Raw genomic sequence first — 547,555 nt, 5'->3', positions numbered from 1 at the left:
CCCTGAAACCCTGAACCCTGAACCCTGAACCCAACCCTGAACCCTGAACCCTAAACCCTGAACCCTGAACCCTAAAAACCCTGAACCCTGAACCCTAAACCCTGAACCCTAAACCCTGAACCCTGAACCCTAAACCCTGAACCCTGAACCCTGAACCCTGAACCCTAAACCCTGAACCCTGAACCCTGAACCCTAAACCCTGAACCCTGAACCCTAAACCCTGAACCCTGAACCCTGAACCCTAAACCCTGAACCCTAACCTAACCCTGAACCCTGAACCCTGAACCCTAAACCCTGAACCCTGAACCCTGAACCCTAAACCCTGAACCCTGAACCCTGAACCCTGAACCCTGAACCCTGAACCCTGAACCCTAAACCCTGAACCCTAACCCTAAACCCTAAACCCTGAACCCTAAACCCTGAACCCTGAACCCTAACCCTGAACCCTAACCCTGAACCCTAAACCCTGAACCCTAAACCCTGAACCCTGAACCCTAAACCCTAAACCCTGAACCCTAAACCCTAAACCCTGAACCCTGAACCCTAAACCCTGAACCCTGAACCCTAACCCTGAACCCTGAACCCTAAACCCTGAACCCTGAACCCTGAACCCTGAACCCTAACCCTGAACCCTAAACCCTGAACCCTGAACCCTAACCCTAAACCCTGAACCCTGAACCCTAAACCCTGAACCCTGAACCCTAAACCCTGAACCCTAAACCCTGAACCCTAAACCCTAACCCTGAACCCTGAACCCTGAACCCTGAACCCTAAACCCTGAACCCTAACCCTAAACCCTGAACCCTGAAACCCTGAACCCTGAACCCTAAACCCTAACCCTAAACCCTGAACCCTGAACCCTAAACCCTGAACCCTAACCCTGAACCCTGAACCCTGAACCCTAAACCCTGAACCCTGAACCCTGAACCCTGAACCCTAAACCCTGAACCCTAAACCCTGAACCCTAAACCCTGAACCCTGAACCCTAAACCCTGAACCCTGAACCCTAAACCCTGAACCCTAAACCCTGAACCCTGAACCCTGAACCCTAAACCCTGAACCCTAAACCCTGAACCCTGAACCCTAACCCTGAACCCTGAACCCTAAACCCTGAACCCTAAACCCTGAACCCTGAACCCTGAACCCTAAACCCTGAACCCTAAACCCTGAACCCTAACCCTGAACCCTAAACCCTGAACCCTAAACCCTGAACCCTGAACCCTGAACCCTAACCCTGAACCCTGAACCCTGAACCCTAAACCCTGAACCCTGAACCCTGAACCCTAAACCCTGAACCCTAAACCCTGAACCCTAAACCCTGAACCCTAAACCCTGAACCCTGAACCCTGAACCCTAACCCTGAACCCTAAACCCTGAACCCTGAACCCTGAACCCTGAACCCTAAACCCTGAACCCTGAACCCTGAACCCTGAACCCTAAACCCTGAACCCTGAACCCTAAACCCTGAACCCTGAACCCTAAACCCTGAACCCTAAACCCTGAACCCTGAACCCTAAACCCTGAACCCTGAACCCTAAACCCTGAACCCTGAACCCTAAACCCTGAACCCTAAACCCTGAACCCTAAACCCTGAACCCTGAACCCTAAACCCTGAACCCTAAACCCTGAACCCTAACCCTGAACCCTAAACCCTGAACCCTAAACCCTGAACCCTGAACCCTAACCCTAAACCCTGAACCCTAACCCTAACCCTGAACCCTGAACCCTAAACCCTGAACCCTAAACCCTGAACCCTAAACCCTGAACCCTGAACCCTAAACCCTGAACCCTAAACCCTGAACCCTGAACCCTAAACCCTGAACCCTGAACCCTAACCCTGAACCCTAAACCCTGAACCCTGAACCCTGAACCCTAAACCCTGAACCCTAAACCCTGAACCCTAACCCTGAACCCTAAACCCTGAACCCTGAACCCTGAACCCTGAACCCTAAACCCTGAACCCTAAACCCTGAACCCTGAACCCTAACCCTAAAACCCTGAACCCTAAACCCTGAACCCTGAACCCTGAACCCTGAACCCTAAACCCTAAACCCTGAACCCTAAACCCCTAAACCCTGAACCCTGAACCCTAAACCCTGAACCCTGAACCCTGAACCCTGAACCCTGAACCCTGAACCCTAAACCCTGAACCCTGAACCCTGAACCCTGAACCCTAAACCCTAAACCCTGAACCCTAAACCCTAAACCCTGAACCCTGAACCCTGAACCCTGAACCCTGAACCCTGAACCCTAAACCCTGAACCCTAAACCCTGAACCCTGCTAAACCCTGAACCCTAAACCCTGAACCCTGAACCCTGAACCCTAAACCCTGAACCCTAAACCCTAAAACCTGAACCCTGAACCCTGAACCCTGAACCCTAAACCCTGAACCCTAAACCCTGAACCCTGAACCCTGAACCCTGAACCCAGAACCCTAAACCCTAAACCCTGAACCCTAAACCCTAAACCCTAAACCCTGAACCCTGAACCCTAAACCCTAAACCTGAACCCTGAACCCTAAACCCTGAACCCTAAACCCTAAACCCTGAACCCTGAACCCTGAACCCTGAACCCTTTACCAATACATCAAACAATAATATAAGGTTAATGTAAAACAATAGGTACGAAAACTATAATGAAATATTAATAATAAAAGAAAATAATCTGTAACTTACATTTTCCCCATATTCAAAAGAACAAATAACAATTGAAAAAAGAACGTATTTTAAAATATTCACTCTCATTTTTATCTTTATTTATTAAATAATTGAAATAATAAATTAGTTTGAAATAATGATGGTAACTTCATATTTATTCACAAAATAGTAATATTTACTACTTTTTTCTTCTTAAATTTATCAATAAATATATCTATAAAAAAACTATCCAATTTATTTCATTTATTAATTTTTTCAATTTCCAACAGAATTATGCAACCGTTGTTATAAACATCGTTATATTCATTAAAAGTATTTATCGATATACATATTATTATGTTATTTTTTTCTCAAAAAATACACCATTTTTTATACTTTTATTATATATATATACAACTATTTTCCCTAAAATTTATTTTTTGAAAATTTGTTATACAAATCATTTTTTAATACAATTTATAATACATTAGCATATTTAGTGATATGGTCCTAATATTTTATGAACTTATATATTTCCATTATTCCTTACATATGAGAAACTAATAAATATCAATTAAAATAATAACATATTAGATACATATATATTGTAAATCAATATATGGAAATATGAAAAATAATTAACAAAACATCATTCTTATTTACATTTAAATGCTTTCTTATTATTTCTCCAATTCTAAATATTAATAATATTCTCCACTTTATTTTCCCATTTTTTTGTAAAAATATATTTTTTTATATATTACCATGGAACCATTTTATTTATAAATATATCTCAGAATATACAACATCAAATATATTTTTTATATTCAAATAATGTAAAATATTCATATTTCCAAGTATACCTCCTATAAATCACAATGCATATATCAAATCAGAAAATCAAATACAATTAATAAGAAATCCTTTATTTTATCCTATTCATTAAACACATATTATAGTATATTTAATAGTTAAACATTATTTTGTCATTATTTTTATAAATATACCACATTAGTTATCATAGACCATTTCCTCATAAAAAATATAGAATATATTTTTTTATAAAAATAGGCTAAATCAACCTCAATATTCCTCACACATATTAAACCCATAATTATTTGTACTAATAACTGAAATCCAGTTTATTTAGTATTCTTTAATTATATACATTTTAAATTTGACTTAAATATAAGTTAATTAAATTTATCATTCCAAAGAATCTTACTTTTATAAACAAAAAAAATAAATTAATAAATGGTACATGATCGACCTGAATAAGTTTGTATATATTAATAATCCCAGTTTCTTATCGACTCGATTTATAACATTTTTCATCCTTTTTTCTTACTTCCGCTTCTCCCCCAACTCATAAATATTAACATAAACACTAATGTAAAAATCACAAAAATGTATAATATTTTCCAGTGGATAAATATTTTTTAAATATTATACTAATTCCACATGATCTTATACATAATTCCTAAAATAATGGATCTTAAAATAAATATACTTTTAACGTAACTTATTTCACTTATATATATTTTCTCCAAATGCCACTTTATACTTTATTCCATTCAAATTCATTCTTTCATCACTCCATTTATCATTCGGTTCAGGTGTTACTGAGGAAGGAAATCATAATAAATTATTTTCTTCCAATTCCATTCCATCTCCCCCATTTTATTATATTATGCATTGTTAATATTTAAATCAACGTTTACTTTTTGGATCAAATCAATACTTTGGAATAATCTTTCTATATCTATTCCAATATTCGACCGATTCACCCATAAACCATTAACACAAAATTAACAATAAAATACAAAAAGTAAATAATTCATCGGATTTACCATAAGTTATATTAACACAAAATTCAATTCTTATAGTTTGTCAAAATATATTACTTTACTCGTTCCTTTTCAGAGTAATATTCATCCTTATTTTTTCTCTTACATATTTAGACTTAATATGAATCTTAATAATTATAACCTATCCTATACATATTTTTAATAATTTATTTCCTATATATATTTAAAACAATTCTTTAAACTAATAAATGTTATCAAATTATAAAAAAATATTCAAAATTAAATGCTATGTAACACTTAACCTAAATACGGGGCCCCCAAAGACAAACACAACCCTGACCCACAACATAAAAATTATATAAAAATTATACAAAAACAGTATAAAAATGTTATAACTATACATATATAACATTATATATTATTGGTTATATTATTTAATTATTATTATAGACCCAATAATTATGTTCAAAAATTATGGTAAAAAATTATTTTCAAATAGACAGTTTCTTAAAATATATTAATCATTATTACTATTCCTGAAATAGTCACTATTTGAATCCCATATTAATGATCCATTTTCTTCTTTATTTTTTTAGCTTTTCTCTTAAATGTTTTTGAACTCTTTTCCGAAATCCAAATAATGAATACTAATATAAAATTTTAAAAAACATATAATTTGTTTAATGTTTGCATATATATAATGAAAATTATTTAATTCCTTATTATTTACCTTATAAGCAATTCCCAAAAAAATTGGTATTGCACCAAGTATCAATAAAACTGGAATTAATTTGCTTGTTATCGACGAACTTGATGATGTAGCTTCAGAAATCGATTCAAAATTCGGTCCAGATTCTAATCCAGAATATAGTTCAGATTCATGTCCAGATTCTTGTCCAGATTCTTGTCCAGAATATAGTCCATAATCTTGTCCAAGAGTTTTTCCAGGAGTGTGTTCTGTTTCTTTCGATGTGGAGGATGAAGTATCGTTACATACTTTTTTAAAATCATTATAATCAATTAATAAAGTGGACAATAGTTTATTATATGAATCATTTTTAGTAATACTAGTATTTTGGTTAAGTTCTTTATATTTTTTATCAAATTCATTATTATCTTCCAAATATTTCTTGCATTTTATTTTTTCATCATCAAGTTCATTATACATGTTACATAATAATTTAAATGCTTCATAAAATTCAGATACAATATTACTATCCATATACAACAAATTATTTCTTGCATCTATAAGACCCTTATAATTCAAATAACCAATTAACTCATTTGTTTCCTTGTTATAATTATGACCATTCTTTATGTAATCATTATAAAAATTCTTTATACTGTCGTATTCATTAGTTTTGTACAGGTTTAACATATAACTTAACCATATCAGAATGTAATCAACAATATAGGGGTTACTATTTTTAGGAGAGGGGAACATACCATCATCATTATAGAATTGATACAACAAATATAAACATCCAGCACTTATTCTATCGAACTCACTTTGACATTGATTACTATCACAATAATTATTTAAAAGTTCACCATCTTTAAAATTATAGCTTCCACTACTGGTCAATTCATCGGAAAGCAAGTCCCTTACATTCTGGAACCTTTTGCACTATGAAAACATTTAAAAACAATTAATAAAAACGCGAATTATTAAAAATTTTATTAAAATAAAGTTTAATGATACTTATATGTAATACAATATCATAAAATGTAAAGAAAATTATTATTATTATTATTATTAAAAAAATGCATATACCACTTCCTTATTCATTATAATGGAGTTTTATTTTTGATTTGTAAATTGAGTAAAATCATGCTGTTTTATATATGCTGTCCCCAATATATGACGCTAATACTTTAACCCTATATATAACAGCTGTCTGTAGTTAAATATATTATAAGTTTTTCAATAATTAAATTAATATAAAATAATAATACAGTAGTATTACTAAAACCATATTATACTTATTTTATGGCAATTAGCTAAATTACCTTAAATATAGGGTTTCTTAATACACCTTTTCCATATGTATATATGATGCATTTTATACAAAAATTATTATTATTAATAAAATATGGTATAACTTTATTATAAAAATAATATACTTTTATAATGAATTTAAAAAATATATACATATGCTTTAATATAGAACACAAACAACGTCATAAAACTCAAATACTGCACAATATAAAAAATTAAAAATTATATTATTACTATAATCCATTAAATATATTAAACTTTTATATATTTGCTTCTAATACTATATACAATGCTTTATTAAAATTATAATGTTTTCAAATTAAGTTATGTTACTTACATCTCTATGTAAATTATATAAATTTATATTGTTTTTAATGAATGTAGATAAATTCATAATCCATTTTAATGAGTTCGATAACTTTATTTTTATTCCTATATACTTCAATTTAGAAGTATATCTTATTGTGCAATTTTATAAACTATTTTATGCATATTTTCCATTCTTTAAAACAACAATTAGCACTGAACCCGTACCTATAAGCTTAAATAAGTCTTTGAATGCATATATTTTTAAAATAATACTTAGCAAATATTAAAATATAAATATATATTAATAATATTTTAAAGTATAATAGAAAACTATGTTTAATTAGGTTGTTATATTGTCCTTTAAGAGGAGAGAGATAAGATATATTGCTATTTTAATATATAAATTTAGAAAATATTCATTAAATGTTCTACATAATTCATTTTATTTTATACATTTTATTGTATAGTTATCAATGTAAATACATTCAACTAATTTGTTAAAAATTCTATATTTTATTAATTCTACAAAAAACTATGATAATATAATATTGAATAATAAAATGATATTTAATATTAATTAAGTAATTAACCCTTTCTCCATTAATCCATATTTTTAGAATATAAAACTAAAATTTCCAAATTGGATCATTAACAAATATATAATGTATTATTATGTCTTTTCGATAAAATTAATATTTAATTATATGAAGGTTTCACAATAAAACAATATTTCAATATTAGTTACTAGTAGAGTAATTTATTATATTATATTTATAGGGGTATAATAATGCATCATATCTATAATATTAAACTTTATTAATATATTTATATTTTATTTTTTAACTATTTTAAAATATAATTATTTATACCTCAAAACTATAAAGTTTACAAATTAATAGTGATTAATCTATTATTATACCTTATAATAAATAAATTAAAGCGTATGAAGCAACTTCTATTAATACAAGAAGATAATAGTAACTACAATTAAAAATTAAAAAAATCTTAGAAGCATAATAATATTTTATAGATAATGTTGTATTGTCGATTCTCGATCGATATCCCATGCATCTATATTTTATGAATATCTATTATACATTAGTAGTGTGCTTAATTAACATTAAAAATATAATCATTAATATGAATCGAATTATAATTATACTTTGATAATAATATTATTATACTTTCGGTTATAAAAATACGATTTGAATTAAAATAAATATGATACAAGTTATAAGTTCTACTTAATAAAATTTTTGTTAAATAAAGAAATATATTATGATATGCATAATTCTTTATAATTATGATTAACAAGCTTTATATAATAAATAATTATGATATATCATAATATGAATTAATATATGCAATATAGACATTTTATTCTTATCACATTAAATCGATATGAACACTTAATTATATATATTATAACTTATGAAAAAATATTATACAACCCCATTTATATTAGCTTATCCCCATTTGGGGGTGAATATTTGGGCATCATCTCTTGATTAAGAATACGGGATGGTACATATATTTAATTAGTGTTCAAATTACAAAAAATTAAATGCAATGTAATACTTATCCCTAACCCGAATATGGGTTCCACAACATAAAAACTATATAAAAATTATACAAAAATTACTTCCCAATAGACAACTTATTAACATATATTAATCATTATTAATATTCGAATCATATATTAATGAATCATTTTCTTCATTATATTTTTTATTTTTTCTCTTAAACATTGTTTTTGAGATCGTTTCCGAAATCCAAGTGACGAATACTAATATAAAAATTTTAAAAAATGTATAATTTATTTATATTCACAAATTAATCAGTGATGAATATATTGTTTAATTGATTTATTATTTACCTTATATTCAATTCCCAAGAAAATTGATAATGCAACAATCATAAATGCAATTGGAATTAGTGTCCTTTTTATTACGAATTTTCGTGAATATGTTGGAAGAGTTGGAAATTGATTACATTTATTTTTTAAATTACAATAATCATTTGATAATGTAGATAATAATTGATTATAGGGGCTGCCTTCACCATTATAATAATCTTCATTAAGTACATCATATGCTTCAGCAAATTTTTTAGCTTTTTCTAAATAATTATCGCAATTTGAGTTTTTTTCAAGCTTAATATACATGTCACATAATAATATAAATGCATCATAAAATTTAGACATATCATTAATATCAATACTCATCAATTTTTCTTTTTTATCTATAAGATCCTTATAACTAGTATAAGCAGCAACATCATCTATTTCCTGATTATACTTATTATCTGTATCATCATTATTTATATATGTTTCATAAAAAAGGTCTATAGTGCCGTTTTCATTAATTTTGTTAAGGTTTAACATATACCCTAACCATATCAAAATGTAATCAACAATATTAATCTTTCTTTTTGCAACAGAAGTAAACTGTTTAAAACCCGCAAAGAACTCATCAAACAAATATAAACATCCAGCATTAATTTTTCCGAAAGGATCATCACATGATCCATTACCACAATATTTTTTCAAATTTCCATCAATATTTGTAATATTTCCTACAATCAATTCATGGGATAACCATCCCCTTACATTCTTGAACCTTTCACACTAAGAAAGCAGTTAAAAACAATTAATAAAAACGATAATTATTAAAATAAAGTTTAATGATATTTATATGTAATACAATATAAAAAAATGTAAAGGAAACTATTATTATTAAAAAATGCATATACCACTTCTTTATCCATTGTGATGAAATTTCATTTTAGATTTGTAAGTTGAGTAAAATCATGCTGTTTTATATACGTTACCCACAATATGTGACAGGAATAATATAACCATATATATGACAATTGTCTGTAGTTAAATATATTATATGTTTTTCAATAATTAAATTAATATAGAATAATAAAATAATGTTATTACTAAAAAAAGGTTTTATTAGTGTTTATGCTAATTAGCTAAGTTACCTTAAATAGAGAGTTGCTTAATACAATTTTTATTAAATATATATGTAATGAATTTTATACAAAAAATGATATTCTTACTAACATCTGGTATATCTTTATTATAAAAATATATGTCCTTCTATAAAGAATTTAAAGTATGTTTGAACATAGAAAAGGAATATATTTATATCTTATATTTTGATGATTGTCCTTCAAAAAATTAAATGCTTTATAAATCTAAAAAAATAATAATTATATTATTACTATAATCCTTAAAGTACATAAATAGTCATTTTTTTAAATATATTAAATATTTACATACTTAGTTCTAATACAATAAACCACTGTTTTATTAAAATTATAGTATTTTCAAATTAAGTTATTTTACTTACATCTATATGCAAATTATATAAATTTATATTCTTTTTAATGAATGTATATAAATTCATAATTCATTTTAATGAGTTCTATAACTTTATTTTTATTCCTACATATTCCAATTTAGAAGTATTCTTTATTTAGTAATTTTATAATGTTTTCCATATTTTTCCACCGTTAAAGCGGAAATTAGCACTGAACCCGTATTTATAAGCTTAAATAAGTTTTTATATGTAGGTAGTTTTTAAAATAATACTTAGTAAATGTTAAATATATAACACATAAATAAGTATTGATGAAATTTAAGTGTAATAGAAAACTATGAGTTATTATATTGTCCTTTTAGATAGGAGAGATAAGGGATTTATGCTTTTTTAAGACAAGGATGTAGCCATAAAGATTTACCTATTCTACACAGTTTAATTATTTCTTATATTTTCTACTATTAAAGTTTTTAATTCATGTATAAATTAAAAATAACTTATAATTATTACTTTTATAAATATATAGTTTCCTTTTATATTTTATAATAAACTATATTTAGTTCTATAATGTAAAAGTATATAATTATTAATATTATTTTGCTTGGTATTGGTAGTCTAATGTTATCACATTAAAGCATACTTAAATAAATGTTATAATATTTCATTTGATCTTGTATACATACAATTTAATCTGATAACACCTTAATAATATATATAATGAATTTATATCCATATAGTGTATCAAATGGATTTAATGATTTTTCGTATTTAATACTTTATCTATTGTTATTACTATTGTTATTGTCACTGCTATGTAACTACATAGTACAACGGAACAATTAGTGCACTCAATAATAATCCTTTAAACCAATGTAGAATATTTCCGTATTTTGTTGTTTTAAATTAACTATTTTGGAACATATTATTTCGCAATAACAATATATTTAAATTATATATTTGTGAATTTGTATGTATATAATAACCTAATAAAAATATTATTTCAAATTAATTATTACATACTTTTGCTGTATACTTTGCATTAATATATAATTGTATATGTTTCCAAAATTTAACATTTTTCAATATTAGTAATTGGTATAATATTTTACTATATTAGAACAATAGCGATATTCTATATATCATATTATTTATAATTATTAGAACAAACTATAACATAAATTTTATTATATACTTATATTTTTTCAATTTACTATTTATAATATATTCCCAATTTATATATACCTCAAAATATAAAGTTTAAAAATTAATAGTATTAATATGTTAGTATACCTTATGATAAATAAATTAACGTATATAATGCAACTTCTATTAATACGAAAGAATAGTAGCTACAATTAAAACTTAAAAAATATTGTATATATAGTTCGATTTTTATTTTATTATTAAAAATGTTAGATGCATAAAACGTCTTTTATAGATATCGTTGTGTTGTTGGACTTCGGTCGATATTTTATCACTACCTATTATATATTAGTGATCTGTTTAATTAATCTTAAAAACACACATATTAATATGAAGGTATATTATATTGTAGACAATTGTTACAAATGAATCATCTTATAATTCATACCCACCCTCACATATAATCCTATTATTACAACATATATTCCCGTAATATAATTTAAATCAAAATAACTTTTACTAAATAAAATTTTTCATCGAACAAACAAATCCATTGTATATTATAATGTGGATAATTCAATATAGCCCCTCATTAACAAGTTTTATATAATAGGCAATTGTCATATATAACCAATATTTGTATATCTAATATATTATTTTAATCATTTTAAATCTATATATTATACTTTATCAAACAAATATTATCACCTATTTCATATTGATCACCTATTTCATATTAACCACCTATTTCATATTAATTACCTATTTCATATTAATTACCTATTTCATATTAACCACCTATTTCATATTAATTACCTATTTCATATTAACCACCTATTTCATATTAATTACCTATTTCATATTAACCACACTACCCCTTTTTTCGTTGTATATTTACACATCATCTCCAGATTTAGCATACGCAATCATAAATATATTTAATTATAAAAAAATTAATTATAAAAAATGTAATTATAAAAAATTTAATTATAAAAAATGTAATTACAATATCCCAGAACCACAAACAATCAATCATCAAACATCAATCACAAACATAACCTTGACCCATAAAAAATTAACACCCACCCATTAAGAATATTATAATTAAAAAACAAATTAATTACATTATATATTTCTTGACTTTACAACTTTATGTTTCATTATTTTATTTCATATTTTATTTCACGTTTTATTTCATATTTTACTTCATATTTTATTTGTATTTTTTTTAACTTTATACTTTGTTTTATTATTAAAAGGAAAATTATAATTTGTATTCATTTACAAAAAGCATAGCCATCAATATTAATACCAATAAATAATTTTTATAAAATTAACAATTTTGCTAGAAAAGTCTTATTTAGTAAAATTTGTATTAAAAGTGATAAAAAATCACAAATGTGTAATTACCATAATATAAATTTTATCATTATGAAGTAAAAAATGTTGTTATTATAGTAGTATTAGTAATATAGAGAATTAACTGCATTTCTCATACTAAATTAATTAATATAATATTACTATGATCTTTTATTTACTAATGTAAGTATATGTGTATTTCCATACGTAATGAACTGCTTTATAAACTTTAAATTTAGTTTGATAAATTATAAAAATATAAAATTTGTGTATTCATAATGCCATATATTAAACATATCATTTATATAATTAAAGTTATTTTTGATATTCATTATTTATGAAAACTTCCGTTATTGATGTCGTTTTGTGGTTGAATTATTTAAATAAAAAATATATTAAACTTATAAATCTGATAAAAGAACACATTTACCGTTTAAATAATAGTTTTTATACTTTATTGGAGAAAATTCTTTGCTTCAATTTTAATTACACATCTCCAGATTTTCGAATTATTAATTTTTAATTAAAAAAAATAATAATATATATTTTGTTTGTAAAGTTCCCAAATGAATAAGTTTTATATTCAAATTGCTTTTTTTCTTTTAATCATACCCCTATATGTGAATAATAAAACCCTTGCAACTGAGCTTGTTCCAAAAAAAGATGCAAAATCCGAATCAAAAAAATCGTATCCTGTGTAAGAAAATACTACAATATATATATTATATATTTCATTGTGAAAATATTAAATGTATGTCTTTGCAGAAATGTTATAAATACAATAATTTTATTTTTGTACACATTAAAAATATGTTCATTTTTAGCAATGATAATACAAAAGAAATATATCAAAAAAACAAACACCTATTATATACCGATATCGAAGAAACTATAAATGCGTGCAAATTTATGAATGCCGCTTTAAAACAATTAGAACATCATGCTACAAGTAAAGGTTATAAAAGGTGTTGTGCAAACCATTCTAAGAATATAGTTTTTTATAAAAAAAAACATCGAGATAATACAAAAATTATAAAAGCTGAATATATAATTAATGGTCCGAATAAGGTATCAATTAACGAACAACATCAAATGTTATAAACCAAATTGAAATTAAAAAATGATTATAATTTATATACATATATTTCTCTTTGCTTCCATTAGTATAATGAAATACTAAACGAGTTATGGGATCCCGATAGTGACCAATATATAAATAATTCCTCTGTTAAAAGTATACAAAACATAAATAATTAGTCGAATTAACATATTATTGTTATTATTTATTCTTTCCCATATCTTCAAAATCATGATATTTTAATTATATCTATGCAATTTTATAATATGTTTTTTAGAAAAAATTGTCCGTGTGTACAGTCCAAATTTAGTAATGATACAACAACGTTCCAGAAGATGGCCGTGGTCTCGCCGTAAATATTTTTATGCTTTAGCTGCAAAATTTAAAGTAAGCAAAACTTTCTACTTTTATTTCGTTATAAATAGTAATTCTCATATTATTCAAATACATTTTTATTAATTTTGTAGATATCAGAAAAAAAAACTATAATTGTCATGGCTTCAGCAAATATAATTGACCACAACCGTAAAAATAAAAAATATTTTGAAAACAAAATAATAGAAAATGCAAATTTATTCGAAGCTGAAATTGATTCTGAAGATGATATTAGAAATGGAAAAATAAAAAAAACGTTTGTTAACTTAATTGGATACATTGTTGAAAAAAGAAAGGACCGTATTTATATCATCTATATCGAATCTATGAGCAGTATACAGATTTTAATAATATACTAATTTATTTCAACAATTGTTAAAAAATATATAGTTTTTAATAAATGTACATATTTATAATTCCCACAAAATTTAAACATTTTATATATTCATCCATTTATGTTTTTTTTCTTAGGTTGATGAACATGGTTCCATTTAATAAACATGCATTGTCGAAAACCTTTAGATTATTTCTCACTTCATAAATAAACATATATTTTTCATCACCATAACACTAGAAGATTTATTTCCATGCATAATGGCCGCTTTAAATTACCATCATAAAATGATCTTTTGATTTGAGAATATCTTTTTCTTTGTATATAATTTGTTTATCCCTTTTAATATTATAATGCATCTATATGTATTAATTTTTTGAATAATACAAATAAAACTGTTATTACTTATGAAGATCTTTTATTTAATACTTATCACCTTTTTTTGTTTACAAACATGGACATCATCTATAAACTAAAATTTGGGGGGATATCCCATATATTTAAACGATTATTTATTCCAAATACTATCATCACTTATTATTTATTTGTAAGTGATATTTGATCTTAATACCATTATTGTAATTGAATTAATGAAGTGATCAGAATGATTCAATGCAAATCTTACGTTATACGTAATAACTTTTTATATTGCTATTTAAAGCATATTGCCAATATATTTTATACACATATATATGGACATTATAATAAACCAACTAAAACATTCTTTGCTTTAAAAAACTATTTCATATCCATTAATAGAAAAAATAAAATATAACATAAATGGAGAATAAAAATAAGCAGTTTCGTTAAATAAAAATATTCATAACATGACCATTTTATGATATATATATATATAATTCAATATAACCCTAAACCTTTAAAACAATTCCTTAAACTAATAAATATTATAAAATTATTCAAATTAAATGCAATATAACACTTAACCCGAATATGGGTTCTATAAACACAAACTCAACCCTGTCCCACAACATAAAAACTATATAAAAATTGTGAACAAATTATGACCAAAAATAACTTCGAAATAGACAGTTTGTTAACATATATAAATCATTATTATTATTCCTAAATTATCACTCTTCGAATCATATATTAATGATTCATTCTCTTCTTTATATTTTTTAGCTTTTCTCTTAAATGTTGTTTTTGAGCTCTTTTCCGTAATACAAATAACGAACCCTAATATAAAATGTTAAGAAGTGTACGATTTTTTTGTTAACGTTTGCATATATTTAATGAAAATAATTTTTAAATTTCTTATTATTTACCTTATAAAAAATTCCCAAAAAGATTGTTATTGCACTGAATATTGATAAAGCTAGAATTAATTTTTTTACTATCGACAAGCTTGATGATGTAACACCATAATTTTGTACAGAATCATGTTCAGAATGATCTTCATAACTTTGTACGTGTTGTGTTGTTTTTATCGATGGAAACAATGGAATACCCTCACAATTAACATTATATTCCTTTTTAAAATTTTCATAATCAGTTGATAAAGTAGACCATACTTGACTATATGAACTGTCTCCACTAATGCTAGAATTTCTATTAAGTTCATTAAATTTGCCAACAATGTCATTTGCATATCCCAAATATTCCGTGCATTTTAGATTGTCTTCATCATATTCAGTATGTAATTTACATAATAATTTAAATGCTTCATAAAATTTAGATATATCTTCAATATTAATATTCGAAAAATCCATATTTTTAAATATGATTTCCTTAAAATTATTATATCCCAGATTATCTTTTAATGTACTATTACAATCTTTACCATCACTTTTACAATTAGCATAATTCGGATTATTTTCTATATGATTAGTATAAAAATCTTTTAATGCGGTGATTTTGCCATCTTTCTTTAGGTTTAACATATAACTTAACCATATCATAATGTATATAATAAACGATTTAACCTTTTCTTTACTTGAATAATTAACCTTATAAGCAATATTACTATTGAGCAACCATAAGCATACAGCATTTATTTTATCGAGCTTAGTGTTACATTTTCCTTCCCCTGATTCTCCATCAGGGCAATATTCATCAATATCTGGTATATCATAAATATCATATTCTTCAGAATCGTCTATTTTGTCGGGATAATTTTCAATTACTGTAGAGAAATTTTTACACTAAGAAAGCATTTATATAAGTATAATAAAAATATATGTTAATGAAATTTATAGATTATATAATATCGACAAATACAAAGAAAAGCAAATTTTATTAAAAAATGCAGATACCAGGTCATAATCCATTGTGATTTTATTTTGTTTATAATATGTAAATTATGTAACATAATATTGTTTTATATATTTTACGCTTAATAAATGACAAAATAATTGAAGTCTAATATAAAATCATTTGTGTTTAAATAAATTCCTATCATTTTTATTATTAATTTAAAGGTAATATGGAACAATATAATATTTTTATGGAACTTAGTTAAATTCCCATAAATTATGGTTATTTGTATATAAATTTGTGCATAAATTATTATTCTTAATATCTTTCCGTATAATTCTATAATAAAATTTAAATGAGATTGTAATGAATTAAAAATATATCATCTTATACACATGCTTTAACATAGAAAATAAACAACATCATATCTTTTGTTTTAATAAATGGTGTCTCAAAATGAATATACTGAAAAAATCGAAACAATTAAGAAATCCATTATTACTATAATGTTTAAAAGTATATAAATAGTCATTTTTTAAAACATTTTAAATAATTATACACTTGTTTCTAATACTATATACCAGGTTTTATTAAAATTATAGTATTTTCAAATTATGTTACATGTTCCATTTTCTATGCAAATTATATAAATTTATATTATTTATATTTAACATATATAAATTAAAAAACAATTTTAATGCGTTAAATAACTTTATTTTTATTCCTACATATCCCAATTTAGAAGTATTATCTGTTGACTAATTTTATAATATATTTTCCCATCTTTTCCATTCTTTAAAACAACAATTAGCACTGAACCCGTATTTATAAGCTTAAATAAATCTTTGAATCTATATTATTTTTAAAATAATACATAGTAAATGTTAAACATTTATTATGCCTTTCTATTAATATTAAACATTAAAATATAAATAAGTATTGCTGGGAGTTTTAAAGTATAATATAAAACTAAGTATATTACTCTTTGGTGGGAAGAGATAAGATATATTTGCTCTTTTAATATATATATTTAGATAAATATTTGTTAAATGTTTTCATAGCTCATTTTGGTTTTATGTATTCTACTGCTATATTTATCGATGTATATACATTCAGATAATTTATTAAAAATTCTATACTTTATTAATTTTACGATAAAACAATGCTATTTAAGATTAAAAAATTATGATTCATTAAATAATGATAATATAATATGTGTTAATATGGAACAATAAAAAGGCATTTAACGTTAATTAGTCTTTAACCTTTTCTCCATTGCCCATATTTTTAAAATATAAAACTACAAATCCCAAATTGGATCTTTAACAAAATATATAACATTGATACGTTTTAATGTATTATTCTGTGTCTTTTCGATAAAATTAACATATTTCAATATTAGTTATTGGTAGAGTATTTTATTAGATGTATAGTCATATAATAATAACGCTATTCTATCTATCAAACTATAACATTATATTTTATTAATATTCTTATATTCAAATATATTAACTATTTTAAAATATAATTTTTTATACCTCAAAATATTAAGTTTAAAAATTAATAGTGATTAATATAATGTTCTACCTTTATGATAAGTTAAATATGGAGCAACTTCTATTAATACAAGAAGATAATATTAACTGCAATTACAACTTCAAAAAATCTTAGGAGCATAATAATATTTTATAGACAATGTTATATTGTTCAACCTCGATCAATATACCATACGTCTATATTTTATGATTATATATTATCACAGTTCAGTTTGATAAAATGATTTAGATTAAAATAAATATGATACAAGTTATAAGTTTTACTAAATAAAATTTTAGTCAAATGAAGAAACATATGTGTTATACATAATTCGATATAACCACAGATTAACAAATTCTATATAATAGGCAATTATTATATAGATAATTCAATATAACCCTAAACCTTTAAAACAATTCCTTAAACTAATAAATATTATAAAATTATTCAAATTAAATGCAATATAACACTTAACCCGAATATGGGTTCTATAAACACAAACTCAACCCTGACCCACGACATAAAAACTACATAAAAATTATGCAAAAACAGTAAAAAAATATTATAACTATACATATATAACATTATATATTATGATTATCTTCAAAAATTATGGTCAAAAATAAAAACTTTCTTATATCAATCATTATTACTATTCCTGGAATAACCACTACTCTTCGAATCATATATAATGGTTCATTTTCTTTACTTGTTCTCTTAAATATCGTCGTTGAATTCGTTTATCAAATCCAAATAATATATGCTCTCCATAGATAAATATATAATCACTTTATATAATATATATATCAATATGTAACATCAAATATTAAATATGTTATTTTTATCCATTTGAAAAAGTATAACAAAACATAATAATAAAGAGTCCCTATCTTGATTTTTTTTTTTTTTTGTATGATTTATATTCTTTAAAAAAGAATTTAACATATTTACAACATTCAATAATTATTTCAATTGAAAGAACTACATTCATAATAACAAATACAAAATAAATCAATCCGGGTACCAATAACGACAAAACAAGCAGCGTCAACAACACCCCCCTCACCATTAATTTTTTGGTCAATTTTGTTAACTTTCGCTTAGTTTTTGATTCATTTTCGATATTTGAATCGACCCCATAATGCTCAGTCCCCACGATATTTCTTTCATTTTTCAATTGTTTAAAGTCTTCTTCTGATACAGGATTATTTTGTATCAGTTCTATTGCTAATTTATTATTCTTTATATTATCAAGCTCTTTTTTTGTTTCTTCTATTTCTTTGTGAAGTTCATCAATTAACTTTTTAGTTCTTTTATCTAAACTATTTAAATCGGGTAATGTATTATTTTCTTTATGCTTCTTTACATGTGAATCTATAATATTTCGAAGATATTTTATTTCTTCATCATCATCATCATTGTACTCATTAAGTTGATTTGCAAGACTCAAAGTTGATTCATAAAAATAATTTAAATCGAATCGGTTATCTGTATCCCCTAATATCCTATTATTTCTAAAATTTGTTATATTCCTTTCATGATATATGTTTCTCTCATTTATATAATATAATTCCTGAAAAGAAATGAAATATTTATTAACATGTGTGTAATTAATTTTAATTAACTTAAATGTTTTACCAATACATCAAACAATAATATAAGGTTAATGCAAAACAATAAATACGATAATTATAATGAAATATTATTAATAATAAAAGAAGATAGTGTGTAACTTACATTTTTAACATATTCAAAAAAACAAATAATAATTGAAAAAAAAACAAATTTTAAAATACTGACTCTCATTTTTAGCTTTATTTATTAAATAAATGAATATATCTATAAAAAACATGGAATATATTTCATTTATTAACTTTTTCCACTTTCTATAAAATTTATAATTGTTATAATCAATTTCGTTATATTCATTAAAACCATTCATTGATATAAATATGATTTCTTTTTTCAAATAAATAGTAACCTTTCTATAAAAAATAAGCCATTTTTAATATAATTTATAATGCATTAGTATATTTAGTGATACGGCTCTAATATTTTATGAACTTTTATATTTCCATTATTCCTTACATATGACAAACTAATAAATATCAATTCAAATAATAAAATATTAGATACATATATATTTTATATATTAATACATACAAACATATAATGAAAACATTAACCATCGTTGCTATTTACATTTAAATGGTTTCTAATTTATTATATTTTATTGTTGCATTCCTCCAATTTTAAATATTACTTAATAATATTCTCCATTTTACTACCACTTTTTTGTAAAAATATTTTTTTTCATAGATTCCTATATAATCATTCTGTTTATAAATATATCTCATAATATACATCATCAAATAACAAAAATAATACACATGGAACCAGTTTATTTTTACCCCAAATCGAAAAATGAAACATACTTAATCATATTTATTTAACAGATTCTTAGACACTTTTCTCATTTAAACAATATTGTGACTTTTATAATTAATAATGAAATACAAACAAATATTATAATTCCATCATATAGAAAAATTATTTTTTATTATGAAATATGAAACAAACTCTTGACATGTACCATATATACACAATACTTCTTTATATTAATAGACAAATTTACTATTTATTATTCTTTAAATTCGAAATTAAATATAAGTTAATTAAATTTATCATATAAATAATTTAGTTTTCTTTTATAAAAAAAAAAAAAAAAAAAAAAATTAATAAATGGTACAGGGTCGGCCTCCATAACTTTCCGTATATTTAATAGTGATTTTTCCCCCGTGAATGGGGTTTATAACAGGGGTTTTCATTTTTTTCACATCAACTGATTTTATAATTATTGCATCGCTTTTTTTCTCCAATTTCAGCTCGGTTAAAAATCAATACACACTTTCATTACAAAACCCCGTTCTAGTTGAAGGGAAATCCTTCATGTCAAATAATGCCATTTATTTTCTTTCACCATTTAATCAAATACTAAAAAAGCACAAAATTTTAATATAATTCCTAAATCCATTAAAATAAAACCAGATGAAACACAATCATTTCCGTTTACAACATTATTAAACACCATACATATGATTCGATATCCAACATCAAAACAACAATTTAAATCAGAAAAACATAAATCCCTATTCCGAATTCGTCGAAAACATTTTAATTACAAACCATACTCATAATATGATAGCTATCAATATATCCCGAAGAAATTCAATTATTAAAAGAAAAATAATTTTATACTGATTTAAAATATGTAACCAATCTATACAAATAAAGATTTTAAATAAGTTTATTATAACGTATTTTCGAAAATTCATCCAAAAAATCCACAAGGTGTTAATTATGACCAGTTTAATCAATTAGGTGATAATATACAAACACCATCTGGATATTCATTTAATTTTAAATATAATGCATCATTGCAAAAAGCTAAACAAAAATTTAAACAAAAAGTATATCCATCACTTCTTTATTTTCACCATTATATGAACATCACTTCTTTATTTTCAACATTATATGAACATCATTTCTTTATTTTCACCATTATATGAACATCACTGCTTTATTTTCACCATTATATGAACATCACTTCTTTATTTTCACCATTATATGAACATCACTTCTTCATTTTCACCATTATATGAACATCACTTCTTCATTTTCACCATTATATGAACATCATTTCTTTATTTTCACCATAATATGAACATCATTTCTTTACTTTCACCATTATATGAACATAATTTCTTTATTTTACTCCTTTACAAACCAAATTTTCCATTCACCATAACAATATTAATGTACATTTATATGAACTTTATTCAAAATCTAAGAAATAAATCATAAACAACGAAGATGTGTCCAATTTTCCAACATTTATTCATTTCTTCCACTATTTAATGATACAATAACATAGTTACTTTCCTATTTCATTTTAATGATCCTAATTTTTTGCTTGTTTACTTCCCCATTATTAATTAATATCCTTATTCAAATAAGATAACACTATATATCCCCCAAAATACAGTTCAATTCCAATTTCTTTCATGATTTTGCTTAATTTTGTTTTAATTTATGTGATTTTATAATACTTATTAATCTATATATAATTTATTGACCACTATTATAATAAAAATAAAACTTCAATAACCATTACATACATTTTTATAATATTATTTTACACACTTACCACCATTTTAAATCAAAAATAGAAAAGTATATATCTACAAAATGATCAAAATTTAATTATTGACTTTTTATTTTTCTCATTTTACATATATTATCACACCTATAACATTTAAACACTATATCACCTCTATTTTTACGTATCTCACTCACAGAACAAAAAATACAACAAAAATTTAAATACAAAATTCCATCATATACCAAATATATTGATTAATTCCATCCTTTTTTAATCAAAATATACAGAAATTTGAATTATAATTATATTATAATTTTCTTTATAGATATTACACCACCATATTTATAATAATGAACAAAATATATCTGACTTATTTAAAATTTATATACCTTTTAAATTGGGACCCATAAATCTGCAACATTAAACCGGGACCCTGGACATTTTTTAATTACCAAAAAAATTAAATATTCCTATCTTAATATTATTTATTGGATTTTATTTTGCATTTTATTGTTATAATCAACTTTATAATTACATTAATTCGCTTTATACATTTATTATAATCATTTTACTTAATTATGCAAAAATCAAATTAACAAAAGCATTATATTGTTGCCTTTTTATTGGCAATAAATGTATTAACCCCAGGATCCAATAATTATGTTGAAGCAAACCCAGAAATTATAAACAAAACAAAAAAAATGCTAAGTCGTTTATTAAAAATAACAAAGCTGCAGTTATATCTACTTTATTTCAACATTAGCATTAACATTTGGTGTAATCCGTTATCAAAATAATGGAATTACTAAAAAACAATCATCCAACAGTGAAACAAAACCCTTAATTGTTCCACGCGAAAACACAAACACAATATCAGATAATAAAAGTATATCATCAACAATAAAAAGTGATACCAAACCATCACCATATAATTATACAATAACATAGTATCCACCAATATCACATTGTAGTTACTGATTCATATTATGAAAATAAACCAAAAATTCAAGTATATCACACACTCTGTAAAAATTAATTGATATAGTTAAACAAATGTCAATAATTCGAGACATTTAAGTATCTTTATATTATAAATCTCCCTTTTTTGTAACATTTTATTTTAATTTGTATATCCCATATATATATGTAATCATATATTGGATTTATTAAAATGTGTCAATATTTTATATTGCAATTCAAAACTTATATATATCCCCATCCTTCCTTTATAATGATTTAATTCCGATTCATCATTGAAAAACCTTTTTGTTTTCCGATATTCCCCCATTTGTTACCATAAAAAACATATTCCCCATGTAATACTTATATGTCCTGTTACTTGTGTCATTTATAATAAAAATAAACCCTGATTTATTCATTATTCCCAGTAGCATCACGACTTATTGTTTATTCCAAATAGTATCATGACATATTTTTATTTGTAAGTGATGTTTGATCTTAATACCATTATTGTAATGGAATTAATGAAGTGATCAGAATGATTCAATACAAATGTTACATTATATGTAATCATTTTTTATATTGTTATTTAAAACATATAATACCAATGTATTTTATGCATATATATACACATTATAATAAACCAACTAAAACATTTTTGCTTTAAAAAAAAATTATATACATTCATAGAAAAAATAAAATATAACATAAATGTAGAATGAAAATAAGCAATTTCTTTAAATAAAAATATTCATAAAATGAACATATTATGATATATATAATTCAATATAACCATGAGCCCTGATCCCTAAACCTTTATTCCAATCTGAAATTGATTCTGAAGATGATATTAAAAGTGGAAAATTAAAAAAAATCTTTGTTAACTTAAGTGGATACATTGTTGAAAAAATAAACAAATAGGTTTATATCGACTATGTAACCGGTATACATATTTTAATAACTTAAAATTTTATTCCACATTTTGTTTTGTTATTTCTTTATCCTATTTTACATTTATATAAATGTAAATATTTCCAATATATGCTATTCATCCACACAAAACTATAATATTTTCTTTTATATATTTATACATTATTGTTTTTTGTTCACAGATTACTATTAATACCCCTATTATTGGAAATTTATTAACTGAAATAATTCACTCACCACAAATACAAAATATTATGAGATTATCCATCATATTTTCCATGGAATAAATGTACATTTATCATAATGTTTTTTATCATCTTAATGTTGTAATACATTATTAATAAAATAAATATCCTTTCATATATCCTGTCTATTTAAATTATTGCCATAACCACATTTTTTAATATACTTTGTTTCTGTACTATTTCTCTTATTTTCATTATTTTTATACAACACCCCATCGTTATTATCAACCTTATAAATTATTAACTATATCAATCAAAATCCTCTAACTCATCTATTAATGATTTATTTTATCTTTCTTTTTTTTCTCTTAAATTTTATCTTTGGAACTCTTTCGAATTCCAAATGATGAATACTAATATATTTTTAGAGTTATAAAAAAGGAAGTTATAATTGAAATCAAATAAATCAGTCATACAACACTGTTTTATATAGATTAATAAAATACATATATTTATATTATAATATTACAAAAAATACATTTTTTAATTGTCTATATAAGCCAAATTACTTATATTAATATGCAGTTTAATTATTATTTTTAATACTTATATTGAATTTTAAAGTCAGATTCAAAGAATCTGAACCCAAAACAAAAACTATAATTATATTTATTATTCTAAAGAATCGCCTTTTCTTTTATAAAGATAAAAAATAAACAACAAAAATAAAATTATAAATGGTACAGGATCGGCCTTCATAAGTTTATATATATTTAATAATGGATATTTTCCCCAATAAGTGGAATTTATAAAATGGTTAGTCTGTTTTTTTTTAGATGAATTTATAATTATTTCCACTTTTTTCTTTCGATCATTTGAGTTTATAAACTGTTTATCCTGTTTTTTGGGAGTAGATGAATTTATAAATTGTTTATCCTGTTTTTTTGGAGTAGATGAATTGGTAAGCTTTTTATCCTGTTTGTTTTGACTAGATAAATTTATAGTTATTTTCATTTGTTTTTTTCGATCAGTTGGGTTTATAACTTCTTCTGTTGTTTCATTTGTATCAAACATATTTATAGCCTTTTTCATCTTTTTTTTTTTCTTCGATTTCTTTCTCCATCCAAATGGCAAATACTAACATAAAATTATGAAAAACATATAATATTTTATAGTGAGGAAATATTTTAAAAATTGTATACTTCACAATTTTCTTTTTATTTACCTTGTACATAATAGCTAAAGCAATGGGTATTAAAATAATTAAAATTGAAATTCCCATGTTCTTGTATACGTTGAATGGATTATCACCTATTTCTGTTGTTCCATTTACTGCTACTTCTGTTTCAGAATTTCCTGGTTTCATCACTGAGCTTAGCACTGGGTTTTGAGAACATTCTTTTTCAGATTCCTCCGAAGACGATTGATGTGTATCAGTTTGTTCCGTAGAACTTGGTGGTGATGATGGTCCACTTCCTGTTTCTTTTTTTTCAGACATACATTTATATAATATAGTAGTTTCTATTGTTGTTTTAAGTTCATTCACATAACTAATCGTGTTATCAGCAGAATTTTTTAATTTACCGTAAAAATCTTCTAACGTTGGGAACACATTTTCATATAAGCTATTTCCAATATTAGTAAACATTTTACTAAAAAATAAACTATATAATTCAAATATTTTTTTAAAATCTATATGTTTCGAGGTATCTTCCACTTTCTTTAAATCTTTCTTTCCATTCGATGCATCTTGGACCTTTACACTTAAAACTTTCGATGAAGTTGTTGCTTCTTCACCTAATTGCTTACAAGTTTTTATTTTTTCTATCTCTATAATTTCTGGAAAAATTTTTTGGGTATTATTATTTTTTATAAAATTCTCATAAGCATTTTTTAAAGTCACCAATATATCACAATAATATTCATCTTCAAAAACTCTCTTTTTTTTAAAAATAAGGTCTATGTATTGTTTTATCCAATCATTAACAAATTTTGAAAAATTGGAGCAATTTGAAGGATCGGTGGTATGTTTAGTAATTGCATTACACAACTCATTAAGTAACCCATAAAGTTTACGCATTCTATGAATTTCAAGATTCATTAGTTTGCGGTTTTTATTGATTTTATCATGATATAGTTTATACTTTTTACTATTTCGTATAAACGTGACATAAAAATCTCCTATGCTTCCGTAGCTTCCATATTTAATTAGTTTCATTTTATTACTTAACCATAGCATAGCATACGTGATGTATTCGTTATTTTTATTTTCATATTCTATATTTTTATTCAAAACGGATAATTTATCAAGTAATATTATAGTAACAATATTAACTACTTGACCGACAGTTAAACATTTTCCATTCCTTGTTTCCAAGTTAGTTCGACAATAATAATTATATTTGTTTTCAGGATTATGATCCTTCTCGAAAACAAAACCATCAGGCAAAATTTGATCAACATATTTTAATGCATCACACTAAGAAAATATTATAAAAATTAATGAAATATTATGAAATTTAAGTTAATTTATAAACAATGCAAAAACAATAAAATAAAATTCATTTTATTAAAAAATGTATATACCACATGGGAACTCATTATGCTGGATTTTATTTTTAATCTGTAAAAAAATTGTCATAATATTATTGTGTACATAAGGAATGTATTATAATAAAATATGTTATCCGGTTAATGGTCTTCTATATAATTAATATATATATTTAAAGAGGTTCTATTAGTTTTAATACTAAATTAACATACTATAATAATAGTATTAAAAAGGTATTTAATTATTATTTATGACAACCACTAAATTTCCTTAAGAGGTTATTTGTTTAACATTTTTATATCTATATATAATACATTTTACACGTAATATAAATTTTTTAAATAATATCTTGAATAACTATATTCCACAAATTCATGGAATCTCGTAAAAAAAATAGATTAAATTTGTTTCATATAATAATATATTTATATTATAGGTTTACACATGAAAATAAATATATATTCGCTACTTTTTTAATAAGGAAGTTTCAAAAGTTATTTTAATTTATTTTATTATTTGAATGTCAAATATTTATATATGTTATTATTCTATATTGGATGTTGCATTTTTTAATATCATATCTAATAATATAAAACAAATTACTTATTTAGATTACAATATTTATAGAATAGGTTAACACTACTACTTTTCTAAATATATTATATGTAGTTCGTATTTATAATATATAATAACTTTATTTATACTAAAATGTGCTTTATTAAATAATTTTAGATGTATCTTTTTAAAACTTGGATAATATAAAAACTAATTTTAATTTACAAAAGAATCTATATGAAATTCTTTTCATGTAGTTTACTTAAATTTTATAGGTTTATAATTTTAACATTTGCTTTTTATTTAGTGGCGATAATAAATTTTTAGAAACATTATGTGAATTTCCCATGATAGTGCACATTTCTACTTATAATATAAACATATTATATACTACATATTTTATAATAAACCATTTAGTTCAATATAGAAAAACTATATTTTTAAGAAAACTATAGAATCATTAATAAAATTCATATTATTTTTTTGATGTTGTTAATTCTAATATTATCCCATTAAACAAATACTTAATTAAAGGCTATAATATTCATTTGATATTTTGTGCATACAATTTTAATCTTATCTCCCGTATAATAATATATATGACTACTGTATATCCATGTGATAGAATTAAATAAACATAATACATTAATCTAATATTAGTATTGTTGTTACTAATGATATATCACTGTTTACTACAATGAAATAATTAATGCACTCAAGAGGAATAATTTAAACCAATTAATAATTTTCATTGTTTCAGTGTTTTAAAATATAACATTTTAAAAAATGTATTATCTCGTAAAAACATTATATTTAAAATATATATTTATAAGTTTCTGTATATATAATAATCTAATATAAATATTATTAGTTCAAAAAAAATAATTACTATCTATTTTTTCGATATATTTTATATTAATATTTAATTATATGAATTTTTCGCAATATAACAATATTTCAATATTAGTTATTGTAAAATATTTTATTATTTTATATGTATGTCATATAATAACAACGGTATTCTATCTATCATATTATTTATAATTATTAGAACAAAATATGATATTAACTATTTTAAATGTAATATATTTTATACATTTCATAATTCATATATCCTTAAAACTATGGAGTTTAAAATGTAATGGCGACTAATATAATAGTATACCTTTATAGTAAATAAATTAATGGGTAGAAAACTATTTCTATAATTTAAATTTAAAACTTTAGCATAAAATGAAACTATATATAATCAAAAATTAAGATAATATACATATATCTATATTTATTTTTTTATTAATATGCATATTTTTATTGATTATTAAAAATGTTAGATGCATAAAATCCCTTTTGTAGATAACGTTGTATTGTCGATTCTCGATCGACATTTTATGAATATATATTACTACAGTTCGGTTGTTAAAACACAATTTAAATCAAAATAATAATGACACAAATAATAAGTTTTACTAAATAAATATTTTCACAAAATATAGAAATGCATTATATATTATGATGTCCACAATTCAATATAACTCTTGATTAACAAGTCTTATATAATAAGCAATTATGATATAGGATAATATGAATTCATATATATTCAATATCTATATTAATATATACAATATAAATATTTTACTTTACCCATATTATATCTCTATAAACACTCAATTATATATGTTATAACTCATGAAAAAAATGTTACACAACCTCTTTCACATTAATGACTATGCTCCTTTGGGTGGTGCATATTGGGGCATATTTTGATATTAAACATACAAGTATAGTATATATATTTAATCACCATTTATAGATAAATAAATGATCACATTATAAACAGATTAATAAAAATATAACCCTAACCCAAAGCATAGATTTCATAGAACAAAACTATAACTTATAATACAGAACCCTGACCCAAAATATGAGTTCTCCAAAATGCAACTCTAAACCTCAGCATAGCTTATAATTTTATTAATAAGTGCGTTTAAATTATTCCATTCAAATTCATTCTTCCATAACTCCATTTATCATTCGGTTCAGGTGTTACTGAGGAAGGAAATCATAATAAATTATTTTCTTCCAATTCCATTCCATCTCCCCCAGTTTCTTATATTATGCATTGTTAATATTTAAATCAACGTTTTCTTTTAGGATCAAATCGATACTTTGGAATAATCTTTCTATATCTATTTCAATATTCGACCGATTGACCCATAAACCATTAACACAAAATTAACAATAAAATACAAAAATGCATAATATAGTTCAACACATTTACCATTAAGTTATATTAACACGAAATCCAATTCTTATAGTTTGTCAAAATATATTACTTTACTCGTTCCTTTTCATACTCATTTTTTCTTACATATTTAGACTTAATATAAATATTAAAAAGTCCAACTTATTCTATACATATTTTTAATAACTTTTTTACTATATATATATTTAAAACAAATCTTTAAACTAATAAATATTATCAAATTATAAAAAATTAAGTAAAATACAAAATCCTAATCCCAATATGGGTCCCACAACATAAAAACTATATAAAAATTATGCAAAAACTGTACAAACATATAACATTATATTTAATTGGTTATATTATTTAATTATTCTTATAAACCACAAAATTATGGTCAAAATTACTTATTTCAAAATAGACAAATTCTTAAAATATATCAACCATTATTACTATTCATGGAATAATCACTGTTCTTCGAATCATATATTAATGGTCCATTCCTTCTTCATTTTTTTTAGTTTTTTCCTTAAATATTGGTTTTTAAGTCGATTCCGAAATCCAGATAACGAATACTAATATAAAATGTTAAGAAACGTATGATTTGTTTATTAGTGTTTCTATATATATAATGAAAATATTTTTTTAATTTCTTATTATTACCTTATAATAAATTCCTATAAAAACTATTATTATACCAAAAATCAATAAAAGTATATAAAAATTGTTTTCTATCAAGAAAATTAATGATGAAAATCCATATATTGGCATATAAATCTTTGTTTTTATCGATGGCAAGGATGAACTATTGTTATTTTTCTTTTTAAAATTATCATAATCATTTGATAAAGTATATAAAATAGATAATATTTTACGATATAAACCATTTTTAGTAATATTAGAATCACTGATAACTCCTTCATAGTTTGTAACAAACCCATTTGCAGCTTTCGCACATTGCTCGCAATTTGGGACGTGCCCAGCATCGGTAACATGAATATTACATAATGATGTTAATGCATCATATAATTTAGATATAATGCTCTTATCCATACTTAAAAAATAATTATTTCTATCTATAAGATCCTTATAATTTTTATAAGCAGTAACACCTGTTATTTCCTTTTTATACCAATCGCTATTTTCTATATATTTATTATAAAATTCATTTATATTTTTTTCTCCATTTATGGTTTTGTTTAACGTATAACTTAACCATATCATAATGTATTCAACAATATTGATGTTACTTTTTGCATTAGATTTAAAATTATCAGAATCCTTAAAGAATTCATCAAACAAAAATAAACATCCAGCATTAATTTTTCCGAGATTACTATTACAACTATTATTAGGACAATACTTATCGAAATTGTGTCCACTATTAAAATAATGGCTTCCTCCTGTGTCCAAATGGTCGGAAATCGAGGTCCTTACAGTATAGAGCAATTGACACTAAGAAAAAATTTAAAAACATTATTATAAATGGGCATTATTGAAAATTTTGTTAAAGTTTAATGATATTTATATATAATACAATATCAAAAAATGTAAAGGAAAACATTATTAAAAAATCCATATACCATATACCTATCCATTGTGATGAGATTTTATTTTTGATTTATAAATTGAGTAAAAGCATGATGTTTTATATACACTGCATCAAATATGTGACATAAATACTTTAACCCTATATATAACAACTGTCTGTAGTTAAATATATTAAAAGTTTTTCAGTAATTAATATAAAATAATATTATTACTAAAGAAATGATGCATTCCTGGTTTATGATAATTAGCTAATTCACCTTAAATACAAGGTTGTTTAATACATTTTTTATATGTATATAAATTTATACATAAAATTATTATTCTTAATACCTTTCGGTATAATTCTATCACAAACTTATAGTGGCATTGTAATGAGTTTAAAAAATATTTTCTTATACATATGCCTTAATAAAGAAAATAAACAATATCATATCTTTTGTTTTAATAAATGGCACCCAAAAACTAATATATTGTACAAATCGGAATAATTGAGAAATATATTATTGCTATAATCCTTAAAAGCATATAAATATTATTTAATAAGATTGATTAAATTTTTATATATTTGTTTCTTATAAAATATAATATATTTTCTCAAAAATTATAGTATTTTCAAATTATGTTCTCTATCCAAATTATATAAATTTATATTATTTTTAATGAATATAAATAAATTAAAAAAAAATTTTAATGGATTAAATAATTTTTTTTTATTCGTATATACTTCAACTTATATGTATACCTTATTGGGAAATTTATATTTTATTTTACGCATAATTTCCATTCTTTAAAACAATTAGCACTGAAATCCTATTTATAAGCTTAAATACGTCTTTGAAAGCATATCGTTTTTAAAATAATACTTAGTAAATATATAACACATAAATAACTATTGATGGAATTTTAAAGTATAATAAAAAAATATTTGTAAATAGGTTGTTATGTTCCCCTTTAAGAGGAGAAAGATATATTTTCTCTTTTAATATATAAATTTATGTAAATATTCGCTAATTTTTATGGATTGTCCATTTTTATCTTATATATTTTATTGTTATATTTATCAGTGTATACCCATTCAAATAATTTGTTAAAAATTCTATATTTTATTAATTATATGGTAAAATAATGATAATATAAAACGCGTTAATATAAAATTTAACATGAATTGAGTCTTTAGTATTTTCTTTATTTATCCAGTTTTTTATAATATAAAACCACATATCCCAAATTGTACCTTTAACAAATGTATAAAAATGATACCTTTATAATGTATTATGTGTCTTTTTGATAAAATTAATATTTAATTGTATAAAGTTCCCGCAATAAAACAACATTTCAATATTAATTATTGGTATTTTATAGATTATATGTATAGTCATATAATAATAACACATTTTATCTATAACATTAAATTTTATTAATATACTTATGCTTTTTCAAATAACTACTTATAATATATTCCCAATTTATATATACACCATATCATTAAAACTTACAAATTAATAGTGATTAATCTATTATTATACCTTATGATAAATAAATTATGCCGTATAAATCAATTTCTATTAATACAAATGTAAAATACAAAAGAATAGTAGCTACAATTAAAACTTAAAAAATGTTAGAACCATAATAATATCTATAAACGTTATATTGTCGATATATATCAACCTATACTTTATCACTATCTATTATATGTCCCTAATGTCCTTAATTAACAATAAAAATAACAATATATCCATATAATGCACACCAATATTCAAAATTATAACTTTTACTAAATAAAATCTTTCATCAAACAAACAAATGCATTGTATATTATAATCTCCATAATTCAATATAGCCCTGATTAACAAGTTTTATATAGCAGACAATTGTCATATATAACCAATATTTATATATCTAATATATTATTTTAATAATTTTAAATCTATATATTATACTTTATCAAAAAAATACTATCACCTATTTCATATTAATCACACTACCCCTTTTTTCCTTCTATATTTACACATCATCTCCAGATTAAACATACACAATCATAAATATATTTAATTATAAAAAAATTAATTATAAAAAATGTAATTACAATATCCCAGAACCATAAACAATCAACCATCAATCATAAACATAACCTTGACCCATAAAAAATGAACACCCACACATCAATAATATTATAATTAAAAAACAAATTAATTACATTATATATTTCTTGATTTTACAACTTTATGTTTCATTATTTTATTTCATATTTTATTTGTATCTTTTTTAACTTTATACTTTGTTTTATCATTAAAAGGAAAAATATAATTTGTATTCATTTATAAAAAAAAATGAGCGACAATATTACTACTTAAAATAATTTTTATAAAATTAACAATTTTGCTAGAAAAATGTTTAGTAAAATTTGTACTAAAAGTGATAAAAAAATCACAGATTGTTTGATTCTCATAATATAAATTTTATAATACTACTATTATGATGAGGTAATAAATATTGTTATTATAGTAGTATTAGTAGTATATAAAATTAATCGCATTTCTCAGATTAAATTAATTATTTTAATATTTAAAAATATAATACATGTTTTATATTAAAACAAATATATATTTTTATATTATTTTCCTACTTTTATATTTTTATTTTAAATGATTGGTTCTCTGGTAGGTAAAAACAACAGTTCTTTTCTATTATATATACATATAAGTAATATGCAATTCCATACGTAACGAGATGTTTTGTATATTTTAATTTTAGTCTATTATAAAAATATAAAACATATGTATTCATAATTCTATATGTTAAAAATATCATTTATATGATATAATTAAATTTATTTATTTTTAAATATTATGATATTGTGAATCATAACATTTTTGATATTCATTTTATGAAAAAATCTATTATTGATGTTGTTTTGTGCTGAATTAATTAAATAAAAAATATATTAAACTTATGAATCTGATAAAAGTATCAAAATTTGTCGTTTAAATAATAATTTGTTTTCTATACTTTATTGGAGAAAATTGTTTGCTTCAATTTTAATTATATTTGTTCTATTTTTCGAATTTTTAATTAAAAAAAATACTAATATATATTTTAATATTTTGTTTGTAAACTTCAAAAATGAATAAATTTTATATTCAAATTTTGTTTTTTCTTTTAAGCATATCCCTATATGGGAATAATAAAGCTCTTGCAACTGAAGTTGCTCCAAAAACAGGTGCAAAACCCAAATCAATAAGATATACAAAACCAAAATCGATAAGATATACAAAACCCAAATCAAAAAAACATGAAAAACCCAAATCAAAAAAATCGTATCCTGCGTAAGAAAATACTAAAATATATATATATTATATATTTCATTATGAAAATATTAAATTTGTACGTCTTTTCAAAAATGTTATAAATACAATAACTTTATTTTTGTACACATTAAAAATATGTTCATTTTTAGCAACGACAATACAGAAGAAATATATGAAAAAAACAAGCACCTATTACATCCCGATATCATGGAACATATAAATGCGCGCAATTTTATGAGAGATGCTTTAGTACAATTAGAATATCATGCTAATAGTAGAGCTTATTATAAATTATTTTGTAGAAATTATGATTATCATATGCTTTTTTACAAAAAAAATTTTCGAGGTCATACAAAAATTCAAAAAGTTGAATATATAATTGATGATCCGAATCAGGTATCAATTAACGAACAACATCAAAAGTTATAAACTAAATTGAAATTAAAAAATTATTATAATTTATATACATATATTTCTTTTTTCTCCCATTAGTATAATGAAATAATAAACGAGGTATGGGATCCAAATAGTGACAATTATTTTTATGCAGGCTCGGTTAAAAGTATACAAAACATAAATAATTACCCAAATTAACATAATATTGTTACTATATATTCTTTCCCACATATTCAAACTCATCATATTTTAATTATATCTATGCAATTTTATAATATCTTTTTTAGGAAAAATTGTCCGAGTATACAATCGAAATTTAGTAATGATACAGCAACGTTGCAAACAATGGTCGTGGTCTCGTGAAAAATATTTTTATGCTATAGCTGCAAAATATAAAGTAAGCAAACCTTTCCTCTTCTATTTCGTTATAAATCATATTATTCACAATAATTTATGCAATATACTTTTATTAATTTTGTAGATATCAGAAAACAAAACTATATTTGTCATGGCTTCAGCAAATATAATTGATCACAACCGTAAAAATAACAAATATTTTGAAAATCAAATAGTAGAAAGTGCAAATATATTCCAAGCTGAAATTGATTCTGAAGATGATATTAGAAATGGAGAATTAAAAAAAATGTTTGTTAACTTAAGTGGATACATTTTTGAAAAAAGAAAGAACCATATTTATATCACCTATGTCGACTCTGTAAACGGTATACATATTTTAATAATTTATTTCAACAATTGTTAAAAAATATGGTTTTAAATAAGTGTACATATTTATAATTTGCAAAAAATTTAAACATTTTATATAATCATCCATTTGTTTTTTTTTTCTTAGAATGATGAACATGGTTCCATTTAACAAAAATGTATTATTGGAAAACCTTTAGATTGTTTGTCATTTCATAAATAAACATATATTTATATATATTTTTCAGCACCGTAATATTAGAGAATTTTTGTTAATAAAACGATTTATTTTCATGAATGGTATTTATTTAAATTACCATCATAATATATTTTTTTGTTTTATGATTGTTTTGTTCTTGTCTGTTATTTGTTTGTCTTTTAATATTATAATGTATCTATATGTATTAATTTTTTGAATAATACAAATAAAACTGTTATAACTTATGAAGATCTTTTATTTGTCATATTCCTTTCATTTAATGCTTATCACCCTTTTTTGTTTACAAACATGGACATCATCTATATGCTAAAATTTGGGGGGATATCCCATATATTTAAACGATTCTTTATTTGTAAGTGATATTTGATCTTAATATCATTTATTGTAATGGAATTAATGAAGTAATCAGAATGATTCAATGCAAATTTTACGCTATACGTAATAACTTTTTATATTTTTATTTGAAGCATATTGCCAATGTATTTTATACACTATATATGAACATTATAATAAACTAACTAAAACAGTGTTTGCTTTAAAAAACTATTTTATATCCATTAATAGAAAAAATAAAATATAACATAAATATAAACAATATAAGATAATAGTTTATTTATTTTCTTCCCATTGTAACACCACATTGGGAAATTATACTTTAAATAAAACATAAATGGAGAATAAAAATAAGCAGTTTCGTTAAATAAAAATATTCATAACATGAGCATTTTATGATATATATATATATAATTCAATATAACCCTAAACCCGAGAACATAGGAGCATTGAAACATTGGGACATTGAAACCCCTTTAATCAACATTTACAAACCCCAAATATTATCAAATTATAAAAAATTAAATACAATATAATACTTAACCCTGACCCACAACATAAAAACTATATAAAAATTGTGCAAAAATTATGACCAAAAATAACTTCGAAATAGACAATTTGTTAACATATATAAATCATTATTATTATTCCTAAATTGTCACTCTCTTCGAATCATATATTAATGATTCATTCTCTTCTTTATATTTTTTAGCTTTTCTCTTGAATGCTGTTTTTGAGCTCTTTTCCGTAATACAAATAACGAACACTAATATAAAATGTTAAGAAGTGTACGACTTTTTTGTTAACGTTTGCATATATTTAATGAAAATAATTTTTTAATTTCTTATTATTTACCTTATAAAAAATTCCCAAAAAGATTGTTATTGCACTGAATATTGATAAAGCTAAAATTAATTTTTTTACTATCGACAAGCTTGATGATATAACATCAGAACTTTCTACAGAACCATGTTCAGAATGCTCTTCAGAACTTTGTACGTGTTGTGGTGTTTTTATCGATGGAAACGATGGAATATCCACACAATTACCACTATAGTCCTCTTTAAAATTATCATAATCAGTTGATAAAGTAGACCATGTTTGAATATATAAAGTGTTTCTAGTAACACTAGAACTTTCATTAAGTTCTTTAAATTTTCTAACAATTTTATTTGCATATCCCAAATATTTCGTGCATTCTAGATTGCCTTCATTAAGTTCATCATGCAGTTTACATAATAATTTAAATGCTTCATAAAATTTAGATATATCTTTAAAATCAATATTCGAAAAATCCATATTTTTAAATATGATTTCCTTAAAATTATTATATTCCGTTTTTCCTTTTAATTTAATACAACCATTATCACCATTTGTACAATTAGTATAATGCGTATTATTTTCTATATGTTTAGTGTAAAACTCATTTAGGTTGGTGATTTTCCCATCATTCTTTAGGTTTAACATATAATTTAACCATATCATAATGTATATAATAAACGATTTAACATCTTCATTATTTAAATCATCAATCCCTTTAGAAATATTTTCATTGAGCAACCATAAGCATGCAGCATTTATTTTATCGAGCTCAGTCTTACATTCTTCATCAACGCAGTATTTCTCAATACCATCTATACCATGAATATCATGTTCTTCAGTAATCTTTGATTCATCGGGATAATTTTTGATTACTATATTAAAATTTTCACACTAAGAAAGCATTTATAAAAGTATAATAAAAATATACGTCAATGAAACTCTTATAAAATAAAATTTAATGAAATTTATAGATTATATAATATCGACAAATACAAGGAAAAGCATATTTTATTAAAAAATGCAGATACCATGTCATAATCCATTGTGATTTTATTTTGTTTATAATATGTAAATTATGTAACATAATATTGTTTTATATATTTTACGCTTAACAAATGACAAAATAATTGAAGTCTAATATAAAATTGTTTGTGTTTAAATAAATTCCTATCATTTTTAATATTAATTTAAAGGCAATTTGGAACAATATAATAGTTTTATGGAACTTAAATTCCCATAAATTAGGGTTATTTGACGCATTATTGGTTATTTGTATATACATTTGTGCATAAATTGGTATTCTTAATACCTTTCAGTATAATTCTATAATAAAATCAAAATAAGATTATAGTGAATTAAAAATATATCATCTTATACACATGCTTTAATATATAAAATAAACAACGTCATATCTTTTGTTTTAATAAATGGTGTCTCAAAATGAATATACTAAAAAAATCGAAACAATTAAAAAATCCATTATTACTATAATCCTTAAAAGTATATAAATAGTCATTTTTTAAATTATATTAAATATTTACATGATTGTTTCTTATAATATATAATATAGTTTTTTCTAAAATTATAGTATCTTCAAATTAAGTTACATGCTCCATTTTCTATGAAAATTACATAAATTCATATTATTTTTATTTAATATAGATTAATTCATAATCCATTTTAATGATTCCTATAACTTTATTTTTATTTCTATATACTTCAATTTATAAATATTCTTTATTGGGTAATTTTATTATATATTTTCCCATATTTTCCATTCTTTAAAACAACAATTAGCACTGAACCCGTATTTATAAGCCTAAATAAGTCTTTGAATGTAGATTTATTTTAAAATAATACTTAGTAAATATTAAACATTTATTATGCCTTTCTATTAATATTAAATATTAATACACAAATAAGTATTGATGGGAGTTTTAAAGTATAATAGAAAACTATGTGTATTAGATTCTTATATTGCCCTTTAAGAGGAGAGAGATAAGATATATTTGCTCTTTTAATATATATATTTAGATAAATATTTGTTAAATGTTTTCATAGCTCATTCTTATATTATATATTTATTGTTATAGTTATCAATGTATATACATTAAAATAATTCGTTAAATTTTCTATATTTTATTAATTATATGGTAAAATAATACTATTTAAGATTAAAAAAAATGACGATTCACTAAATAATGATAATATAATGTGTTAATATGGAACAATAGAAAGGCATTTAACATTAATTAGTCTTTAACCTTTTCTCCATTGCCCATATTTTTATAATATAAAACTACAAATCCCAAATTGGATCTTTAACAAAATATATAACCTTGATACGTTTATAATGTATTATTGTGTGTCTTTTCGATAAAATTAATATATAATTATATGAAGATTTTACAATATAACAATATTTCAATATTAGTTATTGGTAGAGTATTTTATTAGATGTATAGGTATATAATAATAACGCTATTCTATCTATCAAATTATAACATTATATTTTATTAATATTATTATATTTTTCAAATAACTACTTATAGTATATTTCCTATTTATTTATACCTCAACTATAATGTTTAAAATTAATAGTAATTAATCTATTACTATACCTTATGATAAATAAATTAAAGCGTACAAATAAACTTCTATTAATACAAGATAATATCAACTACAATTACAACTTCAAAAAATGTTAGGAGCATAATAATATTTTATAGACAATGTTATATTGTTGAACCTCGATCAATATACCATACGTCTATATTTTATGATTATCTATTATATATTAGTAGTGTGTTTAATTAACATGAAGGTATATTATAATGTAGACAATTGTTCCAAATGAATCGAATTATAATTATACTCTGATATATAAAATTATTATACTGTTCGGTTATTAAAATATAATTTAAATTCAAATAAATGATACAAATAATAAGTTTTACCAAATAAAATGTTTCATCAAATAAAAAACATGTGTTATACATAATTTGATATAACCATAGATTAAACAAATTTATATAATAGACAAATATGATATAGCATAATATGAATTCACATATAATCAATATCTATATTAATATATACAATATAGACATTTTTTTTAATTATATTAAATCAGAATGAACACTTATTATACTTTATGAAAAAATGTAATGTGACCCTTTTCATATTAATGGAAGTACCCTTTGCGGTTGCATATTTGGACTTCTCATTATTAAACATACAGAATGAAACATATATTTAATTAGTATTCAAATTATAAAAAATTAAATGCAATATAATACTTAACCCTAAACATGGGTTCCACAACATAAAAACTATATAACAATTATGCAAAATTATTTCCAAATAACTAGCTTCTTAGCATATATCAATCATTATTACTATTCCTGAAATAGTCATTACTCTTCGAATCATATATCAATTAACCATTTTCTTCTTAATGATTTTAGCTTTCTTCTTAAACGTTTTTTAACTTTTTTCCGAAATCCAAATAACGAATACTAATATAAAATGTTAAGAATCGTACGATTGTTTGTTAATGTTTATATATATAATTTTTTTTTTTAATTCCTTATTATTTACCTTATAAGAAATTCCCAATAAAATTGATGATGCAACAAATATAATTGCAATTTTAATTAGTGTATTTTTTGTTACTGAACTTCGTGGACAAGCTACAAGTGATGAGACATAACCACACTTAACACTATTATATTTCTCTTTAAATTTATCATAATCATTTGATAAACTAGACCATAGTTGTGAATAAGAACTTCCTTTAGAAATATCCAAAGTATTTTTAACTTTTTCACATTTTTCAAAAAAATCTCCAGCATTTTCTAAACATTGCATGCATTGGTTACTTGCATCAACTTCAATATACATTTTACATAATGATTTAAATGGATCATAAAAATTAGATATATCTTTAATATTCATATTCATCGATTTTATTTTTTTATCTATAACAGCCTTATTAATCTTATTACTACCATTATCAGTAGTTATATGCTTATCATAATAACTATTTTTTTCTATATGTTTAGTATAAAAATCGTACAATTTGGTCGTTCCATTTTCTGTTTTTTGATTTAGTTTATAACTTAACCATAAAATAGCATATTCAGCAAGTTTATCACTCTCTAAATTTTCCACATCATCCATACCATTAAATAAAGGTATCAATGCTATAAAAGCAGAAATAATTTTTTTTTCATCAGTATCACATTTATTATCAGGGCAATAATACTTAAAATAACTAATAGAATTATATCCTCCCGAGTTCTTCGGATCATCAACATAATTATCAATCGCACTAATTATATCACACTACGAATATATTTTACGAATTAAACAAAAAATGTATTAATATAAATGTTACTAAAATTAAAATTAATATAATTTGTAAGAATGCAACATACGAATAATATAAGAAAAAATATATATACCACTTTATAAGACATAATGAAATTCCGTTATAATTTGGTGATTATGTGGGATGATGTTATTTATATATATTGCATAGAATATATGGTATATTTACTCAAGATCTTTGCATATCAATTATCTTTCGTTAGACATATTATTCTTAATTTTAACTTCATATAAAATAATAATATATTAATATTACTAAAATATTATACTCATTTTATGGCACTTAGCTAAATTACCTTAAATAGAAGGTTGCTTATACACTTTTGCCATATATATGATGCATTTTATACAAAAAATACTATTCTTACTAACATTTTGTATAACTTTATTATAAAAATGGATATACTTTTATAATGAATCTAAAAAATGTATACTTATATATATGCTTTAATACAGAACATAAACAACGTCCTAAAACTTAAATACTGCACACATATAAAAAATTAAGAAAGCTATTATTAGAATCCTTAAAGTATATAAATAGTAATTTTTTAAATATATTAAATATTTACATGATTGTTTCTTATAATATATAATATGATTTTTTCTAAAATAATAGCATTCTCAAATTTAGTTACATGCACCGTTTTCTATGCATATTATATAAATTTATATTATTTATATTTAATATAGATAAATTAAAAAATAATTCTAATGCGTTAAATAACTTGATTTTTATTTCTACATATCACAATTTAGATGTATTCTCTGTTGGGTAATTTTATTATATATTTTCCCATCTTTTCCATTCTCTAAAACAACAATTAACACTGAACCCGTATTTATAAGCCTAAATAAGTCTTTGAATGTATATTTATTTTAAAATAATACTTAGTAAATATTAAATATATAACATATAAATACCTACTGATGAAATTTTAAAGTATAATAGAAAACTATATATATTAGGTTTTTATATTACCCTTTAGTAGGAGAGAGATAAGATATATTTTCTCTTTTAATATATAAATTTATGTAAATATTCGTACATTTTATGGATTGTCCATTTTTATCTTATATATTATATTTTTATAGTTATTAATGCATATACATTCAAATAATTTATTAAAAATTCTATATTTTATTAATTCTATGATACAGTAATGTTGTTTTGGATTATAAAATGATTATTCACTAAACACTAATATGAATAATAAAATAACATTTAACATGAATTGAGTCGTTATCATTTTCTCCATTCCTCATATTTTTATAATATAAAACCATATATCCCAAAGTGGATCTTTAACAAAATATATAACATTGATACCTTTATAATGCATTATTATGTCTTTTCGATAATATTAATGCTTAATTATATGAAGGTTTCACAATGAAATAACTTTTCAATATTAGTTTATATGTATAAGCATATAATAATAACGCATTTTGTCTATCATATTATTTATAATTACTAGAACTATAACATTAAATTTTATTAATATACTTATATTTTTTCAATTTACCATTTATAATATATTTCCAATTTATATATACACCATATCATTAAAACTTACAAATTAATAGTGATTAATCTACTATTATACCTTTATGAAAATAAATTAAAGCGTACAAATAAACTTCTATTAATACAAGAAGAGAATAGTAACTACAATTAAAACTTCAAAAATGTTAGAAGCATACTAATATCTATAGACAACGTTATATTGTTGATATATATTAACCTATACTTTATCACTATCTATTATATATCCCCTCCTTAATTAACAATAACAATATGCCCATATAATTCACAGCAATATTCAAAATAATAACTTTTACTAAATAAAATCTTTCATCAAACAAACAAATGCATTGTATATTATAATCTCCATAATTCAATATAACCCCTGATTAACAAGTTTTATATAATAGACAATTATCATATATAACCAATATTTATATATCTAATATATTATTTTAATCATTTTAAATATATATATTATACTTTATCAAAAAATTATTATCACCTATTTCATATTAATCACACTACTCCTTTTTTCCTTCTATATTTACACATCATCTCCAGATTATCATACACAATCATAAATATATTTAATTATACAAATTTAATCATAAATATATTTAATTATAAAAAATGTAATTACAATATCCCAGAACCATAAACATAACCTTGATCCATAATACATGAACACCTCGACATCAAGAATATTATAATTAAAAAAAAAATTAATTTTATGTATATATATACATTTCTTGACTTTACAACTTTATGCTTCATTATTTTATTTCATATTTTACTTCATATTTTATTGTATCTTTTTTAACTTTATAATACTATGTTTTGTTATTAAAAGGAAAATTATAATTTGTATTCATTTACAAAAAATATAGCCATCAATATTGCTACCAATAAATAATTTTTATAAAATTAACAATTTTTCTAGAAAAATGTTTAGTAAAATTTGTATTAAAAGTAATAAAAAAATCACAAATTGTTTGATTCTCATAATATAAATTTTATCATACTACTATTATGATGAGGTGAAAAATGTTGTTATAGTAGTATTAGTAATATATAGAATTAACGGGATTTTTCATATTAAATTAATTGTTTAATATAATATTTATAGTACTATGATCTTTTATTTATTAATGTAAGTATATGTATTTCCATACGTAATGAACTGTTCTATAAATTTTAAATTGAGTTTGATCAATTATAAAATTTGTTTATTAATAATGCTATATATTAAAAATATCACTTATATAATTAAAGTTATTTATTTTTAGATATTATGATATTGTGGATCATTACATTTTTGATATTCATTATTTATGAAAGATTCTGTTATTAATGTTGTTTTGTGGTTGAATTATTTAAATAAAAAATATATTAAACTTATCAATCTGATAAAAGTACCCAAATTTGTTGTTTAAATAATAATTTGTATTTTTTAAAATAAATATTTGTTTTTTATACTTTATTGGAAAAAATGATTAGTTTCAATTTTAATTATACTTGTACAGATTTACGAGTTGTTAATTTTTAATTAAAAAAATACTAATATATATTTTGTTTGTAAACTTCAAAAATGAATAAGTTTTATATTCAAATTGTTTTTTTTCTTTTAACCATCTCCCTATGTGTAAATAATAAAACCCTTGCAACGGAGCTTTCTCCAAAAACATATACAAAATACAAATCAAAAAAATTTACAATATTCAAATCAAAAAAATTTACAATATTCAATTCAAAAAAATATTATCCTGTGTAAGAAAATACAACAATATATATAATATATATTACATATTTCATTATGAAAATATTAAATGTGTACGTCTTTGCAACAATGTTATAAATACAATAACTTTACTTGTGTACACATTAAAAATATGTTCATTTTTAGCAATGATAATACAGAAGAAATATATCAAAAAAACAAGCACCTATTATATACCGATCCCGAAGAAACTAGAAATGCGTGCAGATTTATGAATGACGCTTTAAAACAATTAGAACATCATGCTACAAGTAAAGATGGTTATAAAAGGTGTTGTGCAAATCCTTATCGGAATATAATTTTTTATAAAAAAAAGCATCGAGGTCATACAATTGTTGAAAAAATTCATTATACAATTTATGATCCGAATCAGGTATCAATTAACGAACAACATCAAAAGTTATAAACCAAATTGAAATTAAAAAATGATTATTATTTATATACATATATTTCTCTTTCCTTCCATTAGTATAATGAACTAGTAAACCAGTTATGGGATCCAGATACTAACTTATTATTAAATAAATTCTCTGTTAAAAGTATACAAAACATAAATAATTACCCAAATTAACATATTATTGTTACTATTTATTCTTTCCCATATCTTCAAACTCATCATATTTTAATTATATCTATGAAATTTTATAATATGTTTTTTAGAAAAAATTGTCCGTATGTACACTCCAAATTTAGTAATGATACAACAACGTTGGAAAAAATGGCCATGGTCTCGTGAGAAATATTTTTATGCTATAGCTGCAAAATATAAAGTAAGCAAAGCTTTCTTCTTCTATTTCATTATAAATCATATTTTTCGTATTATTCAAATACACTTTTATTAATTTTGTAGATATCACCAAACAAAACTATGATTGTCATGTCTTCAGCAAATATAATTGATTACAACCGTAAAAATAAAAAATATTTTGAAAATAAAATAGTAGAAAGTGCAAATTTATTCCAAGCTGAAGTTGATTCTGAAGATGATATTAGAAATGGAAAATTAAAAAAAATGTTTGTTAACTTAAGTGGATACATTATTGAAAAAAGAAACAAACATACTTATATCACATGTGTCGACTCTGTAAACGGTATACATATTTTAATAATTTATTTCAACAATTTTTAAAAAATATATTGTTATTAATAAATTTAAACATTTTATATAATTATCCATTTGTGTTTTTTTTCTTAGAATGATGAACATGGTTCCATTTAACAAAAATGTATTATTGGAAAACCTTTAGATTACTTTTTCCCTCATAAATAAACATATATTTTTCACCACCATGATATTAGAAGATTTATGTTAATAAAACGATTTATTTTCATGAATGGTATTTATTTAAATTACCATCATAACATATTTTTGTGTTTTATGATTGTTTTGTTTTTGTCTGTTATTTGTTTATGTCTTTTAATATTATAATACATTTATATGTATTAATTTTTTGAATAATACAAATAAAACTGTTATAACTTATGAAGATCTTTCATTTAATACTTATCACCCTTTTTTGTTTACAAACATGGACATCATCTATATGCTAAAATTTGGGGGAATATCCCATATATTTAAACGATTCTTTACTTGTAAGTGATATTTGATTTTAATATTATTTATAGTAATGAAATTAATGAAGTGATCAGATGATTCAATATAAATGTTACATTATGTGTGATATTTTTTTATATTGTTATTTAAACCATATAATACCAATATATTTTATACACATATCTGTGAACATTATAATAAACCAACTAAAACATTTTTGCTTTAAAAAACTATTTCATATACATTCATAGAAAAAATAAAATATAACATAAATGTAGAATGAAAATAAGCAGTTTCGTTAAATAAAATATTCATAACATGACCATTTTATGATATATATAATTCAATATAACCCTAAACCTTTAAAACGATTCCTTAAATTAATAAATATTATAAAATTATTCAAATTAAATACAATATAATACTTAACCCTAATTCACAACATAAAAACTATATAAAATTATGCAAAAATTACTTCCAAATAGGAAGTTTCTTAAATATATAAATCATTATCATTATTCCTAAATTGTCACTCTCTTCGAATCATATATTAATGATTCATTCTCTTCTTTATATTTTTTAGCTTTTCTCTTAAATATTGTTTTTGAGCTCTTTTCCGAAATCCAAATAACGAATACTAATATAAAATGTTAATAAACGTATGATTTTTTTGTTAACGTTTGGATATATTTAATGAAAATAATATTTAAAAACGCTATATTTTTTAATTCTTTATTATTTACCTTATAAGAGATTCCTAAAAAAATTGCTATTGCACCAAATATCGATAAAACTATAAATAACTTGTTTGCTGTCGACGAACTTGATGATGCATCTTCAGAACTTTGTTTAGAACTTAGTATATAATTTTCTGCTTTTTCTATCGATTGAAGGGATGGAAGATTTGTACAATTAACACTATTACATTTATTTATAAAATTATTATAATCATTTAATAAAGTAGACAATAGTTGATCATATGAACTCTTATCAGTAATACTAGAATCTCCCTTAAGTTTTTTATATTGCCCAACAAATTTTTTAGCTCCTTCCAAATATTTCTTGCAATTTGGACTTTTATCATCAAATTCATAATGCATCATACATAATGTAATAAATGCATCATATAATTTAGATATATCTTTAATATTCATTTTCATCATATTGGTTTTATCTATAAGTTCCTTATAATCTTTATACTTAGTAAAACTCGCTATAGACTTTTTATAATTATCATTATTTATATATATACTATATAAAAATTGTAGACTTTCATTTTCTTTAGTTTCGATTTGGTTTAACATTTCACTTAACCATATCATAATGTATTCAAAAACATTTATGTTACCTTTTGCAACAGACTCAAACACAGAAGAATTCTCAAAAAATGCATCAAACAAATATAAACATCCAGCATTAATTTTTTCGTGATTACTACTGCATTTGTTACTAGTACAATACGCATTTAAAATGTTTTGATTCAAAATAAATTGATAGTTCCCTTTATTGTCCAATTTATGGGGAATCGAGTTATTTATAGCATAGAAATTTTTACACTAAGAAAGCATTTAAAAACAATTAATAAAAACGCGAATTATTACAAATTTTATTAAAATAAAGTTTAATGATATGTATAATACAATATCATAAAATATAAAGGAAATTATTATTATTAAAAAATGCATATACCACGTCTTTATCCATTGTGATGAGATTTCATTTTAGATTTGTAAGTTGAGTAAAATCATGCTGTTTTATATACGTTGCTCCCCAATATGTGACGCAAATACTTTAACCCTATATATAACAGCTGTCTGTAGTTAAATATACTATAAGTTTTTCAATAATTAAATTAATATAGAATAATAAAATAATATTATTACTAAAGAAATGTTCTATTTCTGTTTATGATAATTAGCTAAACTACCTTAAATATAAGATTGATTAATACAATTTTAATCAAATGCATATATACTGCATTTTATAAAAAAAATGACTATTATTAATAAAATATGGTATAACTTTATTATAAAAATATATATACTTTTATAAATAATTTAAGTATGTTTGAACGTAGAAAAGGTATATATTTATATTTTATGTTTTAATGATTGTTCTTCTAAAACTTAAATATTTTATATATCTAAAAAATAAAAAGTTATATTATTGCTATAATCCTTAAAAGTGTATAAATAATCATTTTTTTAAATATATTAAATTTTTATATACTTGTTTCTTATAATATATAATATAGTTTTTTCTAAAATTATATTATTTTCGAATTAAGTTGCACTGTTCCCTTTTTTAATTGCATATACATAATTTTAATATTATTTTTATTTAATATATATCAATTCCAATTATATTTAACATTTTCAATAACTTTAGTTTTATTCCTATATAATTAAATTTAGAAATATACCTTATTAGATAATTTTATAATATATTTTGCACATCTTTCTCACGGTTTAAAACGACAATTAACACTGTAACCGTATTTATATGCTTAAATAAGACTTTTAATGCATATTGTTTTTAAAATGATACTTAGTAAATATTAACACATAAATAACTATTGATGCAAATTTTAAAGTATAATAGAAAATTATGTGTATTTAGGTTGGTATATTTACATTTTAGATAGGAGAGATAAGGGAAGTATGCTTTTTTAAGACAATTATGTAGCCATATAAGATTTACCTATTCTATATACCTAATTATGTCTTATATCCTTTTAACATTAAAACTTTAAATTATGTATATATATTAAAATTATTCATTAAAAATAGCTTAGAATTATTTTCTAAATATATAGTTTGCTTTTATATTTTAATAAATAATATTTTACTGCATGTTTTATAATAAACTATATTTACTTCTATGATGAAAAACTATAAAATTATTAATATTATTTTTCTTGGTATTGTTAATTCTAATATTAGCACATTAACAAAATACTAAGTCGGAATTGTATTATTTCATTTGATGTTTTGTGCATACAATTTTAATTTTATCATACCTTTAATAATATATATAATTAATATATATCAACTTATTCAAATTAAATGGATTTAATGATTTTTCCGTATTTAATACTTTATCTATTGTTATTACTATTATTATTGTTAATGCTATATCACTGTATAGTACAACGAAATAATTAATTCACTCAAGAAGAGTACTTTAATCCAATTATTATTTTTCCTTGTTTCATCGTTTTTAAATCAAACATTCTAGAACATATTACTTCGTAATGGCAATATATTTAATTATATATTTGTGAATTTTATATATATAATAACCTAATAAAAATATTATTAGTTCAAATTAAATTAATTATTACATACTTTTTATATATACTTTTCATTAATATGTAATTGTATATTTTTCACAATTTTAACATATTTCAGTTTTAGTCATTTATACAATATTATATATATATTATAACAATAACGTTAATTTTATATACCAAAATGTTTATAAGTATAACAAACTATAATATTAAATTTTATTAATATATTTATATTTTTTCTTTTAACTATTTAAAAAATAATTTATTTGTGCCTCAAAACTATAAAGTTTAAAATTGTTAGTGACTAATATAATATTATACCTTTATAGTAAATAAATTAATGTATATAGAACGATTTCTATAATTTGAATTTAAAACATTAGCATAAAATGAAACTATATATAATCGAAAGTTAAAAGGATAGTATGTCTATATATATATAATATAGTTATTGATATGTATATTTTTATTGTATTACTAAAAATGTTAAATACATAAAAAATCTTTTATAGATATCGTTGTTTTGTCGAACCTCGATCGATATTTTATGAATCTATATTTTATGACTATCTATTATATATTGGTAAATGTTTAATTAACAATATAAATATACACATTAACCTGAAGGTATATTATAATGTAGGAAACCGTTCCAAATGAATCAAATTATAATTATACTCCGATATATAAAATTATTATACTGTTCGTTTATAAAAATACGATTTGAATCAAAACAAATATGATACAAATAATAAGTTTACTAAATAAAATGTTTCATCAAATAAAGAAATATATTATGACATGCATAATTCAATAAATCCACATATTAACTTTTAAATAGGAAATTATGATATATCATAATATGAATTAATATATGCAATATAGACATTTTTTTAATCATATTAAATCGATATGAACACTCAATTATATATATTATAAGTTATGAAAAAAAATTATGTGACTCTTTTCATATTAATGGTAGTACCCCTTTTTTGGTTGCATATTTAGGCTTTAACACGTGATTAAACATATGTGAATGGTCATATATTTAATTAGTATTTAAGTTATAAAAAATTAAATGCAATGTAATACTTAGCCCTAACCCGAATATGGGTACCACAACATAAAAACTATATAAAAATTATGCAAAATTACTTCGAAATAGACAATTTCTTAAAATATATTAATCATTATTACTATTCCTGGAATAATCACTACTCTTCGAATCATATATTAAGTTTCATTTTCTTCTTTACTTTTTTTAATTTTTTTCTTATATATTGTCTTTGAAATAGCTTATCAAATCCAAATAATGAATACTAATGTAAAAATGGGAAAATTATTATATATTTTTTGATAAACGCATATAAGAAATCACAAAAATATAATTTAAATATTATAGTTTTAATTCCTTATTATTTACCTTATAAGCAATTCCCAAAAAAATTGGTATTGCACCAAGTATCAATAAAACTGGAATTAATTTGCTTGTTATCGACGAACTTGATACACCTTCAGAAGTCTCCCCCGATATTTGTCCAGAATCTGTTCCAGAAACTTTTCCAGGATCTTCTACAGGATTTTTTTTAGGTTTTATTTTTGAAAGTGATTTAAAATCGGGGCATTTCTTTATTAAATTTTTATAATCATTTGATAATGTAGATAACAATTTATTATATGAACTGTCTACTGTATTATTAGAATCTTCATTAAGTTTTTCAAATTCTTTAGCAAAATTTTTAGCTAAATCCAAATTTTGTTTGCAATCCGGATGTTCATCACTAATTTCATAATACAAAAAATATAATATATTAAATGGGGAATTAAATTTAGATATTTCATTATTATCCATCAAATCTTTTTTTCTATTTATAATTGCCTTATAAGTCATATTATCACCATTTATTATATTATTATTATAATACTTATTTTTTTCTATATAATTAGTATAAAAATCACTTAAATTTTTGGATGTATTTTTTTTACTTTGATCTAGTTTATAACTTAACCATAAAATAGCGTATTCGGCAAGTTTATCATAATCTAAAACATTCTTACCCTTTAAATTATTTATCAAATGAATAACACCAGAACTAATCATTTTAAAATATTCATTATTACAATTACCTTTTACTGAGGTATTCTCGTAATGACAATAATTGTTGATTTCATCTCTATAATTTAGAGTTATTGTTCCATCATTTCCCTTCTCCTCCTCAAAATAGTTACTGATCGTAACAAATTCTTTATACTACAAATATATTTTATGAATTAAACAAAAAAACGTATTAATATAAATACTAATCAAATGAAATTAATATAATTTATGGACGATACAACATACAAAACGCATGCGAAGAGAATATTTTATTTAAAAAATTGTATACCACATCCTCAATATTATAACTTGACCCTTCCATAATTTGGAGATTATGAGGGATAATAATATTTATATATATTATGTAAATATTTGTTGTATCTATTTAAGTTCTTTGCATACCAATTATATTTCATTAAACATGCTATACTTATTTTATGACAATTATCTAAATTGCCTTAAATGGAGAGTTGCTTAATATACTTTTGCCATATGTATATATGATGCATTTTATAAAAAAATACTATTCTTACTAACATTTGGTATAACTTTATTATAAAAATGGATATACTTTTATAATGAATTTAAAAAATATATACTTATACACATGATTTAATATAGAACACAAACAACGTCATAAAACTCAAATACTACACAAATATAAAAAATTAATAAATCTATTATTACTTAATCCTTAAAAGAATATAAATAATAACTTTTAAAAAAATATTAAATACTTATATACTTGTTTCTTATAATATATATTATAGTTTTTTTTAAAATAATAGCATTTTCAAATTTAGCTACATGCTCCATTTTCTATGCAAATTATATAAATTTATATTGTTTTTAATGAATGTATATAAATTCATAATTAATTTTAATCAGTTCTATAACTTTATTTTTATTCCTACATATTCCAATTTAGAAGTATTCTTTATTTAGTAATTTTATAATGTTTTCCATATTTTTCCACCGTTAAAGCGGCAATTAGCACTGAACCCGTATTTATAAGCTTAAATAAGTTTTTATATGTAGGTTGTTTTTAAAATAATACTTAGTAAATTTTAAATATATAACACATAAATAAGTATTGATGGAAATTTTAAAGTATAATATAAAACTATGTGTATTAGGTTAGCATATTGCCGTTTGAGGGGAGAGATAAGGGATTTATGCTTTTTTAAGACAAGGATGTAGCCATAAAGATTTACCTATTCTACACAGTTTAATTATTTCTTATATTTTCTACCATTAAAGTTTTTAATTCATGTATAAATTAAAAATAACTTAGAATTATTACTTTTATAAATATATAGTTTCCTTTTATATTTTAGAATAAACTATATTTAGTTCTATAATGTAAAAGTATATAATTATTAATACTATTTTGCTTGGTACTGGTAGTCTAATGTTATCACATTAAAGCATACTTAAATAAATGTTATAATATTTCATTTTATATTGTATACATACAATTTAATCTGATCACACCTTTAATAATATATATAATGAATTTATACCCATGGAGTGTATCAAATGGATTTAATGATTTTTTTGTATTTAATACTTTATATATTGTTATTACTATTATTATTGTTACTGCTATGTAACTATATAGTACAACGGAACAATTAGTGCACTCAATAAGAATCCTTTAAACCAATTAGTAATATCCTTGTTTCATAGTTTTTAAATTAAGTATTTTATAACATATATTATTTAGAAATAACAATATATTTGTGAATTTTATATATATAATAACCTAATAAACATACTATTAGTTCAAATTAATTATTACATACTTTTTCCATGTACTTTGCATTAATATATAATTGTATATGTTTCCCAAATTTAACATATTTCAATATTAGTAATTGGTATAATATTTTACTATATTAGAACAACAGCGATATTCTATATATCATATTATTTACAATTATTAGAACTATAACATTATATTTTATTAATATTCTTATATACAATTATATTAACTATTTTAAAATATAATATATTTCCAATTTATTTATACCTCAAAACTATAAAGCTTAAAAATTAATAGTGATTAATCTATTATTATACCTTATGATAAATAAATTAACGTATATAATACAACTTCTATTAATACAAAAGAATAGTAGCTACAATTAAAACTTCAAAAAATCTTAGAAGCATAATAATATATATAGATAATGATATATTGTCGATTCTCGATCGGTATTTTATAAATATCTATTATTACAGTTTGGTTGTTAAAATACAACTTAAATCAAAATAATAATGACACAAATAATAAGTTTTACTAAATAAATGTGTTCACCAAACAAAGAAATCAATTGTATATTATGATGTGGATAATTCAATATAGCTTTGGGTTATCAAGACTTATATAATACCCAATTGTGATATAGCATAATATGAAATCATACATAACAATTTCTATATTAATATATGCAATATAGACATTTTATTTTAATCATATTAAATCGGCATGAACACTCAATTGTATATATTATACTTTATGGGAATTATGGTATTGTCCCTTTCATATTAGCTTATACCCCTTTTTTGATTGCATATTTAGACATCATCCCGAAATTAAGCATACGAGGTAATAAATATTATCAAATTATAAACAAATTAATAAAAATATAGCCCTAACCCAAAACATAGATTACATAGTACAAAACTATAACTTATAGTACATAACCCTGACCAAAAATACGAGTTTCCAAAAATGCAACTTTAAACCTCAGCATAGCTTATAATTTTATTAATAAGTGCGTTTAAATTATTACATAATATATATGCATGAAAATATGGACAAATGAGATTTTGACAAACACTAAACAAAGACAAATTAATTATATAACATGATTATATATTAAATTAAAAAATATATAATAATAAAACAAATAATTAAATCAAATTTCATTATTCTATAGAACATAAAAAAGTGTAACTTTTATGCCAAAAAATATTAAATATACTATTTTTAATCATTTAAACAGGTATAATAAAACATAATAATAAAGAGTGGTTATTTTTATGTTTTTGATTTTTTGGGTTTTATATATACTTTTTTGATTAATTTAATGTATTGACAAGACCTAATAAATGTTTCAAATGAAACCACGGAACATAAAACAGTAAATGCGATAGGAACGGTTCCTGATACTAATATCACCAAAGAAAGAAAAACCAACAATATTGACCTCAATTTTAATCCTTCGTACAATTCGTTTATCTTTCGTTTATTTTTATAAGTATTAACACTACTTAAATTGGGCTGTCTATATTCTCTCTCCAAGAAATTTACTTCGTTTTTCAATTGGTTATAGTCTTCACCTTCTGATACATAATTATTTTCATCTTTTTTTCTTATTCTTTTATTTTCTATCACTTTTGTTGTTATTCCACTATCCCCCATATTATCAATCTCTTTTTTTACTTCTTTTAATTCTTCTCGAATTTTATAAATTAACTTTTTAGTTCTTTTATCTAACTTATTTAAATCGGGTAATGTACTGTTGTCTTTATGATTCTTTATATATGAATTTATAGCATTTCGAATATGTATAATTTCTTCGTTATCATCATTGTACTCATTAAGTTGTTTTGTAAGACTAAAAGTTGATTCATAAAAATCATTTAAATCGAACTCCTTTTCTACATCTCCTAATATTCTATTGCTTCTAAATTTTATTATATTCCTTTCATGCCATATTTCCTGCAAAGAAATAAAATATTTATTAACATATTTCCAATTAATTTTAATTTTCCTTTAACTGTTTTACCAATACATCAAACAATAATATAAGCTTAATGTAAAACAATAGGTACGAAAACTATAATCAAATATTAATAATAAATGAAAATAATCTGTAACTTACATTTTTGGAATATTCAAAAGAACAAATAACAATTGAAAAAAGAACGTATTTTAAAATATTCACTCTCATTTTTATCTTTATTTATTAAATAATTGAAATAATAAATTAGTTTGAAATAATGATGGTAACTTCATATTTATTCACAAAATAGTAATATTTACTACTTTTTTCTTCTTAAATTTATCAATAAATATATCTATAAAAAAACTATCCAATTTATTTCATTTATTAATTTTTTCAATTTCCAACAGAATTATGCAACCGTTGTTATAAACATCGTTATATTCATTAAAAGTATTTATCGATATACATATTATTATGTTATTTTTTTCTCAAAAAATACACCATTTTTTATACTTTTATTATATATATATATACAACTATTTTCCCTAAAATTTATTTTTTGAAAATTTGTTATACAAATCATTTTTTAATACAATTTATAATACATTAGCATATTTAGTGATATGGTCCTAATATTTTATGAACTTATATATTTCCATTATTCCTTACATATGAGAAACTAATAAATATCAATTAAAATAATAACATATTAGATACATATATATTGTAAATCAATATATGGAAATATGAAAAATAATTAACAAAACATCATTCTTATTTACATTTAAATGCTTTCTTATTATTTCTCCAATTTTAAATATTAATAATATTTTCCACTTTATTTTCCCATTTTTTTGTAAATTTTTTTTTTTTCATAGATTGATATCTAATCATTTTATTTATAAATATATCTCAGAATATACAACATCAAATATATTTTTTATATTCAAATAATGTAAAATATTCATATTTCCAAGTATACCTCCTATAAATCACAATGCATATATCAAATCAGAAAATCAAATACAATTAATAAGAAATCCTTTATTTTATCCTATTCATTAAACATATATTATAGTATATTTAATAGTTAAACATCATTTTGTCTTTATTTTTATAAATATAGTACATTTCCTCATATAAAAATAGGCTAAATCAACCTCAATATTCCTCACACATATTAAACCCATAATTATTTGTACTAATAACTGAAATCCAGTCTATTTAGTATTCTTTAAATTTATACATTTTTTTAATTTGACTTAAATATAAATTAATTAAATTTATCATTCCAAAGAATCTTACTTTTATAAACAAAAAAAATAAATTAATAAATAGTACATGATCGACCTGAATATTTGTATATATTAATAATCCCAGTTTCTTATTGACTTAATTTATAATATTTTTCATCCTTTTTTCTTACTTCCGCTTCTTCCCCAACTTATAAATACTAACATAAACACTAATGTAAAAATGTATAATATTTTCCACTGGATATATTTTTTAAATATTATACTGACCCCTAAAATAGTGTGTATTAAAACAAATATGCCTTTAACGTAACTTATTTCACTTATATATATTTTCTCCAAATACCACTTTTTACTTTTATTCCATTCAAATTCATTTTTCCATCACTCCATCTATCATTCGGTTCAGGTGTTACTGAGGAAGGAAATCATAATAAATTATTTTCTTCCAATTCCATTCCATCTCCCCCAGTTTCTTATATTATGCATTGTTAATATTTAAATCAACGTTTTCTTTTTGGATCAAATCAATACTTTGGAATAATCTTTCTATATCTATTCCAATATTCGACCGATTGGCCCATAAACCATTAACACAAAATTAACAATAAAATACAAAAAGTAAATAATTCATCGGATTTACCATAAGTTATATTAACACAAAATGCAATTCTTATAATTTGTCAAAATATATTACTTTAGTCGTTCCTTTTCATAGTCATTTTCACCCTTGTTTTTTCTCTTACATATTTAGACTTAATATAAATATTAAAAACTACAACTTATCTTATACATATTATTATATCTTATTTCCTATATATATTTAAAACAATTCTTTAAACTAATAAATGTTATCAAATTATAAAAAAATATTCAAAATTAAATGCAATGTAACACTTAATCCTAACCCGAATATGGGTTCCACAACATAAAAACTGTTTAAAAATTATACAAAAACAGTATAAAAATGTTATAACTATATATATATATATATATATAACATTATATATTATTGGTTATATTATTTAATTATTATTATAGACCCAATAATTATGTTCAAAAATTATGGTAAAAAATTATTTTCAAATAGACAGTTTCTTAAAATATATTAATCATTATTAATCTTCGAATCACATATTAATGATCAGTTTTCTTCTTTATTTTTTTAGCTTTTCTCTTAAATGTTTTTGAACTCTTTTCCGAAATCCAAATAATGAATACTAATATAAAATTTTAAAAAACATATAATTTGTTTAATGTTTGCATATATATAATGAAAATTATTTTTTAATTCCTTATTATTTACCTTATAAGCAATTCCCAAAAAAATTGGTATTGCACCAAGTATCAATAAAACTGGAATTAATTTGCTTGTTATCAACGAACTTGATGATGTAACTTCAGAACTCGGTCCAGAACTCTCTTCAGAACTTTGCACACCATTTCCTTCTGTTTTTGTCGATGTAAGAAATGTAATATTGCTACAATCAATGTTATTACTATCACAAAAAATTTTTAAATTATTATAATCATTTGATAATGTAGACAATACTTGACAATAGGCGTCATCTTTAGTGCTACCAGAATCTTTATTAAGTTCATTATATTTTTTAACAAATTCATTATCATCATACAAATAATTCTTGCAATTTTTATTGTCATCACCAATTTCATTATACAAGTTACATAATGATTTAAATGCATCATAAATTTTAGAAATCTTTTCAATATTAGTACTCAACAATCCCTTTCTTACATTTATGATTTCCTTATAATTTTTATAACCTATACTATCATTTAATGACTTACTACAATCTTTACCATCTTGTTTACAATCAGTATAATGCCTATTATTTTCTATATATTTAGTATAAAACTCATTTAGATTTGTGATTCCTTCATACTTCTTTTTATTTAGTTTATAACTTAACCATATGATAATGTATTGAACAATATTGATATTTTTTCCATTTTTCACAAACAATTGCTCAAACAACCATAAGCATCCAGCATTTATTTTATCGAGATCAGTCTTACATTTTGTATCCTCTGATTCTCCATTAGAGCAGTAATACTTAATATCCTTATTTTGATTAAAATCGACTGATTCATAGTTTTCTAAGTCATCGGGTAAATAGTTTCTTAATGTATCAAACTGTTCACACTAAGAAACCATTTAAAAAAATATAATAAAAATATATATTAATGAAATTCTTATAAAATAAAATTTAATGAATTTTATAGGCAATATAATATCAACAAATACAAGCAAATTTTATTAAAAAATGCAGATACCAGGGTTTTATCCATTGCAATTTTATTTTGTTTATAATATGTAGATTATGTAACATCATATTATTTTATATTTTTTACGCTTAATAAATGACCAAATAATTGAACATAGCATAAAATTGTCTATGGTTAAACACTTTATTATCATTTTTAATATTAATTTAAAGATAATATGGAACAATATAATAACTTTACGGTAGTTAGATAAATTATCGTGTTCTGGGGATGTTTAATACATGTTTTAACATATGTGTATATATACAATTTTACATTAGTTGTTATCCATAATAACACTCATATGAGCATTATTATAAAAATTAAAGCAACAATGTAACGAGTTAAAAATACATCTCTTATACACATACTTTCATATGGAAAATAAAAAACGCCATATTTTTTGTTTAATAAACGGTACCCCAAAACTAATATACTAAAAAATCGAAACAATTAAGAAACCCATTATTACTACAATCCTTAAAGTATATAAATAGTTATTTTTTTAAATACATTAAATACATATATACTTATTTCTATTACTATATACCATGTTTTATTAAAGTTATAGTATTTTCAAAATAAATTGCATTTTCCCCTTTTTTAATTGCATATACTTAAATTTATATTGTTTTTATTTAATATATATCCATTCCAATTATAGTTAACATTTTCAATAACTTTATTTTTATTCCTATATACTTCAATTTATAAATATTCTTTATTGTGTAATTTTATAATACATTTTCCCATCGTTTCCATTCTTTAAAACACCAATTAGCACTGAGGCCGTATTTATAAGCTTAAATAACTCTTTGAATTTAAATAGTTTTTAAAATCATACATAGTAGATATTTAATATTAACACATAAATAAGTATTGATACAAATTTTAAAGTATAATATAAAACTATGTTTGATTAGGTTGTTATATTGCACTTTAAGAGGGGAGAGATAAGATATATTTTCTCTTTCAGTGTATAAATTTATATAAATATTCTTTAAATGCTCTACATTGTTCATTTTTATCTTATATATTATATTGTTATAGTTATCAATGTATATACAATAAAATCATTTATTAAAAATTCTATATTTTATGAGTTCTATGGTAAAACAATTATAATATAATATGGAATAATAAAAGGAAATTTAACGTTGATTGAGTCTTTAATACTTTCTCCATTGATCCAGATTTTTATAATATAAAACTACAAATTCCAAATTGGATCATTAACAAATATATAATGTATTATTATGTCTTTTCGATAATATTAACATTTAATTATATGAAGGTTTCACAATATAACAATATTTCTATATTAGTTATTGGTAGAGTATTTTATTATATTATATATATAGATATATAATAATAACTCTAATTCTGTTTATCATATTATTTATGATTATTAGAAAAAAATATAATATTAAACTTTATTAATATACTTATACTTTTTCAATTAACTCTTATAATATATTTCCAATTTATATATACTTAAAAACTATGAAGTTTAAAAATTAATAATGGTTAATCTATTATTATACCTTATGATTAATAAATTAAAGCGTATAAAGCAACTTATATTAATAATAATTAATTTTAATACAAATATAAAGGAAATAAAAAAATAGTAACTACAATTAAAATTTAAAAATATTATATATATAGTGCGATTTTTTATGTATTACTAAACATGTAGAAGCATAATAATATTTTATAGACTATGTTGTCGATTTTCGATCGATATTCCATGCATCTATATTTTATGAACATCTATTATTACAGTTCAGTTGGATAACATGATTTAAATCAAAATAAATATGATACAAATCATAAGTTTTACTAAATAAAATTTTCATAAAATAAAGAAACACATTATGATATGCATAATTTAATATAGCTCTGGGTTATCAAGGCTTATATAATAGCCAATTATTATATTCCATAATACGGCTTCATATGCAGTCAATATATATATTAATATATACAATATAAACATTTAATTTTAATCATATTAAATCGACATGAATATTCACTTGTATATATTATACTTTATGGGAAATATGGTATGTGGCCTCTTTCATATTATATTATTCCCTTTTGGCTGCATATTTGGACTTTTGAATTTCATCTTTGATTAAACATACGGAAATGGTACATATATTTAATTAGTGTTTAAATTATAAAAAATTAAATGCAATATAATACTTAGACTAACCCCGATATGGGCTCCATAACATAAAAACTATATAAAAATTATGCAAAAATCGTGACCAAAAATTACTTCCAAATAGACAGTTTCTTAAAATATATAAATAATTATTACTTTACTAAAATAGTCACTCTCTTCGAATCATATATTAATGATTTATTTTCTTCTTTATATTTTTTATTTTTTCTCTTAATTTTTGTTTTTGAAATCGTTTCTGAAATCCAAATAACGAATACTAATATAAAATGTTAAGAAACATATGATTTTTTTGTTAATGTTTGCATATATATAATGAAAATAATTTATAATTCCTTATTATTTACCTTGTAAGAAATTCCTAAAAGAAATGCTATTACACCAAATATCGATAAAACTGTAAATAATTTGTTTGTTACCGATGAACTTGATAATGTATCTTCAGAACTTTGTACAATTTTGTGTGCAGAATTTTCTGTTGTTTCTATCGTTGGAAGAGGTGAAGATTTGAAACATTGATTATTATTATATTTATTCTTAAAATTATCATAATCTTTTGATAAAGTAGACAATAGTTGTTTATAGGAATCATTACTAGTAATATCAGAATTTTCACTCATTTCTCTATATTTTTTAACAAATTTATTAGCATTTTCCGAACTTTTTGCGCAATATGGTGCATTATCATAAAATTCAGCATACATTTCACATAATAATTTAAATGCTTCATAAAAATTAGATATAATATTACTATTCATATTCAAAATATATTTTTTTTGATCTATAAGATACTTATAATTGCTATACTCTGTAACATCAGTTATAATCTTTTGATATCTATCATTATCTATAGTTGTATTATAAAAAAATTGTAGATTGGTTATAGTTCCTTTTGGTTTTAAGTTTAACATATAAGTTAACCATATCATAATGTACTCAACAATATTGATGTTATTATTTGCAACAGACTTAAACAATTCAGAAGTCCCAAATATTTGATTAAAAAGATATAAACATCCACCATTAATTTTTTCGAGATCAGTATCACAACCCTTACCATCACAATAACTATCTAAAAAATTATTTTCTTTAAATACATATTTTCCTTTATCCAATTTATCAGGAAATTTATCCCATAGATTTTCGAACTTTTCACACTAAGAAAACATTTAAAAACAAATATTAGAAATGTATATTATTGAACATTTTATTAAAATAAAGTTTAATGATATTTAAATATAATACAATATCAAAAATGCATATACCACTTGCTTATTCATTGTGATAGAATTTTATTTTTGATTTGTAAATTGAGTAAAATAATGCTGTTTTATATACACTCCCCCCAATATGTGACACAAATACTTTGGTCCTATATATAACAACTGTTTGTAGTTAAATATATTATAAGTTTTTCAATAATTAAATTAATATAGAATAATAATATAATATTATTACTAAAGGAACGTTTTATTTCTTTTTGTGACAATTATTTAAATTACCTTAAATAGAGGGTTGATTAATACATTTTAGTTAAATATAAATACGATGCATTCTATAAAAAAAATGCTATTCTTACTAACATCTGGTATAACTTTATTATAAAAATTAATATACTTTTATAATGAATTTAAAGTATGTTTGAACATATAAAAGGAATATATTTATATTTTATGTTTTAATGATTTCAATTATAAAGCTTAAATACTGTATAAATTTAAAAAATAAAAAATTATATTATTATAATCCTTAAAAGTATATAAATAGTGATTTTTAAAGATATATTAAATACTTATATAATTGTTTCTAATATTATATAGCTTTTATTTTTATAAAATTATAACATTTATAAAATAAGTTGCATTGTTCTTTTTTTAATTGCATATACATAATTTTAATATTATTTTATTTAATATAGATAACTTTACAATCTATGTTAACGAGTCCAATAACTTTATTTTTATTCTTATATAATTAAATTTAGAAATATATCTTATTATATAATTTTATAATATATTTTGCACATCTTTCTCACGGTTTAAAACGACAATTAGAACTGGTCCCGTATTTATAAGCTTAAATAAGTCTTTGAATGTATATTACTTTTAAAATAATACTTAGTAAATATTAAATATATAATACATAAATAAGTATTGATACAAATTTTAAATTATAATAGAAAACTATATCTATTAGATTGGTATATTGCACTTTGAGGGGAGAGATAAGGGAAGTATGTTTTTTTAAGACAAGGATGTAGTCATATAAAATTTACCTATTATACATAGTTTAATTATATTTTCTACCTTTAAAACTTTCAATTAATGTATACATTAAAAATAACTTAGAATTATTACTTTTCTAAATATATAGTTTGCTTTTATATTTTATAATAAACTATATTTAGTTCTATGATGAAAAACTATAAATTTATTAATATTATTTTTCTTGGTATTGTTAATTCTAATATTAGCACATTAACAAAATACTAAGTTGAAATTCTATTATTTCATTTGATGTTTTGTGCATACAATTTTAATTTTATCATACCTTTAATAATATATATAATTAATATATATCAACGTATTAAAATCAAATGAATTTAATGATTTGTTCGTATTTAATACTTTATCTATTGTTATTACTATTATTATTGTTACTGCTATATCACTGTATAGTACAACGAAATAATTAATTCACTCAAGAAGAATACTTTAATCCAATTATTATTTTTCCTTGTTTCATAGTTTTAAATAAATATTTTAAAATATATATTATTTCGCAATAACAATATATTTGTGAATTTGTATATATACAATAACCTAATAAAAATATTATTAATTCAAATTAAATTAATTATTACATACCATTATACTTCGCATTAATATGTAATTGTATATGTTTCACAAATTTAACATATTTCAGTTTTAGTCATTTATACAATATTATATATATATTATAACAATAACGTTAATTTTATATATCAGGTTGTTTATAAGTATTATGACAAACTATAACATTAAATTTTATTATATACTTATATTTTATTTTTTAACTATTTTAAAATATAATTATTTATACCTCAAAACTATAAAGTTTACAAATTAATAGTGATTAATATAATGTTATACCTTTATGATAAATTAAAGGGTATAAATAAACTTCTATTAATACAAGAAGATAATAGTAAATACAATTAAAACTTAAAAAATGTTGAAGCGTAATAATATTTTATAGACAATGTTATATTGTCGATTCTTGATCGATATTCCATGCATCTATATTTTATGATTATCTATTACTGTTCAGTTGGATAACATGATTTAAATTAAAATAAATATGATACAAATAATAAGTTTTACTAAATAAAATTTTCATCAAATAAGAAACATTGCGTTATGAAATATTCGATATAATCACTGATTAACAAATTTTATATAATAGACAATTATGATGTTGAATAATACGAATTAATATATGCAATATAGACATTTTTTTTTAATCATATTAAATCCATATGAACACTCAATTATATATATTATAACTTATAAAATATGTTATGTAACCCCTTCCACATTAATGGTTATATCCACTTTTTGGTTGCATATCTAGACTTTATATGTGATTAAACATACGGAATGATACATATATTAAATTAGTGTTTAAATTATAAAAAATTAAATAAAGATATAATACTTAGCCCTAACCCGAATATGGGTTTCATAAACATAACCCTGACCCTATAACTTAAAAACAATATAAAAACTATGATCAAAAATTACTCCCCAATAGACAGTTTCTTAAAATATATCAACCATTATTACTATTCCTGGAATAACCAATGCTCTTCGAATCACATATTAATGATCCATTTTCTTCTTTATTTTTTTAGCTTTTCTCTTAAATGTTGTTTTTGACCTCGTTTCCGAAATCCAAATAACGAATACTAATATAAAAATTTTAAGAAAAGTTTGATTTTTTTGTTAATTTTTCCATATATTTAATGAAAATAATATTTAAATGTAATATTTTTAATTCCTTATTATTTACCTTATAAGCAATTCCCAAGAAAATTGGTATTGCAACTAATATCGATAAAATTGGAATTAATTTGCTTGTTATCGAACTTGATGTAGCTTCAGAAATTATTTTTTTTATGTCTGGAGTGGGTGGGAAAATATCACAATTTTTTTTTAAATTGTCATAATCAGTTAATAAATTAATCAATACATAAAAATAGCGGATATTTTCACCAATGTTATGATCTATGATAATTTTTTTATATGTTTCAACAAATTGATTAACTTTTTCAGAAGATTTCTCGCAATTTGAGTTGCTTGTATCAACCTCAATATATATGTCACATAATGTACTAAATGCATCATATAATTTAGATATGATGCTCTTATCCATACTTAAAATATAATTATTTCTATCTATAAGATCCCTATAATTTTTATAAGTAGTAACATCGTTTATTTCCTTTTTATAGCTCTCGCCATTTTCTATATATTTATTATAAAATTCATTTAGACTGCCATTTTCTTCACTTTCGATCAGGCTTAACACATAACTTAACCATATCAAAATGTATTGAACAATATAGATGTTTCCATTTGCCTCTGTTTCAAACGCAGACTTATTCTTAAAGAATGCATCAAAAATATATAAACATCTAGCATTAACTTTATCGGTATCATTATCACAATTTCCATTAGTACAGTGAACTTTGTAATCTTCATTATGTGTAAATTGATAGCTTACACCCTTGTCCGAATTGGAAATCACGTTCCTTAAAGGAGCGAACGTTTTACACTAAGAAAGCAGTTAAAAACAATTAATAAAACGCGAATTATTAAAAGTTTTATTAAAATAAAGTTTAATGATATTTATATGTAATGCAATATCAAAAAATGTAAAGGAAACTATTATTATTAAAAAATGCATATACCACACTTTCATTCATTATAATGGGATTTTATTTTTGATTTGTAAATTGAGTAGAATCATGCTATTTTATATACACTGTATCAAATATGAGACGCAAATACTTTAACCCTATATATAACTGTCTGTAGTTAAATATATTATAACTTTTTAATAATTAAATTAATATAGAATAATAAAATAGTAGTATTACTAAAATCATATTATACTTATTTTATGACAATTAGCTAAATAACCTTAAATAGAGGGTTTTTTAATACACTTTTGATTAAATATATGATGCATTTTATACAAAAAGACTATTATTAATAAAATATGGTATAACTTTATTATAAAAATGAATATCCTTCTATAAAGAATTTAAAGTATTTTTAAACATAGAAAAGGAATATATTTATATATTATGTTTTAATGATTGTCCTTCAAAAACTTAAATACTGTATAAATATAAAAAATTAAAAATTATATTATTACTATAATCCTTAAAATATATTAAACTTTTATATATTTGCTTCTAATACTATATACAATGCTTTATTAAACTTATAGTATTTTCAAATTAAGTTGCATTGTTTCCTTTCTATGCAATTATATAAATTTATATTGTTTTTAATGAATGTAGATAAATTCAAAATTCATTTTAATGTGCTCAATAGCTTTATTTTTATTCCAATATACCTTATTGGATAATTTTATAATATATTTTGCCATCTTTTCCATTCTTTAAAACAATTAGCACTGAGCCCGTACTTATAAGCTTAAATAAATCTTTGAATGTATGTTATTTTTAAAATAATGCTCAGTAAATATTAACATATAAATATATATTAATAATATTTTAAAGTATAATAGAAAACTATGTTTAATTAGGTTGTTATATTACCTTTAAGAGGAGAGAGATAAGATATATTGCTATTTTAATATATTAATTTAAATAAATATTTGCTAAATGTTCTACATAATTCATTTTTATCTTATATATTTTATTTGTTTAGTTATCAATGTATATACATTCAAATAATTTGTTAAAAATTCTATATTTTATTAATTCTACAAAAAACAATAATAATATAATATTGAATAATAAAATGATATTTAATATTAATTAAGTATTTAACCCTTTCTCCATTAATCCATATTTTTAGAATATAAAACTACAAATTCCAAATTGAATAATTAACAAATATATAATGTATTATTATGTCTTTTCGATAAAATTAATATTTAATTATATGAAGGTTTTACAATAAAACAATATTTTGATATTAACTATTTGTAATTTCTAGATTATATGTATAGGCATATAATAATGCATCATATCTATAATATTAAACTTTATTAATATATTTATATTTTATTTTTTAACTATTTTAAAATATAATATATTTATACCTCAAAATTTAAAGTTTAAAAATTAATAGTGATTAATCTACTATTATACCTTTATTATAAATAAATTAAAGCGTATGAAGCAACTTCTATTAATACAAGAAGATAATATTAACTACAATTACAACTTCAAAAAATGTTAGAAACATAACAATAATTTATAGATTATGTTATATTGTCGATTCTCGATCGATATTTATGAATCTATATTTTATGTTTATCTATTATTACAGTTCAGTTGAATAACATGATTTAAATTAAAATAAATATGATGCAAATAATACGTTTTACTAAATAAAATTTTCATTAAATAAAGAAACATATTATGTTATACATAATTCAATATAATCACAGATTAACATGTTTTATATAATTGACAATTATGATATATCAAATATCTATATTAATATATGCAATATAGACATTTTATTTTAATCATATTAAATCGACATGAATACTCAATTATATATATTATAACTTATAAATATATTATGTAACTCCTTTCATAATAATGGCAGTACCCATTTTGGAGGTATATATTTTGAACATCATCTTGTGATTAAACATACGGAATGATACGTATATTTAATTAGTGTTCGAATTATAAAAAATTAAATAAAAATATAATACTTAGCCCTAACCCCATTATGGGTTCCACAACATAAAAACTATATAAAAATTATGCAAAAATTACTTCGAAATAGACAATTTCTTAAAATATATCAACCATTATTAGTATTCCTGGAATAATCACTAATCTTCGAATAATATATTAATGATCAGTTTCTTCTTTATTTTTTTAGCTTTTCTCTTAAATGTTGTTTTTGAGATCGTTTCCGAAATCCAAATAACGAATACTAATATAAAATGTTAAGAAGTAAATGATTTATTTATTAAAATTTGCATATATAATCAAAATAATTTTTAAATTCCTTATTATTTACCTTATAAGAAATTCCCAATAAAATTGATGCTGCAACAAATATAATTGCAATTGTAATTAGTGTATTTTTTATGATTGAATTTCGTGGACAAGCTATAACTGATGGGACATTACCACACCAATTAGTATTATAATTACTTTCAAATTCTTTATAATCATTTGATAAACTTATCCATAGTTGTAAATAAGAACTTCCTTTAGTAATATCAAAAACATTTTTAACTATTTCACATTTTTCAAAAAATTCTCCAGCATTTTCTAAACATGTCTTGCATTCGGTGATTACATCACGTTCACTATACATGTTACATAATGACTTAAATGCATCATAAAAATTAGATATATCTTTAATATCCATATTCATCGATCTTATTTTTTCTTCTATAACACCCGTATTAATATGCTCACCACTATCAGTAGATATATTCCCCTTATAACAATTATTTGTTTCTATATGGTTAGTATAAAAATCGTATAATTTGGTGGTTCCATTATGTGTTTTTTGATTTAGTTTATGACTTAACCATAAACTAGCGTATTCAACAATTTGATCACTTTCGAAACTTTCCTCATCAAGCATTTTTAGTAATATTATAAAACCAGTGACAATCTTTTCTTCATCGATACTACATTTATTATTAGGAAAATACGCATTTAATAAATTCTCATAAATATTTTCTTCTGATTTGTTCGGATCGTCATCAAAATATTCATCGATCTCATTAATTGATTCACACTACGAATATATTTTACGAATTAAACAAAAAAATGTATTAACATAAATGGTACTATAATTAAAATTAATATAATTTATAGTAATACAACATACGAATAATATAAGAAAAAGAATATATACCACTTTAGAAGCCATTATAATGAAATTCCGTTATAATTTGGAGATTATGCGGGGTGATATTGTTTATATATATTGCATAGAATATATGGTATATCTACTCAAGATCTTTACATAGCAGTTATCTTTCGTTAGACATATTATTCTTAATTTTAACTTCATATAAAATAATAATACATTAGTATTACTAAAATATTATACATATTTTATGACATTTAGCTAAATTATCTTAAATAGAGGGTTGCTTACACACTTTTCCATATGTATATATGATGCATTTTATAGAAAAAATACTATTCTTACTAACATTTGGTATAACTTTATTATAAAAATTAATATACTTTTATAATGAATTTAAAAAATATATATTTATACATATGCTTTAATATAAAACACAAACAACGTCATAAAACTCAAATACTGTACAAATATAAAAAATTAAGAAAGTTATTATTAGAATCTTTAAAGTATATACTTATTTCTTTTAATATATATTATAGTTTTTTCTAAAATAATAGCATTTTCAAATTTAGTTACATGCTCCATTTTCTATACAAATTATATAAATTTATATTATTTTTATTTAATATAGATAAATTAAAAAATAATTTTAATGCGTTAAATAACTTTATATTTATTTCTACATGTTCCAATTTAGAAGTATTCTCTATTGGGTAATTTTATAATATTTTTTACGCATAATTTCCACTCTCTAAAACAACAATTAGCACTGAACCAGTATTTATAAGCTTAAATAAGCCTTTGAATGTATATTATTTTTAAAATAATACATAGTAAATATTAAATATTAACATATAAATAAGTATTGATGCATATTTTAAAGTATAATAGAAAACTATGTTTAATTAGGTTGTTATATTACCTTTAAGAGGAGAGAGATAAGATATATTGCTCTTTTAATATATAAATTTAAATAAATATTTACTAAATATTCTGAATTGTTCATTTTTATCTTATATATTTTATTGTTATAGTTATCAATGTATATACATTCAAATAATTTATTAAAAATTCTATATTTTATTAATTATATGGTAATGTATTGTTTTAGATTAAAAAATGATTATTCAATAAAAACTAATAATATAATAAGAGTTAATATGGAATAATAAAATGACATTTAACATGAATTAAGTCGTTATAATTTTCTCCATGGATCCAAATTTTTATAATATAAAATCACATTTCCCAAATTGAATCTTTAACAAAAATATAATCATTGATACCTTTATAATGCATTATTATGTGTCTTTTCGATAAAATTAATACTTAATTATATGAAGGTTCCACAATAAAACAATATTTCAATATTAATTATTGATAGAGTATTTTATTAAATTATATGTATAGGCATATTATAATAACGTATTATATCTATCATATTATTTATAATTATTATAACAAAATATAATTCGAAATTTTATTAATATACTTATATTCTATTTTTTAAATCTTTTAAAATATTATTTATTTATACCTCAAAATATAAAGTTTAAAAATGAATAGTGATCAATCTATTATTATACCTTATGGCAATAAATTAAGGAGCATAAAACAACTTTTATTATTACTAATTTTAATCAAATGTAAAATACAAAAAGATAATAGTAACTACAATTAAAACTTAAAAAAATATTATATATAGTTCAATTTTTTATGTATTACTAAAAATGTAGAAGCATAGTAATATTTTATAGACAATGTTACATTGTCGAGTCTCGATCGATATTACATGCATCTATATTTTATGACTACCTATTATATATTGGTAATAAGTTTAATTAACAATAAAAATATTCCCATTCATCTGTAGATATATTATAATGTAGATAATTGTTCCAAATGAATCCAATATAATTTATACTCTGATATATAATATTATTATACTGTTCGGTTATCAAAATATGATTTAAATTAAAACAAATGATACAAATAATAAGTTTTACTAAATAAAATGTTTTATCAATAAAGAAACATATTGTGTTATGCATAATTCAATATAGTTGTGATTAACAAGCTTATATAATAAATAATTATGATATATCATAATATGAATTAATATATGCAATATAGACATTTTTTTTATTCATATTAAATCGACATAAACACTCAATTATATATATTATAACTTTAAATATGTTATGTAACCCCTTTCATATTAATGGCAGTACCCATTTGGGGGGTACATATTTTGAAAATCATCTAGTGATTAAACATACAGGGATATATAATTAATTAGTGTTCAAATTGTACAAAATTAATACAATATAATACTTAATCCTAACCCCAATATGGGTTCCACATACACAACCCTAACCCACCACATAAAAACAATATAAAAACTATGATCAAAAATTACTTCGAAATAGACACTTTCTTAAAATAAATCAATCGTCATATTCAGAATAATTTATTAATGATAAGTTTTCTTCTTTATTTTTTTAACTTTTTTCTTAAATGTTTTTGAACTCTTTTCCGAAATCCAAATAATGAATACTAATATAAAATGTTAAGAAACGTATGATTTTTTTGTTAACGTTTACATATATATAATGAAAATATTTTTTTAATTCCTTATTATTTACCTTATAAGAAATTCCCAAAAAAATTGGTATTGCACCAAATATCAATAAAACTGGAATTAATTTGCTTACTATCGATGAACTTGATGATGTAACTTCAGAAATTTGTCCAAAACTCGATTCAGAATCTTGTGCAAACAATTTTACTAAATTATCTGCATCTTCTCCAGAACTATCTACAGGAGTTTGTCCATGAATTCGTCCAGGACTTTGTTCTGATTCTTTCGATGTAGAGGATGAAATATCTTTACATTCCTTTTTAAAATCATCATAATCAGTTGATAAAGTGGACAACATTTCTTTATATGGACTGCTATTAGTAATATCATAATCTTTAAGTTCTTTATATTTTTTATCAAATTCATTATCACCTTCCAAATAATTCTCGCAATTTTTTGTTTCATAATCAAGTTCATTATACAAGTTACATAATGATTTAAATGCTTCATAAAATTTAGGTACAATATTATTATCCATATACAAAAATTCCTTTCTTTTATCTATAAGACCCTTATAATTATCATAATCATTATCACGATACTTTAATTCGCTTATTTCTGTCTTATACTTGTCACAGCTATTTATGTGTGAACTATAAAAAACCTTTATATTGTCTTCTTCTTTACTATTGGGCAGGTTTAACATATAACTTAACCATATCAAAATGTAATCAACAATATAGGGGTTACTATCTTTTGGAGAGGGTAACACACCAGAATCGCTATATAATTGATCCAACAAATATAAACATCCAGCACTTATTCTATCGTAATCACTTTGACATTGATTACTATCACAATACTTATTTAAAAAATCTTCATCTTTAAATTGATAATATCCACTACTGTTCAATTGATCGGGAAGCGAGCTCCTTACCTCCTGGAACTTTTCACACTAAAAAAACATTTAAAAACAATTAAAAAAAACGCGAATTATTAAAAATTTTATTAAAATAAAGTTTAATGATATTTATATTTAATACAATATAAAAAAATGTAAAGGAAACTATTATTTTTAAAAAAATGCATATACCATTTGCTTATTCATTATAATGGGATTTTATTTTTGGTTTGTAAATTAAATAAAATCATACTGTTTTTATATATACTGTACCAAATATGTGACGCTAATACTTTAACCATATATATAACAGCTATCTGTAGTTAAATATATAAGTTTTTCAATAATGAAATTAATATAGAATAATAAAATAATATTATTACAAAGAAACATTACATTTTATTTATGATAATTAGCTAAATTACCTTAAATAGATGGATGCTTAATAAACTTTTGATTAAATATATGATGCATTTTATATAAAAAAGGCCATTATTAATAAAATATGGTATAACTTTATTATAAAAATGAATATACTTTTATAATGAATTTAAAGCACGTTTGAACATAGAAAAGGAATATATTGATATCTTATGTTTTAATACTTGTCTTTCAAAAATTTAAATACTGTATAAATCAAAAAATTAAAAATTATATTGTTACTATAATCCTTAAAGTATATAAATAGTCATTTTTTTAAATATATTAAATATTTACATACTTGTTTCTAATACAATAAACCACTGTTTTATTAAAATTATAGTATTTTCGAATTAAGTTACATGCTACATTTTCTATGAAAATTAATAAATTTATATTGTTTTTAATGAATATAGATAAATTCAAAATTCATTTTAATGTGCTCAATAACTTTATTTTTATTCCAATATACCTTATTGGGTATTTTTATAATATATTTTGCCATATTTTCCATTCTTTAAAACAATTTGCACTGAAACCGTACTTATAAGCTTAAATAAGTCTTTGAATGCATATTATTTTAAAATAATGCTCAGTTAATATTAAACATATATACCTACTGATGATATTTTAAAGTATAATAGAAACCTATGTTTAATTAGGTTGTTATATTACCTTTAAGAGGAGAGAGATAAGATATATTGCTATTTTAATATATAAATTTAGATAAATATTCACTAAATGTTCTACATAATTCATTTTATCTTATATATTCTATTGTTATAGTTATCAATGTATATACATTCAAATAATTTATTAAAAATTCTATATTTTATTAATTCTACAAAAAACAATAATAATATAATATTGAATAATAAAATGATATTTAATATTAATTAAATATTTAACAATTTCTCCATTAATCCATATTTTTAGAATATACAACTACAATTTCCAAATTGAATAATTAACAAATATATAATGTATTATTATGTCTTTTCGATAAAATTAATATTTAATTATATAAAGGTTTCACACTAAAAAAATAATTTAATATTAACTATTAGTAATTTCTAGATTATATGTATAGACATATAATAATGCATCATATCTATAATATTAAACTTTATTAATATACTTATATTTTATTTTTTAACTATTTTAAAATATAATATATTTATACCTCAAAATATAAAGTTTAAAAATTAATAGTAATTAATATAATGTTCTTCCTTTATAATAAATAAATTAAAGGGTATGAAGCAACTTCTATTAATACAAGAAGATAATAGTAACTACAATTACAACTTCAAAAAATGTTAGAAGCATAACAATAATTTATAGATTATGTTATATTTTCGATTCTCGATCGATATTGCATGTATCTATATTTTATGAATATCTATTATATATTGGTAATATGCTTAATTAACATTAAAAATATAATCATTAATATGAAGGTATATTATAATGTAGGCAATTGTTCGAAATGAATCGAATTATAATTATACTCTGATAATAAAATTATTATACTGTTCGCTTATAAAAATACATTTAAATTAAAATAAATATGATGCAAATAATATGTTTTACTAAATAAAATTTTCATTAAATAAAGATACATATTATGATATGCATAATTCAATATAACCACATATTAACTTTTATATAGGCAATTATGATATAGCATAATATGAATTAATATATGTAATATAATTATTTTACTTAAATCATATTAAATATATATTAACACTTAATTATATATATTATAACTTATGAAGAAATGTTATACAACCCCATTTATATTAGCTTATCCACATTTGGGTTGAATATTTGAAAATCATCTCTTGATTAAACATATGGGATGATACATATATTAAATTAGTGTTCAAATTGTAAAAAATTAAATTACAATATAATACTTAGCCCTAACCCGAATATGGGTTCCACATATAAAAACTATATAAAAATTATGCAAAAATTACTTCGAAATAGACAATTCTTAAAATATATCAATCATTATTACTATTCCTGGAATAATCACTACTCTTCGAATAATATATTAATGATCAGTTTCTTCTTTATTTTTTTAGCTTTTCTCTTAAATGTTGTTTTTGAGATCGTTTCCGAAATCCAAATAACGAATACTAATATAAAATGTTAATAAAATATGTTTTTTGATAACCTTTGCATATATTTAATGAAAATAATTTTTAAATTCCTTATTATTTACCTTATAAGAAACTCCCAATAAAATTGATGCTGCAACAAATATAATTCCAATTGTAATTAGTATATTTTTTGTTACTGAACTTCGTGGACAAGCTACAAGTGGTAAGCTATTTCCACACCTAAAAGTTTTATAATTACTTTCAAATTCTTTATAATCTTTTGATAAACTAGACAATAGTTTATAATAAGAACTTCCTTTATTAATATCTAAAGCATTTTTAAGTTTTTCATATTTTTCAAACAATTCTCCAGCACTTTCTAAACATGTCTTGCATTGGTAGTTGTCTATATCAACTTCACTATACATGTTACATAATGATTTAAATGCATCATAAAAATTAGATATATCTTTAATATCAATATCCATCGATCTTATTTTTTTTTCTATAGCACCCTTATTAATATTATTATCACTATCACTATCACCATCTATATGCTTAATATAGCAACTATTTGTTATTATATGTTCAGTAAGAAAATCGTTTAATATGATCGTTCCATTTTCTTTTTTTTGATTTAGTTTATAACTTAACCATAAAATAGCGTATTCAACAAGTTTATCACTATCTATATATTCCTCACCAATCATATTTAGTAACATTATAAAACCATAGATAATATTTTCTTCATCATTACAACATTCACTATCAGCGAAAAACGTATTTAATAAATTCCTAAGATTATTTTGTCCCGGGTTGTTCGAATCATCATCAAAATACTTATCGATCGTATTAATTGATTCACACTACGAATATATTTTACGAATTAAACAAAAAATGTATTAACATAAATGGTACTATAATTAAAATTAATATAATTTATAGTAATACAACATACGAATAATATAAGAAAAAGGATATATACCACTTTAGAATTCATTATAATGAAATTCTGTTATAATTTGGAGATTACGGGGGTGATATTATTTATATATGTTGTATTTACTTAATCTCTTTACGTAGCAGTTATCTTTCGTTAGACATATTATTCTTAATTTTAACTTCATATAAAATAATAATATAGTATTATTACTAAAATCATATTATATTTATTTTATGGCATTTAGCTAAATTACCTTAAATAGAAGGTTGCTTATACACTTTACCATATGTATATATGATGCATTTTATACAAAAAATACTATTCTTACTAACATTTGGTATAACTTTATTATAAAAATTAATATACTTTTATAATGAATTTAAAAAATACATACTTATACATATGCTTTAATATAGAACACAGACAACGTCCTAAAACTTAAATAATGCATAAATATATAAATTTAAGAAAGTTATTATTATTACAATCCTTAAAGTATATAAATAATTATTTAATAAGATATACTAAATACTTACATACTTGTTTCTTATAATATATAATACAGTCTTTTCTAAAATAACAGTTACAAAATAAGTTGTATTGTTCCATTTCTATGCAAAATACATAAATTCATATTGTTTTTAATGAATGTAGATAAATTAAAAAATAATTTTAATGCGTTAAATAACTTTATTTTTATTCCTACATATTCCAATTGAGAAGTATTCTCTATTGGATAATTTTATAATATATTTTACGCATAATTTCCACGGTTTAAAACGACAATTAGTACTGAACCCATATTTATAACCTTAAATAAGTCTTTAAGATCATATTGTTTTTAAAATCATAATTAGTATATATTAAATATTAACATATAAATAACTATTATGTAAATTTTAAAGTATAATGGAAAACTATGTTTGATTAGATTATTATTTTACCCTTTAATAGGAGAGAGATAAGATATATTAGCTCTTTAATATATATATTTATATAAATATTTGCTAAATATTATGCATAATTTTATCTTATATATTCTACTATTATAGTTAATGTATATCATTCAAATAATTTATTAAAAATTCTATATTTTATTAATTCTATTATACAGTAATGTTGTTTTGGATTATAAAATGATTATTCACTAAACACTAATGTGAATAATAAAATACCATTTAACATGAATTGAGTCTTTAACCCTTTCACCATTGATTCATATTTTTAGAATATTAAACCACATATCCCAAATTGAATCTTTAACATATATATAGCATTGATACCTTTATAATGTATTGTTATGTGTCTTTTCGATAAAATTAATATTTAATTATATGAAGTTTCCACAATAAAATAATGTTTAATATAAGTTATTCGTAGAGTATTTTATTATTTTATATGTATAGGCATATAATAATAACATTATTTTGTCATATTATTTATAATTATTAGAACAAAACATGAAATTTTATTAATATACTTATATTTTGTCTTAACTATTTTAAATGTAATATATTTATACCTGAAAATATAAAATTTAAAAACGAATAACGATTAATCTAATATTATACCTTTATAGTAAATAAATTAATGTATATAGAACGATTTCTATCAATATTAATTAAAACTTTAGCATAAAATTATATTATATATAATCGAAAGTTAAAAGGATAGTATACATATACCTATAATGTAATCTTTATTATTATCCATATTTTTATTGTATTATTAAAAATATTAGATGCATAAAATGCCTTTTATAGATAACGTTGTATTGTCGACTCCCGATCGATATCCCATGCATCTATATTTTATGAATATATATTATTTAAGTTCAGTTTGATAATATGATTTAAATTAAAACAAATATGATACAAATTATAAGTTTTACTAAATAAAATGTTTCATCAAATAAAAAAATATATTATGATATGCATAATTCAATATAACTATGGGTTAACAAGTCATATATAATAAATAATTATGATATAGCATAATATTAATTCATATATAGCCAATATCAATATTAAAACTTAATTATATATATTATAACATATGAAAAAATGTTATGTGGCTCTTTTTATATTAATCGTGGTACCCCTTTGGGTTGCATATTTAGGCACCATTTCGAGATTAAACATACGGAATGATATATATATTTAATTAATTTTCAAATTATACAAAACTAAATGCAATCTAATGTTTAACACTAACCCCAATATGGGTCCCACAACATAAAAACTATATAAAAATTATGATCAAAAATTACTTTGGAATAGACAGTTTGTTAACATACATAAATCATTATTACTATTCCTAAAATGGTCACTACTCTTCGAATCACATATTAAGGATCCATTTTCTTCTTTATTTTTTTATCTTTTCTCTTAAATGTTGTTTTTGAGATCGTTTCCGAAATCCAAATAACGAATACTAATATAAAATGTTAAGAAGCGTAATATTTTTTTGTTAACATTTGCATATATATAATGAAAATAATATATAAATATTATATTTTTTAATTCCTTATTATTTACCTTATAAAAAATTCCCAAGAATATTGGTATTGCAACAATTATCGATAAAACTGGAATTAATTTACTTACGACTGATGGGCTTGATGGTGTAACTTCAGAATTTTGTACATGGTTATGTGCAGAACTTCGTACACCATTTTTTTGTGTTTTTATCGGGGAAATTGATGGGATATCGTTACAATCAACTTCATTGTCTTTACAATAATTTTTAAAATTGTTATAATCATTTGATAATGTAGACAATATATGATAATAGGTGTTATCTTTAGTATTATTAGGATCGTTAAGTTTATCATATTTTTTAACAAATTCATTAGCATTTTCTAAATATTTCTTATTTTTTGTGTCATTTGCATTAAGTTCAGTATACATGCTACATAATAATTTAAATGCATCATAAAATTTAGACATATTTTCAATACTAATATTCAACAAATCCTTTTTTTTATTTATGATTTCGTTATAATTTGCACATCCCGTTATTTTTTTTAATGAATCACTACAATCTTTACCATCATTATCACACTTAATATAATGTGGATTATTTTCTATATGTTTATTGTAAAATTCACTTATATTCTTAAACTCCTCAAAATTTTTTATGCTTAGCATATTACTTAACCACATCATAATGTATTCAACAATATTGATATCTTGTTTTTTACTTTTCACAAAAAATTGCTCAAACAACCATAAACACCCAGCCTTTATTTTATCTAAATCAGTCTTACATTCTTTTTTGCCTCCTGAACCTCCATCAGGGCAATAATTCCTAATTTGCCCATTATCATGAAAATTGCGTTCTGTAGATTCGTTTAATTCATCGGGGAAATAGTTTCTCAATGTACTAAACCTCATACACTAAGAAAACATTTAAAAAAGTATAATAAAAATATATGTTAATGAAACTCTTGTAAAATCAAATTTAATGAATTTTATAGGTAATATAACATCAAAAAATATAAAGAAAGACAAATTTTATTAAAAAATGAATATACCAGGAGATAATCCATTGTAATTTTATTTTGTTTATAATGTGTAAATTATGTAACATCATATTGTTTTATATATTTTACGCTTAATAAATGACAAAATAATTGAACTTTAATATAAAATTATCTGTGGTTAAGCATGTTATTATCATTTTTAATAATAATTTAAAGATGATATGGAACAATATATAATTTATTGTAGTTAGATAATTACCTTATTTTGCAGGGTGTTTAATACATTTTTTACCATATATATGTAAATACAATTTTACATAAATGTTTATCCTTAATAACACTCATATGAGCATTATTATAAAAGTTAAAGTAACATTATAATGAATTAAAAACATATCATCTTATACATATGCTTTAATGTAGAACATAAACAACGTCATATCTTTTGTTTTAATAAGTGGCACCCAAAAAATAATATACTGAAAAAATCGAAACAATTAAGAAATCCATTATTACTATAGTCTTAAAAGTATATAAATAGTTATTTTTTAAAATATATTAAATACTATATATTTGTTTCTTATATTATATAATATAGATTTTTCTAAAATTATAGTATTTTCAAATTATGTTGCATGTTCCATTATCTTTGCAAATTACGTAAATTTATAATATTTGTAATTAATATAGATAAATTAATAATCCATTTTAATGAGTCCGATAACTTTATTTTTATTCCTATATACTTCAATTTAGAAGTATATCTTATTGGGCAATTTTATAAACTATTTTATGCATATTTTCCATTCCTTAAAACAAAAATTAGCACTGAACCCATATTTATAAGATTAAATAAGTCTTTAAATATAAATAGTTTTTAAAATAATACATAGTAAATATTAAATATTAATAAATAAATAACTCTGATGTAAATTTTAAAGTATAATATAAAAATATACGTGATTAGGTTATTATATTGTCCTTTAAGAGGAGAGAGATAAGATATATTTGCTATTTTAATATATACATTTAAATAAATATTTGCTAAATATTCTGTATTGTTCATTTTTTCCCTATATATTCTACTGCTATAGTTATCAATGTATATACAATCAAATAATTTATTAAAAATTCTATATTTTATTAATTTTATGACAAAACAATGATAATATGGAATAATAGAAAGACATTTAACGTTAATTAAGTCTATATCCTTTTCTCTATTTATCCAGTTTTTTAGGATATAAAATTACAAATCCCAAATTGGATCTTTAACAAATATATAAAAATTATCCCTTTATATGTATTATTATGTGTCTTTTCGATAAAATTCATATTAATATTTAATTATATGAAGTTCCCACATTAAAACAATATTCCAATATTAGTTATTGGTAGAGTATTTTATTAGATTATATGTATAGCCATATAATAATAACAATAATTTTATATATCATATTATTTATAATTATTAGAATAAAATATAACATTAAATTTTATTAATACACTTATATTTTATTTTTTTAATTATTTTAAAATATAATTTATTTATACCTCAAAGTTATAAAATTTAAAAATTTATAGTAATTAATATATTATTATACCTTATGATAAATAAATTAAAACATTTATAGCTAGTTCTGTTAATATTAATTAATTTTAATACGAATGCAAAGGAAATACAAAAAGAGAATAGTAACTACAATTAAAACTTAAAAAATATTGTATATAATTCAATTTTTATGTATTACAAAAAATGATAGAAGCATAATAATATTTTATAGATTATGTTACATTGTCGATTCTCGATCGATATTTATAAATCTATATTTTATGTTTATCTATTATTACAGTTCAGTTGGATAATATGATTTAAATTAAAATAAATATGATACAAGTTATAAGTTTTACTAAATAAAATTTTCATAAAATAAAGAAACATTATTAAATGCATAATTCAATATAGTTCTGGGTTATCAAGGCTTATATAATAGGCAATTATGATAAAGCATAATGGGACTTCATATATAATCAATATATATATTAATATATGCAATATAGACATTTTATTTTAATCATATTAAATCGGCATAAACACACAATTGTATATATTATACTTTATGGGAAATTTGGTATTGATCCCTTTCATGTAGATTATTCCCCTTTTTGTTGCATATTTTGACTTTTTAACTTCATCTTTTGATTAAACATACGGAATGATACATATATTAAATTAGTGTTTAAATTATAAAAAATTATATACAATATGATGCTTAGCCCTAACCCGAATGTGGGGTCCACAACATAAAAACTATATAAAAATTATTCACATATTTTGATCACAAATTATTTTTAAATAAATAGATTCTTAGATATATCAACCATTATTACTATTCCTGAAATAGTCACTCTCTTCGAATCATATATTAATGATTTATTCTCTTCTTTATATTTTTTATTTTTTCTCTTAATTTTTGTTTTTGAAATCGTTTCCGAAATCCAAATAATGAATACTAATATAAAATTTTAATAAGCGTATGATTTATTTGTTAACGTTTGCATATATTTAATGCAAATAGTTTTTAAATTCCTTATTATTTACCTTATAAGAAATTCCTAAAAGAAATGCTATTGCACCAAATATCGATAAAACTATAAATAATTTGTTTCCTATCGTCGAACTTGATGATGCAACCTCAAATGTTTGTGCAGAAGTTACTTCAGAACTTTGGACACATTTTTCTATCGTTGGAAGGGGTGAAGATTTGCAACTTTGAACATTACTATATTTCTTTTTAAAATTATCATAATCAGTTGATAAAGTACACAATAGTTGATTATATGAATCGTTTCCAGTAATACTAGAATCTTTATTAAGTTTTTTATATTTTTTATCAAATTCATCAGCATATTTCAAATATTTGTTGCAATCTGGACTTTTATCATCAAATTCAATATACAACATACATAATGTATTAAATGCATCATAAAATTTAGATATAATTTTGATATCCATATTCATCAATTTTTTTTTATCTATTAAATCCTTATAACTATTATACCCCGTAACATCATTTATAGTATTTTTGTATTTATCATTATTTATATATGTATTATAAAAATGGTTTAGAGCACTGATGTGGCTTTCATTATTTTCCTTTAGGTTTAACATATGACTTAACCATATCATAATGTAATAAACAACATTGATGTTATTATGATAATTGAACACAGAAGAATTCTTAAAAAATGCATCAAACAAATATAAACATCCAGCATTAACTTTTTCGAGCTCATGTTCACACTTATTACCACTACAATACCCATTTAAATTATTTTCAATAATAAGTTGATAGTTTCCATCTTTGTTCAATTGATCGGAAATCGAGTTCCTTATAGCAAAGAAATTTCTACACTAAGAAAACATTTAAAAAAATATAATATAAATATTTTTTAATGAAACTCTTATAAAATAAAGTTTAATGATATATATAATACAATATCAAAAAATGTAAAGGAAATTATTATTATTAAAAAATGCATATACCACTTTCTCATTCATTATAATGGAAAATTATTTTTGATTTGTAAATTGAGTAAAATCATGCTATTTTATATACAATGCTCCCAATATGTGACGCAAATACTTTAACCCTATAAATAACAAATGTCTGTAGTTAAATATATTATAAGCTTTTTAATAAATAAATTAATATAGAATAATAAAATAATATTATTACTAAAGAAAAGTTGCATTTATGTTTATGATAATTAACTAAATTACCTTAAATAGAGGGCTGCTTAATACATTTTTGATTAAATATAGATATGATGCATTTTATACAAAAAATGCTATTCTTACTAACATATGTATAACTTTATTATAAAAATGGATATAATTTTATAAACAATTTAAAGTATGTTTGAACATAGAAAAGGTATATATTTATTTTTATGTTTTAATGATTGCCCTTCTAAAACTTAATACTGTATAAATTTAAAAAATAAAAAATTATATTATTACTATAATCCTTAAAAGTATGTAAATAGTAATTTTTTTAAGTATATTAAATATTTATATAATTGTTTCTAATATTATATAGCTTTTATTTTTATAAAATTATAACATTTACAAAATATGTTGCATTGTTCCCTTTTTTAATTGCATATACATAATTTTAATATTATTTTATTTAATATAGATAACTTTACAATCTATGTTAATGAGTCCAATAACTTTATTTTTATTCTTATATAATTAAATTTAGAAATATACATTATTAGATAATTTTATAATATATTTTGCACATCTTTCTCACGGTTTAAAACGAGAATTAGCACTGGTCCCGTATTTATAAGCTTAAATAAGTCTTTAAATGTATATTGTTTTAAAATAATACTTAGTAAATATTAAACATATAAATAACTATTGATGCAAATTATAAAGTATAATATAAAACTATGCGTAATTAAATTGTTGTATTTACATTTTAGATAGGAGAGATAAGGGAATTATACTTTTTTAAGACAAGTATATAGCCATATTAAAATTACCTATTCTATATAGCTAATTATGTATTGTATTCCTTTAACATTAAAGCTTTCAATTCGTGTATACATTAAAAATACCTTAGAATTATTTTCTAAATATATAGTTTGCTTTTATATTTTATAATAAACTATATTAAGTTTTATTATGAAAAACTATAAAATTATTAATATTATTTTTCTTGGTAGTGTTAATTCTAATATTATAGCATTAAATCTTACTTAAATAAGTGTTATAATATTTCATTTGATCTTTTATACGAATATTATAATATTATCAAATGTTTAATAATATATATCAACGTATTCGAATCAAATGAATTAATTATTTTTTCGTATTAATAATTTATCTATTGTTATTACTATATCACTGTATATTACAACGGAATAATTAATACGCTTAATAAAAATCCTTTAAATCAATATACAATATTTCATAGTTTCATAGTTTTTAAATTAAGTATTTTATAACATATATTATTTAGCAATAACAATATAATTGTGAATTTTATATATATAATAACCTAATAGAAATGATATTAATTCAAATTAAATTAATTATTACATACTTTTTCTATATACTTTGCATTAATATATAATTGTATATATTTCCAAAATTAACATATTTCAGTATTATTTATTGGTATATCATTTTACTAGTTTATATGTATAAGTATATAATAATAACGCTAATTTTATATACCAAATTGTTTAAAGTATTATAACAAACTATAACATAAAATTTTATTATATACTTATATTTTATTTTTTAACTATTTAAAAATATAATTTATTTATACTTCAAAACAATAAAGTTTAAAAATTAATAGTGATTAATCTGTTATAATACCTTTATGATAAATAAATTAATGTATATAGAACTATCCCTATTATTTGAATTTAAAACTTTAGCATAAAATTATAATATATATAATCGAAAGATAAAAGGATAATATTCCTATATCTATAATGTAATTATTTATTAATATGTACATTTTTATTTTATTACTAAAAATGTTAGATACATATTAATATTTTATAGACAATGTTATATTGTCGAATCTCGATCGGTATTTTATGAATCTATATTTTATGGTTATCTATTATATATTAGTACTGTACTTATTAATCCCAAAAATACATATGTTAATCCGAATATATATTGTAATGTAGGCAATTGTTCCAAATGAATTATCATATAATGCTATTATTACAGTTCAGTTGGCGTAATATAATTTAAATTAAAAAAAATGATACAAATAATTTTTGCTAAATAAAATGTTTTATCAAACAAAGAAACATATTATGTTATGCATAATTCAATATAATTATGATTAACAAGCTTTATATAATAAATAATTATGATATATCATAATATGAATTAATATATGCAATATAGACATTTTTTTTAATCATATTAAATCGATATGAACACTAAATTATATATATTATAAATTATGAAAAAATGTTATACAACCCCGTTCATATTAGCTTATACCCCTCCTTGGTTGCATATTTGGGCTTTTGAATTTCATTTTGTGATTAAACATATGGGATGGTACATATATTTAATTAATGTTCAAATTATAAAAAATTAATACAATATAATATTTAATCCTAACCCGAATATGGGCTCCGCAAACATAACCCTGACCTACAACATAAAAACAATATAAAAACTATGATCAAAAATTACTTCGAAATAGACAGTTTCTTAAAATAAATCAATCGTCATATTCAGAATCATATATTAATGATTCATTCTCTTCTTTACATTTTTTAGCTTTTCTCTTAATTTTTGTTTTTGAAATCGTTTCCGAAATCCAAATAACGAATACTAATATAAAATGTTAAGAAGTGTATGATTTTTTGTTAATGTTTGCATATATATAATGAAAATATTTTTTAAATTCCTTATTATTTACCTTATAAGAAATTCCTAAAAAAATTGCTATTGCACCAAATATCGATAAAACTATAAATAATTTACTTACTAGTGATAATTCTGATAATGTAACCTCAGAAAATTCTCCAGAAAATTCTCCAGAAAATTCTTCATATCCTGTTACATTAGTTTTTTCAGAAGTTTCTTCAAAACAATTTTCAGGAATTTTTTCTGTTTCTATCGTTGGAAGGGGTGAAGATTTGCAACACTGAGTATCATTACATTTCTTTATTAAATTATCATAATCGGTTGATAAAGTACACAATACTTTTTTATATGAACTATCTTTAGTCTTATTATAATCCTCGTAAAGTTCTTCATATTGTTTAACAAATTTATCAGCTTTTTCCGAATAGTTTGTGCAATCTTCCTTATTTTCATCAAATTTAGTATACATTTCACATAACGATTTAAATGCTTTATAAAATTTAGGTACAATTTTACTATCCATATCCAACAAATACCATTTTTCACCTATAACATCCTTATAACTCTTATTAGTTAATTCATCTATTTTCTTGGTATACTTATCACAATCATATATGTATGCACTAGAAAAACACATTATAATGTTTGATTCTTCACTATATTTCAGGTTTATCATATAAATTAACCATATCAAAATGTAATCAACAATGTCGATGTTATTTTTTGCAAGAGAGGGATCCACACCACATTCCTTAATGAATTCATCCAACAAATATAAACATCCAGCACTTATTTTATCCAAATCATTTTGAGAAATATTATTATTATTACAAAAACTACTTGAAAAATCAACATGATCACAATAATTATTTAAAAAATTATTATCTTTAAATTGATACATTTTATTATCACCCAATTCATCGGAAATCGCGTTCCTTACATCCTGGAACTTTTTACACTAAAAAAACATTTAAAAAAGTATAATAAAAATACATGTTAATGAAACTCTTATAAAATAAAGTTTAATGATATTTATATATACTACAATATCAAAAAATATAAAGGAAAATATTATTATTAAAAAATAAATATACCATAGTTTTATTCATTTTGATGGGGGGTTATTTTTGATTTTTAAATTAAGTAGAATCATTCTCTTTTTATATCCATTGAACCAAATATGTGACGAATTACTTTAACCCAATATATAACAGCTGTCTGTAGTTAAATATATTATATGTTTTTCAATAATTAAAATAATATGGAATAGTAAAATAATGTTATTACTAAAGAAATGTTATATTTGTGTATATGCTAATTAGCTAAGTTACCTTAAATAGAGAGTTGCTTAATACAATTTTTATTAAATATATATGTAATGAATTTTATACAAAAAATACTATTCTTACTAACATCTGGTATATCTTTATTATAAAAATGAATATCCTTCTATAAAGAATTTAAAGGATTTTTGAACATAGAAAAGGAATATATTTATATCTTATGTTTTTATGATCCCTTCAAAAAATTAAATGCCGTATAAATCTAAAAAAATGCAAAATCCTATTATTACTATAATCCTTAAAAGTATATAAATAGTCATTTTTTTAAATATATTAAATATTTGCATACTTATTTCTAATACAATAAACCACAGTTTTATTAAAAATATAGTATTTTCAAATTAAGTTGCATTGTTTCCTTTCTATGCAATTATATAAATTTATATTGTTTTTAATGAATGTAGATAAATTCAAAATTCATTTTAATGCGTTAAATATCTTGATTTTTATTCCTACATATTCCAATTGAGAAGTATTATCTATTGGATAATTTTATAATATATTTTGCCATATTTTCCATTCTTTAAAACAATTTGCACTAAAGCCGTACTTATAAGCTTAAATAAGTCTTTGAATGCATGTTATTTTTAAAATAATGCTCAGTAAATATTAAACATATATACCTACTGATGATATTTTAAAGTATGATAGAAAACTATGTTTAATTAGGTTGTTATATTACCTTTAAGAGGAGAGAGATAAGATATATTGCTATTTTAATATATAAATTTAAATAAATATTTGCTAAATGTTTTACATAGTTCATTTTTATCTTATATATTATATTGTTATAGTTATCAATGTATATACATTCAAATAATTTATTAATTCTACAAAAAACAATAATAATATAATACGCATTAATATTGAATAATAAAATGATATTTAATATTAATTAAGTATTTAACAATTTTTTCATTAATCCATATTTTTAGAATATAAAACTACAAATTCCAAATTGAATAATTAACAAATATATAATGTATTATTATGCGTCTTTCGATAAAATTAATATTAATATTTAATTATATGAAGATTACATAACATAGCAATATTAATTATTGGTAGAGTATTTTATTATATGCATAGTCGTATTATAATAACGTATTCGATCTATCATATTATTTATAATTGTTAGAACAAAATATAATATTAAAATTTATTAATATTTTTATATTCAAATATATTAACTATTTTTAAATATAATTTATATATACCTCATATCTTTAAAATTTACAAATTAATAGTGATTAATCTAATGTTATACCTTTATGGGAAATAAATTAATGTAAATAAAACTATTTCTATAATTTGAATTTAAAATATTAGCATAAAATGATACTAAATACAATTGAAAATTAAAAGGATAGTATAGATATATTTATAATTTAATTTTTTATTAATGTACATGATTTTATTGATTATTAAAACTGTTAGATGCATAAAATGCCTTTTATAGATAACGTTGTATTGTCGATCCTCGATCGATATTCCATGCATCTATATTTTATGAATATCTATTATTACAGTTCAATTGGCGTAATATAATTTAAATAATAATAATAATGACAAATATTATAAGTTTTACTAAATAAAATCTTCATCAAATAAAGAAACATTATATGTATAATTCAATATAGATCTGGGTTATCAAGGTTTATATAATAGGAAATTATGGTATTCCATAATACTATTTCATATATAGTCAATATCTATATTTTATTTTGACCATATAAAATCGGCATGAACACTCAATTATATATATTATAACTTATAAAACATGTTACATAATTCATTACATATTAGCTTATCCCCATTTTGGGTTTAATATTTGGGCATCATCTCTTGATTAAGAATACGGGATGGTACATATATTAAATTAGTGTTTAAGTTATAAAAAATTAAATGCAATATAATACTTAGCCCTAACCCGAATATGGGTTCCACAACATAAAAACTATATAAAAATTATACAAAAATTACTTCCCAATAGACAACTTATTAACATATATTAATCATTATTAATATTCGAATCATATATTAATGAATCATTTTCTTCATTATATTTTTTATTTTTTCTCTTAAACATTGTTTTTGAGATCGTTTCCGAAATCCAAGTGACGAATACTAATATAAAAATTTTAAAAAATGTATAATTTATTTATATTCACAAATTAATCAGTGATGAATATATTGTTTAATTGATTTATTATTTACCTTATATTCAATTCCCAAGAAAATTGATACTGCAACAATCATAAATGCAATTGGAATTAGTGTCCTTTTTATTACGAATCTTCGTGAATATGTTGGAAGAGTTGGAAATTGATTACATTTATTTTTTAAATTACAATAATCATTTGATAATGTAGATAATAATTGATTATAGGGGCTGCCTTCACCATTATAATAATCTTCATTAAGTACATCATATGCTTCAGCAAATTTTTTAGCTTTTTCTAAATAATTATCGCAATTTGAGTTTTTTTCAAGCTTAATATACATGTCACATAATAATATAAATGCATCATAAAATTTAGACATATCATTAATATCAATACTCATCAAATTTTCTTTTTTATCTATAAGATCCTTATAACTAGTATAAGCAGCAACATCATCTATTTCCTGATTATACTTATTATCTGTATCATCATTATTTATATATGTTTCATAAAAAAGGTCTATAGTGCCGTTTTCATTAATTTTGTTAAGGTTTAACATATACCCTAACCATATCAAAATGTAATCAACAATATTAATCTTTCTTTTTGCAACAGAAGTAAACTGTTTAAAACCCGCAAAGAACTCATCAAACAAATATAAACATCCAGCATTAATTTTTCCGAAAGGATCATCACATGATCCATTACCACAATATTTTTTCAAATTTCCATCAATATTTGTAATATTTCCTACAATCAATTCATGGGATAACCATCCCCTTACATTCTTGAACCTTTCACACTAAGAAAGCAGTTAAAAACAATTAATAAAAACGATAATTATTAAAATAAAGTTTAATGATATTTATATGTAATACAATATAAAAAAATGTAAAGGAAACTATTATTATTAAAAAATGCATATACCACTTCTTTATCCATTGTGATGAAATTTCATTTTAGATTTGTAAGTTGAGTAAAATCATGCTGTTTTATATACGTTACCCACAATATGTGACAGGAATAATATAACCATATATATGACAATTGTCTGTAGTTAAATATATTATATGTTTTTCAATAATTAAATTAATATAGAATAATAAAATAATGTTATTACTAAAAAAAGGTTTTATTAGTGTTTATGCTAATTAGCTAAGTTACCTTAAATAGAGAGTTGCTTAATACAATTTTTATTAAATATATATGTAATGAATTTTATACAAAAAATGATATTCTTACTAACATCTGGTATATCTTTATTATAAAAATATATGTCCTTCTATAAAGAATTTAAAGTATGTTTGAACATAGAAAAGGAATATATTTATATCTTATATTTTGATGATTGTCCTTCAAAAAATTAAATGCTTTATAAATCTAAAAAAATAATAATTATATTATTACTATAATCCTTAAAGTACATAAATAGTCATTTTTTTAAATATATTAAATATTTACATACTTAGTTCTAATACAATAAACCACTGTTTTATTAAAATTATAGTATTTTCAAATTAAGTTATTTTACTTACATCTATATGCAAATTATATAAATTTATATTCTTTTTAATGAATGTATATAAATTCATAATTCATTTTAATGAGTTCTATAACTTTATTTTTATTCCTACATATTCCAATTTAGAAGTATTCTTTATTTAGTAATTTTATAATGTTTTCCATATTTTTCCACCGTTAAAGCGGAAATTAGCACTGAACCCGTATTTATAAGCTTAAATAAGTTTTTATATGTAGGTAGTTTTTAAAATAATACTTAGTAAATGTTAAATATATAACACATAAATAAGTATTGATGAAATTTAAGTGTAATAGAAAACTATGAGTTATTATATTGTCCTTTTAGATAGGAGAGATAAGGGATTTATGCTTTTTTAAGACAAGGATGTAGCCATAAAGATTTACCTATTCTACACAGTTTAATTATTTCTTATATTTTCTACTATTAAAGTTTTTAATTCATGTATAAATTAAAAATAACTTATAATTATTACTTTTATAAATATATAGTTTCCTTTTATATTTTATAATAAACTATATTTAGTTCTATAATGTAAAAGTATATAATTATTAATATTATTTTGCTTGGTATTGGTAGTCTAATGTTATCACATTAAAGCATACTTAAATAAATGTTATAATATTTCATTTGATCTTGTATACATACAATTTAATCTGATAACACCTTAATAATATATATAATGAATTTATATCCATATAGTGTATCAAATGGATTTAATGATTTTTCGTATTTAATACTTTATCTATTGTTATTACTATTGTTATTGTCACTGCTATGTAACTACATAGTACAACGGAACAATTAGTGCACTCAATAATAATCCTTTAAACCAATGTAGAATATTTCCGTATTTTGTTGTTTTAAATTAACTATTTTGGAACATATTATTTCGCAATAACAATATATTTAAATTATATATTTGTGAATTTGTATGTATATAATAACCTAATAAAAATATTATTTCAAATTAATTATTACATACTTTTGCTGTATACTTTGCATTAATATATAATTGTATATGTTTCCAAAATTTAACATTTTTCAATATTAGTAATTGGTATAATATTTTACTATATTAGAACAATAGCGATATTCTATATATCATATTATTTATAATTACTAGAACTATAACATTATATTTTATTAACATTCTTATATTTTTTCAATTTACTATTTATAACATATTTCCAATTTATATATACATCATATCATTAAAACTTACAAATTAATAGTGATTAATATGTTAGTATACCTCATGATAAATAAATTAATGTATATAATGCAACTTCTATTAATACGAAAGAATAGTAGCTACAATTAAAACTTAAAAAATATTGTATATATAGTTCGATTTTTATTTTATTATTAAAAATGTTAGATGCATAAAACGTCTTTTATAGATATCGTTGTGTTGTTGGACTTCGGTCGATATTTTATCACTACCTATTATATATTAGTGATCTGTTTAATTAATCTTAAAAACACACATATTAATATGAAGGTATATTATATTGTAGACAATTGTTACAAATGAATCATCTTATAATTCATACCCACCCTCACATATAATCCTATTATTACAACATATATTCCCGTAATATAATTTAAATCAAAATAACTTTTACTAAATAAAATTTTTCATCGAACAAACAAATCCATTGTATATTATAATCTCCATAATTCAATATACCCCCTCATTAACAAGTTTTATATAATAGACAATTGTCATATATAACCAATATTTATATATCTAATATATTATTTTAATCATTTTAAATCTATATATTATACTTTATCAAACAAATATTATCACCTATTTCATATTAATCACCTATTTCATATTAATCACCTATTTCATATTAACCACCTATTTCATATTAACCATCTATTTCATATTAATTACCTATTTCATATTAATCACCTATTTCATATTAATCACCTATTTCATATTAATTACCTATTTCATATTAACCATCTATTTCATATTAATCACCTATTTCATATTAACCACCTATTTCATATTAACCACCTATTTCATATTAATCACACTACCCCTTTTTTCGTTGTATATTTACACATCATCTCCAGATTAAACATACACAATCATAAATATATTTAATTATAAAAAAATTAATTATAAAAAATTTAATTATAAAAAATTTAATTATAAAAAATGTAATTACAATATCCCAGAACCACAAACAATCAATCATCAAACATCAATCACAAACATAACCTTGACCCATAAAAAATTAACACCCACTCATTAAGAATATTATAATTAAAAAACAAATTAATTACATTATATATTTCTTGACTTTACAACTTTATGTTTCATTATTTTATTTCATATTTTATTTCACGTTTTATTTCATATTTTACTTCATATTTTATTTGTATTTTTTTTAACTTTATACTTTGTTTTATTATTAAAAGGAAAATTATAATTTGTATTCATTTACAAAAAACATAGCCATCAATATTAATACCAATAAATAATTTTTATAAAATTAACAATTTTGCTAGAAAAGTGTTATTTAGTAAAATTTGTATTAAAAGTGATAAAAAATCACAAATGTGTAATTACCATAATATACATTTTATCATTATGAAGTAAAAAATGTTGTTATTATAGTAGTATTAGTAATATAGAGAATTAACTGCATTTCTCATACTAAATTAATTAATATAATATTACTATGATCTTTTATTTACTAATGTAAGTATATGTGTATTTCCATACGTAATGAACTGTTTTATAAATTTTAAGTTGAGTTTGATCAATTGTAAAAATATAAAATTTTTGTATTCATAATCCCATATATTAAACATATCATTTATATAATTAAAGTTATTTTTGATATTCATTATTTATGAAAGATTCTTTTATTGATGTCGTTTTGTGGTTGAATTATTTATATTAAAAATATATTAAACTTATGAATCTGATAAAAGAACACATTTATCGTTTAAATAATAGTTTTTATATTTTATTGGAGAAAATTATTTGCTTCAATTTTAATTACACATCCCCAATTTTCCGAGTTAATTTTTAATTAAAAAAAATACTAATATATATTTTAATATTTTGTATGTAAACTTCAAAAATGAATATATTTTTTGTTCAAATTGTTTTATTTCTTTTAATAATCTCCCTATGTGTGAATAAAAACACCCTTGCAACTGAGCTTATTCCAAAAAAAGATAAAAAACACAAATCAAACAAATTTACAAAACACAAACCAAAAAAAAATAAAAAATGTTATCCTACGTAAGAAAATACTACAATATATATTATATATTTCATTATGAAAATATTAAATGTGTACATCTTTGCAAAAATGTTATAAATACAATAACTTTATTTTTGTACACATTAAAAATATGTTCATTTTTAGCTATGATAATACAAAAGAAATATATCAAAAAAACAAGCACCTGTTATATATCGATACCGAAGAAACTATAAAAGCGTGCAAATTTATGAATGACGCTTTAAAACAGTTAGAACATCATGCTACAAGTAAAGGCTATACAATTTGTGGCGGAATTCCTTCTGAGAATAAAGTTTTTTATAAAAAAAAACATCGAGGTCATACAAAAATTCTAAAAGCTGAATATCTAATTTATGATCCGAATCAAGTATCAATTAACGAACAACATAAAAAGTTATAAACCAAATTGAAATTAAAAAATTATTATAATTTATATATTTCTCTTTGCTTCCATTAGTATAATGAACTATTAAACAAAATATGGAATCCCGATAGTGACCTATATTTAAATAATTCCGCTGTTAAAAGTATACAAAACATAAATAATTAGTCGAATTAACATATTATTGTTACTATTTATTCTCTCCCACATCTTCAAAATCATCATATTTTAATTATATCTATGCAATTTTATAATATCTATTTTAGAAAAAATTGTCCGTGTGTACAATCCAAATTTAGTAATGATACAACAACGTTGCAAAAAACACCCGTGGTCTCTTCGTAAATATTTTTATGCTTTAGCTGCAAAATTTAAAGTAAGCAAAACTTTCTTCTTCTATTTCGTTATAAATCGTAATTATCATATTATTCAAATACACTTTTATTAATTTTGTAGATATCAGAAAACAAAGCTATAGTTGTCATGGCTTCAGCAAATATAATTGATCACAACCGTAAAAATAAAAAATATTTTGAAAACAAAATGGTAAAAAGTGCAAATTTATTCCAAGCTGAAATTGATTCTGAAGATGATATTAGAAATGGAAAAATAAAAAAAGCGTTTGTTAACTTAATTGGATACATTGTTGAAAAAAGAAAGGACCATATTTATATCATCTATATCGAATCTATGACCAGTATACAGATTTTAATAATAATTTATTTCAACAATTGTTAAAAAAATATGGTTTTAAATAAGTGTAAATATTTATAATTTGCAACAAATTTAAACATTTTATATATTCATCCATTTATGTTTTTTTTCTTAGGTTGATGAACATGGTTCCATTTAATAAAAATGCATTGTCGAAAACCTTTAGATTATTTCTCACTTCATAAATAAACATATATTTTTCATCACCATAACACTAGAAGATTTATTTCCATGCATAATGTCCGCTTTAAATTACCGTCATAAAACATATTTTTCCGTTTTGAAAAAGTTTATATATTTTTTTTTGTCTTTTAATATTATAATGCATCTATATGTATTAATTTTTTGAATAATACAAATAAAACTGTTATTACTTATGAAGATCTTTTATTTAATACTTATCACCTTTTTTTGTTTACAAACATGGACATCATCTATAAACTAAAATTTGGGGGGATATCCCATATATTTAAACGATTATTTATTCCAAATACTATCATCACTTATTATTTATTTGTAAGTGATATTTGATCTTAATACCATTATTGTAATGAAATTAATGAAGTGATCAGATTATTCAATACAAATGTTACATTATGTGTAATATTTTTTTATATTGTTATTTAAACCATATAATACAAATATATTTTATACACATATATGTGAACATTATAATAAACCAACTAAAACATTCTTTGCTTTAAAAAAAATTCATATATATTCATAGAAAAAATAAAATATAACATAAATGTAGAATGAAAATAAGCAGTTTCGTTAAATAAAAATATTCATAACATGACCATTTTATGATATATATAATTCAATATAACCCTAAACCTTTAAAACAATTCCTTAAACTAATAAATATTATAAAAATATTCAAATTAAATACAATATAATACTTAATCCTAATTCACAACATAAAAACTATATAAAAATTATGCAAAGCCATACAAAAATGTAATAAATATACATATATAACTTTATATTTAATTGGTTATATTATTCAATTATTCTTATAAACCCCAAAATTATGGTCAAAAATTACTTCCAAATAGCCAGTTTCTTAAATATATCAATCATTGTTACTATTCCTGAAATACTCAATACTCTTCGAATCATATATTAATGATCCATTCTCTTCTTTATATTTTTTAGCTGTTCTCTTAAATATTGTTTTTTAGCTCTTTTCCGTAATACAAATAACGAACACTAATATAGAATGTTAAGAAGTGTACAATTTTTTTGTTAACGTTTCCATATATTTAATGAAAATAATTTTTAAATTTCTTATTATTTACCTTAAAAAAAATTCCCAAAAAGATTGATATTACACTGAATATTAATAAAGCTAGAATTAATTTTTTTACTATCGAGAAGCTTGGTGTATCATCACAAATATTTCCAGAACTTTTCATAACAATTTCTTCTGTTTCTGTCGATGTAAGGGATGGAATATTGTTACAATAATCGCTATCAGCACAAGAACTTTTAAAATTATTATAATCATTTGATAATGTAGACAATACTTGACAATAGGCTTCATCTTTAGTATTATCAGAATCGTCATTAAGTTCTTTATATTTTTCAACAAATTTTTTGGCACAATTTAAATATTCTTTATTATTTTTGTTTGCATAAAATTTAGTATACATGTTACATAATAATTTAAATGCATCATAAAATTTAGACATATTTTTAATATTAATATTCAATAATCCCTTTCTTGCATCTATGATTTTCTTATAATTTGGATATCCTGTATTACTATTTAATGACGTACTACAATCTTGATCACCTTGTTTACAATTAGTATAATGCGTATTATTTTCTATACATTTTTTGTAAAAATCATTTAGATTCTTGATTTCGTCATACGTCTTTTGATTTAGTTTATAACTTAACCATATGATAATATATCCGACATTATTGATATTACTATTACTACTTTTCACAAACAATTGCTCAAACAACCATAAACATCCAGCCTTAATTTTATCGAAATCAGTCTTACATTCTGTTCCCCCTGAACCTTGATTAGGACAATAATTCTTAGCATTCCCTAATTCATGAATATCATTACTTGTAGATGTTTTTAATTCATCGGGTATATAGTTTCTCAATTTATCAAACTGTTCACACTAAGAAAACATTTAAAAAAGTATAATAAAAATATATGCTAATGAAATTTATAGATTATATAATATCGACAAATACAAGCAAATTTTATTAAAAAATGCAGATACCAGGGTTTTATCCATTGCAATTTTATTTTGTTTATAATATGTAGATTATGTAATATCATATTTTATATATTTTATGCTTAATAAATGACAAAATAATCTAAATTTAATATAAAATTGTCTGTGGTTAAACAAATTCTTATCATTTTTAATGTTAATTTAAAGATAATATGGAACAATATATAATTTATTGTAGTTAGATAATTGCCTTATTTTTGGGGGTGTTTAATACATTTTTTACAATATGTGTATAGATACAATTTTACATAAATTGTTATCCTTAATAACACTCATATGAGCATTATTATAAAAATTAAAGCAACAATGTAACGAATTAAACATACATCTCTTATACACATTCTTTAATATGGAAAATAAACAACGCCATATCTTTTGTTTTAATATACTGCAAAAATCGAAACAATTAAGAAACCCATTATTACTATAATCCTTAAAGTATATAAATAGTTATTTTTTTAAATATATTAAATACGTATATACTTGTTTCTAATACTATATACCATGTTTTATTAAAATTATAGTATTTTCAAAATAAATTGCATATACTTAAATTTATATTGTTTTATTTAATATATATTCATTCCAATTATAGTTAACATTTTCAATAACTTATTTTTATTCTTACACATTCCGTTTTAGAAATATACTTTATTGGGTAATTTTATAATATATTTTGTCATCCTTTCCTTAAAACAAATATTAGCACTGATCCCATATTTATAAGCTTAAATAAGCCTTTGAATGCATATTATTTTTAAAATAATGCTTAGTAAATATTAAACATATATACCTACTGATGATATTTTAAAGTATAATATAAAACTATGTTTAATTAGGTTCTTATATTGCACTTTAATAGGAGAGAGATAAGATATATTTTCTCTTTCAATATATAAATTTATATAAATATTCTTTAAATGCTCTACATTGTTCATTTTTATCTTATATATTATACTGTTATAGTTAATGTATATCGTTCAAATAATTTATTAAAAATTCCATATTTTATGAATTCTATGGTAAAACAACGACAATATAATATGCGTTAATATGGAATAATAAAATGATATTTAACATAATTGAGTCTTTAACAGTTTCTTTATTTATCTATTTTTTTTGAATATAAAACCACATATTCAAAATTGGACCTTTAACAAAAACATAACATTAATACCATTATAATGTATTATTATTTGCCTTCTCTATAAAATTAATACTAATGTTTAATTATATGAAGGTTTCACAATATAACAATATTTCAATATTAGTTATTGAATAATATTTTACCAGTTTATATGTATAGGTATATAATATTACGTTATTCTATTTATCATATTATTTATAATTATTAAAACAAAATATGATAAAAAATTTATTAATATACATATATTTTATTTTTTAACTATTTTAAAATATAATTTATTTATACCTCAAAACTATAAAGTTCAAAATTAATAGTGATTAATCTAATATTATACCTTTATAGTAAATAAATTAATGTATATATTAATATCTCTATTATTTGAATTTAAAACCTTATCATAAAATGAAACTATATATAATCGAAAATTAAAAGGATAGTATACATATATCTATAATTTAATTTTTTACTAATATGCATATTTTTATTGATTATTAAAAATGTTAGATACATAAAATGTCTTTTATAGATATCGTTGTGTTGTCGATTCTCGATCGACATTTTATGAATATATATTATTATAGTTCAGTTGGATAAAATGATTTGAATCAAAATAAATATGATACAAATCATAAGTTTTACTAAATAAAATTTTCATAAAATAAAGAAATATATTATGATATGCATAATTCCATATAACTTGGGGTTATCAAGGCTTATATAATAGGCAATTATGATAAAGCATAATATAAATTCATATATAATCAATATCTATATTAATATATGCAATATAGACATTTTATTTTAATCATATTAAATCGGTATAAACACACAATTGTATATATTATACTTTATGGGAAATATGGTATGTGACCTCTTTCATATTATATTATTCCCCTTTTGGTTGCATATTTTGACTTTTTAACTTCATCTTCTGATTAAACATACGAAATTATACATATATTAAATTAGTGTTTAAATTATAAAAAATTAAATAAAGATGTAATATTTGGCCCTAACCCGAATATGGGTTCCATAAACACAATCCTGACCCACAACATAAAAACTATATAAAAATTACTTCCCAATAGACAGTTTGTTAACATATATGAATCATTATTACTATTCGTGAAATAATCACTACTCTTCGTATCATATATTAATTATTTATTTTCTTCTTTATATTTTTTATTTTTTCTCTTATTTGTTGTTTTTTAAATCGTTTCCGAAATCCAAATAGCGAATACTAATATAAAATTTTAATAAAGTATGATTTTTTGTTAACATTTCGTATATTTAATGAAAATATTATTTAAAAACGCTATATTTTTTAATTCCTTATTATTTACCTTATAAGAAATTCCCAAAAGAAATCCTATTGCACCAAATATCGATAAAACTGTAAATAATCTGGTTGTTATCGACGAACTTGATGGTGTATCTTCAGATGATAGTGCAGAAATGTCTGTTGCTATCTCTGAAAGAGATAGAATATTACCAGATTTACCTTCTTTACATTTCTCTTTTAATTTATTATAATCAGTTGATAAAGCAGATAATATTTTACTATAGGAACTATCATTAGTAATACTAGAATCTTCATTAAGTTCTTTATATTTTTTAAAAAATTCATTATCATCATCCAAATATTTCTTGCATTTTTTATTATCTCCATTAAATTCATAATACATGTTACATAATGATTTAAATGGAACATAAAATTTAGACATATTATTAATATCAATATTCACAATTTTGTTATCGTCTAAAAGTTCCTTATAATTATTATACTCAGTAAAACCCACTATAGAATTTGTATACTTTTGATTATTTTTTATATCTGTATTATAAAAATATTTTAGACTGTCGTTTGATTGATTTTCCTTTAGGTTTAACATATAACTTAACCATATCATAATGTAATCAAAAATATCGTTTTTATTTTTTGCATTATTCTTAAACAAACCAGAAGGCCCAAAGAATTGATTAAGCAAATAAAATAATCCAGCACTAATTTTTTCGAAATCACTGTCACAACTATAACTATCACAATAACCATCTAAGAAATTTTTATCTTTAAATTCATATTTTCCTTCTTTCAATTTATCGGGGAAAAACTCCCATATACTCATAAACTTTTCACACTAAGAAAACATTTAAAAACAAATATTAGAAATGTATATTATTGAACATTTTATTAAAATAAAGTTTAATGATATTTATATGTAATACAATATCAAAAATGCATATACCACTTCTTTATTCATTATAATGGAATTTTATTTTTGATTTGCGAATTGAGTAAAATCATGATGTTTTATATATACTGCTCCCAACATGTGACGCAAATACTTTAACCCTATAAATAACAGCTGTCTGTAGTTAAATATATTATATGTTTTTTAATAATTAAATTAACATAGGATAATAAAATAGTAGTATTACTAAAATCATATTATACTTATTTTATGACAATTAGCTAAATTACCTTAAATAGAGGGATGCTTAATACAGTTTTGGTTAAATATAAATATGATGCATTTTATACAAAAAATTACTATTATTAATAAAATATGGAATAACTTTATTATAAAAATGAATATACTTTTATAATTAATTTAAAGTATATTTGAACATATAAAAGGAATATATTTATATCTTATGTTTTAATGATTTGAATTCTAAAACTTAAATACTGTATAAATATAAAAAATTAAAAATAATATTATTACTATAATCCTTAAAAGTATATAATAGTCGCTTTTTAAAATATATTAAATTTTTATATACTTGTTTCTTATAATATATAATATGGTTTTTTCTAAAATTATAGTATTTTCAAATTAAGTTACATGCTTCACATTTTATGCAAATTATATAAATTTAATATTACTTTTAATTAATATATATACATTCACAATTCATTCTAATGAGACTTATAACATTATTTTTATTTCTATATACTTCAATTTATAAATAGTCCGTATTAAATAATTATAGAATATATTTCGCGTATTATTTCCATAGTTTAAAACACCAATTAGTACTGAACCAGTACTTATGCTATTTATATGCTTAAATAAGTATTTGATTGTAAATAGCTTTTGAAATAATACATAGTAAATATTAAACATATAACAAATAAATAAGTATTGATGTAAATTTTAAAGTATAATAGAAAACTATATGTATTAGGTTGGTATATTGCACTTTGAGAGGAGAGAGATAAGATATCTTTGTTCTTTTAATATATAAATTTAGATAAACATTCGCTAATTGTTCTGTATAGTTAATTTTATCTTATATATTTTATTGTTATAGTTATCAATGTATATACATTCAAATAGTTTATTAAAAGATCTATATTATATTAATTTTATGATAAAACAATGCTATTTGTAATTAAAGATTATTTATTAAACAATGATAATATAATACGTGTTAATATTGAATAATAAAAAGATATTTATCGTTGAGTCTTTATACTTTTTTTTATTTATCCAATTTTTTATAATATAAAACTATAAATCCCCAATTGGATCTTTAACAAAATATATAACATTGATACCTTTATAATGTATTACTATTTGTCTTTTCGATATTAATATTTAATTATATGAAGGTTTAACAATAAAATAATATTTCAATATTAGTTATTAGTATAGTATTTATTAGATTATGTGTATAGGCATATAATAATAGCGATATTATATCTATCAAATTATTTACAATTATTATAACAAACTATAACATTATATTTTATTAATATACTTATATTTTATTTTTTAAATCTTTTGAAATATAATTTATTTATACCTCAAAACTATAAAGTTTAAAAATTAATAATGATCAATCTAATATTATACCTTTATAATAAATAAATTAATGTATATATATCTATTTCTATTAATATTAATTAAAACTTTAACATAAAATGATACTATATATAATCAAAAATTAAAAGGATAGCATACATATATCTATAATTAATTTTTTTATTAATATGGATATTTTTATTGATTATTAAAAATGTTAGATGCATAAAATGCCTTTTATAGATAACGTTGTGTTATCGAATCTCGATGTACCACGGATCTATATTTCATGAATACCTATTATATATTGGTAATATGTTTAATTAACAATAAAAATATACCTATTAACCTGAAGGTATATTATACTGTAGATGAATATTCAAATGAATCAATTATAATTATACTTTGATATATAAAAGTATTATGCTGTTCGGTTATAAAAATACGATTTGAATCTAAATAAATATGATACAAATAATAAGTTTTGCTAAATAAAACGTTTCATAAACCAAAGAAACATTTTATTTTATACATAATTAAATATAGCCCCTGATTAACAAGTTTTATATAATAGGCAATTATGATATAGCATAATATGAATTCATATATAATCAATATAGACATTTTATTTTAATCATATTAAATTGACATGAACACTCAATTTAATATATTATAACATATGAAAAAATATTATGCGACACATTTCATATTAATGGATATCTTCCTTGGGGGGGAGGCATATTTGACTTTTGAATTTAATCTCGTGATTAAACATACGGAATTATACATATATTAAATTAGTGTTCAAATTATAAAAAATTAAATGCAATATAATGCTTAGCCCTAACCCGAATATGGGTCCCACAACATAAAAACTATATAAAAATTATGCAAAAATTACTTTTCAATAGACAGTTTCTTAAAATATTTAAATCATTATTACTATTCCTGAAATAGACATTCTCTTCGAATCATATATTAACGATTCATTTTCTTCTTTATATTTTTTATTTTTTCTCTTAAATATTGTTTTTGAGCTCGTTCCCGAAATCCAAATAACGAATACTAATATAAAATGTTAAGAAGCGTACGGTTGTTTGTTAATGTTTGCATATATATAATAATTTTTTTTTTAATTCCTTATTATTTACCTTATAAGAAATTCCTAAAAAAAATGCTATTGCACTAAATATCGATAAAACTGTAAATAATCTGTTTCCTATCAACGAACTTGATGATGCATGTTCAGATGTTAGTGCAGAAATGTCTGCTATTATCTCTGGAATGGATGGGAAATCATTATATTTATTTTTTAATTTATCATAATCAGTTGATAAAACGGGCAATATTTTATTACGTGCGGTACCTTCAATTTTACTGTCATTGTTAAGCTCTGTATATTCGTTAAAAAAATGAGTAGCATCATTTGACAGTGTCATTCCACTTGCACTCTTTGCAGCATTACCATGTATATTACATAATAATTTGAATGCATCATAAAATTTAGACAGATCGTCAATATTAATATTCAACAAATCTTTTCGTTCATCTATGAATTCCTTAAGTTCTGTAAATCTATAGGCAGTATTTGTAAAATTATCATATTTATGACTATTAATTACATGTTTAGTATAAAAATCGTTTATTTTGGTGGAATCGTGTCCTCTGATTTGATTTAATTTGTAACTAAACCATGAAATCATGTATAGAAAAAATGCATTAGTATTATTTTCTTTATATTTTTTATTTTTGGATATAGAATAACATTGTTCAAGTAACCATAAAAATCCAGCCGTAATTTTACCGAGATTATTATCACATTCATTTTCTCCTGAACCTGTAATAGGGCAATAATTTTTTAAACTTTTATGATCTTTAAGTTCAAGTGATACGGATTTGTCTAAGTCATCGGGTAAATACGTCCTCAAAAAATCAAATTTTCCACACTAAAAAACCATTTAAAAAAAATTGATAAAAATATGTATTAAGAAAATGTTATTAAAATAAAACTTAATGAAGTTTATAGGAAATACAATATCAAAAAATGTATATACTAGATCATCATCCATTATGATATAATATAATTTATAATTTATAATCTCTAGGTTAAGAGGGTATCATATTAGTTTTATATATATATACTAAAATAGGTAATACAATTATTTAATCCTATATACAGCAATTATTTATAGATAAAAATATTTTTATTATTATTAATATCAATTTAAAGATAATATGGAACAATATATACTTTTTGGTAGTTAGATAAATTCCCTTGTTTTGGGTTTTTTTTAATACATTTGTTACCATTGTATATAATACAATTTTGTATAAATTGTTATCCTTAATAACACTCATATGAGCATTATTATAAAAATTAAAGTAACATTGTAATGAATTTAGAATATATCTTCTTATACATATGCTTTAATATAAAAAATAAAAGTCATATCTTTTGTTTTAATAGCTGTCCTTCTAAAACATAAAAACTGTATAAATATAAAAAATAAAAAATATTATTATTAGTATAATTTATAAAAGTATATAAATATATTTTTTCTAATATATTTTAAATATTTATATACTTTTTTCTTATAATATATAATACAGTTTTTTCTAAATTATAACATTTATAAAATAAGTTGCATTGCTCCCTTTATTAATTGGATATACATGATTTTAATATTATTTTTATTTAATATATATCGATTCCAATTATATTTAACATTTTCAATAACCTTATTTTTATCCCTATATAATTCAATTTAGAAATATACCTTATTATATAATTTTATAATATATTTTGCACATATTTCCCACGGTTTAAAACGACAATTAGTACTAAAACTGTATTTATATGCTTAAATAAGACTTTTAATGCATATTGTTTTAAAATAATACTTAGTAAATATTAAATATATAACACATAAATACGTATTGATGAAAATTTTTAAGTATAATAGAAAACTATGTGTATTAGGTTGGTATATTGCACTTTGAGAGGAGAGATAAGGGAAATATGTTTTTTTAAGACAATAATGTAGCCATATAAGATTTGCCTATTATATATAGTTTAATTATGTTTTATATTTTCTACCATTAAAGCTTTCAATTCATCTATACATTAAAAATAACTTAGATTTATTACTTTTATAAATATATAGTTTGCTTTTATATTTTATAATAAACTATATTTAGTTTTATGGTGAAAAACAATATTTTTAAGAAAACTACAGAATTATTAATATTATTTTGCTTGGCAGTGTTAATTCTAATATTGTCGCATTAAAGCATATTTAAATGAATGTTATAATATTACATTTTATCTTGTATGCATACAATTTTATTCTTATTACAAGTTTAATAATATATATAATTAATATATATCAACATATTCGAATCAAATGAATTTAATGATTTGTTCGTATTTAATGCTTTATCTATTGTTATTACTATTATTAATGTTACTGCTATATCACTGTATAGTACAACGGATTAATTAATGCCCTTAATACAAATACTTTAAATCAATGTATGATATGTCCGTGATTCATTGTTTAAAGTATAACATTTTATAACATATATACTACCTCGTAAAACGATATATTTATAATACATATTTATTAATTTATATATGATAACCTAATAAAAATAACATTAGTTCAAATTAAATTAATTATTATTTGCCCTTTCGATAAAATTAATATTAATATTTAATTATATGAAGTTTCACAATAAAACAATATTTCAATATTAGTTATTAGTAGAGCATTTTATTAAATTATATGCATAGATATATAATAATAACGCTATTATATCTATCATATTATTTATAATTATTATAACAAAATATGATATTAAATATTATTAATATAATTATATTTTTTCAATTAACTACTTATAATATATTTCCAATTTATATATACCTCATAGCTTTAAAATTTAAAAATTAATACTGATTAATCTAATGTTATACCTTTATAGTAAATAAATTGATGTATATAAAACAATTTATATCAATATAAATTAGAACTTTAACATAAATGCAAAGTATTTAAATGAAAAAAGTGAGTATTATATATATTTATAATTTATAAATTTATTATATATATAGTGTATTTTTTATGTATTAATAAAAATGTTAGAAGCATAGCAATATTTTGTAGACAATGTTATATTGTCGAATTTCGATCGATATTTTATGAATCTATATTTTATGATTATATATTATACATTGGTAATATGTTTAATTAATGTTAAAAACACATATGTTAATCCGAATATATATTGTAATGTAGGCAATTGTTCCAAATGAATCATCATATAATGCTATTATTATAGTTCAGATGGCGTAATATAATTGAAATTAAAACAAATATGATACAAATAATTTTTGCTAAATAAAATGTTTTATCAAACAAAGAAACATATTATGTTATGCATAATTCAATATAATTATGATTAACAAGCTTTATATAATAAATAATTATGATATATCATAATATGAATTAATATATGCAATATAGACATTTTTTTTAATCATATTAAATCGATATGAACACTAAATTATATATATTAGAAATTATGAAAAAATGTTATACACCCCCATTCATATTAGCTTATACCCCTCCTTGGTTGCATATTTTGGCTTTTGAATTTCATTTTGTGATTAAACATATGGGATGGTACATATATTTAATTAGTGTTCAAATTATAAAAAATTAATACAACATAATACTTAATCCTAACCCAAACATGGGTTCCGCAAGCACAACCCTGACCTACAACATAAAAACAATATAAAAACTATGATCAAAAATTACTTCGAAATAGACAGTTTCTTAAAATAAATCAATCGTCATATTCAGAATAATTTATTAATGATTCATTCTCTTCTTTACATTTTTTAGCTTTTCTCTTAATTTTTGTTTTTGAAATCGTTTCCGAAATCCAAATAACGAATACTAATATAAAACGTTAAGAAGTGTATGATTTTTTGTTAATGTTTGCATATATATAATGAAAATAATTTTTTAATTCCTTATTATTTACCTTATAAGCAATTCCCAAGAAAATTGGTATTGCACCAAATATCGATAAAACTATAAATAATTTACTTACTAGTGATAATTCTGATAATGTAACCTCAGAAAATTCTCCATACGATTGTTCAGATCCTGTTACATTATTTTTTTTAGAAGTTTGTTCAGAACATTTTGCATCAGTTTCTGTTGTATCTATCTCTAGAAGGAAATCATAATTTTTATATTTATTTTTTAAATTCTTATAATCATTTGATAATGTAGAAAATGCTTGACAATAGCCGATATATTTAGCATTATTAGGATCATTAAGTTTTTCATATGCTTTAACAAATTCATTAGCTTTTTCCGAACATTTTGTGCAATTTGACGCGTTTTCATCAAATTCAGTATACATTTCACATAATAATTTAAATGCTTCATAAAATTTAGATACATCATTACTATCCATACCAAACACATTTTTTTTATCTATAAGATCCTTATAATCATCATAATCAGTAAATCCATTTATTTTCGTCTTATACTTATCACAATAATATATGTATGTACTATAAAAACATGTTGTATTGTCTTTTTCACTTTCCTTTAGGTTTAACATATAAATTAACCATATCAAAATGTAATCAACCATATTGATGCTATTTTTTGCAGGAGAGGAAACCACATTACAATCCTTAATGAATTCATCCAGCAAATATAAACATCCAGCACTTATTTTATTCAAATCACTTTGAGAAATATTATCACATAAATGATCTGAAAGTTCAATATCATTACAATAATTATTTGAAAATTTATTATTATCATTAAATTGATATTTTCCACTACTGTCCAATTTATCGGCAAAATCATCCCATACATTCTTGAACCTTTTACACTATAAAAACATTTAAAAACAATTAATAAAAACGCGAATTATTAAAAATTTTATTAAAATAAAGTTTAATGATATTTATATGTAATACAATATAAAAAAATGTAGAGGAAACTATATTATTAAAAAATGCATATACCACTTCCTTATTCATTATAATGGGGTTTTATTTTTGATTTGTAAATTGAGTAGAATCATGCTATTTTATATACACTGCATCAAATATGAGACGCAAATACTTTAACCCTATATATAACTGTCTGTAGTTAAATATACTATAAGTTTTTCAATAATAAAATAGTAGTATTACTAAAATCATATTATACTTATTTTATGACAATTAGCTAAATTACCTTAAATAGAGGGTTGTTTAATACACTTTTGATTAAATATATGTATGATGCATTTAATACAAGAAATGCATTCTTACTAACATTTTGCATAACTATATTATAAAAATGAATATACATTTATAATGAATTTAAAGTATTTTTGAACGTAGAAAAGGAATATATTTATATCTTATGTTTTGATGATTGTCTTTCAAAAACTTAAATACTGTATAAATCTAAAAAATTAAAAATTATATTATTACTATGATCCTTAAATATATAAATAGTCATTTTTTAAAATATATTAAACTTTTATATATTTACTTCTAATACTATATACCATGTTTTATTAAAATTATAGTATTTTCAAATTAAGTTGCATTGTTTCCTTTCTATGCAATTATATAAATTTATATTGTTTTTAACGAATGTAGATAAATTCAAAATTCATTTTAATGTGCTCAATAACTTTATTTTTATTCCAATATACCTTATTGGATAATTTTATAATATATTTTTCCATCTTTTCCATTCTTTAAAACAATTTGCACTGAACCCGTACTTATAAGCTTAAATAAGTCTTTGAATGCATGTTATTTTTAAAATAATGCTCAGTAAATATTAAACATATAAATACCTACTGATGAAATTTTAAAGTATAATAGAAAACTATGTTTAATTAGGTTGTTATATTACCTTTAAGAGGAGAGAGATAAGATATATTGCTATTTTAATATATAAATTTAAATAAATATTTGCTAATTGTTTTACATAGTTCATTTTTATCTTATATATTTTATTTGTTTAGTTATCAATGTATATACATTCAAATAATTTATTAAAAATACTATATTTTATTAATTCTACAAAAAACTATGATAATATAATATGGAATAATAAAATGATATTTAATATTAATTAAGTATTTAACTCTTTCTTCATTAATCTATATTTTTAGAATATAAAACTACAAATTCCAAATTAAATAATTAACAAATATATAATGTATTATTATGTCTTTTCTATAAAATTAATATTTAATTATATGAAGGTTTCACAATAAAATAATATTTTAATATTAACTATTGGTAATTTCTAGATTATATGTATAGGCATATAATAATGCATCATATCTATAATATTAAATTTTATTATATACTTATATTTTATTTTTTAACTATTTTAAAATATAATATATTTATACCTCAAAATTTTAAAATTAATAGTGATTAATCTACTATTATACCTTTATGATAAATAAATTAATGCGTGCAAATCAACTTCTATTAATACAATAAGATAATAGTAACTACAATTACAACTTCAAAAAATGTTAGAAGCATAACAATAATTTATAGATTATGTTATATTGTCGATTCTCGATCGATATATATGAATCTATATTTTATGTTTATCTATTATTACAGTTCAGTTGAATAACATGATTTAAATTAAAATAAATATGATGCAAATAATACGTTTTACTAAATAAAATTTTCATTAAATAAAGAAACATATTATGTTATACATAATTCAATATAATCACAGATTAACATGTTTTATATAATTGACAATTATGACATATCAAATATCTATATTAATATATGCAATATAGACATTTTATTTTAATCATATTAAATCGACATGAACACTCAATTGTATATATTATACTTTATGGAAAATATGCTACATGACCCCTTTTTTATTGCATATTTGGGATTTGAACTTCATCTTGTGATTAAACATACGGTATGGTACATATATTTAATTAGTGTTCGAATTATAAAAAATTAAATAAAGATATAATACTTAGCCCTAACCCACTATGGGTACCACAACATAAAAACTATATAAAAATTATCCAAAAATTACTTCGAAATAGACAATTTCTTAAAACATATCAACCATTATTACTATTCCTGGAATAATCAGTACTCTTCGAATAATATATTAATGATCAGTTTCTTCTTTATTTTTTTACCATGTCTCTTAAATGTTGTTTTTGAGATCGTTTCCGAAATCCAAATAACGAATACTAATATAAAATGTTAAAAAACGTATAATTTTTTTGTTAACGTTTGGATATATATAATGAAAATAATTTTTTAATTCCTTATTATTTACCTTATAAGAAACTCCCAATAAAATTGATGCTGCAACAAATATAATTCCAATTGTAATTAGTATATTTTTTGTTACTGAACTTCGTGGACAAGCTACAAATGATGGGACATTACTACACCAATGACTATTATAGTTATTTTCAAAATTTTTATAATCTTTTGATAAACTTAACCATAGTTGTAAATAAGAACTTCCTTTAGTAATATCAAAAACATTTTTAACTTTTTCACATTTTTCAAAAAATTCTCCAGCATTTTCTAAACATGTCTTGCATTCAGTATTATTTTCTGCATTAATTTCACTATAAATGTTACATAATGATTTAAATGCATCATAAAAATTAGATATATCTTTAATATCAATATCCATCGATCTTATTTTTGAATCTATAATATCCTTATTAATATTATTAGGTATATTCCCCTTATAACAACTATTGTTTTCTATATTTTCAGTATAAAAATCGTATAATTTGGTGATTCCAATTTTTTTTTTTTGATTTAGTTTATAACTTAACCATAAACTAGCGTATTCAACAATTTTATCACTTTCTAAATTTTCACTACCAAACATGTTTAGTAACAATATAAAACCATAGATAATATTTTCTTCACCACTACAACTGTCACTATTAGGGAAAAACGTATTTAATGAATCCCTATAATTATTTTCTCCCTGATTGTTCAGATCATCAACAAAATAATTATCGATCGTATTAATTGCATCACACTACGAATATATTTTACGAATTAAACAACAAAATGTATTAACATAAATGGTACTATAATTAAAATTAATATAATTTATAGGAATGCAACATAAGAATAATATAAGAACATGATATATACCAATTCCTTAGACATTATAATGAAATTCTGTTATAATTTGGAGGTTATGCGGGGTGATGCTATTTATATATAATACATAGAATATATATTATATTTACTTAAGCTCTTTACATACCAATTATCTTTCGTTAGATACATTCTTAATTTTAACTTCATATAAAATAATAATACATTATTATTACTAAAATCATATAATACTTATTTTATGACATTTAGCTAAACTATCTTAAATAGAGGGTTGCTTACACACTTTGTCATATGTATATATGATGCATTTTATACAAAAATACTATTCTTACTAACATTTGATATAACTTTATTATAAAAATTAATATACTTTTATAATGAATTTAAAAAATATATACATATGCTTTAATATAGAACACAAACAACGTCCTAAAACTTAAATAATGCACAAATATATAAATTTAAGAAAGTTATTATTATTACAATCCTTAAAGTATATAAATAATTATTTAATAAGATAGACTAAATACTTATATAATTGTTTCTTATAATATATAATACAGTCTTTTCCAAAATAACACTTACAAAATAAATTGAATTGTTCCATTTTCTATGCAAAATACATAAATTTATATTGTTTTTAATGAATGTATATAAATTTATAATACATTTTAATGCGTTAAATAACTTTAGTTTTATTCCAATATACCTTATTGGATAATTTATAATATATTTTACGCATAATTTCCACGGTTTAAAACGACAATTAGCACTGAACCCGTATTTATAACCTTAAATAAGTCTTTGAGTTCATATTGTTTTTAAAATCATACTTAGTAGATATTAAATATTAACATATAAATAACTATTATATAAATATTAAAGTATAATAGAAAACTATGTTTGATTAGGTTATTATTTTACCCTTTAATAGGAGAGAGATAAGATATATTAGCCTTTAATATATATATTTATATAAACATTTTCTAAATATTATACATAATTTTATCTTATATATTCTACTGTTATAGTTAATGTATATCGTTCAAATAATTTATTAAAAATTCTATATTTTATTAATTCTATGGTAAAACAGCGACAATATAATATGCGTTAATATGGAATAATCAAATGACATTTAACATGAATTGAGTCTTTAACCCTTTCACCATTGATTCATATTTTTATAATATTAAACCACATATCTCAAATTGAATCTTTAACATATATATAGCATTAATACCTTTATAATGTATTATTATGTGTCTTTTCGATAAAATTAATATTTAATTATATGAATTTTCCACAAAAAAAAATACTTCAATATTAGTTATTAGTAGAGTATTTTGTTAGATTATATATATATATAGGCGTATAATAATAACGCTATTCTATCTTTCATATTATTTATAATTATCAGAACAAACTATAACATTAAATTTTATTAATATACTTATATTTTGTCTTTTAACGATTTAAACGTAATATATTTATACCTCAAAATATAAAATTAAAAAATGAATAGTGATTAATCTAATATTATACCTTTATGGGAAATAAATTAATGTATATAGAACTATTTCTATCAATATTAATTAAAACTTTAACATAAAATGATACTATATATAATCGAAAGTTAAAAGGATAGTATACATATATCTATAATATAATTTTTATGTATTATTAAAAATGGTAGATGCATAAAATATATTTTATAGATATTGTTGTGTTGTTGAACTTCGATCGATATTTTATGAATCCATATTTTATGATTACCTATTGTATATTGATGATATGTTTAATTAATGTTAAAAACACACATATTAATATGAAGATATATTATAATGTAGACGATTGTTCCAAATGAATCATCTTATAATAATACCCAACCGCATATATAATGCTATTATTACATTTCAATTGGCATAGTATAATTTAAATTAATTGTAGCACAAATTATAAGTTTCACTAAATAAAATTTTAATCAAATGAAGAAAAAAATTATGTTATACATAATTCAATATAACTACATATTAACAAGTTTTATATAATAAATAATTATTATATAGAATAATATGAATTGATATATGCAACATCGACATTTTTTTTAATCATTTAAAATCGATATGAACACTCAATTATATTTATTATAACTTATGAAAAAATGAGATGTGGCCTTTTTCATATTAATGTCAATACCCCTTTTTTGGTTGCATATTTAGGCTTCAGCTCGATGTTAAAAATGCAGGATGGTACATATATTTAATTAATGTTCAAATCATAAAAAATTAAATGCAATATAACACTTAGCCCTAACCCGAATATGGGTTCCACAACATAAAACTATATAAAAATTATGCAAAAATTATTTATTTCCAAATAGACAGCTTCTTAACATATATTAATCATTATTAATCTTCGAATCATATATTAATGAATCATTTTCTTCATTATATTTTTTATTTTTTCTCTTAATTTTTGTTTTTGAAATCGTTTCCGAAATCCAAATAATGAATACTAATATAAAATGTTAAAAAACGTACGATTTTTTTGTTAACGTTTGCATATATATAACGAAAATAATTTATAAATTCCTTATTATTTACCTTATAAGAAATTCCCAAAAAAATTGGTATTGCAACAAATATAAGTGCAATTGAAATTAGTGAATAAGTTAGAAGAGGTGGAAAATAACTACATTTATTTTTTAAATTATCATAATCCTTTGATAATATAGAAAATAGTTGACTATATGATTCGTTTTTATTAATATCCAAATCTTTAAGTTGTTCATATTTTTTAACAAATTCTTGAGTCTTTTCTAAATATTTATTGTAATCTGATTCGCTGTCATCACATTCAGTATACAATTTACATAATGATTTAAATGCATCATAAAATTTAGACATATGTTCATTAGGAATATTCAATACATAATTATGTTTATTTATAAGATCGTTATAACTACTATAACCTTCAACACCATCTCTATTCTTTTTATAGTCATGGAAATCTTTCATATCTTTATTGTAAAATTCATTTATATTGGGAAATTCATTTTTTAACTTTTGATTTAATTTATAGCCTAACCACATCATAATATATACAACAATATCAATTTTGCCATCTGCATAATACGAAAAAACTGATTTACCATCATAAAATCTATCTAATAACCATAAGCACCCACCGTTAATTCGATTGGTATCATTATCACATTTTTTATCAGGGCAGTAAGTCGTGAGCATTCCACTTGTAGAAAAATAATTTCCAGAACCATCCGATTCATCGGACAAATTCTCCCTCAAAGTATCAAACTGTTCACACTAAGAAACAATTTTAAAAAATCAAATAAAAATGTCTATTAAAATGAACGTATTATTAATTTTAGATAGTACAATATCAAAAATGTGTAATAACAAATATTTTTATTCAAGAAATTGTATGTACCACTCTACTAGTTAACATATTGGAGATTTATTTTTAAACTATAAATTAAGTATATCATATTAATTTCATATATTGCATCAGAATAGAGGACATAAAATTGGATTCTCTATATAAAAATTATCTGTAGTTAACCATATTTTATTTTTAGTATTAATTTAAAATTAATGTAAGTAATAATACAATAGTAATACTATAGTAAGTTTATATATATATTATTGAAATTATATAAATTGCCTTAAATTGGAGATATTTGTTTTGGTCATATGTATAACATAAATTATGCTTAAATTTATGATTATTAATAATATTCATTCTAATTTTATTATAAAAATTTAAGGAATTTTGTAATGAGTTTAAAATACATTCCCTTATGTCTCAATATAGAAAAATACAAAATTGTTTCTCATGTTTTAATAAATATATTTATACCCATGAACATGTAAATATGTAAAAATGTAAAAATTAATAAATCTATTATTAATATATTTTTTAAAAGTATATAAATAAATATTTTCTAATATATTTTAAATATTTAATACTTGTTTCGAATGCTACATACCACTGTTTTATTAAAATTATAGTATTTTCAAATTAAGTTACATGATCCATTTTCTATGCAAATTATATAAATTTATATTGTTTTTAATGAATGTAGATAAATTCAAAATTCATTTTAATGTGCTCAATAACTTTATTTTTATTCCTACATATTACAATTTAGAAGTATTCTTTGTTGGATAATTTTATAATATATTTTCCCATCTTTTCCATTCTTTAAAACAACAATTAGCACTGAATCCGTACTTATAAGCTTAAATAAGTCTTTGAATGCATATTATTTTTAAAATAATGCTTAGTAAATATTAACAAATAAATAAGTATTGATGGAAATTTTAAAGTATAATATAAAACGATGTTTAATTAGGTTGTTATATTATCCTTTAGAGGAGAGAGATAAGATATATTTGCTCTTTTAATATATAAATTAAATTGAATATTCACTAAATATTTTGCACTGTTCATTCTTATATTATATATTTTATTTTTATAGTTATCAATGGATATACATTCAAAAAATTTATTAATATTCTATATTTTATTAATTCTATGGTAAAGTAATGATAATATAATACGCGTTAATATGGAATAATAAAATGATATTTAATATTAATTGAGTCTTTAACCATTTCACTATTGATCCAAATTTTTATAATATAAAACTACAAATCCTAAATTGAATCTTTAACAAATATATAGCATTGATACCTTTATAATGTATTATTATGTGTATTTTCGATAATATTAATGTTTAATTATATAATTTTCCACAAAAAAACAATATTTCAATATTAGTTACTAGTAGAGTAATTTATTATATTATATTTATAGGGGTATAATAATAATGTTATTCTATATATTATATTATTTATAATTATTAGAACAAAATATGATATGAAAATTTATTAATATAGTTATATTTTATTTTTTTAAAATTTTAAATGTAATATATTTATACTTAAAAACTATAAAGCTTAAAAATTAATATTAATTAATCTAATATTATATCTTTATAGTAAATAAACTAATGTATAGAGAACTATTTCTATTATTTGAATTTAATACTTTAGCATAAAATGATACTATATATAAACGAAAATAAAAAGGATTGTATACATATATTTATAATGCAATTTTTTATTAATATGCATATTTTTATTGATTATTAAAAATGTTAGATACATAAAATGCCTTTTATAGATAATGTTGTAATGTCGATTCTCGATCGATATTTATGAATATATATTAATACAGTTCATTTGGATAACATTATTTGAATCAAAATAAATATGATACAAATAATAAGTTTTACTAAATAAAATGTTTCATCAAATAAAAAACATATTATGATAAGCATAATTTAATATAGCTCTGGGTTAACAAATCTTATATAATAAATAATTATGATATATCATAATATGAATTAATATATGCAATATAGACATTTTTTAATCATATTAAATCGATATGAACACTAAATTATATATATTATAATTTATGAAAAAATGTTATGTGACCCTTTTTTGGTTGCATATTTAGGCTTTACCGCGTAATTAAACATATGTGAATGGTCATATATTTAATTAGTGTTCAAATTATAAAAAATTAAATGTAATATAATACTTAGCCCTAACCCGAACATGAGTTCCACAAACACAACCTTGGCCCACAACATAAAAACTATATAAAATTATGCAAAAATTACTTTCCAATAGACAGTTTCTTAAAATATGTAAATCATTATTATTATTCCTGAAATAGCCATTCTCTTAGAATCATATATTAATGATTCATTCTCTTCTTTATATTTTTTATTTTTTCTCTTAATTTTTGTTTTTGAAATCGTTTCCGAAATCCAAATAACGAATACTAATATAAAAAATTAAAAAAATGTACGATTTTTTTGTTAAAGTTTGGATATATATAATGAAAATAATTTTTTAATTCCTTATTATTTACCTTATAAGAAATTCCTAAAAAAAATGCTATTGCACCAAATATCGATAAAACTATAAATGATTTGTTTGCTATCGACGAACTTGATGTAACTCCAGACATTTGTGCATAAATGTTTGTTGATATTTCTGGAAGAGATGTAGTATTGCTACATTTGTCTTTTAATTTATTATAATCAGTTGATAAAGTATATAATATTTTATTATGTGAACTGTCATTAGTAATGTTAGGATCTTTGTTAAGTTCTTCATATTTTTCAGCAAATTTATTAGCTTTTTCCAAACATTTTGTGCAATCTTTCTTTTTTTCATCAAATTCAGTATACGTTTCACATAATAATTTAAATGCTTCATAAAATTTAGATATATCTTTAATATCCAAAAAATATTTTTTTTGATTTAAAAGATCCTTATAGCTCCTATTACCTTCAACACTAATTATAGAGTTTTTATACTGATCACTACCATTTATATATGTAGTATAAAAATGTTGTAGATGGCTGATGTCGCTAATATTATTTTCCTTTAGGGTTAAAATATAACTTAACCATATCATAATGTATTCAACAATATTCATATAATTGTTTGCATATTGCGAAACCAAATTAGAATTCTTAAAGAATGCATTAAAAAAATATAAGCATCCAGCATTAATTTTTTCGAGATCATTACCACAATCACCAGTACAATAGTCTTTGAAATTATTAGCATCTTTAAATTGATATTTTTTATTATTCGAATCATATTCTAAATTCGTCATTACATAAATGAAGTTATTAAACTAAAAAAAATTTAAACAATTAATAAAAACATGTATTATTGAAAATTTTATTAAAATAAAATTTAATGATATTTATATATAATACAATATCAAAAAATGTAAAGGAAATTATTATTATTAAAAAATGTATATACCACATCCTTATCCATTGTGATGAAATTTCATTTTATATTTGTAAATTGAGTAGAATCATGCTATTTTATATACAATACCCCTAATCTGTGACGAAAATACTTTAACCCTATATATAACAATTGCTTGTAGTTAAATATATTATAATTTTTTCAATAATGAAATTAATATACATAATAAAATAATATTATTAGTATAGAAATGTTATATTTCTGTTTATGATAATTAGCTAAATTACCTTAAATAGAGGGTTTCTTAATACATTTTAGTTAAATATATATATAATGAATTTTATACAAAAAATGTTATTGTTACTAACATATGGTATAACTTTATTATAAAAATATATATACTTTTATAAATAATTTAAAGTATGTTTAAACATAGAAAAAGAATATATTTATATCTTATGTTTTAATGATTGTCCTTCTAAAACTTAAATACTGTATAAATCTAAAAAATAAAAAGTTCTATTATTACTATAATCCTTAAAAGTATATAAATAGTCATTTTTTTAAATATATTAAATATTTATACACTTGTTTCTAATACTATATACCATATTTTTATTAAAATTATAGCATTTTCAAATTATGTTACTTACATCTCTATGCGAATTACATAAATTTATATTATTTATAATTAATATAGATAAATTTAAAATGGATTTTAATGTATTAAATAACTTTATGTTTATTCCAATATACTTCAATTTAGAAATATGGCTTATGGGAATTTTATATTCTATTTTACGCATCAATTCCACGGTTTAAAACAATTAGCACTGAACCTGTATTTATTAAGCTATTTATAAGCTTAAATAAGTATTTGAGTATAAATAGCCTTTGAAATAATACATAGTAACTATTAAACATATAACAAATAAATAAGTATTGATGCAAATTTTAAAGTACAATAGAAAACTATGTTTAATTAGGTTGTTATATTACCCTTTAAGAGGAGAGAGATAAGATATATTTCCTCTTTTAGTATATAAATGTAGATAAATATTCGTTGATGTTCTATATAGTTCATTTTTATTTTATGCATTCTACACTTATAGTGATCAATGTACATACATTTAAATAATTTATTAAAAATTCTATATTTTATTAATTCTATGATAAAATAATGATAATATAATACGCGTTAATATCGAATAATAAAATGACATTTAACGTTAGTTGAATCTTTAACCCTTTCTCCATTGATCCTGTTTTTTAGAATATAAAACTACAAATCCCAAATTGAATCTTTAACAAAATATATAAAAATTATATCAGTATAATGTATTATTATATGCCTTTTCGATAAAATTAATATTAATGTTTAATTATATGAAGGTTTCACAATAAAATAATACTTCAATATTAGTTATTGGTAGAATATTTTATTATATTATATGTATATAATAATAACGATATTATATCTATCAAATTATTTATATTTATTAGTACAAACTATGACATGAAATTTTATTAATATACTTATATTTTATTAACAATTTTAAATGTAATATATTTATACCTCAAAACTATAAATCTTAAAAATTAATAGTGATTAATCTAATAGTATACCTTTATAATAAATAAATTAATATATATGAAACTATTTCTATTATTTGAATTTAAAACTTTAGCATAAAATTATATTATATATAATCGAAAATTAAAAGGATAGTATACCTATATTTATAATTAAATTTTTTATTAATATGCATATTTTTATTGATTATTAAAAATGTTAGATGCATAAAATATTTTTTTATAGATATCGTTGTGTTGTCGATTCTCGATCGATATTCCATGCATCTATATTTTATGAATATCTATTATTACAGTTCAGTTGGATAACATGATTTAAATTAAAATCAATGTGGTACAAATAATAAGTTTTACTAAATAAAATATTTAACCAAATAAAGAAACATATTATGATATGCATAATTCAATATAGCTCTGGTTATCAAGACTTATATAATAGGCAATTATGATATCTCATAATATGACTTCATATACAGTCAATATCTGTATTAATATATACAACATAGACATTTTATTTTAATCATATTAAATCGGCATGAACACTCAATTATATATATATTATAACTTATAAAATATGTTATGTAATCCCTTTTATATTAACTTATGACACTTTGGGATGCATATTTGGACATTGTCTCTCATTAAACATATAGATATAGTACATTTATTAATTTGTGTTCAAATTATAAAAAATTAATACAATATAACACTTATCCCTAACCCGAACATGAGTTCCACAAACACAACCTTGGCCCACAACATAAAAACTATATAAAAGTTATGCAAAAATTATTTCGAAATAGACAGTTTCTTAAAATATATAAATCATTATTACTATTCCTGAAATATTCACTCTCTTCGAATCATATATTAATGATTCATTTTCTTCTTTATTTTTTTTATTTTTTCTCTTAAATATTGTTTTTGAGCTCGTTTCCGAAATCCAAATAACGAATACTAATATAAAAACGGTAAATGAGTTTTTTTTGTTAATGTTTGCATATATATAATGAAAATATTTTTTAAATTCCTTATTATTTACCTTATAAGAAATTCCTAAAAAAAATGCTATTGCACCAAATATCGATAAAACTGTAAATAATTTCTTTCCTGTCGACGAACTTGATGATCTAACTCTAGATATGTATGCAGAAACGTCTGCTGTTATCTCTGGAAGAGGTGTAATACTGCTATTTTTATTTTTTAATTTATTATAATCAGTTGATAAAGCAGTCAATATTTGTTTATACGAACTACCATCAGTATTATTATAATTTTTACTAAGTTCTTGATATTTGCTAACAAATTCATTAGCATTATTTAACAGTATGTTGCTATCTTTACCCATTGCTACATTACCATACATGCTACATATTAATTTGGATACATCATAAAATTTAGACAGATCTTTAATATTAATATTCAACAAATAATTTTGTTTATCTATGAATTTCTTAAGATCTGTAAATCTACTGGAATCATTTATAAATTTACTATATTTACTATTATCATTTACATGTTTAGTATAAAATTCATTTATTTTGGTGGTGCTGTTCTCTGAGTTTTGGCTTAATTTGTAACTTAACCATAAAATAATATATAGAAAAAATGGTTTAGTATCATTTTCAGTATTACCTTTACTTGGATATTTAATAAAATATTTTCCAAGTAACCATAAAAATCCAATCGTAATTTGTTCGAGTTCAGTATTGCAGTCTTCACCAGGGCAGTAATCTTTGAAATTACTAATATTTTCTAGGTCAGTTTCTGCCTTTTCACTTAATTCATCGGGTAAATGCTTCCTCAAAATATCAAAGTTTGAACACTAAAATTCATTTAAAAAAAATGATAAAAATATGTATTAAGAAAGTGTTATTAAAATAAAACTAGTGAAGTTTATAGGGAATATAATATCGAAAAGTGTACATACTAGAGTATCATCCATTATGATGGAATATAATTTATAATCTCTAGGTTAAGGGGGTATCATATTATATATATATTCTAAAATAGGTAATACAATTATTTAACTCTATGTACAGCAATTATCTGTAGATAAAAATATTTTTATTCTTATTAATTTCAATTTAAATATAATATGGAACAATATATACTTTTATGGTAGTTAGATAAATTACCTTGTTTTAGGGGTTGTTTAATACACGTTTTATCATATGTATATATAATACAATTTTGCATAAATTGTTATCCTTAATAACACTCATATGAGCATTATTATAAAAATGAATATACTTTTATAATGAATTTAAAGTATGTTTGAACATAAAAAATGAATATATTTATATCTTCTGTTTTAATGATTTCAATTCTAAAACTTAAATACTTTATAAATCTAAAAAATACAAAATTCGATTATTACTATAATCCTTAAAAGTATATAAATAGTTATTTTTTTAAATATATTAATTTTTTATATACCTTTTCTTATAATATATAATATAGTTTTTTTTAATTATAACATTTACAAAATAAGTTGCATTGTTCTCTTTTTTAATTGTATATATATAATTTTAATATTATTTTTATTTGATATATATTCATTCCAATCAAATTTAACATTTTCAATAACTTTATTTTTATTCCTATATATTCCAATTTATAAATATTCTTTATTGGGTAATTTTATAATATATTTTGCACTTATTTCCCACGGTTTAAAACGATAATTAGCACTTAACCCGTATTTATAAGCTTAAATGCGTCTTTGAATGCATATTGTTTTTAAAATAATACTTAGTAAATATTAAATATATAACACAAATACGTATTGATAAAATTTTTTAAGTATAATAGAAAATTATGTGTATTAGGTTGATATATTGCACTTTGAGAGGAGAGATAAGGGAAGTATGATTTTTTAAGACAAGGATGTAGCCATATAATATTTACTTATTATACATAGATTAATTATATTTTTTACCATTAAACCTTTTAACTCATGTATGTATATATTAAAATTCTTCATTAAAAATGGCTTATAAATATTTTCAAATATATAGTTTACTTTTATATTTTAATAAATAATATTGTACTAGATGTTTTATAATAAACTATATTTTTAAGTAAACTATGGAATTATTAATATTATTTTGCTTGATAGTGTTAATTCTAATATTATCGCATTAAAGCATATTTAAATAAATATTATAATATTTCATTTGATATTGCATGTATACAATTTTAGTCTTATCATACCTTTAATAATATATATAATGAATTTATACCCATGTAATGTATCAAATTAACATAATGTATTTTTCGTATTTAATACTTTATCTATTGCTATTACTATTATTAATGTTACTGATAGATCACTGTATAGTACAACGGAATAATTAATGCCCTTAATATAAATACTTTAAATCAATGTATAATATGTCCGTGATTCATTGTTTAAAATATAACATTTTATAACATATATAATACCTCGTAAAACGATATATTTATAATACATATTTATTAATTTATATATGATAAACTAATAAAAGTAATATTAGTTCAAATTAAATTAATTATTATTTGCCTTTTCGATAAAATTAATATTAGTATTTAATTATATGAAGTTTCCACAATAAAACAATATTCCAATATTAGTTATTAGTAGAGCATTTTATTAAATTATATGCATAGATATATAATAATAACGCTATTCTATATATCATATTATTTATAATTATTATAACAAAATATTATATTAAATATTATTAATATAATTGTATTTTTTTAATTAACTAATAATATAATATATTTCTAATTTATATACACCTCATAGCTTTAAAATTTAAAAATGAATACTGATTAATCTAATGTTATACATTTATAGTAAATAAATTAATGTATATAAAACAATTTATATCAATATAAATTAAAACTTTAACATAAATGCAAAGTATTTAAATGAAAAAAGTGAGTATTATATATATATATTTATAATTTATAAATTTATTATATATATACATAGTGTATTTTTTATGTATTAATAAAAGTGTTAGAAGCATAGCAATATTTTATAGACAATGTTATATTGTCGAATATCGATCGATATTTTATGAATATATATTATTACAGTTCATTTGGCGTAATATAATTGAAATTAAAACAAATATGATACAAATAATAAGTTTATTAAATAAAATGTTTCATCAAATAAATAAATATATTGCGTATTATGATATGCATAATTCAATATAACTCTCTGTTAACAAGTCTTATATAATAAATAATTATGATATATAATAATATGAATTAATATATGCGATATAAACATTTGTTTTAATCATATTAAATTGATATGAACACTAAATTATATATATTATAATTTATGAAAAAATGTTATGTGACCCTTTTTTGGTTGCATATTTGAACTTTTAACTTCATTTTCGATTAAACATATAGGGATGGTACATATAATTAATTAGTGTTCAAATTATAAAAAATTAAATAAAGATATAATACTTAATCCTAACCCGAATATGGGTCCCACAAACACAACCCTAACCCACAACATAAAAACAATATAAAAACTATGATCAAAAATTACTTCGAAATAGACAGTTTCTTAAAATAAATCAATCGTCATATTCAGAATAATTTATTAATGATCAGTTTTCTTCTTTATATTTTTTATTTTTTCTCTTAAATGTTGTTTTTGAACTCTTTTCCGAAATCCAAATAACGAATACTAATATAAAATGTTAAGAAACGTATTATTTTATTATTAACGTTTACATATATATAATGAAAATATTTTTTTAATTCCTTATTATTTACCTTATAAGCAATTCCCACGAAAATTGGTATTGCAGCAATTATCGATAAAACTGGAATTAATTTGTTTGTTATCGGCAAACTTGGTGATGTAGCTTCATAATTTTGTAAAGAAGTTCGTTCAGAACTTTGTACACTATTTTCTTTTACTTTTATTGGTGAAAGGGATTGAATATCGCTACAATCATTTTTATTACTTTTACAATAAATTTTAAAATTATTATAATCATCTGATAATGTAGACAATACTTGATAATAGGGACTATCTTTAGTAATATTAAGATTTTTGTTAAGTTCATCATATTTTTTAACAAATTCATTAGCATTGTCTAAATATCTCTTATCTGTTTTTGTGTTTGCACTAAGTCCAGTATACATTTTACATAATAGTTTAAATGCATCATACAAATTAGACACATCTTCAAATTTAATATCCATCAAACATTTGTTTGCTTCTATGAACTCCTTAAAATTCATATATCCCGTACTGTCTTTTAATGAATTACTACAATCTTGTTCTTTTTTTATACAAGTATTATAATGCGTATTATCCTTTATATGCACTCCATAAAAATCATTTAGGTTGTTGATGTTATTGACTTTCTTTAGACTTAACATATAACTTAACCATATCATAATGTATATAATAAACGATTTATGTTTTTTATCATTAGAACCCTTAAAAGCAGTAATCCTATTAATAATATTTTGCTCGAACAACCATAGAAATCCAGCATTTATTTTATCGGCATTAGTTTCACATTTATTTTCTGAATCTGCAATAGGACAATACTTCTTAGCACTCCCTAATGTATGAATATCACTACTTTTAGAGATGTTTAAGTCATCGGGTAAATAGTTTCTCAGTTTATCAAACCTCAAACACTAAGAAAACATTTAAAAAAGTATAATAAAAATATATTTTAATTAAACTCTTATAAAATAAAGTTTAATGATATATATAATACAATTTCAAAAAAAGGGAATTATTAAAAAATGCATATACTATTTGGTTATCCATTATAATGGAATTTTATTTTTGATTTGTAAATTGAGTAAAAACATCTTGTTTTATATACACTTCCCCCAATATGTGACGTAAATACCTTAACCCTATAAATAACAACTGTCTGTAGTTAAATATATTATATGTTTTTCAATAATTAAATTAATATAGAATAATAAAATAATATTATTACAAAGAAAAGTTACATTTATGATAATTAGCTAAATTACCTTAAATAGATAGTTTCTTAATACATTTTTGATCAAACGTATATATACTGCATTTTATAAAAAAAAATAATGTTCTTACTAACATCTGGTATAACTTTATTATAAAAATGGATATACTTTTATAAAAAATTTAAAGAATTTTTGAACATATAAAAAGAATATATTTATATCTTATGTTTTAATGGTTGCCCTTCTAAAAATTAAATGGTGTATAAATTAAAAAAAAAATTATTATTACTATAATCCTTAAAAGTATATAAATAGTTATTTTTTAAAATATATTAAATACTATATACTTGTTTCTAATACTATATGCCATGTTTTATTAAAATTATAGTATTTTCGAATTAAGTTACATGCTCCATTTTCTATGAAAATTATATATATTTATATTATTTTTATTTAATATATATAAGTTCATAATCCATTTTAATGAGTACAATAACTTTATTTATATTCCTATATGCTTCAATTTGAAATATACCTTATTGAGTAATTTTATAATATATTTTGCGTATCTTTTCCATTCTTTAAAACAACAATTAACACTGAATCCATACTTATTATGATATTTATAAGCTTAAATAAGTCTTTAAGTTCATATTGTTTTTAAAACCATACTTAGTAAATATTAAATATTAACATATAAATAAGTATTGGTGCAAATTTTAAAGTATAATAGAAAACTATATGTGATTAGGTCATCATATTGTCCTTTAAGAGGAGAGAGATAAGATATATTTTCTATTTTAGTATATAAATTTATGTAAATATTCGTTAAATTTTCTGGATTGTTCACTTTTATCTTATATATTCTATTTTTATAGTTATTAATGCATATACATTAAAATAATTTATTAAAAATTCTATATTTTATTAATTATATGGCAACGTAATGTTTTAGATTAAAAAATCATTATTCAATAAAAACTAATAATATAATAAGAGTTAATATGGAATAATAAAATGACATTTAACATGAATTGAGTCTATCATTTTCTACATGGATCCAAATTTTTATAATATAAAACCAAATATCCCAAAGTGGAGCTTTAACAAATATATAAAAATTATATCATTATAATACACTATTATTTGTCTTTTCGGTAATATTAATGTTTAATTATATGAAGGTTTCAAAATATAACAATATTTCAATATTAGGTATTGGTAGAGTATTTTATTAGATTATATGTATAAGCATATAATAATAATGCATTCTATCTACCATATTATTTATAATTATTAGGAAAATTATTATAACAAAATATGATATTAAACTTAATATGCTTATATTTTTTCAAATAACTATTTATAATATATTTTCAATTTATTAATACCTCAAAATATTAAGTTTAAAAATTAATAGTGATTAATCTATTATTATATCTTATGGCAATAAATTATGGAGCATAAAGCGATTTTTATTAATACTAATTAATTTTGATACAAATGTTAAATACAAAAAGATAACAGTAACTACAATTAAAACTTCAAAAAATGTTAGAAGCACAATAATATTTTATAGATAATGTTTTATTGTCGATTCTCGATCGATATTCCATGAATCTATATTTTATGATTATCTATTATTACAGTTCAGTTGGATAACCTGATTTAAATTAAAATAAATATGATACAAATAATAAGTTTTACTAAATAAAATATTCATTAAATAAAGAAACATATTATGTTATACATAATTCAATATAATCACAGATTAACATGTTTTATGTAATTGACAATTATGATATATCAAATATCTATATTAATATATGCAATATAGACATTTTATTTTAATCATATTAAATCGACACGAACACTCAATTATATATATTATAACTTATAAATATGTTATGTAACCCATTTCATATTAATGGCAGTACCCATTTGGGGGTACATATTTTGAAAATCATCTCGTGATTAAATATACGGATATAGTACATATATTTAATTAGTGTTCGAATTATAAAAAATTAAATAAAGATATAATACTTAGCCCTAACCCGAATATGGGTTCCACAACATAAAAACTATATAAAAATTATGCAAAAATTACTTCCCAATAGACAAATTCTTAACATATATTAATCATTATTAATATTCGAATAATATATTAGTGATTTATTTTCTTCTTTAGTTTTTTAGCTTTTCTCTTAAATGTTGTTTTTGAGATCGTTTCCGAAATCCAAATAACGAATACTAATATAAAATGTTAAGAAACGTATATTTTTTTGTTAATGTTTGCATATATAATCAAAATAATTTTTTAATTCCTTATTATTTACCTTATAAGAAACTCCAAATAAAATTGATGCTGCAACAAATATAATTGCAATTGCAATTAGTGTATTTTTTATTATTGAACTTCGTGAGCAAGCTACAAGTGATGAAACATTAGCACACTTAACACTATTATATTTATTTTCAAAAATTTTATAATCTTTTAATAAACTAAACCATAGTTCAGAATAAGAATCTCCTTTAGTAATATCTAAAGCGTTTTTATGTTTTTCATATTTTTCAAAAAATTCTCCAGCATTTTCTAAACATGTCTTGCATTGGGTTTCTTTTGGATCAAGTTCACTATACACGCTACATAATGATTTAAATGGATCATAATAATTAGATATATCTTTAATATACATATTCATCGATTCTATTTTATTTTCTATAACATCCTTTTTAATTTTATCACCATTATTAACACCTACATTCTCCTTATAACATTTATTTATTTTTATATGTTTATCATAAAAATCTTTTAATTTGGTCGTTCCATTTTCTGTTTTTTGATTTAGTTTATAACTTAACCATAAAATAGCGTATTCAACAAGTTTACCACTATCTATATCTTTCTCATCAAAAAGATTTAGTAACATTATAAAACCAGAGGTAATATTTTCTTCATCACTACTACATTTATTACCAGGGCAATAAAAATTTAATAAACTCCCATAAACCTTTTCTCCCGAGTCGTTCGGATCATCATCAAAAGATTTATCGACCACATTAATTGCATCACACTACGAATATATTTTACGAATTAAACAAAAAAATGTATTGATATAAATGTTACTATAATTTAAATTAATATAATTTATAGGAATACAACATACGAATAATATAAGAAAAAAGATATATACCACTTTATAAGACATTATAATGAAATTCTGTTATAATTTGGAGATTATGCGGTGTGATGTTGTTTATATATATTGCATAGAATATATATTATATTTACTTAAGCTCTTTACATAGAAATTGTCTTTCGTTAAATATATTATTCTTAATTTTAACTTCATATAAAACAATAATACATTAGTATTACTAAGATCATATTATACTTATTTTATGACATTTAGCTAAACTATCTTAAATAGAGGATTGCATAATACGTTTTATACAAAAAATACTATTCTTATTACCATTTCATATAACTTTATTATAAAAATTAATGTACTTTTATATTGAATTTAAAAAATATATACATATGCTTTAATATAGAACACAAACAACGTCATAAAACTCAAATACTGCACAAATATAAAAAATTAATAAATCTATTATTATTAGAATCCTTAAAGTATATACTTGTTTCTTATAATATATAATATAGTTTTTTCTAAAATTATAGCATTTTCAAATTAAGTTACATGTTCCATTTTCTATACAAATCAAATAATTTATATTATTTTTATTTAATATAGATATATTAAAAAATAATTTTAATGCGTTAAATAACTTTATTTTTATTTCTACATATCCCAATTTAGAAGTATTCTCTATTGGGTAATTTTATAATATATTTTCCCATCTTTTCCATTATTTAAAGCAACAATTAGCACTGAATCCGTACTTATTAATATATTTATAAGATTAAATAAATCTTTGAATGTATATTGATTTTAAAATAATACATAGTAAATATTAAATATTAACATATAAATACATTCTGATGGAATTTAAAGTATAATAGAAGGCTGTGCGTAATTATGTTGTTAAATTACCCTTTAAGAGAAGAGAGATAAGATATATTTTCCATTTTAACATATAAATTTAGATAAATATTTCCTAAATACTATACATTGTTCATTCTTATCTTATATACTTATTGATATAGTTATCAATGTATGTACATTCAAATAATTTATTAAAATTTCTATATTTTATTAATTATATGGTAATGTAATGTTTTAGATTAAAAATGATTATTCAATAAAAACTAATAATATAATAAGAGTTAATATGGAATAATAAAATGACATTTAACATGAATTGAGTCGTTATAATTTTCTCCATGGATCCAAATTTTTATAATATAAAACCACATTTCCCAAATTGAATATTTAACAAAAATATAATCATTGATATCTTTATATTGTATTATTTGTCTTTTCGATAATATTAATGTTTATTATATGATGTTTTCACAATATAACAATATTTCAATATTAGTTATTGATAGAGTATTTTATTAAATTATATGTATAGGCATATAATAATAACGTATTATATTTATCATATTATTTATAATTACTAGAACAATAACATTAAATTTTATTAATATAATTATATTTTATTTTTTAAATATTATTTATTTATATCTCAAAATATAAAGTTTAAAAATTAATAGTGATTAATCTATTATTATACCTTATGATAATTAAATTAATATATATATAACTATTCCTACCAATATAAATTAGAACATTAGCATAAATTCAAATTATTGAAATGAAAAAAATGAGTATTATATATATTTATAATTTATAAATTTATTATAATATATCTATAGTACATTTTTTATGTATTACTAAAAATGTTAGATGCATAAAATGACTTTTATAGATAACGTTGTATTTTCGATTCTCGATCGGTATTTCATGCATCTATATTTTATGAATATATATTATTACATTTCAGTTGGATAACATGATTTAAATCAAAATAAATATGATATAAGTTATAAGTTTTACTAAATAAAATTTTCATAAAATAAAGAAACATATTATGATATGCATAATTCAATATAGCTCTGGGTTATCAAGTTTTATATAATGAAAATTATGATATTGCATAATACAACTTCATATATATTCAACATCTATATTAATATATACAATAAGACATTTTGTTTTAATCATATTAAATCGGCATGAACACTCAATTATATATATTATAACTTATAAAGCATGTTACGAAATTCATTACATATTAGCTTATACCCCTTCTTGGTTGCATATTTGAACTTTTGATTTCATCTTGTGATTAAAAATACAGTATAGTACATATATTAAATTAGTGTTTAATTATAAAAATTAAATAAAAATATAATACTTAACCCTAACCCGAATATGGGTTACATAAACACAACCCCGACCCACAACATAAAACTATATAAAAATTATGCAAAAATTATTCATTTCTAAATAGACACTTTCTTAACATATATAAATCATTATTACATTCCTGAAATAGTACTACTCTTCGAATCATATATTATTGATTCATTCTCTTCTTTATATATTTTATTTTTTCTTTTAATTTTTGTTTTTGAAATCGTTTCCGAAATCCAAATAACGAATACTAATATAAAATGTTAAGAAGCGTATAATTTTTTTGTTAACGTTTGGATATATATAATAAAAATAATTTTTAAATTCCTTATTATTTACCTTATAAGAAATTCCTAAAAAAAATGCTATTGCACCAAATATCGATAAAACTATAAATAATTTGTTTGTTATCGACGAACTTGATGATGGGTCTTCAGAAATTTGTTCTAATGTTTGTACAATTTGTTCAGAATTTTTTACATCATTTTCTGCTTTTTCTATCGTTGGGAAGGATGAATTGGAACATTTAGCACTACATTTCTTTTTAAAATTATCATAATCCTTTGATAGTGTAGACAATAATTTATAATATGGACTACCTTTAGTAACATTAGGACTTCCCTTCATTTTTTTATATTTTACAACAAATTCTTTAGCTTTCTCCGAATATTCATTGCATTTTGGATTTTTTTCATCAAATTCATAATACATCATACATAATCTTTTAAATTCATTATATAACTCAGATATAATGCTCATATCCATATTTATCAAATCTTTTTTTTTATCTATAAGCTCCTTATAATCTTTATATTCCTTAACATCAGTTATAGACTTTTTATACATATCATTATTTATATATGTGTCATAAAAATATCGTAGATTAGTCTTATTTTCTTCACTTTTCTTTAGGTTTAACATATAACTTAACCATATGATAATGTATTCAACAATATCGATGTTACTTTTTGCATACGACTTAAACGCAGAAGAATCCTTAAAGAATGCATCAAGCAAATATAAACATCCAGCATTAATTTTTGCGAGATCATCACTACAGTTGTTACTACTACAATACCCACTTAAAGCGTCTCTATTAATAATAATTTGATACTCTCCTTTTCCGTTTGGACTTTTGTAAATCGAGTTACTTATAGAAATGAGTATTCCACACTAAAAAAGCATTTAAAAACAATTAATAAAAACGCGAATTATTAAAAATTTTATTAAAATAACGTTTAATGATATATATAATACAATATCAAAAAATGTAAAGGAAATTATTATTATTAAAAAATGCATATACCACTTCCTTATCCATTGTGATGAAATTTCATTTTATATTTGTAAATTGAGTAGAATCATGCTATTTTATATACGATGCGCCAAATATGTGACGCTAATACTTTAACCATATATACAACAACTGTCTGTAGTTAAATATATTATAAGCTTTTCAATAATTAAATTAATATAGAATAATAATATAGTAGTATTACTAAAATAATATTATACTTATTTTATGGCAATTAGCTAAATTACCTTAAATAGAGGGTTTATTAATACATTTTAGTTAAATATATATATATAATGAATTTTATACAAAAAATACTATTCTTACTAACATCTGGTATAACTTTATTATAAAAATGGATATACTTTTATAAATAATTTAAAGTATGTTTGAACATATAAAAGGAATATATTATATCTTCTGTTTTAATGATTCACCTTCTAAAACTTAAATACTGTATATATCTAAAAAATAAAAAATTATATTATTACTATAATCCTTAAAAGTATATAAATAGTAATTTTTTTAAATATATTAAATATTTATATAGTTATTTCTAATACTATATACCATGTTTAATTAAAATTATATTATTTTCGAATTAAGTTGCATTGTTTCCTTTTTTAATTGCATATAAATAATTCTAATATTATTTTTATTTAATATAAATACGTTCATAATCCATATTAATGAACCTAATAACTTTATTTTTATTCTTATATAATTAAATTTATAAATATACCTTATTAGATAATTTTATAATATATTTTGCACATCTTTCTCACGGTTTAATACGACAATTAACACTGTAACCGTATTTATATGCTTAAATACGACTTTTAATGCATATTGTTTTTAAAATAATACTTAGTATATATTAATTATTAACATATAAATAACTATTGATGCAAAATTTAAAGTATAATAAAAAACTATGTGTAATTAGGTTGGTATATTTACATTTTAGATAGGAGAGATAAGGGAAGTATCCTCTTTAAAGACAAGGATGTAGCCATATGAGACTTACTTATTCTACATACCTTAATTATACCTTATATTTTTTACCATTAAACTTTCAATTAATGTATACATTAAAAATAACTTAGAATTATTACTTTTCTAAATATATAGTTTGATTTTATATTTTATAATAAACTATATTTAGTTTTATGATGAAAAACTATATTTTTAAGTAAACTATAGAATTATTAATATTATTTTGCTTGGTAGCGTTAATTCTAATCTTACCACATTAAAAAATATTAAGTCAAAATTGTAATATTTCATTTGATATGTATGCATACAATTTTAACCTTATCATACCTTTAATAATATGTATAATTAATATATATCAACGTATTTGAATCAAATGGATTTAATGATTTTTTCGTATTTAATACGTTTATCTATTGTTATTACTATTACTATTATTATTACCATATCAATGTATAGTACAATGAGATAATTAATTCACTCAAGAGGAATATTTTAATTCAATTTGTATTTGTCCTTGTTTCATTGTTTTAAAGTATAACATTTTAGATCATATTATTTCGTAATAACAATATATTTAAATTATATATTTGTCAAGTATATATATAATAACCTAATAAACATATTATTAGTTCAAATTAATTATTACATACTTTTTCTGTATATTTTGCATTAATATATAATTGTATATATTTCCAAATTTAACATATTTCAGTTTTAGCCATTTATACAATATTATATATATATATATTAGAACAATAACGCTATTCTATATATCATATTATTTGTAATTATTAGAAAAATTATTAGAACAAACTATAACATTAAATTTTATTAATATACTTATGTTTTATTGTTTTAACTATTTTAAATATAATTTATTTATACCTCAAAATATAAAATTTAAAAACTAATAGTGATTTATCTATTATTATATCTTATGATAAATAAATTATGGCATATAAAACAATTTCTATTAATACTAATTAATTTTAATACAAATGTAAAGGAAATACAAAAAAGAATAGCACTACAATTAAAACTTCAAAAAATATTGTATATATAGTTCATTTTTTTATGTGTTACTAAAAATGTTAGAAACATAATAATATTTTATAGACAATGTTATATTCTCGATCGATATTTATGAATCTATATTTTATGATTATCTATTATATATTGGTGATATGTTTAATTAATATCAAAAACCCATATATTAATCCGAATATATATTATAATGTAGATGAATATTCAAAATGAATAATCTTATAATTCATACCCATCCTCATATAATGCTATTATTACAGTTCGGTTGTATAATATAATTTAAAGTGTAACACAAATTATAGGCTTTCTAAATAAATGTTTCGTCAAATAAAGAAACATATTTTGATATCCACAATTTAATATAATCCCTAATCAAGTTTTATAAAGGCAATTATAGTATAGCACAATACGACTTCATATATAGCCAATATCTATATTAATATATACAATATAAATATTTTACTTTAACTATATTAAATCGGCATGAACACTCAATTATATATATTATAATTTATTAAAAAATGTTATGCATCCCCTTTCATATTAATGGTTATGTTCCTTTGGGGGTGTACATATTTGGATTTACTTTCGATATTAGACATACAGGTATAGTATATATATTTAATCACCATTTATAGACAAATAAATATTATCAAATTATAAACAAATTAATAAAAAAATACCTCCAACTCAAAACATAGATTCCATAGAACAAAACTATAACACATAGTACAGAATCATGACCCAAAATATTAGTTCCCCAAAACGCAACACTGAACCCTTTCATATGCATATATATCAACATCTATTATTGACTCAATTAAATAAATGTAATGCATTTATGAAATTGTTTATAGTATTATTCTATTAATAAACTTCAAAAGATGATATTTCGTCAAATTTTACTTGCATTATATAAAATTATATACATACAAATAATAAATACTATGATTATAGCAAATGGATCAATCTTATTTCAATTATTAATTATTTTAGAAACAATATTTCACAAATTATATACTATAAATAAGTATAAATAACAAAAAAAATTATATAAATATATATATGTTAGTGGTTTATTCAAATATATAATCAAAATATATTACGTTTATTTTAATAATTACATAATAAAATTATAAACTTAAAACGGGAGTTTGTAAATGTAGAAAAAAGCAGCATAATTCATTCGTCTAGAAATATCACGTGCCAAACATGGCAGTTTAAGTGATAATTAAAAAGAATAATTTTGTTCGTTTTTTAGTTCGATATCACTTGAATATAATTATTATATGAAGATTATTTACTTGGTTTTTTTTTTAAAAGGCATTTTTCTATTGGTTCTTTAGATTCTAATAAAATCTTAAAAAGTTTTGGATTGTTTTCACGAATGTTTTTCAAATTTTGTTGCATCTGAAATATTTCCTTAGAAGTAGATTTATCGTTATTTGAATATATTTTTTCGGATGTTTCTTTTAATTGTAATATATCCTTTAAATCTTCTTGTTTTTTGGGAATAAGCTCAGGCTTAATTCCTTCCATCTGCATTGTTTCCTTAGGACGAGATTCATTGCTATTTGGATATAGTTTTTCGAATGTTTTTTGTAATTTTAATATATCCTCTAAATGTTTTTGATCTTTTGGAATAAACTCACTCTCAACTGTTCCAATTCGAATTTTTACCGTAGGAAGAGATTCATTACTTGAATATATTACAACTATTTGATTATGTGGAAAAGTTAAGGGTACATCCCTAATTATAGTTTTTATTTGTTTATTTTGTTTATTTTTTTTACATATACCAAAACAATTAAATTCTCTATCATCTTCATCATCTTTAGGATTGTTATTCTTTAACTGTGTTTCGTTACTTTTGTTTCTGTCTTTAGTGCCACGAATACTTTTATTTCTTACATCATATACCTTATATTGGTAATACAAGTGAATAAACATACAATATATATATGCGTTAATGTATACATCACCACATGTAAATAACTATTATTATATAATTTTCTATATATTAGTTTATATTTTGTTTTGATAACTTACTTTCTGTTCGAAGCAATGCACTGACACAGCCAAAAGGGAATATAAGACGATACAAACTAAACTAAATATCCTCTTATTCATTTTCTTATTAATAAAAAGTGTTTCCTCGAAGCAGAACGCTTTAAATAATATATAGGTTTTATTCCTTTTCAGTTTCCTTTTTATCTATTATTATTGTAAAACAATAATTCTATTATTTAATATTACAGTTTGTTTAATTTTAATTTATATAAGCAAACTATTTGATATTTATGAAAGTATATTATAATAAAGTTGTATGTTGCTATTTAAAGCATCAACAAATTTATAATCCTGTAATTATAAGTTAGAAAAATTTAATATTTATTTTTACTTTAATATAAATAATAAAAATAAATAATATAATTTATTTTAAATTCATAAAAATATATATAACAATTTGTTATAAATACATAAAAATATATATATTTGTTCTGAATGTTTTTTATTTAGTTGAACCATTATATTTAATATAACAAAGTTATTTTTTATACTTAAAATATAAATAAATTAATGCACTAATTTATATGAATATATCATCATATAAATATATAACAACTGCTATCATCAGAGATATAAACATGCAATTGCTAGAATGTTTATATTTAGTTTTTTTTTCAAATAACAACCAACTTTCGAAAAAATTGCATTATTTTAATTATATACAAATAAGTTTATGTAACAAATTCAACCTAAAATATATCTTTTGCATATTTTTATATAAGTAAGTCTTTAGTATAATCTAAAGGTTCATTTAATAATATGTTTTATACTTTATAAACTTATATTTTTCTATTAACGTTTGTCTACATGCAAATTAATAAATATTAATTATGATAATAAAATATTAGATACATATATATTGTAAATCAATATATCCAAACATATGAAAAACAATTAACAACAGTTGTTGTTTGCATCTAAATGCATTTTTATTTTTATACTTCTCAACTGTTTAATATTATTTAATAATATTCTACATTTTATTTACCACTTTTTTGTAAGTTTTTTTTTTCATAGATTGGTATATAATAAATTTATTTATATAACTATGAATATACAACATCAAATATATTATTTCTATTAAAATAATATAAAATATTCATATTTTTAAATGCAATTCAAAAAACAATACATATAGAACTAATTTATTTTTATTCCAAATCGAAAAATGAAGTATACTTAATTTTATTAACTTTTATTTTCATCATATTCAATTAACAGATGTTAATACACCTATGTATTTAACAATACAATATTTTGACTTTTATAAATAATAATTAAAAACAAATAAATATTATAATTCAGTTATAATAGAGAATTCCATCATATAGAAAAGTTATTTTATGTTTTACTATAAAATATGAAATAGAATCTTAACCTGACTCCCATTTATGAAAATTAATATATTAATAGACAAATTTACTATTTATTATTATTTAAATTAAAATATAAGTTAATTAAATTTATCATATAAATAATCGTCTTTTATAAACAAAAAAATCAACAAACAAAATAAATTAATAAGTATACAGGATGGACCTGCATATGTTTGTATATATTTAATAATCCCATTTTCTCATCGATGCAATTTACGACTTTTTTCATCGTTTTTCCTTACATCCCCTTCTTCTTTCCAAATTTTTTATATTATGCATCGTAATTATTTAAATCAGCGTTTTATTATAGGATCAAGACGATTCCAATGTTTGATCAATTTCCACATAAAACACTAATCACAACTTAACAATAAAATACAAAAAATACATAGTTCAAATATTTACCATTAAGTTATATTAACACAAAATGCAATTCTTATAATTTTTCAAAATATATTACATTATTCATTCCTTTTCATAGTCATCTTCATTTTCATTTTTTCTTACATATTTAGACTTAATATAAATATTAAAATCTCCAACTTATCCTATACATATTTTTAATAACTTGTTTATTATATATATTTAAAACAATTCCTTAGACTTATAAATATTATAAAATTATAAAAAATTAAATAAAGATATAATACTTAACCCTAACCCACAACATAAAACAACATAAAAATTATGATCAAAATTACTTCCAAGTAGACAGTTTCTTAAAATATACAAATCATTATCACTATTCCTGAAATAGTCACTCTCTTCGAATCATATATTAACGATTCATTCTCTTCTTTATATTTTTTATTTTTTCTCTTAAATATTGTTTTTGAGCTTGTTTCCGAAATCCAAATAACGAATACTAATATAAAATGTTAAGAAACATATGTTTTCTTTGTTAATGTTTGCATATATATAATAATTTTTTTTAATTCCTTATTATTTACCTTATAAGAAATTCCTAAAAAAAATGCTATTGCACCAAATATCGATAAAATTGGAATTAATTTGCTTGCTATCGACGAACTTGATGTAACTTCAGAAACATGTTCAGAAATTATTTTTTCTATATCTGGAGTGAATGGGAAATTTTTACATTTATTTTTTAAATTAGCATAATCATTTAATAAATAAATCAATACATGAAAATTGGAGTTATCTTCAAAAATGTCATGATCTTTGGTAAATTGTTCATATTTTTCAACAAATTTATTAGCTTTTCCCGAACATTTCGTGCAATTTGAGTTGTTTATATCAAGCTCATTATATATGTCACATAATGTATTAAATGCATCATATAATTTAGATACCGTGCTCATATCCATACTTAAAAAATGATCATATATATCTATAAGATCCTTATAACCACCAAATCTTTTAATGTAATTTATATTATTAGTATACTTATCACCATCCCTTATATACGTATTATAAAAAGACTCTATATTGACGTTTTCTTGAGTTTTGATAAGGTTTAATATATAACTTAACCATATCAAAATGTATTGAACAATATAGAAGTTTTCTTTTGCAACCAACTCAAACACAGAAGAATCACGAAAGAATTCATTAAGCAAATATAAACATCCAGCACTAATTTTATCGAGATTACTATTACATTCATTAGTACAATACTTTTGGAAAGCTTCAGCATTTTTAAATTGATAGTAACCAGTACTGTCCATTTCAACAGGAAACCATTCCCTTACATTCTTGAACCTTTTACACTAAGAAAACATTTAAAAACAATTAATAAAAACGTGTATGATTAAAAATTTTATTAAAATAAAGTTTAATGGTATTTATATGTAATACAATATAAAAAAATGTAAAGGAAATTATTATTATTAAAAAATGTATGTACCACTTCTTTATTCATTGTTATAGAATTTTATTTTTGATTTGTAAATTGAGTAAAAGCATGCTGTTTTATATACACTGCACCAAATATGCGACGCAAATACTTTAACCCTATATATAACAACGGTCTGTAGTTAAATATATTATAAGCTTTTCAATAATTAAATTAATATAGAATAATATTATTACTAAAGAAACGCTACATTCCTTTTAATGATAATTATCTAAATTACCTTATGAGGTTACTTAATACATTTTTGATTAAATATATATATGATGCATTTTATACAAGAAATGCATTCTTACTAATATCTGGTATAATTTTATTATAAAAATGAATATACATTTATAATGAATTTAAAGTATATTTGAACATAGAAAAGGAATATATTTATATCCTATTTTTTAATGATCACCCTTCTAAAACTTAAATACTGTATAAATTTAAAAAATATAAATTATATTATTAATATAATCCTTAAAAGCATATAAATAGTCTTTTTTAAAAATATATTAAATACTATATACTTGTTCCTAATAATATATAATATAGTCTTTTCTAAAATTATAATATTTACAAAGTTGTATTGTTCCATTTTCTATGCAAATTACACAAATTTATATTGTTTTTAATGAATGTAAATAAATTAAAAAATAATTTTAATGCGTTAACTAACTTTATTTTTATTCCCATATACTTCAATTTGTAAGTATGCCTTATTGTGTAATTTTATAATATATCTTACGCATCATTTCCAATGTTTAAAACGACAATTAACACTGAACCCGTATTTATAAGCTTAAATAAGTCTTTAAGTTCATATTATTTTTAAAATCATACTTAGTATATATTAAATATTAACACATAAATAATTATTGATGAAATTTTAAAGTATAATAGAAAACTATGTTTAATTAGGTTGTTATATTGCCCTTCAAGAGGAGAGAGATAAGATATATTAGCCTTTAATATATATATTTATATAAACATTTGCTAAATATTATACATAATTTTATCTTATATATTCTACTGTTATAGTTAATGTATATCATTCAAATCATTTATTAAAAATTCTATATTTTATTAATTCTATGATACAGTAATGTTGTTTTGGATTATAAAATGATTATTTACTAAACACTAATGTGAATAATAAAATACCATTTAACATGAATTGAGTCTCTAACCATTTCACCATTGATTCATATTTTTAGAATATAAAACCAAATATCCAAAATTGAATCTTTAACAAATATATAAAAATGATACATTTATAATGTATTATTATTTATCTTTACGATAATATTAATGTTTAATTATATGAATTTTCCACAAAAAAACAATATTGCAATATTAGTTATTGGTAATTTACTAGATTATATGTATAGGCATATAATAATAACGCATTATATCTATAACATAATTTATAATTATTAGAACAAAATATAATATTAAATTTTATTAATATACTTATATTTTTTCTTTTAACTATTTAAAAAATAATTTATTTTGCCTCAAAACTATAAAGTTTAAAAATTAAAGTGACTAATATAATATTATACCTTTATGGTAAATAAATTAATGTATATATAAGTATCTCTATTATTTGAATTTAAAATTTTAGCATAAAATGATACTAAATACAATTGAAAAATAAAAGGATAGTATACATATATTTATAATGTAATTTTTTATTAATATACATATGTTTATTGATTATTAAAAATGTTAGAAACATCATAATATTTTATAGACTATGTTACATTATCGATTCTCGATCGATATTTCATGCATCTATATTTTATGAATATATATTATTACAGTTCAGTTGGATAACATGATTTAATTAAAATCAATATTCTACAAACAATAAGTTTTACTAAATAAAATATTTCACTAAATAAAGAAATGTATTGTATATTATGATATACATAATCCAATATAACTCTGGGTTAACAAGTCTTATATAATGACAATTATTATATAGTCAATATCTATATTAATATATACAATATAGACATTTTATTTTAATCATTTAAAATCGATATGAACACACAATTATATATTTTATAACTTATGAAAAAATGTTATGAGGCCATTTTCATATTAATGGAAGTACCCCTTTTTTGGTTGCGTATTTAGACTTAAGCTTGAGATTAAACATACATGGATGGTACATATATTTAATTAGTATTCAAATTGTAAAAAAATAAATTGCAACATAATACTTAGCCCTAACCCATAACATAAAAACTATATAAAAATTATGCAAAAATTATTTACTTCAAAATAGACAGTTCTTAACATATATCAATAATTATTACTATTCCTGAAATAATCACTACTCTTCGAATAACATATTAATGATTCATTCTATTCTTTATTTTTTTAGCATTTCTCTTAAATGTTGTTTTTGAGATCGTTTCCGAAATCCAAATAACGAATACTAATATAAAATGTTAAGAAGCGTACGGTTGTTCGTTAATGTTTACATATATATAATATTTTTTTTTTAATCCCTTATTATTTACCTTATAAGAAACTCCCAATAAAATTGATGCTGCAACAAATATAATTGCAATTGTAATTAATGTATTTTTTGTTACTGAACTTCGTGGACAAGCTACAAGTGATGAGACATGTTCACATTTAACACTATTATATTTTTTTTCAAAATTTTTATAATCTTTTGATAAACTTAACCATAGTTGAGAATAAGAATCTTCTTCAGTAATATCAAAGTCATTTTTAAGTTTTTCATGTTTTTCAAAAAATTCTTCAGCATTTTCTAAACATGTCTTGCATTGGGTTTTTTTTGGATCAAGTTCACTATACACGTTACATAATGATTTAAATAGATCATAAAAATTAGATATATCTTTAATATTCATTTTCATCGATTTTATTTTTTTATCTATAACACCCATATTAATTTTACCATTACTATCAATAGAATTAGATATATTTTCCTTATAACAACTATTTGTTTCTATATTTTTAATATAAAAATCGTCTAATTTGGTCGTTCCATATTGTTTTTTTTGATTTAGTTTATAACTTAACCATAAAATACCGTATTCAACAAGTTTATCACCATCTATATTTTTATCATCAATATCATTAAAAAGACTTAGTAACAATATAAAACCAGAGATAATCTTTTCTTCATCACTATTACAGCTACTTCCAGGGAAAAACATATTTAAAAAACCTATAGAATTATGTTTTTCCGGGGTTTTCGAATCATCATCAAAATATTTATCGATCGTATTAATTGATTCACACTACGAATATATTTTGCGAATTAAACAAAAGAATGTATTAGCACAAATGTTACTAAAATTAAAATTAATATAATTTGTAGGAATGCAACATACAAATAATATAAGAAAAAGGATACATACCACTTTATAAGACATTATAATGAAATTTCGTTATAATTTGGAGATTGTGCGGGGTATTGTTATTTATATATATTGTATAAAATATATGGTATATTTACTTAATCTCTTTACATAGCAGTTATCTTTTGTTAAACATATTATTCATAATTTTAACTTCATATAAAATAATAACACATTAGTATTACTAAAATCATATTATACTTATTTTATGGCAATTAACTAAATTACCTTAAATAGAGGGTTGCTTAATACATTTTATACAAAAAATACTATTCTTACTAACATTTGGTATAATTTTATTATAAAAATGGATATACTTTTATAATGAATTTAAAAATATATACTTATACATATGTTTTAACATAGAACACAAACAACGTCATAAAACTCAAATACTGCACAAATATAAAAAATTAAGAAAGTTATTATTATTAGAATCCTTAAAGTATATACTTGTTTCTTATAATATATAATATAATTTTTTCTAAAATTATAGCATTTTCAATTTAAGTTACATGTTCCATTTTCTATGCAAATCAAATAATTTATATTATTTTTATTTAATATATATAAATTAAAAAATAATATTAATGCGTTAAATAACTTTATTTTTATTCCCATATACTTCAATTTGTAAGTATGCCTTATTGGGTAATTTTATAATATATTTTACGCATAATTTCCACTCTCTAAAACAACAATTAGCACTGAACCAGTATTTATAAGCTTAAATAAGCCTTTGAATGTATATTATTTTTAAAATCAAACTTAGTACATATTAAATATTAGCACATAAATAACTATTATGTAAATTTTAAAGTATAATAGAAAACGATGTTTAATTAGGTTGTTATATTACCTTTAAGAGGAGAGAGATAAGATATATTGCTATTTTAATATATAAATTAAATTGAATATTCACTAAATATTTTGCACTGTTCATTCTTATATTATATATTTTATTGTTATAGTTATCAATGGATATACAATAAAATAATTCGTTAAAGTTTCTATATTTTATTAATTCATGGTAGAACAGCGATAATATAATACATGCTAATACGGAATAATAAAAAGACATTTAACGTTAATTTATCATTTACCATTTTCTCTATTTATTCAACTTTTTAGAATATAAAATTACAAATCCCAAATTTAATTTTTAACAAAATATATAAAAATTATGCCATTATAATGTATTATTATGCGTCTTTTCGATAAAATTAATATTTAATTATATGAAATTTCCATAATAAAACAATATTTCAATATTAGTTACTAGTAGAGTATTTTATTATATTATTTTTATAGGGGTATAATAATAACGTTATTCTATCTATCTTATTATTTATAATTATTAGAACAAAATATGATATAAAAATTTATTAATATAATTATATTTTATTTTTTTTAAATTTTAAATGTAATATATTTATACTTAAAAACTATAAAGCTTAAAAATTAATATTAATTAATCTAATGTTATATCTTTATAGTAAATAAACTAATGTATATATAAGTATCTCTATTATTTGAATTTAAAACTTTAGCATAAAATGAAACTATATATAACCAAAAATTAAAAGGATAGTATACATATATCTATAATTTAATTTTTTATAAATATGCATATTTTTATTGATTATTAAAAATGTTAGATGCATAAAATGCCTTTTATAGATAAAGTTGTATTCTCGATTCTCGATCGATATTTTATGAATATCTATTATTACATTTCAGTTGGATAACACGATTTAAATAAAAATAAATATGATACAAGTTATAAGTTTTACTAAATAAAATTTTCATAAAATAAAGAAACATATTATTATATCATAATTGAATATAGTTCTGGGTTATCAAGGCTTATATAATAGGCAATTATGATATTCCATAATACGGGTTCATATACAGTCAACATCTATATTAATATATACAATTTAGGCATTTTATTTTAATCATATTAAATCGGCATGAACACTCAATTATATATATTATAACTTATAAAACATGTTACGCAATTCATTACATATTATATTATGTCCCTTTTTGGTTGAATAATTGGGCTTTCGAACTTTATCTCGTGATTAAACATACGGGATGGTACATATATTTAATTAGTGTTTAAATTATAAAAAATTAAAGATATAATACTTAACCATAACCCGAATATGGGTTATATAAACACAACCCTGACCCACAGTATAAAAACTATATAAAAATTATGCAAAAATCGGAAAAAAAATTACTCCCCAATAGACAGTTTCTTAAAATATATCAATAATTATTACTATTCCTGGAATAATCATTATTCGTCGAATCTTATATTAATGATTTATTCTCTTCTTTATATTTTTTAGCTTTTCTCTTAATTTTTGTTTTTGAAATCGTTTCCGAAATCCAAATAACGAATACTAATATAAAAAATTAAAAAAATGTATAATTTTTTTGTTAACGTTTAGATAAATATAATGAAAATCATTTTTATATTCCTTATTATTTACCTTATAAGAAATTCCCAAAAAAAATGCTATTGCACCAAATATTGATAAAACTATAAATAAATTGTTTGTTATCGACGAACTTGATGATGCATCTTCAGAAGTTTGTACAGAAGTCAGTTTAGAATGTTCAGACAAATTTACATTAATTTCTGTTTTTTCAATTGATTGAAGGGGTGGAATATCCTTACAACTAACATCACTACATTTCTTTTTAAAATTATCATAATCCTTTGATAGTGTAGACAATAATTTATAATATGGACTATTTTTAGTAATACTATAATTTTTCTTAAGATATTCATATTTTTCAACAAATTCTTTAGCTCTTCCCGAATTTTTACTGCAATTTCGACTTTCTTCATCAAATTCAAGATACATCATACATAATGTATAAAATGCATCATATAATTTAGGTACAATGCTCATATCCATATTTATCAAATCAATTTTATTATCTATAAGATCCTTATAACTATTATACCCCGTAACACCAGTTATAGAATTTTTATACTGATCACCACCCTGTATATATATTTCATAAAAATATTGTAGATTGGTCTTTCCGAATTGTTCTTTTAGGTTTAACATATAACTTAACCATATGATAATGTATTCAACAATGTTGGTGTTACTTTTTGCATAAGATCTAAACACAGAAGAATCCTTAAAGAATGAATCAAGCAAATATAAACATCCAGCATTAATTTTGTCGAGATCATTATCACAACTATTACCAGAACAATACCTATTTAAAGTGCTTTCATTAATAACAATTTGATAGTTTTTATTCTTGTCCAATTTTTTGGAAATCGAGTTACTTATAGAAATGAGTATTCCACACTAAGAAAGTATTTAAAAACAATTAATAAAAACGCAAATTATTAAAAAATTTATTAAAATAAAGTTTAATGATATATACATAATACAATATCAAAAAATGTAAAGGAAATTATTATTATTAAAAAATGCATATACCACTTGCTTATCCATTGTGATGAAATTTCATTTTATATTTGTAAATTGAGTAGAATCATGCTATTTTATATACGATACACCAAATATATGACGCAAATACTATAACCCTATATATTGCAATTGTCTGTAGTTAAATATATTATAAGTTTTTCAATAATGAAATTAATATAGAATAATAAAATAATATTATTACAAAGAAACACTTTATTTCTGTTTATGATAATTACCTAAATTACCTTAAATAGAGGGATGCTTAATACATTTTAGTTAAATATATATATAATGAATTTTATACAAAAAATGCTGTTCTTACTAACATCTGGTATAACTTTATTATAAAAATGGATATACTTTTATAAATAATTTAAAGTATGTTTGAACATAGAAAAGGAATATATTTATATCTTATGTTTTGATCATTGTCCTTCAAAAAATTAAATGCTGTATAAATCTAAAAAGTTAAAAATTATATTATTACTATAATCCTTAAAAGTATATAAATAATAGTTTTTTAAAATATATTAAATTTTTATATAATTTTTTCTTATAATATATAATACTGTTTTTTTCTAAAATTATATTATTTTCGAATTAAGTTGCATTGTTCTCTTTTTTAATTGCATATACATAATTTTAATATTACATTTAATTAATATATATGCATTCCGATTATACTTAACATTTTCAATAACTTTATTTTTATTCTTATATAATTAAATTTATAAATATACCTTATTAGATAATTTTATAATATATTTTGCACATCTTTCCCACGGTTTAAAACGACAATTAGCACTGAAAACGTATTTATTATGCTATTATAAGCTTAAATAAGTCTTTGAATGCAGATTATTTTAAAAATAATACTTAGTAAATATTAAATATATAACACATAAATAAGTATTAATGCAAATTTTAAGTATAATAGAAAACTATGTGTATTAGGTTGATATATTGCACTTTGAGAGGAGAGATAAGGGAAGTATGTTTTTTTAAGACAATTATGTAGCCATATAAGATTTACCTATTCTATATAGCTAATTATGTCTTGTATTTTTTTACCACTAAAGCCTTTAATTCATATATATATATTAAAATTATTCATTAGAAATAACTTATAATTATTTTCTAAATATATAGTTTGCTTTTACATTTTATAATAAACTATATTTAGTTTTATGATGAAAAACTATAAAATTATTAATATTATTTTTCTAGGTATTGTTAATTCTAATATTAGCACATTAACAAAATACTGTTAGAATTGTATTATTTCATTTGATGTTTTGTGCATACAATTTTAATTTTATCATACCATTAATAATATATATAATTAATTTATAGCCATATAACAGTATCAAATAAACATAATATATTGTTCGTATTTAATACTTTATCTATTGTTATTACTATTATTATTGTTACTGCTATATCATAGTATAGTACAACAGAATAATTAATGCTTTTAATAAAAATAGTTTAAATCAATGTATAATATTTTCTCGTTTCATAGTTTTTAAATCAATCATTCTAGAACATATATTATTTCGAAATAGCAATATATTTAATTATATATTTGTGAATTTTATATATATAATAACCTAATAAAAATATTATTAGTTCAAATTAAATTAATTAGTACATACTTTTTATATACACTTTTGATTAATATATAATTGTATATGTTTCCTAAATTTAACATATTTCAGTATTATTTATTGGTATAGCATTTTACTAGTTTATATGTATAAGTATATAATAATAACGCATTATATCTATGATATTATTTATAATTATTAGAATAAAATATGATATTAAATTTTATTAATATATTTATATTTTTTCTTTTAAATATTTAAAAAATAATTTATTTGTCCCTCAAAACTATAAAGTTTAAAAATTAATAGTGATTAATCTAATATTATACCTTTATAGTAAATAAATTAATGTATACAGAACTATTTCTATAATTTGAATTTAAAGCTTTAGCATAAAATGTAACTATATATAATCAAACATTAAAAGGATAGTATACATATATTTATAATGTAATTTTTTATTAATATACATATTTTTATTGATTATTAAAAATGTTAGATGCATAACATGCCTGTTATAGATAGCGTTGTGTTATCGAATCTCGATATACCATGGATCTATATTTTATGACTACCTATTATATACTGGTAATATGTTTAATTAACAATAAAAGTATTCCCATTAACCTGAAGGTATATTATAATGTAGGTAATTGTTCAAAATGAATATAATTATAATTATACTCCGATATATAAAATTATTATACTGTTCGGTTATAAAAATACGATTTGAATCAAAATAAATATGGTACAAATAATAAGTTTTGCTAAATAAAATGTTTTATCAAATAAAGAAACATATTGTGTTATGCACAATTCAATATAATTATTATCAAGCTTTATATAATAAATAATTATGATATATCATAATATGAATTAATATATGCAATATAGACATTTTATTTTAATCATATTAAATCGGCATGAATACTCAATTATATATATTATAACTTATAAAATATGTTATGTAACCCCTTCCATATTAATGGTTATATCCACTTTTTGGTTGCATATTTAGACTTTATATGTGATTAAACATACGGGATGATACATATATTAAATTAGTATTTAAGTTATAAAAAATTAAATGCAATATAATACTTAGCCCTAACCCGAATATGGGTACCACAACATAAAAACTATATAAAAATTATGCAAAAATTATTCCCCAATAGACAGTTTCTTAAAATATATTAATCATTATTAATATTCGAATCATATATTATTGGTTCATTTTCTTCTTTATTTTTTTATTTTTTCTCTTAATTTTTGTTTTTTAAATCGTTTCCGAAATCCAAATAACGAATACTAATATAAAATGTTAAGAAGCATACGTTTTCTTTGTTAATGTTTGCATATATAATGAAAATAATTTTTTAATTCCTTATTATTTACCTTATAAGCAATTCCCAAGAAAATTGGTATTGCAACTAATATCGATAAAATTGGAATTAATTTGCTTGCTATCGAACTTGATGTAGCTTCAGAAATTATTTTTTTTATATCTGGAGTGGGTGGAAAAATATCACAATTTTTTTTTAAATTGTCATAATCAGTTAATAAATTAATCAATACATGAAAATAGCGGATATTTTCACCAATGTTATGATCTATGATAATTTTTTTATATTTTTCAACAAATTGATGAGCTTTTTCGGAATCTTGCGTGCAATCTGAGTTGTTTGTACCAAACTCAATATATGTGTCACATAATGTATTAAATGCATCATATAATTTAGATATAATGTTCATATCCATACTTAAAATATATTTATTTCTATCTATAAGATCCTTATAATTTTTATAAGTAGTAACATCATCTATATTCTTATTATACTTCTCACCTTCCTTTATATATGTATTATAAAAATGCACTCTATTGTCATCTTGATTACTTTTGATCAGGCTTAACACATAACTTAACCATATCAAAATGTATTGAACAATATAAATGTTTCCTTTTGCATCCTTTTCAAACGCAGACTTATCCTTAAAGAATGTTTCAAAAATATATAAACATCTAGCATTAATTTTAGCGGTATCATCAACACAATTTTCATTAGTACAGTACTCTTTGAAATCTACATCATCTATAAATCGATAGCTTTCATCTTTTTCCTCATAGGAAAACGAGTTCCTTAAAGGAATTAACGTTTCACACTAAGAAAGCAGTTAAAAACAATTAATAAAAACGCGAATTATTAAAAGTTTTATTAAAATAAAATTTAATGATATTTATATATGGTCAATATCAAAAAATGTAAAGGAAATTATTATTATTAAAAAATGCATATACCACTTCCTTATTCATTATAATGAAGTTTTATTTTGATTTGTAAATTGAGTAGAGGCATGTTCTTTTATATGTACTGCATCAAATATGAGACGCAAATACTTTAACCCTATATTTAACTGTCTGTAGTTAAATATACTATAAGTTTTTCAATAATAAAATAGTAGTATTACTAAAATCATATTATACTTATTTTATGACAATTAGCTAAATTACCTTAAATAGAGGGTTGTTTAATACACTTTTGATTAAATATATATATGATGCATTTTATACAAGAAATGCATTCTTACTAACATTTTGTATAACTATATTATAAAAATGGATATCTTTCTATAAAGAATTTAAAGTATGTTTGAACATAGAAAAGGTATATATTTATATTTTATGTTTTGATGATTGTTCTTCAAAAAATTAAATACCGTATAAATATAAAAAATTAAAAATTATATTATTACTATAATCCTTAAAATATATTAAACTTTTATATATTTGCTTCTAATACTATATACAATGCTTTATTAAAATTAAAGTATTTTCAAATTAAGTTGCATTGTTTCCTTTCTATGCAATTATATAAATTTATATTGTTTTTAATGAATGTAGATAAATTCAAAATTCATTTTAATGTGCTCAATAACTTTAGTTTTATTCCAATATACCATATTGGATAATTTTATAATATATTTTTCCATATTTTCCATTTTTTAAAAAAATATGCACTGGACCCGTACTTATAAGCTTAAATAAGTCTTTGAATGCATATTATTTTTAAAATAATGCTTGGTAAATATTAACAAATAAATAAGTATTGATGCAAATTTTAAATTATAATAGAAAACTATGTTTAATTAGGTTATTATATTTCACTTTAAGAGGAGAGAGATAAGATATATTGCTATTTTAATATATTAATTTAAATAAATATTAGCTAAATGTTCTACATAGTTCATTTTTATCTCATATATCTTATTGTTATAATTATCAATGTATATACTTTCAAATAATTTATTAAAAATTCTATATTTTATTAATTCGACAAAAAACAATAATAATATAATACGCGTTAATATTGAATAATAAAATGATATTTAATATTAATTAAGTATTTAACCCTTTCTCCATTAATCCATATTTTTAGAATATAAAACTACAAATTCCAAATTGAATCATTAACAAATATATAATGTATTATTGTCTTTTCGATAAAATTAATATTTAATTATATGAAGGTTTCACAATAAAATAATATTTTAATATTAACTATTTGTAATTTCTAGATTATATGTATAGGCATATAATAATGCATCATATCTATAATATTAAACTTTATTAATATACTTATATTTTATTTTTTAACTATTTTAAAATATAATATATTTATACCTCAAAATTTAAAAATTAACAGTGATAATCTATTATTAAATCTTTATTATAAATAAATTAAAGCGTATGAAGCAACTTCTATTAATACAATTACAACTTCAAAAAATGTTAGAAGCATAACAATAATTTATAGACTATGTTATATTGTCGATTCTCGATCGATATTTATGAATCTATATTTTATGATTATCTATTATACATTAGTAATGTGATTAATTAACATTAAAAATATAGTCATTAACCTGAAAGTATATTATAATGTGGGAAATTATTCCAAATGAATCGAATTATAATATATACCTCATATATAATAATATTATAATGTTCGGTTATAAAAATACGATTTAAATTAAAATAAATATGATGCAAATAATAAGTTTTACTAAATAAAATTATCATTAAATAAAGAAACACATTATGATATGCATAATTCAATATAACCACATATTAACTTTTATATAGGCAATTATGATATATCATAATATGAATTAATATATACAATATAGACATTTTATTTTAATCATATTAAATATATATTAACACTCAATTATATATATTATAACTTATGACAATATGTTATACAGCCCTTTTCATATTAATGGCAATGCTCCTTTGGGAGTATATATTTTTAACTTCATCTCGAAATTAAACATACGGGATGATACATATATTAAATTAGTGTTTAAATTATAAAAAATTAAATGAGATATAATACTTAGCCCTAACCCGAATATGGGTTCCATAACATAAAAACTAAATAAAAATTATACAAAAATTATTTCCAAATAGACAGTTTCTTAAAATACATCAATCGTCATATTCAGAATAATTTATTAATGATCAGTTTCTTCTTTATATTTTTTATTTTTTCTCTTAAACATTGCTTTTGAGATCGTTTCCGAAAACCAAATAACGAATACTAATATAAAAATTTTAAAAAATGTATAATTTATTTATATTCACATATTAATCAGTGCTGAATATATTGTTTAATTGACTTATTATTTACCTTATATGCGATTCCAAAGAAAATTGATACTACAACAAATATAAATGCAATTGGAATTAGTGTCCTTTTTATTATTAATCTTCGTGAATATGTTGGAAGTGATGGAAAGTTGCTAAATTCAGGATCATTACATTTATTTTTTAAATTACAATAATCATTTGATAATGTAGATAATAATTTATTATAGGGACTATCTTTACCATTATTATAATTTTCATTAAGTTCATCATATTTTTTAGCAAATTCTTTAGCTATTTCCGAAAATCTATAGCAAGTTGGCCTTTTTTCATCAAATTCAACATACATCATACATAATAATGTAAATACATAATAAAATTTAGACATATCTTTAACATAAATACTCATCAAATCTTCTTTTTTATCTATAAGATCCTTATAGTTCTTATAGCCACTAACATTATTTATATCCGTAATATACCCATTATCATTATTTATATATGCTTCATAAAAATTCTTTATAGTGTAGTTTTCTTCAATTTTCTTAAAGTTTAACATATAACTTAACAATATCATAATGTATTCAACAATATTGGTGTTTCCTTTTGCAATAAAACTAAATGCGGTAGAATTCCCAAAGAGTTCATTAAACAAAAATAAACATACAGCATTAATTTTATCGATATTCTCTTCACATTTCCCATCAGTACAGTACTGTATGAAATCTTTATCATCTTTAAATTTATAATTTTTAGTATTCGAATCATATTCTAAATTCGTCGTTAAATCCTGGAACTTTTTACACTAAAAAATCATTTAAAAACAATTAATAAAAACGTGTATTATTGAAAATTTTATTAAAACATTGATGATATTTATATATGGTTAATATCAAAAAATGTAAAGGAAATTATTATTAAAAAATGCATATACCACTTCCTTATTCATTATAATGGAATTTTATTTTTGATTTGTAAATTTAATAAAATCATGTTGTTTTATATACAGAGCCCTCAATATGCGACATAAATACTTTAATCCTATATATAACAACTGTCTGTAGTTAAATATATTATAAGTTTTTCAATAATTAAATTAATATAGAATAATATTATTACTAAAGAAACGGTCTATTCCTTTTTTTGATAACTAATAAGTTGCCTTAAATTGGAGATATTTAATACATTTTGGTCAGATGTATAATATAATTTATGCTTAAATTTATGATTATTAATAACATCCATTATAATTTTATTATAAAAATTTAAGTAGTTTAGTAATGAATTTAAAATACTCCCTCTTATATTTGTGTCTCAATATAGAAAAATACAATTTTTTTTCTCATCCTTTAATAAATCTATTATTAGTATAATTTTTAAAAGTATATAAATATATATTTATATACTTGTTTCTTATAATATATACCAATATTTTATTTAAATTATAACATTTACAAAGTTACATTGTTCCATTTTCTATGCAAATTATATACATTTACATTGTTTTTAATGAATATAGATAAATTCATAATCCATTTTAATGATTCCGATAACTATATTTTCATTTCTATATACTTCAATTTATAAATATACCTTATTGAGTAATTTTACAATATATTTTACGCATAATTTTCACGGTTTAAAACAAATAGCACTAAACCTGTATTTGTAAGTTTAAATACGTTTTATATGTAAATAGTTTTTAAAATAATACTAATTAAATACTAAATATTAACATATAAATAACTATTGATGGAAATTTTTAAGTATAATAGAAAACTATGTTTAATTAAGTTATTATATTTCACTTTAAGAGGAGAGAGATAAGATATCTTTGCTCTTTTAATATATAAATTTATATAAATATTCTCTAAATGTTTTGAATTGTTCATTTTTATATTATATAATATATTGTTATAGTTATTAATGCATATACATTCAAATAATTTATTAAAATTTCTATATTTTATTAATTCTATGATAATATAATGTTTGTAATTAAATACGATTCATTAAACATTGACAAAATGACATTTAGCATGAATTAAATCTTTATAATTTTCTCCATGGATCCAAATTTTTATAATATAAAACCACATATCCCAAAGTGGATCTTTAACAAATATATAAAAATTATATCATTATAATGCATTATTATTTGTCTTATTGATAAAATTAATATTTAATTGTATTCAGTTTCCACAATAAAACAATATTTCAATATTAATTATTGGTATAGCATTTTATTAGTTTATATGTATAGTCATATAATAATAACGCATTATATCTATAATCTTATTTATAATTATTGAACAAAATATGATATGAAATTTTATTAATATACTTATATTTTATTTTTTAAATTTTTTGAAATATAATTTATTTATACCTCAAAACTATGAAGTTTAAAAATAAATAGTTAATAATTTAATATTATACCTTTATAGAAAATAAATTAATGTATATAAAGCAACTTATATTAATACTAATTAATTTTAATACAAATGTAAAGGAAATACAAAAGAGAATAGTAACTAAAATTAAAACATCAAAAATATTGATATATAGTGTATTTTTTATGTATTACAAAAAATGTTAGGTGCATAACATGCATTTTATAGATAATGTTGTATTGTCGATTCTCGATCGATAATTTATAAATCTATATTTTATAACTATCCATTATTACAGTTCAGTTGGATAACATGATTTAAATCAAAATAAATATGATACAAGTTATAAGTTTTATTAAATAAAATTTTCACTAAATAAAAAAACATATTATGATATGCATAATTCAATATAGTCCCTGATTAACAAGTTTTATATAATAGTCAATTATGATATTCCATAATATGAATTCATATATAATCAATATCTATATTAATATATGCAATATAGACATTTTATTTTAATCATATTAAATCGGCATGAACACTCAATTATATATATTATAACTTATGAATAAATGTGATGTGGCAATTTTCATATTAATGGAAGTATCCTTTTTTGGTTTCATATTTAGGATTCAGCTCGAGATTAACATAGAGGGATAGTACATATATTAAATTAGTGTCCAAATTATAAAAAATTAAATAAAGATATAATACTTAGCCCTAACCCGAATATGGGTTCCACGAGCACAACCCTGACCCACAGCATAAAAACTATATAAAAATTATGCAAAAATTATTTCCCAATAGACAACTTCTTAAGATATATAAATCATTATTAATCTTCAAATCATATATTAATGATTCATTTTCTTCTTTATATTTTTTAGTTTTTCTTTTAATTTTTGTTTTTGAAATCGTTTCCGAAATCCAAATAACGAATACTAATATAAAATGTTAAAAAACATATGATTTTTTTGTTAACCTTTGGATATATATAATTAAAATAATATTTAAAAGCGCTATATTTTTTAATTCTTTGTTATTTACCTTATAAGAAATTCCTAAAAAAATTCCTATTGCCCCAAATATCGATAAAACTATAAATAATTTGTTTACTGTCGACGAACTCAATGTAACTTGAGAACTTTGTTCAAAAAATTTTGTTGTTATCTCTGGAAGGGATGAACTATATTCACATTTTTTTTTTAAATTATAATAATCAGTTGATAAATTAGACAATAATTGATTATAGGGGCTATTACTAGTAATATCAGAATTTTCACAAAGTTCATTATATTTTTTAGCAAATGTATTAGCTTTTTGCGAAAAGTTTGTGCAATTTAACGTATTTTCATCAAATTCAGCATATATTTCACATAATAATTTAAATACTTCATAAAATTTAGATATATATTTAATATCCATATCCAAAAAATGTTTTTTTTTATTTAAAAGATCCATATAATTTCTATTATCTTCAACGCCATTTATAGACTGTTTATAATATTCACTACCATTTATATATGTATCATAATAATGTTGTAGATGGCTGATAGTACTAGTATTTTTCTTTAGGCTTAATATATAACTTAACCATATCATAATGTATTCAACAATATTGGGATTACTTTTTGCATGATTCTTAAGTGAAGAAGAATCAAGAAAGAATTCATTAAGCAAATATAAACATCCAGCATTAATTTTTTCGAGCTCATCGACACAATTTTGATTATTACAATACTTTTTGAAATCATTATCATTTTTAATTTGATAGCTTTTTTTACTCGAATCATATGTAAAATTCGTCCATACATTCTTGAACCTTCCACACTAAGAAAACATTTAAAAACAATTATTAGAAATATGTATTATTAAAATAAAGTTTAATGATATTTATATATAATACAATATCAAAAAATGTAAAGAAAATTGTTATTAAAAAATGTATATACCACTTCCTTATTCATTGTGATGGAATTTTATTTTTAATTGGTAAATTGAGCAGAATCATGCTTTTTTATATACGATGCATCAAATATTTGACGCAAATACTTTACTCCTATATATAGAAACTATCTGTAGTTAAATAAATTATAAGTTTTTCAATAATTAAATTAATATAGAATAATAAAATAATATTATTACTAAATAAACGTTATATTCCTTTTTATGATAATTAGTTAAATTACCTTAAATAGAGAGTTTGTTAATACATTTTTGATTAAATATATATATGATGCATTTTATACAATAAATGCTATTCTTACTAACATCTCTATAACTTTATTATAAAAATGGATATAGTTTTATAAAGAATTTAATGTTATTTCCTTGTATTTATGTTTGAACATATAAAAGGAATATATTTATATTTTATGTTTTAATGATTTCCCCTCTAAAACTTAAATACTGTATAAATCTAAAAAATAAAAAATTATATTATTACTATAATCCTTAAAAGTATATAAATAATATTTTTTTTAAATATATTAAATATTTATATACTTGTTTCTTATAATATATAGTTTTTTCTAAAATTATTGTATTTTAAAGTTATGTGCTCCACTTTTTATGAAAATTATATAATTTTAATATAATTTTTATTTAATATATATCCACTCTAATTATATTTAACATTTTCAATAACTTTATTTTTATTCCTATATACTTCAATTTAGAAATATACCTTATCGGGTAATTTTATAATATATTTTACGCACCTTTTCTCTGTTAAAATAACAATTAGCACTGAACCCATACTTATTATGCTATTTATGAGCTTAAAATGTCTTTGGATGCATATGTTTTTAAAATAATACTTAGTAAATATTAAATATATAACATATAAATACGTATTGATACAAATTTTAAAGTATAATATAAAACTATGTTTGCTTAGGTTGTTATATTGTCCTTTAAGAGGAGAGAGATAAGATATATTTGCTCATTTAAAATATAAATTTAGGTAAATATTCGTAAATTTTCTACATAGTTAATTTTTATCTTATATATTATATTGTTATAGTTATTAATGCATATACAATCAAATAATTTATTAAAAATTCTATATTTTATTAATTCTATGACAAAACAATGATAATATAATATGGAATAACAGAAAGACATTTAACGTTAATTGAGTTTTTATCCTTTTCTATATTTATCCAGTTTTTTAGAATGAAAAATTACAAACACCAAATTGGATCTTTAACAAATATATAAAAATTATACCTTTATAATATATTATTATGTATATTTTCGATAATATTAATGTTTAATTATATGAAGGTTTCACAATAAAATAATATTCCAATATTAGTTATTAGCATAATATTTTAACAGTTTATATGTATAGGTATATAATAATAACGTTATTCTATCTATCATATTATTTATAATTATTATAACAAAATATAATATGAAATTTTATTAATATACTTATATTTTTTAACTATTTTGAAATATAATTTATTTATACCTCAAAACTATAAAGCTTAAAAATGAACAGTGATTAATCTAATGTTATACCTTTATGCGAAATAAATTAATGTATATAGAACTATTTCCTTAATTTGAATTTAAAACCGTAATATAAATATGAAGAAAATTATATTATATATAATCGAAGGTTAAAAGAATAGATACATATATTTATAATTTAATTTTTTATTAATATGCATATTTTTATTGATTATTAAAAATGTTAGATGCATAAAATGCTTTTTATAGATAACGTTGTATTATCGATACTCGATCGATATTTTATGAATATCTATATTACAGTTCGGTTGTTAAAATACAATTTAAATAAAAATAATAATGACACAAATAATAAGTTTTACTAAATAAAATTTTCATAAAATAAAGAAACATATTATTATATGCATAATTCAATATGGCTCTGGGTTATCAATACTTATATAATAGGAAATTATGATATTGCATAATGCGACTTCATATATAGTCAACATCTATATTAATATATGCAATATATACATTTTATTTTAATCATATTAAATCGGCATGAACACACAATTGTATATATTATATTTTATGGGAAATATGGTATGTACCCCCTTTCATATTAGATTATTCCCCTTTTAGTTGCATATTTGAACTTTTGAACTTCATCTTATGATTAAACATACGGAATGATACATATATTAAATTAGTGCTCAAATTATAAAAAATTAAATAAAGATATAATACTTAGTCATAACCCCAATATGGGTTCCGCAGATACAACTTCAATCTTTACCCACAACATAAAAATTATGCAAAAACTATGATCATAAATTACTTCCAAATAGATAGTTTGTTAAAATATATAAATCACTATTACTATTCCTGAAATAATTACTCTCTTTGAGTCATATATTAATGATTCATTTTCTTCTTTATTTTTTTTATTTTTTCTCTTAAATATTGTTTTTGAGCCCGTTTCCGAAATCCAAATAACGAATACTAATATAAAATTTTAAAAAAATGTATAATTTATTTATATTAACAAATTACTCAGTGATGAATATATTTTTAAAATTCCTTATTATTTACCTTATAAGAAATTCCTAAAAAAAATGCTATTGCACCAAATATCGATAAAACTGTAAATAATTTGCTTCCCACCGGCGAACTTGATGATGCATCTTCAAATGTAAATGCTAATGCAGAAATGTCTGCTTCTATATCTGGAATCAGTTGAACATGTTTACATTTATTTTTTAAATAATCATAATCATTTGATAAAACAGACAATATTTTTTTATATGGACTGTCATCAAAATTACTAGAATCTCTTTTAAGTTCTTGATATTTTATAACAAATTTACTTGCATTATTTAACAATGTATTCCTATCTGTATTCATTTCAGTATTATCATATATACTACATAATAGTTTAAATGCATCATAAAATTTAGACAAATCTTCAATATTAATATTCAACAAATTAATTTGTTTATCTATGAATTCCCTATAATCTGTAAATCTGCTGGAATCATTCTTAAAAATACTATATTTATTACTACCAATTATATTTTTAGTATAAAAGTCGTTTATTGGGGTAGTTCGGTACTCCGAGTGTTGATTTAATTTGTGACTTAACCATAAAACAATATATAGAAAAAATGGTTTATCATTATATTCACTTTTACCTTTCTTTGGGTATTTAGTAAAATATTCTCCAAGTAACCATAAAAATCCAATCGTAATTTTTTCGAGTTCACTATTGCAATCTCTATTAGGGCAGTAATTATTGTAATTACTGATATCTTCTAGTTCAAATTTCCCCTTGTCTTTTAATTCATCTGGTAAATACATCCTCAAAAGATCAAATTTTCCACACTAAAAAATAATTTAAAAAAAATTATAAAAAAATGTATTAAGAAAATGCTATTAAAATATAACTTAATGAAATTTATAGGAAATATAATATCAAAAGGTATACATACTATAGAATCTTCCATTATGATGGAATATAATTTATAATTTCTAGGTTAAGGGGGTATCATATTATATATGTATGCACTAAAATAGGCAATACAATTATTTAATCCTATATGCAGCAATTATATGTAGATAAAAATATTTTTATTATTATTAATTTCAATTTAAAATTAACATGGAATAATAATATAATATTATTACTAAAAGAATATTATATTTTTGTTTATTGGTAGTTAGATAAATTGCCTTATTAGGGGTGTTGTTTAATACATGTTTTATCATATGTATATATAATACAATTCTGGATAAATTGTTATCCTTAATAACATTCATGTGAGAATTACTATAAAAATTAAAGTAACATTGTAATGAATTTAAAATATATCTTCTTATACATATGTTTTAATATAGAAAATAAACATCATTTCTTTTGTTTTAATGATTGCCCTTCTAAAAATTAAATACTGTATAAATTTAAAAAATTAAAAATTATATTATTACTATAATCCTTAAAAGTATATAAATAGTAATTTTTTAAAATATATTAAATTTTTATATACTTGTTTTTTATAATATATAATGTAGTTTTTTCTAAAATTATAGTATTTTAAGGTTAAGTTATATGCTCCACTTTTTATGCAAATTATATAATTTTAATATAATTTTTATCTAATATATATCCATTCCAATTATATTTAACATTTTCAATAACTTTATTTTTATTCCTACATAATTAAATTAAAAATATACCTTATTAGATAATTATATAATATGTTTTGCACATCTTTCCCACGGTTTAAAACGAGAATTAGCATTGGACCCGTATTTATAAGCTTAAATAAGTCTTTAAATGTATATTGTTTTTAAAATAATACTTAGTAAATATTAAATATATAACACATAAATAAGTATTGATACAAATTTTAAAGTATAATAGAAAACTATATGTATTAGATTGGTATATTGCACTTTGAGAGGAGAGATAAGGGAAGTATGCTTTTTTAAGACAATGATGTAGCCATATAATATTTACCTATTCTATATACCTAATTATGTCTTGTATTCCTTTAACATTAAAGCTTTAAGTTATGTATATATATTAAAATTGTTCATTACAAATAACTTATAATTATTACTTTTCTAAATATATAGTTTGCTTTTATATTTTAATAAATAATATTTTACTGCATGTTTTATAATAAACTATATTTAGTTCTATGATGAAAAACTATAGAATTATTAATATTATTTTGCTTGGTATTGTTAATTCTAATATTATTGCATCAATGCATACTTAAATAAATGTTATAATATTTAATTTAATTTTGTATGCATACAATTTTAATCTTATCATACCTTTAATAATATATATAATGAATTTATACCCATGTAATGTATCAAATTAACATAATATATTTGTTCGTATTTAATATGTTTATATATTGTTATTACTATTATTATTGTTACTGCTATATCACTGTGTAGTACAACGAAATAATTAATGCGCTTAATAAAAATACTTTAAATAAATGTATAATATTTCCTCATTTCATAGTTTTTAAATCAAGTATTTTAGAACAAATATACTATCTCGTAAAAACAATATATTTAAATTATATATTTGTGAATTTGTATATATATAATAACCTAATAAAAATATTATTAGTTCAAATTAAATTAATTATTGCATACCTTTTCTATATACTTTGCATTAATATGTAATTGTATATGTTTCACAAATTTAACATATTTCAGTTTTAGTCATTTATACAATATTATATATATTATAACAATAACGTTAATTGTATATACCAAGTTGTTTATAAGTATTATAGCAAACTATAACATTAAATTTTATTATATACTTATATTTTATTTTTTAACTATTTTAAAATATAATTTATATATACTTAAAAACTATAAAATTTAAAATTAATAGTGATTAATCTATTATTATGCCTTTATGATAAATTAAAGCGTATAAAGAAACTCTATTAATACTAATTAATTTTAATACAAAAAGAAAATAGTTACTATAATTAAAACCTAAAAAATATTGTATATATAGTGCGATTTTTGTTGTATTACTAAAAATGATAGATGCATAAAATATATTTTATAGGTATTGTTGTATTGTCGAATCTCGATCTATATCCCATGCATCTATATTTTATGACTACCTATTATATATTGGTGATATGTTTAATTAACAATAAAAGTATTCCCATTAACATGAAGATATATTATAATGTAGACAATTGTTCCCAATTAATCTAATTATAATTTATACTCTGATATATAATATTATTATACTGTTCGGTTTTCAAAATATGATTTAAATTAAAACAAATGATACAAATAATAAGTTTTACTAAATAAAATGTTTTATCAATAAGGAAACATATTATGTATAATTCAATATAGTTATGATTAACAAGCTTATATAATAAATAATTATGATATATCATAATATGAATTAATATATGCAATATAGACATTTTTTTTAACCATATTAAATCGATATGAACACTAAATTATATATATTATAATTTATGAAAAAAATTTATGTGACTCTTTTCATATTAATGGTAGTACCCCTTTTTTGGTTGCATATTTAGGCTTTACCACGTGATTAAACATATGTGAATGGTCATATATTTAATTAGTGTTCAAATTATAAAAAATTAAATGCAATATAATACTTAGCCCTAACCCGAATATGGGTTCCACAAACACAACTATGACCCATAACATAAATACTATATAAGCATTATGCAAAAATTATTTATTTCCAATAGACAGTTTCTTAAAATGTGTAAATAATTATTACTATTCCTGAAATAGTCACTACTCTTCGAATCATATATTAATGATTCATTCTCTTCTTTATATTTTTTATTTTTTCTCTTATTTGTTGTTTTTTAAATCGTTTCCGAAATCCAAATAACGAATACTAATATAAAACGTTAAGAAGTATATGATTTTTTGTTAATTTTTGCATATATTTAATGAAAATAATATTTAAATGTAATATTTTTTAATTCCTTATTATTTACCTTATAAACAATTCCCAAGAAAATTGGTATTGCAGTAAATATCAATAAAACTGGAATTAATTTGCTTGCTATCGACGAACTTGATGATGTATCTTCAGAAATTTCTCCAGTTTCTCCAATATGTTCAGTACCTTCTATAGGATATTGTTGTTTATTTGTATCTGTATCGGCTTTAAGTTTCCTTTCTTGAGCATCTGTACATTCTTTTTTTAAATTATCATAATCTTTTGATAAATTTAACAATAGTTGTTTATATGAATTATTTCCAGTAATATCAGAATCGTTCTCAAGTTCTTTATATTTTTTAAAAAATTCATTATTATCTTCCGAATATTTCTTACAATCTTTATTTTCATCATCATCACCATCACCATCTTCATCATCATCAAGTTCACATAATAATTTAAATGCTTTATAAAAATTAGATATAATATGATCATCCATATTAAACAAATACTTTTTTGTATCTATAAGTTCCTTATAATTACCATAATCATAATCATTTAATTCACTTATTTGCACCTTATACTTATCACAATTATTTATGTATGCATTATAAAAATCATTTATATTGTTGTTTTTTATAGTTTTGTTCAGATTTAACATATACCTTAACCATATCAAAATGTAATCAACAATATTGGTGTTATTTCTTGCAGGGGGGGGAAGCAAACCACAATCCTTAATGAATTCATCCAACAAATATAAACATCCAGCACTTATTCTATCCAAATCACTTTGAAAATCATTATTATTACAAGAATTATTTGAAAATTTATTATGATTACAATTATTATTTAAAAGCACAAAATCATTAAATTGATAATTTTTACTATTGTCCAATGTATCGGGAAAAGCATTCCATACATTCTTGAACCTTTTACACTATGAAAACATTTAAAAACAATTAATAAAAATGTGAATTATTAAAATAAAGTTTAATGATATTTATATGTAATACAATATAAAAAAATGTAAAGGAAACTATTATTATTAAAAAATGCATATACCACTTCCTTATTCATTATAATGGGGTTTTATTTTTGATTTGTAAATTGAGTATAGGCATGTTCATTTATATGTATTGCACCAAATGTGTGACGCAAATAACAACTGTCTGTAGTTAAATATATTATATGTTTTTAAATAGTTAAATTAATATAGAATAATAAAATAATGTTATTACTAAAAAAAGGTTTTATTAGTGTTTATGCTAATTAGCTAAGTTACCTTAAATAGAGGATCGATTAATACACTTTTGATTAAATATATATATGATGCATTTTATACAAGAAATGCATTCTTGCTAACATTTGGTATAACTTTATTATAAAAATTAATATACTTTTATAATGAATTTAAAGTATTTTTGAACATAGAAAAGGAATATATTTATATCTTATGTTTTGATGATTGTCCTTCAAAAAATTAAATGCTGAATAAATCTAAAAAAATAAAAATTATATTATTACTATAATCCTTAAAATATATAAATAGTCATTTTTTTAAATATATTAAACTTTTATATATTTGCTTCTAATACTACATACCATGTTTTATTAAAAATATAGTATTTTCAAATTAAGTTGCATTGTTTCCTTTCTATGCAATTATATAAATTTATATTGTTTTTAATGAATGTAGATAAATTCAAAATTCATTTTAATGTGCTCAATAACTTTATTTTTATTCCTACATATTCTATTTTATAAGTATTCCTTATTGGGTAATTTTATAATGTATTTTGCCATATTTTCCATTCTTTAAAACAATTTGCACTGAACCCGTACCTATAAGCTTAAATAAGTCTTTGAATGCATGTTATTTTTAAAATAATGCTCAGTAAATATTAACATATAAATATATATTAATAATATTTTAAAGTATAATAGAAAACTATGTTTAATTAGGTTCTTATATTACCTTAAGAGGAGAGAGATAAGATATATTGCTATTTTAATATATAAATTTAGATAAATATTCATTAAATGTTCTACATAATTCATTTTATTTTATAAATTTTATTGTTATAGTTATCAATGTATATACTTTCAAATAATTTATTAAAAATTCTATATTTTATTAATTCTACAAAAAACAATAATAATATAATACGCGTTAATATTGAATAATAAATGATATTTAATATTAATTAAGTATTTAACAATTTCTCCATTAATCCATATTTTTAGAATATAAAACTACAAATTCCAAATTGAATCATTAACAAATATATAATGTATTATTGTCTTTTCGATAAAATTAATATTTAATTATATGAAGGTTTCACAATAAAATAATATTTTAATATTAACTATTTGTAATTTCTAGATTATATGTATAGGCATATAATAATGCATCATATCTATAATATTAAACTTTATTAATATACTTATATTTTATTTTTTAACTATTTTAAAATATAATATATTTATACCTCAAAATTTAAAAATTAACAGTGATAATCTATTATTAAATCTTTATTATAAATAAATTAAAGCATATGAAGCAACTTCTATTAATACAATTACAACTTCAAAAAATGTTAGAAGCATAACAATAATTTATAGATTATGTTATATTGTCGATTCTCGATCGATATCCCATGCATCTATATTTTATGAATATCTATTATACATTAGTAGTGTGCTTAATTAACATTAAAAATATAATCATTAATATGAAGGTATATTATAATGTAGGCAATTGTTCTAAATGAATCGAATTATAATAATACCCAATCTCATATATAATGCTATTATTACATTTCAATTGGCACAGTATAATTTAAATTAATTATAGCACAATTTATAAGTTTCACTAAATAAAATTTTCATTAAATAAAGAAAAATATTATGATATGCATAATTCAATAAATCCACATATTAACTTTTATATAAGCAATTATGATATATCATAATATGAATTAATATATACAATATATACATTTTATTTTAATCATATTAAATATATATTAACACTTAATTATATATATTATAACTTATGAACAAATGTGATGTATCCTTTTTCATATTAATGGTAATGCTCCTTTGGGAGTACATATTTTTAACTTCATCTCGAAATTAAACATACGGGATGATACATATATTAAATTAGTGTTTAAATTATAAAAAAATAAATGCAATGTAATACTTAGCTCTAACCCGAATATGGGTTCCACAACATAAAAACTATATAAAAATTATACAAAAATTACTTCCCAATAGACAACTTATTAACATATATTAATCATTATTAATATTCGAATCATATATTAATGAATCATTTTCTTCATTATATTTTTTATTTTTTCTCTTAAACATTGTTTTTGAGATCGTTTCCGAAATCCAAGTGACGAATACTAATATAAAAATTTTAAAAAATGTATAATTTATTTATATTCACAAATTAATCAGTGATGAATATATTGTTTAATTGATTTATTATTTACCTTATATTCAATTCCCAAGAAAATTGATACTGCAACAATCATAAATGCAATTGGAATTAGTGTCCTTTTTATTACGAATCTTCGTGAATATGTTGGAAGAGTTGGAAATTGATTACATTTATTTTTTAAATTACAATAATCATCTGATAATGTAGATAATAATTGATTATAGGGGCTGCCTTTACCATTATAATAATCTTCATTAAGTAAATCATATATTTCAGCAAAATTTTTAGCTTTTTCTAAATAATTATCGCAATTTGGGTTTTTTTCAAGCCCAATATACATGTCACATAATAATATAAATGCATAATAAAAATTAGACATATCTATAATACTAATACTCATAAAATTTTGTTTTTTATATATAAGATCCTTATAACTATTATAATCAGTAACACCATATATTTCCTGTTTATACTTATTATCTGTATCATCATTATTTATATATTTTTTATAAAAAGGTTCTATACTGGTGTTTTCATAAATTGGGGTAAAGATTAACATATAACTTAACCATATGATAATGTATTCAACAATATTGATGTTACTTTTTGCAACAGAATTAAACACAGAATTATCCTTAAAGAATGCATCAAGCAAATATAAACATCCAGCACTAATTTTACCGGTATCATCATTACATTTATTACCAGTACAGTAGTCTTTGAAATCATCCTCATTTGTAAATTCATACTTTCCATTACCGCTCAAATTATCGGGAAGCGAGTTCCTTAGATCCTGGAACTTTTGACACTAAGAAATCATTTAAAAACAATTAATAAAAACGTGGATTATTGAAAATTTTATTAAAATAAAGTTTAATGATATTTATATATGGTCAATATAAAAAAATGTAAAGGAAACTATTATTATTAAAAAATGCATATACCACTTGCTTATTCATTATAATAGGGTTTTATTTTTGATTTGTAAATTGAGTAGAAGCATGCTATTTTATATACACTGCCCCTAATATGTGACGTAAATACTTTAACCCTATATATAACAACTGTCTGTAGTTAAATATATTATAACTTTTTAATAATTAAATTATTATACATAATAAAATAATATTATTAGTAAAGAAATGTTCTATTCCTGTTTATCATAATTAGATAAATTACCTTAAATAGAGGGTTACTTAATACATTTTGATTAAATATATATATGATGCATTTTATACAAGAAATGCATTCTTACTAAAATTTTGTATAACTATATTATAAAAATGAATATACATTTATAATGAATTTAAAGTATGTTTGAACATAGAAAAGAAATATATTTATATTTTATGTTTTAATGATTGCCTTTCTAAAACTTAAATACTGTATAAATATAAAAAATGAAAATTATATTATTACTATAATCCTTAAAAGCATATAAATAGCCTTTTTAAAAAATATATTAAATACTATATACTTGTTTCTAATAACATATAATATAGACTTTTCTAAAATTATAATATTTACAAAGTTGTATTGTTCCATTTTCTATCCCCAATACATAAATTTATATTGTTTTTAATTAATGTAGATAAATTAAAAAACAATTTTAATGTGTTAAATAACTTTATTTTTATTCCAATATACCTTATTGGATAATTTTATAATATATTTTACGCATAATTTCCAAGGTTTAAAACGACAATTAACACTGAACCCGTATTTATAAGCTTAAATAAATCTTTGGGTGTAGATTGTTTTTAAAATCATACTTAATAAATATTAAATATTAACACAAATAATTATTGATGAAATTTTTAAGTATAATAGAAAACTATATGTATTAGGTTTTTATATTACCCTTTAGTAGGAGAGAGATAAGATATATTTTCTCTTTTAATATATAAATTAAATTGAATATTCGTTAAATATTCTACATACTTAATTTTATCTTATATATTCTACTGTCATAGTTATCAATGTATATCATTCAAATAATTTATTAAAAATTCTATATTTTATTAATTCTACGATAAAGCAATGATAATATAATATGCGTTAATATAGAATAATCAAATGACATTTAACATGAATTGAGTCTTTAACCCTTTCACCATTGATTCATATTTTTAGAATATAAAACCAAATATCCCAAATTGAATCTTTAACAAATATATAAAAATGATACATTTATAATGTATTATTATTTATCTTTTCGATAATATTAATGTTTAATTATATGAAGGTTCATAATAAAACATTATTTCAATATTAGTTATTGGTAGTTTACTAGATTATATGTATAGGCATATAATAATAACACATCATATCTATAACATAATTTATAATTATTAGAATAAAATATAATATTAAATTTTATTAATATACTTATATTTTTTCTTTTAACTATTTAAAAAATAATTTATTTTTTCCTCAAAACTATAAGGTTTAAAAATTAAAGTGACTAATATAATATTATACCTTTATGGTAAATAAATTAATGTATATATAAGTATCTCTATTATTTGAATTTAAAACTTTAGCATAAAATGAAACTATATAAAATCAAAAATTAAAAGGATAGTATACATATATTTATAATGTAAGTTTTTATTAATATACATATTTTTATTGATTATTAAAAATGTTAGAAACATCATGATATTTTATAGACTATGTTATATTGTCGATTATCGATCGATATTCCATGCATCTATATTTTATGAATATATATTATTACAGTTCAGTTGGATAACATGATTTTAATTAAAATCAATATGCTACAAACAATAAGTTTTACTAAATAAAATATTTCACCAAATAAAGAAATGTATTGTATATTATGATATGCATAATCCAATATAACTCTGGGTTAACATGTCTTATTTAATGACAATTATTATATAGTCAATATCTATATTAATATATACAATATAGACATTTTATTTTAATCATTTAAAATCGATATGAACACTCAATTATATATATTATAATTTATGAAAAAATGTTATGCGACCCTTTTCATATTAATGCCAGTACCTCTTTTTTGGTTGCATATTTAGGCTTCAGCTCGATATTAAAAATGTAGGATGGTACATATATTTAATTACTGTTCAAGTTATAAAAAATTAAATTACAATATAATACTTAACCCTAACCCGAATATGGGTTCCACAAAATAAAAACTATATAAAAATTATGCAAAAATTACTTCGAAATAGACATTTTCTTAAAATATATAAACCATTATTACTATTCCTGGAATAACAACTATTCTTCGAATAATATATTAATGATCAATTTCTTCTTTACTTTTTTAGCTTTTCTCTTAAATGTTGTTTTTGAAATCGTTTCCGAAATCCAAATAACGAATACTAATATAAAATGTTAAGAAGCGTACGGTTGTTTGTTAATGTTTGCATATATATAATGAAAATATTTAAATGTAATATTTTTTAATTTCTTATTATTTACCTTATAAGAAACTCCCAATAAAATTGATGCTGCAACAAATATAATTGAAATTGAAATTAGTATATTTTTTGTTACTGAACTTCGTGGACAAGCTACAAGTGAGATATTATTACATTCAGGACTATATTTTTTTTCAAAATTTTTATAATCATTTGATAAACTAGACAATAGTTGATAATAAGAATTTCCTTTATTAATATTTAAAGCATTTTTAAGTTTTTCATATTTTTCAAACAATTCTCCAGCATTTTCTAAACATGTCTTGCATTGGTAGCCTTCTGCACCAATTTCACTATACATGTTACATAATGATTTAAATGCATCATAAAAATTAGATATATCTTTAATATCAATATTCATCGATCTTATTTTTGTTTCTATAACATCCTTACTAATCTTATTACCACTACTACTATCAGTAGCTATATCCTCATTATATTTACTATTTTCTTTTATATGTTCATTATAAAAAATTTTTAATGTGGTGGGTCCACTTTCTGTTTTTTGATTTAGTTTATAACTTAACCATAAAATAGCATATTCAGCAAGTTGATCACTCTCTAAATTGTCCTCATCACCAATATTCTCAAAATATTTTAGTAATTCTATAAAAATAGAACTAATTTGTTTGTCATAAGTATCACAGATGTTATTAGGACAATTAAAACTTAATAAACTTCCAGAAGTATGTTCTCCCAGGTTGTTCTGATCAAACCCATTAATTATATCACACTACGAATATATTTTACGAATTAAACAAAAAATGTATTAATATAAATATTACTAAAATTAAAATTAATATAATTTATAGGAATGCAACATACAAATAATATAAGAAAAAGGATACATACCACATTAGAAGACATTATAATTAAATTCTGTTATAATTTGGAGATTATGCGGGGTGATGTTGTTTAAATATATTGCATAGAATATATGGTATATTTACTCAAGATCTTTACATAGCAGTTATCTTTCGTTAGACATATTATTCTTAATTTTAACTTCATATAAAATAATAATACATTAGTATTACTAAAATCATATTATACTTATTTTATGATATTTAGATAAACTATCTTAAATAGAGGGCTGCTTACACACTTTGTCATATGTATATATGATGGATTTTATACAAAAATACTATTCTTACTAACATTTGATATAACTTTATTATAAAAATTAATATACTTTTATAATGAATTTAAAAAATATATACTTATACATATGCTTTAATATAAAACAAAACAACGTCCTAAAACTTAAATAATGCATAAATATATAAATTTAAGAAAGTTATTATTATTACAATCCTTAAAGTATATAAATAATTATTTAATAAGATAGAATAAATACTTATATAGTTGTTTCTTATAATATATAATATAGTCTTTTCTAAAATTATAATATTTACAAAGCTTTATTGTTCCAGTTTCTATCCCCAATACATAAATTTATATTGTTTTTAATGAATGTAGATAAATTAAAAAATAATTTTAATGAGTCCGATAACTTTATTTTTATTCCTACATATTCCAATTTATAATTATACCTTTTGGATAATTTTATAATATATTTTACGCATAATTTCCACGGTTTAAAACGACAATTAGTACTGAACCCGTATTTATAACCTTAAATAAGTCCTTAAGTTCATATTGTTTTTAAAATCATACTTAGTAAAAATTAAATATTAACATATAAATAACTATTATGTAAATTTTAAAGTATAATAGAAAACTATGATTGATTAGGTTATTATTTTACCCTTTAATAGGAGAGAGATAAGATATATTAGCTCTTTAATATATATATTTCGCTAAATATTATATATAATTTTATCTTATATATTCTACAGTTATAGTTAATGTATATCATTCAAATAATTTATTAAAAATTCTATATTTTATTAATTCTATGATACAGTAATGTTGTTTTAGATTATAAAATGAGTATTCACTAAACACTAATGTGAATAATAAAATGGCATTTAACATGAATTGAGTCTTTAACCCTTTTTCCATTGCTTTAAATTTTTATAATATAAAACTACATATCCCAAATTGGATCTTTAACAAATATATAGCATTGATACCTGTGTAATGTATTGTTACGTGTCTTTTCGATAAAATTAATATTTAATTATATGAAGGTTTCACAATAAAACAATATTTTAATATTAACTATTGGCAATTTACTAGATTATATGTATAGGCATATAATAATGCATCATATCTATAATATTAAACTTTATTAATATACTTATATTTATTTTTTAACTATTTTAAAATATAATATATTTATACCTCAAAATATAAAGTTTAAAAATTAATAGTGATTAATCTATTATTATACCTTTATGATAAGTTAAAGCGTACAAATAAAATTCTATTAATACAAGGAAATAATAGTAAATACAATTACAACTTCAAAAATATTAGAAGCACAACATAATTTATAGATTATGTTATATTCTCGATTCTCGATCTATATTGCATGTATCTATATTTTATGATTATCTATTATACATTAGTAGTGTGCTTAATTAACATTAAAAATATAATCATTATATGAGGTATATTATAATGTAGGCAATTGTTCCAAATGAATCGAATTATAATTATACTCTATTAATAAAATTATTATACTGTTCTGTTATAAAAATACGATTTAAATTAAAATCAATATGTCACAAATAATAAGTTTTACTAAATAAAATTTTCATTAAATAAAGAAACATATTATGATATGCATAATTCAATAAAACCACATACTAACAAATTTTATATAATAGGAATTATGATATAGCAAATATCTATATTAATATATGCAATATAGACATTTTTTTAAATAATATTAAATCGATATGAGTACTCAATTATATATATTATAACTTTAAATATGTTATGTAACCCCTTTCATATTAATGGCAGTACCCATTTGGGGGGTACATATTTTGAACATCATCTTGTGATTAAACATATGGAATGATACGTATGTTTAATTAGTGTTCGAATTATAAAAAATTAAATAAAGATATAATACTTAGCCCTAACCCGAATATGGGTACCACAACATAAAAACTATATAAAATTATGCAAAAATTGCTTCGAAATAGACAGTTTATTAAAATATATTAATCATTATTATTATTCCTGAAATAATCATTACTCTTCGAATAATATATTAATGATCAGTTTCTTTTTTATTTTTTTAGATTTTCTCTTAATTTTTGTTTTTGAGATCGTTTCCGAAATCCAAATAACGAATACTAATATAAAATATTAAGAAGTATACGATTTATTTGTTAACGTTTGCATATATTTAATGAAAATAAATTTTAATTTCCTTATTATTTACCTTATAAGAAACTCCCAATAAAATTGATGATGCAACAAATATAATTGCAATTGTAATTAGTGTATTTTTTGTTACTGAACTTCGTGGACAAGCTACAAATGGTGACCTATGACTACATTCAAGACTATTATATTTCTCTTTAAATTTATAATAATCACTTGATAAACTAGACAATAGTTGTAAATAAGAACTTCCTTTATTAATATCAAAAGCATTTTTAATTTTTTCACATTTTTCAAAAAATTCTCCAGCACTTTCTAAACATGTCTTGCATTCGTAGCCTTCTGTACCAATTTCACTATACATGTTACATAATGATTTAAGTGCATCATAAAAATTAGATATATCTTTAATATCTATATTCATCGAGCTTATTTGTTTTTTTATAACATCCTTTGTAATCTTATCACCACTTTTAACACCTATATTCTCCTTATAACAACTATTTCTTTCTATATCTTTGGTATAAAACTCGTTTAATGTAGTGGCTCCATTTTGTGCTTTTTGATTTAGTCTATAACTTAACCATAAAATAGCGTATTCAACAAGTTTATCACTATATAAATTCTCATCACTATCTAAACCCTCACTACTAACAATACCATTAAATAAAGATAGCAATGCTATAAACTCAGAGGTAAGTTTTGGGTCATCATTACTACAGTTATCATAAGAGAATAACATATTTAATAAACTTCCAGAAGTATGTTCTCTCGTTTTTTTCGTATCTTCATCAAAATATTTATCGATCGTATTAATTGCATCACACTACGAATATATTTTACAAATTAAACAAAAAATGTATTGATATAAATGTTACTATAATTAAAATTAATATAATTTATAGGAATGCAACATACGAATAATATAAGAAAAAAAATATATACCACTTCATCAAACATTATAATGAAATTCTGTTATAATTTGGAGATTATGCGGGGCGATGTTATTTATATATGTTGTATTTACTTAAGCTCTTTATGTAGCAGTTATCTTTCGTTAGACATATTATTCTTAATTCTAACTTCATATAAAATAATAATATATTAGTATTATTAAAATCATATTATACTTATTTTATGACATTTAGCTAAACTATCTTAAATAGAGGGTTGCTTATACACTTTTCCATATGTATATATGATGCATTTTATACAAAAAATACTATTCTTATTAACATTTGGTATAACTTTATTATAAAAATGGATATACTTTTATAATGAATTTAAAAAATGTATACTTATACATATCCTTTAATACAGAACACAAACAACGTCCTAAAACTTAAATACTGTCCACATATAAAAAATTAAGAAAGCTATTATTAGAATCCTTAAAGTATATAAATAGTCATTTTTTAAAATATATTAAATATTTACATGATTGTTTCTTATAATATATAATATGGTTTTTTCTAAAATAATAGCATTTTCAAATTTAGTTACATGCTCCACTTTCTATGCAAATTATATAAATTTATATTATTTTTATTTAATATAGATAAATTAAAAAATAATTTTAATGCGTTAAATAACTTTATTTTTATTCCTACATATTCTAATTTATAAGTATTCCTTATTGGGTAATTTTATAATATATTTTACGCATAATTTCCACGGTTTAAAACGACAATTATCACTGAACCCGTATTTACAAGCTTAAATAAGTCTTTAAGTTCATATTGTTTTTAAAATCATACTTAGTAAATATTAAATATTAACATATAAATAAGTATTGGTGCAAATTTTAAAGTATAATATAAAACTATTTGTAAATAGGTTGTTATATTGTCCTTTAAGAGGAGAGAGATAAGATATATTAGCTATTTTAATATATAAATTTAGATAAATATTTTCTATATACTATGCATTGTTCATTCTTTTCTTATATATTTATTGATATAGTTATCAATGTATGTACATTCAAATAATTTATTAAAAATTCTATATTTTATTAATTATATAGTAACGTAATGTTTTAGATTAAAAAATGATTATTCAATAAAAACTAATAATATAATAAGAGTTAATATGGAATAATAAAATGACAGTTAACATGAATTGAGTCATTATAATTTTCTCCATGGATCCAAATTTTTATAATATAAAACCACATATCCCGAAGTGGATCTTTAACAAATATATAAAAATTATATCATTATAATGCATTATTATTTGTCTTTTCGATAATATTAATGTTTATTATATGAAGGTTTCACAATAAAATAATATTTCAATATTAGTTATCGATAGAGTATTTTATTAAATTATATGTATAGGCATATAATAATAACGTATTATATCTATCATATTATTTATAATTATTATAACAAAATATAATTCGAAATTTTATTAATATACTTATATTATATTTTTTAAATCTTTTAAAATATTATTTATTTATACCTCAAAATATAAAATTTAAAAATTAATAGTGATTAATCTATTATTATACTTTATGATAATTAAATTAATATATATATATAAATATTCCTACCAATATAAATTAGAACATTAGAATAAATTCAAATTATTGAAATGAAAAAAATAGTATTATATATATTTATAATTTATAAATTTATTATAATATATCTATAGTACATTTTTTATGTATTACTAAAAATGTTAGATGCATAAAATGCCTTTTATAGATAACGTTGTATTGTCGATTCTCGATCGATATTTTATGAATATCTATTATTACAGTTCAGTTGGATAACATGATTTAAATCAAAATAAATATGATACAAGTTATAAGTTTTACTAAATAAAATTTTCATAAAATATAGAAACATATTATGACATGCATAATTCAATATAGCTCTGGGTTATCAAGGCTTATGTAATAGGCAATTATGATATAGATAATATGAATTAATATATGCAATATAGGCATCTTATTTTAATCATATTAAATCGGCATGAACACTCAATTATATATATTATAACTTATGAAATTTGATGCGGCCCTTTTCATATTAATGGATATATCCCCTTTTTTGTTACATATTTGGATTTTATTTCGAGATTAAACATATGGGATGGTACATATATTTAATTAGTGTTCAAATTATAAAAAATTAATACAATGCAGCACTTAACCCTAACCCGAACATGGGTCCCACAACATAAAAACTATATAAAAATTATGTAAAAATTACTTCCCAATAGACAGTTTATTAACATATATAAATAATTATTACTATTCCTAAATAGTCACTCTCTTCGAATCATATATTAATGATTTATTCTCTTCTTTATATTTTTTATTTTTTCTCTTATTTGTTGTTTTTTAAATCGTTTCCGAAATCCAAATAACGAATACTAATATAAAAAATATAAACGCATTATTTTTTGTTAACGTTTGGATATATATAATGAAAATAATTTTTCAATCCCTTATTATTTACCTTATAAGAAATTCCTAAAAGAAATGCTATTGCACCAAATACCGATAAAACTGAAATTAATTTGTTTCCTATCGACGAACTTGATGATGTATCTACAGAACTGTGTACAAGATTTTGTTCTGTTCCTTTCGGTTGAGAGGACGAAATCTTGTTACATTCATTTTTTAATTTATTATAATCAGTTGATAAAGCAGATAATATTTCTTTATATGGACTTCTATCAGTAATATCAGAATCATTCTTAAGTTCTTTATATTTTTTAAAAAATTCATTATCATCATCCAAATATTTCTTGCATTTTTTATTATTTCCATTAAATTCATAATACATGTTACATAATGATTTAAATGGAGCATAAAATTTAGATATAGCTTTAATATCCATATTCACAATTTTTTTTTCTAAAAAATCCTTATAACTATTATACCCCTTAAAACCAGCTATAGGATTTGTATACTTTTGATGAATTTTTATATCTTTATCATAAAAATATTTTAGACTGTCGTTTGATTCATTTTTCTTTAGGTTTAACATATAACTTAACCATATCATAATGTAATAAAAAATATCGTTTTTACTTTTTTCATCAAAGTTAAACAAATCAGAACCTCCAAAGAATCCACTAAGCAAATAAAAAAATCCAGCACTAATTTTTTCGATATCATTATCACATGTATTACCGTCACAATGACTATTTAAAAAATTAGTATCTTTAAATTTGTATTCTCCACTACTGTTCAATTCATCGGGAAATGCCTCCCATATATTCTCGAATTTTTCACACTAAGAAAACATTTAAAAACAATTAATAAAAATGTGTATTATTGAAAATTTTATTAAAATAAAGTTTAATGATATTTATATATAATACAATATCAAAAATGTATATACCACTTTCTTATCCATTGTGATGAAATTTCATTTTATATTTGTAAATTGAGTAGAATCATGCTATTTTATATACGATGCTCCAAATATGACGTAAATATTTTAATCCTATATATAACAACTGTCTGTAGTTAAATGTATTATAAATTTTTAATAATTAAATTATTATACACAATAAAATAATGTTATTAGCAAAGAAACTTTATATATCTATTTATCATAATTAGCTAAATTACCTTAAATAGAGGGATGCTTAATAAACTTTTGATTAAATATATGATACATTTTATATAAAAATGACTATTATTAATAAAATATCGTATAACTTTATTATAAAAATATATCAATTTTTATAATGAATTTAAAGTATGTTTGAACATAGAAAAGGAATATATTTATATCTTATGTTTTGGTCATTGTCCTTCAAAAAATTAAATACTGCATAAATCTAAAAAATTACAAATTATATTATTACCATAATCCTTAAAAGCACATAAATAGTCACTTTTTAAAATATATTAAATTTATATATACTGTTTCTTATTATATATAATATAGTTTTTTCTAAAATTATAACATTTACAAAATAAGTATAATTATTCACTTTTTTAATTGCATATACATAATTTTAATATTGTTTTTATTTAATATAGATAACTTTACAATCTATGTTAACGAGTCCAATAACTTTAGTTTTATTCCTATATAATTAAATTTAGAAATATACCTTATTATATAATTTTATAATATATTTTGCACATATTTCTCACGGTTTGAAACGACAATTAACACTGTAACCGTATTTATATGCTTAAATAAGACTTTTAATGCATATTGTTTTTAAAATGATACTTAGTAAATATTAATACATAAATAACTATTGATGCAAACTTTAAAGTATAATATAAAACTATGCGTAATTAAATTGTTGTATTTACATTTTAGATAGGAGAGATAAGGGAATTATACTTTTTTAAGACAAGAATATAACCATATTAAATTTACCTATTCTATATAGTTAATTATGTATTGTATTCCTTTAACATTAAAGCTTTCAATTCGTATATACATTAAAAATGCATTAGAATTATTTTCTAAATATATAGTTTACTTTTATATTTTATAATAAACTATATTTTTAAGAAAACTATATAATTATTAATATTACTTTGCTTGGTAGCGTTAATTCTAATATTATAGCATTAAATCTTACTTAAATAAGTGTTATAATATTTCATTTGATGTTTTTTGCATATAATTTTAATCTTATTACAAATTTAATAATATATATCAACTTATTCGAATCAAATGAATTTAATGATTTTTTCGTATTTAATACTTTATCTATTGTTATTACTATTATTATTACTGTTATATCACTGTATAGTACAACGAAATAATTAATGTGCTTAATCAAAATGCTTTAAATCAATTAGTAATTTTTTTGTTTCATTGTTTTAAAGTATAGTATTTATAACATATTATTTAGCAATAACAATATATTTGTGAATTATATATATGTAACAACCTAATAAAAATATTATTAATTCAAATTAAATTAATTATTACATATCATTATATTTTGCATTAATATATAATTGTATATATTCCCAAATTTAACATATTTCAGTTTTAGTCATTTATACAATATTATATATATAAATATTAGAATAATAACGTTAATTTTATATACCAAGTTGTTTATAAGTATAACAAACTATAATATTAAATTTTATTATATACTTACATTTTATTTTTTAACTATTTTAAAATATAATTATTTATACCTCAAAACTATAAAGTTTACAAATTAATAGTGATTAATATAATGTTATACCTTTATGATAAATTAAAGCGTATAAACTTCTATTAATACAAATGTAAAATACAAGAGAATAGTAGCTACAATTAAAACTTAAAAAATGTTAGAAGCGTAATAATATTTTATAGACAATGTTATATTGTCGATTCTCGGTCGATATTCCATGCATCTATATTTTATGAATATCTATTATTACAGTTATGTTGGCGTAATATAATTTAAACTAAAATAAATATGATACAAATAATAAGTTTTACTAAATAAAATTTTCATCAAATAAAGAAACATTGCGTTATGAAATATTCGATATAACCGCAGATTAACAAATTTTATATAATAGACAATTATGGTGTTGAATAATACGAATTAATATATGCAATATAGACATTTTTTTTAATCATATTAAATTCATATGAACACTTAATTATATATATTATAACTTATAAAATATGTTATGTAACCCCTTCCACATTAATGGTTATATCCACTTTTTGGTTGCATATTTGGACTTTATATGTGATTAAACATACGGAATGATATATATATTAAATTAGTATTTAAATTATAAAAAATTAAATGCAATATAATACTTAGCCCTAACCCGAATGTGGGTTCCATAAACATAACCCTGACCCTATAACTTAAAAACAATATAAAAACTATGATCAAAAATTACTCCCCAATAGACAGTTTCTTAAAATATATCAACCATTATTACTATTCCTGGAATAACCAATGCTCTTCGAATCATATATTAATGATCCATTTTCTTCTTTATTTTTTTAGCTTTTCTCTTAAATGTTGTTTTTGACCTCGTTTCCGAAATCCAAATAACGAATACTAATATAAAAATTTTAAGAAAAATTTGATTTTTTTGTTAATTTTTCCATATATTTAATGAAAATAATATTTAAATGTAATATTTTTAATTCCTTATTATTTACCTTATAAGCAATTCCCAAGAAAATTGGTATTGCAACTAATATCGATAAAATTGGAATTAATTTGCTTGTTATCGAACTTGATGTAGCTTCAGAAATTATTTTTTTTATATCTGGAGTGGATGGAAATTTTTTACATTTTGTTTTTAAATTGTCATAATCAGTTAATAAATTAATCAATACATAAAAATAGCGGATATTTTCACCAATGTTATGATCTATGATAATTTTTTTATATGTTTCAACAAATTGATTAGCTTTTTCAGAAGATTTCTCGCAAATTGAGTCTTTTGGATCAACCTCAATATATATGTCACATAATGTACTAAATGCATCATATAATTTAGATATAATGCTCTTATCCATACTTAAAATATATTTATTTTTATCTATAAGATCCTTATAATTTTTATAAGTAGTAACCTCGTTTATTTCCTTTTTATAGCTCTCGTCAGTTTCTATATATTTATTATAAAATTCATTTAGACTGCCTTTTTCTTCACTTTTGATCAGGCTGAACACATAACTTAACCATATCAAAATGTATTGAACAATATAGATGTTTCCTTTTGCAACCTTTTCAAACTCAGACTTATCCTTAAAGAATGTTTCAAAAATATATAAACATCTAGCATTAATTTTAGCGGTATCATCATCACAATTTCCACCATTACAGTAATTTTTGTAATCATTATCATCTGTAAATCGATAACTTATACCATCGTCCGAATTGAAAATCACGTTCCTTAAAGGAATTAACGTTCCACACTAAGAAAGAAGTTAAAAACAATTAATAAAAACGCGAATTATTAAAAGTTTTATTAAAATAAAGTTTAATGATATTTATATATGGTCAATATCAAAAAATGTAAAGGAAATTATTATTAAAAAATGCATATACTATATCAGCATCCATTATAATGGGATTTTATTTTTGATTTGTAAATTGAGTAGAATCATGCTATTTTATATACGATGCACCAAATATGAAACGCAAATACTTTAACCCTATATATAACTGTCTGTAGTTAAATATATTATAAAATTTCCAATAATTAAATTAATATAGAATAATATAATAATATTATCACTAACGAAAGTTACATTACTTTTTATGATAATTAGCTAAATTACTTTAAATAGAGGTTTTTTAATACACTTTTGATTAAATATATATATGATGCATTTTATACAAGAAATCCATTCTTACTAACATTTTGTATAACTATATTATAAAAATGAATATACATTTATAATGAATTTAAAGTATGTTTAAACATAGAAAAGAAATATATTTATATCTTATGTTTTAATGAATGTCCTTCAAAAATTTAAATACTGTATAAATCTATAAAATAAAAATTATATTATTACTATAATCCTTAAAATATATAAATAGTCATTTTTTTAATATATTAAACTTTTATATATTTGCTTCTAATACTATATACAATGCTTTATTAAAATTATAATGTTTTCAAATTAAGTTATGTTACTTACATCTCTATGTAAATTATATAAATTTATATTGTTTTTAATGAATGTAGATAAATTCATAATCCATTTTAATGAGTTCGATAACTTTATTTTTATTCCTATATACTTCAATTTAGAAGTATATCTTATTGGGCAATTTTATAATATATTTTGCCATATTTTCCATTCTTTAAAACAATTTGCACTGAACCCATACTTATAAGTTTAAATAAGTCTTTGAATGCATATTATTTTTAAAATAATACTTAGCAAATATTAACAAATAAATAAGTATTGGTGCAAATTTAAAGTGTAATAGAAAACTATGTTTAATTAGGTTGTTATATTACCTTTAAGAGGAGAGAGATAAGATATATTGCTATTTTAATATATAAATTTAGATAAATATTCATTAAATGTTCTACATAGTTCATTTTTATCTTATATATTTTATTTGTTTAGTTATCAATGTATATACATTCAAATAATTTATTAAAATTTCTATATTTTATTAATTCTACATAAAACTATGATAATATAATATTGAATAATAAAATGATATTTAATATTAATTAAGTATTTAACCCTTTCTCCATTAATCCATATTTTTAGAATATAAAACTACAAATTCCAAATTGAATCATTAACAAATATATAATATATTGTTATGTCTTATCGATAAAATTAATATTTAATTATATGAAGGTTTCACAATAAAACAATATTTTAATATTAACTATTGGTAATTTCTAGATTATATGTATAGGCATATAATAATGCATCATATCTATAATATTAAACTTTATTAATATACTTATATTTTATTTTTTAACTATTTTAAAATATAATATATTTATACCTAAAAATTTAAAAATAAATAGTGATAATCTATTATTAAATCTTTATTATAAATAAATTAAAGCGTATGAAGGAACTTCTATTAATACAAGAAGATCATAGTAACTACAATTACTACTTCAAAAAATGTTAGAAGCATAACAATAATTTATAGATTATGTTATATTGTCGATTCTCGATCGATAATCATGAATCTATATTTTATGATTATTTATTATTTTATATTAGCAGTGTGCTTAATTAACATTAAAAATATAATCATTAATATGAAGGTATATTGTAATGTAGATGAATATTCAAAACTAATCGAATTATAATATATACCTCATATATAATATTATTATACTTTTCGGTTATAAAAATACGATTTAAATTAAAATCAATATGTCACAAATAATAAGTTTTACTAAATAAAATTTTCATAAAATAATGAAACATATTATGATATGCATAATTCAATATAACAAAATATTAACTTTTATATAGGCAATTATGATATAGCATAATATGAATTAATATATGTAATATAGTTATTTTAGTTTAATCATATTAAATATATATTAACACTCAATTATATATATTATAACTTATGAAAAAATGTTATACAACCCCATTTATATTAGCTTATCCCCATTTTGGGTTGAATATTTGGGCATCATCTCTTGATTAAACATACGGGATGATACATATATTAAATTAGTGTTTAAGTTATAAAAAATTAAATGCAATGTGATACTTAGCCCTAACCCGAATATGGGTTCCATAACATAAAAACTATATAAAAATTATGCAAAAATTACTTCCCAATAGATAGTTTCTTAAAATACATCAATCATCATATTCAGAATAATTTATTAATGATCAGTTTCTTCTTTACTTTTTTAGATTTTCTCTTAAATGTTGTTTTTGAGATCGTTTCCGAAATCCAAATAACGAATACTAATATAAAATGTTAAGTATACGATTTATTTGTTAAAATTTGCATATATAATGAAAATAATTTTTAAATTCCTTATTATTTACCTTATAAGAAACTCCCAATAAAATTGATGATGCAACAAATATAATTGCAATTGTAATTAGTGTATTTTTTGTCACTGGACATTCTGTCACTGGACAATTTGTCATTGGACTATTTGTCACTGGACTATTTGTCACTGGACATTCTGTCACTGGACTTTTTGTCACTGAACTTCGTGAACAAGCTTCAAAGGATTCGGTATTACTACATACTTTTTTATATTTCTCTTTAAATTTGTCATAATCATTTGATAAACTATACAATAGTTGAAAATAAGAACTTCCTTTATTAATATCTAAACCATTTTTAAGTTTTTCATATTTTTCATAAAATTCTTTAGCATTTTTTAAACATGTATTGCATTGGAGATTTTTTTTATCAACTTCACCATCCATCATACATAATAATTTAAATATTTCATAAAAATTAGATATATCTTTAATATTCATATTCATCGATTTTATTTTTGCATCTATAACATCTATCTTAATCTTATTATTACTATCACCAATTGTTTCCTGATTATAATGACTATTTTTTTTTATATGTTCAGTATAAAAATCGTTTAATGTAGTGGTTCCATTTTCTGTTTTTTGATTCAGTATGTGACATAACCATAAAATAGCGTATTCAGCAATTTTATCACTCTCCATATTTTTCATATCAACAACTTCCTTATAGAAACCTAGCAATCCTATAAAAGCAGAACTAATTTTTTTGTTATTATCATTATCACAATTATTATCAGGACAATACTTATTGGTATAACTTCCACTAAACGTATAATTTTTAGAATTTCGATCGAAGACAAGACCATTATCAGCTGTTGTAAGTCCATCACACTATGAATATATTTTACGAATTAAAGAAAAGAATGTATTAATATAAATGTTACTAAAATGAAAATTAATATAATTTATAGTTAATGCAACATCGAAATAATGTAAGAAAAAGGATATATACCAGATTAACAGGCATTATAATGAAATTCCGTTATAATTTGGAGATTATGTGAGATGATGCTATTTATATATATTGCATAAATATATGTTATATTTACTTAAGCTCTTTACATACCAATTATATTTCGTTAGATATATTCTTAATTTTAACTTCATATAAAATAATAATATAGTAGTATTACTAAAATCATATTATACTTATTTTATGACATTTAGCTAAATTACCTTAAATAGAGTGTTGCTTAATACAGTTTTGATTAAATATAAATATGATACATTTATACAAAAAATAGTATTCTTACTAACATTTGGTATAACTTTATTATAAAAATGGATATACTTTTATAATGAATTTAAAAAATATATACTTATACATATGCTTTAATATAGAACATAAGCAACGCCCTAAAACTTAAATACTGTATAAATTTAAAAATAAAAAAGTTTTATTATTATTATTATTATTATTATTATTATTATTATAATCCTTAAAACCATATAAATAATAATTTTTTAAAATATATTAAATATTTATATACTTGTTTCTTATAATATATAATATAGTTTTTTCTAAAATTATAGTATTTTAAAGTTATATGCTCCACTTTTTATGCAAATTATATAAATTTAATATTACTTTTAATTAATATATATACATTCCAATTATATTTTAACATTTTAAATAACTTTATTTTTATTCCTACATATTCTAATTTATAAGTATTCCTTATTGGGTAATTTTATAATATATTTCCACATCTTTTCCATTTTTTAAAACAACAATTAGCACTGAACCCGTATTTATAAGCTTAAATAATTCTTTGAATTTAGATTGTTTTTAAAATAATACTTAGTAAATATTAAACATATATACCTACTGATGATATTTTAAAGTATAATAGAAAACTATGTTTAATTAGGTTGTTATATTCCCCTTTAAGAGAAGAGAGATAAGATATATTTCCTCTTTTAATATATAAATTTAGATAAATATTCGTTAAATGTTCTGCACTGTTCATTATTATCTTATATATTTTATTGTTATTGTTATCAATGGATATACATTAAAATAATTCGTTAAATTTTCTATATTTTATTAATTCTATGGTAAAACAACGACAATATAATATGCGTTAATATGGAATAATCAAATGACATTTAACATGAATTGAGTCTTTAACCATTTCACCATTGATTCATATTTTTAGAATATTAAACCACATATCCCAAATTGAATCATTAACATATATATAACATTGGTACCTTTATAATGTATTATTATGTGTCTTTTCGATAATATTAATGTTTAATTATATTAATTTTCCACAAAAAACAATATTTCAATATTAGTTACTAGTAGAGTAATTTATTATATTATATTTATAGGGGTATAATAATAGCGTTATTCTATCTATCATATTATTTATAATTATTAAAACAAAATATGATAAAAAATTTATTAATATAGTTATATTTTATTTTTTTAAAATTTTAAATGTAATATATTTATACTTAAAAACTATAAAGCTTAAAAATTAATATTAATTAATATAATGTTATATCTTTATAGTAAATAAACTAATGTATATATAAGTATCTCTATTATTTGAATTTAAAACTTTACCATAAAATTATAAAATATATAATCGAAAGTTAAAAGGATAGTATCCCTATATCTATAATGTACTTTTTTATTAATATGCATATTTTTATTGATTATTAAAAATGTTAGATGCATAAAATGCCTTTTATAGATAATGTTGTATTCTCGATTCTCGATCGATATTTTATGACTATCAATTATATATTGGTAATATGTTTAATTAATCTTAAAAACACACATATTAATATGAAGGTATATTATAATGTAGAGGGATATTCAAAATGAATCTAATTATAATTTATACTATGATATATAATATTATTATACTATTTGGTTATCAAAATACGATTTAAATTAAAACAAATGATACAAATAATAAGTTCTGCTAAATAAAATGTTTCATCAAATAAAGAAATATATTATGATATGCATAATTCAATATAACTTTGGGTTAACAAATCTTATATAATAAATAATTATGATATGTCATAATATGAATTAATATATGCAATATAAACATTTTATTTTAATCATATAAAATCGGCATGAAGACTCAATTATATGTATTATAATTTATGAAAAAATATGATTTTGTTCTTTTCATATTAATGGAAGTACCCCTTTGGGGGCGCATATTTGGATTTCATCTCGATATTAAACGTACGGATATAGTATATTTATTTAATTAGTGTTCAAATTATAAAAAAATAAACAAAGATATAATACTTAGCCCTACCCCCAACATGGGGTCCACAACATAAAAGCTATATAAATATATGCAAAAATTACTTATCTCCAAATAAACAGTTTCTTAACATATATCAATCATTATTAATCCTTGAATCATATATGAATGATCCATTTTCTTCTTTATTTTTTTAGCTTTTCTCTCAAATGTTTTTGAGCTCGTTTCCGAATTCCACATAGCGAATACTAATATAAAATGAAGAAATATATGATTTTTTTGTTAACGTTTGCATATATATAATGAAAATAATATATAAATATTATATTTTTTAATTCCTTATTATTTACCTTATAAGAAATTCCTAACAAAATTGCTACTGCAACTATTATCGATAAAACTGGAATTAATTTGCTTGCTATCGACGAACTTGATGATGTAACTTCAGAAATGTGTCCAGAAATTTGTTTAGAACATTTTTCAGGAATTTTTGTTTTGTCTATCGTTGGAAGCGATGAACTATCGTTACATTTCTTTTTAAAATTATCATAATCAGTTGATAAAGTACACAATAATTGTTTATATGAACTGTCATCAGTATTATTAGGATCTCCATTAAGTTTTTCATATTTTTCAACAAATTGTTTAGCTTTTTCCGAATATTGTGTGCAATCTTTCTTATTTTCATCAAATTCATTATACATTTCACATAATAATTTAAATGGATCATAAAATTTAGATATATCTTTAATCTTCATATTCATCAATTCTTTTTTTTTATTTATAAGATCATCATAACTATTATAAGCACCAGCATCGTATATAGAATTTTTATACTTATTATTATCTATATAATTACTATAAAACATATCTATAGTGTTAATGCTGTTATCTTTCTTTAGGTTAAACATATAACTTAACCATATCATAATGTATTCAACAATATTGATATTACTTTTTGCAACAGACTCAAACACAGAAGAATTACCAAAGAATTCATTAAAAAAATATAAAAATCCAGCATTCATTTTATTGATATAACTAGTACAATTATTAGTACAATAGGTTTTGAAAAGTTTATCATCATTAAAATGATACTTTTCATTAACCAATTTATCGGGAAAATCCTCCCATACATTCTTGAACCTTTTACACTACGAAAACATTTAAAAAAGTATAATAAAAGTATACGCTAATGAAACTCTTATAAAATAAAATTTAATGATATTTATATATAATGCAATGTCAAAAAATGTAAAGGAAATTGTTAAAAAATGCATATACCACTTCGACATTCATTATAATGGGATTTTATTTTTGATTTGTAAATTGAGTAAACTCATGCTGTTTTATATACTGTCCCCAATATGTGACATAAATACTTTAATCCTATATATAGCAACTGTTTGTATTTAAATATATTATAATTTTTTTAATGATTAAATTAATATAGAACAATAAAATAATATTATTACTAAAGAAACGGTCTATTCCTTTTTTTGATAACTACTAAGCTGCCTTAAATTGGAGATATTTAATACATTTTGGTCAGATGTATAATTTATGATTATTAGTAACATCCATCATAATTTTATTAAAAAAATTTAAGTAGTTTAGTAATGAATTTAAAATACTCCCTCTTATATTTATGTCTCAATATAGAAAAATACAATTTTTTTTTCTCATTCTTTAATAAATATATTTATATCCTGAACCCGTAAATACATAAAAATTAATAAATCTATTATTAGTATAATTTTTAAAAGTATATAAATATATATTTATATACTTGTTTCTTATAATATATAATATAGTTTTTTCTAAAATTATAACATTTACAAAGTTACAGTGTTTCATTTTCTATACAAATTATATAAATTCATAATCCATTTTAATGATTCTGATAACTACATTTTGATTTTTACATACTTCAATTTATAAATATACCATATTGAGTATTTTTACAATATATTTTACGCATAATTTTCACGGTTTAAAACAATTAGCACTGGACCTGTATTTGTAAGCTTAAATACGTTTTTATATGTATATTGTTTTTAAAATAATACTAATTAAATATTAAATATTAACATATAAATAACTATTGATGGAAATTTTAAAGTATAATAGAAAACTATGTTTAATTAAGTTATTATATTTCACTTTAAGAGGAGAGAGATAAGATATCTTTGCTCTTTTATTATTTAAATTAAGTTGAATATTCGATAAATACTATGCATTGTTCATTCTTATCTTATATATTTATTGATATAGTTATCAATGTATGTACATTCAAATAATTTATTAAAATTCTATATTTTATTAATTCTATGATAACATAATGTTGTTTTAGATTAAAAAATTATTATTCAATAAAAACTAATAATATAATATGCGTTCATATGGAATAATAAAATGGAATTTAACATGAATTAAGTATTTCGCCTTTTCTCTATTTATCCAGTTTTTTAAAATATAAAACCATATATCCCAATTTAGATCATTAACAAATATATAAAAATTATATCATTATAATGTATTATTATGTGTCTTTTCGACAATATTAACATTTAATTATATGAAGTTTTCACAATATAACAATATTTCAATATTAGTTATTAGTAGAATATTTTACTATTTTATATGTATATAATAATTACGCATTTTATCTATCATATTATTTATAATTGTTAGAACAAACTATAGCATTCAATTTTATTAATATACTTATATTTTTTCAATTAACTAATAATATATTTCCAATTTATATACACTTCAAAAAATGTTAGAAGCATAACAATCTTTTATAGACTATGTTATATTGTCGATTCTCGATCGATATTCATGAATCTATATTTTATGAACATCTATTATTGCAGTTCAGTTGTATAACACGATTTAAATAAAAATAAATATGATACAAGTTATAAGTTTTACTAAATAAAATATTCCATGAAATAAAGAAATATATTATTATATGCATAATTCAATATAGCTCTGGGTTATCAAGACTTATATAATAGGCAATTATGATATATATAATATGAATTCATGTATAGTCAATATCTATATTAATATATGTAATATAGTTATTTTAATTTAACTATATTAAATCGATATGATCACTTAATTATATATATTATAACTTATGAAAAAATGTTATACAACCCAATTCATATTAGCTTATCCCCATTTTTGGGTGCACATTTGTGCATCATCTCTTGATTAAACATACGGGATGGTACATATATTTAACTACTGTTCAAGTTATAAAAAATTAAATTACAATATAATATGAGTCCCACAACATAAAACTATATAAAAGTTATGATCAAAAATTATTCCCCAATAGACAGTTTCTTAAAATATTTAAATCATTATTACTATTCCTGAAATGACATTCTCTTCGAATCATATATTAACGATTCATTTTCTTCTTTATATTTTTTAGTTTTCCTCTTATTTGTTGTTTTTTAAATCGTTTCCGAAACCCAAATAACGAATACTAATATAAAAACGGTAAACGAATTATTTTTTTGTTAATTTTTGCATATTTATAATGAAAATAATTTTTCAAGTCATTATTTACCTTATAAGAAATTCCTAAAAAAAATACTATTGCACCAAATATCGATAAAACTATAAATAATTTACTTACTAGTGATGATTCTGATAATGTAACCTCAGAAAATTCTCCAGACAATTGTTCAGATCCTGTTACATGAGTTTGTTCAGGACATTTTGGAGTAATATTTGGTTTGTCTATCGCTGGAAAGGATGAAATGTCTTTGCATTTCTTTTTAAAATTATCATAATCATTTGATAAAGTACACAATAGTTTATTATAGGAACTATCATTAGTAATACTAGAATCATCATTAAGTTCTTTATATTTTTTAGCAAATTCTTTAGCATGATTCAAATATTTTGTGGAATCTGACGTACTATCATTAAATTCATTATACATGTTACATAATAATTTAAATGGGGCATAAAATCTAGACAATTTTTCATTAGTAATTTTCATCAATTCATTTTTTTTATATATAAGTTCATCATAATTACTACAACCATCAACACCATTTATAGTATTTTTATACTTTTCTTGATTTTTTATATATATTTTATAAAAATTTGTTAGAATGTTTCCTGTGTTATCCTTTAGGTTTAACATATGACTTAACCATATGATAATGTATTCAACAACATTGATATTATTTTTTGCATTATTCTTAAACAAACCAGAAGGCCCAAAAAATTGATTAATCAAATAAAAAAATACAGCATTAAGTTTATCGAGATCACCTTCACATTTATTATTATTACAATAACCATCTAAAAAATTATTATCTTTAAATTCATATTTTCCTTTACTTAATGTATCGGGGAAATCATCCCATACATTCTCGAATTTTTGGCACTAAGAAAACATTTAAAAACAATTAATAAAAACGCAAATTTTACATATTTTATTAAAATGATATTTAATGATATATATATAATACATTATCAAAAAATGTAAAGGAAACTATTATTATTAACAAATGTATATACCACTTCCTTATTCATTATAATGGAATTATATTTTTGATTTGTAAATTGAGTAAAATAATCCTGCTTTATATACACTGTCCCCAATATGTGACGCAAATACTTTAACCCTATATATAAAAATTGTCTGTAATTAAGTATATTATATGTTTTTCAATAATTAAATTAATATAGAATAATAAAATAATATTATTACTAAAGGAACCTTTTATTTCTTTTTGTGACAATTATTTAAATTACCTTAAATAGAGGGTTGCTTAATACATTTTTGATTAAATATAGATATGATGGATTTTATACAAAAAATTCTATTCTTACTAACATCCGGCACAACTTTATTATAAAAATGGATATACTTTTATAAAGAATTTAAAGTATGTTTGAACATAGGAAAAAAATATATTTATATCTTCTATTTTAATGATTTCAATTCTAAAACTTAAATACTGTATAAATCTAAAAAATGCAAAATACTATTATTACTATAATCCTTAAAAGTATATAAATAGTCGCTTTTTAAAATATATTAAATTTATATATACTTATTTCTAATACGATAAACCACTGTTTTATTAAAATTATAATATTTTCAAATTAAGTTACATGCTCCACTTTCTATGCAAATTACATAATTTATACTTTTTTTTATTTAATATAAATAAATTAGTAATTTATTTTAATGAGTCTTATAACATTATTTTTATTTCTATATACTTCAATTTATAAATATTCCGTATTAGATAATTATAGAATATATTTCGCGTATCATTTCCATAGTTTAAAACACCAATTGGTACTGAATCCGTACATATGCTATTTATAAGCTTAAATAAGTCTTTGAATATAGATTGTTTTAAAAATCATACTTAGTAAATATTAAATATTAGCATATAAATAAGTATTGATGGAAATTTTAAAGTATAATATAAAACTATATGTATTAGGTTGGTATATTGCACTTTGAGAGGAGAGAGATAAGATATATTTTCTCTTTTAATATATAAATTTAGATAGACATTCGCTAATTGTTCTGTATAGTTAATTTTATCTTATACATTTTATTGTTATAGTTATCAATATATATACATTCAAATAGTTTACTAAAAATTCTATATTATATTAATTTTATTATAAAACAATGCTATTTGTAATTAACGATTATTTATTAAACAATGATAATATAATACGCGTTAATATTGAATAATAAAAAGAAATTTAATGTTGATTGAATCATTAATCCTTCCACTATTGATCTAAATTTTTATAATATAAAACTACAAATCCTAAATTAAATCTTTAACAAATATATAAAAATTATGCCTTTGTAATGTATTATTATGTGTCTATTCAATAATATTAATATTTAATTATATGAAGGTTTCACAATATAACAATATTTCAATATTATTTATTAGTATAGTATTTATTAGATTATATGTATAGGCATATAATAATAGCGATATTATATCTATCAAATTATTTACAATTATTATAACAAACTATAACATTATATTTTATTAATATACTTATATTTTATTTTTTAAATCTTTTGAAATATAATTTATTTATACCTCAAAAGTATAAAGTTTAAAAATTAATAATGATCAATCTAATATTATACCTTTATAGTAAATAAATTAATGTATATATAACTATTTCTATCAATATTAATTAAAAATTTAACACAAAATGATGCTAAATACAATTGAAAATTAAAAGGATAGTATACATATATCTATAATTCATTTTTTTATTAATATGCATATTTTTATTGATTATTAAAAATGTTAGATGCATAAAATGCCTTTTATAGATATCGTTGTATTGTCGATACTCGATCGATATTTTATGAATATCTGTTATTACTGTTCGGTTGCTAAAATACAATTTAAATAAAAATAATAATGACACAAATAATAAGTTTTACTAAATAAATGTGTTTACCAAACAAAGAAATGCATTGCATATTATGATGTGGATAATTCAATATAGCCCCTGATTAACAAGTTTTATATAATAGACAATTATGATATTCTATAATATGAATTCATATATAATCAATATCTATATTAATATATGCAACATAGACATTTTATTTTAATCATATTAAATCGGTATAATCACACAATTGTATATATTATACTTTATGGGAAAATTAGTATTGATACTTTTCATGTTAATCGATATGTTCCTTTTGGGGGGTATATTTGACTTTTGAATTTCATATCTTGGTTGAACATACGGAATTATACATATATTAAATTAGTCTTCAAATTATGAAAAAATAAATAAAGATATAATACTTAACCCAACCCGAATATGGGATCCACAACATAAAAACTATATACAAATTATGCAAAAATTACTTCCCAATAGACAGTTTCTTAAAATATATAAATCATTATCAATATTCCTGGAATAATCCTACTTTTCGAATCATATATTAACGATTCATTTTCTTCTTTATATTTTTTATTTTTTCTCTTAAATATTGTTTTTGAGCTCGTTTCCGAAATCCAAACAACGAATACTAATATAAAGTGTTAAGAAACATATGATTTTTTTGTTAACGTTTGGATATATTTAAAAACGTTATATTTTTTAACTCCTTATTATTTACCTTATAAGAAATTCCTAAAAAAAATGCTATTGCACCAAATATCGATAAAACTGTAAATAATTTGCTTCCTATCGACGAACTTGATAATGTATATCCAGATCTTAGTGCAGAAATATTTGCTGTTATCTCTGGAAGAAATGTAATATCATTACGTTTATTTCTTAAAATACCATAATCAGTTGATAAAGCAGACAATATTTGTTCACATGAACTGTCACTAGTATTATTAGAACCTCCATTAAGTTCTTGATATTTTATAACAAATTCATTCGCATTATTTAACAGTTCATCCTTATTTAGATTCGTTGCAAAATTACCATACATCCTACATATTAATTTGGATGCATCATAAAATTTAGACAGATCTTTAATATTAATATTCAACAATTCTTTTTGTTTATTTATGAATTCCTCAAGACCTGAAAATTTGTAGGCGACATCTTTAAAATTACTATGTTTATTACTACCAATTACATGCTGAGTGTAAAAATCGTTTATATTAGTGGTGTTGTTATTTTTGCTTTGATTTAATTTGTTACTTAACCATAAGATAATATAAATAAAAAATGGTTCAGTATTATATCCAGTATTGCCTTTAATTGGGTATTTAGTAAAATATTTTTCAAGTAACCATAAAAATCCAATCGCAATTTTATCGAGTTCAGTATTACAGTTTCCATCAGGGCAGTACTTATCGAAATTACTAATTTTTTTAAATTCGATTTCTGCTTTTTCACTTGATTCATCAGGGAAATGCTTCCTCAAAAAATCAATTTTTCCACACTAAAAAAACCAATTAAAAAAATTGATAAAAATATATATTAAGAAAATGTTATTAAAATATAACTTAATGAGGTTTATAGGAAATATAATATCAAAAAGTGTACATACTAGATCATCATCCATTATGATGGAATATAATTTATAATCTCTAGGTTAAGGGGATATCATATTATATATATATATACTAAAATAAGTAATACAATTATTTAACCCTATATAAAGCAATTATATGTAAACAAAAATATGTTTATTATTCTTAATATCAATTTAAAATTAATATAGAACAATATGTACTTTGATGATAGTTAGATAAATTGCCTTATTTGGGGGTTGTTTAAACATTTATTAGCATATGTATATATAATACAAGTTTGCATAAGTTATTATAAAGATTAATATACTTTTATAATGAATTTAAAGTATGTTTGTACATAGAAAAGGAATATATTTATATCTTATGTTTTAATGATTGTCCTTCAAAAAATTAAATGCTGTATAAATCTAAAAAGTTAAAAATTATATTATTACTATAATCCTTAAAAGTATATAAATAGTAATTTTTTTAAATATATTAAATATTTATATACTTGTTTCTTATAATATATAAAATTGTTTTTTCTAAAATTATAACATTATCAAAATAAGTTGTATTATTCCCTTTTTTAATGGCATATGAATAATTTAAATATTATTTTTATTTAATATATATGCATTACAATTAAATTTAACATTTTCAATAACTTTATTTTTATTCCTATATAATTAAATTTAGAAACATACCTTATTAGATAATTTTATAATATATTTTGCACATCTTTCCCACGGTTTAAAACGACAATTAGTACTAAAACTGTATTTATAAGCTTAAATAAGTCTTTAAATGTATATTATTTTTAAAATAATACTTAGTAAATATTAAATATATAATACATAAATAAGTATTGATGCAAATTTTAAAATATAATAGAAAACTATGTGTATTTAGGTTGGTATATTTACATTTTAGATAGGAGAGATAAGGGAAATATGCTTTTTTAAGACAATTATGTAGCCATATAAGATTTACCTATTCTATATAACTAATTATGTCTTGTATTTCTTTGACATTAAAGCTTTAAATTATGTATATATATTAAAATTGTTCATTAGAAATATCTTATAATTATTTTCTAAATATATAGTTTGCTTTTATATTTTATAATAAACAATATTTAGTTCTATGATGAAAAACTATAAAATTATTAATGTTATTTTTCTTGGTAGTGTTAATTCTAATATTATCGCATTAATGCATACCTAAATAAATGTTATAATATGTCATTTGATCTTGTATGCATACAATTTTAATCTTATCATACCTTTAATAATATATATGATGAATTTATACCCACATAGTGTATCAAATGAATTTAATGATTTTTTCGTATTTAATACGTTTATATATTTTTATTACTATTATTATTGTTACAGCTATATCACTGTATAGTACAACGGAATAATTAATGCGCTTAATAAAAATACTTTAAATCAATTAGTAATTTTTTTGTTTCATTGTTTTAAAGTATAACATTTTAGAACATAATATTTCGTAATAACAATATATTTAAATTATAAATTTAGAGTTTTTATATACATAATAACCTAATAAAAACATTATTAGTTCAAATTAATTATTACATTCATTTTCTGTATATTTTGCATTAATATATAATTATATATGCTTCCCAAATTTAACATATTCCAGTGCTTAGTCTTTGATAAAATACTATATATATTAGAAAAATAACGTTAATGTTATTTACCAAGTTTTTTATAAGTATTATAACAAACTATAACATTAAATTTTATTATATACTTATATTTTTTTCATTTAACTATTTTAAAATTTAATTTATTTATACCTCAAAATATAAAATTAAAAAATTAATAGTGATTTATCTATTATTGTATCTTATGATAAATAAATTATGGCATATAAAGCAATTTCTATTCATATTAATTAATTTTAATAAAAATGTAAAGGAAATACAAAAAGAGAATAGTAACTACAATTAAAACTTAAAAAGTATTGTATATATAGTGTATTTTTTATGTATTACTAAAATATGTTAGAAGCGTAATAATATTTTATAGACAATGTTATATTGTCGATTTTCAATCGATATCTCATGTATCTATATATTATAAATATATATTAGTAATATGTTCAATTCATCTTAAAAAAACACATATTAATATGAAGGTATATTATATTGTATAGGGACATTCAGAATGGATTAAATTGTAATTTTACCTTTATATGCAATATTATTATATAGTTTGGTTGAAAAGTTATAATTAAATCAAATAATAGTGGCACAAATTATAAGTTTTACTAAATAAAATGTTTCATCAAATAAAGAAATGTATTGTATAATGTATAATTCAATATAACTCTGGATTAACAATCTTTATATAATAGATAATAAGGGCTCTTATGCATGGTTACCCAAAAAATTGTAATAATATATATAATGTGAAGTTATAATATTGCCAAATTTAATATATATGAACGAATTATGTATAAGTATTATAACTTATAAAATATGTTATGTACCCCCTTTTTTGGTTGAATATTTAGACATAATCTCGAAATTAAACATACGGGAATGGTAAATATATTTGATCAACATTTACAAATCAATAAATATTATAAATTTATTCAAAATTAAATGAAATATTATGTTTAACCCTAACCCAAACGTGGGGTCTACAAACATAATCTCAATCCTGACCCACAACATAAAAACTATATAAAAATTATTTATTTCCAAATAGATAGTTTCTTAGATATATTAATCATTATTATTATTCCTGAAATAGTTACTATTCTTCGAATCATATATTAATGATCTATTCTCTTCTTTATTTTTTTAGCTTTTTTCTTAAATGTTGTTTTTGAGATCGTTTCCGAAATCCAAATAGCGAATACTAATATAAAAATTTTAAAAAATATATAATTTATTTATATTCACAAGTTACTAAGTGCTGAATATATATTTTTAATTGACTTATTATTTACCTTATATGCAATCCCCAAGAAAATTGATACTGCAACAAATATAAATGTAATTGAAGTTAGTGTGTTTTTTATTACTGATCTTCGTGAAAAAGTTGGAAGAGATGGGAAATTGACAGATTGAGCAGAATTACATTTATCTTTTAAAACATTATAATCATTTGATAATGTAGACAATATTTGATTATAGGGACTGTCTTTAGTATTATTATGATATTCATTAAGTTCTTTATATTTTTCAACAAATTCTTTAGCTTTTTCTAAATATGTCTCGCACTTTGGATCGTCATCATTAAATTCATTATACATGTTACATAATGATTTTAATGCATTATAAAATTTAGATATAACGTTCTTATTTATATTCATCAAATATTGTTTTTTATCTATAAGATCCTTATAACTCTTATAATCACTAACATCATTTATTTCCTTGATATACTTCTCACCCTTCTTTATATATTTATCATAAAAATCATTTATATTGGTGATTTCATCATGTGATTTTAGGCTTAACATATAACTTAACCATATGATAATGTATTCAACAATGTTGATATTACTTTTTGCATTATTCACAAACGAAGAATTATTCTCAAAATTTTTCTCAAACAACCATAAACATATTACATTAACTTTATCGAGCTCAGTCGTACAATTATTATTACAATATGAATTGATAATTTCATAATCTTTAAATTGATAGTTTCCATTACTCAATGTATCGGGAAAAGCACTCCATATATTCTCGAACCTTTTACACTAAGAAACCGTTTAAAAAAGTATAATAAAAATATGCGTTAATGAAACTCTTATAAAATAAAGTTTAATGATATTTGTATATAATACAATATCAAAAAATGTAAAGGAAATTGTTATTATTATTAAAAAATGCATATACCATAAATTCAGCCATTGTTCCGAAATTTTATTTTTGATTTGCAAATTGAGTAAAATCACGATATTTTATATATACTGCCCCCAATATGTGACGCAAATACTTTAACCCTATATATAACAATCGTCTATAGTTAAATATATTATATGTTTTTCAATAATTAAATTAATATTGAATAACAAAATCATATTATTACTAAAGAAACGTTACATTTATCTTTATAATAGTTAGCTAAATTACCTTAAATAGAAGGTGCTTAGTACATTTTTACCATATGTATATATGATGCATTTTATACAAAAAATGCTATTCTTAGTAACGCTGGTATAACATTATTATAAAAATTAATATACTTTATAAATAATTTAAAGTATGTTTGAACATCGAAAAGGAATATATTTATATCTTATGTTTTAATGATTGTCATTCTAAAATTTAAATACTTTATAAATTTAAAAAATAAAAAATTATATTATTACTATAATCCTTAAAAGTATATAAATAGTCATTTAATAAGATAAATTAAATTTTTATATACTTGTTTCTTATAATATATAATATAGTTTTTTCTAAAATTATAGAATTTTCAAATTAAGTTATGTTACTTATATTTCTATGCAAATTATATAAATTTATATTGTTTTTAATGAATGTAGATAATTTTACAATTCATTTTAATGAGTCCTATAACTTTATTTTTATTTCTATATACTTAAATTTAGAAATATTCTTTATTGAGTAATTTTATAATACACTTTGCATATTTTTCCACTGTTAAAACGACAATTAGCGCTGAACCCGTATTTATAAGCTTAAATATGTTTTTATATGTAGATTGTTTTTAAAATAATACATAGTAAATATTAAATATTAACATATAAATAAATATTGATGCAAATTTTAAAGTATAATAGAAAAATATGTTTAATTAGGTTGTTATATTACCCTTTAAGAAGAGAAAGATAATATATATCTGCTCTTTTAATATTTAAATTTAAATAAATATTCGTTAAATGTTATGAATTGTTCATTTTTACCTTATATATTTTATTATTATAGTTATCAATGTATATACATTCAAATATTTTATTAAAAATTATATACTTTATTAATTCTGTGATAAAACAATGCTGTTTGTTATTAAAGATGGTTCATTAAATAATTATAATATAATATGCGTTCATATGGAATAATAAAATGAAATTTAACATTAATTTAGTCTTTAGCCTTTTCTCTATTTATCCAGTTTTTTATAATATAAAACCACATATTCCGAATTGGATCTTTACAATAATATAAAATTGATATCTTTATAATGCATTATTATATGTCATTGATTTTTTATTTCAATAACACAACTTTTAATTATAGGAAATATCCACTTTTATATTTTTTTTACTGAATATGCATAAAAAACAATTATATTTTGCAATGTATGATAGAGACGTAGAGGGTCACTGTTTATATTTTTTAAAAATATTATTATGAATTTTTTCAATAATAAATTATTTTATAAAATATATATTTTTATTCATTCATTATATTATATTATTAATTATTTTATTCTTATAATTTTAGAGAAAGATTATAATGGAAATCAAATGAATTGATTAAACAACGGCGTTTTATATAGATTATTAAAATACATATATTTATATTATAATATTACACATATATATATTTTTTGATGATACTTATGAGTTTATTTACCTATAATAATAATAAACGAATTTACTTATTTGTCATTTTTAATATTTATATTGAATTTTAAAGTCAGAATCATAAACATCTGAGCTTTGGTTATTTAACAAAAAATATAAGTTAATTAAATTTATAATTCTAAAGAATTGTACTTTCTTTATAAACAAAAAAAATAAATTAATAAATTGTGCAGGATCGATCTGCATAACTTTCTATATATTTAATAATTCCATTTTTTCATCGACGCAATTTACAACATTTTTCATGTTTTTTCCTTATTTCCCTTCCTTCTCTCCCATTTTCTCATATTAAACATTCTAATTATCTAAATCAACATTATCTTCTAGGGCCAAATCAACACTTTGAAATCATCTTTCTATACCGATTCCAATATTCGATCAATTGCCCAATAAAGCATTAATCCAAATTAACAATAAAATACAAAAAGACTTAGTTAAACACATTTACCATTAAGTTATATTAACAAAAAATCAAATTCTTATTTGCCAAAATATATTATTTTATTCATTCCTTTTCATATTCATCTTTATTCTCATTTTTTCTTACATATTTAGACTTAATATAAATATTAAAAATTCCAACTTATCCCTTACATATTTTAATAATTAATTTCCTATATATATTTAAAACAATTCTTTAAACTAATAAATGTTATCAAATTATAAAAAATTAAATTCAAAATTAAATGCAATATAACACTTAACCCTAACCCGAATATGTGTTTCAAAACATAAACACTGTTTAAAAATTATACAAAAACAGTATAAAATTATTATAACTATACATATATAACATTATATATTATTGGTTATATTATTCTTATAGACCCAATAATTATGTTCAAAAATTATGGTAAAAAATTATTTATTTTCAATAGACAATTTCTTAACATATACCAATCATTATTACTATTCCTGGGATAGTCATTACTTTTCGAATCATATATTAATGATCCATTTTCTTCTTTATTTTTTTAGCTTTTCTCTTAAATGTTGTTTTTGAGGTCGCTTCCGAAATCCAAATAATGAATACTAATATAAAAATGGTAAACCCATAATATATTTTTTGATAATTGCATATAAGGAATCACGAAAATAATTTATAAATTCCTTATTATTTACCTTATAAAAAATTCCCAAGAATATTGGTATTGCAACAATTATCGATACAAATGGAATTAATTTGTTTTTTATCGATGAACTTGATGATGTAACTTCAGAAATGTGTTCGGAACTCGGGTCAGAATTTTGCACACCATTTTCTTTTGTTTTTATATCTGGAAGTAGCGGAATATCACTACAATCAACTTTACTTCTACTACAATAATTTTTAAAATTATTATAATCATTTGATAATGTAGACAATATTTGTCTATATGAACTATCTCCACTAATCCCTGAATCTTCATTAAGTTGTTTATATTTTTTAACAAATTCTTTAGCATTTTCTAAATATTTCTTATCTGTTGTGTCGTTTGCATTAAGTTCAGTATACATGTTACATAATGATTTAAATGCATCATAAAATTTAGACATATACTCAAAATTAGTATTCAATAATTCCTTTTTGTTATCTATGATTTCCTTATAATTTGTATATCCCATTATTTCTTTTAATGAATTACTACAATCTTGACCACCATTATCACACTTATTATAATACGTATTATTCATTATGTGCGCTTCATAAAAATCATTTAGATTGTTGATTCCTTCGTGCAACTTTTGATTTAATTTATAACTTAACCATATGATAATGTATTCAACAATATTGATATCATTTTGATTTTTCACAAACAATTGCTCAAACAACCATATACATCCACCATTTATTTTATCGAGATCAGTCTTACATTCTGTTTTCCCTGATTCTTCATTAGAACAATAATTCTTAATGTTCCCTAAACGATTAATATCACTAGTTATAGGTTTGCTTAAGTCATCGGGTAAATAGTTTCTCAATGTATCAAACCTTCGACACTAAAAAAACATTTAAAAAAGTATAATAAAAATATATGTTAATGAAATTTTTATAAAATAAAATTTAATTAATTTTATAGCTTATATAATATCAACAAATACAAGGAAAAGCAAATTTTATTAAAAATGAAGATACCAAGGTATTATCCATTGTGATTTTATTTTGTTTGTAATGTGTAGATTATGTAGCATCATATTATTATGTTTTACGCTTAATAAATGACAAAATAATTGAACTTTAATATAAAATTATATGTGGTTAATCATGTTATTATCATTTTTAATATCAATTTAAATATAATATAGAACAATATATATGTTTATGGTACTTAGGTAAATTGCCTTATTTTGGGGGGTGTTTAATACATTTTTTATCATATGTATATATAATACAATTTTTCATAAATTGTTATCCTTAATAACACTCATATGAACATTATTATAAACATTAAATCAGCATTGTAACGAATTAAAAATATATCTTCTTATACATATGCTTTAATATAGAAAATAAACAACATCATATCTTTTGTTTTAATAAGTGGTGCCCCAAAAGTAATCTACTGCACAAATCGAAACAATTAAGAAATTCATTATTACTATAACCCCTAAAAATATATAAATAGTTGTATTTTTAAATATTCTAAATATTTATATGTTTGTTTCTTATAATATATATATAGTTTTTTCTAAAATTATAACATTTACAAAATAAGTTGCATTATTCCCTTTTTTTAATTGCATATATATAATTTTATTATTATTTTTATTTAATATATATCCATTCCAATTATGTTTAACATTTTCAATAACTTTATTTTTATTCCTATATAATTCAATTCAAAAATATACCTTATTGGTCAATTTTATAATACATTTTGCATATTTTTCCACTGTTAAAACAACAATTAATACTGAACCCGTGTTTATAAGCTTAAATAAGTCTTTAAATGTAAATAGTCTTTAAAATAATACTTAGTAAATATTAACATATAAATAACTATTGATTCAGATTTAAAGTATAATAGAAAACTATATGTATTAGGTTGGTATATTGCACTTTGAGAGGAGAGAGATAAGATATTTTTGCTATTTTAATATATAAATTTATATAAATATTTTCTAAATGTTTTGAATTGTTCATTTTTATCTTATATATTTTATTTTTATAGTTATCAATGTATATACATTCAAATAATTTATTAAAATTCTATATTTTATTAATTCTATGGTAAAATAATGATAATATAATACCCGTTAATATGGAATAATCAAATGACATTTAACATGAATTGAATCTTTAACCCTTTCTTTATTTATCCAGTTTACTATAATATAAAACCACATACCCCAAATTGGATCTTTAACAAATATATAAAAATTATCCCTTTATATGTATTATTATGTGTCTTTTTGATAAATTTCATATTAATATTTAATTATATGAAGTTTCCACAATAAAATAATATTTAATATTAGTTATTAGTAGAGTATTTTATTAGATTATATGTATTGGTATATAATAATAATGCATTATATCTATCATATTATTTATAATTATTAAAACAAACTATAACATTATATTTTATTAATATACTTATATTTTTTCAAATAATTATTTATAATATATTTTCAATTTATTCATACCTTAAAATATAAAGTTTAAAAATTAATAATGATTAATCTATTATTATACCTTATGGCAATAAATTAAGGAGCATAAAGTGATTTTTATTAATACTAATTAATTTTGATACAAATATAAAATCCAAAAAGATAATAGTAACTACAATTAAAACTTAAAAAAATGTTAGAAGAATAATAATATTTTATAGATTATGTTACATTGTCGATTCTCGATCGATATTCCATGAATCTATATTTTATGATTATCTATTATTACAGTTCAGTTGGATAACATGATTTAAATTAAAATAAATATGATATAAATCATAAGTTCTACTAAATAAATTTTTCATCAAATAAAGAAACATATTATGATATGCATAATTCAATATATCTCTGGGTTATCAAAGCTTATATAAAAGGCAATTATTATATAGAAAATATTTATATTAATATTTGTAATATATTTATTTTAATCATATTAAATCGGCATGAACACACAATTGTGTATATTATAAATTATGAACAAATGGTATATAACCCCTTTCATATTAATGGCAGTACCCATTTGGGGGGTACATATTTTGAACATCAGCTTGTGGTTAAACATACGGAATGATATATATATTAAATTAGTGTTTAAATTATAAAAAATTAAACAAAGACATGACACTTAGCCCTAACCCCAATATGGGTTCCACAACATAAAAACTATATAAAAATTATGCAAAAATTACTTCGAAATAGACCATTTCTTAAAATATATCAACCATTATTACTATTCCTGGAATAACCACTATTCTTCGAATAATATATTAATGATCAGTTTCTTCTTTATTTTTTTAGCATTTCTCTTAAATGTTGTTTTTGAGATCGTTTCCGAAATCCAAATAACGAATACTAATATAAAATGTTAAGAAACATAGATTTTTTTGTAATGTTTGCATATATATAATAATTTTTTTTTTTAATACTTTATTATTTACCTTATAAGAAACTCCCAATAAAATTGATGATGCAACAAATATAATTGCAATTGTAATTAGTGTATTTTTTGTTATTGAACTTCGTGGACAAGCTACAACTGATGGGACATTATCACACCAATTACTATTATAATTATTTTCAAAATTTTTATAATCATTTGATAAACTAGACCATAGTTGTAAATAAGAACTTCCTTTAGTAATATCAAAAACATTTTTAACTTTTTCACATTTTTCAAAAAATTCTCCAGCATTTTCTAAACATGTTTTGCATTCAGTATTATTTTCTGCATTAATTTCACTATACATGTTACATAATGATTTAAATGCATCATAAAAATTAGATATATCTTTAATATCAATATCCATCGATCTTATTTTATTTTCTATAACATCCTTATTAATATTACTATTACTATCAGTAGGTATATTCCCCTTATAACAACTATTTTTTTCTATATTTTCAGTATAAAAATCGTATAATCTGGTGGTTCCAATTTCTTTTTTTTTATTTAGTTTATAACTTAACCATAAAATAGCGAATTCAACAAGTTTTTCACTATTTATATTTTCATTATCAACCATTTTTAGTAACATTATAAAACCAGAGATAATCTTTTCTTCATCATTACTACAGTTCTTATTAGGGCAATACACATTTAATAAATCCCCAGAACCATCTTTTCTCGAGTTGTTAGGAACATCAACAAAATAATTATCAATCTCATTAATTGCATCACACTACGAATATAGTTTACGAATTAAACAAAAAATGTATTAATATAAATGTTACTAAAATTAAAATTATTATAATTTACAGGAATACAACATACGAATAATATAAGAAAAAAGATATATACCTCTTTATAAGACATTATAATGATATTCTGTTATAATTTGGAGATTATGCGGGGTGATGTTATTTATATATATTGTATAAAATATATGTTGTATTTACTTAAGCTCTTTACATAGCAGTTATCTTTTGTTAGACATATTATTCTTAATTTTAAATTCATATAAAATAATAATACATTAATATTACTAAAATCATATTATACTTATTTTATGGCATTTAGCTAAATTACCTTAAATAGAGGGTTGCATAATACATTTTATACAAAAAATACTATTCTTACTAACATTTGGTATAACTTTACTATAAAAATTAATATACTTTTATAATGCATTTAAAAAATATATACTTATACATATGTTTTAATATAGAACACAAACAACGTCGTAAAACTCAAATACTACACAAATATAATAAATTAAGAAAGTTATTATTATTACAATCCTTAAAGTATATAAATAGTAATTTTTTAAATATATTAAATTTGTATATACTTGTTTCTTATAATGTATATTATAGTTTTTTCTAAAATAATAGCATTTTCAAATTTAGCTACATGCTCCATTTTCTATACAAATTATATAAATTTATATTATTTGTATTTAATATAGATAAATTAAAAAATAATTTTAATGCGTTAAATAACTTGATTTTTATTCCTACATATTCCAATTTAGAAGTATTCTCTATTGGATAATTTTATAATATTTTTTACGCATAATTTCCACTCTCTAAAACAACAATTAGCACTGAACCAGTATTTATAAGCTTAAACAAGCCTTTGAATGTATATTATTTTTAAAGTCATACTTATTAAATACTAATTATATAAAACATAAATAAGTATTGATGCAAATTTTAAAGTATAATAGAAAGATGTGCGTAATTAAGTTGTTAAATTGCTCTTTAAGAGGAGAGAGATAAGATATATTTGCAATTTTAATATATAAATTTAGATAAATATTTCCTAAATACTATGCATTGTTCATTCTTATCCTATATATTTATTGATATAGTTATCAATGTATGTACATTCAAATAATTTATTAAAAATTCTATATTTTATTAATTATATGGTAAAACAATGATAATATAATATGTATTAACATGGAATAATAAAAGGAAATTTAACGTTGAATCGTTACCCTTTTCACAATTTATCCAGTTTTTTAAAATATAAAACTACAAATCCCAAATTGGATCTTTAAAAAATATATAACAATGATACCTTTATAATGTATTATTATGTGTCTTTTATATAATATTAACATTTAATTATGTGAAGTTTCCACAATAAAAAAATATTTCAATATTAATTATTGATAGAGCATTTTATTAGATTATATGTATAGGTATATATAATATTGCATTTTATCTACCATATTATTTATAATTTTTAGAACAAAATATAATATTAAATTTTATTAATATTCTTATATGCAATTATATTAACTATTTTTAAATATAATTTATATATACCTCATATCTTTAAAATTTACAAATTAATAGTGATTAATCTATTATTATACCTTTATAGTAAATAAATTAATGTATATATAACTATTCCTATCAATATAAATTAGAACATTAATATAAATGCAAATTATTGAAATGAAAAAAATGATTATTATATATATTTATAATTTATAAATTTATTATAATATATCTATAGTACATTTTTTATGTATTACTAAAAATGTTAGATGCATAAAATCCATTTTATAGATAACGTTGTATTGTCGAATATCGATCGATATTTTATGAATCTATATTATTACAGTTCAGTTGGATAACATGATTTAAATCAAAATAATATGACAAAATTTATAAGTTTTACTAAATAAAATGTTTCATCAACCAAAGAAACATATTATGTTATATATAATTCAATATAGTCCCTGATTAACAAGTTTTATATAATAGGCAATTATGATATAGAGTAATATGAATTTATATATAGTCAATATCTATATTAATATATGCAATATAGACGTTTTATTTTAATCATATTAAATCGGCATAACACTCAATTATATATATTATAACTTATAAAACATGTTACCCAATTCATTACATATTAGCTTATGCCCCTTCTTGGTTGCATATTTGTACTTTTGATTTCATCTTGTAATTAAAAATACAGTATAGTACATATATTTAATTAGTGTTCAAATTATACAAAATTAAATGCGATATAATACTTAACTCTACCCCAAATATGGGTTCCATAAGCACAACTTTGACCCACAACATAAAAATTATATAAAAATTATGCAAAAATTACTTCCCAATAGACAGTTTCTTAAAATATATAAATCATTATTACTATTCCTAAAAAAGTCGCTATCTTCGAATAATATATTAATGATTCATTCTCTTCTTTATATTTTTTATTTTTTCTCTTATATATTGTTTTTGAGCTCGTTTCCGAAATCCAAATAACGAATACTAATATAAAATGTTAAGAAACGTATGATTTTTATGTTAATGTTTGCATATATATAATGAAAAAATATTTTTAACTCCTTATTATTTACCTTATAAGAAATTCCTAAAAAAAATGCTATTGCACCAAATATCGATAAAACTGTAAATAATTTATTTCCTATCGACGAACTTGATGATGTATATTCTGATGTTAGTGCAGAAATGTTTGTTGTTATTTCTGGAAGGGATGAAAAATTGCTAGGCTTAGCATTATCACATTTATTTTTTAAATTATTATAATTAGTTGATAAAGCAGACAATATTTGATTATGTAAGTTATCTTTAATATTACTGCCATTTTTGAGCTCTGTATATTTGATAATAAAATCAATAGCATTATTTGACAGTGTATTGTCATATTCATTCTTTGAAACTTTACCATACATGTTACATATTAATTTGAATGCATCATAAAAATTAGACATATCTTCAATATTAATATTCAAAAAATCACTTTTTTTAACTAAGACATTATCAAGATCTGTAAATCTAGTGGAATCATCTATAAATCTTTTATATTTATCACAATTTTGTACATGTTTAGTATAAAAATCGTTTATTTGGATGGATTTGTGATCTGTATTTTGCTTTAATTTGTAACTAAACCATGAAATCATATATAGAAAAAATGCATTCATATTATTTTCATTATAACTTTTATTGTGGGGTATAGAATAATATTGTCCAAGTAACCATAAAAATCCAATCGTAACTTTATCGATTTCAGTATTGCAGTTATCATCAGGGCAGTATTTTTCGTAATCTTTAATTTTTTTAAGTTCAATTTTTGGTGTATCGCCTAATTTATCAGGTAAATAATTCCTCAAAAAATCAAATTTTGAACACTAAAAAAAACATTTAAAACAAATTGATAAAAATATATATTAAGAAAATGTTATTAAAATAAAACTTAATGAAGTTTATAGGAAATATAATATCAAAAAGTGTACATACTAGATTATCGTCCATTATGATGGAATATAATTTATAATCTCTAGGTTAAGGGTGTATCATATTATTTATATATATATATTAAAATAGGTAATACAATTGTTTAATCCTATATACAACAATTATTTGTAGATAAAAATATTTTACTATTATTAATTTCAATTTAAAGATAATATGGAAAAATATATCTTTTATGGTAACTAGATAAATTGCCTTGTTTTGGGCGTTTTTTAATACATGTTTTATCATATGTATATATAATACAATTTTGCATAAAATGTTATCCTTAATACCTTTCCGTATAATTCTATAATAAAATTAAAGTAACATTGTAATGAATTTAGAATATATGTTCTTATAAATATGCTTTAATATAGAAAATAAACGTCATATCTTATATTTTAATGATTGCTCTTCTAAAAATTAAATACTGTATAAATCTAAAAAAATACAAATTATATTATTATTATAATCCTTAAAATTATATAAATATTTAATTTATTTTATTAAATAATTATTTATATACTTGTTTCTTATAATGTAGTTTTTTCTAAAATTATAATATTTACAAAATAAGTTGCATTGTTCTCTTTTTTAATTGCATATACACGATTTTAATATTATTTTTATTTAATATGGATAAATTCATAATCCATTTTAATAAATAAATAGCATTATTTTTATTCCTATATAATTTAATTTATAAATATCCCGTATTATGTAATTATAGAATATATTTTGCACATCTTTTCCACGGTTTAAAACGACAATTAGCACTGAAACCGTATTTATATGCTTAAATAAGACTTTTAATGCATATTGTTTTTAAAATAATAATTAGTAAATATTAAATATATAACATATAAATAGCTATTGATGCAAATTTTAAAGTATAATAAAAAACTATGTGTAATTAGGTTGGTATATTTACATTTTAGATAGGAGAGATAAGGGAAGTATGATTTTTTAAGACAAGGATGTAGCCATATAAGATTTATTTATTCTACATAGTTTAATTATATTTTATATTTTCTACCATTAAAACTTTCAATTAATGCATACATTAAAAATAACTTAGAATTATTAATTTTCTAAATATATGGTTTGCTTTGTATTTATAATAAACTATATTTTTAAGTAAACTATAGAATTATTAATATTATTTTGCTTGACAGTGCTAATTCTAATATTATCGCATTAAAGCATATTTAAATGAATGTTATAATAATTAATTTGATCTTTTGTGCATACAATTTTAATTTTATCATACCTTTAATAATATATATAATGAATTTATACCCATGTAATATAACAAATTAACATATTGCATTTTTCGTATTTAATACGTTATCTATTGTTATTACTATTATTATTGTTACTACTATATCACTGTATAGTACAACGAAATAATTAATGCGCTTAATAAAAATACTTTAAAGCAATGTATAATATTTCCTCGTTTCATAGTTTTTAAATCAAGTATTTTAGAACATTTATATTATTTTGCAATAAAAATATATTTGTGAATTTGTATATATATAGTAACATAATAAAAATATTATTAGTTCAAATTAATTATTACATGCTTTTTTATATAATTTGCATTAATATATAATTGTATATATTTCACAATTTTAACATATTTCAGTTTTAGTCAATTATACAATATTATATATATTAGTAATAACGTTAATTTTATATACCAAGTTGTTTATAAGTATTATAGCAAACTATAGCATTCAATTTTATTAATATATTTATATTTTATTTTTTAACTATTTTAAATATATATTTCCAATTTATTTATACATCAAAACTATAAAGTTTAAAAATTAATGATGATTAATCTAATATTATAACTTTATGATAAATTAAAGCGTATAAAGAAACTCTATTAATACTAATTAATTTTAATACAAATGTAATATACAAAAAGAGTATAGTAACTACAATTAAAACTTAAAAAATATGTATATATAGTATACTTTTTATGTATTACTAAAAATGTTAGATGTATAATAATAAGTTATAGACAACGTTATATTGTCAATTTTCGATCGATATTCATGAATCTATATTTTATGAGCATCTATTATTGCAGTTCAGTTGTATAACACGATTTAAATAAAAATAAATATGATACAAGTTATAAGTTTTACTAAATAAAATGTTTCATCAAATAAAGAAACATATTATGTATGCATAATTCAATATAGCTCTGGGTTATCAAGGCTTATATAATAGGCAATTATTATATAGATAATATGAATTAATATATGCAATATAGACATTTTATTTTAATCATATTAAATCAGCATGGACACTCAATTATATATATTATAACTTATGAAATGTGATGTGGCCCTTTTCATATTAATGGTAGTACCCCTTTGGGTGCATATTTGGACTTCATCTCGATATTAAACATAGAGGGATGGTACATATATTTAATTCGTGTTAAATTATAAAAAATTAATACAATATAATACTTAGCTCTAACCCAATATGGGATTCACAAACATAATCCTGGCCCACAACATAAAAACTATATAAAATTATGCAAAAACTACTTATTTCTAAATAGACAGTTTCTTAAAATATGTAAATCATTATTATTATTACTAAAATTGTCACTCTCTTCGAATCATATATTATTGATTCATTCTCTTCTTTATATTTTTTAGCTTTTCTCTTAATTTTTGTTTTTGAAATCGTTTCCGAAATCCAAATAATGAATACTAATATAAAATGTTAAGAAACGTACGTTTTTTGTTAATGTTTGCATATATATAATGAAAATAATATTTAAATGTAATATTTTTTAATTCCTTATTATTTACCTTATACGAAATTCCCAAAAAAATTCCTATTGCACCAAATATCGATAAAACTATAAATAATTTTGTTGCTATCGACGAACTTGATGTAAATCCAAATCTTTGTGCAAAAATTTCTGATGCTATCCCTGGAAGAGGTGGAATATCGTTACATTTATTTTTAAAATTAATATAATCAATTGATAAAGTATACAATATTTTACTACATGAACTGTTTCCAGTAATATCACAATTTACATTAAGTTCTTTATATTTTTCAACAAATTGACGAGCTTTTTCCGAAATGTTCTCACAATTTGCCTTGCTTTCATCAAATCCAGTATACATATTACATAATATATTAAATGCATCATATAATTTAGATATAATATTTTTATTCATATCCTTATTCTTCAAATCGTGTTTTTTATCTATAAGATCCTTATAACTTTTATACTCCGAAATATTATCTATAGGTTTTTTGTACTTATCATTATCTATAGTTGTATCATAAAAATGTTTTATATGGCTAATGGTGCTACCAGTATTTTCTTTTAGGTTTAACATATAACTTAACCATATAATAATGTAATCAACAATGTCGATGTTGCTTTTGGCAACAGACCTAAACACAGAAGCATCCTTAAAAAATTCATTAAAAAAATATAAACATCCAGCACTAATTTTATCGAGAGGACCATTACATTTTCCATCATCACAATACTTTTGTAAATGTTCAGCATCTTTAAATTGATAGTCACCATTACTTCCCAATTTATCGGGAAACCAGTTCCTTACTAAAAGGAAATTACTACACTAAATAAACATTTAAAAACAATTATTATAAATGTGCATTATTGAAAATCTTATTAAAATAAAGTTTAATGATATATATAATACAATATCATAAAATGTAAAGGAAAACATTATTATTAAAAAATGCATATACCAGATTTTTATCCATTGTAATAAAATTTCATTTTAGATTTATAAATTGAGGAGAATCATGCTGTTTTATATACACTGCCCCCAATATGTGACGAAAATATTTTAACCCTATATATAAATGCCTGTAGTTAAATATATCATAAGTTTTTCAATAATTAAATTAATATAGAATAATAAAATACTATTATTATTAAATAAACGTTCTATTCCTTTTTATGATAATTATCTAAATTACCTTAAATAGAGAGTTGCTTAATACATTTTTGGTTAAATATATATATAATCCATTTTATACAAAAAATGGTATTCTTGCTAATATCTAGTATAACTTTATTATAAAGATTGATCTAATTTTGTAACGAATTTAAAGTATGTTTAAATATAGAAAAGGAATATATTTATATCTTATGTTTTAATGATTGCACTTCTAAAAATAAAATGCTGTATAAATCTAAAAAATAAAAAATTAAATTATTACTATAATCCTTAAAAGTATATAAATATATTTTTTCTAATATATTTTAAATATTTATATACTTGTTTCTTATAATATATAATATAATTTTTTCTAAAATTATAACATTTGCAAAATAAGTCGTAATGTTCCTTTTTTAATTGCATATACATGAATTTATATAGTTTTTATTTAATATATATACATTCCAATTATGTTTTAACATTTTCAATAACTTTATTTTTATTCCTACATATTCCAATTTATAAGTATTCTTTATTGGGTAATTTTACAATATATTTTGCACATCATTTACACGGTTTAAAACGATAATTAACACTGAACACGTGTTTATAAGCTTAAATAAGTATTTGAATGTAAATAGTTATTAAAATAATATATAGTAAATATTAAATATATAACATATAAATACCTTATGATGAAATTTTAAAGTATAATAGAAAACTATGTTTAATTAGGTTGTTATATTGCACTTTAAGAGGAGAGAGATAAGATATATTTTCTCTTTTAGTATATAAATTCCGTTAAATATTCGTAAGTGTTCTACATAGTTATTTTTATCTTATATATTCTACTGTTATAGTTATCAATGTATATACATTCAAATAATTTGTTAAAAATTCTATATTTTATTAATTCTATGGTAAAATAATGATAATATAATACGAGTTAATATGTAATAGTAAAATGGAATTTAACATGAATTGAGTCTTTAAAATTTTATTTTTTATCCAGTTTTTTAGAATATAAAACCAAAAATCACAAATTGAATCTTTAACAAATATACAAAAATGATACATTTGTAATGTATTATTATGTGTCTTTTCGATAATATTAATATTTAATTATATGAAGGTTTCACAATATAACAATATTTCAATATTAGTTATTGGTAGAATATTTTACTATTTTATATGTATATAATAATAACGGATTCGATCTATCATATTATTTATAATTATTAGAATAAAATATGATATGAAATTTTATTAATATATTTATATTTTATTTTTTTACTACTTTAAATATATATTTCCAATTTATATATACTTCAAAACTATAAAGTTTAAAAATTAAAGTGGATAGTATAAAATTATACCTTTATAGTAAATAAATTAATATATATAGAACTATCTCTATTATTTGAATTTAAAACTTTAACATAAAATTTTATTATATATATCGAAAGTTAAAAAGATAGTATGCCTATATCTATAATGTAATTTTATGTATTATTAAAAATGTTAGATGGATAAAACATATTTTATAGATATCGCTGTGTTGTCGAACCTCGATCGATATTTTATGAATCTATATTTTATTATTGCCTATTATATATTGGTAATATGTTTAATTAACAATAAAAGTATTTCCATTAACCTGAAGATATATTATAATGTAGATGAATAATCAAAATGAATTTTATTATAATTCATACCCAACTTCATATATAATGTTATTATTAAAGTTATGTTGGCGTAATATAATTTAATTTAAAACAAATATGATACAAATTATAAGTTTGAATAAATAAAATGTTTTATCAAATAAAGAAACATATTTTATATTGCGTAATGCATAATTCAATATAATTATGATTAGCAAGTCTTACATAATAAATAATTATGATATATCATAATATGAATTAATATATGCAATATAGACATTTTATTTTAATCATATTAAACCGGCATGAACACTCAATTGTATATATTATACTTTATGGGAAAAATATTATGGGGCTTTTTTCATATTAATGGGAATGATCCTTTGGGAGTACATATTTTTAACTTCATCTCATGATTAAATATACGGAATGATACGTATATTTAATTAGTGTTCAAATTACAAAAAATTAAATAAAGATATAATACTTATCCCTAACCCGAACATGGGTTCTACAACATAAAACTATATAAAAATTATGCAAAAATTACTTCCCAATAGACAGATTCTTAACATATATTAATCATTATTAATATTCGAATCATATATTATTGGTTCATTTTCTTCTTTATTTTTTTAGCTTTTCTCTTAAATGTTGTTTTTGAGATCGTTTCCGAAATCCAAATAACGAATACTAATATAAAATTAAAAAAAAATGTATAATTTATTTATATTCACAAATTACTCAGTGTAAAATATATTTTTTAATTGATTTATTATTTACCTTATATGCAATTCCTAATAAAATTAATGTTGCAACCAATATAAATGGAATTGAAATTAATTTATTTAATATCAATGAACTTGGTGATCCTGAATCAGAATCTGATACTTCAGTTTCAGATCTAGATACATCAGTTTCAAAACTTGATTCTGACGTTTCACCCAAGGAGACATCTTTTCCTTCTATAGGATTTGATGCAGAAACCTGTATTGTTTTTTCCTTTATAAGTTCTGGAAATGTATTTTGTATATTAGAATTAACATAACTATTTCTAAAATAATCATAATCATTTGATAATATAGACAATATTTGATTATATGAATTACCATCAGCATTATTATCATCATTAAAAAGTTTTTTATATTCATCAGCAAATTCATCAGCATTTTCTAAATATTTATTGCCCATGCTTTTTTTATTAACATTAATATGCATATTGCATAAGATTTTAAATAAACGATAAAATTCAGACATAACACTAATATCAATATCCATAAATTTATTTTTTTGATTTATAAGATCATTATAACTTGTATATTCCGTATCATCATCTATAGACTTCTTATACTCCTCGACATTTTGCATGTTTTTACTATAAAAATCTTTTAAATTGGTGATTTCGTTTTGTGGTTTTTGATTTAACTTATAACTTATCCATGTCATAATGTATATAACAATATTCATATTTCCATTTGCATTACTCGAAAAATTATATGAACTTCCATAAAATTTATTAAATAACCATAAACATCCAGCATTAATCTTATCAATATTATTTTCACAATTATTAGGGCAGTATTTCGTAAATAATCCCTTTTTAAAATTATAACTTCCAGATTCATTCAATTCATCGGGAAAAAATCTCCAAAAAGTATCAAACTCTCCACACTAAAACAATTTTTAAAAATCAAATAAAAATGTCTATTAAAATGGACGTATCATTAATTTGTATATAGTACACTATCAAAAATGTGTAATAACAATTATTTTTATTCAATAAATTGTATGTACCATTTTACTAGTTAACATATTGGAAAAATATTTTTTAACTATAAATTAAGTACATCATATTAATTTCATATATATTGCATCAAAATAGGGGACGTAAAATTGGATTATCTATATGATAATTATATGTAGTTAACCACATTTTATTTTTATATTAACTTAAAATTATTGTAAAGTAATAATACAATAGTAACACCATAGTAAATTTATATATATTTTATTGAAATTAGCTAAACTGCCTTAAATTAAATATATTAACACATTTTTCTCATATGTATAACATAATTTATACTTAAATTCATGATTATTAATAATATCCATTATATAAATTTAACGAATTTTGTAATGAGTTTAAAATGGACCCCTTTATGTTATGTCTCAATATAGAAAAATACAATTTTGTTTCTCATATTTTAATAAATATATTTATACCCATGAACCTATAAATATATAAAAATTAAGAAATCCATTATTACTATAATCCTTAAAGTATATAAATAGTAATTTTTTAAATATATTAAATACTCATATACCAGATTCGAATATTATATACTAATGTTTTATTAAAACTATAGTATTTTCGAATTAAGTTACATATTACATTTTCTATGCAAATTAAATAAATTTATATTGTTTTTAATGAATGTAGATAAATTCAAAATTCATTTTAATGTGCTCAATAACTTTATTTTTATTCCAATATAACTTATTGGGTAATTTTATAATATATTTTACGCATCATTTCCACGGTTTAAAAAGACAATTAGCGCTGATCCCGTATTTATTAAGCTATTTATAAGCTTAAATAAGTTTTTATATGTAAATTATTTTTAAAATAATACTTAATAAATATTAAATATATATAACATAAATAAGTATTGATGCAAGTTTTAAAGTTTAATAGAAAACTATGTTTGATTAGGTTATTATATTACCCTTTAGTAGAAGAGAGATAAGATATATTAGCTCTTTAATATATACATTTATATAAATATTCTCTAAATATTCTACATAGTAATTTTATCTTATATATTATATTGTTGTAGTTATCAATGTATATCATTCAAATAATTTATTAAAAATTCTATATTTTATTAATTCTACGATGAAACAATGATAATATAATACGCGTTAATATGGAATAATCAAATGGCATTTAACATTAATTAAGTTTTTAACATTTTCTTTATTTATCCATTTTTTTATAATATAAAACCTCATATCTCAAATTGTCTCTTTAACAAATATATAAAATTGATGCCTTTATAATGTATTATTATGTGTCTTTTCAATAAAATTAATATTTAATTATATGAAGTTTCCACAATAAAGCAATTTTTCAATATTAATTATTGATAGAGTATTTTATTACATTATATGTATAGTCATATAATAGTAACGCATTCTATATATCATATTATTTATAATTATTAGAACAAAATATGATATGAACTTTTATTAATATACTTATATTTTATTTTTTAACAATTTTAAATGTAATATATGTATACCTCAAAATATAAAATTTAAAAATTAATAGTGATTAATCTAATATTATACCTTTATAGTAAATAAATTAATGTATATAGAACGATTTATATTATTTGAATTTAAAACTTTAGCATAAAATTATACTATATATAATCGAAAGTTAAAAGAATAGTATACATATATATATATAATGTAATTTTTATTATTATCCATATTTTTATTGTATTATTAAAAATGGTAGATGTATAAAACACATTTTATAGGTATTGTTGTGTTGTTGAACTTCGATCGATATTTTATGAATCTATATTTTATGATTACCTATTGTATATTGATGATATGTTTAATTAATGTTAAAAACACACATATTAATGTGAAGGTATATTATAATGTAGGCAATTGTTCCAAATGAATCGAATTATAATTATACTCTGATATATAAAATTATTATACTGTTCGATTATAAAAATACGATTTAAATTAAAATAAATATGATGCAAATAATACGTTTTACTAAATAAAATTTTCATCAAATAAAGAAATATATTATGATATGCATAATTCAATATAACCAAATATTAACTTTTATATAGGCAATTATTATATATCATAATATTAATTAATATATACAATATAGACATTTTATTTTAATCATATTAAATCAACATGAACACTCAATTATATATATTATAACTTATGAACAAATGCGATGCAGCCTTTTTCATATTAATAACAATGCTCCTTTGGCAGTACATATTTTTAACTTCATCTCGAAATTAAACATACGGGATGATACATATATTAAATTAGTATTCGAATTATAAAAAATTAAATAAAGATATAATACTTAACCCTAACCCGAATATGGGTTCCACAACATAAAAACTATATAAAAATTATGCAAAAATTACTTCCCAATAGACAGCTTCTTAACATATATTAATCATTATTAATATTCGAATCATATGTTATTTGTCATTTTCTTCTTTATATTTTTTATTCTTTCTCTTAAACATTGCTTTTGAGATCGTTTCCGAAATCCAAGTAACGAATACTAATATAAAAATTTTAAAAAATGTATAATTTATTCATATTCACAAATAAATCAGTGCTGAATATATTGTTTAATTGACTTATTATTTACCTTATATGCAATTCCCAAGAAAATTGATACTGTAACAAATATAAATGCAATTGGAATTAGTGTCCTTTTTATTAAAAATTTTCGTGAATATGTTGGAAGTGATGGAAAGTTGCTAGATTGAGCATCATTACATATATTTTTAAACCTATTATAATCATTTGATAATGTAGATAATAATTGATTATATGGGTTATCTTTACCATTATTATAATCTTCATTAAGTTCATCATATTTTTTAACAAAATTTTTAGCATCTTTCAAATAATTCTTGCAATCTGCCTTGTTTTTATCAAATCGATAATACATATTACATAATTCATTAAATGCATGATAAAATCTAGACATATCTTTAATACCAATACTCATCAAATTTTTTTTTTTATCTATAAGATCTTTATAACTATTATAAGCAGTAACATCATCTATTTTCTTATTATACTTATCACCCTTATTTATATATTGATTATAAAAATCATTTAGATTGGTGATTCCCTCATGTGATTTTAGGCTTAATATATAACTTAACCATATTATAATGTACTCAACAATATTGATATTATTTTTTGAGTTAACCTCAAACGAATTAGAAGTCCCAAAGAGTTCATTAAACAAATGTAAACACACAGCATTAATTTTATCGATATCCGTATTACACTTATTAGTACAATGCTCTTCGAAATGTTTATTATTTGTAAATCTATAATTCTTATTATTCTGATCATATGTAAAATTCGTCCTTACAAAAATGAACTTGTTCCACTAAAAAAACATTTAAAAACAATTAATAAAAACGCGAATTATTAAAATAAAGCTTAATGATATTTATATACAATACGATATCAAAGGATGTAAAGAAAAACACTTTTATTAAAAAAAATATATATACCATATATTCATTCATTATGATCAGATTTTATTTTTGGCTTGTAAATTGAGTAAAAGCATGTTCTTTTATATGTACTGCACCAAATGTGTGAGCAAATGTTTTAACCCAATATATAACACCTGTCTGTAGTTAAAAATATTATAAGCTTTTCAATATTTAAATTAATATAGAATAATAAAATAATATTATTGCTAAAGAAACAGCTTATTCCTTTTTATTATAATTAGCTAAGTTACCTTAAATAGAGAGTTGCTTAATACAATTTTTATTAAATATATATGTAATGAATTTTATACAAAAAATGATATTCTTATTAACATCTGGTATATCTCTATTATAAAAATGGATATCTTTCTATAAAGAATTTAAAGTATGTTTGAACATAGAAAAGAAATATATTTATATCTTATGTTTTGATGATTGTCCTTCAAAAAATTAAATGCTGCATAAATCTAAAAAAATAAAAATTATATTATTACTGTAATCCTTAAAGTATATAAATAGTCATTTTTTTAAATATATTAAATATTTACATACTTGTTTCTAATACAATAAACCAATGTTTTGTTAAAATTATAGTATTTTCGAATTAAGTTATTTTACTTACATCTATATGAAATTATATAAATTTATATTGTTTTTAATGAATGTAGATAAATTCATAATTCATTTTAATGAGTTTTATAACTTTATTTTTATTCCTACATATTCCAATTTAGAAGTATTCTTTATTTAGTAATTTTATAATGTTTTGCATATTTTTCCACTGTTAAAGCGGCAATTAGCACTGACCCCATATTTATTATGCTATTCATAAGCTTAAATAAGTCTTTGAATGTATGCTGTTTTTAAAATAATACTTAGGAAATGTTAAATATATAACACATAAATAAGTATTGATGAAATTTAAGTGTAATATAAAACTATGAGTTATTATATTGTCCTTTTAGATAGGAGAGATAAGGGACGTATGCTTTTTTAAGACAAGGATGTAGCCATATAAGATTTACCTATTCTACACAGTTTAATTATTTCTTATATTTTCTACCATTAAAGTTTTTAATTCATGTATACATATTAAAATAACTTAGAATTATTACTTTTATAAATATATAGTTTGCCTTTATATTTTATAATAAACCATATTTACTTCTATAATGTAAAACTATATTTTAAGGAAACTATAGAATTATTAATATTATTTTGCTTGGTACAGGTAGTCTAATGTTATCGCATTAAGGCATACTTAAATAAATTTTATAATATTTCATTTGATCTTGTATACATACAATTTAATCTGATCACACCTTTAATAATATACATAATGAATTTATACCCATGTAGTGTATCAAATGGATTTAATGATTTTTTCGTATTTAATACTTTATCTATTGTTATTACTATTATTATTGTTACTGCTATGTAGCTATATAGTACAACGGAACAATTAGTGCACTCAATAAAAATCCTTTAAATCAATGTAGAATATTTCCGTATTTTTTTGTTTTAAAGTATATATTTTAGAAGGTATATCATATTGTAAAACACTATATTTAAATTATAGATTTATATTTTGTATATATAATAACCTAATAAAAATATTATTAGTTCAAATTAATTATTACATACATTTTCTGTATACTTTGCACTAATATATAATTGTATATGTTTCCAAAATTTAACATATTTCAATATTAGTAATTGGTATAATATTTTACTATATTAGAACAATAGCGATATTCTATATATCATATTATTTATAATTATTAGCACAAACTATAACATTATATTTAATATACTTATGTTTTTTCTTTTAACTATTTTAAAATATATTTTTAATTTATATATACATCATATCATTAAAACTTACAAATTAATAGTGATTAATATGTTAGTATACCTTATGATAAATAAATTATGGCGTATAAATCAATTTTTATTAATACAAATGTAAAATACAAAAGAATAGTAGCTACAATTAAAACTTAAAAAATATTGTATATATAGTTCAATTTTTTGTGTTACTAAAAACGTTAGAACCATAATAATATCTATAAACAACGTTATATTGTCGATATATATCAACCTATACTTTATCACTATCTATTATATGCCCCTAATGTCCTTAATTAACAATAACAATATACCCATATAATGCACAGCAATATTCAAAATCAATCATCTTATAATTCATACCCACCCTCACATATAATCCTATTATTACAACATATATTCCCGTAATATAATTTAAATAAAAATAATAGTAACACAAATAATAACTTTTACTAAGTAAAATCTTTCATCAAACAAACAAATGCATTGTATATTATGATATGCATAATTCAATATACCCCCTCATTAACAACTTTTATATAATAGACAATTATCATATGCCATAATATCACTCCATATATAACCAATATTTATATATCTAATATATTATTTTAATAATTTTAAATCTATATATTATACTTTATCAAAAAAATATTATCACCTATTTCATATTAATCACACTACCCCTTTTTTCGTTGTATATTTACACATCATCTCCATATTAAACATACACAATCATAAATATATTTAATTATAAAAAATTTAATTATAAAAAAATTAATTATAAAAAATTTAATTATAAAAAATTTAATCATAAATATATTTAATTATAAAAAATTTAATTATAAAAAATTTAATCATAAATATATTTAATTACAATATCCCAGACCATAAATAATCAACCATCAATCATAAACATAACCTTGACCCATAATACATAAACACCTCGACATCAAGGATATTAGAATTAAAAACTAAATTAATTTTATATATGTATATGTGTATATATTTCTTGATTTTACAATTTTAAGTTTCATTATTTTATTTTTATATTTTATTTCATATTTTACTTCATATTTTATTTGTATCTTTTTTAACTTTATAATACTATGTTTTATTATTAAAAGGAAAATTATAATGTATTCATTTATAAAAAGGCATGGGTGTCAACATTACTACCAATAAATAATTTTTATAAAATTAACAATTTTGATAGAAAATTGTTATTTAGTAAAATTTGTACTAAAAGTAATAAAAAAATCACAGATTGTTTGATTCTCATAATATAAATTTTATCATACTACTATTATGATGAGGTGAAAAATGTTGTTATTATAATAGTATTAGTAATATTAGAATTAACTGCATTTCTCATATTAAATTAATTGTTTAATATAATATTTATAGTACTATGATCTTTTATTTATTAATGTAAGTATATGTATTTTCATACGTAATGAACTGTTCTATAAATTTTAAATTGAGTTTGATCAATTATAAAATTTGTGTATTCATAATGCTATATATTAAAAATATCACTTATATAATATAATTAATATTATTTATTTTTAGATATTATAATATTGTGAATCATAACATTTTTGATACTCATTATTTATGAAAGATTCTGTTATTGATGTTGTTTTCTGGTTGAATTATTTAAATAAAAAATATATTAAACTTATAAATATGATAAAAGAATACATTTACCGTTTAAATAATAGTTTTTATACTTTATTGGAGAAAATTATTTGCTTCAATTTTAATTACACATCCCCAATTTTCCGAGTTGTTAATTTTTAATTAAAAAAAATACTAATATATATTTTATTTGTAAACTTCAAAAATGAATAAGTTTTATATTAAATTCTTTTTTTTTCTTTTAATCATCTCCCTATGTGTGAATAATAAAACCCTTGCAACGGAGCTTGCTCCAAAAACATATACAAAACACAAACCAAAAAAATTTACAATATTCAAATCAAAAAAATCATATCCTGCGTAAGAAAATACTACAATATATATATATTATATTTCATTATGAAAGTATTAAATGTGTACGTCTTTGCAAAAATGTTATAAATACAATAACTTTATTTTTTTACACATTAAAAATATGTTCATTTTTAGAAAAGATAATACAGAAGAAATATATCAAAAAAACAAGCACCTATTATATACCGATCCCGAAGAAACTATAAAAGCGTGCAGATTTATGACAGAAGCTTTAACACATTTAGAACATCATGCTACAAGTATAGATGGCTATAAATTATATAATTTATATTATGATTACAATATTTATTTATATAAAAAAAAACATCGAGATCATACAAATGTTGAAAAAATTGAATATACAATTGATGATCCGAATAAGGTATCAATTAACGAACAACATTAAAAGTTATAAACCAAATTGAAATTAAAAAATAATTATAATATTTATTTCTCTTTACTTCCATTAGTATAATAAATTAATAAACAAGTTTTGGGATCCTGATAGTAGCAATTTTTTGTATGCAGGCTCGGTTAAAAGTACACAAAACATAAATAATTACCCAAATTAACATATTATTGTTACTATTTATTCTTTCCCATATCTTCAAAATCATGATATTTTAATTATATCTATGCAATTTTATAATATCTTTTTTAGAAAAAATTGTCCGAGTATACAGTCCAAATTTAGTAATGATACAACAACGTTGCAAAAGATGACCGTGGTCTCGTGAGAAATATTTTTATGCTATAGCTGCAAAATTTAAAGTAAGGAAAACTTTCTTCTTTCATTTCATTATAAATCATATTTTTCGTATTATCCAAATACACTTTTATTAATTTCGTAGATATCAGAAAACAAAACTATGATTGTCATGGCTTCAGCAAATATAATTGATCACAACCGTAAAAATAAAAAATATTTTGAAAACAAAATAATAGAAAATGCAAATTTATTCCAAGCTGAAATTGATTCTGAAGATGATATTAGAAATGGAAAATTAATAAAAATGTTTGTTAACTTAAATGGATACATTGTTGAAAAAAAAAATAAATATATTGAAATCACCTATGTTGACTCTGTAAACGGTATACAGATTTTAATAAATAATAATTTATTTCAACCATTGTTTTTAATAAATGAAGATATTTATAATTTGAAACAAATTTTAACATTTTATATAATCATCCATTTATCTTTTTTTTCTTAGAATGATGAACATGGTTCCATTTAACAAAAAAGTATTATTGGAAAAGCTTTAGATTGTTTGTCATTTCATAAATAAACATATATTTATATATTTTTTTCAGCACCGTAATATTAGAAGATTTATGTTAATAAAAATGTTTATTTCCATGAATGGTATTTATTTAAATTACCATCATAAAATGTTTTTATTCTTTATGATTGTTTTGTTCTTGTGTGTTATTTGTTTATGTCTTTTAATATTATAATGCATCTATATGTATTAATTTTTTTAATAATACAAATAAAACTGTTATAACTTATGAAGATCTTTTATTTAATACTTATCACCTTTTTTTGTTTACAAACATGGACATCATCTATATGCTAAAATTTGGGGGGATATCCCATATATTTAAACGATTCTTTATTTCAAATGCTATCATGACATTTATTTTTATTTGTAAGTGATATATGATCTTAATACCATTATTGTAATTGAATTAATGAAGTGATCAGCATGATTCAATACAAATGTTACGTTGATGTAATCATTTTTTATATTCCTATTTAAAGCATATTGCCAATGTATTTTATACAATATATATGAACATCATAATAATCCAACTAAAACATTCTTTGCTTTAAAAAACTGTTTCATATACATTCATAGAAAAAATAAAATATAACATAAATGTAAACAATATAAGATAACAATTTATTATTTTCCTACTATTGTGACATCACGTTGGAAAATTATAGTATTAAATAAAACATAAATGTAGAATAAAAATAAGCAGTTTCGTTAAATAAAAATATTCATAAAATGAGCATATTATGATATATATAATTCAATATAACCCTGAACCCGAATCCTGAACCCGAGTTCTGAATCCTGATCTTTGATTCTTGATCCATGAACCCTTAAAATCATAATATTTAGGGTGCTTTATAATTTGTGTACGCTATTTTTCTCCCCTTGAATGAGTTCATTTAAATAATTTCCCATCTAAATAATTATATAAATTTATTTTTTATTTTTAAGTATTAATTTTTTATAAATTCCGTGACATTCTTTTCCTTCTATTTTAAATCTACTTATATAACCTGTTTTTACACTTTTTAAAATATTTTACTTATCAAATCCAAAAATGAATAAAGGATATATTAAGATTACTTTGGCACTTTTAAGTCTCGCAGGATATACGCAAAATGTAGCATTTGCAAGCGAACATGATGTAGATGTTACTATTAAGACCAACCCCTCACGCCAAAAAACAATGTATGAAAATATCGAAAAATATATACATATTCGTCGAACACCTCCATAATCATTAAATATTCTAAATCTCATTTATAAATTCATTTCTTTCTCTTTTTTTACCCATTAAAATAATCTCACTTTCACCAATAATATTTCGAATCCAAGATTTGAGGAATTCCCAAACTTGGTATGTGAAGATATTGATGAAGCTTTATTAGCAATGAATCATGCAACAGATGATTCAGAACTTTTAATAAAGCTTTCTGAGACTGGTATAGACGATTATTCGGCCTATTATACAGAAGATGGAGACAAAACTATATATTCTAAGAAAATTGGAAATATGGATATTGGAAGATTTCATCTTACGATCCCATCTGCCTCTAACGTATCAAATACCAAACAATATTTAACATATAAAAATAACTTCAAATTAAATAATAATTATTATACATATTCATATTTTTTTTCATTAGTACTCTAACGTATTAAAGAAACTCTGGGATTTCAATCATAACAAAAAACCCTATGAAAAGTTTATTAATGGTACATAAAAAATAACCAATCAATTTAATATCTGCTTCTCACTATTTACGCATCTTTCAATTTTACTATTCTTTGTCTATTATTTTCATTTATATCTCCAAAATAATCATCTTTTTAGGAAATCTTGTTCGTGTATACTGCAAATATTTAATCATGGTTGAAAAGCTTAACACAGATTCTAATTATACACCCCTCACAAAAAAATATGCTTTAGCCGCAAAAGTTAAAGTAAGGGAATTTTTTTCCATTATTCATATTATTATACATATTATACATTAATTTACACAATACATATATTTTTTTATCCATTCATTTTGTAGCATTCAAATGACACAACTGTAATTCTTTGTCCTTCAAGACCTCTAAATTATCTCGGTCAAATTTATGATGAACCTAATATGAAAGAAATATTAGTAAATACACAATCAATCGAAACTGACATTGATCCTGAGGAAGCATTAACCAAATTGGGTACTAACATAGCCGGATTTGTAGTTAAAAAAGGGGAAGATAACGTTCAAGTTACTTATATCAACGCTGTAAGCAATCTCAACAAATAATCATTTTTTTCTCCTTTTAACATTTATAGAAAATCTACTTTATAACTCATATATTTTATGATATTCACACAAAAAATATTGACATATTTTATTTATCAATTTTTTTCGTAGATTTATGACAGTAGTAATTCTACCGACTTTACCAACGATAAAAAAGAGAGAGGACTTGCATATACAAATATACTAAGCTTAGCACAACGCATTTGATCTAGTAAACAACAATATACCTCAAATATAACTCTTTCAACACTCTAATATTGTAATCGATATTTTAATCAAATTAATTTGTCTTTATATGTATTCCCTACTTAAATTACCATCGAAAAATTTTGACCAATTTAAAAATTATTGTTTAGTATGTAATTTCTTCTTCCGTTTGAATTAAAATATATTCAATGTATTCAATTTTGTGACGAAATCAATGCTATAATTCAATTACATTTTCTCTATGATTGCCCTTAATATTAGTTCGATCATTTTTTTTACGTTAAAAATTTATGTTTCGTACTTTATTATTGTCATAAAACTTAAAACTTTTTAGTAATTAATTGTATATCAATATACTTATCATTTAGTTTTATCCACTCAAATATAAAATACTGTATGTATAAATATATTATATATCTATATTTTTTGATTGTCTATTATAATAATATGCATTTTATTTAATTGATATTAAAAATAAACATCTCGTCTATTTTAAATATAATGTAAACAATCTATTCAAACACATTTTATTATAATTTTATACCTTCACATATAAGGTATGTTACTATTTAAGGTACGAATCATATATTAAATTAAAATAAATCTCCCATCAAATAAACCAAATGTCTTTATATTATGGTACGTATACATCAATTGAACCTTAAACTTCGATTAACACTTCTTATATAATAATAAATTATGATACAGTTAATAAGACCTCTTAAATATATTTACCACAAATTTAACAATAAAATATAAAAAGTGCATATTTCAACATATTTAACATTAAGTTATATTAACACGAAATTCAATTCTTATAATTTATCAAAATATATGTCTTTATTCCTCCTTTTCATCTTCATTTTTTCTTACACATTTAGACTTAATATAAATATTAAAAAATCCAACTTATCCTTTACATATTTTTAATAACTTCTTTCTTATATATACATTTAAAACAATTATTTAAACTAATAAATGTTATCGAATTATAAAAAATTATTCAAAATTAAATGCAATATAACACTTAACCCTAACCCGAATATGGGTTTCACAACATAAAAATTGTTTAAAAATTATACAAAAACAGTATTAAAATATTATAACTATACATATATAACATTATATATTATTGGTTATATTATTTAATTATTCTTATAGACACAATAATTACGTTCAAAAATTATGGTAAAAAATTATTTATTTTCAAATAGACAATTTCTTAACGTATATCAATCATTATTACTGTTCCTGAGATGGTTATTACTCTTCGAATCTTATATTAATTACCCATTCTCTTCTTTATGTTTTTAGCTTTTCTCTTAATTTTTGTTTTTGAGATCGTTTCCGAAATCCAAATAACGAATACTAATATAAAAATTGTAAACATATTATATATTTTTTGACAATCGCATATAAGTAATCACGCAAATAATTTATAAATTCCTTATTATTTACCTTATAAAAAATTCCCAAGAATATTGGTATTGCGATAATTATCGATAAAACTGGAATTAATTTGTTTGTTATCGACGAACTTGATGATGTAACTTTAGAATTCGATTCAGAATTTGATTCAGAACTCGGTTCAGAACTTTGTAAATGATTTTGTGTTGTTTTTATATCTGGAAGCGGTGGAATATCATTACAATTAGCGCTACTTATATTACAAAAATCTTTAAATTTATTATAATCATTTGATAATGTAGACAATACTTGATAATAGGCGTTATCTTTAGTATTATTAGGATCGTTAAGTTCATCATATTTTTTAACAAATTCTTTAGCATTTTTTAAATATCTCTTATCTGATGCGTCGTTTGCATTAAGTTCAGTATACATGTTACATAATGGCTTAAATGCATCATAAAAATTAGACATATCATTAATGCCAACATTCATCAAATATTTGTTTTTTTCTATTAACTCCTTAAAATTATTATATCCCGTTATTCTTTTTAATGAATTACTACAATCATCATAATTATCATTACTTTTTTTTTTTATACATTTACTATAATGCGTATTATTCTTTATATTCTCTTCATAAAAATCATTTATGTTTATGAATTTGTTATCTTTCTTTAGGTCTAACATATGACCTAACCATATCATGACGTATATAATAAACACTTCAGAGTGATCTTTACTTAAAGTACTAATCCTATTAACAATATTTTGCTCAAACAACCATAAACATCCAGCAGTAATTTTATCGGCCTCAGTATTACATTCTGTTTTCCCTGAACCTCCATTAGAACAATAATTATTGAAACTATTAAGTTGTTTTAGTTCAAATTTTGCGGTTTCGCCTAATTCATCGGGTAAATATTTTCTCAATGTATCAAATCTTCCACACTAAAAAAATTTTTTTAAAGTATAATAAAAATATATTTTAATGAAATTCTTATAAAATATGTTTTAATGAATTTTATAGGTAATATAACATCGAAAAATATAAGGAAAGGCAAATTTTATTAAAAATATTATTTACCAGGCGATTATCCATTCTAATTTCATTTTTTTATAATATGTAAATTATGTAACATTATATTATTTTACATATTTTATGCTTAATAAATGACAAAATAATTGAACCATAATATATAATTGTCTGTGGTTAAACATGTTATTATCATTTTGAATATCAATTTAAATATAATATAGAACAATATATATGTTTATGGTAGTTAGGTAAATTGCCTTATTTTGGAGGGGGTTAATACATTTGTTATCATTGTATATATAATACAATTTTGTATAAATTGTTATCCTTAATAACACTCATATGAGTATTATTATAAAAGTTAAAGTAACATTGTAATGAATTTAGAATATATCTTCTTATATATATGCTTTAATATAGAAAATAAACAACATCATATCTTTTGTTTTAATAAGTGGTTCCCCAAAACTAATATACTGCAAAAATCGAAACAATTAAGAAACCCATCATTACTATAATCCTTAAAAGTATATAAATTTATTTTTTCTAATATATTTTAAATACTTATATACTTATTTCTTATAATATATATCATGTTTTATTCAAATTATAGTATTTTCAAATTATGTTACTTACATCTCTATGCAAATTATATAAATTTATATTGTTTTTAATGAATGTAGATGAATTCATAATCCATTTTAATGAGTCCGATAACTTTATTTTTATTCCTATATACTTCAATTTAGAAGTATATTTTATTGGGCAAATTTATAAACTATTTTATGCATATTTTCCATTCCTTAAAACAAATATTAACATTGAACCCGTATTTAAAAGCTTAAATAAGTGTTTAAATGCATGTTTTTTAAAATAATACTTAGTAAATATTAAATATATAACAAATAAATACGTATTGATGAAAAATTTTAAGTATAATAGAAAATTATGTATATTAGGTTGGTATATTGCACTTTGAGAGGAGAGAGATAAGATGTATTTGCTCTTTTAATATATAAATTTAAATAAATATTTGCTAAATGTTCTGAATTATTCATTTTTCCCTATATATTCTACTACTATAGTTATCAATGTATATACTATCAAATAATTTATTAAAAATTCTTATTTTATTAATTTTATGACAAAAGAATGATAATATAATATGGAATAATAGAAAGACATTTAACGTTAATTAAGTCTATATCCTTTTCCCTATTTATCCAGTTTTTTAGAATGAAAAATTACAAATCCCAAATTGAATCTTTAGCAAATATATAAAAATTATCCCTTTATATATATTATTATGTGTCTTTTCGATAAAATTCATATTAATATTTAATTATATGAAGTTTCCACAATAAAACAATATTTCAATATTAGTTATTGTATACCATTTTACTAGATTATATGTATAGTTATATAATAATAACAATAATTTTATCTATTATATTATTTATAATTATTAGAATAAAATATAACATGAAATTTTATTAATATATTTATATTTTATTTTTTTAATTATTTTAAAATATAATTTATTTATACCTCAAAGTTATAAAATTTAAAAATTAATACTGATTAATCTACTATTATACCTTATGATAAATAAATTAAAGCATTTATAGCTACTTCTGTTAATATTAATTTTAATACAAATGCAAAGGAAATACAAAAAGAGAATAGTAACTACAATTAAAACTTAAAAAATATTGTATATAGTTCAATTTTTTATGTATTACAAAAAATGTTAGAAGCATAATAATATTTTATAGACTATGTTACATTGTCGATTCTCGATCGAAACTCTATGCATCTATATTTTATGAATATCTATTATTACAGTTCAGTTGGATAACATGATTTAAATTAAAATCAATATGATACAAGTTATAATTTTTACTAAATAAAATTTTCATTAAATAAAAAAACATATTATTATATGAATAATTCATTATAGCTCGGGGTTATCAAGGCTTATATAATAGGCAATTATGATTTACATAATGCAACTTCATATATAATCAACATCTATATTAATATATACAATTTAGACATTTTATTTTAATCATATTAAATCGATATGAACACTCAATTGTATATATTATACTTTATGGGAAATATAATATTCACTCCTTTCATATTAGCTTATGCCCCTTTTGGGCTGCATATTTGAACTTTTGAACTTCATCTTATGATTAAACATACGGAAATGGTACATATATTTAATTAGTGTTTAAATTATAAAAAAATAAATAAAGACATAATACTTAACCCTAACCCGAATATGGGTTACATAAACACAACCCTGACCCACAACATAAAAACTATATAAAAACTATATAAAAATTGCTCCCCAATAGACAGTTTCTTGTCGTATACCAATCATTATTACTATTCCTGAAATAGTAACTTTCTTCGAATCATATATTAATGATTCATTTTCTTCTTTATATTTTTTATTTTTTCTCTTAATTTTTGTTTTTGAAATCGTTTTCGAAATCCAAATAATGAATACTAATATAAAAATGGTAAACGGATTAGTTTTTTGTTAAAATTTGCATATATATAATGAAAAAAAAAATTAATTCCTTGGTATTTACCTTATAAGAAATTCCAAAAAAAAATGCTATTGCACCAAATATTGATAAAACTATAAATAAATTGTTTGTTATCGACGAACTTGATGATGCAACTTCAGAAGTTTGTTTAGAAAGTTCAGAAAAATCTACAGCATTTCTTGTTTTTTCAATTGATTGAAGGGGTGGAATATCCTTACAACTAACATCACTACATTTCTTTTTAAAATTATCATAATCCTTTGATAGTGTAGACAATAATTTATAATATGGATTACCTTCAGTAATCTTAGGATCTTTTTTAAGTTCATCATATTTTTTAACAAATTCTTTAGCATCGTTCAAATATTTCCCGCATTGGGGATTGGTTTCATCAAATTCAATATGCATCGTGCATAATTTAATAAATACATCATACAATTTAGATATAATACTCATATCCATAGTTATCAAATTTTGTTTTTGATCTATAAGATCCTTATAACTATTATACTCTTTAACACCAGTTATAGGCTTTTTATACATATTACCACCATTTATATATATTTCATAAAAATATTGTAAATTGGTCTTATCCCCTACTTGTTTCTTTAGGCTTAACATATAACTTAACCATATGATAATGTATTCAACAATGTTGATGTTACTTTTTGCATCAGACTTAAACACAGAAGAATTCTTAAAGAATGCATCAAACAAATATAAACATCCAGCATTAATTTTTGCGAGATCATCAGTACATCCGCTACTAGTACAATAATTATCTAAAATTGATTTATTAATAATAATTTGATACTCTCCTTTTTCGTCAAGCGTTTTGGAAAACGAGCTATTCATAGCATAGAAATTTTTACACTAAGAAAACATTTAAAAAAGTATAGTAAAAGTATGCGTTAATGAAACTCTTATAAAATAAAGTTTAATGATATATATAATACAATATCAAAAAATGTAAAGGAAATTATTATTATTATTAAAAAATGCATATACCACTTGCTTATCCATTGTGATAAAATTTCATTTTATATTTGTAAATTGAGTAGAATCATGCTATTTTGTACACAATGCACCAAATATATGACGCAAATACTTTAACCCTATATATAACAACTGTCTGTAGTTAAATATATTATATGTTTTTCAATAATTAAATTATTATACATAATAAAATAATATTATCACTAACGAAAAGTTACATTATTTTTTATGATAATTAGCTAAATTACCTTAAATAGAGGATTACTTAATACATTTTTGATTAAATATAGATATGATGCATTTTATACAAAAAATGCTATTCTTACTAATATCAGGTATAAATTTATTATAAAAATTAATATAATTTTATAATTAATTTAAAGTATGTTTGAACATAGAAAAGGAATCTATTTATATTTTGTGGTTTAATGATTTCAATCCTAAAACTTAAATACTATATAAATCTAAAAAATAAAAAATTATATTATTATTATAATCCTTAAAAGTATATAAATAGTTATTTTTTAAAATATATTAAATATTTATATCCTTGTTTCTTGTAATATATACCAATATTTTATTAAAATTATAACATTTATAAAATAAGTTGCATTGTTCCCTGTTTTAATTGCATATACATAATTTAATATTGTTTTTATTTAATATAGATAAATTAAAAAATAATTTTAATGCATTAAATAGCTTTATTTTTATTCCTATATAATTAAATTTAGAAATATACCTTATTGGGTAATTTTATAATATATTTTGCACATCTTTCTCACGGTTTAAAACGACAATTAGCACTGAATCCGTATTTATAAGCTTAAATAAGTCTTTAAATGTATATTGTTTTTAAAATAATACTTAGAAATATTAAATATTATTATATAAATAACTATTGATGCAAATTTTAAAGTATAATAGAAAACTATGTGTAATTAGGCTGGTATATTTACATTTTAGATAGGAGAGATAAGGGAAGTATGTTTTTTTAAGACAATTATGTAGTCATATAATATTTACCTATTCTATATAGCTAATTATGTCTTGTATTTCTTTAACATTAAAGCTTTAAATTAGGTATATATATTAAAATTATTCATTAGAAACAACTTATAATTATTACTTTTCTAAATATATACTTTACTTTTATATCTTATAATAAACTATATTTAGTTCTATGATGAAAAACTATAAAATTATTAATATTGTTTTTCTTGGTAGTGTTAATTCTAATATTACCACATTAAAAAAATACTGTTAGGATTGTATTATTTCTTTTGATGTTTTGTGCATACAATTTTTATTTTATCGCTCGTTTAATAATATATATATAATTAATTTATAGCCATATAAGTGTATCAAATAAACATAATATATTTGTTCGTATTTAATGTTTTATTTATTGCTATTACTATTAGTATTGTTACTGCTATATCACTATATAGTACAACGTAATAATTAATGCGGTTAATAAAAATACTTTAAACCAATGTATGATATTCCCGCGTTTCATAATTTTTAAATTATTTTAGAACATATATATTATTTCGTAAAAACATTATATTTAAATTATATAACTGTGAATTTATATATATATAGTAACATAATAAAAATATTATTAGTTCAAATTAAATTAATTATTACATACTTTTTCTATATACTTTGGATTAATATATTATTGTATATGTTTCCTAAATTTAATATTTTCAGTATTATTTATTGGTATAACATTTTACTAGTTTAGATGTATAGGTATATACTAATAACGCATTATATCTATGCTATTATTTATAATTATAGAACAAAATATGATATGAAATTTTATTATATACTTATATTTTATTTTTTATCTATTTTAAAATATAATTTATATATATTTCAAAACTATAAAGTTTAAAAATTAAAGTGACTAATATAAAATTATACCTTTATAATAAATAAAATAATGTATATATAACGATTTATATTATTTGAATTTAAAACTTTAGCATAAAATTATACTATATATAATCGAAACTTAAAAGGATAGTATGCCTATATCTATAATGCAATTTTTTATTAATATGTATACTTTTATTGTATTATTAAAAATGTTAGATGCATAACATGCTTGTTATAGATAATGTTGTGTTATCGAATCTCGATATACCATGGATCTATATTTTATGACTACCTATTATATATTGGTAATATGCTTAATTAATAATAAAAATATACTCATTAACCTGAAGGTGTATTATAATGTATACAATTATTCCAAATGAATCTAATTATAATTTATACTATGATATATAAAATTATTATATCGTTCGATTATCAAAATCCGGTTTAAATTAAAAAAAATGATACAAATAATAAGTTTTACTAAATAAAATGTTTTATAAAATAAAGAAACATATTGTGTTATGTATAATTCAATATAATTATGATTAACAAACTTTATATAATAAATAATTATGATATGTCATAATATGAATTGATATATGCGATATAGACATTTTATTTTAATCATATTAAATGGACATGAACACTCAATTATATATATTATAACTTATGGAAAAATGTGATCTGACCATTATCATATTAATGATAATGCCCCTTTTTTGGTTGCATATTTAGCCTTCAGCTCGAGATTGAACATATAGGGATGGTACATATATTTAATTAGTGTTCAAATTATAAAAAATTAATACAATATAATACTTAATCCTAACCCGAACATCGGTTCCACAAACACAACCTTGACCCACAACATAAAAACTATGATAAAAAGTTACTTCGAAATAGACAGTTTCTTAAAATATATTAAGCATTATTACTATTCGTGAAATAATCACTACTCTTCGAATCACATATTAATGATCCATTTTCTTCTTTATTTTTTTAGCTTTTCTCTTAAATGTTTTTGAGATCGTTTCCGAAATCCAAATAATGAATGCTAATATAAAATGTTAAGAAACGTATTATTTTTTTGTTAATGTTTGCATATATTTAATGAAAATAATTTTTTAATTCCTTATTATTCACCTTATAAGAAATCCCCAAAAAAATTGATATTGCACCAAATATCGATAAAACTGGAATTAATTTACTTACTATCGACGAATTTGATGATGTAACATTAGAATTTTGTTCAGATCTTTGTTCAGGACCTTTTGTAGCAATTTGTGGTGTGCTTATCTCTGGAAAGGTTGAAAAATTGCTATCTTGAGCATCATTACATTTATTTTTTAAATTATTATAATCATCTAATAATGTAGACAATATTTTTCTATATGGACTGTTATCAGTATTATTAGAATCTCCATTAAGTTCTTTATATTTTTCAACAAATTTATTAGCATCTTTCGAAGATATTTTTTTGCAATTTGACGTCCTTCCATCAAACACAGAATACATTTCACATAATGATTTAAATGCTTTATAAAAATTAGATATAATATTATTATTCATATTCAACAAATCCTTTTTTCTATCAATAATATCCTTATAATAATTATAAGCACTAACACCATATATTTTATTTTTATAGTGCGTATTTGTTTCTATATGATCAATATAGAAGTCATTTAATTTATTGATTCCGTTATCTTGTTTTAGGCTTAACATATGACTTAACCATATAATAATGTAATAAACAACATCGATGTTATTTTTTGCATTATCTTTAAACGAATTATGATTTCCAAAGAATGCATCAAACAATTGTAAACATGCAGAATTAATTTTTTCTAGATTATTATCACAACTATTATTTCTACAATACTTTTTAAACTGTTGACCATCAGATAAAAAATTATAGTTTCCATCATCTGTCAATTCATCGGAAAAATAAGTCCGTACAGAATTGAAGTGTTGACACTAAGAAAACATTTAAAAACAATTAATAAAAACGCGAATTATTACAAATTTTATTAAAATAAAGTTTAACGATATTTATATGTAATATAATATCAAAAAATGTAAAGGAAATTATTATTATTAAAAAATGCATATACCAATTTCTTATCCATTGTGATGAAATTTCATTTTAGATTTGTAAATTGAGTAAAATCATGATGTTTTTATATACACTGCATCAAATATGAGACGCAAATACTTTAACCCTATATATAACAACTGTTTGTAGTTAAATATATTATAAGTTTTTCAATAATTAAATTAATATAAAATAATAATACAGTAGTATTACTAAAATCATATTATACTTATTTTATGACAATTAGCTAAATTACCTTAAATAGAGGATTTCCTAATACATTTTTGATTAAATATAGATATTATCCATTTTATACAAAAAATCTTATTCTTACTAACATCTAGAATAATTTTACTATAAAAATGGATATACTTTTATTATGAATTAAAAATATATATACTCATATTTATGGCTTACTATATGAAAGAAACGACGCCATATCTTTTGTTCTAATAAATGGTGTCCCCAAAATTAATATACTGTAAAAATCGAAGCAATTAAGAAACCCATCATTACTATAATCCTTAAAAGTATATAAATTTATTTTTTCTAATATATTTTAAATATTTATATACTTATTTCTTATAATATATAATATAGACCTTTCTAAAATTATAATATTTATAAAATAAGTTGCATTTTTCACTTTTTTAATTGCATATACATAAATTTATATTGTTTTTATTTAATATATATAAATTCATAATCCATTTTAATGAATCATATAACTATTTTTATTCCACATATTCCTTATTGGGTAATTTTGTAATATACTTTGCATATTTTTCCCATTCTTTAAAACAACAATTAGCACTGGACCCATACTTATAAGATTAAATAAGTCTTTGAATGCATATCATTTTTAAAGTAATGCTTAGTAAATATTAAACATATATACCTACTGATGATATTTTAAAGTATAATAGAAAACTATGTTTAATTAGGTTGTTATATTACCCTTTAAGAGGAGAGAGATAAGATATATTTTCTCTTTTAATATATAAATTTAAATAAATATTCGTTAAATGTTCTACAATGTTCATTTTTATCTTATATATTTTATTGTTATAGTTATCAATGTATATAAATTCAAATAATTTATTAAAAATTCTATATTTTATTAATTCTACAATAAAACAATGATAATTTCGATTATAAAATGATGATTCATTAAACAATGATAATATAATATGAAATAATAAAAAGGTTTTTAACATGAATTGAGTCTTTATCATTTTCTTTATTTATCCAGTTTTTTAAAATATATAACTACATATCTCAAATTGTGTCTTTAACAAATATATAACATTGATGCCTTTATAATGTATTATTATCTGTCTTTTCGATAAAATTAATATTTAATTATGTGGATTTTCCACACTAAAACAATATTTTAATATTAATTATTGGTATAGTATTTTATTATATGTATAGGGGTATTATAATAACGCATTCGATTTATCATATTATTTATAATTATTAGAACGTAATATAATATGAAAATTTATTAATATACTTATATTTTATTTTAACTATTTTAAAATATAATTTATTTATACCTCAAAATATAAAATTTAAAAATTATAGTGATTAATCTAATATTATACCTTTATAATAAATAAATTAATGTATATAGAACTATTTCCATAATTTGAATTTAAAACCTTAATATAAATATAAAGAAAATTATAATATATATAATCGAAAAATAAAAGGATACTATACATATAACTATAATGTAATTTTTATGTATTACTAAAAATATTAGATGAATAAAATACATTTTATAGATATCGTTGTATTATCGATTCCCAGTCGATATTACATGCATCTATAATTTATGAATATCTATTATATATTAGTAGTGTGTTTAATTTATCCTAAAAACCAACGTATTAACATGAATATATGTTGTAATGTAGATAATATTTAAATAAATCATATTATAATTCACACCCAGCTTCATATATAATGCTATTATTACAGTTCAGTTGACGTAATATAATTTAATTTAAAACAAATATGATACAAATTATAAGTTTTACTAAATAAAATGTTCATCAAATAAAGAAACATGTTGCGTTATGCATAATTCGATGTAACCACATATTAACAAATTTTATATAATAAGAATTATGATATAGCAAATATCTATATTAATATATGCAATATAGACATTTTATTTTAATCATATTAAATCGGCATGAACACTCAATTATATATATTATAATTTGTGAACAAAATGTTATATGACACTTTTCACATTAATAGAAATACCCCTTTGGATGATGGGTATCTGGACTGCATCTCTATATTAAACATACGGGTATAGTACATATATTTAATTAGTGTTCAAATTATAAAAAATTAAGTGCAATATAATGCTTATCCCTAACCCTAATATGGGTTCCACAACATAAAAACTATATAAAAATTATGACCAAAAATTACTTCGAAATAGACAGTTTCTTATCGTATACCAATCATTATTACTATTCCTGAAATAGTCACTACTCTTTGAATCACATATTAATGATTCATTCTCTTCTTTATTTTTTTATTTTTTCTCTTAAATATTGTTTTTGAGCTCGTTTCCGAAATCCAAATAACGAATACTAATATAAAATGTTAAGAAGCGTATGATTGTTTGTTAACGTTTGCATATATATAATGAAAATAATTTTTAAATCCTTTATTATATACCTTATAAGAAATTCCCAAAAAAATTGGTATTGCAACTAATATAGGTAAAACTATAATTAATTTGTTTTTTACCAATGAACTCGATAGTATAGTTTCGGATTCTGATACTTCAGGTTTCAAAATTAATACATCAGTTTCAGATCCTGATACTTTAATTTTCGAACTTGATACTTCAGTTTCAGAACTTGATTCTGTCATTTCAGTTGATGCTTCATCCAGTTGTCCTCCATTAGAACTTAAAGGTATTTGTGTTTTTTTTTCCTTTGGAAGTTCTGGAATTCTATTCCTTATAGAATCTTCAGATAATGTACTTTTTATATAATTATAATCGTTTAATGCAACATACAATACTTGTTTAAATAAATTATCTTTTGTATCATTAAAATTTTCATCAATAAGATCATTATAATTTTTAGCAAAATTCTCAACATATTTTAAATATTCCTCGCCTTTATTATTCGTCGTCATTGAAAGCTCATTATACATTTTACACAAATTATTAAATGCATCATAAAATTTAGACATAACATTAATATCAATATCCATCAATTCCTTATTTTTATTTATAAGCTCAATATAATTATTATATTCCGTAACACCATCTATGGGTTTTTTATACACATTGAAATTTTCCATATACTTATTATAAAACTCGCTTAATTTAGTGATTCCATTTTGTGTTTTTTGATTTAACTTATAACTTAACCACCCAAAAATATACGTAATAATATTCATATGGTAATTTGCATTATTCGAAAAATCTATTTTATCATTATATAATTGATTAAATAACCATAAGCAATAACCATTGACTTTATCGATATCGTTATTGCAGGTTTCATTAGGGCAATATTTCTTGGATGGTGAAGCTTTAAAATTATATTCTCCAGAATTCAATTCATCAGGGAAAAATCTCCTCAAAGTATCAAACGTAGTACACTAATAATTCATTTAAAAAAACAAATGAACATAAATATCAATGATATTTTTATAATTTTCATTTTACTATTAATTTATGAGTAATATAACATCAATAAATGTAAAAATATGATATTTTATTAAAAATGTGTCTATACTATATTGTTTTTCTCTTTAAAGAAGTATTTTGTTCTATTCGTATGACCTGCCATGATAGTCTTTTTTATATAAAATGTATAATCTGCGTCAAAATAGGTGCTACAAGTATTTGAGTTTTATATATCAATTATTTGCAATTAATCATGTTAATATTATTTTTAATATCAATTTAAAGATAATATGAAACAATATATCATTTTATGGTAGCTAGATAAATTACCTTATTTTGGGAGTGTTTAATACATTTTTTACCATATGTATATATAACACAATTTATGCATAAAATCATTATTACTAATAACATTCTACATAATTTTATTATAAAAGATTAAGGAATTTTATAATGAATTTAAAAAATATGCACTTATATTTATGACTTAGCGTATGAAAGAAACAACGTCATATCTTTTGTGTCAATAAATGGTGCACCAAAACTAATATACTGCAAAAATAGAAACAATTAAGAAATTCATTATTACTATAATCCTTAAAAGTATATAAATAGTTATTTTTTAAAAAATATTAAATTTTTATATAATTGTTTCTTATAGTATATAATATAGCTTTTTCTAAAATTATAGTATTTTCAAATTAAGTTATGTTACATACGTCTCTATGCAAATTATATAAATTTATATTGTTTTTAGTGAATATAGATAAATTCATAATTCATTTAATGGGTCCAATAACTTTGTTTTTATTCCAATATACTTCAATTTATAAATATATCTTATTGGGTAATTTTATAATATATTTTGCGCATCATTTCCACGGTTTATAACAATTACCACTGAACCCGTATTTGCTAAGCTATTTATAAGTTTAAATAAGTCTTTAAATGCAGATTATTTTTAAAATCATACTTAGTAAATATTAAACATAAAATAACTATTGGTGACGTTTTAATGTATAATAGAAAACTATGTTTAATTAGGTTGTTATATTATTCTTTGGTGGGGAGAGATAAGATATATTTCCTTTTTTAATATATAAATTTAGATAAATATTCGTTAAATGTTCTGCATTGTTCATTTTTATCATATATATTTATTTTTATAGTTATCAATATACATACATCCAAATGATTTATTAAAAGTTCTATATTTTGTTAATTATACGATAAAACCATGCTAATTTATATTACAAAATGATGATTCATTAAACAATGATAATATAATACACTTTAATATGGAATAATGAAATGAAATTTAACATGAATTGAATCTTTAACCTTTTCTTTATTCATTCAGTTTTTTAGAATATAAAACCACATATCCCAAATTGGATCTTTAATAAATATATAAAAATTATGCCTTTACAATGTATTATTATGCGTCTTTTCGATAAAATTAATATTTATTTATATAAAGTTATCACAATAAAGCAATATTTCAATATTAGTTATTGATAGAATGTTTTACTAGTTTATATGTATAGGAATATAATAATAACTCATTATATCTATTATATCATTTACAATTGTTAAAAAAATTATTACAACAAAATATTATATTAAATTTTATTAATATACTTATATTTTTTCAAATAACTAATAATATATTTCCAATTTATATATACTTCAAAACTCCCAAGTTTAAAAATTAATAGTGATTAATATATTATTATCCTTATGATAAATAAATTAAAGCATTTATAGCTACTTCTTTTAATATTAAGTAATTTTAATACGAATGCAAAGGAAATACAAAAAGGGAAGGTACACACTTAAAACTTCAAAAATATTATATATTTAGTCTGATTTTTGATGTATTACTAAAAATATTAGAAGCATAAAAATATTTTATAGACTATGTTATATTGTCGATTCTCGATCGATAATTATGAATCTATATTTTACGAATATCTATTATTACATTTCAGTTGGATAACACGATTTAAATAAAAATAAATATGATACAAGTTATAAGTTTTACTAAATAAAATATTTCACCAAATAAAGAAACATATTATGATATGCATAATTCAATATATCTCTGGGTTATCAAGGCTTATATAATAGGTATTATGATATATCATAATATGAATTAATGTATGCAATATAGACATTTTATTTTAATCATATTAAATCGGTATGAACACTCAATTATATATATTATAACTTATAAATATGTTATACAACCCCTTTCATATTAATGGCAGTACCCATTTGGGGGGTACATATTTTGAACATCATCTTGTGATTAAACATACGGGATGGCACATATATTTAATTAGTGTTCGAATTATAAAAAATTAAATGCAATATAATACTTAGCCCTAACCCGAATATGGGTTCCACAACATAAAAACTTTATAAAAATTATGCAAAAATTACTTCGAAATAGACAGTTTATTAAAATATGTCATTCATTATTACTATCCCTGGAATTGTCAGTATTCGAATCATATAATAATGATTCATTTTCTTCTTTATTTTTTTAGCATTTCTCTTAAATGTTGTTTTTGAGATCGTTTCCGAAATCCAAATAACGAATACTAATATAAAATATTAAGAAGTATACGATTTATTTTTAAAATTTGCATATATAATCAAAATAATTTTAAAATTTCTTATTATTTACCTTATAAGAAACTCCCAATAAAATTGATGCTGCAACAAATATAATTCCAATTGTAATTAGTATATTTTTTGTTACTGAACTTCGTGGACAAGCTACAACTGATGAGGCATTATCACAACTAGTTATATATTCCTGTTTAAAAATATTATAATCATTTGATAAACTAGACCATAGTTGTAAATAAGAACTTCCTTTATTAATATCAAAAGCATTTTTAACTTTTTCACATTTTTCAAAAAATTCTCCAGCATTTTCTAAACATTTCTTACATTGGTAGCCTTCTGCACCAATTTCACTATACATGTTACATAATGATTTAAATGCATCATAAAAATTAGATATATCTTTAATATCAATATTCATCGATTCTATTTTTGTATCTATAACACCCATATAAATCTTATTACTACCGCTACCACTATCAGCAGCTATATGCGTATTATAACAATCATTTCCTTTTATATTTCCAGTATGAAAATTGTCTAATCTAGTCGTTCCATTTTCTTTTTTTTGATTTAGTTTATAACTTAACCATAAAATAGGGTATTCAACAAGTTTATCACTATCTATATCTTCCTCACCAATCATATTTAGTAACATTATAAAACCAGAGATAATCTTTAGTTCATCACTACTACAATTACCATCAGGGCAATACATATTTAAATACTTCCCAGAATCATCTTTTCCCGAGTTGTTCAGATCTCCAGCAAAATATTCATCGATCGTATTAATTGATTCACACTACGAATATATTTTACGAATTAAACAAAAAAATGTATTAACATAAATGGTACTATAATTAAAATTAATATAATTTATAGTAATACAACATACGAATAATATAAGAAAAAAAATATATACCACTTTAGAAGCCATTATAATGAAATTCCGTTATAATTTGGAAGTTATACGGGGTGGTGTTGTTTATATATATTGCATAGAATATATGGTATATTTACTCAAGATCTTTACATAGCAGTTATCTTTCGTTAGACATATTATTCTTAATTTTAACTTCATGTAAAATAATAATACATTAGTATTACTAAAATCACATTATACTTATTTTATGACATTTAGCTAAATTATCTTAAACAGAGGGTTGCTTATACACTTTGCCATATGTATATATTATCCATTTTATACAAAAAATACTATTCTTATTAACATTTGGTATATCTTTATTATAAAAATGAATATCCTTTTATAATGAATTTAAAAAATATATACTTATACATATGTTTTAATATAGAACACAAACAACATCATAAAACTCAAATACTGCACAAATATAAAAAATTAATAAATCTATTATTAGAATCCTTAAAGTATATAAATAGTAATTTTTTAAATATATTAAATTTGTATATACTTGTTTCTTATAATATATATTATAGTTTTTTCTAAAATAATAGCATTTTCAAATTTAGTTACATCCTCCACTTTCTATGCGAAATATATAAATTTATATTATTTTTATTTAATATAGATAAATTAAAAAATAATTTTAATGCGTTAAATAACTTGATTTTTATTCCTAAATATTCCAATTGAGAAGTATTCTCTATTGGGTAATTTTATTATATATTTTCCCATCCTTTCCATTATTTAAAACAACAATTAGAATTGAACCCATACTTATTAATATATTTATAAGATTAAATAAATCTTTGAATGTAGATTGATTTTAAAATAATACATAGTAAACATTAAATATTAACATATAAATAAGTATTGATGCAGATTTTAAAGTATAATAGAAAGCTATGCGTAATTAAGTTGTTAAACTGCCCTTTAAGAGGAGAGAGATAAGATATATTTGCCATTTTAATATATAAATTTAGATAAATATTTCCTAAATACTATGCATTGTTCATTCTTATCTTATATATTTATTGATATAGTTATCAATGTATGTACATTCAAATAATTTATTAAAAATTCTATATTTTATTAATTATATGGTAAAACAATGATAATATAATATGTGTTAACATGGAATAATAAAAGGAAATTTAACGTTGAGTCGTTAGACTTTTCTTTATTTATCCAGTTTTTTAAAATATAAAACTACAAATCCCCAATTGGATCTTTAAAAAATATATAACAATGATACCTTTATAATGTATTATTATATGTCTTTTATATAATATTAACATTTAATTATGTGAAGTTTCCACAATAAAAAAATATTTCAATATTAATTATTGATAGAGTATTTTATTAGATTATATGTATAGGTATATATAATAATGCATTTTACCTACCATATTATTTATAATTGTTAGAACAAAATATAATATTAAATTTTATTAATATTCTTATATGCAATTATATTAACTATTTTAAAATATAATATATTTATACCTCAAAATATAAAATTTAAAAATTAATAGAGATTAATCTATTATTATACCTTTATGATAATTAAATTAATATATATAACTATTCCTATCAATATAAATTAGAACATTAATATAAATGCAAATTATTGAAATGAAAAAAAATGATTATTATATATATTTATAATTTATAAATTTATTATAATATATCTATAGTGTATTTTTGATGTATTACTAAAAATGTTAGATGCATAAAATTCCTTTTATAGATAACGTTGTATTTTCGATTCTCGATCGGTATTTCATGCATCTATATTTTATGAATATCTATTATTACAGTTCAGTTGGATAACATGATTTAAATCAAAATAATTATAATACAAGTTATAAGTTTTACTAAATAAAATTTTCATAAAATAAAGAAACATTATTATATGCATAATTCAATATAGTCTCTGATAAAAAGCTTTATATAATAGGCAATTATGATATAGATGATATGAATTAATATATACAATATAGACATTTTTTTTAATCATATTAAATCGGCATGAACACTCAATTATACATATTATAACTTATAAAATATATTATGCGACCCCTTTCATATTAGCTTATGCCCCTTTTGGTTGCATATTTGGGCTTTTTAACTTTATCTCGTGATTAAACATACGGGATTGTATATATATTTAATTAGTGTTCAAGTTATAAAAAATTAAATAAAGATATAATACATAGCCCTAACCCGAATATGGGTTCCACTAATATAACCCTGACCCACAACATAAAAACAATATAAAAACTATGATCAAAAATTACTTCTAAATAGACAGTTTCTTAAAATATATAAATAATTATTATTATTCCTAAATTGTCACTCTCTTCGAATCAAATATTAATGATTCATTCTCTTCTTTATATTTTTTAGTTTTTCTCTTAATTTTTGTTTTTGAAATCGTTTCCGAAATCCAAATAACGAATACTAATATAAAACGTTAAGAAGTGTATTATTTTTTGTTAATGTTTTCATATATATAATTAAAATAATTTTTTAATTCCTTATTATTTACCTTATAAGAAATTCCTAAAAAAAATGCTATTGCACCAAATATTGACAAAACTATAAATAATTTGCTTGTTATCGACGAACTTGATGGAATATCAGAAGTTTGTACAGTTTGTTCAGGACAATTTACAGGAATTTTGTTTTTTTTTATCGTTGGAAAGGACGAAGAGTTGGGACATTTAATATCTTTACATTTCTTTTTAAAATTATCATAATCATTTGATAAAGTACACAATACTTGCCTATATGAACTGCTATCAGTATTATTAGGATCTTCATTAATTTTTTCATATTTTTCAACAAATTCGGTAGCTTTTTCTAAACATTTATCACAATTGGGTTCGTTTGCGTTAAATTCATTATACATGTTACATAATGATTGTAATGCATCATATAATTTAGATATAATGGTTTTATCCATACTTAAAAAATAATCATTTTTATCTACAAGTTCCTTATAATTGCTATATTCACTAACATTAGCTATATTATTAATGTACTTTTCACCAGTCTTTATATATGTATCATAAAAATGTTTTACATTGGTGATTCCTTCGACACTTTTCTTTAGGTTTAACATATAACTTAACCATATCATAATGTATCCAACAATATTGATGTTACTTTTTGCAACAGACTTAAACAAATCGGAACTCCCAAAGAATTCGTTAAAAAAATATAAACATCCAGCATTAACTTTTTCGAGAGGATAATTACATTTTTCTTTATCACAATACTTTTTGAAATGTTCATCATCTTTAATTTGATAGTTTCCGTCACTGTCCAATGTATCGGGAAATTTAGTCCTTACTAAAATGAAGTTACTACACTAAAAAAACATTTAAAAACAATTAATAAAAACGCGAATTATTAAAAATTTTATTAAAATAAAGTTTAATGATATTATAATACAATATCAAAAAATGCAAAGGAAATTATTATTATTAAAAAATGCATATACCACGTCCTTATCCATTGTGATGAAATTTCATTTTATATTTGTAAATTGAGTAGGATCATGCTATTTTATATACGATGCTCCCAATATGTGACGCAAATACTTTAATCCTATATATAACAACTGTCTGTAATTAAATATATTATATGTTTTTCAATAATTAAATTAATATAGAATAATAAAATAATATTACTACTAAATAAACGTTATATTCCTTTTTATGATAATTAGTTAAATTACCTTAAATAGAGGATTTCTTAATACATTTTTTATTAAATATAGATATGATGCATTTTATACAAAAAAATTATATTCTTACTAACATATGGTATAACTTTATTATAAAAATGGCTATACTTTTATAAATAATTTAAAGTATGTTTGAACATAGAAAAGGAATATATTTATATTTATGTTTTAATGATTGTTCTTCTAAAACTTAAATATTGTATATATCTAAAAAATAAAAAGTTATATTATTACTATAATCCTTAAAAGTATATAAATAGTCATTTTTTAAAATATATTAAATTTGTATATACTTGTTTCTTATAATATAAATACGTTTTTTTATAAAATTATAATATTTACAAAATAAGTTATATCCTCCATTTTCTAATTGCATATGCATCATTTTAATATTACTTTTAATTAATATAGATAACTTCACAATATATTTTAATGAGTCTAATAACTTTATTTTTATTTCTATATACTTCTTTATAAATATACCTTATTGAGTAATTTTATAGTATATTTTAGGCATTTTCCCGCTGTTAAAATAACAATTAGCACTGAACCTATAATTAGTATGCTATTTAAAATCTTAAATAAGTATTTAAATGTAGATTGATTTTAAAATAATACATAGTAAATATTAAATATTAACATATAAATACCTTCTGATGAAATTTTAAAGTATAATAGAAAACTATGTTTAATTAGGTTGTTATATTGCCCTTTAAGAGGAGAGAGATAAGATATATTTTCTCTTTTAATATATAAATTTATATAAATATTCTTTAAATGCTCTGCATTGTTCATTTTTACCTTATATATTCTATTGCTATAGTTATTAATGTATATACATTCAAGTAATTTATTAAAAGTTTTATATTTTATTAATTCTATGATAAAACAATACTAATTTAGATTATAAAATGATGATTCATTAAGCAATGATAATATAATATGCGTTCATATGGAATAATAAAAATATATTTAACATTAATTGACTCCTTAACCTTTTCTTTATTTATAAAGTTTTTTAGAATATAAAACGACAAATTCCAAATTGAATAATTAACAAATATATAATGTATTATTATGTCTTTTCGATAAAATTAATAATAAATTATATGAAGGTTTCACAATAAAACAATATTTTAATATTAACTATTGGTAATTTCTAGATTATATGCATAGGCATATAATAATGCATCATATATATAATATTTAACTTTATTAATATACTTATATTTTATTTTTTAAATATTTTAAAATATAATATATTTATACCTAAAATATAAAGTTTAAAAATTAATAGTGATTAATCTAATGTTATATCTTATGATAAATAAATTAAACCGTATAAAGCAACTTCTATTAATACCAACTAATTTGAATACAAATGTAAAGGAAATAAAAAAGAAGATAGTAACTACAATTAAAACTTAAAAAACATTGTATATATAGTTCAATTTTTTATGTATTACAAAAAATGTTAGAAGCATAGCAATATTTTATAGACTATGTTATATTGTCGATTCTCAATCGATATTTACGAATCTATATTTTAAGTTTATCTATTATATATTAATAGCGTGTTTAATTAACAATAAAAATATACCTATCTAACTGAAGGTATGTTATAATGTATAGGAATATTCAAAGTTAATGCAATTTTACGTTATAGCCTCATATATAAAATTATTATACTGTTCGGTTGTAAAAATACAATTTGAATCAAAATAAATATGATGCAAATAACAAGTTTTACTAAATAAATGTTTCATCAAATAAAGAAACATATTATGTTATGCAAAAATCGATGTAACCACATATTAACAAATTTTATATAATAGGAACTATGATATAGCATAATGTGAATTCATATATAGTCAATATCTATATTAATATATACAATATAGACATTTTATTTTAATCATATTAAATCAGCATGAACACTCAATATATTATACTTTATGGGAAAAATGTTATGGGGCCCTTTTCATATTAATGGCAGTACCTCTTTTTTGGTTACATATTTAGACTTCATCTCGATATTAAAAATACGGGTATAGTACATATATTTAATTAGTGTTTAAATTATAAAAAATTAAAGATATAATACTTAACCCTAACCCCAATATGGGTTCCACAACATAAAAACTATATAAAAATTATGCAAAAATTGTGACCAAAAATTACTTCGAAATAGACAGTTTCTTAAAATATATAAATAATTATTACTATTCCTGAAATAGTCACTCTCTTCGAATCATATATTATTGATTCATTCTCTTCTTTATGTTTTTTATTTTTTCTCTTAAATATTGTTTTTGAGCTCGTTTCCGAAATCCAAATAACGAATACTAATATAAAATGTTAAGAAACGTATGATTTTTTTGTTAACTTTTGCATATATATAATGAACATAATTGTTTAATTCCTTATTATTTACCTTATAAGAAATTCCTAAAAAAAATGCTACTGCACCAAATATTGATAAAACTGTGAATAATTTATTTCCTATCGACGAATTTGATGTAACTCCAGACATTTGCGCAGAAAATTTTGTTGTTATATCTGGAAGGGATGTAAAACTTTTACATTTATTTATTAAATTATTATAATCAGTTAATAAAAAAGGCAATATTTTTCTTCGTGCTGTACCTTCAATATTATAGCCTTCGTTGAGGTCTTTATAATTTATAACAAAATTTTTCGCCTCATTTGGCACTGTGCTATCTTTTGTATGTTTTTCAGCATTAATATACATACTACATAATAATTTGGATGCATCATAAAATTTATACAGATCTTCAATATTAATATCCAGCAAATCATTTCGTTCATTCATGAATTTCTCAAGATCTCCAATTGTATAGGCAGCACTTACAAATTTTTTGTATTTATTACTATTTTTTACATATTTAGCAAAAAAATCGTTTATTGTGGTGGCATTGTACCCTTTGTTTTGATTTAATTTGTAACTAAACCATGATATAATATATATAAAAAATGTATTAACACTATTTTCATCATGACTTTTTGTTTTTAATGCAGAATAACATTCTGTAAGTAACCATAAAAATCCAGCCGTAATTTTATCGAGATTATTATTGCATTCATTTTTTCCTGAATCTTTCTCAGGGCAGTATTGCATAAAATTCTCATATTCATCAAAATTGAGTGTTGCAGTATCGCCTAATTCATCAGGTAAATACATCCTCAAAAAATCAAACTTTCCACACTAAAAAACCATTTAAAAAAAATTGATAAAAATATGTATTAAGAAAACGTTATTAAAATAAAACTTAATGAAATTTATAGGAAATATAAAATCAAAAAGTGTACATACTAGAGTATCATCCATTATGATGTAATATAATTTATCATCTCTAGGTTAAGGGGCTATCATATTAATTTTATGTATATATACTAAAATAGGTGTTACAATTATTTAACCCTATATACATCAATTATTTGTAGATAAAAATATTTTTATTATTCTTAATATCAATTTAAAATTAATATGGAACAATATATACTTTTATGGTAGTTAGATAAATTATCTTGTTTTGGGGGATGTTTAATACATGTTTTATCATATGTATATATAATACAATTTTGCATATGTTATTATAAAAATGAATATACTTTTATAATGAATTTAAAGTATGTTTGAACATAGAAAAGGAATATATTTATATCTTCTGTTTTAATGATTTCAATTCTAAAACTTAAATACTTTATAAATCTAAAAAATACAAAATCCTATTATTACTATAATCCTTAAAAGTATATAAATAGTTATTTTTTAAAATATATTAAATATTTATATACTTTTTTGTTATAATATATAATATAGTTTTTTCTAAAATTACATTATTTTCGAATTAAGTTGTATTGTTCCCTTTTTTAATTGCATATACATAATTTTAATATTATTTTTATTTAATATATATATCCATTCCAATTATATTTAACATTTTCAATAACTTTATTTTTATTCCAATATAATTCAATTTATAAATATATTTTATTGGGTAATTTTATAATATATTTTGCACATATTTCCCACGGTTTAAAACGACAATTAGCACTGAAACCGCATTTATAAGCTTAAATAAGTATTTAAATGTATATTGTTTTTAAAATAATACTTAGTAAATATTAAATATATAACACATAAATACGTATTGATGAAAATTTTTAAGTATAATAGAAAATTATGTGTATTAGGTTGGTATGTTGCACTTTGAGAGGAGAGATAAGGGAAGTATGCTTTTTTAAGACAAAAATGTAGCCATATAAGATTTACTTATTCTATATAGTTTAATTATGTTTTTTACCATTAAAACTTTCAATTGATATATACATTAAAAATAACTTAGAATTATTACTTTTCTAAATATATAGTTTGCTTTTAGATTTTAATAAATAATATTGTACTACATATTTTATAATAATTAACTCAGATTCATAATGAAAAACTATATTTTTAAGTAAACTATAGAAATATTAATATTATTTTGCTTGGTAATGTTAATTCTAATATTATCACATTAAAGGTATACTTAGTTGAAGGCTATAATATTTCATTTGATGTTTTGTGCATGTAATTTTATTCTTATTACAAGTTTAATAATATATATAATCAATTTATACCCATATAGTTTATCAAATAGAAATATTATATTTGTTCGCATTTAATACGTTTATCTATTTTTATTACTATTATTATTGTTACTGCTATATCACTGTATAGTACAACAAAATAATTAATGTTCTTAATAAAAATATTTTAAATCAATGTATAATATTTCCTCGTTTCATAGTTTTTAAATCAAATATTTTAGAACATATATTATTTTGCAATGGCAATATATTTGTGAATTATATATATATAATAGCCTAATAAAAATATTATTAATTCAAATTAAATTTATTATTACATAATTTTTCTATATACTTTGCATTAATATATAATTGTATATGCTTCTCAAATTTAACGTATTTAATGCTTGGTCATTGATACAATATTATATATATAAATATTAGAATAATAGCATTAATTTTATGACTAGATTGTTTATAACCATTATAACAAGCTATAACATTAAATTTTATTAATATTATTATATGCAATTATATTAACTATTTTAAAATATAATTTATTTATACCTTAAAATTATAAAATTTAAAAAATAATAGTAATTAATCAATTATTATACCTTATGATAAATAAATTAAAGCGTGTAAAACAACTTCTATTATTACTAATTAATTTTAATACAAATATAAAGGAATCACAAAAAAGGAATAGTACACAATTAAAAATTAAAAAAATATTGTATATATAGTGCGATTTTATTTTGTTATTAAAAATGTTAGATGCATAAAACATCTTTTATAGACAACGTTGTATTTTCGATTCTCGATCGATATTTATGAACCTATATTTTATAACTAACTATTATATATTGGTAATATGTTTAGTTAAAATTAAAAATATAATCATTAACCTGAAGGTATATTGTAATGCAGATGAATATTCAAAATGAATCATCTTATAATTAATACCCAACCTCATATATAATGCTATTATTACAGTTCGGATATCAAAATACGATTTAAATTAAAATAAATATGATACAAATAATAAATTTACTAAATAAATGTTTCATCAAATATAGAAATATATTATGATATCCATAATTCAATATAACTATGGGTTAACAAGTTTTATGTAATAAATAATTATGATATAGATAGTATGAATTCATATATAATCGATATATATGTTAATATATTCAATATTCTATTTTATTTTAATCATATTAAATCAGTATTACACTTTATGGAAAAAATGTTATGCAAACCCTTTCGTATTAATGGCTATGATCCTTTGGGGAGTTCATATTTGGTCTTAATTTCGAGATTAAACATACGGGTATAGTATATATATTTAATCACCATTTATAGACAAATAAATATGATCAAATTATAAACAAATTAATAAAAATATAACCCTGAACCCAAAGCATAGATTCCATAGAGCAAAACTATAACCCACAGTACAGAACCATGACCCAAAATACGAGTTCTCTAAAATCCAACTCTAAACCTCATCATAGCTTATAATTTTATTAATAAGTGTACTTAATTTTGTTTATTTAAAATAATTATAAATACTAGCTAAAAATTAGTACATTCAAAAACCATTAATACATAATATATGTGGATAAAAATAAGAACAAATGAGTTTTTGACAAACGCTAAACACATGCAAATTAATTATATAACGTGATTATATGTTAAATTCAAATATTTAATAATATAAAAACCAATCAAATTATATTTAGCTATTATATAAACTGTAAAAAGTATAACTTTTATGGCATAAACTATTAAATATATTATTTCTAATCATTTAAACATGTATAATAAAGCATAATAATAAAAAATGGTTATTTTTATATTTTTAATTTATTGGAATATTTATTAACTCTCCAAAGGAAAAAATATATGGAAAAAATAGTCGGTATATATAGTATCATTAAGTACAGCCCTCCTACTGATACCGAAAAAGCAACTGCTATAACTGCCAAACATGACAAAATGAGTTTGGTTGCTTCTCTTCTATATTTTTTAATCAATTTTGATTTCATATTACGATCATTTGATATATTTTCATTATTTCCATTATTTTCCAATTGTTTAAAGTCTTTACATTCTGATACAAAACTATTTTCATCTTTTTTTACTATTTTTTTATCATGTATCGGATGTATTGCTAATTCACCATTCATTTTATTAGCAATCTGTTTTTTTACTTCTTCTAATTCTTTTCGAAGTTCATTAATTAATTGTTTTGTCTTACTATCTACATTTTTTAAATCAAGTGATGTGTTACTTTCTTTATGCTTCTTTATATGTAAATCTATAATACTTTGAAGGTGTGCTATTTCTTTGTTACCTTCAATACAATCACTAAGTTGACTTGCAAGACTCAAAGTTGATTGATAAAATTCATTTAAATCAAATTGGTTATCTACATCTGCTAATATCCTATTATTCCTAAAATTTGTTATATTCCTTTCAAGGTATATGTCTCTCTCGTTTACAAAGTATAGTTCCTAAAAAGAAATGAAATATTTATTAACATATATGTAATTAATTTTTATTGTTGCTTTAACTTAGCATAAGTGTTTTACCAATACATGAAACAATCATATAAGGTTATTGTAAAACAATAGATACGGAAACTATAATGAAATATTATTAATAATAAAAGAAAATAATGTATTATTTACATTTTTGGAATATTCAAAAGAACAAATAACAATTGAAAAAAGAACGTATTTTAAAATATTAACTCTCATTTTTAACTTTATTTATTAAATAAATGAAATAATATGTGTAATTTGAAATAATGTTGATAAATTGATATTTATTCCCAAAATAGTAATATTTATTAGTTTTGTGTTCTAAAATTTATGAGTAAATGAACATATCTATAAAAAAACGGAACTTATTTCATTTATCAACTTTTTGCACTTTCTATAGAATTTATAAATGTATTGTTATAGTAATTTTCGTTATATTCATTAAAATTATTTATGGATACAAATGTTATATTTGTTTTCAAATAAATATTAATTCTTCTCTAAAAAATACACCATTTTTTATATTTTAATTATAAAAAATATACGTGTATAATAATTTTTCCATAAAAAATATTTTTTGGGAATTTGTTATATAAATAGGCTTTTAATGCAATTTATAATACATTGGTGTATTTAGTGGTACGGTTTTAATATTTTATAAGCTTATTATTTTTCTATTATTGTTTACATATGAACACATTAATAAATATATATTAAAATAATAAAATATTAGATATATTATTTTATATGAATAAATACAAACATATAATGAAAACATTAACAAAGCACCATTGATATTTACATTTAAATCGTTTTTAATTTATTATAATATTTCTCCAATCTGAAATATTACTTAATGTTATTCTCCGCTTTATTTACCAATTGTGTAAAAAAATATTTTTTTATATATTATTATGTAATAATTTTATTTATAAATATATCTCAAAATATACAACATCAAATATATTATTTCTATTAAAATAATGTAAAATATTCATATTTTTAAATTTAATTCAAAAAAAAATCAATTATAATATTAAATCGAAAAATAATACATATAGAATCAATATATTGAATGAGATACCATTTATTTTTATCTCACGTCAAAAAATGAAATACAATTAATACATTAACTTTTATTTTCATTATATTCATTTAACATATGTTGAGAAACTTTTTGTATTTAAACAATACAACATTTGGGCTTTTATAAATAATAATTAAAGACAAATAAATATTATAATTCATTTATAATAAAGAATTCCATCATATAGAAAATTTATTTTATGTTGTATTATAAAATAAGAAACAAACTTTTGATATGTATCATATATATACAATACTTCTTTATATTAATAGACAAATTTACTATTTAGTATTATTTAAATTTATACATTTTTTAAATTCGACTTCAAATATAAGTTAATTAAATTTATAATTCTAAAGAATTGTGCTTTCTTTATAAACAAAAAAAATTAACAAACAAAATAAATTAATAAATGTACAGAATTCCCCTCCATAACATTTTATATATTTAATAACCCCATTTTCTCATCAACTTAATTTACGACTTTTTTCATGTTTTTTCCTTACACTTCTTCCCCAAATCATAAACACTAACGTAAAAATCCCCAAAATATATAACATTTCACAGTGGACAAATATTTTTTAAATATTATACTAATTCCTAAAATAATGTCTATTAAAATAAATATATCTTTAACGTAATTTAACTTCTCTTCTTTAAATAAATTCCATACAAATACTACTTTGTACTTCTATTCCATTCAAAATCATTCCTTCATCACTTTCTTCATTTGTCACTTATCCCATTAATCATTCGGTTCAGATGATATGAGGGATTAATTCGTTTTAATTGTTCTTTTGTTTGAAATCATAATAAATTATTTTCTTCCAATTTCCCTCCTCTCAGTTTTTCATATTAAATATTGTAATTATTTAAGTAGTGTATCTTCTAGGACCAACCCAATTTCCACATAAACCATTAATCAAAAATTAACAATAAAATATAAAAATTACATAATTCAACACATTTACCATCAAGTTATATTAACATAAAATGCAATTCTTATAATTTATCAAAATATACTTCTTTATTATTCCTTTTCATAGTAATATTCATACTTATTTTTTCTTACATATTTAGACTTAATGTAAATCTTAAAAACTACAACTTATCCTATACATATTTCTAATAATTAGTTTCCTATAAATATTTAAAACAATTTCTTAAACTAATAAATATTATCAATTATAAAAAATTAATACAATATAATCCTTAGCCTTAACTCAAATATGGGTCCCACAAACACAACCCTGACCCAAAACATAAAAATTATGAAAAAAAATTGATAAAAGTTTGTTATTTACAAATATAAAATATCTTAAAGTATTGTGATCGCTATTCTCAGCGCCATATATTAATGATCAGTTTTCTTCTTTATTTTTTTAGCTTTTTTCTTAAATGTTGTTTTTGAGGTCGTTTCCGAAATCCAAATAACGAATACTAATATAAAATGTTAAGAGCGCATGGTTGTTTGTTAATGTTTGCATATATATAATAGTTTTTTTTTTTAATTCTTTATTATTTACCTTATAAGAAACTCCCAATAAAATTGATGCTGCAAAAAATATAATTGCAATTGTAATTAATGTATTTTTTGTTACCGAACTTCGTGGACAAGCTACAGGTGGTGAGGAATTATTACATCCAAGACTATGATATTTCTCTTTAAATTTATCATACTCAGTTGATAAACTAGACAATAGTTCTAAATAATAACTTCCTTCAGTAGTACCATAAACATTATTAATTTTTTCAAATTTTTCAAAAAATTCTCCAGCATTTTTTAAACATTTATTGCATTGGTAGTTTGTTTCATTAATTTCACTATACATGTTACATAGTGATTTAAATACATCATAAAAATTATATATATCTTTAATTTCCATATTCATCAAATCTTGTTTTTTTTCTATAACATCCTTATTAATCTTATTACCACTATCAGTAGTTATATACTGATCATATTGACTATTATTTTTTATATGATTAGTATAAAAATCGTTTAATTTGGTGGTTCCATTTTGTGTTTTTTGATTTAGTATATAACTTAACCATAAAATAGCATATTCAGCAAGCTTATCATTCCCTATATTTTCCTTATCATCAATACCATTAAGTAAAGTTACCAATGCTATAAAAGCAGAACTAACTTTTTCGTCGTCATTATTACAGTTATTAGGACAATAGTTATTGATTAATTTACCATTAAACGTATATTTTTGAGAATTGTGATCGAAGACAATATTATTATCGATCACACTAATTACACCACACTACGAATATATTTTACGAATTAAAAAAAAAATTGTATTAATATAAATGTTACTAAAATTAAAATTAATATAATTTATAGGAATGCAACATACGAATAATATAAGAAAAAAAATATATACCACTTTAGAAGACATTATAATGAAATTCCGTTATAATTTGGAGATTATGCGGGGTGATGTTATTTATATATATTGTATAAAATATATGTTGTATTTACTCAAGCTCTTTACATAGCAGTTATCTTTCGTTAGACATATTATTCTTAATTTTAACTTCATATAAAATAATAATATAGTAGTATTATTAAAATCATATTATACTTATTTTATGGCAATTAGCTAAATTACCTTAAATAGAGGGTTGCTTATACATTTTTGCCATATGTATATGTGATGCATTTTATACAAAAAAATACTATTCTTACTAAGATTTAGTATAACTTTATTATAAAAATTGATATACATTTATAATGGATTTAAAAAATATATACTTATACATATGCTTTAATATAGAACACAAACAACGTCCTAAAACTTAAATACTGTATAAATATAAAAATTAATAAATCGATTATTACTATAATCCTTAAAAGTATATAAATAGTAATTTTTTAAATATATTAAATTTGTATATACTTGTTTCTTATAATATATATTATAGTTTTTTCTAAAATAATAGTATTTTCAAATTTAGCTACATGCTCCATTTTCTATGCATATTATATAAATTTATATTATTTTTATTTAATATAGATAAATTAAAAAATAATATTAATGCGTTAAATAACTTGGTTTTTATTCCTACATATTTCAATTGAGAAGTATTTTCTATTGGGTAATTTTATAATATTTTTTCCCATCTTTTCCACTCTCTAAAACACCAATTAGCACTGAACATGTACTTATTAATATATTTATAAGATTAAATAATTCTTTGAATGTAGATTGATTTTAAAATAATACTTAGTAAATATTAAACATATATACCTACTGATGATATTTTAAAGTATAATAGAAAAATATACGTAATTAAGTTGTTATATTGCCCTTTAAGAGGAGAGAGATAAGATATATTTTCCATTTTAATATATTAATTTAAATAAATATTTGCTAAATGTTTTACATAGTTCATTTTTATCTTATATATTTTATTGTTATAGTTATCAATGTATATATATTCAAATAATTTGTTAAAAATTCTATATTTTATTAATTCTATGGTAAAGCAACGACAATATAATATGCGTTAATATGGAATAATAAAATGACATTTAACATGAATTGAGTTTTTATCACTTTCTTTATTTATCCAGTTTTTTGTAATATAAAACCAAATACCCCAAATTGAATCTTTAACAAATATATATAAATTATGCCTTTATAATGTATTATTGTGTGTCTTTTCGATAAAATTAATGTTTAATTATATGAAGTTTCCATAATAAAATAATATTTCAATATTAGTTATTAGTAGAATATTTTACTAGTTTATATGTATACAATAATAACTCTAGTTTTATCTATCATATTATTTATAATTATTAAAACAAACTATAAAATTATATTTTATTAATATACTTATATTTTATTTTTTAACAATTTTAAATGTAATATATTTATACCTTAAAATATAAAATTTAAAAATTAATAGTGATTAATCTAATATTATACCTTTATGGGGAATAAATTAGTGTATATAAAGCAACTTCTATTAATGCTAATTAATTTTAACACAAATGTAAAATACAAAAAGAAAATAGTAACTACAATTAAAACTTCAAAAATATTGTATATATAATGCGATTTTTGTTGTATTACAAAAAATGTTAGATGCATAACATCCCTTTTATAGATAATGTTGTGTTGTCGAATTTCGATCGATATATACGAATCTATATTTTATAACTATCTATTATATATTGGTAATATGTTTAATTAACAATAAAGATATACCCATTAGCCTGAAGGTGTATTATAATGTAGGCAATTGTTCCAAATGAATCAAATTATAATTATACGCTGATATATAAAATTATTATACTGTTCGGTTATAAAAATACGATTTGAATAAAAATAAATATGATAAAATAATAAATTTTGTTAAATAAAATGTTTCATCAACCAAAGAAACATATTATGTTAGACATAATTCAACATATCCACTGATTAGCAAGTTTTTTATAATGAAAATTATGATATGTATAATATGATTCATATATAGCAAAAATCTATATTAATATATGCAATATAAACATTTTATTTTAATCATATAAAATCGGCATGAACACATAATTGTATATATTATACTTTATGGGGAATATGGTATATTCCCCTTCCATAATAAATTATTCCCCTTTTGGTTGTATATTTGGATTTCATATGTGATTAAACATACGGGATGATACATATATTTAATTCGTGTTCAGATTATAAAAAATTAATACAATATAATACTTAGCCCTAACCCACAACATAAAAACTATATAAAAATTATGCAAAAATTATTTATTTATAAATAGACAGTTTCTTAAAATATATTAAACATTATTACTATTCCTGAAATAGTCACTACTCTTCGAATCATATATTAATGATCCATTTTCTTTATTTTTTTAGCTTTTTTCTTAAATGTTTTTGAACTCTTTTCCGAAATCCAAATAACGAATACTAATATAAAATGTTAAGAAGCGTATGATTTTTTTGTTAATATTTGCATATATTTAATGAAAATATTTTTTAACTCATTATTTACCTTATAAGAAATTCCTAAAAAAATCGCTATTGCACCAAATATCGATAAAACTATAAATAATTTGTTTGCTATCGACGAACTTGATGATGTTTCTCCAGATTTTAGTGCAGAAATTTGTTTTAATTCTATCAATGGAAAGGATGAACTATCGCTACACTTATCTTTTAATTTATTATAATCAGTTGATAAAGTAGACAATATTTGGTTAAATGAACCATTATTAATAATATTCGATTCTTTATTAAGTTTTTCATATTTTTCAAAAAATTCTTTAGCATATTGCAGACAGTTTGTGCAATTTGATGTGCTTTCATCAAATCCAGTATACATTTTACATAATAATTTAAATGCATCATATAATTCAGATATAATATTATTATCCATATCCCTATTCGTCAAATCATGGTTTTTAAGTATAAGATCCTTATAATTATTACAACCTTCAACACTCTTTATAGAATTTGTATACTTTTCTTGATTATTTATATTTGTTTTATAAAAATGTTGTAGACTGTCTTTTGTTTCATTCCCCTTTAGGCTTAACATATAAATTAACCATATCATAATGTAATCAACAACATTGATGCTACTATGATTCGTACGCGAAGAAGAATTCCCAAAGAATGCATCAAACAAATATAAACATCCAGCATTAATTTTTTCGAGCTCATTAACACAATTTTGACCACTACAATACTGTTTGAAATCTCCATCATCATTAATTTTATAATTTCCCCCAATCAATTTCTCGTTAAAATTCGTCCATACATTCTTGAACTTTTCACACTAAAAAGACATTTAAAAACAATTATTGTAAATGTGGATTATTGAAAATTTTATTAAAATAAAGTTTAATGATATTTATATATAATCACTATCAAAAAATGTAAAGGAAATTATTATTATTATTAAAAAATGCATATACCAAATTTTTATCCATTGTGATAAAATTTTATTTTAGATTTGTAAATTGAGTAGAATCATGTTGTTTTATATACGCTGCACCATATATGTGACACAAATACTTTAACCCTATATATAACAACTGTTTGTAGTTAAATATATTATAACTTTTTAATAATTAAATTATTATACATAATAAAATAATATTATTAGTAAAGAAACGTTATATTCCTGTTTATCATAATTAGCTAAATTACCTTAAATAGAGGGTTGCTTAATACATTTTTGATTAAATATAGATATGATGCATTTTATACAAAAAATTATATTCTTACTAACATCTGGTATAACTTTATTATAAAAATTGATATACTTTTATAAAGAATTTAAAGTATGTTTGAACATAGAAAATGAATATATTTATATCTTATGTTTTAATTATTTCCTTTCTAAAACTTAAATACTATATAAATCTAAAAAATACAAAATAATATTATTACCATAATCCTTAAAAGTATATAAATAGTCATTTTTTAAAATATATTAAATATTTATATACTTGTTTCTTATAATATATAATGTGTTTTTTTATAAAATTATAACATTTACAAAATAAGTTATATCCTCCATTTTCTAATTGCATATACATAAATTTATATTGTTTTTAATGAATATAGATAAATTTAAAAAGAAATTCAGTGAGTTAAATAACTTTATTTTTATTCCTATATACTTCTTTAGAAATATACCATATCGGGTAATTTTATAATATATTTTACGCACCTTTTCCTCTGTTAAAATAACAATTAGCACTGAACCTATATATGTTTAAATAAGCCTTTAAATGTAAATAGTTTTTAAAATAATACTTAGAAATATTAAATATTAATACATAAATAACCATTGGCGTTAATTTTAAAGTATAATAGAAAATTATGTGTATTATGTTGTTATATTACCCTTTGATAGGAGAGAGATAAGATATATGTTCTCTTTTAATATATAAATTTAGATAGATATTTGCTAAACGTTCTGGATTTATCATTTCTATCATATATATTTTATTGTTATAGTTATCAGTATATATACATTCAAGTAACTTATTAAACATTTATATTTTATTATTCTATGGTAAAAAATTATAATATAATACGCATTAACATGGAATAATAAAATAGTATTTAACGTTAATTGAGTATTTAGCCTTTTCATTATTTATCCATTTTTTTAGAATATAAAACTACAAATCCCAAATTGGATCTTTAAAAAAATATATAACATTGATACCTTTATAATGTATTATTATTTATCTTTTCGATAATATTAATATTTAATTATATGGAGGCTTCACAATAAAATAATATTAAATATTAGTTATTAGTAGAGTATTTTATTATATTATATGTATAAGCATATAATAATAACGCATTATATCTATCATATTATTTATAATTATTAAAACAAACTATAACATTATATTTTATTAATATACTTATATTTTATTTTTTAACAATTTTAAATGTAATATATTTATACCTCAAAACTATAAAGCTTAAAAATTAATAGTGATTAATCTAATATTATACCAATATGGGAAATAAATTAAAGTATATAGAACTATTTCTATTATTTAAATTTAAAACATTAGCATAAAATAATACTAAATACAATCGAAAGTTAAAAGAATAGTATACATATATTTGTGTTGTAATTTTTTATTAATATGTATATTTTTATTGTATTATTAAAAATGTTAGATGCATAAAACATCTTTTATAGATAACGTTGTGTTATCGAATCTCGATATACCATGGATCTATATTTTATGGATACCTATTATATATTGGTAATATTTTTAATTAACAATAAAAATATACCCATTAACCTGAAGGTATATTATAATGTAGGAAACTGTTCCAAATGAATCAAATTATAATTATACTCTGATATATAAAATTATTATACTGTTCGGTTATAAAAATACGATTTAAATTAAAATAATTAGTGGCACAAATTATAAGCTTTACTAAATAAAATGTTTCACCAAACAAAGAAATGCATTGTATATTATGTGGATAATTCAATATAGCCCCTGATTAACAGGTTTTATATAATAGGCAATTTCATATATCATAATATCACTTCATATATAACCAATATCTATATTAATATATACAATATAGACATTTTATTTTAATCATATTAAATTGACATGAACACTCAATTTAATATATTATAACATATGAAAAAATATTATGCGACCCCTTTCATATTTATGGATATGTTCCTTTGAGGGGGCATATTTGACTTTTGAATTTCATCTTGTGATTAAACATACGGAATTATACATATATTAAATTAGAGTTAAAATTATAAAAAATTAAATAAAGATATAATATTTAGCCCTAACCTGAATATGGGTTCCACAACATAAAACTATATAAAAATTATGCAAAAATTACTTATTTCTAAATAGACAGTTTCTTAAAATATATAAATCATTATTACTATTCCTGAAATAGTCACTCTATTCGAATCATATATTAACGATTCATTTTCTTCTTTATATTTTTTATTTTTTCTCTTATTTGTTGTTTTTTAAATCGTTTCCGAAATCCAAATAATGAATACTAATATAAAATGTTAAGAAACGTATGATTGTTTGTTAATGTGTTGCATATATATAATGAAAATAATTTTTTAATTTCTTATTATTTACCTTATAAGAAATTCCTAAAAAAAATGCTATTGCACCAAATATCGATAAAACTGTAAATAATTTCTTTCCTGTCGACGAGCTTGATGATGTAACTCCATATATTTGTGCAGAAAATTCTGATATCTCTGGAAAGGATGAAGAATATTTACAATTAGCACCTTTTCTAGTACAATAATTTTTAAAATTATCATAATCAGTTGATAAAACAGGCAATATTTTACTACGTGTAGTATCTCCAATATTATAGTCATCTTTGAGTTCTGTATATTTGTTAACAAACATAGTAACATTATTTGACAATGTGTCACCAGGTTTATTCGTTTCAACATCATCATACATATTACATAATAATTTGAATGAATCATAACATTTAGACAGATCCTCAATATTAATATTCATCAAATAATCTCTTTCATCCATGAATTTCTTAAGTTCTCCAATTTTATAGGCATCACTTATAAATTGTTTATATTTACCACTATTTTTTACATTTTTAGTAAAAAATTCGTTTATTGTTGTGAATCCCTTCTCTTTGATTTGATTTAATTTGTAACTAATCCATGAAATCATATATAGAAAAAATGCATTATTACTATTTGCATTATGATCTTTATTTACGAGTCCAGAATAACATTGTTCAAGTGACCATAAAAATCCAGCCGTAATTCTATCGAGATCATTATTGCATTCATTTCCTCCTGAACCATTCTCAGGGCAGTATTTAATAAAATTCTTATTTTCACCAAAAGTGAGTGTTCCAGTTTCGCCTAATTCATCGGGTAAATACGCCTTCAAAACACCAAATTTTCTACACTAAAAAACATTTAAAAAAAATTAATAAAAACATGTATTAAGAAAATGTTATTAAAATAAAACTTAATGAAGTTTATAGGAAATATAATATCAAAAAGTGTATATACCAATTCATCATTCATTATGATGGAATATACTTTATAATCTCTAGGTTAAGGGGGTATCATATCATATATATACTAAAATAGATAATACAATTATTTAACCCTATATACAGAAATTGTCTGTAGATAAAAATGTTATTATTATTATTAATTTCAATTTAAAATTAATATGGAATAATGATATAATATATTACTAAAAGAATATTATATATTTTTTATGGTAGTTAGATAAATTACCTTATTTTGGGGCTTGTTTAATACATGTTTTATCATATATATATAATACAATTTTGCATAAATTGTTATCCTTAATAACATTCATATGGCCATTATTATAAAAATTAAAGTAACATTGTAATGAATTTAGAATATATCTTCTTATAAATATGCTTTAATAGAGAAAATAAACGTCCTAAAACTTAAATACTGTATAATCTAAAAAATAAAAAATTATATTATTACTATAATCCTTAAAAGTATATAAATAGTGATTTTTAAAGATATATTAAATTTTTATATAATTTTTTCTTATAATATATAATACTGTTTTTTTCTAAAATTATATTATTTTCGAATTAAGTTGCATTGTTCCCTTTTTTAATTGCATATACATAATTTTAATATTATTTTTATTTAATATATATCCATTACAATTATATTTAACATTTTCAATAACTTTATTTTTATTTCTACAAATTCCAATTTATAAGTATTCCTTGTTGGGTAATTTTATAATATATTTTGCACACCTTTCCCACGGTTTAGAACGACAATTAGCACTGAAACCGGATTTATAAACTTAAATAAGACTTTTAATGCATATTTTTTTAAAATAATACTTAGAAATATTAAATATTAACATATAAATAAGTATTGATGCGAATTTTAAAGTATAATAGAAGACTATGTGTATTAGGTTGGTATATTGCACTTTGAGAGGAGAGATAAGGGAAGTATGTTTTTTTAAGACAAGGATGTAGCCATATAATATTTATTTATTCTACATAGTTTAATTATATTTTCTGCCATTAAAACTTTCAATTAATATATACATTAAAAATAACTTAGAATTATTACTTTTCTAAATATATAGTTTGCTTTTATATTTTAATAAATAATATTATACTATATATTTTATAATAAACTATATTTTTAAGAAAACTATAAAATTATTAATATTATTTTTCTTGGTAGTGTTAATTCTAATATTATCGCATTAATGCATACTTAAATAAATATTATAATATTTTATTTGATCTTTTATGCATACAATTTTAATCTTATCATACCTTTAATAATATATATAAACGTATTTGAATCAAATAAACATAATATATTTTTCGTATTTAATACGTTTATCTATTGTTATTACTATTATTATTGTTACTGCTATGTCACTGTATAGTACAACGGAATAATTAATGCTCTTAATAAAAATACTTTAAATCTATGTATAATATTTCCTCGCTTCATAGTTTTTAAATTATTTTAGAACATATATATTATCTCGTAAAAACATTATATTTAAATTATATATCTGTGAAGTTGTATATATATAGTAACATAATAAAAATACTATTAATTCAAATTAAATTAATTACATAATTTTTATATATACTTTGCATTAATATATAATTGTATATATTTCCAAAAATTAACATATTTCAGTTTTAGTCATTAATACAATATTATATATATATCAATATTAGAATAACATTAATTTTATGTACTATATTGTTTATAAGTATTATAACAAACTATAACATTAAATTTTATTAATATACTTATATTTTTTCTTTTAACTATTTTAAAAAATAATTTATTTGTGCCTCAAAACTATAAAGTTTAAAAATTAATAGTGATTAATCTAATATTCTACCTTTATAGTAAATAAATTAATGTATATAGAACGATTTATATTATTTGAATTTAAAACTTTAGCATAAAATTATACCATATATACTCGAAAGTTAAAAGGATAGTATGCCTATATCTATAATGTAATTTTTTATTAATATGTATATTTTTATTGTATTATTAAAAATGTTAGATGCATAAAAAATCTTTTATAGATATCGTTGTGTTGTCGAACCTCGATCGATATTTTATGAATCTGTATTATATGACTACTTATTATATATTGTTAATATGTTTAATTAATCTTAAAAACAAACGTATTAATATGAATGTATATTGTAATGTAGATGAATATTCAAAATGAATCATCTTATAATTCACACCCAGCCTCACATATAATGCTATTATTACAATTGTATTGGCGTAATATAATTTAAATTAAAACAAATATGATAGAAATAATAAGTTTCATTAAATAAAATTTTCATCAAATAAAGAAGCATTGCGTTATGCATAATTCGATATAACCGTAGATTAACAAATTTTATATAATAGGAAATTATTATATAGAATAATATGAATTCATATATAACAATATCTATATTAATATATCCAATATATACATTTTTTTTAATCATATTAAATCCATATTAACACGCATTTATATATATTGTGATTTTTGAAAAAAATGTTATGTAGTTCCTTTAATATTGATGAAAGTAGTCCTTTTTTGGTTGCATATTTAAACTTTATCTCGTGGTTAACTATACGGAATTATACATATATTAAATTAGTGTTCAAATTATAAAAAATTAAATAAAGATATAATACTTATCCCTAACCCAAATATGGGTTACACAAACACAACCCTGGCCCGAAACATAAAAACTGTATAAAAATTATGCAAAAATTACTTATTTCCAAATATTGTTTCTTAAATATATCAATCATTATTACTATTCCTGAAATAGTCACTGTTATTCGAACCATATATTAATGATCCATTCTCTTCTTTATGTTTTTAGTTTTTCTCTTAAATGTTGTTTTTGAGATCGTTTCCGAAATCCAAATAACGAATACTAATATAAAATGTTAATAAGCGTACGGTTGTTCGTTTATGTTTACATATATAATGAAAATAATATTTTAAATTCCTTATTATTTACCTTATAAGAAACTCCCAATAAAATTGATGCTGCAACAAATATAATTGCAATTGTAATTAATGTATTTTGTGTTACTGAACTTCGTGGACAAGCTACAAGTGGTGAGATACTACTACATTCAAGACTATTATATTTATTTTCAAAAATTTTATAATCTTTTAATAAACTAAACCATAGTTGAGAATAAGAATCTCCTTTAGTAATATCTAAAGCATTTTTATGTTTTTCATATTTTTCAAAAAATTCTCCACCACTTTCTAAACATGTCTTGCATTGTTTTTTTTCTGGATCAAGTTCATTATACACGTTACATAATGATTTAAATGGATCATAATAATTAGATATATATTTAATATCAATATTCATCGATTTTATTTTATTTTCTATAACATCCTTATTAATCTTATCACCATTATCACTATTATCAGCTATATGCCCATTATAACAACTATTTGTTTTTATTTTTTCAGTATAAAAGTCGTATAATTTGGTGGTTCCATTTTGTGTTTTTTGATTTAGTTTATAACTTAACCATAAAATAGCGTATTCAACAAGTTTATCACTATCTATATCTCCCTCACCAAACATATTTAGTAACAATATAAAACCAGAGATAATCTTTAGTTCATCACTACTACATTTACTATCAGGGCAATACATACTTAATAAATCCATAGAAAGATCATTTCCCGAGTTTTTCAGATCATCAACAAAATAATTATCAATCTCATTAATTGATTTACACTACGAATATATTTTGCAAATTAAAAAAAAAATTGTATTAATATAAATGTTACTAAAATTAAAATTAATATAATTTATAGGAATACAAGATACGAATAATATAAGAAAAAAGATATATACCACTTTAGAAGACATTATAATGAAATTCTGTTATAATTTGGAGATTATGCTGGATGATGTTATTTATATATATTGTATAAAATATATGTTGTATTTACTTAATCTCTTTACGTAGCAATTATCTTTCGTTAGACATATTATTCTTAATTTTAACTTCATATAAAATAATAATACATTAGTATTGCTAAAATCATATTATACTTATTTTATGGAATTTAGCTAAATTGCCTTAAATAGAGGGTTGCTTATACACTTTTACCATATGTATATATAATGTATTTTATACAAAAAATTCTATTCTTACTAACATTTGGTATAACTTTATTATAAAAATGGATATACTTTTATAAAGAATTTAAAGTATGTTTGAACATAGAAAATGAATATATTTATATCTTATGTTTTAATGATTATCCTTCTAAAACATAAATGGTGTATAAATATAAAAAATAATATTATTACTACAATCCTTAAAAGTATATAAATAGTAAATTTTAAAAAAATATTAAATAATTATATACTTGTTTCTTATAATATATATTATAGTTTTTTCTAAAATAATAGTATTTTCAAATTTAGCTACATGCTCCATTTTCTATACAAATTATATAAATTTATATTATTTATATTTAATATATATAAATTAAAAAACAATTTTAATGCGTTAAATAACTTTATTTTTATTCCTACATATCCCAATTTAGAAGTATTATCTGTTGGGTAATTTTATTATATATTTTCCCATCTTTTCCATTCTTTAAAACAACAATTAGCACTGAACCAGTATTTATAAGCTTAAATAAGCCTTTGAATGTATATTATTTTTAAAATAATACATAGTAAATATTAAATATTAACACATAAATAAGTATTGATGCACTTTTAAAGAATAATAGAAAACTATGCGTAATTAAGTTGGTATATTGACCTATAAGAGGAGAGAGATAAGATATATTTTCTCTTTTAATATATATATTTAGATAAATATTCGTTAAATTTTCTGCATTTCTCATTTTTATCTTATATATTTTATTGTTATAGTTATCAATGTATATAAATTCAAATAATTTATTAAAAATTCTATATTTTATTAATTCTACGATAAAACAATGGTAATTTCGATTATAAAACGATGATTCATTAAACAATGATAATATAATATGAAATAATAAAAAGGCTTTTAACGTGAATTGAGGATTTAGCCTTTTCTTTATTTATCCAGTTTTTTATAATATAAAACCAAATATCACAATTTGGATCTTTAACAAATATATAAAAATGATACATTTATAATGTATTATTATGTGTCTTTTCGATAAAATTAATGTTTAATTATATGAAGTTTCCATAATAAAATAATATTTCAATATTAGTTATTAGTAGAATATTTTACTAGATTATATGTATAGTTATATAATAATAACACATTTATCTATCATATTATTTATAATTATTATAACAAAATATGAAAAATTATTAATATACTTATATTTTATTTTTTAACTATTTTAAATGTAATATATCTATACCTCAAATCTATGAAGTTTAAAAATAAATAGTAATTAATCTACTATTATACCTTTGTAGAAAATAAATTAATGTATATAAAGCAACTTTTATTAATACTGATTAATTTTAATACAAATGTAAAGGAAATACAAAAATATAATGGCAACTACAATTAAAACTTAAAAAAATATTGTATATATAGTGTATTTTTTATGTATTACTAAAAATGTTAGAAGCATAATAATATCTATAGACAACGTTATATTGTCGATTCTCTATCGATATTTTATGACTATCTATTATATATTGGTAATATGTTTAATTAATATTAAAAGCATATGTATTAACCTGAAGGTATATTATAATATAGACAATTATTCCAAGTGAAAAATATTATAATTCATATCCAATCTCATATAATGGTATTATTACAGTTCAGTTGGCGTAATATAATTTAAATTAAAATAATAGTGACGCAAATCATAAGCTTTACTAAATAAAATTTTCATCAAATAAAGAAACATATTTTATATTGTGTTATGCACAATTTAATATATCACCCCCTGATTAACAAGTTTTATATAATAGATAATTATGATATTTCATAATACAACTTCATATATAGCCAATATCTATATTAATACATGCAATATAGACATTCTATTTTAATCATATGAAATCTATATTAGCACTCATTTTAATATATTATAACATATGAAATATGTTATGCGACGACTTTCATATTAATGGCTATATTCCCTTTTTGCTGCATATTTAGACATAATCTCGAGATTAAACATATGGGATGATAAATATATTTATTTAGTATTCAAATTATAAAAAATTAAATAAAGATATACCCGAACACTAACTCAAAACGTAGAATCAGTGAACAAACCTATAAACCATAAGCACAACCTTGACCCTTAATACATGAAAATCTCGATATCAAGAAATATTATAATTAAAAAATAAATTAATTTTATGTATGCATATGTATATATATTTCTTGACTTTACAATTTTAGGTTTCATTATTTTATTTTTATATTTTATTTATTTGTATTTTTTTAAAATTTATATACTCTATGTTTTACTATTAAAAGGGAATTTATAATTCGTATTCATTTATAAAAAAATATGGGCGTCAATATTACTACCAATAAATAATTTTTATAAAATTAACAATTTTGCTATAAAAATATTATTTAGTAAAATTTGTATTAAAAGTAATAAAAAAATTACAGAATGTTTGATTCTCATACTATAAATTTTATCATACTATTATTATTATGAGGTAAAAAATATTTTTATTATAGTAGTATTAGTAATATATAGAATTAACTGCATTTGTCAGGTTAAATTAATTATTTTAATGTTTAAAAACATAATAGACATGCTTTATATTAAAAACCGTGCATTATCAAAGAAATTTTATAAAAAAAATGAAAAAAAAAATAGAAAAATACTTATTTTAATATAATTATTAACATAATATTTATATTACTATGGTTGTTTATTTATTAATGTAAGTATATATAACTATATTAAAATTGCATGCTATCAAACTTATATTAAAACGAATATATTTTTTTAATATTATTTTATTACTTTTATATTTTTATTTTAAATGGTTGATTCTCTATTAGGTAAAAACAACATAGTTTTTTCTATTATATATAAATATAAGTATATATGTAATTCCATACATAGTGAGCTGTTTTATAAATTTTAAATTAGTTTAATTAATTATAAAAATACAAACTAGTGTATTCATAATGGTATATATTAAAAATATAATTTATATAATATAATTAAAATTATTTATTTTTAGATATTATAATATTAATCAAATTATGAATCATAATATTTTTGATATTCATTATTTATGAATGCTTCTATTATTAACTTCGTTTTGTGATTTAATTAATTAAATAAAAAATATATTAAACCTATAAATATGATAAAAACATACATTCTATCGTTTAAATAATAATTTGTATTTTTTAAAATAAATATTTGTTTTTTATACTTTATTGGAGAAAATTATTTGCTTCAATTTTAATTATACTTGTCCAGATTTTCGATTTGATAATTTTTAATCAAAAAAATACTAATATATATTTAATATTTTATTTGTAAAATTCAAAAATGAATAGGTTTTATATTCAAATTGTTTTATTTCTTTTAATCATCTCCCTATATGTGAATAATAAAACCCTTGCAACAGAGCCTGTTCCAGAAGATACAACACCCGAAGAAACACTCGATTTAACAATTGACACAACACATCAATACCCTACGTAAGAAAATACAAAAATATATATATTCATATTTCATTATGAACATAATAAATGTACGTCTTTGCAACATTGTTATAAATACAATAACTTTATTTTTATATGCATTAAAAATATGTTCATTTTTAACAATAATAGTTCAGAAGAAATATATGAAGCAAACAAGCACTTATTATGCACCAATCCCGAAGAAACTATACAAGCAGAAAAACTTATGAACGAGGCTGTAACACATTTAGAGTATCATGCTACAAGTAAGCATGCTTATAGATTATTCGGAGAATATCATCCTAAGCGTATGTATTTATATAAAAAAAAACTTAAAGACTATACAAAAGTTAGAAAAGTTGAATATATAATTGATGATCCAAATAAGGTATCAATTAACGAACAATATTAAAGTTATAAACAAAATTGAAATTCAAAAATGATTATAATTTATATACATGTATTTCTATTTACTTCCAATAGTATAATAAAATAATAAACAAGTTATGGGATCCCGATAGTGACAGTTATTTTTATAAAGGCTCGGTTAAAAGTATACAAAACATAAATAATTACCCAAATTAACATATTATTGTTACTATTTATTCTTTCCCATATCTTCAAACTCATGATATTTTAATTACATCTATGCAATTTTATAATATGTTTTTTAGGAAAAATTGCCCGTGTGTACACTCCAAATTTAGTATTGATACAGCATCGTTCTAAAAAATGGCCGTGGTCTCGTGAGAAATATTTTTATGCTTTAGCTGCAAAATTTGAAGTAAGGAATATTTCCCTCTTCTGTTTCGTTATAAATCATATTTTTCGTATTACTCACAATAATTTATGCAATATATTTTTATTAATTTTGTAGGTATCAGAAGACCAAACTATAATTGTCATTGCTTCAGCAAATATAAATGATCACAACCCTTCCAATAAAGAATATCAAAACACAATCATAAAAAACGCAAATTTATTCACAACAGAAATTGATTCTGAAGATGATATTAGAAAAGGAAAATTAAAAAAAACGGTTGTTAACTTAATTGGATACATCATTAAAAAAAAAGACAAATATGTTGATATCACCTATGTTGAATCTGTAATCGATATACAAATTTTAAAAACATAACAGTTTATTTCAATAATTACTAAAAAATATTGTTTAAAATAAGTGTATATATTTATAATTTCCAAAAAATTTAAACATTTTATATATTCATCCATTTATATTTTTTTTCTTAGATTGATCGCCATGTTCCCAGTTACCTAAAACGTATGATTACACAAGTTTTGGAGTTTGTTTTCATTCATAAATAAACATATATTTCATATATTTGTTCAGCATCGTAATATTAGAAGATTTATGTTAATAAAACGATTTATTTACATGCGTAATGGTTGCTTTAAATTATCATCATAAAATGTTATTTTGCTTTAAGAATTTTCTTTATGTATATTATTTGTTTATGTCTTTTAATGTTAGGATGTATCTATAAGTATTAATTTTATGAATACTACAAATAGAACTGTTATAACCTATGAATATCTTTTATTTATGATATTCCTTTCATTTAATGGCTATCACCCTTTGGGGTTGCATATTTGAACTTCATCTCGCGATTAAAATGCGAAATGGTACATATATTTAATTCGTGTTCAAATTATAAAAAATTAAATAAAGATATAATGCTTAGCCCTAACCCAGATATGGGTTCCACAACATAAAAACTATATAAAAATTATGCAAAAATTGTGACCAAAAATTACTTCCCAATAGACAGTTTCTTATCGTATATCAATAATTATTACTATTCCTCAAATAGCCACTCTCTTCGAATCATATATTATTGATTCATTCTCTTCTTTATATTTTTTATTTTTTCTCTTAATTTTTGTTTTTGAAATCGTTTCCGAAATCCAAATAACGAATACTAATATAATATATTAAGAAACGTATGAATTTTGTGTTAACGTTTGCATATATATAATGAAAATAATTTTTAAATTCCTTATTATTTACCTTATAAGAAATTCCCAAAAAAATTCCGATTGCAACGAATATAGATAAAACTATAAATAATTTGTTTCCTATCGACGAACTTGATGTATCTCCAGACATTTGTGCAGAACATTTTACAGTAATATTTTTATCTATCGTTGGAAGGGGTGAAGATTTGCAACATTGAGTATTATTACATTTATTTTTAAAATTATCATAATCGGTTGATAAAGTACACAATAATTGTTTGTATGAACTTTCATCAATATTATTATGATCTCGATTAAGTTCATTATATTTTGTAACAAATGCTTCAGCTTTTTCCGAACATTTTGTGCAATTTGACTTGTTTTTTTCATACTCAATATGCATTTCACATAATAATTTAAATGCATCATATAATTTAGTTATCATGCTCTTATTCATACTTAAAAAATAACATTTTGTATCTATAAGTTCCTTATAACTGCTATATTCACTAATATTAACTATAGGATTACTATACTTATCACCACCCTTTATATCTGTTTTATAAAAATGTTGTAGAGTACTGATGTGGCTTTCATTATTTTCCTTTAGGCTTAACATATAACTTAACCATATCATAATGTATTCAACAATATTGATGTTACTATTTGCAACCGACTTAAACAAATTAGAATCCTTAAAGAATGCATCAAACAAATATAGACATCCCGCATTAATTTTTTCGAGAGGCATATCACAAGTATTATTATTACAATAAGTTTTGAAATGTTTATTGCTATTAAATTGATATTTTCCATCACTCCCCAATGTATCGGGGAAATCCTCCCACACATTCTTGAACTTTTCACACTAAAAAACATTTAAAAACAATTATTATAAATGTTTAATATTGAAAATTTTATTAAAATAAAGTTTAATGATATTTATATATAATACAATAACAAAAAATATAAAGAAAATTATTATTATTAAAAAACGCATATACTATATTTTTATCCATTGTGATGAAATTTCATTTTAGATTTGTAAATTTAGTAGAATCATGTTGTTTTTATATGTACTGTACCAAGTATCTGACACAAATACTTTAACCCTATAAATGACAACTATCTGTATTTAAATATATTATATATTTTTCAATAGTTAAATTAATATAGAATAATGATATAGTAGTATTACTAAAAAAACGCTACATTCCTTTTAATGATAATTATATAAGTTACCTTATTGGATTAATACATTTTTGGTTAAATATAGATATGATACATTTTATATAAAAAATGCTATTCTTACTAACATCTGGTATAACTTTGTTATAAAAATGAATATACCTTTATAATGAATTTAATGTTTGAACATAAAACATAATTATATCTTATGTTTTAATAATTGCCCTTCTAAAACATAAATACTGTATAAATCTAAAAAATAAAAAATTATATTATTACTATAATCCTTAAAAGTATATAAATAGTAATTTTTTAAAATATATTAAATATTTATATACTTGTTTCTTATAATGTATAATATAGTTTTTTCTAAAATTATAACATTTACAAAATAAGTATCATTATTCCCTTTTTTAATTTCATATACATAAATTTATATTGTTTTTATTTAATATAAATAAATTCATAACCCATTTTAATGCGCTAAATAACTTTATTTTTATTCCTATATGCTTCAATTTAGAAATATACCTTATCGGATAATTTTATAATATATTTTACGCACCTTTTCCTCTGTTAAAATAACAATTAGCACTGAACCTATATTTATAAGCTTAAATAAGTCTTTGAATGTAGATTATTTTTAAAATAATACTTAATATATATTAAATATTAAACATATATACCTACTGATGATATTTTAAAGTATAATAGAAAACTATGTTTAATTAAGTTGTTATATTAGCATTTAAGAGGAGAGAGATAAGATATATTTGCTCTTTTAATATATAAATTTAGGTAAATATTCGTTAAATGCTCTACATTGTTCATTTTTATCTTATATATTTGATTGTTATAGTTATCAATGTATATACATTCAAATAATTTATTAAAATTCTATATTTTATTAATTCTATGGTAAAACAATTATAATATAATATGAGTTAGTATGGAATAATAAAAAGATATTTAACATGAATTGAGTTTTTAACTTTTTCTTTATTTATCTAGCTTTTTAGAATATAAAACCACATATCCCAAATTGAATTTTTAACAAATATATAACATTGATACCTTTATAATGTATTATTATTTGTCTTTTCGATAATATTAATGCTTAATTATATGAAAGTTTTACAATAAAACTATATTTCAATATTAGTTATTGGTAGAGTATTTTATTAGTTTATATGTATACAATAATAACTCTAGTTTTATCTATCATATTATTTATAATTATTATAACAAACTATAACATTAAATTTTATTAATATGCTTATATTTTATTTTTTAACTATTTTATAATATAATTTATTTATACCTAAAAACTATAAAGTTTAAAAATTAACAGTTAATAATTTAATATTACACCTTTATAGAAAATAAATTAGTGTATATAGAACTATTTCTATTATTTGAACTTAAAACATTAGGATAAAATGATACTATATATAATCGAAAATTAAAAGGATTTCATATATATATTTATAATTCAATTTTTTTTATTAATATTCATATTTTTATTGTATTATTAAATATGTTAGATCCATAAAACATCTTTTATAGATATCGTTGTATTGTCGAATATCGATCGACATTTTATGAATCTATATTTTATGATTATCCATTATTACATTTCAGTTGGATAACATGATTTAAATTAAAATCAATATGGTACAAATAATAAGTTTTACTAAATAAATGTATTCACCAAACAAAGAAATGCATTGTATATTATGATGTGAATAATTCAATATAACTCTGGGTTATCAAGGCTTATATAATAGGCAATTATTATATAGAAAATATTTATATTAATATTTGTAATATATTTATTTTAATCATATTAAATCGGCATGAACACTCAATTATATATATTATAACTTATAAAATGTGTTATGTAACCCCTTTCATATTAATGACAGTACCCATTTGGGGGATACATATTTTGAACATCATCTCGTGATTAAACATACGAAATGGTACATATATTTAATTAGCGTTCAAATTAAAAAAATTAAATACAATATAATGCTTAGCCTTAACCTGAATATAGGTTCCACAACATAAAAACTATGCAAAAATTATAGTCAAAAATTACTTCCCAATAGACAGTTTCTTAAAATAGATTAATCATTATTACTATTTCTGAAATAGTCACTCTCTTCGAATCATATATTAATAATTCATTTTCTTCTTTATATTTTTTATTTTTTCTCTTATTTGTTGTTTTTTAAATCGTTTCCGAAATCCAAATAACGAATACTAATATAAAAATGGTAAACGGATTATTTTTTTGTTAACGTTTGCATATATATAATGAAAATAATTTTTTAATTCCTTATTATTTACCTTGTAAGAAATTCCTAAAAAAAATGCTATTGCACCAAATATCGATACAACTGTAAATAACTTGTTTCCTATCGACGAACTTGACGATGTATCTCCAGATTTTAGTGCATACATGTTTGATGTTATCTCTGAAAAATATGGAATGTTGCTACATTTCTTATTTAAATTATTATAATCAGTTGATAAAGCAGACAATATTTGACGATGTGGGGCATCTTCATTATTATATTTATTGTTTAGCTCTGTATATTTGTTAATAAACTCATTCACATTATTTGACAGTATCTCGCTTGTTTGACCCTGTGCAACATTACCATACATACTACATATTAATTTGGATGCATCATAAAAATTAGAAAGATCTTTAATGTCAATATTCAACAATTCGTTTTGTTTATTTATGAATTCCTCAAGATCTGTATATGTATAGGCAGCATCTCTAAATTTTTTATATTTATCATTTTCATTTACATGTTTAATATAAAAATCGTTTATTTTGGTGGCATTGTGCTCTGTGTTTTTATTTAATTTGTAACTTAACCATAAAATAATATATAGAAAAAATGGTTTAGTATTATTTTCATTATAACTTTTATCTAGGGATATAGTAAAATATTGTTCAAGTAACCATAAAAATCCAATCGTAATTTTATCGAGATCAGTATTGCAGTCTTCATTAGGGCAGTAATTTTTGAATTTCGAATATTCAAAAAAATCAGGTGTTGTAGTTATGCTTAAATCATCGGGTAAATACGTCCTCAAAAAACCAAATTTTCCACACTAAAAAACCATTTAAAAAAAATTGATAAAAATATGTATTAAGAAAATGTTATTAAAATAAAACTTAATGAAGTTTATAGGAAATATAATATCAAAAAGTGTACATACTAAACTATCATCCATTATGATGAAATATAATTTATAATCTCTAGGTTAGGGGGATACCATATTATATATACTAAAATAGGTAATACAATTATTTAACCATATATACAGCAATTATTTGTAGATAAAAATATGTTTATTATTATTAATATCAATTTAAAGATAATATATAACAATATATAATTTTATGGTAGTTAGATAAATTCTCTTATTTGAGGATAGATTAATACATGTTTTATCATATGTATATATAATACAATTTCGCATAAGTTATTATAAAAATTAATATACTTTTATAAAGAATTTAAAGTATGTTTGAACATAAAAAAGGAACATATTTATATCTTCTGTTTTAATGATTTCAATTCTAAAACTTAAATACTTTATAAATCTAAAAAATATAAAATTATATTATTACAATAATCCTTAAAAGTATATAAATAGTTATTTTTAAAAATATATTAAATATTTATATACTTTTTTGTTATAATATATAATATAGTTTTTTCTAAAATTATATTATTTTCGAATTAAGTTGCATTCTTCCCTTTTTTAATTGCATATACATAATTTTAATATTATTTTTATTTAATATATATCAATTCCAATTATATTTAACATTTTCAATAACTTTATTTTTATTCCTATATAATTAAATTTATAAATATTCCTTATTGGGTAATTTTATAATATATTTTGCACATATTTCCCACGGTTTAAAACGACAATTAGCACTGAAACCGCATTTATAAGCTTAAATAAGACTTTTAATGCATATTGTTTTTAAAATAATACTTAGTAAATATTAAATATATAACACATAAATACGTATTGATGAAAAATTTTAAGTATAATAGAAAATTATGTGTATTAGGTTGGTATATTGCACTTTGAGAGGAGAGATAAGGGAAGTATGTTTTTTTAAGACAAGGATGTAGCCATATAAAATTTATTTATTCTACATAGTTTAATTATATTTTTTGCCATTAAAACTTTCAATTAATGTATACATTAAAAATAACTTAGAATTATTACTTTTCTAAATATATAGTTTGCTTTTATATTTTATAATAAACCATATTTAGTTCTGTAATGTAAAAGTATATAATTATGAATATTATTTTGCTTGGTAGTGCTAACTCTAATACTATCGCATTAATGCATACTTAAATAAATGTTATAATATTTCATTTTATCATGTATACATACAATTTTAATATGACCATACCTTTAATAATATATCTAATTAATATATATCAACGTATTCGAATCAAATGAATTTAGTGATTTGTTCGTACTTAATATTTTATCTATTGTTACTGCTATATCACTGTATATTACAACGGAATAATTAGTGCGCTTAATAAAAATACTTTAAATCAATGTATAATATTTCCTCGTTTCATAGTTTTTAAATCAAGTATTTTAGAACATATTTCTTTGTAATAGCAATATATTTAATTATATATTTGTGAATTTGTATATATATAATAACCTGATAAAAATATTATTAGTTCAAATTAAATTAATTATTACATACTTTTTCTATATACTTTGCATTAATATATAATTGTATATGTTTCACAAATCTAACATATTTCAATATTAATTATTGGTATTTTACTAGATTATATATATAGTCATATAATAATAACGCATTTTATCTATCATACTATTTATAATTATCATAACAAACTATAACACTAAATTTTATTATATACTTATATTATATTTTTTAACTATTTAAAAATATAATTTATTTATACCTCAAAACTATAAAGCTTAAAAATTAATAGTGATTAATCTAATATTATACCTTTGTGGGAAATAAGTTAATGCATAGAGAACTATTCCTGTAATTTGAATTTAATACTTTAGCATAAAATGATGCTATATATAATTGTTATTTTAAAGAATAGTATACATATATTTATGTTGTAATTTTTTATTAATATCCATATTTTTATTTTATTATTAAAAATGTTAGATGCATAATATGCCTTTTATAGATAATGTTATATTGTCGAATCTCGATCGATATTTTATGAATCTATATTTTATGACTATCTATTATATATTGTTGATATGTTTAATTAATCTTAAAAACACACATATTAATATAAATATATATTGTAATGTAGATGAATATTCAAAATGAATCGAATTATAATTATACTATGATATATAAAATTATTATACTGTTCGGTTATAAAAATACGATTTGAATCAAAATAAATATCATACAAATAATAAGTTTTACTAAATAAAATCTTCATCAAATAAAGAGACATATTATGATATGCATAATTCAATATAACTATGGATTAACAAACCTTATATAATAAATCATTATGATATATCGTAATATGAATTAATATATGCAATATAGACATTTTATTTTAATCACATTAAATCGGTATGAATATACAATTGTATATATTATACGTTATGGGAAATATGGTATGTTGTCCCTTTCGTATTAGCTTATGGCCCTTTTTGGTTGCATATTTGGACTTTTAAGCTTGATCTCGAAATTAACAATACGCGTTGGTACATATGTTTAATTAGTGTTCAAATTACAAAAAATTAAATATAATATAATACTTAGCCCTAACCCGAATGTGGGTTCCACAACCTCAATCCTGACCCACAACATAAAAACTATATAGAAATTATGCAAAAATTATGATCAAAAATTAATTATTTCAAAATAAACAATTTCTTAACATATATAAACCATTATTACTATTCATGGAATAATCACTACTCTTCGAATTACATATTAATAATTCATTTTCTTTATTATTTTTTTTATTTTTCTTTTTAAATGTTGTTTTTGGAATTTTTCCCGAAATCCAAATAACGAATACTAATATAAAAATTAAAAAAATTTTATAATTTATTTATATTCACAAATGATTCAGTGATGTATATATTTTTTAAACTCCTTATCATTTACCTTATAAGCAATTCTCAAACAAATTGCTGTTACAACCAAAATAAATGGAATTAGTGCGTTCCTTATTATTGATCTTCGTGAATATGTTGGGAGAGACGGGTAATTGATATATTTATAATATTTACATCTATTTTTTAAATTATTATAATCATTTGATAATGTAGACAATAGTTGATTATATGAATTGCCTTTAATAATACTATATTTGTCATTAAAATCATAATATTTTTCATTAAGTTCATCATATTTTTTAACAAATTTTTGAGCTTTTCCTAAATATTCCTCGCAATTTGAAACGTTTGCATAAAGTTTAGTATTCATCTCACATAATAATATAAATGATTCATAAAATTTAGATATAATGCTCATATCCATATTTAAAAGGTAATTATTTTTATCTATAAGATCCTTATAACTACGATAATGACTTTCAACACCAGATATATGATTTGTATACTTCTCAGCATTCTTTATATATTGATTATAAAAATCTTTTAGATTGTTTATTTTTCCATTTGATTTTAGGCTTAACATATAACTTAACCATATTATGATGTATTCAACCACCTTGATATTATTATTTGTATATTCTTTAAACGAATAAGAATCCCCAAACATATTTTTAAACAAATATAAACATCCACCATTAATTTTTTCGAGCTCATCATTACGTCCATTATTATTATCATAATATTCACTGAAAAAATTTTTATCATTAATTTGATAGTCTCCATTATTTTCGAATTCATCGGGAAGCAAGTTCCTTACTAAAAGGAATTTACTACACTAAAAAAATATTTAAAAATAATTATTAGAAATGCGTATTATTGAAAAAGGTATTAAAATAAAGTTTAATGATATATATAATACAATATCAAAAAATGTAAAGTAAATTATTATTATTAAAAAAGTCTATACCATGTTGTCATTCATCATGATGGAATTTTATTTTTTATTTGTAAATTTAGTAAAATCATGCTATTTGAAATACACAGCTCCCAATATGTGACGCAGATACTTTGACCCTATAAATAACAACTGTCTGTAGTTAAATATATTATAATTTTTTTAATAATTAAATTAATATAGAATAATAAAATAATATGATTACTAAAGAAACGTTACATTTCTCTTTATGATAATTAGCTAAATTATCTTAGAGGGGTGTTTAATACATATTTTATTAAATATAGATGTGTATTTTATACAAAAAATTGTATTCTTGCTAATACATGGTGTAACTTTATTATAAAAATGAATATACTTTTATAATGAATTTAAAAAATATATAATTACACACATGCTTTAATATAGAACATAAACAACGCCCTGAAACTTAAATACTTCACACATATAAAAAATTTTAAAAGTTATTATTATTATAATCCTTAAAGTATATAAATAATTATTTAATAAGATAGACTTAATACTTATATACTTGTTTCTTATAATATATAATACAGTCTTTTCTAAAATTATAGCATTTACAAAATAAGTTGCATTGTTCCATTTTATATGCAAATTATATAAATTGATATTGTTTTTATTTAATATAGAGAAATTAAAAAAAAATTAATGCATTAAATAACCTTTTTTTATTCGTATATACTTCAATCTATATGTATACCATATTGGGAAATTTATATTTTATTTTATGCATAATTTCCGTTCTTTAAAGCAATTTACACTGAGACACTATTTATAAGCTTAAATAAGTTTTTATATGTAGATTGCTTTTAAAATAATACTTAGTAAATATATAACACATAAATAAGTATTGATGGAAATTTTAAAGTATAATAGAAAACTATTTGTGAATAGGTCGTTATGTTCCCCTTTAAGAGGAGAGAGATAAGATATATTTTCTCTTTTAATATATAAATTTATATAAATATTCATTAAATGTTCTCATTGTTCATTTTTATCATATATATTTTATTGTTATAGCTATCAATATATACACATTCAAATAATTTGTTAAAAATTATATATTTTATTAATTCTATTGTAAAATAATGATAATATAATATGCGTTGATATGGAATCATAAAATCGAATTTAACATGAATTGAGTCTTTAACCCATTCTCCAATGGTTCAATTTTTTATAATATAAAACCACATATCCCAAATTGGATCTTTAACAAATATATAAAAATTATACTTTTATAATGTATTATTATGTCTTTTCGATAAAATTAATATTTAATTATATGAAAGTTTATACAATATTTCAACATTTCAATATTAATTATTGGTAAAATAATTTACTATTTTATCTGTATAGGCATATAATAATAACTCTAGTTTTATCTATCATATCACTTATAATTAATAGAACAAAATATGATATGAAACTTTATTAATATACTTATATTTCATTTTTTAGCTATTTTAAACATAATATATTTCCAAATTATATATACTTCAAAACTATGGATTTAAAAATTTATTGTATAACGAACCTATTGTTATACCTTATGATAAATATATTAAAGCGTATAAATCAACTTCTATTAATACAAAAAGAGAATAGAAACTATAATTAAAACTTCAAAATATGTTAGAAGCATAGCAATATTTTATAGACTATGTTATATTGTCGATTCTCAATCGGCATTTATGAATCTATATTTTATGATTATCTATTATATATTAGTAGTGTGCTTTATTAACATTAAAAATATAACCATTAACATGAAGGTATGTTATAATGTATAGGAATATTCAAGGTAAATGCAATTGTACGTTATACCCTCATATATAAAATTATTATACTGTTCGGTTATAAAAATACGATTTGAATCAAAATAAATATGATACAAATTATAAGTTTTACTAAATAATATTTTCATCAGATGAAACATTTTATGATATGCATAATTCAATATAGCTCTGGGTTAACAAGTCTTATATAATAAATAATTATGATATATCATAATATGCATTAATATATGCAATATAGACATTTTTTTGTTAATCGTATTAAATTGATATGAGCACTCCATTATGTATATTATAAAATATATTATGCACCTCCTTTCAAAATAATTACAATGCTCCCTTTTTGGTTGCATATATGGACTTTTAAACTTGATCTCGTGGTTAAACATACAGGGGTGGTGCATATATTTAATTAGTGGTCAAATTATAAAAAATTAATACGATGTAATATTTAACCCTAACTCTAATATTGGTTCCACAACATAAAAACTATATAAAATTATGCAAAAAGAGTACAAAAATACATACTATAGATATGTAACATTATATTTTATTAATTATATTATTTAAATATTCTTATAAACCCAAAAATGATCTTCCGAATTTATGGTCAAAAATAGACACTTTCTTAACAAATATCAATCATTATTACTATTCCTGAAATAACCACTACTCTTCGAATCATATATAATGATTCATTTTCTTCTGTATTTTTTTAGTTTTTCTCTTAAATATCGTCTTTGAAGTCGTTTATCAAATTCAAATAATGTATCATCTACATAGATATGTAATCACTTTATTTATATAATATATCTATGAATATTTAACATTAAATATATTGTTTCTATTCAAATCATATAACATATGTATATCCCCCAAACATCCCCCGAATAAATCACCACACTATAACATTAAATACAACCAATAAAAAAAAATGTACAAATTGTATAAAAACATTATATTCCACGGAATTACCGATTTGTCATCATACCCAAATCATAATTTAGTTACTCTATTGACTTTTTATTTTTCTCATTTCACAAACATATATTATCACACCTCAAACATTTAAACACTATATCACCTCTATTTTTACATATCTCAATCACAGAGCAAACACTCCAACAAATGATTTAAATATAAAATTCCATCATATACCAAATATATTTGATTAATTCCCTCCTTTTTTAATCAAAATATACAGAAAATTTAATTTAATTATAATTTTCTTTATAGATATTACACCAATATATTTATAATAATGAACGGAATATATCCGACTTATTTAAAATTTATATACTCTTTTAAATTCAGACTCATAAACCTGCAGCATTAAACCTCATCATTAAATCTGATATATTTCAACATCCCAGCTTCACGAAAAAAAAATATTAAATTTTTATTTAATTTTATATATTTTTTTATATTTTGTTTTTTTTTATATTTATATATATTTTTATTTTGATACATAAACAAATATTTTATTATAATTTGTATCCATTTGCAAGAAATAATGTATATCATTGCTATCACCGGCAATATATAATTTTGACCGTTTAACGAATAATACTAGAAAAATTCTATTAAATTTTCAATTAAAGTAAAAATAAAATTACAGAAAAAATAATTCACCATAATGTAAAATTTATCATCCTATTGTTATGATTAATTGGAATATTATTATTATTATTATAGTTATAATAGTTGCAACCGTATGTAAATAATATATTTTCACCATAAATTAAACTCTTTAATACATAAAAATATAAAAAACATCCATACTCAAATAAAGGAGAAAAATAACAAAACAACTATTTATTTTTGATTCTGTTTCTCTTTTTATATTTTAAATTATCGATGTTCATTAGGTAATACGCGTATCCCTCTATACATTTTTTTTCAGATCCATATAAATGCTTACAAATCTTATATATATAGATATTTTATAAAACTATGTTTTAATTTTAGATAACTATAAAAAACAAAAATTTGTATTCCAATAACGCATAACATATAAAATATTATTATAATTAATTAAATCTACTTTTTTAAATACTATAATATTAGAAAAATTAAAATCATAACATGTTGAGTGCTCTATAATTTGAGTTGTACGTTATTTTTCCCCCCTTGCAACGATTTTGTTTAAATAGTTTCTCGTTTAAATAATTATATATATTTTTTTTTTTTTTGAATAAGTATTAATTTTTTATAAATTCCTTGGATATTCTTTTCCTTCTATTTCAAATCTCCTTATATAACCTTTTTTACATTTTTTGAACTCATATTTTACTTATCAAATACAAAAATGAATAAAGGATATATTAAGATTTCTTTGGCATTTTTAAGTCTCGTAGGATATATGCAAAATGTAGCATTTGCATCTGAACGTGCTGCAAATTTTGCTAATAAGGCCGACTCCGACCTCCATGAAACAGTGTATGAAAATATCGAAAAATATATACATATAATATAAATATCCATATTCCTCAAACCCATCCCTTCATAATCATTAAATATTCTAAATTCCATTTATAAATTCATTTCTTTCTTTTTTTTACCCATTAAAAATAATCTCGCACCAATAATATTTCGAATTCAAGATTTGATAAATACAGAGGCTTTGTATGTTATGACATTTATGAAATTTCGGAAGCAATGGATCATGCAAAAAATGCTTCAACACTTTTACTAAAACTTTCTGAGACTGGTACAGACAGTTATTCGAGCTTTTTTAAAGGAAATGGAAACAACATTATATATTTTAAGAAAATTGGAAATATGGATATTGGAAGATTTCAGTTTACGATCCCATTTGCCTATAAGGTATCAAATACCAAACAATATTTAACATATACAAATGACTTCAAACTAAATAACCATTATTATATATATCCATATTTTTATTTTTCATTAGTACTCTGATATAATAAAGGAACTCTGGGATTTCAATGATATCCAAAAATACAATTACAAGTTTATTAAGGGTACATAAAAAATAATCAATAAATTTAAGGTCATTATCACTATTTACGTATCTTTCAATTTTACTAATCTTTGTCTATTATTTTCATTCATATTTTGTTATATTCATAATATTTTATTTATATCTCCAAAATAATCATTTTTTTAGGAAATCTTGCTCGTGTATACTCCAAAAATATAATCATGTTTGAAAAACTTATCACAGATTCTAATTATACACCCCTCATAAAAAAATATATTTTAGCCGCAAAAGTTAAAGTAAGCAAATTTGTTTTCCATTATTCATATTATTATACATATTATACATTAATTTACACAATACATATATTTTTTTATCCATTCATTTTGTAGCATTCAAATGACACAACTGTAATTCTTTGTCCTTCAAGAGCTCTAAATTATCTCGGTATAATTGGTGATGAACCTAATATGAAAGAAATATTAAAAAATACACAACCAATCGAAACTGACATTGATCCTGAGGAAGCATTAACCAAATTGGATACTAACATAGCCGGTTTTGTAGTTAAAAAATGCAACAACGGCGTTCAAATTACTTATATCAACGCTGTAAGCAATCTCATAAAAATATAATTTTTTTCTTATTTTAACATTTATCTAAAATGCACTTTATAACTCATATTTTATGATATTCACACACAAAATATTGACATATTTTATATATTTATCCATTTTTTTCGTAGGTTTATGATAGTGGAAATTCTATCGAGTATGCATACGATAAAAGAGATATATATTTTGTATATATGAATATCCTAAGCTTAGAACAACGTATTTGATCTAGTAAACAACAATATGCCACAAGTATAGCTCTATCAACACTTTAATATTGGGATACATATATTAATAAAATTAATTTATGATTATGCATAATGCCTATTTAAATTACCAGCACAACATTTTTATCGTTTAAAAATTATTATTTAGTATGTAATTTTTTGTTCCTTTTGAATTAAAATATATTAATATGTTTAATTTCGCGACTAAATCAAATAATTAATGATGTAATTCAATTACTTTTGCTGTATGATTGCCCTTTATATTAATTCTATCACTTTTTTTACGTTAAAAAATTATGTTTCGTACTTTTATTATTATCATAAAACTTAAAACTTGTTAGTAATTAATTGTATATCAATATACAAATATCATAAAATATATCGATCACCATCCTCAAATAAAAAATACTTTATATATAAATATATATTTATATTTTTTGATTGTTTATTACAATAATATGCAATTTATTTAATTGATATTAAAAATGAACTCCCCGTCTATTTTAAATTATAATGTAAACAATCTATTAAAATACAGTTTATTATAATTTTATACCTTCATATATAACGTATGTTGCAATTTCAGATAGGAGTCATATATTAAATTCAAACAACTCTCACATCAAATAATAAGTTTTAATAAATACAGTTACCAATCAAATAAACCAGATGTGTGTATATTGTGCTACCTATACCTCAATCGAACCTTAAACTCCGATTATCACTTCTTATATAATAGGAAATTAAGATACCATTAATAAGAGTTCTTAAATATATTTACCCCAAATTTAACAATAAAATATAAAAAGTGCATAGTTCAACACATTTTCCATTATGTTATATTAACACAAAATACAATTCTTATAATTTATCAAAATATATTTTTTTATTGTTCCTTTTCATAGTAATATTCATACTTATTTTTTCTTACATATTTAGACTTAATGTAAATCTTAAAAACTACAACTTATCCTATACATATTTCTAATAATTATTTTCTATAAATATTTAAAACAATTTCTTAAACTAATAAATATTATCAATTATAAAAAATTAATACAATATAATGCTTAACCCTAACCCAGATATGGGTTCCACAACATAAAAACTATATAAAAATTATGCAAAAATTACTTATTTCAAAATAGACAATTTCTTAAAATATATAAATCATTATTACTATTCCTGAAATAGTCACTCTCTTCGAATCATATATTAATGAACCATTCTCTTCTTTATATTTTTTATTTTTTCTCTTAAATATTGTTTTTGAACTCGTTTCCGAAATCCAAATAACGAATACTAACATAAAAAATATAAACGCATTATTTTTTTGTTAACGTTTCCACATATATACAATATTTTTTTTTTAATTCCTTATTATTTACCTTATAAGAAATTCCAACGAAAATTCCTATTGCACCAAATATAGATAAAACTAGTAATAGTTTGTTTGCTATCGACGAACTTGATGTAACTTGAGAACTTTTTTCAGAAAATTTTACTGGGTCTATCGATGGAAATGATGAAGTATTGCTACATTTATCTTTTAATTTATTATAATCGGTTGATAAAGTAGATAATATTTTATTATGTGAACTACCATAAGTATTGTTAGAATCTCTATTAAGTTCTTCATATTTATTAACAAATTGACTAGCTTTTTCCGAACAGTTTGTGCAATTTAACGTGCTTTCATCAAATGCAGTATACATTTCACATAATAATTTAAATGCATCATATAATTTAGATATAATATTATTATCCATATCGTCATTCGTCAAATTGTGTTTTTTAACTATAAGATCCCTATAATTACTATTACCTTCAACATAGTTTATAGATTTTTTATACTTTTCATCACTATTTATAACTGTACTATAAAAAGATTTTAGACTGTTTTTAAATTCATTATTCTTTAGGCTTAGTATATAACTTAACCATAGCATAATGTAATCAACAACATTGATGTTACTGTTTGCAAGATTCTTAAACGAAGAAGAACTCTCAAAGAATGCATCAAACAAATATAAACATCCAGCGCTAATTTTATCGAACTCAGTCGAACAATTATTACTAGTACAATACTTTTTGAAATCATTCTCATTTTTAATTTGATAGCTTTTATTACTCGATTGATATGTAAAATTTGTCCTTATATTCTCGAACTTTTTACACTAAGAAACACATTTAAAAAAGTATAATAAAAATATATATTAATGAAACTTTTATAAAATCAAATTTAATGAAATTTATAGGTAATATAAAATCAAAAAATATAAGGAAAATTATTATTATTAAAAAATTTATATACCACTTCTTTATTCATTGTGATAAAATTTTATTTTAGATTTGTAAATTGAGCAGAATTATGCTGTTTTATATACGATGTACCAAATATGTGACGAAACACTTTAACCCTATATATAACAACTGTCTGTAGTTAAATACATTATAAGTTTTTCAATAATTAAATTAGTATATAATAATATAGTAGTATTTCTAAAATAATAATATACTTATTTTATGGAAATTAGCTAAATTACCTTAAATAGAAGGTTTCTTAATAAAATTTTGATTAAATATAGATATGATGCATTTTATACAAAAAATTATATTCTTACAAATATATGGTATAACTTTATTATAAAAATTAATATATTTTATAATGAATTTAAAGTATGTTTGAATATATAAAACAATATATTTATATCTTATTTTTTAATGATTACCCTTCTAAAACTTAAATACTGTATATATCTAAAAAATAAAAAATTATATTATTACTATAATCCTTAAAAGTATATAAAAAGTCGTTTTTTTAAATATATTAAATTTTTATATACTTGTTTCTTATAATATATATTATAGTTTTTTCTAAAACTATAGTATTTTCAAATTAAGTTCCATGCTTCACTATCTATGCAAATCACATAATTTATATTGCTTTTAATGAACATAGATAAATTTAAAAATAAATTTAGTGCGTTAAATAACTTTATTTTTATTACTATATACTTCTTTAGAAATATACCTTATTGGGTAATTTTATAATATGTTTTACATACTTTTTCCTCTGTTAAAATAACAACTAGCACTGAACTCACACTTATTATGCTATTTATAAGCTTAAATAAGTTTTTGAATGTAAATAGTTTTTAAAATAATACTTAGTAAATATTAAATATTAATACATAAATAAGTATTGATGGAAATTTTAAAGTATAATAGAAAACTATGTGTATTAGATTGTTATATTACCCTTTGGTAGGAGAGAGATAAGATATATTTTCTCTTTTAATATATAAATTTAGATAAATATTTGCACATGTTCTGTATTGTTCATTTTTATCTTATATATTCTATTGTTATAATTATCAATGTATATACATTCAAATAATTTATTAAAAGTTCTATATTTTATTAATTCTATGATAAAAAAAATGCTATTTGGATTAAAGGTTATTCATTAAACAATAGTAATATAATGTGTTAATATGAAATAATAAAATGAAAATTAACATGAATTGAGTATTTAACCCTTTCTTTATTTATCCAGTTTTTTAGAATATAAAACCACATATCCCAAATTGGATCTTTAACAAATATATAACATTCATACATTTATAATATATTATTATGTGCCTTTTCTATAAAATTAATATTTAATTATATGAAGTTTTCTCAGTAAAACAATATTAATTATTGGTAGAGTATTTTATTAGTTTATATGTATACAATAATAACGCTAGTTTTATCTATCATATTATTTATAATTATTATAACAAACTATAACATTAAATTTTATTAATATACTTATATTTTATCTTTTAACTATTTTAAAATATAATTTATTTTACCATAAAACTACAAAGCTTAAAAATTAATATTAATTAATCTAATGTTATATCTTTATAGTAAATAAACTAATGTATATATAAGTATCTCTATTATTTGAATTTGAAACTTTAGCATAAAATGAAACTATATATAATCGAAAATTAAAAGGATAGTATACATATATCTATAATTTAATTTTTTATTAATATGCATATTTTTATTGTATTATTAAAAATGTTAGATGCATAAAATACCCTTTGTAGACAACGCTGTATTGTCGATTCTCGATCGGTATTCTATGCATATATATTTTATGAATATCTATTATTACAGTTCAGTTGGATAGCATGATTTAAATTAAAATCAATATGGTACAAATAAGTTTTACTAAATAAAATATTTCACCAAATAAAGAAATGTATTGTATATTATGATATGCATAATTCAATATAGCTCTGGGTTATCAAGGCTTATATAATAGGCAATTATTATATAGAAAATATTTATATTAATAATTGTAATATATTTATTTTAATCATATCAAATTGGCATGAACACTTAATTGTATATATTATAAATTATAAAATATATTATGCAACCCCTTTCAAAATAATTACAATGCTCCCTTTTTGGTTGCATATATGGACTTTTAAATTTGAGCTCGTGATTAAACATACGGAATTATACATATATTAAATTAGTGTTCAAATTATACAAAATTAAATAAAGATATAATACTTAGCTCTAACCAGAATATGGGTTCTATAAACACAACCTCAATCCTGACCCACAACATAAAAACTATATAAAAACTATGAAAAAATTATTTCACAATGGACGGTTTCTTAAAATATATCAATCATTATTACTATTCCTTGAACAATTACTACTATTCGAATCATATATTAATGATTAATTTTCTTCTTTATTTTTTTTATTTTTTCTCTTAAATATTGCTTTTGAGCTCGTTTCCGAAATCCAAATAACGAATACTAATATAAAAATGATAAACGAATTATTTTTTTGTTAACGTTTGCATATATATAATGAAAATAATTTTTTTAATTACTTATTATTTACCTTGTAAGAAATTCCTAAAAAAAATGCTATTGCACCAAATATCGATAAAACTGTAAATAATTTGTTTCCTATCGACGAACTTGATGTATATCCAGATGTTAGTGCAGAAAATTCTGTTATTTCTGGAAGGGATGAAAAATCTTTACATCCAATACCTTTGCTAGTACAATAATTTTTAAAATTATCATAATTAGTTGATAAAGCAGAAAATATTTTACTACGTGCGGCACCTTTAATATTACAGTTATTGTTAAGCTCGGTATATTTGTTAATAAAATCATTCGCATTATTTGGCAGGTTTTCATGTTTATTCGTTTCAACATTACCATACATATCACATATTAATTTGAATACATCATAAAATTTAGACAGATCTTCAATATTAATATCAAACAAATATTTTTGTCCATCTATGAATTCATTAAAACTTGTAAATTTACTGGAATCATCTCTAAATTGTTTATATTTATCACTATGATTTATATGATTAGTATAAAAATCGTTTATTGTAGTGAATTTACCCTTTGATTTTTTATTTAATTTGTAACTTAACCATGAAATAATATATAGAAAAAATGGTTTAGCGTTTTTTTCAATACTGCCTTTATCTAAGTATTTAGTAAAATATTCTTCAAGTAACCATAAAAATCCAATCGCAATTTGTTCGAGATCAGTATTGCAGTTTTTTTCAGGGCAATATTTTGCGAATTTCGAATTATCATAAAAATCGAGTGATGATGTTTGCCCCAAGTCATCAGGTAAATACTTCCTTAAAGAACCAAATTTTCCACACTAAAAAAACATTTAAAAAAAATTGATAAAAATATGTATTAAGAAAATGTTATTAAAACAAAACTTAATGAAGTTTATAGGAAATATAATATCAAAAAGTGTATATACTAGATCATCATCCATTATGATGGAATATAATTTATAATTTCTAGGTTAAGGGGTATCACATTATATATATACTAAAATAGGTAATACAATTATTTAACCCTATATACAGCAATTATATGTAGATAAAAATATTTTTATTATTCTTAATATTAATTTAAAATTAATATGGAACAATATATACTTTTATGGTAGTTAGATAAATTGCCATATTTTGGGGGGTATTTAATACATTTGTTATTATTGTATATATAATACAATTTTGTATAAAGTTTTATCCTTAATAACACTCATATGAACATTATTATAAGAATTAAAGTAATATTTTAATGAATTTAGAATATATCTTCTTATACATATGTTTTAATATAGAAAATAAACAACTTCCTAAAACTTAAATACTGTATAAATTTTAAAAATAAAAAATTATATCATTATTATAATCCTTAAAAGTATATAAATAATCATTTTTTAAATATATTAAATTTTTATATGCTTATTTCTTATGATATATAATACAATTTTTTCTAAAATTATATTATTTTCGAATTAAATTGCATTCTTCCCTTTTTTAATTGCATATACATAATTTTAATATTATTTTTATTTAATGTAGATAAATTAATAATTCATTTTAATGAGTCTTATAACTTTATTTGTATTCCTATATACTTCAATTTATAAATATTCCTTATTTGGTAATTTTATAATATATTTTGCACATCTTTTCCACGGTTTAAAACGACAATTAGCACTGAAACCGTATTTATAAGCTTAAATAAAACTTTTAATGCATATTGTTTTTAAAATAATACTTAGTAAATATTAAATATATAACACATAAATACGTATTGATGAAAAATTTTAAGTATAATAGAAAACTATGTGTATTAGGTTTGTATATTGCACTTTGAGAGGAGAGATAAGGGAAGTATGTTTTTTTAAGACGATTATGTAGCCATATAAGATTTACCTATTCTATATAGCTAATTATGTCTTGTATTTCTTTAACATTAAAGCTTTAAATTAATGTATACATTAAAAATAATTTAGAATTATTACTTTCCTAAATATAGAATTTTATTTTATATTTTATAATAAACTATATTTAGTTTTATAATGAAAAACAATATTTTTAAGAAGTCTTGAATTATTAATATTATTTTGCTTGGTACTGTTAATCTAATGTAATCGCATTAAATGTATACTTAAGTATAAATTATAATAATTATTTTTTATCTTCTGCATCCTTTCAGTTTATCACAGTTTTAATAATAAATGTAATGAATTTATACTCATGTAGTGCATCAAATTAACATAATATATTTATTCGTATTTAATACGTTTATTTATTGTTATTACTATTATAATGTTGCTGATATATCACTGTATAGTACAACGAAATAATTAATGCTCTTAATAAAAATACTTTAAATCAATGTATAATATGTCCGTGATTCATTGTTTAAAGTATAACATTTTAGAGCATATATTATTTCGCAATAACAATATATTTAAATTATATATTTGTGAATTTGTATATATATAATAACCTAATAAAAATATTATTAGTTCAAATTAAATTAATTATTACATACCATTATACTTTGCATTAATATGTAATTGTATATGTTTCCTAAATTTAACATATTTTAGTGCTTAGTCATTGATACAATATTATATATATTAGAACAATAACGTTAATTTTATATACAAAGTTGTTTATAAATATTATAGCAAACTATAACATTAAATTTTATTATTTATTTATATTTTTTTTAAATTATTTTAAAATATAATTTATTTAAGCCTAAAAACTGTAAAGTTTAAAAATGAATAATGACTAATCTAATGTTATACCTTTATGGTAAATAAATTTATGTATATAAAACTATTTCTATCAATATAAATTATAACATTAACATAAATGCAAAGTATTGAAATGAAAATAGTGAGTATTATATATATATATAGTATATTTTTATTGTATTATTAAAAATGTTAGACGCATAAAATCCCTTTATAGACATCGTTGTATTTCGAATCTCGATCGATACACTATGCATCTATATTTTATGAATATCTATTATTACAGTTCAATTGGCATAATATAATTTAAATTAAAATAAATATGATACAAATAATAAGTTTTAATAAATAATATTTTAATAAAATAAAGAAACATATTGTGTTATATATAATTCATATAACCGCATATTAACAACTTTTATATAATAAATAATTATGGTATAGAATAATTTGAATTAATATATGTAATATGGCATTTTATTTTAGCCATATTAAATCGATATGAATACTCAATTATATAATTTATGAAAAACTGTTATATGACCTCTTTCATATTAATGGATATGCCCCTTTTTGGTTGCATATTTGGACTTTTAAGCCTGATTTCGAAATTAAACATACGGGATGATACATATATTAAATTAGTATTTAAGTTATAAAAAATTAAATACAATGTAATACTTAGCCCTAACCCGAATATGGGTTCCACAACATAAACACTATATAAAAATTATGATTAAAAATTACTTCGAAATAAACAGTTTCTTAAAATATATTAATCATTATTACTATCCCTGAAATAGTCACTATTCTTCGAATCATATATTAATGATCCATTCTCTTCTTTATTTTTTTAGCTTTTTTCTTAAATGTTGTTTTTGAGATCGTTTCCGAAATCCAAATAACGAATACTAATATAAAATTGGTAAACGTGTGATTTATTTGTTAACTTTTGAATATATTTAATGAAAATAATATTTAAATATTATATTTTTTAATTCCTTTTATTTACCTTATAAGAAATCCCTAAAAAAATTGGTATTGCAACTAATGGCGATAAAACTAAAACTAATTTATTTACTAGTGATGAATCTGATAATGTAGTGTCATAACTCGGGGTTGCTTCGATATCTGATTTATGTATTTCACTCGAAGATTCAGTTGTTTTAGTTGCAATAGAACCTTCTAGTTTAACCTTTGGGGGTGTTTTTTCTGTTGGTAATGAAGGACGTTTCATTTGTGTTTTATTAGATCTGCCATTTTCAAAGTTATTATAATATTTAGATAAAACAAGTAATACTTTATCGTATGAATTGCTGTCATTATTAATACCATTAAAAAGGTTTTTATATTTATTAACAAATTTATTAGTGTTATCTGAAAAATCGCTAATATTGTCATTCTTATATGCAGTATTCATCTTACATAGTAATTTAAGTAATTCATAAAATTTAGACATGTTATTAATATCAATATCCATATATTCCTTTATTGCATCTATGATGTTCTTATAGGTACCATATGTTCTGTCATTAACATTACGATTAGTGTACTCCGTGTTATTTTCTATATGACTAGAATAAAAATCTTTTAATGTAACGATTTTATCAGGTGGCTTTAAGTTTAATATATAACTTAACCATATCATAATACATACAAGATCATCCTTATAAGTATTATTATCAACTGAAGTCCCAGGTTTACCGAAGAAATCATAAAATAACCATAAACAGCCAGCATTAATCTTATCAATATCGTTATTGCATTGTTCTTTAGGGCAGTAGCTCTTGAACATTCCAACTTTAAAATCATATTCTCCAGATCCATCCAATTCATCGGGAAAAAGTTTCCTCAAAGTATCAAACTTATTGCACTATGAAGCAATTTTAAACAAATTTAATAAAATGTCATTAAAATTAAATTTATTAGTGATATATAAATAATAAAATATAAAAAATGTGTAATAACAAACATTTTTATTCAAGGAATTGCATGTACCACATTACTAATTGCCATATTGAAAATTTATTTTTGAACTATAAATTAAGTACATCATATTGATTTCATATATACTGCATCAAAATAGGGAAAGTAAACTTGGATTCTCTATATAACAATCATCTATTGTTAAACATATTTTATTTTTAGTATTAATTTAAAATTAATGTAAAGTAATATTACAATGGTAACACCATAGTAAGTTTATATATAATTTATAGAAATTGGCTAAACTGCCTTAAATTGTAGACATTTAATACATTTTGGTCATATGTATAACATAATTTGTGCATAAAGTCATTATTATTAATAATTTCCATTCTAATTTTATTACAAACATTTAGGAATTTTGCAATGATTTTAAAATACATTCCCTTATATTATGTTTCAATATAGAAAAATACAAAATTGTTTCCCATTTTTTAATAAATAGATTTATACCCTGAACCTGTAAATATGTAGAAATTAATAAATATATTATTAGTATATTTTTTAAAAGTATTAAATAGATATATTCTAATATATTTTAAATATTTATATACTTGTTTCTAATCCTATATATCACAGTTTTTGTTAAAAATATAGTATTTTCAAAATAAATTGAATTATTCCCTTTTATGATTACATATATATAATTTAATATTGCTTTTAATGAATGTAAATAAATTCATAATCCATTTTAATGAATCCGATAACTTTATTTTTATTCCTACATATTCCAATTTATAAATATTCCGTATTAGGTAATTGTCGAATGCATTGGGGAATGTTTTTATGGTTTATAACAACAATTAGCACTGGACTCATATTTATTAAGCTATTTATAAGCTTAAATAAGTCTTTGAATGTAGATTGCTTTTAAAATCACACTTAATAGATATTAAATATTAACATATAAATAACTATTGATGCAAATTTTAAAGTATAATATAAAACTATGCGTGATTATGTTGGTATATTGACCTTTAAGAGAAGAGAGATAAGATATATTTGCTCTTTTAATATATAAATTTAGGTAAATATTTGTTAAACGTCTTCCATTGTTAATTTTTATCTTATATATTTTATTGTTATAGTTATCAATGTATATACATTCAAATAATTGATTAAAAATTATATGTTTTATTAAGTATATGGTAAAACGATGATAATATAATACGTGTTAATATGGAATAATAAAATGATATTTAACATGAAGTGCGTCTTTAACATTTTCTTTTTTATCCAGTTTTTTAGAATATAAAACCAAATATCCCAATTTGGACCTTTAACAAATATATAAAAATGATACATTTATAATGTATTATTATGCGTCTTTTCGATAAAATTCATATTAATATTTAATTATATGAAGGTTTCACAATAAAACAATATTTCAATATTAGTTATTGGTAGAGTATTTTATTATATTATATATATAAGCATATAATAATAATACATTCTATCTACCATATTATTTATAATTGTTAGAACAAACTATAGCATTCAATTTTATTAATATACTTATATTTCATTTTTTAACTATTTAAAATATAATATATTTTCAAATTATATATACTTCAAAACGATGAATTTAAAAATTTATTGTATAAAGAACATATTGTTATACCCTATGATAAGTATATTAAAGCGTATAAAACATCTATTATTACTAATTTTAATACGAATGTAAAATACAAAAAGATAATAGAAACTACAATTAGAACTTAAAATATATTTTATATATAGTTCAATTTGTTATGTATTACAAAAATGTTAAAATCATAATAATATATATAGACGATGTTATATTGCCGATTCTTGATTGATATTTCATGTATCTATATTTTATGATTATCTATTATATATTGGTAATATGTTTAATTAACAATAAAAATATACTCATTACCCTGAAGGTATACCATAATGTAGACAATTGTTCCAAATGAATCATCTTATAGTTCATACCCAGCCTCATATATAATGCTATTATTACAGTTCAGTTGACGTAATATAATTTAAATTAAAAAAAATATGACACAAATAATAAGTTTACTAAATAAAATGTTTCATCAAATAAAGAAACATATTATGATATGCATAATTCAATATAATCACATATTAAAAACTTTTATATAGGAAATTATGATATATCATAATATGCATTAATATATGCAATATAGACATTCTATTTTAATCATATTAAATCGGCATGAACACTCAATTATATGTATTATAACTTATGAAAAAATGTTTGTATCCCTTTTCATATTAATGGAAGCACCCCTTTTTTGGTTGCATATTTAGACTTCAACTCGAAATTAAAAATACTGAAATGGTAAATATATATGATCAACATATATAGACCAATAAATATTATCAAATTATTCGAAATTAAATACAATATAATACTTACCCCTAACCCTAATATGGGTTCCACAACATAAAAACTATATAAAAATTATTCAAAAATTATGGTCAAAACATATTTATTTCCAAATAGACAGTTTCTTAAAATATATCAACCATTATTACTATTCCTGAAATAGCCACTACTATTTGAATCATAAATGAATGATCCATTCTCTTCTTTATTTATTTAGCTTTTCTCTTAAATGTTGTTTTTGAGATCGTTTCCGAAATCCAAATAACGAATACTAATATAAAATGGTAAATAAATTATTTTTTTGTTAACATTTGCATATATATAATGAAAATAATATTTAATATTATACTTTTTAATTCCTTATTATTTACCTTATAAGAAATTCCCCAAAAAATTGCTATTGCAACTAATGTCGATAAAACTGGAATTAATTTATTTATTAGTGGTGAGCCTGAAAATGTAGTGGTATAACTTGGGTTTGGTGTTTCAATATTTAATTTATCTTTTTTACTCGAGGAATCATTTGTTTTAGTCTCTTTACGATCTATTACACCAACTTTTTTGGCTGTTTTTTCTGTTGGTAATGGAGGAAGTTTCATTGATGTACTACGAAGAGCTTTGTTATTTTCAAAATTATTATAATAATTGGATAAAACAAGTAATACTTTACTGTATGAACTATTATCAATATTATTATCATCATTAAGGAGTTCTTTATATTTATCAACAAAATTATTAGCATGTTCTGAAAAATCGCTACTTATATCTTTCGTATAAGCAGTATTCATTTTACATAGTAATTTAAGTAACTCATCAAATTTAGACATATAACTAATATTAATATCCATATATCCATTTAGTTCATCTATGATTTCCTTATAACTTTTAAATTTCCCATCATTAATTATATGTTCAGTGTACTTCTCGTTATTTTCTATATGATTAGAATAAAAATTTTTTAATGTGGTGATGTTATCAAATGTCTTTAGGCTTAATTTATAACTTAACCATACCATAATACATACAACCATATCCTTATAAGCATTATGGTAATGTGAAGTACCAGAAATACCGAAAAATGCATTAAATAACCATAACCCCCCAGCGTTAACTATATCGGTATCATCCTCACAATTTCTATTGGGACAATATTTATTAAATGTTCCCTTTTGAAAATTATATTCTCCAGATTCTTTCAATTCATCGTGAAAAAGCTTCCTTAAAGCATCAAAATGATTGCACTATGAAGCAATTTTAAACAAATTTAATAAAATGTCATTAAAATTAAATTTATTAGTGATATATAAATAATAAAATATCGAATAATGCAATAAAATTAAGTATTGTTAAAAAAAAATAAATATACCAAACGATCAGCCATTATAATGGAATTTCATTTTTTATTTGTAGGCTAATCTGTATCATGTTATTTTTATATAAAATATATATACTGACAGATATATCCTGTAAATGAGTCCCCTATATCGCATATATCGTATTAAACATATTATTATTTTTAATAATAATTTAGAATTAATATGGAATAATAATAATAATAATAATAATAAAATAATATTACTAAAGGAATATTATATTTACTTTTATTGTCATTTTCTAAATTTCCTTAAATTATGGTTGGTTTAATACATTTTTTACCACACGTATATATAACACAATATATGCATAAAATCAATATTACTAATAAAATTCGACATAAATTTATTATAAAATTTAAGGAGTTTTAAATGAATTAAAAAAAATATATATTTATAGATATGATTTAATATAGAACTTAAGCAACGTCCTAAAGCTTAAATACTGCATAAATATAAAAATTAAGAAAATTATTATTATAATTCTTAAAAGTATACAAATAGTTATTTAATAAGATATATAAATTTGTATATACTTGTTTCTTATAATATATAATATAGTTTTTTCTAAAATTATAACATTTACAAAATAAGTTGCATTGTTCCCCTTTTTAATTGCATATACATAAATTTATATTGTTTTTAATGAATATGGATAAATTAAAAAAGACATTTAGTGCGTTAAATAACTTTATGTTTATTCCAATATACTTCAATTTAGAAGTATTCCTTATTGGGTAATTTTATAATATATTTTGGATATTTTTTCCTCTGTTAAAACGACAATTAGCACTGGACCCGTATTTATAAGCTTAAATAAGTCTTTAAATGTATATTGTTTTTAAAATCATACTTAGTAAATATTAAATATATAACATATAAATAAGTATTGATGCAAATTTAAAGTATAATAAAAAAACTATGTATATTAGATTGTTATACTGTCATTTGGTAGGAGAGAGATAAGATATTTTTTCTCTTTTAATATATAAATTTAGATAAATATCTGTTAAATGTTCTGCATTTTTCGTTTTTATCTTATATATTATATTGTTATAGTTATCAATGTATATACGCTCAAATAATTTACTAAAAATACTATATTTTATTAATTCTATGATAAAGTAATGTTGTTTTAGATTAAAAAATTATTATTCAATAAACACTAATAATATAATACGCATTAATATGAAATAATAGAATAGAATTTAATATGAATTGAGTCTTTAACATTTTCTTTATTTATCCAGTTTTTTAGAATATAAAACTACATATCCCAAATTGAATCTTTAACAAATACACAAGAATTATACATTTATAATGTATTATTATGCATCTTTTCGATAATATTAATGTTTAATTATATGAAGGTTTCACAACAAAACAATATTTCAATATTAGTTACTAGTAGAGTATTTTATTATATTATATGTATAGGATATAATAACAACGATATTCTATCTATCATATTATATATAATTATTATAACAAAATATGAAATTTTATTAATATACTTATATTTTATTTTTTAAATCTTTTAAAATATAATTTATTTATACCTCAAAACTATAAAGTTTAAAAATTAATAGTGATTAATCCATTATTATATCTTATGATAAACAAATTAAAGCGTATAAAACAACTTCTATTAATACTAACTAATTTTAATGAAAATATAAAGAAAATGTAAAAATATAATAGTAACTATAATTAAAACTTAAAAAAATATTATATATAATTCAATTTTTTATGTATTACTAAAAATGTTAGACGCATAAAACATCTTTTATAGATTATGTTATATTATCGAACCTCGATCGATACTCATGCATCTATCTTTTATGAATGTCTATTATATATTAGTAGTGTTTTTAATTAACAATAAGAATATACTCATTAATCTGAAGGTATATTATAATGTAGACAATTGTTCCAAATGAATCGTCTTATAATTAATACCCAACCTCATATATAATGCTATTATTACAGTTCAGTTGGCGTAATATAATTTAAATTAAAAAAAATATGATACAAATAATAAGTTTTACTAAATAAAATGTTTCATCAAATAAAAAAACATATTGCATTATGCATAATTTGATGTAACTACATATTAACAAATTTTATATAATAGGGATTATGGTATAACATAATGTGAAATCATAGATAGTCAATATCTATATTAACATATGCAATATAGACATTTTGTTTTAATAATATTAAATCGACAGAAACACTCAATTATATGTATTATAACTTATGAAAAAATGTTTGTGGCCCTTTTAATATTAATGGAAGCACCCCTTTTTTGGTTGCATATTTAGACTTCAGCTCGAGATTAAAAATGCCTAAATGGTAAATATATGTGATCAACATTTATAGACCAATAAATATTATCAAATTATTCAAAATTAAATACAATATAAAATTTAACCCTGGCCCGAATACGGGTTCCACAACATAAAAGCTATATAAAAATTATTCAAAAATTATGGTCAAAACATATTTATTTCCAAATAGACAGTTTCTTAAAATATATCAACCATTATTACTACTTCTGAAACAGTCACTACTCTTTGAATCATATGTGAATGATCCATTTCTTCTTTATTTTTTTAGCTTTTCTCTTAAATGTTGTTTTTGAGATCGTTTCCTAGATCCAAATAACGAATACTAATATAAAATGTTAAGAAGCGTACGGTTGTTTGTTAGCGTTTGCATATATATAATGAAAATAATTTTTCAATTCCTTATTATTTACCTTATAAGAAATTCCTAAAAAAAATACTATTGCACCAAATATCGATAAAACTGGAATTAATTTGCTTGCTATCGATGAACTTGATGATGTAACTTCAGAAATATGTTCAGAACCTTGTAAGTCATTTTCTTTTGTTTTTATCGGTGAAAGGGATGGAATATCGTTACAATCAACGCCATTTTCAGTACAATAATTTTTAAAATTATTGTAATCAGTTGATAAAGTAGACAATATTTGTCGATATGAACTTCCATCAATATTATTAGAATTTTCATTAAGTTCATTATATTTTTTAACAAATTCTTGAGCTTTTTCTAAATAATCCTTGCAATTTGGATTGCTTGCATCAAGTTCAGTATACATGTTACATACTGATTTAAATGCAGCATAAAAATTAGATATATCATTAATATCAATATTCATCAGACACTTGTTTTCTTCTATGATTTTCTTAAAATTATTATATCCCGTTTTATCATTTAATGTAATATTGCAATCTTTATTACCTTTATTACACTTAGTATAATGCATATTATTTTTTATATAATTAGTATAAAAATCATTTAGATTGTTGATTTTTCCATCTTTCTTTAGGTTTATCATATAATTTAACCATATCATAATGTATATAATAAACACTTTAAGTTGTTCATTACTTAAATCATTAATCCTAGTAACAACATTTTGCTCGAACAACCATCGACATCCACCATTTATTTTATCGTGATCAGTCTTACATCCTGTTCCATCGGATTCTCCATTAGAGCAATAATCCCTAATACTCCCTAAACTATTAATATCATTATTTGTAGATTTGCTTAATTCATCGGGTAAATAATTACTCAATTTATCAAACCTTCCACACTAAGATAACATTTAAAAAAAGTATAATAAAAATATATGTTAATGAAACTCATATAAAATAAAATTTAATGAATTTTATAGATAATATAACGTCGAAAAGTATGAAGGAAGGAAACTTTTATTAAAAAATTATATACCAGCTGATAATCCATTGTAATTTTATTTTGTTTATAATATGTAGATTATGTAACACCATATTATTTTATATTTTTTACGCTTAATAAATGACAAAATAATTGAACCATAATATAAAATTGTCTGTGATTAGATATGTTATTATCATTTTTAATATTAATTTAAATATAATATGAACAATATATACTTTTATGGTAGTTGGATAAATTGCCTTATTTTGGAGGGAGTTAATACATTTTTTACCATATGTATATATAATACAATTTTGCATAAATTGTTATTTTTAATACCTTTCCATATAATTATATAATAAAATTAAAGCAACATTGTAACGAATTAAAAATACATCTTCTTATACATATACTTTAATATAGAAAATAAGCAACATCATATCTTTGTTTTAATAAATGGTACCCCCAAAACTAATATCCTGCAAAATCGAAACAATTAAGAAATTCATTATTACTATAATCCTTAAAGTATATAAATAATCATTTTTTTTAATATATTAAATACTTATATACTTTTTTCTTGTAATATATATTATATTTTTTCATAAAACAATAGTATTTTCAAATTAAGTTACATGCTCCATTTTCTATGCAAATTACATAAATTTATATTGCTTGTAATTAATATAGATAAATTCATAATTCATTTTAATGAGTCCAATAATTTTATTTTTATTTCTATATACTTCAATTTAGAAATATATCTTATTGGGTAATTTTATAATACATTTTGCATATTTTCCACTGTTAAAACAACAATTAGTACTGAACCCATACCTATTATGCTATTTATAACCTTAAATAAGTCTTTGGATGCATATTGTTTTTAAAATCATACTTAGTAAATATTAAATATATAACATATAAATAACTATTGGTGCAAATTAAAAATATAATAGAAAACTATGCGGAATTAGGTTGATATATTCCCCTTTAATAGGAGAGAGATAAGATATATTTGATATTTTAATATATAAATTAAGTTGAATATTTGCTAAATATTCTGCTTTGTTCATTTTTATCTTATATATTATATTGTTATAGTTATCAATGTATATACGTTCAAATCATTTATTAATAATTCTATATTTTATTAATTCTACGATAAAAAAATGCTAATTTAGATTATAAAATGATGATTCATTAAAAAATGATAATATAATATGGAATAATAAAAAGAAATTTAACATGAATTAAATATTTAACCCTTTCTTTATTCATCCAGTTTTTTATAATATAAAACCATATATCCCAAATTGGATCATTAACAAATATATAAGGTATTATTATGTCTTTTCGATAAAATTAATATTAATATTTAATTATATGAAGTTTCCACAATAAAACATTACTTCAATATCAGTTATTGGTATAGTATTTTACCAGTTTATATGTATAGGTATATAATAATAACACATTTATCTATTATATTATTTATAATTATTAGAACAAACTATGATATGCAAAGTTATTAATATACCTATATTTTATTTTTTAACTATTTTAAATGTAATATATTTATACCTCAAAACTATAAAGCTTAAAAACAAATAGTGATTAATCGAACATGATGCCTTATGATAAATAAATTAAAGCGTATATCTTCTATAATTACTAGTTAATTTTAATACAAATGTAAAGGAAATACAAAAAGAGAATAGTAACTACAATTAAAACTTAAAATATATTGTATATATAGTTCAATTTGTTATGTATTACAAAAATGTTAAAAGCATAATAATATATATAGACGATGCTACATTGTCGATTCTCGATTGATATTTCATGCATCTATATTTTGTGACTATCTATTATATATTGGTAATGTGTTTAATTAACAATAAAAATATACTCATTAACCTGAAGGTATACTATAATGTAGACAATTGTTCCAAATGAATCATCTTATAGTTCATACCCAGCCTCATATATAATGCTATTATTACAGTTCAATTGCCATAATATAATGTAAATTAAAATAATTGTGACACAAATAACAAGTTTTACTAAATAAACCGTTTCACCAAATAAAGAAATATATTGTGTTATTCATGATTCAATATAACCACAGATTAACAAGCTTTATATAGGCAATTATGATATACACAGTATGAATTAATATATAACCAATATCTATATTAACACACAATTGTATATATTATACTTTATGGGAAATATGTTATACACCCCATTTCATACTAATGGCTGCATCCCATTTTTGTTGCATATTTAAACACCATCTCGAGATTAAACATACGGGATGATAAATATATTTAATTATTATTCAAAGGAAAAAAAATATTATCAAATTATAAAATATTAAATTACAATATATCCCAAACCCTAACTCAAAACGCAGATTCAGTGAACGAAACGATAACCCATAGTACAGAACCCTGACCCATAATGTAAATACATGATCCATAAAATATTAATACCTCGATATTAAGAATATTATAATTAAAAAAAAAATTAATTATATATACATTTCGTGACTTTACAATTTTAGGTTTCATTATTTTATTTTTATATTTTATTTATTTGTATTTTTTTAATTTTATATATACTATGTTTTACTATTAAAAGGAAATTTATAATTTGTATTAATTTATAAAAAAACATGGGGGTCAATATTACTACCAAAAATAATTTTTATAAAATTAAAAATTTTGCTATAAAAGTGTTATTTAGTAAAATGTGTATTAAATGTGACAAAAAAATCACAGAATGTTTGATTTTCATAATATAAATTTTATCATACTATTATTATGATGAGGTAAAAAATATGGTTATAGTAGTATTAGTAATATGTATAATTAACTGTATTTCTCAGATTAAATTAATTATTTTAATGTTTAAAAATATAACAGACATGTTTTATATTAAAAACTATGCATTATCAAAGAAATTTTGTAAAACAAATGGGAAAAAATAGAAAAACAATTATTTTAATATAATTATTAATATAATATTTATATTACTATGGTCTTTTATTTATTAATGTAAGAATGTGTGGTTTTCCATACGTACTGAATTGTTTTATAAATTTTAAATTGAGTTTAATCAATTATAAAAATATAAAACTTGTGTATTTATAATGATATATGTTAAAAATATCATTTATATAATATAATTAAAATTATTTATTTTTAGATATTATAATATTATGAATAATAATATTTTTATGTTCATTATTTATGAAACCTTCTATTATCGACATCATCTTGTGATTGAATTATTTAAATAAAAAATACATTAAACTTATAAATGTGATAAAATCATATATTTTGTCGTTTAAATAATAGTTTTTTATATTTTATTGGAGAAAATTATTACCTTCAATTTTAATTATACTTATGCTTATTTTTCGAGTTTCTAATTTTTAACTAAAAAAATACTAATATATATTTTAATATTTTGTTTGTAATGTTCAAAAATGAATAAATTTTATATTCAAATTGTTTTTTTTCTTTTAACCATCTCCGTATATGTGAATAATAAAACACATGCAGCTGAACCTGCTCCAGGAACGTCTACACCCCCCACACCAACACATAATTATCCCACGTAAGAAAATACAGCAATATATATATTACATATTTCATTATGAGAATATTAAATATAAATCATCGAAACAATGTTATAATATAAATGCAATACCTTTATTTTTATACGCATAAAAAATATGTCCATTTTTATCAATAATAGTTCAGAAGAAATATATAAAAAACACAAGCACCTATTATGTACCAATCCCAAAGAAACTAAAAGAGCGGTTGAACTTATGAACGAAGCTATAACACATTTTAAACATCATTCTATATGTTTAGATGATTATGAACCCTGTGAAAGAAATCCTAATTCTAGTATCCTTTTATTTAAAAAATACCATGAAGGACATACACGTGTTGAAAAAATTGAGTATAAAGTTTATGATCCCAATGAGGTATCAATTGATGAACAATGTTAAATTTATATACCAAATTAAAATTAAAAAATTATTATAATTTATATACATATATTTTCCTTTGTTCCCATTAGTATAATGATGCAATAAACAAGCTATGGGATCCCGATAATGCGGATTTTTTCAATGCTAGCTCTGTTAAAAGTATACAAAACATAAATAATTAGTCAAATTAACATATTATTGCTACTATTTATTTGACGTTTCGCGATTTATTATTTCCATTATTATATGATACTATTTATTGTTTCCCAAACCTTCAAGTTTATGATATTTTAATTCCATACATGCAATTTTATAATATTGTTTTTTAGGAAAAATTATCCGTGTGTACAATCCAAATTTAGTATTGATACAGCAACGTTATAAAACTTGGTTTTGGGGGAAAGAAAAGTATTTTTATGCTTTAATTACAAGGTTTGAAGTAAGGAAAACCTTCCTTTTCTATTTCGTTATAAATCACATTTTTCATATTATTCATAATAATTTATGCAATATATTTTTATTAATTTTGTAGATATCAAAATATATAACTTTAATTGTCATGACTTCAGTAAATGTAAATGACCACAACCCTTCCAATAAAGAATATAAAAACACAATAATAGAAAACGCAAATTCATTCAAAATTGACATAGATTCTGAAGATGATATTAGAAAAGGAAAATTAAAAAAAACGTTTGTTAACTTAGCTGGATACTATTTTCAAAAATACAATAGTGTTGTTGATGTCACCTATATTTCATCTGTAAGCATATACAAATTTTAATAACATATTTCACCAATTGTTAAAAAAAATATAGATTTAAATAAATGTACATATTTATAATATATACTATAATTTGCAAAAAAAATTAATATTCTATATTTTCATCCATTTATATTTTTTTCTTAGATTAATGGACATGCTTGCATTTAACAAAAATCCATTATTGGAAAAATTTTAGATTATTTTTCCTTCATATATAAACATATATTTTTCAGCACATTAATATTAGAAGATTTATGTCAATAAAACAATTTATTTCCATGCATAATGGTTGCTTTAAATTATCATCATAAATTGTTTTTTGTATATAATTTGTTTATGTCTTTTAATATTAGGATGTATTTATATGCATTAATTTTGTGAATACTACAAATGTAGGCATTATAATTTATGAAAAATATTTCTTTATGGTAATATTTTCATATTATTATGATAATTAATTTTTTTTACTCAAAATCGATAAGTTGTATTTTTCTTTTACCATTTTTGTGATTTTAATTCTTATAAATCAAATAATTTTCAGTAAAAATTAACTATCTCCAAATAGGACATGTCTTAATTATATCAATTGATATAATCTGAATAATATATTAATGATTTATTTTCTTCTTTATTTTTTTGATTCTTAAATTGAGTCTTTGAAGTCTTTTCCGAAAGTCAAATGATGAACGCTAATATAAAAATAGTAAAAAATAAATGTTAATTTTGTAGTGATGATATATATTTTAAATATTATATTTTTATCTGGTTTCTTATTTACCTTATACACAATTCCTAAATATATAAGTAATCCAAAAAAAATAAATGTCATTGGGATTACTGAAATTTTTATAGATGAATGTCGTAAAAATGATTTTGTTGCTCTTTCTGTTGGAAGATCTGGGAATTGTTTAGAATTATTAATTTTGTTAGCATTTTTAGTTTTAAAATTATTATAATCAGTTAATAAAACAGACAATATTTTACTATATGGGGTATTTTCAATGTTATAATAATCGTTGATCTCTGAATATTTGTTAACAAAAATAGTTGTATCATTTAACAGTGTGTTATCATCTGCACGTGTTTCAACAATATCATACATATTACATAATAATTTGAATACATCATAAAAATTAGACATGTCTTCAATATTAATATTCAACAAATCATTTTTTTCATCTATGATTTTCTTAAGATTTGCACATTTACTATCATCATTTATGAGACTAGTATACTTTTGATTACTATATACATATTTATTATAAAAATCGTTTATTTTGGTGGAATAGTGTTCTGAGTTTTTATTTAATTTGTGACTTAACCATGAAATAATATATAGAAAAAAAACATTAGTATTATTTTCATCATAACCCTCCTTTTTGGATATAGAACAATTTTGTTCAAGTGACCATAAAAATCCAGCCATAATTTTCTCGAGATCAGTATTGCATTTATCATCAGGGCAGTATTTCTTAATACTTGTACTTTTATTAAAGTCGAGTGTTGGGGATTCGCCTAAATCATCGGGGAAATAACTCCTCAAAACAACAAAATTTGAACACTAAGAAACCATTTAAAAAAAACAGTAAAAATATGTATTAAGAACATTTTATTAAAACAAAACTTAATGAAATTTATAGGAAATATAATATCAAAAAGTGTATATACTATTTCATCATTCATTATGATGGAATCTAATTTATAATTTCTAGGTTAAGGGGGTATAATATTATATAAATATTCAAATAGGTAATATAATTATTTAACCCTATATATAGCAATTATCTGTAGATAAAAATATTTTTATTATTATTAATTTCAATTTAAAATTAATATGGAATAATAATATAATATTATATATTTGTTTATGGTAGTTAGATAAATTATCTTGTTTTGGGGGGTGTTTAAACATTTATTATCATATGTATATATAATACAATTTTGCATAAATTGTTATCCTTAATAACACTCATATGAGAATTATTATAAAAATTAAAATAATATTGTAATGAATTTAAAATATATCTTCTTATATATATGCTTTAATATAGAAAATAAACAACGTCATATCTTTTGTTTTAATAAATAGTAACTCAAAATTAATATACTCAAAAATCGAAACAATTAAGAAACCATTATTACTATAATCCTTAAAAGTATATAAATAGAAGTTTTTTAAAATATATTAAATATTTATACACTTGCTTCTAATACTATATAACACTGTTTTTGGTAAAATTATAGTATTTTCAAATTAAGTTACATGCTCCACTTTTTATACAAATTACATAAATGTATGTTGTTTTTATTTAATATAGATAAATTCATAATCCATTTTAATGAATCCGATAACTTTATTTTTATTTCTATATACTTCAATTTAAAAATATACCTTATTTGGTAATTTTATAATATATTTTGCCATCTGTTCAATTCTTTAAAACAACAATTAGCATTGAACCCGTATTTATAAGCTTAAAAAAGTCTTTGAATGAGATTGTTTTTAAAATAATACTTAGTAAATATATAAAACATAAATAACTATTGATGGAAATTTTAAAGTATAATAGAAAACTATGCGTAATTAGGTTGGAATATTGTCCTTTGGTAGGAGAGAGATAAGATATATTTGCTATTTTAATATATAAATTTAGATAAATATTCGTTAAAATTTCTACATTATTCATTTTTATCTTATGTATTCTACTGTTGTAGTTATCAATGTATATACATTCAAATAATTTATTAAAATTCTATATTTTGTTAATTCTATGATAATCAATGATATATGTAATTAAAGATAATGCATTAAACAATGATAATATAATATGCGTTAATATAGAATAATAAAAAGACATTTAACGTTAATTGAATCATTAGCCTTTTCTCTATTTATCCAATTTTTAGAACATAAAACTACAAATACCAAATTTGATCTTTTGCAAAATATATAACGTTGATGCATTTATAATGTATTATTATGTGTCTTTTCGATAAAATTAATATTTAATTATATGACGATTTCACAATGAAACAATATTTAATATTAATTATTAGTAGAATATTTTATTACTTTATATATATAATAGCGGTATTATACCTATCATATTATTTATAATTATTAGAACATATGATATTAAATTTAATTAATATACTTATATTTTTTATTTTAACTATTTTAAAATATAATTTATTTATACCACAAAACTACAAAGCTTAAAAATGAATACTGATCAATCTATTATTATACATTTGTGATATATAAATTAAAGCGTATAAAGCAAATTCTATTAATTCAAATTAATTTAATACAAAAAACGAATAGTAACACAATTAAAACTTAAAAAATATTATATATAGTTCATTTTTTTATGTATTATTAAAAATGTTAGATGCATATAATTCCTTTTATAGATATCGTTGTATTGTCGGATATCGATCGATATTCCATCATCTATATTTTATGATTATCTATTATTACAGTCCAATTGGCATAATATAATTTAAAACAAAATAATTGTAAAACAAGTTAGAAGTTTTACTAAATAAAATTTTAATCAAATGAAGAAATGTATTGTGTTATGCATAATTCAATATAAATATGGATTTGCAAGTCTTATATAATGAAAATTATTATATAGAAAATATCTATATTAACATATGCAATATAGACATTTTATTTTAATCATATTAAATCGGCATGAACACTCAATTATATATATTATAACTTATAAAACATGTTACGCAATTCATTACATATTAGCTTATGCCCCTTTTTCGTTGTATATTTGAACTTTTGAACTTCATCTCGAAATTAAATATACGAATATAGTACATATATTAAATTAGTGTTCAAATTATACAAAATTAAATAAAGATATAATACTTAGTGCCAACCCGAATATGCATTCTACAAACACAACCTTAACCCTACCCCACAACATAAAAACTATACAAAAATTATGATTAAAAATTAATTATTTCCAAATAGACAATTTCTTAAAATATACTAATCATTATTACTATTTCTGAACTAGTCATTCTCTTCGAATCATATATTAATGATCCATTTTCTTCATCATTTTTTTAGCTTTTCTCTTATTTGTTGTTTTTGAGATCGTTTCCGAAATCCAAATAACGAATACTAATATAAAAATTTTAAAAATTGTATAATTTACTTATATTCACAAATTATTCGGTGTTGAATATATTTTTAATTGATTTTTATTTACCTTATATGCAATTCCTAATAAGATTAATGTTACAACAAATATAAATGGAATTGAAATTAGTTTATTTAATATTGATGAACTAGGCGATGCTGAACCAGAATCTAATATTTCAATTTCAGAACTTGTCGATGTTGAATCAGAATCTGACATTTCAATTTCAAAACTTGGCGTTGTCATTTCACTCAAGGAGGTATCTTGTGGTTCTTTAGGACTTGACCCAGAAACTTGCGTTGCAGTTTTTTCCGTTATAAGATTTGGTAGTTTATTTCGTAAATGTAAATAAATAGTTTGCTTTCCATAACCCGTATAATCATTTGATAATGTAGACAATATTTTATTATATGAGCTGTTTTCAATATCAGTGTCATTTATAAATTTTTGATATGCATCAACAAATTGATCAGCATATTTTAAACATGTTTCCCCACCATCTTTTTTATCAGCACTATTAATCATATTGCATAAAATTTTAAATAAATCATAAAGTTTAGACACATTCTCATTAGAAATATTTATCAATTCTTCTTTATTTATAAGATATGTATAACTACTATAAGCATCAATACCAGTTATATGATTATTATACTCATCGGTATTTTTCATATGTTTATTGTAAAATTCATTTATATTTGAAAATTCGCTATTTAGTTTTTGATTTAATTTATACCCTAACCATGTCATAATGTATGTAACAATATCAAGATTGTCATTTGCATTATACGAAAAATTCTCACTATCACCATAAAATTTATTAAATAACCATAAGCATCCAGCATTAATCTTATTTATATCAATGTCACAATTGTTACTAGAACAATATGTCTTAAAGAATCTCTTTTTAAAATCATAATTCCCAGAACCATCCAATTCATCGGGGAAAAACTTCAACAAAGTATCAAACTCTCCGCACTAAGAAACAATTTTAAAAATCAAATAAAAATGCCTATTCAAATGAATTTATTATTAATTTATAGATAATACAATATAAAAAATTTGTAATAACAAACATTTATATTCAAGAAATTGTATGTACCATTCTACTAGTTAACATATTGGAAATTTATTTTTAAACTGTAAATTAAGTACATCATATCCATTTCATATATATTGTATCAAAATAGGGGACATAAACTTGAATCTATATATAACAATTGCCTGTAGTTAAACATATTTTATGTTTATATTAGTTTAAAATTAATGTAAAGTAATAATACAATAGTAAGTTTATATATATTTTATTGAAATTAACTAAACCACCTTAAATTGGAGATATTTAATACATTTGAGTCATATATATAACATAATTTATACTAAAATTCATGATTATTAATAATATACATTGTAATTTTATTATAAAAATTTAAGAAATTTTATAATAAGTTTAAAATACATCCCCTTATATTTATGTCTTAATATAGAAAAATACAAATTTGTTTCTCATGTTTTAATAAATATATTTATACGCCTGAACATGTAAATATGTAAAAATTAATAAATATATTATTACTATAATCCTTAAAGTATATAAATAGTAATTTTTTAAAATATATTAAATATTTATATACTCGTTTCTTATAATATATAATATAGTTTTTTCTAAAATTATAACATTTGCAAAATAAGTTGCATTATTCCCCTTTTTAATTGAATATACATAAATTTATATTGTTTTTATTTAATATAGATAAATTAAAAAAGAAATTTAGGCGTTAAATAACTTTATGTTTATTCCAATGTACTTCAATTTAAAAATATACCTTATTGGGTAATTTTATAATATATTTTGCATACTTTTTCCACGATTTAAAACAATAATTATCACTGAACGTACCCTATTGAGAATATTGTAAGCTATATGCGCTATTGGTAGTAAATAGTATTAGAATAATACATAGTAAATATTAAACATTTATTATGCCTTTCTGTTAATATTAAATATATAACATATAGATACCTACTGGTGAAAATTTAAAGTATAATATAAAACTATGCACAATTAGGTTAGTATATTCCCCTTTAAGAGGAGAGAGATAAGATATATATACTCTTTTAATATATATATTTGGATAAATATTTGTTAAACGTTCTACATTGTTAATTTTTATCTTATATATTTTATTGTTATAGTTATCAATGTATATCATTCAAATCATTTATTAAAAATTCAATATTTTATGAATTCTATGGTAAAACAACGACAATATAATACGCGTTAATATGTAATAATAAAATGGCATTTAACATGAATTGAGTCTTTAACCCTTTCTCCATTAATCCATATTTTTAGAATATAAAACTACAAATCCCAAATTGGATCTTTAACAAAATATATAACATTGATACCTTTATAATGTATTATTATGTGTCTTTTCGATAATATTAATGTTTAATTATATTAATTTTCCACAAAAAAACAATATTTCAATATTAGTTATTAGTATACCATTTAACTAGTTTATATGTATAGGCATATAATAATAATTCTAGTTCTATCTATCAGATTATTTATAATTATTAGAACAAAATATGATATGGAATTTTATTAATATACTTATATTTTATTTTTTAATTTTTTTAAATATAATATATTTATATCTCAAAACTACAAAGTTTAAAAATTAATAATGATTAATCTAATGTTATGCCTTTATAGGAAATAAATTAATGTATATAGAACTATCTTTACTATTTGAATTTAAAACTTTAGCATAAAATGATACTAAATATAATCGAAAAATAAAAGAATAGTATATATTTATAATATAATTTTTTATTATTATGCATGTTTTATTGTATTATTAAAAATGTTAGATTCATGAAATGCCTTTTATAGATAACGCTGTATTATCGGATTCCGATAAATATACCATGCATCTATATTTCATGACTGCCTATTATATATTGGTAATATGTTTAATTAACAATAAAAATATATCTATTAACCTGAAGGTATATTATAATGTAAAAAATTGTTCCAAATGAATCATCTTATAATTAATATCCAACCTCATATATAATGCTATTATTACAGTTCAATTGGTATAATATAATTTAAATTAAAATAATTGTAGTACAAATTATAAGTTTTACTAAATAAAATATTTCATCAAATAAAGAAATATATTGTGTTACTCATGATTCGATATAAATATGGATTAACATGTCTTATATAATGACAATTGTTATATAGCAAATATATATATTAATATATGAAATATATCTATTTTACTTTAACCATATTAAATATATATTAACATACAATTTAATATATTATAACTTATGAAAAAATGTTATGTGGCCCTTTTCATATTAATGACAGTACCCCTTTTTTGGTTGCATATTTAGATTTCAGCTCGAGATTAAACATACGAAAATTGTAAATATATTTGATCAACATTTATAGACCAATAAATATGATCAAATTATAAACAAATTAATAAAAATATAATACTTAATCCTAACCCGAATATGGGTTCCATAAAACCTCAACCATAACCTACAACATAAAAACTATATAAAAATTATGACAAAAAATTACTCCCCCAATAGACAGTCTCTTAAAATATATAAATCATTATTACTATTCCTGAAATAGTCACTCTCTTCGAACCATATATTAATGATCAGTTTTTTTCTTTATTTTTTTAGCTTTTCTCTTAAATGTTTTTGAGATCGCTTCCGAAATCCAAATAATGAATACTAATATAAATTTTTTTAAAAATGTATAATTTATATTCATAAATTACTCAGTGCTGAATATATATTTTAATTAACTTATTATTTACCTTATATCCAATTCCTAATAAAACTAATGTTACAAAAAATATAAATGGAATTGAAATTAGTTTATTTAATATTGATGAACTTGATGATGTTGAATCAATATCTGATACTTCAGGTTCAGAAATTGATGTTGATATTTCATCGGATAATCCATCTATTTTAGTTCCATTAGAGCCTGCTATATCAACTTTTATGGAGTTTTTTTTTGTTGGTAATGGAATACGTTTCATTAGTGTATTATGAAAATCAGTGTCTTTTCCAAAATTATCATAGTATTTGGAAAAAACATTTAATACTTTATTGTATGAATTACCTACAATATTAGCATTATCATTAAGGAGTTTTTCATATTCATTAACAAATTTATTAGCATGATCTGAAAGTTGGGTACTATTACCTCTCATATTATCAGTACTCATATTACATAATAATTTAAGTAATTCATAAAATTTAGACATATGAATAATATCAATATTCAAGTATTCCTTTATTTTATCTATGATATCCTTATAACTGTCATATTGTTTATCATTAACTTTATGATTAGTGTCTCCGTGTTATTTTCTATATGCTTAGAATAAAAATCCATTAAATTCTTAATTTCATTATGTGACTTTAGGCTTAATTTATAACTTAGCCATATCATAATACATAAAACGTCACCCTTATAAGTATTAGAATCAACTGTGGTACCAGGTTTACCGAAAAAATCATAAAATAACCATAAACAGCCAGCATTAATCTTATCAATATCGTTATTACATTGTTCTTTAGGGCAGTAGTTCTTGAACGTTCTATTTTGAAAATTATAATTTCCAGAACCATCCAATTCATCGGGAAAAAACTTCCTTAAAGTATCAAACTTTTGGCACTATGAAGCAATTTTAAACAAATTTAACAAAACTTCATTAAAATTAAAATTATTAGTAATATATAGATAATAAAATATCAAAAAATATAAAGGAAATTATTATTATTAAAAAATGCATATACCATAAAGTCAGTCATAATGAAGTTTCATTTTTAATTTGTAGTTTGATCTGCATCATGTTATTTTTATATAAAATATATATACTGACAAACTATATTCTGTAAATGAGTCCCATATACCACATTTATCGTATTAAACACATTGTTATTTTTAATAATAATATATAATTAATATAGAATAATAATACAATAATATTACAAAGGAATATTGTATTTATTTTTATTGACATTTGCTAAATTGTATTAAATTATGGCTGGTTAATACATATTTGATCATATGTATATATAATACAATTTACGCATAAAATAATTATTACTAATAACATTCTACATAATTTTATTATAAAATTTTAAGGAATTTTATAATGAATTAAAAAAATATATACTTATAAATATGCTTTAATATAGAACATAAACAATGTCCTGAAACTTAAATACTGCACAAATATAAAAAATTAAAAAAGTTATTATTATTAGAATCCTTAAAGTATATAAATAATTATTTAATAAGATAGACTTAATACTTATATACTTGCTTCTTATAATATATAATACAGTCTTTTCTAAAATTATAATGCTTATAAAATAAGTTGTATTGTTCCATTTTCTATGCAAATTACATAAATTTATATTACTTTTATTTAATATAGATAAATTCATAACCCATTTTAATGAATTCAACAACTTTATTTTTATTCCTATATACTTCAATTTAGAAATATGCCATATTGGATAATTTTACAATTTATTTTATGCATCATTTCCGCGGTTTAAAATAACAATTATCACTGAACCCGTATTTATAAGCTTAAATAAGCCTTTGAACGCATGTCGTTTTTAAAATAATACATAGTAAATATTAAATATATAACATATAAATAACTATTGGTGCAAATTAAAAATATAATATAAAACTATGCGAAATTAGGTTGATATATTCCCCTTTAATAGGAGAGAGATAAGATATATTTGATATTTTAATATATAAATTTAGATAAATATTTGCTAAATATTCTGCATTGTTAATTTTTATCTTATATATTTTATTGTTATAGTTATCAATGTATATATATTCAAATAATTTATTAAGAATTCTATATTTTATTAATTCTATGGTAACATAATGATAATATAATACGCGTTAATATAGAATAATAAAATGGAATTTAATATTAAACGAGTATTAGCTTTTTCTCTATTTATCCAGTTCTTTAGAATATAAACTACAAATCTCAAATTGGATCTTTATCAAATATATAACAATGATACCTTTATAATGTATTATTATGCGTCTTTTCGATAAAATTAATATTAATATTTAATTATGTGAAATTTCCACAATCAAATAGTATTTCAATATTAGTTATTGATAGAATATTTTATTAGATTATATGCATAGGCGTATAATAATAACGATATTATATCTATCATATTATTTATAATTATTAGAACATAATATGATATGAAATTTAATTAATATACTTATATTTATTCTTCTAACTATTTTAAAATATAATATATTATACCTCAAAACTATAAAGTTTAAAAATGAATAATGATTAATCTAATGTTATACATTTGTGATATATAAATTAAAGCGTATAAAACAGCTTCTATATTACTAATTAATTTTAATACAAATTTAAAGGAAATGCAAAAAGAGAATAGTATCTACAATTAAAATTTAAAAAATATTGTATATATAGTTCAATTTTTTATGTATTACTAAAAATGTTAGAAGTATAATAATATTTTATAGACAATGTTATAATGTCGATTCTCGATCGATACACATGCATCTATCTTTTATGAATATATATTATTATAGTTCAGTTGGATAACATGATTTAAATTAAAATAAATATGATACAAATAATAAGTTTTACTAAATAAAATGTTTCATCAAATGAAGAAACATATTGTTTATACATAATTCAATATAACCACATATTAACAAGTTTTATCTAATAGGTAATAAGGGTTCTTATGTACAGTTAGCCAAAAAATAGTAATAAAATATATAATTCGGCGTTATAACATTGCCGCATTTAATATATATGAGCGAATTAGACATAAGTATTATAGCTTATAAAATATGTTATGCTACCCATTTCATGTTAATGTCTATGTCCCCCTTTTTGTTGCATATGTGGGCTTCATTTCAAGATAAAACATACGGGGATGGTACATATATTTAATCACCATTTACAGGCATAAAATATTATTAAATTATAAAGAATTAAATTATAGTATATCTTGAACCCTAAGTCAAAACGAAGATTCAGTGAACGAAACAATAACTCATAGGACATAACCTTGACCCATAAAACATGAACAACTCAGAATCAAGAATATTATAATTAAAAACTAAATTAATTTTATGTATGCATGTATATATATATTTCTTTATTTTACAACATTACGTTTCATTATTTTATTTTTATAATTATTTATTTGTATTTTTTTTAATTTTATATATACTATGTTTTACTATTAAAAGGAAATTTATAATTTGTATTAATTTATAAAAAAACATGGGGGTCAATATTACTACCAAAAATAATTTTTATAAAATTAAAAATGTTGCTATAAAAATGTTATTTAGTAAAATGTGTACTAAATGTGGCAAAAAAATCACAGAATGAGTGATTCTCACAATATAAATTTTATCATACTATTATTATGATGAGGTAAAAAATATTGTTATAGTAGTATTAGTAATATGTATAATTAACTGCATTTCTCAGATTAAATTAATTATTTTAATGTTTAAAAATATAATAGACATGTTTTATATAAAAAACTATCCATTATCAAAGAAATTTTGTAAAACATGGAAAATAATAGCAAAACAATTATTTTAATATAATTATTAATGTAAGTATATATAATTATATTAAAATAAATATATATTTTTATATTATTTTCGCACTTTTATATTTTTATTTTAAATGATTGGTTCTCTAGTAGGTAAAAACAACATAGTTTTTTTCTATTATATATAAATATAAGTAATATGTAATTCCATATGCAATGGGGCGTTTTATAAATTTTAAATTGAGTTTAATCAATTATAAAAATATAAAACTTGTGTGTTCATAATGGTTATATTAAAAATATCATTTATGTGATACGATTAAAATTATTTATTTTTAGATATTATAATATTAATGAAATTATGAATAATAACATTTGATATTCAATTCATTATTTATGAAATTTTTTGTTTTTGACATCGTCTTGTGATTGAATTATTTAAATAAAAAATACATTAAACTTATAAATGTAATAAAAGCATTCATTTTGTCATTTAAATAATAGTTTTTTATACTTTATTGGAGAAAATGATGTGTTTCAATTTTAATTATACTTGTGCTATTTTTTGAGTTAATTTTTAATTAAAAAAAATACTAATATATATTTGAATATTTTGTTTGTAAAGTTCAAAAATGAATAAATTTTATATTCAATTTTTCTTTTTCTTTTAAGCATATTCGTATATATGAATAATAAAATCTTTGCAACTAAGATTGGTTCATCCAATTCTTCTTTAGAAATCTTTTAAAGATGTTCATATATATGAAAAATAATAATCTTATAACGGATCCAGTTCCAGACACTCTGCTTTAATCAAATCGATTATAGCCAAAATTGTTCTGGACAAAACTGATCCAAGTAATGTTACTCCATACAAAGTTGTTTCAAGTAATTTTATTCATGACAAAGAACACCCAGATAATCTTATTCCAGACAAAATATATATACATACTACATTATTCCAAATAAAAGATTCTCAAGGTAATCTTATTTTAGACAATGTTGCTCTAGACAAAATTATTTCAAATAATGATACGTACGAAAATACGCTTATATATCTATGCATGTTTCATTATTGGAATATTAAATACATAGTTTGCAAAAGATACTTAAATAACGACTATATTGCCAAAATAATGCTTATAAATACATTTGTTTTTTTTTGCAAATTAAAAGTCTAAATAAAATCGAAAATAACCCGCTTTGATCATAGTACGAATGAAAATCGTGAAAAAGGGTACTCACAAGGTGCATTGAAATTGAAGAAACTAAAAATCCAACAGAACTTATGAGCAAATATGCAGCATATTTGCAATATAATGTATAAGTAAAAGTAGTTATACTTTATTTCATAAGAAGGATAATTATCCAAATTTTATATTTTAAGAAACATGAAGATAAAACGTTGGAAGCCTTAAAATTCGCCATCACGATATGGTAGAACCAACGAACAATATTTTTTAAGATATAAAATTAAGTTAGAATAAAAAATAACTAGTATATACACCTATTTTTTATTGTCATTAGTATAAAAGAATATTACGGGACTCCAATGGTTCCAAATACTTTGATTGAAACCTTGTTTTAGTATATAAAAAATAATTAATAAATTTAATACATTATTATCACCCTTTATACATAATTTGTGACCGATTTTTTCCAATCCTATATGGTACTATTTTGTTATCTTTATATTGCTGATTTTCACAAGACATAACTGTAATAATTTTAGCATCATAAAATATAAATGCCCACAACAATATTGACCAATAAACATATACAAATACTATCTTAGAAAGTGCAAACTCATTCTAAACTGACAATAAATTTGAAGAGAATATTATAAATGAGGAGGTAGCCAAAATGCTCATTAATTTGTCCGGATTTTTCATTAAAAAAGAAAGAGACCATATTAATATTACACATGTTGAATTTGTAAGCAATATAAAATTTTTAATAACTTATCAATTTTATTTTATCAATATCAAAAATGTATATGTTCTAATAAATGTGCATATTTATAATATTTTTATTTATTCACAAGAAAAATGAAATATTTTACATATTTATTCATTCTTTATATTTTTCATAGATTCATGATAATGAATTCCCTCCAAAAAATTTACGTGACAGAGATATTAGAACCCAAAATATGTCACATTTTGTCAACCCAATAAAAGATGTTTTTAAAAAGTAAACATATAACTTACATAGTAATTTTACATCTTAATATCGGTGTATATATATTAATATACTCAAATTGTTTTCATACATTATACTTATTTTAAATTACCATCACAAAATGCTTTTTATTTAATTTATGATAGTTAATTTTGTATATAATTTCTTTAGCATTTTATTATAAGATACAGGATTCAATTTTATTAACACTACAAATGTGATGTAATTTGCGAAATTATTTTATTTATGTGACCCGCTTTTATATTATTGTTTGCTCCGATTTGATGCCTTACAATATTAGACTTCATATAGAGGCTAATAATGGGAATTTTGATACATATATTTTCGTTTAATAATTTATAATATATATTAAATAAAATTAAATAAATCAATAAATATTATAAAAAATAAAATGAAATATAACCCCAATTCTATATAAATTTGTTTTAACTTTAATGCATGTGTAAATATATTTTATATTATTTTTTTCCAAAAAAAAATATATATTAAAAACAATAATTAATTAAAAATACAAACATTAAAAATTAAAGTTGGTTATTATATAAATATATGTTAATAATATATATTTTAAATTTTGGTCGAATTGAATTTAATCGTTTATCTTTTATAAATTTTCTTCGTTTGATTATATAGTTTATTAAAATTTTCACTTTAGCTACAATTTATTATATTTTATTTAAAATTATTTTTTGTTTTAACACAATACTTTGTATTTTACATATATACAAATACTGTTTTTAGCTGAAATTATAGAAATCATATTTTAATTACAGATATGTATAATATATATTTTTATATTTTTTAGTTGATGTGTTATTATTAACTTTAAAATAATATCCATATATAATCATTGTATGTAATTACATCTTTATTTTTTACAAAATAAATTTAAATTTAATGATATCAGTGAAATTATTATCCATAAATAAAAAAAACGTTTAATATAATTGAATTATACATATAAAATATTTTATTATAATTTGTACTTAAAAATCTGCCAAGGTTTAAATAAAGCACACGGAAAAATATGTGTATATATTGTTAAACATACATGTTGTGTGTATTTTGTTTTGGAAATCGCAATTATTATAATTGTTAATATATTTTATGAATATTGAAGACAAATATACATTCATAATATCACTTATGACTTGTTTTATTATATATTGTTTTATTTCATCATTTTTTTCATGTAATTTTGTAAATACAAGTAGTACCCCCCTTTACAGATCCCGCTAAATTGTATTTCTATACTTCTACTTAAAATAGGATAAAGTTAAGTGGAAAATACAAAAATATTGTTATAGTACGAGAATTTCTCTTCATTATTTATTAATAAATGATAATAATAAATTATCATATAAGCAGTAATAAGGAGAAAGGAATCGTATAATATATAATATTAAATAAATAAATATATATATATATATATTTATTATATTAAGGAATACAAAAAAGTATAAATTTAATATTTAATAATTTTACAAAAGCATTTGTTTATAATGCCACAGAGAACGGTGTTGTTTCCATATTTATTTTTTTAATAAAGTTCCATTATATATTTAATAATATATTTAAACCTTGTACAATTATAATTCTTCTTAAAAAATTATATAATAAATTGGGTGCAATTAATATATTGTAGCATTGGCATGCATAAATATATATAACACCATAAAAATTATTTTCCTTTCCTTAGATCAAAAAATATTATTTGACTAATATATTTTTATGTTTTGTTTTGCCAATTTTACCACATTAAAATTTCTACACTTAATATATTCGTCATTTAATTGACTTTCGTTATCTATTTTGTGTTGCGTGTGTCTTTAAGAATAAATTAAGACTGTTTGGTACAATAATATAAATCATAAGATATGTAGGTGCATACCCATATATATATTTGTTTATTTATATGTATATGATTTTATATTGTCCTATCTTTAATCGTGAATGTGAATAATATCCATATTTTGTATTACCTTTGATTTCTATATTGCAATTTGTTTGCATTTTTATATTTAAATATTGTAAATTACATGTTTATAATAATACGACACACAAAAAAATACATATCAAAATAAAAAAATCTCGAGTTATAAAAAATGGAAGATAATAATAACAGATCAAATAATATTGAAAATGGACAAATAGACTTATTAAATTGTAACAATAATAACAATGAAGATATAAAATTATTGAAAATTGAAAAAATTTTAAGTTATGACGATTTGGAAGCGTTTAATTCTATTCAATTAAATCAAGAAACTGAAATATTAGCTACGCCATTTCGATCCCAAGAAATTAATTTGAAAAATGATATTCCGTTATGTGCTCAAGAATTTTCTGATTTAACAGATCCATTATATATTAAAAAAATATGTTTAGAAAAAGTCACAGAATGGAATAAATTTACTGAAAGAGATATATATGTTAAACAAATATTAAGTGGATTAACAAATCAATTATTTGAAGTCGGATTAAAAGAATTTTCGGTTAGTCAAAATCCATCAATAAGAAAACATATTTTATTTAGAATATATGGAAAAGATGTTGGTGAATTATATAATACAGACATAGAGATTGAAGTATATGAAACGATGAGTAAATATAAAATATCTCCAAAACTATTAAACACATTTTCCGGTGGTCGTATAGAAGAATGGTTATATGGAAATCCTTTAAAAACTGAGGATTTACAAAATTCAAAAATATTAATTGCCATAGCTAATATGTTAGGTAAATTTCATACATTAGCTATTAAAAAAACTTTACCAAGTCATTGGGATAAAACACCATGCATTTACAAAAGAATACAAGAATGGAAAATACAACTTTCTAAATTAAAAAATATAGATAAATTTAAAGGTGATATAAATAAATATTATCAAGAATCTGATAAATTTATTAAATTTATGAATAAATATACAAAAGAAGATAGTATTAGGAATCATATAACTTTTTGTCATAATGATTTACAAGAAAATAATATTATAAATACAAACAATTGTTTACGACTAATTGATTTTGAATATGCTGGATATAATTTCATAGCTACAGATATAGCAATATTTTTTATCGAAACATCTATTGATTATTCTACAGACACTTATCCTTTTTATGAAATAAATAAAAATCAATATATATCATATGAAAAAAGAAAATTGTTTATTAATGAATATTTATCAATTTATTTAGGAAAATCACAAATACCGTATGATCAAAAAGTTGCCGACTCAATTTTAGATGCAATTGAAATTCACGCATTAGGTGCTAACTTATTATGGGGATTCTGGTCGATTATTCGAGGTTATCAAGTAAAATGTTATAATGAATTTGATTTTTTCCTATATGCGCAAGATCGATTTAAACTGTATGATGAACAAAAGGCATATTTACTTTCAAAAAATCTTATTCCAGACTATGATTAAATGCATAATAAACACCTTATAAAAAAACAAATTATAGCATTTATACTAAAAATTTAATGTGTTTGTTTCTACTCCAACTAAAAAACAAATATATTATATATATATTTACTACCTATAACTAAGGATTAAATGAGTTTGAATGGAACATTAATTAAATATTTATTTAATGCATCATCAGCGGCATTTGGGCAAAATGACTTAAATATCATAAAATATGCACTTTCAAACATTTTTAATTATATCATAATGATCATTGCTAATTTTTTTTAATAAATCATTTAAATATGCTTAAATTTAATTTGATAGATAAAACTAAAAACTCACATTATATATTATTAACCTTTTAAAGATTTGTTATAATTTTATTAACACACAAAAATTAAATATTATAAAATAAGAGAATATTTTCCACGCTATGATGTTTCGCTTTTTAATACTAATATATTTTTTATGTGATAAATAAGATATGTATATGCACCTATATTGCTAAAAACGCAATTCGGAAAAGCATATTATACATAATAAAGTGTATTTGTGTTTATTAAGACTTTTATTTTTAGTTATTCCGCTTTTTATAACTGTGTATTCAAAATATGTAACACATATTGTGAATTTGTGCAGTTTGAGTGTAGTACCCTGTTGTTTAACTTTAAACATAAATATATTTTATTCAACAACAATTGCCTTGTTATATTTTCCCATCCATATGAGTTCATATTAGTATATAAATGTAAACTAATATATTCAAAGGTTTTGTTAAAAATAAATATATATTTTTGGTATCATTATGGTCTCAATGTTGTTGCAACTATTTTATCATTGTTATAAAAATAGTTAAATGCACATGTAAAATCGATATTTTTTTCATTAATACTATCAAAAAAAAAATTGCCTATTATTAATAAAATAATCAATAAATAAATGAATAAATTCTTGAAAAATAAATAAATATGTATATATTGGAAAATAATATGAATAATTTATATAGAAATATTATCCTTGGTGTTTTTCTATATTACCATTTTTAATAATATCCAATTAAATGATATATCGATTTTGCCTTACACCTTTTCACATTTTTTTCTTTTTTTTTTTCTTTTTTTGTGATAATTTTATTCTTTTTTCATGTTCCTAATAAAAAATTATAATATTTGTAACCATCATTCGAATATATATGCATGTGTTTGTGTATTGGATATATCTATATATGTATACTTATAGTGATAGTATCACAGCACTCGAATTCCCTTCATTTAAAAAAAAAATTGATGAACGCCCATACCTTTTCTAGTGATTCGTGAATTTCGTCTTCGTATTTTTCTTTCTTTTTTATTTGTTCTCTCCACATGTTTACGTATATCTGAAAATAGTGCAATTGTATGCATTATTGTTTTTCCACACTCTCATTTATATGCAAACATGCATATTAACATACAATAAATTCTTTGTTTATTTTGTTACCATTTTATTTAAATTTTTTCGTCTTTCTTTATTTTCAATTTCAATTCTATAGACAAAAAATGAAATATCGATTCAAAAATGTGTCACACAATTCATTATCGATTTTAACTAATTTGTTTTAATATTTTTCGTTTATTATATAAAATATTCATAAATCGCGTGTGCAATGTATATATATTAAGAAATAATTATCAATCTATATACACAAATTTAAATATTGTATTTTTCGTAAATCATTACATAGAGCATTCCAATGACATAATATAGGTGCGCATATAATTTTCTTCCTTTTCCATTTTATCATTTTCTTTTTTTTCGATTTGAGTTTGTTTTATGCATAGTTCTTTATTTCGTGTCAAATATTCAATTATTTTTCGATTTTGATAATGAGCTAAAAAGATCAACAGACAAAAAATAAGTTGAAGAACAATATAATAGACTAATGACAATATTGTTTCCATTGTGAATTAATAATATTTGATTCTTACTAAAATTGTTATTTTCAAAATTCATTTTAATAATATATTTATTCATTTTCAGCATTGAGCACAACGCATCTCCATTATTCTATAATTAAAAAAATAATAACAATAATAATATCACAGAAAAATGATTATATATATTAATATTTTGAACCATGCGTTGTACATATATGTTTTACCATATTCATATTACTATTGGCTATGTTCACAATTTTAATCACTTTGTTATTTTTGATAGCATCAAAAAAATTATTGACATTTTCACAATTTTCTCCTTTATTTGTTAAATCATTGCCTTCTATATTAAGAGAAAATAAATACTTGTTTTTCTGAAAAAATCATAATTTTTAAATTATGTCTTTACATAAAATATCCAATATTTTGTTCGAAGATATGTCATTTTTCAATATTATACAACAAGTACTATATTTATAATGTACAATATATAATTGCTTTATTTTCATTTCTATATTGTTCGATACATTAGTCTTTCCTAATCATATGTTATATGCAGTACCGGAAAAAACGTTATAAAACGATCCAAACCATTGAATGTTATTTTATTATAAGATAAATTCAATATTTTAACATTTTTTTGTAAGCATAAATCTAATATAGCTGAAATGTAATTATCGGAAAGCCATCTTCTTGATAAATCTACATTTAAATGTTTAGAAATATGTTAACAAAATTAACATTATATCGTTTATTAATACATCATTTTTAATGTATATATATTCTTATATTTATAATATTCATACATATTCATATGTATTATATACTTATTTCATCCTTTATCATCAACATACCTAAATAATAAATGTCATTAACATTTATGTTAGAGAAAAAATACAATCTCATTGGAGATATATATAAATCATGAAAAGAAAAATAAATATCATGAAATTTATTATTTTTCATTAAAAATTCAAAATAATTCAAAATCATTAAATAGTTATAATCTATATTTTCTTTATTATATTTTTCTCTTTCAACAAGTTTCTTTTTCTTTTTTTTTATATTATATATCTCTAATTTTTTTTGTCTTTTTTCATCGTATATTTTTTTTTTCTCTTCTAATATTTTTTTCTCTTCTTCAAACTCCTTTTTCCGTTTTTCCTCTAATTTTTTTTGCTGTACATTTGTGGAGCATAAAAAATAATAATGAAACGCTAATTACAACACATTTTACACAAATGTACATGGACATACATGATACACAAGAATAAATATTCAATAATTAACCACCATAATAAATATTTTTTTTTAAGTTTATCACTTTATATTTTTTAAATTCCCGATTTCGTTCATTGTTCGGATATATATTTATAATATTATGGACAGTTAAACTTAAAATGTTTTTCTTTTTAGAATTTTCTAAATAAAAAAATACATACACACACAAAAAAATAATCAATAAATTAATTATTCAAATAGTTTTATAAAATAATGGTTCTAATTAATAGTACAATCATATTCATTTCGAAAATATTAACTACAATTTAATATTTTTTTATATAAATACTAAATATTTAAAATAAAATTATATAATAAAACCTAAGTTTTTAGAGGATTCATCTTCTTCACTATCCACAAAACTTAAGTTGTCACTTGACTCATATGCATTTGAAAAAATGTTATATGCTTCTAAAATGTTGTTTTCTATATATATAGAATTATTTTCTTCATTTTCCTTTTTTATAATATTATCATTAGAAATTTCTGCGTCTACACCTTCTTTCTCCATATATTATAACAATAACATAATATTTTATATATTAAGTGTTTTATTATAATTTTCCCTCCTCACTAATCACAAGTTCATATTTTAATTTTAATCTACATACAATTGATATATTTTTAATTTATTTAGTATTATTGTGTAAATATACCTATTATTTGCTTAATCATTATAAATGAATAAACAGACAAACATATGCATACACATTAAATAATATTGCCTATATGAATAAATGAAGACAATTTTATACTAAAATTAACAAAATTATTATTATATTTTTTTGATAATTATTATCATAAAGTTTATAATAATATACTGTGTTCATACTTTTTAATTACAAATAAAATAATAATACCAAAAATTAATTATATATATCTACGTATGTCTCTATTTCCTTTGTAATACATATTAATAGCTTATTATTTCACTTATGAGAAGGCCTGTCATATTTTTTCATAAATTATAAGTAAAATATATATATACACACGTGTATTAATGTGGTATTTAATTATTTCCCCCAATAAATAAATAAATATATATATATATACTATATACATATTATTAATATGATACATTATTCGCCAGGATTACGAAAAATATGTAGTTAAAAAATTCTCTAATCTTTTTCTCGAGTAGCTTAGATTATTCTATAAAATTATATATAAAAAAGAAATAATTATGTAATTAAATGAATAATAACTTGGATAGACATTATAATAATGATTCATATAGTAATAATGTAAAAAAGTTTAGTTACAATTTGATATATGTCAAAATTTTGAATATTATCTCCAAATTTTATGCTTTTATATCCTTTCTTCGAAAGTTTTATCTCTTCATTTACAAGCAAGGTATTCATTAAATCTTATAAAAAAAAAATATGTTTTATGTTTAATATTATAAATTAACCAACATATGATACATATCAACAAATATTATAACATTAAAAGCTTACCATCTCTGTCTACATCATTTTTGTAAAAGACGATGGACACATCTTTCTGCAATTCTGATAATGAATCGAAAAAACGCATATATATATTACAGAAATTTGTAACATTTTTATTTTGTTTATTTTTCATAAATTTAAATATTTATTAAATTACTATAATTATTTAAATAAGATCCTATTAAAATGAACATCGAAAAATCGTTTTCATAGCATAGATTGTACTAAAAAAAATTAATAAAAAAATATATTTATTATCATATTAAAAATGTCTACACTTTTGATATATTCATATATATATATTTGTATGATTATTTTATTCTATACTATTGATTTTTTACCATTTTTTCGACTAATTGATCCGAATTTTCATGAGAAAATAGGAAATCTATGCTAAAATCTATTGATGACACTCGTATCTAATGCATATGTAGTAAAAAAATATATTAATAATTAATAATAAAAATGATAAATGACTTAAAATAATATATTATAAAAAATATTCACTATATTTTTCTATTTTCATCACACTACTACCTTTATTTTTTTCTCAGAAACGAAATAATTATAGTCTTTATAGTCAGAAAATAACACATTTTCGATGCCCTACAAAGTGAAGAATATTAGTATATAAACATATATATAAGAATTAATTTTGTCGTTCGATATTTCTCTTGCCTTCATAATTAAGCTCAGTTTTAATAGCCTCTAAAAAAAATATATTAATCAATCACGGTTTTTTCTTACAAATGTTTTTAAATCAATGGAAAATCGAATTGTATTAAAGAGATATGTTATATAAATGTCCATTTTATTGGATATTTTAAAATTCTTTTTTAATGACATAAATATGTCTAAATCCCTGTAAAAATAATAACACAACCATGCACATATATATGTGTGTTTTTTAATATTTATGTTGTACATTTTTTCATAGCATTTATATTACGATTGAATCCACCGCTTTCCTAAATCCCGTTTTATAAAGTTATTCGAATCTGGGTATAAAATAGAAAATACAAATATATATATATCAGAATGTGAATCATAACATATTAGGAAACAAATATTAGTACCCTTTGAATATATATGCATTCAACAATTTGCCTAGGTCACAATGTTATTATACCATTTATTTATAATATATATTTTTTATTTCTTTTAACCTTTTAAAATAGCTCCATACATTAACCATAATATACTTTTATTAACAAATGGTACTCCGAGAAAATCACTAGAATGCTTATACTAAAATTGAAGAAGTTCATTTATTTATATTTTTTAACTATTTACTATTTTCATATATTTTTTATTTTATTGTTCCATTTGCACTTATAATCATAATTGATTATTGTAATTTTTAATTAATTTTTTATCACTTACTAAATAAGATATAATAACCATGCAACTGCAAACACAAATTGGATAAATTGATTTTGTTATTCTATGGTTTTCTCCTGTTCCCTTATACACATGGTGGTCAATTATCGATTTAACATTATCTCCATTGCTAATAAAATAAAAAAATACACGATTAATTTGTGTGATATGCATATATATACTGCAACTATAATAAAATCGATGAAATACGAAAACCAAAAAGAAAATACTTACTAAATATTATTAGCCTCGAAATTGTTAAAGTCTACTAAACATATATAGTATTTATAATCATATTTTAGAACCTGTATAAAAAAGTGTAGACAAAATTATAAATAATATTAAAAAAATATATGCAACTTCTAATGCATGTATATGGTATTTCAGCGTTTTATTTTCCTTATAAAGCTTTACGTACATTTAATAAATGCTCATTATCGTTAAAAACTAAAATTTCTTCTGGATTTTTAATTTCACATCTTTCTAACCACCATTTCTCCTAATAAACAAAATTACATTATCAATAACGACACAAATGATAAATTATACGAAAAATTCCATACATATATCCCAAAATTCAATTATACTAATAATTATTTTAAACAGTTAATACAATTTGACAATAATTATATACATACACATATATATATATGCCTAATTTTTGTTTCTACCAAAATTTTAAGACGCATATCACTCCTTTTAATATTTATAACAGGAACAAAAAACATCAATGTATTATCTTCACTTCCTTTGTCTATTTTACCTTTTAAGCTATACCATATGTATAAAAAAAAACTATATATTATTGAAGAGCATACAGAGTCCTATAAAATATGTAAATAAATATAGTGTGTTTATCCATATGTATATTTTAATAACAAAAACAAAGGCAATAAAAACTATATTCACAAAATTTATATAAATATATATTCCCACTGTGTGAATGTTTTCTTTAATTTTCATGTTTTATATTTACTAAATCTGAGGTGTTATTTCCAAAAATGAAAACAAATTTAACCCTTCCATCTGTATCTGGCTCTTTGGAGTATTTTTTTAAGAAGTATTTACATGAAAATAGATAAACCGACAACGCACTGTTCATGTTGCTATTAATTTTACGCATTATACCGTAATATGTTTGAAAATCTATTACATCTAATATGCTATTATATATCACTCCCCTCTTCTTATCATTATCAATTATGTTTTTTATGTTTATCAAGTCTTCCTTATTTAGATCGAGCACTGTATAGTGATTGTATAAAAAGGAAAAGGAAAATATTAATAAAGTGCAAAAATACACAAACACATTTTTGTAGCATAATAATGAACCCAATTCAACGCATCATATATTTATTATATAAAAATGCATAACCCAAATAAAAATATATGAACCATGTTATAGTAAGAAAAATGCATTCCTATTTCAGGTTTTCATTGGTTATCATAAATATTTAAATATATAACATGTTGATGCATAACTATATATGCAGATATACACTCCCTTATTCACATATTAGGACTTAGTTGTATATTTATATGTTCAATTATATATATATATTATATTGCTTTTTGATTTTTTATTACGGTTATTAATATGATAAAACCACGGGGCTTGGGTTTCATCATATATATTTTCATCGTTCCATAATTCAGGGTCTTTATAGGAAAACATGCCTAACTCTTGATTTATTAAATTATTGTTTTGCATGATAATAAATGTAATAGATAGAACTAAAAATTCAATATCTCAGGTGTTAAATAATTTGTAAAAATAATTCAAACTATACACCTCGTTTTGTTTTTTATTTATTTATGATTTTTAATGGGTAAAACTTGTTTTAATATATGGAACATAATCGGCATATATGTGTAAGCATATGTATATTGTATATATTCATTATATGTGCTCCTAAAAAGTATAATTTTTCTCTTTAATCTCACATGAAATAACAAACTTTATATTTTAATTTAATCTATTTAAAAAAAAGTAAATCCTATATATATATTAAAAATACTTTAAAACTATCTGTATTCAGTTTTAATATTGAATTCGTGGTTAACTGTTATCTATTAGGCACGTTATTTGCCATGGTTTGTATGTGCATATTTATTTGCAATTATACAAGATTAGAGATACCTGTAAACACGCATATTTTAAAAAAAATTATTCTTAAATATGTATAAATTTAGGATTATTGAAAGGAGTAATAATAAATCACATATTAAAAACTAATAATAAGAAAATTTTAAGAAGAATAGTGAAAAAGAATCATCACAAAAATATAAAAAAAATCTATATAGCATATGAAATGGGAGAGGATCATATATACTTGGCTTTAAAAAAACGATATAAAAAATAAATCATATTATTTTTTTGTTTTACATATTTGATATGTTTTTTTCATTTGGTTTAGAATTTATTTGTGTGTTTTCAATGTTGAAACACAAATGAACAAGTTTATATCCCATTTTATCTCTTTTCCTTTTATTCCATTTTTTGTTTATATATTTCCCCCTACCACACACTAACAATGCATACACAAGCATATAAAATATAAATTTTAATTATTTTTTGTTAAATTATATATTAAATACATCTAAAATGCAAAAAAAAAATTAAAATATGAAACTCAAGCTTGTATAAAGGCATTTATATATTTGTTTCGTAATATACCACAAATGGTATCAAACAAATTTTGAAAATTTAACATTTGCGAAAATATATGCGAACAAATCACACGCATATATGTATATGATTTTCCATCGATCAGCGCTTTTATTAGTGTTATATATGTTCAGTTAATTTTGTCATCTATGTTTTTCTCCCATTAGTTTACCCATAAAAAAGAACAGAATGGCTAATATATGTTTTCGTTGCTTTATATCAAACAAAAATGCTAATGATCACGACCTCTTATATTTTGACAGATACTTTTTGAGCGATTATATTTGTGATAACAAATGTGAAGGTAAAAATGAAAAAGACAGAAACAACGATAATATGGAAAATGATTGCTGTGAAAAAAATGCAAACAAAGCAAATTCTTATTACCTAGATAATAATATGGAACAATTTCTTCAATATCTTAATACAGAAAATGAAAATACGCAAAATGAGTTTGAAAATCCATATCAAAAGGCTTATATAAATATGCATTTGTGTAAATTGTGTAATGGGTTACACAATATCGATTTAATAATGTTATATAATAAAAAGAGTCATTTTCATAATGATTTAATGAAAAATAAACTTACATTGGGTGTAAAAGAAAGAAAACAAATTATTCAAAATATTAATAATGCTATAAATGTTGCTAATAATCTTTTAAATAATGTTGACATCATATTATTTTTCTTATATTTATATATAGGAAAAGATATTAAAAGTATACAAGATTTCACCTTAGAATCATTTCAAAAAATTTATGAAAAAATAAAAGATCATATTATTATAAAAACTAAAATAAAAGATAACACTGTCAGAAACAATATATGTACATCCTTTACTTATACCTTAATTTATGTTTATTTAACATTTTATAAAAAAATATTTACATTATTAGATTTGAACGATGATATGATCAAATTTATTACCAGCCTATATAAAAATTGCACATTAGTTTTTAATATATATTCCTTCGATTACAATAATACAATTAAGGATGTTCATCACGAAAAAATTAACAATGACCAAAGAAATAATAATATTAATAATTCCAATAATCACAACATTGATAATAACGCTAAAACCGTTTGCCCCAATGGTAGTAGTGATGATGAAAACGATGATAACAAATTTAATGCAAAAAAAAAAAAATTAATAAATGATAACAATCAAAAAATAAATGTTTTTAATATTTTAGATGAAAACCATCCTTTATTAGATTATCATACTGAAGATATAAATAATTTAATACAAAATGATGACATGAAGACAAATTACTCTGATATAAATTTAAATTTCAATATAGATATATATGTTTCTATTAATAATTTATGCATTTTTGGATATTATAATAAATATAATAAAAATTGTTCTCAAACAAAATGGTTAATAAATAATTCATCTGTATCTCAAATATCAGTAGAGGAATGTATTTATGAAATTTTTGCAAAAATTTTTCCATCTTCCACATTTACATTTATGGCTGCTGGCAGAGAAGATAAAGATGTCAGAATGATGAATATAGGTCGACCTTTTCTTTTTACTTTAAAAGAAACAAAGTTTTCTTTTTTAAATTTTTATTTATTTTTTATTAAACTTAATAACATAGAATCCCATAACAACACTATTAATATATTTCACCAGAAAACTGTTCAAGAATTATTTCATTTGCTAAAACATTATAATAAAAAAGGAAATAATTCACTGAATCAAGTTACACATCAAAAAAAAAATATTATAACCTCCCCAGTAAACCCGATTAATACATGTTATGCATTATTGAGTAGGCAAAATACTGTATATTTATACGACCTTGATATTGGAAACATCTTAGCAGAAAAATCAAAGGATGTATTTTTGCAAGATAAAAATATAGCAAATTTACATATAAATACTAATTATAACGATGAAATTGAAGTGTTACTATCTGAGGAAATTAGTAAAAAGGATAATACCACAAATATTGACAAAAACGATAACATAAATTATAGTGCAAATGATGAAGAAAAGGCTGACCCCAATTATAATGCACAATTTGATAGTAATGTTGTTTTTTCCCCCAAAGCTAATAATACTAAAGATAAAAAAATTATGAATGATAATTCTCACATGTTAAATGATAAATCCTCTTACAATATTAGCAATTTAGTGGATGTAAAATTCAGTAATATTGCTTTTAGTACAAATTACGAATTAATTAAAAAAGTTATGAAATTTGGAGAGGATAGGAAAAAAGCATACAAATGCATCATATATCATTCGTGTGTAATGACTAAAGAAAAAATAATCGAAATTAATAAACAAGTATTAAATTATGAAAACTGTAACGATTGTGTATTAAATATTATCCAAAAAACACCAATAAGAGTACTTCATAGAAGAGGCTTACTTAATAGAAAAAGAAAAATATATGAATTTAAATTAGTTTTTATTCACAAACATTTTTCTTTGTTATATTTATTAGCTGAATCAGGTACTTATATAAAAGAATTTGTTAATAGTGATAGAGGCAGAACTTTCCCAAGTGTTAAATATTTCTTTGAAGATAATGCATTCGTTAATATTTTAAATTTGGATGTTTCAAAGTTTGTATACGATTTTAACAATAATTAGTTTTTTTTCAGAGTTATATGTATATATAATCCTTTGTACTTATAATTCAAATAATAAACAAAACCCGAATATAGTGTGGATTTCTTTCCCCTTATTTGTATATCGCCATTTTTTTACACATCCTAATAATGTTTTTCATTTTTTAATTTTACATTCATACATTATAGTTTTACTCCTATTTATATTCCCTTTTTTTATATTTTTTTCAAAACTTTGCCATTTTAAAACAAAAAGAATAATTCACCCTATATATATGATAGACAATCCACTCGCGAACTTTTGTGTGGTATATACCCGTAAAAAATAAAAATAACTTAAATTACAAATATGTTTTTTACATTTGAAAATATTTTATTTATTCCGATAAGTTCCTAAAATTTTTATTCATAATAAAGGTAATTATTTTCACCTGAAAATTTTACCGCGTACTTCGCATAATTTGTAACACAGTAAACAATTTTTTTTTTTTTTTTTTTTTTCATATTTAACACATTTTATTTCCATTACATGACCAATGTTGTTTTATATTTTTTTATAATCATTATGTATACATGGGCAAACATATATTACACTTTTCCTAATAACAATTTTAATAAACACGAATTTATTTATTACTTTTTTTTACACAACTTTATATATAAATAACGTGCACTTATATAAAAATATCCCAATAAACTTATAGATAATTAAAAAAATAATTATATATAAATAAAAGTAGTCATTTTTCATTTATTAATAATTTCCATTCGATCACTAATTTAGCATGCTTTTTTCATCATATTACGAATGCCTTTTATTTATATTTTTCACATTTATATATATTATAAATTAAAATATATTATTATTTTTTCACATTCAAAACACATTTTAAATAATCAAAAATGTATACACCTAAGAAAAATAATATATTTTTATAAGAAAATTATGGATAAATTTACTAAACGAATATAATGCATTCATTCACTACCATTTTGTAATGAAAAATTATAAACCATATACATTTTTTACCATGTTTGAGTAACTCATATGTATATTTTTATAAATATATTCATCGTTACTTATTTTGGCCAATTTTAATAATAAAATATTTTTTAAGCATACTATCCAACCTGTTTTAATTTTATTTTAAAACATATGACATTTACATTAACCCGTGATAAGTTTCACAAAAATACAAATAACTGTTCACTAATATTGAAGAGCATAAAGGGAAGAAGATTACAAAGTCAATAATTTTCAAAAATCATCACAAGTTCAATTATATTACCATATATGTGCGAACACGAGAATGACATCCGGATTGTTTAATTTATCGACAAAGAAGTTAGCAGGAAATCACATATATTTAGGAAAATGGCATGATTTTAACCAATGGAAATACATTGCACCTACGAATTTATTAAATATTATAAGACCTGTTGAAAAAACCAAAGCTATAACCCCAATTTTAGATAAAAATCCAGGTGATATATTAAGTTATTTAAACAATTCATACCATGGGAAAATAATAACAATAGATGATTTAAATAGTGAAGGTAAAAAAACAAATAAAATAAGAGGATCTGGTTTTCATGGTCCTGAAAGAACAGATATTTTTAGATTAACTTTGTATAATAGATTAAAACAAAAACAACCTCAAAGGATTGTACCAAGTATTGAGCATTTACGGGATGCTAACAAATTAGAAGTATCCATTGTTTGGTTCTTATGGTCATTTGTTATATTTTATTCTTCTATGTGTATATATGGAAGTAATTATATTATCAAAAATAAATCAAGTTCATTCCCATGGATGCCTAAAAGAACCGATGGGTCTAAGGGAGAAGGACCAATGTTTTGGTTTCTTGAGTAGACAAAAAATTGTAGTAACATATGCCTACAAAATCCTTTTAAAGAAAATGCCCTTATACGCGCATTCCATTCAATTGTTTATGTTTATACTTCACTTTGTACATATAATACACAAATATATTTATGTATACCTGTTAGTTATACACAATTATTTTACTTCATTTTTTCCTATTCCCTTTGCCTTATAACGTATTTTTTAGTGTAAGCAAAAAAATTTACCAATTTTATAAATTTGCCAAAATATATATTAAAAATAAAATGATTCTCAATATTAAAATATATTCATAAAAAGCGATCGATCAGTAATTATCCTAAAACGAATGTAATTAACTGCTAACATCATTAAGCAATCATGTTGTCAAAAATTATATTTAATCATATATATATGCGTGTATGCATATACATGTGTGTTTATATTAATTGGCGATGTTTCTAAATACGTTTGTTTTAAAAAAAATTTATGTAAAGCGAGAGAAACTAAGTTGCCATAGAAAAATGTAAAAATATATAAATCGTAAAAAATATATATGGAAAAATTAAAGGAAAAATTGTATATATGCATATATATATGAAATGAATAAACATGGACATAATACAAAACTGTTTTAGATAATTTCGCTTGAAAAAATAGCAACAGCGAAAAGGAATAAATAACTTTTTTTTTCAAAGACTCAATATTTAAATAATCGTCTCCAATTGTTTATAAAAATTTAGAAGAAAGAAAAGTACATCCAAACAATTTCAACTCCTTTTAACAAGATTCTCATATGGTCAATTGAGCCTTTTGATATAATATGTCGACTGACTCGGTTAAGTTGTTTATTATTTCTAAAACATTTTGATACATTTTTGTATCTGGCATATCGTCATACAAGATGAGAATACCAGCATTCTGATCTAGTGTGCCATTTAATTTTTTATCTAATATCATTTCTGACAATTTTGAGATAATTTTATTTATATCTAGGTTTAACTTTTGACCTATATAGTTTAAATCAATGCAACTATATGCTTCAATAATTTTTAATATATTTTTTTCTAACAACAATTCGTATAACTCTTTTAAGTAATTATATATAACTTTATCTATGTTGATAAGGAAAATATTGTATTTTATTACATTTTCAAATATGTCTAATGTTCTATTTTCATAACATTTAGATATATCTAATAATATTTGTATCTCTTTATTTGGTATATAATTTAATTTATTGTTTTCACATAAAATGGTGTTTATGTCTTTTCTATTATTTTCTTCCAATATTTTGCAAAGTAGCATATATTTCAAAGGTACAATAAGTTTTAAATTTTCGATGTTTAAATTTAAGCCAAAATTACCATTTATATTGTTATTTTCAGGGAAAATGAAAATAGGATTCTTATTATCATTATTTTCGCGAATATTACCAACATTGGAAGAAGTCAATTCCAGCAAGTTTCCATAATTATCTATTGTCAAATTTTTTATCAATTCATAGTTTAACTCAATTGGGTTAGTTATACAATAAATTTTTTCTTCATCAAGCTCTTGATAACTTGAACTAATTTTACATATAATATCACTATATATTAAATTAACATTATTCGACAATAGATTCATTTCATCGACATTTAACAAACTGTTACTACTGTCATAATATTCATAAAATGTATAAAATGATAATAGAAATGGACTAATCTGGCTTATACTTTTAGTTCTATTTTGAGAAGATATTGTACTAGTATTAATAATATTATGTATAATAACTGAATAAAAATCGTTATGTTTTTTACTTAAAAAATCGAGAGTGTTATTCTGACTATTATATATATATGTATATAAAGTTTCATAACATTCGTATAAATAAATATATGCACTTCTATAATCCTTTTCATATATATATAATATTCCAGATAACAAATCTATTTCACTATTAATATATATAGCAGTATTTATTGTATTAGCTATATTCTTAGCAAATGTTAATGAAGCTTTCATTTTTGTAGAATTTTTAAGTAACATATATATTTTGGTTTCTACAATATATAACTCAAGTAACAATGCTTTATCATCCACCTTCTTTACTTCTTTTAATAATCTTTCAATTAAACTTAATGCTGTTTTATATTTTTGTTTTAATATAAATAATATAATTATCTTTACTTCGATACGGCATCGTAGAAAATTCCTTTTTTTCTCATATGCCCAATTCATATACTTTTTAAATATTAAGTATAAAGTGCTAATATTACGTATCTTTTTGGATATTTTTTCAACTATGTTTCTTATTAATTTTGCTGTTTTAGCTTGTGGTAATACACTAAAATAATTCTCATTACTTGTTGTAAAATTAATTAAGTTATCAATATCTTTTTTATTAATGTAATAATCACACAATAAATATATTAATTTATCATTTATCTGCATAACCTTTTCATTCGTTACTTTTTTTTCAAATTCCTCTGGGTTACTATTATCATTAATATGTCTGTTCAATATTATGATTTTCTCAATCAAACTATCACTCATATGTGGCATAATTACCTCATCTTTTATTTTCAAATAATTACCATCGCATAATGAATCAACACTTTTTATTATTTCATCTTCTATTTCTTTATAAGCATTTTCTATCTCTTCAAAAGCTTCCATTTTGTTTATATTTTTCGAAAAAAAAAATATTATTTATTATTATTGGAGTATTTTGAGCGTGTGTGTGTGCTGACGCCGTAGAGTCTTAGTTTGCAACTACCCTTGAGTACAGAAGATTTGGGAAATATTGGAAATAAATATAAATAAATAAATATTTATATATATACACTTTTAGGGTTCACTTTAAATAATCAACGAAATAAATTGACTTTCCCTTAAGCACATACATATATTAATATACTCATATATTTTCTGAAAGAGTATTGCAAAACATTATACTATTAAAATGATAAAAACTATAACAATTTCTGGTTATATCGGAAAAATTTATTAATATAAAAATATGTATAAATTATATTTATATGTACTACTGCTACTACTTCTATTAGCAGCAATTCAACATAAGAGAATTATAATATTTTTTCTAAATATTAATGCTATGAAAAATAATTATATAATATCATTCAAAATTTGAATGTGTTTTTATTTTTCATAAGCAGCTAACGCAGGGTTTATTGTATGGTAAAAATAATCTTTGTGTCACAGAAAAATACATTTCCTTTATATATATATGATAAATATAATTACATATTTAATAATATATATAATTTATATAGTACACTATTTTCATTGGGCTAATTATTGCGCTATAATAAATCACGGCCTTTAAATAATTTATCTTTTATGTGAAATTTGTTAATTTCGTTGTTTTATTTTTATATTAATATATTGAGTATTGTTTTTATTTATTCATGCTCATTTAATTATTGCAATTAATTTTGTGTATATATATGACACAACTGTATCCCTTTTATTTAATTTACTTACATACGTATATTTATTTTTTTATTTTTTTATTTACTTGTATTATAGCATTTTTTCTTTTATTTTTTAAGCTTAAAAATTATATTCACATATGAATATTTATTAATATAATATTATATTTATCAACGCCTTTTTTAATAATCAGTTTTACACTATTTTTTTTTAAGATATTTATATGCAATATTTTTTATTCTTTTTCTTCTTCGTGATGCCGGTTGGTTTCCTTAGATACTCAAGCATCCACATGTGTATTTCTTTTATAAAAGTTGAAAGAAATTTATATTTTTATATGTTCATTTATAGTTTATTTTATATACTAAGTTAAAAATCAACAAACATGCATAAGTTTAAACAAGTTAAAGGAAATATAAATATGCATAATATCAATACACACAAATATAATAAAAAAAATAATGCAATAAAACATTTTAAAAGGGGAACATTTTGGCATTTCGCATTTGTTGCGTTTATATTTGAAAAAATGCCATAAAAAGGGAAACTACATAAAAATATTATATATTGGTTGGGTATAAATGCATTAGTCAAGATCCCCCAAATGCAATCGTGACTTGCATGCATATACAGGAGTACATATGTATATATTATACATACACTAGACAATTTTACTTATTAAATATGCATAAATATATATCTATTAATATGTATGAATAGTATACAAATGTTTAAGAACTTAAAAAATTATAATAATCTCCTATAATTCATATATTTTATTTATGTAATTTTTTTTTTGGCTTGTTTTGGTTTAATATTCCTTTTGGCAAAATTGACCTTCTTGTTGTCATTTTTATCAATAGCTTTTTTATATATAGGTTTGTTTACAAATTTAAATTCTTGGTTTAAATATAATTCTTTGTTTTCTAATTGTTTTTTTTTAACATAAAACTCGTTAAAGTTAGAATATTCTTTTTCTATATTGTCTTCAATTTCTTTGATTTGTTCATTTTCTAATTCTTCTTTTGTTTTAATTTTATAAAAAATCTTTTCAATATTTTCTTCTGGAATTGTTTTGATTTCATCGTTTTCAACAACTTCCCACATACCTGGTTTTGAACTTTCATCATTTTGTTCCAATGTGTTTGGTATATCTTCATTTGTAGCTTTTACATTTTTGTCAATATCTATTTCATTATTATTTTCTGTTTCCATCTCATTTTTTCCATTTAAATTTTTCTTTTTTTCATCATTTTTCATACAATTTTCACCATGTTTGCTAACCCTTTCATCGTGAAAGTCATACTGAAACATTTGGTTTATTTCTATATTACTTGTTTTATTATTAATATCATTTGATAAATTATTATCATTCCATTCTTTTTTTTTTTTGTTTTCAATAATTGGTTTTACCGCAATCGATACTTTTTTCTCACCCTTCTCCTTATCAACCAAATCTTCTCCTAAAATGTTTGATACATTTTCGTTATTTGGTTCATAATTATTAACTTGTGGATCATTATTATTTAATCCACTAAAATCATTTCCATTACTAGTAGTAATAGCAGAGGTATTTTCAAAACATTCTGTGTGATTAACTATATTTGTATTTACTCCTGCATTTTGGTTGCAAATTTTTATAAAATTAGCTAAATTACTTATCGTTTTCTCTGAATATTCCCATATACTTAATTGTTTATATATGTTATAATAATAATTATTATATGAATTATAATCAAAATATTTAAACCATCCATTTTCAGCAGTAAACTTTTCAGTTGCTTGTATATTTCCATAAACAAAATTTTGTGGCTTTTCATAACTCACTTCATTTGTTAATATATTAAAAAATATCAAACATCCTGTACACTCATGTACCATTAATATCCATGTATTTGTGTTACTAGCATTATAATTACTGCTATACCCCCCAGCCGCATTTAAATTATTACTATTGCTACTTGTATAATTCCTATTGAAACTTCTATTATGTATTTTATTATTATTATTAATAGCTTTACTATTATTATATACTTTACTTAAATTAGACTTTGGCGCGCCTATATTACTACTCGGATTAATCGAATTCCCCCCATTATTATTTAAATTTGAACGAAATTGTTTTTCAATATTTTCTAACTTTTTTAACTCTTGCTCAATAAATTTTTTTTCTTTTGTTTCTTCTTCTTTTCTTTTATATGATTCATTAAGCACCCTTCTGAAGTTTTCAATATGTCTTGCACTTTTTTCATGATTTTTTATATTTACTTTATGTCCTGACAGCCAGCAATTACACGTCTCACAATAATGTTTTTTTGAACTTACCCAATATTCTGTCATTTATTATGATATACATTATATGTTAATATATATAACTCATTATATTTTAATTCGTTTTTTTCCCATATTTTTTTTAAATAAATATCTAACAATTACAATGTTAGGATAAAGTTATTCCAATTTCCATAAAAGCAAACTCTTCGAATTTAGTACCATTTATATTAAGAGAAAACATAAATATATGCAGGATTTATATATACGCATGTACTATCTATGAAATCTTTATACGTCCCTTCTCGGTGGCTGTATTAACTATCAATGATAACAGTTTTACTACGACTGTTTTTTCAAGTTTTCAAAATTTCGCTCTTGTTTATTATTTTTATTTTTTTTAAGTATAAAATCGCTTTTTTAATTTAATATATATTTTTCATCTAACCTTCTGTATGAATATATATATAATATATTTGTTTTAATGCACAAAATTGAGTAATTTATTATTAAAATAGTTATTCCATTTTTTGAGAGCAAAATTGTCCCCCATAAGGTTACAAAGGTTTCCTTAACTTTTATATAAAAATTAACGTATATATACAAAACATATATGTATGAAAATAAATTAAATTTAATAATTTTATTAACATATTATTTTTGTTATAAACATTACATGTATGTTACTCTTATGAGTACATTTTCATTTTTTTATAAATGCAGAAAACCAAGACGATTTTTATTCAATTTTTCGCACTTTTATCATTAAATCAGACAATGTGGCCGTGAACTTTTTTCCCAATATTTTTTAGTTACTATTTAAAAAAATTATTTCATAAAATTATCATTTATTTTGCGTATAAAAAATGCTAAACAATTAGCTTGAAAAAACATTATATAAACTTAAAAATTTTTATTCATCACATAAATATATTATTGTATTCATTTCATATGCATATTTTTATTATTTGCCTCAATTTTTATGCATTGTTTCCATTTTTCAAATACATAAAAATCAAAATACAAGGAAAAAATTAACATTATAAATCACAATATAGATTACCCTCTGATTTTGATCACATTTACACACATATATTGTGTATATATAAAACTCATGGAATGCTTTAAATAAGCCATCGCATTATACTATATATTATTTAGTTTCAATTTAAACCGTATTGATTTCCCCAATTATTAATTTTCATATATTTTTATTAAAATATACAAGGGGTGATGGGAAAAAATACATTGTATACACGATTCATATCGTTTAACAAAAACGTTCGTTTTTATAGAGATATAAATTATATTATTCTTAATTCATAAGTCTTAGTTTTTTTGATGAAAATTCGTAGAATGTATGCTTATATTGAATATATAGTACTTAAAGGTAAAAAAAAAAGGAAAAACCCTTTTTAAAAAGAGTTTTATGCTTTATATGTATAATTAGTATATTTACACGCACATAATAAATGGAGTTTTTTATTTTTTCATAATGGTTAAGTGGCATCTTCCACAGTAATCTCTATTAAAATGAGAAGCCATTAATGTTCCGGGGGCACAATTGTTGCATTGTTTTTTTAGTCTAAATACTTTTCCATCATCTCCGACTTTGTAAAATTTCAATATTGCTAATTTTACTTTTTTTTTCTTATGTTTTTCTTTTTTGGGTTTTTTGTAAACTTTCTTCTTCTTTTTTTTACCACCACCAAGTAAACTGAAATTTAAATCTATGGTGTATTCCTAAAATGAAAAAATAAATTTAATATTTTTAATTTATGTATAATGGGCGTCATATAATAAAACTACATGTAATAATATAGTTCATTTTATATTTTTTTAAAAAGAGAAACTTATTCAAAAAATTAAATAAAATAGAATAGACATTTTTTATTTTTTCAGATAACAATAACGAACATATTTATATTCTCATGTCCCTACTTGCATTTGACAAATTTTATCATCATTAAAAATAAAAATGCAACCAATATAATATCATAAGAAATTATATAATTCAATACATATAATTATTCATAAGTAACATAATGCATGCATATATATTTCTTCTTACATATTCACATTGGTCAACTTCAATCAAATCTTCGTCTTCCAATAGACGTCCGTTTTTGTATAATTTCTGAGAATCACAGGGAATACCTATAAGTTTATTTAAAAAATATTATATATATACATTTTGAATGAACATTCCATAAAATACTCTATATATGTATTCATATGTTTCGAAGTATACAAAGGGAGCCATTTTTATAACCCCCCTTTTATATCAACAGTAAAATATATATATATAATAATGAACATTAATCTCCCCACTTTTATAGTGTTACAAAAGCAAGGGAAATTTTTATTCTGTGAATAAATTATAAACACGATGTGGTATAATAAATATTAGGAAAATACTATATATATTAAAATGCAGTTTTAACAGTGTTTATGCCACAAAAATAAATACATATAAATAAACTGAAATAATATACTAACCTTTTAATTCAGATATTTGTTCTTTTACATTTTTTATGGTATTAACATCGGATGACTCAATACATAAAGAGCCATCATAAGGAATGTTTATTAATATTTTCATTCTAATTAAAATAAGAAATAAAATTCTTTAATTCTTAATTTGGTTTATTTTAAGTATCCATAAATAAGAACTTAAAAAATAAATTTATATTAATTTATTTTTAAATCAATATATTTATATTACATGAATTATTTTTTGGATTTTTAAAAATTGTCGTTTAAGTATTTTTGGGCACTATTTTTTTTAAGTAAATGAATGTAATGCATTAAAACGTTATAGTAGCCATTATATAATATAGGCTAATAAATAAATAAATATTATAAAATTTTTACATGTATGTATACATTATATATGTAAATTTGCTACTATTAATTTATATATGCATATATTTATTATACATTTATTAATAAAAAATAGCTTTGGAAAATGAGCCGACACTGGTGGTCGAAGTGGTAATAGTATTAGGATATATGTATATATAGTACGTAAAAAATTATATTTTTTATGTAATTTATTAAAGGCATAATAATGCTAAAGAACAGTATTTGGATATATTGCATATATATATATGAGCATTTAACGGGCAAAAAAACTTTTATTATACATCTTTGTTAAAGCATTATAAAACTACATAAACACAAAATAAAAAAAAATATGTATTTTTCCCTTTTTATCAAAATGACTACTAATTTAATTAAAATTCACCATGGGTGAATTTTACATCCAAAAATGTGACATGAAATATTAAAATCATAGAACAAAAATATATATATATATACTTATTCAAACATATTTAAAAGGCATAAAAATTATTACTTAAGTTTATTTTTATATATGATTAAATGCATATAATAAATAAATGCAATATCATTGTGGTACTTACTATTCGTAAATAGTTCGCAGTTGTTACTCAAAATAATATAGCTTGATTATTTATGCCATAATTTTAATATTTTTTAAACTTTATTTTAATTAAAAAATTACAATGTTTATTCTTTATTGTATTAGCCATATAAATTACTTATAAATATAATCAGATTATAAATGTATATCAATTATGCCTCGTATTACCGTATCACCTATTATATGAAAATAATATTATCCTCCTGTTTTTTATAATTATACCAACATATACATTAAAAAAAAATACCATATCATTCGTTTCATTGTTATTAATCAAATATATTTTATTGGATTTTTTGTTTTAACAAAATAAAGATATTTTGTTATATTAAATACATAAATTAAACATAAAAAAATAAATAATATAATAAGGGATATTTGTCTATACACAGAACAAGGTTAATTAAAACTATATATATTAAAAACATTAATTATATCGTTTTATATATTATTACATATACGAATTGATGTAATAAAAATATGAAACATATAAGCAATTATGTGAACTTATGTGTATAAATGTATAAAAACATTGAAAAAAACAAAAAAACGGGCACAACAAAATAATATCTGTGTGCAAACAAATTTTAAAATATTTTTCAAGATTATATTATATTTAAAATAAAACAAAACTATTCTATCTAGTTTTTCATTTGATGATTTATTAAATTATAGTATTTCCTCACTTTGTGTTATCATGTAAAGCAGTATCACTTGTTTCGGAGATTTTGGATGAACTATTTTTATTACCGTCACTTAGACCAACTTCGTTTAAATAATTTTTTCCACTTCCTACATTATTGGTATTGAAACCATAAAAATCATCATATATTAATAAGTATTTAATTTTTTTCTTTTTATTAAAGTTTTCATCATAATACAACCCTCGTTGCTCACATAACCGATTTATTTGATTTTCGTCTTTTTGAAAATATGTATATGCGTTTCTTCTTAAATTTAATGGATAAATTTTAAGGTCATCAAAAAACTCTATTTTGGTCCCATTTAATATATCGTGTTCATTTTCTGAATCATGCATTTTATTTTTTATATAATTTAATTTTTTACTTGACAATAAACACTTTAGTCCATTCATAAAAACTATAGTGTAAATTGCCCATGTATCCCACATATTAAATATACTCATTATTGAGTCAGAAAATAATTTTGCCTTTATCTTACTATCACATTTTTTTATGTGTTTTCTAAAATAGTAAAATATTCGAGGTAGCGCTTCTTCCATATGTTTTCGGTATGGCCATGACGAAAAAAATTGGTTACTACAATTGTATAAAATGTCTGAGAGTAAATATACCAAATTTATCTGCGAAATCGGAAAATATATTGAAATAAAGAATGAATAAATAGTTAAATATGTATAAACACAATCCCATATGTACATATTAAATATACTTGAATGTAAATGACAAAAAGAATTGCAATTTTTACAAATTCACTGTTTTATGTGCATTTACCTTTTTTAGTAAATCATATTTTAAATCAGTCAAATAACTAGATATTATTTTTACAATATCGAAGCTGAAATCACTATGTCGTGTGCAAAATATCATAGCACGACATATGCTTACTCTAAAAAAAAAATTAAACATATTATGCTCGTATAAATATTTGTATACTTTTTTCGAAAATTCATTCCACTAAAACTAAACAACTATTAGATATAGCAAAATACGAAACATTTGACAATACATATATATACTTAATATCTTATTTTAAAAAATACCTCTTTTTGCTTAAATTGTTAATAATACTAATAAGCTTGCTTTTCTTTTTCTCATCCATATCACACTTTTTATTTTTCCTATAAAAAAAAAATCCATCACGTTATAGAATTCATACTCACAATATATTGTTTATTGTATTTTTTTAACAATATAAGTAATGGTATTATGTAATCATATTTATTAAACGATACACAAAATATATTTTATCCTTGAATTTTACATTTTTTTATTTATCCTTGGAACATTATCTTTTTTATTTTTTGGAACAGGTGGGATATAAACATAACTATTTTCATACATTTGAAATGAATCTACTCTCCAATTTCTATAACTATCTCCTTGTGCAAATGAAAAAACTCTCCACTTATAATAATAATGCAAATCTGATGTGTTAAAAATAAAATTAAACATTGGATTGTCTTTTTCATTTTTTTTTATTATTTCTTCAAAAGCATATCCTTCTTCGGTCACATATTTCGCTAACAAATCAATTATTCGTTTAACTTTTTTATCTTCTGGTAAAATTATTTGAATTCTTTTGTTTGACGTATTAAAAGAGCTTTTATTTTTATCAAAATGACTATTTTTATATTCATTTTTATTCAAGCTTAAAATTTTCGGAATAGCTTTACTCCATCCAATTATCACAGGTTTTCCAAACATCTCTACTCCATCTAATGCATCCTTAGCATTCTCTGCGTCCTCTTTATTTTCAAAACAAACAAATCCTGATATTCGTCCTTTTTTTTTATCTTCCTCTTTACGAGGATACATTATTTTTACACTGCTCACTTTCCCAAATTTTCCAAATCTTTGACATAAATATTCTTCAGTTACCTGCGCATAGCAATCGAAAGGAAACATGTATTATGAGTGGTTTTATAATAAAATGTTCATAATAGCACATTTGACTATACATAATCAATCTTATTTTCTTTATTTTGGTTATTTATATTTTATTATTTCTTTTGTGCATCATTTTTAATAACCTCTGCAGATAGGTTTCCTAGATATAAATTAGCAAGTGTTTCATTTCTTTGTGTATAAGAAAAAATTCCTTCATTTTTTTCGATTTCTATTATCTTTTTATTAATTTTAATTTTTTCTTCTTCAGATTTAGCTAATTGAGCTTGCTCTTTTAATATTTTTCTTTCATCCAATATTTTCTGCTTTAACTTAATTTCTTTGATAAGGAAATATAATGGCGTTTATATAAACCGAAATATATAGGTAGAAATACGTTTGCATATATATGTTTTTCACACCCATATTTTTCAAATATATAAAAATGATAAAGCAAAATACGATACACATATGTACACAATGTACTATTATTTGTGTAAAAGCCAACCTTCTAAGAAACTATCAATCTCCTTTACTTTTCCTAAACCACTTTTGTTTGGTTCGGATTTTTCGTGTTTTTTCGTGTTCTCTTCATTAAAATTATTATCCTACAAGTATCATAAAAAAACAAAACTGTATAACTGCTATCTTTATGCAATTTCTTTACAATAACAATTTTCCATTTTCTAATTACATATACATATGTAGGTATGAATTATATTTTCGGTAATATATACCTTTGTGAATTTGTTTTTTCTCTTTTTATTATCATCATCATCTTCTTCTGGGAAATAATCAAACTTAGACGGGTTCAACACTTTCTTACCTATTTCAGTTATTTAAAAAAAAAAGAAAAAGAAATTATAATCATATTTTCAATAGGATTTCCTCCATATATGCTTTATATATTTATTCGAATGTACACAGCTTAATTAAATTTCTTAACTAGTTTTTCTGTTTTGTTTACTTTTAACAAATCGATTTCCTTTTTCTATGTCATCTCCCTCAAACGACCGAACGAATTGAGCATAAATGTTTGCAGCTTCTTCTTCCTTTTGAAATTGTACAAAAAAAGTGTCAAATAAAATATAACATAAGTTAAATGAAAATATAATAAAACATTTTTTAAAGGTCTAAACAGTGATTAAAGCTCGAGTTTGGTAAAACTAATATATATGACACTAAATATATACGTAAATATACACGTATATACATGTAACTAAATTATAATTGATGTATTTTTAAATTTAAGCAACAGCTCTTATTCCTACATTTATTTTTTCATATTCAGTATCGTTTTTCTTCTTTTTATTCCTATTTAATTGAATATACATTCTGTAAACATCCACTTAGATATATATACTAATTTTTCAGTATTCTTTTATTTCTTTTGGCTTCGCTTTTTTTTTTATCGTCGGAATGTTTTTTTCTCATCAATATACACAAAAAATAAAAAAGATGGGTCTTCATTTATATGAAGAAATACATTTTCATGCTTCTATACTTTTTATATATAATCCTTTTATTTAATAAATATATTTTTTTTTAATTAAATTTTTTTTTTATAACCCTTAAAATTAATTATCTTCGAGTAAAAACAATATATAATTAATGAAATAGATGTGAAGGGAAATTTCGTATCTTAGGCAATATAAAGTTGAATGTAAACCCCGTTTTAATTTTTTCCTATTTTTAGTATTTATTCTAATTATTATCTATGCATATTTTTTTTTTTTTTTGCTTAACATTATTGATATATTTGTTCCTTATAAATATCATATATAGAGAGGAGACGAAAGAAAGCACAAAAAACAGTAAAACATATTTATATACTTAGTTACGTGTGCGTATTATATAATTTATGATCATTCGCTAATAAAACACATCTCCGTGTATTATATATATATTTTTTTTTTTTTTTTCGTTTCAAATGCAACAGACTGGAAACTTAAAAAGGCTTTAATAGTGATATTAATTTTTTATATATTTTTTAATGCTTTTCCTATTTACAATTTTATGGAATATTGCTTGAATAGTTCTTTTTAAGCTTTAGTATTTTAATTATATATATGTATGTGCTTATACACATATTCAATATACTTAAACATATTTCCTTTTGTTGCTTTTATTGTTATTTTTATCATATCCCCCTTTTTTATGTTTCATTTTATATAATTTTCATTGTTTTAATTTTAAGCTATATTGATAGCATTATGTGAATATGAACGCAAGCCGTTTTCATAAATATATGCCACTAAAACAGTATTACATTTTGTTGTATATATACCTTTTTGCAATTTTGTTTTACACAATGTTTAGCACAATTTTTTGTTAAACAAGTTTTTTTTGGTTTTATTCAAGAAAATCACACATGTACAATATATCCCTTGTATAATAATGCATTGAAGTAAAATAACAGTGATGATAAATTGAATTATATATATATATATATATATTATATATATATTTTTTTTTATATAAATATTTAAAAAGGAGAATATGGGAAATTAATTGGTGATACACCAAGTGCACATATTAATTTATCCTTATTTGTAATTTTTTTTAGTATGCATATTATCGCATGTTTATTTTTTAATTTTACTTAAACCTTATTGAATTTTCATGTTTTTTGTTACTTTTACATTTTTTGAATTTTGGGAAAATTTTATATTCGTGATAAAACTAGCACATGTTTAGATTTATTCACATTTCTCTCGTTTTTTTTCTGTCTAATAAATCATTAAAAAAAATTATTATACTTACATGTTTTAAACCATTATTTTAACTTTTTAATTATTTTTGTGACATATATATATTATCGATATTTTATGTATACGTATAAAATAATTTTAAATATCGTATCATATCTCATTTTTTACGTAGTTCCGTATTGCTTTCTTGTTTTTCATCTCGCCTTTAATTTTTTTTTTTAATTCTCTTTAATTTCAAAAATTGAAAAAAAATATCATGAGGATATTTTTTTTTAATGCAAAAACAAATAGTTTTTCATTTATTTTCTAATTATCCTTTTTTTATGTCCTAATAAAATGAAAATATCATTAATGGTTCACACATATATATAGTATTTTTAATAGTAATTTGTTTTTATTTTTTTATATTTCAAAATTATTTAATACAGTAAGATAATCGTTGAATAAATGGAAAACCTAATTATAAATGAAAATAAAGAAAACGAAAATCAAGTTATTGAAAATCCCTCGCTTGAATGTAATGACAAAAATAAAATAAAATGTTTATATCATAATGACATAGTATTTTATAAACACAGAGAAAAAAACAAAATAGGAATAGGGAGAGTAGTAAATTTTCGCACAGAACTAAGTGCAAACGACATACATTTAGCACCAGATCATAATATTACATTATTAAATTCCTTAAAAATTTTAAATAATATCAATAATACTAAATATGTGCAAAATTATATTAGCAAGCTAACGAATAAAAATGATCGTCGCCGACGAAAACGTGAAAACATAATATCCGAAAATCCAATTGACAACAATAATAATGACAATAACAAAAATTGCAGCAATAGTAGCAACAATACGAATGTTATTAATGTAAATAGTGAAAAAAAAGAATTATCTATTACAAAATATTTTATAAAAAATGAAAATGATAATGATAATGAAACTGATGATATATCGTTAAAAAACAATACACATGATAGTATTGGCGTTGAAAGCGAAAATGGAATAACGAAAGACACAGCAAGTGAAGATAATAACAACTATGCTTCCACTGGTAATAATAATTCTAGCCCAAATGATATAACAAAAGATCATAAAAAAATATATGGACTTACTGAGAGAAAAAAAAGTGGAAAAATGTTTTACATAGTCCAATCATTTGGAACATACAAATATTTATTACAATATAAAAAGTTTTATGCGCACTATAAAATGTTTGTTCATAAAAAATGGAAAAATGTTAAAATACGATTTTGCAAAAATATTCAAAATAAAATAAGTTTTGTATTAGCTATGAAAGTCTTTGAAATAAAAAAATTATATTATAATAATATTAGTTTACAAAATTTTATGATTAATAACTTAATGAAAATTTATAAAAGTGAAAAAGATCTACATATAGATAATAATATTCTTAGCTACATACATAATGTGGATGTAAGGGTTATATTACAAAATAATGTTTTAATTACCAACGATGATTTTAATGATGTTATTTCAAAGCACAAAAAAAATAATGCAAATACAAAAAAAAAAATGTGCCCTTCAAATGAGGAAAATGCTAAAACGCTTTCAAATACCATGCCCTGATAAAATTCATTGCAATATTTTTTTTACAAAACATGTTCAATGTAAACACATAAGTATAATTTCTTATTCATGTTGTGTAAATAATGTGCGTATATATAACACACGAATATATATAAAGGTACTTTATTTAATATCCCCATAAATAAGAAAGAAGCTAATATTAAATTCATAAATTATATCCTTCGATATATGCGGTATATAAAGCGTATTTTTAAATTGAAATATCAAAATGTAGTTGTTTTAAGCGAATTTAAGCAAATTACATATATATAACAATAAAATAGAACCTTGCACATTAGCTATGGGAACTATTATGGAAAATTTGTAATCAAAATAATAGATTATACGATTAAGGATATTTCAAAAAATATTTTAAAAGAAAAAAAACGAATTCTACCCTACCTTTTTTATTTTTTCACATTAATTTTATTAATAACTATACCTTTTGTGTATTTTTTTTCGTGATTTTTTAATGACTTTTATTTTTGTCCTGTACCTTAACTTTTTAAAATAATTAAAACATTACACTTTTTTAAAAAAATAAATAAAAGATAACATGAATAAATCCATTGATTGGTTCCATTTATAAAATCTCAAATTATAGTCTATTAAAATTACCGTGTAATAAAATGTTCCAAAACGAAATTCATAATTAAGTTCATATATTTGTAAAATACGCAAAGTAATATATTCATTTTTTTATATATTCAATGTTTTTAATCATAATTATAAAAAAAGCATAAATAATTGCACAATGTTTATAAATCCAATAACATGATACTCCACTGTATATATTTTCAATTATGCATACACAAGTGTTGAAAAAATATAAGTTTTTGATACTTGACAAATTTGATGTTTTATTTTAAAAAATGTATAAATTTTCATATGTTTTTTTTCAGAAATAATAAACAAGATAAAGAAAAAAAAAACAATATTTCAAATATTAACAAATGAATTAATAAATATGTAGATCAACAAATTATTAAAATAAATATAACTAAATAAATAACAAAATAAACAAAATGACAAACCTAAAAAATGTAAAAAAGAAATTTCATCCCGAAGACAATTCTTTATAAAATATTCGCTTTTTTAACCAAATTTTAAAAGAAAAAGCGATTTATAAATAAAATGTACGTTATACTATAAACTCAGTTAATAAAAATACTACATATACTCATATAGTTTTTTACTTTCTCAATTATGTTAACATGAACATTCAACGCTATATAATGTCGAAATGAAATTGAAGTATCTTGATTTTTTTAAACTAGTTAAAGGGAAAAATTACATTACACATAATAACCAATACAATAAAAGACATTACAGTAGTAGCTATATAAATGATAAAAAAAATAAAACAAGTAACTATATATCTTATTCCATGCCAACACAAAATGAACGTAATCATAGATATAATTTTGAAGTATTAATGAAAATAATAAAAAATAGAGCAGACGAATATAACCTTATAAAAATAAAAGAAGCTCAAAATAAAATATTACTACACTTACCAAATTTTACAATAAACGAAGTAATATCAACACTTATCCTTTCTTTTAAATATAATTTATTAAATTCGAAATTATTACACGAAATAACAGAGCACTTATTTCATAACTCTTGTTTTTTAAATAGCAAACATTTGTATATCTTAGTTTTAATAGCAAAAAAAATACAACCCCCAAATTTTGATTTTTCACAAAAAAAACATGTAGAACAAGTGAAAAACGTAGAGGACATATCATATCATAGTAATGGCATTGGCATATGTGAAGAACTTGCGAACGGAATAAATGAAAACATAAGATGGCAAAAAAAATTTTATAATGAAATAAAAGAAAATATTTTTTTAAATTCAATTAAAAGGGAAGATAATGGTAATGATCATTTTGTCTCTCCATCAAATGACGATATTAGCAACGACCACATTATAAAAAAAACAAATGAAACCCAGAAAACTGAAGATATTGAAATATATAAAAATGAAACTAATTATAATATTCTTGGTAATATAAAAAGCATTTCATTTGACACGGAAGAGTCTCAAATTCAAATGTCCCACATATATGAAGACAACCTTTCTGAGGATGTTAAAAATATATACCTTAAAATTAGGGAAATTTTACATAATAATTATAACAATATATACCTAAACATGAAAAACAACATCCACAATAATTTACTCTTATTAAATTATTTGTATGAAGAAGGAATTATTTCAAAAAGTGATTTCATAAAAATTGTTTATAACATTAACACAGAGCTCAGTACATTTATAAATGATGATATATGGCTCGATGATAATTGTAATGATAATTATCAGGATCATCGTGAGGATATTTATAAAACTTATTCAGAGCACATTTTAACTGAATATATAAAAGAGCAAACCGAAAAAACGTCAACATGTGATTTATATATGCAAATACATTTAAACTTACTTAAAGATATGCTTAAAAAAAATGATTTTATTAATAATATATTTCTTTTAGAAAAATTAGAAAATAATATTATGATAAAAGAAGAAGAATATATTTATAAAAATATGTATACACATATTTTCTCAAGTTTTTTTTTTAATCTCAAAAATTTACAGAATAATATTAATTGGTTAAAATTATTTTATTTAAATATTATAGCGTATGAAATATTTAAAATATTTACAGGAAATAATGTACCTAACAATATTCAAATTAATTTTTCTTTACTTAAAAATATTAAATGTACAGATATTTTACAAGAAGGAAAATATAAAGACATTAATTATGAATTTTTAACTGTAATATATTATTTAAAAAAAAATCATTTATTAAATTATACAATTAATATATTTGAACACAATCTACATGATATAAAATATATTTATGGAAAGTATTTGCAATTTATTAATTTATTAAACAGTTTCAATTTGTTTGACATACTTATGACTGATGATTCATGTAAAGAAGTTAAAACACCATATATTCATCACATACCACAATCTTTTATTAACACAGATAAGACTTTGCACGGATCAGAAAATATACACAACATCAGTAAAAAAAATCAAGTTCAAAAAAATAACGGTATATTAACAAATGACTTTTTTTCTTTTTTTATGGTCGAATTTACCTTCAATATTACATCAAATTTAAATAAAATTAATTTATGTGAACAAATATTTATATTAAAATATATACAATTATTAAATTTCAAAAATGAATATTTATCCGATTTAATTAACGAAAAATTATACAACTTTTTCATAAAAAAACAATATAGTTCAGATATTAATTATTTATTTTATTTTTTAGAATATATACACATATTACTTATATATTCTCCACCTGCCTTTTTTAACATAATAAATAATATATACCTTCCAACGTTTCAAAATTTGTTAAATACATCCCTAAACAAATATATATTTATTAAAAACGCAAAAAGTATATATAACCATCTTAATACCGTAATAAGTCAAAATGAAATAGAGCTACAAAAATTAAAGAAATCCAATGAGACAAGCATTTATAAAAAAAATTACTCAATACCCTATAATAAAAAAACGACAAAAGAGTTTCAAAATATTTTATACGACTTTTTGTTTCTATAAAACACAAGGTAATGAAAAAAATCACTAAACTATTATAAATTTAAACATTATTAGGAGTATCCTTCTTCGAAAAAAATATATTTGACAATATCTTTACAACATGAATAGAAAAAAATACAAAAATAACTTACTAGATAACATAAAATTATATATTTAATCCCCGTTTGTTAATTTAATTACATATATACACATTTGCGTGTGTAGACGTATTATATTCCCATATATAATATGTTTTTTTCTTTATACTATATTATTTGTTTGCTTACATATTTTATAACACATTATACGAAAAAAAACATAGTATTACTTTCTTCGTAATTTTTTTTGTAAATATTTTGAATTTATTTCAAACAAAAAAATATTTTTTTGGATATGTAAACTTATTCAATATAAATTTTGTATATTAATAAAATATATCACAATATTATTTTTACCTATTTCTACATTTTTGAAGTTAAAAATAATCGGAAATTTTTTTATAATAAAGGTATTTTCCACTATTTAAAAAGAAGAAACTAAATATGAATCCATATTGCGTGTATGTAACAATAGAATACCAAATAGCATAATAATAATTCCACGAAAAATTATATCTTTTGCACGTGCTTATTTTTTTTCTCTAACTTATGAAATTTAAAAACGTTTATAATTAGCTCTCTTATTATGTTTAATTCTTTTTTGTGTGCACTAAGCATAGTTAATAACATTTATATATTTACGTGTACATATGTGTAAAAAAAAGACACACTATTTTGGCAACTAATATAAATGATAATATTAAAAGTTTTAATTAATCAAACATTAAGTTATATATAAAGGATATATACACAATATAAATAGTTCATAAAACTGCTGTTATCATATATATATACTATATGCATATATGTGTACATTTCCCTTGGATATATAAAAATGCGAAATAATGAAATTAATCTTAAAATCGAATCATTAGGGTAATATATAATTGGCTTCCTAAAAAATATTATAATAATAACCTCTGATTCATGTAAATGCAAACATACGTTTATTTTCTTATTAACATTATTACAACTTTTCAGAGTAAAATCACATAAATCAACAGCTAAGGAGCGTTTTAAAAATGTTCAAAACGTTTCAGAGACTGTATAGTAAAAAATAATAATAAAATATATATATGTCTTTTTTACATTTAAATCACAACTGGATGCTTAGTTTAGGATTACATTTACTATGCTATTATGACTATACCCTTCTATTTATTTAAAGCTACTCATCACGCTTTACCACACTTATTTATGCACATCTCTATTCATATTTTCCTCTACATATAGATAGCATCGTGTGATAAGAAAAAAATACAAAATTCAAATGAATCTACCAACAAATCTCATATACGAGGTAATAATAAATAAATTCATATAATCCATAAAATAATGATAAATATATATATAGAAAAAAAATTACTGATATACTTGAATTCCTTAATCCTTATGCAGCTTCTAAAGCTCGAAAATTGCAACTACCAAAAGATAATAATGGGGATAATTCCACGAATATTAAATTAATAGTAAAAAAAGAAGTAAATGGTTCTGATATAGAAAATCAAGAAAACATATGTCAAAAAAAAATTATTCCCCACAAAATAAACAAAAGTTCAAAAATGTTCGAAAATAGTCAACATATCAAACGTAATAAAAGTAATAAAATGAATAAAAGTTGTTTTGCAAATCAACAAAACATAATCAACTCCAAAAATAATGAAATTTCCCCCAATCCATCATTTATGAAAATAAAAACAAATGATGAGTACCTAAATGAACTTTTAAAAAAAAAAGACATATTAATTCAATCAGAATTCAAATATGAACCAAAAAAAAAGGAATATAATATGTCATCTCCAATTGTTAAATCTTCAGAAGATACTTCAAATAGTAGTGATGATATCAACACAATGAATATTATAGAACAATACCAAAAAAAACAAAAAATGAAAATAGAAAAAAAAAAAAAAATATTATTACAAAAAAGAAAAAACGAGTTAATAAAAAAAATAACATACAAGGATGCGGAGACACAGGTTTTCATTGACGATTTTACAAAATATTACAGGTATGAATATTTTGAATGAAGTGTGCACGCGACTTATAATATTTACCTTTCTCTCTGTATCCATCTATATATATATGTATATATTACTTTCCTTTTTTATAAAATAAAACGAAAGTGAAGTAAAGTCTAGTATCGAAAATATAGTTCAGGATGTCCTAAATTCCGCTCTAAAAAGCGTAATATATTCATGAAATTTTATAAAAGCCCTTAATATCAATATGCTTACGATCCTATAAAATTAATGTGCTAATATTATGCATTATTTTTTCATGCGTATTTACCATCTCTTTAAACTTCATTTTTTTCATAGCTATATCAAGAACAAGAACTAAACCAAATACAAAATAACATAGGGTATTACGAAAACATCCGCATACAAAAATATGGATCCCTTGAAAATGCTGAAAAAAGCTGTAACGCCTTTTACGACGAAACAGTAATATATTGCGACAAACCAAACAAATAATATAAAAATTATATGTAAATAATTGAATATATGTATAAATTTATAAATACAAATGACTACACATTTCTTTCTCTCACAGCAACAAAAAATAAAAGATAGAATTGCTTTGAAAAATAAAATTCTAATTATAATAAAAAAGAAAATTGCTTTTAGTAAAGCCAAAAATAATATTAATCATATTATTCAAAAAAATGTAGATTCATTTTCTCTTTCAGAATATTTACCAACCAAATTTGAGGTATAAATAAAGGGAGTATAAAAAGTATCCATGCACTATAAACATAAGTAGTAACACCACACAAATATTTGCATATTTAAATCCTTTTTATTTTTATAGAAAGGTGTCAATTTAATCGTTTTACCTTGGTTAACAGAATGCATTCTTTATTTAGTAAGATAAACCAAGATTAATTCAATGCACTATTGTCTTTTTTCTATTTTTTTCTTTTACAAATTGTAAAATATTTAAATGAGTGAATGAATTTGTTCAATATATCCATCCCAAAAATTACACATTTAATAAAAAATAATATGAGCGACAAGATTATTGTCACTTTTTCCCTTTATATATATGCATACATAATGGGATATATTTACTTTAATTTAGGTAAATGTGAAAACAAAAATCGTTAATAATATTGTTTCAGGTAAAAAATATAAATATATTCATATTACTTTGCATATAATAAATTTCACACATATATACGTAAAATATTTTTCCAAAAATTATGCATATTTTTTTTCTCATCACCCAGAGATGATAGAACAAACGCTTATTTCAAGGTCTGAGTTGCACAAGCAAAATTCCAATAACATCATATAACTCCAAAACAAAGACCTTAACAAATGTATAAAATATTTAATCCTAACGAAGAAATCCAACTATATATATCAATAATTTTTCGATTGCTTTTGATTAATTATCTGTTTAAGTAAATGGCATTATGCATTGTTATAGTATTTCCTTTGTGTATTAAAAAACGGTGCATATATATATTTGTATATCTATACCCCGATACACGTTTTTTATATCATTTTTTCAAATTTATTAATTTTTAAAAAGTTAATCGAAACGCAAATAGCCGATTAAGAAGGTAGTTTTCGTTTAGCAAAAATCGAATACAGTGCAATATGCATTCATTTTTCTAACGCATTCAAACTATTACAAAAAAATAAAGTGTATTAAAATATAATAACAACAAAGTGCAGTTAATATTATGGCTATATGCCTTATAGTCCTCCACTGTGTTACAAAAATAATAAAAATAACAATGCACAAAAAAAAAGGAAATGATATAAACACATAGGGAAACCATATGCAAGCACATTTATAAGTGCATATAGAAAAAATACATACAAATAAATATATGCCAGTACAACATAAAAAAATTATTATTATTACCATTTTCTCCAACTGAGTTCATTTAAACTTACAAAATAAACACAATATCATTTCGATCATTCTTCATTACTATACACTTCATCATCATTTCCTACTGCATCTTCCTCGTTTTTAATAATTTCGTTTTCATTTTTAATTTTGGCTGCTTTTGCAAGATTTTTTGCTTTATTCGTAGTAGATTCAATTTTTCCAAGTATTTCTTCAGCCAATTCTCTCATTTTACTTTCAGATTTATCATTTTCATTTTTTTCTTCCTTTTCCTTTTCCTTTTCATTCTCATTTCCATTTGCTTGGTTTTTTTGTTGTTGTTGTTGTTGCTGTTGTGTTTCATCTGCTGGTCTACCTCGTTTTTTCTCAGTTGCTTTTTTGCATATAAGTACTAAATTGTCATGCACATATTGATTTTCCCTTATAATATATCTTATTAAAGGAAAACATTTATTTATTCTACTTAACACCTTTTCATCTATTTGAATGTTTAATAGCACTTGCATATATAAATGTAAAGCATCTGATTTATTAATATTTGTTTCTTTCATTTTTTTAAATATCTTTTCTACTAGTGTTTCATTATATTTGCTTTTTTTAATAAACGATAATAAAAATTCTAATATTTCTTTATTCATTTTGTATGTTAATTTCCTTTCATTGTTAGCTAATACGGATACCATATCACAAATATTATTTACTAACGTAATAGATGATTTACGGTTAAGTTCATAAAAAAAAGATTTTGATCCGCTCGATATTTTATCATCTGTATCATTGGTTAAATACATCATATGTACAAGTAATGTATTTTTTGCTTTTACAGTATCAGTCATAAATAAATGTGTAAAAACAGAGACAGCTGTTCTTCGCATATTTATGTCTTTATCATTTAGCACTTTGAAAATATATTTGTTATATGGTTCTAAAATATTTGGATGTCTATACAATAAATCTGCATAACTTATTAATAACATCTTTCGTATATTTGAAATTGTCTTATACAATATCGTGTTTTGTATATACTCGAAATCATTTCCCTGATTTATTTTCTTATGATTTTCACCTCTCTTATCTTCAATGCTTAAATAATCGTTATTATCCCCATTATATTCTCTATCATCATCCCAATTTTGCTGAGTATCACTTCCAATATTATTATCCCTATTTAAGGATAACAACTTTGCAGTCTTTCCAAAAATTTGATTTTCTTCTTCTATTATTATTGATACAATTAGTTGTATTATAGATATCTTACTACAACTACTAGTTATTTTTTGACAAAAACTTTGAGATATAATTGAAAATTTACACAATGTTAACAAACAAACAAATATAAGTGCATACATGTCATAATACATATATATTTTTTCTTCCATTTTTTGACAGTTATTAAAATGTATATAATCTTTATTCTGTTTCTTTGATATATCATCACACATATTGTTTTCTTCTACAATTAAACACTCATTAAAAAATTTCTCAGGGTTATTTATTATTAAAAATAATAATGGTACTAATTTTTTACCAAGTAAGTTATTACACACAATCATATGTTCAACTATGTAATCAAAATATTCTCTATCCTTTTCTTCCTTTGTGCACATACCATAATTATTCTCGTTTTTTAAAGACAATTTTTTTAACTTGTTCTGTACCTTCTCTGCATATATATATGTATATAACCCTAAATGCCCTAAAACAAAAATAAATTTTGTTAATGTTGAGCATGGTATATTGTTCAAATTATCTCCTTTTTCTGTTTTCTTCTTAAGTTTCGATCCTTTGTAATCAAGGTTTTTAGAGTTATTATCTCCATTATTGTTTCCAAATAACCCATTTAGCAAATTTTTTATCTTTACCGTAAATATAACAATAAAATCATCGAAATGCTCATACATACTTTCGACAATTGATTGAGAGCATTTAAGCCATATGTTTAAGTCATCATTCAAATAAAAATGTTCGACATATTCATTACTTTTAATTTTTGGGTTAATTGTATCATCAACGATACCATTACTTTCGTCATTTACATCTTTAATTGTTTTTATCCTTGAAATTTTATTCTTATATTGCGGACTATCTATAGAATCAAATATAGAATTGCATAATGTGCTATCTTTTTTGTCATTTATAATATGATCAAATACTAAATTGAATAAAATAATTAAAAGACTTTGTATAATTTTATTTGTATTGTTATATTTTAATATTAAAATTAAAAGATTGATAAAATGCATATTATCTTTATATTGATTAATAAATAATATAATTAAATGTTTTCTTTTATTAGTAAAAAAAAAATATTGTTCTTTTTTCCCCTTTTTTGTATTAACTGTGTGTATCGAATGACATAATATCTTCATAAGTAATAATGCACCTTCTTTTATAATCATATTTTTATTTTCACTAAATGTATCAACAAATATAATGTTAAATAATTCGTCTAATAATTTACTTATACTTAAATTGCTCTTTTCATTCATTAATAAACATTCCATTATCTTTTCAATACTTGCTATATCTTTTAATTTACTATTTATTATAATATTAATTAACCTAAATGCACTAATTCTGTAATCTTCATAACATATATTTACATTTATAAACTCGTTAATAATTATTTCAATAATACTGTTATTATTACTAAATATTAAAGACCATACATTATTCATATGTTCTCCTGCTTTTTTATTTCCACACATATGTGCTAAAATTAAAAATTTTATTGAACTTTTTTGATCTGCATCCACTATAGAGTACAGCAGCTTAAAACATATGTCAACACAGTTATCCACAATCATAGAAATTGATAAAACTTCATTATACATTTTTATTAGTAAATCATATTTGCTATTATTAGCATTACTATTTCTCCTCTTATTCTTATCATCACTTAAAAATGATTCCACACTATCTATGTCATCATCTTTTTCTGGATCATTTACCTTTTCTCTACAAGTTTCATTTTCGCTATTTGCATCGTCACTGTCGCTATCCGAAAGGTTTATATGCTTTTTTTTATTCTTGTCTTTGTTTGAAACATTCTCATTCATTTTATCTTTTTTTTCCATTCCTATACCTCCTGATTCACATACACCATTTTCTTTATTTTCTTTCTCAATCATCAAATCTTTTCTTTTGTTCAAACTGAGTAGCTCCCTTTTTATTTTGTTAGTATCTAATGGAATCACATATTTATTATTTACTACATCGCTAGCTATACATGAAAGTAATGCAAATGCTCTCTGTCTAACTAAAGGTGACTTATCATTAATCCTTTCACTACATATCAAACATATATTATTGTAATAATTTAATGGAATAAAATTATTTTCAATTAATTCGTGTAATATTTTTAATAAATGACATCGTACATGTAATTTTGCATCATATTGTCTAGATATTAACACATTCATAATAAAAGATCTATTTTTTAAACATTCTTTAAAACATAATTGTAAAAATTCAGAATCTTCCAAAATTATTTTATTTATTATATCTTTATAAGTTGTATTAATATTACTATCATTAATATTTGAAGAAAGATTATTTAAAAAATTTGTAACTTTTTTTTTCCTTGCATTTTGATTATCTTGTTTTTTATCTGTACCATGTTCTCCATTGTTATTACGTTTATTACTATTTCGATTTTTTTTATCTCCTTTTTTTTGCTTTGATTTTTTACTCTTTCCCTTTCCACCACGTTTAAAATCATCATCTACATCGCTCTCTTCACTATTATCATCATCTTTCTCATCATTTGAACTAAAAAAACAACTACTATTGTCTTCATCGTTTTCAGCATGTCCATTATTACCACTTCCTTTTTTTCTTTTAAAAAATTCATCTTCATCTTCACTATCTATTCCATATATTTTACTTCGTCGATTCCTTTTTCTATTTGTCATCTCATTTTTATTTCCTTTAATGGGCATGTCCTGAATATCACGTGCTTCCTTTATCTCTTCCCAAGATTTGGCTAAAATTATAAAATTTTTAAATATGTCAAAAATATATTTCCTTATATAATATATATCAATACCTAGCATGTCTATAAAATCTTTCAAAAAATCAAGCAAATGTAAACTTAAATTTTTAGACAAATATTCCAAAATATTTAAAATGTTGATTATTTCGTTCTGTGAATGCGATTGCAAATTCAAATTTAAATATAACAAGGAATTATCTTTTATATAATCAACAAATTCTTTTATTATAATTCTAGGTATCGACGTATTTTTCGCAATTAGTAGCGAATCACACACGTTTACATTCGTACATTTTTTACACACATTTAAAAATATATAAGTAAAAGAATAGGAATAAAAATTAGTACCATACACATTTTCTTTTACAATATGATCATTTTTAGGTTCATTATCGACTGTACCATTCTCCACATTATCACTTTTTTCGTTATCACCACTATTTTTATCATTAACATCACGTTTTGAGTTTTCGATTATTTCATTTTTCTCTTCATCCTTATTTTCAAAATTTGTGCTTTCCTCTTTAATATATAGTTTTAGTAGCTTACTAACAATCATAGATATAGAGTCATGGTAAGCCGTAATGTTAATAATATTATTACTACTATTACTATTATTATTATTCTCTTGATTTATAATATATATATTTAAAAAAAATTGGACATATATATCCACTACAGATATATTTACCTGATCATACAAAAGATTAAAATCGACAACACTCAGCAATAAAACTATATTATTTAAAAGTGAGTTTAAATTTTTTATGGCAATATTCTTCTCTTCTTCATTATCTTTTTTTATTTTTTTTCTTCCCCTTTGAACATTTACAACAATTTCTGTATTCTGCTGTTTTAAAAATTTGCTGTTATAATAACTATTAAATATATTTATATATATAAATGTCAGAGCGTTAAAATAAGAAATTAATATTTCATTTAAATCAAAAAATGTAAATTTACTTTTTTTATCAGTTGCATAATACTCCTTATAATTTTGATCTAAGCATTCTATAACCATATTCATAATATTATTATTTTCATTTATAATCATATTTAATATTTGAACTCCATTATTCCATTCATTTTTTTTATTATATTTTTCTAAACACTTAAAATAATTTTTATATATATCAACACTTTTTTCAGCCAATATAATTAAACACCCAAATATCTTTTCGTGCTCAAAGTCATCGAAATTATCACATATCCTTATATAATTCAATAAATAATCAAATCCTTCCTGTGTTAATAATAGCAACACATTACTATAACTCTCATTTATAAAATTAAATAATTTAATTATGGACTCACAATTTAAGCTTATATTATCAAGATCTTCTGCTTCACACGCACACACATATTCATTTTTTTTTATTTTTATGTCCTTTAAAAAATTATCAACGCTATTGTCTAGCGGCACTTTAAATTTTTTTATCTTCCCCTGCAGCATTGTTGCTTCATGTTCGAATAAGCATTAATATTAGGCAAATAAAGATATGTATATCCATATATCACAATTTTATTACTCGCAATGTGTTTATTATTTTAACCTTGATAAAATATATTTAATGTATTTTACAATATTATCGGTATAATTTTATTTTTTACACTTGTATAATTTGATCAGATATGCAAAATTTACCCTACATTAGTATGCTGTACAAAGCTGTGCAATAAAGAATGTATAAAAAAATAATAACTAAAAAACGGTTTAAATATAAAACTATATCAGAATTGTGTCTTTCTTAGCAACTCAAAATTAAAATATTTCTTAATTAATGCGCTTTTCACCTTATTTTTTTCAATAAATAAACATAATAATGTATGTGTATAATTATACTATATACATATTCATGCATACATTATGTGTATATATTTTTTCTCATATCATCTTTAAAATTCAAAAAAATATATAAGCTAATAATATGGATATATTCCAAACTTCAAAGAATGCACTCATACATACGAATAATTTGAAAGACGAAGAACTGATAAAAGTCGTTTATAAATATATATTAGTGTAATCCATAAATATGCACGCACGATATACATAAAAGCGAACTTCTTGAATTACGCTAAAATAGTTAAATTCATGATCATATAAATTCATTTAAGCAATGACATATATATATTATTTTAAAATATATTTTGGGGAATTTGCAATTTCATATGCGAAAATATATACTAAATGAATAATGCTATGTTTTGTATCATTTTATGTGTGATATATATTTATCAATTTTTGCGCGTATCAATATTTTTAATAGGCAATTGAAAAAAAAGAGGAATAAAAAGAGGAATAAAAAAGAGGAATAAAAAATGGGGAAAGCTAGCTAAAATATTCCAATTGACTCCTTAAAACATTATGAGGAGCTTAATGATAATATATACAGGTTATATATGAAAAAAGTTGTTCCAATTAATGCGCTATAAGAATTTTCCATTAAATATCAAAAACATTCAAATAAATTATTTTCTTCTAAAGAAAAATATTATGTAAAATTTTTTAGCATAAAAATAACATTTTTAGTGCCATGAATTAAACGGAACAAAAATTTCATTTGGTGTGCAAACACATTTTAAGTAAAAAATACTCATATTATATATATGGGCATATAGAAAAAATATATATTCTTACTAATGCACAGATCGAACTGCAAATCACGCAATAGACTTTTTCCGTAAATGATAGTTGCATTTTATTATTTTATAAAAGGGTATAGAACCCAGGACGAAAATATGAAATAAATTAAAATGAAGAAAAAATTAATTTATATTGTTTTTTCGTTATTTCTTTCTATTCCTTTTGTATTTTGAATATCAAAATATTAAATAATCATCATGTTTCAGTTTTTAAATTATCTTCTTCGGGACAATAATAACCACCATATTTGTTATTTTTATTTTTGCATTTGCATAAGACTCTCACACCCTTTATGACATTATTTTCCGCCTCTTCATGTTCACTGAGTTTTATGCATTCTGCATTGGGATCACATCCTCCATTATTTATTTTACAATTTTCTTCACACTTAAACATATTATTAATATCAACTGAGTAACCATAGCCACATGAACAATATTCCATTCCAAAGTCGTTTATACAATGACCATTATTACCACAATCTAAACTACAATCTGTGTCTTCTAAAATCCTTCTTTTTATTGCCCAATTTTTTATTTCATTATTTTTTTTATCATAAACAATCGTATTAATATCTGTGTTTAAAGCGGTATATTGCTTAATATCTTCTATCAAATTTCCATTCCTTAGTTTCTCCAAAATGTGTTCATTTATTTCATTACTCTTTTCTTTATTCTTATTATTATGTGTTATCTCTAATTTAACATATTTACTAAGAGCATAAAATAAATCTGCATTATTTTTTGTTAACTCATGCAAATAATCGAAAAAGTAATATACATTCAAAAAAATTATTACTTTTACTATTTTCATTTTTTATATCCTAATTAAAATTTTTTTTATTTGTTTTACACTTTTTTATATTCAATTATCTATATAAATATTACATATATTATCTTTCAGGATTTTTGGTGTGTGATTATGTATTTGTCAACACGTCTTTAAATTTCCTTTCTTACAATTTAAATGTAGATAATATGGATACCAAATAAAGGATTAAATAAATAAAACTTTGTGTAATTAAAATATTTATGCGATATAGACGAAAAATATTATGGAAAATTAACGTCTTCACAGTAATATAAAAAATTAATTAAACAACGGGCCATCAACTCTTATAGTAATTTATATTCATATATATAATATAATAAAATGTATATTTTATTAAACATATAACATCAACTGAATAATAAGTCGGAACATTTAAAAGTGCATTACATTATTTATTCCTAAACTTGTAAATTTACACTGAGCATATCCTATCGTATTTCACTTTTCCCCTATGTAAACCTCTTAAAAATGATCCGTAATGGAAAATTGTGTGCATTTTTATATCCATAAATATTAAAAATATGTATATATAGAACAAAGCAAAATTTAATTTTTTCTTTTCCTCAATATACTCAAAAAAACATACCTATATAATACATATAAATACACAATGATCATCATAAAAAAAAACAATTTTTTCTTGTCACTACAACGTATTTTTTTGAATTTTATCTTTTCTATACTAAGTTTCAAGTCAATAAGAATGCGTGATTTATTTTGCATTATTTTTATAACTACAAATTTTATCTAATAATTTGAGAAAAGAATAATATTTTTTTTATTTATTACTTTTTATATCTTAAGCGATTACAGCTTTTAATGACAATGTTTTTACTAAAAATTATGCTCAATGATAATGACAATTTAAAATTTGGCTATATAGCAAAGAATGAGGGAAAATAATATATACTAAATAAATTACATTAAAAAATGTATTTATAAAAATGTTATAATATATTATGATTTATCTTTATAAATATATTAATATAAAATAATAATAATAATATTGTCTACTCATATGGAATGTTACCAATAAATCATAATCATACATCCCTCTGCAATAAACAATGCCCATATTTAAATGAATGAAATGATGCCTTCGAATAAGGTCCTCCTGCATCCCATAAAATTTTAAATAATATTAAAGCATTTTTTATTTTTTTATTAAAAAGAAAATAATTAGCTAAATAATATATTCCGTCGTATAAAATTAAAGATGAATGCTTCAAAGTACGTATTAAATAAAAATAACTTGAATTTTTTTCATAATATTTGTTAAAATAACTCAAAAAATTGACTGATTGTATATCCTTTATCGAAGGCTTGTTCAAATTAAAAAGTGATAATAATGTCTCATAAAAATTATATTGCTCTCGTTTGTTCTCACAAAAAGGTTGAACCACACAATATTTCTTTCTTGATTTTTTAAAATAATCTTTTAAAAATCTAACACACCATACATGACATTTATCAGTTATTTTACAATGTTCTTCTAAAATTCTATCCTCGTTTTGCAAAGACAAATTCCCTTTTTTCTTTTTTAAATATATATCAAACAACATAGATGAAAACACAAAATTTTTATTGTGCCTCCATGCAGATTTTAATATGCCTATGCAATTATTTATTTGTCCTGTTTTAAAATAAATGTTAGCCAAAAAATAATAGAAAACGTTATTCTTTCTAAAATAAATAGCATTTTTATAAGAAAAAATAGACAAATCATAATTATTCTTACGCTCTAGGCATTTACCTAGACTAAACCATGCATTTGAATTATTCATATATAAACTAATTAGCTTTATTAATATAAAAATAGAACTATTTAAGTTTCCACATGAAACATATTCTTTTGCTAAACATAAGTATGAATATAAGTGAAAATTGTTTTTTTTTATTGACTTTTTGAAATAATAAATAGCCATTTGACAATTTTTTATCAATGAATAATATTTACCAAGACTGTAATAAAATTTATCATCCCATATTTTATTTTTTATCATTTTTTCATTTTTTTTTCGAGAAACATATAAGCATTTACTCTTTTTTTTACTACTTTCATACTTATTTAAAATAATAAAAAGTTTTGATGCGTCTTTTTTAAGATAATATATATTTACCAGTAATTCCATATAAATAAATATATTTGTAAAATAGTTAGGAATCCACATTTTTTTTATAATTTTATATATTTTAGGGGGAATTATTTCGATGGTATTTCGTCTTCTAATGTTACCACTAATATCAGTGTCGTAATCTCCATTAAAATCTTCCTCTTTGAAATTTATTTCATTTTCCAAATTCCCACCTTGACTCATTTCATTCTCTTCACTTTCTGAAAGGGTTTTCTTTATTCTTTGTTTTTCTTCTAAATATAGAACAAAACATTTTTCAGTAAATTTATTTTTTAAATTTTTATTTTCATTACATATTTTTTTTACCCTTTTAAAACATTTCATGCTTTTGTTTATCTTCCCACTGTAATAATACAATTTTCCTAGTTCACTCAATATGTATAAATTATTTCCAAGTATTTTTCTCAAATATTCATAGGAATATATAGAATATTTATGTAGTATACTATTAAGCGAACAAAAATGTGCAAAACCAAATAGTGTCATTATGTTATTTTTGAAATTGTATCTTTTTTTGTACATTTCATATTTTTTCAGAAAATAAACATTCGATATTTTCTCCATTTTATTTCTCCTTAAATGATGTTCATTCATATCGATTTTACTATCTATTTTTTCGGGATGATTACTTTGCTTCTTGTCTATATTTCGTTTTTCTCTCATATCCCCCTTTTTATCCTCCAAATCGGTAAATATCTTGCTTATAAAATAATTATTTTTAAAAAAAAAAGACTTATTAATATTTATAAAAGGGTTAATATAAATGTAGTTATTATAATTTTCCATGATGTTTTCCATGTTTGGCTTTTCATATAAAGAAAAAAATTCATTTCCAAATAAATAGTCGCACATTCTTTTCATTTTATTAGAGTTTTCTAAAAAATTTATATTTTTTTTTATTAATTTTTTCTTCCCTTTTACAATATCTGCATTTTTTGTGGTTGTTTTATTTTCCTTTTTCCGTTTCATATTAAAATTATTACTATTATTTATTTTTTTTTTTTTTCTCTTTTCATCTATCTTTTTTTTGTTTCTTAATTTAAATTCTCTTTCCTTTTCCATGTTTTCTTGGATAATTATTTCTATAGAAACTATATTATTAAAATATGTCCAGCTCACAAAATTGAAATAATCTTTCTCAATACTCTTTCTAGCATAAAGTACGCATTTTTTATACATTCTTAAATCACGGCATATAACACTCAGTAATAAATATAGATATGTGTCGAATTTTATTTCCTTTTTTACCTTCTTCAAATATCTTATCATGTATTTCAAAATCTCTGTTCTTACTGCTTCCTTTATATGTCTTTTATCGTTTGAGCAGTTACTACCATAATAATCATATATCATGTTGTTGCTTCTTACCTCAGTGTACTGTCTTTCCATTGTCTTAAAAATTTTTCTATCATAATAATTATTTATTTCATTTGATTTATGAGTTTTACCAAATGAATTACCATACATATACAAACATAACATTTTAAGAAATAATATCAATCGGACATCGACTCTCATTCTCGTTTTTAATTTTTTGTAGTAATAATTATTTTCTTTAAAAAAGGAAATTGTTTTTTCTTTTGTTTCTTTCATTAATTTATCTGTTTCATTATTATATTTAATATTATTTTTTATCAAAATTTTACTTGCATCTTTACCTAAATTATATTTCATATCGTCTATTTCGTTTTCTTTGTTTATTATATTTCCTACGCTCTTATCATTTTTTCTATCCTCATAAGAAATCTTATTATTTGTCTTGTCCATTTTATCCACTTTTAACATCTTCCTTCCTTTATGTAACAAAAATGAATCTCGTCTGAGAATCACTTTTCCCAAATGATTAACACCATTTTCATATCTATAAAATTTGTAATTTACAAAAAAATTATGTTTTTCTTCTTCTACTTTTATATTAAAATTATAAGCTCCTATTTTATCCCTATTAATAAAATTTCCTTTTCTATTACTATTTGTTTTCTTTGGTAAAACGTGAAAAACTAACGTAGTTTGATCTGTTTTGTTTTTGCTTTTATCGAAAAGATAAGAATAAGATCCATACTTTATATTTTTTCTGAGTGTGGAACAGTTTTCCTTTGATTCTGCACCATTATCACATATTTTAAATTTTTGAAATTCATTTGTTAAATTCACTAAATAATGTAAATTATAATTATTATTTTTAAAATAGTTTTCATTTAAAATATTTCGTTCTTTTAAAGAAAAAAAAACACAATATGAACTTATTTTTATCAACATAAGATATGCTTCTTTATATTTTTTTTGATAAAACAAGGAAATGAATTTTCGATAAAACGGAAATGGTTTCATGAGTATAACATCATTGATAGATGATTCACTTTTTATTTTTTTTCTAAAGCATTTCATTACCGCATCATTTTGTTTGTACTTACTATAAAATTTAATTTTATTTTTTCTTCTTTTTTTCCCACACATTTCCATGATTTCCTTTTTACATTTTGATAGCTCCAATAACCACGCCGAATTATGATTAAGACATCTCATTTTATAAAAAAATGCTTTCTTGAATACAATTTTTTTAAATAATAATTTATTTATTTTTCTTCCCTCTAAGTATTTTATCGACTTTTTTAGATATTTTTTATTTATTCTACTTTTCGTATTACTGTTATTTCGTATATCATTATTTTTACATTGTCTCAGTTTATCGTTAGCATCGTTTTTTTCCCCCTTCTTTTCTACTTTTCCATTTTCTTCATTCTCCACTCCCTTAACTCCATTGTTATTCATAAAATTTAATGAGTCATAAATAGAAAAAGAGTTTACACTAAAATAAGCGTTTGACAAACTTATTGATCTTCTCTTAGGCTTACTAACAATATTTTCATTGTGATGTCTATTTATTAAATTTGAAGACTTTTTAGATTCACCCTCGATATATTTTCGTTTTCTTCTTAATGATACATTACTACAGCTTCGGATATCCTTCATATTTTTACTTATATTATTACACCATATTTTAATATTATTTCATCCTTTTTTCGTTTTTATAAATAAACTAAAAATATCACTTATATAGTTAAATTAAAAAAAATTTTAATAGCATAATAAAAATAAAGACACTTCGTATTTTTATTTCTAAAAAAATAACGGATTATTATAAATATTGTAATAATAAAATAAAAATAAACAAAGAAAAAAATGTATAAAAATAATGATGGCATTTTCACACTATTGCTAGATACGAAACTCTTTCGAAAAAAAAATATAAAAATATGCAAGCACGCTGTTTCATTAATTCCTTTGGAGAAAATAAAAAAGGAATCAAAATTGAAAGAAAAAAAATATAAAGACAATAAAGCTACATTTCATTATGTGTAATCCATTTTATTCTCAAATATTTATCGAAATAAATCTATAATTTATTAAATTCGATAAAAATATTGAATTTAATTTTGTATATACTTTACAAAGATAATGGATACCTTGATTAATATATCAAAAGAAACAAGGATAGAAATACGGCGAAATAGAATTCAAAAAAAATGTAAAAAAATATATATTTTTAAATTATACGCGTTTTATCATTTCTACTCATTAATATAACCCTGTATTTTCATATTCTTATATATGTGTATACATATGTACAATCCTTCTTAGCTCATGTATCAGAAAAAACTTCAAAAGAGACTACTTACCCAGAAGCATATCAATACCAACTAGACACACAAAACAATGAAAAAAACGAAAATAATTTTGAAAAAAACTTTAAACAAATATTTGAATACAAACAAAATGAAAGTAATATAAATGACGACAACAATCATATAAATATAATTAATAATGCTAACGAAGAAAAAGATATATTATTACAAAATGTAATTACAGAAGTAAACAACGAAAAAAAGGTAACATATATTACATAAAAATTATGAGAACAAAAACAATCCACGTATACATAACTACTTATATTTTTAGTAGACTATACAAATAACCACATTTTTGTGCTCAATTAAAACAATTATATTAGTTTCCCAATTAATTGAATTTAATATATATCTATGTATTACTTTTTTTTCTCTGTATAGTCATTTATAGATAATATACAAAAATATGTAATCGATGTAAAAGACAACAACGATATATTATTTCAAAAATATAACAACGAGATGCTATTAGAACACGAAGAAATTTATAAATCCAAGTTTCAAAATAATTTTGCAGATGTTAAAAATTTAGCGCTAAAAGAAAAAGAAACATATGAAAAAAAAATCGAAAAATATTTTTCTTTACTAAAATATAAAGATGAAAACATAAAAAAAGGTAATAAATATAGAATTTATAAAAATGTTTAACTATTTTCAACATACACATTTTTTGAAGTCCCATCCATATACCATATAATAAATAAATACTTCTTTCTTTTTTTAACTTAACAACAATCATACATCTCATTATTTTTCTATCTATACCTTTGATAGTCTGCAAAAATAATTCTCAAAATATTTTATCCCTTATTTCGGTTATACAAAATCAAAGAGATGGTTACAAAATGTACTTGGAAAGTAAGCCACGTTTCATTCCGTCTATTACAATTGCTATTTTAATCCAGCATTTCCAATAATCCAAATTATTGCAAATTAATGTATAATTTTATCCCCTTTTTTGAGATCTTCTTAACAAAACAAGAAATGAATTAAACTATAAAAGGAAAAACATGTTGGTATGTATAAAAATATAACATATATGAATGTTGCTCAATTCATAGTGTATATTACATCTATCAACAATTTATATATATTATTTTTATTTTTCTCATAGAAAGAAAACAAACAAATTCTTGATGACTTCATAAGGATTCAAAGCATGGTCCATTTTTCCTCAATTTTTATTCTTTTAAAGTAATAATATTTTTGCTCATCATTTTAGATACACTTCTATTTCTTTTTATTGTATTTTAACAGAATTCCACTATATTCATTGATGAACTGAATGATGTTAAATCTTTTAATCAAAAAATAAAAGATATACATGAAGAAAATAATCTCAAATTGAAAACAAAAATACAACTTGAAGAAAATTTAGTACAAAAATAAAACATCAAAATATATGCAAAGATAAATTAAAACAATAACACGTATACACATTTATAGAATACATATACTTATTATATTTTCCTTTTTATATTAATAATATATTTCTTTCGTTTTTTACCTCAATCAATTCTCCTATATAAAGAACATGGATATGCAAAGCATATTAGACATAAACAATATAATTATGGACAAGGAAAAAAAAATTTACAATATAAAAGTCCTTCAACAAAAAAATAGCCATAACCTCAAAAAGATTAATTTCTATAAACTTGAAATAAATAAATTAAGGGAATCTCTTATATCAATCAAAACACATTACTACAACTACAAGATAAAGTCAAAGTATCAATAATTTAATAATTATATCAAGCACATATATATATATATATTATATACTTATCAGAATCATAAATATTGAACTTATAAAAACTTTATTTTCCTTGTTTTTAGAAAAATGGTTAATGAGCTAATAAATCAGTATGAAAGAATTAAATTTCAGTTTATTGAATTACAAAAGCGACAAAAAAGTTATGAAAAATTTTTTCAAAAGAAATATGCTACTGCCTGGAATTTACAAAAAAATGAGGTATAGCATATACTAAAATAAATACCTCGATAAAGAAATGATATAGAAACAATTGTATCAAATTACCTCTATAAAATAATACCATTATCACAAAATTTTCTTTCTCACACATTCATTTTTCTTAGGCAAGTACATATATTGAAAAATTAATTGATGCAAATAAAATAATTTATGAACAAATATTCTTCAAAGAATTTTATCATATCAATTACAAGCATTTCTTAGAAGAAACTTCAATCTTTCCATCAGCAACCACTAAAGGTATTTATTATGATTTATACAAAATTATGGAATGTCTATAAATATATACAAATTTTATTTATTATTTTGTATAATACACCTTTTCTATATGCTCCCATTAATAGTGAATGATGGAAACGAACAAACGAGTATAACCATGCAAAGTGTAACTACTGAGCAGATCGAAAACGTAAAAAGATTAATTTTGGATGAATGTGGTTTTCTAGTTGATGAGGTGAAATTATATATAAAATAAATTTCATATATATTTTTATTTATTTTATTTATCTTTTTTCTTACTTACAACATTTATTACAATGCATAATACCTTACATTTCTTATTTTTTTTTTTATCATTTTTTTTAGAATTTAGAATACCAAGATAAACTAAACAAATTATTAAATTACATAGGGGTACATACGGAAGAGGATATCGAATTACTAACAAAGCTATTTTATACAGGTAAAGAAATACCAAAATGCCAATATTATCAAATCTAAAGGTTATTACACCAAATATGACTTAATTTTATAAAAAAAAAAAATTTATTATAAAAATTTTTACACACGAATTTTGGCGAACCAAACAAAGACACTACCCAAAATAATAAAGACACTGAAAATACTGGAATGTTATCTGCTCCTGAATATGCCTTAGATATAATTTTCAAATATTACCAAGAAAAGGAAAAAGAAAATGCTTGTCGAATTTCGAATAAAAAGAAGAAATACAAAAATGTAATTTGAAAAAAGTAAAAAATATACACAAAAACATGCATATAAATATACAAACATAATATGTTTATATTTCATTCGAACAGAGATTAAATTCCTCGTTAAAGTTAATAATAGAAAGAAGAAAACAAGAAAAAAGGTATTGGGATAACCTTGCACAAATTACACCTGATGATATGATCGATTTGTGGAAGGTTTGTTTAAATTATTGCAGCATCACATGTTTATGTATAAAAATAATATATATCTAGTTTTTATTTTATTTGTTACGATATATTATTTATATTATATTTTTTATATTTCCTTCAAAAGCTCATTGCATGCTCTATTTTGCTCATCTCATTTTATTGATTTTTATTATTTTTTCAATTAACAGACATTCCTAGTTTTTGTAGAAGAATATTATCACATATTAAAGGAAAGAGCAACTATTGTTCAAAATGTTTTTAAAGAAGAAAAAATGATGAAAGATAATGTGAGAAAAATTGACAAAATGACGGAACTCATACAAAGCCATAAAAAATTTTAATAAAAAAATTAAGTCATGTGTAAAGAAAAATATGGAAAATATAAATTATAATTCAGAATTGTATATATTTATTGTGTGTTTCATTATGCTTTTTTATTTTTTAAAACAATTTTTTTCCATTTAAATTTCTCCTTGCTTATCATAAATTTCTTTAATTTTTTCCAGTAGTGATTCATTATGTTTTAACAAATCGTACTATCACCAAAAAAATAATAGTAATAATAATAATAGTAATAATAATAGTAATAAATTAATTAAAACATAAAATGTTAAAAAACTCAAACCTGTATCTCCATTTTATTCCTATTTTCTTGGGCTTTCTTTTTGTTTGTGCTGCGTCGAAAAAAGACAACAAAGCAAATAAATATACTCTTATCCACACACGCACATATATCATTACGATTTCCACAGCATTACTTTTAAAAAAATTTAAACTGTTTCTATATATTTTGTATGATATACTAATTTATTGTTTTTTAAAATTATATTATATCGTTTGTTTTTGTTTTTTTATTTGAGCATGTTTACTTTCTTAATAGTTCAAGTTCATTTTGTATGTCAGCTAACTTTTCTTTTAGGTTATTTTCTTCCACAGATAATTGCTCTATCTGTAAATATATTCGAATAAATTAATTATGATTATTTTACTTAAATAAAAAAATGAGAAAATAATCTACAAGTATGTGCGCGTGGTTACCATGATGCTATATTTTCGTTGCATTTCATTGAACTTTTCAGTATTCATATTATTATTGTGCTCAATTATTTCTATCAATCTTTTGTAGTAATCAATATTTTTTTTTATTTCGTTATTTATCCTTATATAAGATTAAATAAATAAATAAATATATGTATATATAAAGTACTAGTTACTAGTTTGTTTAATTCGCTATTTTCTTTACACTATTAAGGAAAATCCACGCTTAGGACAATCGACAGCAATTTGTCTAATTAATTCGTCTACCAAAAAACATATGTTTTATAATAAATATGTATGCCTTTATATTCACTATAAACATTTTTCATGTTATTCATTCATTTTTTATATATATGTATAACCTATTAGTTCGTATATTATATTTTCTATATGAAAAAATCTTAATTTGTCCATTTCGGTTTGTTCGATATTTTTAAGAATTGTTTGGATCATATTTAAGTCATTTGGAGTATTATCCTCTGATATTAACTAAATAAAAAAAATCAATAAAAATAATAACACAACGTTTCTTATTTTTAATATGACAAATTTAACAATACACAAATGTTTTCTGCCCTAATACTTATTTAATGAGATACTCATATAACTCTAATTAAATAAGCGCAAGTATATACATTTATAAAATGCTTCAATCTGAATAAGTATATATTATTTTTACTTATTAACGAAAGAAAAGTTAGCATACCTGTATTATTGATTTTCCATTTTGATTCAAAATTTTTATTGGAAATAATAGAGATAAGTTAAAGAAATCATAAATATGGAAACTTTTTTGATTTTTAATAAATACATCTTCATTGTAATCATTGCTAATTTAAAAGACAACAAAAGTGAAAAGTAAAAAATATTTCATCATATATATATATTTATTTATTTTGTGCTAACAAGCATAATGAACAAATATAGTAAAGCAGTAACAAAAGGAATGGAGCATAATAAAGCAATATATTTACTCTTCTTTGATTTCTAAATTTTCCATTAAATTAATATTGTTCTCTAAGTTACAATTTTTAATAAATTCCTTTTCAAAATAATCTTTATATTCTTTCATAATCTTCAACATGTAAGACCTTAATTCTTTGCTCACATTAAAATTGTTTCCATATTTAACCTTTGGAAAATATACATCAATTAAACATAAGAAAAAAGAAAATAATTAATTTATATTTAAGTATATATTTATATACACTAAAATAGCTTAAAGGTAATAAAGCTATCCTAAGCAAATCAAAATGTCAACCAAACAAAAATTGTTCTAAATCTACAATAGCATAATTTATATAACAGTTTGTAGAAATCATTATTATATTATTAATTTGTCTGCTCATTTTTTTGCATTTTCTTTTACAATTTTGTAATTTTTTTCCATTGTTCCAACTAAAATATATATAATTCGTATAACCGGGTGAAAATAATTATTGTATATATGTAAAAAAATAATATAATAAATTTTCTTTTCGTTTATTTTATTACTAATTTCACAAAAAAATATTTAATATTCTTATTTCACTTTTTTTTTTTATAAAATTTTTTAGCAATAAAATTACATGCATTTACATTTATTTCAATATATTCAAAATATTTTATCTAAATAAATTTGTATTAAATATAAATCATATTTTATCATATCATGTATATGTATATTCTTTGTTTTCTTTACGCTTTTCAAAAAAAAAAAATTCACTAACTACAAAGATTAGTGTAAAAATAATACAATATTTGTTATTTATATATTTACCAATATTTCTAAAAAAATACGATTATAGAAACTAATTATAAATACTGGCGAGGAATTTATACGATTACGAATATTACTATAATATTTTATATATATATCTATTCCGCCATATAATGTCTAATGTCTTTTATGTTTCTTTTTCTTATTAAGCATAAAAAAAAATGAATAACAACGACGAAAAAAATGATTATGAAAGTATTTTAAAAAATAGAAAACTGAAGTATGAAAATTTAAGACGAAATAATTCTTCCTATAACAAATATATTGTCCCAATAATTAACCTTTTTAATGGAATTTTGAATTTTCTGAAACAACTTTTTAATATTGTAAAAATAAATAAATATACTATTATTACATGAAAAATGTGGATTACAAAAGTGCGAAATCATACACTTCGCCTTAAATGCTTACAATGTGTACACACGCATTAGTATTAAAGTGGCAATTTAAATATTATTTTTAATATATGTTTATTCTTTTTTTAGTTAGCTATATTTTTTAGGACTTTATTTGGAATGCCCACTCAGCGAAGTGTAATTTTTAAACTGACACATATACAGTTTTTCCTCACACTAGTTCATTATTATTTTTTTTTATATATACATTATTCCAATAATTACAATAACATGATCTTTTTCTCTCTATATATTCACTGTTCGAATAAATAATTATATTTATTTTTTTTTAACTTACACAGCCATATAATGGAAAAGGAAATAATGACAATGATGATTTTTATAAAAAACCTAAAACTGGTAATATTGGGAGAAGTAGAATAATGGAATTAAAAAACATAAGTGCCTGTTTAGGAAGTACATGAGGATAATTGTGATATCATTTTACATACAAAAACTTGTTTTTAAATAAGTACATTAGCAAATGATTTGCTAATTTGAAAATGCATATATAATGCATAAATTAGTAATGAAAAACAATGTATTTATTTATTTATTGTTTAAAATAAGTTCCATGTTATAGCATCAATCAATAACAAATAATATATATATATATTATATTTATATTTTATTTGACATTTATTTTATGTGGCAAATCATGGCCATATAAATGACAAACTAATATAATAAAGATAAAAAATTGTTTATACTCATAAATAATTATTTAAAAATTTACAAACGAAATATATACAAATATATATAATATCATAAAGGCGGATAATCAAATTTAATGAAAATTTAAAATGGCAAATAGAATTAATCACAAATAAATTTACAAAACTAGGAAGGAATATACATAATAATCAAATGGCTAAAAATAAATTAAATGATAACATCTTAACATATTATCATTAAGATAAAAACATTATATTATGCCCTTTGATCTTTCATCATTTTATTTTTGAGGTTCCTTCCCCTCCCCTTCGTCATCTTCGTCTTCATTATCACTTCGTATGTCTACTATATCAGATTTACTAGATTCTAAAAAAAAAAAAAATAAAAAAAAGTAAAAAAAATAAATATAATATCATGTATATATACAAACACATTCAATACATTCAGTTTCAAATTGTATTCACTTTATGATATTTTTTCAATTTTATTACTCCATGCTTTCACAATATATATACGTGTCATCTTCAAAATTAAATAAAACCAATAAAAATGCATTGCCTGAAAGGAAATTAAATATGATAAAAAACAAAAAAATATGTTATGTATATGATATTCAATTACAATATATCCCAAATGCATTTTATTCTCTGGGTTATTGTGTCTATTCTAAATAAATATATAAAAAATATACTTATTTTAAAATTAAAAAAATGATATAATGTGCATCTTCGTCTTACCATCAATACCCAAAGAAAAATAACTGGAACATATCCAGTCGGAACATCATTATGTGAATTAATAAATCCATCAGTATATGACTTGATCGTATTAATATTACTTACAGGAATAACAATATAAAATAAAAACAAAATAATGCGAAAGAAAAAGAAAGATAAAACAAAAAATGAATAAAAAAATGTCAATAGTTTTTGATATTCTGGCTTTGAGTAATTTATAGTTTTAGAAATATAAAGTCCAACATCAACTATATCATGAAGAAATAATACTGCTAATCCAGCTCTCCATAAATTAAGAACTTGTGAATATAATAATAATATTATAGTTGCTAAATGGTGCATTATAAATATATAATAGTCTTTTCTTTTTATTTCATATTTTAGATAAAAAAGGCATGATGACCAAAAAGAAAGCTGTATTAAATAAAAATAATAAACATGATTATCTAGATACATATATGGCCATCCTTTTTTATTTTCATTATATTCATCTTCTGTAACTAAAAAAAAACATTTTCCATTAGGTTCCTTAAAACAAGTTTTAACCCATCCATCTTTATTAGTTAAGTATCCAGACATTGATATCAATAAAATAATATTATATGCGAGAGAAAAACTGTGCCATAACCCAAACCAAAAGTTTTCTTTCCATTTATATATACAACCTTTTTTAGATATATCAAATTTTTTATTTAGTTTATCCAATAATGAATGTCTCGAATATTTATACAAAATACTATCCTTCGGTATTAATTTAGTATGTATGCCCGCAACGAAATAACGGAGTATGATCATAAATATAAAACCTAATACAGTAATTAGTATAGTCCATTCTGACAACTTGGAGTTGAATGAAGTCAATCCTAAGTAATTATTATTTTTGATATTTTCAGCATATTCGTCTAGGGTATGCAGATAATGGTTATTCATTGTGGCAATCTGTTTAATCTAAAATACAATATCATAAAATCAAGGAGCATGCATATAATGAATATAAACAGTATGAAAAAACGCTAACGGCAAACTTTAACAAATATTGATAAATACAAATAATTTAACTTAAATAAAAACCATACAAAATTTAACTTAATAGAAAAAAAAAAAAAAATAAAAATTGCAAAAAAAATTGCAAAAAAAAATTGCAAAAACAAAATTGCAAAAAAAATTGCAAAAAGTGTATTAGGGGAGGGTAAATCAAGTACAACTAAACAAGCTATCGACGAAGATACCCAAAAAACGTTTTTTTTTTAATCTAAAAATTTTTGTAAAAAATGATTGAGAACTACAGTAAATAAATCATACGTGGCAATGGGAAAAAATGTATATTTTTTGAAAAAAACATTATTTTTTATTTATATTGATTTTTATAGTATAAAATTAAAAGAAAAAAAAAATTTCATTTAAAAAAATATTATATCAACTACAAAAATGCGAAGGTTTGATATTTCCATTACGCATATAACTTGAATATGTTTCTAATAAAATAAATATGTTATATATATTCATATAAAGTATTTTTTTTGTTAAAAAATATAACAATATCTTTGAGGAGTCATGAAAAAATTAAATATTTCTTTTTTAATTAAAAATGTAACTAAAATAGTGAAATGATTAAATAAAATAAGTGTGATCAAATATGATATTTAAAATAAGTATCATAGAATGAAATACCTCAAAAAATATGCCCAATTAATATGAAAAATTTTTCACGTAAAACATTATTACAATCTTATATAGACTTATGCACACACATTATACATTAATGCAGTTATTGCGAAGCATATTTGATTAATTTCTTCTGCACCTTACTAAAACACAATTCAAAAATAAAACAAAGTTCAATACTATTTAAACTAACCTATTTGAATCTATTTTTTGTAAAAAATTATATTTATGAAAAGGCACAAAAAAAATAAAACACACATAACAAATTATTGTTATAAAATATTACGTACTAATATATGCATTCATATATATGTATACATTACTGAAACAATAGTAAAAATATCGCTTTTATTATACCCTAAGCAGAAGAATCGAATTCTGCTTCAAGCATGTTTTCAAAACTCGCTCCTTTAATAAATTTGTTATTATTCCCCTTTTCTTTTTCAATACTTTTTCTTCTTATCTCACATCCATAATCTATTGTGTTTGTTAACGATTTTCGATGTTTTAGTTCGTAGTTCTCTGTTTTCAAATTGTCATTATTTTTCATAAAATCTAGCATACCTTTTTCATTATTACAATTTTTAATACTAATATCATTATTTTCTATATAGGAATTATTCTCAATATATTCACTATCGTTGTTATAATTACGATTATTCATCTCAACTATTTTATTTTTTCTCAATTCACAAGTTTCGTAATTAGGTTTGTTTCCGTCTTTAAAATTTGTATAATTCGAATCGTTTGCAATTTCATGGGACTCCTTTTGAATATTTTTCTCAAAATAGTCAGCAGAAAAAATAAAATCATCACTATTATTTAATGCTATATTTTTTGTTTTTTCATTTTGTCCTTGATCACTAGTATCTCCTATTCCTTTTTGTAACTCCTCTTGACTCTTTTTTACAATGTTAAAATACTTATTGTACGATTCAAAAAAATGAGACAAATTTACAAATAAATCCTCAGAGTATTTTATTTTCTTTCCTTCATCTAAGTAACTAAAAAGGGGATAAAATGGTTTAACATCGCCTAACCAAATCATAACTATTAAATATTTCTTTATCAATAATACCAAGTTCCATATAATGTATACCATTTGTTTATAATACTTTTTTACAAAATCTTTAACTTTTTCCAAAAATTTATCACTTTTTAATACTTTATCGTTTAAAAAATTATCTGAACATTTTTCAACTTCTACATCTTCTAATTCGCTGCTAAATATGCAACAACTTTTTTTAAATTCTTCAGTTTCTAATTGGTTCTTTAACTCCAAAAAGCAATTAATAAAATCGATAGATTTATCATAAAGGTCTCTAATATGTAACTTACTTGTTTTTTTTAGTTCGTTTAATTCCTTTTCAGTAAATATTTCACCTGTATGTTCAGCTAAAAGAAGTAGTATGCATCTTTCTCTTGATATCCTTCCATTTTCTAAAAATCCATTTAAATTATATAATTTATTGAATACATCATTCCATTGAAACCATTTAAAACATCTAGGTTCGTTTAGCCAATTACATAAAAATAAAACATTACAAAAAAGTTGCTTTAATAACATATGCTTATTTATTATTAAATCTATATTGTTTAATTTGTTTTGAATATGTTTAATTAAATCAGAATAAATAAAATCATAATTTTCAATCAACAACAAATATTGAAATCTTTTATGTATGTCGTTTATAGTACATATAAATAAGCAAAACTTTTCATCTTCTAATATATTAATATTATTTTCTTTTCCTTCTTCATATTTTTCTGTCTTTACATCAGCTTTTGAAAGTGGAACTGTTGAAAAATAGTTATTTTGATTAATTGGAGTATTTCCTCCAGCTTCTGATGAAAAAGACGAATTAAAGAAATTTCGATATCCATTATTATCCATAGTATTCATAAAATCATATGTTTTTAAATTTAGTTCATTATATTTATTTTTTTCCTCTATCAAATTATTTTCATCATATCCTTCCCCTTCATCCTTTTCATCAGTTTCGAACGTTTTATCCTTATCAGAGAAAATCATTTTTCGAAGAATCTCTTTTTTTCTATCCCCTATAAGGGTATATAACTTTTTTATTGACGTTTTCCATAGTTGATAATTTTTACTATTTTCCTCTGGTATCGTATGTAGTATTATTTCCAGCATTGACGAATCACATGTACATAATATAATTGATGTAATTATATTTTTTAAATTTCCAAATTCACTTCGTCTTTTTAATGATGATAACATGATAGTTATTGGCTGTGAAAAATACCCCATACAACTTAATCTTCCTTCTGATTTTTTTTTAAATACAAAATTGCGTCTAATTTTGGAATTATCGTTATAATTTTCTATTCGATCAAAATTATTATCTTTACTTCTATTCATATTATTATTTTTTTTTTTTTTTTTAGTAAACCAAATACTTAATCTATTATCATTAACCAACGAACTGGTCGGTATGATAAATTTATTGATACAATCAAATATAGACATACCAACATATTTACTTATTTCATTTTTAATTTCATTAGAACTTTTAAATAAAATAACAGAATTATTACTAAATTGATTCTCTTTTTTTATAAATGATAAATCTGAACATATCTCTTTTTCACTTTTTAATATATCATTATATATTTTTATATCTTTTATTTGTTCATCACATTCAATATAACTTTCTTCATTTTTTTTATAATTATATAGCCCTTCGTTAATAGCTAAATCGATATTAACAATATCAAGAGATACATATTCAAAATCAGGATCTATTTCGATATTTAAATTAGCTCGATTATTAACATTACTACATTTTGTACCTGTTTCTTTCTCTAGAGATGACATTAAATTTTTTCGAATATTTTCAGATATTAACATTTTTTTTTCATTCATTTTTTTACATACATTTTCCTCACTATTATTCTCAATTTTTCCAGACACACCTTCCCGTTCCATTATCTTTTCCTTTATTTCATCATTTATATTCAAGATAATATTTTTCCGATTTATTTCTTCGTGACCACATGAAATTACTGAATAATCAATTTTCTTCACATTATCTTTTGTATTTATATTTTCAATATTTTTTATGTCTTTCTTATTATCTATGCCCATATTTTCCTCTTCTACTTCTTTTGTAATTTTACATTTTTCATTGTAACTCATTTTGTTAGAATTATTTTCCATCGAAATATTTTCCTCCTTTTTGATTAGTGCATATTCGCTTGATTTTTCTTCAATATTTTTTTCCACTTTTATAAGATTATCACTTAATGGTTTCCCAATATGTCCAACTACCTCATTATTTATAATTTCACTATTAATTGTATTCGCCAACAAATTGCTATTTTCATTATTATCCTCATTTATTTTATTTTCCTTTTTTATTCCATTTACTTGAGATATATTTTCACCATTATCATCACAATTTTTTTTTTCTGGTAAACAAACTAAATTTTTTAAATCATCTTTATCAATGCAAATATTTTTTTTCATACATATACCATCATTTTCTTTTGTTAGAGATGGGTTTAAATTATTATTAACAGAAATTCCTGTGTCCTTTTCTTCATCTTCGATCAATTTTTCAATATCTTCTAATGTTAATGGACTATATGATAATTTTTGAACATTTGGAAAATTTATTTTATCTGATTTTTCAATCCCCAACTTTTCATCTATAAAAGTTTTCTTAATATTTTGTTCGATGTTCTCTGTTTCGACGTCTTTTATTGTAATTTCTATTTCTTTTGAAATTTCAACATTTCGAACTTCATTTTTTCCCAAAAAATTCAAATTATTTATATGTTCAGTTTTTCTGTTTAAATTACTATCTCCAACGGTGCCAAATTTCGCCTGATCAATATATGTATCATTGCTTGTTTTCTTTTTATCATTACTCATTAGCGTATTGCTTCGACTAAAATATATACTTTTATTTAATCCATTTTTATTACTAATATAATTGTTATTTTTTAAAGTACTTAAGGTATTCATTTTTTTCAGGGGAATATTATTATTATGAGTATTATTCGCCTTTATTACACTCATTTTTTTGTTCAATAATTCCTGCTTTTTTATACCATCTTTATTTATTAAAAAATTTTTATTAGTATGAATAAGACTCTCATTTATTGGCCCACTCATTCTATTATTTCTGTTAGGAACAATAATACTGTTACTAGTGGCACACATACTTTTTTCTCTTCTTCCAATATAGACACTCTTATTTAAACCCTTCAAATTATTATTTTGCAAAAATTCATTTTTATTTAACTCATTTTTTACTATTTTTTTATCCATTCCTATGTTTTTATGCATTATATTACTATTAATATATACACTTTTATAACTATTTAATACATTCATTTTTTTAGAAGAATTTAATTTAGAAAAACTATTATCTGGATTATATATACTTTTATGCATATGTGGTAATATACGAATTTGTGATGATTTTACATTATTATTTTTCATATAAATAGACTGATTCAATACATTTTTTTTCTTAACATCTGATTGTTGCATATATTTTGAAAAATTATTATTATTTTTTTTTGTTTTATCAACTTTTATATCTGTCTTATTTTTTTCACAATATTTAATATGCCCATCAGCGTCTTCTTTATATGCACTAAAATCTAAAGCTCCTAAACTGACGTAGTCTGATGTATTTTTATTATCTTTTCCATCTTCACTTTCCATATTATTATCTTGCAATTTGCTATCATCTCCCTTAAATATTTTAATACCGCTTAAACTGCAATTACTACTATCATTCCCCTTACTATGCAATATTTCCGAATCACCTGTTTCTATAATTTTTATTTTTTTTGTGTGTTCTTTTCCTTCATAATAACATAAATTATTCTTCAATTTTTTCCTAATTATCATTTCTTCGTCTATTATACCTTCCCATGGTCTCTTTTTTTTATAACATTCTTCTAATTCTTTATAATTACTATCATTTTTTTTTTCAATTACCTCATCGTAAAAATTTATGAGATCAATAGACATTAAATAAGCATGTCTATATTTGTTCAATAAATATAAGAGTTTCTCACTTAGCTTCTTAAGTTTTTCATTTTCCTATAAAACAAAAGAGAGAACATAGAGAAAAAACGACATTAACTTGAGCATATACAAATCCATATACAAACATATAAACACAATAAGAAATGAAGATATACCTTTTCCAATGTTATAAGAACAGCCATGAGGATATACTTTTTTTATGGGCAAGTTCAATTTGGAAATAATATTTAAAATACAATAAAAAAATTAAATAATAATAAAATATATAAAAATAAACATACATATTAGTATGTCCATATAACAAATAAAGAAAGAAAACTAATTTTAACTTATTCTCAGAAAATTTACATTTTGTAGATATACAAGTTTATTTTTATATGTTTGCAAAAATATAGACAAGAAGCAAACGTAAAATTATTAATTTCATTTATTTCCTTTTAATACAGTTGTCATTTTTTTTTTAATAATCCTTAATATATTTTCTTTGTTTTATATTTTTTATTTCTTATATTTTTAATTTTAAAAACGGAAAGATATTTTATCCATTAAATGCATCATGATCACTATTACGGGTATTTTTTTTGTTTAAAAAAAAATATGCATTAAAAAAATAGGGAAGAAAAATGCATCAAAAGATATGGGAATAAAAATAGAGAAATATATTAAAGAGGCATAAGCATAATAGAAAATATTATGTTTAAAAGTAAAAAATAAAATGAGATTATTATGTGAATTATAATAAATATGATAAAATAAAAATAGTGTTACTATTGCCTAATTCCCTTTATAATTTTCATGAAAAAAATATCTACATTGTTAAAAGTTTTTTAGAAAAATAATTTAAACGATAAAAAAGAAAATATACTATAAAATGATAGAATTAGAAACACTACGATTGTGTATAGAGATATACATACACATTTATGCTGAATGTCTATATATTTTTCGACTTAATAACATAGTAAAAATTTCATTGTGAATTTTAATATTAACACATCTTCAATAAATTCCTAACAAAGTTGGCTTAAAAAAGGATCAATAGCATCACTAGTTTATAATAGTTAGAAGACATTTAAAACGATAATATCACTTTCAATTTGGAGAATAAGTACTTTTAATTTTTCAATAATGATTTGCATACAAACTGAAAATTTGATAATACTTTATATTTGTATTAACATTTTATTTTCTATTAGCATGTATATATACAAGAAATACATGATTGATATTCTTCAAAATATTGTATATGTTTAATTCTTTTAATATTTCTTCTATAAATTTAAATTATTTATCCTTTAAAACATAACAATTTAAAATAACAACATTACAATTATTATGTATAAACAACTAAATAAGTATTTCACTATTATACAACCTTTTCAAAATGCTCTATATTTTCATAGAATTATTGATCTACCTACATTATTATTACCCCCAAAAATATATAAATAGAACTATCTAATCATTTTGGCAAATTTTAATTTTTTATTATCCATTTCATTTTTTATATTTTATTTTGTTAAATGACAAAAAAATACACCAAATGAAAAGTTTAATGCAATCGTTTTTTTCTATAACTTCTTTTAATAATATTATTTCATCAGATCAAACACAATTTAGGGGGGCTTACCCCATATTGCATATCTCCATACAAAATAAAAAATATTTATGAATACCTATCTTGTATTTATTTAGTAAAAACTTAATATATGTTTTGAATAAATATAGCAAATATATTCGCGCTAAAATAATCCTAAAATTTTCCATATACAAAATGTTATTTTTCCAAATTTTTCTAAAATGAAATACTAAGAGGTGTAAATATAATATCCGATTTTTAAAGTGCCATTTCAAATGATTAAGCACATAACAAAAATTTCAGCCGATTTTATGAACTTTAAAAAACAAAAGATTATATATTTTTTTAAAAATACACAATAAAAAATAATATATCATAAAAAAGGAAAGGGAAGGAAGGAAAAGAACGGATATCAATACTTCTCTATTTCTTTATTACCACAAAGGAGTTATAGAAAATGTCGAATTTTTTTTAATAATGTTAAATGTATATAATCAAATTTGTTATAATTTTTGCTATATACTTCCAGTTATTTTTCTCATCAATATGAATGCTGCATGAACAAATAAATAAAACAAACAAAGAACAAAACCATGTATATATATATATATATATATGCATCTAGGCCGCCACTCGAAATCAGCTTATTGCTATTGTAACAACTCTCATTTTTTCGTCATCATATAAATTAGTAATACTGTAAATAAATTTTTTTGAAAATAAAGTACAAAGATGAAAATTCTAGGAAAAGATGAATATATAACTAAATTCGAAGCATTCGTTGTAATTAAAAAGGAATTGGAATATTCAAAAAACATAGATAAATATTTATGCAGTAAGTTGATAATAAAAGCAGATGACCCATTTAAAGATATATATGAAAAGAATTTTATAAAATTAGTATCAGATAAAATATTATATAAAAACTTACAAAAATATATTATTGACACAAATCCTCATTTAATATCAAAAGAGTTATATAATAAAGATTACCAAGAAATTAAACATTTAATTGATGATACTTTTAATAAAATTGTCAATTTTTTTAAAAATATAAGCATTTATAATATAGATAAGAAAGAAAAAATACAAATGATTGATATCAAGTGTATTAATTTTATTGATCTATATGTTATTATGGATTATGACGATAAAAAGTATGCACAAATATTTTTATTTCACATTCAAAAGATAATTACATTTATTTCTCTGTGTAACTGTTTACGAAACGGTACACATATTCTAATTATTTTTTTCTCTTTTAGGTGTGAAGAAAGTAAAATCGAACATATCTTAAATTTGTTAAAGGATGTACACATTACAAAATCTATTGAAATGGCATAGACATCCATTCATGGATTAATCAAACTGCATATTATACATATGTATGATTATTTTCAAATATGGAAACATATACTAATTTTCACAATATTATCTTTGTGCTCTTCTTTTTATATCTACTAAATAGTCATTAAAGAAACATTTACATTTTTTTTTTTTCAAGTTTATAAATACTCAAAAATGCATTTGAGTAATTTTTAACGGGGGATATAATGTTATTTATTTTTATTTAAAAAAACAATATATATAACATATTTCAAAAATATATCAATTTAAAATAGTAAAACAAATTTTTCATATTAAATATGTATATTGTTTATACATAAAACGTATTCATTCCATATATAATAAAAGTTCATAGAATCATTTCTGTTTTTCATGATTGCATATAATAAATTATAGTCTGGTATTTATTATATACTTTGATAAAGCAAGCTCAAAATAAATGATACAAAAAAATAGAAAAGCGCATTATTATTTTCTTTCATGCTTTTTTTAAATTTTGTCTTATCAATTAAAGCTTATATTTTTCTTTTATTTGTATCTTATTTTTTTGCCATTTTTTTTATTTTTGGCTTATTCAGACGAAGCCTTTTTGAGATATTCGATCAAATCTGCTCTTTCTTTTTCTTTTTTTATACCGGCAAAAATCATTTTCGTTCCTGGAATGTATAATTTGGGGTTAAGTAAATATTCATATAAATGCTTATCAGACCATATTATTCCAGAATTCTTATTTGCATCTGAATATGGAAAATCAGATTCTCCTGATTTTCTACCATAAAATCCATATAAATTGGGCCCTTGTTTAACAGCTCCACCTTTTAAACAAAAAAAATTTAATTAAAACAGTTGCAAAAATGTTAATACAAAATCGTTATGAAAAAAAAACGGTTTTCGTACGCATATTATAGTCATCTTTATTATAATACATATAAATATAGACTTATGGCTATATATATATGTCAATACATACACATATATGCGTATATACAACTCGAACATACTCATAAAAATATACTTATGAGGGGGTATCGACTTATATCAATACTTGTTCGTAATCATTAAAAATATATATATATATATACATCTTAATCCATAAATATAAGATAAAAAATATATTACCCTTATTCATTGTGTGGCATTGGGCACATTTTGCTTTAAAAATTTTTGCTCCTTTTTTATAATCACCAGGAGGGACATCAACTTGGGGTTCTGGTCTTTGTGACATTTTTTATGAATTTTTAAAATAATAAAAATTAATATTTTATATCTGTTTATTTTATCAATTATATTTTTTTCGTTAAACGATAAAAAACATAATTAAATTCAAATTAACGATTTTAAAAATGTATAATATTTTTTTCAATTATAAATATACAAATAAATATTATATTATATATAATATAAATATTGTATGTACTGATTTGCAGGAAAAATTATTTTTTTATAATAAAAAATTATATAATTTTTTATAGAGGCTTTACTATTAAAAATGTCAAAAGTAAAATAAAAAAATATATCATATGAACAAATATAATTTGTACCATAATTTTAAAATGGGTACATCTTGGCCTTTTTTTATGTATATGTGTAAATTATTTGTTACTATGTTGGGTTTTAAATGCGTTTATGTAACTTTTTTTTTTTTTTTGAAATAATAATTTTTTATAAATTAAAATATATATAATATCTTTCAAAAAAAAGAATGGATAGTTACTGCATATCATTATGTTTACTTTTCCAATTTAATACGCAATAAAAATATTTACTTCCTTAACATGGATATAAAATTGTTTTTTTTTTTTTTTTTTTACTTTAAAGAATATTTATATTGGAATTTTGTTTTATAACACATGAAATTAAAACATAACAAAAAATGGCAAAAGTGCCAATTTATTAAATTACTTTAACGGTTTAAAATTAGAAAAGTGAAAATATATAAACACATTCTTTATTTACATCGATACCATTTTCTCCACATTTGCACACACAAATAAAGTATCATAAAAACAAAAAAATAATAATTTAATTATTGATATATGTAGCAATTGAAAACACACCTTTCAAAACGATCCTAAAACATCCCTCGCCCATGATGAGGATGAAAAATTACTCAGAGAAGAGAAAAAATATATTACAAATACCATCTAAATCAATATTCTATCTTAGTTTCCAGGAAAAGTATTTTTTCTCGTCTATAGTACCGTTTCAAAAAAACAAAAATATGCAACTAATTTTCTATATAAGATTGAATACTTATTGTGCATAAGTATTTGAATTGTTCAATCGTATATCCCCATTAAAATTTGGGGTTTCTTATTTACTTGCCTATAAAAACACACGGTGTTATTCCTTGAGATAGACTCCTCTGAATACTGTACAAGATATGCTTTATTTGTGAGTTCATCAGTAAAACATGTTTTATCTGACTATTGCTAGGTGATATAGTATGATTCTTTTAGCACTTATCGCCTCAAGGTAGATATATAGTCTCCCTTTAGTTGTCTTCCATAATCACCGTTTTTGTCATCCTAACAATTTATATATAAGAAATATATCCAAGCATCGTGGTATAAATGTATTATAATAAATTTGTATTCACCTTTTAATTTAATTACTCATATACATAATTAAAAAATATATATAACAATAAAGCCATACAATATAATATAAAATAATTGCATTATTTAAATCATACACGATATGTTCATAACATGCGCTTACTTTATAACACTTTTAGCATAAGCATTAAATAATAATAAAATGTCATACGCATAATTATATAAATAAAATTAAGAAACATAAATATATGTGATGCACAAATATCTTATAACTTTTCATCATATTGTCGAGCTCTTATTACGAGGGACCCCGAAAATGCACAAAAAGGGTTTATTAATAAAAAACCGATTCAATATTTTTGGTTTTATATATAAAAATGAAATATTTTTATATTAAATGAGATATCCACATTTAGTTTTAATATATTTTTTTGATTGTCTTTGCACACATTATATGCGCTTAATGTTAAAATTTACTTTGCATACAAGGTTTATATGAATATTCATATATTCCTACGAGAAATAATAATTATTCTACAAACCATAATTATCGCAAATGCAATCATAATGTGCAAATACATTTATTATGAAAAGTAAAATATTTATAAAAAATAAAAAACAAAGGAAAAGACAAACATATGTGTTTAGTTATAGCATTTATACTATCCATAAAATCCATGTATCACACATGTTATATAAAATTTATAATGTTTAACTTAATTATAATAAGCTATATGTAAAAATATAAATTAATAGAATTTCTTCAATTAATATTACTTACAAAAAGTATCATATCTTCTAAATTCTCGTATTGAAAATATAAAAACTATATTGTTAAATATTTTAAAAATATAAAAAATGGATAGTGTACCTAGTGAAAATTATGAAGAATCTGAAAATGTGAACAATATAACTTCTGCTAGGCATTATTATGATAATTCTGAAAAATTGCGTAATACCGATGGCGTTAATAATGTAGAATATGAAAGTAATAAAAATGAACTAAAAATTGGCGAAAAAAAACAGCCAAAAATAGCAAAACATAAAAATAAGACAAAAAATGAAATATATAAAAATTCTATTAACCATCAAATAGAATTAAATGAAATAGACGAGTTCGATTTCAACATGGATAATATTAATTCTCCATTGAACGATAATAATTTAAAACCTGTGAAAAAATTTTTAAATTTTACCTTTGATGAAAATTCCTTCTTACCACCAACTGTATATTTTTGATAAACTTATTTATGATACATTTATAATAAATGTTTTGAAGTAAAAATATGGTAACCACATAAACATATATTTATTCATTCCCTTTTTTTATTTTTCAGTTTAATACACCTTATTTAATAAAAAATCATATTGTTCAATACATGGAACCCATATTTAAAAAGGCTAAAAAAAAAAGTTATTTGTGTTGTTGGGCATAAGCAGACAAAGGAAAAATACAAAAGCATATATTATTTAAGAGTTTTCACCATTAATGATCATTTAAATCAATTTTATATGAACATGATTAAAAATCCTAAAAGACAAATATTTATATATAGTGTGGCTTTTTAGTTATCTTTATTTTCGTGTGTACGCCACAAGTTGAAGAATAACATAACTTTTTTACTTTATCAAATTATAATGTATCTAAATAAAAGCCTAATATTTCTGATAAAATTCACTAGCTTTTTATTTTTTAAAGTGGCTATCTAAATCGCTAATTTTTATCCTGAAAAAAAATACAGTGATTTATGGATCTATATACATGTCTATAAAGCTATAAATAAAAAAAAAAAAAAAAAAGCCATTTTTATATCATATGTATATTATGATCATTTTAAATTATATGTTAATAAAATAAATAATAATATATAAGTATATTATAGCGTAATTTTTTTTATAAATAAAATGTATTTTTATTTTTAGCTAGTTGTTTCGTTAAAAAAAAAAAAATATGCCATGTATAGAATAATTCGACATATTTTATGCATATAAATAGCCATTTTTTGAACTTACCATATTTTTTTATTTCTCTCTTTTTTTGGAGAGTTTTATATTTTCAATTTTTATACTTAAACAATATATAATTTTTAAAGAAATACGGTTGTTTTATTCAATTAACTATAAAACAATATATCTAGCTATTTATAAAAAATATATAGCTAATTTCGAAATGGAAAATTGATAAATTTGTAAATTGTTTTTTTCATTTTTTAATAATTTTATATTTTCAATAAATTAATTTAATTTAATTTAAATTATATTATTTTATTATTATTATTATTTTTATTTTATTAATTTATTTTCTATATTTTTATAATTTGTTTTTTGTCTTTAATAAATTTTTGTTCTTTTATTTGTCTTTTTTTCGTTTTCTTACTTTTTTGTATTATAATTGCTCTTCTGAAAAAACAGCGTAATATATACATTAGTCATATTTAATTTTTTTTATGTTTTTTTATTAAATAATTTTTTTAAACATTGTCTACATATTCCTCTCTATAAATATATATACTTTTTAGCAATATATTTCTGCTTATATATATACCCTTTTTAGTACCTTTATATTAATCAAAATGAAAAGAATATTACTTTTTTTAATTCCTCTCCTTTTCTTAATAATAAAAATTGAAGGAGCAAGAAAAAATTCCATAAGAAATGTAGTAAGCGCATATCCCCATAATAATAATGTAAAGAATTTTTCAGCAGCAGAAATATTTGGACCCAAAACAACAGGCCAAGAGTGTGTAAAATGTCTACCAGAAAATTTTTGTGAGTGTGAATGTAGTTGTAAAAATAAAACAGGTTTTTCAATGAAATATAGAAATGCTAGTAAAGGATACAAATATTTGGATGGCGATGGCAGTAATCCATTGACCGACGTTAAGGCATCTTCACGATCCGATAATAACCAACGACACAGTCTTAATGCCGCCGCACAAGCAAAGGGACTAAAAGCAGCAACAAAATCTGATAATAATGACATTGATAATGGACCAGTAGAATGTTTCTCTTCCTGTAAAAGTGTAACAGGAGTTCAGACCGAAGAATGTAGCTGTTCATGTTATTGTTAATTATGCATAAACACTGTATTATTATAAGGAAATGTTTATTTATCAAAAAATATTAAAAGAAAAAAATATTTTTTTGTGTGTGTAACCTAGTCCGCATTATATATGAAGAATGTATCATTATACGAAAAAATGATTTTACATATATCTTATTATTAATAATATGCATCGCAATAATTAATTAGTAATTTTACGTACTTATATATAGTTTTGTTGCTTTTCCGAATATTTTATACTATTTTTTTAATTTACTTTAAAAACATACTCATAAACCCAAACATTTGTAAATACTTTTTTCGTGAAAAAAAATACAATGAAAGTTATTTAGTTTACATTATGAAGGTGAATAAATAATTAGCGATGAAAAAAAATATATATGTTTGCATAATGCATTCATATTTTTGGAGCAATTTTAAAATGTTTCGAAAAAAAAAACGCCCTACGATAAAATAGCAATAGTTATATTCTTCATTTTATAAATTAGTTTCGCGAAAAATATAAAAAACGCTTAATTTTTCTCGTTTTCATTATATTATTAAAAATAGCATGGATTGTTAAATTTAAGGATATGATAACTATAAGCTATAATAAATAATCAAAGATATAAGATTTAGAAACATGAAAAATAATACAATTACATATATAAAAACATTTTGATAATCAACAAAGATGGAAAATTAATAAAACAAGCTTCGATCAATTAGATATGCGTATTTTTTATCTATGAATAAATATATAATTATAAAATGCGCATAGTTTGTGCTGCTTTCTCATAAATATGAAACAAAGTAGATCAACAATGATGTCACTATTTAACGTTCGTTAATATAACATACTGTAACGATTTATAAATGACAATTTTAAAGCATATTAATGGGGTATATATTATTAAATAGTCTTGTATACACATATATTCTCAGTGGGTCTCACAAAATTTATGTGTAAATAGTTTTTTTCAAGAAAAAAGTAATGTCAGTATTTGATATTTCATGTACGTTTATAAATATATATACATATACCATATGATTAATCACAATGCCTCCAATAATTTATAAGAGTCCATTGCCTGTTCGACTAAAAGCACCCAAGGGAAGAATAACACCGCTTAATGAGCCAGATATAAAAATTGGGAAATCACTTATAGCAGCATGCCCCAAAAGGATAAGGGGCGAAAAATTAGAAGAAATGAAACAAATTATACGGAAATATTTAGGAAAAAAAAAAGAATATTTTATTAATGTTCATGCTACATATAGTGTAACGAAAAAACCAGATGGAACGAAAATGGGGCAGGGAAAAGGAATAATCGACTATTTTGTTGCTAGAGTACCATCAGGAAAAGCTATTTTTCATATACCAACAATTAGCCCATTTGTTTCCTTAGGTTTTGATGATTCGGTTTATAAAGTTTTAAAAAAAGCTGCAGCTAAAGTAGCTATCCCATGCATTTTTAGATCCCAAAATAATATATTCAAAGTGAATAATATTAAATATATTTCTCAAAATAAAGTTAAAAATGATCAAATGAAACAATTCAATCAATATCGAAATAAATTATTTCAAAAGGATGACGATCAAATTCCATAGAACACCATAAGAAACAGAAAAATATTTACAAAATGTAACTATATATTTTTATAATAAAATTATATAAAGTTGTTTAATACACAACATATACATTTTATTTTAGTTGCTAAAAAAATAACCAAAATACGTTGATATACCCTAAGAATATCGCCAAATGAAAATAAATATTCATTTTACATTTTTTTATTTAAAAAATAATTTATTTTATATATTAAATGGAATAATAAATTTTTTTAGTATAAAAACAACACCACTATAAAATATATACATATATAAAGGGCGCGCAGTGGGAAAATCAAATATAATAAATTTTAAAAAATCAAAAATAAGCACTATATTTTTTTTGCTGTAATAGCATTCCATTTTAATAATGCATACTATACTTTTTTATAGATATTTCAATTTTTTCCCTATATTTTTAGTAGTATAATTTTGGTTATTTATATTATTTGTTTTATTTTATTTTTTTGTGTTTTTTTATATTTTTAAATATTCCAAAATGCCATATATATATATAAATATTTTTCTTAAAAATTCCATTCATGTATAATACCTCTTATATATTACTCTAAAATGTAAAACAAATTTTATTTTCACCCATTTATTTTACTTTTTTGATCGTTTTAAAATTAACAAATTTGTAAATTAAAAAATTCCTTAGAATAAATAATTTTCAATGTTTTGTAGATATATATATTGCCTAATATCAATAATGATGATACATTAAAAAGAAAGAGAAAATAGGACGAATAAAATAATATTTTATGTATGCATTAGTAGGTATATGCAATAATATATATATATATACTTATTTGTGACATAAAGAGGGGATGATTTGTGGTTATCTCTCTTATACTTATCAATCTGCAGTGAAAATCTAACGATATATATGTATATAAAATGACAACAGCTGAAGATGACCAATTAGGTACAACGAATGAGGAAAGCAAGCCTCAAAATGAGGGGAATGACCAAATTTGTGAAAAAACAAATGACATAAATAATGTAAAAATAAAAAATAATAAAAAGATTGAAGGGAAAGCTATTATAAAGGATCACAATAAAAGAGGCAACTTAAGTTTATATGCTGAAATCCACAATAAGAAAAAAAACAAAAAAAAAAAAAAAAAAAAAAAAACTAAGGAAAAATATGATAAAGAGGATGAAATAGAAAACGAAAAAACAAACAAAAAAAAACACAAAGAAACCCAAGAACATAATAGTAGTAGCAGCGAAGAAAATGAAAAGTTTGATAGCTATGATGAAAGTGATAATGACAATATTTTATTAAAAAATAAAATTATCAATAATAAAAATGGACAAAATGGACAAAATGAAGAAAAAGTAAAACCTTATGATTATGAAAAATTGTTAGTATCTGAAAAAAATAAAAGTACTATATGGATAAGTTACATCGTTTATTATTTAGAAAAAGGGAATATACAAGAAGCTAGAAATGTAGCAGAGAGAGCATTAAAAACTATTGATATACATCTTATAGAAGAAAAACTAAATATATATTTATGTTATATAAATATGGAATGTGCTTATGGAGATAATTTAAATGAAATATTTAAAAGAGCATTACTTGTGAATAATGAAAAAAGTATATATTTACACACAATGAATATTTTAAAAATGAATAAAAAGTATAATGAATTAAAAGAATTATGTGAAGAAGCTATTAAAAAATTTAAATATTCAAAAAAAATATGGACTCGTTATCTCGAACTTTTGCATAACACACTAAACGATGAAGAATATGCTCATAATATTTTATTAAAATCTTTGCATGCATTACCAAAAAGAAAACATTTAAATATAATAATAAATGCAGCACGATTTGAATATAAATATTCAAATATAGAAAGAGGAAAAAATTATTTTGAAAAATTAATTCAGGAATATCCTAAACGATCAGATATATGGTTTACTTATTTGGACATACATATCAATTCATTAACAAAGGGAAAAAAAAATGAAAATGATGATGAAAATAAAAAAAAAAAAATAAAAAAATTAACTCTTAACGAATTACAATTTATTAGAAATATATTTGAACGATTTTTGTCAATCAAATTTAAAACACGAGTTATGAAAATGATTTTTACAAAATGGTTATTATTTGAAAAAAATCACGGAAGTGTTAACACACAAAAAATGGTTCAAAAAAAAGCTTATGACTATGTAGAAAGTTTGAACTCATTGGTATAAGCTCATGCCCATTTTTATATTGGCATATATATATATATTCCTTCGTGGAATTTATCCTTGTTTTGTTATTATGAACCCTTTTTATGTTTCATTTTTTACATATTTGTGTTTATTTTATAATTCTTAACTAATTATGTTTTTAGAATATAGACTTCATAGCAAAGAGCTGTGTACAAATATATTTTTCACCATTATATTGTCTCTTTTAATTTATTTAAATTTTTTTTTAATTTATTATTTTTTTTCCTTTTTTTTATTTATTTTTTCTTATAATTAAAAAATTACGACTTATGCAAAAACATTCTGTAACCAGGCCAATCATAAGGCGTGGTGAAATTGTTTGAGCTCAAAAAGTCAAGCAACTGATAAACAATATTATCTTCAAAATAAAATTTATTTTTTAAATTATCCAACAGTTTTTTTGATTCATTCCACTTTCCATTCAAATATAATTCCAGGCTTTGTTCAAATAAATTCAAATATTCTTCGGGATATTCCACCTTAACTAATTTTATGTCCCTACTTTTTGTATATTCTAAAAATAGCTGTAATCAAATTAGCATAAATATGTATATAATATATATGTATATATGCATGCTACATATTTCGTCTAACACCCACACATATGTATATATTACGTCATAGTCAAGATTTGATAACTGCTTTTTTCGTCTTCTTCTTTCTGTTTTTTTTTTTATATCATCAAAAATCTATGAAAATAGAAAGAAAACAGCGAAAATTAAACTTATTGAGCAAAATTATTTTCTCTATAATCTTAATATAAAGGCAATAATATATTCTACTGAGTTGCAATACTTTTGTCATTTTCCTATCCGAATTTGAGGTTGAACCAATAATATCGAACTTATTTATTGTCTTTTCATTTTGTATCTGAATAAGCAAGAAAAATTCAAAATATTTAAAAAAAAATTACTCGATATTTTATCCTTCACTTTCAAAAATACATGTATTACTATGAAAATGAACAGGCGTGCTATAAAGCCCACACTTTATTGATAAATAGTATGTATATATATATATATGGATATATTCACTCATATAATTATTATGTTTTAACTTTATTCAGACACAGGTCAACAGTGTACAAATTTAACGGGTTTGCGCATCCTTTCAATGTCACCCTGTCTATTTTCCTAAGCGATTTCTTCAATTTTAAGAATAATAAAAGGATGATTCTTACACTTGTGCATTTATTATATTATTTTGAAACTTTTTTATTTTTTTCAATTTAATTATACACTATTTCTCTTTCTTTTTTTAAGAAAGAACAATGCAACTCACTTTAAAATTCTCAGACATATTGTCGTAAAAATCGCCAGATATAATAATATTGCTTTTGTATATCTTTGAAATATCTTGTAGCCGGCTAGCTATGTTCACATTTTCAGATAAATAAGATAAATCAATTTTGTATCGACTTCCTATAGCTCCTTCAATAGCCCATCCAAAATGCAAACCAAAACTTAATTCTATAATATTATTGTTAACAAGTTCATCAATTTTCTCGCTTTTCAAGAACGTTCTTATTTTTTCTGACTGTATTTTTATTTTTAAATTTTTATGATATAGTATATTTAAAAAAAAAAATTTTTAATAAAATACTCTCATAAATATACATGAACTAGGCTATAAATATGTATATCAAATATTTCTAACATAAGATGTGCAGTAACACATCATTACCTGTTTTAATTTTATCAGTGTCTTTATTGTTGATAAAAAAGCTAAATCACAAATTCTGTTAATTTTTTTTTTTTCAGAATAATATTCATAGGATGTAACTCCTGTTTTGATATATTCTTGATTGGACAAATTTTTATTTAAACAATAATTTTTTTTATATTTCCATACTAATAAAAATGCATCTCCTATATTTTTATTTATCGACCCATCATAAAAATCACAACACTCATGAATTATTTCTGCAACTAAATTTATGAATATCATAATCTGAATAAAAGAAAGGAAAAATATATAACTATGCTGATGTGGACAAGTTATATTACCAGTTGATTCGAAAAATTTATTCCAAATTCACATAAGTAAAATAATCGAATATACAAATTGTTATAGTATATTATACAAACCTTTTCCTTTAAAGCTTCAGTAATTTCAGTAAAATTTCTTATATCACAAAATGAAAAAACAGAATAAACAATTTCTCCATTTATTAATAAATTTATTCTTTCTTGATCATTTATATTTTTCGATATAATTTTTGCTCCTGCTTCTCCAAATCCTTTAAAAAAAATATATGTAGATATATAACTTTAATACAATTTATTATCCTTATTATATTATACAAGAACCCCAAATATATTTTTTAATACTATATATATATTTATTTTGTATATAAAATATGATCATATATCTATTCATATTTATATGTATATATGGACATATATATATATATAGGAATACCAAGCAGCATTAAAGTTCCCAGTTTCATTAAATTCTCTTCCATTTTTAATATTTCATAATTCCCTTTTATACATTCTCTAATTTTTTAAATATAGAAAACATATAGACAAATAAATCATATCCATATATATCCACATATATACTAAACAAATAGGGATATAAAGTTTTTTTTTTTTTTTATTTACTTCTTCAATTGTTTAGTTCGTAAAATATTATCCAACTCATGGTTCAGTAACTCCTCTTGCATTTCTAGAGCTAATGTTGGGTTAGACCTAAATGTAATAATATAATATGTATACATAATAATAGTTCTATTAAATGATTATATAAGTACATATTTATTAATATTTTGATATATTTCCACCTTTTTTCCCTATTTCTTAGTGTGCATATTTCGTATATTTCCTTAGAATAATACACTTATATTATTTTTATTTTATTTTCTTACTTCATAAGTTTCAACTTTTTCAATATACTTTCTATTGGAAACAAGAGAATATTTAGCTCGATCGAAAAATAAAACAATATAAAAAAGGAAAACTGAAAAATTAAATATAATAATTATTTCATATAATCAAATTATCTAAGCATGAAATGTATAAATGGATAAATATAAAAGTGTTGTAAATATCAAGGATTTATATTTTGCTTTTTTCATGTTTTGGGTTGTCTTTTTTTTTCTCATAAACATATTTTAATTTATATTTTTCTTTCATATTTTTTCTTTCATATTTTTTATATATGCAAGTACCAATATAATGAATAGTTTTAATATCACTATATTCTTGATTTTTTGTATTATTTTTTTTTTTATGTTTATGTAAAAGATAAAATCTTTGGATTTGTAAACTCTCATTTCATATTGTCTTAGTTGACCTTAAAAAATCAGAAAAAACATATCAATGACAATAATAGATATAATAGTAACATTTGATATAGTTTATTTTATTGTATTAATTCTATTTTAGTCATTTTATATACTTGAATTTTTGATTGTACTATCCATGGTAATCTCTTCCTCATTTTGTGCATTAGGGATCTTCATGTCTAACAATTTCATCATCTCGGTCTAAATGAACATGTACATGTATATGTATATATATATATTACTCATATGTGTTGTCTTAAAAATATTGAATATGTTTTCTCTTTATTATTTTTTTATTTTTATTATTATTATTACATAGGGTGATTTTGTAAAATCCCATAATATGTGTTTCTCTTTTCCAATATTAATTTCTTTCTTGTTAACAAAATTTTGTAATTTTACTTTTGACTTAAAACTTATTAAATATTCTTCATCATTTTTTGTTCTTTGAATATTCTAAAATTAATGAATAAAATTTGGATTTTTTGTCTCTACATATTCTAATTTTATCTTTTTTTTCGAAATATTTCGTAGCGTACACTATAAAAATAAAGGGCTTTCAAAAATTCTGATTCATAGTGGTCATCAAAATTTGTTCTAAAAAAATTATTGCAAAATTATATTATAAGATAAAATAAATATGATTTAAAGAAAGAAAAAAAGAAATAAACCAACTAAATAAATATGTATGTTCTTTATACTATTCTCATAAATATGTGTATTTTTTTTTATTCCTAACCGGTCTATGTTATATATAAAATAGCTCATCGAACTTTTATTCCCCTTTGAAAATGTCACCTTAATAATATTAAATTGTTCATATATATATAGAGAGAGAGAGAAATAACATTTATTTTTACAAAAATCATAAACTAATGAGTTATATTTATGCCATAACTAAACTATTCTAGAACAACATTTGATATGTTATATAATTCAATACAACTTTACCAATTCAATCAATATATAGGATAGCATAACAAAAATTAAGGAAACAAAAAATCTTTTGATCAAAGTCAAGTGCATTTTATTTGTAAATTTTAAATTATCCTAATACAATTTCAAGACCATAAAAGGTATGTATATATATATAGGCAGACATATATAGGCAGACACATATAGACAGACACATATATATTTTTTTTACCTTCAAACATGTTTTATTTTTCATGCTTTCCATTTTTTCAAACTAAAAAATGAAATAAATAATGGGGTGTTAGAAAAATGGAATACAAATACATATATGTATGTTCTTATTTTATAGTTTTTTCGCTTTATTATATTTTTGACTAGCTTATTGGCTAAATATTCACGAAAGTATTATAACATTCCACTCATTCCGGTGCTTGTATTTGTCCTTAGTATGATCCTTGATTATTTTAATAACCAACCGATACATTTTTGTGATTTTTAAGGCTTTAAACAATTGAATCAAATAAAATATTTCTTCATTATTTATGTCTTCAACATGATAAAATCTATGCCAATCACAGTAAAAAATTTAAAAAGATAAAACAGAGATATATTTTTATGTATTTAATGGGAATATGATTATATATACACATGTTTATTTTATATAAATTTATTTTTTATTCTAATTAAATTGTTATACTTTTTAAAAGAGGAACACAAATAATTAAACACGTAATTTTCACAAATAGATAAGTCTCCAAATATCATAATTAATGACAAAACATCAAAAAACATAAAATAATAAATATAGGAAGTATTAATAGACAAATGAAATATTGTTTCAACAATATTAAGAATAATTAGAACAATAGTTATTGTATCCATCAATATATTTTGCCCCTAAAAATGATTACATAAATATATAATACCATAGTTGTGTGTTTTATATATATAATATTTTACATTGCTAGAAAATATGAAACATAAAATCATAAAAACGCATGTGCATATATTTATTTTCATCTTTATCTCTTAACCTTATCAAAAAATATGTACAAAATGTCTTTACTAAAAATAATTAAAATCAAATATAGAAAACTTAAACATTTGTGGAATCTTCGTGTTAGTATTTCAAAGTGTATATTCTATAATGTATATATATATATATTGTGTATATGTGTGTGTTTTTTATGGTGTGAACAAAATGAACAAAATAAACAATATTTATAATGAGCAAAGTAAAAATTATATTACACATGTTTAGTACTTTTTTAACCTTTATTTTTTGTTTTAAAATATTCTTATAACTTCTACGACATTTTTCTCCATGCATCGATTCCTATAAAAATAAATTTGTGCAATAAAAATTTTTCTCTTAAGAAAATGAACAAATCTGCCTATGGCTTATTTTTGAAACAATCCAAACAACTTAAAAATATATATATATGTGTACAATAGATCATTTTGCATACAAACTTATAGATATATATGGTGCAAATATTATGGATATAATTAGGAGTAGGTGCATTGTGACGATATTTTTATATCTCTCAATTTTTTTCTCCTTTTTTTTTCTCCTTTTTTTTTTCTGATTTTATTTGAAAAAATTTACATTTTCCGAAGTAAAGGAATACAAGACCTTTTCCTTAGATCGGCATTTTAAAAAAAACCTTTTTATTTTTTTACTTGGAAATATTTCCTTCGTACAAATGTCTTTAAAATCAGGCATCATTACATTATTATAATTATTTTGCAAATAAAGACATTTTTTTTATTTTGATATTGTAGAAAAAAATATCTACACTTGTAATTTAATTATTCAAATAAATTTATTTACATATTCATGTTTGCCTTATTTTATTATGGCTATTATTTTTCTTAGCATTTTACTCAGTATATTTTTTATCTCCCTTTTTTTAATCAGTTAATTATGCATAAATTATGGATGAGACTAGACGATATTTACTTTTTGCCCATTTATGTATGGGTACATAAATATGCACACATATGTGTCTACATTTTCGTTTTCCTTTTCTTTGCCTTTTTTTAATATTATTATACGATTATATATATATATATATATATATATTTATTTATTTATTATACAATTACAAATAGTTCAACTATTTTTCATTTACTATGAAATAAGTCTGAAAACTTCAATTGAGAACGTATGAATTAAAGAATGTTTTAAAAATCAAATAATGTTTAATACTGAAACAAAATTAAAAGACAAATTAATGAAATATTTTTCTCAAAATTTTGGAGATTTGAAACATTAAAAACGAAAAATAAAAAACAAAAACAAAAAATAAAATAGTGTAAATATCACTGTGCTACATATATTACCATACCCAGTAATATGCGTATAATGAAACTAAAAATAGGTATATGAAAAATGTAAGAATATAAAATATTTTATATTTTTTCGGAATTGAAACTATCCTCAATTAATTGTATATATTTGTGTACCATGCAAAATTTGCTTTTTACACACAATTTTTCTAAACTCTTCGTTATATTTCTGTATTTATGTCTTTAATTCTGTACTCCAATATAATCACGTTTATGATAAATCATATTATTATAATGTTTTATGCATTTTCATTGTTTTTTTTTTTTTATCATATCCTTTTATGGGTTAAAATAAAATACGACATTCCCTTTTCTTCCAATATGACATGGTTCACTTTTATATTCCAACAAATTAAAAGAACAAACCAAAGTAAATTTTTTATTAACCTTTCCTAATGTCAAATGTAGTGTTATATTATCATCATATTCTTCAATATTTTTTAAAGTAAAACTAATAAAAGAATGTTCTGATAAACAGTTAACAATACTAGGTAATAATACTTCATTTACAACATCCAGTTTTGGTAATTTAATTAAAAACAACTCATTTGGTACAACTTTATATATACAATTAACTGATCTTGAATTTTTATAAAAAAACCCTCCAGACGGACTTATATTTAAATTTCCGTGAGAAAAATCACAAACATGAGTATCTGTATTTTGTATTACTGAATACTCTTCAATTATTTCTCTTTTTAAATCAATTTTGACTTCACCTTCTAATAATTCAGATATTTGTTTTGGTCTCATAGTACAATAAAATAATATGTCTGTTGCATTTTTATCTATAACTAAACGATATTCTTTAACAGCTTTATTATTATGTTGTATATCATTTATTGTATATTTTAAATTTTTTGAATAATTACTTATATCTGCATTATTTATAAAATTATTTTTTAAAGGACAATATATTTTAGAGTTATTAAAACAATATATATCATATTCTTTATTTGCTAATATTCGAATTTCGTCTCCAAAATTGGGTTTAAGGCTGCAAATTATTTTCGTTTTGCTTTGTGGTATTATATTTAATTTATCAGTAAAATCACATGTACACACATTATTTCCTACATTTTTTATACCACTCGAATGACTATCAGGTTTTAGGTTGTGTGCAATAATATTTTCTTTCAAACATGTTATATGTTCATTAAATATTCCAAAAAAAAGCGGAAAAAAATATAGAAACAATTTTTTCATTTTATTAACTCAAAATTTGCTTTGGTTTTTTTAGCAAAAATATAATAGGGGACACATTATTGTACCTGTAATTATTATTTTACTTTTCCCTATTTTTTTTTCATTTTATAGTTTTGAGCAAAATGTGATAGTAATTTAAAAAATTACAAAAAAAGTGTATTCATTTTTTTTGGCGAAGATTATTTATATATATATGGGAGGGGGGGCTTTTTTTTTTTTTTACACTATATTGTTTAATTATATATACAATTTGTTCATTGAATTTTTACAACATGCATTTTTTAATGAAGAAAATTTATTATATATTAATTTATCTCTGTGTGTAAATAGTTATTGTGCTTTTATATTTTTTCATTATATTTTTTTATTATATTTTTTCATTATATTTTTTCATTATATTTTTTCATTATATTTTTTCATTATATTTTTTCACTATATTTTTTCACTATATTTTATTTATTTGTTTTTTTTCTCTTTTCAAATTATACGCATGCGTATAAACAGCTTCAATAAGAACGAACAACAGGCAACTTATAAAAAAAAAATTATTTATTTGAATTGTATATATAAATATGTATATATATTTATATTAAAAAATAATAGTAAACACAATAAATGTATTCATATTAAAAATACCACCAAATTTTTAATTTTATGGCATATTTATCAATCATTTTATTTTTTGTGCTTTTTCACATTTTTTTTTTTTCACACATTAATTTGATATACTCCTCCTCCTTGTTGCAAATACCATTTTATGATAATAATAATTTTTTCCAATAAAATTAACAAAATTAACAAAATTAACAAAATTAAAATAAGCTAAAACATTTGTTTGTTCTACACTCTTTCTATATAATTTTCTTGATTAATAAAGTGAAAAACAGATCTAATATTTTATCGAAATATTATATATGTTTCAGCATTAGTGCAAACATTTGTGCAAACATTTTTTGTTTTTTTAGCGAAATTTTTTGAAAATTTTCAACAAATATAAAAAACTTAGTAAAAATGGAAAAAACAGATTATTGTGTTGTTATTAAATTTTATAATTTAGCTATATTTTAAACATACAAATATATAAACCCATTATTAAAGGTCAAATATTGTTAAATTTTTTTTTTTTTTAATTTGCAATATATATATATTATAACATTTAATTGCCAATTTTTGAATAAGAACATATTATAATTTGTCCTTTCTATGGAAACACGTCTACATGCATGTATATGTACATAAACCATACATACATGCCATTTATATACATTTTTCTCTTTTTATAATTTAAAAAAGTAAGCAACCTTTATAATAAAAATATTACAACTCTTGGATTGGTCATTGATTTTATTCATGTTTACACATCCTGGAGTATAATATTATGCAATTTATAACAATTATATAATATACCAATAAAATACAAATACTGTATAAAAACATTTTATAATTCTTAGTTATTTATTATTTTAATCATACTTGTTGCTTATGTTTATTTCAAAAAGATTGAATAAATTTTTACGTAATTTGTGGAAAACATGCAAAAGTATGGCATAAAATATAATTTTTAAAAAAATTGTGTATAACAAATATATATTTATACATTTATTTATAATATATTGATTGGGATAGAAACTCAAACCTATTTTTATTTATCAGACATAACAAATAAAATTAGAGAATATATATTTTTTGGTAATTATGAAAAGTAATGGTCTCACCTCGTTCTATATATCTCTAAAAGATACTATATATACAATTCGTTCGCATGTCATATATATTATATATTATAATATTATATATAATAGATAAATTATTGTATATAAATATGACAATTATTAAAAATAAAATAAGGACATAAATTTACTATACTATAAAATTTTATATTCGCATTTTCAATTTTAGTAATGCTAAAAATATAATAAAAATATATATAACATTGTTTTTTCTATAAAAGTTCCTTTTTCCATTTTTTTTAAATACTATAATTTGGTTACAATACCATATATATTATTGTTAATAAAAAAAAATAATTAGTGCATAATGCATGTAAAAATTTGATTCCACATAAAAAAAATTTATAATATATTATATATGATAATAATAATTTTTTTGGATAAATTTTTTTTTTTTTGGCATATATTATAAAGGTTATTTTTTTGTCCTATGCATAAAACTTATAATTTAATTATACATATATTTCTTATTAAATAATACCAGTAATTTTATTTTTTTTATATATATTTTAAGACAAAATATTCCTAATTTAAATTTTTTCAACAAAATTTTCACTATTAAAATTATATAATGATCAGAATATAATATTTTTCTTAGTTTTTTTATGACTGTAAATATATAGACTATTATATATATTATATAATATATACATACATTTTTTTACATACGTTTCAAACCAACATTTATTTATTATTGTTTTATATAGTTTCATTCAATTTTTTATATTGTTATTTAATATATACAAAAAAAAAAATATTTTTAAAAAATATACTATAAAAATTTACAATCAATAAAATGGTAAACAAAAAGGTAGTAACATTTTCTCTTTTTTTACTTTTAAAATTATCCATAATCAAATGTAATAATGGAGCAAATGAAAATAACATTTTAAAAAATATGAATATTGATAGCTCTGACGAAGCTATTTATATGGAGAACCTTCAAAAATTAAAAGAATTACTTGATGAAAATAAATTATCTGAAGCTACTAAATTATTTAATGAAATGAAAACAGTATTAGACAATCATGGACATAGCGAAAATGATAATAACCAAATAATAGATGAAAATAATTTTTTTCCTGGAATTAATGATCATATATTTGATAATTTAATAAATCCTAATGATATAAAAGAAATGATAAGATTTTATATGTATTTACAAAATGTATTAAATTCAAAAAATGAAACATCGGAAAAAAAAATGGTAAAAAAATTTTTAAGAAAAACAATGGAAAAAGTCAAAAATAATAGTGAAAATAAATCTATTGATGAAATTATTAATGATATTGAAGGTCATGATGAAATGTTAGAAAAGTTAGCTAGCTTAATGAAAATGAATAAAGATGAATTAAAAGATCCAGAAACTAAAAATAAATTAAATCAAATTTTAATAGGCATGATAAAATTTAGAGAATATACAAATGATAGTAGTGTTACAGAAGCTTTATTGAACGATATTCAAATTCATGAAGTACCATCAGAAGATGGATCTAAAAAACCCAAATTACAAGTCAATATTAGTAACAGTAAAGCACATTTAGATATTTTACATAAAGCAACAAAATTTATGGGAATGGAAATCGATCATGAAGAATTAAAAAATTTAACAGTTAATAATAAATGGTATGAAAACTTTTTGACTAATATTATTAACAGTTCAGATGAATTATGATGAACATGAACAAAAAAAAAATACCCATTTTTATGCTATCAATATAGACTAAATCCTGGGTATACATAAATATATATATATACACCGGTTTTATACTGACAATGTTTTCACATTACTTAGCGACGTTATCCATAATGATAACTTTATTTTCGCGTTGTTAAATGTGCTGCACCGACATATATAAAATAATACTTTTATTAAACATATAATAATGAATGCTTTGGTAAAACACATATATATTGTATATATGTACTGTGCATTATTTTATATATCCCCCTATCCACATGTATTATGTTTTTACAGCTTTATATTGATTTCTATGTAATATAGTTATATCTATATATTATTTGTATGATTAATAGATTTACACGTTTTAATAAATATATACTATACAGATTTATAATATATATTTTTTTAAGTACATGATTTAATGATAATATTGCTTTATTACATTTAACAGTATATATATATCATGTATATAGTTATACTGTATTTTACTTATTTTAGCATATACACTTATTTATGTATTCGGTTTTATATTGGTATTTATCAACTTTATTTACTTGGTTATGACATTTTTTCATAATAATTTTGTCAAATTACATAAGCATGTATTATATATATATTACATCATAATATGCATATTATTTTTATATATACCATACAAACTATTTTATTGTAATATATTTTGAAAATAGTCTTTAAATAAAGTTATAATATATTAATAGGAAAAAATAATATCGGTTTATAAGTATAAATCAATATTATGGTTTTTATTTTTTTGGAAATCCCCCTGGAAAAACTGAAAAATATTGAAAATGTTGAAAAATATTGAAAATGTTGAAAAATATTGAAAATGTCGAAAAATATTGAAAATGTCGAAAAATAGAATAAATAACTTTGGTCTTTAAGATTGTTCTATGTTTATACTTATTATAAATTTCAATAGAAAGGCAACTAATTATAACCCATAATTTATACGTAGACATTTATAAAATGAACAAAACTTTGTATATTAACAAAAGAAATATATTTTATTTTTTTAATTTAATACACCCATACCATATGTTGTCCATATAAATATTTTTGCACAATATCTGGATGTATACAAGGGTTCAATTGGGCTCGAATGTATTGTATTGTAGTATATTGAGTATATATCAAAAGGCAAAAATTGGAAACTAAGGAAACTCTTCCTTAATAATTCTTCCTTAATAACTCTTCCTTAATAGCTCTTCCTTAATAATATATGTAATTGTATTTCACCATTGTTTAATTGAACCCAAATATTAACTTTTGTTTCAATAATAAATGACATCAATGTTATGGTTTACATCAGTAGTATGGTTTATCACATATTAATTTCCATATATCGATATAAATAAATGCTCAATTATTTGTTTTTTTCTTTTCTTTAATTTTTTTGCAGTTTTTCATACACTATTTTAACTTTATTATTTTATAATTTATAGTTCAATACAATAGGCTCATAAAATAAACCGTTTTATTTTTTTTTTTTCATTTTCACCTATTTACAGGTACCCAATTAAATAACAGTACGTTATCAAAAGCTTATTTAGTTTGTATGTATTTTTCCTCATATGAAAATATTCATTTAACAAAATTTAAGAGCATTAAACCCAAAAAAAGGTTATACATATACATTAATTTTTATATTCCCCTTTGATAATAATATTTAAAAATGTTATATCGGTAAGGTTTTCTTCTTCATGATAATTTTAATTTGAATTGGCAAACAAGTAAAATAAAAAAAAAAAAAAAAAGGGGGGGGAGATAAAAGAAACTGAACAAAATAAAAATAAATTAATATCGGTATAGTATACACGTTTATAATCATGGATGATGACAGAATTAAAGACATTTATTCAATATTAAAAACCAAAAATAAAAAAGAATGGGGAGAATTAATGCAACAATTAACAAAAGATCAAAAACGAAAATTAGTATATTATATCAAAAAAAAAAATAAAAAATCACGTGAGTTAAAAAGACATATATATTTGAACTATATGTATACTCGTTCTGTAGAAAATACACTTGTGCTATTTATACAAATTCATATATGTATAAACATGCTTATTATGTATAAACATGCTTATTATGTATAAACATGCTTATTATGTATAAACATGCTTATTATGTATAAACATGCTTATTATGTATAAACACATTTATTATGTATAAACACATTTTCAATTCCCTATATAATTTATATGCTTTTTCTTTTTAGTGAATAAAATTAAGAATATTAAGATTGATAAAAACGTCGATAAAAACAAATGCAAGCCTAGCCGTTATTATGGACATGTCCTAATTGATTATTCCAATGTAAGTTTCCTATGAAATGCCCAAAACTATAAAGACAGTTGAAATAAAATTACAAAATAAATTAAGACTATTATTTTGTATTAGTCCTTTTTTTTTTAAAAAAAGAGGAAAAGTGATAATATTTAAAAATTTTAATTGCTTTAATTTATTTGCTATCTCGAAGTACCGTTTTAATGTTGATATTTGGTTACATATTGTTCAACTAAATTTAAATTAGCTAGCTCGGCTTTATTTATTATTTTTTTTTATTGCCGTTCAGGTAAAATATGATCTAAATTTAAAAAATTATATAGCTAGAATATTGCGAATTTATAAACTAGAAGATAATTTCAATTTTATAAAAGGGTTGCATTTATATATGAATATTTTATGTTATGTTATATTTAAAAAGTTTTCATATGAGTATAAAAATGATAATAAAAATAAGGATCTTTTAGTATTTCTAAAAAAAATATTCCCATTTGAATTTCAAAATTTTCAAGACGTATACAATAAGAGGTGGAGTAATGATTTTACCTCTCCTGAAAATATAATAAAACAACAGGATAATGTCGAAATTGTAAAAGAAGTATACAATGTTGATGATAACAAATTAGAGTCAGACGGTATAAATAAAAAAGTAAATAATACATTTAATATTTCCGATAAAGGAAAAGATGAAAATACACTAAATCATGAAAATAAATATGCCAATACAAGTAACATAAAAAATATTGCTAATAGCAGCAGTATTTGTTTGAATTTATATAACAATAACAATGTGCTGAATCATAAGGAAAAGAATGGAATGAATATCAGGTGTATGAGTAATAATATGGAAAATGTATTAATAAAAACAGAAAAGATAGATGATATTGATAATAATGTTAACCATCAAAGTGATGATGACAATTGTTATGATAGTACTGAACATAACATGTCTATTGGAGAAAATAATAAAGAATATAATTTGGAGGAATTAAAAAAATCCGTAAAAAAAGAATTCATATATGATGATTATATCTTTAAAAATAAAGATATCCAAAAAATTATAAAAAACTTATTTGATGAGAAAAGATTTGATTATCGTCTTCGTTTCAGAAGTATATTATCACAAACCTTAAATAATGAAGAATATAAAAAATATTGTGATTTAAGAGAAAAGCTATTTAAATATAAAAAAAAAAAATTTATGAAATGGATATCTCAGTTTACTAAAATTAATTTATTAGATTTATATGCAGTAAACTTTTTTATATTTTTATTTTTGGATCGATTATATTTAATTATCGAAACATATATTAGGTTAAATTATTGCGGAAAGGAATACCCTCATGAGTCTAGTGATAATTTTTTAGAAGATATAAATGAATTTCAAACATTTAACAATATATTAAATATATTTGGAGATGCAAATCCAACAGAACAGGAAAATACACTAAGAAATGGTTTTAATAATAATGCAAAAAACGAACAACACATTCAAAAATTTAAAGAAACTTACAATAATATAATTAAGGAAAAATTTTCAAATTTTTTTTACTCAATAGAATTAATATATAATGTAGATGTATATAATTTTAAAATAAAAAATAAAATAAAATTTGAACAATTAATAAATACTGATATATCTACATATATCAATGAAACAAATGTTTATGATATAATTAATTACGATAAAAATGTAAACTCAGATCCATGGAAAGCCTTAGCTAACTTCGCTTTGCTTCACAATAGGTAATGGAAAATTAACATAACGAATAGCATATTGGTTTTCAAAAGTTTGTTGTATCTATGCACCCATATATATATACATACACATATATTATTATTATTTTTTAATAGGAACCTAAAACTGGAGAAGTTTGACTGTTTTTCGCTCTTTTTAATCGTACGATTTAAATTTTATCTCGAAGAATTTAAAGAAAATGCCAATATCGATTATATTTATAAAACTGTAAAGGAAGAATTTGATAAGGTGCAAAATTATTTGGAGTCTCAAAATGGGCTAAATGATGTAAGTAAAGATATAGAAAATAAATTGAGTATAAATGAAACTAACGAAGAAAACCAAAATGATGAGAATGAACATGATGAAAATAGTCCTAACGATTTCGAGATCAATCACTTAGTGAATCTTTACCTTGATCTCCAAAAGGAGCTAAAAAAGGTACACTTTTTACTACTAAAAGAAAATATAAAAATTTGAAAAAAATATTAACTTTTGTTCAGTTTGTTATTATTACTTTTATTTTTTATACTACCTATTATATTATATACCTTTAGGTAAATGACTACATGAAATTTTATGGAAATTTAATATCCTTTGTAAATTTTATACAAGAATATGCCACTAAATCAGTCAAAAACATTGTAAAATCAGAAACAAATGAAGAGAAAAAAAAATACTTCGATTTATCTTTTTTTTTAAGCACATATGTTAAAGAGCAATTTAAAACAGAATAAAAAGATATATTCATTTTATTTCAGTTATATATATTGTGAATAGACACATATACTATCTCAATTTTGAGCCTGTGTGTAAATATTTTATTTACATATTTTTTTAGCATTATGACCTATCCCCGTTTTATATACTCAAAATCTTTACTTTATAAAACATCTTTGATAAATGTTTCCTTTTATTTATTCTGGATTATAATTCTAAACGAGAATTTTTCAGTCTACATAATCCCCTAATACTAATACAATCTTTTATAATATTTTTTTTGTTCTTTTATTTTATTTTATTTTTTTAAATTCATGAACTTAATATTATTTTTTTTCTCTACTCCTTTCATATATCCAGAGAGAAAAAATATTCGTATGCTTAGCAAATATTCGAATATAAAATATGAAATGTGTTTATATATATGTATTTATATTTTTTTTTTTTTTTTACCATCATACTGGTATAATATAATGTTATTGTTACAATTATGATTTGGTAAAATGTAACATGTGTGTTGTAAATTTTATTTAAAAAAAATTTTAAAAAGATTTAATTGTTTTTAAAAAATAATTGTATATATATAATGTAATATTATTATAACCAAAACAAATGAGTAATAACAAATTTAAATTTTATTTTTATCTTTTCACAAATTTTAAAATATCAATAATATATGAAAAAACAAAAATAATATGTATATATACATACTCTCAACTTGTTATCATCTCTCGAAATATTTTCGAATTATATAAATTTCTCCACTAAATTATGTTTAATTTTCGTGGATTTCTTCATTTTCTAAAAATAAATTATAAAAATTTATCTTATATTAATATAACTTATAATATATGTCATATTCCAGAACAAACAAATCTTAAATATGACAAAAAAAACTCGAATAAATTAACGTGTCTTACTACTAAGGGTGGAAAGATATTTTTCCCTATAATATATAATTTTCCTTTTTTTTATTCTTGATTTTTTTAACGTTGAAAAAAATTTATCCTCCTAAAAAAGTTTTACAAATTTGTCAAAAATCAAAATTTATCAAAATTCATCAAAATTTGCCAAAAATAGTATATGAACACATTTGTAGGCATATATAAAAGGACTTACCTGTATGTTCATATTAAGCGAAAAGGAAGACAAATTTTTTATCATTGTATCAACATTTTCCGTAGAGTGGAATTTGTTAAAATATGTAAATATGCATATAATTGTCTAAATAGGAAAAAAAAAAAAAAAATATATATATATATATATAAAATATTATGAATGCGTTTCTCCTTTTTATTTTATATAATTTATAAAGCTATTTTTTATTTACCTCGAATATGATTTTTTCATTAAATGTATAGATATCAAATGTGCGAATAAAAATATGGAAAGGTAAACACCTGAAAAGGATGAAGAAATATAAAAACAAATATCCATATAGTATTTTATATATATGACAATCTTCTTGTGAACAAGCTAAACAAATTCACATTAAATTTTTAAATAAAAAAAAATTACGTTAAAAACATTGTGTAAGCCCATTGAATAAATATATTGTCTATATTATAATGCTTGACGATTTCTTTATAAACGTCAATATTTTTTTTTGTCAAAATTTCCTTAATTGTAAATAAAAATATTTTTATTTCCTGTTTGTTAAAGCTGTACAAGTTGCGCATATTCTTATATTCCTGCGAAAAAAAAAACAAATATAATCAACCATAATAAAACTGGCGTAATAATAATGACGAACTTGATAGCGAAACGCCAAATTATAACGGGAATAAAAATTATATTTATTCACGATTTATTCATGATTTATTCATGATATTTTCACGATTTATTCATGATTTTTTCACGATTTTTTCATGATTTTTTCACGATTTATTCACGATTTATTCACGACTTCTTTTCGTTTCTCTATCATTTTGAGGCTATTTTCGAAGTAGGCCCTTACCATAAAATTTGCAAAATGGATAAAAGCTTTTTCCAGTTTGCAGTGTAACACAAATACTAAGGCAATATATGACATTCCCTGGATGTACCTACGGAATAAAATTCAAAAAACAATCAGAAATGCAAAAGTAGAAAAATGCAAAAGTAGAAAAATGCAAAAGTAGAAAAATGGAAAAGTACAGATATGATGTGTCTATTTCTCCCCTTCTATACTTACCCCAATTCAGGCTTGAATATAACATACATTTGTAAAAGTTTGTTTAAGTTTTTTTTTATATCATGGATATTTAAATCAAACAAAAAATTGTCTTTATCTATATTAGTACGATGATAATATTCTTGGTTTTTTTTTATTATATACATTGTTCGATCTAAATCAATTAATATTTGATAAAAAAATTTATGGATTGAATAACGTTGAAGTATATTAATATTTAAATGTTCAAAATTTTTCATTTCAATTTTGTCTTTTTTATTATTTTCTTTATCACATTTTTCATCCTTATTAATATTTGAGATACTATTTAATTCAGTATTCATTTTTATACTCTTCTCAGAACATGTTACTTTACCATTCTCTTTTATGTCAATACTAATTTCTTCATCATCTTCTATAAATATTTTTTCTGTTATCATTTTTTTATAAAGCTCACTTTCTTTTACTGTATTTATTAATTCATTTTCATCTACAAAACAATTTTCAGTTAATAATGAGGGTACAATATTTATACTACTTTTTTCCAAATTTATTAAATTTTTAAAATAACGAGAAAAAATATTATAATATTGTTTATTATTTATATATATATATATTTGTATAAAATTTGCATTTTTAATTAATACTTTAACAAAATAATCTGTTATATTTAATTTGTTATTTATATTTTCTTTCCAAAAATATTCTCTTATAACTTGAGGCATATAATTCATCATTATTAATTCAATCAATGTATATTTTTTTTTTTCATCATTTATTAAAGGTATTATTTTATTGTACCAATATTTTATAAGTGTTATTTCTTTAATTGTATTTATATCTTTATAATCACAATCTCTGTATTTTTCTATTTCCTTTGAATTTGATTTATCTTTAAAAAATGTGTAACTTTTTTTTTTATTCATTTTGTTATTTGAATTGTCAAAAGTACAACTCTCGTCATTGTCATAAAATTCAACATATTCATTTTCACGTAAAGCCAATTTCATATATTTATTATTTATATCACTATTTTCATCATTATCTATTTCGTCATTTTTTTTCATATCATCATTATAAATAAATTCACATTCTTGGAAACTATTAGAATTATTAATAGATTTAATCCATTTATAATCAAATTGTTTTGTCCATTTCGGAGTCCCTATATTTCTTTTATTTTTTTGTTTTTCGTTGTCTTTTTCTTGTATTGATAAATTAATTGTATTTATTGATTCGGTACTTTTTTGTTTTTTTTGTTTACTACTTTTATCACTAAAAAATGAAAAAGGCATATTCTGAAATCGTGTCATACTTCCTTTTCTTTGCTGATTATAATTATAATTTGATTCAGCTAATCCTTCATCTTTTTCAAAAATTTCATTATCTTCTTCATTATCAGCTTTTCCTTGTTCATCGTCTTTTTTTTTGCTAGTTTTGTTTTTTTTATTAAAAAAATTTAAAAAATAATTATTATTAACAAAACTTTTACTACTCATTTTCCTTTTTTCAATCATATTATTATTTTCAAATATATCACCTTCTTTGCTTTTTATTAATTCTTTTTGCATTTCTATTATTTTTTCTAAATTTTTTATTTCATTTTGCAAATTTTTGTTTACTTCTAATAATTCAATATATAGTTCGTGATATATAACATTATGATTGTATTCGTAAACGTTTTTGGGAGGGTTCAATGCTTTTATTTCTTTGCTAAAACTGTGTTCGTTTTTTCTTTTAGTTTCTAAATTTGGATTTTCGTTTTCTTCGCATCGTTTGCTATCATCACATCGTTTGCTATCTTCACATATTTGATCTTTATTTTCTTTGAACGTATTTCCTTCTACACTTTTATTAGATATATATTCTTCCATTTCAAATGTACACTTGTTTTCCATACTTCCATTTTTTTCCACATTTTCCATACTTCCATTTTTTTCCACATTTTCCATACTTCCATTTTTTTCCACATTTTCCGTACTTCCACTTTTTTCAATTTTTTCCACATTTTCCGCATTTCCATTTTCGCAACGCTTTATATTTCCACATACATTTTGTTTACTATTATCTAATTGGTCATTTACAAAATTGGTATGTTCTATATCACCATTGTGTAACTTTTCTAAAACCTTAAAATTATTATCAGAACTATTATCATTGATATCAATGTTGCACCAACTAATTGGTACGTTTTCTCCATCAACATTATGTTCTCTCTTTATACTATTTGTACAATTTTTATTTATTTGATTGTCTCTAAATTTTTCTGATTCGTTAATGTAAAAATTTGTATTTTTCTCTAAATTTGTTTGTAGAAAAGACGAATTTTCACTAGAATTCATATTTATACAATTATTATTCTCAAATATGTTATCTCTTAAATTTTTTAGCAATTTTTCAGAAAAGTTTGGATCTTTTCTGATTTTTTCATTATTTATATTTTTTTCATTTGAATAATTTTGATGCTGATCCATACATTATATTTTTATTTATTTTCTATATATCTTAATATTCAAATGTACCTTAAATATATTTAAATAGATATTTTGAGAATAAATTTTAAAAAAATATATATTTTATTATATAAACTCTGAGAAATATATAGTAGCACTTCTTTTTTCTTTTCTTTTTTCTTTTTTCTTTTTTCTTTTTATTTCCTTTTTCTTTTTCTTTTCTTTTTTTCCACATCACGAATTTAATCTAGTTCCGGATTTATATGTATCAAAAAAAAAAAAAAAAAAAATATCTAGGCCTATATCTAAGTTGCACATCCAAAATTTATTAAAAGTTGAGAAAATTGTAAAATCATCTACTAAATTTTTAAAGCTAAAATTTAAAAAAAAAAAAAAAAAAATACGTCGTAAAAAAATATATTACATATTTCTCTACAATTTAACAAATTGCTTTTATATTTCTTTAAATATCCATATGTATATTAATATTTTATTTTAAAATTTTCGTCCTTTTCTTTTTTTACAAACTCACCAATAAAAATAATTATTTATAAAAGTTTTGAAAAAAACATGCAAAAGGTTTGACATTATTTTTGGAAAATATACATATTTATAAACAATTCCAATATACTTATTATTTGATAAAATATACAAAATAAAAATACTTACACAAATACAAATAACATGCTAAATGAAAAAAGTGCAGACGTCTCTGAAAATTCCCGAGATTACTACTTTTATATTTTTTACAAAAACCAGCCAATTTTCAATACTTGCTTAAAAAACAATGATCAGGAAAAAAATAAAATTGATAATAAAAAGTTAGGACGTGAAAATAAAAATGAGACTGAAAAATTATTACTAGGCTCAATATATGCAATAAATTATTTATGCTTTAATATACAGCCAAATAAAAAATTAAAAAACTTATATAAGTTAATGGATAATGGCACTAAAAATATTAACGTAAATACAAAAACACATGAACAAAATATATTAAATACCCAAAATAATTTACATGTTGGAAATTTCGATTCTTTTAATACCCCTTTATACAAGTTGCATTATTTTGAGACACTCACAGGTTAACCACATGCATGTACATACCCCCATATATATGGATATCCGCATATATATACATACCTCCATATATATACATACCCCCATATATATACATACCCGCATATATTTACATATCCCCATATATTTACATACCCCCATATATATGATTGTGTTGTACTCATTTTGTTCCTTACTGTCATATTAAAATTCAAATTATATCTTTCTCACTTTCATATTCTGACCGACTTTTCTTTTTTTCCAATCGCAGCTTACAAGTTCGTTTTAATCACTCATAAAGATATGGCCAATTTATCAAACTTTTTAAAGGACATTTACAAAACAATATTTCTTGATTTCATCATTTTAAATCCTCTATATCAAGTAATTTAACCCCTATACATATGCACCTACTTTCATTTTTTTTTTTTTTTTTCATTTTTTTTTTTTCATTTTTTTTTTTTCACTTTTTTTTTTTCATTTTTTTTTTTCACTTTTTTTTTTCATTTTTCATTCAGGTCGGAGACGAAATACAAGACAAACTATTTGATGACAAAATAAAAGAACGAATACGATCATTATTTCTTGTATAATTTATTTTTACAAAATTTAATTAAATTACAATATTATCAAATTCATGGAAACTTATATCAATCCACAACTAGCCATATTATTTTTTTCAACGTGCCCCAATATATGTATATACATATATATATCTACACTCTTGTGTATATGCCGAGATGTAGTCCTGTTTAACATACCCAGATACTATAGCCAAGTGTCTTTGCTATAATCACATATTAACAACAACTACGATGGTAATTGATGCAGAATCTTTTTATGGGAAAAGAAAAAGCAAGAATAATGTTTCACTATATTTAAATGTTGAAAAATATGCTATATTAAAAAAAATTAAAAAATTTAATGATAACGATACATCCAATAGTATAAAAAAAAAAATATTTTACAAACAACATGATGCATTAAACTATTATAAAAAGGTTACAGAGAATGAGCAGGATGAGCAGAACGGACAGAACGAGCATGCCGGAATAGTATGCCAACTTCCTGATCATAGAAATCGCAATTTATCTATTTATAAAAAACAAAATATTATTGTATATACTGAAGAACTTGAAAATGCAAAAAGATGTTTTATAATAGACAATTTTTATGAGTTTCTAAAATTTTACAGCTTTTACACATTAACATTAAGCGAAATATATTATAAAGATACACATCCCCAAATCAGCAATTCCTATCCAAACAATTGTATTGAGGATGAAGAAGATAAAGATATGAATCTTTATGAATTAATAATAAGTAATGAAAAGAGGTGGCTTTATTTTGATATAGAATATGATAATATTGAGGAATATAAAAATAAAGATATTGTGTTGTTTATTTTTTTAATTGAATTATGCTTATTTATTTATAACTATTTTAATATAAAAATATGTTTAAACGACATTTTAATATTAGATAGTTCAACAAATAATAAAATTTCATTTCATATAATTGTAAAAAATATTCATGTTTTAAATTGGGATTATAATGAATATCTGATTAATTATGCTCGCTTTTTTTTAAATAAAATTAGTGGAAATTCAGATAGCTTTTATGAAGATTTTAAAAATGAACAATACAAAAAAAAAGATAAACAAACAAATGATGAAGAAACTAAAAATATATATCTTCTTTTTGACAACGAAAATTCAATGAAATATTTTGTAGACTTATTCATAAATTATATACATCAAACTATAGCAGAATGTGAACATATATACAGTATTAATTTGCTAACACTTTTTATAAATAAAAATAAAGAATATATTATCGATGATCAGGAAAAAATAAAATTATTAAATTTTGAAAAAAATAATTTAAATAAAACATCAAAATTTGATTCTAAAATTGAAGATATTAACTCTATTAATGATTTTAGTGAAATAAGTGATGTGATATTTGCTATACAACATGGTAAACCCTTAACGGAAAATAACTCAAAATTTGAAAATTCGAAAAAAAAAATTAAAGAAGAAAACAAATTAGATAATGAACATAATCAGGTAAAAAATGAATTAAACATGTATTTTTCACTATATTGTGATAGTATAGAAGATGTAATAAACTATTATATAAATGACCTAAGTAATAATATACCCAATAACCAGAAAAAAAAATACATTATTTTATTATATGCTCAAAAAAAAAATGAAAATATAGAAAATTGTAATAAGCAAAAAAATGATATATATAATGAGACAAATAATAATGAAAATTGGGATGTAAATAGCCAAAAGGAAAATATTATTAACAATTATGATGATTTAACTATGACACTTGAAATTGAAAAAAATAATTCTTTTTCAAATTTAAACAATCATGAAAACGAACTAAATTTTAATTATATAAATGAAACTACTAAAGGTGATAATGTTTTATTAAAATGTATAATTGATAATTCAGTATATAGTAAAAATCGTAATTTTCGGATGATATTTTCAAGCAAAAAAAATAAAAAAAATAAACTACTTTTAAGTCAATTTAATGTAAAACCTTACGAAAAAAAAGACATAAATAAATTGATTCTAAAATCATTAGTAACATATTATAAAAAAAATGATATATATAATCAAATAAGTGAAAAAAATATATTTAAATATGAACATACAGAAAAAGAATTTCAAGATAATATATATGGATTAAATGATACAGCAGAAAAAAATTTGCATTTATTAATAGACAAACACTTACACACTAATGACATTATTGGAGTTAAAATTAAAAATACGAATTTGACAAAACGAAAACAAATAAAGAATCTGAATGCTCATAAAATTATCAACTTAAATAGTTTAAAGGATAATAAACATGTTAATCATATTTTAAAAATTATATTTTTTTGGAATTTTAATTTGTATACAAATTTTAAAAAAAATAAAATTTACACAACTAAATTTAGGTCAGAAATAACCAAAGATTATTTTTATAAAATTGTTCATATATATAATAACATCAACTATGACTCATTTCAACTTGAACCCGAATATGCACAATCAACTACCCAGGCTCACACTGAAACGGGCGAAAAAACGGGCGAAAAAACGAGCGAAAAAAATGGTCACAATTTTATGGGTCACTATGAAACATACGAAATGAAAAATATTTATAGTCAAAATATAAATAAAATAAAAGAATGTGAAAAAAAGACAGGCAAAAATAATTTAAGCCAAAAAACAAATCAACAAAATATTAATATAAACAAATTTAGTGATTCATTTTTTTTAAAAAATGAAGAATTTTTTACATATTTACTAAATCAATATACAAATTTTTTAAATAAACAAAATAGTGATAATATATATTTATTAATCCAATACTTTATAAGTTCAATCTCATATAATGATGAAGAATATATACTAAATTTTAAAGATAATAAATATTGTAAAAATATTGATAGATCTCATAAATCTAATCATATTTATATAATTTATAATTATAATAAAAATATATTTGTTCAAAAATGTTATGATAGTGAATGTTCCCATTTTGTCTCAAATATATATTATTTTTAATATTGAAAAAACACACACAAAAAAAAAAAAAATTTTATTATTAACATTCAGTATAACGAAATATTTTACCCCTTCATTTCATAAAATACTTCCTAAAATATATTTATAAAATGAACATTTTTTTTTTTTTTTTTTTTTTTTTTTATATATTTTAGCTATTTTATCTATTTTAGCTATTTTAGCTATTTCGAAATAATATCATATGAATTTTTTAGAAATTCAGTTAGCTGTTTCTCATATTTTGCAGCTATATTTTTATTTTCAACATTAAATAATAATGTATAAAATTGTGTCATATTATATTTATAATTTAATATGTTATTTTTTTTTTCGTTTCTTAGTAGACTTTTATTTTTTAATAAATTTTTTGTATGATATTTTATTCTTTCTGAAATATTATCACTTATTCCAATATAAAAATATGGTTTTTTTTTTTCAACTTTTTTAAAATTTTCAAATATACAAAGAATATATACTATACTTTTGTTTTTAAAAAATATAGGAATATCTTCATCCATTCTAACATACATTATTTTTTTTCCTATCAAATTTTCAATTGTTTTAATAGCAACTTGTATTTCACTTTCATAATATTTTTCATATTCCCAAAACTCATCATTATTTATATTTATTAAATTATTATCTTTATATATAATCGGTTTTTCTTTATTCTTTTCAAACTCTTTTTCATCCAAATTATTTTCTTTTATCATATAACTATTATGGTTATTTTCATCAAATTCGAAATTATCATTTCCACTTGTATTGTCGTTTATATTGTCGTTTACATTTTCATGATTTATTATTTCGTTTATTTCATTAAAATTAAAAATGTCTGTAACATATTTACAATTTCCTGTCTTTTCATCATTTTTTATATCCATATTATATTTTCCATTATTATAACTTTCATAAAAATTGTCAAAAAATTTATTCAAATCAATTTTATTTTCTTTTTTATTCTTAAGATATTTTAAAAATTTATAATATAATGTATTACTAAGATTGTATATAAGTTTATATTTTTTTTCATACATTTTTAAAAGCTTTAAAACATTAGAATCTGTATTTGTATATTTGCAAGTTTCTAAAGCTTGACTGCTTTTACAAATTCCATCTTCCAATGTCAATACACATCCATTTGGTTGATCCCTAAGATAATTTACATTATCGTTAATCTTCTTAAATTCTATATTCTCGCTTTGATATATTTTATTTAGCAAATCATAATTATGAGATATAATAATGCCACAATACTTTTTCAAATATTCGGCTACGGCACTAATTATTACTGTATTTTATTTAAACCCGGAAAAATAAAAGAAAAATAAAAGAGAAATAAAAGAGAAAATAAATATACTATATATATGCATACACACACATGTGTAAGTGTAAAGGAACAAACTTATTCGTACCAAATTTAGATTATTTAATTTAGATGAATTGTTACCTGCATTGTCAAGGGGGGTCGTAGCTATACAAGGTTCATCAAAAAGAATAAAAATTTCTTCGTCTCTAGTATTTTTTTTGTTAATACTATAATTTTCTTTTATCTCTTCAATTATAGAATTTATATAATGGGTTTGTTCCCTAAACAAAGACATGTTTTCAATCTGTTCTTGATAATTAATATTTTTTAAACTATAAAATTCTCGGAATTTACCAACAATACTTCTTTTATCACATGGGGCATACATTCCTAAGAGAAAATTCCAAAAAATAGACATTCAAAAAGATATGTGAAATTCCAAAAAATAGATATCCAAAAAGATATGTGAAATTCCAAAAAATAGTGAACATTTTTGTGGGTATATAAAAAATACGTACCTAAGTTTGATAAAAATAAAATACACATAATAGTGAAGGATAGTGTAGTTTTCCCACTCATGTTTTCTCCTGTCAATAAAATAAATTTTTTTTTTTTCAACAAAACATTATATTTTGTAACATTGTCTTTATTTATATTATACGGTTTTAATTCAATTATATATGTTAAAGTATCGTTAGTATAATTTTTGTTATTATAAATTTTTGTTATTTCTTCTATCGTATTTTTATCAAGGTTTTCTAAAATTTTATTATTTTTATCAAGGTTTTCTAAAATTTTATTATTTTCATCATCTTTTAATTTTGAGTTGTTACTAAAAAAATTGCCATTATTTAATTCTTCAATTTTTTCTTCGCTTTGTGTAACTTTATGATTTTTTTCATTTTCTTTATAACTATTGTACATATTTTTTTGAATAAAATTTAATTTTTCTTCAATTGTTTGAAAATCTTTTATTTCATAATTTACATCTAAGTGCTTACATATTGGTAAGTTCCAACCACGGCTTATACTATTTATTGTGTGATTATAAAATGCCTATAAAAATATTGAAAATGAAATAAAATGTGTGACGAGAAAAATGAACGAGAATTTGCAAATTTAAGCTAGAATTAGAATTATATTTCTACCTGAACAATTTGCAGAAAATTTGATACAAAAGAAAGAATATGCACAGAAGAAGCCAAATTCATATTAATATTTCGAATTATCTCATTTATTTTTTTTTTTTTTCTATTTATAGAAGCAAAATATAGTTTTATTTTTTTTAAAACATCATCTGTCACAAAAATATTTTTCATTATGTCTCCTTTTTTGTTTAAAGGGTGAAAAAAATGCTGAGCTTCATCTTTGCCAGCCTTACCATCTTTGCCAGCCTTAGTATTATTTTTATTTCTTTCTAGCCCGGCTCTCCCGCGCTTAACCCCTATTATCCCATTTGGGTTGTCAATTTTCAAAAGTTTGTTGAGGACTTGTATTTTATAATCTTCATCTTTTTTATCCATTCCACCATAGTTGGCTAATATAGTTTGGAACAAAAGATTTCGATGTTTTTCTAAATCTTCATTTTGATCTATCAATAAATTTTCATTAATAATATTATTTGTTTCACTTTCATGATATAAAACAAAATCATTAAATGGGAAAAGTTTTGAATGATAAGAGAATTGAGAATTAGACAAACATAAATTTGTTGTTAATATTTTTTTAATATTTTCTAATAAATTGTAAAATTTTATTATATTTAATTTGAATGAATTTTGATGATTTAAAACATGAAATAATGATGATAAAAATGAATAATCATATGTATGCATACATTTATGTACTGCCAAAACATTACTTAATATTTTTTTTAAAATTATATAATCTGCTTTAAAATTTGACAAAAGGGTAATAATTATATTATTTTTAAATGGTCTAACATTTGATATTATTAATGTATCTACATTTTTTTGAATATATTCATTTATATATCTTATGTGTTTTGTCACACTAAAAGGGGGATAAAAAATAAATAAATTTTTAAAAAATTCTAGCGACTCTGCAATATTTATACTATTAGAATTTTTATTTTTTACATCAATAATATTATAAAATAAAAAATTATTTCGATTTTCATAACAATTATTTTGTTTATATAAACCCATATTATAACTAGTAAAAATATTTAATGGTGTACAGTATGAAGAAAAGGAATATTCGAAATTTTGTTTTAACTCTGTTTCGTCTTTTTCACCACTCCTACTCTCTTTGATTATGTTAAAAATGTTCTTATTTTTTATAACCCTAAACAACCCACCAATATTAATATTTTTTTTTAATTTATCCAAAATGAACATATGAAATTCAAAGCTATTATTAAAATTATTAAAAAGATAATAATTTTCAATCTTAAACAATTCTGTTATTTTTTTTGTAAACGTTGTATTATTATGTTGGTGTATATATGCTTTTAAAAAGTTTGTATTTTTTAAATACACATTTAAAACATCAAATGTTATATTATCATATATAGATATAGTTTTTAAGCTTAAGTTAATTTTACTTAATGATAATATATTTTTACCTTGAATATATATACAAACAATTTCTTTTATGTCTAAATCATAATAATTTGGAAATGAATTATTAGTATTATCTTCATTTATTTCATCTTTATTTTTATCATTTTCAAAACAATATTGTATGTTGTTTAAATATATTGGCATTTCAGGAGTAACAATCTGAGATAGATATCTTTTTTTAGCTTTAAAAGATTGTTCATTTATTTCTTCATATATACAAACATTTAAATTATTATTTGTTAATATACTTAATGCTTTATTTATACTACTTTTTATAAAACCACAAGACAATTTATTATTCATTTTTTTTATATTTAAAAATTCAATTAAAAATATAGAATCTAAACCATATGTTTCATAAAAATCACCAACTCGTGATAAAATAATACAATTATTATATTTTTTTTTTTCATCATTTAAAAATTTCAATAATCCTTTATTTTTATAATGATCAAAATATAATAAATTATCTCCTTTTAAATATTCTATACAATTAATAGCATTTATATTTTTTAATTTTTCTAATTTTTTTATCCAATATATTGGTATCATACATTTATTTTTATATAACCTTAACTCATAATCTGAAGGTGTAAATCCATTTCTCAAATTTGACGAACAAGATATATTAGTTTCATCATTTTCACATTTAGTATTTTCTAAATTAGACAATTTCTCACACAAACTATTTGAAATTATATTGTTTGTATCTTCCTTAGATATATATTTATCTTTATTTTCGAAAATATCATCATCTCTTAATTTATAAGATTCTTTTAAATCATTAATTTTGTATATTTCATCTTCTTTTGTATATATTAAACTATTAATAAATTTTTTATTCAAATATATTATTCCCTTCCTTTTTATATTCACAGATATCAACCTTCTTTTATTCGAATAAATAAACATTAATTTTTTTTTTAAGCTCATTGTATTTTTTAAAGACATTAAAAAAATTATAAATATGCATATACAACTTTTTACCACCCTATATTTCATTTATTCAAAAAAAAAAAAAAAAAAAAAAAACATATTTCATGATTATAGAAAATTTCAGAAAAATTATATGACTATCTATATGTAGGTTGTATGTTCATATTCATTTTTTTTTTTTTTTTTTTTTTTTCAGCTTTTCAACAATAAGATGGCAAATAGGTACACATATTTGTAGACAAAATAAATGAATCATTCTTTTCCCAAGTTTATTATTTGCATAAATCTATACTTCATATATGTTCAGAAATGATGTAAAAATTGTGTATATCATCCACATATATATATACAACATATAAAGGTGTATCCCCAATTTTACACCATAAAATATATAACTAATCATTTATACTTTAACATTTCTCTATCTTAAAAAAATATAAATTATTCTTTTTAAAATTATTTTACTCCAAAATTGTGTATGTATAAACATACATAATTCGCTTGAATATTTAACTCTTCTTTTGGCGATGAAATAAATTACAAAAAAAAAAAAAAATATCTAGCGAAAATGGTATAAATAAAAAAAAAATGACACAAAAAAAAAAAAAGCCAAATTTTAAATTTCCTAAACAATATAGCTATCCATTATATAACTCCACATTTATTCTAATATTAAAAAATACATAGTTATAAAACATATATTTAGCAATATTAATGCATGAATAATAAATTTTATTCAATCTACAATTAAGTTTGTTAACAGTTTTAAACAAATAGTAATAATACTATTAAACTTAACAATAGCTATATATTTGCACATTGTACATAAATATTATATATATAATGTGCATACCATTATTTAATTCTGCTCGTTGCCATTTCTACATCGTCCTATTGTAAAATCTTCACCGTCATCTTCATCTTAATTTTGCTTTTGTTATTTGTTTATTTATTTATTTTTATTTATTTTTTATTATTTATTTTTATTTTATTTTTTTTTTTTTTTAACCCAATGATCGGAATAACGATCATCACAGGATTCTTAGGGGCAGGGAAAACTACCCTCCTTAAAAATTTACTTAAAGATAGTTTAAAAAATAAATTAAAGATTGCAATAATACATAATGAGTTTACAGAAAATAATAATAACATTGATAAAATAGTTTTCAAGGATATAAATGATATATATAATTTTCCAAAATCATTCGAAAGCGAAAAAAAACCAACTGATGTAGATGATAAAATTGAAACTTTAGAAATTGTAAACAAAATTGAAAACAAAGATGGCTTTATATACGAATTAAATAACGGTTGTTTATGTTGTTCCAATAAAAGCAATTTTGTAAAATTAATAGAAATGATTTTAGAAAAAAAAACAGTATATGATTTTATTTTTGTCGAAGTCTCTGGAATTTATGATAATGTAGAAATAAATAACTTATTATGGATAGATAAATTAAATAAATCGAAAATATATTTGGATAGTATAATTCACATAATTGATTCTTACAATTTCATGAGATATACTAACAACAATATAACATATTATGACCATTTAAAGGGGAACTCCGCAAATGTAAATCATGGCGACCCAAATGAGGAACATACATATATTAGCAACAAATTAGAACCGATTAAAGAGGATGGTATAGAGAATTCTGATTGCAAACAACTAATTGTGTGTGATGTTATTATAATAAATAAAATAGACAAAATAAATGATAAAGAAAAAGAAGATATAAAAAAGTTTGTTGAAAATATAAATCCATTAAGTGTAATACACATGACAAGCTATTCAAATGTTCCAATTGAATTAATAACAAATTTAAAATGTTATGAACAAAATAATTTTAAAGGTGCTTTAGTAAACATTGATAATAATAACTCAAATATAAAACATAAAAATGGTGTATATCACTATAACAATTTTATAAATTTTTCAATTCAGTTTCAACATGATATATCTTATTTAATTTATTTAAGCAAAAATTTAAATGACTTAAAACAAAAGTTTATAAATACAAAAGATTCTGATATTTTAAAAAATATAATTTCTTTAAAAAAAAAAAATATTTTTTCCTACAAAAAAATTAATAATTTATTAGCATCACTTTTGTGGAATACGGAAATGAATATTTATAGAGGGAAAGGAATATTTATCGCATTTAATGATGATATATATACAAATAAAAATAAACTTAAATTAAATATTTATTATTATCAAAGTGTTGGAGAGTTATACGAAATAAATACTGTCATGACAGATATTCATCATTTTTTTCAGAATTATTTTGACAATTTACAAAAAAAAAATACTCACTCAAACTGTACTTCATCATTTGATGCTGCGCATGATAAAGAAAGGGGAGTAATAAATAAAGAAAGGGGAGTAATAAATAAAGAAAACGGTGTGATAAATAAAGAAAACGGTGTAAGTAGTAAAGAAAATGAAGTATGTGACGAATCCGGTGTATGCACTTCAGAACATTCGGTAGATGTCGAGGATTATCTGTCTTGCGATTCATCTGACACTAATGATTCTGAATATAACATATTTAACATTTTGAACGATTCCAACATTTTTGAGTCAAATTTTTTATTTATAGGTAAAGACATAAATATAGAAAATTTAAAAATCCAATTAAATGAATGTCTTATTAATAATTAAATTGATCACTCTATAGTCTATACAATTAAATATATGCCTATGGCATATTGAACATATCTACATTCTTTTCCACGATAAAATAAATCGATTTTTTTTTTTTCAAACCTATTCGTTAACCATATTTTTACATAAATGTGTTCATTACACATATATGTATATATATATATATATATATATATATGTATATTTTTTTTTTTTTTTCCATATACAAAAATATAATAAGTAAAATCTGCTTTAAAAAAAAAAAAACATGTTTCACTTTCTTAGCTAGAACATAGTAAATTATTTTTTCGATTCACAAGGTCGTTTATTGAATATGCACACAATAAATAGCTACATTTCAAAAAAAAAAAAAAAAAAAAAAAAAATATATAAACAATAAATATATGGTAAAATATGTATAAATAAATTGGGATAATGAGACAAGACTAAGAAAATAATATTAAAGAGTATATGTGCTTTGGCCAATGTCAATACAAGAAAAAAATGATAATTTTTTATTATCAAATTTTTTTTTGTATTATATTTTCTTAAAAATCAGTATTTAAAGAAAATACTTGTTCTTTTCTTTGAGCCATAACACCTGACTTTTGATAATCTGCAACTCTTTTTTCAAAGAAATTTGTTTTTCCTTGTAAAGATATTAAATCCATCCAATTGAAAGGGTTTTTAGAATGAAAAACTTTAGAACATCCTAAACATTCTAATAATCTATCAGCAACAAATTCAATATATTGAGACATGAGCCTTGAATTCATTCCAATTAAATCACAAGGTAAAGATTCACAAATAAATGATCTTTCTACTTCAACTGCTTCTTTAACTATATTTTGAACAACATTTTCTGGTAATTTATTTTCTAATAAACTATAAATTAAACAGTTAAAATCAGTATGTAAACCCTCATCCCTACTAATTAATTCATTACTAAATGTTAAACCATGTAATTTATTTTGTTTTTTAAACCAAAAAATTGCACAAAAACTTCCACTAAATAATATTCCTTCTACACATGCATTAGCTACAATTCTTTCTGCAAAAGAATTTGTATCATTTATCCATTTAGCAGCCCATAATGCTTTATTTTTGATAGCTGGTATATTTTCAATAGCATGAAATAAATTTAATCTTTCTTTTTCATCTTTAATATAATTATCAATTAATAAACTATATGTTTCAGAATGTATATTTTCAACAGCTATTTGAAAAGAATAAAATTTTTTTGCTTCAATAATTTCTACTTCTCTTAAAAATTTACTAGCCAAATTTTCTAATACAATTCCATCACTTGCTGCAAAAAATGCTAAAACATGTTTTATAAAATGTTTTTCATTGACATTTAATTTTTCAAAATCTTTCAAATCGCTCGATAAATCAATTTCTTCAGCTGTCCAAAATGAAGCTTCAGCTTTTTTGTAAAAATTCCAAACTTCAGGATACATAATAGGATGCAATGTAAATCTGTTTGATTCTTTATTTAATATTTTTTCATTGCTTTCTTTACTTTTTTGAAAATCACTAAATTCTTTTTCTTGCTTCGAAAATGAAGCACTCTTTGATATATTCACAACTTCTGCCATTTTATTTCCTCAAATTTTTTCACAATTTTTTCAGAATTTTCTCAAATTTTTCTCAGAATTTTCTCAGAATTTTCTTAGTATTTTCCTAATATTTTCTCACAATTTTTTTAGTATTTTCCTAATATTTTCTCAAAATTTCCTACTATTTTCTCAAAATAAAAGCGCACTGATTAATATAGGTACACAAAAAAGGGAGAGGAAATAATAACTGTATATATTATGACGTGTAAAATAATTTATACCTTATATGTGTATTATATATATTATTTTTATTTTTTATAAAATTCGGAAAAATAATGTAAATATATTAATTAGTGTTATAAATGAAGGAAACATAAAAATATTATAACTTTTTTTTTTTTTTTTTTTTTTTTTTTTTTTTTTCGAACACATTATATCCTGATAATATGCCACGATATAACCCATTTATTTTATATATCCAAAAATGCTAAAGGCACACCCGTACATTTAATAAATAAATAAATAAATAAATATATATATATATATATATATATATATATATTAATGTATATTATTATGTATATTATTAATATACATGTATAAAGTACTATATTGCATTCAATATTCAGTGCGTAATAAAATTAAGCAAGCATATTGTGTACTCAGCATTTCAATACTGGCACATTTCCTGGCCCTCTTTTTACGTGTGTGCCTTATTTATTTGTCACTGCTTACTGTTATTATCTTACTATTTACTATCTTACTATTTACTATCTTACTATTTATTCATATGTTTTTATCTGCTTTATTTTTGCATAGTAATATAAAGGACAGCATAAAAAATTGTCAGTATTTTCCCCTTAATTATTATTATTCTTTATATTTAAATAAATACACTAAAATAGTAACAAACCCGAATAATATACATATTAAATGTTAGTTTAATTTCCTTACACACATTTATACCTTTGTTAAAAATTAACTCATCCTCTATCTATATAATATATATAACATATACATGCTTGGACTATAACTAAATGGTCATTGGCCATTTATTTTGAGTACACATCTCCATGCATGCATACTACATACATACTACATACATACATACTACATACATACATACTACATACATACATACTACATAATACATAATAATAATATGGTACCCATTTTATTTCCCAAAAATAATATTCATTGCGTTTGTTTGTATAATACATAAAAATTAAGCGAAAGCTATTATGAAATAAACCAAACAATTTAAATACACTGTGAATTTCATATCCCCCTTTTTCCAATATATTGACTTTTTTTATTTTTTTTCTAAAATTCATGAGTAGCTACAAATAAAATAAATTTCTCGAATATATTTGAACTTATTCTACACAACTATTTTAAAAATGGATTTTTTTTTATTTTGTCTATAATTATAATAAAATAAATAAGAATTGATTGTTTTAATTTTCAAAATAATTAAATGTATTTTTATCTTATGAGAGTAACCAAAATAAAATTCTCAACACTATTTTTGAATTAGTCATTTTATATTCCTTACCCTTTTTTAATCATATAAATAACATAAAAACAATTCTATAATATTTATTTATCTCAATGAAATTCATATATTATATTTTCATATTAATTAGTACCTCTTTTTGCACACATAATAGTCTAGACCATATATTTATTTGTTTCCTTATACACAAAGACCTCAAAATTTACCAATTCTTTTTAACATTGATAATTGATTCTTTTTTAACACATTTACCAATTCTTTTTAACATTGATAATTAATTATTTTTTATGTTGACCTAACCGAAGATACAAATTTTTATTCCAAATTCCGCACACACATTATAAGTGATTATACAATTAAATAAAATTTTTTTAATTATTTTTTTTATAAGGTTTATAGCATAAATTAAACAATATAAGGGACAAAAAAAATTAATAAAGTGTATAAATAAAAAAAGTAAAATATAAAAACTATTTACATATAAAAATTATACAAAAAATTAGGCTTATAACAAATAAACTTTTTTTCAAATGTAAAGGGGAATGCTATGAGTAGCAAATAAAGAATATATAAAACCCGTCGAGGGGAAATCAAAATTGGATAATAAATAAATAAATAAATAAATAAGTATATAAATAAATAAGTAAATAAGTAAATAAGTAAATATATATGCATACACATACACATGCATACACATACACATGCATACACATACACATGCATATGCATACAGTATAACGGATGAGCGTTGTAAGAAACGAACAGTCGCAGTATGAATCTGTCCAATTAAATAAAATAAAAATGCTAGATATATAAATAAAAGTGTTTACGTCGAATAATACCACGTGTGTATACATGCATATCGATATTTATATCCTCTTTGGAGTATTAATTATACACACAGATTTCTCCAAGCATGGTCAATTAAATGTTTACAAAATGGCTGTCTACCTATAAATACATCTTAATACTTAAGTTTATCCAAGCACACATTCATACGTATGTTTAATTTTTTTTTTTTTTTTTTTTTTTTTTTCCTGATTATTAAATTGTTATATGTTTTCTGCACAAAGGACAATCATTGTTTTTCTTTAACCATGTAAATATGCAATCTTTGTGATAATAATGCATGTAATTACATGGCAATACACAAATATGATCATCATCTAAATAATCAACAAAACAAATTGCACACATATAATTTTCATTTTCAATATTAATGTAAAATGAATTATTTTTAATATAATCATTTATTTCACCATTTTCTTTATCATATATATTATTTTTTTTATTTTCATCTTCTATATTTTTTGATTTATATGAAATATTTTTTTTCTTATTTTTATCATATATATTAATAGAATAATAATTTAATCTATTCATATTATTTATTTTTCTATTACATACTTCTTTATCTATTTTTACATGATTATTATTTTTTTCAATTTTACTATTTTTATTTAAATTTTGATTATTATTTTCATTTTTATTGGATGATATATTTTGTTCAGAATTTTTCAAAGTACAATCTTCCTTATCTGTTAGTTTTTCATTCTCTTGTTTATTATTCTTATCATTTAATTCTGATATTGATATTTGATTTGCTCGTATATTTTCACAATAATTTTTGTAATCTATATATTTAATAATTTTTAATTTTTTTAACACACATTTTGGGGTTGGGCTTTTTCTTTTCATAAATAATATTGTAAAAATAACAATAAAAAATAAAATCCTCAATACAATATATAAAAATAATGGCATAAAATAATAAATAACTGATAATAATAAAGCAAAGAAAAATATTGGGCGTATAGGATTATTTTTATCATCAAACAAATATACATATAGACATAAAAAGAAATATAATAAAACAACCACATGCATTTTTGATTCAAAACTTTTTATGTATCTTGAAATCTCATAATCTGCTAAAAACATTAAAGATATATATAAATTTATACATGCATGTAAACATAGCAAACCTAATAATATACCACAAACATAAAACATTGCTTTTCCTTTTTCTGGTGATATAAATATTGTATACTCATTAATTAATGTTGCTAACAATAATAAAATCATTAATAACAATGCTAAATGAATAAAAATTGAGCATATGTGAAAGCTTCTATATGCTCTTCTTGATATATTTGGATCTTCATCTACAGTTAAACTACTCGAGCTATCGCTTCTACCATATATGCGCTCATTGGCCAAGTTTTGCTCATTAGCCAAGTTTTGCTCATTAGCCAAATTTTGTTCATTAGCCAAATTTTGTTCATTATTTATTATGTCATTATTTATTATGTCATTATTTATTATGTCATTATTCATTTCAACACATTCTACATTCTCAGGACATTTTGTTATATTTCCATTTTCGCCATTTTTAAATTCGTCCGTTAAAATAGTACTACAAATATTAGATTCATTATAATTTATATTATCATTTTCTTTTATCACTATTTTGATTGAATTGCCATTTCTATAATTGTTTGTTGTTATTTTAGAATCAGTTTTTATATTTTCTTCTGTTATTCCGATATGTTTTATATCGTCTTTTATTTCATTCCCACCATTTTCTATATTTTGATTAACATCTTTTATTTCATTCCCACCATTCTCTATATTTACATTAACATCTTTTATTTCATTCCCATCATTTTCTATATTTTGATTATTGGTCATTATACTATGTTATTTATTTAAAATACACACACAAAAAAAATACTAATAAAATTATTTAATCAAAAAAAAAAAAATTATAAAATTATGACATATTCATTTCGCTAATTATACATATAGAATGGTTATTTTGTTCATAGAATATACATTTCTAAACTTTGATTTATCACCAAAAATAATTCCTTAATGTAATTTTTTATATAATTTAATTATTATTTTCATTATTATAATTTTTATATCTTTGACGTCGTGCCGCTATTTTCTTATATTATTTAATGTGTATTATTATTATTATTATTATTATTATTATTTTTTCCTACAAAATTGTATATTTTTTTTCGAACAAAAATCGAAATTTATCCTCTAATATAAATAGATAGAAAATATATTAAGTTATTGTATATTTATTTATACTAAATTTTAACTTTTATTAAATTGTTTGTTTATAGTTTATTTCGGTATTTACATATTCCTTTTATTACTATGAATTTTTTAAAAAAACAAAATAATAATATATAAAGAAAATAAAATTATATATATATATATATATAATCATACGCTTTAAATTTGGGAATGAATTAAAAAAAATAAGCGACAGAATATATAATAACGTCGGTTGAAAGTAAAAATTAAGTTAAAAAAAATAATAATAATAATAGTAATAGTAATATAATAATAGTAATATAATAATAGTAATAGTAAAATATATATTTTTTAAATGTACTATTTTAAAAATATATTAAAAAAGAAAATCGAAAGCACTTTATCTTATCAATTGTGTGTATTATGCATAAAAAATCTGTGCAAATAAAAACTAAATAAATGTTGGTACATTGAAATAGATGAAATAAATTATTTACTTAAATATATTTAAAACTTTGAAATTTACAAATACATTTTATCAAATTTGAAAAAAAAAAATATATATTTGTAAGCATATAATACTAGCATATATAATAAAATAAACAATTAACATATTTATAATAGCTAACTGCTCAGCCATTTTTTTTTTATTTATATATTTTTTTTATTTATATATTTTTTTTATTTATATATTTTTATTTATATATTTTTTTTATTTATATACTTTTTTATTTATATACTTTTTTATTTATATACTTTTTTAATATGTATACCTTTTTAATGTTTGTGTATAAAGGGAAGATGGAAACAAGCAACTGGGATACTGTGCTAAAAATATGATAAGTTCAATAAAAACTATATATTAAAAAAAAAAAATAAATAAATAAAAAAGCTATAAAAATAAAACGTATCAGTCTATTTGTATCCTATATATATACATACATATGTGTATAGATAGATACATGTAGATGTATTCCATTTAAAACCAGTGTATACACATTACTAACTCTTTCAAACTTCTAATATAAAAAAAAAATTCGCATTTTATTTCCAAATTATACTATTAAAATAAGGCACAAACAAGGAATAAAATTTTGATACTGAAAATAAAATAAAATAAAATAAAAAAACTTAGAATTTCCTTTATATTTCCACATATTAACCCTTTCATTGTTTATCGAATTTAGTAAATACAATTTTATATTTTTCTTAAACAAATCGAAATATACATAGATATATTTTTGATATATCAAAGTTACAAATATTTAAAATGTTTGAAAATAAAATTATATAATATAAATAATAACACCAAAATGGAAAATAAATTAAAAGCACTTACAAACGTGTAAAAATGCAAACATACACATACACATAATGAGTATATAATTATCACAAATATATTTTTTATAATGTATATATTATTATGTGTATAAGACAGAAAAATTTGACTCTGTGTGAGCAAATAGCCATGGTTTTTTTTCTGACCAAGTCAGGTCAATAATCTTTGCCTCATTTTTTATTTCTTTAATTGGTACTAAAATGGGGTCCGTTATATAATCATTAAAAAATTTAGAGTAAAATAAATTTATAACACCATTTGATCCTAATGAATAAAATAAATTATATTCTTTATGAAATTCTGCTTTTTTTAAAGGACAATTTTGAGCATGAAACATTTTATAAGGACTACTAGCCAAATCTAAATCATAAATAAAAACATTTCCTTTTTCATCAGATACTAAAATATAACTTTCATTTGTATGTATATCTATGCTTGTTGCATTTTTAACTCCTCTTAGTTTCTTGAATATCTTCTCTTTCTTTGAAGAAGGTTTTAAATTATATATTCTGAGATTAAAAAGGAAAAAAAAATGTACATACATGTATATATCCAATATTTTTATGGATTCAAATGTAGAATCAAAATAGCTAAAACGATTGAATATATGAAACGTGCGGAAAAAAAAGCCAAAAAAAAACCAAAAAAAAGAGAGAGAAAGAGAGAGAACAACATAAGTAGAAGGGTCTGTCCAATCTATTTCATAATTCACAATTTCTCAAATGGAAATATGCAATATTTTATTCATTTTTTAAGTTTTCCAATTCTTACATTATACTATTTTCAAAGGCAGCGATAAAGTAGGGAGTACGTGGAAAAAACATAGTTTGAATTATGTCTCCTCTTTTTTGTTTGTATTTATTTATTAATTTTATTGTTCTCATTGATTTAATATGATGTAGATAGCAATGGTGATATTGTCCAAGCTTTCGTAAGCATGTCACTGACAAATAGTTACCTAAAAAAAAAAAAAAAAAAAAAAAAAAAAATATAAAATATAAAATATAAAATATAAAAAAAAAAAGTGTCATGGAATGATTTTCACACACCCAACTTATCAAACAAACTAAAAGGGATAATGAAAAAATTCATAAATAAAAAAATTCATAAAAAAAAAATAATACCATTTTTGTTCCAAGAAAAATTTTTGATTAACCCTTCATGTTTTATTGCTACACAATATTTCAATTTCTAAAAAAAAGAAAGGATTTATAAAAAGTAAAATGTTACAAATAGCCAAAATGTTACAAATTAAATCATGTATATAATTCCAAATTCATAACATTTGTTCAATATATAAAAAATAATCATAAATTTAATTAACCTTATTATTTGATGGAATCTTAATCCATTTGATATCCAAATCAGAAGAAGAAATATATTCATCAGTATTTTTAAAATTTTGATTAAAAGAATTAATTAATTCTTTAGTTTTGCAATATATCATATTTTTACTCAAATCGCTATTTTTTTTTTTTTTCAAATTATTATCACTTTCGTCATTTTCTCCATTTTCGCCATTTTCGTCGCTTTCATCATTTTCGCCATTTTCATCATCGCTTACATCTTCATCATCCCAATCATCTTCAAAAATTTGATTGTCATCATCTTGATCAGTTTCAAATTCAGCACCATCTTTCGATGATTCATTGTGTTCATCATTTTTGCTAGTATCATTAACAGAATCACTTTTTCTCTTTTTTATATCATAATAGATTTGTTCGACATCTATTGTGTTAGATTTGATTGGAGGTATATAACTTTCATATTGTAATAATATAATAACATTTCCCCATGATATTGCTAATAAAGAATATGTTTTATTTATTTTTATCATTAAGTTTTTATTATTTTGTTTATCATTTTTATTTGGTGACAATGCAGAATTAAAATAACTTTCCAAATCTATTACATCAATATTATATGATGTTAATATATCGAATATATATAACTTATTATTTTTTATTACATAAAAAATATGATCATTTTCATTTAAACAAATATAATTATGACCATTATCTTCATTTTTTATTTTATCATTTATATTATATTTTATAAATGGGTATTGTGGATATGGTTTTAAAGATTGAGTAGTTGGCAATTTAGGCAATAAATCTTCTTTTTTTATATCTAATACACTTTTAACAGATCTTGAACATAAATATATATCTAAACATCTTTGATATAAATCATAATATGTTTTTTTATAATATTCTATATTTGTTATTTTTTCCCAATTTTTAGGTATAAATGCATCTTTATTATTTTTTAGAATATTTTTTTCATCAGAATTAGTATATATTAATTCTGGTGGTGGATTGTAACTATATTTATGACCTGGTAATATATTTGGTAAATTTATTTCATTCATATTTGAATATTCATCATAAATTTTGTTATTCCACATATCATATAATGTCAATTCTTCTTGGTTACTATTTTGATTGTTTTTATATTTTTCAGGATGTTTTTCTTTATCTATTAAATATTTCATTAGTTTTAATATTTTCTTTTTCTCACCTTTTGATACTTTATTATTTTTATTTACATTAAAATTAGTAGGCAATTTATATTCTTCTCTATCATTTTCATATATATAACTTGATTCGTCTATATATTTGGCTACACTATTTTCTCTTATTTTTCTTATAATTTCTAAATCTGCATCTGTAAGTGTTACAACTCGATTGTTTTTCTTATCCTTAATTTTCCTCCATGCATCTACATCTTTTTTAGATTCTATGAAATCATCAATCATGTTTTCGTTTGTCTTCTCTATCTTCTTACCATCAATATCATAACCTACATATATATAAAAGGGGAAATGGCATATATATACATAGACAATAAAATTTTTAATCTATTCATATAGTAACTAATAATAAAATAAAGTTATAATAATGTATGCATTTTCTTTTTTTTAAATGTTATAAAATTATTTATCTTACCAATAATGTCAAGGTCGTCATAATACTTAAGATCAATATTGCCAATTGTATTTAAATTATATTCATCATCACTCTCGTCAATTTCTTCATTAATATAAATATTATGATTTTTTTTTTTTATCTTCCTTTCTTTTTTTCCCTTTTCTTCCTTTTTTCCCTTTTCTTTCTTTTCTTTCTTTTCTTCATTTTCTCCCATTTTCTTCTTTTTTTTAGTTTCCACTTTTTTCTTTTTTTTTTTTGCTGTATTTAACATGGTATGCTTATTTGTTTTTTCGGAGTCAAGCTTCGCACTCTTCTCAGCATTTCCATCATTTTCTTCAAAATTGGATTGCGTTTCTGTTTTTGTTTTTGTTTTTTCATTGTTCTTTTGGCTTTTCATTTTTTTGAAGGAAACCCTTTCATTCCAAATGTATAATAATATTTAAAATAATATTATTTGTTTATTTTTCAAATCGAAAAGTTGTAAAAAAAAACAAAAATGTACTTATCTCGTTAATTTATCTCGTTAATTTTGTTTCGCTAATTTATTTCGCTAATTTATTTCGCTAATTTGTTTCGCTAATTTGTTTCGCTAATTTATTTCGTTAAACATATAATTATCAATTTCTTCCTCACCCAAGTGACAGATGAATACAAAAATGAATATGCAATGGGATAGTAGCCATATATGTATATGTGCTTGTTTTTATTTTCTGTATAGAAAAAAAAAAAAACAAATATCAATATTTTTTAAAAATTAAAAAGTATAAATATAAACAAATCCTCTAATAAAACATACTATTAGTGATTGAGGAAAATTTTCTATTTTTTTTTTTATGATACTTGAATTTTCATAAAAATATTTATTTAAATTATATACAATCTTATGCACTATACTTGTTTAACCATTATGACATCGTCTATACATATATATATATGATGATATTATATATATAGTTGTATTAACCTTGTAATTATAATTATTTTTATTAATATATGTTACATTATTTTATTTTTTTTTTTTCCACGCAATTTTATTAGTATTTTTCATAAAATATATGACTTGAAATAAAAAAATGTATTAATTTTTTTTATATATTTCTCAAAATAACTATATGGAAAAAAAAAAAAAAAATTAATATATAATAATTATCAAGCAATGTCATATGCTTATTCCTTTAAAATGTTTTAACAAAATATATAATAAGCATATTACTCATTTGATAAATGAAAAATTTATTGAAAAAAAAGATAATCAAATTTCTTTATTAAAAAAATATTTATAAATAATAGTAAAATTAAAAGAGAATTATATAGAACAATAATACAAATGGGATGGAGGGGGAAAAGAAGTGTTAACTATTACAAGTACATAATTAAAAAAAAAAATATATATATGCATGTACAAGTCAGAATTTTTTTTAATAATTAAGTTATTTTTAATTCTCATTTCGCTAGCTTGATTAATTAGTGTATATACTAATATATATATACACAAAAGAAAACATAGTAAATCACGAAACAGAAAATAAAAAGAAATATCATAATGACGAAAAAATATAAAAATGATAGTCCTATAGATAAACACAAAGTGTTTGTCCGTAATATACGAGAAAATGATGTGAACAAATTGACAGAACGATTTGAAAAAGAATGTAAAAAATATTTTTTTTTTAAAAATAAAACAAATTCTACAAAAAGCGCTATTTGTATTTTTCACAATGAAGAGGATGCAACAAATTTCATAACAAAATATAATAATTCAAAAGATTTTTCTACAAAAATTATGTGTGAATTTGCAATAAAGAAAAAGCATGATGAAAAAAATTTAGTTTCTGTTCTTTATAATCGAAATAAAATAAACTATCCCAACTCTATAAAAATATATACAAATTGTGATATAGGTAATATAATAATTTTAAATTATTTGAAAAGCATTTATTTAATAAAAAAAAAAATATTATTGAATTGTGAAAATAATAAATCTATAGACAAAAAAAATCAAATAAATAAAAATCAAATAAATAAAAATAGTAACAATAGTAACAATAATAATAATGATGATGATGATGATGATGATGATGAAGAAATTGTAATTGTAGCTAGTTCAGAAAAAGACAAAAAATTTGAAGAAATTGTAATAAATATAGAGAAACAAAGTAATATAAATAAAAATAATATTTTTAAAAAAATAAATAATCTAAAATTTAAAGATAATAAAAATGATGAATCAACAAGCTATTTTGAATATGTTGTTGAATTTGCAAACTTTAATTTGGCTTCCACATTTTATCAATTTATTAATAAAAATGAATTTCAGAATTATTTAAAAAATAATGACCAAAATATTGAAAATGAAAATTTGTTTTTTTTTCATGAATTATGTCTTTTAAATACAGAACACAAAATGGTTATTTTAAAAAACCTAAATAGAAAATGTCACACAGAAAATATTCAAAAGCTTTTTAAGAATATCGAAAAAAATATCAAAATAAATATTCCTAAAAAGAATGATAAAAAACAAGGATATGCATTTGTTACTTTTTCAAATTATAAAAGTGTAGAAAAAGCATTACTTTTAACGAATACAATTTTATGTGGTAATAAAATAATTATAGAAAAATACAACAAGGAAATAAAGCTACTTAACGGAAAATCTCATCAAGATACTGAAAATAAATCAGTTGAGCCTTTTAGTTATTACAATAGTTATAATAATGAGAGTCAAGAAAATGATGAAGAAGATTCTGATAACAAATCGGACGAAACAGATAACAATATAGACAATGATAATAGTGATCAAAATGTTTCACTTTTGTCTAAAAAGAGAAAATTAACTGAGTATGACGAAAATCAAACTGGTAGTAAAATCACCAAAATTGGGGGGGACAAAATTGGGGGGGACAAAATTGGGGGGGACAATAAAAGAGACTACAAAAAAGATGTAGAGGAAGGAAAAACAATTTTTATCACAAATATACCAACCGAAACAACAAATGACGAAATTAAAGAATATATAGAAAAAAATATTAGCAAAGATTATATATATATAAAGACCTGTCGAAATGATTATAAAAAAATATATGTTTTTGTGAAATTGAAAAAAAAAATCGATGCTGATAATTTTTTAAAAAAAATTGGAGAATATAATAGTGAAGAAGATGAACAAATGAATGGAAATGAAAATGAAAATGAAAATGTTATTGATCAATTTTATAATAATGCTAATAAAAAAAAAAAAGAGAAACTCAAACAAATTTTATTGAATGAAAATCAAAATCTTAAACACACTGATATTTTATATTTTAAAAATAATTATCTTATGATTAAAAGAGCAGTACCAAACGATATAATAAAAGATAAAAAAAAATCTCCAGAAAAAAAAGAAAAAAAAGAAAAAAAAAAAAATACAATAAGCAATAATATACATTTAATAAATGACAATGATGTTAATAATGAAAATGTTCCTTCTAATATACTTTTAAGAAATAAAAAATTATTAGATAAAAAAACTGAACTCTTAAAAAATAAAAATTTTGTAATAAACCCATGTAGATTATATATTAGAAATTATCCCCTTGTAGTTGAACAAAATATTTTCCGTTCTCTTATAACAAAACATTTTACTCCTATATTTATGAAAAAATTTAAATTAAAAAAAAAAGAAGCTTTTAAAAAAGCTAATGAAGTAATTAAAAAAATGAAACTTATGAAAGATAATAATAGTAATAAGGAAATTGTCCAAGATACCAAAGTAGGTCCGATCATACATAATAATGACAATAATAATGATAATACTATGGATAAAGGAGCTAATAAAAATGTCATTTGCTTTCTTGATATTAATAAACATGAAAATACAAAACAAATTATTTCCCTTTTACAAAATAAAAATATTTTTGATGTAATAAATGAAAAAATTTACAAAAAAAAATTTCAAACAATTAAAAAAAGTAAAAATATATTATATGTTGATTATTGTATTGAAGATCTAAGAATGTTGCATATAAAAAAAATAAAAGAAGAAAAATTTCTAAAACATTTAAAAGAAAAAAATGAAAATAATTTGCCTACTAAAAAAAAAATTAAAAAAAATACAAATAAAACAAAAAAAATGAGTAGAGGAAAAAGACAACGTGAAAAAAGAAGATTATTAAAAGCTCAAAATGAAAACAAAAATATTATAAACATCATTAATCCAATGACTCTTGATCAAAAAGATAATCCCATAAAAACAGAAAAACAGAAAAAACGAGTCACATTCCTTGACCAAACAAATAATGAGGAAATAAATACAACCAAACCTTCTTCCCTCAAAAAAAAAGAAATAAATAATAAAGATAAAAAAATTAAAAGTAAAAAATTGAATGCCCAAGATTCTGGAAAAACAAAAAAAAAAGTTAAAACTGTCAAAAGTATTATCAAAAAAGGCACCGAAAACCCGAACAAGAATATTGTAAGTGAAAAAAAAAAAAAAATTAATAATAGAACAATTTGGTATTGCATATTCGTGACATTCCCGTCGATACATTCATCACATTTTTTCACACCCATCACATTTTTCTACCTAATTTTGCAGGAATCAATACAAAAGGATGTCTTAAAATTCCTCAAAAACACCAAATAAAGAAAAAAACTTATAAGAATAGTATACTTTAACTTAGGCTTATTTAATTTGCTAATTCACCAAATATATTTTTATTTTATTTTATTTCAGTTTATTTCATTTTATTTTATTTGTTTGAATATTTGCATATCCACGATTTATGGAAGCGTCAGTTTTTACCTCTTAACAAGTCGCTATATAATAACTGCTCTATATAATTATGGAATTTCATACTTATTTATTTTTTCAATTACATTTTTTTTTTATGTTGTATACTAATTTTCAACAATTCACCTTTTTTTATTTGTATAATTGACTTATTTAATTTGGATAAATAAAAAGTGTTTGTAATGGGGAATTTCCCCTTTTTTTAATATTTTCTTTCTTTTTTCTTTTTTCTTTTTACATTTATAATTCACATTTTAATAAAAATTTATCAACAGTTTATAAAATAAAAAAACATATTATAACTTTGGAGTTGTAATTATTAAAATGTTTTCATGTTTTATAAGTCAAAGTATTTTATTATCCAAACGAGAGCATGATAAAGGAAAATAAATTGATTGTTCTATTTTTTTTTAATACGATTACGAAAAAATAAATTATAAAATAAAAAAAAACAAATAATGAAATATTAATTTTTAAACCTCATTTATTAATTCTTTCATTTTTGCCATTTCTATATAACATGCTATATATATAGAGCTATATTATATGCATGTATATAAAAATGTATAAGCGAGATTGGAAATTTATATACCTAAAAGCGTATATCTGAAATCTACATTCTCTAATTTATTAAAATATGACTTCCAATTCGTATTGCCATTATTGTTATTATTGTTATTATTATCATTATTATTATCATTATTATTATCATTATTATCATTATTATTGTTATATGCCATTTATTTATTAAATACATTTTTATTAAACTCATCTCTTGTTATCATTTTTTCATTCTGGAAATATTTCTAGTATATTCAACAACATTTAAAACTGATGAAAAAAAATACCTTTTAAACATATACCATTTATTATAATATACTATAGTTATGTACGTTAATAATATTTAACATTTTCTTATGCACATTTTTTTATGTAAATATTTTAGCTAATTTTTTATATAGCTATTTTGTTAAGAAAAAAAAAAAATAAAAAATAAGTGCCAGTATATATATTACAAAATGGAGGATAATTACACAAACAACACTCTTAATGATGATGAAGTCCCTGCTAAATGTATGGAGAAAAGACTATTATATTTAGAAAATAATGATAATGCTATAATATTTAAATTTTAAGAAATGAATAAACTACAAATATGTTGATTTCTGATTGTCATATTTATATAATATATTATATATATAATTTAATGTTACCTGAACTGTTCATATAATTAGCGAAAAAAGTGTATACATTGCTATTTTTTTTTTTTTTTTTTTTTCTTAATATAGCTGTTGAAGGATGGATAATTATAATAACAAACATCCATGGTGAGGCAAGAGAAGATTATATAAAAGAAGTTTTTGAAGAATTTGGTCAAATCAGAAATTTACATTTAAATTTAGACAGAAGAACGGGATTTATAAAAGGATATGCATTTCTCGAATTTGAAAATTTTGTTGACGCAAAAAGAGCTATTGATGGTATGTCTAATAAATGTGACATAATATGTTCCACAAATTAGGAATAAAAATATAAGCAAAATAAGAAAAATAAATAAATTCATAAGTATTATTTCCATGACATATCGTTCATTCTACTATTTTATGTCACCAAATTTGGTCATTGAAATTTGATATAATGCAAATTTTAGGCCACCTTGAAACATAACAATATATAATATTGCACACAAATAAAATACCTAAATAATTATGAATAATAATTATTTCTTTCCGTGTATTACGCCTATATTAAGCACAATTCATAGGCTTATAATTTTGCAATTATTTTGGTATAATTATATATATATATGTTTTTTTTTTTTTTTTTTTTTTTTAGAAATGGATGGCTCGATGTTACTAAATCAAAAAATACATGTTGACTGGGCATTTATACAAGACAAAAAAAAAAATTGATAAGAATTGGTCGAAGTTTTACTTACATTTTATACTTTTCTATAAATACTTACACATACCTTCATTTGGAAATTAAGACAAATTAAAGAATATATTTTCATTGTCATGATTAAAAATATAAATGTTTACAACTTATATGACAATATTTTTATATGGATATATTTCATCTTAATAAAATATTTGCTTGTTTTCATTTTAATAAAAAAATTCTTTATTTTTTCGTTTATAATTTTTGACACTATTAAAAATTGTATTTTTTTTAAATAATCAAATAACATAATTTTTATTTTTCAAGTTTAAGTTATCTCAAATTGAGTATAGCGGTATTTCATTATAAAAATAAATAAAAATGGCTAGCTAGCCATAAAATAAATGCATATTGGTGTGTATATTACAACAAAAACAATATACGCTTTGTTTATACACAAATACTTATATATACATATGTATACATATGTATATATATATAATATATATATATAATATATATGCGAATTACTACATAGACAATGTCATGTTTGAAAAACTTGTGAAAACATATTTATGTGATACACATAAATACTAAAACAAAATAAACATTACACACAAAAAAAAAAAAAATTATGATACGGCTTTTTTTTTCAACAAAGAAGAAATTGCTATAGAAAAAGCTTCAAAGGAAGATAAAGGATGACGATAATCCAAAGTAAAATAATCCTTTGAATTTTTACCAAAAATAAGAAAAATTTCATCTTGATCATTATTTATAATTTCGAATTTTTCTTCTTTTTTTATTTTAAAATTATTTTTTATCACATCAAAAGAGAATTTGTTTATTATGCTTTTTTCTCCCTCTTCATTTTGTATACTATCATTGCTTCCATTATTTTTCCTACTACTACTACTAGTAGTATTATTATGATTTCCATTTTTGTTAGCTTTGAATGTAATACCTGAATTCCAGTTATATTCATCACTTATCTTGGGAAATGCGATATTATCATTGCTTTCTTTATCATTAATTGTTTCACTATATTCCATAAGTTGATTATTCCTTTCTGTACTCATATAATCTATTAAATCGTTAATAGTTGTATTTGAAAATAATGTTTTTTTAGAGTTATTAATTAAACATTTTTTTAAAATTAACTGTAAATTTTTAGCACTTGCCAATCTAACTCGACCATAAAAAGGCAATTCATAAATTTCTTTTTCTTCATTCCATGTTGGACATTTATTTTCATATATAAATTTTACACTTTTATCTTCTTTATATATATTACAAATAAAATGACGAGGTAATTCACTTATTATATTAGATTCAAATTTGATTGTTATAACATTTTTTCTTTCAAAATTTGGAAAAAAATTTGAATATTTTTTGTCTATTCCATTATCATATATATTAATTTTCATTCCAATAAAATTACATATTAACACTCCTAAAAATCCTGATATAACAGTATTTTTTTCTACATGTTTATATATATTTTTAATTTTTTTATCATATTTATATATGTATACTTTATTTTCTCCTCTCTTTTTAAACCCTATTAATATTTTTTTTTTATTATTTTTTAAAATATAACAACAAGAATAATAATCATTAAAATTTCTTATCCTTTTTACTACATTTATAACATATCCTTTTTCTATATTATTAAAAAAGTTAAATTTTTGTTTAGCATTTTTTATAAAATTCAAAAAAACATTTTTATTAATTAAATTTTTTTTGAAATATAAATTTCCATTATTTATATCAATTTCACTTAAATATTTTTTATTATTTTCTACATTGGGTATTAAATTTAATGCTTCGTAAAAAATTGTATTACATGATTCTATTACATTTTTTTTTTTTTTTTCATTTTGTTGTGTTATTTCTTTAACATTATTTTTAAATTCGATATATTTTTTTTTCAATATATTACTAGCTCCTTCAGTATATTCATTACCATCTTTATTTACACTTTTCATGATTTCCCAACTATTAGGTATATTACCATCTTCAAATATGCTTATAATTTTCCAAAAACAAAAATTGATTATTTCATCATTTTTAATTTTAAATCCACAATATGTTAACATTATTAGAAGATCATCTTGTATATCTCTTCTTAAAATATTTTTTTTAAAAATATCAAAAAATAATTTGAACTCAAATATATGTAGAGTATATAAATATTCAATATTAAAATAACCATCACATTCTTTTATAATAGACATAATAATATGTTTTATATATTCTATAACATTATATATTCCTTTATCATTTAAAATTTTTGACATTTCACATTCATTATGTATAATTAAATTTTCTTCTTGATTTATCGAACAATTATTATCTCGTATTTTATTGTTATCCTTTATTTTTATAATGGAATCATTACTATTTCCTTCATCAGATTCGTATTCTATTTCTTCAGATGTAGATATTTCTGGATCAAAAACAGAATCTATATCTTTAATAGATTCACTTTCATGACCTTTATCATAAATTTTACTGCTATCTTTATCAGAAAATGAGGAATATTCCTCCTTTTGATTATCAGAATAACAAGAAGATGTCGATTGACCTTTCTTTTTCCTTATTTTCTTAAATTTTTTTTTTTTTTTTTTTTCTATATTATTACTCAAATAACCAGAAATGATACTGTAAAAAAGTTCATAATATTTTTCATCACAAAAAGGGTTACTGCCATCACTTTGGCCCTTTTCAAAGCTGTTCCCTTTTTGGCCCTTTTCAAAGCTGTTCCCTTTTTGGCCCTTTTCAGCATTTTCCTTTTCGCTCATATCCTTGACACATTTTACAAAATACAAATAAGCTAAGCTAACCATTTCAATTAGTGTAATAATGCTTTTTATACTTGTTAAGTTTTTATCAGATCTTATATTAATTTCATAAATTTTGAATGCCCTTCCTTTTTTCTTAACTATTTCATTATATTTTTGTTCCATATCATGATTATGTTCCTCTTTTTTATTAAAAGACAAATTTGAATCATTTATATTATACATTATATTTTTACCTGAACTGTTAATATTATTTTTATTATAATATTTATTATTTTCCCAATCATTAATTGTATTACTATAATATCTACCATTAAATAAATATTGTTCTTCATTCTTATTATGATCTGGATAAAAAAAATTGTCATTGTTATTTTTGATATTGAAATTTGTAAAATCATGAAAAATATTTTCATAATTAATATTGTCGTATAAATATGGTTCATCAGTTTTTGAAAATCTGTCTACCTCAATTTTTTTAGCATGCCCCATTTCAGTTTGCTTCCTTTTTTTAGCATGCCCCATTTCAGTTTGCTTCCTTTTTTTAGCATGCCCCATTTCAGTTTGCTTCCTTTTTGGGCTTCCGAAACAATAGTCATAAATTTGTTTTTTGATTTTTTCGATAATTCCTATTCTATTATTTATATAATAATAATTATCATCATAGTAAGGTAATGTGTCTATAACATTTTTTAATATTGGTGATGATTTAAAAATTTTATTTTTAACTTTTATTATAATTGATATAGTATATACTTCCATTTCGACACAATTAGTTTCTTTATTTTTTTCTTCATCACCTTTAAAATTTATGTTAAATATATATTTTTTTTCGATCTTATGATTTTCATTTTTAACATTTTTATGTACATAATTATAATTTTGTTTTTCGTCTTTGTTTATTTTCAAAATTTGATTCCAAACAATATCATCAATGTCAAATTTATTTGATATTTTATTTTCAAATTTTTCAATATTTTCATATAAATATTTATAACCATTAACATAATTATCTAATATACATTCTTTTTTTATATATTCATTTATAATTAGTACAATATCTTCACATTTAAAACAATTACAATCTTCTTCAAATTGACAATTATTTTTAGATATAACACCCCCTTTAATTACATCATCACAACATTCTAATATATCCTCATTAGAATAAAAATTTTTTTTTATTATATTTTCTAAACGTTTTTGTCTTTCATAATAATCATTTTCTTTATATTCCATTTTTTTTTTTAATATTTTACAAAAAAAATATAAATTTTATTAAATAGTTTTGTGATTTCTTCATCATTTCTAGTTATATAAAGTTGGGACTATAAATAAGTCTATTATAAATCCAGAGATGTTGTAATGTAATAAAATTATTAAATAAAAAAAAAATATCATTTGACTCTAATATAAAAAATATATAGAATATATAGAATATATAATTTTAAAAATACAAAATTTGTGTAGTATAATGTATATAAAAAGTGAACAAAAAAAAAAAAAAAAATATACAATTTTCAAAAAAATTATATACATTTTCCCACTAAGCTTAGTATATATATATATACATACACTTTGTGACTACTAGTGATAACACATTAAATTTATTATTATAAGGAATCAATAAATATAAAATATATGCATTTTTCAGGTAAAAGTATATACTACATGTATATATTATATATATATATTTTTTATTTCCCAAAACATGACCATAAATTTATTTTGCTTAGTACTAAAAAAAATATGTATATATATATATATATATATTATTAGTTAACTTTTTTGATGAATTAATTTGCAGTCACCAATCTACCAAACTATATATGCATTTCAAATAATCGTCGTGTATATATATAAATAAAAAAAGTAGAATAACTTGTATTTTTTTTTTTTTTTTTTTTTTTTCCAAAACTTGATTTTTTTATAGTTAAATTTAGCAAAAAAAACATATTCTTTTTTTATTTTTAGCCGAATAGCATATTTGAACATTTTTTTTCATTTCCATTTTTTTTTTAATTATATGTACTATTTGCAAACTATAAACACTTTTCACAAATATTTTATATCCTGTTTTTCCACTATCCCCTAAAAGGGAACAAAACGAATAAAAAAAAAAACCCAAAAATATATATCACAGGAGCTGGAAATCGAGCACCAATACATATACATATACATACATACATATACATACATATACATATACATACATATATATATGTATATATAACGAAGAATTATGTATAGGATCACTTGTGGATATATTTTTAAAACTTCCTCGATCTCTTAAAATTATATATCAAAGTAATGACGAAAAAAAAAAACAATGAGTTTGGAAAATCAAAATAAAAAGGATGATGGCCAAAATGAAGAACCTGAAAATAATCAAAATTCGAAGAGAAAAAATGAGGGTTTTTTATTTAGAGGGTTAAAACGGTTTAAGCAAAAATTACAAGGTACAGAAGAAAATGAGAATAAATCGCAAAGTGAAAATGAAAATAAATCGCAAAGTGAAAATGAAAATAAATCGCAAAGTGAAAGCGAGAATAAATTGCAAAGTCAAAACGAGAGTGAGGCAAAGATTCCAGATTCAGAGAAATCGGCAAGTGATGACGAAATTGAACAAGATCTAATAATTACAAACAAATTTAAAACTAATAAAAGAAGCAAAAAAATTATAGATGAAAATGATGATGAGGAAATGTTAAGCGATAAAAATGAATCCAAAGATATAAATTCTGAAAATACCAAATCGGAAGCAAATAAAAATGATAACCATATTAATGAACACCAAAATCAACAAAAAAAAAATAAAATGAACAAATCTAATAAAAGGAAAATAGAAGATGACGAAGAAGAAGATGATGATGATGATGATGATGATGAAGATGAAGAAGATGATGATGATGAAGAGGATGAAGAGGATGAAGAAGAAGAAGAAGAGGAAGAAGAGGAAGATGATGATGGAGAAGACGAAATGAAAGGGTTTATTGTTGATAGTGATGAAGAAGATGAAGATGAAGAAGAAGAAGGAAAAAAAAAGAGACGAAAAAAAAAAAAAAAAAAAAAATATGATTATTTTGAAAATAAAAGTTTAGATGAAGAAGACCTAGAATTGATTGCAGAAAATACAGGAATTAAAGTTCCAAGAAATGAAAAAGATACAAAACATAGAAGATTAAAAAAAATAAAAGATGTTGAATCAAATGACGATTATGATGATAATGATAGTAGTAGTAATTACAATGAACGGAATGATAAAACATTCTATAATGATCCATTTTATAAAAAAAATAAAAATAACATAAATGAAAATAAAATAGATCAATTAAAACATAAAAGCTATTTTATTGATGATAGTGAAAATAATTTAAAAAAACACAAAAATGATTTATTCAATTATGATGATAATATGTTTGATAATGAAGAAAATCAAGAATCAGATAATATAGGTGAAGAAATAATAGATGGATATCAAAATAATTCTGAACATATTGGAAAACCAGATTCTTATATACATGAAATGATTAGACAAACATTTGGAGATGTAAATACGGTTCTAGATATAATTAACGTTTCCCCAGTTAAAAAAAAAAAAAAATATGAATATGAAGAAGAAGATGAAGAAGAAGAGGAGGAAGATGATGAGGAAGAAGGAAGCGATTTATTTTCAAAAAATCAAGCATCTGATGAAGATATCGATATAAAATTTAAGAAAAAAAAAAAAAAAAAAAAAAAAAAAAATAGTTTTCTTGATGATATAAATGAAAATTTAAACAAAGTGGGAATGGATGATGATTCAGATTATGATGTAAAAGAAGACGAACTTGAAAATCAAGAAATTGAAGATGGAATTTTAGAAAAAATTAGTGATGATCAAACAGATGAAATACAAAGTCAAAGCACCATTAGTGAAACAACCACTATTGAAGATAGTTATATTAACGATTTAAGCAGCGAAGAAAATGAAAGTGATAAACTTTATGAAAAAGAATACGATAATATTTGTGGAGAACAAGATGATGAAGATAATATAAATATCCATGAAAAAAAAGAAAAAAATAAAAATAAAAAATTATCTATATTAAATGAAAGTAGTACTATTGTAAATACAAAAGAAAATAATAATCTATTTGATGAAGATATTATAGATCAAGAAAAAAATTATAAAAAAAAAAAAGAAAAAAAAAGTGATAAAAAAAAAAAAGGAAAAAGAAAAAATCTTGATCTTGCATCTGATAAATGGAAAAAAATTGTAGAACCAGATGAAGCACTTAAAGAATTATTAACAAAAAAAGACAACTTAATTAGATATTCAGATATTCCAGAAAGATATTATTTTAATTATGAAAATCGAAAAAAAAAATTAACAAAAAAAATATTGTTAATTGAATCAAAATGGATCATAAATAAATTAAAAGAAAAATATCCACATTATTTTACTCTAAAAAATTTTGAAAAAATAATAGAAGAAACATATGATAATGTTTATGATCATATAAAACCTAGTGATTTTTTATCTGATAATTTTTTAATAAAAAAATGTATATTAACATTAAAACTGTTAATAGAACATAAATATGAAATTCCTTTTATATATTTTCATAAATCATTTTTAATATTTCCACCATTTAATTTAAATATTTTATGGGATATATTTGAATTAGATAAAATTTGGTATAAAATTTATGTCAAAATTCATAAATTAAAAAAAAACTTAAATTTATTATCTCTCCAAAATTGTACAATTCATCCTAGCATTTTCACACTATTAGAAAAGTATAATGAAATATATTATGAGGATATTAACATATATTATTATTATTTAAAAAATAAAATTACAGATTTGTATACACCCACACACCCACAAGCTGGTAACGATAACGAAAATGGCAATGCCAATGGTAACGATAACAATATCAATCTTGAGCCTGATGAAAATAACATCTTGTGCATACAAAATGGAGAAACGCAAGATGTTGGTAATAGTTATGATGATAGTAAAGAATATTTAAAAGATGATTTGTTTGGTGAAGATTTGATAGAAGAGACTGAAAAAATAAATGAGAAAAATGAGAAAAAAAATGAGAAAAATGAGAAAAAAAATGAGAAAAAAAACGATCAAGCTAATGCAGAACAAATTGATTATGCTGAAAAAAATATATCTGGATTACAATTTTTAAAGTTTGTAAAAAAAAATAAATTTAATATATGGGATAAATATCTTTTAACAGTAGATGAATTTTATGAAAATATTTCATATATTTTTGATATAATAAAAAATGAAAAAATATGTACATTAAATGATGATAATGAATATGGTAATACATTTTCATATGACAATCATGGAAGAAGACATGATAAAAAACGTCATGATTATAAATATAAATTAGAAAAAGATAGTCATAATATTTTACAAAATTTTAAATATGATTGTTCTAAAATAAAAAATATAGTAACAAATATACCTGAAATATATGGAAATAATTTAAACATCGAATTTCAAGCTGATGAATGGTGCAAATCACTTTTTCCAAAAGATGTAGCTAATAAAGATATTTTTAAAACACTTATTTGTTATTATTCTAAAATTTTGGCATCTCATCCTTGTATAAAATATATTTTCAGATTCTATTTTCTGAAATATGCATCTATAACAACAATAACAACAACAGAAGGAGAAGCACATATAGATACTAGTAACCCTGATTATTTATCTTTTAGATTATTTAGATTCCCTGTACATCTATTACTTAATCATATTAATGAAAAACAATTTCTAAACAATTCACAATCCAATATAAACGATATAGGAAAAAAACACACAACTCGGGAATCAAATTGGGATGTAAAAGATAAAATAAATTTAGAAGAAAAAAATAACACAATAAATGATATATCAAATAAAAATATAGATAATAATAATAACAACCCTTTATATAATCATGATCCATGCTATATACATAATTATAATGTAGACCATTTTAATACAAAACTTGATGAAAGTGAAATAGGAATAAAATTAAAAAAAAATGAATTAGAAAAATATTATAACTTACACAAATATAAACATATTTATTTAGACATTTTAAAAAATAAAGAAAATAAACTTCTTAATTTAATTATTCATCCAATTTTACCAAATGAAGATATTCCATGGAAAAATGAAAAATTTAAAGAAAGAGAACAATTAAAAAAAAAAAAAAAAAAAAAAATATATATATTTCAAAATAGTAATAATCCTTCAAAATATAAAAGAGAATTAGATGTAAAAGCTTATTTTGATATGGAAAGAAGTCAATTAATCAAATCAGAAAATTTAGACAATGAATGGATTAATAATATATTAAAACAATTATCTTATGCTTATTGTTATAATGATATGGAGAATAATAATGTTTTTGTTTATATTCAAAAAAAAATTTTAAATAATTTTTTATGTATAGAATTATTACCATTATTTAAAAAAAATTTAGAAAATTTATTATTAGCTAGTGCTCAAAATTGGCTTATGGCATATATACATCAATCTTTTTATTTGACTTTAAATGTTCAACCAATTAACATTTTTAAAAAAAAAAAAAAAAAAAAAGAAAAAGAAAAAAATAACAAAAAAAAAAATAATAAAGAAATTACAAATTATTCTTCTGAATATAGTTTAGATCGATATTCATCGAATTACAAAAAAAGTGACGATTCCTACAAAAGTTTTAGTGATGAAAGTGTTTCAAAAATAAAAAAGAATAGCAAAAAGGATAGCAAAATAGATAGCAAAAAAAATAGCAAAAAAAATGGCAAAAAAAAATATTATTCAGATGATTCATATAGTAGTAGTAGTAATGATAATACAAATAAAAAAAAAGGGAAAATCAAAAATAAGGAAGATGAAAATAGTAAAAAAAATGCCATAAAAGACACAAAAGATAAGCCCGATTTGTTTGATTCAAGCTACTCCTCTGATCATAATTCATATAAAGATGATAAAAAAATTCAAAAAAAAAAAAAAGATACAATTCAAAAAAAAGAACATGATGATATAGAAAACAAACACTATTTAACTTATGATAACTATTCAGATAAATCTGAAAAAAGTTATATATCTAATAAAAATGATGAAAAAAAAAAAAAAAAAGCAATTATAAATAATATAAAAAAAAATCATAATGTATACGAAGTAATGTCAATAATATGTGAATCAATTAATTTTGGAATCAGATTACATATCGTAGCATGTGATATATATGGAGATATAATCGAATACATCTATTTAGATAATATATATATAGATATTATAAAAAAAGAAAAAACTATTATAGAACAAGAGCAAATAGCAAATGATGTTAATATTCTTTTATCCTTTTTGAACAAAATTAAACCAGACATTATATGTGTTGGAATTAGAGATATACCATCTTATATGGTATTTTCTTACATTCAAAATATGCTACATAATGGCAAAAGCGGCAGAAGTGATGACAGAAGTGGCAGAAGTGATGATCGAGCTAACTTTTCCTCGAAAGATCAACACTCAAATGGTTCAATTTCTCATAACATCACTTCAATTATAATTGCTGAAAATTTGTATATACCATTTATTGTTACAAATAACTTAAAATATAGTACTGATTTAACAACGAAATATTCTAGAGAAGCTCTTCTTGGTTTGTCCTTATGTAGATACGTTCAGAACCCATTAGATGCAGTTCTATCTTTGTTTGAAGATGAAAATAAAAACATGTTTAACATCTGTCTTCACGATTTACAAAAATATATATGTGGATATAAATTAGAACACGTTTTTTATCGAATCATTTTAGATATTGTAAATAAAACAGGATGTGATATAAATTTTGTGAAAAAAAAAAAACAACATTTTGGAAATGCTTTAAGTTATATATCAGGTTTAGGGTTACGAAAAAAAGAAGAATTAATGAAATTATTACATAATAAAAATTTAAATACTAGAGAAGATTTATTAACATTGTCATCAAACAAAAATCTAATTGGAAATTGTGTATATATAAATTGTGCATCTTTTATTAGAATAATTGCAACTGGTAATGAATATATAGAAGCTTTAGATAACACTCGTATACATCCACTAAACTATCATGATGTTATTCTAGATTTATTTATGAATAGTGTCGAAAATAAAAAAAATAATTTTTTTAAAAATAAAAATATATATGATATTGTCAATTATATTATAGACAAAAAAAAAATCATAAATAACATCGAAATTAAGGAGTTCTCAAAAAAGCATTACTTGGATCGCCGAAGCAAAAGAAAGAGTAGCAACAACGATGGCGACGATGGAAACGATGGCAATAATGGTGGTGGCAATAATGGTGGTGGCAATAATGGTGGTAGCAATAATGATGGTGGCAATAATGGTGGTGGCAGTGACATACTTATTTATCCTTATTTGAAGTTTGTGAAAAACGAACTGCTACAGCCATACAAAGACTATCGATGCCAATATGAAAACAAAACGGAAGAAGAATTGTTCTATCTTATAATTAACGAAAAAAAAGAAAATTTAACAGTCGGTTCTGAAGCTGTGTGCAAAATGAATTATATAAATAAAAAAAATGGAATAATAAAAATTACAATATTACCATATAATATAAAAGGGTATATTAGTGATTCAAGAGAATTTTTAAAACAATTAAAAAATTATTATATAGACAAAATGAATTATATAAATTCAAATGCAGAAAATTTGAATGATAAAAATTATAATAATAAATATAATCGTGTTAAATTAAAAGATGATGAATATATTAATGAATCAATTATTGGCGAAATAATAAAAGGAAGAATAGCTTCTGTTAAATATAATTTAAATAACACATTTGAAACAAATTTTCAAATTGTAGTAACAGATGAAAATAAAAAAAAAATAAAAAAACAACAATTTTTAGGAAATCTAGTAGATGTAATACATTCTGATATATTATCACCATTAACTGAATTTGATCTAGATTATAATAATAATAATAATTTTATTGAAAACCATTTTAAAAAATTAAATGATAATGAAGGTATAGATGCTTTTGATGAAGAAGAAGATGATGATGAACAAATAAATGATGGACATAAAATGAGAATTAAAAATAAAAATAAATATTATCAAAATAAAAAATATTCAACAAATCCAATTTTTAAAATATGGACATATCATGAAGTTCATACATATTTAAAACAACCAAATGTTTCAATTGGAGAATCAATTATATATCCATCAAATGAAATAAATAAATTATATATTATAATAAAAACATGTGATAATCCATTTCTTATTGCTAAATTTACTATATATGAAAAAAATATACATCATAATAATATTAACATAAATAAATCATCACAATCAATACAACAAGTATTTATAATAAATAATGAACAGTATAAATCTTTTGAAAATATTGTTTCATCATTTTGTAATAATTTTAAAAAAAATCTTTTAGAATTATATAATCATCCAAAATGTAAAAGAAAAAAAAGTATAGATCAAATAAGAAAGGAATTATCACACGAAAGTTTTCAAAAACCAGATAATATTGTTTGGGCTTTAATACCCCCAATATATGTAACAAATAAAAATGATCAAAAAAATAATATTAATGATAATAATAATAATATACAAGATATTAATCCTTTGCGATTTATTTTAATGGTTATACCACCACATCATCATCAAACAAATTATTCAGCAAATAATAAACATCAAAATAAACAAGCAGATCTTATTGTTCTTCAAGATTCTATATATGTAAGCCATAAATCATTTAAATTGTGGACTAAGATTGAAAGAACTTTTAAGGATCTTATTATTTGGTGGAAAGAAAAAGGTTATTGGAATAGACAAAATGAACGACAAGAATATATGAATGAAAAAAGAATCAAAATGGAGGAATACAAAAAAATGAGGTCAATTCAAAACTAAAACATGACGTATCTCTTTATACTCCTAACTTATTCAAATGTACAACAATTTTTACCAAAAAAAGAGACACTAATAATGCATCCCCAAATTAAAGTTGGCCAATAATCCCGGCCATATCATCACTTTTCACTCTTTCGTTTTTTCATTTTTTCACTTTTTCACTCTTTCATTTTATACACTGATTTTTATTTCCGTATCATATCATTATAAAAATTATGTCGTGACAATAATTTATTTAAAAAAAAAAAAAAAAAAAAAAAAAAAAAGTAAAATGAAAAACTGACTTACTTTCATATATTATTCTCACTTTTTAACTCAATACATTTATTGCTCATTAAAAATGGGCATAAAAATGGGCACAATTTAAAGGTGAAGGACCGGACTTTGGGTGAAACCCACACAACAGCCTTATGCCAACATTTATAAAAATAATACCTTACCATAAAAATAATACCTTACCATAAAAATAATACCTTACCATAAAAATAATACCTTACCATAAAAATAATACCTTACCATAAAAATAATACCTTACTATAAAAATAATACCTTACCATAAAAATAATACCTTACTATAAAAATAATGCCTTACTATAAAAATAATATCTTACTATAAAAATAATATCTTACTATAAAAATAGGTAAAATTCTTAATGCAAATTATTATAAAAATAATATAGTTCATCCTTATTTTTTTATGTTGTGAAAACGTGTTTATTAGTCATATTATTTACAAATAAATCAAGAAAATTAAAATATATATAGAGAAGAGTATAATATCGTGTGCAATTTAACGCCACTATTTATACGACAATATACATTGAACAATTTTTTTTCTTTTATATTATACGACGATTTACATTGAACATTTTTTTTCTTTTTAAAAATTTCATAAGTACATAAAAAGTATAAAATTATTTCCAATTATAATATCCTTTTTTATTTCGTATTTTTTTGTTTATATATATTAATAAAAAATAATTATATCTCATATGTAAAAATATTATACTAATTGAAAGCCACTAGCCATTCCTCAACATGCCCTATTTTCCAAGAGTGTTAGTAAAAAAAAAAAAAAAAAAAAAAAAAATAGCAGTAATAGTAATAAATAGTAAAAATAGTAATAAATAGTAAAAATAGTAATAAATAGTAAAAATAGTAAAAATAGTAAAAATAGTAATAAATAGTAATATTATAGCAGTAGCAGAATAGTCGATTTTGGCGAACTGGGCATGCGGAACATAGCGGATTGTATTTCCCTTATTACATATGTACAATATTTTTTATGTATATGCAATATTTTTTATGTATATGCAATATTTTTTATGAATATGCAATATTTTTTATGTATATGCAATATTTTTTATGTATGCATATGTGTGTGCAAATTGTACTGATTTCCGCAAAGCCATAAATTTCATTAATTAGTATATGCATTATTTTTAAAACGGCTTAATATTAAAGCGACTTAACTTATTTATAAAAACTAAGCCATTAGCCTAATAATATTAAAGGTCATATAAAACATATACATTAATATATTATTATAGGATAAGCTTTTTTTTTTTTTTTTTTTTTTTTTTTTTTTATTCATACCTTAGGAAGGTTTATTTATTAGCATACCCTTTTTTTTATTCTTTTTGTTTAATTTTATAAAAAATATATATTAAAAAAATAATTTTTAAATATAAAAATAAATAAAAATAAAATATAAAAATCTAAAGTATCAAAATAAAGTATCAAAATAAGTATCAAAATAAAGTATAAAATAAAGTATCAAAATAAGTATCAAAAAGTGATCAAAATATACTAATTTTTACATTGCACTGATTTTTTTATAAAAATTGCCGGTAAAAGGTTCTTTACGTAATATCCCTTACATCCCTTTTTGTGACCATAATTTTTATAATTGTTTTATTTATATAATATCCTATATTTTTTTTTTCTTAATTTAATTCATTTATTTTATATTGTTTAGGAATTATATAACTAACTGCACATATAATAATAATAATAATAATAATAGTACCTGTTCCTATCCTTATTTGTTATATCGAAATTATTATATCTTCCATAACATTATACATTTCTTGGTCAACTCAATTTTAAATAAAATATATTATTATTATTTTTTTTTTTTTTTATTTATTCAAATAATAAATAAATTCGTGTGCATATAGAACAATAAATGAATACATATAATATATTACTTATATTTGCTGTTTTATATGTACAAGTACAATATGATATGGGGCGAGTTAAAACTGCAATTATAGGCCATAGGGGTTCCGGAACTAGTACTACTGGCGGAACCTCTATATATCCAGAAAACTCTCTTTATTCATTTAAATATGCTAGAGATAGTGGCATACAGGGTATTGAATTAGATGCTTGGCTTACAAAAGATAACAAAGTTATTATTATCCATGGAACAGATGATAATGGTATATATAACACACTATCATGTACTGATGAAGATGAAAATAAACTTATAGAAGAAATGACTGCTGAAGAAATCCAATCTTATCATTTTAAAGAACCATGGTTAATAGCAAATGAAAGCTTATTTGATTCCAAATCGGAAAATAGTATTAAAGATCGAATACGGTTTTTTAATTTAGGGGAAAGTATTAAAACACAAAAAAGAAAAGAATATCTTGAATCTCGTCGTGTTTATTTAAATATGCAAGAAAATGAACAAATTGAACATTTATTTAAAGAAAATATATTAAAAAAAAAAAAAAAAAAAAATAATAAAGATGATGAAAATAGCTTGGCTAATATATTTCAGGATACTAAAAGTACACATTATAATTCCGAAAAAATTAATGAAAATATAACTGAAGAAGAATTTATTGAAAATATAACTTGCATTCATTGCAAAAATTTATATATTAATTATATTCAAAAAAAAGATTATGATTTACAAACAAAAATTTTATTTTTTAAATTTTTATCGAAATTTTATTATGCACCTTTATTAATTGATGTTTTAAATTTATATAAAAAAGATTTATCATATGATATTGAATTAAAAGGAACAAATGAAAAATTAGGAGAATATGTTTTAGATATAGTAGAAAATTATAAAGATTATAAAATAAAAATTAGTTCATTTAATTGGTTATTACAAGGAAATGAATCTGAATTTAATAATACATATAACGATTTTAGAGATTATCCAAAATATAATAGAGACAAAATAGATCAAATAAAAGCAGTATCAAATAATCGTTTAAATATACCAGTAGCTTTATTATTTGCGGATGATGAACCATTACCAAATGTTAGTGATATTATGCAAACTTTAGATTATTATAATGCTGAATGGGCTCATTTTTCATTTAAATTAAAAAAACAACCACTTTTTATAAATTGTGATAATTCTAAAGTTGATATAATTACAGAAGAATTCATAAAATTGTTACATAAAAATGGAAAAAAAGTTATGATATATTGGGGAACTGAAGATCAAGATGAATATAGTGATATGCTATATTACATTAATATGAAGGTTGATTCTATTTGTCCTAACAGAATTGATATTGCAAAAAGTGCATTACAAAATTCATAGATTTAGGATTTTTATATTTATTCAATTAAAAAAAAAAAAAAAAAAAAAAAAAGATGGAGCCTTCAAAAAATAATATTTTACTTTTTCTAAAATTAATAATTCTGTGAAAATAAAAAAAAAAAAAAAAAAAAAAAAAAAATACAATTTATTGAAGATTTTCACATATATATTATATACTACTATATTTGTTTCGACAGGTATGTGTGCATACATATAAGCGCATGGTATATAATATTGATGCTATAAAAAAAATTAACAAAAAATTATTCCATAAATGTTTATATATATATGCTAAGTATTTAATTAATGCCTAGTGTCTTATTTGCTATTCATTTTTTTTACAATTTTTTTGTGTTCAATTTTTTAATTTGTTTATATTCGATTTATTAATTTTTTTGTATTCATTTTTATTTGTTTCTCTTTTTTATGGCACAAATACAAGTAGGATATTTATTATATATGATCCATCTTTTTTGTTTCATTATATATGTATATATATATATATATATATATATGTATGTATGTATGTATGCATGTATAATGTAATACTTCTCGTAAAGTTATGAATTTTTCATAATTTGTGAGTCGAACAAACATTAACTTTAATAAAGTGTTATTATTAAGAATTATATACTATGCCCAACTGGCAAGCTATAGCATTTCTTTCACTTTAAAAAATTATTTAATTTATTCGAAATGGAAATCTAACTAAAAACGTGTCATTTTTGTCCGCTTTAAATGTCCACTTTAAATCTCCACTTTAAAAGGCGTTTCATGACCAAAGTTAACATTTCCTTGCACACATAACAACAATAGCGACAATAAAAATGGTAGCAGTAGCAGTAGCAATGGCAACAATAAAAATGGTAGCAATAATAATAATAATTTTCCTTAAACCCGCCTCTTATATTATTCTTATAAATAACACTAAATCTAGAACTATGCAACATATTTTTAATAAAATACCCATTTGAGTACTTAAAAAAGCACAAATTCGTCCCATTTATTTTTGAAAAAAAATTACAAAAAAAAAAATATATATATATGTATGTATGATATGCAGAACGAATAATGCAAAACTAAACGATTTATAATCGACCAATCCTGCTTGAAAGTACAAAATACGTGGCTGGATATTTCTTTTTAAAAAATATAATAAGGTATACCAAAATAAATGGCGTGTGAACATAACACAATTCATTTCATATATCCAAAGAAATTCAAACTTTATTTTATATAAATGAGATTAAACTATTGGTATTACATATTTTTTATATTAAAAACATATTTATGTGTTAATTTGAGAATACCCCAAAAAAATGCTGCTCTATTTTTAACCCCAATTCATAATGGCCTAATAAATATTAATACTACAAAAAATGTGAAAACAAAAAGAAGAAAAATAATCAGCTCATTTAAAATCACAAAAAAAAAGAAATATAATTACAGAGCATATGCAAATGACGAAAAAAACACTTCTAGTCATAGAGATAATAATAAAAATGATGACAATATTTTAAAAAAAAAACATTCAGAAAAACAAATCGAACAAAGTATAATACCTTTAAATATAGATTGGATAAAAGTTATGAATCTGATTTCATCAAGCAATGATGTAAATACCACTACCCTAGCTTTTAATGCAGCATTATCTGCTGTAGAAAAAAAAGGATGTTTAACTTCAATTATAGAATTATTTGAAATAATGAAAAAAAAAAACATAAAACCAGATTTAATATCCTATAAGCTCATTTTATCTTTATGTGATAAATACCATTTAGCAGAATATGCAGAAATATTATTTGATGAAATGGTAGAATCAGATAATATTAGACCAAGTTATGAAATATATTCTATCATGATAAGTTGTTTTTCAAAAGTTGGAGATGGACATAAAGCAATTGAATTTTTAGAAAAATTAAGAAATGATCCATTTGTTGAAAATATAAAAGAATTGGATTCAAAATATGATAAAGAAAAATCAAATAGATGGGAAAATACATTTGCACAAGTTAATTCAAAAAATGATGACAACAAAATAAATAATGGAGAAGATGATTCTCCTAATTATTATAATACTCAATTTAAAGAATTAACTGAAAAAATTAAAAATGTTGAAAATAATAATAATAATAAAATACAATATAGTGAATATGCTAATGTTATCTTTGCGTGTAATATGTCAAATTTACATGAACATGGAATAAAATATTTTGAAGAATTATTAAATAGTACAAAATATATACCTTCTACATTTATTTTTGAAAATATATTTAATCTATTAGGAAAAAATGGAAATTATGAAAAAGCATTAGATTATTATAATAAAATAAAAGATGATCCAAATTTTAAAAAATATATAAATGTAAATATTTTAAATAATATTTTAAAATCATTAAGCTTAAGTAATAAAATTAATATTATTGAAAATATATGGAATAATGAATATGATGAATTATTATTAGTACAAAATTCAGTCTCTTATCAAATTATGTTAAATGTCTATAGTAATATTGATGATTATGAAAAAGCTTTTAAATTATTTAAAGAAATGCAAATGAAAAAAATGTTAAATAAAAAAAATATATTACCATTTGTGTATACAATTAATTCTTTTAAAAATTGTGGTATTTATAATTATTCTATATATGTATTAAGAATTGCCAAATTAATAGGAATAGTTGGAAAAGATTTATTATTCTTATATAACAATGCTATGATTTCTTGTATAAATGCAAAAAAATATGACGTTATTATATCTCTTTATACTGAATTAATTGCTTTACAAGAAAAAGACACTTCACTTACCATAAATATCAATACCCTTAGTTTTGTTCTTTTAGCTTTTAAAGAATTAAAAATGAAAGAAGACTTTTTAAATTTAAAAAATATTATTTTACAAAAAAATTATAAATTAACTCCACTTTGTTCAAAGGTTATTAATGAACAAGAAAGCTAGTAAACATGACTTTATAAAAAAAAAAAAAAAATTCTTACTTTCTCTTATTTTTTTTTTTTTTTGTGGAATATAATTAAAATACATGTCAACCTCTTACAAAATATTATATATAAATTGACATTTGTTACTAATTTTTAAGTTTTTGGCTATATAACTACAACCAATAATTTTGCCTATTAATTATCAGATAAGTTTATTTATGAAATATTAGGAAATATGGATTATTCATATCTCTATATATCAAGAAATAAGAATATATATTTTTTTTTATTGTCACATATATCTATGCATTGTCTATTCATTTTTTTGTGTATTCATGGAATATGTACAACCATTTATTTTTATATGTACTATCGCTAGCTGGCTAGCTAAAAAAAATTACACACACAGGTGTGTGTCATATTTTCGTGTATAATCAACATTTTCTCTATTTTATAATTTTTTTAATATTTTTAAAAACGAGTTTTTCTGTTTTTAAGTTTTGCATCATGAAATTCGGATTTTAAAAAGTTTAAATCCATTTTTAAATCATTTATTTCTTTTAGTAATAACGAATTTTCATTCATCATTTTAATTTTTTCTATTCTATAAGCTTCCGTTTCTTTTTCCAATTTATCTTTTAATACTTGTATCATATTTTCTAAATATTCCTTTTGTCTAATATACTCTGAAAAAACATTTTTCGTATCATAATTTTGAACATCGTTAATTTTGTGAAATTTATTGTAAAGATTTAAAAAGGATGAATTAAATATTTTTTTATCATGTAAATGTAAGTAGCATTCTTTGATATGATCTTGTAAATTTTTAAAAATTTTTTCATAGTTTCCAATTCTTTTATTATAATTTAATACGTCATCGTGTAATGCTTTTATTTTCATTTTATGCTCATTTATTTCTATTTGTAAATTAATAGTTTTTTTATGATTATTTTCAAAACATTTTGACATTTCATCGATTTTATCTCTCATCACTTTTATTTCTGAATCTTTTGGCGATAAAGTCGATTCCAAGTCTTTTATTTTTTGGGATAAAACTATTTTCAGTTTTTCAAATTCGTTATTTTTTTTATTTAAATTATCAATTTCTTTGTTTTTTCCATCAATTTCGGTATCCTTGGATTTAATATTATCGTTCAGATTCTTTATATCGAGTTTTAGGCTTTCAATGTTCTAAGTGAGAAAATTCAAATATGCAAAAAAAAAAATTATTATATTTTACAATAGTATTGTAGATATATGCAAAAATATGCAGAAATATGCAGATGCTTGGCATGGCGAACAAGTTGGCCTTTGGGCGAAGTAATGCATTTCCGCCACTTTTAATTGGCTTGTCATATAAATGAAAACAACATAAATGACATGTACAATTCATACTAAACACCTACCTCTTCCATCCTCTTTATCATTATACATTTTTTTAAGAATTTATCTTTTTCGAGATTAATACCCTCATTAAGTTCGTTTTCTATATATTCATGCAACTTGAATTTTCCTAACAAATCATATTTATCTTTTTTTAAATTATCAATTTCTTCTTCATACTTTTTAGTTAATAAAAGAATTTCTTCATCTACATCATTTTCTATTTCTTTGATATATTGATCCTTTTCCTTTTTCATTTGTTCATATTTTTCTTCACTTTTTTGTAGACACTCGTCTTTTTTTTGTATTTCATCATTTTTTTCTTGTATTAATAAATTCATTTTTATTTCATGTTCTTTTTTTAATTCTAAAAATTCTAAAGTAGTATTTTTTTTATATAAATCAAACTCTTCTTCAATTTTTAAAAATTTTTCTTCACATATTTTATTAGTTAAATAAAATTGTGAATTTAGTTGATTTACAAAATATATATGTTTTTCTTCTAATTCGAATAATGATTCTTTACATTTATTTTCCATTTTTTCTTTTTCTTTAATTATATTTTTATTTATTTTCATTAAATTTTTTAATTCTAAATCTTTTTCTTTTCTCAATTTCTTTATCATATTTTTATAAATAGATTCTTTATTTTTCATTTCAAGTTCCATTTGATTTTTTAAATTTTTTATCTTTTTTTCTAAATCTAACAATTCATTATTTTTTTTTTCTACATAACAAAAATCTATCAAAATATCATTATTCTCTTTTTCAACATCATCTAATATATATTTACTTTTATTATTCAAATCGTATATTGCAAAACTGTAATTTATTTCTCTATTTCCATCTAATGTATCATCACTATTTATGTCTTGAGATTCTTCATTTTTGTCTTTTCCATTATTATTTAAGTTTTTATCATTATCTTCTATAATAATAATTTTAGTGTTATTATAATTACAATTTTTATCTTTTGCTAAATCTGATATACTCATTTTTTCTGATCTTACATCTAACTTATCATTAAGTGTTATTGTGTTATCTAGTTTAGTAATAGTTGTACATATATTTACATTATTTTCATTATCATTTTCGTTTTTATTTTGATCTTCTGTTTTTCTATCATCACAACTCTTTTTATTTTGTCCATTTATTTCTTTAACTTTTTCAGAAGGTGTATTATTGATTGATGCTAAATTTCTTGGAAACAATATACAGTTTTCTATTTGTTCAATTGAAAAAATATATACTTCTCCATTTTTTGAGCAACTAAATAATAATTCTTTATTACAATCTAATTTTAAATTTACACAACTAGAAATGTGACATGGGATTTCTAAATAAATACCACATAATGGTAAAACATAAAATCGAATTCTAGAAAAAAAACCATTATAATATGAACAAATTAAAAAAATATTTTTATATAATAATATTTTATTAATTTCATATTCTGATTCTAAAACAGATTCTATTTTTGAATCACATAATTGTTTAATAGTTTTATCATTACAAGATAAATAAATAGATTTAACATTATTTGTTTTTAAATTATTATTATTTTTATATTCATTATCATATTTAATTTGTTCCATATCATTTTTATTATTTAATCGATTATTTACATTTTCAGACGTTTCTATTGTTTCTAAATCTATGCTAAGAAATTGTTTATCCTTATGCATAATTTCTATATTTTTATTTCCATTATTATATAAAGAATACTCAAATAAATATCCATCTTTTCCTATCGAAAATAATGTAAAATCATTATGACTCCAAATTATGTCTGTAATATAATTAACATGTGATTTTAAAACAAATAAAATATCATATGTATAAGTTTTATAAATGTATATTGTTGATATTTTTGAAACAGCCATTAAATTTCCACCATTTGAAAATTTACAACATGAACAATTTTTTAAAAATAATTCTTTTTTTATTTTTAATTTATTATATAATATATGAAATAATCTTAATCTATCTGTAAAAGAAACTAATAATAAATGTCCAGAACAATGAATAGACAATTTTAATGGTTCATTATTAAATGAGTTTGAGATAACTAATTTTTTTTTTTTATAATTTATTATTTTTATTGTATTATCATTATAACATAAAATTATTAATGGACATTTCATGCAAATATCAAAATCATTTATTTTCGCTGAGCTTATATTATTCAATACTGTTTCTATATTTCTTCCTTCATCTTTTGTGCTATATTTAACTAAATGTTCATAATTTTCATCATATTTTTCGCCAATCTTTTCGTCAATTTTTTCGCCAATTTTTTCGTCAATTTTTTCGCCATTTTTTTCGTCATTATTTTCGTCATTTTTTTCGCCATTTTTTCCCCCATTTTTTTCCCCATTTTTTTGGCCAATTTCGAGATTTTGGCCCCTTTTAGAAAACTTCCCTAAATGAACATTCTTTTCGTTCGAATTTGAAACAGATATTTTTTCCCTCTTAATGTCTAACCTTTTTATATGACCATCTTGCCCAATGAAATAAATGAAACTCTCACAAGATGAAAGCAAAGAATATTCATTAAATAAATTGTTGTAACTAAAATGGACATAATATTTTAACAAATAATTCAACCCATCATTATTAACTTTATTATTTGATTCTTCATAAAAATATATATAATTATTATCATATAAAATAAACCCATTTGATAAACATGTCACTTTTAATATTTGACTATTTTCTATATGATCCTTATATATTTTTAATAATTTTTTTTTTATATTATAAAAAATTAAATAATTTTCTTTATTTATTAATAACAAAATACCATCATTTACCCAACAACAATATGTATAGGTATTATTAATTTTATCAAGTTTTTTATTTTTGATTTTTATTTCTGTTAAACTTTCATTTGTATAATGATACAAAAATATATTTCTTCCTAATTGATGATTAGCTTTATTCATATTATTATCACATCTACTATCACTATGAATAACTTCCCCAGAACCCATACATCTGTCTATTCCCACATCTGGTAATTCCTTTTCATCATCAAATAACTTATCTTCATTTGTCTCATTATTTAAATCATTTTTTACAAAAGTTGATATTAATCCTATATAAGAAGAATTTTTATTATTCAAAAAAATTTCACAATTTTTATTAAATTCATAAAAAGGAAAAATTTTACTAAAAATTAATTTTCCAGAAAACCAATCATAACATAAAAATAAACTTTTTGTAAATCCATTAGTTACACAATATAAATATTTATTTTTAGAAGAAAAAGATATATTCATAATTTTACTTTCATTATCTGATATATTTAATATTAATTTTTTAATAAATTTATATTTATTTGTAAATATGCATATAAATGGTTTATTAATAGATATCTCTCCTAAAGCTAATAATTGTTTATCCTCACTTATACATAAGCATATAATACTATAACAATTATCATCACTTAATATGAATCTTTGGCTTTTGTCTATAATATTATGAACGACCCCATTGGTTCCTATACTATAAAAAATCGAATTATTATCTAATAATAGAAATGGGTTATGCACATTTAAATTTATTCCATAAGCATATATTGCTTTTGCCAAATATATTTCCTCTTTTTTTTTTTCCAAATACATTGTGATAAAAACGAAGCGGAAAAAAAGAAGCGGGAAAAAGCGAAATGAAAATTTTATTGACAGATATTTTTAATATTTCTCCTCACAAAAATTATCGCCTTCTTTTATACTTCGAATCACGTCAATCACATAAGCATGCTGTATGTATATGTATGTATATGTATATATATGTATGTATATGTATATATATGTATGTATATGTATATATATGTATGTATATGTATGTATATGTATGTATATATATGTATATAGTATGTATATAATATGTATATATATGTATGTATATAGTATGTATTGCATACAAATGCGCTTGTTTTATTTTCCCCCCTTTGTCTACATGATTTCCCCTCAATTTTGTCTACCCAAATTATGAAAAAACAAAATTGCTAATCTAACAATCATATTAAAAATAAATTAAATAAAAAATACTGAAATTGCCATTCTATATATTCCTAAAATGAGGATATACAAACATATCACAGAGATGGGCCTACACATAGATGAGCCTACACATAGATGTATATATTCCATACCCCCCTTAAATTAGGTGCAAAAAGAGAAAAATAAACGGGGAAAATTGAGAGTGCACACACGATCCTATACCGAATTATGTATCCCATTACTTTTTTATTACTTTTTTATTACTTTTTTATTTCATAAAAATACACATTATAAAGTTCATTTCATTATAATATTCATTTCATTATAATATTCATTTTTATTTTCCACATATCCAATTTATTTCCATTTTATACCCTCTTACGAAATAACATAAATGTATTATTATATTCACATAAAAATATTGATATATTGGTGACTTGGTCATATTTTTCTCATTTTATATATTTAAAAAAAATACCATTTTTATATACCCATAAATGAACGAAGAGAAAAAAAAGAAGCATGAAAAAAGAAGAGAAACATTAAATGTTATACATATAAGACTAAGTATATGATAATTCGAAACACCATTTCATTTTCTGTCTCTTTCTTAAATGTTTTAAGATATAGGATACTCAATTACCTTGCTTAATTAAAATAATATATTTTTTTTTTTTTTTTTTTTTTTTTGGAAAACCATTTCAAGGTTAACTATTCATTAAAATTTTTATATCAAATTATTCCATTACTTCGAATTCTACAGTTTTAAAAAAAAAAAAAAAAAAAAAAAAAAACTTTGTCATTTTATTTATTTTTTAACAATGCTTATTCGTAACATATATAAATATTTTGCAAAAAAAAATTTATATGTTTGTAAAAATAATATATGTGCAGCATCATATATATAATTGGGCCTATAAAAATATATTCCTATATATACATATATTGTTGGTTAATTAAAAAATAAGTAAATACTTATAAATAACATTTGTTCACTAAAATTGTTGCAAAGTTTATGCATAGATGCATATGCATATATATCTTAACAAATTAATCACAATGAACCTCTAAAATGGGATTCATATGTAACTAAAAAAAGAGAGAAAAAAAAAACTGGAAAAAAAAAGAGAAAAAAACTGGAAAAAAAAAGAGAAAAAAACTGGAAAAAAAGAGAGAAAAAAAAAGAGAGAAAAAAAAAGAGAGAAAAAAAAAGAGAGAAAAAAAAACTTATGTAATTATAGGAACACAATAAAACGAGTCTCAAATACTACATATGTATGTGTATGTTAGGTTAGAAATAATAAAGAGACGAATAACTATATGGAATCAAATTAAGGGTGAAAAAAAAAAAATGGAAAATGAAAGATTATCACATTTTAATTGTGATATTTATGATATTAAGATTTGTGTTAAATATAAAAATAAGTAAAAAAGTGAGTTTTTTAAATAATACTTATAACTTAAATAAATATAATGAATTCAAAATAAAAAGAAACAAATATATAAAAATCTATAATAGCAAAAATGATAAAACTAATAAATTTTTATTTGACGAATATGATGAAAATTGTATAAAAGCTTTAATTATGGCTAGAGAAGTTGCTAAAAATAATAATGAGAATGAAGTTTTGCTTAAACATCTACTTGTTGCAATCATTAAAACAGATTCACATATAATAGATCACATCTTTAAATATTTTAACATTTCATTACAACATTTTATAAATAAATTTAATACAGAAATAGCCAAAAATAGTTTTAAAAAAACAGGGCAAGAACCATATGATAATAATCATATTCCACCCGAACAAATAGAGTTCCAAAAATGTAGTACTAAAAATAATGACCAAGAAAAAACACTCATAAATAATATAATTGGTAATAAAATAAAAGACGAAGAGTATAACCATATTGTTACAAACAACTTAGATAAGGAAGCAACCAAAAATAATGACACAGAAGCAAGCAAAAATAATAGCACCGAATCAACCAAAGATAATAGCACAGAAGCAACCAATAACGAAAATTGCGAGTCTGAACATGTTACAGACGTATCAAGTAGCTATAATAAAATGCAGGAAAATGGTATAGATACTAAATTGGCAGCACACGAAAAAGATGAGAAACAAAATGATGAGAAACAAAATGAAAAACAAAATGATGAACCATTTTTAGTTAATGATAATAGTGGCAAACGAAATAACCAAAAAGAATTAAAATCAAATAAGGAAATAAAGTTTTCAGAAAATTGCAAATTAGTTCTTCAAAATGCTATTTTAGAAGCAAAAAAAAAAAATAAAATTTTTGTTAACCTTACTGATATATTAATATCTATTATTAATATTGCTCAGGAAAATAAGGAATGTGATTTTGTGAAATATTTAAATGAACTTAATATAAGTTTAAGTGATTTAAAAAAACAAGTAACTAATTATGACGAAAATAATTTGAACTCAAATTTGATTCATTGTCCAATTAACAAAAACCCAATTAAAAATGATGAAGAACAAGATGGAAATAAAAATCTGAATAACTATTCTGATAAACAAAATAAAAATATGACTGACCAACCAAACAATATCATAAACAATATGAATAACGAATATATAAATCAAGAAAAATATTTCAAAAATAATGAAGATAATAATTTTACACAAAATAATAAATTTATGTCTTCAATAATTACAAAAGATTGTTTAGTAGATATGGTACAACAAGCTTATGAAAAAAAATTAGAAAATTTTTTTGGAAGAAAAGATGAAATAAAAAGAATAATAGAAATATTAGGAAGAAAAAAAAAATCAAATCCATTATTAGTTGGAGAAACTGGAGTTGGAAAAACAGCTATTGTTGAACAATTAGCATATTTAATATTAAAAAATAAAGTACCTTATCATTTAAAAAATTGTAAAATATTTCAAATGAATCTTGGAAATATTGTAGCAGGAACTAAATATCGAGGAGAATTTGAAGAAAAAATGAAACAAATATTAGCAAATATAAGTAAAGATAAAAAAAATATTTTATTTATTGATGAAATACATGTAATTGTTGGAGCCGGAAGTGGGGAAGGATCATTAGATGCATCTAATATATTGAAACCATTTTTATCATCAGATAATTTACAATGTATTGGAACCACTACTTTTCAAGAATATTCAAAATATATAGAAACAGATAAAGCATTGAGAAGAAGATTTAATTGTGTTAATATAAAACCACTTAATAGTAATGAAACATATAAATTGTTAAAAAAAATTAAAAATTCATATGAACAATATCATAATATATATTATACAGATGAAGCTCTAAAATCAATTATACTACTTTCAGATGATTATTTGCCTACTTTGAATTTTCCAGATAAAGCTATTGACATTTTAGATGAAGCTGGATCTTATCAAAAAATAAAATACGAAAGATATATCACAAAAAAGTTAAGAAATGAAAATAATATTAAGACTGATTCAATTAAAGTAAGCACCAATACAAATTCTAACAAAATCGATAACAATTCCACAAATGTAACATCTCAAATTGAATCTAATTATCTTGTTGATGATCTTCATATGAAATATGTGACATCAGATGTGATAGAAAATATAGTAAGCAAAAAATCATCTATTTCATTTATTAAAAAAAATAAAAAAGAAGAAGAAAAAATACAAAACTTAAAAGAAAAATTAAATAAAATTATAATAGGACAAGAAAAAGTAATAGATATATTAGCAAAATATTTATTTAAAGCTATAACAAATATTAAAGATGCTAATAAACCAATTGGTACACTTTTATTATGTGGTTCATCGGGTGTTGGAAAAACATTATCTGCTCAAGTTATTTCACAATATCTATTTAATGATGATAATATAATTGTAATAAATATGAGTGAATATATAGATAAACATTCTGTCAGTAAATTATTTGGTAGTTATCCAGGTTATGTAGGATATAAAGAAGGTGGTGAATTAACTGAAGCTGTAAAAAAAAAACCATTTTCAATTATACTTTTTGATGAAATAGAAAAAGCTCATAGTGATGTTTTACATGTATTACTACAAATTTTAGATAATGGATTATTAACTGATTCAAAAGGAAATAAAGTTTCTTTTAAAAATACCTTTATATTTATGACCACAAATGTCGGTTCAGATATTATAACCGATTATTTCAAGGTATACAATAAAAATTATGCAAACTTTGGTTTTAAGTATTATACTCAAAAAGAAAAAATCGAAAAACCAGACTTACAAAACTCAACTAATAATAACACACAGAATGATAAAGATAAAATACAAACAGATCTTGATATTTTTGAAGAAAAAATAAAAACAAATAAATGGTATGATGAACTTAAACCAGAAATTGAAGAAGAATTAAAAAAAAAATTTTTGCCAGAATTTTTAAATAGAATAGATGAAAAAATATTATTTCGTCAATTTCTTAAGAGAGATATTATACAAATTTTAGAAAATATGATTCAAGATTTAAAAAAAAGAATTAAAAAAAGAAAAAAACTAAATATATTAATAGATGATAATATAATTAAATATATTTGTTCAGATGAAAATAATATTTATGATATAAATTTTGGAGCCAGATCAATTAGAAGGGCATTATATAAATATATAGAAGACCCTATTGCTGCTTTTCTAATTTCTAACGAATATAACCCTAATGATACTATGCATTTAACCTTATTACCTAACAATAAAATTCATGTAGAACTACTAAACCATACTACCACTTCCCTATCTTAATGTCATTCAAATTTACACTTAAACACATCTTCATATATTAATAAATGTAGTATCTACTGTTTGTCACACTGTAGATTCACATTATTAAATATTTATATTTTTCAATCTCATTATAGTTAAATTCGAAATTATAAAAATTTACCTTTACCACATATGTAATAATGAAATTATATTCAACCCCCTCAAATATGGCCATCTGATGTTTTACAGTATATAAATATGACTATTCGCCACATTAGGCACACACATATATATATGTAATATATATATATGTAATATTATATATATAGTTTGTTCCATATTAGTTGTGAATTTGTAAAAAATAAATATATGACAAATAAAAATGTTTATAGCCATTCTTTCTTTATTTTTTCAATTTTTTTCCTACGTGTTCTTTATTTTTTCAATTTTTTTTCCTACTTCTTTTTTTTTCTTTATTTCCTTATTAAATACTATTTGTTTAAAACATGCTTGTATATGCATAATATATTGTTTAAATATTTGACTTTACAAGCCCTTTAATATTTTTCTATTTTTTTTTTATATAAATTTTAAAATATATCATATGTGCATATGCATAACTACATTTTTACAATGCGTATTAATTTCATTCTTTATTTACGCATACAAAAGTTAGTATTTTTTTTTAAAGAAAAAAAATCTGTAGGTGTATAGATATATAATTAAATGATATTATAATTTATTTTATGTTTAGAATAATTGTTATATTTTAACTCCAAGGTGTGTAATTTTATTCTTTCCTCCGACATTTTTTTTTTATTGGTTAATAAAAGTGATTTGAAAAAAAAAAAAAAAAAATTAAATAATTAGGTCATACATTATGAATATATTTATTTATTTGGGTAATACCAGCTTGGAGATTGAAAAAAATTAAACTTTTATTTAAGTATTGCTTATAAAATCTTTGTAACATATATTTGTTTTATTATATGGGCCTATTGATATATTTTTTTCACTTTTTATATAACAAATGAGTGACAAATTAGAAGATATAGGGGAGTTTGTTTTAGTAATTGGAGATTTTCATTCCCCTATGAGAAATTTAGGATTACCTGATTGCTTTAAAGATCTTTTGAAGACTGACAAAATAAAACATGTATTATGTACAGGTAATGTAGGATGTAATGAAAATTTAGAATTACTTAAAAATATTGCTGACTCTGTTCATATAACTAAAGGAGATATGGATAATAATTTTGATTTTCCTGAAAAAATAAATATCAAAATTGGAGACTTTAAAATATCCTTAGTTCATGGTCATCAAATTATTCCTTGGGGTGATTTAAATGCACTCTTACAATGGCAAAAAGAATATGATAGTGATATAATTATTAGTGGTCACACACACAAAAATTCTATTAACAATTTTGAAGGTAAATACTTTATTAATCCTGGTTCAGCAACTGGCGCATTTCAACCTTGGATTTCTAATCCAACTCCGAGTTTTATATTAATGGCAATTTCTAAAAGTTCTATTGTTGTATATGTATATGAAGAAAAAAATGGAAAAATGAATGTTGAAATGAGTGAGTTACGTAAGCAATGAATGTTTTTTTTTTGAATGCATAATAGCTAGCTTTATTCCCAATTCGCTAGTTTTTTTTTTTTTTTTTTGGGGATATCCTTTATTTTATTATACATTTATATTTTTTGTTTTATCACACATACACATTTTTAAATTTATACAAACAAGTTAATTAAATTAATCAAATTAATCAAATTAATCAAACTAATCAAACTAATCAAACTAATCAATTTTATTGTTTTTATTTTATTAATATAACTACATTTTTTTGAAAAGCCACATTTTATAATCAATCAACATGTGTGCATACAATCTATGGCTAGTCTAATCATTTCGTATGTATACATGATACACATAAGCTAGCCATTTTTTACATTTACTCATTTCTTTCTGCATTTTTTTAAGCAAAACATTTGTTTAATATAAATAACAATACTAATATTTTCAGTAACAAAAAATCAGATAAATTATGACGAACAAAGATATTCACAATAACATATGTATATCCCGTAACTCACAAAACTATCTAATTATCAATGCGCCTTTTCTTTGAAATAGATAGTGAGATATTTACATTTTATTTTTAATCGAATAAATAAAATGGTAAAATCTTCACTTAATGCATTATTTTATTTTTCAAATGCAAACCATAAAGCTATGAGTAGACAAAAAAAATAGTTATGATTGCACACACCAAATTGTTTGAAATAAAAGGATACAATAAAAATACATGTTTAAAGAGCAAATATTAAATGTTCTCGTTTCTGTAATATTGCAATTTTTAAATGTATATAATGTTTTTCCTTTTTTTTTGCTTTATAAAAAAAATAAATCTTTTAGTATAACAAAAAAAAGAGAAAGAAAAAAAAAACAAAAACAAAAAAAAATAATAAAAATGATAGAAAAAACAAGAACAAAAAAAAGAGAAACAATAAAATTTGCTGGAAATGCAAACATGTTGTATTGATATAAAACAGTTTCTTTGAACAGTCCACAATTAATTTTGTATATATATATATAATATTATTATATAAAAGGAAGTGTAGCATGTCTTTTTTCTTTTCCTTCTAATCATAGAAAGTCATAATATATATAATACATATGTACACATTTTTCGAATGAGAAAATTATCAATGAAAAAATAAATTAAATCGTTACAATGTTTTATAGAACTATTATTCAAATATCCTTATATATATACATATATATATTTGTTCTCGTTATATATACACAATTATTTAAACATTTATTTAATATTATTACCAAATTGCTATTATTATAAATAAATCACCAAATAAACATATGCATCATTTATTTTTTTTAAACACAATTATATAAAAACAAAATTAAGCTGGATAGTATGCATTTTGTCCATCTTGTGGATATGGAGTATATCTTGAAAATTTCTCCACTTGTTGTTCAACATCATTTGTTAATTCTGTTTCATGTAAAGCTGGGGATACATGATTAACTTCGGGCTCAAAATAGTAGGACCATAAAGAGACGGCGCCTAAAGCTAACCATAACAAGAAGTTTGAGTAGCTTCCCGAGTTACAGAATATTACAAATATTTCTAAAAAGGTTAAGAAGCAATGAATGAATGAATGAGGAGGAAATCATTCCGGAATTAAGAAATTACATGAATAACATATTTCGAATAAAATTTATAACATATATAATTTGCAACTTATTTTGTAAAAAAAGTCTCAAATTTTAAATGAGAATCTTATTTGTTTAATACCTGTTAATCCAGCAAAGGCAAACATTATGCCATTTATATATGCGTGCAAATCTCCTGCACCTTCATCATGATAAACTTCTAATAAATAACAAGCAAGACCATATAATAAACAAGAAAATGCATGGACTAATCTGACAAAAATAAAAAAGACCCATTCACTTCCTCCTTCGTTAAAATGTAAATACCATTTTTTTGTATAAAATTTTGAAATATATAAATAAAAAATAAATTGTAATGTTGCACTTATTGTGTCTAAAAAGGAAGCCAATCTCAAAATTTTGGATCCAGCACGATATCCTCTTGCCCAACTAAAAAAATAAAAAAAATAAAAAACCAGAATATGTATTAAAAATTATGAACAAAAACATAAAAAGCCAAAATATGTATTCAAAATTATGAACAAAAAATAAAAAGCCAAAATATGTATTCAAAATTATGAACAAAAAATAAAAAGCCAAAATATGTATTCAAAATTATGAACAAAAAAATAAAAAGCCAAAATATGTATTCAAAATTATGAACAAAAAAATAAAAAGCCAAAATATGTATTCAAAATTATGAACAAAAACATAAAAAGCCAAAATATGCATTAAAAATTATGAACAAAAACATAAAAAGCCAAAATATGTATTCAAAATTATGAACAAAAATGCTATTGCGAATTTTTTATTTTTTTCAAATTAAGCAAAAATCATTCATCAAATTTTATAATATCCTAATTATTATTTTTGACTAATTGTGTGCACACATCAGTGAATAATATATATACGCATATATGACATATGATATAGACCATATTTTAACTAGAATATCTTACCATGTGTCATCAGCAAGAAGGACTTGAAAAGACATTACAAATATTGCTCCAATTAAATATATACCAGTCCAAAATGCCATAGAATTTCTGAATGATTGATCAATTCTATAATCATCGCTTATATTTTTTAAATCATAACTAAATAATCCCTTTCCTCCATTTGACCAATAAGACATAAATAAAAAGGTCAATGCTACAAATTCTAAAAAAAAACCTATCCTTAATGTCGATCCAAAAAAGCCACTAATTTGAAAACATGGCCCTCTGTTTGTATGACAATTATCATCAAGACCGTCTTGTCTCGTTGTAAACCACATTTTGACGAATATATATATTTATATACGATAAATTAATAAACTGAATATACGTTTGTAAGTATATAACTTATATATGTATAAGAAATAAGTTTAAAGTAATAAATGTATAAACTTTCTAATTTACATATATAAATATTTTTTACATAATAAATGTATAAAATATGTATATTCAAAGATTTTTATATTTTAAATAACAAAAAATATTTGTCGTCGATTTAGTTTATTTATTTACTAATTAAAATAATATTGTTGTCTTCACTCCCTAATCACTTTGCTTTTCTAAAAGGGAAAATAATAAATTGTTAATTCTATATTTAAATATTTCACAAAAAAGAAATAACGGGGAAATATAAAAAAATAATAATATATATGTACAATAAAAAAATTAATTTTATAAATATGATGTTGAATACATTTTTTATTCACTTGTATAAACATATATACATAATACTACGAATTGAGAAAAAAAAAAAAAAATATAATCAAATAGGGAAATAATTTGAAATTTTTTTAAGTGCAAATTTTATTTTGAATAATCATAAATGGACATATGTGCATATTTGTTTGTATTACCTATGTTGTATATATACAAATGCTATCCACGTGTTTATAAAAATAAAAATATACTATCTCATATATTTAATTATTTGTATACGTCTTTATGTTACACACCAATATATACATTGAAATTAAAATTATGTTTCATTTTATATATATATATATCTAATATGAATTTTATTCTAAATCCATTTATATAATTGAAATAAATATGCAATACTTTAAATGATAAAAAAAAAAATATACAATACTGTGTTTAAATATACTTAAAATAATTTTTATTAACCATAAAATATTTTTTACAATAATGTGTATTTATAATGTTATGCGCAAGTTAATTGCACATGTATTGATATATGCGGAAAATATAACTTTGCAATCAATATAGAAATAATATATTAATAATACTTTTAAATAAATAAAAGTTCAATTGCCTTAATAATAAATATTTAATTTTCATTATTTATAATATGTTAATTACACTATTTTGTCATTCACACATTTTATTTTTTATTTATTTATGTGTGTGTGTATTTTGTATTATATTTATTTTTATATGTGCGTAATTAAGTGCACATATAATTGTGTATTTTATTTTTCTTTTTATTTTACATTATCATTTATTTTGTATTTGTTTCGTCTCCATTTTATTTTGCAATTAATACTAATTTATTCAAATTTTATGATTCCAGTCTGTTTAAATTTTTTTTTTTTTTTTTTTCAAATTCAATTGTCTGTACAACTAATTATATCAGCCAAAAAAATAAAACCTTTATTTGAGACAATTCTTTAAATATTTTATAAAACTGAAAACTATAAATATACAATAATATTTATCCATTCATATATTACAAAAACAAATAATTACAAAATATATACATATTAAAATTACTTATTATAAAAATATTTGTAAACCCGTCTATCCTCTTGTCCTATTCTCAAAAATAAACCCGATCTTTCTGTCATAAGATTGGATATCCTATCCTACCAATTCAGTTCAATAATCTATATATACAATTTTGTTTTTATTTTGTTTTTATTTTGTTTTTATTTTGTTTTTATTTTACTTTTATTTTATTTTCATTTTTATGATTAAATCCAAAGCACCTATAAGCACTATTTCTCTTGTTTTTTTTCATTTAGTTACTATATAATAAGATGTTGTTCATTATATATATATATATGTACATGTCTGTTAATATATGTTAATATATGCTATATTTAAAAATTATAAAATATTAAAAATAATATTACTAAATAAGTAATAGTTGTAAAGCACATATAAATATGCTTAAATTTGATGGCTCACATTTATATTTACAAAATTCACAATTAATCAAGCTCATATTTCACAAAGAAAAATATTGGATATACAAAATTCGTCTAACCATTTCTTATTTCATTCAAATATAAAAAATTAGTTTTGGTCCAATTATTATTAATTTGAAAATTAGTTAAAATGTGGAATATACACCTTTGATCTTATAGGATACAAAAAAATATGCAAATTATTTTATTTTGTTCTAAAATATATAATATATTATTTTTTTAATTACCATAAATTGTTTTACATTAACCACCACATAATAATACAACTTAAAAGTTATTCCTTAAATATGTATAATATATGCTCAATATTTTTGCAATTTTTTACTAATTTTATTATATTTAATTTAACATATTATCGGATTTATATGAACATATCACATAGTAAAAACATTCAAATTTTTTTAAAACAAAATTATATGCATATATCTTTACCAAGTTAGTTATATATGCATGTGTGCGTAAATTTATTCTACATAACCCATACTATTCATATGTATATTATAGATCAGAAGATAGTTGCCTTTTTTTTTTATGACACTTTTTATTTTTAAGCAAATATTTAAGCAAATATTTTAAGCGGAATTATATCATTCTTATATATATTCTTTGTAAATAATATTTTGAAAATTGTTTATAAGAAAATTCTCGATGTTATAAAACCCCAAATGGTATTTTTTTTATAAGCCGTTAAATAAAATGTATGTAATTAATTATGTATTAGGGGATGTAATTTGCAAAATAAATTATAGAATTTGGAAAAAAATAATAGGTAAAATTACTGTTAATTTTTAAATATGTATGAAAACGGCATATTTTCGGTATATATGGAGAAAGAGAAAAAACATACGATATAATATAATTTTCTTAGCATACAAATTATACTAAACATAACGAATATCTATTTTCCAAATAAATAAACCATTTTATGACGATTTTCCAAATAAATTGTCCAAAAACAATATCAATTTCCATTGTTAATATATACATTTTAAATCCACCACCATTATTAAAGTGACACACAATATACAATGCATAGATATATGCGAATATTAGAAAAAAAAAAAAAAAAAAATTTAAAAACAAATGGAAAAAACTCAGTTTAATGACTTATAATAAAATGGAAAGATCAAAGAGATATATGAATATTGTAAAAATGATTGAACGAAATAAATATGAAAAATATAGACTAAAACAAATAACTGATAATATATATAAAGGTAAAATTATTAATATAAATAATATGAAAAATATCCCAACAGATATAAGAAAAAATTTAAAAAATATATTTAGTGAAAATATATTAAGCATAAAACCAATAAAAGAAGATAAATATGATAGAGCATATAAAATATTATTTGAATGTAAGGATAAAGAAAAAATTGAAGCAACAGCATTAGATTTTGGATCACATACATCTTTATGTATATCAAGCCAAATAGGTTGTTCATTTGGTTGTAAATTTTGTGCAACTGGTCAAATAGGAATAAAACGTCAATTAGAATTAGATGAAATAACAGATCAGTTATTATATTTTCAATCAAAAAATGTTAATATTAAAAATGTTTCATTTATGGGAATGGGAGAACCATTAGCTAATCCAAATGTTTTTGAAGCAATACGATTTTTTAATAATTCTAATTTTTTTTCTTTATCTAGTAGACGAATTAATATATCTACAGTTGGACTTTTACCAGGAATTAAAAAATTAAATGAATTATTTCCTCAAGTCAATTTATCTTTTTCCTTACATTCACCATTTACTGAAGAAAGAGATCAATTAGTTCCTATTAATAAATTATTTCCATTTCATGAAGTTTTAGATTTATTAGATGATAGAATAGCAAAAACAAATAGACGGGTATGGATAAGTTATATTCTTATTAAAGATGTAAATGATTCAACGGATCATGCTGAGGCTTTATGTGATCATATAATTAAAAGACCACCATCTGTTAGATATTTGTACAATATCTGCTTAATACCATATAACAAAGGTATAATACTTATGCACATTCCTCCGCAAATGCATATCATAATAATCTAAATTTTTTCATTTTGTCGTTTCGCCATTTTACAATTATTCCCTTTTCCTTTTCATATTCCATTTTAGCTAAAAATGTCTGTGATGAATTTCAGAGACTCGATGAAGAAGAGAAGATTCGCCAATTCGAAGTAAACCCAATAAATTTTGTAATTAATTTTTTTTTTTTTTTACATATTTTCATACGAATAAATTTTTTCCCATCTTTTTGTAGAAAATATTGAGAAAGCATAGAATATCTTTTTTCTATAGGTATAGTTTATTAAAATAGTGAAATAATAACCAAATAAAATAAGTAAAAATATACAACGATGAACATGCTTTTTCTTTTTTTTTTTTTTTCTTTTCTTTTCTTTCGTTTTCAAATAGAAATTCTTTTGGATATTCAATTGACGCAGCATGTGGTCAACTATTTGCAGGTAATATAAACAACTTTATATATTTCATTTCTTACATATTATATGATTCTTACTTATATAAAATAATTCTTATTATTGCTATTTTTTATAATTTCCCTATTTATATATCATATGAAAAATATCATCATTTTTAGACTATGAACCTAAAAAGACAAAGAAAATTACAGGCCAAAAAACGGCATTAATAGAATAGTAAAAGTTTGAAAAATTAAATTTGGACTTAATTTTTTTATATGCAATTATGTATGGAAATTTATACACACACACATATATATATATATATGTTGAATAAAAAATCAATGTTTTTTATTTTAATTTAATCTATATATACATACCCTGCTTTATTATTTTTTTTTATTTTGCACACAATATATGGCTAGCTTACCATGGTCATATATACTTTTTTGGCTAGTCAATTTTTGTTTAATTTTCCGAAGCTTTAATCATTTTTTAACCTTTTTTATTAACTTTTTTTTGTTATAATTAAAGAAAATTTTAAAGAGTTTTTTATAAAAAAAAACATTATTCTAAAAAAAAACATTATTCTAAAAATTTGATGTATCTACACGACGTTGCTTTTGTTTCGTCCTTCAAATACAACACTTTAAGCTGGTATGCTATGTGCACATACCTATTATATATATTAATAAATTCGTGCTTGCGTACATTTTTTTGTGCCTATTTTAATTATTTTTATTGTAATAATTTAAAAAAATAATAACTCCCTTTCTTGTATTGCTATATTAAAAAATATACATATATTCATTGTATACTTTGATGAAAAATATTTATTATATTTTCTCAATGAGACCTAAATAAATGTGTACATATGTTACACTTTATATAAGTATTTTTCTTCATCTTCGTCTTTTTGTTAAAATAGTCACGTATTTATTTTATACATTATTCATGTACCATTCTATATGTTATAATTTGCTTATGTCAATTAGCTATTTTTATCAACATCATAAAAAAAATATGTTTATTCTGACCAATGCATGCAAAAATTCATATATCATTTAAAATGGAATGTGCATAAATGTACAGAAACACATGAAATTTTGTTATTGGATATTTAGTAATAAGAAAAGCATTTGCTTAATTTGGTGAATTTGTTGAACGGATTCGCGACGAATAATAACTATCATTACTTGGGTTATCAAATTCTTGCACACACATATACTGTATATATATTAATCAGTTTATTTTTGTATTATAGTTTTTTTATGTATAGTAAGTTTTTTTTCAGACTAGCATAATATGCCTTTTTAATCTACAAATTTTTGTCTAAAAGGTATTTTTAGTGTTCAACATTTTTAACCACATACTAGTGCAAGTTTTTTTTTTTAGCTAGCTATTTGTGTGCAATAAATTATTAACAGGGAATAAAAAAAAAAAAATAGTTATATAATAAAATCGAGATACACACTTCCATACATTTTTTCATATTTTTAGAGAAGAAAATGAGAATCTATAACTGGGTCAGTTGTGGATTTATAATTTTACAATTCTTTCTGAACGTATATGGAAAGGAATGGTGCAAAGCAAAGTTTGAATATGGGATGTCTGATTATGCAGAATGTCAAAAGGAAGGAGATAATTTAACAAAATATATGATTGAAATAATTCCTGCTAAAGCAAATAATATAAATTTATATTGTGATGTTTCTATAGTTTTATCGAATTCTCAAGGTATTAATACTAAAGAAATAAATATTGGAAGTGAAAAAGAAGGGTTATTTAGAAAGATATATTCTGTTCGAAAAGATATAGATAACCCAGAATATGTTCATGTGAAATTAGATTCTAAAATAAATAATAATAGAAGTTGGAAATGTAAAAAAATAAAAATTTGGAAAGATTATAAATATTGGACTTTTGATTGTATAGGAATATTAAATGAAGAAAAACGAGAAGCAACATATTTTTTGTCTGGTAATAAATTATATACTGCTTATGTTCAAACAGGAAAAGATATAGAAGCAGGTACTACTGGAATTATAGATATAATATTATTAGGTAATAATAACAAAAGAAGTAATACAAAAATGTTACATGAAGGGTTCATATCTGGTGGATTAAAAAAAATAAAATTCCAAGCATCAGATGTAGGAAATTTGGAAAATATAATATTAATAAACAATTCTTATAATGATCCATGGTATTGTGATTTTATTAAAATAAAAAGTGATGATAGTAAAATATATGTTTTCAATGTAAAAAGTTGGATTGGATATCCATATAATAATAAAATAAAAATAAATATAAATACAAATAATATTGATGGAAATGCAAAAGACATAGATTGTCATATACGTGCTAATGATTTAATAGATACAACGAAATCATTAAATAATAATTTCGTTTTACAAAATAAGGTACATATATTTAAAGTTAGATGCCCACAAAATTGTCATAGTTCAGAATTTTCTATTATAGAAGGTACTTCTATACATCCTGCATCTACTTCTATATGTGCTGCAGCTATTTATGATGGTTCATTAACAGAAAGTGGAGGAGAAATTATTGTTACTATAACAAAAGGATTAAATTATTATTATGCAATGGATCAGACGTATAATAATTTAAAGGCAATTGAATTTTCTACTAAAGGTGATGAAAGTGATAAAAACAATTTCTCTTTTTATACATATCATTTGACATCTATTGATGATATAAAAAGTAATATTAGAATCGTTGATTCTTTTGGAAAATTATCTTCTTTAGGAAGATTAGAAATCCGTGTAAATAATAAATGGGGGGCTGTTTGTAAAAAAGGTCCAAATTTTGCATTTTCAGAAGATGCAGCAAAAAGAGCTTGTAAAGATTTAGGATTTCCCAATGGTATATATATTAAAGAAAATTGCTCAAATATAAATGAACAAAATTATTGTGCTGGATATAAATATCCTTTTAATGCTTCTGGTATTATGTGTTCTGGAAATGAACAAAATCTATTATCATGTAATACTGATGATCCTTCATATTGTATAGATCATCATGATGATGTTATAATACAATGTATTAATCAATTAGGTAATGATTCGATCGAAAACGGAACAATTCGACTTTTAGACAGCACCGGTTCACCTACATCTAATGGAATAGGAAGATTACAAATATATTACAATGGAGTATTTGGTTCTATTTGTTCAGAAGGATGGACAAAAGAAACAGAAAAAATTGCATGTTTAGAATTAGGTTATCATAATGTAAAAGCAAATGGATTCTCTCAACATCTATGTAATGATATAGCTGGGGAAAATTTATGTGGTCATGATACAGAAAGAATTAATGCAACTAATTTTAGATGTAAAGGAGATGAACCTAATTTAAAAAATTGCCCACATGAAACATCTGAAGATATTTATTGTTCTCATGAAGAAGATATAATTATTGGTTGTGCAAGTGCAGATGAGGAAGGAAATAATTCAATCAGCTCAACTAACAATTATAAATATGGATTAAATAAACATATGATGTCTATGGAAAAAAAAAAATTTCATCCAAAAATCGAATTAAGTTGCTTTGACAAAATAACATCTAAGGCTGAGTTAAGCAAAGGTAATGTTGGAGATATATTTTTAGTTAGTTGCCCAGAAAAATGTGATGAAGATATTGGAGCAATAAAAGGAACGTTTGTATATACATTTGATTCTTATATATGTAAAGCAGCGATACATGCAGGTGTTTTATCGAGTAACGTTACTGATGATGTGGTTCTTATCATTACCCATAGTAGAAATAAATTTATAGGAACTAAAAGAAATAATATAGAATCAAAAGAATTTATTGGAGAATCTAAAAGTTTCAGTTTAAGTATACCAACAAATTATATCATAATGGAAGAAAGACAAAATAATTCAAAATATGAAGACGAAATTTTAAAAGAAGATAACGATTTTTATTATGAACATATATTTAAAAAAGAAAATAATAATGAACAAGAGAAAAATAAAACATTTTTCGAACATAGTATGCATCTAGAACCCACTTTTCAATGGATAGCTCCATCTTCTTTTGCTGGGTTCAATGGAGATGAAAATCAATATATAAATGCTAATAATCTTCCTAACGAAAAATATATTAGAACACTTTCCAATTTTACTTTTATTATCCATTTTATTCCAAATAACAAAGGAAAAAATAAATGGAGAACAATATTATCTCATAGTTTATGCGAAGGAATATCTATATCTATAGATGAAGAAAATGAATTAATAATAGAACAAAATTGTAACCCTCATTTAGTAAAAACCAAATTTATACCCAAATTTGAGCATCCTTATCATCTTGTTCTAATTTATAATAAATCAAATAAATCTATTTCTTTATATATGAATCAAAAAAAAATTAATCTTGAAAATACAAAATTTGATTTTACCCTAAATGGAGATTTAACAATTGGTAGATCAAATAAACAAGCAACTGATTATTTTATAGGAGATATTAATTTTGTTAAAATATACAAATATATATTAACAGAACACGAAATTAAAGAATCATATAATTCAGTTATTTCAAATAATTATTTAAATGATGGTATGTCTGGAAATAGAGACATAAATATTAAGAAAACACAAAATAAAAAAACAAAAAATAATCGAAAAACTATAGATGGTCGAGATTGTATTACTCCATGTAAATCTAAAACTAATGTAAATAAAAATATACAAATTAATACGGAAGAATTTTACCTGAATTGTTCAGATAATTTACTCAGCGAGCGATTTAATGGAAAAATTGGAGCTCAATTTTTGGCTAGCTGTTTAGAAGATTGTACTAATTCAAAATATATAGTAAAAGGATCTAACAATTATTATACACCAGATACATCTATATGTAAAGCAGTTATGCATTCAGGAATAATACATAAAACAAGAAATGGTCATAAAAATGATGAAAATGATAATAATAATAATTCATTTATTATAAAAATCGTTGAAGGGTTAACAGAATATAAATCATCTAGAGGTCATTTTGGAATAGTTTCAAAATCAGAAAAACAATCACAATTAAGATCTTTTTCTCTTTTTTCAAAAATGGAAGATGATATTTTTACATGTTTTACAGATGCAGCATTTTTACTCGAATTACCTATTGGAACTACAAAAAATGTTATATGCCCAGAAAATTGTCACAAAATAGATAAACAAATATTTGGAACCAATACATATAGTCCTTTATCTTCTGTTTGCAAAGCAGCTATACATGCAGGTGTTATTTCAATAAAGGGTGGGCACATACAAATTGTCGTTGGAAAAGGTCAACAAGAATTTAAATCATCCACCCAAAATAATATTCAATCATATATAGCAGAAAAACAAAATCGTTCATTCACCTTTTTGAAACGTTTATATTAGTTTTATGTAAAATAATATATATTTTCATATAATGCAATTACATTAGTTTAGTCAAAAGTAGCTAAAAAATATACTGAAATTTTTTTTTTTTTTATTATGCTAAAATTAAAAAAATTTTGTCTCACTTATTTTCTATTCAACCAATACAAATTAGTAATATTAAATGGGGGAAAAAAAAAATAATATATTTTTTTACAATTTCATTTATTTTTTTTTTACTTTTTTATTAACTTTTTTTATAAGAAAATGTTTTATTAAACCATTGGTCATATGGATGATACATAAATTACAAACTAATGCATGGATTGTAAATATAAATATATTAATTTATAGAAAATATATATATATAATTAAGAATTACAAAAAGGATTATATAATAATTAATACAATCTCAATGTTTGTACATATATAATATACAACATTTTCCCATACAATATATTATATGAATAAGACTATTAGTCACTTATTCTGTTGCTTTATTTCTTAAATAGAAAATATATTATCAACTAAACAGATTATAAATATAATTGATAATATTTATGCTAAAAAATAATAATTTGGGCACCTTAGTCATTTATTAAAAAAGCATAGCCAAAATGGTTATATTAATATATAGTTGGTATACATAAAAAATAAAAGGAAAATAATAAATGAATTTTTTTATAAAAAAATACATAGAATAACATACCAAAATAAGTGAAATTATTATACGTATGTAGTAGTATATTTGTGCATATTAATTATTCAATTTTTTTTTCAAAAAAAAAGTTGCTAATTTTTTATAAATATTTTACTGTAGCATATATATAAATCCCACTTAAAAGCTAGCATTAGCATAAATAATTATTTCTCCTTATTAATTATACATACAAATTATTTTTACATTTTTTAAACATTTCGACATCAACGTGAAGGCGTCAATAATATATTAATTTTTACGAATTTAAAAAAAACAAAATAAGGAAAAAATAAAATTTTTAATTTAACATGGAATGACGAGTTTTAAATATGACGACATTTTTAATAGTTCCACAGTTTAACTATTATATATAATAATTTTTTTTTTTTTTTTTTTAAAAATACAAAATTATACAGAAAAACGAATTTAAAATACTTACTTTTTTTCTGTTTTTTTTAAGTTATATATATATAAATGTATATATAACTGTATATTGGGACATATGCTAATATGTATAAATTATTTTAATTCTTTTATTTTATATATTCTTTTTTTCCATTTATAATATACATTTTTAGTTTGTCAAAATGGGAGGTAAGAAATAAAGATTAAAAAAATAAAAATAAAATTCATGTTTATACGTTATATTCTCATTAAGTCAAATATGTAAATTATATTTTCGTATGTTATAATATTGAGCATACTCAAGATTGAGTTACTTTAACAATGCTACCACTATTTATAACTATTATTCTTCCGTTGTTTCAAATATATTTAACCTTTTTGATTATATAAATTATATCGTTATTTATTAGTTTGTCAAGTTTTATATGTATATATACGTTTTACTAATTTCATATATTTTACCTTACCTTGTTCAGACAAATTTCGAGGCGGATCAGGGAAGTTTAAAAAGGGAAATAATAATAATCAGGTACATAAAGGAAATATGTGGAAAGGTTCTAATGGAGGAAGAGGCGGAGGAGATGGAGGAGGAAGAGGAGGAAGAGGAGGTGGTGGAGGAAGAGGCGGAGGTGGAAGAGGTGGAGGTGGAAGAGGAGGCGGAGGAAGAGGAGGCGGAGGAAGAGGTGGAGGAGGTGGTGGAAGAGGTGGAGGAGGAAATAAAGATAAAGGATTTAAAAAAGGAAAAGTAATTGTAGTTCCACATAGATTTCCAGGAGTTTATTTATTAAAAGGGAAATCAGATATTTTAGTTACAAAAAATTTAGTACCTGGGGAAAGTGTATATGGAGAAAAAAGATATGAAGTTATGACAGATGATGAAAAAACCGAATATAGAGTTTGGAATCCTTTTAGATCTAAATTAGGAGCATGCTTAATGGGAGGAGTTGGTAATATGCCAATAAAACCTGGAAGTAAAGTTTTATATCTCGGTGCAGCTAATGGTACTTCAGTTTCACATGTATCTGATATGGTAGGTGATGAAGGAATTGTTTATGCTGTTGAATTTTCACATAGATCTGGTAGAGATTTAACAAACATGGCAAAAAAAAGATTAAATATTGTACCTATTGTTGAAGATGCTAGACAACCAATTAAATACAGAATGTTAGTAGATATGGTTGATGTAGTATTTGCCGATGTTGCTCAACCTGATCAGGCACGTATTGTTGCTATGAATGCTCATATGTTTTTAAAAACTGGTGGATGGTTTGTTATTTCAATTAAAGCAAACTGTGTTGATTCTACTGCTAAACCAGAGGTCGTTTTTGCATCAGAAATGGAAAAACTTAAAAAAGAAAGTTGTAAGCCCAAAGAAAAATTAACATTAGAACCTTATCATAGAAACCATGCCATTGTATTGGGAATGTATCGATAGAAATCGAAAATATGGAAACCCGCAAATTAATCGCAAACAAGCCAAAATAGTGAAGCAAATAGCGAACCAAATATCGAACCAAATAGTGAAGCAAATATCGAAGTAAATATCGAACCAAATAGCGAACCAAATAGCGAACCAAATATCGAAGCGAAAAAAACAATAATATATTTAAAATTTTTTCACATTTAAAGCGATATAAATAAACTTGTTATACCCCTAAAAATAATAACAAAAATATATGGGCACTATTTAATAAAAATATTTTATTAATTTTTTTATTATTTTTTTTATTATTTTTTTATTATTTTTTGGGGATGTAAATGGAGCAATACCACACGTATATGCATAGAATGTAGGGATGGAGTATACATATATGCATGGGCATATGTTTCACCTACTTTTTTATATTTGACATTTATATGTTTCAATTTTGCCTCTTTAGTATTTAATAATTTTAGAATCTTTAAAAATATTTATTTATTGAATAAATTTATTTTTATGTATAATTAAACTATGTTTATATATTGTATATATTCATAATTATTAGTTATTCAATTTTTTTTTTTTTTTTTATTATATAAAAATAGCTATTATTTTATATTTAAAAATTGGAAATATAAAAAATATGTTTGATCATAATATATCAAAATATATCAAAATATATCAAAATATATCAAAATATATCAAAATATATCAAAATATTTATTTGTCGTTTAAAACGATTAAGAAAAAAAAAAATTATTTTATTTTCCTTCAAAAAAGAAAGACAGTATATATTCATGCTTAATCACGCATGCATTATATAAATAAAAAAAAAATTAACGAATAACTTATCTCAATTTTAATTTTAAAAATGATAAATTTACAAAAAAAATATATATTAAACAAATATTATTGCAATACTGGCATAACAAATATAGACAACACACACACACACACATATATATGTATATGTATGTATATGTATATAAATTTATATATATATATGTATATATATGTATATGTATATATATATGTACATAAATGTGACTCATTCGGAAAGAAAAAATTTAATTGTGTACACAAAAAAAAAATTATATAATTACAAGGTTGAAATAGGATATAAAAAGTGTATATATTACTTGAGCAAACTATATAAAAGCTTGGATATAAGGTTTGTTCAAATGTGTGTATATATTTCATAATAATGTTTTCAGTTAGTTATTCATAGGTTTTATTATAATTTATATCCTGACTCTTTACATTCTTTTTAATAATCTATTAGATATAACATTTAAAGTGATTAAAACTAAAACTACGAATATAATGGCCAATGAAATTCTTAAACACCAAGTTGCATGTGAATGTTTTTTCATTGCTAATTTAATTTCGACATTTATTTCTTTAACATTATCTTGAGTTTTATCAGTTTGATCATGTACATTTATAATTATTTCATTTTGTTCATTTGCTTTTTCTGCTATTATATCAACATTTGCTCCAATTTTATCTATAGTATCTCCTATTTTTAAAATTTCATCATTAAATTTTTTATCTCTTTCTTTCCATTGGTTTATTATAATTAAGTCGTCTTCATCATGTATATTATTATCTGTTACTTTGGCTAAAAAAAAAAAAAAATAAAATAAAAAAAAATAAAATAAAAAATAAAATAAAATAAAACAAAATAGAGCCAACTTTTGAGAGTTACAAAGCGAAAGAAATGAAATAAAAACTTACTTTCCAACTTTGCCTTATTTTTATATTCTGAAAAATTAACCATACATACATCTTTAATTTGATTATAATTACTTATCTTTTTACATTCAAAAAATTGTTTCTTTAGCAACTCATAAGTTTCGTTTTTATCAAGCAATTCATCTTTAGTAAAAGTATATCTTTGTTTTAATTGTTTTTTTAAAATTTCGTCAAACTTAGTAAAATATGTTTCTAAATTTTTCATATTATTATAAATTATATTACTTCTTTTTATTACTTCAATATTATTTCCATGAATATTTTGAATCTCATCTTTTTCCCTAATACATTTTCTTGTTTCATCTAAAATATTTAATATATGTATTTTTAAATCATTAAATGGGTCTACATTTTTCTTATTATTTTCATTTTTCCCATCTATTACTTCAGTTTTATTTTTCAAATTTTCTAATTTATTTTTTATATCTTTTAAATCGCTTTCATTATTTTTCTCTTTGTCATACTTTCGTTTTGTGCTCATTATTTACACACCAATGGGGTTTATTTTAAAATTTTTTTTTTTTTTTTTTTTTTTTAAAAAAAGACTGGTAAATGGTTATTATAAAACCATGTATATTTTATTTTGAATTTGCAATCCTGTTTACAATCTTGTTTGTTTTGTTAGCTACCCCTACCTCCTTTATACACGAAAATTTATTTACACAATAAAAGCATAATTATATAAAAAGAGATAAACACTATCCTGACAGTTCACGCTAAAAATACTATACATATAATAAGCAAGCAAACAAATAAGTAATTAATTAAGCAAGCAAATAATTATATATGAATTGCAAACACAAGTAAAACTTACATAAATATAATTGTGTACATATTTAATTGTATACTTAAAATCCCTTTTAAATAAAAAAAAAAAAAAACTAAACAAATTAATTTAAACAAAATGATTTAATAAATTTTTTAAAATTATAACTCGATATATATATATATATATATATATATATATATATATATATATATAATATACTAGGATCTGCAATAAAAATATAATATTCTGTTCCTCTCATTTTTTTTTTTTTCCATAATAAAAAGTGAAAATCACAAGATCATAGTAAAAATAATTTATTTTAATTAAATTGCTTAATATGTAAAAATTTTCCTTTTTTCCCTTTTTCCCTTTTTTCCTTTTACATATTTATTTATAATTTTGTTTGATTGTGTGGCAAAATTTATCTTGCCTAAATAAGGAGGAATTTTTTTGCTTAAATATGGTAAAATATATAATTAAAATAAATTAAGTATAATATATTTTTTTCAAAAATAAAAATTTTGCTTAAATTTTGCTTAAATTTTGCTTAAATTTTGCTTAAATTTTGCTTAAATTTTGCCTAAATTTTGCTTAAATTTTGCTTAAATTTTGAATCAATGATTGTATGAGAAAGGGATAGTAACAATATTGCTTTACTTCGTTATTCAAATTTAAAAAAATAAAATATTTTTTAATTTTATAAAATATGCATAATATATATACACATATATATATATATAATAAATGTGAACAAAATTTAATCTCTTTTCCTAAAATCTACAAATTCAAAACATGAAAGCATAAAGAAATAAAATGTAACATTAACAACAAAAAGATATATTAATATTTGGATTGGGGAAAATGTATTATTAATATTTCAAATTTGTTTCCCTTAAACATTATTTTACAATACTATATGAAATTGAAAAGAAAAACAAAAAACGACTCATAATGAATCACATAAAAATTATATACATATAATATTATATACATATAATATTATATACATATATATATATGTAAATGTTTATCAAGTTCTAGGATTTAAAAACAAGCATATATATACACATGGTAATTATATTTGGTGTTATATGAATTTTTATTTTTATTTTTATTTTATTCTCTTAATAATAGAGAAATGTATCCATTATTGTTATTTTTAAATTAATATCCTTTTTGTTTATATTCTATTTATATATAAATTTATCTTTTATAAAATAAGATGAGGTTTATATTCTTATCGGTTTACAATTTGTTATCATAAGTAGCACACCCATCTCATTCATTCATTCATTCATTATTTTACTTATTTGCATATCTATTATACATCATTTCACTTATTTGCATATCCATTACACATTTGCTACTCTTTTTTACTGCCCATTTTTATCCCCATTTATTGTTTCCCATTTAATTAGAGATAAGCCATAACATCTTTCAAAATGTCCACCAATTTCTACATGATTCTATACACAATAAAAATGACAATGTATATATATATATGGTGAGATGTGTATAAATTTTTATATACATATTTTTATTAATAAAATTTTCTCAAAATAATAATGCAATTATACTATATTGGCAATATCTGAACAGCTATATAGAAAAGTTTGCTATTTATTTTTTTTTTTTTTTTGCTACAGTATTAAAAATGGATAAAAATATAAAAAATGCAGAACATACAACTACACATACTCCACCAAAAGTACATGAAACAAATTCTAACGATGTGGGAAATATAAATTATAACAATTCTTACTATAATGGTGTGCTTCCTATGGGTATCAACAGTAAAAATAATTTTGGAGAATGCTTCCCAAACAATCCCAATCTTACCAATAACAATAACATGTATGGTGCATTAGATAAATATTTAATAAATTATAATTATGTCGACCCATCATATTATTCTATAAACCCTAATGCCATAATTAATATGGGAAATCCTATATATTCAATGGGAAATCAAGGGAATAATTCTTATAGTAATTCTGTGGATATGTATCAAAATAAAATTAGTGAACAATATAAATATAATTATAATAATTTAGATCCAAACATAAATAATTCTTTACATTATAATATCCAAGGAAATAAATTTCTGACTAATTTTAACCAACCCGTCTCATCCACTTTTAATAATAATAACAATATTGAAGATAAGAAAAATGTTTTAGAAATGACAAATACATCTACTTATAATGTTAATAATTTATTAAGGAATAATATTTTATCATCAGAATATTTTAGATCATTAATAACTCTTAAAACATTTAAAGAAGTCTTAGATGAAATTCTTTCATATGCTGATCATGCTGAACCATATTGCATTGGAAGTACAAGAGCACCTTCGACACTTTTTTGTTGCCTCTATAAATTGTTTACCATGCATCTGTCGAAAAAGCAAGTAATATAAAAAAGGGAAAAAAAAAGGGGAAAAAAGGGGAAACAGTTATAGAGATGTGAATCTATACTATTTTCAACCATTATATAGGGTTATCTTCCATATATATATATTTTTTTTTTTTTTTTTTTTTTTTGTAGCTAAAAAGTTTAATTGAAAATAAAGAGTCATGTTATGTTCGCGCGTGTGGATTTTTATATTTGAGATACGTCCACTCCCCTTCCAACGTAAAAAACGAAAAATAATAGAATATACTAGAATAGAATAAAATATAATAGAATAGAATAAAATATAATAGAGCAGAACATAACAAACAACTATACAACTATATATGCACATGTATCCATTTCCAATCTTCTGTTTTTATTTGTTTGTAGCTATGGATGTGGTTTGAACCATACATGCTTGATGATGAAGAATTTACAGTTTCTGCAGATAAAAGAAAATTAATGACAATAGGAGAGTATGTCCAAAGCTTATTATATGATGATAAATATTTTAATACAGGTTTGTTTTTATTTTTATAGATTATATTTAGCTCTTTACATTTTATTACTAATGATATAATTATATATATTCGTAAAGAAAGCTTTTCCAAAAAATATAACAAATGTCTATCACATAAATATATATATATATATATATATATAATATATATATTTTTTTTTTTTTTTTTTTCAACTTAGTTTTGCCAAGGCTTCCAATAAAAATAAAAAATATTTATGGTGCACGTCTTATGCTTATGAATGATCATAGAAAACGACATAAAAAAAATAAAGAACAAATATCAAAATTTGTAAAGGGAGAACATATTATGGCTTATGTCAAGTAATTCTATGTTTTGTGAATCCATTTTGCGACACTGCATATTTATTTTTTCCTTATTTTTTTTATTTTTTCCGTATTTTTTCCTTATTTCCTTATTTTTTAATTTTTCACTTAGTGGAGAATGGGAAAAAGGCGAAATTGGCGGTATAGTAAATCAAGGGAAAGAAAAAGTTTTTATTAGAATCAGGAAAATTGACGGAAATGAAAAAATTGTTCATCTAGGATATGTCAAATTAATATCTAAAGATTCGGAAAAAGGTAAGGGTAACGATAGACGCTCAAGTGTCGAGAGAAGCAAAGGCAGAGGAAGAGACAAAGACCGAAGCAGAGATAGAAGCAGAGATAGAAGCAGAGACCGAAGCAGAAACCGAAGTAGAGACCGAAGCAGAGACCGAAGCAGAGACAGAAGCAGAGACCGAAGAAGAAGAAGGCGACGAAGCCGAGATAGAAGCCGAAGCAGAAGCCGGGATAGAAGAAGAAGAAGAAAAAGAGACAATGATGAACGAGATAATTCGGTGCATAATAAATCAGAAGATGATTATATTCGTAATAAATCAAACAAACATAATAGAAGGTCAAGGGATAGGTCACATAGAAAAAGAGATCGATCAATATCAAGTTCGGAATCTGATAAAAAAGGAAGATATAGAAAAGAAAAAGATGAAAATACAGAAGATGAACTAATTAATAAATTTCGAAAAATTGAAAGTCAAAAAGCTCTTGCAACTGGAAAAGATTATGCCCGTCGACCAACTTCTTATAAATCATCACTTACAATAAAAGTAGAAAATATATATAGCCGAAAAAAAAAGAGATCAATATCCCCTAAAAGAATAGAAATACCTGCACAAACAAATCAAAATGATAAAAAAAATACCGAAAATGTAGTTCCAGAAAATTCAAAACTTAAAGAATTAATGGAAAGATACAATAAAGTTGATAATAGCATGAACAGAATGAGTAATGACGATTTAGAAGAAATGGATGTCATGAAATTGGGATAAATCGATTATGCATACGCATATACATACGCATATACATAGATATATACATACATATACAATTTAGTTTCCCATTTTTTTTTTCACAGTCATACATGTACATATATTTATGTGTACATTCCATATATAAATTTTTTGTTTACAAATTGTTCATTTTTTTATTTCATATAATTCTATATTTTTGTGTATTGTCCTTTAAAACAATTTTATATTATCGTCTATTTTGCATATATGATATTTAATAAAAGGGACATAAAATAAAATTAGTTTGACCCATTTTTTTTTAACAACATTGATATATGAACATATCTATATTTGAAGATATTTATAACACAATTTTTGAGTATATAAAAAACAGTTTTTATTTTTTTATGCAAATTTTATATTTAAAAAAAAATAAACTACCATTTTAGTTATTATTTGCTAAAAAATATATACATAGTTTTACATATTTTAAATTAAAAATATGAATTATAAAATATAGGAAATAAAACACAAAAAAAAATTGTAAAAAGAAAGATATTCAAAGTAACTAATCTTAAGAACAAAAAATCAAATAAATAAGAATCTAGGAATATTATTTAATTTTTTTTAGTTCCTTTAATAGTACACATAATATTATATATTTTCAATTTTGTACTTTTGGCTATTTCACTAATATGAAATGCCTTCAAGTAAGTATGTTAATTTTTGTGTGCATAACTAAATACAAATTTATATATTTTTGTAAAAAAAAAAAAACATTTCTATTTATTATTCACAGAAAAATCCTTATAAATATTTAGTAATATAATATCGATTTTATGATTGTTATAATTAGACAATAATTTTAAATTATCCATTTTTTCGAGCAATTTTACTCATATGCATATGTTTTAATAAACTATTTATTTTTTCATAATATTTATTTTTAATCAAGTTACATTTTTTGTTTTCATCATTTTCGTCTTTTTTTTGACAATCCATTATTTTTCTACTATTTATTTTTTTATTTATATGATCACTATTATACATATTAATATTTTCAAATTTTCTTCGAATAGGCTTCTTAATTATACCCTTTATATCGTTATACATTTTTCTTTTATTATCGTTACATCCATTGTTGTTTTTATTGTTGTTTTCATTTCCATCATATTCATCTATTTCTTTTACATTTTTTAAATCATTGAAAATATTAAAAAGATTTGTTTTTTGTCTCTTTACATTTTCTTCTATATTAAACCAATTAAATTTTTCTACATTTATTTTTTTCCTTTCCATGCTCCCTATACTGTTATAAATATAATTAAGATCAAAAATACTTGGTGAGTTGTAGCCTGTTTTTTTTATTTCACTTTCATATTCGTATGCTACTCTTATTTTTTTGGAGTTATGTAATGTGTTATTATTTATAACGTATCTTTTCATTTTTGAAAAAAAAAAAAAAAAAAAAAAAAAAAAAAGTTAAAACTTAAAACTCCATTCCCCAAAATGCATATGCATACATCAGTTTTATTATATATTAAATTGAAAAAAATGGATCCCCAACATAATAATAGTTTTTTTTCTTTTGCATTAATAACATATATGACATATGCAATGTATATATGTATATATTTATTTATTTATATGCATTACATATATTATGTACATGTGCGTATGCATATTAAGTACATATGCCCTTACTAATGCATATACAATATGAATAATATACGAATGCGCATTTGGTAAGTATATATATATTATTATATGTATATATATATATACATATATATTATATGATATGTAAAATATATACACAATAATTTAAATATAACAATATTACTTAACTAATAATTTAAAAATTTGAAACCTTATATAATCTTCCATTAACATTTTGGAAAAAAAAAAAAAAAATAAAATAAGCGTCTCTTTTCACAAGTACACGAGTTTAATTTTTTTTTATTTCAAAGTTTTGAAAATAAAAATAAATAATATTTTTATGGAAACTTTTTTCAATATTTTATTAAATAAATAAATATCATATATTATGTACAAAAAATCGATAAAAACATATTTATTTAAATATTTTAAAAGTAGTTATTTCCTAAATATATGAATAACGAAAGGAAAAAAAAAAAAAAAAAAACTGATATAGTTTATAATTGTTATATCTTCTCCCATTTCATTGTAATAATACAATGTATTTTTTTTAATTTACGATTAGAATTTTATAGAAAGTTTTTATTGACCCATTTACAAATATCCAAAATAATCAAAATAAATCAAGTAAAGAAAAGTAAAAGCTAAAAAAGTATAAAAAACATAAAAAAGGATAAAAAGCATAAAAAAGGATAAAAAAATAAAAGAACGATATTTTATAATAGCAAGACACTATTTAACACGCATATTTACGTCATTTTTTAAATGCAACAAAATAATGCGACTCCTTACGCATAATTTTTTAAAATGGTTAGTGTTAAAAAGAAAAAAATAATATGAATTCGATGATATATTATGATTGGCCCTTATTTATTTTATTATTCCATTTGGGTTTTAATTATGCAAAGTTTAATCGTCTAATTTACTTTAAAATTGTATATGTATGCATGTATATATGTTGATCATTTTAAGCAAGGATATTAGAATGAAAATACATTTAATAAAATTGCCCCGTTGATACAATGCCGTTTTCTTTTTTTTCACATAATCTTATTTTTTATGATCACTAATTTGTCTTCCTCATATTTTTATCAAAATATATTTCATGTGTATATTTTTGGGTAATTTTTTATTTTTATAGCAATGAGGCTAAGTGCACAGGGGGATATCCCTTAATAATAAAACTTAACGAAGATGTTGAAGGAAATGTAAATATAATAGAACAAGAAATGAATCCAGAATTTATCAAAAATGTATTGAGTAAAGTAGATTACGAAGTTTTATATAACACAGCTAAACAAGTAATACCTTTGCTACTTTTTATTTATTCATTTCTTCCCTAAATTTTGAAATGTAAAATTGATAGATAAAACTTTTATTATTCTTTTATTTTCCTCTTAGTTTGGAGTAAGTTTATTATCAAGTTACAATAATAACCATTTAGAGGATGAAGGGTTTTTAAATTCAGTCCATCACGCTCTTTTTAAGGTACATTTTTTTTCTAAACCAATAAACCGAAACATATAAATATACTTGTTTGTTTATTTTCAAATAATTAATGATTAAAATGGTTAAAAATTCAGTTAAATATGTACACTAATTTATGATATACACAACGCACACAAATATGTATATATGCTTATTTATTATTATATAGATTCATATAATGGAGGGCTCACTCACATGTCCAAAATGCAATATTTCTTTTCCAATAAAAGATGGTAAGTTTTAACATATATATTTTTTGTAACAAATAACGTTGTAAATATATCTTTATTATGTTTTTTTTTTCACATTTTTTTCATATTTTTTTTTTTTTTTTTTTTTTTTACACTTCATATGACCAGGTATACCTAATATGCTAGCAGCAAATGAAGAATAAAAAAAAAAGTTATATTTTTATGGACAAACTATATAATATTTTATATTTGGATATTCAATAATTATGCACGATTCATCATTATTCAAAAAATATATTTTCGGGTCAGGATAAATGCAATCATTATATAAATATGATGCATTATTTATACTATTATAATTTTTTTTTCTGAACTGTTCATATTTATAATTTTCTATATCAGCTTTATTATTACTAGCTTTTATGTCAATATTTCTTTGAGAATTTACATTATTATTTTTTAAAATAAAATTACCATCAGTATTTGGTGTGTGTCTTATTTTTGGCATATCATTGACAAAGTTGTCAGTTTTTTCATTGTTTACATTTTTGTTAACTTTTAAATATAATTTATCCTTTATATTTTTTTGGATATTTTTTTTATTAATTTGAAAATTTTTATTATTCTTGCATTTATCCATACTAACTTTTGTTTTATGATTGTTTAATTTGTCATTATTCATATTTTTTAAATTAACATTTTTGTAATTTAATATTATTTTCTTAATTATATTTTCAGCTGAACTATTTAATTTTTTATTCAAATAGTTCAATGGTTTATTCAAACACTCTTTAATTGGTTTGTTCATTTTTATGTCATTTTCAATTTCTTCTATATTACTTCCTTTCTCTTTTGGATAGCTAATTATTTCATCTCCATAATTTTCCATTTCATTTTTTTTAATATTATTATTTTCCCATAAATATATGTTTTCATTTGAGCACGAAGAATAATTATCAATAGTCTTTTTTCCCTTATTATTGAACGCAGTATTATTTTTATAATCTATATTTTCACAAGTACAATTATAATCATTTTTACAATTACAAAAAGTATGTTCATTATTTTCTACATGTTTTGTACCTCTTCTATTTTCATTATTCGTTAAAGCCAACTCATTTTCTATCATACTATTTGGAAGAATTCTATTTTCTATGGGATTTTTATTATTATCTCCTTTTCTTACCACAAAAATTTTATAACCTTTGCTTGGGTTATTTAATTCTGCATTTACATCAAATGCATTGCCCTTTCTGTAATTATTCTCGCCGTATTTTAAACTATTCCCTATTTTTCTATTACCATTATTATTACCACTATTATTACCATTATTATTATTATTACTTTTTACTGGTGTGTTAAAAACTGTTTCTATATCTCCCATTTTCTGATTATTAATAATGTAACTGTCGTTTGTATCGATAAAAATATCATTATCTATTTCTTTGGCGATTTGATTGACTGGACCTTTTGTATGTCTATTCCTATCTAAATTAGAATGGTCAGAATTAATATTATTTAAATTTTTTCTAAATATATTTCCTTCTTCTTTTATCATTTGCAATTTGGTCAATTTCGAAACATATTTTGAAGGACGTTTTGCCCCTCGATTTTTAACAAAATCATTATTACCGTTCATTCTTATTTTGTTTTGTTTTGCAACTTCATATTTTTCATCAAATAAATTTAACCTTAAAAAGTTTGGTTTTTCAATTTTAGGAAGATCATTTTCGTTTTCCAATATAGTTTTATTCATTTCTTCATTTATATTTTTCAAAACTCTAGTTTTACAATTGGTCGAAATATCATCGCAAGGTAGTGGCTTAATAACCCCACTATTGTTAACCCCACTATTGTTAACCCCACTATTGTTAATCCCATTGTTGTTATTTATTTTTAAAAAATATTTGCAGTTACTTTTTATTACTCCCTTTTTTACAATTCCTTTCACATTTCGTATATTTTTTTCATCTTTTCGTTTTTCTCCTCCTTTTGGTAATATCCTTTTCATATATCCATCATTTACTATTTCATTTTTTGGAAAGACATTATCACATTTTATTCCCCTTCTTAAATTGTTAACCATTTTAGTATTATAATAGTTATTTTTCCCTTTTAAATTTAAAGCACTTTTTTTTATTTCATTTTCAATTATTTTATTACAAATTACCTTATTATCTAGCTTACCTTTTTCAAAATTATCTGACATATCAATAATATACTTTATATCTGAAGACACATTAATAGGATCTGGTTTTGTATTAACCATAAATTTTCTAGTACAGCAAATATGGGAATTATTTTTTATCCCATTTTTTATTGGATAAACATCAATAAAATAACCAGAAGATCTAGATCTATTATTATAAATATAATGAGGTGGTTTAATATTTTTGTTAGTTTTACAAAATGATAATGCCTCTGATTTATTTCTTTTCATAGAATCCTTATATTTCCTTTCATTACATAGACTATTTTTTTTTATGTATGAAAATAATTTTGAAAATAAACTTTTAGTTCTATTATTTTTTTTTACTGAATTTTTACATGGTGAAAAAAAACAATTTTTACAAAACCCATTTTTATATTTTCCATTCTTAGATAAACATTTAATTTTTATGTTATTTATTTTTTCCATTTCATTTGGAACTTTAGAATCAAAATTATATTTATTCCATATGTTATTATTGTTATTTTTATGCCTAATTTCATTACTATCTTTTAATATATAATTATAATGATTGTCATTCTCAGAATTTATTTTTTTCTTCCATTTTGGACTACATCCTGATAAAAAACAATTTGAAATGTGTCTACAATTTTTATTTTCTCCAAATTTATAAAAATCTAATTCATTTCTTTTTTCTTTCATTTTATTATTAATTGAATCTCTTCGAACCTTAAAACCAACATCATTTTTATGATTCCTTTCTTTTTTTATATAAATTATACTATTATTACTACTACTTCTAAGAATCTCATTCTCATTATATTTATTCTTTTCTACACATATACCTGAACAAATGCTTCTCGATTTTTTTAATGATTTTAATTTTTCACCATCATCTAAATATTCATGAGGAAAAGCAAACACACTATTTTGGCAATTTAGAGAATATATTTCACCTCCACTATTTTGGCAATTTAGAGAATATATTTCACCTCCACTATTTTGGGTTGATTTGCTTAGAAACATTTTTTCTTCTATCGGGATTTTATACCATGTTTTATTTTGGTTTAAGTTTTGGTTGATTCTTTTGTTCTCGTTTTTGAATCCCTTTTTATTTGATTTGATTCTATTTTTACTTTTTTCATCTTCTTTCGCTTTAAAACTATTATTAATGGTAGAAAAATTATTTGACTTTTTATTCACAATATTAGTATCTGAATAATAATTATTTTCTTCAGTTTCATAGGATTTACAAACATGTGCAGAACTATTACGACCCCTTTCCTCAATGTAACAATAAGTACTAGGAAAAGAATTAATTCTAGAATCAATAATACAGTTTTTATTTTCTTGTTTCCTTTTTTTTAAAATAATTTCATATAAATTCGAAGATTTTATGTTACTTAAATTTTGTGTATTTCTATTATCTTTCCAATTTTTTCTTTTAATCTCCTCTTTTATTTTATTTTCCGACATATTTTCTCCAATTGAATTAATTACTTTTGGGGGAGGATGTGAAAATGTTTTACATTTTTTTTTTTTCTCATTTTGATAATTTAATAAATTTATTGGTAATTTTGTTTTATCCTCAATTTTTAAATGTTCACTATCACTTTGAAATATTCCAATTTTTTTTTTTTTTTTCATTCCTTTGTCATATTCATTTAAATGTCTAATAGTTCCATTTTTTCTATTATACCAATTATTATTAGGATCATTTTTTATATGACTTATACTCAATTTATTTTTATCTTTTTCACCTGAACAATATGAACAATTTTGTTCATAATACATATCATATTTTGAAGAACATCTTTTTTTTCCATTTCCATTTTGATTGTTTGGTGTAATCATATCTGAACTACATGTATTGCTATGTATGTCTTCTTCAATTTCAGTTTCCTGTATATCTATATCTTTTAATAGTATATCTTTTTCTTTTTCTCTTAAATATTTATTATTATCATTTATTATTTTAATATTATGTATATTTTTATTTTCATTTTCGACACCTTTTTTATAATTTATTTTGTCTAACTTTTTACACCCAAAATATATTTCATAAAATTTGTCTTTTTTTTTTTCATCAAAATTTTCATTATCATATGATTTTTTTCTTGATATTATTTTATTTTTATTTGGAATAGTGTTACTAGAAATTGAAATTCCTTCTCTATTTCTTATTTCTTTGGAAATTCTTATATCTGAATTTCGTCTCATTTTATCAGTTTTTATGTCATTTACCTTTTTGTATGATTCTATATTTTTGTTTTCATTAATATTTTCTATTTTTTTATCTTTTGGAACACCATATATAGTTTGGTATTTATCCATTTTATTTTTATTTTTTTCTAAAATTTGTTTTCTTTTCGAATTTACCTCCATTTTTTTTCTTCTTTCCCATTCCTCTTCTACACAATTCATTTCTTTTTTTTGTTTATATCCTTTTTTAAAATTCATTTCAAATAGTTCATTACAATTTCTATCGCGTTTTCGTTCTATACATCTACTACATCTACTTCTTCTATTGTTTCTGTTAATTCTTGAGCAATTTTCCCATTGTGCAGATTCACATTTTTTTAAATCATATTTTTTAGAATTTTTAATAAAATCTTTTTTTTTAATTTCATCATACTTCAGTTTTGCTAAGTCTGTATAATTATTATTATTATGAACATGATTCAAATTATTTGTTTTGTGTGCATTACTCAAAGTATCATTTGTTATTATTTGTTCTGTAATTGAATTTTCACATTTTTTGCATTTTTCTTTTATTTTGTTTTCTTTTACTATTCCTAATTCTATATCTCTTTTTTTTGTAGTAGAACAATTAGTATTATCTTTACAGTTTCTATAATTTTTACTAGCCATATTTTCTGAATTTTCATGCATCAATTTATCTGACTTATTACTGTCGAAATCATAATTTATATCCAACTCGCCAAAAATCGAAACTTCATAAGATGAGTTTTCATCTGAGCATGCAGAAGAAAAGGAAGAATAACTTTCTTCATTATCTCTTTCATTATTTATCGAAATTTTATTTCCATCTCTTATGTAAGATTTTGTACTATTTACTATTGGGTATTTTTCTTTTCTCTTTTTAATCTTATTATTATTTTTTCTTATTATTTCATAGCTTTCATTTTCGTTCTTTATATTTTCTTTAAATCTATGGTTATTTGCTATTTTATATACATTCCCTCTAAGTACAATATTATCTCTCTCTTTTTTTGAATTGCTAGTTCCTTTATTTTCTTCCTTTGTTATATGAGTATTTATTAAATATTTAAAATTTTCATCAATATTTTTATTTTTTATTATAATTGAATAACTTTTATCTCTTAGTTTTTTTAAATTTTTTTTATAATTCAAATTGTTTTTTTTTATATTGTCTTCATGTTTATGATTTTTACTGATTTCATCCCCCTTGTCTTTTTCTATTTCCTTATTTCCTATACAACTAATCAATCTCTTTCCTTTTAATTTACTATCTTTATAATTTTCTTTTATATTAGTAGACCCACAGAAAATTGAGCATTTATCTAATCTTATTGGCACGCTTTCTATTATACTTTCACAACTATCATTAATTTTATTATTAAGTTGACATCTTATATATGATTCATTTAATTTATTAGAATCACTTTTTCCATTTGATGTTTCTACAAAATTACACAATCGACTTACATATGGGTTCCTAAATTTTGAATGTCTATTTTTTCTTTTAATATTATTTATTTTAATATTTTCTGGAAATTTTTTCTCAAAATTTTTTTTTTTTTTTTTTGTTTGATTTGATAATTTCTTCTTACTTTGTTTTTTTTCTACTAATGAGCTAATATAAAATGGATTTTTTTTTGTTTCGTTTCTGTTGAAACTTGTATATAAATTGGAATAATCATTGGATATATCATATAATTGAAAATTTTTATTTTTTTGATTTGGCTTTTTTATGTTATTACATCTAAAATTAACTAATATATTTTCTTCTGGAAAATTATATATCCTTTTTAGTTTTGAATCATTACAATTTATTTTCATTTTTTTTATATCATTAGTATGATTATTTCATTTACTTTTTCTTTTTTTATGTTTTATATTTCGAAAATAAAAAGAATAACTTTTATTTTTAATGTCTTTTTTTTTATTAATTTTTAAAACGTAATAAGGAAATATGTTACTATAATATAACTACTACACACTTTATACTTCTATATAAATGAACTTATATATATTTATATCTTTTTAATGTGTAACTATTTATTAAAAATTATTATGCATTCCTATTCAATATAAAAAAATATATAGAAAAACCAATTAAACATGTATAAAAAAAAACAGAATCAATTATAGTATAGAACATTGCATAAATATGTAAGCATATATATTTTATCTTTGATTACATTTGCATTCTAAATACATAGAAAGTTAACAAGACATAATTATTTTATTTATTTTAATTTTTTTAATGTTAAATACAAACAATATATATTTAATATTTCAATTTAAAAAAAAAAATTCTTTTTATACCTATTGTAAAATTGAAGTGCTACAACAATCAATATACCAAACTTTTAATTTTTTTAATACAACAACATTATTAACAACTATATTTATTTTATTATAAGCATTAAAAATAATTTCTATTTTATTTAATATTTTTATAGATACCTTCTCATTTTATTTTACACCTTTTCATACGTAAAATAACTGCACACTATAAGCACAAACTATGATACCTACTTAGAATGTCTACCCTTTATTTAAAATACCGTTGTATATATTCTTTTACATTTTATAGATACGATAATCAATGATTTTTTTTCCTATATATCATTAATATGGCATTAAATAATATTCGAAAAACAGTAAAAAAAACACACCTGATACTTTGTTTGATTTAACTTCTAAGTTAAAACTTTTTCATCATTAATTTTACTGTTTAAGAAAATTGGAACATATTCGAGTTACCAATTGGTGCTCCAAAAATACTAAAGTGGCCAGTCATTAATATGATTACCTGCATGCGCACGCTGGTACATTATTTTTAAGTTCTTCAGAAATTGAGGGCAAATTATGACAAGATAAATATTAGAGAAATCACATGTTCGTATAACATATACATATATATATATATATATATATGCATATATTGAAAGGAAACAATTTATATTTTTTAAATATATCTACAAACATAAATTTTCGCACGATTTACATATAACTCATATTTTTGTTTCCTAAATATGGGATATTTAAAAATGTGCTTTTACCCTATATTATAAAATTATTTTTCAGGCAAAATTTTTTTTTATAAACAAACAGAAACCACTAATGTGGCAATTTCACGCCAAACAAATATTTTTAAAAATGCATACCCATGCAAATTAATTTGTAAATGGCTATATTAGCTCATATATGTAATATTTTTTTGTTTCTCTTTAAAATTAATTTGGCGATATAATAATCATACGAATGCTAGACAAGCTTATAAAGGGATAATATTTTGTTTGAATAGTATGTAAATTTTAAAGAGAATAAGACAAGATATTCTCAAAAAAAATAAATAAAAACCTCCAAAATTAAATTAATTAAATGATATAAGATTAATTAAAATACAAACATATATAGAACAAGTCTACATAACGATATTTAAATAACATCATGAGACAATTATTATTTCAATTCTTTTATTTAAAAATATGTCCATTTAACAGTATAAAATTAAGTTAATAAAAACACAAATAGTAAACATATTGTAAAAAAAAGTGATACATGATTTTCATCAAATTTTTAATGTGTTGGCTTTTATAAATAATTATATTAAATTATAAAAATTAATTCTTTATATATTTCCAAAAAATGCATGTCGATTGATTAAAAAATTATAAATATGCAACTAGCTTTATACTAATTATTTTTTACACACAAAAAAAAATCTGACATGTTCATATAACCTTTTAGCACACCAAAGTCTATTTTTTATGGTTTAAAAAAAAAGAGAAAAAATATATATATATATATTATGTGACCATACAACTTTTTATGCACGGCAAGGTTGATTTTTGATGATTTTTAAAAAAAAAAAAATATATTACGTGGTTATACAGCTTTTTATGCACAGCAAGGTCGATTTTTTGTAATATTAAAATAATATATATATATATATTATATATTATATATATTTATTTTACATATTATTTTACATATTATTTTACATATTTATTTTTCATATTTATTTATGCTTGTTTGGTTATAATTTTTTATTTATGGATATTTATTTATACGTATTTATTCATTCTGTCTTTTTTAATTAAATATTTTCGTTTGTTTTACAAGTATAATATGTGTCTATTTCCCAACTCGCAACCACATTACGTTATATATTAAAAAAAAAATTTTAATCTTCGAAGCATCAATCTCATACATTGTTGCAACAAAACTTATTTACGAAAAATGGACGATAGAAATACGCAAGTTTCAATTAATCCATTTCAAGCAGCCCCTAGTAATGAAAGTTTCGACGTGCCTGATAGGTATATCCTTTCAAATAAAGCAAAAATTTTTTCCTCGACATATTTTTTTGATGGAAATTCATGGACAGGATTAGAGAAACCGTTATATCTTAAAAAAACGATATTCGATGATGATAGACTTCTTCAATTAAATCCTGTTAACGAAAAACTCCCACCGATTGAATTAGAAGCATCTTTAAGTGGAAAATATGATATTAAAGTTTACCGAAATCGTGAAATCATATTAGGTATTGAAGGAGAGCAAAAAATATTAATAAAATTGCCAATTACAAAAAATATTATAACATGGAATAGTTCTCAACGTTTACCAGTATTACCAAAGGCATGGAGACCAACTGTTTTTGTATTAAACTCGTGTAATATATTTGTTAGAATAATCCCAGAGAAATGTTTAGTTATTAGCAAAGTTAATAGTGCGGATTCTTTTAAAGTGACATGTATTGATTACTATGAAGGATTTTGTTGTTGTAACCCTGTTACCAATTTGGCTTTATTATATGGGCAATATGAACAAAATCAAGTATTTTCCATTATGAAATTACCAAAGCTTCCTTCCAGTAATGGGAAATATAGCTATTTTTTACAATTTTTTTCATGGGGGACAATGATTATACCCAAAAGCGTTGAGGTTATTAAAAGTGGAATTTGTAGTTTTAAAAAAAATCCAATTGCTTTATTAATTATCCCCCCAAAGATACATATCTATATAGAACTAAAATCATCTTCCCCAGTAGCTGACACATTGGAATATAAAAAGGATTTTCTTATTACAGCAAGGAAACCAAATATTACCGATATAGAATTTTATTTAATTATTCAAGATCAATTAACTATATATGAATATTCTTACGATCTTCGCATAAATAAGGATAAGGCACCAATAGCTTACTTAAATATTCCAATAAAATTTAAAATTGATAAAGAAGAAAGAGAGAAAAAAAAAAAACAACCATCACATAAATGCAAGTGGACCTTTATTGATTCAAAAGAACAGAAAACTATGAACGATGTATGTGCCCATGCAGAACATATTATGTCACCAGACTTAGCATGCATATTCGACGCTGAAACAGGTTTGATAAACATTCAAAAAAAAATTACCATGTTGAAAGTGTGTTATATATAAAAACTTGTATGACATAATGTATCATGATTTTATTAAACGAGTATATATTATCATTTATACTTTACATATATATAGACATATATACATACACATTTATATTTATTTATATAGGAACGTACTATTCCACAGAATATGGGATAAATTATTGCAAAACTTTTAAAAAACTACAAAAATAGGATCATAGACTAAAATCCGAACAAGAATTCGCATATATATGCTTGCCATATAAGACATATGTTGCCCACAATATGATTGATAATAATGCTTATATTTTTCTCATCATATTTATCAAATTATTATTATTGTTTATAATTGTGCAAACAATTTTAATGCACACTGCTTGAGATGTGAAAATGGGTATACCCCAATAAAATATATCTTTTAAATAAAACATATGGGCACATTATATATATTTTATTTTTATATGTATATGTTTATATATTTATTTTATCATTCGATGTTATCTATTTTTTTCCTAAAAAAATATATTGGCTCTTTGTATAACTTACTATACATGCATAATATATTGCCATAAATTTTACATAGTAAGAATGTTACATATATATGCATTATTTGTGTGCCATCATAATTATAAAATAGATTAAGGCATATTTTATATTTTTTCCTTTTGCCTTTTTTATTATTCATTTGATGGAATACTTAATTATTTTGCATCCATTAATTTTTAGATTTTTGTAAATATGTTTTCATTCAAATATAAGTAAATAACAATTATATCATCTTATACCAAAAATAAATAATATATAGAGTCGAGACAAATGTTTTATATTATACTAAATGGGTTATTTAAATTGGAAAATAAATAAAAAATTAGTAAATCATAGTATAACATAATAAAGAGGATATTAGAATAAGGGGAATATTAATAAAATTAGATTTACTGTTATCATTAGGTTTCAAAAAGCGAAATTAAAAAAAATGCAATACTTTTTTTATTATGGAAATATTTTATAATAATTATGAGCATAATTTTTTTATAGAAAATTTATGTAGTAATCTAAGATTCATGCTATAAAAATGTTATATTATTTTATTTATTAGTATATATATATATATATATATATATATATATATATAATGGTGTTTTACACTACAATATAATTAAATATACCTATATACTTATTACTAAAATGTAATGATGCAATATTTATTTCCATTTTGATCTTTATTTACCCTATGTTTTTTTGTTAGCATAAAGGGGTTCCCCGTAATATTCTCTAAAACCTAAAAATACTAGGGGGGTATATATACCATTACACATAATACCGTATTATATATAATAATAAATGAGGGAAAATAATAATTTGTGGTGCATTTCCTTTATTACTTTAGAATTTATGTTCTTTAGGAAACATAATTGCTTTTATCAAATAGTATATGCGCATTTGGGGGGGGGAGTCATATCCCACATCTTTTATTTATTTTTTTTATCGTAACTTTTTCTAAAAATTATATGTAACTTAAAATAATATTGCGTATTAAATGATATATATCCCTCCTTATACTTTAATTTTAATATTAATATATTTCTCAAAATATGACGCCCTTAAGTATTTTTATATGTCATTATATTATATAATAATTAATTTTATACCTTTTTTTATAAGGGCAGGCATGATTATTTTTAAATATTTATTCAAAGAAAAAAATACTAACTTTGTCGGGTACTCAGAATTTCAATATATTATACTTCTTACATATATTTAAACTCTAAAGTAAAAAATGCTAAACAAAAAATAAATAAAATAATAAATAAAATAATAAATAAAATAATAAATAAAATAATAAATAAAATAATAAATAAAATAATAAATATAAATAATAAAAATTAATAAAAAGTAAAGGCAATAAACAAAATATTTTCATAAGCTGGATCAAAAAAAGCTATATTAAATATAAACTTTTTTCCTATATGCATATATATTTTTAAATTTACAATATTATTATATAAAATATATATTACTTTGTAAAATATATACTTCAATATAGTTATTTTATAATATAATTATCTCCCTTTTCTACCCCAGACGTTTTTTACGGCTAATTAAACAAATTTTAATATTTTTTCCATACTTTTTTTAGCCTATATATATAGTTTAGGAATATACATATAAAATAATAATTTACATTTTTTCCTGTAAAATTATTATTCCTTTATTAATATAATATTATCAAAATTAAAATAATAATATTTTTTTTTTTTTTTAATTTATATGTTTTTTTGTTATTATTCTGAAAACAATACAATTATATTTTCATTAATTAAACACCATTTTATTATTAAGAATTAAAGAATATTTTAGGTAAGTTTAAACATTAAAATTAGTTAATGGAAAATCTCGATTTTTTTTGGAATGTATATTTCCCTCATGGCCTTTAAGAATTATATATATATATATATAGTTATATTTTTTGGGGAAATGTGAAGCATTTGAATAAATTTCCCATATAAAATAATTATTCCCCTTATTAAAGAGATTGGGAAAATTGTTCACTTTGTATTATACACTCATATATGTATATACTGAGAATGTATTTGTTATTCAGTCATTCATAAAGTATATATATATATATATATATATATATATATATATATATAATGGCTAAATGGGGAGGAATACATAAGTTTTTTTTTCATTAAAATAAAATATTTTTTTGCTATTAATTTATTTTTTTTTATATGATCCACGTCATTATTTTTACATTATTATGCTTTACAACATATATATATATCCAATTTTTTTTTTTTTTTTTTCCTTTGATTAGTTCAAGATGGAATATTCCGAAAAAGAATCAAACTACTCCAACGGACTGATGCGAAATGGTTCGGCTTTTGGGCAATTAAAATTTGATAACATAAAAAGCTTTAAAATTCAAAAAAAATTTCAAGCATTATATTTTATTATATTTGTTTGCATAATTGGATCCATATTTGCATATTTGGTTGGAAGTAATTACTATTCCACCAAAACCACCGACATAAACAAAATTATTGCAAACTCCGAATATTTAACAATTCGTACAAAAATCGATAGACCACGTGATAAATTATTAAAAAAAGTAATGAACCAAAATGTATCTAATTACATTAAAGAATCATTCAGATTATTAAAATCAGGTTTATTAAAAAAAGAGCATCTTAGTAAATATGATGATGGTATTGAATTAGAACAAACCATCGGTTTAGCATTTTTTGGTACTGCTTCATTAGGAGATAATAAACAATCCTTTACATTTATCCTTGATACTGGTTCATCTAATTTATGGGTTCCAAACACAGACTGTAAATCAGGAGGTTGCCCATACAAACACAGATATGATTCATCAACATCACATACATATGAAAAAGATGGTACACCAGTAAGTATATTATATGGATCTGGTGGTATAAAAGGTTTTTTTAGTAATGATATATTTACTATTGGACACCACACAATACCATATAAATTTATTGAAGTAACTCAAACTGATGATTTAGAACCAATTTATACTGCATCTGAATTTGATGGTATTATAGGATTAGGATGGAAAAGTTTAGCTGTTGGAAATGTAGAACCAGTTATTGTTGAAATGAAAAAAAGAGGACAAATTGAAAATGCAGTATTCTCATTCTACTTACCAGAAGCAGAGAAATCTATTGGATATTTTACAATTGGAGGTATTGAAGAAAGTTTTTATACTGGTGATCTTACCTATGAAAAATTAACTAATGAATCATATTGGCAAATTAATTTAGATGTAGCTTTTGGAATAGTAACTCTTGATAATGCTAATATCATTGTTGATAGTGGTACAAGTGCTATCACAGCTCCATCAGATTTTCTTGAAAAATTTTTAAATACCATAATGAGTATTCCAGTACCTTTCCTTCCATTAAGAATAGTTTTATGTGACGATCGTAACTTACCAACTCTAAAATTCACATCTAAAAATACAACATATACTATTGAACCAAAACATTACTTACTTGAACTTGACCCAATGGCCGAAATATGTGCTGTAGCAATTGTAGATGTAGATATTGATCCAAAAACTTTTATTCTTGGAGATGTATTCTTTAAAAAATACTACACCGTTTTTGATTATGATAATTCAAGAGTTGGTTTTGCACTTGCAAAAAACTAGATGAAAATAAAAATAAAAATAAAAAAAATTATATATGATATATTACGCATACCATAATATGTCTGCTTTTATATATTTTATGTGAATATAATCATATATTTTTTTTTAACAAAAACAAAATTAATACCATAAGGTTAAAGAAATTTATCCAATAAATGGATACTATAATATTCACATTAATATATATATCATACAAATAATAATATGCTATTGAAAACATAATTAGTAGTAAATCACCCTTTTATAATTCTTTTTAACGAGTATATCTTTTTAAGACCTTTAATTAATTTTCACTATTTTATGCGTTTATGTACGTATATATATAGCCATAATTGGCATCTTTTAAAATGAATTTTTTTTATAGCCCATTTTTTAATATTCATGGAATGTTTATTCATTTTATTTTTAAATGAATATTGTTGCGGCCCTTTTTATATTTCATTAATAGTTTGTATATACGATAAACAAAAGGTGTGATGTAAATCATAAAAAATAGACAATAAAACCGACTTATAGCTTATTATATTTGAAATGATAAATATTTACTGAAAGTTAAAAAAAGAAAATTCTTTAGAACCATAGAATCTTTTCTTGGTTTCACCTTTGCTGGTGAGGATGAACATGTTCCTTATTATTTTATGCACTTGATAAAATGCTATGCCTATTTCGATACCTCTTATGGTACCTCTTATGACGCCTTTTATGACCCCTTTTATGACACTTTTTTTATGACACCTTTTATGACGCCTCTTATGATAGTTACACATTTGGGGGCATGTGGGAAATTAAAAAATATCAGCTCTCCATGAGCATTTGCCAAGTGTAGCATAAATTCGGCATATTTGATTTGTAGAAAAATATTATATAAAATTTTATTTATTATATAAAATTTTATTTATTATATAATAATATAGGAAAGTTTAAATCGTAGAACCATTGACATTTTTTATATATTCTTAAAAAAAAGGATAATAAAAAAAAAGTAGAAATAATAAAAAATAATAAACAAAAAATGAAAACACTGAAAAAAACCATATCTAAAAAAAAATAAAAGAGCAATATTATATTTATCTAAACATTTATTTGCATATATCCCTACGTCTTATTCGCTCTTTATATACTATATCATCAAATTTTGACATAATCCATTGCATCTGTATGGGGTACATCAACTTATTGCAATTATTTGCATCTATGCATATTTATATGCCTTTATATATTATATAGATTCTTAATTTTGTGAATAAACAACTAGAGGTTCTCTACCATGGGTTCTAATATGACGGATAGTATTATATCCAGATATAGGAAGAACATGTATATATAGCAATATATGCTCCTCAGGTTTTTCTAATTATTATGAATTGTACAATTTTGGTGAGAATAATTTATTTAATTAAAAAAAAGGAAAAAGTGAAGTGTCTGTGTCCAAACACAAAATATTTATCCAAGGACATATGGAATATATATATACATTGTGATTTCTTACTCATTTAACAATCATAAAAATTTTTGATTTTTCTTTTTTTTTTCGATTTTTTTCCAGGAGGATTAATATTATTACTAGTTATTTTTTTTTTGTCCTCATTTAGAAATTCTTTGGTATATTCTTTTTCCATTTGTTTTCTATATGCTATGCATTGTTGTTTAACATTTTCAATTTCTTCATATGTCATATTTTTTGTAACTAAAAATCTTTTTGCTCTTCTTTTTCCTCCACTCACTTTATATTGAGCAGTCCAACTACTTCGGCTTTTTTCAAAATAAACACCTGACACTCCAGTAGGTCCAAAAACTTCTCTTAATTCTTCTTGATCTAGACTTGTAAATTTTTCTAATTTCTTAACTCTTGGAGATTTTATATCATAATTTGATCCATATGTTGATTTCACTGATTTATTTTTTTGTTCCATTTCTTTATTATTTAATAATTTATTTCTTCTTAAATTTCGCAATTCTCTACTTGTTAATGTTGGCTTATTATTATCACCATCTTTATTATTATTATTATTATTAAACGTTTCGTCATAATTATTTTCTGACCATATTTTATTTTTTTCTTTATCTATACCTTTATTATTTTTTATGTAACATTTTCCATTTCTTTTAACTTCCCCTCCATAACTTCCTCCTCCTATATCAGTTCCATCCATTTCATTTTTACATCTGATTCCTTCTGTTTCTGAATTGTTCATATATAATATTTCACCAAGCATTTTATTCATTTGGTCAATGTTATTTTTTTTTATCATATAATATTCATCAGATTTAACATCATTATTAAAACATAATTTATAATTTGAATTAAAATTTTGTGATGTACTTGCAATATTATTACAGTTACAAAAAAAATCGCTTTCTTTTATAAACACTTCGATTTTATTATTTTCATTATAATGGTTACTATTTGTTTCAAAGTTATCATATTGTGCTCCTGAACATACAGAACAACATTTTGTTAAATTTATAGATGATATTTCTAAATTATAATGATCATCTTCATTTTTATTTGTATCTATATAATACATTTCATCTATTACTCTTGTTTCATTTTCATCATCATCTTCATTTTTTTCTCCATCATAAAATATCGAATTTAATTTTTGATTTTCAAAAATACCTGTTTTTAAAATTATGTTATTTTCTTCATTATTGTTTATATCAAAATATTTATTTTTACCAAAACTTGAATAATATCCACCATTTTCTAAACCACCATGAATATTCCATCCTTGTCTTATTAATTTACCTTTTTTATTTTCAAGATAATAATATAATTCATTTAGATCTGCCATTAATATATTTAAATTATTTAATATTATATTGTTTGGTAAACTTTGACTTGTTTTTAATTGATCATTCAATTTAGGATTATTTTTATCTTCTTTCAAAAAACATTTTTCATTTTCATCATTTTTATCATTTTTATTATTTTCATCATTTTCACCATTTTCACCATTTTCGCCATTTTCATCTAATAAATTATATTCCTTTTTTATATCATTTTTATTACAACTTTCACCGCTTTCTCCAGATATTTCAAAAGCCTTTGTATTCATATCTTCTACATTTTGGTCTGTTCCTAAAATATTATTGTTGCTATCCATCAGTCCATTACTTTCAACATAGTTTGTACTTATTGCACAACTACTGTCAAGATTTTTGCTGCTATCAAGTGTATCCCAATTTTTTGATCCACTTTCGGGACAAACCGAATCAGCACCTCGACAGTCATCACTATTTCGGCAACCGTCACTATTTCGACAGCTCGCCTCCTTGTTATCTTCCTTTTCCAATAGTGACTCTTCTTCTGTTTCATTTTCTGACATAGGGGGAATGTTATCAGACGTATTGTTATTTTCGTCATTTTTGTCATTTTCACAATTTTTATCATTTTTTTCATTTTTTTCATTTTTGCCAACACTTTGACTTTTTTCATCCAACAAATTGCTCCTATTTTCCAGCATCCCATCATTTGTTGTATTACCAACTTGAGCACTTTCAATATGATTACTTGAAATTGGTTCATTTTTATTTATTATAAATTCTTTGTTTGAATTACCATCAAATGTTGTAGCTAGCGAATTTCCATCGCTTCCAGCATTAAAATGATCTTGCCCTTGTATATTTTCGCCATGTTTTATTTGATCATTTTTGCAAGCATTCTCTTCATTTTGGCCACCATTCTCTTCATTTTGGCCACCATTTTCTTTATTTTGGCCACCATTATCTTCATTTTCGCAAGCATTCTCTTTACCTTCCGTTTTAGTAATCATCAAAATAAAAGTCTCAACAAAACTATTTACAAATTTTTCTGTTATTTCTTTTTTAAAATTATCACAGGAAAAAAAGCTAGTGTCTTTATACTTTTCAACAAAAGATGTTATTTTATTTTTATTTAAATAAAATGAATTCAAATTTTTTGTAATATTTATCATAGTAGGTGAATGTGTATTAATAAATAATTGTAACTTTTTTTTAATATCTGTTTTATCTTTTTCAAAAAAATTAAAATAAGTTGAGCATGTGTTAGTTTTATTTTCATATATATGTTTATATGGATTATATATAAAATTGAAAAATTGAGATTCTTCATTTTTACAAAAGCCATTATATAAATAATTATTATTTTTTATATCATCATAATTTAATAAATTATTTAAATTGTTTTTACATTTATAATCTAAGTCATTATTAAACAAAAACATATTTTTATTGTCGCTTTCGACATTACCGGAATCATTATCTTTATTATTTTTATAACTCGACAAAAAATAGTCATTATATTCTTTGTTATGAGTATTTTCTAAATTTTTACTAAAACATTTTATATTTTCATCATTTTCGTCATTATTTAATTTAGGTTTTTTATTTTCTAAATTATTTGATATTTCATTTTTTTGTTTTCTTTTTTTTTTCTCATCGTCTCCTTTCCTCAAACTTATATTATCATCTGTTTTATTTTGAAATTGTTCATAATTTTTTAATTCTGAAAAGTTGTTAACACTCATATAATTTTGAGCATCTGTGGAACGACTTGAATTTCTATTTTTGTACGAAAAAATTGATAAAGAGGAAAATATTTGAATACTAATTAAATTAAAGTATATATAGCATGAAAATATAAATTTTTTTAACAAAAAAAAGTACATATATATATCATCTTTACTACATAATATTTTATATAAATGATAATTAAAATTTGACATCGGCCCATTATCTGTGCATATATAAATAGAACACCATTTTTTTTTCTCAGTAAATAATAATTGATATATAGTTAAACAATTTTCTTTTATCATTCTAATATCAGAATTATATGGATTTGATGTGTAAATAAAAAATCGGCAAGAATCACCAAGTTTTTCTTCATAAAAATTTTTTATATTTTTTTCATTATTACATGTGCTTAAATCTGATGCAGTATTGTAGTAATACATTGGTTTGTTATTATTATTATTATTATCATCATTTTCTTCTTTCTTTTTTTTTGAAGTGTCATAACAATTTTTATTATTTATATCACATTTGAAATGGAAGTTTAAATCAGTAGTTATATTGTTACATGGTTCCTTTATCGTGGTATTGAAATGTTCATTACTTCCTTTTATAGACTCTTGACACAATTCTTTAGAATCATTTTCATGTTTTTCTGCCTTCAAATTAATATAATTTCCTACAATGCAATTCGTTTCGTTATATTTATCATCATCACCGCTTTCATTTTTGCCATTTTTATCATCATTGCTTTCATTTTTGCCATTTTTATCATCACCGCTTTCATTTTTACCATTTTTATCATCATCGTTTTCGTTTTTACCATTTTTACCATTTACATCACTTTCAGATTGAAGGAAATTATACTTATCAGTCTGATTTAGGCCCACGTTTTTGTCTGTATTATTTTTATTTATATTATTGTCTACAGTTTGGTCAGTAATAATATGGTGTGTTAAGTTTAATTGTTTATCTAAATCTTTGGATAATTCTTCATTTTGTTTTATTTCTTTATTATCCTGAACTTGTTTTAATACATCATTTTTTATATCGTATTTTTTATCACAGTTTTCATTAGTTGATGTGTTATTATTATCATTTTCAGTCGTTTTATTTTCTTCCTCTTTTGGATTATTTTTTATATTATTAATTATATTCAAACATAAATTTTTAAATTTACCTGATGTATTTATCATGGTGTTTATGCATTACATTTTTAAAGTTTATTTTTTAGAAAATAATAAATGTAATTCCTCAACTATTCATATAAATATATTGTATATGTTGTATATATTCTTATGCAAAATGATAAATATATGTATATAAATTGATTGCGTCAAAGGACGATTACTAATAGAATCGTGAAAAAAAAAAAAACAAAAAAAATATGTGTACCAAAAATAACGGTGCTAGTATTTTAAAAACAATACAAACACACATATATATAACGCATCTTTAATTAGATATAATAATGCATAGCGTAGAATATAAAATATATAATAAAATATTTACATAGAAATAGTACAACTATTACAATATTAAATTTGTCGAAAATATCACAAGGCTTGGCCTTTCTAGTTTTCATATACTATTTCAAAGGAATTATTTTATACTTAACTTTATATATCTATTAATACAAGATTGTTCTTTGAAAGAAATATATATAATACATACACATATAATACATACATATATAATACATACATATATAATACATATATATATAATACATATATGCATATTTATATATATTTTTATAATGTTGCAACTCAATATGCATACATATAATAAAGTAAACACATATATATATGCATATATTTATATAATAAATTTGTAACTACTATTTAATTCCCTATGACATATACAATGTAAATTCTATATATCTATAATCTGCTACCAACATAATTTTTTTTTCTTTTTTGTTCATTTTTCTATTTTTTTAATATGAACAATTCGAAAAAAATGTTACATAAATGCAAACGTATATATGTATAATATATATAATACATATATAATACATATATAATATTTATATAATACATATATAATATATATATATATAATATATATATGCATATTTTTTTTTACATAAACAGTTATAGTATAGTACGTACGCAGATCAAATGAATTAAAATATTCATTCTGGATAAGTATGCAACAAAAGGAACCAGCTTAAAATATGAGCAAATTATTTATTATCAAAAATATAAGTAATGTATATATAATTCCACTTTTTTTTTGTTGTTTATCTCTATGCATTTATTTTACCTATTAAACTGTAGAAACAAACCAATTATACATTTACAAAACAATATATAAATTATTTAAAGCATATGCATATAACATATATAGAGAGAAAGAAATAAGTATATAGATGTATAGAACATTATCTGTACAGATACAAAAATTAACTATATATATATATGTATATATATATATATTATATATATTAAAACAATTTGAAAGTTAACTATTTTATAACCAATGGTTAAATGAAGTTATATATAAATATGTTAAATAAGTAATTGCATTTTAATTTTAGAAAAAATGCATATAATAAATAAAAAATATATATAGATACAACTACATACAATCATATTTGTATGCACATGGTCATATAATTTTTAATTGCATATGTATATATATATATATATATATATATAATGTATCTACCATTTAAATATGTAGTTGTCAGTCTTGAACTTAATAATTTTCGATATAATTTAAATAGAAATAATTTAAGAATTAATTATTTTATATTAATTTAAAGAACGTTTAGGAAAAAATATATAATTTAAATAATATATATAAACCCCAATTTTCAAGATGGGTTATTATATTAAAACTGTTTAAAATCGCTATAACACAAGAAAGGATGAAAAAGGGAATATAACATAATATATATATATGTATATATATATAAATTATTTATTATATATATATGTATATATATATATATATATATATATAGCATGTGCAATAATATATATAATAGCTACTTATAAATATGTAGTACAACTATCGGTTAAAACTTAAGATATCAAATTATGTAAAAAAACAGAGTTCTCAAAAAATTGGAAATTTTAATATTTAAATAATATATATATCATAATATACATTTATATTATATCTTATTAATATTTATCTTATTTTATATGATGATAGTAATTTATCAATATATGCAAATATATTTTTATACAACAGTGCTATTATATTTTCTATGTTATAGCTCATGAAAAAATGTTAAGAACCGTTTGCATATTAAAAAAAAAAATGGTTAAAATAATATTATATATTTATTATAAAAAACACTGCTTTATTGCTATTATGTATCAGCTAATTATAAATCGTCGAATTTGTAAAAAAAAAAAATAAAAACAAACAAATAAACAAAAACAAAAGGAAATATATATCCTATTTTTTATGGCTTCAAATCTACATGCATAGATAGATAAATGTAAATATGTACTCTTTTGAAATATTAATTTTTTTTTTAATTCGTTTTAATTATTTAGCTGCAACCACAAATATATATGTATATATTTTATTATTTATACCCATTAACACTTTGATGGAAATAAAACCATACAATCAAATATGTTAAAATATAATTATTCTGCATCAAACTTATAAGGGAAAATCAACTATATATCACAAGTACGCATATATGTTCATTTGTATTTTATATTCATTATTATGATGCAACTTAATAGGGGACTGTAGTTGATTTGGGCACATATATAATAAATCGGCTGGAAAGCAATTTATACAATTTGTACAATTTATACAATCTATATAATGTATATAATGTATATTTATGCATTATATGTACGTATTAATATGTATGCATTCGTATGTATATGCATGTATCATGTAATGAAAAGCTAGGCTTCTATTACTCTCTAAACAAGTTTTAATTATTTAAGTACCTTATCTTTCCTTTAAAATACAAAATTCAATGAATTATTATACGTGTATTATTGTATATATGAAAATATGTATATGGAGATAAACATATATGTATGGGTATTCATTTATTGATATATACATATGTATGTATATTATGTACATATATTGAGAATGAACAATGCGGTAAAAGAAAAAGGAAAATATATTATAAGAAATTGGATAAAGTAGCACACCAAAAAGGGAAATTAAACATATTAAATTTATGTATATTATTATTAACTCACGGTTTAATTACATAATATTTATAATACATATTTGTGTGTGTATATTTATGGCATTTAGTAATCTATAAAAAATTTGGAAAATAATTTTATATATTTTTTTTTTTTTCTCTACGTATGCTTAAAAACAAACAAAAAGAAAAAAGGGAAAGCAAAAAAAAAAAAACAAGCAAAAAAACGAAATACAATAAAAAAAAAATTCATTTAAAATTTGCAAGTTTGTATATGTATGCTATATATAAAAGTGAATTTTTATGAAACGAAATGAAAATGCACAAAAAAAAAAAAAAATAACAAAAGTATTCCAAAAATAACACTAGGACTATATGAAAAATAATAATGATATATACGTTATCAAATATATTATAAAAAAGATACAGTAAAATAATATACCCTCACCATATGTTATGCCTATTATTATATTGTATCTTTTTTATATTATTTTATTTGTAGCTTGAAAAAAAAGGAAAACGGTTTCTTTTCTATCCTTTTAGAAAGATTGTGCAAAAAAGGATATATGAGGCATATATATATATATTGTTACAACTTTAAGATAATTCACTATTATTTTCTATATTTTTACTCACTGAAATATATAAAACATAATATTATTGATATATGTATTTACCACTTGTAATTATGTTATCATCATCATTATCACACCCTTTATATCAATATGTATTTTTATGTAGAAAAAAAAAAAAAGAAAATATATTTACTTCCTCAAAATACGAAATACATTTAAATTTCAAATAATAAAATTACATATGTGTTAATTAAACTTCATTAAAAGTGAGATACTTTTTGCTCGTGCATTGATTTAAAAAAAAAATGGAATGAAAAATTATATGAGCATGTATTGCATATATTATATATATGCATAATAACTTATTTCCAGTACACAAATTTTCCACAATTCAAAAAAAGCATATATTCCCAAATAAAATGCACAGATTTATTTAAAAAATAAAAGCAAAATTCTTTGAAATCTTAAGTGCATATACAGAATGCAAGGTTAAATCAATATTATGTGAAAATTATTTATTTCCCCAAGTGATTAATTTTTCATTTAAAAAAAAAAAACTCTCCTTTTTTTTTATGTACATTCATATTCGAACGCTTATAGACATTCTTAAGTTATACGTTCCACTCATATATGTTTTAAAAAGAAAAGAAATTTTTGTATACCTGCACACATGCGTACATACACAAATAATTGCGTTGATATTTCTATGTGTATTCCATTTATGTGTAATAAATTAGCCAATATATATACATATATATCTGCTTATATCTATCATCTATCTATATATCTATCTATATATATATATATATGTATAAATATATGCAATATATGCTTCTTTATGCTATGTGTTGCCTTAACACAAAGCATGCCCATTGCTATCCATATAATAATCCTTACATAATTTACAATGCTATTAAAAAAAAATGTATATTTATATATACATATATATTTCTCGGCTTTGCATTCTCATTTCACATACAGTATTTTTATTATGTTCTTAAAAAAAAATATATTTTTTAAACATTATACTTTTCCCAAGTATGGAACTACAAAAAACACCATCACAAAAACAAAAGATTTTTCTAAAAATATTAACGCAAATTTTTAAACACATAAATACAATAGGTTTATTAAAAAAAAAAAGAAAGAATAAAAAAAATTACAAAATGAGATATGAACCAAAAAGTATATTCTTCATATATTTTTTTATGATAGTATATTACTATAAAAACACATTACACATAGGTTTTAATTATATAATATCTTTTTTCAAATTCTCAAAATAAATAATTATTTTTCTTGTTTTTTCCAATAATTTTATGAGATAGTTTTAAATAATTATATATGATTTTTACTTATTCATTATTATCAACATTATATATTCCTCAAAATCTTATATGAAGGTATAAATGTTTGTGTAATTTAATAAGTTCTATATATTTACAATATATCTCCATTTTAATTTATAATCATTATAAGACATATATAATATTGTCTATATTATATATATATATTAAAATTAATAAAAATTGTAATTTATCCCTTTTGTTTTTTAAGAAAAAAAAGTATAGCTATGGATATTTATTATCTCATAAAACCATTCCCCTTTTATGATATGATTAGTTATATTATTTTTTTTTAAAACTAATTCAAATATAATATAATATAATAAAATATAATAAAATAAATACAATTTGTTCTTACATTATTTTAATATATATTTTTACACACCCTTTAGCGTCAACAATTATCGTCAAAATTATTTTAATTTAATAAGTTACAATTCACTTTGTTGGTTTTTTTACATAAACACTAAAAAAGTGAATAAAATATAAGCTCCAAAAATATCGATAATTTTGGAAAAAAAATTAAAATTAGTTTATAAAAACAATCATACATAGTAGCTATTTTTTTATTTCAAATAATAAATTATACATTTTATTTTTCATTCTTTATTATAATAAAAGACATGCCGATTTTGCATAAAAAAAAAATTTAAATTATTTTAAGATAAAATAAACAGATTATAAAAACGAAATATTTAACATTTTAATATATATAAACACAAATTAAGCTCAAAAAATACAACAGAACTTATCTATTACTTTTTTTTAATTGCAAAAGCTTCAGATGTTTTTTTTTTCACACCAGTTTTTATTATAAATATTTGTGCTTTTTATTTTTCATTAATTTTAAATTTTTTTTATAATTTTTTTATAATTTTTTTTTTGAATTTCGAAATTTATAAATAATAGACCTTTTGTTAAGCAGTTTAAAAAAAATTAATTGCCAAAATTTAATTAACTAAATTTAATTAACTAAATTTAAGTTGTTTTTTTTATTCCCTATTTTTCTCTAGTTTAATAGCTATATAAGACATGGGGAAGACTATAAAAAAAAGCATATGTATAATATAACTTTTTTGAAGGAAATTATGTCAATTTTTTTTTTTGCTTTAAAATACACCATTTTTATAATGTGTGTATAAATATTATTCAGATATAGTATTTCTTATGTACATAATAAATATATAAGTATATGTAGAGACAGGAATAAATAAATTTTTATAGATATTAATATATCCACAATGAGAAAAGGAGAATTTTTAATGAAATTAAATAATATAAAAATATTTTATGGCTAATAAAAAAATAATAAAACCACATAATGTGACAGAGGAATACTTATTCCAAAATATTGACCATGGAATATATAATGTTACCGATGCTCATAATATATTACTAGAAGAAAAAAAAAAAAAATTTGCTCAAAAATATGAAAATAAAAGAGAAGGTAAAATTATTGATCTTCAATACAACATGTTTATTTCATTTAAATTGTCTTTTTTCTTTTTTTATATTCATATTTTTGTCTTACAACATTTTTACAGAATTAATACGCATCATAAATAATAGCTTAGTGGAAAATATGACAAATGATGATTTAAAATTTACATTTCAAAATACCAGCCAAGAATCGGATCTCTCCATTGAACCTCAAAAAAACTTTTATGAGTATGCGAGTTCGATATATCTATACTATGGGTAATGAAATAAAGAGATACAAAAAGCGATGCAAAAAGCGATGCAAAAAGCGATGCGGAAAACGATGCGAAAAGCCCATACACATATTACTTCCTTTTCAATACTAAACCAATTAGACATGTTCTTTTAATTTTTTTTTCTTAGATTTTTCAATATATTTATTTTTTCCTTTTTTTTGGTATTTATTTTTTGCATTTTAATAGCTTCAATAATATCAATGTTAAATGTACTCATTAAAAAATTGAAAAAAAGGAAAAAGGTAATTATATAAAATATTGCAGATAAAAATGTGTAATCATATTGTAGACGCTTTTACAAAATTTATTCTCCATGTACTATATCTACATATATATTAATGGGCGTATTTTTTATTGTACAGGTGAAGAAAAATAGAAAAAGCGAAATAAATGCGATTCATGAAATAATATAATGACCACCCATAGTTATCTATTATATTAATTGGCTCACTTTATTTACAGAAACTTTTATAAAGGTTCAAACATTTTTAAAAACGATTATATATTATTTTTTTTTGTAAAAAATAATAATGTATATCAACTTTCCATAATATGCAATATATTTGTGTCCTTATACATACAAATATATGTTCATAAATTTGTTTATTTTAAGGGGAATAATCCTATAGTATATCGATTATTTTTGTTTATTCAGTGAATTAGTCACCCATTTTATTTTAGTGCATATTTTATACATGCATTTAATTGACATAAAAAATAACTATGTGTTACAGAAACCGTAGAAAATTTTAAAAAAAATTATTTCAATAATGTTTAAAAAAATAAAAAAAGAGAAAAAATGTTAATAAAAAAAGGAAAGACATATGCATAGATATGACTCGAAACGAGTTCGATAATCTATTAAGTCTCCTAACTAACCAAAGTATTATATCCGTTCAATTTTTTTGAGCCTGTAGTTATATACATATTTTTCCAACTCCTGAAAATGGTTTGTCTTTTCTCTAAACTTCTTTCTAATAATGAAGAAACACTTTTCTGTTTGTTCTGCAGGGAAAAAGTTATTAATAAGTTTAATAACAAGTTCCCAGATATTTATTATTTTTTTTTCTGGCATAACAAGATGAAAATTTATCGGCGCATTTTTTATAATTGTATTGTCATCGGAAGTTTCATTTTTTTCTGATTCACAATTTTCGAGAATTAGATCGAAAATTTTACTTATTAATAATTCGTATTTATTTTCATCATTTTTTTTTTTTGTTTCTTTTATTAGTTCAAAAAATTTAGTATATATATCTTTCGAAAATATTCCTCTAAAAGCTGATATCAATGACTTTGCATCATCCAACTTTGCATTATTTTCTTCATCATCTTTTGTTTTAAAAATTTGTTTTTCATCATTTGTACTATCTATATATATATTATTTTGCGCTTGTTTTCCTTTTGTTATATTTTGTATCATACTAAGTATTTTAGGCTGATTTTTAATTTTTTTTGTAGGGTTAAAAACGAATTTATTTTCTGAAATTCCATGTTTGTTTTGTTTAGTATTTTGTATATAACAGTCTTGAAAATTTTTTCCAATTTGTTTCATAATACTACTTTCTTCATTTCCACCTATTTTATTAAAACTGTCATTCATTCCATAACCTCCATTTTCTTTTTCACCAGATCTTTGAGAATTATTAATATTTGCTTGCTCCGTTTTCAAATTATTTATACCTTTAAAAAGCTCAAAAAATTTTTCAATATCATTTTGTATTTGATCTATATCTCTATATACACGAAAATGAGCCCTAACCCATTTAGAAATTTCTTTAATTCTTTGATTATTCGAAAATCGAGAATCAAGAAAAAGTATTGCTCCATAGTCATCTTTATGTCTAATAACCCTACCAATAGACTGGTTAATTGATCTCATAGCTTCTTCATTATACCATTTATTTCCTTTAGATGTATTATTATCATTATTTGTTTCACTCGAATTATTTGATTCAGTTATTTCGGATTTAAAATTATCTAAAAATTCTCTTTTAAATATAATTTTACTATCATAGACATTACCATAAGGTAATCCACAAATTATAACACCCCTACAACAATCATCTTTAAAATCTATTCCTTCTGATATTTTTCCTCTACATACACCCATAAGTATAGCACCTTTTCTTTTTTTTTTTATTATATTTTCATATTGAAATAATATATCTTTTAAATCAGCTGCTTTATTGGGTTCAACAAATATTGTTTTATATGAGTTTATTTTATCAAAAATTTTTAATTTTTTCCAAGTTGCAACAGTTTCGGTCATAGAACTGTAAGATGAAAAAAATATTAGAACACCAAAAGGTATACAAGCAATTATATCAAATATACAATTGCCTAAAGCTTTTATATAATTTTCATTAGATCTATTTTCATAAGTAGATAATAATAATTGATTATTATAATGAGTCATACAACCAACAAATAGTTGATGCGATTTAATAACATGATCATTTTCTAATATATGATGAAATGAAAAATAACTTCCACTTAATTGTTTTGAAAATGGTTCTACTGGAGATAATGTTCCAGATGTTACAATTATTGAATTTACTTTTTCTTTTATTATTCCACATAAGCTAGCTGTTGCCGAAAAACATAATAATGATATAGTTTTACTCATAGTATAATTATTTTGATTATCATATCCAATTTTAGTTTTAATTTTTGTAAATTTTTTCATATGATCATAAACTTTATTTGGATCATTAGAATCGTTATATAATACTTTTTCTTCATTAATATATAATTGGAAATATTCTATACAATTTTTAACTATATCACTAAATAATATGCTAAATGCTTTTTTCACATTATCTATAGTAGCTATATATTTATTTACATTTTTTACATCCATTTGAGATAATTTAAAATCGTTAATATATTTATTTAATAATTCTATCATATTTGATAATAAATTATTAAAATTTTCAAAATTACTTTTACTAATATTTATATTATTATTTTCAAATATATCAAAAATTTTATTTCCTTCATATGTTTTATGTCTTTCTTTAATTTTCTTTTTATCATTTCGTTCTAATCGTTCATTATCTAGCCATGTAATTAAACTATTAATACTTCTATTCAATATAAATAATTCATCTACATTTATTTTTTCTTGAATTTCTTTATCTATATCATTAACTTTTTCTAATATAGTAAGAGTAGCTTTTATGCTTTCTAAAAATAAATTTAAATCAGAATCTCTTATTTTAAATGATACAGCTTCTTCTGCAACGTTTTCAATATTATGTCCTTCATCAATTATAATAATACAATTTTCTAAATCTAATTTTAATATTCTTCTTGTATTTTCTTCAAATAAATAATTATATGGTAGTAGTATAACATGACATTCATTTTGAATTTCTCTAGTAGCATAAAATGGACAAAAGTGAATATTCTGTCCAACAGAATTATTTCCTTTTCCAATTTCATTTAATGTTTCAACATCCATAGGGGTAGTAAATAAATGCTTATATTTATATAAATGTTTTAACCCATTATGATACATACATTCTCCACTTTTTCTAACTCTTTTACACATATTATTTAACATTGTACCTTTGCAATTGTAACTAATATTGTGAACACATAATTGATCTCTTGATCCTAATATTGTTGTTAATAATTTGTATTTTTCATTATTTTTTATGAAATATACATTTTTTAATTCTTTAATTACTTGTTTTAATTGACTATGTGTTCTCGATGCATATATTATTTTGGGATAATCAGCTTTTATGGCTTTTTTAGGTCCATTATCATTTTCTTTGAACCCAAAGGAAACATTTGATTTATTTTCTCGTATATTTATGCTTTCATTAAAATGCCCTTTTTTTTCTAAAACATTTACCAAATAACTTATACTCGCACAAAGTAAACATAATGTTTTACCTGTACCGGTAGGAGATTCTAATATTGCATTTTCTTTTTTTTTTAATGCATTTAAAACACTTAGCATATAATTATATTGGCAATCATATAATTCATATGGAAAGCAAACTTCTACATCATTAATAGTATATCGATGAGTTACATCATCCTTCTTTACTATTTTGTATCTCTTATTAATTTTATTCTCCATTTTATCTATTCGCTTCTTTGACACATATTTTTATATTCGTTTATTTTGGAATTTATTTCACATAAGCATATATATAATGCACAAATAAGAATTATCTTATACTTATAGATGTGCTGTATTTTAGCTGAAAAAGGCAATTGCCTATTTAATTATTACTCTTCCTTAAATATTTTACATCTGTTAATTTTTATTTCATCGATTTTGTATTTTATCGTATTCTAAAATTTATAATTATTTATTTACAAATGTGTAATGGCCATAAAATACATATATATGTGTATTTAAACTAACCTTATCGCAACAAAGACTAGATACAAGTTCCACACACATATGATCTTATATCAGCGCTTTCACGAATTTAAGTTTAAAGCGCGTTAAAATTTATTTTATTTTTATCCTAGATATTACTTAAAAATTACCTTAAAAATTATCTTTAAAAGTACCTTAAAAAAAAATTTTAAATTATCCTAGAACATTGGATACATTTGTTTTAAATCATTTAAAGCTTATATACTATATGCTCATCTTTGCATATTCAAATAAATGTGAATAAATAATTAAAACTTAAACGTGCATATTAAAGTATATAAATATTCACATATATGTACGAAACAAATGGAAGACGAAATACCTTGAAATTTTCCTGTCTCGAAGATATTTATTTTTTCTCATTTTTTTTTATATTTTATTCCTGATTCTCATAATGAAAAATTCAAAGCGATAAATATTTTATTTGAAAATTAAAAAAACGGAAAAAATGTTTAACATGTCTAACATACTATATAAGTTAATACTATTTTTTTTTACATATCTCCATACAATTTTGGAATTAATTATATTTTTTTATCAAAATTTTTGATTGTTATTCTGTTATTTAATAAAAAAATGTAATAATAATAACTTTGAAGTATCAATCTTTAAAAATTACATAATATTTTAATAACTCAAAATTCAACAAATAAAGATATTCCATATAATATTTATTTTGTTTGTATTATTTGTGGTCTTTATATTTTTTTTGTTATTTGGGACTTTAAATGTTACAAAAAAATACCCATGTGTATATGCATAGTAATACTTTTATAATATAAAAAATGAGGGCTTAAAAAAAAAAAAAAAAAATATATATATTATATATATTCTAAGACATTCTGCATCAATTCAAAAAGCATACTATGCAATTGCCTATGCTTAATAGGCTACATAACATTAAAAAATTATCCAATTAATGTTGAATCATAATAACTATCCACAAATAAATAAATAACCTTCATACATATTTTATTTACAACTGGTTATAAATTTGTTTATCATTATGAAATATTCAAAGTGTATATATAATTACTTAAAAAATAAACATATATACATGTGTATATTCTTTCAAAAAAATAATACACAAGTATGCTTCATTTATTTTATCATAAAAATGTATTTATTTATAATATACAATCTTTCCTTCTACAACCATACTTTAATAAATGAAATTATTTAACAAATGGCCAATTTTAAATATAATTTTTTTTTCAATATATAATTATTAATTTATATATATATACACAAAATTTCAAGGGCAAAATAATATGGATACGATGTGAATAATTTTTTTTTTTTTTCAATACATAGGCAATAAAGGGCAATCTTATAAATTTTTATATACATATAATTATGGGGTAAATATTCTATATGCATGTTCTTATTATATTCTCAATTTATATATTTATTCTTTTTTTTTTGCTACCATTTTTTTTTAAAAAAGAAATAAAAAAATATAATAAAAAAAATACAATTTAAAAAAAACATATTTTGGTAAATCTTATAAACTATAGCTAAATTATTTTTAATAATTCCAGTAATTTTAATCGTTTTAACAACTTTAAGAAATCATAATTTTTACCTGTTTTAAGAATACTCAACTATATATAATTTAAAAAAATATAAAATGGAAGTTTTGATTAAAGAAGGAGATAATCAGCATAATACTAGTATTAATGGTGAAAATGAAAAAAATACTTCAAATTATAATGGCGATTTAAATAATAACGAATTACAAAATGAAATTAATAAAATGATTGAAAGGAATATAATATATTTAGATAAAACAAATAGCGAAAACAAAAAAAAAAATACCAATAACAATACAACAGGGGTAGCTAAATCAATAAATAAAAAAAGTAAATTGAAAAATAAACTACAAAACGATAAATTAAAGAAAAAAATAAAAGCAGGAAATGATTTAGAAAAAAAAATGTTAGAAGAAATTAGTGAAAGAAGAAAAAAAAATAAAATTAAAAAGGAACAAAAAAAAGCTCAAAAATTAGAAGGAGAAATAAAAGTGGGAAATATGACTGTAATTAAAGACATTAAAAAAATTAGAAAATGTGATAAAAAGACAAAAAATAAAATATTTAAATTATCATCTGATGCTATTCGTAAAATTATTAAAAAGAAATAAAACCATAAGAATACTAATTAGCATGTTATATTCAATATTTTTTGTAAAATTGCAACACATTTTTATCAATTTTTTATTCCTAAACATAAGTTGTATAATAGTTGTACATATATAATACAGCTATTGTCTCACCACCTAATTTTTTTGGAACTTGGGAACAAAAACAAAAATGTCTATATAACTACATTTGTTTAAGCTATGTAAAATTAAGATAAGCACATTCGCTAAGTTGTTATGTATTATGCTTTCCATATTATATTGTTTTATATTGTTTATTAATATTTGTATTATCTTTTACTTTTACTTGATTATTTTTTTGTTATGTTTCAATTTGATGCGAATATCCGCATTTGTAAAATTATAAAACTGTATCAAATTTAGTATTTGCATATTAAAATAAATTAAAACTCATAAATTATGAATAATAATAAAACAAACTATATTATTATATATCATAAATAATATAATCACCATCATGCGCTATAATTTTTCTTTTAAACTAATAAGTTAAAGGAATACATGAGATAAATAGCAATAGTGATTGTATTAATTTATCTAAACAAAAGCATAAAGCAATCATATAAACATACAATCACAGCATATGTATTTGCTAAATCATTAATTGTTCATATGTCACTCATTCTACGGGGGTATGCTGAATTATATATATATATATACATACATACATATTTTAGCATATTTCCCATTTTTATTCATTTCCCATATTGCCTGTTTTGGGTTTTGAATAACTAATTTTTTTATTTTTCAAACATTATGAATTTCATTTAAACATGGTTTAACAAAAAAAGCGAAATATAAACAATGCACATGAAAAAAAATACACATGGGCATATTATATTGTTTTATGCAGCAACCCCATATTTTCCTTTATATTTTTTTTTTATCTTTGAATAGCCAAAATATGGATAATATTAATTTATTATATATATATTTTTTATTATAAAACTTTGATTAAAATACATTTTTTGCATTAATTTTTTTTCACAATTTTAATAGTAAAAAAAGTATAGAAATATAACTTTTTTTTTCTTGATCATATTATAATATACTATGTATTTTATTACGTATTATATTTATTTATATATGCCTATAAAATAAGGGCACTCATAACCCCCTCAAGTTACTGCTGCTGCTACTAAATATACGCA

At 21.2% G+C, this 547,555-nt stretch overlaps 149 protein-coding genes, 1 non-coding gene and 2 pseudogenes across 150 annotated transcripts, besides 2 other annotated features; 43 read left to right on the top strand and 109 right to left on the bottom strand.

The window, feature by feature from the left end:
- Positions 1–5,029: 5,029 nt before the first annotated feature.
- PY17X_1051501 (uncharacterized protein) lies at positions 5,030–6,234 on the bottom strand (the record flags this gene model as incomplete). Its single annotated transcript, XM_724958.2, has 3 exons — positions 5,030–5,092; positions 5,176–6,072; positions 6,220–6,234. The coding sequence occupies 3 exons, from the start codon at positions 6,232–6,234 to the stop codon at positions 5,030–5,032; spliced, it is 975 nt and encodes a 324-aa protein (XP_730051.2).
- Positions 6,235–8,452: 2,218 nt separating this feature from the next.
- PY17X_1051401 (PIR protein) lies at positions 8,453–9,519 on the bottom strand (the record flags this gene model as incomplete). Its single annotated transcript, XM_022954938.2, has 3 exons — positions 8,453–8,539; positions 8,630–9,379; positions 9,505–9,519. 3 exons carry the CDS (start codon positions 9,517–9,519, stop codon positions 8,453–8,455), a joined length of 852 nt encoding a protein of 283 aa, XP_022810705.2.
- A 3,631-nt stretch (positions 9,520–13,150) lies between these two features.
- PY17X_1051301 (fam-a protein) lies at positions 13,151–14,532 on the top strand (the record flags this gene model as incomplete). The annotated part of the gene is made up of 6 exons (XM_034637586.1): positions 13,151–13,281; positions 13,409–13,652; positions 13,749–13,818; positions 13,940–14,049; positions 14,130–14,318; positions 14,509–14,532. 6 exons carry the CDS (start codon positions 13,151–13,153, stop codon positions 14,530–14,532), a joined length of 768 nt encoding a protein of 255 aa, XP_034493535.1.
- A 949-nt stretch (positions 14,533–15,481) lies between these two features.
- Positions 15,482–16,659, bottom strand: PY17X_1051201 (PIR protein; the record flags this gene model as incomplete). Its single annotated transcript, XM_022954986.1, has 3 exons — positions 15,482–15,568; positions 15,658–16,533; positions 16,645–16,659. The coding sequence occupies 3 exons, from the start codon at positions 16,657–16,659 to the stop codon at positions 15,482–15,484; spliced, it is 978 nt and encodes a 325-aa protein (XP_022810712.1).
- Positions 16,660–19,007: 2,348 nt separating this feature from the next.
- Positions 19,008–19,927, bottom strand: PY17X_1051101 (fam-b protein; the record flags this gene model as incomplete). Its single annotated transcript, XM_724044.3, has 2 exons — positions 19,008–19,694; positions 19,859–19,927. 2 exons carry the CDS (start codon positions 19,925–19,927, stop codon positions 19,008–19,010), a joined length of 756 nt encoding a protein of 251 aa, XP_729137.3.
- Positions 19,928–25,030: 5,103 nt separating this feature from the next.
- Positions 25,031–26,959, bottom strand: PY17X_1051001 (PIR protein; the record flags this gene model as incomplete). The annotated part of the gene is made up of 3 exons (XM_034637585.1): positions 25,031–25,495; positions 25,584–26,837; positions 26,945–26,959. 3 exons carry the CDS (start codon positions 26,957–26,959, stop codon positions 25,031–25,033), a joined length of 1,734 nt encoding a protein of 577 aa, XP_034493534.1.
- A 3,229-nt stretch (positions 26,960–30,188) lies between these two features.
- On the bottom strand, positions 30,189–31,304 carry PY17X_1050901 (PIR protein; the record flags this gene model as incomplete). Its single annotated transcript, XM_022955382.2, has 3 exons — positions 30,189–30,281; positions 30,370–31,161; positions 31,290–31,304. 3 exons carry the CDS (start codon positions 31,302–31,304, stop codon positions 30,189–30,191), a joined length of 900 nt encoding a protein of 299 aa, XP_022810750.2.
- Positions 31,305–34,383: 3,079 nt separating this feature from the next.
- On the top strand, positions 34,384–35,838 carry PY17X_1050801 (fam-a protein; the record flags this gene model as incomplete). Its single annotated transcript, XM_022957761.2, has 6 exons — positions 34,384–34,586; positions 34,718–34,964; positions 35,061–35,130; positions 35,252–35,361; positions 35,446–35,679; positions 35,815–35,838. The coding sequence occupies 6 exons, from the start codon at positions 34,384–34,386 to the stop codon at positions 35,836–35,838; spliced, it is 888 nt and encodes a 295-aa protein (XP_022811153.2).
- Positions 35,839–36,898: 1,060 nt separating this feature from the next.
- On the bottom strand, positions 36,899–38,084 carry PY17X_1050701 (PIR protein; the record flags this gene model as incomplete). Its single annotated transcript, XM_034637584.1, has 3 exons — positions 36,899–36,985; positions 37,075–37,932; positions 38,070–38,084. The coding sequence occupies 3 exons, from the start codon at positions 38,082–38,084 to the stop codon at positions 36,899–36,901; spliced, it is 960 nt and encodes a 319-aa protein (XP_034493533.1).
- A 2,385-nt stretch (positions 38,085–40,469) lies between these two features.
- Positions 40,470–41,522, bottom strand: PY17X_1050601 (PIR protein; the record flags this gene model as incomplete). The annotated part of the gene is made up of 3 exons (XM_022957760.2): positions 40,470–40,559; positions 40,642–41,388; positions 41,508–41,522. 3 exons carry the CDS (start codon positions 41,520–41,522, stop codon positions 40,470–40,472), a joined length of 852 nt encoding a protein of 283 aa, XP_022811152.2.
- Positions 41,523–44,549: 3,027 nt separating this feature from the next.
- PY17X_1050501 (fam-a protein) lies at positions 44,550–45,957 on the top strand (the record flags this gene model as incomplete). Its single annotated transcript, XM_022955443.1, has 6 exons — positions 44,550–44,728; positions 44,865–45,111; positions 45,208–45,277; positions 45,399–45,508; positions 45,589–45,822; positions 45,934–45,957. The coding sequence occupies 6 exons, from the start codon at positions 44,550–44,552 to the stop codon at positions 45,955–45,957; spliced, it is 864 nt and encodes a 287-aa protein (XP_022810675.1).
- Positions 45,958–46,843: 886 nt separating this feature from the next.
- PY17X_1050401 (PIR protein) lies at positions 46,844–47,997 on the bottom strand (the record flags this gene model as incomplete). Its single annotated transcript, XM_034637583.1, has 3 exons — positions 46,844–46,930; positions 47,037–47,849; positions 47,983–47,997. The coding sequence occupies 3 exons, from the start codon at positions 47,995–47,997 to the stop codon at positions 46,844–46,846; spliced, it is 915 nt and encodes a 304-aa protein (XP_034493532.1).
- Positions 47,998–50,811: 2,814 nt separating this feature from the next.
- Positions 50,812–52,005, bottom strand: PY17X_1050301 (PIR protein; the record flags this gene model as incomplete). Its single annotated transcript, XM_034637582.1, has 3 exons — positions 50,812–50,904; positions 51,009–51,836; positions 51,973–52,005. The coding sequence occupies 3 exons, from the start codon at positions 52,003–52,005 to the stop codon at positions 50,812–50,814; spliced, it is 954 nt and encodes a 317-aa protein (XP_034493531.1).
- A 2,724-nt stretch (positions 52,006–54,729) lies between these two features.
- On the bottom strand, positions 54,730–55,645 carry PY17X_1050201 (fam-b protein; the record flags this gene model as incomplete). The annotated part of the gene is made up of 2 exons (XM_725514.3): positions 54,730–55,413; positions 55,577–55,645. The coding sequence occupies 2 exons, from the start codon at positions 55,643–55,645 to the stop codon at positions 54,730–54,732; spliced, it is 753 nt and encodes a 250-aa protein (XP_730607.3).
- A 2,185-nt stretch (positions 55,646–57,830) lies between these two features.
- Positions 57,831–58,983, bottom strand: PY17X_1050101 (PIR protein; the record flags this gene model as incomplete). Its single annotated transcript, XM_022957220.2, has 3 exons — positions 57,831–57,893; positions 57,980–58,837; positions 58,969–58,983. 3 exons carry the CDS (start codon positions 58,981–58,983, stop codon positions 57,831–57,833), a joined length of 936 nt encoding a protein of 311 aa, XP_022811074.2.
- A 2,336-nt stretch (positions 58,984–61,319) lies between these two features.
- PY17X_1050001 (PIR protein) lies at positions 61,320–62,427 on the bottom strand (the record flags this gene model as incomplete). Its single annotated transcript, XM_034637581.1, has 3 exons — positions 61,320–61,406; positions 61,495–62,304; positions 62,413–62,427. 3 exons carry the CDS (start codon positions 62,425–62,427, stop codon positions 61,320–61,322), a joined length of 912 nt encoding a protein of 303 aa, XP_034493530.1.
- Positions 62,428–65,027: 2,600 nt separating this feature from the next.
- On the bottom strand, positions 65,028–66,113 carry PY17X_1049901 (PIR protein; the record flags this gene model as incomplete). The annotated part of the gene is made up of 3 exons (XM_034637580.1): positions 65,028–65,093; positions 65,198–65,962; positions 66,099–66,113. The coding sequence occupies 3 exons, from the start codon at positions 66,111–66,113 to the stop codon at positions 65,028–65,030; spliced, it is 846 nt and encodes a 281-aa protein (XP_034493529.1).
- A 2,161-nt stretch (positions 66,114–68,274) lies between these two features.
- Positions 68,275–69,297, bottom strand: PY17X_1049801 (PIR protein; the record flags this gene model as incomplete). The annotated part of the gene is made up of 3 exons (XM_022957237.1): positions 68,275–68,340; positions 68,428–69,162; positions 69,283–69,297. 3 exons carry the CDS (start codon positions 69,295–69,297, stop codon positions 68,275–68,277), a joined length of 816 nt encoding a protein of 271 aa, XP_022811077.1.
- A 2,436-nt stretch (positions 69,298–71,733) lies between these two features.
- On the bottom strand, positions 71,734–72,929 carry PY17X_1049701 (uncharacterized protein; the record flags this gene model as incomplete). The annotated part of the gene is made up of 3 exons (XM_722385.2): positions 71,734–71,796; positions 71,886–72,776; positions 72,915–72,929. 3 exons carry the CDS (start codon positions 72,927–72,929, stop codon positions 71,734–71,736), a joined length of 969 nt encoding a protein of 322 aa, XP_727478.2.
- A 2,294-nt stretch (positions 72,930–75,223) lies between these two features.
- PY17X_1049601 (PIR protein) lies at positions 75,224–76,253 on the bottom strand (the record flags this gene model as incomplete). Its single annotated transcript, XM_022956038.2, has 3 exons — positions 75,224–75,289; positions 75,376–76,119; positions 76,239–76,253. 3 exons carry the CDS (start codon positions 76,251–76,253, stop codon positions 75,224–75,226), a joined length of 825 nt encoding a protein of 274 aa, XP_022810938.2.
- A 2,310-nt stretch (positions 76,254–78,563) lies between these two features.
- Positions 78,564–79,746, bottom strand: PY17X_1049501 (PIR protein; the record flags this gene model as incomplete). Its single annotated transcript, XM_034637579.1, has 3 exons — positions 78,564–78,629; positions 78,734–79,594; positions 79,732–79,746. The coding sequence occupies 3 exons, from the start codon at positions 79,744–79,746 to the stop codon at positions 78,564–78,566; spliced, it is 942 nt and encodes a 313-aa protein (XP_034493528.1).
- Positions 79,747–82,106: 2,360 nt separating this feature from the next.
- PY17X_1049401 (PIR protein) lies at positions 82,107–83,242 on the bottom strand (the record flags this gene model as incomplete). Its single annotated transcript, XM_034637578.1, has 3 exons — positions 82,107–82,193; positions 82,283–83,095; positions 83,228–83,242. The coding sequence occupies 3 exons, from the start codon at positions 83,240–83,242 to the stop codon at positions 82,107–82,109; spliced, it is 915 nt and encodes a 304-aa protein (XP_034493527.1).
- Positions 83,243–85,978: 2,736 nt separating this feature from the next.
- On the bottom strand, positions 85,979–87,210 carry PY17X_1049301 (PIR protein; the record flags this gene model as incomplete). The annotated part of the gene is made up of 3 exons (XM_034637577.1): positions 85,979–86,065; positions 86,154–87,059; positions 87,196–87,210. 3 exons carry the CDS (start codon positions 87,208–87,210, stop codon positions 85,979–85,981), a joined length of 1,008 nt encoding a protein of 335 aa, XP_034493526.1.
- Positions 87,211–89,484: 2,274 nt separating this feature from the next.
- On the bottom strand, positions 89,485–90,551 carry PY17X_1049201 (PIR protein; the record flags this gene model as incomplete). Its single annotated transcript, XM_034637576.1, has 3 exons — positions 89,485–89,571; positions 89,662–90,411; positions 90,537–90,551. 3 exons carry the CDS (start codon positions 90,549–90,551, stop codon positions 89,485–89,487), a joined length of 852 nt encoding a protein of 283 aa, XP_034493525.1.
- A 3,708-nt stretch (positions 90,552–94,259) lies between these two features.
- Positions 94,260–95,662, top strand: PY17X_1049101 (fam-a protein; the record flags this gene model as incomplete). The annotated part of the gene is made up of 6 exons (XM_034637575.1): positions 94,260–94,423; positions 94,551–94,794; positions 94,885–94,954; positions 95,076–95,185; positions 95,266–95,454; positions 95,639–95,662. 6 exons carry the CDS (start codon positions 94,260–94,262, stop codon positions 95,660–95,662), a joined length of 801 nt encoding a protein of 266 aa, XP_034493524.1.
- Positions 95,663–96,648: 986 nt separating this feature from the next.
- PY17X_1049001 (PIR protein) lies at positions 96,649–97,784 on the bottom strand (the record flags this gene model as incomplete). The annotated part of the gene is made up of 3 exons (XM_034637574.1): positions 96,649–96,735; positions 96,825–97,664; positions 97,770–97,784. The coding sequence occupies 3 exons, from the start codon at positions 97,782–97,784 to the stop codon at positions 96,649–96,651; spliced, it is 942 nt and encodes a 313-aa protein (XP_034493523.1).
- Positions 97,785–100,087: 2,303 nt separating this feature from the next.
- On the bottom strand, positions 100,088–101,195 carry PY17X_1048901 (PIR protein; the record flags this gene model as incomplete). Its single annotated transcript, XM_034637573.1, has 3 exons — positions 100,088–100,174; positions 100,278–101,072; positions 101,181–101,195. 3 exons carry the CDS (start codon positions 101,193–101,195, stop codon positions 100,088–100,090), a joined length of 897 nt encoding a protein of 298 aa, XP_034493522.1.
- A 2,526-nt stretch (positions 101,196–103,721) lies between these two features.
- PY17X_1048801 (PIR protein) lies at positions 103,722–104,812 on the bottom strand (the record flags this gene model as incomplete). Its single annotated transcript, XM_022956389.2, has 3 exons — positions 103,722–103,808; positions 103,895–104,689; positions 104,798–104,812. The coding sequence occupies 3 exons, from the start codon at positions 104,810–104,812 to the stop codon at positions 103,722–103,724; spliced, it is 897 nt and encodes a 298-aa protein (XP_022813433.2).
- A 2,808-nt stretch (positions 104,813–107,620) lies between these two features.
- On the bottom strand, positions 107,621–108,816 carry PY17X_1048701 (PIR protein; the record flags this gene model as incomplete). The annotated part of the gene is made up of 3 exons (XM_034637572.1): positions 107,621–107,707; positions 107,796–108,665; positions 108,802–108,816. 3 exons carry the CDS (start codon positions 108,814–108,816, stop codon positions 107,621–107,623), a joined length of 972 nt encoding a protein of 323 aa, XP_034493521.1.
- Positions 108,817–110,963: 2,147 nt separating this feature from the next.
- PY17X_1048601 (PIR protein) lies at positions 110,964–111,981 on the bottom strand (the record flags this gene model as incomplete). The annotated part of the gene is made up of 3 exons (XM_034637571.1): positions 110,964–111,029; positions 111,119–111,847; positions 111,967–111,981. The coding sequence occupies 3 exons, from the start codon at positions 111,979–111,981 to the stop codon at positions 110,964–110,966; spliced, it is 810 nt and encodes a 269-aa protein (XP_034493520.1).
- A 2,382-nt stretch (positions 111,982–114,363) lies between these two features.
- On the bottom strand, positions 114,364–115,401 carry PY17X_1048501 (PIR protein; the record flags this gene model as incomplete). Its single annotated transcript, XM_034637570.1, has 3 exons — positions 114,364–114,450; positions 114,540–115,259; positions 115,384–115,401. The coding sequence occupies 3 exons, from the start codon at positions 115,399–115,401 to the stop codon at positions 114,364–114,366; spliced, it is 825 nt and encodes a 274-aa protein (XP_034493519.1).
- Positions 115,402–117,723: 2,322 nt separating this feature from the next.
- Positions 117,724–118,826, bottom strand: PY17X_1048401 (PIR protein; the record flags this gene model as incomplete). The annotated part of the gene is made up of 3 exons (XM_034637569.1): positions 117,724–117,810; positions 117,901–118,677; positions 118,812–118,826. 3 exons carry the CDS (start codon positions 118,824–118,826, stop codon positions 117,724–117,726), a joined length of 879 nt encoding a protein of 292 aa, XP_034493518.1.
- A 2,397-nt stretch (positions 118,827–121,223) lies between these two features.
- On the bottom strand, positions 121,224–122,298 carry PY17X_1048301 (PIR protein; the record flags this gene model as incomplete). Its single annotated transcript, XM_034637568.1, has 3 exons — positions 121,224–121,310; positions 121,396–122,178; positions 122,284–122,298. The coding sequence occupies 3 exons, from the start codon at positions 122,296–122,298 to the stop codon at positions 121,224–121,226; spliced, it is 885 nt and encodes a 294-aa protein (XP_034493517.1).
- A 2,670-nt stretch (positions 122,299–124,968) lies between these two features.
- Positions 124,969–126,162, bottom strand: PY17X_1048201 (PIR protein; the record flags this gene model as incomplete). The annotated part of the gene is made up of 3 exons (XM_022957750.2): positions 124,969–125,055; positions 125,145–126,026; positions 126,148–126,162. The coding sequence occupies 3 exons, from the start codon at positions 126,160–126,162 to the stop codon at positions 124,969–124,971; spliced, it is 984 nt and encodes a 327-aa protein (XP_022813090.2).
- A 2,351-nt stretch (positions 126,163–128,513) lies between these two features.
- On the bottom strand, positions 128,514–129,538 carry PY17X_1048101 (PIR protein; the record flags this gene model as incomplete). The annotated part of the gene is made up of 3 exons (XM_022957749.2): positions 128,514–128,579; positions 128,666–129,403; positions 129,524–129,538. 3 exons carry the CDS (start codon positions 129,536–129,538, stop codon positions 128,514–128,516), a joined length of 819 nt encoding a protein of 272 aa, XP_022813089.2.
- Positions 129,539–131,879: 2,341 nt separating this feature from the next.
- On the bottom strand, positions 131,880–133,037 carry PY17X_1048001 (PIR protein; the record flags this gene model as incomplete). Its single annotated transcript, XM_022957478.2, has 3 exons — positions 131,880–131,966; positions 132,056–132,889; positions 133,023–133,037. 3 exons carry the CDS (start codon positions 133,035–133,037, stop codon positions 131,880–131,882), a joined length of 936 nt encoding a protein of 311 aa, XP_022811106.2.
- A 3,309-nt stretch (positions 133,038–136,346) lies between these two features.
- PY17X_1047901 (fam-c protein) lies at positions 136,347–137,180 on the bottom strand (the record flags this gene model as incomplete). Its single annotated transcript, XM_022957470.2, has 2 exons — positions 136,347–136,970; positions 137,100–137,180. 2 exons carry the CDS (start codon positions 137,178–137,180, stop codon positions 136,347–136,349), a joined length of 705 nt encoding a protein of 234 aa, XP_022811105.2.
- A 2,094-nt stretch (positions 137,181–139,274) lies between these two features.
- Positions 139,275–140,378, bottom strand: PY17X_1047801 (PIR protein; the record flags this gene model as incomplete). Its single annotated transcript, XM_034637567.1, has 3 exons — positions 139,275–139,361; positions 139,447–140,226; positions 140,364–140,378. The coding sequence occupies 3 exons, from the start codon at positions 140,376–140,378 to the stop codon at positions 139,275–139,277; spliced, it is 882 nt and encodes a 293-aa protein (XP_034493516.1).
- A 2,362-nt stretch (positions 140,379–142,740) lies between these two features.
- PY17X_1047701 (PIR protein) lies at positions 142,741–143,779 on the bottom strand (the record flags this gene model as incomplete). Its single annotated transcript, XM_022955303.2, has 3 exons — positions 142,741–142,806; positions 142,892–143,644; positions 143,765–143,779. 3 exons carry the CDS (start codon positions 143,777–143,779, stop codon positions 142,741–142,743), a joined length of 834 nt encoding a protein of 277 aa, XP_022813103.2.
- Positions 143,780–146,091: 2,312 nt separating this feature from the next.
- On the bottom strand, positions 146,092–147,258 carry PY17X_1047601 (PIR protein; the record flags this gene model as incomplete). The annotated part of the gene is made up of 3 exons (XM_034637566.1): positions 146,092–146,178; positions 146,269–147,108; positions 147,244–147,258. The coding sequence occupies 3 exons, from the start codon at positions 147,256–147,258 to the stop codon at positions 146,092–146,094; spliced, it is 942 nt and encodes a 313-aa protein (XP_034493515.1).
- A 2,825-nt stretch (positions 147,259–150,083) lies between these two features.
- PY17X_1047501 (PIR protein) lies at positions 150,084–151,152 on the bottom strand (the record flags this gene model as incomplete). The annotated part of the gene is made up of 3 exons (XM_034637565.1): positions 150,084–150,149; positions 150,237–151,001; positions 151,138–151,152. The coding sequence occupies 3 exons, from the start codon at positions 151,150–151,152 to the stop codon at positions 150,084–150,086; spliced, it is 846 nt and encodes a 281-aa protein (XP_034493514.1).
- Positions 151,153–153,340: 2,188 nt separating this feature from the next.
- Positions 153,341–154,435, bottom strand: PY17X_1047401 (PIR protein; the record flags this gene model as incomplete). The annotated part of the gene is made up of 3 exons (XM_034637564.1): positions 153,341–153,439; positions 153,530–154,291; positions 154,421–154,435. 3 exons carry the CDS (start codon positions 154,433–154,435, stop codon positions 153,341–153,343), a joined length of 876 nt encoding a protein of 291 aa, XP_034493513.1.
- Positions 154,436–156,736: 2,301 nt separating this feature from the next.
- Positions 156,737–157,849, bottom strand: PY17X_1047301 (PIR protein; the record flags this gene model as incomplete). The annotated part of the gene is made up of 3 exons (XM_022956935.2): positions 156,737–156,823; positions 156,930–157,712; positions 157,835–157,849. The coding sequence occupies 3 exons, from the start codon at positions 157,847–157,849 to the stop codon at positions 156,737–156,739; spliced, it is 885 nt and encodes a 294-aa protein (XP_022812764.2).
- A 2,410-nt stretch (positions 157,850–160,259) lies between these two features.
- PY17X_1047201 (PIR protein) lies at positions 160,260–161,347 on the bottom strand (the record flags this gene model as incomplete). Its single annotated transcript, XM_022956379.2, has 3 exons — positions 160,260–160,346; positions 160,437–161,225; positions 161,333–161,347. 3 exons carry the CDS (start codon positions 161,345–161,347, stop codon positions 160,260–160,262), a joined length of 891 nt encoding a protein of 296 aa, XP_022810979.2.
- A 2,846-nt stretch (positions 161,348–164,193) lies between these two features.
- On the bottom strand, positions 164,194–165,408 carry PY17X_1047101 (PIR protein; the record flags this gene model as incomplete). Its single annotated transcript, XM_022956386.2, has 3 exons — positions 164,194–164,280; positions 164,384–165,268; positions 165,394–165,408. 3 exons carry the CDS (start codon positions 165,406–165,408, stop codon positions 164,194–164,196), a joined length of 987 nt encoding a protein of 328 aa, XP_022810980.2.
- A 2,249-nt stretch (positions 165,409–167,657) lies between these two features.
- PY17X_1047001 (PIR protein) lies at positions 167,658–168,741 on the bottom strand (the record flags this gene model as incomplete). Its single annotated transcript, XM_022956394.2, has 3 exons — positions 167,658–167,744; positions 167,835–168,590; positions 168,727–168,741. 3 exons carry the CDS (start codon positions 168,739–168,741, stop codon positions 167,658–167,660), a joined length of 858 nt encoding a protein of 285 aa, XP_022810981.2.
- Positions 168,742–171,090: 2,349 nt separating this feature from the next.
- Positions 171,091–172,122, bottom strand: PY17X_1046901 (PIR protein; the record flags this gene model as incomplete). The annotated part of the gene is made up of 3 exons (XM_022956404.2): positions 171,091–171,156; positions 171,257–171,988; positions 172,108–172,122. The coding sequence occupies 3 exons, from the start codon at positions 172,120–172,122 to the stop codon at positions 171,091–171,093; spliced, it is 813 nt and encodes a 270-aa protein (XP_022810982.2).
- A 2,339-nt stretch (positions 172,123–174,461) lies between these two features.
- On the bottom strand, positions 174,462–175,518 carry PY17X_1046801 (PIR protein; the record flags this gene model as incomplete). Its single annotated transcript, XM_022957767.1, has 3 exons — positions 174,462–174,527; positions 174,617–175,384; positions 175,504–175,518. 3 exons carry the CDS (start codon positions 175,516–175,518, stop codon positions 174,462–174,464), a joined length of 849 nt encoding a protein of 282 aa, XP_022811157.1.
- Positions 175,519–177,852: 2,334 nt separating this feature from the next.
- On the bottom strand, positions 177,853–178,931 carry PY17X_1046701 (PIR protein; the record flags this gene model as incomplete). Its single annotated transcript, XM_034637563.1, has 3 exons — positions 177,853–177,939; positions 178,026–178,808; positions 178,917–178,931. The coding sequence occupies 3 exons, from the start codon at positions 178,929–178,931 to the stop codon at positions 177,853–177,855; spliced, it is 885 nt and encodes a 294-aa protein (XP_034493512.1).
- Positions 178,932–181,509: 2,578 nt separating this feature from the next.
- On the bottom strand, positions 181,510–182,592 carry PY17X_1046601 (PIR protein; the record flags this gene model as incomplete). Its single annotated transcript, XM_034637562.1, has 3 exons — positions 181,510–181,575; positions 181,680–182,444; positions 182,578–182,592. The coding sequence occupies 3 exons, from the start codon at positions 182,590–182,592 to the stop codon at positions 181,510–181,512; spliced, it is 846 nt and encodes a 281-aa protein (XP_034493511.1).
- A 2,291-nt stretch (positions 182,593–184,883) lies between these two features.
- PY17X_1046501 (PIR protein) lies at positions 184,884–186,009 on the bottom strand (the record flags this gene model as incomplete). The annotated part of the gene is made up of 3 exons (XM_022957769.1): positions 184,884–184,949; positions 185,034–185,873; positions 185,995–186,009. 3 exons carry the CDS (start codon positions 186,007–186,009, stop codon positions 184,884–184,886), a joined length of 921 nt encoding a protein of 306 aa, XP_022811159.1.
- Positions 186,010–188,466: 2,457 nt separating this feature from the next.
- On the bottom strand, positions 188,467–189,580 carry PY17X_1046401 (PIR protein; the record flags this gene model as incomplete). The annotated part of the gene is made up of 3 exons (XM_022957770.1): positions 188,467–188,529; positions 188,632–189,435; positions 189,566–189,580. The coding sequence occupies 3 exons, from the start codon at positions 189,578–189,580 to the stop codon at positions 188,467–188,469; spliced, it is 882 nt and encodes a 293-aa protein (XP_022811160.1).
- A 2,119-nt stretch (positions 189,581–191,699) lies between these two features.
- PY17X_1046301 (uncharacterized protein) lies at positions 191,700–192,850 on the bottom strand (the record flags this gene model as incomplete). Its single annotated transcript, XM_720034.1, has 3 exons — positions 191,700–191,786; positions 191,871–192,701; positions 192,836–192,850. 3 exons carry the CDS (start codon positions 192,848–192,850, stop codon positions 191,700–191,702), a joined length of 933 nt encoding a protein of 310 aa, XP_725127.1.
- A 2,425-nt stretch (positions 192,851–195,275) lies between these two features.
- On the bottom strand, positions 195,276–196,358 carry PY17X_1046201 (PIR protein; the record flags this gene model as incomplete). The annotated part of the gene is made up of 3 exons (XM_034637561.1): positions 195,276–195,362; positions 195,453–196,235; positions 196,344–196,358. 3 exons carry the CDS (start codon positions 196,356–196,358, stop codon positions 195,276–195,278), a joined length of 885 nt encoding a protein of 294 aa, XP_034493510.1.
- A 2,781-nt stretch (positions 196,359–199,139) lies between these two features.
- PY17X_1046100 (PIR protein) lies at positions 199,140–200,209 on the bottom strand (the record flags this gene model as incomplete). The annotated part of the gene is made up of 3 exons (XM_022956401.1): positions 199,140–199,205; positions 199,297–200,055; positions 200,195–200,209. The coding sequence occupies 3 exons, from the start codon at positions 200,207–200,209 to the stop codon at positions 199,140–199,142; spliced, it is 840 nt and encodes a 279-aa protein (XP_022813444.1).
- A 2,669-nt stretch (positions 200,210–202,878) lies between these two features.
- Positions 202,879–204,043, bottom strand: PY17X_1046000 (PIR protein; the record flags this gene model as incomplete). The annotated part of the gene is made up of 3 exons (XM_022956400.1): positions 202,879–202,944; positions 203,035–203,892; positions 204,029–204,043. The coding sequence occupies 3 exons, from the start codon at positions 204,041–204,043 to the stop codon at positions 202,879–202,881; spliced, it is 939 nt and encodes a 312-aa protein (XP_022813443.1).
- A 2,309-nt stretch (positions 204,044–206,352) lies between these two features.
- PY17X_1045900 (PIR protein) lies at positions 206,353–207,379 on the bottom strand (the record flags this gene model as incomplete). The annotated part of the gene is made up of 3 exons (XM_022956399.1): positions 206,353–206,418; positions 206,505–207,245; positions 207,365–207,379. 3 exons carry the CDS (start codon positions 207,377–207,379, stop codon positions 206,353–206,355), a joined length of 822 nt encoding a protein of 273 aa, XP_022813442.1.
- A 2,342-nt stretch (positions 207,380–209,721) lies between these two features.
- Positions 209,722–210,816, bottom strand: PY17X_1045800 (PIR protein; the record flags this gene model as incomplete). The annotated part of the gene is made up of 3 exons (XM_022956398.1): positions 209,722–209,808; positions 209,898–210,692; positions 210,802–210,816. 3 exons carry the CDS (start codon positions 210,814–210,816, stop codon positions 209,722–209,724), a joined length of 897 nt encoding a protein of 298 aa, XP_022813441.1.
- Positions 210,817–213,449: 2,633 nt separating this feature from the next.
- Positions 213,450–214,578, bottom strand: PY17X_1045700 (PIR protein; the record flags this gene model as incomplete). Its single annotated transcript, XM_022956397.1, has 3 exons — positions 213,450–213,536; positions 213,639–214,430; positions 214,564–214,578. The coding sequence occupies 3 exons, from the start codon at positions 214,576–214,578 to the stop codon at positions 213,450–213,452; spliced, it is 894 nt and encodes a 297-aa protein (XP_022813440.1).
- A 2,473-nt stretch (positions 214,579–217,051) lies between these two features.
- PY17X_1045600 (uncharacterized protein) lies at positions 217,052–218,236 on the bottom strand (the record flags this gene model as incomplete). Its single annotated transcript, XM_722707.1, has 3 exons — positions 217,052–217,117; positions 217,208–218,095; positions 218,219–218,236. The coding sequence occupies 3 exons, from the start codon at positions 218,234–218,236 to the stop codon at positions 217,052–217,054; spliced, it is 972 nt and encodes a 323-aa protein (XP_727800.1).
- A 2,431-nt stretch (positions 218,237–220,667) lies between these two features.
- On the bottom strand, positions 220,668–221,751 carry PY17X_1045500 (PIR protein; the record flags this gene model as incomplete). The annotated part of the gene is made up of 3 exons (XM_022956396.1): positions 220,668–220,760; positions 220,851–221,609; positions 221,737–221,751. The coding sequence occupies 3 exons, from the start codon at positions 221,749–221,751 to the stop codon at positions 220,668–220,670; spliced, it is 867 nt and encodes a 288-aa protein (XP_022813439.1).
- Positions 221,752–225,415: 3,664 nt separating this feature from the next.
- PY17X_1045400 lies at positions 225,416–227,022 on the top strand (annotated as a pseudogene).
- Positions 225,416–227,022: a sequence feature (fam-a protein, pseudogene).
- An 882-nt stretch (positions 227,023–227,904) lies between these two features.
- PY17X_1045300 (fam-a protein) lies at positions 227,905–228,842 on the top strand (the record flags this gene model as incomplete). The annotated part of the gene is made up of 4 exons (XM_034637560.1): positions 227,905–228,035; positions 228,183–228,405; positions 228,494–228,563; positions 228,682–228,842. The coding sequence occupies 4 exons, from the start codon at positions 227,905–227,907 to the stop codon at positions 228,840–228,842; spliced, it is 585 nt and encodes a 194-aa protein (XP_034493509.1).
- A 1,790-nt stretch (positions 228,843–230,632) lies between these two features.
- Positions 230,633–231,839, bottom strand: PY17X_1045200 (uncharacterized protein; the record flags this gene model as incomplete). The annotated part of the gene is made up of 3 exons (XM_719615.1): positions 230,633–230,698; positions 230,789–231,688; positions 231,825–231,839. The coding sequence occupies 3 exons, from the start codon at positions 231,837–231,839 to the stop codon at positions 230,633–230,635; spliced, it is 981 nt and encodes a 326-aa protein (XP_724708.1).
- A 2,367-nt stretch (positions 231,840–234,206) lies between these two features.
- PY17X_1045100 (PIR protein) lies at positions 234,207–235,360 on the bottom strand (the record flags this gene model as incomplete). The annotated part of the gene is made up of 3 exons (XM_022956393.1): positions 234,207–234,293; positions 234,380–235,210; positions 235,346–235,360. 3 exons carry the CDS (start codon positions 235,358–235,360, stop codon positions 234,207–234,209), a joined length of 933 nt encoding a protein of 310 aa, XP_022813437.1.
- Positions 235,361–238,214: 2,854 nt separating this feature from the next.
- Positions 238,215–239,352, bottom strand: PY17X_1045000 (PIR protein; the record flags this gene model as incomplete). The annotated part of the gene is made up of 3 exons (XM_022956392.1): positions 238,215–238,277; positions 238,367–239,200; positions 239,338–239,352. 3 exons carry the CDS (start codon positions 239,350–239,352, stop codon positions 238,215–238,217), a joined length of 912 nt encoding a protein of 303 aa, XP_022813436.1.
- A 2,515-nt stretch (positions 239,353–241,867) lies between these two features.
- Positions 241,868–243,353, bottom strand: PY17X_1044900 (PIR protein; the record flags this gene model as incomplete). The annotated part of the gene is made up of 3 exons (XM_022956391.1): positions 241,868–241,933; positions 242,022–242,960; positions 243,342–243,353. 3 exons carry the CDS (start codon positions 243,351–243,353, stop codon positions 241,868–241,870), a joined length of 1,017 nt encoding a protein of 338 aa, XP_022813435.1.
- A 2,175-nt stretch (positions 243,354–245,528) lies between these two features.
- Positions 245,529–246,559, bottom strand: PY17X_1044800 (PIR protein; the record flags this gene model as incomplete). Its single annotated transcript, XM_022956390.1, has 3 exons — positions 245,529–245,594; positions 245,681–246,424; positions 246,545–246,559. The coding sequence occupies 3 exons, from the start codon at positions 246,557–246,559 to the stop codon at positions 245,529–245,531; spliced, it is 825 nt and encodes a 274-aa protein (XP_022813434.1).
- A 2,361-nt stretch (positions 246,560–248,920) lies between these two features.
- On the bottom strand, positions 248,921–250,067 carry PY17X_1044700 (uncharacterized protein; the record flags this gene model as incomplete). The annotated part of the gene is made up of 3 exons (XM_723957.1): positions 248,921–249,007; positions 249,096–249,920; positions 250,053–250,067. 3 exons carry the CDS (start codon positions 250,065–250,067, stop codon positions 248,921–248,923), a joined length of 927 nt encoding a protein of 308 aa, XP_729050.1.
- A 2,489-nt stretch (positions 250,068–252,556) lies between these two features.
- On the bottom strand, positions 252,557–253,647 carry PY17X_1044600 (PIR protein; the record flags this gene model as incomplete). The annotated part of the gene is made up of 3 exons (XM_034637559.1): positions 252,557–252,643; positions 252,733–253,524; positions 253,633–253,647. The coding sequence occupies 3 exons, from the start codon at positions 253,645–253,647 to the stop codon at positions 252,557–252,559; spliced, it is 894 nt and encodes a 297-aa protein (XP_034493508.1).
- Positions 253,648–256,750: 3,103 nt separating this feature from the next.
- PY17X_1044500 (fam-b protein) lies at positions 256,751–257,659 on the bottom strand (the record flags this gene model as incomplete). The annotated part of the gene is made up of 2 exons (XM_725481.2): positions 256,751–257,413; positions 257,591–257,659. The coding sequence occupies 2 exons, from the start codon at positions 257,657–257,659 to the stop codon at positions 256,751–256,753; spliced, it is 732 nt and encodes a 243-aa protein (XP_730574.2).
- Positions 257,660–259,904: 2,245 nt separating this feature from the next.
- On the bottom strand, positions 259,905–260,938 carry PY17X_1044400 (PIR protein; the record flags this gene model as incomplete). Its single annotated transcript, XM_022956388.1, has 3 exons — positions 259,905–259,970; positions 260,057–260,803; positions 260,924–260,938. 3 exons carry the CDS (start codon positions 260,936–260,938, stop codon positions 259,905–259,907), a joined length of 828 nt encoding a protein of 275 aa, XP_022813432.1.
- A 2,469-nt stretch (positions 260,939–263,407) lies between these two features.
- On the bottom strand, positions 263,408–264,495 carry PY17X_1044300 (PIR protein; the record flags this gene model as incomplete). Its single annotated transcript, XM_022956387.1, has 3 exons — positions 263,408–263,470; positions 263,556–264,341; positions 264,481–264,495. 3 exons carry the CDS (start codon positions 264,493–264,495, stop codon positions 263,408–263,410), a joined length of 864 nt encoding a protein of 287 aa, XP_022813431.1.
- A 2,506-nt stretch (positions 264,496–267,001) lies between these two features.
- On the bottom strand, positions 267,002–268,112 carry PY17X_1044200 (PIR protein; the record flags this gene model as incomplete). The annotated part of the gene is made up of 3 exons (XM_022956385.1): positions 267,002–267,088; positions 267,178–267,990; positions 268,098–268,112. The coding sequence occupies 3 exons, from the start codon at positions 268,110–268,112 to the stop codon at positions 267,002–267,004; spliced, it is 915 nt and encodes a 304-aa protein (XP_022813430.1).
- A 2,852-nt stretch (positions 268,113–270,964) lies between these two features.
- PY17X_1044100 (uncharacterized protein) lies at positions 270,965–271,996 on the bottom strand (the record flags this gene model as incomplete). Its single annotated transcript, XM_723976.1, has 3 exons — positions 270,965–271,030; positions 271,118–271,861; positions 271,982–271,996. The coding sequence occupies 3 exons, from the start codon at positions 271,994–271,996 to the stop codon at positions 270,965–270,967; spliced, it is 825 nt and encodes a 274-aa protein (XP_729069.1).
- A 3,644-nt stretch (positions 271,997–275,640) lies between these two features.
- On the top strand, positions 275,641–277,103 carry PY17X_1044000 (fam-a protein; the record flags this gene model as incomplete). Its single annotated transcript, XM_022956384.1, has 6 exons — positions 275,641–275,792; positions 275,928–276,165; positions 276,261–276,330; positions 276,452–276,561; positions 276,655–276,885; positions 277,029–277,103. The coding sequence occupies 6 exons, from the start codon at positions 275,641–275,643 to the stop codon at positions 277,101–277,103; spliced, it is 876 nt and encodes a 291-aa protein (XP_022813429.1).
- A 527-nt stretch (positions 277,104–277,630) lies between these two features.
- Positions 277,631–278,773, bottom strand: PY17X_1043900 (PIR protein; the record flags this gene model as incomplete). Its single annotated transcript, XM_022956383.1, has 3 exons — positions 277,631–277,717; positions 277,807–278,622; positions 278,759–278,773. 3 exons carry the CDS (start codon positions 278,771–278,773, stop codon positions 277,631–277,633), a joined length of 918 nt encoding a protein of 305 aa, XP_022813428.1.
- A 2,347-nt stretch (positions 278,774–281,120) lies between these two features.
- On the bottom strand, positions 281,121–282,197 carry PY17X_1043800 (PIR protein; the record flags this gene model as incomplete). Its single annotated transcript, XM_022956382.1, has 3 exons — positions 281,121–281,207; positions 281,295–282,074; positions 282,183–282,197. The coding sequence occupies 3 exons, from the start codon at positions 282,195–282,197 to the stop codon at positions 281,121–281,123; spliced, it is 882 nt and encodes a 293-aa protein (XP_022813427.1).
- A 2,764-nt stretch (positions 282,198–284,961) lies between these two features.
- On the bottom strand, positions 284,962–286,071 carry PY17X_1043700 (PIR protein; the record flags this gene model as incomplete). Its single annotated transcript, XM_022956381.1, has 3 exons — positions 284,962–285,048; positions 285,139–285,924; positions 286,057–286,071. 3 exons carry the CDS (start codon positions 286,069–286,071, stop codon positions 284,962–284,964), a joined length of 888 nt encoding a protein of 295 aa, XP_022813426.1.
- A 4,098-nt stretch (positions 286,072–290,169) lies between these two features.
- On the top strand, positions 290,170–291,646 carry PY17X_1043600 (fam-a protein; the record flags this gene model as incomplete). Its single annotated transcript, XM_720225.1, has 6 exons — positions 290,170–290,300; positions 290,465–290,687; positions 290,779–290,848; positions 290,995–291,104; positions 291,198–291,416; positions 291,551–291,646. 6 exons carry the CDS (start codon positions 290,170–290,172, stop codon positions 291,644–291,646), a joined length of 849 nt encoding a protein of 282 aa, XP_725318.1.
- A 1,215-nt stretch (positions 291,647–292,861) lies between these two features.
- PY17X_1043500 (uncharacterized protein) lies at positions 292,862–293,975 on the bottom strand (the record flags this gene model as incomplete). The annotated part of the gene is made up of 3 exons (XM_720224.1): positions 292,862–292,948; positions 293,035–293,823; positions 293,961–293,975. 3 exons carry the CDS (start codon positions 293,973–293,975, stop codon positions 292,862–292,864), a joined length of 891 nt encoding a protein of 296 aa, XP_725317.1.
- Positions 293,976–296,391: 2,416 nt separating this feature from the next.
- PY17X_1043400 (uncharacterized protein) lies at positions 296,392–297,481 on the bottom strand (the record flags this gene model as incomplete). The annotated part of the gene is made up of 3 exons (XM_726090.2): positions 296,392–296,478; positions 296,567–297,358; positions 297,467–297,481. 3 exons carry the CDS (start codon positions 297,479–297,481, stop codon positions 296,392–296,394), a joined length of 894 nt encoding a protein of 297 aa, XP_731183.2.
- A 2,636-nt stretch (positions 297,482–300,117) lies between these two features.
- On the bottom strand, positions 300,118–301,288 carry PY17X_1043300 (PIR protein; the record flags this gene model as incomplete). Its single annotated transcript, XM_022956380.1, has 3 exons — positions 300,118–300,183; positions 300,285–301,145; positions 301,271–301,288. 3 exons carry the CDS (start codon positions 301,286–301,288, stop codon positions 300,118–300,120), a joined length of 945 nt encoding a protein of 314 aa, XP_022813425.1.
- Positions 301,289–303,840: 2,552 nt separating this feature from the next.
- Positions 303,841–305,016, bottom strand: PY17X_1043200 (PIR protein; the record flags this gene model as incomplete). The annotated part of the gene is made up of 3 exons (XM_022956378.1): positions 303,841–303,906; positions 304,007–304,876; positions 305,002–305,016. The coding sequence occupies 3 exons, from the start codon at positions 305,014–305,016 to the stop codon at positions 303,841–303,843; spliced, it is 951 nt and encodes a 316-aa protein (XP_022813424.1).
- A 2,599-nt stretch (positions 305,017–307,615) lies between these two features.
- On the bottom strand, positions 307,616–308,785 carry PY17X_1043100 (PIR protein; the record flags this gene model as incomplete). The annotated part of the gene is made up of 3 exons (XM_022956377.1): positions 307,616–307,681; positions 307,770–308,633; positions 308,771–308,785. The coding sequence occupies 3 exons, from the start codon at positions 308,783–308,785 to the stop codon at positions 307,616–307,618; spliced, it is 945 nt and encodes a 314-aa protein (XP_022813423.1).
- A 3,430-nt stretch (positions 308,786–312,215) lies between these two features.
- PY17X_1043000 (fam-a protein) lies at positions 312,216–313,665 on the top strand (the record flags this gene model as incomplete). The annotated part of the gene is made up of 6 exons (XM_022956376.1): positions 312,216–312,346; positions 312,488–312,725; positions 312,821–312,890; positions 313,061–313,170; positions 313,264–313,494; positions 313,642–313,665. 6 exons carry the CDS (start codon positions 312,216–312,218, stop codon positions 313,663–313,665), a joined length of 804 nt encoding a protein of 267 aa, XP_022813422.1.
- Positions 313,666–314,079: 414 nt separating this feature from the next.
- On the bottom strand, positions 314,080–315,180 carry PY17X_1042900 (PIR protein; the record flags this gene model as incomplete). Its single annotated transcript, XM_022956375.1, has 3 exons — positions 314,080–314,151; positions 314,276–315,058; positions 315,166–315,180. 3 exons carry the CDS (start codon positions 315,178–315,180, stop codon positions 314,080–314,082), a joined length of 870 nt encoding a protein of 289 aa, XP_022813421.1.
- Positions 315,181–317,575: 2,395 nt separating this feature from the next.
- On the bottom strand, positions 317,576–318,780 carry PY17X_1042800 (uncharacterized protein; the record flags this gene model as incomplete). The annotated part of the gene is made up of 3 exons (XM_721251.1): positions 317,576–317,641; positions 317,730–318,638; positions 318,763–318,780. The coding sequence occupies 3 exons, from the start codon at positions 318,778–318,780 to the stop codon at positions 317,576–317,578; spliced, it is 993 nt and encodes a 330-aa protein (XP_726344.1).
- Positions 318,781–321,365: 2,585 nt separating this feature from the next.
- PY17X_1042700 lies at positions 321,366–322,520 on the bottom strand (annotated as a pseudogene).
- Positions 321,366–322,520: a sequence feature (YIR protein, pseudogene;~PIR protein, pseudogene).
- Positions 322,521–329,626: 7,106 nt separating this feature from the next.
- PY17X_1042600 (choline kinase, putative) lies at positions 329,627–330,952 on the top strand (the record flags this gene model as incomplete). The annotated part of the gene is made up of 1 exon (XM_724010.1): positions 329,627–330,952. The coding sequence occupies one exon, from the start codon at positions 329,627–329,629 to the stop codon at positions 330,950–330,952; it is 1,326 nt and encodes a 441-aa protein (XP_729103.1).
- Positions 330,953–332,023: 1,071 nt separating this feature from the next.
- Positions 332,024–334,642, bottom strand: PY17X_1042500 (conserved protein, unknown function; the record flags this gene model as incomplete). The annotated part of the gene is made up of 10 exons (XM_022956374.1): positions 332,024–332,083; positions 332,235–332,312; positions 332,414–332,459; positions 332,654–332,804; positions 332,902–332,980; positions 333,075–333,224; positions 333,413–333,552; positions 333,705–334,029; positions 334,175–334,272; positions 334,453–334,642. The coding sequence occupies 10 exons, from the start codon at positions 334,640–334,642 to the stop codon at positions 332,024–332,026; spliced, it is 1,317 nt and encodes a 438-aa protein (XP_022813420.1).
- Positions 334,643–335,223: 581 nt separating this feature from the next.
- PY17X_1042400 (conserved Plasmodium protein, unknown function) lies at positions 335,224–338,676 on the bottom strand (the record flags this gene model as incomplete). Its single annotated transcript, XM_022956373.1, has 15 exons — positions 335,224–335,283; positions 335,394–335,500; positions 335,592–335,645; positions 335,743–335,809; positions 335,927–336,004; positions 336,123–336,191; positions 336,333–336,447; positions 336,535–336,583; positions 336,752–336,833; positions 336,969–337,095; positions 337,200–337,270; positions 337,384–337,464; positions 337,637–337,789; positions 337,942–338,210; positions 338,553–338,676. 15 exons carry the CDS (start codon positions 338,674–338,676, stop codon positions 335,224–335,226), a joined length of 1,506 nt encoding a protein of 501 aa, XP_022813419.1.
- Positions 338,677–339,822: 1,146 nt separating this feature from the next.
- PY17X_1042300 (pseudouridine synthase, putative) lies at positions 339,823–342,246 on the top strand (the record flags this gene model as incomplete). The annotated part of the gene is made up of 1 exon (XM_724011.1): positions 339,823–342,246. One exon carries the CDS (start codon positions 339,823–339,825, stop codon positions 342,244–342,246), a length of 2,424 nt encoding a protein of 807 aa, XP_729104.1.
- A 1,288-nt stretch (positions 342,247–343,534) lies between these two features.
- On the top strand, positions 343,535–344,098 carry PY17X_1042200 (cytochrome c oxidase subunit ApiCOX19, putative; the record flags this gene model as incomplete). Its single annotated transcript, XM_724012.1, has 1 exon — positions 343,535–344,098. One exon carries the CDS (start codon positions 343,535–343,537, stop codon positions 344,096–344,098), a length of 564 nt encoding a protein of 187 aa, XP_729105.1.
- Positions 344,099–344,860: 762 nt separating this feature from the next.
- Positions 344,861–346,729, bottom strand: PY17X_1042100 (26S proteasome regulatory subunit RPN6, putative; the record flags this gene model as incomplete). The annotated part of the gene is made up of 1 exon (XM_724013.2): positions 344,861–346,729. The coding sequence occupies one exon, from the start codon at positions 346,727–346,729 to the stop codon at positions 344,861–344,863; it is 1,869 nt and encodes a 622-aa protein (XP_729106.2).
- Positions 346,730–348,286: 1,557 nt separating this feature from the next.
- Positions 348,287–349,846, bottom strand: PY17X_1042000 (zinc finger protein, putative; the record flags this gene model as incomplete). Its single annotated transcript, XM_724015.1, has 1 exon — positions 348,287–349,846. One exon carries the CDS (start codon positions 349,844–349,846, stop codon positions 348,287–348,289), a length of 1,560 nt encoding a protein of 519 aa, XP_729108.1.
- Positions 349,847–351,259: 1,413 nt separating this feature from the next.
- Positions 351,260–352,379, bottom strand: PY17X_1041800 (ribosomal protein S27a, putative; the record flags this gene model as incomplete). Its single annotated transcript, XM_724016.1, has 3 exons — positions 351,260–351,520; positions 351,849–351,934; positions 352,277–352,379. 3 exons carry the CDS (start codon positions 352,377–352,379, stop codon positions 351,260–351,262), a joined length of 450 nt encoding a protein of 149 aa, XP_729109.1.
- Positions 351,665–351,746, bottom strand: PY17X_1041900. The gene has a single exon (XR_002696577.1). It is a non-coding gene; the product is annotated as a small nucleolar RNA snoR22 (small nucleolar RNA).
- Positions 352,380–353,904: 1,525 nt separating the features above from the next.
- PY17X_1041700 (U2 snRNP-associated SURP motif-containing protein, putative) lies at positions 353,905–357,144 on the bottom strand (the record flags this gene model as incomplete). Its single annotated transcript, XM_022956371.1, has 9 exons — positions 353,905–354,546; positions 354,698–354,812; positions 354,967–355,044; positions 355,188–355,804; positions 355,957–356,150; positions 356,319–356,418; positions 356,548–356,636; positions 356,778–356,862; positions 357,082–357,144. The coding sequence occupies 9 exons, from the start codon at positions 357,142–357,144 to the stop codon at positions 353,905–353,907; spliced, it is 1,983 nt and encodes a 660-aa protein (XP_022813418.1).
- Positions 357,145–358,968: 1,824 nt separating this feature from the next.
- Positions 358,969–360,111, top strand: PY17X_1041600 (conserved Plasmodium protein, unknown function; the record flags this gene model as incomplete). The annotated part of the gene is made up of 1 exon (XM_724018.2): positions 358,969–360,111. One exon carries the CDS (start codon positions 358,969–358,971, stop codon positions 360,109–360,111), a length of 1,143 nt encoding a protein of 380 aa, XP_729111.2.
- Positions 360,112–361,354: 1,243 nt separating this feature from the next.
- Positions 361,355–363,709, top strand: PY17X_1041500 (uncharacterized protein; the record flags this gene model as incomplete). The annotated part of the gene is made up of 1 exon (XM_724019.1): positions 361,355–363,709. One exon carries the CDS (start codon positions 361,355–361,357, stop codon positions 363,707–363,709), a length of 2,355 nt encoding a protein of 784 aa, XP_729112.1.
- A 912-nt stretch (positions 363,710–364,621) lies between these two features.
- PY17X_1041400 (conserved Plasmodium protein, unknown function) lies at positions 364,622–367,086 on the top strand (the record flags this gene model as incomplete). The annotated part of the gene is made up of 10 exons (XM_022956370.1): positions 364,622–364,662; positions 364,768–364,831; positions 365,020–365,086; positions 365,185–365,797; positions 365,913–365,973; positions 366,108–366,233; positions 366,343–366,501; positions 366,601–366,654; positions 366,871–366,910; positions 367,019–367,086. 10 exons carry the CDS (start codon positions 364,622–364,624, stop codon positions 367,084–367,086), a joined length of 1,293 nt encoding a protein of 430 aa, XP_022813417.1.
- A 635-nt stretch (positions 367,087–367,721) lies between these two features.
- Positions 367,722–373,100, bottom strand: PY17X_1041300 (condensin complex subunit 1, putative; the record flags this gene model as incomplete). Its single annotated transcript, XM_022956369.1, has 1 exon — positions 367,722–373,100. The coding sequence occupies one exon, from the start codon at positions 373,098–373,100 to the stop codon at positions 367,722–367,724; it is 5,379 nt and encodes a 1,792-aa protein (XP_022813416.1).
- A 1,389-nt stretch (positions 373,101–374,489) lies between these two features.
- Positions 374,490–375,107, bottom strand: PY17X_1041200 (conserved Plasmodium protein, unknown function; the record flags this gene model as incomplete). The annotated part of the gene is made up of 1 exon (XM_022956368.1): positions 374,490–375,107. One exon carries the CDS (start codon positions 375,105–375,107, stop codon positions 374,490–374,492), a length of 618 nt encoding a protein of 205 aa, XP_022813415.1.
- Positions 375,108–376,168: 1,061 nt separating this feature from the next.
- On the bottom strand, positions 376,169–380,233 carry PY17X_1041100 (uncharacterized protein; the record flags this gene model as incomplete). Its single annotated transcript, XM_724023.2, has 1 exon — positions 376,169–380,233. One exon carries the CDS (start codon positions 380,231–380,233, stop codon positions 376,169–376,171), a length of 4,065 nt encoding a protein of 1,354 aa, XP_729116.2.
- A 486-nt stretch (positions 380,234–380,719) lies between these two features.
- Positions 380,720–384,428, top strand: PY17X_1041000 (conserved Plasmodium protein, unknown function; the record flags this gene model as incomplete). Its single annotated transcript, XM_022956366.1, has 15 exons — positions 380,720–380,789; positions 380,903–381,150; positions 381,331–381,565; positions 381,724–381,807; positions 381,913–381,965; positions 382,064–382,111; positions 382,207–382,326; positions 382,481–382,680; positions 382,789–382,924; positions 383,050–383,185; positions 383,290–383,399; positions 383,531–383,627; positions 383,757–383,902; positions 383,986–384,093; positions 384,276–384,428. 15 exons carry the CDS (start codon positions 380,720–380,722, stop codon positions 384,426–384,428), a joined length of 1,944 nt encoding a protein of 647 aa, XP_022813414.1.
- A 120-nt stretch (positions 384,429–384,548) lies between these two features.
- PY17X_1040900 (dynein light chain, putative) lies at positions 384,549–386,515 on the bottom strand (the record flags this gene model as incomplete). Its single annotated transcript, XM_022956365.1, has 9 exons — positions 384,549–384,623; positions 384,713–384,761; positions 384,957–385,036; positions 385,126–385,246; positions 385,331–385,388; positions 385,488–385,614; positions 385,832–385,955; positions 386,100–386,257; positions 386,495–386,515. 9 exons carry the CDS (start codon positions 386,513–386,515, stop codon positions 384,549–384,551), a joined length of 813 nt encoding a protein of 270 aa, XP_022813413.1.
- A 530-nt stretch (positions 386,516–387,045) lies between these two features.
- PY17X_1040800 (selenoprotein, putative) lies at positions 387,046–387,710 on the top strand (the record flags this gene model as incomplete). Its single annotated transcript, XM_022956364.1, has 3 exons — positions 387,046–387,210; positions 387,370–387,417; positions 387,582–387,710. 3 exons carry the CDS (start codon positions 387,046–387,048, stop codon positions 387,708–387,710), a joined length of 342 nt encoding a protein of 113 aa, XP_022813412.1.
- A 524-nt stretch (positions 387,711–388,234) lies between these two features.
- PY17X_1040700 (translocation associated membrane protein, putative) lies at positions 388,235–389,621 on the bottom strand (the record flags this gene model as incomplete). Its single annotated transcript, XM_022956363.1, has 3 exons — positions 388,235–388,320; positions 388,446–388,512; positions 388,692–389,621. 3 exons carry the CDS (start codon positions 389,619–389,621, stop codon positions 388,235–388,237), a joined length of 1,083 nt encoding a protein of 360 aa, XP_022813411.1.
- Positions 389,622–390,714: 1,093 nt separating this feature from the next.
- On the bottom strand, positions 390,715–395,567 carry PY17X_1040600 (nuclear formin-like protein MISFIT, putative; the record flags this gene model as incomplete). The annotated part of the gene is made up of 2 exons (XM_721957.1): positions 390,715–395,439; positions 395,541–395,567. The coding sequence occupies 2 exons, from the start codon at positions 395,565–395,567 to the stop codon at positions 390,715–390,717; spliced, it is 4,752 nt and encodes a 1,583-aa protein (XP_727050.1).
- Positions 395,568–397,696: 2,129 nt separating this feature from the next.
- On the top strand, positions 397,697–398,308 carry PY17X_1040500 (DNA-directed RNA polymerase II subunit RPB4, putative; the record flags this gene model as incomplete). The annotated part of the gene is made up of 2 exons (XM_022956362.1): positions 397,697–398,121; positions 398,230–398,308. 2 exons carry the CDS (start codon positions 397,697–397,699, stop codon positions 398,306–398,308), a joined length of 504 nt encoding a protein of 167 aa, XP_022813410.1.
- A 573-nt stretch (positions 398,309–398,881) lies between these two features.
- On the bottom strand, positions 398,882–399,536 carry PY17X_1040400 (cytochrome c, putative; the record flags this gene model as incomplete). The annotated part of the gene is made up of 2 exons (XM_720795.1): positions 398,882–399,126; positions 399,431–399,536. The coding sequence occupies 2 exons, from the start codon at positions 399,534–399,536 to the stop codon at positions 398,882–398,884; spliced, it is 351 nt and encodes a 116-aa protein (XP_725888.1).
- Positions 399,537–401,727: 2,191 nt separating this feature from the next.
- On the top strand, positions 401,728–402,305 carry PY17X_1040300 (conserved Plasmodium protein, unknown function; the record flags this gene model as incomplete). The annotated part of the gene is made up of 2 exons (XM_022956361.1): positions 401,728–402,096; positions 402,207–402,305. 2 exons carry the CDS (start codon positions 401,728–401,730, stop codon positions 402,303–402,305), a joined length of 468 nt encoding a protein of 155 aa, XP_022813409.1.
- Positions 402,306–403,442: 1,137 nt separating this feature from the next.
- Positions 403,443–403,940, top strand: PY17X_1040200 (secreted ookinete adhesive protein, putative; the record flags this gene model as incomplete). Its single annotated transcript, XM_022956360.1, has 1 exon — positions 403,443–403,940. One exon carries the CDS (start codon positions 403,443–403,445, stop codon positions 403,938–403,940), a length of 498 nt encoding a protein of 165 aa, XP_022813408.1.
- Positions 403,941–404,972: 1,032 nt separating this feature from the next.
- Positions 404,973–405,524, top strand: PY17X_1040100 (ribosomal protein L16, mitochondrial, putative; the record flags this gene model as incomplete). Its single annotated transcript, XM_723117.2, has 1 exon — positions 404,973–405,524. One exon carries the CDS (start codon positions 404,973–404,975, stop codon positions 405,522–405,524), a length of 552 nt encoding a protein of 183 aa, XP_728210.2.
- A 900-nt stretch (positions 405,525–406,424) lies between these two features.
- On the top strand, positions 406,425–407,738 carry PY17X_1040000 (uncharacterized protein; the record flags this gene model as incomplete). Its single annotated transcript, XM_723116.3, has 1 exon — positions 406,425–407,738. One exon carries the CDS (start codon positions 406,425–406,427, stop codon positions 407,736–407,738), a length of 1,314 nt encoding a protein of 437 aa, XP_728209.3.
- A 281-nt stretch (positions 407,739–408,019) lies between these two features.
- On the bottom strand, positions 408,020–413,689 carry PY17X_1039900 (adenylyl cyclase alpha; the record flags this gene model as incomplete). Its single annotated transcript, XM_022956359.1, has 22 exons — positions 408,020–408,283; positions 408,377–408,448; positions 408,555–408,629; positions 408,817–408,903; positions 409,041–409,295; positions 409,443–409,709; positions 409,847–409,998; positions 410,181–410,257; positions 410,366–410,452; positions 410,629–410,720; positions 410,932–411,056; positions 411,162–411,249; positions 411,364–411,504; positions 411,588–411,645; positions 411,788–411,846; positions 412,000–412,098; positions 412,196–412,237; positions 412,376–412,526; positions 412,661–412,860; positions 412,998–413,105; positions 413,237–413,299; positions 413,573–413,689. The coding sequence occupies 22 exons, from the start codon at positions 413,687–413,689 to the stop codon at positions 408,020–408,022; spliced, it is 2,679 nt and encodes an 892-aa protein (XP_022813407.1).
- Positions 413,690–414,594: 905 nt separating this feature from the next.
- Positions 414,595–415,521, bottom strand: PY17X_1039800 (conserved Plasmodium protein, unknown function; the record flags this gene model as incomplete). Its single annotated transcript, XM_722390.1, has 1 exon — positions 414,595–415,521. One exon carries the CDS (start codon positions 415,519–415,521, stop codon positions 414,595–414,597), a length of 927 nt encoding a protein of 308 aa, XP_727483.1.
- Positions 415,522–418,047: 2,526 nt separating this feature from the next.
- Positions 418,048–418,926, top strand: PY17X_1039700 (conserved Plasmodium protein, unknown function; the record flags this gene model as incomplete). The annotated part of the gene is made up of 1 exon (XM_022956358.1): positions 418,048–418,926. One exon carries the CDS (start codon positions 418,048–418,050, stop codon positions 418,924–418,926), a length of 879 nt encoding a protein of 292 aa, XP_022813406.1.
- Positions 418,927–420,782: 1,856 nt separating this feature from the next.
- On the top strand, positions 420,783–423,720 carry PY17X_1039600 (conserved Plasmodium protein, unknown function; the record flags this gene model as incomplete). The annotated part of the gene is made up of 5 exons (XM_022956357.1): positions 420,783–420,924; positions 421,178–421,275; positions 421,535–422,991; positions 423,100–423,424; positions 423,541–423,720. 5 exons carry the CDS (start codon positions 420,783–420,785, stop codon positions 423,718–423,720), a joined length of 2,202 nt encoding a protein of 733 aa, XP_022813405.1.
- Positions 423,721–424,478: 758 nt separating this feature from the next.
- Positions 424,479–428,197, bottom strand: PY17X_1039500 (GTPase-activating protein, putative; the record flags this gene model as incomplete). The annotated part of the gene is made up of 7 exons (XM_022956356.1): positions 424,479–424,504; positions 424,624–424,714; positions 424,823–424,927; positions 425,034–425,103; positions 425,222–425,394; positions 425,661–425,748; positions 425,877–428,197. 7 exons carry the CDS (start codon positions 428,195–428,197, stop codon positions 424,479–424,481), a joined length of 2,874 nt encoding a protein of 957 aa, XP_022813404.1.
- Positions 428,198–428,992: 795 nt separating this feature from the next.
- On the top strand, positions 428,993–429,960 carry PY17X_1039400 (uncharacterized protein; the record flags this gene model as incomplete). The annotated part of the gene is made up of 3 exons (XM_722752.1): positions 428,993–429,392; positions 429,639–429,751; positions 429,886–429,960. 3 exons carry the CDS (start codon positions 428,993–428,995, stop codon positions 429,958–429,960), a joined length of 588 nt encoding a protein of 195 aa, XP_727845.1.
- A 222-nt stretch (positions 429,961–430,182) lies between these two features.
- On the top strand, positions 430,183–432,945 carry PY17X_1039300 (conserved Plasmodium protein, unknown function; the record flags this gene model as incomplete). Its single annotated transcript, XM_722753.2, has 1 exon — positions 430,183–432,945. The coding sequence occupies one exon, from the start codon at positions 430,183–430,185 to the stop codon at positions 432,943–432,945; it is 2,763 nt and encodes a 920-aa protein (XP_727846.2).
- A 182-nt stretch (positions 432,946–433,127) lies between these two features.
- On the bottom strand, positions 433,128–437,841 carry PY17X_1039200 (DNA mismatch repair protein, putative; the record flags this gene model as incomplete). The annotated part of the gene is made up of 4 exons (XM_718767.2): positions 433,128–434,236; positions 434,396–434,644; positions 434,773–435,310; positions 435,403–437,841. 4 exons carry the CDS (start codon positions 437,839–437,841, stop codon positions 433,128–433,130), a joined length of 4,335 nt encoding a protein of 1,444 aa, XP_723860.2.
- A 946-nt stretch (positions 437,842–438,787) lies between these two features.
- On the top strand, positions 438,788–440,443 carry PY17X_1039100 (uncharacterized protein; the record flags this gene model as incomplete). Its single annotated transcript, XM_718766.2, has 1 exon — positions 438,788–440,443. One exon carries the CDS (start codon positions 438,788–438,790, stop codon positions 440,441–440,443), a length of 1,656 nt encoding a protein of 551 aa, XP_723859.2.
- Positions 440,444–440,973: 530 nt separating this feature from the next.
- On the bottom strand, positions 440,974–442,023 carry PY17X_1039000 (ribonucleotide reductase small chain; the record flags this gene model as incomplete). Its single annotated transcript, XM_718765.1, has 1 exon — positions 440,974–442,023. The coding sequence occupies one exon, from the start codon at positions 442,021–442,023 to the stop codon at positions 440,974–440,976; it is 1,050 nt and encodes a 349-aa protein (XP_723858.1).
- A 2,521-nt stretch (positions 442,024–444,544) lies between these two features.
- PY17X_1038900 (RING zinc finger protein, putative) lies at positions 444,545–446,191 on the bottom strand (the record flags this gene model as incomplete). Its single annotated transcript, XM_722656.1, has 1 exon — positions 444,545–446,191. One exon carries the CDS (start codon positions 446,189–446,191, stop codon positions 444,545–444,547), a length of 1,647 nt encoding a protein of 548 aa, XP_727749.1.
- A 1,781-nt stretch (positions 446,192–447,972) lies between these two features.
- On the bottom strand, positions 447,973–451,217 carry PY17X_1038800 (ribosome biogenesis protein BOP1, putative; the record flags this gene model as incomplete). The annotated part of the gene is made up of 5 exons (XM_022956354.1): positions 447,973–448,399; positions 448,662–448,848; positions 449,015–449,081; positions 449,215–450,692; positions 450,839–451,217. 5 exons carry the CDS (start codon positions 451,215–451,217, stop codon positions 447,973–447,975), a joined length of 2,538 nt encoding a protein of 845 aa, XP_022813403.1.
- Positions 451,218–452,363: 1,146 nt separating this feature from the next.
- On the top strand, positions 452,364–455,444 carry PY17X_1038700 (RNA-binding protein, putative; the record flags this gene model as incomplete). The annotated part of the gene is made up of 2 exons (XM_022956353.1): positions 452,364–455,273; positions 455,397–455,444. 2 exons carry the CDS (start codon positions 452,364–452,366, stop codon positions 455,442–455,444), a joined length of 2,958 nt encoding a protein of 985 aa, XP_022813402.1.
- A 1,166-nt stretch (positions 455,445–456,610) lies between these two features.
- Positions 456,611–457,504, top strand: PY17X_1038600 (RNA-binding protein 8A, putative; the record flags this gene model as incomplete). The annotated part of the gene is made up of 3 exons (XM_022956352.1): positions 456,611–456,665; positions 456,881–457,072; positions 457,428–457,504. The coding sequence occupies 3 exons, from the start codon at positions 456,611–456,613 to the stop codon at positions 457,502–457,504; spliced, it is 324 nt and encodes a 107-aa protein (XP_022813401.1).
- A 600-nt stretch (positions 457,505–458,104) lies between these two features.
- On the bottom strand, positions 458,105–461,515 carry PY17X_1038500 (uncharacterized protein; the record flags this gene model as incomplete). Its single annotated transcript, XM_719272.1, has 1 exon — positions 458,105–461,515. One exon carries the CDS (start codon positions 461,513–461,515, stop codon positions 458,105–458,107), a length of 3,411 nt encoding a protein of 1,136 aa, XP_724365.1.
- A 1,090-nt stretch (positions 461,516–462,605) lies between these two features.
- Positions 462,606–470,225, top strand: PY17X_1038400 (uncharacterized protein; the record flags this gene model as incomplete). The annotated part of the gene is made up of 1 exon (XM_719274.2): positions 462,606–470,225. The coding sequence occupies one exon, from the start codon at positions 462,606–462,608 to the stop codon at positions 470,223–470,225; it is 7,620 nt and encodes a 2,539-aa protein (XP_724367.2).
- A 2,188-nt stretch (positions 470,226–472,413) lies between these two features.
- Positions 472,414–473,799, top strand: PY17X_1038300 (glycerophosphodiester phosphodiesterase, putative; the record flags this gene model as incomplete). The annotated part of the gene is made up of 1 exon (XM_726119.2): positions 472,414–473,799. The coding sequence occupies one exon, from the start codon at positions 472,414–472,416 to the stop codon at positions 473,797–473,799; it is 1,386 nt and encodes a 461-aa protein (XP_731212.2).
- A 1,240-nt stretch (positions 473,800–475,039) lies between these two features.
- PY17X_1038200 (pentatricopeptide repeat domain-containing protein, putative) lies at positions 475,040–476,758 on the top strand (the record flags this gene model as incomplete). Its single annotated transcript, XM_726121.1, has 1 exon — positions 475,040–476,758. One exon carries the CDS (start codon positions 475,040–475,042, stop codon positions 476,756–476,758), a length of 1,719 nt encoding a protein of 572 aa, XP_731214.1.
- A 452-nt stretch (positions 476,759–477,210) lies between these two features.
- PY17X_1038100 (WD repeat-containing protein 65, putative) lies at positions 477,211–481,748 on the bottom strand (the record flags this gene model as incomplete). The annotated part of the gene is made up of 2 exons (XM_022956351.1): positions 477,211–477,930; positions 478,146–481,748. 2 exons carry the CDS (start codon positions 481,746–481,748, stop codon positions 477,211–477,213), a joined length of 4,323 nt encoding a protein of 1,440 aa, XP_022813400.1.
- Positions 481,749–483,487: 1,739 nt separating this feature from the next.
- Positions 483,488–486,889, top strand: PY17X_1038000 (ATP-dependent Clp protease ATPase subunit; the record flags this gene model as incomplete). Its single annotated transcript, XM_721989.2, has 1 exon — positions 483,488–486,889. The coding sequence occupies one exon, from the start codon at positions 483,488–483,490 to the stop codon at positions 486,887–486,889; it is 3,402 nt and encodes a 1,133-aa protein (XP_727082.2).
- A 991-nt stretch (positions 486,890–487,880) lies between these two features.
- On the top strand, positions 487,881–488,456 carry PY17X_1037900 (vacuolar protein sorting-associated protein 29, putative; the record flags this gene model as incomplete). The annotated part of the gene is made up of 1 exon (XM_721990.1): positions 487,881–488,456. The coding sequence occupies one exon, from the start codon at positions 487,881–487,883 to the stop codon at positions 488,454–488,456; it is 576 nt and encodes a 191-aa protein (XP_727083.1).
- A 1,325-nt stretch (positions 488,457–489,781) lies between these two features.
- PY17X_1037800 (glideosome associated protein with multiple membrane spans 3, putative) lies at positions 489,782–491,310 on the bottom strand (the record flags this gene model as incomplete). The annotated part of the gene is made up of 3 exons (XM_022956349.1): positions 489,782–490,008; positions 490,177–490,484; positions 490,994–491,310. The coding sequence occupies 3 exons, from the start codon at positions 491,308–491,310 to the stop codon at positions 489,782–489,784; spliced, it is 852 nt and encodes a 283-aa protein (XP_022813399.1).
- Positions 491,311–494,314: 3,004 nt separating this feature from the next.
- On the top strand, positions 494,315–495,850 carry PY17X_1037700 (radical SAM protein, putative; the record flags this gene model as incomplete). Its single annotated transcript, XM_022956348.1, has 5 exons — positions 494,315–495,191; positions 495,308–495,369; positions 495,453–495,490; positions 495,608–495,657; positions 495,792–495,850. 5 exons carry the CDS (start codon positions 494,315–494,317, stop codon positions 495,848–495,850), a joined length of 1,086 nt encoding a protein of 361 aa, XP_022813398.1.
- A 1,270-nt stretch (positions 495,851–497,120) lies between these two features.
- Positions 497,121–501,020, top strand: PY17X_1037600 (LCCL domain-containing protein; the record flags this gene model as incomplete). Its single annotated transcript, XM_723414.2, has 1 exon — positions 497,121–501,020. One exon carries the CDS (start codon positions 497,121–497,123, stop codon positions 501,018–501,020), a length of 3,900 nt encoding a protein of 1,299 aa, XP_728507.2.
- Positions 501,021–502,286: 1,266 nt separating this feature from the next.
- PY17X_1037500 (rRNA 2'-O-methyltransferase fibrillarin, putative) lies at positions 502,287–503,539 on the top strand (the record flags this gene model as incomplete). The annotated part of the gene is made up of 2 exons (XM_022956347.1): positions 502,287–502,293; positions 502,581–503,539. The coding sequence occupies 2 exons, from the start codon at positions 502,287–502,289 to the stop codon at positions 503,537–503,539; spliced, it is 966 nt and encodes a 321-aa protein (XP_022813397.1).
- A 1,241-nt stretch (positions 503,540–504,780) lies between these two features.
- On the bottom strand, positions 504,781–505,760 carry PY17X_1037400 (conserved Plasmodium protein, unknown function; the record flags this gene model as incomplete). Its single annotated transcript, XM_723413.2, has 2 exons — positions 504,781–505,145; positions 505,262–505,760. 2 exons carry the CDS (start codon positions 505,758–505,760, stop codon positions 504,781–504,783), a joined length of 864 nt encoding a protein of 287 aa, XP_728506.2.
- Positions 505,761–507,702: 1,942 nt separating this feature from the next.
- On the top strand, positions 507,703–510,287 carry PY17X_1037300 (pre-mRNA-splicing factor 38B, putative; the record flags this gene model as incomplete). The annotated part of the gene is made up of 5 exons (XM_022956346.1): positions 507,703–508,458; positions 508,596–508,682; positions 508,833–508,962; positions 509,142–509,283; positions 509,399–510,287. The coding sequence occupies 5 exons, from the start codon at positions 507,703–507,705 to the stop codon at positions 510,285–510,287; spliced, it is 2,004 nt and encodes a 667-aa protein (XP_022813396.1).
- An 831-nt stretch (positions 510,288–511,118) lies between these two features.
- Positions 511,119–511,694, bottom strand: PY17X_1037200 (conserved Plasmodium protein, unknown function; the record flags this gene model as incomplete). Its single annotated transcript, XM_725261.1, has 1 exon — positions 511,119–511,694. The coding sequence occupies one exon, from the start codon at positions 511,692–511,694 to the stop codon at positions 511,119–511,121; it is 576 nt and encodes a 191-aa protein (XP_730354.1).
- Positions 511,695–512,685: 991 nt separating this feature from the next.
- PY17X_1037100 (multifunctional methyltransferase subunit TRM112, putative) lies at positions 512,686–513,789 on the top strand (the record flags this gene model as incomplete). The annotated part of the gene is made up of 5 exons (XM_022956345.1): positions 512,686–512,717; positions 513,049–513,208; positions 513,309–513,395; positions 513,565–513,628; positions 513,755–513,789. The coding sequence occupies 5 exons, from the start codon at positions 512,686–512,688 to the stop codon at positions 513,787–513,789; spliced, it is 378 nt and encodes a 125-aa protein (XP_022813395.1).
- A 17-nt stretch (positions 513,790–513,806) lies between these two features.
- Positions 513,807–519,800, bottom strand: PY17X_1037000 (conserved Plasmodium protein, unknown function; the record flags this gene model as incomplete). The annotated part of the gene is made up of 1 exon (XM_720609.2): positions 513,807–519,800. One exon carries the CDS (start codon positions 519,798–519,800, stop codon positions 513,807–513,809), a length of 5,994 nt encoding a protein of 1,997 aa, XP_725702.2.
- A 2,412-nt stretch (positions 519,801–522,212) lies between these two features.
- On the top strand, positions 522,213–523,594 carry PY17X_1036900 (conserved protein, unknown function; the record flags this gene model as incomplete). The annotated part of the gene is made up of 2 exons (XM_022956342.1): positions 522,213–523,365; positions 523,530–523,594. 2 exons carry the CDS (start codon positions 522,213–522,215, stop codon positions 523,592–523,594), a joined length of 1,218 nt encoding a protein of 405 aa, XP_022813394.1.
- Positions 523,595–526,211: 2,617 nt separating this feature from the next.
- On the top strand, positions 526,212–527,564 carry PY17X_1036800 (plasmepsin IV; the record flags this gene model as incomplete). The annotated part of the gene is made up of 1 exon (XM_722561.2): positions 526,212–527,564. One exon carries the CDS (start codon positions 526,212–526,214, stop codon positions 527,562–527,564), a length of 1,353 nt encoding a protein of 450 aa, XP_727654.2.
- A 1,493-nt stretch (positions 527,565–529,057) lies between these two features.
- On the bottom strand, positions 529,058–533,257 carry PY17X_1036700 (AP2 domain transcription factor AP2-G2, putative; the record flags this gene model as incomplete). Its single annotated transcript, XM_722562.1, has 1 exon — positions 529,058–533,257. One exon carries the CDS (start codon positions 533,255–533,257, stop codon positions 529,058–529,060), a length of 4,200 nt encoding a protein of 1,399 aa, XP_727655.1.
- A 6,156-nt stretch (positions 533,258–539,413) lies between these two features.
- PY17X_1036600 (conserved Plasmodium protein, unknown function) lies at positions 539,414–539,689 on the top strand (the record flags this gene model as incomplete). The annotated part of the gene is made up of 1 exon (XM_022956341.1): positions 539,414–539,689. One exon carries the CDS (start codon positions 539,414–539,416, stop codon positions 539,687–539,689), a length of 276 nt encoding a protein of 91 aa, XP_022813393.1.
- A 1,035-nt stretch (positions 539,690–540,724) lies between these two features.
- Positions 540,725–543,934, bottom strand: PY17X_1036500 (FANCJ-like helicase, putative; the record flags this gene model as incomplete). Its single annotated transcript, XM_722247.1, has 1 exon — positions 540,725–543,934. The coding sequence occupies one exon, from the start codon at positions 543,932–543,934 to the stop codon at positions 540,725–540,727; it is 3,210 nt and encodes a 1,069-aa protein (XP_727340.1).
- Positions 543,935–545,873: 1,939 nt separating this feature from the next.
- On the top strand, positions 545,874–546,386 carry PY17X_1036400 (conserved Plasmodium protein, unknown function; the record flags this gene model as incomplete). The annotated part of the gene is made up of 1 exon (XM_022956340.1): positions 545,874–546,386. The coding sequence occupies one exon, from the start codon at positions 545,874–545,876 to the stop codon at positions 546,384–546,386; it is 513 nt and encodes a 170-aa protein (XP_022813392.1).
- Positions 546,387–547,555: the final 1,169 nt, after the last annotated feature.

This window comes from Plasmodium yoelii (genome assembly GCF_900002385.2).
Source record: "Plasmodium yoelii strain 17X genome assembly, chromosome: 10".
Classification (NCBI taxonomy): Eukaryota; Apicomplexa; class Aconoidasida; order Haemosporida; family Plasmodiidae; genus Plasmodium; species Plasmodium yoelii.
Note: the sequence above shows the minus strand (reverse complement) of the source record. Positions and strands in the feature narration are given on the sequence as shown.